Below are 576,716 nucleotides of genomic sequence, written 5' to 3'. Positions count from 1 at the left end.
ATTGAGGTCCGTAGTGCCATTTTTGACAGCTATGTTATGAGCTTTTTTGAGGAAAATTGAGCCCACATGCTGGAAGCGGCTCTCCCTCGTCGGTTGCCCTTCAAGTTCTGATGTCTCCTTCCCTGCCCCCCACGCCACCGGGCGGACGTTGCTGGAGCGAACGCAGAAGGCCCAGGCCCAGCGTTGTCTGCTCTGGGGGACCGTCTGGCCATGAGTCCCATGGGATGCCGCGAGCGGGGGGGGGGGGGTGGGGGGGGGGTGGGTGTCACTACAGGTAGCTCCACTGCTTGGCCGGGAGGGAAGTGGTGAGTTGAGTGATGTCAGTGCGGCCAGCAGCCTCCGAGCTGTTTTAGCCTCATTTCTGACTGGTCTTGGGCAGTGTCTTTCCGTAGCATCTCTATAAAGGGAGCTCAGGGGCTGGAAATAAGCTCTTGAGTGCACCATGGGAATGCCAGCTTACAGAAATCTTTCTTTTAAATAATTCCCCCCCCCTTTTTTTTTCCTGCTGCTTTCTAGTTCCCTCATGGAAGCTCGAGTTTCCCTAGAGATAGGGATGTAAGTGCAAAGGGTTTATTAGGGAAGAGAGGTCAGGAAGCAGTTAGGAGTGCCGGGAAGAGATACAGGGAAAGGAAGGAAGTCAGCGAGAGGTCACAGGCCAGCAGGCTCAGCCCCGCCTGGGAGCCCCCGGGGAGGCAGGCAGACTGCGCGACACGGCGGGGAGCTGGGGTCTAGGTGTCGGCTGCCTCCGCCGCGTGGGTTGACAGCTGTTCCAGGAGCGAAGGTGGCTGTCCGTTCCCCGGCCTTTCTACGTGGCAGGGGCTAGCAGCACCCAACGCAGCTCTCAGGCTGTGGAAACGGAGGTGCTGGCGGCTGAAAGCCCAGGCAGTGTGCGCCGCGATGGCGAGGCTGAGGGGCTGTGGGCGGGACACCAGCACCGGGTGCGCACTTGGCTCCTCGGAACACGTGCGAGGAAGCAGAGGCGTCGCTGCTCTGGCGAGTCCCCAGAACCCTGTGTGGGCTGTATCTTCTGTATGCATTTCCTGCAGACCTTCTTAGGAAAGCGTGTTCCCTCGAAATAGCTTCTTTAGGTGGGAATACTGGGAAGTGGCGACAACATACAGATTAATATCCAGACTTTCCAAAAGGCTGCCATCCATCACTTTCAGTGGGTGCAGACACTGGAGCAAACATGCACAACCTCTATTCTCAAGAATAAAGGCACTCCACCGTCAGGGGATCTCCGTGTTCAGCAGGGATGCTTTCTCAAGTATCTGCACGCCCCTGGCTACGTCCAAGCAGACCCTCTGAAAACAGCCCAGGCAGACTGGGGCCACCCAGAGGAATGCGACTGGGTTTTACCCCTGGATACCAGCTGCAGACACTGACAGCTGAAAGGTGTGATTCAACCCAGGCCTGCTATCTCCCAGGTCCTCTCTCAGATCCTGGATCTTCTCCCCAGCCCTGCTGCTCTCTTTACCCACAATGGCCCTCTGGCAGCGGAACCAATCATAGCCGGTTAGTCTCCCATTGTTTTGAGAGTTGATAAGCCTCTCCAAATTCCTAACATAGCAGCCGAGAGGGATCTTGGTGATGGGGAAAATTAAGCTCATGGAGTCTGTATTGCACACAGATGCTGGGGGGAAAAAAAAGAAAGAAAGAAAAGAATGGAGATGAAGTTCCCCGGAGGTGCATGTTGGAGAACCAGCTCTGGGGCAAGTGGAATGCGGTGTGGCCTCCGGGGCAACCGGCATCTGCCCTGGACCACTGACCATTTCTACTGCGACCCTTAATTGTTGTCCTTGAGAAGCAATCTGTGAGTTTTCAGAGCTAGGGACACCCCCACCAACCTATGTCACTGATAAGGATGTCACCTTCCAGGCTTCTTAGGTAATTTGTTGGTGCGGAGCTGGGCCCAGGGCAGAGGGTCAGTCCGTCCCTACTCCACCGCGGCACCGTGTCTCTCTAGATTCAATGGAAGTGTCTGCTTCCACAAGGTCTTTTGAAGCCCCTGTTTAAGACAGCGCAAGGCACTACGAGGATTTTGAAGGGTAAGACGCAGTGCCCTCATGTCTCCTAGCGATTCAGAGATGGCGAAATAATTGCCCGGCTGGCAGAGAACTTGTAAAAGGCGGTCAAGTCTGATAAACAGACACATTCACCCTGGGCCTCACCTTCTTGGGAGCCCACAACAAGGAATCCAGGCTCCCAAGTCTGTGCGGGCGCTCCCAGGGAGTGGCTAGAGAGACAGCAGCCGACATCTGTTACAGTTAGGAGAAGGGAATAAACTCCCCACCCCACAGCCCCCTGCTGCCTTGGCCAAGATGATGCCCAGCCCCAGGGCTGGGTGCCTGGTGAGGAGATGCCCCCCACCCCTGCCCTGCTTTCTCGCACCTGTAGCCACTCCCTGGCCGCACAGCCTACAGCGGGTACTTAACCCTCTAAGATTCAATTTCTTTGTCTCTGAAATCTATAAATAACAGCATCCACAGTGCTGGCTGGCAACGAAGACTAAATCAGGTGATGTGAAATTCTCAGCATTCAATAAATCCTTATTATTATTGTCATTGTGATTTTCCCAGCTGCTACCTTCTGCCCCGGCCCTAAAATAGCTCCCATGTCTCCACCTCTTCTGTAGAGCATTCCTGTAATTACTTTTCCCTCAAACTCTCACCATCTTCTCCCTTTGTTCCCCCACACGGTCTGCTCCGGCTCATCCCCCCTTTCTTCCTCCTCCTATTCCACTGCCCCCGGCCCCACCCCCACCTATATTTCTTCTTTCGTTTCTCTGTTCCCCACCCTCTCTCCTATTTTCTCTCTCTTCTTACAATTCATGCCCTGTATTCTGACCCTCCACTTCCCTCCCCCATCCCCTCCCCACACCTCTTCTCCCTTCCCCTAGCTGCCCCTTCCCGGCCAGCCCACGCACCCTCGCCTCTCTCATCTTCCAAGCCCAGTTAGGAGCTCCACCCTCACGCCCGGCCCCTCCCACACCCGCTTGGCCCTGGAGGTGCGCTTGGTTGCTGTGGTGGGCAGGCAGCCTCCCAGTTGGCGTCCCTGGTCCACCTCCTGATACTGACGCCTCCATGAAATCCTCTCCCCTTCTGTGAGGGCTGGACCTAGCAACCTGATTCTAACTCATAAAATAGCACAACAATGATGGATGTCACTTTTGAGCTCCAAGTGGCTACTGTCTTGGGCACTCTTTGCCTCTAGGGGAAGCCAGCTGAAGCAGCCGGCCACCAGCCAGAGAGGACCTGAGACCCATCACTGGACACATGAGCCAGCCTGGAGGCTGGGCCTCCCCCATGGTGGCCTGGGAAGCTGCAGCCATTCCTGTGTCTCCACTGTGGCCTGTGAGAAGCCATTCAGTCGGGGCCTCCAGCTAACACATTCCTGGGTTCCTGGCCTGTGGAAGCTGTTGGCTACAAATGTTCGCTGTGTAAATGCTGGCCAGGACATGGGGGGAAAGATACCCTAGTCCACTGTTGGTGGGAATATAAGCTAGGACAACCATTACAGAAGGCAGCATGGGGATTCCTCAGAAATCTGGAAACAGACCTGCCACATGACCCAGCCAGCCTCTCAGGATTTCCTAAAAGGATGTGAGATCAGCATGCGAAAGAGTTCTCTGTACTCCCATGTCTGTAGCAGCTCAACTTACAATAGCTAAGACATGGAATCACTTAGTTGTCCATCGACTGACGACTCGATCAAGAAACTGTGGAATATATACACGATGGAACACTACTCAGCTGTAAAAAAGGACAAAATCCTTTCACAACAGAATGGATGCAGCTGGAGCCCATTACGCTGCGTGAACTAAGCCAGTCCACAAGAGACAAATACCGTGTTTTCCCTGGTTGGTGGTAACTAATACACAGAGTACAAAAAAAGTAATGTAGATGAACAAATTTGACGTTTTTAGATCTGATTTTTATTAAAGATTTATTTATTTATTTATTTAAGATGTAGAGTTACAGACAGTGAGAGGGAGAGACAGAGAGAAAGGTCTTTCTTCCACTGGTTCACTCCTCAAATGGTTGCAATGGCTGGAGCTATGCTGATCCGAAGCCAGGAGTTTCTTCCAGGTCCCCCACGCAGGTGCAGGAGCCCAAACACTGGGACCATCTTCTACTGCTTTCCCAGGCTGTAGAAGAGAGCTGGATTGGAAGTGGAGCAGCCGGGACTAGAACCGGCGCCCATATGGGATGCCGGCACCACAGACAGAGGATTAACCGCCTGCACCACAGCATCAGTCCCAAGATGTGATTTTGTTTATAGCCCATGTCTATACTTCCGAGGAACAGTGGTCTCTCTACTTACTTGTTGAATCCTTTGTCTAGTGGAGGGTTAAGCTTCTGATTATAAAGTAAACTGAAAGTATGTTATTAAAAAGAAAAATAATAAAGGAAGGAGGAGCAAGGATGGGAGTGAGGGTAGGATGGGAAGCATCATTATGTTCTTCAAACTGTATATATGGAATACATGAAATTTGTTCCCTTTATATAAATCAAACATTTTCAATGTTTTTTGTTTAAAGCAGCTAAATCTTGGGATCATTTGTTATACGACAATATTCAAATGCAGCGAAAGGTTTGTCTTCTAAGGTCTCTGGCAAATCCCTGTGGCTCCTTGGGTCCGTGAGATAGTCCATGACGTGTCACCGGGGCCCATCTGTCCTCCCGGTTCCCAGAGGACGCCGGAGCATGCTGCACCTCCTTGCGTCTGACGCTCACATCGTTGCATCGGCCTCCCGTGTCTCACTCCTCTTATCTGAAGTCTGTTTCTCATTTCTGACAATTGCAGTGGCCTAGCATTGCCTTGCTCTGCATGACATGCCAATTTCATTTTGGAGTCACGGCTATTGTCTTTTTCTCTGCTAATCTCCCTTGTGTTGCTAAATTCCAACAGAACATCCAGAGTTGCCCTGGTGCCTGATCTTGGCCCTGGGTGGCCTCCAAACACGGGTGGATCTCAGCCAGGGAGCCCGTCAACTGCCCGCGGCATCGTTTCTTGCTTAAAATTTGCTTCCCAGGTTGCAGACTCCAATCCAACTCCAGCCAAGACTGGAACATATTAGAGAAAAGTGGGGCTGAAATCGGATGGAATGTCTCAGACACTCAGATGTAGACCTCTCTTGCGGGGAGAGCTCGTGGGCAAGGGGCTGGGATGTTCCCATCAGGATAACACGGGGGAAGAAGGCTTCCATGTCTTTCTCCTACCATTCAAACCTTAAGCAGAAGCAACATATTTTTTCTTAAGCAGGGTCTATAACCCACGATCCATCACTTATGTATGGTGTCCATGGCAACCAGGCAATGGTATGGGATCCCTTCTCACTGGGGAATTCCTTTTATGGCTCATTTCCGGAACCAGCATGGCCAGTACAGGAGTCTGCAGTTTCCCAGTTGCTTAGCAACCAGCTCCCATGCTCTAATCACTGGGAAAAGCAGACAGTTTTTTTTTTTTTAAAGAAGTGTTTGTCGTCAGAATCATATGCTACATTCTCTCTACTTTGTCTCTTTAGAATAAAATAATTAGTGTGTGATAAGGATGCAGCAAAGGGCAATTGTTCCCCGCTGCTGCTGCTGCTGCTGCTGCTGCTGGTGGATTCTTGCAGGCAGGCAGAGGGAGGGAGACGCTCGCGTGCCTTGGGCTGGTAATTAAGCGGCGCAAGCCATCTGCACATTGAAAGCTCTACATTTTTAACGTCTCGTGGGGGCATCCAGTAAGCACCGGGCCAGCAATCTGCATGCCGTGTTCCCTCCCCCACGCCAGAAAAGCCAGACTCCACCCACAGGTGTCACTTGACCACTTCTCCTGGGCTTGCATTCCTGGGGAGGGGGCCGAGTGGGTTTGTTGGGGGTTAGGGAGAAAGGCAAGGAGACGTAATAGCACCACCCCCCACCTTGAGTCACAGCAGTGTTTGCACCATGGGTGTCTGTAGCCATCCTTTGCTTCCCCTGACATTTGGGTGGCCATGTTTGCTTGTCACGCTGATGGAGGAGGGGGCTGTTACTGCTGCCTACTAGGTAGACGCCAGGGGCGTTGCTAAATGTCCTATGATTTGAAGGACAGCCCTCAGAACCGGGAATCATCCTGCCCACCATGTCAAGGAATGCGAATCCCATCTGTGCTGAAAACCAGCGTTCTAGCTGACTACAGAAAAGGTCGGCAAGGTGAAGAGGGACAGCTCAAAATCCGTCCAACAGCCATCACTGTAGCCCCAATTTCTGTGTCACGAGGACCCAGCAGCTGCTGCAGCAGAAGTGTGGAGCAGAGACCCCCTCTGCAGTCCGTGGCCACGCAGGGACCCGAGCGGGCAGGGAGAAGGACGGAGAGCAGGGTTGGGCGGTCTTCCCTGCTCCCCGGAGGCAGCTTTGGCCTCAGACAGACCTGGCTTCACATTCTGCATCTACTGCCATGCACGTGGTTCTTGGGCGCTCCACATCGTCTCTCTGAGACTCAGTCTTTTCAACTGTAAAATGGGAATGAAAATGGATGCTGTGAGAATCACGTGACAGATCCTGTGAGACACCCGGTCCTTGCTGGGCCTTCGATATTGGTTCCTTTTTGTTCCCCTTGTTCTCTCAGCCACAGGTCACCACGTCTGCCTTCTTTCCTATGGACTGCTTTGTACTTTTGAGGAGTCTGAGCAGAGGCACTGTTCACAATGACCAAGGTCATTTGATTTAGCAATGAACAAAGGATGACAGCACTATTCTGGAAATGTTCGCCGGTGATCTTGGGGCAGGTTTAGACACCAGGTTCTGACAAACCTGGGAACTGGGTGAATGAGAGTCTGCATCACCCGGATCAAGCGTGCACATGGGGCGGACACTTGACAGAGTGGTTAAGATGCCACTCGGGGCACAAAGACATCCAAGTAGAGCAAAGGGCATCTCATATCAGTGCCGGTTTGAGTCCCGTCTCCCCTGCTTCCACTCTAGCTTCGTGCTAATGCACCTGGGAAGGCAGTGGTTGATGGTCCAAGTATTTGGGCCCCTGCCACCCAGGTGGGAGACCAGGAAGGAGTTCCAGGCTCCTGGCTTTGCCGGAGTCTTGCCCACTCATACTGACAATGGGGCTCAGGGCTCTGTGTAGGAAGACGTGGGGGACCTCCCTGTAGCCTCATCTCAACAGTTGTCTGCCCTCGGTGTGATGCCACAGTGCCAGCTGTCAGAGCATCGGGGAAGCAATGCTTGAACCTAGTTCTCTTTTTAGCTTATGCTACCTCTCGAAGGGAAATAACTTCCATACATTTAGTGAGCACTTTTCCCTTGTTTGCCGTCTCAGGGAAGTCTCAGGCTAGGTTCCCCTGAGTTGGGTTCTGGTTCTCTGTTCACATGATCTGGAATGCGCATGACTTCCTGGACCACAGGAAAGCCCAGCCAGCCTCGTGCAGAAGCCCCTCCAGCCCAGGGATCACCAGGGATGCCCTGTGAACTCCATTCTCTCGTTCTCAAAATGTGTGGACCAAGGTTTTCTTTGTTTTGATCTCCACCCGCTTTATTCTTCTTGACACTTTCCAAAAAGCTGCGGGCAGAATCTTTGCTTCACAGTCCAAATTCCCAAACCACCCAACAGGTGGTTCGCAGTGGCAGCATCTCATCTTGTGTCGTCTGTGCTTCTCCCCCGCCACTCTCACTCCCAAAGTTTGCCCACGATTTGCCCATCCACCCAGCCTCGTCTCATCTCCCCACAGTTGGCTTCTGGTTGAGCCACCTCACAGACCCCCGAAAGCGTAGAGATTTCACTCCTGGATGAGCATGTGGTCCACCCCCTGCTCCCAACTTTGCCCAACTGACCGAAGCTACCGGAAGTGCCGCCCTAAGCATGTCATTGTTGGGATTTTTCCCCTCCACGGGAGACAATTAGATGATGGTAAATATAGAAGCCGCTTGCTCACCCCTCAGCAGATTTATGGACTCTCACCTGGAAGCCTCCACACTGGGAAGAAGGTAGAGGATGTTTATCAGGGTCCAGCGTTCTCGGAAGCTGGTACACACGTGCCTTTGTGCCTGAACAAGGGGCAGGAGCTGGCACCACCGGCCCAGGAAGACCAGAGGCACTCAAAGTGTAGGGAGGTCAAAGCAGTGGGGAAGCAGCAGCCCGGAGCCACGGAGCAGAGATTCAAACGAGGGCACCAGGAGGGCGCCGATGGGAAGGCAAAGCTTTATCACGGCATGGACTGAGCTGGGGGCATGAGAGCAGCAGGGTGGGGCCCGGGTGCATCACGGAGGGAGTGTTCGATGCTTCCTTGGGGGCAAATACTTTTCTCTCTAATCCTGCCACAGCAGTGGAGGTTGACAGGTGGGCGAGTTGGCCAATCAGCAGGTCTGGTGGGAGGTGTACCCCGTGGGACTCACACGGCTAATGGCCATACCCTCACAAAGCTGCTCGCCAGAGGGGCTCCAAGAAAAACCTTTCTGGGATCACTGAGTTTGGGATTTTTTTGCAAACTACAAATCCCCCCTTAGAGACTCAGAATTACATTCGCATTTTAAAAGCTCTGAAAACTTGTGTGGAATAGAAATCTACTTACAGTTTCTAATTCAATGTCTCTGAAATGCACCCTGACAACAGACTCCTTTTGTTACCTAACAACTGTGAACGTCACGTGGACACATCTCGAGAAACATTATTCCAGAACACTCCTACTCTGGGGTTCCCAGGCCCTTCACAACCTGGACCTGTCCCTGTTTCCCAACTTTTCCTTCCTCTTTTCCTGCATTCCAGCCACATGAAACTCTTCCTCTGCACACGCTCCCGTTTCCTTTTCCTTCTCTCTTGCAGCAGGTGAGTCATCCTGTGCCCCTGAATGTTAAAGCGAAGCTTTCCCGCCTCACTCACCCTCCTCCTTTTCTGTCTGTCCTCTGAGGTCCACCTCAAAAGAGCCTCTTGATTCACTCTCTGCCCCATCCGTGCCCCTGCCTTCCCGGCACTATAAATAACGCTCTCTCCCCCCTGAGCCTCTGCTCCACTGTCTCAGGGCAACTCACACTTTGCGATTTGTTACGTGGTCATTTATACCTCTCCTATTAGGACAGAACCCACATCTGGTTCATTTCCATACCCCCGGCCCACAGAGCCCAACACGTTTGCAGGATAGCTCCAGGGAGCAGCGACCGATGCTACCGCCTCCAAGCTGATAGAAGTCCTCTTCTCAAGGCTCAGGCCAGAGATGGCAAAGATCCCACCGCCTGCTGCCAACCCATGCGGACTCAGCAAACATGGCCCCCCCGAATGCGGCTCCTCACCACGCTCCGGATGGTGGCAGAGAGAGGAAAGTCACTTGTAACCCCCATGTGGACTTTTCCACGGAGTGAAAGTTAAGAGAATTTGGCAAACGGAACAGGGGAGCTGTGAACACTACAAACAAGTGCCTGCCCATGACAGAAAAGAGCAATTATCAAAACCATTCATTATACTTCCACGCTGATGTCTCGTCTCAAGGCTAATTATTTCTACAATTAACATGTTACCAAATGCAAATAATTGATGAGCCTGATTCCTTGGAATGAAACTTGAGGCTTGTGAAATGTAAATAGCTGTGAATTACTTACAGCTTTCCCCTCCCTGGGTTTTCCAACAGGCAAGAGCCCGTGCATTAAAGAAACAATGTAAATATAATCCCATTTATGTTAAAAAAAAAAAAAAGCAAAACAATAGGACGCAACTGTTTAAAAGCCTAGAACAGTTCTGAATTGCGTCTCCACCACCCTCTAGCTGTGTGCCCTCAGGCCTGTTACTTAATCTCAATGTACTCCTGTTACTACCAGGTCTCAGGTTCTGCATTCATGAAATGGGTGTAACGGCAGCCTCCAGATCAGAGGGTGTTGTGAGCGCTAAATAGGTCACCGCAGGGAAAGCGTACACACCGAAGGAGAGCCGCTATTTCACTGTTGTCCACGTTCTGATACTCTAATGAATTCCTGGAGGCTGGGTCCTTTATAAAGAAAACAGCTTCAATTAACTCACAGTTGTGGAAGCTGGGAGCCCAAACAGCGTGGCAGCCAGTGCTTTTGAGAGCCTTTCTAACGGCCACGTGGTGCGTGACATCATGGCAGGAGTGCATGGCACAGGGAGGAGTCACATGGCAAACAGGAAGTCAGTGAGAGCCCAGGAGGTCACCAGGCTCTCTCCCTCCCACCCCCAGAAACCTTTTATTTAAGGTATACAAACTTAATGCATTTCATAAATACAACTTTAGGAACATAGAGATGGTGGTTCTTCCCAGGCTCACTCAACTCGCTTTTGGGGAATCGATGGGGCCCCACGAGAACATCTCAATCTCCTCTGAGGGCGATGTCCCCAAGGACCAACCCCCTTGCATTAGGCCCTGCCTCTTAATTTCGCCACACTGGGGATCAAACTTCCAACGCATGACTCCTGGGAGGTGGAGTGGGGGACAAACCACATTAAAGCCATAGCAACAATTATACCTTCTTTTTAATTGTTTGGGATTTCACAGTCAGCACAGAGGAACATTCGAGGGAACAGACACACCCGGAGATGCAAATGGAGCAGACACAAGTGGGAAAGACAGACATCCCTGGCTTGGGCAATGAGTGGGAGCAGGGCTGTGCCCCACACGTCACTAACGTGTACTCACATGTGACCTCACAGCAACCTTGCTATGCATGGTATTCTTAGACGAGCTCGGGTGCATGCAGGGGGGTATGGCTGCAGACTACGAGCTTGGCTGTGTGCAGAGGGGTATGGCCGTAGACTATGCAATGTATTGTTCCCACCACTGTGTGGACAAGGAAACTGAAGCACAGAGGCGTGGTAAGGTGCAGCCAGGATTCAAACGATTACTAGTTTTCAAAGCTACTAAGCGAATTTGATATACCCATTCTTGTCCCCTCTCCTGTAGTGAATTTCACTGCACACACACACACACATGAATAAATATAGACACGTGCAAACACATGTCACATGTCACATCCTTCCCACAAAGGCACATGTACAAACACAGGTGCAGGCACACCACACGTGAATATAAAACACATCTGGGCACACATGAACACCAAATGCTACTGGCAACACACACAGGTGCCATTTATTAAGCAAGTCTCTCAGCACAGCCATAGAACAAGAGCACCAGGGCAGCCATTGGCCTAGTGGTTAAGATGCTAGTTAGGAGGAGTGGCTCCTGCGTTGGAGAACCTGCGACTGACACTTGGCTACAGCTTTCTGCCGACGCAGACCCTGGGAGGCAGTGGTGATGGCTCAAGTAATTGGGCTCTGCCACCCACCAGGGAGCCCTGGCCCAGCCCTGACACTTGGGGGCATGTGAGGAGTAAACCAATGGATGGGAGCTCTCTATTTCTGCCAGTCTCTCTGTCTTTCACATAAACTAAGTAATTAATAGCCATTCCATTAAAATAATAACAAGAGGGGCAGGCACTGTGGTGCAGCAAGTTAAGCTACTGCCTGCAACCATGGCATTCCATATGGAATTGATATGTGTGTGTATATATATATATGTGTATATATATGTGTGTGTGTATATATATATATATATACATATATATATGGAAATTTGGTATTCATCTAGTGACTGATTAAGGTTTATCAACATAGTGCTTTCTGGACCTGAAAAACTGTTCTTATTTGTACTTGTCCCCCAAACTGATTAATTTTAAATACCATTTTGGCTATGAAGCCCTAATGAGGAGTGTAGTAAAAAAAAAAAAAAATTACACATTGAGAATGGAAAGTCCAGAAATAAACCACTTTTGCATGGTCAATTAATTTTTGACAAATAATGCCAAAGAAATTCAGGACCAAAGGAAGGGTTTCAACATGGTGCTAGTACCTACCTAGAAAAACCCAAGTCCTGACCTCCATGTCATACACAGAAACTAACGTGGGATGACTCCTAGACCCAAAAGCAACAGCCAGAAGTACAAAGTTTCCAGAATAAAGCAGGAGAATGGCTTCAAGGCCTGAAAATTGGCAAAAATGTCTTTGCAGCACACAGAAGGAAATACAGAAGGGCACAGAAAAGTGGAATTAAAAGCTAAGTTGATTTTGTTGCAAAAAATTTTGAAATTCATGCATATGAGCAGTCTTCACGGGAAATGCATATTATGAAAAACTAAGCATGGATTTCAAATGTTTGTGTGCCAAAATAATCTTATCTTTTAATTCCATGTTTCTCTGAACTTTTTGAAGGACCCTAGGTTACACATATTAAGAAAGAGATAAGCTGCACCTCAAAATTAAAAGCTTTTCTCATCAGAAGGCACCATTAGAAAAATGACTAAGTCAGACTGCGAGAAATATTTATAAAACACATATCTAACAAAGGATTTTTTCCAGAATAAATAAACAATTCATATGATTCATTAATCAAAAAGCAGGCAACCCTCTCTCTGTATCTCTCCTTCTCTCTGTAACTCTTTCAAATAAATAAATAAATCTTAAAAACAACAAAAAGGCAGTCAACTCAATAAAAAGCGAAGAAGCTAAAAACTAGAAGAGACATTCATTAGGAAAATGTAAATCGAAACCACAGTTAGATAATCCTCCATACACACTGGAATGGTGAAAGATGTAATAAAAAGGAGACATGGTAACAAGGGTTGGTAATGATATGGAGAATTAGAACCCTCCTGCACTGCTGGTGGGAATGTCAAATGTTGACTCTCCGTAGTTCTTCAAACAATTAAATATAGAGTTATCATATGACCCAGCTATGCCACTCCTAATATATACCTGAGAAACAAAGACATAGATCTACACAAAAACTTGTTCACAGATGTCCACAGCGGCATCAGTTGTAAAACAGAAAAGAGAAATTCCCATTAGCTAGTGAATGAATAGATTAAAATTGGCATATCCATACAATAGAATATTATTTGGCAATAAGAAGGAATTCAATTCTGGTTCATACTACAATGTGGACGGACCCTGGAACTATTATGCTGAGTAAAAGAAGCCAGTCACAAAGAACCACACATTGCATGAGTGCATGTTTTGAAATGTCCAGAATAGGCAAGTCTATAGAGACAGAAAATAGACTAGTGACTTTATTGATCTGTAAGAGTGATCTATTTATTTGTGTGTTTTTTTTTTTTTTTTTTTTTTTTTTTACTTGAAAGACAGAAACAGAGATCTTCCATCTGCCAGTTCACTCCTTAAAATGCCTGCAACAGCTAGGACTGGGCCAGGCTGTAGTCAGGAGCCTGGAACTGTCTAGGTCTCCCACACGGGTGTCAGGTACTCAACTATTTGAACCATCACTGCGGCCTCCCGGGGTGCACATTTGCAGGAAGCTGGGATCGGAAGCAGAGCTAGGATTCGAGCTCAAGCATTCTAATCAGGGTACAGATATCCCGAGTGGCAAATCGCCCACTGTCTCAAATGCTTGCCCCAGAACACTTTTACAATTTTTTTAGGTTATTAACCATTTCTTCTTCATAATTGTTACATTTTCTCGTATAGTGAAGCCTGGAGCCAGGAGCTTCATCCAGGTCTTCCATATGGGTGCAGAGACCCACGCACTTTGGCCATGTTCTGCTGCTTTCCTGGGCACACCAGCAGGGAGCTGGATCAAAAGCAGGATCAGCCGGGGCTTGAATTGGTGCCCTATGGGATGCCAGCACTGCAGATGGTGGCTTAACCCACTACACCACAGCATTGGCCACTATTACTACTTTTAAAATGTTGTTTGACATTTCTTAAAATACAGAAGTTGAAATTTTTTAAAAAGACTATTTTTTTAATATTTCAAGGCTGCACAACAGAGAGAGAAAGAGACATACAGAGATCTTCCATCTGCTGGTTCACTCCCCAAATGCCAACAACAGCCAGGGCTGGATCAGGCCAAAGCCAGAGCCTGAAACTGCACCCGGGTCTCCTGCATGCGTGGGAGGGGCCCAAGCACTTGGGCCATCATCTGCTGCCTTCATAGATGTATCCACAGGGAGTTGGATCAGAAGTGGAGCAGCCGGGACTCAAACCAGAGCTCCAATATAGGATGCTGACATCGGGAGTGGCAACTTAGCCCGCTGTGCCACACCGCGGGTCCCAGAAATTGAAATTTTTACATAGCCAAATCTATTTATCTTCTCTCTCATGTGTTTTATACTACTTCAAACCTTTCTGGACTATATGTGGTACAAATTCTGACAGGAAGCTCTAACTTCAGTAATTCCCAAAATAGTGAACCCTTTCGCTCGGTATGAATTATTGAATATTTCATCCTTTCACTCATTGTGCACTTTTAATTGCATAGTAAATTCTTATAGATTCTGGGGACATGGCTTCACTATTTTTCCTCTCTCTACAAAATGCAAACTCACAATGTACAGTGATTTACAGCTGCATTTGGACAACTGGGTTTGATCCCAAAGAGAAGCGTACCAGAATCTCCAGAGGCCTTGGGATGCAATGTTTGAAAAGCCCTTTCTTGTGAAACTCATTGCATCAGGACCCGTGTAATCTATGTCATTAATCTAGTTGTAAATTCTTGTGTTGCTTTTATTTTTTGAAATCTTCTTTTATTTTTGTGAAATTTAGTTATTTGAGGGGCTGAGAGACAGAGAGAAAGAGACAGAGTCCCTATCCCCTGGTTTACCCCTCAAATGCCTGCAGTGGCTGTGGCCAGGGTGGGGCCAGGAGCCAGGAACTCAGTCTGGGTCTCCTATGGGGGTGGAAGGGGCCCAAGCTCTTCAGCCCCACCTGCTGCCTCCCGGAGTCTGCCTTAGCAGGAAGCTGGAAGTGGGAACAGAGCTGGGTCTCGAAGCCAAGTCCTCCAGTACTGGATCTGGCGTGCTAACAGCCAGGCCAAGCACCCACCCCCTACGGTAGCTTTACAGTGTGCTTCCATTTCCGGCAGAGTTAGCCTCCCCTCGTTTGTCTTCTTCTTGTTAAAATCTATTACTTTTGCTTATTTATTCTTTCATGTGAACTTGAAAATTTCTTCATCAAGCTCCTTCTCACTAGGTCAGTAGTCAAAATTTTCGTTAAGTGGGCATTGGCACCTTCTCCATAATTAGACATCTTTTTATATCTCTCAGGAAAATCGCGTGCTTTTCTTCATATAGGTTATTACGTCACACTTAACCCCACTGGGTCTCAGTCTGTTTTTGTCCAGATCCCAATTCACCCACTTTGCCCTTCGCTGGCCGCCTCTCCAGCCCTCTAGCCGGCTTCAGTTACTTCCAACACGGGCAGGCTCAGCAGTTCGCACACTGCAGCGAGCACCTGAACCACTCAAAGAGCTTGGTAAGACACAGGTTTTCTGGACCAGTAGTTCCGGGTTTGGGCCCGAGAATTTGCATTTCTAACAAGTGCCCAGGTGATACTGCTGCCGCTGCTCCAGGGATTCCCCTTTGAGAACCAGGGCTACAGACCGGTGCCGCTCAAACCTTACTGTGCATCGATTACGCAAGCATTTTCTTAAACGCGGATTTAGATCCCTGCGGTCTTCACGGGGGCCCAGGACTTTGCTGTTCTGAGCTTCCTGTCAGCTCCGCTGCCACACTTGCAGCACCCAGTGAAGAACTCAGAAGAGTGTGGCCTCAGACGTCTGACGGAGTTTAACTCCTGACCTCGGCTTCCTAAGCGAGTGGCACTGAGCAAACATGTTATTTCACTAATCCAAGCCTCAGTTTCTTTTTAATAAAATAGTTTACATTCAGTTAAGAATAAAAAGACCTACTTTATGAAATAATTCTGCCTGGCAAATAGCAAATCCAATTCTACCTGCTTCTCAGAATAATGACTCCGTTCCAGAGTCCAGTCAAGGCTGCACAGCTGTGGTTCCCAGTGCAATCGCAGACGCCTTCACGTGAATCCCCAAGGTAGCCTCTTTCAAACTGTGTTCTACAGAGATGATCTTCCGCGTTCTGTAGTCAAATTCATTGTGATTATATTTTCCTTACATCCTTGAGTGTAATTCTAATACTTATAACTTTTTTTTTTTTTTAAGATTTCTTTTATTTGTTTGAAAGAGCGAGGTAGAGACAGAGAGGGAGGTCTTCCATCCGCTGGTTCACTCCCCAGATGGCTGCAATGGCCAGAGCTGCGCCAACCCAAAGCAGGAGCCAGGAGCTTCTTCTGGGTCTCCCACGTGGGTGCAGAAACCCAAGGACTTGGGCCATTTTCCACTGCTTTCCCAGGCCATAGCAGAGAGCTGGATCAGAAGTAGAACAGCCGGGACTAGAACCGGTGCCTATATGGGATGCCGGTGCTTCAGGCCAGGGCTTTAACCCACTGTGCCACAGTGCTGGCCCCCCTATAACTTCTTTATTTTTAAATTTTTTTATGTATTTATTTCAGAGAGAAAGAGAACTTACATCCACTGCTTCATTCACAAAATGCCCACAGCAGTTGGGGCTGGGCTGAACCAAAGCCAGGAGGCAGGAACTCAGTCCAGGTCTCCCATGTGGGTGGCAGGAACCCAGTTACTTGAAACATCACCTGCTGCCTTCCAGGGTCTGCGCTAGCAGGAAGCTGGAGGCAGGAGCTGGGGACAGGTATTGAGTCCAGGCACTCTGGTATGAGACACAGATGTCCTAACTGCCAGCCCAATGCCTGCCCTTTCTATGAATTTAAAAATTCCTGGCTGCTCATTCTAGTGTCTGGGCCATCCAGGGGTTGATCTCTGCTGATTGACTTCTCTCTTGAGCAAGTGCCCCGTTTTCCTCTTTCTTTGTATGTCAAGTAATTTTGGATTGCGTCCTGGGCATTGTGCATGACACAGTGTGGAGATTCTGGAGTGCATGATGTTTCTTTAGATGATTGTTAGTTTTTGAAAGCTAACTTGGCTGAACTTATTACAAATTCTAATCTTTTCTGAGACGGCCATCAACTAAAATTTCAGTTTGTTTCTGTTTAGTCTTAGTGAGGTGGCTTAGGATCTGCCTTGGCCTGTACGGCTCAGAAGTCGGCCAGACATTTACGTGTGGAGTTTGGGCCTCCCCTTTTCTGATTCTCTGCTTTTTGAGGTGCCCCTCACTTTCCAGATGCTGCAGTCATCCAGAATTGTGCTTTCTGGTTCTCCAAGTCAGTAATGCTGGATTCCTATTTGAGTTTTCACCGTTCTGCTTGGAACACATCTCTCAGCTCAAAAGCTGTAAAAATGGGACCAGTGTCATTGCCTTCTTCATAATATTGGCTCTCCTTCAATATCTGCCTGTTTCATTGGTAACTTCAAGTGGTAGTAGTTCATATTTTTAGATAAGTATATTTTTGTAGAAGTTTAGCTTTTGTCCACAGAGTTTAGCTTTTCTGACTAACAGGAGCTACTTGATAGTTACCAGAAGTGGAACCTGTGTGATTTTCTCCAGCGTTTCCTAAAGCAGTTCTGCAGTTGGCAGAACCTTATTAGCACACCACAAACCTCAGTATTTCATAGAAACCATTTTGGGAAGTGTTTTTCTAAGGTTTTTATCTGAGACACTTAGAAAATAGTGGTAAATTAACAGAGATTAGATGGCTAAAAAGCAAAATAGTGGAAAGGGCATTTGACCTAGTGGTTAATTCCCTGTACCCCATAGCAGAGTGTCTGGGTTTGATTTTGGCTTTAATTTAACGATGAAATTAGATAGCAATTGACAATATAAACAGGCTCAAGAAGGGTTTAAATATATTTATAGGTCTCTGCTGTCTGATATAAGAAGAAGAATCAGGGACTGGCGCTGTGGTGCAGTGGGTTAAAGCCTTGGCCTGAAGCGCTGGCATCCCATATGGGCACCGGTTCTAGTCCCGGCTGCTCCTCTTCTAATCCAGCTCTCTGTAACGGCCTGGATAGAAGTAGAAGATGGCCCAAGTGCTTGGGCCTCTGCGTCCATGTGGAAGACCCAGAAGAAGCTCCTGGCTCCTGTCTTTGGATTGGCACAGCTCTGGCCATTGTGGCCATCTGGGGAGTGACCCAGCAGATGGAAGACCTCTCTCTCTCTCTGTCTCTAACTCTCTCTGTAACTCTGTCTTTCAAATAAATAAAAATAAATCTTTAAATAAAAGAAGAAACAGGAATTTGAGGGTATATTCTAATTTTTGAGAGCAATGCCATGGAAAACCACCTGCTTTCCATATGTTTCTTGGAGCGTATTAAGAACAAGATTACATTTTAACACATTTCTCAAGTCCATTTCCATCATATTTCCTGCAAAACTCATTTTTATTTGAAAAATTTTTATTTATTTGAAAGGCAGAGAAAGCAGACTGAAAAACAGGCAGAGAGCGAGCGAGCGAGCGAGCAGGGAACTGAGAGCTCAGTCCAGGGCCCCCGTATGAGTGGCAGGAACCCAGTTACTGGAGCCATCACTGCTGCCTCCCAGGGTCAGCATTAGCAGGAAGCTGGAGCTGGAGCTGGAGCTGGAGCTGGAGCTGATACTGAGCCACGTACTCTGATACAGGATGTGGGTGTCTTAACTGCCAGGCCAAATGCCCGCCCCTAAGTGCTGCTTTGATCACAGTAGATTGAACAATTTTTATTATGCTTTTGCTGTCAAGTCAATTTTATTATATTTAATTTCTCTTAAAATTGGCAACCTGCATGCCCTCATAGCTTAGCAGAGGGAGGGGTCCAACCTTGGCACTAGACACCTTGGAGTTTAATCATTCTTCAGTGTTGTGAAAATCAAATTAGATAACATTTATGAAATATCTAGTTATCTCAAATGCCAGCCATAATGTCTGAGACTCAGTACATGTTAGTTCCTTTCTTCTGTCTGGTTTTGTGGACCACAAAAAGGAAATTGACAGCAAACATGGACAGGAACATTTTGTCTGTTTTTTTTTAACTTGGACAGGCAGAGGCATGAAGGAGATGTGCCCTTCTGTTGACTAATTAACAGCCCAGACCCCAAACTGAAGCAGGATTTCTGAAAGGAGAACCTGATTTGGCAACCCCTTTAATCCAATTTTCTGTGTAACTCATGAGACGTGTTCTTACCTTGCGTATACCTTTATTGTCAAAGTGTCAAAATAACAGCTTCCTACTTAAGTTACATTTATACAAGCATATGAAGTGCTTCTCATTAAATATACTTTTGGCTGAATGAAATGGAATCTCCCCGAGGGGCTAAATCCTTTGTGTGACAGTGAGGAAGCTGACGTAGGGGCACCTTCCTGAGACTGACGGTCATGGGTGCAGGATCAGCATTGGAGATCTCAAAGACTGTCCAGGACCCGGATGCCACATGACAGGCAGCTTCTCACCTGCACACTGCCTCGGGCTCCTCGCCTGGGCCCTGGGCCCTGACTCACCTCAGGGACGGCAGATTCTGCCTTCCTTCATTGTCTCTGCCAGGGCCAGTGCATTTGAGACAAAACCAAGAAGAAGGGAGGAGACTGGAGCCGTCTCCAGTCGAAGCATCCCACACGGTCAACCCTTTAAAGACAGAAATGGAAATGAAGCTGTCAGCTCTGGGCCCTGGGCAGAGAGGTCAACAGCACTCACCTCCCAAATGGGGGAGAAGTGGAAGATGGGAGGAATGGACCCAGATGGGGAAGGGGAGGGGCCATGCAGAATTGCCTAGGCAGAAGGTGAGGCCCCGGCCTTCGCAGTCCACCAATCTTGGCTGTGATTAGATTTGGTACCACAGGCTGGCGCCATGGCTTAACAGGCTAATCCTCCGCCTTACGGCGCTGGCACACCGGGTTCTAGTCCCAGTTGGGGCGCCGGATTCTATCCCGGTTTCCCCTCTTCCAGGCCAGCTCTCTGCTATGGCCCGGGAAGGCAGTGGAGGATGGCCCAAGTGTTTGGGCCCTGCACCCGCAAGGGAGACCAGGAGAAGCACCTGGCTCCTGGCTTCGGATCAGCGCGATGCGTCGTCCACAGCAGCAATTGGAGGGTGAACCAAAGGCAAAAAGGAAGACCTTTCTCTCTGTCTCTCTCTCTCACTATCCACTCTGCCTGTCAAAAAAAAAAAAAAAAAAAAAAAAGATTTGGTACCACAAACTTTCCAGAGATTGCTGCTGGCTGCCTTCTGCAGCTTGAAGTTGCCATTAACAGAGCAGGCCCGGGCTTTATCCAAGACCTCATTTTTTTTTTTTTATAACAATTACTCACACGTGCCAGCACCAGAGGAAATTGATGGCAGCCAATTGTCTATGTGCTTTTGTTCGCACCTCCTTTCTGCTGTGCCAGCCACACGATCACAGGAGCCCTTGAGAATGCTCGTTGTCAATAGGAGTAATTTCACATCGCCCCGATTGAGTGAAAAGACGTGGAAATTGATCTTGGGGCTGCGGTAAGACTGGAACCAGGGTGCAGGCTCTGCCTGCCTTGGAAAGGAACAAGTGCCCAGCGCTGTTTCTGCTGGGTGCCGGTGGAGCCCTGCCCCGGGGACACACACCGCAGTCCAGCTGTCTTCTGGGGGAAGTTCAGATGCGCCCCCAAGCTGGTGCAGGAGGCAGGCAGTTCCATTTGTTGTCAGATGTTCGTGGTGGTTGTCAAGTAAGGGGCTGGCAGCCCTGAAGAGCACAATTCTCTGTTTTATCCACAGACAGCGGACAGCGAAATTCGGCACTGACTGCCAAGGAGCTCAGCGTATTGTCTGGGCTCTTTTTTTTTTCATGGTTTCAAAAGTCTCTTGAAAAGAGCAGCGAAATTAGCCTTAAATAGTTATTTCTTGGATTGCTTTTCACAATGGCGATAAGGCTAAAGTGTCTCAGAGGTTTCATTACAAGTTGTTTTTATCTTACCAGAATAAGCGAGGGACTTGAAACCATGTTTTCATTATGGCTAAAGGCCATGTTTTAGCCTTGGAAACGCCAGCAAGAAAAGGCTAACCTGCAAGCTCCTTCTTAGTCTCCCTTTAGCTTCTTATCCTCAGGCCCAACATAGGGCTTCGTTTGTTGCTGGTTTGTATTTATTTATTTTATTTTTAAAGAGGACTTCTGTTTCAACAAGCACAAGGCACATATCAACAAGAATCGTGTTTCCCCACGTTCTGTCTCTCGCGCCAAGGAAGCTGACTTTTAAAATGACCTTCATTTACCAAGAACTGGAAGCAAGATGAAAATCTTTATCCCCCAAAATTAACCTTGGAAACACAGAAGGCTAAATCAAAGCAGGAGACAAATTGTCTTTTCCAAGTCCTCTTCCTTGGCAGGTGACATTAGCCTGACTTTGATCTACAGACATGACATCATCCTACAGGGTGCACCCAGTGCCAAACATACTGCATTCTTTTGACGAAAACAGTGGTTTTGTGGAGACTCACGGCTGCAGCTCAAGAGCTCTGAGCTGGCCGAGGCTTTGCAGACAAACAGGTCAGAGCATATTGGAGTTACACAACTCCTGCAACCGGCCCAGCCTCTCCCCCCAGGGCCAGTTGGAGCGTTTACGTTTGTCAATTGTTTCCTTCAGGGCCTGGCTCGGGGCTCATTTCCTCCTGGTCCCTCTCGCTCACTTCCCTCACTCAGCCCTTCTCCCACACGTTCACTCCTCAGCGCCTCCTCTTTGTTCTGCTCGGCCCTGGGCTCAGCTCCTGCCTCCTGCTCATCTTCTCCATGTTCACTGTTCTTCAGCTCAGGCAAAAATGCCTGCAAAGTAGAACCTGTCTGCCACTTCTTTTGTGTCCTCCTGGGGCACTTCAGTGTCGCTTTCATAAAAGGGGACCATTTTGTGGTTGTTTGGGATCCCGCCTTTGTCCCTGCCTGCCCGTCGAGAGACCTTCCTTAGCTGCTCTGCTGGTGGCTGGGCCAGCCTGGCAGAGGCCTCTCTGCTCTGACCCCAGAAATCGGTCCCAAGTTGCTCTCATCGGGGGCTAACATCTCATGGACTTTGGTTTTCCTTGGTAAGGTGGCCTACAGTCAGGAGGGCCGAGGAGATGGGTCTAGTGGCTAGCGGGGGTCCAGGAAGCTGTGGGAGCAAGCCTTTAAGTGCTGGGGAGGGTGGGGAGACTCGGGCTAGGGAGGGGCCCAGGAGGTTTAGAGCCCAAGTGTTCAGAATCAATCCCTATTTGAAGAACAGTCAAAGGTGTCAGGAAGGCTCTCTGAAATAGAAACAAAAGGCCACATGCTAAACCCGGCCTCACACGTTCCCAGGGAATAAGGAACAGCTCGGGCAGTATGAAGCTGTGAGATAAACACGGCCGTTTTTCTAAACAATTTATAAATCTTTCTGTCGCAAATGATCTAATTTAGGCAGCATCCCCGCCACCTCCGCCCCATTTTTTGAGAGGGCCGCTGTGGGCACGCCCACGGTGCTGCAGGCGCGGGGGGGTCTGGGTGCTCCGGTGACGTCCGCTGCGGCTGACCTGCTCTGCCCGGCCTCCTGCGGCATGCACACTTTCCCCAGGTCACGGTGAAGCTCCCTGCTGGCAGCTCCAGATCGTTTTTCTACCTGCTTGGCCACCCACAGAAGCAAAAGTACTTCTCCCTCCTCATCCCCAGACACCAGTTTTTAAAAGAGACTTCAGCTGGGATTGCTTGAGACACGGGCCAATAGGGTACCATGGTTGTCCTCGCCTGTGCCAGCAGTGCTGCCCGGTGAGCAGGGGTCAAAAGCCACGCAACTCCCAGCCGCCCAGCAACAGGGCAGGTGGGGGACTGTGCAGGGTGCCAGTGGACGAAAGCTTGTGTCCACGACACACAAATGCTAAGTAACTTAAAACATGTTTATATTCAAACAAACCCACACTGGGTTTCTATTCAAACAAACCCACACTACCAGTAGGGTTGGGGGAACGTGGTTGGCTACCTTCTGCTGATAAAGGAACTTCGATGGAAAAGTCTGAGGAGCATTGACCAATGTATGCAGCTTTTTAGACCCATAGCTACTGAGTGGAGGGAGGTGCACCTGTCCTTACTGCACTGGATGGCCAGGGAAGCCTGGCCCCGTGTGTGTGTGTGTGTGTGTGTGTGTTGTAAAGTTGCAGGGCCCATGTCTCCAGTGTCATGAACCGCATTATTTGCTTCACAGACCAAGTAGACCTGGACTGACAGGTTGGAGGCAGCTGTTGCGAGAGTCGGTCATGGATGTTATCACTCATCATCACTCCAGGGGGGTGCACGCCCTACAGAGTGACATGTGTATGAGAAAGGGTGGAAGAAGCTACAGGGCACTGTGCAGAGGTCCGAGAAGAGACCGGCATGCAGGAGCCCGTTGCTCTGGTCGGCCCAGCCAGGGTCTTTCCTCTTCGACCTGCAGATGTGTGACCTGCCTAGAATCCAGCTGCCAGGGCTGCAGGTCCCAGGCAGAGGCAGCACCAGGACGAGGGAACTGCAGGTGCTGTCGGTGCTCTGTTTGGGTCCTTTTGCCTTTACCACTTCCGGTTCACAACCAGCAGACTTCCGGCCACCAACATTTCCATGGCCCCCACCTGGGGACCCTCTCTAGCTACTGGTAACTTCTCCACTGGCAGTGCTGGGTATTTCCCCCGCTTCTACCCCTTGCAGCCGGGGGGCAGCCCTTAGTGCCGCAGGAGTGAAGAAGCACCTTCCGGTGCATCCCCCGGGGCGGGGAGGGCCTTTCAGGAGTCTCTGCCTTGGCGCTCACACTTGCCCCGTGGCCTTCACCGCAGCTGCCCCCAGTAGTAGCCAGCTTGGTCATGCAGCCCTCACTGTCAGCTGTCTCTTCTCCGCATCTCTCACCTCTACACCTACTCTGCCTAACCGACTTGCACCTGAATCCTAATCGCAGAGAACTTCCAGAGGAACTAAGTTGAGGTGGGCGCTTTCGGATGAAGTCTTGGGATCTTGCCTTAGCATAGGGCAGGCTTTCTGTGGTTTTGGATAGGAACGGTGGGCTCTGATGCAAACATCCACGAACCTCTCTGTAGATTCACTTGGTTATCAACCCTAATGATTTTAGGGCTATTCTGAGGATATAGAACCACCCAGGGAGCCAATGTGATCCCATAACACCCCTATTGGTTGGTTAGTGTCATATACAAGAGTAATCCCCCATAATAATCATAGACCCTATTATAACAGTTTTCTAGGGACGCTTGGGACTTTGGCTGGTCTCGTTTGGGCTCGCTCATGCATCTGTGGTCAGCTAGGGCTCTCTTCTAGGATGAGCCTAGCAGTGCGCTTCTGCTCCCCGCGTCTCCCTCTCCCTCTCGGGCAGCAGCCAGCTGGCCTGGGCACCTTCTTCACTTTGCTATGGCGGAGGTGGTAGTGGACGTGTCCAGCTGAGCGAGTGTTTTTAAGCCTGTGTTTGCATCACATATGTGATGCAAGTAAATCCAATGGCCAAATTCGGAGTCAAAGGGTAGGAAACCACAGTCTGGGCCTTGGGGGTGGGGCAGGGATCTGCAAAGTCACGTGGCGAGAGGCAGGGCAAGAGGGAGGGAGGAAGGATGGAGGCCAAATCTACCCAGCATCTAGACGTTTCCCCTCCTAAGTCTCTACCTCTTTGGTTCTCTTTTTCCTGCAGAATTCTGCAGGAAACACTTGGCTGTCATCCACTTTCATAACTCGATTCTTGAGTAAATTAAGTTCTGGCTTGCCTCGTTTTCTTTTTCATAGACACGACTTTTATTTATTTTTCCTTTTATGCAATAAACAACCTGTTTTTATAATTTAAAATGAATCCAATCAAGGCGGCCCTCTGAACTTGTCCTAACCTTGAACGAATGCATTTGAAGTGAAATGTATATTTCAGTAGCTGAAGCGTGAAGGGAATAATCAACCAGAGGCCAGGAATGCTGCTGCGCAACACACACATTTTCAGACGTGTTTCATTCGAGGATGCCTTAGGACTTCAACTTGACACAGACCATCCTCAAGCCTTCCTCACGTAATGGGCACACCTGTCATCAGTATTCTTGCTGGTCCTCTACTCTGTATTCTCTGTCCAGGAGCAGGGGGGAAAAAGATTTATGACTCATTGTTTTTCAAAGATGCTGCTCCCTCTGCAGTTTTGCAGGTTGTTTTGGGATAAGATTTCCTCCCTGTTTACACACTGCCCACTGACGTTCTTTTTATAGCCCAGGTTTGTACGTCTGCAGGTCCACCAGCAAACTTTGCAATACTATGTTCTGCCCTTCAGTTGTCTGATGCTTTGAAACTGACATGATACACAGAAAAGGAAGAAAGCAGACCTTGATTCAGCCAGTGCCCTTAAAAACAATCACAGTGTTTGGTCCCTCTGATGATACCCCTTTTGCAGGTGTTTGCACCCTTAGATCTGTCTTTTTGGGCCATGTCTGAAGCTGTGTGTTTCTGGGGTTCTCTAGGGAATTGTGCTGGGCTCTGTGCAGCCACAGCTCCATTATCGCTGGGAGCGCAGGAAGGAATTTTACAGTAATTCTGCTACAGTGAAACATTTGCCTTCAGGCTGGAATCGAAAATAGCAGCTGGAAGGACATTTGGAAAGGGGTGGGGGGGTTGTGGGAGTGTGAGAGAGGTGGAGAGGGAGAGCGGTTCACATTTGGATAAAAACACTAGCTACAAGGCAAAATGAGACGCGCTGGCATCCTCTACCCTTGAAACCATCCCAAGTGCAATTCTCGTCAGGCTTGGCTCGCGAAGCTGGTGATTTCTGTGCCGCCAGTCCAGCCAGGGTCAGCGCCCGGCTCTGAGTAGTGAACAGTGAGCACCAGACGCCTGGACATTGACCAGTATCCCTGGCCTTTGTCCCACCACCTCGGCTCCCCCTGCAGCAAGTCGTCATCTGAAATCCAGACCAGCTGCCTGGAGTCGCCAGGCACTGAAGGGCCAGTGTCAACCCTTGAAGACTTGGAGAGTTGCTCCACCCGAGCCAGTGTCACTGGAATAAGACACACACGGGACAAGGGCCAAAGAGAAATAACAAAGGAAGAGAGAGGTAGCACAGTCTCCAAAGATAGTTCCCAGGGAACCGTGGCTCCTAGGGTTACGCTTTATGCCCTTGTAACAGTTCTTTTTGAACCCGGGCTGCCTTGCGACTTACTTGTGACTCATTGAATATGGCTTAAATGGCTCTGTGCAGCTTCTGAGGTTAACTCATAGACCTCTGCCTGGGTCTCCTACATACAGCCTCTTCGTCTTGGGACAGTAACCCCAGAACACAGCCACTAAGCTCTGCACAACCCAAGTCACATGGAGAATCCACACTGGGTACGGTGGTCGATGGCCTGGGGGTGCCCACTGTGGACAGCCAGATCAACTGGCACTTCAGACCACGGCAGCCCCAGCTGCTGTGTGACCGAGGGAACTGTGTGAGCCAACCCAAGGAAAGCGCCCCGCTGAGACGTGATGACAAGTTGCTATCTTAAACCACTAAGTCACAGCAGGGGAAGTTCAATATATACCCACATGGTTAGATACTGTGTACTGATGGATGGGCCCATCAGCTGATGGGTCAGTTCAATGATTTTATTTATCTCCTTATTCATGTACTGGAGGAATGTCCTTTGAGCAGGCACGTGTCAGCCACTGCACCCATCTCTGGGAATATATTGATGACAAATTAAGTTAGACTATTGCCTCCATGTTGTGGGTGGGTTAGCGGGGGGGATGACAATAAACAGGCAAACACATCAGTAATTGCAAACTTAGAAACCAAGTTATTTGTGATTGAAAAAAAAATAACAAAAGAACACATGTTGCTCTATGGGAATAAGAGAGGGGGATCCCGTGTCACCTGGGTAATTGGTAAGGGTCGCTCTAAGGAGCTGGTTTCTTTTCATTTTTCATTGGAAAGGCAAGGAGAAAAAGACAAAGAAACAGATGGAGAGAGATCTTCCAGCGGCTGGTTTACTCCCCAAATGCCCACAACAGCCAGGGTCAGGCTAGCTGAAGCCAGGAGCCAGGAGCTCCATCTCGGTCTCCCGCGTGGGTGGCAGGAACCCAAGTGCTTCAATCATACCTGCTTCGTCCCAGGGTGCGCATGAGCAGGGAGCTGGCCAGGCAATGAAGCCAGGACTCAAACAGGCGCTCCACTATGGGATGCAGCTGTTCCCAGGCAGTCTTAACCCCTGCGCCAAACACCTGCCCCTCAGGAGGTAGTTTTTTAAGTGGATATGGGAGAAGGAGCCAACCATGTTAGGGACGGGCGGTGCAGAGAGCTTTCTAGAATAAGGAACAATAAAGACCCTAAGGTGGAAAAGAGCTGGGAATACTGAAGACTGGGAGAAAGCCACCATGGTTGGCTCAGAGCAATCTACGGGAGAGAGGCCAGAGAGGAAGAACCGGACCAAGCAGGTCACATAAAGGGTTTGGATTTTTTTTTTTCCTAAATGCTATGGGAAACCGGTAAAGGCTTTTAAACAGAGGAGTGACATGATCCAATTTACATTTTAAAAAGGTCACTCAGGCAGCCTGGTAGATAACGGATGGCGCAGGGCCATAGCGGGAGCCAGGGAGGCTGTCATCCAGGAGAGCTGATGGAGGCCTCTGCCGCTCCAGGTGCGGCTCTGCGGCTCCACACGGCACCTGCCTCCCACGGTGTCACCGGGGCCATTGCTCCTCAAGTGGCCCTGGCAGCGTTTGTTCCAAGGCAGGGCCTCCACGGGTGTGCTTGTGATTGATGGCAAATGTGATAGGCCCACAAATTCACATCCAGAGTATCTAAATTGTTGCTGCAATGCACATGCCACCATTGTCATGCCTGATGGATGGGCAACGCTTACGGCTCACCCGCCCCAACGCAGTTTTATGTCCAAAGGGGCTGGTGAGCCTGCTCCCCATACTCACCCCACTCCAGTACAGCCTTGCACTGCACACGATGCCACTCCAGGGGTGGCTAGGGGAGAAGGGCTGTAGAACATCACCGCCCCCCACATCCACCCCAGGCCAACAGAAAATCCTGCGTACTGGGACACGTGACGTCTGAAGTGCCAATCCATCTGGTTGACCAGATTTACTGCCTTGATGGAGCTGTCTTTCCTGACCAAGTTGGCTCTTGTTCCCGGCAGATATCACTGGGTCCTTGTGCTGTGGTTAAATTAGTTGTGAATAAAAGGGAACCAGAGTAACTAAAGCCCGCAGAGCCGTCAGGTGGAGGAAATCTGTCAATAGCAATTACTCCCTGGGATTGTCAGTACAAAGGTGTTTAGCTCTGCACGCTCAGCTTCCCTCTGATTTTCTGATTGTCCTTTCACAGATCGGCCAGCCACACTTCTGACGTGAATACACTCAGCCAGGTGTGTGTAGCGGGCACTGAACTGAGCCTGCTGGGAACGGATCTTGGCATCCATCCCCAACCCACACCTTCCATCTGTTTGCCCCAGGGGTCCCACTCCCCCAGCACCCCCCAGCCAAGGCCTGCCATGAATCTGGGAGTCACCTTGACCCTCTCGCTCCCTCTTCTCTCCCCCTCCCACTGACTATCCCTCCAGGCCATCCACTTTTCTCTCTCTGCCCTCGACAACCCTGGTTCAGGATGCTACAGCAGCATGCCCTTGGTCCCTGCATCCAGACTGTTCCTGTGCTCTCTCCAATTCAAGACTCATCCCTCCCTGCTCCCACGGCACCCTCTGGGCAGCAGCATGGACTGGTAGCCCCTGACCTATGCTTTCTCCCAACTCTGGGTCTTTCCACATACTGCAGGGCCTGCAACCTACAATCCTGGGCCCGCTGCCTCTTTGCAGAACACAGGCAATCCCGTTCATTTACTATTGCCTATGACTGCTTTGGGGCTGCAACAGAGACTGCAAATATTTACTGTTAGGCCCTTTACAAAAACAATTTCGCTAACCCCATTCCTTCTGCCTGGAATTTTCCTCCTCCTCCTCCTCTTCTTCTTCAGATTTATTTATTTGAAAGGCAGGGAGAGAGAGAGAGAGAGAGAGGAAGACGGAGAGATCTTCCATGCACTGCTTCACCCTCCAGCTGGGGCTGGGGCGGGCTAAAGCCAGGAGCCTAGAACACTATTCAGGTCTCGCACATGGGTGGCAGGGGCCCAAGCACTTGGGCCTTCATCTGCTGTTTGCCAAGGTGCTGGAGCAGAAGCAGGGGAGCCAGACTCGTCTGGGGCTCTGCGGTGGGATGCCAGCATCGCAGGGATGCCTGCCCCTTTCTTCTGTGTGTGTCCTGCACCACACCCCTTCCCTACCTACCCTTCAGCTCCTGGCCTATAAATGACTTTCTCCAGAATGCCTGCCCCGCCCACATGTCTCAGCCCCTAGCTTGTGTTCCCACGCAGTCTAATGTTGTAACACAGCAGCAATGGCTTCCTCACTTGTCTGTGTCCCCCACCACTCTGCCAGCTCCTCCGCTTCTCTATTTAGTGGGCCCTGGGACAAGAGAATACATACAGCCTCATGTACCATTTCTCATATTTCAGCATTATAAATCAAGCTAGCAAACAGTTATATAAAATACCTTTATACACTTACCCTGACAAGAATTGCCTCATAGGTGGAGAAATATGTGTAAAACTATGATTTTATGTGATTTGAAGTTGGCAAAATATTAAAGACAATTTAATTATTATTGTGAATGGGTGTTCTTCTAATAGATCAATGATGCTTAGATGAGCAATGAACATGACATATAATTTAAGAACTATTGGATATTTACTTTATAAAATTTATTTTTCTTGTCTTCATGGCCAAACCACTAATTATAATTATAACCTAGATTTTCACATGTATGTGCTATTGTTACTGATAATCTAAAGAATTAAAAATAAAATAAATTACATTGTAAGCATATAAAATCTGGATACATTTTCATCAAAAGAATAAATTAAAATGAAAATAAGAAAGCAAGGGGCCAGTGTTGTGGCCCAGCAGGTTAAGCTGCAGCCTGTGACACCAGCATCCCATACAAGCACCTGAGAAGGCAGTAGAAGACAGCCCAGGTGCTTGGGCCCCTGCACCCACTTCTGATGGAGTTCCAGGCTCCCGGCTTTGGCCTGGCCCAGCCCCAACCATCGTGGCCATTTGGGGAGTGAACCAGGGAATGGAAGAGTTCTTTCTCTCTGTCTCTCTCTCTAACTCTGCCTTTCAAATAAGTAAAATAAATCTTAAAAAATTGGAAAACAAAACATGAATATTATTTTACATATTTTTTCCTAAATAATTCAAAATTCGACAAGGGTACTTCAAAAAGTTCATGGAAGATTGAATGAAAAGATAAGGGTTTTGAAATCCATGCACATGAAATTTCTGTAAAGAGCTCATGGGAATTGCATGCTACCAAAAACCATGCATGGATTTCAAAATTCTTTGCACCAAGATACGTTTATCTTTTAATTTCATTTTCCATACACTTTTTGAAATTCCCTTGTATATTAAAATTAGACAAAGTAAAAAGCGTAATTAATGAATGTCAAAATTTTAAATCAAAATGAGCCAAAATTAAGTTTTAAATTTGACTTTGTGAAAACTTAATATTATCAACTACATACATAAGTAAAAATACTCCAATTCCAGTGTGCAGTGTCTTAGTTGATAATAGCAAGAACTGGTATCTCATTTCATGTATGCTACACCTATACCTACCTATGCATACCTCTAACAGAAATTATCTAAGATAGCTTATATCATGCTGCTTCACAAGTACCCACAGAACTATCATTTGGAAGAATACCAAGAGAAGAAAATGACCCTCAGTCCCGATGGTAAATCACGCTTCGTCTTGCAACAACCCATTGCATTCATTTGTCTTTTCTCTTATCTAAGTCCCTCCACGCAAAGATTCTCCCTGCGTGCCAAACACGTGATTCCCTCGGCCGCAGCAGTGGCACAACCCACCGACCTCGGTGGTATCCTCACACGGCCATCTGCCGTCTGCAGGGAAGCATGCCTGGGGCCCACATGGTGCAGCGGCTTAGCGCCCCAGGTTCTGCTGCACCGGTGCTGAGCATGGGGCTCACGTGACACAGCAACCCGTGTTCTTCAACAAGCTTGTGTGTATTTGTGATGCGCAGTACCCTCGCTAGGCGCTCCTGTTGTTCGGGTGGGAGGGTGGTGCCGCTGTCTCGTCCCCTGCTGCACTCCTCCTCCCTAACCAGGAGGCTGACTCAGTCAGGGCTGACCTGGGGGGGCTGTAAAGGATTTCCATGCTTTTGGACCGGTGAGGCATGCATTGAAGGGTACTTCAAGAAGTCTATAGCAGGGCAAGTGTTGAGCCTAGCAGTTAAGAGGCCTGCGTCCTACCGCACAGTGCCTAGGTTCTATTCCTGGCTCCAGCTCCCAATACCAGCTTTCTCCTAAAGCAGACAGCCGGAGGCAATAGGTAATGGCTCAAGTAATTGGGTTCCTGCCACCCCTGTGCGTGACTTGAATTGAGTTCTTGGCTCCTGGCTCCTGTCCAGCCCACCCCTGGCTGTTGCAGGCATTTGGGGGAGTGAACCAGTGTGTAGGAGCTCTGTCTGTTTCTCTGCCTCTCAAATATATAAATAAAATTTTAAAAAGTTCACAGAAACATGAAATTAAAAGATAAGTTTAATCTTGGCACAAAAAATTGAAATTTATGCAGAGTTTTCCCCTAATATACATTTTCATGCGGTTTTTGAAGACTTGTACATTAGTGAATTCTGAGAGAAGAACCATCTATTAGAGCAGAGACCAGCAAGGTTTCTGTGGGTGTCGGTCCAGAAAGTAATTGTTTAGGCCTTGTCGGCCGTAAGTTTCCGCTGTAATAACTATACTCTCCCATCGTAGCTGCAAAAGCAGTGCTATTCAATACATAAACAAATAAGCCTGGTTGTGTTCTTATAAAACTTTATTTATAAAAGCAGGCAATAGGCAGATTTGGCTCACAGCTGAAGTCTGCCAACCCCTGTGTTAGAGCTTGGGAGGACAGACAATGTGATGAAGAGGAGGAAGCAGAATTTCAAAATACTTAGCAGGTGGGGTCATCGGGAGCCGGGGCCTGCTAAGGGCATGGCCGCCCTAACGCGGTCCCCTTAATCACACAGGCACTGGGTGGAAACTGCTGAGAGGCGCCCTAGGCTGCCTGAGACTCGCTCCCCTCCTCCAGGCTGCTCCTTCCCCTTCTTGGCTTCCCTGGTTCTCACCCCTGCTGTGTTTGTCTTTTTTTAGGTCTCCAGTTTTCTCTCTGTTTCAGTGCTTCTCCAGCCTGGCTGTGCATTGGAATCACCCAGGAAACTTCCTGAAAATATCCCTGTCTGGACCCCTGGATCAGTCTGGCAGGGCTGCCATCACCAAATGTCAAAGACCGGAAGTCATTTCCTCACCATCCAGGAAGCTGCAGGTCCAGGACCAAGGTGCTGGTGGGATTCGTTTCTGGTGCAGCGGCCACCTTCTCTCTGTGTTCTCACTTGGCCTTTTCTCTGTGCACATTCAGCATGGTGTGTGTGTGTGTGTGTGTGTGAGAGAGAGAGAGAGAGAGAGAGAGCGAGCGAGCTCTGGTGTCTCTTCCTCTGTTTATAAGGCCATCTGTCCTATCAGATTAGGGTACTACTCTTAAGATGGTCATTTACTCTTTTTTTTTTTTTTTTTTTGACAGGCAGAGTGGATAGTTACTGAGAGAGAGAGACAGAGAGAAAGGTCTTCCTTTTTGCCGTTGGTTCACCCTCCAATGGCCGCTGCGGCCAGCGCATCGCGCTGATCCGAAGCTGGGAGCCAGGTGCTTCTCCTGGTCTCCCATGCGGGTGCAGGGCCCAAGGACTTGGGCCATCCTCCACTGCCTTCCCGGGCCACAGCAGAGAGCTGGCCTGGAAGAGGGGCAACTGGGATAGAATCCAGCGCCCCAACCGGGACTAGAACCTGGTGTGCTGGCGCCGCAAGGCGGAGGATTAGCCTGTTAAGCCACGGCGCCGGCCGGTCATTTACTCTTAATTACCTCCTTGTGGACTTGTCTCCAGATACAGTCCCACGAGGGGTCAGGGCTTCAAGATATGAATTTGTGGGGGACACAATTCAGTCTGTAACACTTTTTTTTATTTGTTTATTTCAGGGAGACCTGAGTGCTGACTTGTTTTCAAGCTCCCCAGAAATGTTCAACATGGTTGAGAAGCACTGGCCACCACGTAGATTTGCTTTTCTGGCTGTAGTCTCATCATCCCATCCCTGTCACCCCTCCAGGACCCAGTCAATCCTTCGCATTCCCATGCTTGGCCGAGCCCTGCAATGACCAGCCCCCCCTTCAAGGGCGAGAGAACTATCAAGTCCGTGGAAGGGAAGCAAGAGAACGAGGAAGGAGACTTTCAGTCTCTGCTTGGCTGATGGGAACCATAGGAAGAGGAGCTGATCCGCAGGGGCAGTGATGGGTTGGGCTTTGTCATGCTGCCTTTGAGGTCCTATGAGACCGCCCTGGGCTATCAGTGAGTCTGGAACTGAGATGGGAAACCTTGGCTTCAAAAAACTTAAGTCTTCATCCACAAAGACAAGGGATTGAGATGTATGGGAGTGAATGAGTGGGAAAGGTGGGGTCATAAATGGAAACCTGCATACTTCTAGCGCTTCTGAAAGGGCTGGAGAGAGAGTTTCCAATGAATGAGACTAGCAATGAGCCCCTGGGGGAGCGGAAAGCCAGAGGAAGGGGTACAAGGGAGGAAGAAGTCACTGTAAGATGTAACCTGGAAGCTAAGGTTAAACATTCTTCCTGGGTTCGACAACTCGAAGGCACTGGCAAACTGTAGGGGGCCACGGGACCCAGGCTGACGCCATCAGTTTGTGGCTGTGCCCGGCCCTGGGAGTGGCCAGCAGCTTTCCTGGCCCTCTGGATGCCAGCTGGGCGTCACTGCTGGGGACACTGTTTGGAAGCTGGAGGGAAGGTTGAGCTCTCTGCACTCCTTGATGGGGGCCAGTGGCCCTCTCTACACTGTACTCTCCCAGGCCTGGGGTAGTGACAGCTTCCCAGGTACCAGCCCCTGGGGGCCACACCACTGCTCTGACTTTCCTGCATCCTAGTGGCATCTCTGTAATTGTCGCCGTGTTAACCCCCTGCTACTGGGGTTGACTGTGCCCTTTTTCCTGTGCTTGGATCCTGGCTGAGGGCTTGGGCCAGACTGAAGTGTGTGGGGAAATGAGTAGAATAGGAAATGTAAAATGCTAATTCTTTCTTTCTTTTTGACAGGCAGAGTGGACAGTGAGAGAGAGAGACAGAGAGAAAGGTCTTCCTTTGCCGTTGGTTCACCCCTCAATGGCCGCTGCGGTCAGCGCACTGCAGCCAGTGCACTGCAGCCAGCACACTGCAGCCGGCGCACTGCGCTGATCCGAAGGCAGGAGCCAGGTGCTTCTCCTGGTCTCCCATGCGGGTGCAGGGCCCAAGCACTTGGGCCATCCTCCACTGCACTCCCGGGCCACAGCAGAGAGCTGGCCTGAAGAGGGGCAACCGGGACAGAATCTGGTGCCCTGACCGGGACTAGAACCCGGGGTGCCGGCACCACAGGCGGAGGATTAGCCTATTGAGCCATGGCGTTGGCCGTAAATTGCAATTTTTAAGAATATCTTAGAACGGATAGCAATAACAAGTATACAGGAGATGGGCGTTTGATCTAGTTGTTAAGCCCGCCGCTGGGACACCCATATCCCACATCGGAGTAGCTGGGTTCAGTTCTCTGCTCTGGCTCCTGAATCTGGCTTCTTGCTGACTCAAATCCTGGCAGGCAGCTGTGATGGCCCAAGTAGCTGGGGCTTCTGCCTCACCCCTGGGAGACCTGCGTTGTGTCCCCAGCTCCCAGCTTCGGGGGGTGGGGGTGCTCCAGGCATTTGGGGTGTGAACCAGAGTATGGGAGTATGCTCTATCTCTTGCTTCTAACTAGCTAAAACTAACTAACTAACTAAAACTGTACCTGAATGAAAAACAAGGAATATTTTTCCATTTTGATTCAGATTCTTTTAAAAGAGGTAGAATAATAAAGATAAAATATCTTTTGTTTCCATCACAACATGAATTAGGTACGACGCCTTCAAGTTCACTTTTCACATTTTACCATCAGCATGTGTTTTAGAAGTTACCTAAATGCTGGCATCCTGTATACCTCATCTAGCAGCTCCATTCCTTTTCTCAAAAAACACACTTCTCAGAAGTGTCCATATTAATATTTACAGAGCTAGGCTGTTTCTTAACTGTTGTGTAGTGTTTAATTCTTAATCCTATCTGAATTTATTTAGTTACTCCTCTAATGGTGGATTTTTTATGATTCTAGATTTTCACTATTAGAAATAATAGTGCAATGAACATTTTTGTATCCAGCTCCTGATGTATGAGCATTTCTCCAGGGAATATATGTGGACGAGAAATTGCTAATCATAAGGTTTATGCATTTTCAGCTTAGATACTACCAAATTCACACTATCTAGGGTGGTCATTTGGTACAATAGTTAAGATACCACTTACAGGGGCTGGCACTGTGGCATCGTGGTAAAGTTGCCGCCTGCAGTGCAGCATCCCATATGGCTGCCGGTTTGAGTCCCGGCTGCTCCACTTCCAATCCAGCTCTCTGCTATGGCCTGAGAAAGCAGTGGAAGATGGCCCAAGTCCTGGGGCCCCTACACCTGAGTGGGAGACCCAGAAGAAGCTCCTGGCTCCTGCCTTCGGATCAGTGCAGCTTCAGCCATTGTGGCCATCTGGGGAGTGAACCAGTGGATGGAAGACCTCTCTCTCTCTCTCTCTCTCTCTCTGCATCTCTGTAATTCTGCCTTTCAAATAAAATAAATGAATCTTTTTTATTTCTTTTAAAGATACATCTTATCATGCCCACATCCAATATTGGAGTCCTTGGGTTTGAGGTTTGGCTCCATTTCTGATTCCAACTTCCTTCCGATGCACACCCTAGAAGTCAGCAGGTGATGGCCCAAGGCTTGAATCCCTGCTACCCCGAACTGAGTTCCAGGCTTAAGGCTTCAGCTTGGCCCAGTCCAAATGTTGCAGGCATTTGGGGAGTGAACCTGTGGACAGAAGATCTCTTTCTGTGCTGTCTGTCTCTGTCTCTCTGCTTTTCAAATAATAAACACATACATACTTTTTAAAAAAGATTTATTTATTTATTCAAAAGTCAGAGTTACACAGAGAGGAGAGGCAGAGAGGGAGAGAGAGAGAGAGAGATCTTCCATCTGATGGTTCACTCCCCAATTGGCCACAACAGCCGGAGCTGTGCCGATCCGCTGCCAGGAACCAGGAACTTCCTTCGGGTCTCCCACGCGGGTGCAGGGGCCCACGCAATTAGGCGATCTTCTACTGCTTTCCCAGGCGACAGCAGAGAGCTGGATCAGAAGTGGAGCAGCCGGGACTAGAACTGGTGCCCGTATGAGATGCCGGCGCTTTAGGCCAGGGTGTTAACTTGCTGCGCCACAGTGCCGGTCCCCACATAAATACTTTTTTAAGATGCACATTTCCCCCAATTCCTGGCAAGTCAATCTGCAGACTCCCACGTGCAGTAGGCATAAGTTCTCGTTTCCTCCCTTCATGGTCAATAGCTTATATTGCCAGAGTTTGCACTTTGTGAAAATGTGAGTTATAAAATCGATATACAACTTATGGTATAAAACATAAATTTGGGTTTTAGTAGATAATGCACCTAGAAACTTCAGAGGTACAAGAGCATAGACAGTGGAAGGTGGAGAGTAAGTCTCCCCCGCGCCCAGACCCTGTCTCTTCAGCCCCGTCTTGGTCCATTTGTGCTGCAGTAACAGAATCCCGCAGCCTGTTTGTAAACAACAGGAACCTCAGGGCTCTGCAGGTTGGAAAGGCCAGCATGCAGGCTCTGTCAGGCCCAGTGTCCGCCAAGGGTCTGCTCTCCGCCAAGATGGCACCTTACCGCTGTGTCCTCACGTAGGGAGAGGGAAGAAAGGGCAGAAGGCCACGAAGCTTCTTTACAAACGCCTTCCTCCACACAAGGAGGGGCCTCAAGACCCAACTGTGTCTAAAAGGCTCCATCTCTTAATGCCTCCACAGTGAGGATTACGTTCCCACATGAGTTTTGCTCTCCCTGTGTCGCTCAACTAAATTTTAAAAAGAGAAAAGGAGTGAGTGTTTAGGCCTAGACACTGCTTAGGACACTCACATCTCATTCCAGAGGGCCTGGGTTCGGGTCCTGGCTCTGCTTCTGATTCCAGCTTCCTGCTAACGTGCACCTGTGAGGCAACAGGTGACGAGTCAAGCAGTTGGTTCTCTGCTACCCCTGTGGGAGACCTGCATGGAGTTCTGGGATCCTGGCTTCATAGTGGTCCAGTCCCAGTCATTGTGGGCATCTGGGGAGTGAACCAGCCGCTCTGACTCCGCCTATTTGGTTCTCTGCCTCTCAAGTAAAAGACTGAGTAAGTCTGCTTAGGAAATGATAAAGAATAAGAAAAGAAGCTAAATTATTTATGAGCTCTGCCACAAAAGGTAAAGTTAGCACAGATATAAATTAATTTTCATCTTTAATCAAGCTGGTCATATATAACGTCTTCCTTGCTATGTAAAAGAAGATGGAATAAAGCTACCCCCCCCCCCACACACGGACCTCCTTTGGTTCTACATCCAAGAGCACATTCAGAAGGCCACGGGGTAAGGGAGAGGCAGTAGAAGGTGGCAGACAGGCGCAGTGTGAGGCAGACTCTGCTACAAGACGGAGGGTTTAGTACAACGGAAAAGAAAGAAGGGCTGGGAGAAGATAAGCATTGAAACTCATTTAAGGTTAAGACTATTTGGTGCCATGGAAAGTTCAAAACCAATAAAACTTTCTCCTCAACCTCAACAAAGGTAGAGTAGCATTTGCCCAAAGGCTTGGAACGCTTAAGATGATATAGTGCCTTGTGTTTACAAGGAGGGTCTCATTTAATCCCACACTAACTCCAGGAGCTCAGCCCTCCTCAACCCACGTCACAGATAAGCAAAGAGCGCACAGCAGCTCCTGGACACTTGTGCCTACAGGGGTGGAACCGGCACCGTACTCACCTGCTACCTTTCTCTGGCCCGATGGTGGATGATGGAATGGATGATGACTCCTGAAACAACTCCCTCATTCCTGAGTGCCTGCCCCAGGTACCCCAGGGACACTTCCTGACTCTCCTGGTTTTACTTTTTATTTGTTTGGTTGGTTTACTGCCTGTAACAAGTGAGGTTGGTGGAGAGGGAGAATCATGGAATCAGCGGGCAGGAACTCCATCCAGGTCTCCATGAGGGTGGCAGGGACCTGATCACTTGAGCCGTCACTGCTGCCTCCCAGGGTCTGTATCAGCTGGAAGCTGGAGTCAGGAGCTGGAGCCGGGAACTGAACCCAGGTGCTCAACACGGGCTGTAGATGTCTTAACTGCCAGGCTGTTCTTCAGTCACATTTCCTCCTCCCCTGCCCTCCCTGATCTCCTTTCTTCACGTCTGTCTTTCTTTCTGTCCTGCTCTTCTTCTAAAGCTTGCAATAATGTGAATCCACATAGCTCTGCTTTTAGCTTTCCAAGTTGTCTTCTTTTTTTATACCTACGTTTGGATGAAGCAAGTAGTGCCTAAAGACCCTTCTCACACTGTAATCTGTCTCTGTATCCTGTTTAATTCCCACCAGCTTGGAAACCTACTTTAGTATGCTCCTCTTCAAAAACTTAAAAAAAAAACCAAAACCCTGTCTTGACCCTACATGCTCTTGCCTCCAGATTTCTCTCTTCCCCATTTATAGCAAATCATCCATAGGAAAAGTTCTCTGTAGTGTCTTCATTTCTCACTTCTCATTCTCTCCAACTCAGTTCATCTGGTTCCTGCCTCATTCTATGCTGAGATCTCCCAAAATTATATTTCCAGCCCCAAACTTCCTGTTTAACCAGCTGCCTGCTTCACATCTAATTTGGATGTTTAATATGCATTCCAAATTAACATGTTCTAAAGCAAACCCTTGCTTCCCCAGCCTGATCTAGTCATTTTCGTGATCTGGCAAATGACTCCAATAGGGGCCTACTTCCAGGATATTCCAAATCCGTTTGCTTCTTCCCAACTCCATCCTCATCCAAGCTACCACCACCTCTTACTTGAATTACTGTTCAAGTAACTTGATATATTCCATTCTCCACACAGTAGCCAGAGTAATATTTTAAGATGCAAATCACATAATACCACTTCTCTCCATAAAACCGTACAATGTCTTCCTGTCACATTTAATATAAAATCTGGCCTTCAAGGCTCAACATGATCAGGTTTCCTGTCTTCTCTCTGATCAGATTATCCCTTCCCCTTCCCACCAAGTCCCAGCCATACTTGGGCTTTGTCATTCTCTTCACTGAGTTTGTTAAGATGTTAAGCTTTGGAGCATCTGTTCTTATTTTAATAATTATTTATTTATTTAATTTGAAAGGCAAAGAGACAGAAGTCTTCTATCTACTGGCTCATTCCTCAAATGCCTCCAACAGCCAGGGCTGGGCCAGGCCAAAGCCAGGAGCTCAGAACCCCATGCAGGTCTCTCACGTGGGCGGCCTGGGCCCTAGCACTTGTGCCATCACTTGTGCCTCCCAGGGTGCACAGTAGCAGGAAGCTGGATTGGAAGTGGAGCAGCCATGACTCAAACCCAGGCACTCCACTCTGCCAAACACTCTACTTCTTGGAGCTTCTGTTCTAACTTTTTGCTCCCTTTCCCTGGATTCTTGAATTCCCTCGATCTTCCTCAGCTGGCTTCTTCCCCATTTTTGAGTCTCAAGTGTCATCTTCGCTATCACCCCATTCTGTGTTATTTTCATATTAGCACTTTTCATATTAGCTGATGTTACACTGAGTTGTGAGTCTACCCACAGGAGAATGCAAGCCCTGGGAGAATTAGAACCTTGTCTTGCTTATGTTTTGTCATATGCCCAGCACTTAGAAAGGTGCCTGACAAATAGGAAGCATTCAATCAACATTTACTTCATACATTAGTGAAAGCTAAACTCCTTGAAATCTGGGAGTATATGTCTCATAAACTTCTATATAACTTCTTCTTCCAACTGCCTAATTGTATTACCATATATTTTATGACCTCTCAAAATATGATTCATGATGGTGAAAGCATAGACAAGAAATTTATCTTAAAAATTCTGGAGAAGCAAATGGAAAGAGAAGACTGTAATGTATGTTTTCAAATAAATTCCCTGATGAAAACACATTGTGTTAAATCTAACAGTCACACCAACTGTGACTCCCTAATATGGGAATTTTTTCTGGGTTTGGGGTCCAGTCTTTGAAGCATTAGTTGTTGGCAAGTCTCAGAGGCAAAGGCTCTTCCAACCCCTCTGTCTATTGCCCATGCCTTCCTTTCCCCTCTACACTGTGAACTATGAGAGCAATGAGTATTTAATTGTTCTGAGGATTCTTCCTTTTCGTCAAGAAACAGAATCAGCAAGTCCAGCCCCGAAGATTTTTCCAGGGTTTCAGAGTCTATATTATGAAACGCTTTTTAGAAAGTGGGTTATAGGCACTTTTCTACCCACTCTGTGTAACTCTAATCGATTGTGTAATGCTTCACAAAGGGCCTGGATGCTCAACACCCACATTTCCAGTCTAAAACTGGGTTATGAGTAAAATGAAAACTCTGCAAAAAATAAAAATAAAAAAACTCTCCAGCTTTTCATGAAGTCGTCAGCTCAGTTCCTATCTCGCAGACATGGAAATCTAGATTGTGTAAAGAGGTCAGGAGTCTAAATAATTGCTCAGCTAGTAACAAACAATCACAGGCACTCCCTTTGAAATTGTGGAAATTCTCATTTCCACACAAAAGCCAAGAGAACGCAGCCATGAGGTGACGTCAGCAGGCAAGAAGACTGAAAGGGTACTTTCCTTAATTACATGATCGCTCCTGCCCTATTTCCACCCAAACAAAGCAAGCCTGCTGCACCTGGAGTTCGGGGACTTTTAGATGGAGGAGGGGCGGAGGGACTGGTGAGGTTTTATCTAGTCAAAGTATGCATAGTTTGGGAACCTGCCCAAGAGAGCATAATTGAACGCCACATCATTTTCCCTCAAGGCTGGCAGAGGTCTCCATGGATCGTTCAGCTTCCACGACTCTGTAAACTCTGTGAAGACATCTTGAAGTCTTGGGAACTGAACTGATTCTAACGAAGAGGTTGGCCTGGAAAGACATCGTTATCCTTAAGCCCCAACAACAAAGGCCCTGGGCACCCCCATCCTGAAATTCTTGAACCCTGTGCTCCACCCTGATTCAGTTTAGGAAACTGATAAGACAGCTGTGAAAATAGAGCATAAAACATTCTCTCATTCAAATCAGCTGGCACAGTTCGCATGTTTTACACAGGGGCCAAGAGGTTGTTCTTTTCCATTTTTTTTAAAAGGTGATGGACTAACACGCAACTGAACAACCACACTTATATTGCCAAGTGAATTATCTTCCCATTATGCGGCTCATGTGTATGTTCACGTGTGTTCAATTGAAACTTTCTATTATCAATATTTTAAAACATCCATAAAAGTAGAGACACTGGCACAGTGAACCCCACATGTACTGTACTCAACACTCAGCTCAGTGATTACCAGCATAAATCCTTCCATTTGAATGTTCTTACACTAAAATAAAATCTCACTGTAAGAGTGTGCACAAGTATAACATTTAATTTGTTATGATACATAGCAACTTCTTTGGAGTTTTGATCAAAAGATGAAAACTTCACAAATTCTGACTAATTGGTTCTAGGCCTGCCCAAACTATTGAAAAAGCTACAATATACCACTTTTTTTTAAAAGTAGTTTTATCATTTCTAAGGTAAAGAATATTAGAAAAGCAGTGCCAAGGAGAGATCTTGTCAGATTTGCTTTCATGAACACACACACACATAAATAACTATACAAGTATTAATAATCTTCGCACGCAAGTGGGTGCTTCTAAAGCAATGAAAGATGTATTAATATGCTTGCATGGTCACAACAAAATATCATAGAGTGTGTGGCTTCTACAACAGAGATTTACGTCTCACAGTTCTGGAGGCTGAAAATCTGTGATCAGCAGGCCAGCATGGTGGGGTTCTGATGAGGGTTCTTCTAGCTCCCAGAGAGCTGCCTTCTCACTGTGTCCTCACACGGCAGAGAGAAAGGACATTCTCTGACTGGTTTGTTTTGTTTTGTTTTTGACAGGCAGAGTGGACAGTGAGAGAGAGAGACAGAGAGAAAGGTCTTCCATTTGCCGTTGGTTCACCCCACAAATGGCCACCGTGGCTGGCGCACCGCTCTGATTCAAAGCCAAGAGCCAGGTGCTTCTCCTGGTCTCCCAGGCGGGTGCAGGGCCCAAGGACCTGGGCCATCCTCCACTGCACTCCTGGGCCACAGCAGAGAGCTGGCCTGGAAGAGGGGCAACCGGGACAGAATCCGGTGCCCCGACAGGGACTAGAACCCGATGTGCCAGCGCTGCAGGCGGAGGATTAACCTATTGAGCCACGGCACCGCACTCTGACTGTTGTTTGTTTTTTTTTTTTACTGGGACGCTTGTCTCATCCTGAGGGTCCCACTCTAGTGTTCTCCTCTAAATCTAATCACTCTCCTAAAAAAAAAAAAAAAAAAAAAAAAAAAAAAAAAAAAAAGCCCCCATCTCCAAGTCCCAACTTTGAGAGTTGGGACTTTCACATGAGAATTTTAGGAGGGCACAACTCAGCCCATAGCAAAAGACATGATTTTTTTCTATTCCCCTCGCAGCCCCGACAAATCACAATTACGTAGACATGAGTTGTTTGCCCAGCAAACCCTTTTTAAATTCCTGGTGCAAATACAAACTTTAGACAAGTTCAGGATAAGCATAACAGAGTCCATGAGTTACATTGTACTGAATAAGTTTTACAGCATATGAAATAACTATCTAGTCAGTATCTACCACTGTTTCTCTTCCCTTGGGGTTACATTTCCCCTTAAATAATCTGATAAAGGATAAGAAGCAATCATAGGTAAATAGGTTTTAGTCTGCCCCAGGCCTGAAGGTTGGAACAGAGTGGGTAGGGTTAGCTGTTTTCACTACAAACAGGCTAGCTTAGTGTTTACAAAATGAACTTTCAGAGCTGACCTAATAATGTTCAGTATAAATACTAAGATATTCTAAACTCAAAGAGTAATCTGAATTCAAACCTTGCTTGTGTTTTCAAAAGAGCAATACTTTTTAAATAATTTATTTAAGAGGGGGTGGGGAGGAGGAGGACCAAGAGAGAGAGTCAGAGACAGACAGAGCTCCTATCTGCTGTTTCACTTCCCAAACGTCTGTAAGGCCAGGTCTGGGCCAGTCTGAGAGCAGGAGCTGGGAATTCAATCCAGGTCTCCCTCGTGGTGGCAGAGACCCACGGACTTGAAGCATCACCTGTTGCCTTCCAGGGAGTGCATTTGCAAGAAGCTGGAACTGGGAGTGGAGCTGGGACTTGAACCCAGGCACATAGATGTGGGATTCAGGCCTCCTAAATAGCATTCAAATTGCTAGGCCAAATGCCCATCCCTATAGATCAGTACCTTTTATTGACATAAATTAAGATGCTTACCAGTGGGGCAGATGTTTCCTTTATCCCATATGAAAGCGCCTGGTTCAAGCCCCAGCTGCTCTGTTTCTGATCTGGCTTCCTGCTGATGTACCTTGGGAGGCAGGAGGTGAAGCTCTGGCATGCATGTGGGAGATTCTGATGGAGTGCCAGACTCCTGGCTTTGGTCTGGCCCAGCCCCAGCAGTTGCAGGCATTTAGGGAATGAACCAGCAGATAGAAGATCTCTCTTTGTCTCTCTGCCTTTCAAAGTAAATGAATGAATGAATAAATAAATTTTAAAAGATGCTTACCAAGAAACCTGGGGAAAAAAATCCAGGCTCTCAAAAATTCTCCTTACATTTTCTAGTGGCTAGTTCATTATTCTGCTCCTGCCCTAAGCTGCGGCTCCCGTGGGTACCCGGCTGTTGGTGACAGAGCTCCCCTGCAAAGGTGACCCCATGGAGAAGCGAAGCCAGCATTATAGAGCACTGCTGGGAACTCACCTTGGGATGAAAGAGGGCGTCGATTCTCTTTATAAGGATTCTCCGATTGCAGATAAAAGTGCTTGGGAACATGTGGGCAAACCTGGTGAACTAAGAGCAGGAAAAAAGGTGCTTTGTGAAGGGTATTTGAGTTGCCAACACCATGAGATACAACTGAAGAATGATCTGTAAACAAACATACTGAAATCTTGTCTTGACATTTTCCTGAATGTTGGAAAAATAAGAATGCTTAGGTTGGCCGGCGCCGTGGCTCAACAGGCTAATCCTCCGCCTTGTGGCGCCGGCACACCAGGTTCTAGTCCCAGTTGGGGCACCGGATTCTATCCCGGTTGCCCCTCTTCCAGGCCAGCTCTCTGCTATGGCCCGGGAAGGCAGTGGAGGATGGCCCAAGTGCTTGGGCCCTGCACCCCATGGGAGACCAGGAAAAGCTCCTGGCTCCTGGCTTAGGATCAGCGCAATGTGCCGGCCGCAGCGGCCATTGTGGGGTGAGCCAACAGCAAAGGAAGACCTTTCTCTCTGTCTCTCTCTCTCACTATCCACTCTGCCTGTCCAAAAAATAAAAAATAAATAAATAAATAAATAAAATGTTTAGGTTGAGGAGCAGCAATACATTAACTGGAAGATAGTTTATTATTATTATTATTGTAACCTTAGTATATTTAATATACTGTATTATTGCTTCTGAGGGTAAGGGTATGGGCTTGGGAGTTCAGGAAGTTCTGAGTTCAAATCCTAACTCCAACACTTAGTGCCATGTATTTCCTAAGCCTTGCTTTTCTTTCTTTAATCTGTTACATAGAGATAATAGTACCTCTCTCATTAAGTGGTTGTCAGGAAAAAAATAATAGGGCCAGTGTTATGGCACAGTGGGTTAAGTGGCTACCTGAGATGCTGGCACACCATGTGAGTGCCAGTTCAAGTTCCAGCTGCTCCAGTTCCCATCCAGCTCCTTGTTAATGTGCCTGGGAAAGCAACGGAAGATGGCCCAAGAACTTGGGCCCCTTCCATCCACATGGGAGACCCAGATGGAATTCCAGGCTCCCGGATTTGGCCTGGCCCAGCGCTGGCCACTGTGGCCATTTGGGGAGTAAATCAGCAGATGGAAAATCCCCTCTCTCTCTCTGTCTCTCCCTCTCTCCCTGTAACTCTTTCAGGTAAATAAAATAAATCTTTAAAAAAGGAATAAATAATGTATATAAACAGCTTGTCACGATTTCTGTTATAGAGGAAGAGCCAGGTAAATGGTGATTATTCTGATTAGCTTGTATAATTGAACTTCAACAATTATAATGAACTACACTTGCAAAATTTAAGTAGAAGATTGCTTTACTTACTTATCTGCAAATCCAGAAACACCTTCTCAAGGGAAAGGAGGCAGAGTTTTAGAACTCTTCTCGGTGTAAGTTTGCATATCTTTGGAGTATTTTAGAAGGTGCTAAGCAGTACTTTTTGTTTTTTAAGCACTTTATAGTATCTTTCTGGCTCCTAAGGTTTGGGTAGCTTATTTGCCAATCACATAAGAAGCTGTGCCTTCTCCAAGTCAACCTTTGTGGGGAACAGTGGGACTATGCAGCATTTATCAGAGTCTAGTGAAGCAGTAAGAAATTCAGCCTGGGTTCCAGGGATACGTGTAGAGTGTAACCACACAGATAGGGGGTTTCAGTGTGAGGCACAAAGCTGCCCAGTGATCCAGAAGTCCCCTGAAGGGGCCTCCTGACCCAGTGCACCCACAATGGTAAGCCCAGCTCGAGCTGCCTGCGGCTCTGGGTTGTACCCAGTGAGACTGCCCTCCGTAGCTTGGTCTCATGTATGGCAAGGAAAGCAGTGTTAACCTCAGTGAGCGTGGGATTCATCTGCAACGTTCAAGCGGAGAGCTGGAGGCTGAAGAATAAGCGACAAGGTTCGAAATCTCCCAGTAAAGCGTTGTCTCGTGGTAATATGGGAATGGCGCTCTCGCGTCCTGTGCTTCACAAGACTGGATCTGATCAAGACAGGAAAACCGTGCCAGAATACGAAAGGGGTAAGTCTTGCGTTGTGGTCTCTTTGCTCACTGCAAAAATGTTCTGAGTATTAAGAGCTATGGGGGGGGGGGGGGAGGTTGGGGGTGGAAAATTCTGTATTTATGAATAGTGTAAATCAAATGTTACTAATTGAATTAAAAAACAAGGGGGTGATTAGAAAGTTATGGAGTAAAATGCCTCGTCAGTGTGAAGCCTTGCCAGCTGCTGCAGTTGGTGCCACGACACATCCCTGGGTAGAATTATGATGAGGCGGTGCCAGGAGTGTCCCTGTGAGGCAGACTTGATAGGATGCTGACAGCCACGCAAGCTTGATGGGCCTGTGACTGACTGTGTCGCAGGTGATACGTTCACGTGCATGCATTCCCAAAGCTATCACAGTGCTTCTCAGAATGTAGTACTAGAACAATCCCTTCTAATCCTTATGTTTACTCAAATTGTTCATAGTATAATGTTATCTTAAAATGCCCCCAAATAAAACCAAGGACAAAACCCTAATATTTATAAGTCTTATAAACTAAAGGCCTTTTTTAGATTAAATTTAAACAAAACTATGGAGTCAATGTATTTAAATTGACAATACTAATTTAATGAGATGGATGGTGTTATTTTGCTGAAATAACTGATTACAACATAAACATGGTTCTGATTGCCACAGGGCAGGTTCTTTTGATTTTGCTGCATTTACAATATTACCTCTCTCAACTTTTCTTTATTTGAACTATTAAATTACCTTGATTAAGCACCGGCGCCGCGGCTCACTAGGCTAATCCTCCGCCTTGCGGTGCCTGCACACTGGGTTCTAGTCCTGGTCAGGGCACCGGATTCTGTCCCGGTTGCTCCTCTTCCAGGCCAGCTCTCTGCTGTGGCCCGGGAAGGCAGTGGAGGATGGCCCAAGTGCCTGGGCCCTGCACCCCATGGGAGACCAGGAGAAACACCTGGCTCCTGCCTTCGGATCAGTGCGGTGCGCCGGCCGCATCGGCCATTGGAGGGTGAACCAACGGCAAAAAGGAAGACCTTTCTCTCTGTCTCTCTCTCTCACTGTCCACTCTGCCTGTCAAAAAATTTTTAAAAAAATTACCTTGATTAATGCAGTGGTAATGCATCATTCATACACTATGTCCTATTCTACTCTTTTCTCATTGGCCATTGGGAAATACTATGCCAAGCCAATACGATCACAAACACGAGCAAACCATGAGGCAGCACTCGGTTCCAAGGCGGTCACCCTGTTCTTAACAAAACCGTTCTGTGGTAGCCCTTAGCCACGTGTGGCTACTGAGTACTCAGTGGCACAGTACAATCCAGGAACAGCATTCTTGGTTAATATCCACTGAAGTGGCCACACTGTGGCTAGTGATGTTGGTGTTGGATAGTGTAGAATCCTAATTCATATGTTTATTATGTTTTTTAAAGATTCCATCGGGAAGAGACCATGTACTTACCCTGGCTGTGGAAGTAGGGCACTGCATGAGTAACTAACCTCTTAGCCTCCCTGCCTTAGCTGCCCATTGGCATCAAAGAGCTGTGACACACTGACTCCCACTCGGCGTGGTGCCTGCGCGGGAGCAACACTCGACCCCTCGTGCTGCGAGCTGGTGATGGGCTGGGAGCAAGGGTCGTCCCCTTTCATTGATCCCGTTCCTGTTGCCTCAAGCCCCCCGGGGAGTACTTATTCTTTGAAAAATACAACTGCCATTTTCTCCATCTTATGTGAAGTGTCAACGAAGACATCTTTAGGCAAAGGTACTATTTTGAAGATCTATAACAGGTAAAGTAAATGTGTTTACCATGACAACGTAGCTTCCATTTGTCACCTGCCACCCCGCCTTTTGCCTTCCAATTAGATAATGCATCAAACAGCCAAGGTGTTTGGGACCTCATTTAAATTTTTCCAGGTTACAGTGGGACGTTATGCAATAGGTTATGTCCTGCTCTCACCTCTGCTGCTGCTCTTCCATTCGCCGCACCGATTCCAGCCCCACAGGGTGCGTGGCAAAGACTCTGCATCATTTCCGGAATCTGCTCCAGCCTCCCCTCACTTTCCTGACCTTCCCAGGTGAACTCTATCTGCTCTGTCCCTGCCTTCGCCCGTCCCTTACCCAGGTTCCATCACGGCAACCACCATCTCACTTATTCTTTTGTGATTGAATTTGTCCCTCCTAAAAGATAGGTTGAATTCCTGACTCCTCTACCTCAGCATGTGACCGTATTTGGAATTGGGATCTGTGCAGATGTAATTAGTTAAGATGAGGTCATCCTGAATTGGGGCAGGCCCTTAATCCAGCATGACTAGTATCCTTATAAGAAGGGAAGACACACAGCGCACAAGGGAAAAGGTCATGTGACAGTGGGCAAACACAGAGAAGCGGCAGCTACAGCCAAGGAATACCAAGGATCAGAGGCAGGTCAGCAGGGGCTAGCAAGAGGCAGGGAAGGAGTCTCAGCTGCAGGTTTCTCTGGGAGCACAGCCCTGCCAATACCTTGATTTCACGTTCTGGCCTCCAGAACTTCAATGCAATAAATGCCTGATTAAAAAAAAAAAGTTTATGTATTTATTTAAGAGGCAGAGACAGAGAAAACTCCCACCCATGGGTTCACTTCCTAAATGCCTGCAACAGCCAGGCAGCCGAAGCCAGAAGCCAGGAACTCAGCCCCAGTCTCCCACATGGGTGGGAGGGACCCAAGTACTTGAGCCATCACCTGCTGCTTCCTAGGGTGCGTTAGCAGGAAGCTGGAATCTGAAATGGAGCTGGGACTAAGACCCAGGTAAGACACAGGCATCCTCACTGGCATCTTCAGCGTGCCCAGATGCCCACCCCGCATTTCTGTGTTTTAAAGCCACTCAGCCTGTGGAACTCTGGTGCGTGCAGTCACCCTCGTAAACTAACCTTTCTAAACCATCAGCACCCTGAGGACAGAGACCTTGCTTGGTTTATTTTTGTATTCTTGGCAGTTGCTGCGGTGTCTACACCAAAAAGAGGGGTCAGCAAACCTTGTTGTGTTAATAAATACATGAACACCGTACCCATTCCTTGGCCTTAATCGGGTCTCAAACTGGAACTGCCGAAAAATCACTTTACAAATATTCAGTGCTGCTGCATATGGCCACACATGCTCTGCGTGATTCCAGAGCTGTGTGATGTGGTGACCTTCAGTTATTTGTCACCATGTAACTTAATCTGCATAAAGAAAGTCAATAGAAAAGTGGCTCCCCATGGCATGTGTTAGAAAAACCGCTGCCATTGAGCTTGCTCTTACCCTGCCAAATCACAGGAGCTGTAAACAATCACCCCCTGGATCAGAGACTGGTAAGCCACGGCCCCCTGGCCAAGTCCAGCCTGCTGCCGACTTTTGTAAATAAAGTTTTACTGGAATACAGCCATGTTGATTCACTTACATATTGTCCATGGTTGCTTTAGTGCTACAATGAGAGGGTTGAGTGTGGTGATCAATAGACAAAGTTTGCCAAACCCTGCTCTAGATAATAGAAATTGGTAGACATTGCCAGAATGTTTTATATTAAGTGGAAAAAATTTCCATCTTGAAACTGGAACCACTCATTTTATCACATTTCTGGAGATTCTGCACTACTACTGCAATTACAGGCATAGCAGAAAGAAAATTATGTGTAGAAAATAATTTAACTCTTCCTCGAAATGGTAGCCAGAAGTTAAAAAAGAAAATGTGTGAGCTTCTGTATACATCTGAATAAAGGAGTAAATTACAGGCAAATACAGTCCATGCCTTCCAATTAGTGCTCTGGACAGGGAAGTTTTGAACTATGTCCAGCTACCCAAATTGGAGAGAAGTGAAAACTGAAGAACTGGACAGACTTCTATTATGAAGTCCGGGAGGAGCAATGCTATTCAAATGTCCACAAGAAAAGTGCTGCCCGCAGTTTTATTCCTTCTGGAATGTAATGGGGAACGCCTTAGAACTTCTGAGAGGCTCCGTATGCATTGAGTACACACCTGCCATGTGATCCCATCACCCAGGCCTCAACTGTCTCAGCCAAGACTAGACACCTCATCCAAAGGTCAAAGGCCTATGGACTGGCCTGGTACAAGGGCTCTGTCCAGTAGTGGGGGATTCTGGACACATTAAGTACAGGTTCTCTCTTGGGGAGTTAAATTCAAGGCATGGAGGTGGTCAGGATGTTCGTGTATCAAGATTAGCAAACGCAGACAGAGAGAGTCGTTGTCACCAAAATGACAAGGCAATTGTTAGCCAAGACATAAGTGATGTTCCCATTTCCAGAGATAGATTTGACTGTACTTCTGGAGCTATGTCATTAACCATGACCAAGTTCCTTCTGTTTTTGTGCTACTCAGCTTGCAGTCAGCCCAGTTGTCTTTTTTTTTGACAGGCAGAGTGGATAGTGAGAGAGAGACAGAGAGAAAGGTCTTCCTTTATGCCGTTGGTTCACCCTCCAATGGCCGCTGCAGCCAGCGCATCGCACTGATCCGAAGCCAGGAGCCAGGTGCTTCTCCTGGTCTCCCTTGCGGGTTCAGGGCCCGAGCACTTGGGCCATCCTCCACTGCCTTCCCGGGCCACAGCAGAGAGCTGGCCTGGAAGAGGGGCAACCGGGATAGAATCCGGCACTCCAACTGGGACTAGAACCCGGTGTGCTGGCGCCGCAAGGCGGAGGATTAGCCTGTTGAGCCACGGCGCCGGCCCAGCCCAGTTGTCTTATTTCATTGCTTTAACCAAGCTCTTCCCATCCTCTGTTTCCCTTCACCTGTTTAAACAGTCCTTTATCTACAGTTGCTTTGCAAATTCTAATCCTCAACCAATCCAGCCACCTACTTCTCTGCTCCAACATGTGGGCAGTTTAGAGTTGCAGGAAAATATATTACCCAGCCATTATGTCAGTGACATTATAAAAACATAGTTTCTGACATCAGCTGGCCCTGCTTGCCTACTGTAAGTTCTTCATGACTCACCCTCCTGTTCCCCACAGCTGATGTTGTAAAGCTTTGGGACCCTCCAGGCTTCCATCTCCATGGCCCACCTTGCATCCTACATCAGAGGAAATCGAGGTATCAGGTCCCAACTCCCAGACTCCCTCCAACAATGTACATAAACCTATACGTTTCTTTCCTGCTTACCTCTTCCTAAAGAAGAGGTAAAGCAATTCCTTCCATTCAAAGCAAATCCCTCTACCTGCACTCCAAATTCCAAGATCTATTCTTGATTCCCACCTAATCTCTCTGCAATTATGCCCTCTTTTTCCCATAGCTGCCATTCCTCCCTTGTCTACAAGTTCTTTTTCTGAGCACTGGGTATGTTCATGTCTCCTGTCTTTCTTGACCCTTCTTAACCTATTGGCTTACATCTTGTTGAACTCATTAGATGGCTACTCACTTTCAAAAGATTGGAAAATTCTGGTCAAAATGGAGAACTGAAGGGATATGAAGGGATCCTGTTCCCATTCCCAATATAAGGACATTGAAATGCTGCATAAAATATATCATTGGTTTTTTTTTTTTTTTGTCTTAAATAAATAAATGAGCTCAAACTGAGTAGGAGGTGTCTCCGGGTTGTGGAAATGAAGGAAGCTATGAAAGTCAGAATGATGAGAGGGAACAAAAGGGGAATCTGGACGAGGTTGTGATGGGAGGGAGCTAGGGCTCCAGCAGAACATGAGGCGCAGAGGGCAGATTGCATGACCTGTGCCGGGGAGAATTCTGCATCCAGCCCCAAATCACAGTGGTCTGCACCAGTTTTGAAATGAGAGCTACAAAAATTCCTCCTACAGCTGTTGGAAGTATTAGCAATGTGGCACTGTGTGAAAACAGGACACCCTACCCATGAGTGGAGCACTGGGCCTGAACTCGGACATCCCATGGGGTTCTTGAACCTGAGGGATCAACTTGAGAATTTGTGCGTATCCAGTGATTCCTGCAGGGCTTTCTCAGGGGCAAATGCAAAATGGTCCAATAGGGACATTTCTATAACTGGGCGCGGGCAGTATCTTCAATGAGAGAGCTCATAATGAAAATTTGTAAATCAGTCAAGAAAACATCAAATCACCTCAAGAGTCATCAGATGCAGTTCAGTAGGAGGATTTGTCTTCCTAGAACCAGAAATAGTAGTACAACCTGAACTAGCTCAAAATGGAAAGGAAGGGGCCAGCGCTGTAGCCTAGCGGGTAAGGCCTCAGCCTGCAGTGGCCTTGCATATGGGTGCTGGTGCGAGTCCCGGCTGCTCCTCTTCCGATCCAGCTCTCTGCTATGGCCTGGGAAAGCAGTAGAAGATGGCCCAAGGCCTTGGCCTCCTTCACTTATGTGACAGAACTGGAAGAAGCTCCTGGCTCCTGGCTTCGGATCGGCGCAGCTCTAGCCGTTGTGGCCATCTGGGGAGTGAACCAGTGGATGGAAGACCTCTCTCTCTCTCTCTGTTTCTCTCTCAGCCTCTGCCTTTCAAATAGATAAATAAATATTTTTTTAAATGTAGGGGAAGAAATATGAACAGTCCTCAAAAGTTCATGAAAAACTTGTATTATGAAAAAACCATGTATGGATTACAAAAAATGCACCCAAATTAAATTTTAATCCCATTCCCATGAACTTTTTTGTGTTTTTTAAAAGATTTGCTTGTTTATTCAAAAGGCAATTTCAGAGAGGGGGTGGGGTTGATTTTTCAGGCCACTGGTTCACTCCACAGATGGCTACAATAACCAGGGCTGGGGCAAGCTGAAGTCAGGAGCCAGGAGCTCCATCCTGGTCTCCCGCATTGGTGACATGAGCCCAAGTACTCGGGCCATCTACGGCTGCATTCCCAGGTGCATTCGCAGGGAGCTGACTGGGAAGCAGAGCAGCCAGCACTCAAACGGGCACTCTGATACAAGAGGCCAGCGTCACAGGCAGCGGCTTAGCCTACTGTGCCACTATCCAGCCCCCATGAACTTTTTGAAGTACTCTCCTAGAGCCCATTAAGCAATAACAGTACAGTATAAAGAAGAGCAGGTGGATTTTATTTAAAAAAAAAAAAAAGCTCTAGAAATGGAAAACGTAGTTTTTGAAAATTAAAACTCAAGTGGTTGGGTTAAACAGTAGTCTAGACATAGTGAAAGCAAATTCATGAATTATCTAAGAAATACAGCTCAGAAAGAGATAAAGGGATAATGTGAAAGAGGTGTTGAGAGGCCTGGAGGGTAGAATGCGAGTGTACGGTGCATTTTACAGAGTTTCAGAAGGAAAGTAGGCAGCCATCATGTTTGGCTTCCAAATCTTGTCTGCTCTTCTCCTGGCTCATGGGATAATTGTACTTCCCTATGACTTGCATGTTAGGTGTGGTCGCATTACTTAGCTTAGCTAATGCAGTGCGAGTGGAAGTGACACACACCTGTTTAGAGAAGGTGATGTAAGATGCACAATTCATCACACTGTTGTCACTTCTCCCAAGGCAGCCAGCGCTTGTTCTACCCACTGGGTCCCAGAGCAAGAGCAACAATGAGCAGAGATCAGCAGTCAGCCCTCCACGGACATGCAGCAATGCAAGGAATAAACCTTGCTCTTTTAAGCTACAGGGAGAATGGGATTGTTTGCTAGTACAATGTAGGCAAATTGACTAATTTAGAGAAAATGGAGATCAGAGATGAGATAGCATTCAAACAGCTAATGAATAAGAATTCTCCAGGAGTCAGTGTTGTGGCAGTACAGGTAAAGCCTGCAGTGCTAGCATCCCATATGGGCGCTGGTTCAAGTCCCAGCTGCTCCACTTCCAATCCAGCTCTCTGCGAATGTGCCTGGGAAAGCAGCAGAGGATGGCCCAAGTGCTTAGGCCCCTGTACCCATCCAGAAGAAGCTCCCGGCTCCTGGCTTTGGATCAGCCCAACTCTGGCCATTGCAGGCATTGGGGAGTAAAGAAGTGGATGGAAGATCTCTCTCTCTCTCTCTCTCTCTCTCTCTGCCCCCTCTGTAGCTCTGCCTTTCAAGTGAATAAACAAGTATTTTAAAAAAGAAAATTTTCCGGAATCAAAAAGATGAGTCTTTGAATTAAATGAGAATATTGAGTCCCAAGTAAGACAAATAAAAACAATTACACAATCACATGCATAACAATGAAACTGCTGAACACAAAAAGCATACTTCATTTGCTCCTGATAGCAATTCTAATATATAATATTAACATTTCCACTTTATAGGTGAAGAAGCCAAATCTCAGTCTATTCTGTAGGGCAAGTGGAGTGCAAGAGTAGAATCCAAACCCAAATGTATGTTCCAAAGCCCATCCTCTACCAAAACTTGTTAGAAATAGCATTTTCTCTGTACAACATCCCTGCAAAGTAACTATTTCCCCATTGTATGGGGGAGAAAGCGGAGGCTCATGAATGTCAGATGACTTGTCCAAGTGCATAGAACTTAAAAGTGGCAGGGCTTAGGACGGACCTCGAGCCTAGCGACAGTCTCCTGTATCCTATTAGTGACTCCCATAGTGTCTCCAGAATTTGGCTTCCTTGTTTCTGTTAAGTTTCCCCACATTTGCTTTCCAACCACAGTGGCCTCCTCCTGAACACACCAAGCAAGCTGCAGTCTCAGGGGCTTGGCATTCCCATTGCTTCTGTTGAGCGGCATCTTTCCGCAGACGGTACAATGGTCTTTAATTCATCCCAGTGCAGCTCGAGTTCTGTCCTGTCAGATCTTCCCTCCCCAGCCACCGTCCTCCATGGGCTATCCCTTCCCTGGTCCTATTTGCTTTGTAGTATTTATAGTTATCTTGCATTAAAAATCATCATGTCCATGTGTTCACCATCTCTCCCTCTCCAGGGAAGTCTCCTTAAGAGTGGATTCTTTTTTTTTTAATTATTTATTTTTTATTTTTTTGACAGGTAGAGTTATAGACAGAGGGAGAGAAAGGTCTTCCTTCCGTTGGTTCACTCCCCAAATGGCCGCTATGGCTGGCGCTGCGCCAATCGGAAGCCAGGAACAGGTGCTTCTTCCTGGTCTCTCATGTGGGTGCAGGAGCCCAAACACTTGGGCCATCCTCTGTTGTGGTGGATTCGTTTCTGAGAGGAGGAGTGTGGTGGGGGCAAGAGGCACAGAGTCACCACACAGACCCTGGGAGTCTGGTGAAAGCAGGCCTGGGGTAAGCAGCCCGCAGACTCGTTTATTTCAGTTGCTACAGCTGCTTATATAGCCAAGGCAGCCAATCTGGGCAAGCGGCGGTCTATGCCCTAACCAATCACAGCCTGTTGCCAGGCAGTTTCCAAAGCCATCCAATCACAGCCTGTTGTCAGTCAGGCTCTGTCATGTGGTTTCTGAAGCCATCCAATCACTGCCTGTTGCCAGGCAGTTTCTGTTGTCAGCGGCTATCTTGGCATGACCTTCTCACCTTCTCATTCCACCACAATCCTCTACTGCCCTCCTGGGCCACCGCAGAGAGCTGGACTGGAAGAGGAGCAAACGGGACTAGACCTGGTGCCCATATGGGATGCCAGTGCTGCAGGTGGAGGATTAACCAAGTGAGCCATGGCGCTGGCCCCAAGGGTGGATTCTTTGTTTTGTTCTATTCCCTCCATTGCTCCTAAGTATTTGTTAAGAGTGAATGAATGAAGCAACGAATGCAGGAACAGATGAAGCACAGGTGCCTGCACTTTACTGTACTGACCCTCACAAGCACAACATGAAGCAAGTGCCCCAAATACACACAGGGGATAGGGGGAGGGGCAGCAGAGACCACTTCCTCTCGATGCAGGGCTGGTTGTGTGAGAGCCAAACGCAAGGCTTTAGCTACAACCCTGCCTTTTAATTCAAAGAACATCAAAGGGGGGTTCTTTTTTATTTTTAAACTTTAAATGGAACCACACAGCGTCCTTGGCAAGATCTGCCCACCTACCTTTGACCTCATGGATTCATCCCTTATTTAAGGATTCACACCCTGGACCAGAAGTACTTCTTCCTGTGCTCTGATCTACAACTCTCCGCCATGTGTGTTCCTGTCTTTCCTCCTTTTCTTCTCTTCCCTGTGAGGTAGGTATTAATATCCACCTCCTAGCACACTTCCTCATTTCACAGATGGGAAAACTTCAGCTCAGAGAGACTGACGCGCACCCAAGGGCACACAGCTGTTAAGTGCCTGGGCTTAGATTTCAACTCAGCCAGGGCAAGAGGGTATATTGGGTTGAATTATGCCTCCCCCAAAAGTCCTAACCCTCCTGTACCTCAGAATGGGACCCTATTTGGAAATAAGGTTGCAGATGTAATTACCTAAGCTGAGGTCATACTGGAGTAGAGTGGGTTTGGGTCCCTAATCCAACGTGACTAGTGCCCTTGTTACCTAGGGCAAAGCCTGAACGGCCTAGCTAAATTTCCACTCCCACCCTAACATTGCTTGTCTTTGAGAACAGGATGCATCACAGACAACAGCTCTGCCTCAGGCTCAACAGGCAGGGCCAGCTAGAGGCACAGGAGCAACCTTCAGAAGACCTCAAACTTCATTACAGTCTAATTTCCATGCTAAATAACTCTCCCACCAATGCCTTGACAGCTGACAATCGCCATGACAACCACTGGAAGAGACCATAAGGAACAAAAAGAAGGTGGCTCTGCATCCATAACTCTTCCTCCCGCGTAGCAGCATATTCCTCGCCCTCGTTCCTGCTGCCCCTAATCTGCGACTCCTGAGAGCCCAGCACGTTGAGAAGGTATTGGTGGGCCAGGTTCCTGCTTCTCCCTTCTTTGACCACTAAATGAAGCTCATGCTGCTGATGCTCAGTTTCGGTTTTGCTATTGGCTTTGGGACACTAAACAAAGGACCAGATGGGGGGGGGGCCCTCGCCATGTAACGGGAATCCCCAGGAGGCTGTAGCACTGTGGTAGAAAGAACACCACGTGAAGGGCAGCGACCCAAGAAGAGCACTGTGATCATGGAGAACTGGAGTGACGCATCGAGAAGCCTCGCGCCACCACAGGTGGCGAGCAAACCACCAGGAGCTAGGAAAAGGCAAGGAGGGTGATGCTCTTGGACATCCAGCCTCCAGAATTGTGGGAGAACAAATCACTATTGTTCTAAGCCATGAAGCTTGTGGTGCTTTGTTAAGTCAAGTACATACTATATAACAACATAATATATAACATCATTTTCCATATTACAGAAAACTTAAAGGCAGATGGTAAAGCCATCTTTCGTCTATGCCACACTACCTTAGGTATTTACAACACGGTTGGCAGATCTGGTGTGAGAAGAGAAAGACTGTGTATGTAAAGGGTCTGAAGAAGTCTCTCCATCTGAAACCCCCAAAACAGGACCAGAAAGTCCTCAAACCATTGAATTCACATCATGACACCCGTGGATGTGGAGCAGCGAGTCCGCCAATCGGCTGAGTGCGAGTTACTTTGCCAGGAAGAACAAACCAGGGAAAGTCAGGCGTTTCCCCCCTCCCGGGGTGGGGTGGGGGGCTTCCCAACATGTGTTTGCTATTGGCTGTCTTCCAACCCCCAAAGTCAGGGTGAAACCTCGGGACCTCCCTAATTTCATCCAGGATGCTCCCTTCTGCTCTCCCCACTCCCATCCCCGCCATCACTATTTTTCTCTTCTTCAGCTTCCCCCCGTTCTGCTTTAAATCCGGCAGAGGCATCCAAAAGCATTTCTTTAACCCCATTGGAAGAGATCCGAGTACCAAAATATCTAATTCCTGCTCTACCACTTCAGTCCTCACGTATTGCCTTTGAATAATGTGATAACGCTCCCCAGTACTGCTGTCAAGGCAGGGAGTCGGGGCGGGGGAGGCAGAGAGAGGATTTGTGTAGCAAGGAGAGAAATCGAGAGGGTACCGAGGAGAGGAGAGCAGACACAGAGGTGGGCATTGGCGGGTCACCTGCCTGTCCTCCTGGGGTGGGTGTTCTGCAGCCTTTTGACCCTTGGGAGAGAAGCGTTTTCTAATGTTTCCTTGCCTTCTGCTCTAAATCTCTGCTATTCTGATTTTTAGAAGTGAAAAATATTTTGATATAAGCCATATGGCCTCTCTCTCTCTCTCTCTCTCCCTACACTGGAGCTGCAGAAAACTCACAGGGGCAGGTGTGGAAAGCAGTGGCAGCGGTGGGGGGGGGGGGAGGGTGCATGGGGCTTGTGTGTCTATAGCTTGTGAGGTTCCGTAGCTATGGCAACTGTGTGCAATGCCACTTGTGTAGCATCATAACATGGCCCTGGAGTTGCCCCTGGCTCCTCAACTATTCCCTCTTCAATGCACTATCTGAGCTGCTGTTTCCTAGCTACCAGGGCTCTGTTTATTTTTTTTTTAAAGTCGTGCTGAAGTATTGTTTCTGTCTGCTATGCTTGTTGTCGATACACCTTGTCAGCTGATAGAAAAATTAGATAGTAAAGCCAAAGCCAAAAACCTGTTCCTTCCAGATACTGTTAATTGCTTGCCGTTGTCAATACGTAAACATATTGGGGTAGACAAATTCTGGAGAGTGTGGTCTGAACCAGATGACCACTTGAGACCTTTTCCAGGTCTGAAGGTCTGTTCTGGGCTCTACTGTAGCTAATGATGCTATCAATTGACTTCCTGCCTACTGAAAATCTTTTATTTATTTTTGCCTACTGTAACAATTTCCTGACTATGCCAGCAGTAAAATTTACAACAATATATGCAGATACATCAGATCCTGTGACACTTGTACATCATAATTTATGCATATGTACCCCATAAAAGAAAGCTGCACTATGTTAATTCTGAGACTTACAAACACAAATGCCTCCTTTTATTTATTGTTAAGCATAATCTCTAAATCTTCAGAAATATTTCTCTTATAATTAAGTTTAATTTTTTTTTTAATTCATGTGAGTTGGTCATTTACTATGTTCATATTTTAGTTTCCTTATTTTGGTCATCAATTACAACATCTTAAATAGCTAAGATTTGAAGCCCTTAACCTTTCCAGGCCCAAATAGAAGCAAGATGTCCACACCCATAAGTTATGAGCAGTCTCCCAAGGGGACTGTAATGCAAAAATACACTTATAATTAAGTTAACTCGGAAGAGGATTCTGGGAAGATGACAGCATCAGCAGCATAGTTTTCCTATTTTTTCTGAATTCTTACACAAAGAGAACAACTGCATAGCAAAACAAACAAACAAATTCATGAACAACATTTACAACAAAACTAGGTGTCTTTGTTTTCTGTTGCTATAACTGAGTATCACAGACCGGGTAGTTTATAAAGAGTAGATTTATTTAGCCCATGGTTCTGGTGGGGGCGAAGTCCATGCGTATGGCATCATATGCAAGTGTGCTAGGTCAGGTCTCTGTTTTTCTACAATACCACTAATGCCATCGTGCGCCCCCACCCCATGATGTCATTTAATCCTAATTGCTCCCCAAATATCATTTATGTGTGACTTTGCAGATTAAGCTCCAACACATGAATTCCTGGGGACACTCCCAATCCATAGCACTGGGTGACAAGGTACACACAAAAACTCCAAAGTACAACAGCCACAGGGCCTGTCTGATATCTTTGTCTTTCTGGGAAAAGGATAAGGAAGCTACATCTGATGGCCCTGAGAACAGGAAGATCCCAAAATAGCTGATGGATATTCACTGGAAAGAGGAAAGGTCAGTCTGAGAGCAGCAATGGAAACCAGAAGGCATTATGGCCAATACTTGTAGAAAGCCTGTGGGAGAAGGTTCTGAATAGGCCGGAGCAAGCCAGCTCCCATGAACCCCCAAAACTCACTTGCCACGACCCCTTTGTAGGACAGAGCCTCACATGAAAGAAAAACTGCCTAGAGTGGAATGCAAATTGAACAGGGTACAGACAAAAGATGAGGAAAAGAAAAACTCCAGTGACCAAAGTGGTGGGGTGGCATTGTGGGGTGGCGTTGTGGCGCACCAGGTTAAGCCATGGCTAGGCTGCATCCCAAACCAAGTGCCTGGTCCTAGTCCTGTCTACTCCGCTTCCTTCCAATCCAGCATCCTGCTAATGCACATCCCAGGAGAGAGTTCCAGTCTGGACCAGCCCTGACTATTGTGAACATTTGAGGAATAAACCAGTAGAGGGACTTTCTGTCTCTCTCCCCATTCTGATCCAGCTCCCTGGATCCCTGCTATTGTGCCCTGGGAGGCAGCAGATGATGGCTCAAGTACTTGGACCCCTGCCAACCCGTGTAGGAAACCCAGATGGAGTTCTAGGTTCCTGGCTTCAGCCTGGCCTGGCCCTGGATGCTATGGGCATTTGGGGAATGAAACAGTGGATGGAAGATTCTCTCTCTCTGTTTCTCTTTCTCTCTCTGCATTTCAAGTAATTGAAAGTAACTATATTTTTAAAATAAAGAATATAATAATTTTGAACTAAAAATGAAAATAAATAGGGTATTCCATTTTTGCAACCCTGATGAATCAAAAGATATAAATATTAAACATCAACAGCTGCTAATATCACGGAAAGATAAATAACCAGACATTATGTGCTTTCTGCTGTCTTGCCAGGCATCAGTCCCTTGGCAGAATCCCCAAAAGAAAAATACCAAACACTATGTAACTCCTATAGCTTTGCCAGACACTTTGGAAAGGGATGGAACTTGAATCTGTTCCAGTCTTCGGATCCAGCAGCCAAGTTTCAGGAAGTACAGAGAACAGAGGAGCATGCTAAACCTCACCATGGGTGTGCAATCAGCAAAATTTAGACCTTGGGAAACTTTTCCGTTTAAAGAGTCCAGTAAATTATGAGGAAAAGAAAAATAAAAGAAAAGCTATAGTTATAGAGTTTAAAAACATACAACAATTTTTTTAGAGAAGTAAAGTTTTTTTTAAAGATTTATTTATTTATTTGAAAGAGAGAGAGAGAGAGAGAGAGATCTTCCATCCACTGATTCACTCCCCAGATGGCCTCAATGGCTGGGGTTGGGCCAGGCGGAAGCCAGGAGCCAGGAGCTTCATCCTGGTTTTCCACTTGGGTGACGGTGGCCTAAGTACTTTACTGATGCTTTTCCCAGGCCATGAGCAGGGAACTGGGTCAGAACCGGAGCAGTCAGGACTCGAATCAGCTTTACAAACTATGCCACAGTGCAGGCCCCCATACAACAATTTTTAAATGGACCATACTATAGTGTCTAGGTATGCACTTTTGAGTGATAACAATCATGAAAACTGCAAGAGGGATTATTATAAAATCAGGGTAATGGTTGCTTACAGGAAGAGGGAGGGACTTCCATGTGTCAAAGTGGACACATGAAAGCACATTCTAGAGTGGAAGTCAACGTTCCATTTCCTCCCTCCCTCCCTCCCTCCCTCCCTCTCTCTCTCTCTTTCTTTCTTTCTTTCTTTTTTTTGACAGGCAGAGTGGAGAGACAGAGAGAAAGGTCTTCCTTTTTCCGTTGGTTCACCCCCCCAGGGGCCGCTGCGGCCGGCACGCTGCGGCCAGCGCACCACGCTGATCCGAAGCCAGGAGCCAGGTGCCTCTCCTGGTCTCCCATGTAGGTGCAGGGCCCAAGCACTTGGGCCATCCTCCACTGCACTCCCGGGCCACAGCAGAGAGCTGGACTGGAAGAGGGGCAACCGGGACAGAATCTGGCGCCCCGACCGGGACTAGAACCTGGTGTGCCAGTGCTGCAGGCGGAGGATTAGCCTATTGAGCCACCCCCATTTTCTTTCTTTTTAAAAAAAATTGCTTATATTTAGTTTCATTTTGAAAGACAGAGAGATGGAGAGAGGTCCTCCAGCCTCTGGTTCCGTCCCCAAATGCCCACGGTAGCCAGGGTTGGACCAGTTAGGAACCTGAAGTTAGGAACCTAGAACTGAATTCAAGTCTTCCACATGGGTGCAGAGTCCTAAGTGCTTTAGCCACTATCTGCTGCCTCTCAGGGTGCACATTAGCAGGAAGTTGGATCAGCAGTGGAGCAGCTGGGACTCAACTCAGGCCCTGTAGCATGGGATACTGTGTCCCATGTGGTGACTCAGCCACCGTGCCACATGGCGGTCCCCCGAAGTTGTTTCTTGATCTTAGTGAGATACTTGCCTTAAAAGAATTTATTTAATTACAAGTTTTATGTTATTTACTGTATCTTTGTTTACTTTTTACTTAATTTGAAAAGATAGGAATCAACTTTTTATTCTTTTTATTTACATTTCCAAAATTCATAAACAAACAACTCTTTCGGCATATATTTCCAAGGTTGTACAAACGCTCATGGTTGTGCCATCACCACCAAAATCAAGACACAGAACCAGAGCCACCCCTCAGCCATCACCCGGTGCTCCTCTGTGGTCAGCTCTTCCTCTCATTCCAACCCTAGCAACCACGAAGCAGGCCAGTGTCTGCTCCTCCACTTGTGCTTTGCTAGAACACCACAGAGTGGTAGCCTTTTAGTTTCTCTCACGTAGCATGAGCTTTAAAATTCATGCACAGGTTCCTTCCCACGACTGTGTCGTACTCCGTGTGCGGGCATCTCAGCCTGTCTGTCCATTTACCAGAAGGGTGCTTGGGCTGTTTACAGTTCGTGGCAATTTTGAATAAAAGCACCATCCATATTTGTGTCCAGGTTTTAGTATAAAAGTAAGATATCCTTTCTCTTGGATAAATACCTAGAAGCAAAATTGCTGGCTTACAGGTTAAGTCTATGTTTAACTTTATTTTTAAAATGTCAAATTATATCTCAATTTTTCTTTTCTTTTTTTTTTAAATTTATTTGACAGGTAGAGTTATAGACAGTGGGAGAGAGACAGAGAGAAAGGTCTTCCTTTGCCGTTGGTTCACCCCCCAAATGGCCGCCATGGCCAGCGCTGCGCCAAGCCGAAGCCAGGAGCCAGGTGCTTCTCTTGGTCTCCCATGCGGGTGCAGGGCCCAAGCACTTGGGCCATCCTCCACTGCCCTCCCGGGCCACAGCAGAGAGCTGGACTGGAAGAGGAGCAGCCGGGACTAGAACCGGCACCCATATGGGATGTCGGCGCCGCAGGTGGAGGATTAACCAAGTGAGCCACAGCGCCGGCCCCCAAAAATGTCAAATTCTATTTCAAAGTGGCTGTACCACTTTGCTTTCTTACAGGCAGTGTATAAAGGTTCAGGCTGCTGGGATGGACATCTGGCGCAGCAGTTAAGACACCTCCTGTATTCCATGTTGAAGTGCCTGGGTTCGAGGCCTGGCTTCACTCTTCATTCCCGCTTCCTGCTAATGTTCGGCCTGAGAGGCAGCAGCTGATGACTCAAGTACTTGGGTCCCTGTCGTCTCCCCATGGGAGATGCGGATTGATTGAGTGGCCCCCATCTTTGTTGTGGGTATTTGGGGAATGAATCAACAGGTGGGAGACCTCTCTCTCTGTTTCTCTCTCTGCCTTTCAAATAAATGCAATACATACATAAATAATATTCTTAAAAAACAAGGTTCCAGTTCTGTGTTTTTTTGTTTGTTTGTTTGTTTTCAGATTTATCTATTTATTTGAAAGGAAGAGGCCAGCGCCGTGGCTCACTAGACTAATCCTCTGCATGTGGCGCTGGCACACTGGGTCCTAGTCCCGGTCGGGGTGCCAGATTCTCTCCCGGTTGCCCCTCTTCCAGTCCAGCTCTCTGCTGTGGCCCGGGAGGGCAGTGGAGGATGGCCCAAGTGCTTGGGCCCTGCACCTGCATGGGAGACCAGGAGAAGCACCTGCCTCCTGGCTTTGGATCAGCATGGTGCGCCGGCCACAGCGGCCATTGGAGGGTGAACCAACGGAAAAAGGAAGACCTTTCTCTCTGTCTCTCTCTCTCACTGTCCACTCTGCCTGTCAAAAAGAAAAAAAAAAAAAGAAAGAAAGGAAGGAAGAATTGCAGAGAGAAAGGGAGAGACAGAGAGAGATCTTCCAGCTTCTGGTTCACTCTCCAAATGACAACAACAGCTGAGTCTGGGCCAGGCTGAAGCCAGGAGCCTGGAACTCCATCCAGGTCTCCCATGTGGGTGGCTGGGGTCCAGTAACTCAAACCATCTTCTGGTGCCTTCTTAGACACATTAGCAGGGAGCTGGATCTAAAGTGGAGTAGCCAGGACCCGAACTGATGATCATATGGGATGCTGCAGCTTAACCCACTCTGTACCTTCACCAGTACGTAGTATTGTTATTTTTTCTGAGCAATTCTAACAGATGCACAATGATATGTTACTATAGTTTTTTTTTTAAGATTTATTTATTCATTTGAAAGAGTTACACAGAGAGAGGAGAGGCAGAGAGAGAGAGAGAAAGTGAGAGAGGGAAAGAAAGAGAGAGAGGTCTTCCATCCACTGGTTCACTCTCCAGATGGCTGCAACAGCTGGAGCTATGCCCATCCAAAGCTAAGAACTTCTTCCAGGTCTCGGGTCTCTCACGCGGATCAGGGGCCCAAGGACTTGGGCCATCCCCTGCTGCTTTCCCAGGCCATAGCAGAGAGCTAGATGGGAAGTAGAACAGCTGGGACTAGCAGGCGGAAGATTAACCTACTGCACCACAGCACCTGCCCCAACAGCTATAAAATCTTAACAGCAGTTAAGATACCACTTGGGATGCCTGCATGTCATACCAGAGTGCCTTGTTCAAGTCCAGGCTACTCTGTTTCCAATTCTAGCTTCCTACTAATGTGCATCCTGGGAGGTAGCACATGATGGCTCAAATACTTGGGTTGCTGCCACCCATATGGGAGACACGGACTGAATTTTGGGCTCTTGGCTCTGGCTGGCCCTTGCTCTTGCAGGCCTTTGGGGAGTGAACCAGCAGGTGAAAGATCTCTCTCTCTCCCTGTGTCTCTGATTCTCTCTCTGCCTTTCAAATGAAATGAAAATAAATGTTAAAAAATTAAATCTGGTTAAAACACAAAAACACCATTTTTCCAAGACAGCAGAGAGCTATCAAGGTAGCCAAGACTTCAGAATCATAAAATCCTCAGGGAAGGGGACTAGCAGAGGGGTGAGCCTGACTTGCTGACGGCTCATGCCCTGGGCATCTAGTGACTCCCAAGCTGCACCTGTGTATAGAGACGCTAAGAAAATAAAAAAAGCAGGTGCTGAAAGACTAACAAGTTGAGCCAGGAAGTCAGCAGTTTCACGATCTAAGGGAAATGGAAGTTGAAGTTCAGGACCCACCAAGGAGAAAGGACTCCGGTAGCCAAATAAGGCTTAAGTGGCCATCCCTGAAAGGGGCGTGGCCTACAAGTAAGGGTGAGCCAGTCTTACCTGGATAAAGATGGTTTTCCCAAAGTCTGCCTCACTGCTAGAAACACACACACACACACACAGCCACAAAAAACCGTCTCTTCTGCGCAGGGTACCACCATCCAGAGTCTCATAATTTTTCACAGATGAGGTCTGACATTCAATTATGAAAGATTAGTAACGCCAGGAAACAGGACCACATGACTGAAATCAAGGGACAAAACAGACCATGGAAGCCATCCTCCGTGTGACAAACAATCTTGAGTTTTTAGCCACAGATTTTTAAAGTGTGGGTAGTATGTTTAAGGAATTATATGAAAATGTGGAAAATTCCATGACAGAATTAGGATCAATAAAAGAGAATTTATTGGGGTGGGCATTTGGCATAGTGGTTAAGACACTGTGACGCTGTGGGTGTTCCAGCCCATGTCTGAGAGCCTGGGTTCAAGGGCCAGCTCTCCTCCCAGTCCAGTTCCCAGTTAATGTGCGCCCTGGGCAGCACGTGATGGACCGAGTGATTGGGAACCTGCCGCCCACAGGGGAGACCCTGACTGAGTTCCTGGTTCCTGCTTCAAACTGGCCCAGTCCCAACTGTTGTGGGCCTCTGGTTTGTGGAACAAACCATCAGATGGGAACTCTGTTTGTCTGTCTATGTGTCTCTCCCTGCTTTTCGAAATAAGTAAAAAATTAAAAAAAAAGTAATGAATAACAAAACAATTTGTTGTAAACTCTAGAATGGAAAAATAACTTAAAGAATCTAAAAGATTAGTTTAACAATATTAGATTCACCAGAAGGGACTAGTGAACCGGAAGATAGATCAACAGAAAATATTCAGATTGAAGCACACAGAAAGGAGAAAAGAGGAAAGAAGAAGTAGAGTAGAAGAAACACACAGAACGTGATAAAAGATCCTAGGAGATTGTCAATAGGGCCCCAGAAGGAGTAGAGGCAAGGAATGTGGCAGGAGCCGTAACTGAAGGAACACTAACCAAGAATTTCCCCAAACTAGCAGAAAACACTATGCTACACATTCAGGAAGCTCTAGGAATCCAATGCAGAATAAACACAAAGAAAACCACACCTAGTCAAAACACTGAAAACTAAATGCAGATGCAAAAATGTTAAAATCAGCTGAAGTAGGGATAGGCATTTGGCCCAGTGACGTAAGATGCCGATGTCCCGGAACAGCACCCAGGTTCGATACCCAACTCCACTCCTGACTCAGGTTCCTGCCGGTGGCCCTGGCAGGTGGCTGTGCTGGTTCAAGTAACTGGGTCCTTGCCCCCCATGTAAGAGACAGGGTTGATTTCCTGGCTCTGAGGTGCTGCCTCCACCAGAATTGTGGGCATTTGGGAAATGGGCCAGTGGGTGGGTACTCTTTCTCTCTCTCTTTCTATCTCTTACAAAAACCAATTGTGTACACACACACACACACAATATAATTATATTGGCCAAAAAAAAAGGAACATTATCTTCAAATGAGCTACAGTGGGACCGAGAGCTGGCTTTCCCAACAGAAATGATGGAAACCGGAAGGCAACAGAGTAGCATCTTCAGAGTAGAAAAATTACTGCAAACTTAGAATTCTATGGCTAGAAAAGTTAACATGAAATAGAGGGAATTCTCACACTCAAAAACTAAACACCAAGAGTATTCATTGTCAGCAAATATGTACTAAGAGAAATAATAATGGAAATTCTTCAGATAGAATTAAAAAAAAATCCAAGCTGGAAGCCCAGAAATGTGGGGGGGGGGGGGGGGGGGAGGAGCCAGAAAAGTGATATTTAAGTCAAATGGGCTGGTTAAAACTACAGCAATAAATGCCTTGTGGTATTTAAAAAGCTCCTTATTGGCGGCAGGGTAAAGTGGGGTGGTTAAGACACCCACATCCACATCCCATGGTGCCATCATGGATTCCTGGCTCAATTCCTGACTCCAGCTTCCTACCTGTCTACACCCTGAGAGGTAGCAGCGATGATTAGAGTGGTTGCATTCTGGCTATCCCCGTGAGAGATCTGGAATGGGTTCCTGGTCCCCAGCTTCAACCCAACCCAGTCCCAACTGTTGCCTACATTTGGGGAGTGAACCAGAGAATGGGGACTCATTCTAGGTATGTCTGTCTCTCTGCCTCTTAAATTAATTGATTTTAAAAAGCCCTTTCTGTGCTTTCCCATAAGAAAGGATTTATAAAAATTCATGAAAAAACAGAATTAAAAGAAAACACAAGGAGCCAGCACTGTGATACAGCAGGTAAAGTCACTGCTTGTGGCGTTGGCATACCATATGGTTGCAGGTTTGAGTCCTGGCTGCTCCGCTTCCAATCCAGTTCCATGCTGATGTGCCTGGGAAAGCAGTGGAGGATGGCCCAAGTGCTTGGGTCCCTGTACCCACATGGGAGACCTAGAAGAAGCTCCTGGCTTCAGACTGGACCAGTTCTGGCCATTGCTGCCATTTGGGGAATAAACCAGTGGATGGAAGCTCTCTCTCTCTTTCTTTCTCTCTCTCTCTGTCTCTTTCTCTCTCTGTGTGTAACTCTGCCTTTCCAATAAAATGAATAAATCTAAAAAAAAAAAAACCCACAAAATGTTCATGAAATTTTACACATTTATTTGAAGGGAAGAGAGAAATAGGTCAGTCTGGGTTCTTCTCATAGGTAACAGGGACACAGTGACTTGAGCCATCACTAGCTGCCTCCCAGGACATACCTGAACAAGAAGCTGGCATTAGGAGTGAAGCTGGCACTCCAATGTGCGATGCAGGTGCCCCAAGCGGCATCTTAACTGCCAGGCTAAATGCCCGCACCCACTCTATGAACTTTTTAAAGTCCATCCAACAGCTGGATCAAACACCCACTGTCACTTAAACACGGTTTGAGTTCTTGCCTCTGTGCCTTGGAGCTCTCCCGTGCCCCTCACCCGAGCCCAGGTTTATATCATAATACCTTCAGGAAAAAGTCACTGGCCACTCCTTCATGTGTGTCTCTTCTCCCACCCTTCTAACTCGGCACCGTGTTGTCTGGGTCACTTTATGTGTGGCTAAAGTGGAGCAATTATGTTCTCTTTTATTTTCATTTTATTTTGTGGCTCTTGGTTTCTCAAATAAAATGTAAATGTAATATCCTCTCCAGGCCTACTATGGGTTATCTATGTAGCTTATGTTCAATAAGTTTGTTGGAGAATTACATTTGTTGAAGAACAAATAGGTAAGGAATGATCGCCCTTGTTTTCTAGTGTGAAATCTTCCACTCATTAATGAATTGCTATCCTAAGTTTTGATAAAGACAACCACTATGTATAAAAACAAGAAAAGCTTTATGTTTATGTATAAAAACAAAGAAAGAACCACGAGAAACACATTGGATGCTCACATTTCTTCTTTAACCTTTTGAAATTGATTTGAGGGGCTGGTGCTGTAGTGCAGCAGGTTAAAGCCCTGGCCTGAAGCACCATATGGGCACTGGTTCTAGTCCTTGGGCCCCTGCACCCACCTGGGAGACCTGGAAGAAGCTCCTGGCTCCTGACTTCGGATTGGCTCAGCTCCAGCCGTTGCGGCCATTTGCAGAGTGAACTAGGGGATGGAAGACCTCTCTCTCTCCCTCTGCCTCTCTCTCTAACTCTGTCTTTCAAATAAGTAAAAATAAATCTTTAAAAACAAAAAAAGAAATTGATTTGATGCTTGTTTAATAAAATCGTTCTTGGTATCACTGTCAAATATTTAAGGTTGGTCAGAGTGTATCACAGGTATGGCATTTATTTCATTACCTAATGTGAGTCATTGTACTATTTCTGGACGCTAAAAAATAAAAGGCACAGCCCTTGAGCTCTCTAGAGAATGTAAAATTTAATTGGAGGCTAAAAGATACACACACAAAACAACTTGAGATGAAATCCAAAGAAACATTTTAGAACTGCAAGAAAATATGGGAAATATGCCAGTCCCCAAAAGACAAATATCCTATGCTTTCCCTGATTAGTGGTAACCAATATACAGAGTACAAAAAATGTAATGTATGTGAGCAAAATTGACGTTTGTGATTTGATTGTTGTTTAAAGCCCTTGACTATACTCTTGAGGAAGAGTGGTTTTTCCACTTACTACTCATTGAAATCTCTATTTAGTGGAGAGTTAAGCTTGTGATTATAAAGTAAATTGAAAGTAAGTCATTGTAAAATTTAAAAGAAAAATAAGAAAGAAAGGAGCCTGGAAGGTAGGAGTGAGGGATAGAAGGAAGGGTAGGAAGTATCACTGTGCTTTTTTTTTTTTTTTTTTTTTTTTTTTGACAGGCAGAGTGGACAGTGCGAGAGAGAGACAGAGAGAAAGGTCTTTCTTTGCCATTGGTTCACCCTCCAATGGCCGCCACGGCTAGAGCGCTGTGGCCAGAGCATCATGCTGAACCAAAGGCAGGAGCCAGGTGCTTCTCCTGGTCTCCCATGCAGGTGCAGGGCCCAAGCACCTGGGCCATCCTCCACTGCCTTCCCGGGCCATAGCAGAGAACTGGCCTGGAAGAGGGGCAACTGGGACAGAATCCAGCGCCCTACCAGGACTAGAACCCAGTGTGCCGGCGCCGCAGGCGGAGGATTAGCCTAGTGAGCCGCAGCGCCGGTGTATCACTGTGCTCTTAAAACTGTACATATGAAATGTATTCCCTTTATATAAATGAAAAAAGGTAAAAAAAGAAAATATGGGACAGTATAGATGGACGCTTCAATAGATAAGGAAACTTTAAAAAAAGGTCATACTAGGCAGACAAGGAATCTAAAAATTTTGGTTTTGAGGATTAGAAGGAAATATTTAGAAGAGAAGGGGCATAGGTATTTCTAAGCACAAAGAAGCCCATAGTGGAGGCATAAGGGTAAGTCTGCTCAGACGGCTCTCGGCATACAGGCTTGGGAATTGAGGGCAAGTCTGAGGCTGGAGAAAGGCAGAGGGACAGCTGATAGAAGACATAAACTACAGTTATTTTTCAGATGGTGTGGGAGCCTCTTCCTCTTTTCAGGAGCAATAACCTTGACTGTCAGCAGCCCCGTCAGATCCTTTAGTTGATGCAGTGACGACCCCAGCATCCTAGGCTATTATTTGCAATAATTTCTGCCATATGAGTGTAATGGGAAAAACACATTGCAAAGTGAATTACTTTTGAAATGTATTGGATGCTGACATTTGGGGAACTAGATCCTGAACACAATGCATCCTGATTATTTGGGGTGCCTGCCCACTATGAAAAGATAAATTCAAACAATACAATTTTTAAAAAAAAAAATCAGCATGTTAAATTTAATTTAAAATTCTGTCCTTTGGCAAGCTTCTTCTCAAAACTTTTGCTTGCTACTCAGGCAAATAACCAGAGGCAGGGTCTATGCCCAGCCTAAGTAGTCTACATGGGCATGGAATCCAGACATGTCAGCCCCAGCCTATGAAGATCCTGTTGGGTCTTCTCTTAAGTTCCCAGCTGCGTCAGGGCTAGTGATGTTCCTGGCTTAGCTGGCTTCCATTCCATTCTCTGGGGAAAAAAAAACAAAACAAAATAAGGGGGCCGGCGCCGTGGCTCACTTGGTTAATCCTCTGCCTGCAGCGCGTGCTGGTATCCTATATGGGTGCCGGGTTCTAGTCTTGGTTGTTCTTCTTCCAATCTAGCTCTCTGCTGTGGCCCTGGGAAGGCAGTGGAGGATGGCCCAAGTGCTTGGGCTCCTGCACCTGCATGGGAAACCAGGAAGAAGCACCTGGCTCTTGGCTTCAGATCAGCACAGCGCCAGCCGTGGTGGCCATTTTTGGGGTGAACCGATGGAAGGAAGACCTTTCTCTCTGTCTCTCTCTCTCACTGTCTATAACTCTACCTGTCAAATAAAAAAACAAAAACAAAAACAAAAAAAGAAAACAAAAGCAAAACCCAGCCACGTTCTCTTACGAAGAACAAAGGGCTCTTCACTTCTCCATTCCCACTTAGCAAATTCCTCGGGTGCCAGTGGCCCATCTCATCCATTTGCTGTGGCGTAAGTTTGTATGATGATAGGCTGCTGGGCTGAGCAACAGTGAGTTCAGCAGTCCATATTCCAGAAGCGCAGGCCAGAAATGAGTTTGAGGACAGGCCTTTTGCAAGACGCTGTAAATGTTCTTATTCCAGGTCAAGGACTTCCTTGTTTACTGAACATGTCCAATTTGTGTGCTGAATAGAACAGTGTGATGAGAGGAAGGGAAGATGGACAGGGAGATAATGGGACCTCACATGAATATTAGAGACTGAATCTGGAAATTAACTTGGAATGCTAAAGAGGCATGAGGATAGGAAAGCAGTAATGGAGGGAGAATAATTTCCCCCAGAACAGATTGTTATTTTGATCATTAAATTGATCAAAGCATGCATATAACCATGACTTTATGCCTAACAAGAGTACATGGCTTTATAAATGAATATAACAATAGCTCTTAGTCATGAACCTGTATTTCCAAGTTAAAGAGACCCTGTTTTGAGTCCTGGCTTTACTGCTTACCATGGTAACAATATTGGTTATATTACTTAGTCTATGTGTCCATTTTTTAAAAAAGATTTATTTATTTGAAGGCAAAGTGACGGAGAAAGAGGGATAGGCAGATAAAGAGAGAGATGAGAGAGAGAAAGAGGAAGAGAGATATTTTTAATCCACTGGTTCATTCCCCAAATGGCCACAACAGCCAGGTCTGGGCCAGGCTAAAGCCAGAATCCAATAACTCCATCCTGGCCTCCCATATGAGTGTTAGGGATCCAAGCACTTGGGCTACCTTCTGTAGCTTTCCCAGATGCATTAGCTGGATTGGAAGTGGAGCAGCTGGGACTTGAATTAGCATGCCAATATGGGATGCCAGCATCGAAAACATCTTAACCTGCTGCTCCGCCATGCCGGCCTCTATACTTCCTTTTCTTCATTTGTAAAATGAGAATGGGAATAATATATATATATATATATATATATATATATATATATATATATATATATATACTGGGTTATTATAAAGATAAAAAGATAATACTTGTCAAGAGCTTGGTGTTGTGATCAGCATGTTGCAAACAAAAGTAAAAGTTAATGCTTATTGCTTTTGAAATGAATGGAAATCTAATTTCTTGAACACAAATTGGTTTATATTCACTAGAAGAAATGTTTAAAAAAATCTTATATTGAGTCTTTTGGGGCATCAAATTATTACCCTTTATTTTATCTTTCTGATACATCTATAATTTCATTGAATGAAGTCAAGTTGCACCTATAAATATAAATATACCTCTGATACTGCTGTGCAGTTTTCCCATAGATAACTAGGCATATATTTAATAAATCATTAAGACAGTCTGTAATTTCTCCAAAACAGATTAGGTGAATACCTTCAGTAGTTGAAATCTGGGCAAAATTTATGTACATACAAATGCATGTTCAAATAAAAATATAGCTAGTGTTCTTAGTCTTCATTACAATGTTGCCCTTTTGGAAACTGGGAAAAGGGATTAAGTAGTTTGATCAAAGTGACTTGACTGGCTGGACACATCCTCTCCATCATTTACCCAAAACTTAGGTACTGTCCCAAGCGGAACTCACTATTTCAACCTGCAAACTCCTTCTTAAACTCCTCTTCTCAGTTAAGGACACCACCATCCACCCAGGGACCCAAGCCCGAAATCTATGAGTCATCCCAGACTTCTCTCTCTCTCCCACTCTTCATCACACCAAATCCTACAGTGTTTTAGCTATTAAATATTTGCTGAATCAGAACTCTCCTCTCGTCCACTTTTTCTCTCACTGCTTTTCATTCATTTTTCATTCACACTACTGCAATCGTCTCCCACCTGATCTCTGATACCAGCCATGCGACCTTCACAGTGGTCTTCGACAGGAAGACACACCTGAAACACAGATTGTCCATCTCCAGTTTAAAAACCTCCAGTGGTTTCCCACTGCCTCTAGAATGAAGTCTGGATTTCCTAGTACAGCCCTTGTGATCTGGAAACACACTTCTATCCTAGTCCTCACAAAGTCCAATTAAAATGAAGTGTTCCTGTGATTGCCTCCCCTTTTAGCTGCTAGGCTCTTGAAAAGTAGAGGCAAAGTCTTTTCATCTTTTTATCTCAGCATCTGGTGGTGCCAATAAAAATGGTTGGACTCAAATGAGATGGTGACATCAGGTTTAAATTCAAGTGGATCAGCTTATAGTTTCACAGTTAAAGTTGAGATATAACCCACATACTAATAAGATCTATCATTTTAGTCTATTCATCTATATTTTAGTAGTTTTTAGTACATCCACAGTTGTACAGCTGTCATCACTATCAAATTCCACCATGCTCTGCCACCCCAAAAAGAAAGTCCTTACCCATTGACAGTCACTTGGCATTCTCCCCACTTCCTATGCCGATATTATCTAGTAGAGCCCAGTGTAATCACATGAATCTTTAAAGGTAGAGAACATTTCCGGAAGGGAAGGCGATGTGCGGCAGATCTGATGCCTTGTTGCTGGTTTTGAAACAGAAGAGGCCAGCTGCCAGGACAAAAGAGGGCTACAGGCGAGAAGGGAGACTCCAGCTAGAAGTCTGCGAGGGAATGGAGACCTCAGATCTGTAAGCACGCGGCTGTAAACCTCCAACCTCTGCATGAGCTAGGCGGCATCTGGAAAGGAAGACAGCCTTTCACCCAGTGAAATTCTGACCCACGGAATTAGAGTAAATTGGTGTTGTTGCAAGCCGCTAAGTCAATGCCTATTTTTTATAGTAGCAATAGAAAACTAATGCAACACGGAGGTCTATAATTTGCTTTTTCACAAAATACTGCATCACAGAGATCATTTCATATTAATGTGTTTCCTTATTTTTTGATAACTGCATTGTACTATATTTAGATGAGAAGTAATTAAAAATATCATTTTTGTAGCAGCAATTATTACAAAATTAACCTTTGTCTTAGTGTAGGGTAGCTTGATGCTATATTCCCAGACTATCATTAGTTCCCTTTCTTCTGCCAGTATGGAACTCTTGTATCTGTGGTTACCCCATGCTTTAAAATGGTAGAATCCTTTTTTGGAAACTTTCCTCCTTGGTCTGAATGTTTGTGTCTCCCCCAGATTCACACACTGAAATCCTAATCCCAAGGGGAACTTTTGGGTTGATTAAGTCATGAGGGCAGAACCCCCATGAAAGTATTAGTGCCTTTATGAAAGATCCCAGAGACTTTCACCTCTTCCTCCATGGGAGCACAGAGGAAGACGGTGCCATCTTGGAACCAAAAAGTGGGTCCTCACCGCACAGAGAATCTTCCAGCATTCTTGATGGTGTATTTCCCAGCTTCCAGAACTGCGAAAAACAAAATGTATATGTTTATAAGCTACCCAGTTTGTGGTCTCTTGGTATAGCAGCTGAATGGACTCAGACAGTATTTGTTAACAATAATGATAAAGTTTATATTGGTACAGTGATGCCAACACTAGGCTACACAAACCCAGGCTTTATTGGTAAACTTGCAGTGAATAACAGGTGCGTAAAAGCAGCTTCATGCACATGTGGCAGCTTCTGTCGCTGGTCTAACGCCAGTGTGGGGAGTGGTGGCTGGGGCTTCGGTTACAGGGATTTCCCACCCAAGAGACCCCTGCGAAGGTCAGAAAGGGGCAGGCCAGTGTCAGGGAACTCAAGAGGAATGTGGCAAGTCCTTACTCCTGAAGATAATGGAAAGTCAGTACATAGGAGGGAAGAAAGGCCGAGTAGGACAGGGGAAGCTGAGGGCCAGTGCCAGCCGAGCAACCTCTCACATTCATCACGATGACCGGCTTCAAAAACACACAGACAAAAAGCTACTGTGGAGCTAGTAAATGAGTTAGCAAGGTTGAAAGATACAAGACCAATATACAAAACTAATTACATATCTGTACTCCAGCAATGAACACTCTAAAAAACATCTATTTGCAATAGCATCAAAAATAGAATATACAAACAACAAATAAACACATGAAAATGTGTTCAAAATCATTAGTCATAAGAAAAATGCAAGTCAAAACCACAATAAGAAGCAGGCGTTGGCAGGGTGATTAAGATACCGTTTGGGGGGCTTGTATTCCATATTGGAGTATCTGGGTCCGGGTCCAGCCTGCTCCCAATTCCAACTTCCTGTTAATACTTACCCTGGGAGGCAGCAGGTGATGGCTCAAGTAGTTAGGTCCGTGTTACCCATATGGGAGACATGGATTGAATTCCTGAATCCTGGCTTCAGTCTGGCCCAGTCCTAGCTGTTGTGGTCATTTTGGAAAATCTTTGTCTGTCTTTCAAATAAAATGAATAAATAAAAATTTTAAAACACAATGAAATGTCACTTGATACACATTTGGATAGCTTAAAAACAGATAAGATAAAGTGTTAGCAAGGATGTGGAGAAAATTGGAACTGGCCTATGTTGCTGATTAGAATGTAAAATAGTGCCAGCGCGGTGGCTCAATAGGCTAATCCTCCACCTTGCAGCGCCGGCACACCGGGTTCTAGTCCCGGTCGGGGCGCTGGATTCTGTCCCGGTTGCCCCTCTTCCAAGCCAGCTCTCTGCTGTGGCCCGGGAGTGCAGTGGAGGATGGCCCAGGTGCTTGGGCCCTGCACCCCATGGGAGACCAGGAGAAGCACCTGGCTCCTGCCTTCGGATCAGCGTGGTACGCTGGCCACAGCTGCCATTGGAGAGTGAACCAACGGTAAAAGGAAGACCTTTCTCTCTGTCTCTCTCTCTCTCACTGTCCACTCTGCCTGTTAAAAAAAAAATATAGTGCAGGAGCTTTGGAAAGCTACTTGGCGGTTCCTCCAACATTAAACATGGAGTTATTATATGATCCAGCAATTCTAGGGCATGTTCCTAAGAGAGTGAAAAATGTATGTCCACAAAAAAACCTTGTACACAAATATAGCAGCATTATTCATAATAGACCCAAGGAGGAAACATGCTAAATGTGCATCAGTGATGAGTGGATGAGTCAAATGGGATATAGTCACACAGCGGGATAGTATTCAACCGTAAAGAGGAACGGTAGGACAGGCATTTGGTACGGGGGTTGAGACACTGCTTGGGACACAGCTGCGCAAACTTTTTCACATTCCTCAGCATGACCAGCCTCAAAAACAAAGAGAAAACCAACCATGAGGGGGAATAATGAGTTCAGCAAGGGTGAAAGATACAAGATCAATATACAAAAACAATTATATTTCTATACTCTCGGGATGAACAATCTGAAAACAAAGACTTATTTACATCCCGTTTCAGAGTTCCTGGCTTTGATTCCTGGCTCTGCTCTCAGTTCCAGCTTCCTGCTAATGTACACCCTGGAAGGCAGCAGGTGACAGCTCAAATACTTGAGGCCCTGCCACCCATGTGGGGAGATGTGGATTATGTTCCAGGCTTTGGCCTGGCCCAGCATTTGCTGTTGCAAGCATTTGGGGAGTGAATCAGCAGACGGAGGCTCTCTCTCTTTCTCTCTATCCCACCCCCTCTTTCCCTCTCTCTCTCTTTCTCCCTTTCAAATAAATAAAAAAAATTTTTTTAACAAAGAGGAATGGGACATTGATACATAGTACATATGGATGACCCTCAAAAGATTATACTTAGTGTAAAAGCCACACTCAAAAGACCACATTGTGAATTATTTCACTTATAGTAAATGTCTGGAGTAGACAAATTCAAAGAGATGGAAAGCAGATGGAGCTGGCACTGTGGCATAGTGGGTAAGGCCGCCGCCTGCAGTGCCTGCATCCCATGTGGGTGCTGGTTCGGGTGCTGGCTGCTCTACTTCCGATCCAGCTTTCTGCTATGGCCTGGGAAAGCAGTAGAAGATGGCCCATTCCTTGGGCCCCTGCACCTGCATGGGAGACCCAGAGGAGGCTCCTGGCTCCTGGCTTCAGATTGGCGCGGCTCCAGCCGTTGCGGCCATCTGGGGAGTGAACTAGCGCATGGAGGCCCTCACTCACAGAGAGAAGACCTCTCCTTCTCTCTGTGTAACTCTGACTTTCAAATAAATAAATAAATCTTAAAAAAAAAACAAAACCGGATGAGAGGTAGCCTAATGCTGAGAGGATTGAGGCGAAATGGGGAGTGATGGCTAACAGGAAAGGGTTTCTTTCTGGGGTGATGAAATTGTTTTAGACTCTATTATGGTTGTACAACTCTGTGAATATATTAAAAACCACTTAATTATATACTTTAAATCATGAACTTTATGGAATAAGAATTACAATTCAATAAAATACTGTATAAAATAAGATCAAGTAAAAAAGGCAAGTTAAGTACAACAGTGGTCAGTTATACCCAAAAAGCAGACGAGTTCCAGAGTGCATGGGACAGGGAGAAAAATATGGCCACCCTCTCCCATTTTTGAAAGCACTAAACTGAGGGTGTATCAGGTTGGCAGGAATCATCACCCTGATAAACTGCTTTGAGCAAGAGCAAGGAAGGATCATATAAATTTCCCTCGAATGAGAGACAATAGGGAACAAGCAGGTAGATGAAGAATTTTACATTTTCAGGTTCACCCCAAAATCCTGACTTTGACGAGGTTTTTCCATGTGGGCTGCTAAGCTGCTCTTGGAAATGGCTCTCTAGTTCTGCCTATTCGGATCAAGGTCTTGAAAGCATAACTGAAAAGTGCTGGCACCGTTTATCCCAGTCCAGGGCCTGACTGCGATGCCAAATTTAGCCTTTGGCAACTTCTGTGGAGAGTCCCTGAGGACTTGTTTGACCTCCTTTTGGAAAGCTGCAAGGGAATTCACTTCTGGACCGTGGCCCAGCCGTAGGGAGTGGCTCCGCAGGCTGCCTAATCCTCTATTAAGTTCATAATAAAGCATACCTGGGCACAGTCCATCACAAGGCCAAGTACCCCTATCTGTGGGGTTTGGGCTAAGAGCTTTCCAGATAAACAAAGATAATTCCCAACATTAAATACAATCAACTTGAAAGGAAGCCTTTCAAAAATGTATTGTACATATTCCTGTCTTTTTGTATGAGGCTTTTTTCAACTGGTAATAAAAGTATTACATGGCCATGATGGAAAACTTGGAAAGTCTAGTACCATTGTTCTTCTTTAGAGCTAACCATTACTAATAGTTTAGTGCGTGTTCTTTCAGGTCATTTTCTGTGTACTTATAAGCACAGGTACACACACACACACACACTCACCCAAAACAGTATTTTAAAATCTTTATATAACATAAACAGGGCACACTATCTATTGGCCCACTTGCTTTTCCATTTAACAACATATCTTGAAGGTCTTTCTATGTCAGTACATATAAATCTACCTTATTCTTTTAAGAAATGTTTATGTATTTTTATCTGCTTGAAAGGCAGAGTGACAGAGACAGAAAGAGACATAGAAACAGAGAGAGAGCTTCCATCCAGTGGTTCAAATGCCTGCAACAGCCAGGGCTGGGTCAAGAGCCTGGGACTCCATCTGGGTGGCAGGGCCTTATGCACTTGAGCTGTCAACTGTTGCCTCTCAGGATGCGTTAGCATGAAGCTGTATCAGAAGCAGAGGAGTTGGGACTGGAATTGGGCATCCCAAATGGCATCGCTCTTGTTGTGCCAATCGCCTGCAAATAGCTATTCTTGAGCATGTACTCTTCCACATGAATCTAGGTTTAGCATGTCAGTTTCATTAAAAATCCAACTGTATGGGTAACCATTTGGCACAGCAGTCAAGACACAGCTTGGGACATTCATAATGCCTGGCTTTGAGTCGGGGCTCTGCTTTTGATTCCAGTTTCCTATTGATACACACCCTGGGAGGCAGCAGGTGATGGCTTAAGTACTTAGGTCCCCTGCCATACACGTGGGAGACCAAGATTGAGTTCTGGGCTCCTGATTTTGTTTGGCTTATCCCAGTCCTAGTTGATACGGGTTTTTAGGGAGTGAACCAGCAGATGGAAGATATCTCTGTCTTTTTACCCTTCAAATAAAAAGTTAAAAGAAATAAAAATTATTTAAAACGCCATCAAATCCTATTGTAGTTTTGATTGGGATTATGTTGAGTTACTCAAATACTTGGGGCATATTTACAATGTTGAGTCTTCATCAGGGAACATAATATATCTTTTCATGTATTCAAGTTCTAAAAATGTCCCTCAGTAAATATTTACAGTTTTCTTGGTGTGGGTGTTCTGCACATAGTTGGCTTCTAGGGTTAAAATAATTTTTTGTGGCCATTATTAATGGGATCTTTTTATCCCATCTTCTTTCTATGATTTTGTACTAATTGAGACTCTGGCGTATATACAATTCTGAATCTTGTCTTTTAACATTTAATTTAGTATTATGCCAGATATATATTTCCTGATTAATACAAATATAGTTTTTTGGTTGCATAATTGTCTGCCAATGTTTATGTATCATAATTTGGAAAACCACTCTTTAATGTTGGTTAACTAGAATGCTTATGATATTTTAAATTTTAATTAATTTATTTGCGAGGTAGCAGGGAGAGAGAGAGACACATGGAGAACTCTGCTGATTCTCTCTGCAAATGCCTGCAATGAGAGATGGGACTGGGGACCAGGCTGAAGTCAGGAGCTGGGAACTCAATTCAGGAGTCCCACACGGGTGGCACGGACCCAGCCACTTAAGCTATCGCCTGCTGCCTCCCAGGATACACACTAGAAGGAAGCTGCAATTGGCAGCAGAGCCACAACTTGAACTCAGTCACTCCGATATGGGCTACAGGTGTCACTCTGTCATCTTAACCACTGTGCCAAATGCCCTCCCCACATTGCGTATAATTTTTAAAATGCTAAATACGACTGTTATGACCATCTTTGTATATAAATCTTTATTCTGAGTTATTCCTTAAAACATATGTGCTATTTCTCTATCTTCTGCAGAACACAGACATTCCATGAAAGGTCTTGGATAACACACATTTACGCTGAATTAAAAATAAATTCATGCTTATTAAATTTTTGAATGTTTTGTTTTTATTGAATTTATTACTCTTACAGACAAGTCCTGCCTTCTTCCCATTACTTAGCCATTTTCAGACACAATTAGAAAGTAATAAAATGGGGGATAAACAAATGGCAGTGTCATAACCCAAGCTGGTGGAGTGAGAATGTGCGTGGGAACAGAAACCAGGCGGCACTGACCTGTAGCTGTTATCGCCTTGCATCTATACCTTTTAGCCTCATGAACTTACTTTGTGGTCTGCATTTGTCCATTTGACTCTGTGTTTCTCCATCTGATGTGCAGTCTCCCACATCTTCACAATTTTATTAAGTGCCTCACGGAACTATTTACATAAAGTTGCATGTTGCGCAATTCAAGGACTGTTTTATGCTGACTGTAACTTAATCTTCTTGATTACTCACACTTTACATAGACATCAGCTTCTAGAATTTCCCCAAGGCCTCCCGAGGTAGGTAGTGTTGTTGTCTCCCACACTAAAGGAAATGACTTGCTGTGCTTCTTGATCTTTAAGTCATTGCTCATGCCTTCGTCCATCCCCACCCTCCCACACGTCCAGCTTTCTCTGCTATCCATCTGGCTGCGGGGATGGTTTCTCCTCCTTCTTTTAGTTTATTGCTTTTACTTTTCCATGGGTTTGGAACTAGACTGACAGGTCTTTTAAAATCAAATCCAAGTAAAAATTAATAGCCTCTGAGAAATGGATTCGGTGAGTGTCACGGAGTGATAGGCTGATCTTTAGTGGATGGGCCTGATGATGGTCTCCTTCCATCTCCTTCCATACTTTTTATTTCCTTGGTTCTTTGTTGTGCACCAGAGAGATGAGGTCATCAGACGGCCGAGTTCCACGTAATGAAGTTCCATTACAATCACTAGGTGAGTAACATAATATTACATTCTCCCTTACCTTTTCCTTAGCTGAATTCTGACTCTATTCCCTTTCCTTCTTTCACAGTGTATGTCAGACTGGGTTAATTGCTCATTGGACTTCAGATAAGTAGGATAAGATCTAATCTAACAGGCATTGTGGCATAGTGGGTAAAGCCACTGCATCCTATATGGGAAACGGTTCAAGATCTGATTGCTCCACTTCTGATTCAGCTCTCTGCTACGGCCTGGGAAAGCGGTGGAAAGTGGCCAAAGTCCTTGGGCCCCTGCACCCATGTGGGAGATCCTGAAGAAGCTACTGGCTCCTGGCTTTGGGTGCAGCTCCAGCCATTGGGGCTGTTTGGGGAGTGAACCAGCAGATGGAAGACCTCTCTCTCTCTCTCTGCCTCTCCGTAACTCTGCCTTTCAAGTAATAAATCAATACATTTTTTTTTTTTAAAAAGGTCTAATCTGGCCGGCGCTGCGGCTCAATAGGCTAATCCTCCGCCTGCTGTGCCAGCACCCCGGGTTCTAGTCCCTGTCGGGGTGCCGGTTTCTGTCCTGGTTGCTCCTCTTCCAGGCCAGCTCTCTGCTGTGGCCCGGGAGTGCAGTGGAGGATGGCCCAAGTCCTTGGGTCCTGCACCCGCATGGGAGACCAGGAGAAGCACCTGGCTCCTGGCTTCGGATCAGCTGGTGCGCCCGCCACAGCGCGCTGGCTGCAGCAGCCATTGGGGGATGAACCAACAGAAAAAGGAAGACCTTTCTCTCTGTCTCTCTCTCTCTCAATGTACACTCTGCCTGTCCAAAAAAAAAAAAAAAAAATCTAATCTAGGGACCAGAACTGTCGCATAGTAGGCTAGGCCTCTGCCTGCAGCACTGGTACATCCCATATGGGCACCAGTTTGTGTCCTGGCTGCTCCTCTTCAGATCTAGCTCTCTGCTTATGACCTGGGACAGCAGTGGAGGGTGACCCAAGTGCTTGGGCCCCTGCACCCATGTGGGAGACACGGAAGAAGCTCCTGGCTCCTGGCCTCAGATGAGGTGGGTCATTGCAGTCATTTGAGGAGTGAACCAGCAGATGGAAGACCTTTCTCTCTGTCTCTTTCTCTCTCTGTCTATAAAGCAAATAAATAAATAAAATCTTTTAAAAAATCTAATTTACATCTTCATTTCCTCTACTTTTTCTTCCTCCCAGTTCATCTACATATTATTTTTAAATATTAAAATCTCTCTACCTTTCACATTAAACAACTACAATTTCCTTGTTTTTAAAAAATTCACTTGCCCCATTTGACTAAAAAGAAATTAAGTGTATTCCATTATATGAAAGGAAGCACGTTTGTTTACTGTGGTCTTCTTTTACTCACAGCTAATTGCAAGGGCTGTACTACTAAGCAATACTGTGTAGTTATTTTCTGTAATGATCAATCATTCTCCCTTTGCTGCTGATTGCCTCCCCTCCCCCCATATTTATTAATTACCTTGTAACTACTTTTGAGTGATGGGATACCAGTATCTTTAAAACCTGTCCAACAATTTGAGAATCAAAGTTCAAATCTTACATACTGGTGGGCCTTTGTATTACAATACATATATTATAATATATAAGTACCCTTGATGACAGTGCTGTAATTTCTCTAGCATGTTACCCTTGAAAAAAATGTGTCAGCTATGAATGCAAAATGGGTAATCACCAACATTTTTGGTTTCAACTTTAGATCAGGTAAAACTTTCTTATGTTTTACAATGTCATTCTTCATTTTTTATACATTGCATTGTGACATTTATACATTTTTTTTTTATAGAGTTAGACAGTGAGAGAGACAGAGAGAAATGTCTTCCTTCCATTGGTTCACCCACCAAATGATTGCTACGGCCGGCACGCTGCGCTGATCCGAAGCCAGGAGCTTCCTCCTGGTCTCCCATGTGGGTGCAGGGGCCCAAAGACTTGGGCCATCCTCCACTGCTTTCCCGGGCCACAGCAGAGAGCTGGACTGGAAGAGGAGCACCAGGACTAGAACCTGGAGCCCATATGGGATGCCGGCACCGCAGGCAGAGGATTATCCAAGTGAGCCGTGGTGCCAGCCCTACATTTATACATCTGCTAGTGAAAGAACATTATAAGATCTCACACAGTGGCAAAGTCTACCAGTCAAGTTTATTATTTTTGGTAGCATCATCCTTTTTGGTACTTGTTTATAGAATTATTTTAATACTTTATTGCATTCTCCCACTCCCCCACTGTTTATAAATATGATTAGAAAATGGAAAAAATGGAAATGCTGATGCTGAGTAATAAGAGGCATAGGTTTCCTAAACTCAATATACTTGAGCAAAGATGGAGTCATAAGCTATTTACAAAGCAATGATTCTTTAGCCTCACTCTGGCAGATATTAAATAGGACAAAATTAGAACCTATAAAGCATGTTAGAAATACCTGATTGGGGGCTGACATTGTGGTGTAGCAGGTAAAGCCGCTGCCTGCAGAGCCATATTTATGTATAGTCCATAAAAATGCAACTTCTCAGAGTGGACATGTGGCACAGCTGTTAAGATACCACATGGGAGGGGCTGGCACTGTGGTGCAGCATCCCATACAGACACCGGTTCCAGTTCCAGCTGCTCTACTTCCTATCCACTTCTCTGCTAATATGCCTGGGAAAACAGTAGAAGATGGCCAAGCGTTTGGGCCCCTGCACCTATATAAGAGACCCAGAGGAAGATCCTGGCTCCTGGCTTCAGCCTGGCCCAGCTCTGGCCATTGTGGACATTTGGGGAATGAATCAGCTGATGGAAGACCCCCCCCCCCCCGCCCCTGCCTCTCCTTCTCTGTAGCTCTGCCTTTCAAATAAATAAATAAATATTTTTTTTTTCTTGACAGGCAGAGTAGACAGTGAGAGAGAGAGACAGAGAGAAAGGTCTTCCTTTTTCCATTGGTTCACCCCCTAATGGCTGCTGTGGCCGGCGCACCGCGCTGATCTGAAAGCAGGAGCCAGGTGCTTCTCCTGGTCTCCCATGCGGGTGCAGGGCCCAAGCACTTCCACTGCCTTCCCGGGCCACAGCAGAGAGCTGGACTGGAAGAGGGGTAACTGGGACAGAATCCGGCGCCCTGACCAGGACTAGAACCCAGGGTGCTGGCGCCGCAGGTGGAGGATTAGCCTATTGAGCCGCGGCACTGGCCAAAATAAATAAATCTTTAAAAAATATGATTAAAGGTCATATGTTAAAGGTGAGTTGCAAGGAGGGATTGAGCACTATTTTTTCAGCCATCTAGAAAGAAACTGCTCTTAAGTGATGCATTTCATTTTTGCAAAATCAACTCTGTGAAAATAAGCTGGAGTTCTGCTGTTAGGGAATTTGAAATGGAGTTTTATTCACCTTGATTATCTGGTCCAAATGTCCTTTATAGAATTATATTATCCATAGTAAGTACCTTCAGGCTGCAGAGAAGCAAGGAGCAGATAAAGCAGTATAAGACACATAGTTAGGATTTCACCTGATGCCTCTCTGTTTCTTTTGTTGATTTCCCTTTCTCCAAAATAAAGGTGTTTTTCAGGCGTCCGCCCACAAACTAGGAGTTCTGATATTTATTGGTAAATGGATTTATTTTCACAATTTTAAGCTGTTATGAATGGAAAGGGCATGGTAAAAAGGAAAAAGTTCTTTGAGGGAGGTTGGTTGAAAGGTTAACTTGGGGACCAGTGTTGTGGCATGATGGGTTGACCCACCACCTGCATCTCATGGATGCTGGTTTCGAATTCTGGCTGCACCACTTCCGATCCAGCTCCCCGCTAGTGTACTTGGGAAAAGCCTGGGTGTTTGGGACCCTGCACCTGCATCCGGGTCCTGGATGAGGCTCCTGGACTCAGCCTGGCCTAACCCCAGCCCTTGTGGCCATTTGAGAAGTGAACCAGGAGATGGAGAATCTCTCTCTCTCTCTCTCTCTCTCTCTCTCTCTTTCTCTCTTTCTCTCTTTATCTAGCTCTGCCTTTCAAATAAATAAATAAATAAATCTTAAAAAAAAAAAAAAGACTTAGTCCAAGTCTTGTCCTGTCTTACAGGTCCAGAAATTCTAGTCTGTCCTTGACTGGGACTTGTTTGGACCCAGGGAGTATGGTTCAGGGTAACTAGAACCTTGAGAAATCATTTTATTTTCCAGAAGTCTAATTTATTAATTTCAGAAGGGAAAATATAATGGCTACATGATTAGATTGTAGGAACAATCTCTCTGTCACCCATTCTTTTTAGATTTGATTGTTTCAAGTAGGTAAATAAAAATTTCAAACTCACAAATATTTATTCAGAATTCATATCTCACATATTGTGTTGACTGGGAGAGGTCTGTGAACCAGGCAGCCATTTTCCTGGTCTTCATGGATTTCATGGTCCTATGGGTCTAAATTTAGTGAGCGTAAAATCCGAGTAGTTCTATGATTTAAATGTTTAATGACATTGTCATGATTTGAACATGGTTTGTCCCCTCTGAACTCATGTTGGAATTTAATCCCCATTATGAGATATTAAGCGGTAGGACCTCTAAGAGATGATTAGGGCTTTGTTCTCATGAACAGATTAATCCATGTGTGCGGTTAACGGTTTGATGTGTCACTTTGAGAGTAGGTCTGCTGCAAACAGCACTTTGGCTAAGTCCCATGCACCTCCCTGTCTCATCATGTGATGGCCTGGACTACTTAGGGATTCTGCCAGCAAGGAGGATGTTACCAGATGTGGTCCTTCAACCTGGAGCCAGACCATGGACAAAAATGTCTCTTTTCTTTCTACTAAAGCCATCTGTGTTATTGCAGCACTAGAAAAAGAAAAAATGGACTAAGACAGACAATTTAGCTATGTTAGCCAGATGTACCCAGCTCTGTAAGAAGGACATGGTCACAAAAGGACTGGGAAGATTGAGTCCAAAGGCCAGGGCATTCTTCCCCTTCCGGGCATTAATTAATTCACTCTGCTAATGTTTTACTCTCTGCCTTTCATTTTCTACATTTTAGGTTCACTACCTAATCGCCTTATTTTGATACATCAATTCTTTTATTTTAAAGTGTTTATTCATTTATTTTATTAATAATAAAAATTAATTAATTAAATTGTATAAAATATGCAAAATACTTAGACATGGGTGTGGTACATTGAATGAGAATGCTCTGAGCCTTACCTGCGGGCCCCAGGCTCTTCCACACATACAAACTTAATCTTCACATTCAACCCAATGAGGGAATACAGGATTTTTTCTTTTGACTTTTTTTCTGTTGTGGTAAAATATACACAGCATAAAATATAGTAGGCATAGTTTTTAATTTCTAATGCACAGAGAAATGTACTAGAAATGGAGAAATTTACTTAAGGACACGCGTGTGGTTGAACTGGGATTTTAAGGCACTGAGTATGTGTCTAGGGTCTTTGCTTACAGCTCTGCTGCTGTATTCCTCCTCCTGGGGTACTCATGTTCTTTTCCTTCTCTAGCAAACTCCATTTGTCTCGTGGCTATTTCTCTTAGATGACTTTCCATTATCTTAAATCTGGAATTCTTACCTGGATCCCACAGGTGAGTTTCAATGAATATCTTTAACCTTCGTATTAATAAGGACTCTTTTCTATATAAGTGGCAGAACTGTGACTCAAACAAACTTAACCCTGGAGGAATAGCAGTACAGCCTAAGGTATTTCCTGGAACCCGGGGGCATGGATTGCAGGAAATAATGTGATGAATCTGGACTCACTGCCCTTAGGACACACTCTCCTTCTTGTGTCTTCTTGTCTGTCTGACTCTCCATTTCTTTCTGTTTCTCTTTTCAGATGCAGCATTTGAACACTCTCTGTTTTGCAGGCTCATGTGTTAGGAAATACATCAATTAACAGCATTCACAGATTAAGCTGCTAGCGAGAGACCGATGTGGTCTTTTGGACATACAAAACTTCCAGTGTCAAACTTCTAGAAAAGGCTCTGATCAGCCCAGCTTGGGTTAGGCACACTCTGGTAGCCAATGCCAGGGTGTACATTACAAATTTTAAAGTGTACATAAGAATGAATGCATTTTTTTCTTTAAAAGAAGAGCTGTTGGTTCCATCAGATTTGTGAAGGTGGAATAAAATAATAAAGAACACGCTAAACCCAAAAGATGCACAAACCAGTCCTCCTGGTACCTCTGCTCCTGCCACTGGTACCCTAGTCTCTGAGACTGCCAGGCTTGTTCCTTTGTTGTATTTTGATTCCTCACTGTTCTTTACCCCACATTCAGTATTCAGAAGGATTTATTAAATTTTTCCCATGCAGTGGTTACTCAAAGGATTACCTTTTATTTCCTCTGCCACAATCCTTGACTTCAGCCATATCTTCTTTAGCTTATTAAATAGTAATATATTCCTAGGCAAATCTTTATCACTCATCTCACCTTGCTTAACTCCACCCTTGTAAATGAGCATTTTAAAAACAGCTGTGCTATCATTCATTATTATTATTTATTTATTTATTTGAAAGGCAGAGTTATAGAGAGGCAGAAGCAGGGGGCGGCGGGGGGGGGGGGGGGGGGAGAGGTCTTCCATCCGCTTTTTTACTCCCCAGATGACCGCAACAGTTGGAGCTGCGCCAATCCAAAGCCAGGAGCCAGGAGCTTCTTCTGGGTCTCCCACATGGGTGCAGGGGCCCAAGCACTTGGGCCACCCTCCACTACTTTTCCAAGTCACACTATCATTCTTCTGTTCAGAGACACTGTGGTGTCTCCTTTCCTGAACAGTAAGAAAGATTCTTCCACACACTGGGCCAACTCCCTATCCTCTTACCTTGGAAGTTTTCCTCTTTTTATTGGTAAACTCTGGTTCAGCTATACTTTTTGTTCAGGGGTCTGTTCTTTAGACTTGCATTGCGTTTATTTGAATTTCACACCAGTGCTTGCTTTTATTAATAAGGTGACCCATTCCCAAAAAGGGTCCATTCTTTGACCTAAGAAGCAGTTATACTCCAAACCTCTTTTTTTTTAAAAGATTTATTTATTTATTTGAAAGGCAGAGTTACAGAGAGGCAGAAGCAGAGAGAGCGCACGAGAGAGACAGATAGAGACAGAGACAGGAAGAGATATCTTCGATCCACTGGTTCACTCCCCAAATGACTGCAATGGCCAGAGCTGAGCAGATCCGAAGCCAGGAGCCAGGAACAGGGGCCCAAGGACTTGGGCCATCTTCTACTGCTTTCCCAGGCCAGAGCAGAGAGCTGGATTGGAAGTGGAGCAGCTGGGTCTTGAACCGGCGCCCTTATGGGAGGCTGGCACTGCAGGCAGTGGCTTTACCCACTACGCCACAGTGCCGCCCCTCCCAAACCTCTTCTTTTTTTTTTGACAGGCAGAGTGGACAGTGAGAGAGAGAGAGAGAGAAAGGTTTTCCTTTTCCATTGGTTCACCCCCCAATGGCCGCTGCGGCTGGCACGCCGCGCTGATCTGAAGCCAGGAGCCAGGTGCTTCTGGTCTCCCTTGCGGGTGAAGGGCCTAAACACTTGGGCCATCCTCCACTGCACTCCCGGGCCACAGCAGAGAGCTGGACTGGAAGAGGAGCAACCGGGACAGAATTTGGCGCCCCGACTGGGACTAGAAGCCCGAGTGCCGGCGCTGCAGGTGGAGGATTAGCCTACTGAGCTGCGGCGCCAGCCTCAAACCTCTTCTTAATCATTATTCAGTCTCCAGGGCTTCTTTGGAGACTCAATGCCACTGAAGAGCTGGGAGGTGTTCAGTTTCCTTCCTTCTCTCCATCTCTAACTTTCTCTTATTCTACTTTCCTCTAAAAGTAGTCCCATCCTATCCCAGTCAGACTTCTTTCCCTCCTTCTTGTGACATCTTACAGAACTCTGTTTTATTCATGTTGACACTCAATTCTATTACATGCTGTATTAATATTTACATGTCTGAAGCATTTTGTCTCCAAAATTTGTTTCTCAAATCAATTATATATGCCCAATGGCATTTATCACAGAGGTACACATACAGTTGGCACAACATTTATAAATGTCAATGGAAAATAGATGAAAGTTTACTTACTCACTTTATATATGAATTTTTTACTTTTTAATAGAGGACACTGGAAACATCTAGCAGTAGTAGCTCCTCTAAGTAGAGATGTTTTTAAGCTAGTCTGGAAATTATTAAATATTGACCAAAGGTTGAGGTGGTATTTGGTAGGGAAAATGTTGAAACTATTGGGTTTGAAGTCATCAATTGCAGATCAATAAGAAATTAGATTACAAAAAAATGAGAAAAACTCATCTACATCAATTTTTCAGAAATATTTCCATTGTGTAACATGGCTCACATTTTAAAAATGATGTATTCTGGCCGGCGCCGTGGCTCACTAGGCTAATCCTCCGCCTTGCGGCGCCGGCACACCGGGTTCTAGTCCCGGTCGGGGTGTCGGTTCTGTCCCGGCTGCCCCTCTTCTAGGCCAGCTCTCTGCTGTGGCCCAGGAGTGCAGTGGAGGATGGCTCAAGTGCTTGGGCCCTGCACCCCATGGGAGACCAGGATAGGCACCTGGCTCCTGCCATCGGATCAGCGCGGTGTGCCGGCCGCAGCACGCCAGCCGCGGCGGCCATTGGAGGGTGAACCAACGGCAAAGGAAGACCTTTCTCTCTGTCTCTCTCTCTCTCTCATTGTCCACTCTGCCTGTCAAAAATAAATAAATAAAATGATGTATTCTGTGTTGTTACTTATGTTTTTAAAATAAAGACTTATTTCTTTATTTGAAAGGCAGACTTACAGAGAGATAGAGGGGGGGGAGGGAGAGAGAGAGAGAGAGAAAGAGAGAGAGAGATAGAGGAAGAGATAGGTCTTCCATCCTTTAGTTTACTGCCAAATGCCCACAGCTGTTGGGGTTGGGCCAAGCTGAAGCCAGGATCCAGGAATCAGGAGCTTCATCTGGGTTTCCCACATGGGTGTCAGGGATCCAAGTACTTGGGCAATTTTCCTCTGCTTTCCCGCATGCATTAGCAGAGAATTTGATTGGAAGTACAGCAGCCAGGACTCAAACTGGGCTGCCCGCACTGTAGGAAGGGTTAACCAGCCATGCCACAATGCTGACCCTTACCTACATTTTATATAGTAGGAATAGTGTAGCTAATAGAGGATAAAGTTTGTGTTTGGATTCAGGTTGTGGCCCTACCTGTCATTCAGCGTGATTTTGAGCTGTTTAACATCTCAGAACCCCTATTAATCTAAAAAATTGAGATACTAGTTACCTGATAGGCGGTTGTGGGTGTTAAATGAGGTAGTACTTATAAGGCAGTCTGTACTGGCAGCCAGTACGTGACCCACCAATGGAGGACGCTGGTACTCTTTATTCAGTAGGGAGAAAGTAGAGAGAAAAGGGTAGATGATGGTTCACTTACGAGACTTAGGAGTGCCAAGACATGAACAGAGATGCGTGATGGTACAGAGATGTCAGATCAAGGATAGGCATTTTGAATGGTGTAGATGGCACTGATAGGTGGGGAGATCTAGAGTAAGGGTGGGCTACTTTATGGACAATTATTTGCAGGTTCCTCTTCATGAGACAATTATGTTTGCAAGTCTAAATTATAATACTCTAGACTAGCATGAATTTGTAAAAAAAATTAGCATTTTCAGGATTGCGGATATTAGTGACAGGCAGGGAAATCAAGGATAGGAGGTGAGGACAGGGGTGGCTTCTGTCTCCAGTGTTGCCTCTGTACCCCACCCTCACTTCTGTCAGGGATATAGGGTTTCCTCCACAGTGGTGGATTGTGGCAGCAAATTGCAGAGCTTGTCAGCAGAACCACTGGAAGAGAACTGGCTGAATAAAAGCTTGTTGGGTGGTCAAAACAGCTGGCAGCTGTTCCATTCTAGCGGGTACTGGCCCTGCCCAGTATGAAAATGGGATTTGGGAAAGGTCAGCCCAAAGAAATGGGGACCTTTGGAAATATGATGAGGCGAGTGAGTCAGAGTCCCTCACGTCATCAGACCTGGAGACCTTGGAGGTCATAGCTATCAGACCTCACTGTGGGAAAAATCTGACAAAGAGCTGTGTTCCTGAAGTGGAATGATCACAGTGCGTTTCTCCTGTCCAGGAAGACAGGTCTAAAGGTTTTCCTTTCCTGAATTATTATTGCACTTTTCGCACTTTCTTGTGAAAAAGTTTCAAACAAATTTTAAAAGAACAAAGGCATATCATTTCTTACAATTCATCTTTTTCGAATGTAGTGATCTGCATAAGCGGAGTCCAGCCAGATTCAGTGCTGGTAGAACTGTGTCAAGTCCACAGGACAGAATTAAATCTGTCAATATTTCATGATTTCTGGTTGCTGCCACCTGAACTATTTTTTAAAAACAACATATTATACCATGGCTGCCTTTTGTTATGTATGCTGGGAAGAAATGTTATCGGCTTCAGTGAAACTCAGGGGAAAGGGTTAGATACAAAGTAATCTTTAAAAAGACCAAAGGAGAATTAAGTAGGGTAAATTCAAGTGTAAGAAGAATAATATAATAGCAACCATTGTTTCCTGAGCACTTTTGTGTACCACTCTCTGTGCTAAGTATTTTCCAAAGTTTCATTTAATCTTTACAAGCATCCTGTGAGGTATCATGACCTACATTAGAGGAAGAAAAGAAGGTTCTCAAGATCAGCTCAAGGTCACAAAGCTGGTAAGTGGTGGAAGACTGATTAAACACAGGTTTTCTGACTCCAGTGATGGTGACCTTGTAATGTTTCTTTGTGTGTAAACTGTATGTTAAAATACAATGCTTCTTTGTGTGTTAAGATTGAGATTAAAGAGCAGGTGTTTAGCCAGAGGCTAAGACACCAGCACGGTCTACCAGGGTGCCTGGGGTTCAATACCTGGCTCCAGCTCCTGACTCCAGCTTCCTGATCACGCAGACACTGGCAGGCAGCACTAACGGCTCAAGAAGTTGGGTTTCTGTCACCCACGTGGGAGACCTGGATTGAGTTTCTGGATCTTTGTTTCAGCCTTGCTCAGCCTTAGCTGTTCTATTGCAGGCATTTGGGGAGCAAGCCAGGTGGTGGGAGCTCTGTCTGTCCCTCTCTCAAGCAAATGTTAAAAAATTTAAATGAGAAACCAACTGATCTTTCTGTGTATGCTTGTACACAAACAACTCACACACAAGAGTATTTTAAAAAGTTTGTGGAGGGGCTGGCGCCATGGCACAGTAGGTTAATCTTCCACCTGTGGCACCAGCATCCCATATGGGCACCAGTTCTAGTCCCGGCTGCTCCTCTTCCAATCCAGCTCTCTGCTGTGGCTTGGGAAAGCAGTAGAAGATGGCCCAAGTGCTTGGGTCCCTGCACCCGTGTGGGAGACTGCGAGGAAGCACCTGCCTCCTGACTTCGGATCGGCGCAGCTCCAGCTGTTGTGGCTATTTGGAGAGTGAAGCAATGGAAGGAAGACCTTTCTCTCTGTCTCTCCCTCTCACTGTCTGTAACTCTACCTCTCAAATAAATGAATACATAAATTATTTTTTTTAAAAGTTTGTGGAAAATAGAATTAATTTTCTTTTGGTGCAAAATTTTTGAAGTGCACACACACTCCTACACCTTTGTAACCACTAATAGATCAGGATACGTTTCCAGCAACCTTGAAGGCTCTGTGCTGTCCCTCCTCTGTCAATTGCCTTCTTACATAATCACTACCCTACCTGCCTCTATCACCATAGGTAGACGGTTTCAGTAGATATATATTTTTTGGGAATTATCACCAAAAGATTCCATAATGGCAGTCCATCACTTTGTTATTTTAGCTGTTAATTTTCAGAGCTATTCTAGCTCTGACTTTTCAAGCATTTCCTACAGTGACCAGATGTTGGACATGGCTTCATATCCAGTCTCTTGTATTGCTCTGAAAATAATACTATTTAAAAAAAAAATCAAAGAAAATGCCAGGTGAAGTGTCAGGGGACGGGGTGGCTTCAGTTGGGCTGTTATCAGACAAACAGACCTCTCTACCTCAGGAGCTGAGGACACAGCTTCCTTGATTGATGTAATTTCGCGAATCTATTTCCAATCATGGCATCTCATTAGGAAGTGGATGACGACAAAAGGTCATTTCAGTTTATGGAAGGGAAGACCAGCCGGGCAGGGGATGTAATCCCGACTGCTCTGCATCGTCTTGCAGCACCCGAAAACACTTTCATTCCAAGTAGCCTCCACAGCTGACCTGCCGTTTCCCAGGAGGGAAAACAGAGGGGAAGAAGGTCCAGGTGGAGGTGCAGGGGAACCTCGCATCCTCAACGAGGCTTCCCCGCGGTGGCGGTCGCAGGCTCGCGCCCAGCTCCTGAAGCCACATGGCTGGGTCTCCACCCTGGAGGCGGAGCGGCCTCACACCTGCGCCTCAGGCTCCCAGGCTGCGGCGCGTGCACTTCTCGGCATTCCGTCCTCCTCCTCCCTCTCCATTACCACCCCTCCCCGCGCGGTCGGTCGGTCGGTGGTTTTTTTTTTTTTTTGTTTTTCCGCCTCATTCGGATGCCCACCACAGCCAACTGTGGCACCGTGAAGCAATCTAAAAATCACCATCGAAAGCCCAGGAAGCAAGAACTGACACGTGCAGGCTTCGAGGACTCCAGCAGGGACACGTGCCTAAGGTGACCGAAGTCGGGGCAATCTAGAGGAACGGTTTTCTGGCCATCAGAGCGAGAGGACAAGCCCGGAGGTGGGCGCACGTGACAGCGGCCGCCACCTCGAGAGTGACATCACCCTGGGGGCGGGGCCGGGCTCTGCAGGGCCTCGGCAGCTCCCGAGCGTCTTCCCCCTTCCCCACCGAAAGCAGTCCACCCCGCCAAAGCCCCCGCCCGCCGCCCCCCACCCGCGGGAGCGAGAAATGCCCAGACACCACAGAGCACCGGGGCGCCCTCGCCCCCCAGCCGCTCCCGGGCCCCGAACTGCGGAGGGGGAGGGGCGGGGGCGCGCGCTCCACCACGCACGCGCCCCCACGCACGCGCTCTCCCTCCGCGCTCGCGCTCCTCCCCACCCCGGCCCGGAGGGGGCGGGGCTGCGGGCGGCCTCCAAGGGTGCGACGCCCCCGGCGCGGCGGCGGCGCTAGCGAGCGGCCGGCCGGGCGCGGGTTGCAGGGAGCGCGCTGCTCCGGCGGGGCCCGCTGGCACAGCCGCAGCCCGCCCGCCGTCCGCCCAGCGGGAGAAGCCGCGAGCGCTCGGAGCGCCGGGCCCGGGGCTGCCGGCGCTGCCCTCCCGCCGCCACCCTCCGCGCCTCCTGCGGGCGGCCCCGCCCCCGTTCCCATCCCCCTCGCGCTCACCTCCCGGCTGTGCCGCGCGCGAGGCGGAGCGAGGCGCCCGCCGCCGCCGCCGCCGAGCTGAGGGGCGAGAGGCTGCCCCCGCGCCGCCGCTGACAGGAGGACCGCCGCGGGCTGTGCTCGCCGGCCGCGCCCGGGCAGAGACCGCCACGGGGCGTCGGGGGGCGGCGAGGCGCTCCGAGAGACGCGGGCGGAGACCCCGGGGGCTGGGGCTCGAGCCCGACGTGCAGCGATCCCCTCAGAGCGGCAGGTAAGAGCCCGCGCGAACCGGGAGAGGAGAGGTCGCCTGGGTGCCAGGGGCGTTCGCCCGCGGCGCCTCGGCTCTGGGGAGCGGGGCGGGGGCGATCGGGCAGCGGCGTGCCGCCCTCCGGGGCCCGAGGCTGGCTCCGAACGTGGCGCCAGGGTGGCCTCCGAGGGCTACGGGATCGGCCGCTTGGCTGTCACCGAAGGTGTCATGGAATGTGCTCCCTAGAGAGTGTCTGCACGCGGGGACCCGGGGTGAGATGCGAGGCACCCTGCTAAACGTGGCGGGGGATGTGGTGCAAAAGGTGCCCCCAGAATGCAGCACAAAAGTAGTTGTGAAACGTGCCGGGTAGGGCACAGGTTGGGCTGGCCTGTGTGTCGTTGGAATGCTCGGTGGAGGTGTTATTAGTGAAATTAGTGATTCCTCTGGGAAGGGAGGTGTGGTATAATAAAAGATTAATAAGGCTCATGGCTAAGATATTTTACTACGGGAAATCGAGAGGAGCTATGATTAGCTGCTCACCACCCCCCGAGATAAAGTATCCACGTGAAAGAAAAAAAAAAAAAAAGCAAATTGTGGCTGGCTGTGAGATGGGAAAGAAAAAATAGGGCTGAAATTCCAAGCTTGGCAGTCAGCGTGTAGAGCACTGATACAATTGTATCCTGTCTTCTGTTCCAGGTGTGGAATGTTTAGAATGGTTTTCACGAGACATAAACAATGATAATTAACATTAGGAAGAAGATTTGGTGTTGTGGGTGTCCTTCTCTGCTCCTCTCCAGGAATATTAAAGGAAAAAACCCCACAACCATACCAAACATCTTGATCATAATTGTGAGTTCAAGATCATTAGGCAAATGGAAATATTTTTCATATGTGCTCCTTTCTTGATTTTTGCATTAGGTGAAAATATCTGGAATGAGGAAAACAAAACAATATGGTGAACAAAAGGGATAAATTTTCAGGCATTTTGAGAGGTTGGAGCCAAAAGCTAGTGCAGTGGTTAATTACAGAATGGCAGTGTGAAATATTCTTGTGTGTGGTTGGTGTTGGGACCGTGAGATAAGAAAAAAAGAAAAAGGAATACAGAAAATTGGCATAAAGAGCAACAACATGGAATCTGTCAGTGGAGCGCTTCTTGCAGCATTTCCCAGGTAGAACATCCTAGGAAATGTGAGCACAAAAACAAAATGTTACATACTCCCTTCCTCTCCTTCCTTCCTCTCTCCCTCCTTCCCTCTCTATTTATCCATATATGTATATGTGTGTATATATATGACATTATCCACATGCTACCAACATTGTGACTTCAATTTAAGAGCAACATCTGTGTTTAAAGAGGATTGTCAGAACATAGCTGGAATTTAAGAAGTAACAAAAGACAGCTCGATGAGCTATTTATAATATCACTTATATGTATATATACAGTGAGTGTATATGTTGTGAAACAAAAGCAGAGATTATCTGGTTGGGTTCATTAGTATATATTTAATTGATGATGATTAACATCAACACTACTGGTTTTCATGTTTTGTATTGTTGTTCTTGTAGATAATTTGAGTTTATTTTCTGATTATTCTTATTATAGTAATTTGCCAGATAATCTGAAAATCCATACTGATTGGCTTCCCTTTGGATCCAAATTCAGACATTGAGGTTCATTTGCTTCAAAGACAAAACTGGGTTTTCCCTCGTGATTAATTTGGGTTTTTATTTTTCTCTATACATGCCTCCCTCACCTTGAGGCTCTGCTGGGGCTAAAGAAGAGAGGAAGGGCCAGAGAGAATAAAGAGCAGTTCTCTTGGGTCTTTCTGTTTTGTTCTGACTGTAAGCCATATGTACTGCCACCCCCTACTGTCTGTAGGAAGAGGTGTTGCAGAACCCCATTCTTTTCTTGTTATCACTGCCCCCTTGTGTAAGGGAAGAAATTGATAGTTGCACTTTTGGAAACCAATCCTCTCAGACTATTATGGGTAGAATGGTTATGTCTGTTTATTAATCACCTGTTTTCCTTAGAGTTGCAGAGTTTTAAACTTACCGTTAATCAGGCTTCATATTTTATAGTCAGTAATTCAAATTGCTGAGAATATTTTCCATATGTTCAGAAAGGTGGTACAAGACTAATAGTAGTAGTAGTTCTAAGAGCTCATATACATACATAGCACCTACTTTGCTCCAGTACTGTTATACATGTTTTAATCAGGTCCAGTACCCTAGGGGGTATGTAGCTTTTATTTCTCTTCTACAGATGAGAAACTGAAGTGTGCAAAGGTTAATTAATTTCCCCAAGTATATATAGCTAAGGAATGGAAGACCTAAGTTTCAGTTTAGGAACATGGGCTCCAGATTCTTCACCAGTGTACTATCAAGGGTGCTTCAAACAGGTACATAAAAAGATGAAATTAAAAAATAAGCTTATTTGGGTGCAAAAAAATGAAGTCCATGCATGATTTTTTTCTTAATACACATTTTCTGTGAACTTTCTGAAGACCCTTCATTTTAGTATAGACAAAGCCTAATTAAAAGGCATATGCCCATCATAAAGCAAATATAGTTGATATGGGTAAACCTGGTACAACTGATGTAAATGTTAAACCTGTATATACACAAAAGTATATTTATAAAGTGAACATTTCTCTTTATTTTTTAAAGGTTTATTTTTTTTAAAAAGGCAAAATTTGAATTAGAATTAGAGAGAGAGGACAGAAAGAGATATTACATCTGCTGGTTCATTTCCCAAATGGCTGCAAAGGCTAAGGCCAAGCCATGACAAAACCAGGAGCCAGAAACTTCTTCCAGGTCTCCCATGTGGATGGCAGGGGCCCAAGTACTTGGGCCACATTCTGCTGTTTTCTCAGGTGCATTAGTAGGGAACTGGATCAGAAGTAGAGCAGCCTGGACTTGAACTGGCACTCACTTGGGATGCCAGTGTCTCAGGCGACTGCTTAACCTGCTGTGCCACAATGCTACCCCTCCCCCCCATCTAATCAGCAAATTGGTTTTTAATTTATTTCTGGAGCTACATGTAGAGAATAGAATCAGTACTTTTTATGTGATCAAGGAAATATGATGCTTAGTTTTGGGCAAACTAGTGGTAAGTCACGTTCAATTGTTTTGATATAGTATTTGTGTGTGCATAGTATACACACACATACATTCTGTCTTTAAAAGTACCAGTAAACCTTTACTATTAGTTTTCCCTAGGAAAATTAAGGAGATTTTATCAGATATTTTTCTTCAAACTCACATTTCTGTAGTCTATATTTTATTTATGTTAAAATATTATTATCAAAAATGGGTTGGATGCACATATACATTTGGTTTCTTCCACAAACAAATGTTTGCTCAGATTTTTTTCACACCTAAGCGTTGTTTTATGGCTATTGACTACATAGGAAATAATATTTGTAAGCATGTATAATGTATAAAGAATAACAATGTAGCCAATATCCATATACCATTCACTCAGTTTAATAACACAAGTTACTATTTATTTTCTTCTCTTAGACAAATTCTTTTTGTCATTCCTTTAAACAGAAAAGTTTCTTGATTATCAAACATCTTACATAACTAAAAACTCCTTTGTTTTTATATATAAATTTGTTGATATGGGAATTCCATATAATGTGATTATGGTTAAAACTTATTCAGGATACATGTTTACCTATAATTTAGAATTTTTAATAAATTGTCATAGACTCGGACTATGCTCTGTGTTTGTATTTGTAGTTCATTTTAGCATACTTCTCTTGTAAAACCCAATTTGGTTTACATCTTTATGAGAAATATTTACTAACATTGTTAAAACTTAATAATTATTTCCTTTTTCAATAATTGATTCTTGACTGTCTCCTTTTCCCCCATTTCTCCTTAAGTGGCTTTGCTTTTTTAGTGTTTTCTAAATGAGTTTGTGAAATTTGAGTATAGAGGGAAGAAGATCCTTTCTAGAAAGAAATATCCTGACCCTATGGTTCCAAAGGAGGACTATAGATATGGTTTCTGCTTATTGGATATGTGACAGGACAATTATGCAAACAATACATTAAAATTCTCTTATTGTTATATTTCTTCTTCTTTCAGTAGAATTAAAATTGAATCTGAGACACACTGATTGGGCATCTAGTTGAATTACACTGGACTGAATTTACCCAGAATCATTGATGTTAGCTAGAATATTTTTGTTGACAGTACTCAGATTTTATTTCAAGAGGTTAGACCGGGCTATTGCAGATGGCTGCTTACTTTTCTAGCACTAGTCTAATCAAGGAAACAAATATTAAATAATTTGGAAACCTCTTAAGTTATTTGAATGTTTCTCCTTTTTTTCTGAATGAAAACTTAGCATTGTAATATTTGCTTAATGTACCCATAATCATCAAATAGTTTTTGACTATTAAAAAAGCTTATTTAACCAAAAGATTGATATTAAATGTACATGACCCAACTTTTATGTCATAGTATTATTTCTTTGCTGAACAGCCATTATTATGCTTATTCCAGGGCTTCTAATATGATACTATTTTCTTGTGTTAGTACCATTCCAGTATTGTTCTGTTGTCCACTACTTGCCATCTCCACACATTCATCTGTTCAATAGGTGTGGAAAACATTCAACCCATGGGCCATATAAGGTCGGCAGATTCATTTGGTCTGGCCCTGTTAAGGCAACTGCAGGAGAAACTCGGATAGATCTATAGCAAACTAATTTTTAAATAGATAATTTTGTATGGCCCGCAAATGATATAAATATCCAGATGACCCTAGGCAGAGAAAAGTTTCCTCATCCTTGAGTCAAGATTCATAAAGGGATCAAATCTCCCACAATACTCCTTTGACATGTCTACTACAATTTAATTATTTTTAAAGATTTGTTTATTTGAAAGACAGACTGACAGAGAAAGAGAGAAGATCTTCCATCTGCTGGGTCATTCTCCAGATGTTTGCGATGGCTAGGGCTGGGTCAGGCCAAAGTCAGGAGACAGGAGATCCAGCCACGTCTCCCAGGTGGCTGCAGGGGCTAGAGCGTTTTGGCCCTCTTCTGCTGCTTTCCCAAGTGCAATTATCTTCAACTTGGGGTGGGTGCTGAGCTTTACTCACGATGTCTGCTTGATGGGCTCAGAGATTCCTTGAACCAAACACTGTTATTATTTATAGAAAAGGCACAATATAAGTATGCTATACAAATAAAGTCTGTTATAATACCATGAAAACTATTAGTTTATTTGAATAGTATCTTTTGTAGTAACATATTAGATGAAGATTATTTTAGATTGTTTAAAAATGCAGAAATAAATGTATGTGTGATGGAGAGTACATATATATCCCTGATGAGTCACTTGCAAAAGCCATGTAGAGAAACAGGTTAAAAGAAGAGCTTAAGTACTTATGGCTGTATTTTCCCATGCAGTGGTCCTATTTCTTCTAGAAGATTTTTGAGATTCAATGTAGAAAACAAGAAATTTGGGTCTGAATTTTAGAAGGCTAAAGCAGATTGAGGATGCAATAGGTGAGAAAAGTTTCTGAGAGGCATCTTTCTTATTTCAGAAAGTTCTAATTAAGTAATTATTGTACCATAATTATTTCTGGGAACAACTTTTTCTAATAGGTCAGTTTACTAAAAAAACTTTATAAATGTGAAAACTGGAAAGTGTCAGATAAGTTGATTTGTAAAGTTGTTTGAAGGGAGGGAGAGAGAGAAATAATTAATAATTAATAACCCACCCACTGGTTCGTTCCCCCGATGTTAACACCAGGTTGCACTGCAGACTCAGTCCAGGTCTCCACATGGATGGCATAGACCCAGCTACTTGGGATTACCTACTGCTTCTCAGGGTGTGAATAAAAGGAAGTTGGAATCTGTATTGGAGCCAGGACTTTAACTCAGGCTCTCTAATATGGAATGCAGCCATCACAAATGCATTTTTTTTAAGGTTTATTATTTATTTGAAAGGCAGACTAACAGAGAGGGGAAAGGAGGGAGGGAGGGAGGGAGAGAGAGAGAGAGAGAGAGAGAGACACCTTCCATTCACTGGTTCAATCTTCAGATGGCCCCAGTGGCTGGAGCTGGGCCAGGCCAGGAGCTTGGAACTCCATCTGTATCTCCCATGTGTGTTTCGGGGCTCAAGTACTTGGATCATCTTCCACTGCTTTACTAGGTGCATTAGAAGGGAGCTGGTTCAGAAGCCAAGCAGCTGGGGCTCAAACTGGTGCACCAACATGGGATGGAGCATTGGGATGCTGGTGTCACAAGTAGTGGCTTAATCTACTGTAGCACAACATCATCCCCCAATGTGGTATTTTTTTTTTAAGATTATTTATTTGAAAGAGGGTTACAGAGAGAAGTAGAGACACACACACACACACACAGAGAGAGAGAGAGAGAGAGAGAGGTCTTCCATCTGCTGGGTTGCTCCCCAAATAGCTGCAATGGCCAGTCGGAGCTAGGCCAATCAGAAGCCAGGAGCCAGGAGCTTCTTCCAGGTCTCTCATGTGGATGTAGGGGCCCAAGCACTTGGGTCATCTTCCACTGCCTTTCCCAGACCATAGCAGAGAGCTGGATTGAAAGTAGAGCAGCCGAGACTCAAACTGGCGCCCATGTGGGATGCTGGCACTGCAGGCAGGGGCAGGGGCTCAGCCTACTGCACCACAGCGCCAGCCCCTCTCATCTATTATTATTTTTTAAATATTTTATTTATTTATTTGTGAGGTAGGGTTTCAGACAGTGAGAGGGAGAGACAGAGAGAAAGGTCTTCCTTCCATTGGTTCACTCCCCAGATGGCCACAACCGCCGGAGCTGAGCCGATCCGAAGCCAGGAGCCAGGTGCTTCTTTCTGGTCTCCCATGTGGGTTCAGGGGCCCAAGCACTTGGGCCATCTTCTACTGCTTTCCCAGGCCATAGCAGAGAGCTGGATTGGAAGAGGTACCGCAGGCAGAGGCTCAGCCTACTGCACCACGGCGCCGACCCCTCATCTATTATTTTTGATATTAGCATAGTTAATACTTAACAGGTGCTTATTGTCTACTTATTGTTGACAGTTGTCTCAGTTTGCCTTTGAAACCCACTTCTTGGAAAATTAGAAGAAATGCTAGGCATCAGGAGATAAGTTTAGAGAAATACATGTATATACATAGGTACATACACCATCTAAAATACTATACAGAGTTAACTGCTGGTCTGTCATTAAAAGTAATATGTTCCCAGGGTGACAAAAGGAAGGTTAGAAGTTTCTGTGTGTGAGTTTTAGCCAAATTAGTTTCTTTGTATATTACTGGGATTGGAAAATATACCTTGGGCCGGCGCCGTGGCTCACTTGGCTAATCCTCCGCCTGTGGCGCCGGCACCCTGGGTTCTAGTCCTGGTTGCTCCTCTTCCAGTCCAGCTCTCTGCTGTGGCCCGAGAGGGCAGTGGAGGATGGCCCAAGTGCTTGGGTCCCTGCACCTGCATGGAGACCGGGAGGAAGTACCCGGCTCCTAGCTTCGGATCGGCGTAGTGGCCATTAGGGGAGTGAACCAACGGAAGGAAGACCTTTCTCTCTGTCTCTTTCTCACTGTCTATAACTCTCTCTCTGTCTCTCTCACTGTCTAACTCTGCCTGGCCAAAAAAAAAAAAAAAAAAAGGAAAACTATACCCTGGCCAAATCTATCCCATTTCTTTTCTTTTTTTTTTTTTTTAAAGATTTATTTATTGTTATTTGAAAGGCAGAGCATCAGAGTTGGAGGATCAAGGGAAGAGATCTTCTATCTGTTGTCTTTGCTACCCAAATGGCTTCAACAGCCTGGACTGGGCCAAGCTAAAGCCAAGAGCCAGGAACTCCATTTGTGTCTCCCACATGGGCAGAGGGGCTGAAATACTTGGGCTATCTTCTGCTGCCTTCCCAGGTGCATGAGCAGGGAGCTGTATCAGAAGTGGAGCAGACAGGACTCAAACCAGTGCTCCTGGAGTTGCAAGTGATAGCTTAACCCATTGCACCACAATGTCAGCCCCCATTGTCTGTTTTTGAATGATCTGCAAGTCAAGAATGTTTTTACATTTTTCAAAGGTTGAAAAAATATCAAAAGAATAACACTTCACAACATGTGAAAAATTAAAGAAAATTTAAATTTCAGGGCCTATAAAGTTTTATTGGAATAGATCATTTATTTCCATGTTGGCTATGGGTATTTTTGGGTATAGTAGCAGAATTGAGTAGTTTCTGAGACCATATGACCCACAAGGCCTAAATACCTGCTGTCTGGCTCTTTACAGAAAAGGCTTGTCAGTCCTTAATTTATTGTATAGTTTGTGTCCATTAAATGTCATGGGTTGGGGATGTACCAGCCACAACTGTTGAAGGCCCTTCAATTGCCTCTATTTACTGAGAAACGATTGGCCACTTTTCCTCAGTTCTGATTTATATGACAGGTCTCTGTTGTATCTCCTTATGATATCCTTATTATGTCTGACTGAAAAAGTTTCTGACAGTGTGTTATTAGATTCTACTTAAAGTTTTTAAAAATTTATTTAAAATTTCATGCACACACACTCACACACTGCACAGGCAGACATGCACACACACAAAGAGCTGCTATCCACTGGTTCACTCCCCACATGCCTACAACAGCATGGGGAGTAGGGGAAGGGGAAAGGGGCTGAAGCTAGGCACTCAGTCCAGGTCTTCCACAGGGGTAACTGCAACCCTAAATACTTGAGCCATCAGCTTTGCCTCTCAGGGTCTGCACTTGCAGGAAGCTGGAATCAGAAGCTGGATCCAGGGCACAAGCTTGAATCTGGTGATTCTCATAGGAGATGTAGGCATTCCGATTGGCATCTTAATCGCTAGGCCAAGTGCCTGCCCCATATTCTACATTTTAAAAGAATTCCACGTGGACAGGGGTTTGGAGCACAGTATGTAAGAGATAATTCTTTGCTTGGATCTCAGTCTCTGACATGCATATTTTATATAAAAAGTTGTATTTTTAAAAACCTTGATTTTATAAAGTAACTTGTCATGCAGATACCTTGTGTGTAAGATATAAAAGTTGACTTAAGTAGTTATGTTGGAAAAATCGGGGAATTTTTATGAATTGTATTAACTCATTTAAATATTTGCTGACTACCTACTATGTACTTTGGCTTCAAAAATTTGTGGAAAATGCAGCTAAAAGTTGCAAATTTTCTTGATTTTTTGAAGGCCCCTTGTAAAAATAGTTTACTACTGTGTCTTTCAGCTGAAGATAGAAATTAAATATTTTTTATTAAGTCAAAGCTAAAATTTTAAGTCAGAAATTTGTTCCTAAATATTTCTTCTATCTCTGGGGAAATCTAGTTTTTTAAAAAATATGTTGCATAGTGTTAATGTTTCCTACTTCCCTAAAATTTTACTAGTCACTGTTGATTAAATTTTTGCTGTTTTCTTTATGTGGTGAAGACATGAAAAGGAAGACGGGGGCTGTAAAGAAGCCACCTGTTGTGCTGGCGCTCCATATGAGCGCCTGTTCAAGCCCTGGATACTCTGCTTCCCATCCAGCTCCTTGCTAATGTGCCTGGGAAAGCAGCAGAGGATAGCTCACGTCTTTGAGTCCTTGCACCAATGTGGGAGACCTGGAAGAAGCTCCTTGCTCCTGGCTTTTGAATCTGCCCAGCTCCTGCCGTTGTGGCCATTTGGGAGAGTGAACCAGAGATGGAAGATCACTTTCTCTGTTTCTGCCTCTCTCTCTCTGAAACCCTCCTTTTCAAATAAAATAAATAAATCTTAAAAAAAAGGGAAGGCAATGATTTATTTATTTCTTTTTATAAATATCAGCAAGTATTACAGGCATAACATTTAGGAAGTATGTGAGCAGTAATAATGGAAAAATTTTATTATTCCAAATGAATTTTTGGACCAGGTAGCCATGCATGTTTCCTTTCTGTAGTGCCATGGTAGCATTATCATATGATGACATCTCTGATTGTAAAGACTGACAACATGCAAAATATGGCAGCAGTTTTTAATTGCTTGAGAACTCCCTATCCCCACCATGGATCCAGTTGTATAAATGGATTAGTTATTGAACTTGAAATAAGAATAAGTATGTAGAGGTGATTTAGTAGTTGTAGGCTTGGAGAATATGCTTCAAACCTCTGGAAATATCCTGTGCTTAAATGAAGGCAGATGCTTCTTAGCTCTTTGTTCTTGATCTTGTGTGGGGGTGTCCCATCATTTCTAGCTCTACTTGTTAAAATTTGGTAAGACAAAGCTAGTCAGGGTATGGAAGCTTGGTAGATATTTGTTGTAATCTAGGATTCTATTTCTGTCACATTCCATAGAATCTTGTAGGGCTCCCTGGGATTGTGAATTTGAGTGTATGAAGGTAATAGCTTTAGTAGATGTGGATTGAAGACTTATTAGAGCACATAAACAACCAACTAGCCAATTGCATATACCAAATCCTGCTTCAGCATGGAAGACTTGTAGCTCTTCCTTTTTAGGGATTTAAAGAGGAATGAGAGACTTCCTTTGGAAGTTGTTATTCAGACATTCCCATATTATGGGATGAAAATACTGTTACTCAGTTGTGGGAAGCTTTGAGATTCTGCAATGACAAGACCAACCATATAATAAAACATAAATTTGTGAGTGCTGAATCATGAAAAATGGATTTGAATTCCTGCTCTGTCACTTACTGGTTATGTGCATAAAGAGCTAAAACCCATCTTGCTGGAGTTTAATGATGCCAAAATGAAATAATATGAATGCAAATCCTTAGAACAAAGTCTAGTCTTTAATAAACGATCATTTTTATTAGACTTTGGAAGTGTCCTTATGTCTCTAGCTTCTTCCGTTGATTTTCCTGGCATTGTCAGTCTTGCTTTTCTTTATTATCTTGTGTTACCTCTTTTCAGACTTTTAAAGTCTTAAAAAAAAAAAACCCATGGTAGTTTGGCTATGAAATTATTTTATTTGTATCCTAATTTTTTAAATAATGGAATTGATCAGAGCTAAAAGTTTTTGAATAGCTATAAACTTAAAATCCGAGATACTGCTGGGCACTCTCCATAATACACTTCTTATTGGAGTATTTCCCTTTAAAATCACAAACTTGACACACATGAAAGTAATTTTTAATTTCTTCTATAAGCATTCCTTGTGACAATGAGCCCTTTATAATTTTTTTTTCAGTTTGAACTTGTTAATGTTTTCAACTTTAACAAACGTCTCTCATTTTTGTAAATAACAGCTGGAACTTGCCTTCTTTCCATGCTCCATGTTGACAGCTTTTTTGTGATATTTCAAGAATTTCTATGTGACAAACTGGCTTGCTTGGATGATTGGTTTGTTTTTGTGATCTCTGCCTGCTTAAGGCTTACCTATTTTCAGTGGAATACCTGGCCCTCTATCTAGAGCATAGATAACACGTTAACTCCTCAGGTGCTCATCTTTCCTAAGCCTCAGTCATTTCTGTAACACTGTATCAGTTTCTTCTAATCTGTGTATCAATGGTATAATTGTTTATTGAATATTTTTCTTTGAATAGACAACTCATTTTCTCTTCATTTTATCCTTAGTTGTCATAATCTCCATGAAGTGGTTAGTTTGTGCTAGTTATAAAATAAAAATAAATTCACCCTTGAGATACTTTGCTTAATATATATACTTGGAAAAGTCACTTATATGTAACTTTGGTTCCAGATGGGGTTATTTTGTATTTTTAAATGAATTTCCTAGTAATTCTATTTTTGTCTTTGGATGTGTTAAAGGTAGGCATTTATTACTTGTTAATTATCATTACTTAAAATGGGTAACTGTTATTTCTCTCCCCTCTTTCATTCTCTCTCTCGCTCTCTTTTTTTTTTTTTTTTTTTTTTGGACAGGTAGTGTTAGGCAGTGAGAGAGAGAGAGAAAGGTCTTCCTTTTTCCATTGGTTCACCCCCCAAGTGGCTGCTACAGCTGGCGCGCTGCGCTGATCCAAAGCCAGGAGCCAGGTGCTTCCTCCTGGTCTCCCATGCTGGTGAAGGGCCCAAGGACCTGGGCCATCCTCCACTGCCTTCCCGGGCTACAGCAGAGAGCTGGACTGGTAGAGGAGCAACGAGGACAGACCTCGGCGCCCCAACCAGGACTAGAACCCGGGGTGCCAGCGCCGCTGGCGGAGGATTAGCCTAGTGAGCCATGGCGTCGGCTCTCTGTGCCTTCTGAGAGCACTCTCAGTTGTCCGCAAAATTCCAATTATTTTTAACTTCTATGCTTTACCTTACTCTTACTGAAACCTAGCTTTCCTCCTGGGGACACTCCCCCCCCCCCCCCAAGAGAGTTCTTTAGTGATGGCTTTTCCTTTGGAGAACAAAGATGTTCTCTTTGCTTCTCATTGGTGTGTCTGAACTTCTTCTGGGTTCATTGTCACTATCCTAATGACTCTAGTTGTAATTATTATGATTTAAATATTTAAACAAATGATCCTTCTGTTACTTTGGCCTCTTGACTTCCTCTTCTCTGGTGATCATGTCTTTGGCCTTAGTCACTCATGTGACATATCTTATGCAGATCTTTTTAAACCTTCAGTGTATCTGCATCAACTGGGGAGCTTTGAAAAATTGTAGATGCTTCTGCACTTTGAGGTTTCTGCTTAATTTATTGGGGGATATTTTGATATTCTGTATATCTTCTGTTCCTCTTTAAAGTTTTACAAGTTTTAACATTCATTAATAATTTTTATTGAAATTAATTACTACTTGGATGTTTGCAAAGCAATGCTTCTCGTACACAGCTGTTTTGACTATTTGTAAGAGTAAGCCTGGGACTTACTCCCAAAGAAGCTGATTTGGTTAGTTTGAGATTTGGCATAGAATTTGATTTTTAATAATTTTCTAAGATGACTTTAACATGTAGCCAGGATTGGGAGAATTAATTATTTTTGTAATTATTTTGTAATTATTTTTGTTATATTTTGCTATATATAATTATTTTTATAATTATTGTTATATTTTGTTATATATAATTATTTTTGTTATTATTTTGTAATTATTATTTCTATTGCCTTAGAATTAATTATTGCTAACAACTACAATTTTTGTAATGTCACTTTCTGACATTTTACTCTGAGTTGCCACCTACTGCTTTTCTGGCTCATTTTTAGTAACAAGCAGTCTTAATTCTGATCTGTTTGCATGTACCACCTTTTTTGTTCCACAGTATCCTCTTATCCTCACTTCTTTTTCCAATTAGTTGAATTCTAATAGTCCACAATTACAGTTATTCCCCTGAATCTATTCTCAATCCCCTTGAGCTCTCTTCCTTGGTTATTTTTGCCTGGCAAAACCCAACATTGGTGAAAACTAAATCTCCCTATTTTATGCCTGTAAACTTGTTAGGTGAGCATGACTGGAGCAAAATAACTATGTTGACTTTAAATACTTGGCCAGAATCCAGTGACTTTAAATTCATTGTTTACATTTTAAATTCATTATTGCCCAGTGGTTCTACTGTATTATTCTATTCTAGTTTTTTCATACTTTCATTCTTTTAGATCAGAGGTGGCAATGTTTGGCCCGTGGGCTGTATAAGGCTCACAAAATCATTTGGTCTGGTCCTGCCAAGGCAACTGCAGATGAGATTCAAAATTCAATAAATCTGTAATGGCTTAATTTTTAAAAAAGATTTATTTATTTATTTGAAAGTCAGAGTTACACACAGAGAGAAGGAGAGGCAGAGAGAGAGATGTCTTCCATCTGCTGGTTCACTCCCCAACTGGCTGCAACGTCTGGAGCTGCGTTGATCCAAAGCCAGGAACCAGGAGCTTCTTCTGGGTCTCCCACACAGGTGCAGGGGCGCAAGCTCTTGGGCCATCTTCCATTGCTTTCCCAGGCCATAGCAGAGAGCCAGATAGGAAGTGGGGCAGCCAGGACTCAAATCGGCATCCATATGAGATGCCAGCACTGCAGGCGGTGGCCTTACCCACTGTACCACAGCGCCAGCCCCAGCTTATTTTTTGAGTTGATAATTTTGTGTGGCCAATTGAATAATGTGATAAATATCCAAAAGGCTCTTGGCAGAAAAATGTTTCCCCACCCCTGTTTTAGATGCTTGTATCTTTCCTTTGCACTCAGATTTTCAACATTTTCTTTTCCATCCTCTTTTTCTCAGTGACCTTTCTGTTTTACTAAAAATATAGAAATGATCTTCTCACCACCTCTGTTACTTGAATTCATGTCTTTTCCTTTATTAAAGGCCATCCCTTCCAGTTGTCCATTTGAGCTCACCACCTTTTGCTTTTCAATGACATTGTTCTTATAATTTTTCTTTTCTCGTTTTCTGGATCACTGTCAATAGCATAAAAACACATTTCAATTTCATTCATCTACAAGAAATTTCTCTCTTTTTTTTTAAGATTATTTATTTGAAGGGCAGAGTTACAGAGAAACAGAGGCAGAGAGAGAGCTTGCATCTGCTGGTTCACTTCCCCAAATGGCCTCAATGGCTGGGGCTGGGCTGGTCAGAAGCCAGGAGCCAAGAACTTCTTCTGCGTCTCCCACTTGTGTGCAGGGGCCCAAGGACTTGGACCATCTTCCAAGAAACTTCTCTTAGTTTTACTTATTCTTCAGATACCACCTCATTTTTTTTTCTCTCATTTATACTAAACTCTGCAATAGCAGTTATTTTTGTTCACCTACCCAATTCTGTCTCCCTTTGTCTTACAGTTTTATTGAAGGGTAATTTATATATACAACCATTGTAAATCTAAAATAGGTAGAGTTGTATGGCTATCACCATGATCCAATTTTAGTATATTTCCATCCACCCTCTAAACTTACAGCCCAAGGCAACTGCTGAGCTGCTTTTTGCTTTTATAAATTGACCTTTGTATAAATGGAATCATACAATATGTAGTCTTTTGCTTCTGGCTTTTTTTCCATAGTGTGATTTTTTTTAGGTTAATCTGCATTGACCATGTATCAGTATTTCAGTCCATTTTATTTCTGAATATTATTCCACTGTATGGATATGCCATATTTTGTTTATTTATTCACCAGATGGATGTTTAGGTTGCTTCTAATATTTGGCTTTTATGAATGATGCTGTTGTAATTATTAAAGTACAAGCTTTGTGGATAGCTGTTTTATTTTCTCTTTGGTACATTTATAATAGTGGAACTGCTGGGTTTGTAATCCATTTTGGGTTAATTTTTGTGTATAATGTGAGGTAAAGGTCTTACCTTGCGTTTTCCTGCATATACAGATAGCCAAATGCTCTAACACAATGTGTTGAAAAATTATCCTTTCTTCCATTGAATTTTCTTGGCACCATTGTTTTAAATCAGTATCTGTAATATATAGAAAGCTTGCTTCCTGTGTTTGTCTCACCACCTGGGACTTCCTGTTAGATCACTCAGATAATCTATTAGCTGATTACTTGCTCCAGACAAGACTACATCCTCGGGCTAGTGGAGATGCTGGCCTTCCACGTTCGCTAATTCCTTCCTATCAGGGTTCAAACAACATCAGTTCACTCACATTGAAATGTTCTCTTGACCTTACTTCTCCCTCCAACTACTGCCTGATTTCTGTGTTCCATTTTGTAGCAGACTCAAGCATTGTTTGTAATCCTCACTACTCCAGTGTGTTTCTTAAATCTTTCCCCTCCAGTGCCTTTCTTAAACCTTTTATTTTGAAATGAAAACATACAAGAATGTTGCAAAAATGAAATTTTGTGATATGAATTATTATTCTGCCTATGTACATTTTTTTCTGAATCATTTGAGAATCAGTTATAGTCAGCATGTGTTTATACCTGAAAACTACACTATTTGTTTCCTAAGATCAGGAGCATTATCATATAATTCAAAAGCAGGAAATTTAACATTGATCTAATTCATAATTGATAGTTCATCTTCCATTTTTGTCTTTCCTACCTGTATGGTTTTTTTTTTTAAGATTTGTTTATTTACTTGAGAGGCAGTTACAGACAGAGAAGAGACACAGAGAGAGGTCATCCTTCCGTTGGTTCACTCCCCAAATGGTTGCAACAGCCAGAGTTGGGCCAATCCAAAGCCAGGAGTCAGGAGCTTCATGTAGGTCTCCCACGTGGGTGCAGGGGCCCAAGTGCTTGGGCCATCATCAGCTGCATTCCTAGGCCATCAGCAGGGAGCTGGAGTGGGAGTGGAGCATCTAGGACTCAAACCAGCATCCATATCTGGCACCGTAGGCAGATGCTTAACCTACTACACCACAGCATACTCTGCCAGTATGTTCTTAAAGCATTACCCCCCTCCCCCCCGGTCCAGGATTCATTCCAATATCATACATTGCATTTTGTAGGGGATTTCGTCGTCTTTAATCTGGAGCAGTTCTCAGCCCCTCTAGTGCTTCTTGGCATTAACACTTTTTTGAAGACTATAACAGTTATTTTGTAGTCTTTACTCTTGACTTGATTTGTCTGTTTCTTCAGGTTATGTGTTTGGAGGCAGGATTACTATATAAGTGATACATGTCTTTCTTAGCACATGCTATCAGACACATAATTCCTATTTGATTCATTATTGGTAATGTTAACTTTGATCACTTGGTTAGGATGGTGTCCACCAAGTTTTTGCACTGTGAAGTTTCTGTTTAATTTATTGGGAGTTATTTTATATTCTGTATATCTTCTGTTTCTCTTTAAAGTTTCACAGGTTTTAACATTCATTAATAATTCTTACTGGAATTAATTACTACTTGGATGTTTGCAAAGTGATGCTTCTCTTACACAACTGTTTTGTCTATTTGTTGATATTCTTCTGTTAGGAAGAGCCAGGCAAGCATCTCTGTTTCTTTCCCTTAATCAACAGTATGAACTCAATAAATTAATTTCATTCAGTAAGTTATGATCTATTTTTGTAATTTATTTTCATGCTGTAGTTTTCCCCACATTTTCCAGGGGGAGCTGCTTCAGGCTGGCTTCTGATTGTATGTCTTGATGATTGTTTTGAGCACATCCTTCCTTTTAAGAATACTAGGTTTAACTTTTTCATTCCTCCCTCATATCAGACATTTTTCTTTATAGCTGTGGATTCCTTTTTCTTTCTTTTTAAAAAAATATATTCATTTTCATCTACTTGAAAGGCAGAGAGAGAGAGAGAGAGAAGGAGTGAATCTTCTGTTGGCTCACTTCACTTCCCAAATGCTCACATTAGTCAGGGCTGGGCCAGGCTGAAGCCAGGAGCCTGGAATTCCATCTGGCTCTCTTACCTCTCAGGATGTGTTAGCAGGAAGCTGGACCAGCAGCAGAGTAGCAGGGATTTGAACTGGCACTCTGATAGGGAATGCAGGTGTCCCAAGTAGGTTTTTGACCCACTGTGCCAGAAGCCCATTCACTATTTATTAATTATTGTTACTTACTCGAAAGGCAGAATGATGGAGGATAGAAAAGAGATGTATTCCATCTGCTGGTTCACTCCCTAATTGCTTACTATAGTCAAGGTTGGGCCAGGAAGAAGCCAGGAGTCTGGAACTCCATCCTGGTCTCTCATGTGGGTGGCAGTGACTCAAGTACTTGAGCCATCAACTGCTGCTTCCCAGGATGTACATTATCAGGAAGTTGGATAGGAGACTGAGTGGTTGGGACTTGAATCAGTTACTCTTCCTAAGTGATGTGGGTGTCCCAAGTGGCAGCTTAACCTATGCCGCAGTGCCCATTCCTTCTTTTTCTTTTGATTCAGGTATGATTTATCTGGAATAAAATGCAAAGATATTTATGTCTAGTTTAATGAGTTTGGCAGTTGTATGCATCTGTGTAACTATTACATCACACAAGATAGAAAACATATCTGCCATCTAAGAAAGTTTCCTCATGTCTCTTTTCTGTCCAGCTGTGCTGTCCTTCCCTCCCCCCGATAGCCAAGAGGCAACCCCTTTTTTACTTCTATAGTTTAGTATTGCTTATTATTCTACTTCACATAGCTGAGTCATACATTAAATATTGTTTAGTTTGACTTCTTTATCAGTCTCAGTCCAGTCTTGAGAAACTCACAGTAATTTTAACATTTAATAAAAAGAATTACTAGATATAGGCATTTGGCCCAATGATTATCAGTTAAGAGGCCTGGTCCCATATTAGAATGTAGATCCTGGGAGACAGCAGGTGATGGGTCAAGGAGTTGGGTTCCTGCCACGTGTGTGGGAGACCTGGACTGAGTTTATGGTTTCTGGTTTGAGCCCGGCCCTGCCCTGTCCACTTCTGGCATGTGTGGAATAAACCATTGGATCGGAGCTCTGTCTCTCTTTCTGTTTCGATTTCTCTCTGTGGTGCTGAGGTGGCAGAACTTTCTGGAAGTTTTCCTCCAGAATTTGGAGGTCTACCCTGCCAAGAAAAGCTATGCAAGTGGAGATGTCTCACCAAAGGGCATTGGGCACCCCTGGCTACCATACCAGACAGGAGCAGGAGAAGCTGCACTTGTTTCCTTCAGCACCCTCCCTCTGTGACCTGAAACTAATAATCAATGTATTCTGCCTCAGCTCTAAATTCACCCTTTTTTTCTATTCTGTGAAAATAGATGTGAGACCTTTGAGTGTTTTTTTCTTGTATTAGTTGGCACAATTTTAAGCTCTGTGAGTAGGAGGCACCGAAAAGACTTCGAAAGAGGAAAGGTTTGTTTCTCTAGCACGAAGATGCCTGTGTTGCAGGAACCAAGTGCTGGAGAAGCCACACGCCCTGCAGGAGTCTGCTGAGTAAATACACTGGAATCCAGAAACAAACCCTTTTTCCTTCAAAGTTTCTTCAGTGCCTTCAACTCACAGAGCTTAGTATTGTGTCAACTCGCACGAGAGAGAATATTTAAAGGGCTCAGATCCATTTTCACAGAGCAGGCAAAAAGGGATGAATTTGGAGCTGAAGCAACAAGTTGATTATTAATTCAGTTCACATTTTCTTCTTTTGAGCCTCTGTAAGTCTTTTTTTAAAAAAAGATTTATTTGAAAGGCAGAGTTACAGAGAAGCAGAGGCAGAGAGAGAGAAAGAGAGAGAGAGAGAGAGAGAGAGAGAGAGAGAGAGATTGGCCGCACCAGCTGGAGCTGAGCTGATCCAGAGCCAGGAGCCAGGAGCTTCTTCAGGGTCTCCCACGCGGGTGCAGGGACCCAAGGACTTGGACCATCTTCCGCTGCTTTCCATGCCATAGCAGAGAGCTGGATTGGAAGTGGAGCAGCTGAAACTCAAACCGGTGCCCATATGGGATGCTGGCACTGCAGGTGGCAGCTCTACCTGCTGTGCCACAGGGCCAGCCCCTCCATAAGTTTTGATTGTATGATAGCCATTTTGTATAAAAGAATAGTTGAGATCAAAAGATAAATACTGTTTATCTCCAAAAATGGCCTGCTGCTGCTTCTGGCCAGTAACTAGAGTTGGGGGCTTAGTCAATCTGATTTGTGTTTGGACTTTGTTGTAGCTTTAGCTTATTTCAGTACACCATTGGCTTCAAATGTTTTGAGGGTTTTGTCAGGGCCTTTTATCAAAAAGTCCTAGTATCTGTGCTGGCAAGGTTTTAGAGACTGCTGTGTGCTTTATAGATGAGCTCCCAGTGTTCATGAGGACATTCTCTCTCTCTTTGCTTTAAGCCTGACTGCCAGATGCTTTTGGTTTAGTCTTCCCGTGTTTATTCTTCTAACAAATTAGCTTATAAATGTATATTTTCTTAAGTCATCTTAATTCATACAGAAAAAAATAGCATAGTCTTTCACATTTGCTTTTTTGCTTAACAACAGATAATGGAAATCACTAATATTACTATATAGAGGTGTTCTTTATTATTTATTTATAGCTACATTATAATCCATAGTATATAAATGCCATGGTTTATTAGTCTCCTATGTTTGGGTGTGAAAATGTGCCCAAACATAGGTTCAGCATCTTGCAATAGCAAATAATACTATAATGAATACTTTTGTATGTACTTTTTTCATATTTTTGGAATCTATTCTCTCTTCAACTCCTTCCACTAAGAATTTTGTCCTTACTATTCCAGTGAAACTGCTTTTATAAAGGACTTTAGTGACCTCTATGTTGCTAAATATGATAGTTCTAAATCTTCATCTCATGTGAACTCAGTTTGCACTCCCTTAATAACCTCATTAAGTCTTATGTCTTTATTTGCTGTCTGCATGCTGATGACTCCCAGATGTATATATCCAACCCAGATTCTTCCTGAAATTTCAGATTCATAGATCTATCTGTATACTTGAAATTTCACAGTGGATGTTTAATAGACATCTTCAGCATATTTGCCCAGAATTGAACTTCTCACTATCCCCATTTCCTCTCCATCACATATTTTACTTGCAATTTTTCCCATCTTGTGGATAGCAGTGCCATCCTTCCACCTGTTCAGAATAGTGGACTCATTCTTTATTTCTCTCACATCCCACATCTAATCTGTCAGATCTCTTAACGGTGCCTTCAACAACACACCTAGAACCTGACTGTTTCTGACTGTTGCCACCTTGATCTCAGTTACTAATGTCACTTACCTGAGATTAGTGCTAACAGCCTTCTAACTATTTTGGTTGTACTGTTTCTTTTCAACATAGCTGCCTGAGTGATCTTTTAAAAATATGTCAGATTTTGTCTTCGTTCTTCTTAATATCTGCCTGGTGACGTCCCATCTTACTATAAACTCTAAAGTTTTAAAAAGAGCTCATCAGGCCTTAAATATTGTGACTCCAGTCATTTCTTTGATCTCATCTGCTTCTGCTCTAACCCTTCTTTCCTGCACCTCGGTCCACTGTGCTCCAGGTATATAGGCCTGATTGCTGTTCTTGAATAAGCTGGGTATACTTGTGGTTTAGGACCTTTGCATTTATGGTTTCTCATGCCTGGAATTCTCCTTTCCCAGCTATACACATAGCTTACTTTATCACCTTCAGGTTTTTGCTTATCCTGTTTAAAATTATAACCCTCCAAATGTGTGATGGGATAAGATGAGGGAGACTTATATTTTTGTGTATTCTTTTGTGATTTTTAAATTGTGTACCAATTGTAAAATATTAAGCCTTGTTGGTGTGAATGTAATGTAAGTTTAAAATATATGATCTCAAAAGCAAAAAAAAAGAAAGGTAGAAGTAAGAAGGGAAGGAGGGAATATCATTATGCTCTTAGACTTGTATGTATAAATAATATTGAATCTTAAAAATTAAGTCACAGATATAATTAAAATAATTTTTAAAATAAAAATAAATAAATAAAATTATAACCCTCCAATTTCTGTTTCTTTCAACCTGCAATAGTCCTTTCCCTCTTCTCTGCTTTATTTAGTTTTTTTTTTTCTGTAAGGGTGTTTGTTTGTATGGGTAGTGAGCTTGTTGAAGGTGGCGATTGCTGACTGGTTCCCTGCTGTTTTTTTTTTTTTTTCCCAATTATCCTGTTAATGTGAGATTAATACAAAAAGAACAGATTTAGTGTAGTTCATAGATAAAATTCCGGGAATATAATGATACTTCCTTTCCTCCATTTCTCCCTCCCTTCCCCTTTCTTCCTTCCTGCATCCACCCTCCTTCCTTGCTTCCTTTTTAATTTTTGAGATAATATTTTTACTTCACATTACAGTCAAGGGCTGAATCCTCCACTAAATAAAGAGTTCAGCAAGTAAAAAGTAGTTCATCAAGGGTATTGGCAGGGACCATACACAATAATCAAATGAAAAGATGTCCATTTCACTCATATACAGTAAATTTTTAAAATAATAACATCATTAAAACCATATTAGTATATCTATATATATTAACTACCACAAATAAGAGAAAATATGATAGTTTTCTTTTTGGGTCTGGCTTATTTCACTTAGCATAATGATTTCCAGTTACATCCATTTTGTTGCACATGTCAGGATTTCATTTTTTACGGCTGAGTAATATTTCATTGTAGTATATATTCCACGTTTTCTTTATCCAGTCATCAGTTGATGGGCATCTAGGTTGGTTCCATATCTTAGCTGTTGTGAATTGAGCTGCTATAAACATAGGAGTACAGATAACTCTCATATGCTGCTTTCATTTCCTTTGGATATATTCCCATGAGTGGGATAGCTGCATCATATTGTAGATTTTTTTGTTTTCTGAGGAATCTCTGTACTGTCTTCCATAATCGTTGTACCCATTTACATTCACACCAACAGTGTATTAGGGTATCCTTTTCTCTACATCATCGCCAGCATTTGTTATTTTTGGATTTTTATTGTGTTGGTTTGTTTGAAAGGCAGAGTCACAGAGAGAGGGAGAGACAGAGTGAGAGAATTTTCATCTGCTGGTTCACTCCTTAAATGGCTGCAATGGCCATGGCTGGGCCTGGCTGAAGCCAGGAGCCTGGAGCTTATTCCAGATCTTCTGCATGGATCCAAAGACCCAAGCATTTGGGCTATCCTCCACTGCTTTCCCAGGCACACTAGTAGGGAGATAGATTGGAAGTGGAGCAGCCAGGTCTCCAACTGGCATCCATATGGGATGCCGGTGTCATAAGTGTTGGCTTTACCTACTACACCACAATGCCAGCCCCTATTTTTTGATTTTTGGATGAAAGCAATTCTAACTGGGGTGAGATGGTACCTCATTATGATTTTTATTTGTATTTCCCTGATGGCTAGTGATCCTGAGCATCTTTTCATGTGTCTGTTGGCCATCTGTATTTCATCCTTTGAAAGATGCCTGTTCATATCCTTTGCCCATTGCTTAACTGGGTTGTTAGTTTTATAGTTGTTGAAGTTTTTGAACTTTTTATGCATTCTGGATATTAACCATTTACTGGCTTCATAGTTTGCATTTTTCCCCATTCTGATTCTGTTGGTTGCCTCTTCACTTTGTTGATTGTTTCCTTTACTGTACAGAAGCTTCTTAACTAGATATTCTCCCATTTGTCCATTTTTGTTTTTATTTCCTGTACTTCTGGGGTCCTATCCAAGAAGTCTTTGCCTAAGCCAGTATCTTTGAGCATTTTACCTATGTTTTGCTCTAGTAATTTGATGGTTTCAAGTTTTAGGTTTAGATCTTTGATCCATTGTGTATTGATTTTTATATAAGATGTAAGATAGGGATCTTGTTTCAAGCATCTGCATGTGGAAATCCAATTTTCCCAACACTATTTGTTGAAGAGACTGTCCTTTCTCCCGGGAGTGGTTTTTGCTTCTTTGCTGATGATTAGTTGGTTGTAGATGCATGGATTAATTTCCGGAGTTTTTGTTCTGTTCCATTGGTCTATATGTCTATTTTTTGTTGACAGTACCATGCTGCTTTGATTCTAACAGCTCTGTAGTATGTCTTGGAATCTAGTATTATGATGCTTCCTGCTTTGTTTTTATTGCTTAAGATTGCTTTGGTAATTCAGGGTGTTTTGTGTTTCCACATGAATTTTAGGATTTCTTTTTCTAGATCTGAGCAGAATGTCATTGGTATTTTGATTGGGATTGCATTGAATCTGTAAATTGTTTTGGGTAATATGGATATTTTGAACATACTAATTCTTTCAGTCCATGAATGTGGAAGATTTTCAATTTTTTATGTCTTTCATTTCATTAATGATTTATACTTTTTATTGTACAGATCTTTCACCTCCTTGGTTAAATTTATTCCAAGGTATAGAATTTTTTTTTATAGCCATTGTGAAATGGGACTGGTCTTACAAGTTCTTTCTTAGCCAGAGCATTGTTGGTATATAAGAATGCCTGTTGATTTTTTTTGTTGTTGTTGATTTTGTATGCTGAAACTTTGCTGAATTCTCCTATGAGTTCTAATAGTCTGTTAGTGGAGTCTTTTGGTTCCTCTCTATAAAGGATAATGTCATTTGCAAGCAGGGATAATTTGACTTTTTCCCGTTGATTTCCTTAATGGCTCTGGCTAAAATTTCAAGAATCATATTGAATAATAACAGTGAGAGTGGCCATTTTTTCTGGTTGCAAATCCTGATGGAAATGCTACCACATCTTTTTCCGCATTCAGTACAATGTTCGTTGTGGGTTTGTCATATATTGCCTTGTTTGTGTTGAGGTGTGTTCATTCTATATCCATTTTTTAAAAAGGTTTTTATCATGAAAGGATGTTGTATTTTATCAAATGCTTTCTGTGCTCTATTGAAGTAATTACATGGTTTTTATCCTTCATTTTGTTGATGTGATATATCCTGTTTATTGACTTACGTATGTAGAACCATTCCTGCATTCCTGGGACAAGTCCCACTTAGTCCTGGTAGATGATCTTTTTGATGTGTTGTTGGATTCAATTTGGTAGTATTTTGTTGTGAGGTTTCCTTCCTTTACCTTCTTTCATATTGGTGACCATGTTTCTGTGTTTCTGTGTGTAACACATCTTTAAGCATCTTTTGCAGGGCAGGATGAGTGGCAACAAATTCTTTCAGTTTCTGTTTGCTATGAAAAGTCTTTTGCATCTATGTTCACCAGGGATATTGGTATAGTTCTCTTTTTTATTTATTGTTGTATATCTCTCTGGTTTTGGAATTAAGGTAATGTTGGTCTCATAGAGTAAGTTTGGAAGGATTTCCTCTCTTTCAGTTGCTTTGAATAATTTAAGAAGCATTGGGATTAGATCTTCCTTGAAAGTTTGGTAGAATTCAGCCCTGAAGCCATCTGGTCCTTGGTTTTCTTTATTGGGATGCTCTTTATTACTGATACAACCTCAGTTTTGATTACTGGTCTATGTCTTCCTGTCTCAAGTTTGGTGAATTATATATGTCCATAAATCTATCCATTTCTTCTAGATTTTTTGATTTGTTGGCATAAAGCTATTTGTAATTATTCCTAATTATTCTTTGTATTTCTGTTGTATCAGTTTTAACATCTCCTTTTCCATCTCTAATTTTGTTAATTTGGGTCCCCCCCCCCCCCGCCTTTTGGTTAATTGGGCCAGTGGTTTTTCAGTTTTGTCTATTTTTTCCAAAAAACCAAGTCTTCATTTCAATGATCTTTTGTATTTTTTGATTTCTATTTTGGTTATTTCTTATTTAACTTATATTTTTCTTTCCTTTTACTAATTTTGGGTTTGTTCTTGTTTTTCTCAGTCCTTGAGGTTCATTGTTAGATCATTTCTTTGATACTTTTTCAATTATGTAATGTAATCACTTATTGCTATAAACTTTTCTTTTAACACTGCTTTTGCTATATCCCATAAGCTTTTATATGTTGTATTTTCATTTTAATTCATTTCAAGGATTTGTTTTTAATTTCCCTTTTGATTTCTTGTATGACCCACTTTTCATTCAAGAGCATGTTCGGTTTCCATGTGTGTTTTCTAGAATTTCTTTTATTTACTGTCTTTTTTCAATATTAAGATGTTTTATTCTGGTCCTCTTTCGGATCTGATTGAAATTAACAGTTTTCAAAGCAATACAATGCAAAGGGAAACTGCAACAACAGTAACAGAATGTGCCCAAGCTTCATTCCATTGTGGTCAGCAAAGATACATGATACGATTTCAGTTTTTTTGAATTTGTTGAGATTTGTTTTATGGCACAATATATTGTGTTTATAAAGAACATTCCATATATTGATGAAAAAAATATCTATTCTGCAGCTGTGGGATGAAACGTTTTGCAGATAGCTATTAGGTTCATTTGGCCTATAATGCAGATTAGTTCTTTTGTTTCTTTATTGATTTTTTTGTCTGATTGATCTGTACATTGATGAATGTGGGTGTTAAAGTCCCCCATTATTGTTGTATTGGAGTTTATGTCTACCTTTAGATACATTATCATTTGTTTTATAAAACTGGATGCCCTGGCATTGAGTGTATATACATTTACTATAGCCATATCTTCTTATTGAATTGATCCCTTAATCATTACATAATGACCTTCTTTTCTCTTTTAACAGTTTTTTGTCTTAAAGTTTATTTTGTTTGATATGAGAATAACTACTCCTGTTCGTTTTTGATTTTCATTTGCATGGACTGTCTTTTCCCAACCTTTCACTTTGTGTGTATTTTTATTAGTGAAGTTTGTTTCTTGTAGCAGTATACAGATGAGTCTTTTTTTGTATTATTCATTCAGCCAGTCCATATCTTTTAATTGTAGAACTTAGTCCATTTACATTCATGGTTATTATTGATAAATCATGACTCGATCTTGACATTTTTCCATGAATATTCCTATTGTTTATTTTAATGTCCTTTGTTCTGTTACTAGGAGATTTTTTGCCTTCATATTCTTTCATGATGGCAAATGTCTTTCTCTATTTCTGTGTGTAGTACATCTTTAAGTGTCATTTGTAAGACTGGCTGTTTAGTGACCTAGTCTTTCAATTTTTTAATTTTTGCTTGTCTTGGAAGGTCTTTTATTTCACCTTCATTTATGAGTGGGAGTTTCACTAGGTAAAGTATTCTGCGTTGGCTTTTTTTTTTTTTTTTTTGCGCTTGAACTATGTCTTTCCATTCTCTTCTGAATTATAGGATTTTTGTTGAGAAATATGCTGTTAATCTGATGGGAGATCTTTTAAAGGTGACCTGGCATTTCTCTCTTGCATATTTTATGATATTCTCTCTATGTTTTAGTTTCTTTTTTTTTTTTTTTTAATTTGACAGGTAGAGTTATAGACAGTGAGAGAGAGAGAGACAGAAAGGTCTTCCTTCCGTTGGTTCACTCCCCAATTGGCTGCTACAGCCAGCGCTGTGCCAATCTGAAGCCAGGAGCCAGGTGCTTCTTCCTGGTCTCCATGCGGATGCAGGGGCCAAAGCACTTGGGTCATCCTCCACTGCCCTCCCGGGCCACAGCAGAGAGCTGGACTGGAAGAGGAGCAGCTGGGACTAGAACCGGCGCCCATTTGGGATGCCAGCACCACAGGCGGAGGATTAACCAAGTGAGCCACGGCGCCGGCCCCTCTATGTTTTACTTTCAAAAGTTTGGCCATAATACATTGCTGTGGGATTTTTTCTGGTCACGCCAGTTTTATATTCTATATGCTTCCTATATTTGCTGTCCTTATCTTTCTCCAAATTGAGGAGATTTTCTGCTGTTATTTCACTGGATAAGTTTCAAAGCCAGCATTTTTTCCCATACCTTCAGGAACTCCTGAGACTCATGTATTTGGTCATTTGCTGTTATCCCATGGATCCTGAACACTGTTTCCATCTTTCTGTTTTTTTTTTTTTCTTGTTTTGTGTGTGATTGATGTATTTAAAAGATGTGTCTTCTAGATCAATTTTTTTTTCTTCTGCTTCACCAAGTCTGTTATTAAGGGTTTCTACTGTATTTTTTTGTTTGACTTACTGAATATTTCATTTTTAGTATTTCTGTCTGATTTTTCTCCAATATCTCTATCTCTGCAGAATTTCTCATCCATGTCATATACAAATTTTCTTATTTCATGTAACTTCTCTGTTATTGAATAATTTTAGAATTACTCTTTTGAATTCCTTTTCAGACATTTTATCAATTCCTTTTTTTTTTTTTTTTGACAGGCAGAGTAGACACAGAGAGAGAGAGACAGAGAAAGGTCTTCCTTTTTGCCGTTGGTTCACCCTCCAATGGCCGCCGCGGCCGGCGCTCCGGCCGGCGCACCACACTGATCCGAAGGCAGGAACCAGGTGCTTATCCTGGTCTCCCATGGGGTGCAGGGCCCAAGGACTTGGGCCATCCTCCACTGCACTCCCGGGCCACAGCAGAGAGCTGGCCTGGAAGAGGGGCAACCGCAACAGAATCCGGTGCCCCGACTGGGACTAGAACCCCGGGGTGCTGGCGCTGCTAGGCGGAGGATTAGCCTGTTGAGCCACGGCACCAGCCTCAATTCCTTCTTTTTCATAGTTCATTATTAATATATAATTGTGTTCCTTTGGGGGTCATATTAAATTCTTTGTTCATGTTTCTTGTGGTTCTACATTGGTTTGTATGCATCTGGGGGATCACTTGTTATCTCCTCTGGGTATTGTGTTTTTTTTTTTTTTTTTTTTTTTTTTTATTCTTAGAAATATTTCTTAGAAATATGCCTCTTGGTTGGTGAATACCTGAGACTTGTGCTGTAGTTCGAGGAGTATGTGCTGAGTGGGCCCAGGGAGCTCTGGGTACCGTTTGCCATTTGCTGGTGGAGTGAATCCAGAGTGACACTCTAGTAGGGCATGGTGTAGCACCTCTGGCTACAGTCATTAGAGGGAGGGGATATTGGAGCTGGCTAGTGTTTTTATATTCCCTGCTCTTCTCTGTGCCAATGTGAACCAGTTGATTGGTGGCATAGAGTGAGCTTATAGTGCCTATGCATCCCATGTACCCAGGCACGTGTACCATTCAGACCACCACCCAACTTCGGGGTATATCTCCCGAGTCCTCCCTGAGGTCTGTCCCTAGCACACAGAGGACTCTGAGTTTCTCAGTCAGAGCCACATGCAGTGACCCAGCCACAGCTTGTGTCCCTCTCAGCTCTGTGGCCTGTGCCCAGAACCTACAGTCACAGGGTGCAGAGGGTTTTCTCTCTGCCCGTGACCCTGTGAGCTGCCTGTCCCTGGTGCCAGCTGTCCACCATTCCCCAAGTCAGGACAGAGATGGCTGTAGCTCCACTTTAGCAAAATGAAAATAGTGCTTTGATATGGGGAGGGAAGAAAAGCAGTGTCTCCCTTCATGGAGTAAAGCAGTTGCTCAGCTCCCTGCCATTTCCCCAGGCCACATTCAAAGGCAGTGAGGACGGGAATTCTCCCTCAGTCAGAGCCACCAGTGGCACTTCTAGCCAGGCGCTGGTGCTGCTCAGCCATTGGCTGTGTGTCTGTTCTCCACAGAATCTTTGTTCTGTTCAGTTCATTTTCCACTAAAAATTTCTCTCATTTAGTCTCCTGGTAATATGGTCCTCCTTTTGTTTTTCTGGGATCTGTCTGTGGCTGAAATCAGTGCCACTTCTCCCTATTTAACAATCTTGGATCTCTGTTCTTGCTGTGTTCTTACTACCAAGAATAGTGCTTGGCACACAGTAGATAATTAATAATTACTTGTTGATTGATTTAATTAGTCCTTTCTAGAACTCTGAGCTCTTAGGGCTTAGATTTTTGTTTTCAATTTAGAACGCTTGTTCTCAAACTTTAGCATTTTCATAAGCACCAGAGGGTGTGCCAAAGCACAGATCGTGGCCCCATAACAGTATGATTTGATTGATCTAGGTGGGGCTGGAGAATTTGAACTTTTGAGAAATTCTTAGGTTCTTTTGTTGCTGCTGCCCTAGAGACCACACCACTCTGTCTTTGAGTTCCCCTTCTATTTGTTTTTCATACCTTTTGGAAACTCTCATGTTGGATTTTCTGAATCTGTTCTCTGGGTTTCCTGTGTGTACTCCCATATTTTAAATTTTAAGAATATTTTCTGTGGGGCTGGCATCATGGCTCAGCAGATTAAACTGCTGCCTGCAATACCAGCATCCCATATGAGTACCAGTTTGAGTCCTGGCTGCTTCACTTCCAATCCTGCTCAGTGCTAATGCACTTGGGAAAGCAGTGGAAGATGGCCCAAGTCCTTGCCACCCACATGGAAGACCTGAAAGAAGTACCTGCTTCTGGATTTGGCCTGGCCCAGCCCCAGCCATTGTGGCCATGGCCATTTGGGCAGTTAACCAATGGATGGAAGATCTCTCTGTCTCTGTCTCTCCTCTCTCTTTCTCTCTCTAACTTTGCCTTTCAAATAAATAAACAAATCTTTAAAAAAAGAATATTGTCTGCGCTTGGTTTTCTGAAATATGAATATACTTTTTAATAGTGACCATTTCTCTTGTAATTTTTTTAAAATTGAAAATCAGTTTTTTTTTAGTTCCAGAAACACTTCTGTGTGCTTTAACTGGACCTCCTTAGTAATCTTCATGTTTTTGCTGGAATTTTCATCTATTTTTTTTCCATTGAGTTTTATTTTCTTCTTAGCCACCTAAATTGGATTTGTTCCAACTATGATTTAGAATTTGTTCTCCCTTCAGGGTATTGTGTTCTCTTAAATGGGTTTTGGTCTTTCATTGCTTGTTCTTTTGGTCTCTTTAGGGTAGACTTTAGTCTTTCTGGAAGTTGTAGACTAATAGTAGATACAAAATTATATGGGAGTTTTTGTCTTCCTTCAACAACAATGAATTATTTTAAAGAGTAACTATGTGGCCGGTGCGATGGCTCAACAGGTTAATCCTCTGCTTAGCAGCGCCGGCACACCGGGTTCTAGTCCCAGTCGGGGCGCCGGATTCTGTCCCGGTTGCCCCTCTTCCAGGCCAGCTGTCTGCTATGGCCTGGGAGTGCAGTGGAGGATGGCCTAAGTCCTTGGGCCCTGCACCCCATGGGAGACCAGGATAAGCACCTGGCTCCTGGCTTGGGATCAGCGCGGTGTGCCGGCCGCAGCGCGCCGGCCACGGCAGCCATTGGAGGGTGAACCAACGGCAAAGGAAGACCTTTCTCTCTGTCTCTCTCTCTCACTGTCTAACTCTGCCTGTCAAAAAAAAAAAAGTAACTATGTGAGGATAATGATACTATAGGATTCTGTCACATTTCAAGTTTGGGAATAGAAATTGTACCTAAAGGTAAATACTGTCCAATTTAATCAATACATTATTAAAATATGATACACAGAACAGGATACTATTTAGCCTCCATAAAGAGAGAGAGCAGTTATATCATTTTTGACAACAGAGATGAACCCGGAAGACTTTATGCTAAGCAAAATAAACCTGGTCCAAAAAGACAAATACTAGTGTTCTCCCTTATATGTGGAATCTAAAGAAAATCAAATAGAAAGAAGTAGAGAACAGAATGGTAGATACTAGCGTCTGGGGAGTGGGGAATGTTGATCAGAGGATATAAGGTTTTGGTTAGACAGGAGGAATAATAAATATTTGAGGTGATACGTTAATTTCCTTGATTGTGATTCCATATTGTATACATATGTCATAGAATTACTTTGTACTTCATACATATATATAATTTTAGTTCATCAATATCTAATAAAAGGAAAAAGGGAAATTATTTTAAATTCAAAGGAAATATGTTAGTTGGAATTTATAAATTAGAAGTTCAGTGTGTGCCTTACTTTAGGGTTAAATGTTTTTTCTTTAAAATTTAAAGATTTTTTAAAAGATTTATTTATTTGTTTGAAAGTCAGAATTACGGAGAGAGAGAGAGAGAGAGAGCTAGCAAGAACTCTTCTATCTACTAGTTGAATCTCCAAATGGCTGCAATAGCCAGGGCTAGGCCAGGCCGAAGCCGGGAGCTTCATCCGGGTGTCCCAGGTGGGTGCAGGAGCCTAAGCATTTGGGCCATCCTCTGCTGCTTTCCCAGTTGCATTAGCAGGGAGATGGATCAGAAGTGGAGCAACTGAGACTCCAACCAGAGCTCATATTGGATGCTGGCGCTTCACATGGTGGCTTAACCTGAAATAGCCACAGCACTAGCCCCTAAAATTCAAAATCTTTATTTATAACTCCCCTGCTTTTGAGATCCTGCTTTCTTTTCTAGAGATAATAGCCATAGTTAATCTTTTGGTGTTGCCCTTTCGGGTCTTTTTCCATGCTGTTATATAAATGTACCTATAAATACATGTTTTGTCTTTTTGACACATGTGTCCTATATTTTGATTTCTTCATTTTATGTTTTAATCTTTTCTGAGTTTTATATATATAGTACTGCTTTCATTGCATACAATATTTGTAGTGAACATTTTTTCTGTGTTTTGTGTATATGTTTATGTGTGTGTGTGTGTGCATGCGTGTGCGTTTTCATTTAGGATAGTATCTAGATAGTGAAACTGCTGGGACAAAGAGTAGCTACTTAAGATTTTGATAGGATTACTCAATTGTACCTGTTCCCTAGGCTTATGTACATGGCTACCAGTTGTATAAGAGATCCTGTTTTTATCTTATTCTTGTCTGCAGTAGATACTATGTGTTTTTATTTTATCAACCCTTAAATCAAAAATATATTATTTCATTAGACTTTTTCTGATTTTTGGAAACCCGAGTACCCACCTATATGTGTGGAATCATTTGTATTTTCTTTGAATTGTTTGTATACTTTGCCTCTGTTTTTATTAGGTTGTTGGATTTTATTGCTTTGTAGGAGATCTTTATAAAAATAGAATATTATTTTAGCTACAGGTATTTTCTATTGATCATTTATTTGTTATTTAGTTTGGGATATGGTGTTTTTTTCCTTACAGAGTTTTTCCTTATTTACCTTATTTGAGGCACAGAGAGGAAGAGAGTGAGCAAGCGAGTTATCTGCTAATTCATTCTTCAAATGCCCACAAAGGCCAGGACTGGGCCAAGGCCAGAGCCAGGAGCTGGGAACACAGTGAAGGTCTCTCGTGTGGGTTGTAAGAGCTGTCACTTGAGCCATTACCACTGCCTTCCGGAGTCTACGTTTGCAGGAAGCTAGAGTTAAGGCTTAAAGCTTGGGAATCAAACCCAGCCCAGTGCGATGTGGGCATCTTAACCACTAGGTTCAATCAGTGCTGACTCTCGAGCTTTTCAGTATTCTGTGTTTATGTTTGTGATGTTCTCCTTCTGTTTTTGCGTGTTACTTTACAAAGCCTTTCCAACTTAGATTTTAAAATAGTCTGTATTTTTTTCCAATGCCTGTATTATATTGTTCCTTCATCTAAAGGATAGTTTCCTAAATTGTCACCTACAGCAGTTTTTAGTGAGTCCTCATTTTAATCCCCTTGGCTAATTTCTGTAAACTGAAAATTTTCAGAACATCTAGAGTAATTATTTTTAATGTTGTGAAATGCATGTTAAGATTACTAGAAAAATTGGTAAAGAAAATAGAATTTTAATAGATGTTGTAGGACTAGCAAGAAGATGAAAAGGAGGAATATCAAAAAGGAGGACTGGAATAATTCATGAAGCAAAAGATTTAAAAGGGTAAATGTTTCCTTAGGTGGTAGAAGGGGAGCTGGCGAAGTGTAGGTGAGTGAGGTTTGAAGTTTTAAATGGGTTAACTTAAACTTTGCCCTTAGAGAGAGAAAGAGAAAGATAGAAAGAGAGAAAGAGAATCCTCTGTTCTCTGTTTACTTCCCCAGATGGCTGCAGCTTCCAGGGCTGAGCAGGGCCAAAGCCAGGAGGCAGGAACCAGGAGCTTCATCTTAGTCTTACATGTGGGTGGCAGGGGCCCAAATGGTTGGGCCATCTTCTGCTTTTCCCAGTCCATTAGCAGGAAGCTGGATTGAAAGTAGAGTAGCCAGGACATGAACTGGACCCATATGGGATGTTGGTGTCACAGCTGGTGGCTTTACCCACCATGCCGAAATGCAGGCATGCCCTTAAAGCTTTAACATGCTATCTTTTCAGTACATGATTTTATTTCATGACTCTGTCTTGATCTGTTCTCATCCTTTCTCGTCCCTGTTCCTAATTTTTTTATTACTTATTTTAAAAATATTTATTTATTTGAAAGAGAGAACAACAGAGAGAGAAGGGGAGACAAAGAGAATTTTTTCATCTGCTGATTCACTCCCTAAATGGCTGCTTCAGCCAGGACTGAGCCAGGCTGAAGCCATGAGCTAGGAACTTCATCTTGTTCTCCCATGAGGGTAGCAGAGCCCAGCCACTTGGGCCATCATTCACTACCTTCCCCTGGCACATTAGTAAGAAGTTGGAACTAGCATTCTGATACGGCATGCATGGTGTTGTAAGAAGTGTCTTCACTGGGTATCTCCACAGCACTGGGCCTTGTTACCTATCTGTTTTTAATTACTTTGTTTCATGTCACACTTTATCTTCCTCTATATTCTGATCCAGAAAATTATCTTGGTAGTATTTCCCTTTGGCTATCTTTTTTTTTTAAAAAGATTTATTTTATTTATTTGAAAGAAAGAGCAACAGAGAGAATTAGAGACAGAGAGAGAGGTCATCCATCCGCTGGTTCACTCCCCAGATGACCGCAACGGCTGGAGCTGTGCCCATCCGAAGCCAAGAGCCAGGAGTCTCCTCTAGGTCTGCCATGTGGGTACAGGGGCCCAAGGACCCGGGCCATCCTCTGCTGCTATTCCAGGCCACAGCAGAGAGCCAAATTGGAAGAGGAGCAGCTAGGACCAGAACCGGCGCCCATACAGGATGCCGGTGCTTCAGGCCAGGGCCTCAATCCGCTGCGCCACTGCTCTGGCCCTTGGCTATCATGTTTTAATTTATTATTTTATGGTCAGAGTTCTTTTATTTAAAAATATCTGTTTCATAGTCTTGATCAGATTGTCATTAGCTCTCTATTTAAGAAATCTTACTTTATCTAAAATATAAGTAGAATCCTTAGTTCTACTTGTGTTCACTCCCTGTTCTCCTGTCCTCCTCCTTTGAATCTTTATCTTCCACTTCATTTCAGAAAGCTATCTCAAATTCATATAGTTCATTCCATGGCATTTAGGGTAGTGCCTGCATTTTGTAGTGTGGTATGTTATAAATATTAGTGAATGAACATGCAAGTTGTGATAATAGAACATTCACCTAATTGCATTTTTTATTTCTTTCTACCTCATCAAGGATACTTTTCTTGATTAAAGCTATTCATTCTTTGATCCTTTACTGATGGAATATTTATCTTAATGAATATATAATATTCAGTTTTTAATAACTTTATGTGTGTTTGTGTATGTTGATATCCCAACGTTTCATTGCTTTACTAATGAATAATTTAACACTATTGATGAATAATTTGACACATTCTTGTGGGATAATTGCCTTTTCTAATATGGATGTTGGATTCCTAAGTCCTTTTACATACCAAGGATTGCATTCAACTGCATGTAACAGAAATCTAATAACAGTGGAAAATAGGGTTTCTATTTGTTTTTAGATAGTTAGAAATGTGGTTATAGGCTATGCAGGGTTTGTGGCAGTTTCACAGTGCTGTCATAGACAGGATCCTTCTGTGTTCTCTTCTATTCTGCCTTTGAACCTGTGATTAAAAGATGGCTATTTCCTCTTCAGGTATCTTAGTTTTTTTCATCATCCGTGAAATGGTAGTTTCCTTGGAGCTTTATCTGTAAGCCTTACACTTTTGTCTCATTGGTTGTAACGGATCAGATGGTGACCAGAGAATGCACAGGAGTCTGAGAAGTGGAATAGTAGGTCCATTACTGCTTAATCCAAAATTACTATTCTTTAAATAAGAAAGAGTGAGACTTTTAGATAGGTGGCTAGCAGTAGTTCATGGTAAGCACTCATACATCTCTGTCCTTAAAATAACCCTAGCAAGTTAGATGGTGCCATGTTCATTGCAGCAGAGAAACTGAAGAACAGAGAACTGAGTAACTTCCAGAGTCATACAGCTGGTATTGATGGAGCCAAGATAATTATGTAGGTTAATCTGTGTTGAAAGCCCATACTCCATGGCCGGTGCTGTGGCTCAAAAGGCTAATCCTCCACCTGCGGTGCTGGCACACTGGGTTCTAGTCCCGGTCGGGGCGCCAGCTTCTGTCCCAGTTGCCCCTCTTCCAGGTCAGCTCTCTGCTATGGCCCAGGAGTGCAGTGGAGGATGGCCCAAGTGCTTGGACCCTGCACCCCATGGGAGACCAGGAGAAGCACCTGGCTCCTGCCTTCGGATCAGCGCGGTGTGCCGGCTGCAGCAGCCATTGGAGGGTGAACCAGTGGCAAAAGGAAGACCTTTCTCTCTGTCTCTCTCTCTGACTGTTCACTCTGCCTGTCAAAAAAAAAAAATTGAAAGCCCATACTCTTAATTACATTATGAGTATATGATCTCTTTGTTTTATCTACTTAGGAGTCTGATTTAAGAAAATATTTGTTTAAATAATATCTAAAATATTCTAATAAAATGTGATTAAAAATTAGGTTAGTTATATCTAAAAAAGTAGAATAGGTAGCACAGAGTTCCTGATGCTTGTTCTTTTGAATATGTAAAAATGATGGGCCGGCATTGTGGCGTGGTAGGTAAGCCTCTGCCTCTTGCATTGGCATTCCATACAGGTTCCGGTTCATGTCCTGGTTGTTCCACTTCCTATCCAGCTCTCTGCTATGGCCTGAGAAAGCAGTGGAAGCAAGCGCGTGGGCCCCTGCACTTTCATGGGAGACCCAAAATAAGTGATATGATTAATTTAAATACAGTTGATGTACAGTTGAGACCATGTATTAAGCCATAAGTAACATTTGCTTTAGGTTATAGCCGAAAGTATGCAATTAGGAATTTGGAGGAAAATAAATAAGGAAGGGAATTTTTTTAATGGTATGCAGTTCTGTAGAATTAGGTAAAAAGTCATGGTTTTTTTCTCATTGGGTATGAATTAGATAGCCTCATTTACAAAGTCAGCACTCAGTTACAGCTTTGAAACATCTTTCTGAAGACAGAGCCAGCACAGGCTCCAGTTCTTCAGTATGTCCAGAAACTGAACAGTAGAGACAGAGGAAGGAAGATTAGTGTTCACTTTACTTCAGAGTGGAGAAAAGGAACAAAGGCTTTTGTGTAAACTTCCCTTTGAACTTCATTAAGGGGTTCTGTGAACTTATTTTAAATTTTATGGAAAAGCTTATAGTATGCCCTTAACAAATGATTGTTTACTTAAACATTTAAGTCATCTCTCCCTTTGTAAACTCTCATTACCTTTGTATTTCTCTTGTGGTACCTAGCACTTTTCATCATGAATTGTATGTCCGTTTACTTCTTAAACTCTCATTACCAGACTAGATGTTCCTTTTAGGTGGAAACTGCTTATTAAACTTTTAAAAATTCTTTGCATGACCTGCTCAAGGCCTCATACTTAGTTCATTTTTTTTTTGAAGACTTATTTATTTATTTGGAAGGAAGAGTTACAGAGAGGCCATCTTCTACTGCTTTCCCAGGCCATAGCAGAGAGCTGGACCAGAAGTGGAGCAGCCAGGACTTGAACCAATGCCCATATGGGGATGCTGGCACTGCAGGCGGTGGCTTTACCTGCTATGCCACAGTGCTGGCCCCTTAGTTCATTCTTTTTTTTTTTTTTTTTTTTTTTTGACAGGCAGAGTTAGACAGTGAGAGAGAGAGAGACAGACAGAACGGTCTTCTGTTTTCTGTTGGTTCACCCCCAAATGGCCGCTATGGCCAGCACACTGCGGCTGGTGTGCTGCGCCTATCCAAAGCCAGGAGCCAGGTGCTGCCTCCTGGTCTCCCATACGGGTGCAGGGCCCAAAGACCTGGGCCATCCTCCACTGCCTTCCTGGGCCACAGCAGAGAGCTGGCCTGGAAGAGGAGCAACCGGGACCCCAACCGGGTCTAGAACCCAGGGTGCCATCACCACAGGCAGAGGATTAGTCTAGTGAGCCGTGGCACCAGCCAAGTTCATTCTTAATAAACGTTAAATAACTAGATCAGAAGACTTTTTATTTTAAAAACATGTTTATAGATTAAAATAGGAAAAAGATTTGAGGAAGTGTTGCCATTTATATTTTGTGTACTTTAGAGATAGAAAAGCGGTCCTAAGCCTAAGAATATAATTTGTGAAGAATTTTAGCTAATATTTATCACTGAAATAAAGTTTTGGTGTGTTTGTATTTGTTTTGGTTTTTTCTTAATGTTATTTATAAGAATGCTAAGTGCTGGGACTTACTCCTCTAGAATAACAGTTTAAATTTAACTTCAGGGGCCATACTGGACCTGTTCATTATATGCCTTAGAGAAACCAAGGGAAAGCAAATGATACCGAAAGCAGTACTGGTAATTCTGTAAATACTCCTATTTTCATTTGACCTTTTTTTTTTTTTTTTTGTTAAAGATTTATTTGTTTATTTGAAGTCAGAGTTATGCAAAGAGATGAGAGGCAGAGAGAGAGAGAGAGGTCTTCCATCTGATGGTTCACTCCCCAGATGGCCACAACAGCCGGAGCTGTGCTGATTTGAAGCCAGGAGCTTCTCCAGGTCTCCCACGTGGGTGCAGGGGCCCAAGTACTTGGGCCATCTTCATTGCTTTCCCAGGCCATAGCAGAGAGCTGGACAGGAAGTGGAGCAGCCAAGTCTTGAACCGCCGCCCATATGGCATGCCTGCGCTTCAGGAAAGGGCGTTAACCCACTGTGCCACAGCACCGACCTCTCGACCTTTTATGAACTGATGACAAAAGAGTCCTGTAATATAACTTGAAAAGCTTTATTAGACAAGGGCTACATTAGAAAAAAATCTAACTTTAAAAGATGATTTTGGGTGTTTTTATTATGTTGCCACTGGGTATGCACTGACACCTTGTAGTTGATAGTATAACTCTTGGAGGAGGTTGTTATCTTTTTTTTTTTTTGTTTTTGACGGGCAGAGTTAGAGAGAGACAGAGAGAAAGGTCTTCCTTTTCCGTTGGTTCAACCCCCAAATGGCCGCCTTGGCTAGTGCGCTGCGGCCAGCGCACTGTGCCGATCTGAAGCCAGGAGCCAGGTGCTTCTTCTGGTCTCCCATGCGGGTGCAGGGCCCAAGCACTTGGGCCATCCTCCACTGCCTTCCTGGGCCACAGCAGAGAGCTAGACTGGAAGAGGAACAACTGGGACTAGAACCTGGGGTGTCAGTGCTGTAGGCAGAGGATTAGCCAAGTGAGCCATGGCGCTGGCCTGAGGAGGTTGTTATCTTTAAAAACAGGATTTTGGAGAGAATTCTCCAAGTCTTATTATCCCCTGCATTCTTATCTGCTTGGTAGGGGCTTACTTTTTCAATTTATAGAAAATTTATAGGCTGGTGCTCTGGCATAGTAGGCTAAGCCTTCGCCTGCAGTGCTGGCATGCCATATGGACGCTGTTCATGTCCTGGGTGCTTCTCTTCTGATCCAGCTCTCTGCTATGGCCTAGGAAAGCAGTAGAAGATGGCCCAAGGCCTTGGGCCTCTGTACCTGCATGGGAGATCCGGAAGAAGCTCCTGGCTCCTGGTTTCCAATCTGCTTAGCTGCAGCTGTTGTGGCCATCTGGAGAGTGAACCAGTGGATCGAAGACATTTCTCTCTGTCTCTTTCTCTCTCAAATAAATAAATAATATATTTATAAAATTTATATTGACTTAATGAATAATTCAATATATATACTCATTCCAATAATGCATTAATGCTTTGGAAGTGATGAAAATATTTTGGAAATAGAGATGGTAAATGCAGTATAATATCACTCTGATTTTTATTTTTAAATTTAAACAAAATTTTTATTCAAATATAAGTAAATAAATTTAAAATATTTTAACCACAAAAGTAAAGTATATGTATTTAGTAAAAACTCCTTATTTCCCTTTTAAAAATTATTTATTTGAGAGGCAGAAAATAGAACATACAGAGCTCCATCCTTTGGTCCACTCCTCAAATGACCACAACAGTTGGGACTGGATCAGCCTGAAGCCAGGATCCCAGAACCTAATTCATGTGGTTGTCAGGGAACCTACTACTTGAGCTATTACCTAGTGCTTCCCAGAGTGTACATTAGCAGGAGGCTAGGATTTGGAGTAGAGCCAGGACTCCAGCCGAGGCACTTTGATATGGGAGGTGTGCGTCCCAAGCAGGGGCTTAACTGCTAGGCCAAGCTGACTTCTTCATCCAACTTTTCAACCCTGCATCCATTAGAGGAGCCACTATAAAGTTTTTTGAGTATTCTCTAACAAATTTTACTCTACAGTTTTAAATACATATCTAATACAGGTCTGTGACTACATAGTTTTAAATTATTATAATAAAACTATATATTCTGGTGACTTGCTGTTTTTCAGTTTAGGATAAAATTTTGGGAAATTTTCTGAGCAAATAGATGCACTACATATTATTTAAAGTATACACTATGCTTTAAATCCATAGTTCATAGTATCTCCAGTGCCAGAATTTAATTATTCTATTAATGGACTCTCTTTCCCTCTTTATTTTTCTCTTTCCCTTCTCCTTCTTTCTCTTTCTCCTTCACTTTGTTTCCCTCCTTTTCCTTCTCTTCCTTCTTTCCTTACTTTCCCTCCACAACAATTAATACATTTTTCTTTTTTTCTTTTTTTTTTATATTTTTTTGACAAGCAGAGCGGACAGTGAGAGAGAGACAGAGAGAAAGGTCTTCCTTTTGCCGTTGGTTCACCCTCCAGTGGCTGCCGCGGTAGGCGTGCTGCGGCCGGCGCACCGCGCTGATCCAGGTGCTTCTCCTGGTCTCCCATGGGGTGCAGGGCCCAAGGACTTGGGCCATCCTCCACTGCACTCCCTGGCCACAGCAGAGAGCTGGCGTGGAAGAGGGGCAACCGGGACAGGATCGGTGCCCCGACCGGGACTAGAACCTGGTGTGCCAGCGCTGCAAGGCAGAGGATTAGCCTAGTGAGCCGCGGCACCAGCCAACAATTAATACATTTTTCAACCATTTTAGATTCACAGCAAAATTGAGAAGAAAGTACAAAAATTTCCCATATATCTTCTTCCCCTTCACAGCTTCTCAGAGAAAGAGATATCTTTTCCATATGCTTGTTCACTTCCCAAATTCCTCCCTGCAACAGCCAGGTCTGCGCCAGGTCAAAGCCAGGAACCAGAAATTCCATCTGGGTCTCACAGGGGTGACAGGGGCCCAAGCACTTGAGCCTTCATCTACTTTCCAGATGCATTAGCAGGGAGCTAGATTGGAAGTAGAATGACTGAGACTCAAACTGGTAGTCTGATATGGGATACTAGCATTGCAAGTGGCAGCTTGATCCTCTGTGCCGTGATGGAACTCTGCTTCCCCCCTGGTGGGCTTTAACTATAGAAGTGTATTTCTCACCATTCTGGAGGATGAGAAGTCCAAGATCAAGGTGCTGGAAATTCGGTGTCTAGGAGAGGGCGCAATAATATCACATTGTCCAGATGTTCCATGATTAATTTATCCACTCGCTTACTGAAGGACCTCTTGCTTCCAAGTTTTTGGCAGTTAAGAGTAAAACGTATATAAACATCTATGCCTTACTTCCTTTTTCAGACACTGCTAGAATGAACATCCTTGTGTGGGCATTACAGTGAGATTACTGAGAGAGCAAGACTGTCTGGAACTTATTGGAACCCCACAGCATGAATTTAATTATACCCCAACATTCATCCAGACTGTGGCCTACTGAAAAGAATGTTTTGAATATTTAACAACTTAATGTATGTAATAAGCTTAATGGTATCTGGCATGTGGTAAACACACACATGCAACACATAAATATGTTTAGCCATATTAGTCAAGATTCTGAAAAATAAAATTGCTGGATCAATTTGATAGGTATCATCAGATTTCCCACAAGAAAGACTTAATTTATGTTCTTATCAATAATATTATGAGTGCACATTTCCCCATAACTATGCTACCCCTGGATATTATTAAAATTTTTTCTACCTTGTGGGTGAACAAGAGTGCTATTCTTTTTAATGTTCATCTGCCTGGTTTGTATGCTTTGAAGCATTTCTTAACCATTTATATTTCTCACATGTAGTGTCTCTTCATATAATTTGGTTTAAAACAGCATTTCATCTTCCTGGAGTTGTAACAAGGAAGTGCTGTTTACTCGAGGTAGTGAGAAAAAGTAGAAGTAGGGCATGAACCTGAGAGCCCTACCTCTCACCACCTCCCCAGCCACCTCCTTCACTAGCTCTAAGCATCTTCTTCAGCAACCCCAGGCAGTACCTGGAACCAAGCACCTCAGGATGAACACAGGTAGGGTTGAGCAGGTGCACCCCACACCTCAGTATGAGCACAGGGAGTCTCAGGTTCATGTAGGGGACAGACAAAGAGAAAGTAATTGAAAAGATACAGGAGAGGTTAATACAGGGACAACAGATTGAAGACTTCCATATGTATGAGAAAGGATCTTAGCAGAGAAAAGAGAACAGACACACAGAATTCATAGAACACAGGGAAATAAACTGCCATGAAGTACGAGTAGTCAGAAACAAAAAACCTAGACCTGTAAAACCTTTAGATACAGGTGTTAATGGAAACAGTATATAATATACATATTTTACATATATTTATTATATATTCATTTATATTCATATATAAAATATTAAAATGTTTAAAGTAAGTAGTTAGACTCAAAAGAGAAAAGAGGACAAAACTATCAAAACTGATCACTTGTACTTAAAAATACCAAATAGAACTCCTGGAAATGAAATGAATATTAGGATTTGAAATGCAGAAAATGGCTAACATCATTCAGAAGAATAATATACTTGAAAATAGCACATTGAAGGAATATGGAGTAATGTTGCATATTATTAAAATATAGTACGGCCGGCGCCACGGCTCACTAGGCTAATCATCTGCCTGCAGTGCTGGCACCCCAAGTTCTAGTCCTGGTTGGGGCGCCAGTTCTGTCCCGGTCGCTCCTCTTCCAGTCCAGCTCTCTGCTGTGGCCCGGGAAGGCAGTGGAGGATGGCCCAAGTGCTTGGGCCCTGCACCCGCATGGGAGACCAGGAGAAGTACCTGGCTCCTGGCTTCGGATTGGTGCCACGCACCGGACGCAAGGCACCGGCCGTAGCAGCCACTTGGGGGGTGAACCAATGGAAAAAGGAAGACCTTTCTCTCTGTCTCTCTTTCTCTCACTGACTAACTCTGCCTGTCAAAAAAAATATATATATATATATAGTGGTTTGTCATCTATCACCTTTGGGACAATATTTTCTTGATACAGCATAAGCATTAAGAGCCAAAGGGAGGGGAAAAAAAAAACCTCAGTGGAAGGGTTGATAAAGTAGAAAGAGCTAAAGAGAGTTAGTTCTTTTGGAGATTGTTTTGAAAAAATTTCCCAGAATGCAGAGCAGGTAGATGAGAAGACGGAAAACATGAAAGAGTGATTAAGACCTAAGGCCCTTTCCATTCTGTAGTGACCTGCCCATATTACAGAAAACCCATTCTGATGCTTACACAAAATAGATGACTTAAAAATATATTTTACAGTAACAAAACAAATGACCATGAAAGGACTTGAAGCAGTAGTGATGGATGGAGGGTTTGTGGGTGAGAAGACAGCTGTTTTTCTCTTCCCTTAGTTAAATCTTAGGACTCCTTGTAAAAGGGGGTATTTTTCTTTGTTCCTTTAGTCAGTAAAGTGTACTGATATGTCTCAATGACACTATGTGTCTTTGTCATGCTACATAGAGTAACTTTTGGGAGCACCCCCAGTTTGTCATAGTAGAATTTTAGTTGAATTTCCTGGTCTAGGGTAAGTGTTACCATTCATATTCCCTTTCTTTCTAACAATTTAACTGGAAACCTTTATGGTTGAATGAGTTAGCAGCAAGATTTGAGTCTTAAGATTTACATTTATGTACCACATGCCAAGCCATGCCACTCCTCTGTGATGTAGTTTCTATTTTGTATATTGTTAGGCTGTGCTCTGGTGTCCTATGAACACTTTAGATATGGTGTACATTTAAAAAAATTTTTAAAGGTTTATTTATATGAAAATTGGAGTTACAGAGGGAGAGACAGAGAGCTCCAATTGTTCACTCCCCAGTTGGCCACAATGGCCAGGGCTGTGCCGGGAGCTAGGAGCTTCTTCCAGGTCTCCCATGTGGATAGTAGGGGTTCAAGCACATGGGCCATCTTCTGCAGCTTTTCCCAGAGCATTAGCAGGAAGCTGAATTGAGCAGCCAAGACTTGAACCATTGCCCATATGGGATGTCAGCATTGCAGACAGCAGCTTTACCCACTATGCCACAACACGGGTCCTTGTGTACGTTTTTTAAATCAGTTCAGTGTTTTCTGTTTGACTGTTGAGCTAAGTATAGCTTGCTATAAGAAGTATAGACTCACTTTAAACTGGTGCATAGAAAATAATCAAGTGTTTTCGCTTGGAACTGAGAATTTTGCTATTGTATATAAAAGGGTATAGTGTAGTAAATAGTTCTTAAATAGCTGTCAGTATTTGGACAGCCACATTAAGGCAATTTTGCAAACTTGTATTGGCATTTGAGACATTGTTATATGGTAGTAGTAACTATTCTATCCATATTGGCTGATATTATAATTGTATTTGTTTTCTATTACTGCTGTATTAAATTATCACAAATGTAGTAGCTTTACAGTATGAAATATTATTTTACAGTTCCTATAGTTCTGGAAGTCAGTTTGAAATGGGTCTTAATAGGTGCTAAAAGAAAGATTTTGGTGTAGTTTGGTTCTTTCTGGAGGCTCCAGGGGAGAACCTGTTCTTGCCTTTTCTAGCTCCTGGTAGCCAAACATATTCCTTGGCTTGTGGCCACACCACTCTGAAGTCTGATTTTCATAACAAAATTTCTTCCTCTCTTATGCTTCCTTTTTCTTTTTCTTTTTTAAAAAAAGATTTGTTTATTTGAAAGGCAGATTGACCAAGAGAAAGAGAGGTAGTCTTCCATTGCTAACTCACTCCCCAAATGCCCAGACAGACAAGGCTAAGCCAGGCTGAAGCCAGGGGCCAGGAATACCATCTGCATCTCCCTTGTGGGTCATAGAAAACCATGTACCTGGGCCATCCTGAACTCTCTACATAGTGAATATAAAATTAACTGGAAAGTAATCTCTGTAAAAAAAATAAGAATGGAAAAGGAAAAGGGAGGAGAAAGAAAGATAGGCATATGAGTGGGAAGGAGGGCTGGGGAGAAGAAGAGACATCATGTTCCCAAATTTGTATATGTTAAATATATGAACAAAATTTTTTAAAAAATTAGCAGGAATCTGGACCGAAAGCAGCAAGTAGCTATGAATCAAATCAGGCTCTCTGATATGGGATTCAGGTGTCCCAAGCTGTGCCATCCTCTACCCCACCCCCCTTTTTTTATTCTTTTAAGGACCTTTTTGATTACATTGGGCCTACTTGGATAAAATCTGTGAGAGTATATTTTAAGAATGTTAATCACATATGTAGTGTAAGATAACATTCATAAATTCTGGAGATTAGGATATGGATACCTTGGGGGACATTATTTCATTTTGTTCTTGTTTTTTGAGATTATTTTGGCTGTTCTGGGTCCTCTGCATTTCCATATGAGTTTTAAGATCAGCTTATTAACCAAAGAAAGTAGCTGAGATTTTGATAGGTGTTACATTGAATGTGTGGATCAATTTGAGAAGTATTGCCATCTTAATTTTAAATCTTTGAATCCATGAATATAGGTGTTTTCAACTTAATTAAATCTTTATTGTAATGTTTTGTAGTTTTCTGTGTACATGTCTTATACTTCTTGTACATACCTAAGTTTTTAAAATACTTTTTGATGCTATTGTAAATCGAATTGTTTTCTTAATTTCATTTTTGGATATACCATTGCTAATATACAGAGATACAATGGATTTTTTCTGTCCTACAACTTTGCTGAATTTTCATATTAAATTCAGTAGTTTTTTGGTGGACTCTTAAGCTTTTCTGTATATAAGATCATGTCATATATGAATAGAGATAGATTTACTTCTCCCAATTTGGATGCCTTTTTTTCTTGACTCACTGACCTGAATTGAACTTAACAAATCAATGTGAGTAGAACCTTGCATTGTTCCTTGTATTGTCTTAGGAAGAAAATATTCAATATTTTAGTATGAAGTGTGATGTCAGCTGTAGATTTTTCATAGGTACCCTTTATCAGGTTGAGGACATTTCCTTCTATTTCTAATGTATTCAGTGTTTTTTTATTATGAAAGGATATTCTACCCCCCTCTTTTTCAAAAAATCAATAAATCTTTTTTTAAAAAAAATCAGAGTTAATACACAGAGAGAAGGAGAGGCAGAGAGAGAGGTCTTACATCTGCTGGATTACTCCCCAGTTGGCTGCAACAGCTAGAGTTGTGCCGATCTGGAGCCAGGAGCTTCCTCTGGGTCTCCCACGTGGGTGCAAGGGCCCAAGGACTTGGGCCATCTTGTACTGCTTTCCCAGGGCATACCAGAGAGCTGGGTTGGAAGTGGAGCAGCAGGAAATTGAACCAGTGCCCATATGGGATGCTGGCACTGCAGGCGGCAGCTTTATCTGCTATGTCGTGGCGCCGGCCCAGGATATTGTCTTTTTTTAAATGCTTTTTCCTATGTCTGTTGAGATGATTATAAAGTATTTTATAAAATCTCACATTGCTTTTTATATATTCAGCCAACCTTGTATTTCAGGATTCACTCATCAGTTCTTTAGTTTCATCTAGGATATAATCATCTGAAGAGTTAGTAGTCTAAGATTTCCCTTATATGATAAATTTCACCTTCATCATTTGTTTGTTTTTTTTTTTTTTGTTGTTGTTGTTTGTTTGTTTTGACAGGCAGAGTGGACAGTGAGAGAGAGAGACAGAGAGAAAGGTCTTCCTTTGCCATTGGTTCACCCTCCAATGGCCGCCGCGGCCGGCGCGCCGTGGCCGGTGTGCCGTGGCCGGTGCACTGCGCTGATCCGAAGCCAGGAGCCAGATGCTTCTCCTGGTCTCCCATGCGGGTGCAGGGCCCAATCACCTGTGCCATCCTCCACTGCTCTCCCAGGCCAGGGCAGAGAGCTGGCCTGGAAGAGGGGCAACTGGGACAGAATGCGGCGCCCCGACCTGGACTAGAACCCGGTGTGCCGGCGCCACAGGCAGAGGATTAGCCTATTGAGCCAAGGCGCCGGCCCCTTCATCATTTGTTTGGAGTGTTGCTGTATGTTATTTTGTGTCCATCTTATAATAATTGTGATTCTTCTTGAAATATTCTTCTTAGGGGGCTGGCACTGTGGCGCATCGGGTTAAAGCCCCATTCTGTAGCACCGGCATCCTATATGGACACCGGTTTGAGTCCTGGCTGCTTCTCTTCCAATCCAGCTCCCTACTATGGCCTGGGAAAGGAGCAGAATGGCCCAAGTCCTTGGGCCCCTGCACCCACATGGGAAACCCGGAAGAAGCTCCTGGCTCCTCGCTTTGGATCAGTTCAGTTCTGGCCATTGCGATCATTTGGAGTGTGAACCAGTGGAATAGAAGACCTCTCTCTTTCTGAGCCTACCTCTCTCTGTAATTCTACCTTTCAAATAAGTAAAATAATCTTAAAAAAAATATATTTTTCTTGACATTTTAGGTGGAAAATGAAAATTCCTGTATTCTCATCTGTGCTCCATGAGAGCTTAAAAAATGAAACAAAGAAAAAACGGCTACAAAATTTGTGTAGCCAAACCTCTTATTACATCTTCTTGATAGATGTAATATTTTGGGCAAAGCAATAAGAAAACTGAAGACAGATGTAATAGTGATCATTTATTCAATTATTGTATTATTTTAGATAAATTTGGTACATTTCCATTTTCTTGTGCTTTTTTCCTATATTTTATGCATTTATTGTAGAATAATAAAACAGTTTTTTCAAGAACTTTTATAAATCCTATCATTTTGTCTGGCTAGCTCATGTTGTTTCATAGGAAGAGCAGCAGCCTGTAGGGTTTATGATGATGTTGGCAGCTGTAGTTGGTCTGGAGTGGGCAGACTAGGGACATCCTGATCTTCAGCCCATTGCTTTATAAGGATCCAGATGGCTGCAATGTCTGGAGCTGTGCTGATCTGAAGCCAGGAGCCAGGAGCTTCTTCTGGATCTCCCACATGGGTGCAGGGGCCCGAGGACTTTAGCCATCTTATACTGCTTTCCCAGGCCATAGCAGAGAGCTGGATCGGATGTGGAGCATCCAAGACTCGAACCGGCGCTCATATGGGATGCCTGCACTGCAGATGGCAGCTTTACATGCTGTGCCACAGCGCCAGCCCCCAATTTTCATTATTTCTTATTTTCTTACAATTTAAAATATTTCCTATTTATTATGTATAGTTTTAATATTAAGAAACATGTTTCTTAAATTGGAAACCAGGAAAAGATAGGAAAAAGCCAATCTATCATATGTCAGAAATGAGAATAAAAAATAATATTAAAGCATTAAAGCAGAAAAAAGGATACTGAAAAAAGAGACTTTAAAATACACTTTTAGAATGAAAAAAGGAATATGATTATCAAAATAGTGCAGAAGAACTTAATTTGATTACATTACTATGTAAACATTTTTATGAGGAGCATAGTGTGATTTTTAAAAATAATAGCATGTGAAAGAGGCTTTAAAATATATGGGAGGAATGAACATTGAAAGTGAAAATATTGTCCATTAATAAAGTACCAGAAAAGGGCATTGAAAGGAGATACTGAGTCTCCAGCCTTGGTGGACCATTAAGAAGTCAATACATCTCTAGTGTGGTTAGAACAGGTATCATAAACATAAAAGCTTAGGAATCTTGTAGATACCATGATATTTAAATAGTCAAATATAAGACAATTAGCAATGATTGGGGCCTGTGAATGGCTTATTTTCCTCCTGTCCAGAGATTCACCTGCCAGGAATTTATCTAATGATTTCTCCTGAGAGAGTTAATATTTTATTTATTTATTTATTTTAATTTTTTTTTGACAGGCAGAGTGGACAGTAGAGGGAGACAGAGAGAAAGGTCTTCCTTTTCCCGTTGGTTCACCCTCCAATGGCCGCCACGGTAGGCGCGCTGCGGCCGGCGCACCACACTGATCCAATGGCAGGAACCAGGTGCTTATCCTGGTCTCCCATGGGGTGCAGGGCCCAAGAACTTGGGCCATCCTCCACTGCACTCCCTGGCCACAGCAGAGAGCTGGCCTGGAAGAGGGGCAACCGGGACAGGATCGGTGCCCTGACCGGGACTAGAACCTGGTGTGCCGGCGCCGCAAGGCGGAGGATTAGCCTACTGAGCCGCGGCACCGGCCGAGAGAGTTAATATTTTAAAATTTGGATATAAATTATAAGGTGAAATCTAGGCTTGTGTTATTGTTAGTTGAATCAAACCTTATCCCATTTAGCTTCAATTTGTGAAGTTTATATATTATTTTATTATAATAAATTTTCTGATGGTATGTTAACTTCAATAAGAAAGTCATTTTATCAAGATGTAATATGACATGGATAATTAGCTTTAAATAAGTATTTTATGTTTTATTTCATTCTTTATACATTTCAGTTATTTTATAAGATATTTTAGGAGTAGCAAGGAAAAAATTATATTTCAAGAGTGATTAATTAAAGAATTTTTTTAACTGAAGTTCAGGATGTTATCTTGGCTTATTTTTTATATGTGAGATTTTTCTTTTTAAAAAATATTGTTTATTTGCTTGAAAAGCAGTGAAAGAGAGAGATCTTCACTTGTTCACTCCCCAAATGGCAGCCAACCTCTGTGGCTGGGTCAGACTGAAGCCAAGAGCCAGAAACTCCATCCTGTTCTCCCACATTGGTGGCAGGAACCCAAGTACTTGGGCCACCATCTGTTGCCTCACAGGTGCATTAGCAGGAAGCTGGATCAGAAGCAGAAGAGATGGAACTTGAAAAAGTACTGTGATAGGAGACCCAATCCCTGTCTCCCATATGGGTAGCAGGGACCCAAGTTTCTATGTGATTTATCTCTGCTTTGATATTTATTTTTTTAAAGGTTTATTTATTTATTTGAAAATCAGAGTTACAGAGAGAGAGAGAGAGAGAGAGGTCTTCCATCCGTTGGTTCACTCCCTAAATGGCCACAATAGCCAGAGCTGCGCCAATCTCAAGTCAGGAGCTTCCTCCGGGTCTCCCACATAGGTGCAGAGGCCCAAGGACTTGGGCCATCTTTTACTGCTTTCTCAGGCCATAGCAGAGAGCTGGATCAGAAGTGGAGCAGCCAGGACTAGAACTGGCGCCCATATGGGATGCTGGTGCTTCAAGCCAGGGCGTTAACCCACTGCGCCACAGTGGTGGCCCCAATCTGCTTTGATATTTATTATTTCTTTTCTACTAACTTTGACGTTGGTTTGTTTTCCTAAGTCCTTAAAATGCCTTGTTAGGTTGTTTATTTGTTATCTTTCTGTTTTTGTTCGTTTGTTTTTGATATAGACACTTATTTCCATAAACTCCCTAGTATTACTTTTTATGTATCCTGTAAGTTTTGGTATGTTGTGTTTCTTTTTCATTAGTTTCAAGGATTAAATTTCTTGTTTGATTTCTTCAGTTACCTATTGTTCATTCAGGAATATATTGTTTAATCTCCATGTATTTGTATAATTTCTAGAGTTTTCTTTTGTTGTTGATTTCAGATTTTCTTCTATTGTGTTCAAACATACCTATGATTTCAGCTTTAAAAAATTTTGTTGAGACTTTTTGTGATCTACTGTGTAGTCTGTCTTAGTGAGTGAATGTTCTATGTGCTGAAGAAAAGAATGTCTGGTTTTCAGTCATTCGGTTTTATGGTCTGTGATCCATTTGGTCTATATCGTTTAATTTTGTTATTGTTTATTTCTTTGTTTGGATAATCTATCCTTTGATGAAAGTGGGGTGTTGAAGCCCCCCACTATTATTGTGTTAGAGCTTATCTCTCGCTTTAGATCTACCAATGTTTGTTTTATAATGGTATACTAACACTAGGTGCATATACATTTACCAGTGTCACTTGTTGAGTTGATGCCTTGCTCATTATATAATGACTCTGTCTCTTTTTACAGTTTTTGTCTTAGGGTTGGTTTTGTCTAATGTAAGTGAAGCTACTTCTGCTTGCTTTTGGTTTATGTTTGTATAGAATATGTTTTTCCATCCTTTTACTTTCAGTCTGTGTTGTCTTCTATAGGTTTCTTGTGGATAGTTCATTGTTGGTTCTTGTTTTTAAACCAGTCATCTAGTCTATCAACTGGGGCATTTAGTCCATTTATGTTCAGGGTTATTATTGATTGTAACTACTTGTCATTAAGATATTTTTTAATTTAATTTGAATATCCTTTGTTCTGTTTCTCATGTGTTTTATACTTTCACATGTTTTTTGATGGTTGTTAATCCTTTTGCTTCTCTGTTTAGATGTCTTAAAACATCTTTTGGAAGGCTAATCTGGTGGTGATGAATTCCCTCAGGTTTTGCTTGTCTGCGAAAGTCTTCATTTCTCCTTCATTCATAAAAGATAACATTGTTGGGTAAAGTATTCTTGATCAGTTATTTAAAAAATAATTTTATTTGAAAGGCAGAGAGAGAAAGATGTTGAAATCTAACTGCTGGTTCATTCCCCACATGCCCACTGTAGCTAAGCCAGGGCCAAGGGCAATGCTGGGTGCTGGGAATTCCATCTGGATTGTTCATGTGGGCGATAGGGACCAAAGTGTTTGAGCCAGCACTTGCTGCTTTCCAGCTGGAATCGGAAGTGGAGGCAGGACTTGAACCCAGGCAATCTGATATGGGATGTGGGCATCTCAACTGGTGACTTCCCTACTGAACCAAATTCTGTCCCCTTTTCTTTCAAAACTCAGGATATATCATTCCATTTTATCTTGGCCTGTAAGGTTCTGTTAAAAAATATGCTGTTGGCCGGCGCTGTGGCTTAACAGGCTAATCCTCCGCCTTGCGGCGCCGGCACACCGGGTTCTAGTCCCGGTTGGGGCGCTGGATTCTATCCCAGTTGCCCCTCTTCCAGGCCAGCTCTCTGCTATGGCCCGGGAAGGCAGTGGAGGATGGCCCAAGTCCTTGGGCCCTGCACCCGCATGGGAGACCAGGAGAAGCACCTGGCTCCTGGCTTTGGATCAGCGAGATGCACTGGCTGCAGCGGCCATTGGAGGGTGAACCAACGGCAAAAAGGAAGACCTTTCTCTCTGTCTCTCTCTCTCTCACTATCCACTCTGCCTGTCAAAAAAAAAAAATGCTGTTAATCTAATGGGAATTGCCTTAAGAGTCACCTGTTGAGTTATTCTTGCAAATTTTAGAATTCACTCTTTGTTGTACTTCTGAGAATTTGATAATAATGTGTTGCTGTATCTATTCTGGTTATGTCTATTTGGGGTTCTGTGGCTTCCTGTAGTATGTCCATATCATTCTCCAGATTGAAGAATTTTTTAGTGATTATTTCATTGAATAGACTTTCTTTCTTTTTCTTTTTTCTTTTTTTTTTTAAAAAAAAAAAAAAAAAAAGAGAGGGAGAGGCAAAGAGATCTTCCATCTGCTGACTCACTGCCCAGATGGCTGCAATACTGGGGCTGGGCCAAGCCAGAGCCAGGAGCTTCTCTGAGTCCCCCCATGTGGATGTCAGGGGCCCAAGCACTCAGACCATCCTCTGCTGCTTTCCCAGGCCATTAGCAGGGAGCTAGATTGGAAGTAGAGCAGCTGGAACATGACCTGGTACCCAAATGGGATGTCAGCATTGCAGGCAGCAGCTTGACCTGCTAGGCCACAGCACTGGTCCCCGTTGAATAGATTTTCTAAGCCTCTATGTCTTTCTCTCTTTGCTGTGAGGAGTTTCCACAATTCAGATATTTGTTTAGTGGTATCCAGAAGTTCTTGGAGGCCATTATCATTCTTTTTTTTTTCCTTTCTCTTTTTCAGTTTGGAATATTTCAAAAGACCTGTCTTCAAAATCAGATATTCTTTCTTTGCTTGATGTAATGTGCTGTTGAGGCTTTCAACATGGTTTTGATTTGAATTTTATCCAAATGTGCTCTGCTTGTGTTTCCTTTTTTAGTTAAATATTTTAAATTATTCTTTTTATCGCATTCAGCTTTTAACAGCTATTCTAGATATTGCTACATGAGTTTTGAAATAGTGAAGTCTAATATAAATTGTTACATCTGCTATTCCTGGACAATAGATATGTTAAAAACTTTAATTCTGTTTATCTTACACCTGCCTTTTATTTTTATATATATTTAAAAATTAACACACCTTCAACGTTATTTTTATTGTCATTATTCATTTGTACTTACCTTCATATTTACCTTTTCTGTGCTCTTCAGTTTGAATTTCAATGCTATTTCCTAGTATCATTTTCTTTCTGTTATGAGAGTTTTCTTTCAGTAATGAGTTCTTTTTGCCTTTCTGAAATCATCTTTTTAAATTTTCAACTTTTCAAGGATATTTTTATTTAAAAATAGATTTCTGGTTTGGCACATAGAATTTTTTAAAAGTCACTCCATTGTTTCCTGCTGTTCATCATTTCTTTTGACAGTCATCTGTCAGTCTGTTGATGATTGATGCTTTAAATGCGTTTTTGTTTTGTTTTGTTTTGTTTTTGTTTTAAAAGTTTTCTTTTTTTTATGTTTAGCAGTTTGGCTATGACTTGCTTAGTGTTTTTCTTTGTGTTTTTATTCTGCCTGTGTTTACCAGGTTTCTTAAAGGTGTGACTTCATGTCTCATTAATGTTCAAAAATGTTTCATCATTGTCACTTCAAATTGATTCTTCCTAATCTTCTCACTCCATCTGGAATTTTTATTATGTGTATTTTAGACCTTTTCAGTGGGTTTCATATGTCACTAATGCCTTTACCATTTTGTGCTTTGGTTTAGCTTTTGCTTCTTGACCTGTGTTCCATTTCATGTTTGCTCTATTCAGTCTCCTGGGCACATCAAGTACTGACAACATGTTTGGGGAAATTTGGCTATGAAGAAGAGCAAGAATATACAAGCAGTAATTGGACCATAAGGGACTATAGAGGAGGGCTTTGTGATTGGACAGGATACACTGAGATGTGTTTATGTTATGATTAGAGTGTTTCAGTAGAGAGAAAAAATTAAAACTGTATGGAAAGAGGAAAGGAAGGTTATTTTAAAATAAATATCTTTGAGAGATTGGCATTGTGGTGCAGTGGGTTAAGCCATTGCCTGCAGTATCGGCATCCCATATGGGCTCCTGTTTGAGTCCCAGTTGCTCCACTTCTGGTCCAGCTCCCTGCAAATGCACTTGGGAAAACAGTAGAAGATGGCCTAAGTCTTTGGTCATCTACTCCCACATGGGAGACCCAGATGGAGATCCAGGCTCCTGGCTTTAGCCTTGCTCAGCCTAAGTCACTGGCCAACTGGGGAGTGAATCAGAGCATGGAAGATCTCCCTCTCTGTCTCTCGCTCACTCTCTCTCTACCTTTCAAATAAGTAAATAAATATTTAAAAAATGTCTTTGAGAAGGTGATAGAATGTAATCCAAAGCATAATTGAAGGTGTTCTCCTTTAGTGGGAATGGGACATAGGGAGTATAGACATTGATGCATGTCTTATCAGTAGTCTTGTGAATGGAATTGTTAACTTGCCAAGGACAATCTGCAGATGTTACATTCTAGAATCTCCCCCTCCCCCTCCTCCCTCCCTCTGTGTATGTATGAGAGAGAGACAGACAGACAGACAAACACACACACACACACACACAATGTGAAAGGGAGCTATATGGAGAAAATGAGAACGAAAAGTGAAGTGGATGGTAGACTGCATTTGTATTGACATGTCTTCAGTGATAATTACCTTTATTTCCTAGGTTACTGATGTATTATATTGCAATTTTAAAGAACTATTTAAATGTTTAGTGTGTTTTTTTTTAACAATCTAGTGATCATTTTGTACTATATATTTAATCAGCTAACTAATTATTTTGCATTTTAAATTCTTAGTATTTTTAATTGACTATCAAATTTTGTTAAACATATCTTCTCATTTTTGTTTTACAGTTTTGTACTGGTTTACCACAATCATGTTTCGGAATAGTCTCAAGATGCTTCTTACTGGTGGGAAATCAAGTCGTAAAAACAGGTCAAGTGGTAAGTGACTGTGCTACATTTATTCTGTGATATTTTAGAATTAAAAGTTCTTTTAGGGATCTAAATTAATGTTGTAATACTTTTTAAATTATTAAATGTTTTATTTAATTTAGAAAAAAATTTATATTCCTATAGGTTATCAGGGGAAGGAACACTTCTCAGGAACAGTCAAGTGAAGGAAGACTTTGTGAAAGAAAAATATGTTTTCCTAAAGTATGAGAGAGTAATATTTTTGAACATTGCTTTAAAAACCCTCCAGAACTAAATTTATTTTTTAAATTAACATGAAATTATTGCAATCATAGGTACTTTTTGGGGAGGGGAGGCTATAAAATAGGAACTATTTTCAAAGGTCTAAAACATGAGTATTTTTACAGCCATTAGAGTAAAGTTTATGCATTTTAGATTTTTGTTTTTGTTTTTCGAGAACACAAAAATAAATCTCAGATTTTTTAATATAAGTAAAATAATCAAAACTATTTGTATATATGAAGGCACTTCACAAAGTTCATGGAAAAGGTGTATTGCAAGAAAAGTGTGCATGCATTTAAAAAAATTTTGAGGCCAAAATAAGCTTACTTTTTAATTCTGTTTATGAGCATTTGAACTATTTTTATGTAATAGAGTATTTTGTTAATATATGGTAGACATTTATTCTTTATAATCTTTTCAACTTCTTAATTTTTTGCAGTTTGTAAATATTGCTAGTATATTCGTTATCTAATTCCTATTGTAATTTCTTCTTGACCTATAAATATTTAATAGTGTACTTATTAATTTTCAAGCAGTTGATGAGTTCTTGATTATCTTAATATGAGGAAAATCTCCTCTACACCAACTAAAGGAAGCTATTTTTCCATCTACTAATCACACTAACAGTTCTGGCCACCAAATATATGTCCTCCCCCTCACCCCACCTCTGTGTCAATTCAGTTTAATTCTCTGGTGGTTACTGACTGGATGTTTTGTAATTAAATTCAGTTCTGATGTTTTCTAAACCTGGAGTTGTGTGCAGACCCCACACAAGTTACAGTCACAGTTCCACAAGACTACCTACTCCCCCACTTCAGATGCCAGTCTCAAGTGGCAGGTCTTCAGGTACCCACCCAATCTGTCCAATTTTGTTATAAATTGGAGGTTTCCATGACCCCCTTCTCTTGTTCAGTCACATACTAGAAAGGCTCATAGAACTCAGGAAAATAGTTTACTTGTGATATTACAGGAACAATCAGATGAAGAGATGGATAGGGCAGTATATGGGGTAAGAGGTACTGAGCTTCTGTGCCCTGTTTGGGTGTTCCTCTTTCCCAAAACCTTCACATGTTCCTCAGTACAGAAGCCTCCCAAATCCCATCCTTTTGGGTTTTTATGGAGGCTTCACTGTAAAACTACAATTGATTAAATTACTGCCCGTTAGTGATGAGCTCATTTAGCTCTTCTTCCCTCCTCAGAGGTCAGAGGGTAAGGCTGAAGCTTCCAACCCTTCAGTCACATGGTTGACTCCCCTGGCAGCCAGCTCCCTTCCTGCAGTCATCTAGTTAGTGTACAGATGCGCTGCTCAGCGCTTTGGAGATTCCAAAAGTTTTAGAGCAATGTGCCAGGAAACATGACCAAAACCAACCACATATATGCTTTTTATTATGTCACGCTTTTATTATTTAATTCTAGTTAAGTTGTACCATTATCAGTGATTCTAGTCTGTATTATTTTATTCTTTTGGCATTTATTGAGATTTTATAGTTCATCATGTGGTCAGTTTAGGTGATTATTTTCAGTATTCCTGAAAATAACGAGAATCATGTAGCTATTAGATGCAATTTAGGTCAATTTTGTTAGGGATGGCTCTTAAAATATTTAATAATCCTATTCAAAAAATTATCAAGAAACATGTGAAAAAATACCACACTATGATTATGGAATATATTTTTCTTCTAGTTTCTTACAGTTTTTCTTTATGTATATGTAAAGATTTATTTATTTATTTGAAAGGTAGAGTTACTTGCTGACGCCATGGCTCACAAGGCTAATCCTCTACCTGCAGCGCCGACACCCCGGGTTTTAGTCCCGGTTGGGGCACTGGTTCTGTCCCGGTTGCTCCTCTTCCAGTTCAGCTCTCTGCTGTGACCCGGGAGTGCAGTGGAGGATGGCCCAAGTGCTTGGGCCCTGCACCTGCATGGGAGACCAGGAGAAGCACCTGGCTCCTGGCTTTGGATCAGCGCAGCGTGCCAGCCATAGCAACTATTTGGAGGGTGAACCAACAGAAGGACGAGTTTTCTCTCTGTCTCTCTTTCTCTCACTGACTAACTCTGCCTGTCAAAAAAAAAAAAAAAAAAAAGTAGAGTTACAGAGAGAGAGAAAGAGACGGAGAATGGTTTTCCATTCTCTGGTTCACTCCACAAATGGTTGCAATAGCTGGAGCTGGGCCAGTCCAATGCCAGGAGCTTCTTCTGCACCCACGTGGGTGCAGAGGCCCAAGCACTTGGGCTGTCTTCCACTGCTTTCCCAGGCCATAGCAGAGAGCTGGATCGTAAGAGGAACAGCTGGGACTAGAACCTGTGCCTATGTGGGATGCCAGCACTGCAGGCGGAGGCTTAGCCCACTATGCCACAGCACTGGCCACTTCTTTATATATTTAGGAAGCTGTCTTATTAGGTACATTCACATTGAGGGTTGTTACATTCTTCTTGTAAGGTAATTAGCATTATGGTGTATCCCTCTTTATTTCTTTCACTTGAAAGCTGACTTGTCTGATATTAATATAGTTACCTCAACTTTCTTTTGAATAGCATTTGCAAGATATGAAGTGCTTCATTCTTTTACTTTCTATAGTTCTATATGCTTAAACTATTAATTGTATAGAATTGGGTTTTCTTTTTATTAATTCAGACATGTTTTTTCTCTTAAGGAAGCCTTAAGAGATTAATTCGGTGAGTGATATATTTGGATTTTGGTGTAATGCACTTTGTGTGCTCTTTGTATTTTTCCTACATGATCCATGCTTATTTCTCTTTTGTTTGGTCTTAGTTGGTATTTTGTTGCCTTCTTGGATAATGCGAGAAGTTTAGATTCTTTTCATCTATTTGTATTTTAAGCTCCAACAAGATACTGTTTTTGTTTTATGAAGATGCTGTTACTTACATTTACCCGTTTATTTGGCCTTTTCATTAATTTTCATTCTTTTCTGCCATCCCTTTCTTTTTGTTTGAAGAATAACCTTTAAAATTCCCATTAGTGTGGAATCATACAGCAAACTTACTTTGCTTTTATCAAAATGTTTTTATTTGGGAAAGGGTATTTAGCCCATCTGTTAAGTACTGCCCACATTCCACATTGGAATACCTGGGTTCTATTCCTGGCTCTGATTCTGGCAGGAACCTAATCAGTTGAACTGCCTTCCAGAGTGTGCATCAGTAAGAAAGAAGCTGGAGTCAAGAATGGAGCTGAATTTTGAACCTAGACACTCCCATATGGGAGGCAGGCCTCTTAGCTGCTGGGCCAGATACCCTCTCTCCCTCCCTCTACCTTTCCCCCATAGCTATTTTTTTTTTAAGACTTATTTATTTATTTGAAAGAGAGAGAAATAGAGGGAGAGGGAGGGGAAGAGGGAGGGGGAGGGGCGGGGCAGGGGCAGGGGCAGATCTTCCATCCACTAGTTCACTCCCTAGATGGCTGCAACTGCCAGAGCTGTCCAAGCCAAAGCTAGGAGCCAGGAGCTTCATCTGGGTCTCCCATGTGAGTGGCAGGGGCCCAAATACTTGGCCATATTCCACTACTTACCCAGGCCAATAGAGGGAGCTGGATTGAAAGTGGAGCATCCAGGACATGAGCCGTCACCCATATGTGATGCCAGTATCACAGGTGGCAGCTTTACCCACTCTGCCACAATACCACCCTACCCCCACCCATAATGCTTATTCAGAAACTTTCTACTTTGTCCATCTTTTAATATCTTATATTTTCTGTATCCCTTTGATCATGACATTGACCCTCTCAAGAATAAACTTGGCATTTATACTTGAAACATTTTTTAAAAATCCTACTTAATCATGAAAGTCCAACTTACATTTTATTATGGTTCCTAGTGGTCATTCTTTTGCTTCACCTGCTTGTTGCATGTATTCTTATTGTAAAACTTAATAATGTAATGGTTTCTAATGTTTATAAACTTTCTAGAAATATAGAAATATATTTATATTTTAGTTTATCCTATATATATATATATATATATAGTTATATATATAGTTTATCCTAGCCTAAGGGTAAGGAATGTGTATTTCCTTTTCTTCCAGCAGCTGAACAAAGTTTGTGGGAAAATGTAATTAAAAGAGAAGTCTATTTTAGTATAGGCATTGACATTGTATATATTCATATCATTATTTCATTGAAAGAGAATCTGAGAGATCCTCAGCAGAGAGTAAATAGACTAACAACCACCTGTATCGGTGTGTACTCTCTGTCTCATACAGGAAAAGGACTTTTGCACATATGCCCTCATTTAGTCTGTATACCAGATGAGAGATAAAAAGTCTCTTTCAAGATTATTCAACTAATAGGAAAAGAAACTGTTGAATTCACACTTTATACATACAGTTATCACTGAATAAATGAGACAGTTGAGTAGAATTAAGTCTAAACTGAGATCTGAAAACTGATTGTCTTTTCTTTGAAGTAGTAACTCAGATGTTAAGATTTTAACTTGTTAGGGATTATACCAGAGCAGTAAATAGCCAAGAATTTGGTGGCTTCTTGTGCCAGAGTATAGACAGACTTTATTTTTAAAAATTGTGTCCTTTTTTTTCTTTGTTCTAGTTTTTTTCATAGAAACATGAAATAAAGGTTCCAGTTATTTGTTATGGGTTAATGTATCAGTTTTTTTATGTTTTATTTGAAAAACTAATGATTATTAAATTGTAAACTAATTAATATTGGAATTTCCTATGACTTTACTAGTTATTAACTGTATGCTAATATATGATAAAGTTAAAAATTTAACTCTTTTTCATTGTATTTGAAAGGCAGAAAGAGAGACAGAGACAGAGACAGCCAGCAATATCTTCTATCCAGTGGTTCGATTCATTCCTCAAATGCCTGCAACAGCTGTGTCTGCGCCAGGCTGGAGCCAGGAACCTGCAACTTAATATGGGTCTCCCACACGGGGGCAAGGACCCACGTACTTGAGCTATCATTTACTGCCTCCCAGATGTTCATTAGCAGGAAACTTAAACCTGAAGTAGAGCTGAGACTTGAACCCAGGTATTCTGATTTGGTATGCAGGTATCTCAAGTGATGTCTTAACTACTACACCAAACACCTGCTAATTAATTAGCTAATACTAATTAATACTAATTAATTAATACTAATTAAAAATCTTCCTGAAGGAGAACACTGGTCTGTCCTTTTTTTTTTTTTTTTAATTATTTGAAAGGCAAAAAGAGGGAGTAGGGGGAGGGGGAGAGAAAGAACATGAGCTCACGCACTGCCTCCCCTTAGCTGATTTAATCCCAGATGCCCACAAGGACTGGTCTCCTACATGGGTGGCAGAAGTGCAGTGACTTAAGTCATCACTGCAGTCTGCCAAAGTCTGAGTCCGGAGTTGGAGCTGGGAACTGAACCTCAGTACTCTGATAGAAGACATGGGCATCTGCTCTGCTGAACTAATCACCTACTCCTTGGTCTTTTTTTCTGCCCATGTATACCTGTAATACTCATTGAAAGTGTTACAGATGAGTGAGAATATAGGAAAGCAAGAATTAGAAGATTGAAATTTGATAATACCTGCCTTCTAATTGTGGATGCCTTCCCTATTTTCATTGGTTTGGGGTACAGAATTAGGAGGTGGTTGAGTGAGGAATGGTAGAATGGAAATACAAATAATGAAGGCTATAGTGAGGAATTTCAACTATGAGATGCTAACATACTCTTTAAATAAGAAACTGACATAAGTTGACTAAAAGCCCGGGTGTCTATTCCTGATTACCTTAGACTTGATTTCCTATAACTCTGTACCTCTTGTTTTTGTTTGTGTGTGTGTGTTTTTTTTTTTTTTTTTTTTTTTTTTTTTTTTTTTTGCTTCTCAGCCATGTTAGTCTTCTGCTTTAAGGCTTTTTTGTTTTAAAGATTTATTTTATTTGAAAGAGTTACAGAGAGGCAGAGGCAGAGAGGGAGAGAGAGAAGTCTTCCATTCACTGATTTGCTCTTTAACTCCCCAAATGGCCACAAATGGCCAGAGCAGGGCTGATCTGAAGCCAGGAGCCAGGAGCTTTTTCCGAGTCTCCCATGCAGGTGCAGGGACCCAAAGATTTGGGCCATCCTCTATTGCCTTCTCAGGGCACAGCAAAGAGCTGGATCAGAAGTGGAGCAGCCCGGTCTTGAACCAACTCTCTTATGGGATGCTGGCACTTCAGGCGGTGGCTTTACCCACTATGCCGTAGCACCTTTTATGCTTGCTGTTCTCTATCCTATAATGGTATTTAGCTCCCTTTATTTAGGTCATTATTCAGAAGTCACCTTCTCAGTGGGGACTTCTTTCCTAGCCACCAGATCTAAGACTAACCACTTCTTTATATCCCATTTTTATTTTGTCCTCTTTTCTTTTTAATTTTGTCTTTATACTGGTGATCTTTTAAAACATCTTGTATTTTATTTTTCTCTTATCTATTATTATCTGTATTTCCTAATAGAATACTTAACTTTTGTGACAAATCCATCCTCTTTCCACTGCTGTATCCTTAGCACCTGACACATAACAGATGTTCAGTAATATTTGCTTGATGAATGATTAATATTTTAAGGATTATAACTCTGGCATCAGTGTATAGATTGAACTGCCATGATGAGATGCTAGTTAAGAGATGATGAAAATGGTTAAGAAAGGATTCTAGGAATAAAAAGAGGATACATAAGGAAGACTTTTTTTGAGGTAAAATAGATAGGATTTGGCTACTGGAATGATTTTGGTAAGTAGAAAGAATGGAAGGAAATAATCACTGTTTAGAGAGATTGGCTAACTGGTGCATTCATTATTCCAGGCATCTATTAAATATACAGTGATCATATTGAATGAATAACTATCCAGAGATAAATTGTAACCTTTTAGGCTGAATTTTACTGTCAAATATAGTTTATTTAGCTCCATGTTTTTGTTTGTTTGTTTGTTTGTTTGTTTGTTTTAACCATTCTCTGGGCTCCTTTATAATTTACCCTTATTCCAGCTCTAGGATAAAGCTTCCCTAGGATTATCAGACAGTTTAATATTACAAGCCCTTTTAGCACTACACTACAATATTTAAACCTAAAGATTTTGTCCCCCTGAATGTCTACTTTTATAGTTTGTTGTTTTCAAAATTTGCTGCTTCTGGCTGTACTAGTGAAGAAGGAAAACAGAGAAAGCTATGTAGGTCTTTTGCTGTCAGCACAAGCCCTTTTGTGGCTAATCCTCTCTAACTCAGAGAAGATAAATTTTCGTTTTTTCATTTAGTTTCTCCCTCTCCTCAACTTATGCAAGGTGCTTGAGATTTAAAATAGTGATTTTTTTAGTACTAACTGAAGTTCCCTTAATGAAACTACTTTCATAAATTAATTCAATCTTATATATTTTAAACAACAAAATTGTTTAAAAAGATTAAACAAAACATGTGAACTGGTAATTTACTTTGGATACTTGCTGCAGATTGATTATTTTAAAAGTCAGATTATCAGGTTATGCCACTTTTAATCTTAAATTCCTAAATTTGAGAGTGTGCAATGAAGAAAATATATTTGAGAAATAGATTCTCATTTCTAAAAATACGAATTTAAGCAATGTATTAAGTATGTCACTTTGTTCTTAATGATATGTTTTTCACAGAGCAAGTTTTGATACTAGTAATGCTCGCACCAAGTCAAAATAATACATTATTTTAATACTGTCAAGTTTTTCATTAGGGTATATCTGGTCTTTTTTTCCTTAGAAAACTTTAAATATTTCAAATAAAAAAACTCTTGATTATACATGTCACAGATGTACTTTTGCAAATTTGTGGTATTCTGTGCTATTCTCTGGTCTCTTCATATATAATATAATTATGCTCCCTTTTCCTTTTCTTTGATGTATGAGAATTTAATAAAGATTCATATATATATTCACATTAATGAAAAGTTCATGATAAAGCCAAGAAATGGGTGAGATGTTAAAAGGAGAACAAACTTTTTAAAAAGATTTATTTATTTTATTTAAAAGGTAGAATTACACAGAGAGAGAGAGAGAGAGAGATCTTACATCACTGATACACTCCACTGATACACTCCACAAATGGCCACAATGTCTGGAGCTGGGCCAGACTGAAGCCAGGAACCAGGAGCTTCCACCAGGTCTCCCATGTGGGTGTAGGGCCCTAAGCACTTGTGGTATTTTCCCCTGATTTTCCAGGTGCACAAAGAGGGAGCCAGATTGGAAGTAGAGCAGCCTGGACTCAAACTGGCACCCATATAGGATGCTGGCGCTTCAGACAGTGGCCTAACCTGCTACGCCATAGCACCATCTGCCCAAACTATTTTTAAAAAACTAGTTTTGTACAACAGCTATAGAACTCTGGTCCACTAGGATCTCCAGAATATATTTCTGTAAATAGGAAGCATTTTCAGTAAAAGTTTTTATTCCATACTTTAAAAAACTCCAAAACTAAAAATTTGACTTTAAACAAAACAGAAAGCCCTTCATACCCATGCCACACCCCATTTTCATAGATTTCTTCTGTTCTGATTTTATGTGATTACCTGGAGAAAATAGGCTTTTCCCAAATTTAGAGTGTTCTGACCTGGAGTCATGCTTTTCTTTCATGTTACTAAGTGTCTCATCACCAAAAATCCTAGTTCTTTAGAGGAGCTCCTAAGGGATGTTTAATGCATTACTGAGACAGAATATAGACTGTTCATGTTTCTAAGCCAGGGATGAACAAGATGGATTTTATTTTTTCCTTTAATCTTAATTTTTAAATACTTTACACATAGTAAATTGAAGGAGCGAGTATCATTGAAAATATATTTACTATCAGAATGAGACTGAAAGTTTGGCAAGAGTGGAAGAGACAAAACTTTACTACCTTCTTCTTAGGGCCTTCATCTTGGCTCCAGGTATAAATGGATTTATGAAAGATTAACAAGAGAAAAGATTTTTACATGTACATGGAAGCTCCCATAGGAAAATAAAGACTCAAAGCTGAGCTCTTGTTATTCGAAGCTGGACAAAGACTAGTAAATTGTGGTGAAAAGATTAAAGGGGCTTGGGCTAGGCCAGTTGACCCTAGTGAAGAGACTATGAAAATAAAGGTTAGTTTAACAAGATTTGTGTGTACAGATTCCCTGTGGCTTCAACTCCTGATCTCTGATGACAAGAATGTTTCTTTTCTCCTGGCACACAGAAAGCACCTCTCATATTGGAATTTCATCTCCTTCTTTCAGGAAGAAAAAGGAAGGTCAGAGTGTCCTTCTTGCATCTGTTGTTTTTCAAGTGCCTTTAACTCAAAATAATCTGCCACCCCTCACATGGTAACTCCATGATTCAACAACTTTCTAATTAAATGTGTTTTGTAAAATGGTTAATGTAGTCAATAGGATATATCAATAAAGTAGTATAAAAGATAAGATGATAAAGACATAACACCAATTCTGTTTCTGTAAAAAATAATTTTATTATCCATAGAAGTCTATAGTATTGACATATCCTTTACTTACATATATGAAGATTTCAGCTTGAAAAAATACTTGTTAATCTCTACATACAATTAATTCAGATGTAGCATATATTTATTAAATGTTTATTGTGTACTATGTTAAGTGACATTATCAGAATTATACACCTATTATACCCAGTCTGCCTTAGCTTGAAATTTGTGTGAAATTTGATTATTTGAGGTGATTTCCTTTTTGTTTACTAAATATTTTATTTTGGGGAGCCTATAGTTTTTTTAAGGAAACACTTGATAAGCAGTATTTATAGTTATTGTAAAACTGCTCAGGCCGGCGCCACAGCTCAATAGGCTAATCCTCTGCCTGTGGCGCCGGCACCCCCAGTTCTAGTCCCGGTCAGGGTGCCGGATTCTGTTCCGGTTGCCCCTCTTCCAGGCCAGCTCTCTGCTGTGGCCCGGGAGTGCAGTGGAGGATGGCCCGAGTGCTTGGGCCCTGCACCCGCATGGGAGACCAGGAGAAGCACCTGGCTCCTGGTTTCGGAGCAGCGCGGTGCGCCGGCCATTGGCCATTGGAGGATGAACCAATGTAAAAGGAAGACCTTTCTCTCTGTTTCTCTCTCTCACTGTCCACTCTGCCTGTCAAAAAAAAAAAAAAAAAAAAAATCTTGCCAGACCAAGGGTGTTACTGGGAACAGATGTAGCTCTTATCCATTTGTATCTTTGTTGCATAGCATAATATTTCAATATAAATATTTATTAATTGGCATGAATTTTCTAAAAAAAGTTACACTATTCCAATCTTATACCTTTTCATTTTGAGAAATTAAATATTAGTAGTTTTGAATAATTTTTATATAACTTAGCACCCCTTTAGAATAGTTCTGTCAGAACATTCTGTAAATCTAAATCGTCCAGTGCTATAATGAAAGAACTTAGCACTGCCTCCAAATCTGGTTCATTAGTTCACTCTGCCAAGATGTTTTAGTGCCTGGTGTATGTCAGGAGTCGTGATGCATGCTGAGGATGCTTCCTACTCTCAGAAAGCTCTGACTTGTAACAAAGGAGAGAGATTTCTAACCCGACAGTGGCAATGCAAGTAGAGAATAGACACAGAGGGGAGGAGCATAGCAAGTTGAATTTTGAAGGATGAGTAGGAGTTAGGGGTACAAACAGAGATAAGAGACTACATGGTCCTTCCTGGTGACTGTAAGAATTATCATAATTTCTGGGACCTGGCGTGAGTTAAGATGTTGCTAAAAATAAAATGAATCTGTTAATGACGCGTTTTATATGCCATGCTAAGAGTTTGGATTATATTCTTAATGCTGTAAGAGAGTCACTGCAGGATTTTAAACTGGTAAATAAGAAAGATATATTTTTTAAGATTTATTTTTATTTATTTGAAAGAGTTACAAAGGTAGGTAAAGACAGAGAGAGAGAGAGGTCTTCCATCCGCTGGTTCACTCCCCAGATGGCCACAATGGCTAGAGTTGCAGCAATTTGCAGTCAGGAGCCAGGAGCTTCTTTGGGGTCTCCTACATGGGTGCAGGGGCCCAAGGACTTGGGCCATCTTCTACTGCTTTCCCAGGCCATAGCAGAGAGCTGGATTGGAAGAGGAACAACCGGGACTTGAATCAGCGCCCATATGGGATGCTGGCGCTTCAGGCCAGGGCTTTAACCCACTGTACAACAGCGCTGGCCCCAGTAAGGAAGATTTTAACATTTAAACTCAATCTTCCTGATTTATTAAATAGGAAACTTTTAGAGGAAATGACTCATGTGATTACTTAAATTTGATTAGATCCTTTATAGTCTCTTCCCTGGTCAGTTTTATTTGCTATTGTAGTAGTTAGAATGATTAGAATTATGAAAGATCTAACTTAAAATGACTGACTGAGATGATAAAGAGGATTTGTAAGTTCACATTACTAAGAATTACAGAAGTAGGAAGGATACAGATTAGTTAATTCTGAAGCTCAACAGCATCATCAAATACTCAATTTCCTTCCCTCTTTCTATGCTATTTTCTGCATATTGGTTATTCTCAGATTTGTCCTTACATAGCTGCAAGAAAACTGCAGTACCTTAACTTCCATGTCCGTACACAGCAGTGTTCAAAGATTGATAGAACAACTGATCCCTTCGTGAATCCTTTTTCTTTATTTTTAAGATTTATTTATTTGGAAGTCACAGTTACAGAGAGTGAGATCTTCCATCCACTGGTTTACTCCCTAGATGGCCACAACAACCAGAGGTAGGCCAGGCCAAAGCCAGGAACCAAGAGCTTCAACCAGGTCTCCCAGGTGGGTGCAGGGGCCCACACACTTGGGCCAACTTTGGGTGCTTTTCCCAGGCCACTAGCAAGGACCTGGATCAGAAATGGAGAAGCTGGGACATAAACTGGTGTTCATATGGGATGCTGGCATCACAGGTGGCAGCTTTACCCACTATAACACAATGCTGGCCTCCATGGGTACTTTTTTAATGTTTAGGAAAACTACTGAAAGTCACCCTCCCCTATTCACCTCACATCTCATTGGCCCAATTATATTCTGAAACCTGAAACCAATGAATGAATGGATGTACAGATGTTGTTACTAATATTCATTTATTAATCAGAGTTCACCTCCTGAAGCTACAGAGAGAACCAGTCTCCCTTGAAGCAAATACCTAAGATAAAGTCAAGTTCTATTAGCATGAAAGAAGGAAGGGGTTCAATAGGTAATTTATGGAGTTGGCCACTTTGTTTTTCTAACCTAGTTATGGGTTTTATTTATTTATTTTTTAGAATATTATTTTCTTTCTAAAGTTTCTTTATTCTTTTTTTTTTTTAAGATTCATTTATTTTATCTGAAAGAGTTACAGAGAGAGGAGAGACAGAGACTGAGAGATCTTCCATCCACTGATTCACTCCCCAAATGGCCACAACAGCCAGAGTTGGGCTGATCTGAAGCCAAGAGCTTCTTCCGGGTCTCCCACATGGATGCTAGGGCCCAAACACTTGGGCCATCCTCCACTGCTTTCCCAGGCCATTAGCAGGGAACTGGATGAGAAGTGGAGCAGCCGGTACTGGAACTGGCATCCATGTGGGATGCTGGTGCTGTAGGTGGAGGCTTAACCTACTATACCACAGTGCCAGCCTCATTTTGTTAGTTTTTAAAGACCTGTTTATTTATTTGAAAGGTAGAATGACAGAGAGTAAGAGAGGGGGAGTGAGAGAAAGAGATCTTCCATCCATTGGTTCACTCCCCAAGTGGCACAACAGCTGGGACTGAGCCAGGCTGAAGCCATGAGCCAGGAAATCCATCCTGGCTGTCCATGTAGGTAGCAGAGGTCCATGCATGTGGGCCTCCTTCTACTTCTTTCCCAGGTGCATTAGCAGGGAGCTGGATGGGAAGTGGAGCAACTAGGAATGGAACTAGCACTCCTATATGGCATGCCCACATTGCATGCCGGGGCTATCACTCTGCCCCACAATGCCTGCCTGTGTTTGTTTACTTTAAAAATTGTTATTCCAATACCAAGATAATAGACAAGCCAAGATTTGCACAAATGTAGGGAAGATAAGACCTCCATATGTTAAGAATACTGTAAAGAATACTGACTCTTTTAATTAAAAATTTTTTGAGGGTGTAGGCATTGTGGCACAGTGAGTTAAAATGCCATTTGGAATACCTGCCTCCCTTTTCAGAGTGCTGGTTTGAGTCTTGACTGCTTCAGTCCAGCATCCTGTTAATGTATCCTGGAGGCAACAAATGATGGCTCAGGTGTTTGGGCTCCTGCCACCCACATGGGAGACCTAGATGTGTTTCTGGGCTCCTGGCTTTGGCATGGCCCAGTCTTGGCTGCGTGGGCATTTTGGGAGTAGACCAGTGGATGAGCTGTCTGTGCGCACTCTCTTACCATTGCTCTGCCTTTCAAGTAGATGAAAATAAATATTTAAAATGTTAAAAAAATTTTTATTAGAGAAAGAAAAAATGGGAGAAAGACAGACAGAAGGGCACCTGTTTGTTCATTCCAAAAATGCCTGCAATAACTGGAGCCAGGAGCTGGGAATTCAATCCAAGTATCCCATATGGGTGACAGGGACTTGTCAACTTTAGCTTAATGCTTCTCAGGTTTTGCATTGGCATGAAATTGGAATTGAGATGGAAGTTTGTAAGAATATAGAATTGACATAATATAAATCAATCTCCCTGAATCTAACTACTTTGAAGATCTTAAAAGACCTGGTTTCTGACCTGCAAAGATGAGCAGTCAGTCCCAAATCATAGAATTTCAGTATGAGAGAAACTGCCTAGGAAGTCAATTAATTGATCATCCTAGAAGATAGATTTATTTAACTGTTCTTGATCAGGGTAATTCTTTTCTACTCTGGAGTGGAAATGGATGGTTGATTTGCTCTTACTTTTCTACTAAAGATTTCTGTTAATGACATGAATCTTTTTTTGTGTCTCTAAGAGGCCAATTTTTTTTCAAACTCAAGTATTAGGAACAGATTTGCCTGCTTTTTCCTTTTTTTTTTTTTTTTTTTTTGGAGGGGTGGGGTGCAGGGGGAACTGTCATCTTTACATCCTAACCACAAAATAATTGGCTGAGGATGGTTAGTGGGGGAAAGATAATATTGAAGAAAGTAAGATTTTTTCCAAATAATACCTTGTTATATCTTTTTGCTCCAGAAATTTATCCCATACTTTATTCTGTTACTTCTGGTTATTATTCATGTATTAGTCAGTGCAGCAATTTTTAAATGTAGAAGATTGTGTCCCTTTGCCATTCTATTTTGTTTCCAACTTCAAGACTTATGGAAGACCACTAGTAAATCTTTGTTAATCTTCCAGTGGCTTTATTATAAGGTACTATTAGATACTACTTAGATACTCCTTTCCTTCCTCCCTCTCTGTTGTCTTTACACCACCACCTACACTTTACACCTATGTAATGTAGGTACACTACATAGTGAGTACCTACTGTGGGCCAGAGGAAATATTATAGGCTATAATTTATTTAAAAATAAAAGACATAGTCTCTAACATATTGTACCATATGGAATAAGTAAACTGATACTATTGAAGTATGATGTGAAAAGTATTATGATAAAATTATACACAAGGACACCACTGGAATTCAGAGGAAGGATTCCATCTCAGACTGAAGGGAGATGCAACGATTCTCGCAGGATTTGACTCACAGGCTGGTTTTAGTACAGTCACCAAGGTGGGGTTGCTGAATCTGTTTTTGTTTCCAAATCCATTTTCCTGTGGGTAGGTTAACTCTAGCCTAACTTAGGTCTAGCAAATGCCCTGCACAAAGCAATTACACTTTGGTATAGGGTTTGGGTAAGTCTCAGCATGAGTTAGGTAGCCATTCCGGCAAAGGTCAACTGTGACAGAGGAGGGTAATAAATTAGTAGATGGAAGTGAGAGTTGATAAAAAGCAGTTCCAAAACAAGGTAGACAGAATAACCCATGTCATCTTTAGTTGTTATTGCAGCAGCAGATATGAGCTAAAAGTTAGTGAGGGTTTGTGTGCACTAAATAGAGTGGTAGTGGGGATGGCGAGATATCAAGAAAGGATTGACTGAGCTTGATGCTTGATTGGGTGTAAGTCAGGTGAAGAAGGCACTGTAGTCATTTTTTTATTCATTCAACAAAAAATATTTACTGATTGTTTGCTGTGTGCTAAATAGAATTAGAGCTAGTGGGCATATCAGCAGCGCTATAGTTCATGTTACTGAAAAGAAAAGCTTTTTCTATACTTCCAGACTTCTGACACCAAATGTTTGTGTTTCCCCCTCACATTAAGCAATTCTCCGATTCTTTCAGAAATGAACTGGGTGTCCTACACTTAAGTTCTGACATTACCCAAACCCTGCAGGTTAAATACTGAGTCCTACCAGACTGCTTCCCACTTAAGATGCCAATGGCAAGTACAGGCTCCAGTTCTTTTGCTTTTTAGCTATACACTGAGAATTTCCCAACTCCTTTCATGGGCTCAGAATTTGTTAGAACAACTCAGAGGACTCATGAATAATGTGTTTACTAGTTTTTTTTTTTTTGTTGTTGTTGTTGTTTTTTCCCCATAAAGGATATTTCAGAGATACTAATGAACAGCCAGATGAAAAAGTACTGAGGATGAAGCCTGAAAGGGTCCTGAGCATAGGACCCATTGTGTTGGGAAAAAGCAGCCTCCCAGCATGTGAATGTATTTATCAACCCTGAAAGCTCTCTGTACCTCATTGGTTAGGCTTGTTATGGAGGTTCTATTACTGCCATGACTGGTTAAATCATTGACCATTAGTGATTGAGCACTGTCTGTAGTCATTTTCTCCTCCCTAGATGTTGGGGAGTGGAGTTTAGTTCCCTTTGATCACATGGTTGGTCCTCTGGCAATCTGCCCCCACCCTGAAGCTGTGCAGGGCTTTCAGCCACCAGTCATCTCTATCATATAAAAAGATACTCTTATCACTCCCTGTCATAATATCTCAAGGGTTTTAGAAGCCCTGGTGTTTATAACCAGGGGATTAAGACCAAAAGTTGTTGTTAGAAGGTGCTCTTCTCACCCTTTCCTTGTCAGGAAATGACAAGGGTTGAAGGTGCAGAGAACAAATATGTATCTCTTATTATGTTACACTGTCCTAACCAACTAGCTCAAAGAACTTACATTCAAAGGTGATACTGTTTGTGACATGGGTGACTGGGTGAATGGTGCATTCACTTTTCAAGAGAAGTTTGAGGTGATGATGGGATAACCAGGGGAGCAGGTAAAGGAAGAGATGTGGAATTCGAAGCCCTAGCCACCCAACAATCCTTGAAGTTTTTAAAAATTATAAAGTAAATTTTACTCTGTGTGGGTGTGTGTGCACTTCTGTGACATGTCTATATGTGTAGCTACCACCACAATTAGTATACATAATGGTACATGTTACATCATGATTTCCTTTTCTATTCCCATCCCTCTCCTATCCCTAACCCTAGGAACCAATGAGCTATTATCCATCCCATAATTTTCTTACTGTGAGAATGTCGTATAAGTAGAATAATGTTTGCGTGACCTTTTAATACTGACTTATTTCACTTGACATAATGCCTTTGAGAGTCAACCAAGTTGTTGCATAAAGCAATAGTTGTTCCTTTTTACTGTTGAGTGGTGTGCTACTATAAGGATATATTGGAGTTTGTTCATATACCCTCTGAAGAATATTGGGGTTCTTTCCAATTCTTGGTGATTATGAGTGGAACCCCTATAACATTCATGTATGAGCTTTTGTGTGAACATAAGTTTTTATATTTCTACAGTAAATCCCTAGGAATGGATTTTTGTGTATGTTAGGTATATTTTTAACTTTGTACGACTATTTTTTTCTCACCAGCAATGTATGAGAGTTCCCCTTGGTCCATATCCATGATTGTACTTTGTATTGTCAGTTTATTAAAAAAAATAGCCATTCTATTAAATCTGTAGTAGTGACACATTGTGGTTTTCAATTGCATTTCTCTCCTGGATATTGAGCATCTTTTGATGTGCTTATTTGTATTTCATCTATCCTCTAGTATGAAGTGGCTTTTCAGATCTTTTCCCCAATTTTTTCATTAGATTGTTTTCTTACTATTGATTTTTGAAAAAAAAAAATTCATTGTATATTCTAGATACAAGTCCATTTTTGGATATGTATTTATTTTTTCTTAGTGTTTGAGGAAGTTAGATTTATCATTTTTTTCTTTAAAAATTTTTTCATTAATATAAGCTGAACACATTTCATGTATTTCATATATACAGATTTAAGAGCATAATATGGGTTCTGAAAACATTACTATTATCATCTCCATGACCACTATCACCATCACTATTACCGTGTATCCCATCAAATAGTGATAGTGAGCATGGCAGCATTGAGTTCTTGGATTTTCAAGAGATTAATTCTAAAGAGAGATGTAAGGATAGGGGTTTTGATGTAACAAGTTAAGTCATCACTTGAAATGCCCACACTCCCTATCAAAGTGCCTGGGTATTGAATCCCAGCCATCCATGTGGGAGACCCAGATGAAGTTTCTGGCTACTGGCTTCAGCCTGGCCTAGCCCTAGCTGTTTTATGCATTTAGGAAATGAACCGAGATCACTCTATCTCTCCTTCTCTATCACTCTCCTTCCAAATAAGTAAATATTATTTAAAAATAAGTGAAAAAGATGTAAATTTCAAATACAATTCCAAAAATAGGAGGAAAGATCTGGCAGTATAATGAAGTTGGGGCTAGTCACCAGGTGTCCAGTCTAAATATATTAGGAGTTGAGTGAGGGAAATATAGCTGAACTATATATTCTTATATATTGACTTTGAACCACTACATTTTTCACAGCTATTTTCTTTTTTTAAAAAAAAAATTTTCTCGGCCTGCGCCGCGGCTCACTAGGCTAATCCTCCGCCTTGCGGCGCCGGCACACCGGGTTCTAGTCCCGGTCGGGGCACCGATCCTGTCCCGGTTGCCCCTCTTCCAGGCCAGCTCTCTGCTGTGGCCCGGGAGTGCAGTGGAGGATGGCCCAAGTCCTTGGGCCCTGCACCCCATGGGAGACCAGGAGAAGCTCCTGGCTCCTGCCATCGGATCAGCGTGGTGCGCCGGCCGCAGCGCGCCTACCGCGGCGGCCATTGGAGGGTGAACCAACAGGAAAAGGAAGACCTTTCTCTCTGTCTCTCTCTCTCACTGTCCACTCTGCCTGTCAAATAAAAAAAAATTTTTTTTCTCCCAGAATCCTTTTATTTAAAGTATACAAACTTCATGTATTTCTTTTTTTAAAAAAGATTTATTATTTATTTGAAACTCAGAGTTACACAGAGAGAGAAGCAGAGTCATAGAGAGTGAGAGAGAGGTCTTCCATCCACTCGTTCACTCCCCAATTGGCCTCAACTGCTGGAGCTACACCGATAAGGAAGCTAGGAGCCAGGAGCTTCCTCTGGGTCTGCCGATACAGGTGCAGGGGCCCAAGGACTTGGGCCACCTTTCTGCTGCTTTCCCAGGCCATAGCAGAGAGCTGTATGGAAAATGGAACATCTGGGTCTCGAAACGGCGCCCATATGGGATGCTGGCACTGTAGGCTGCAGCTTTACCCGCTAAGCCACAGTGCCGGTCCTATCATGTATTTCATAAATACAACTTTAGAAACATAGTGATAGTGATTCTTCCCACCATACCCACCACCCTACCCCAACTCCCACCTTTCTTCCTCCTCCCTCCCGTATTCCCATTCTTATTTTTTACTAAGATCTGTTTTCAGTTAACTTTTTAAAAAAGATTTATTTATTTATCTGAAAGAGTTACACAGAGGGAGGAGAGGCAGAGAGAGAGAGAGAAGAGAAGGAGAGAGAGAGGTCTTCCATCTGCTGGTTCATCCCCAATTGCCCACAACGGCCGGAGCTACACCAATTTGCAGCCGGGAGCCAGGAGCTTTTTTTTTTTGGGTCTCCAACATGGGTGCAGGGGCCCAAGGACCTGGACCATCCTCCACCGCTTTCCCAGGCCATAGCAGAGAGCCAGATTGGAAGTGGAGCAACTGGGTCTCGAATTGGCGCCCATATCGGATGCTTGCACTTTATGTCAGGACTTTAACCTGCTACGCCTCAGTGCTGGCCCCTTCAATTAACTTTATACACAGAAGATTAAATCTATACTAAGTAAATATTTGAATAAATAGTATTAAAAAAACTGTTATTCAAAATTTTTTGATTTCTCTTTTGATTTCTTCTGTGACCCACTGTTCATTCAGGAGCATACTGTTCAGTCTCTGTGTGTTTGCATATGTTCTAGAGGCTCTAAAGTTGTTGATCTCCAGCTTCATTCCATTGTGTTCAGAGAAGATGCATGGTATGAATTCGATTCCTGTGAATTTGCTGGGACTTGCTTTATGACCTGTCCTGTGGTCTATACTAAAGAAAGTTCCACACACTGGTGAGAAGAATGTGTATTCTAAATGAAAGATCTCAGCGAGTGAGATCCCAGTGGAAAGAACGGGGCCATCAAGGTAGGAGGTACCTTTCTCTGAAGGGAGGAGAGAACTTCTTCCACTTTGACTATGACCCTGTCAGAATAAGATCGAAGTCAGCGAACCCTAAAGGCTTCCATAGCCTCGACAACTCATGACTAGAGCCTAGGGAGATTACTGACGCCATAAACAAGAGTGTCAAATTGTTAAATCAACAACTGGAGTCACTGTGTACTTTCGTCCCATGTGGGATCTGTCCTTAATGTGTTGTCCAATGTGAAGTAATGCTATAACTAGTACTGAAACAGTATTTTTACACTTTGTGTTTCTGTGTGGGTGCAAACTGATGAAATCTTTACTTAGTATATACTGAATTGATCTTCAGAATATAAAGATAATTGAAAATGAAAAAAAAAACAACCTTGGTGTTAAATTGGAAATTACATAGAAAATTAATCAGTTTTTTTTTTTAAATGTAGGATCTCTGTCATTAATGTGCTGTACACTGTGATTTAATGCTATAACTAGTACTCCAACAGTATTTTTCACTTTGTGTTGCTATGTGAGGGCAAACTGTTGAAATCTTTACTTTATATATACTAAACTGATTTTCTGTATATAAAGAGAATTGAAAATGAATCTTGATGTGAATGGAAGGGGAGAGGGAGCGGGAAAGGGGAGGGTTGCGGGTAGGAGGGAAGTTAAGGGAGGAGGGAAGCCATTGTAATCCATAAGCTGTACTTTGGAAATTTATATTCATTAAATAAAAGCTTTTTTTAAAAAAAAAAAAGAAGAAGAATGTATATTCTACAAGGGTAGGATGAAAAGTTCTGTAGATTTCCATTAGGTCCATAGTGTCAATTAACTGTTGTTTCCTTGCAGATTTTCTGTCTGATTGATCTATCCATTGCTGAAAGTAGGGTATGGAAGTCCGTATTACTATTGTTTGGGAGTCTATGTCTCCCTTTAGATCCATCAGCATTTTTTAAAAATAGCTATGTGTCCTGTGATTAGGTGCATATACTATAAAATTTACAGATTTGTCTTCTAACTCTGATATTCTTTTTCTGCTTCACTGAGTCTATTGTTAAGGCTTTCTACCACATTTTTAATTTATTCTATTGAATTCTTCATTTCCAGTATTTCTAGTATCACTTTGATTGTCTTTTAAATCTCAATTTCATCAGAAAAAATTTGTTTCATGTCATATATGAATTTTTTTAGTTTGTGGATTTGCTTCTGATTACTTCTAAGTAATCCTGTGATCAATTTTTTGAATTCTATTTCTGACATTTCTTCAATCTCTTCATTTTTACATTCTAGTTTTGAAGTGTTGTGTTCCTTTGAGCATGTCATGTTGTCTTCCTTATTCTTGTTTCTTGAATTGCTGTTTTTATTTTTAGGAATTTGTGGAGATACTTATTGGTTTATTTTTTTCCCCTGTGATGGCTTTTATCTTTGGATTATACCTCTGTCTGTGGCTTGGTGGAGTGTCTACTTTTTCACTGAATACCCTGAGGCTTGTGTTGGGTGTCACCAAGGAGCTCTGTTCAGTGCTCCAGAGTGAGTAAAGTATCCAAGGTGACTCCCAAATTGGGCCTGGTAAATCTCCTCTTTTTTTTTTTTTTTTTTTTAAGCAGAGGGGAGGTTTGTTCAGCTCTGTTAACATGGTCTCAATCTCCCTTCCTCTTCTCCAAGGAGACCAATGCCTGGGCACTAGCCCCAGTGGGTACAGTTGTCATCTGCACTGCCACAAGAACCACACAAAGGATCCATGCAATCCTCAGCATGAGCCCAGATCCCACAGCAGTGACCCTCACCAGGGAATCAGGGAGTCCTGAGTGTGTGGAGCTGCCCACAGTGACTGCCTGAAGACCCAGCCATACCCTGCACCCTCACACACAGCCACAGTGTTTTCACAGTCCCAGCACACAAGGCTCCCACGGTCACGAGTCCCTAGCCCTCTGTCAGAGCTCCCAGCTAGACTTAGGTGTCTCCTCTCAGCTGGTTGCTGGCCACGCCGACACAAACTGGTGCAGTTGTTACCTATGTCCAAAATGGCGCCTGCCTGCTTTCAGCTAGTTACAGGATACCAGCGCTGGGTGGTCAGGGAGCGAGAAACATGTACTCTTTTTCCCTCTAGGTTAGCAGGTGTACGGTCCCCCACAGGGCTCCAAGCTGGGCTCACACCAGGCTCTTCCCGTAGCTTTATTGCTAATAGCTTGGGCTGTTGCAGTCTGGTCTCACCTCACTCCAGAGTTGGTGCTGAGGCTTTTGACTGCGGGGTCCTGAGTTGTGCTCGTCTACACCCTCCACATAGGTTTACAGTGTCCCTCTAATTTGAATGGAGTTTCCTCTGCCATTTTCTCCATAACTCTTCCCTGAGATTGCATTCTCCATGTTTTTTTAAAAAACTGTCTTCCCCTGGACTCTCAATTTATCATTTTTAAAATGGATTATCTTTTTGGTATCATATCTAAGAACATTTTGCCTAATCTCAGGATGTAAGAATTCTCCAACTTGTTTCTCTAAATGTTTTAAAGTTTTAATTTATATCAGGTCTATTTTAAATTGTTTAAATTGTATGGTATTCTGTGTTAATGTATTTTTGTGTGTGAAATGCAGTTGTTGTGACACCTTCAGTGAAGGTATTGTTCTTTCTCCTTTGAATTAGTTTTGGACCACGTAAGAAATCGATTGGCCTTATTTGAGTCTGTTCTTGCATTGTCTATTCTTTTCACTGATCTGTGTTCTTGTTCGTTTGTCCTCATTGTCTTTATTACTGTAGCTTTGTAGTAAGTCTTAAAATAGAGTAAGTATGATACATCTAATTTTGTCCTTTTTCAAAATTGTTTTAGGTCCTTTGCCTTTTTATACAAATTTTAGAATCAGTTTTTTTAATATAAAAATCATTCTGAGCTCTTGGTTGGAATTATAGTAAGTATATGGATCAATTAGGATAGAAATAATAATTTTGCCATGTGGTATCTCCCAGTCCAGGATTATGATGTGTTTTCTATTGTATTTAGGTCTTCTTTGGTATCTTTGATAAGCATTTTATATTTTGTAGCATACAGGTCATGTACATATTTTGTTAGACTTATACCTAAGGATTTCTTCTTTAAAAAAAACCTTTTAGCTATTTTTGTAGTATTATTTTTAAAATTATGGTTTCTTATTGTATATTGCTAACATATAAAACAAATATTAAAATATAGAAACGTGTCCTAAATTTTATTTATATGTATTTTATATACATTTGTGTATATTTATAAATTTTTTTTTCACTTTGTGTCCTTTAACCTTGCAACACTCATTTACTCTAAGAGGTGTTTATTTTTTAGATTTTTGTGGATTCCTTTGAATTTTTAAAGTAGATAGTAATGTTCTGGGAATAGTGGTGCTTTATTTCTTCCTTACCTGTTAGTATATCCTTTATTCTTTTCCTCATCTTATGTTACTGGCAGATATTTCCAGTCCTATGCTGGCTTCTTCTTGCCTTGTTCCTGATGTTAGTGAGAGAAAATTCAATCTTTCACCATGAAGTGTGATATCAACTGTTGGTTTTTGTAGATGTTCTGTATCAAGTTGTATTGACCTAGCCTCGCATTTCCAGCATAAACCCCACTTATTTTAGAGGGTTAATACTTTTTCACATCACTGGATTTGATTTGCTAATATTTTGTTAAGAATTTTTGTTTCTAAGTTCATGAGAAATACTGGGTCATAGAGGTTTTTCTTTTGGGGTTTGGGTAATGAGTTATCTGGTTCCTTATAAAATTAATTGGGAATGTTTCCTCTTCTGTTCTGGAAGAAATTGTGTGGAATTGTATTATTTTTAAGATGTATGTTAGAACTCACCTGTGAAGCCATTTGGGCCTGAAGATTTACTTTACTTAAAGATTTTTTTTAACCATAAACTTTATTTACTCAATAGTATTGGGGCTATTCAGTTTACTGCTTATTCTTGGGTGAGTTTTAATGGTTATTAGTTATTTTTTAAAAATTATAATTAGAAGACCAAATTCTGCTGCTGAGAAGCTATGTGACAGTGGGAAAAGTACTTTACCTGTAAATATCTCTAGCCCTCGATGTGTTCATCTGAAAAATCTGAGTTCAGGGGCCAGCACTGTGGTGTAGTAGGTTAAGTTGCTGCCTTCAGCGCCAGCATCCCATACGGGTGCCGGTTCAAGTCCTGGCTGCTCCACTTTGATCCACCTCCTTGCTGCCTGAAAAAGCAGTGGAGGATGGCAGAAGTGCTCAGGCTGCTGCACTGACTTGGGAGACCTGGCTCCTGACTTTAGCCTGGCCCAGCCCCCTGGCCATTGCAGCCATTTGAAAATGTACCAGTGGATGGAAGACCTCTCCCCGCGTTCTCTCTCTCTCTCTCTCTCTCTCTCTCTCTCTCTCTCTCTCTCTCTCTCTCTCCAACTGCCTTTCAAATAAATAAATATTTTTAAAAAATCAGAATTCATTTTGTCTTTTTAAAGGTTTCTTCTAGCTTAAAATGTTATTACTCTGATGGGATTAGAGCATATGTGACTAAAATTTTTGTGAAGGGATTGTTAACCTCTGTTTCTTGATTCATCTGTCATTTATTGAGCATTGGTTTACTTAGACTCACTTTGCCTTTTAAAAGACAATTTCCATATTTTCTTCTAAATTTGATTATTTAGAAAGTATGGGTAGAAACAAACCTTTTTGTGCATTTACATATGATATATATTCATCATATATGAGAAATTACCTTCATAAGCTATTTATGTAAGAACATTTGTTATTTTCAAGAAAATATAACATTAAAACTATTATCAGCTTTGAATTTAAAAAATATTAGAAATGCATTTCCCTTTTTTGTGATTTTCCTTCTGACTCTTAGTGATTAGAAAAGTCTTTCATTTTTGACTACTTAATAGAGGTAATGTCTGTGTGGGTATTTTATATAAAAATCCTTTTTAAAAGGTGGCATAGTGTTGTGCATTCTCTCCGTCTGTTGAGTTGAAGCAAGTGAAAGTAGCATACAGATTTACTGCTGAAAGAAACATTAAGTTGCAGGCTGCAGCTGGAGGATTTTACGTAGGCACCTGTGGGTTTGAATGCGTTCAATATACAGACTGCAGTAGGAGGCTGGCACTGACTCTGCTGACTCCGGTACACTCCTTCACTGCTGTTCTGCCGATTTTCCTACTGTCCAGAAGACAAACAAAATGGTGCAGCACGTACAGGGCTTGGGAAAAAAATAACCGTCAGTATGATCCAGAGGTGGGTTTGCTGCACAAAACAGGAAAGAAAATTGTTTAACAGGATTAAAGGCTTAGGTATAGGTCAGTATGTCAGATGTCCTTAGCTGTTTTAATATTTGATTATGGCCATTTAAGAATGAAACTGTTACAGTTCTGAAATCTGCATGCCCTCTCTTTCTAGAGGTTCAGATAAATTGCATGTGTAACATTGATAAATGAATGCATGATAGTTTCTTAACCATTTTATATTTGTACTAAAGTGTGTAATGTTTGTATACATAGATATAGATAAGTGTTCATGAAAGCTTTTTCTGTTAGTACTAGATTTTTTAAAAAAGTAAACACTTAAAAGGTTTTGTATTTTCTCTGCACATTTGTCACAGCTCCTACCAATGTCTGTTTCATTATATTGTGCATTTTATAACAGCAGAAAGCATTAGTAGAGCATTTTCTGGTGGGTAACAAAATCAGTAGAATGAACACTGGTGTTGGCACTTCATATTTTATTGATGACTGTAATGCAGTGTGAGTTCGCATTGCACACAGTCATGATTTAAATGATTACCTCTTGTATGAAAGCAAAATGTTTATGAAAACAGACATGTTGTAGACAGTGAGTATAAGATAAAGGAGAAAGTAGTAGAAGTAGAATGTTTCTGTCCTTGGTTTCTTGAGCAGTGCCCAGCATTGACTCAAGGTACTGTCATTTTAGAAGTATAGTGCAAAAACAATTGAACATCAAGCATAGAAAAAAGATGGAGGTTTTATTACCCCCTTCCTCCTATAAATACTTTGCTTATTTACTCGTGTATTTTGGATTTGAGTGACTGCATGTTACCCAGGAGCTGTCCAGTTGAGACAAGATATGTTTATTTAAGCCACACCCAACAGACTCAGCTTTTTTATATGGTGGGGCACTGTTTTAATCCTGTGTTGATTGGTAACCATCATGTGAGATTCCTTTGAGTTGTAAAAAGAAAGAAAATACTAGATCCACAGATTCCAGATTAATATGTTTTTGGATGTCTCAGTAGCTGTATTAATAGTGCAGAAGAGCAGTATTTTAAGTTATACAGTATTAGAGAGAGAGAGGGAGAAAATGAATATATTTGTATGGTTCCATATAAGTATACTGCAGGTGTCTGGATCACATAGGTGACTATATAGCTTATCATATAAGTAACAATACTACTGGTATATTATTTTGATTACTATTATAGGTAGTAAATTATGACATTCAGAGTTCAGATTTTTTACTTGAGAAAATATTTGTTCAGACATTTAAAATACTTAATTTTTCTGTGATTTAAACAATTTTGTAAAGGATTTGACTTGAACATAAAAAATCTGTTTATAATTTTTGTTCCCTAGTAAAGATATTTTATATGTGATAAGAATTAACAATTGTATGGCTGTCTCCCATTTTGTGGATTGCCTCATTCGCTTTACTGTTGACACAAATAGGGAATCAGCATTAATCTTAGTCTACAGAGTGCTTATATTGTATGTTTTCAAAAGCTCTCTTTTAGACTTTTAGAATGCAGATTCACCCATCTTCTCTCTAAAAAGAAAATGACAACACCTCTCATTTGTACTGTATTTATTTGATCTTATTGAATAATACAGAAGAATAATATGGGATTTTTATATGCCCAATTTGGTGACAACAAATGGCTAACTATACTATATAATTAGAATGTTTCACGTATCTAAAATGTTATATAACCCTGATAGAATGTTGCAGATGAAACAAAGAAATCTGATTGGTTCTCCAAAAGAATCAGCAGCCTTAAAATCTGTTCTAAACCAGAGGCTTCTACAGCAGCCGGGGGGTTAGTTAGCATCACAGTGAACACAGAGCCACTTTGGAGAGGTCTGGTTGAGAAAATGAACTTGCTTAAGGCTTCCCTAATCCTTACCTTTGAGCATTTTATTTCCTTGTAGGCTTTTTCCTCCTCAGCCTCTTTCTTTTTCCTTTGTTTATTGTTACTTTAAAGAGTGTTCTAGTCTATCAAGTTAACAAACTTTCTAAGTAGTGTTACTTATTTAATGAACTAGAAGAGTCTCTAAAAAGTTTTGTTATAGTAGAATGGATTAATTAATAAATAACGTAATTTTAGAACATTTATTACATATTGACAAATCGGACTTGTTGAAGGAAGTGGGGACGATGTGATGGAAAAAGAGTTCTGAAGAACAGGACACTAATAGCAACTCTGGCCACACCCTTCCCTATCATATGAAAAATCATTAGATAATTTGTCATCTAAGACTTCATTGAGGCTTGTGTACATCATTATTGACATTCAAGCAACAGGATGTTGCTAGCCAAGACAGGTGGAGAATTGTTTGCTGTCCTTTGGCTGTTAGAAATACCCTTGAGATTTGGGAATGATATATGTTAGCTTTGGTGTATTTATTATTCTTTGCTTGATGGCCAACTGGAGTATAATTGTAAATTACAGTGCTATGTATGCAACCTTTTTGCTTTTACAGAAAATATTTAAAATATGCCTGTAGTTTATTCTGTTAAAATCTGAAAATTCTTAAACAGTAATCGATCAACTTCACTTATAGGGTCTGGGGGAAAGAAAATTACTGTGAGTAAGAATGAATATTTAAGAGAATGAATAATATTGAAAGGAAATAAAAAAGCATTATTTAACTAAAACATTTAATGACAAATATCTAATAAATAGATGTATTCTGATAAATAGCAACCAAATCTTGTAAGCTCTGTTTCTGTGCTTAGTTTCTAAATTATCTGGTATGCTAATAGTGTCAGGCTGAAGGCAGCTGGCTGCAAATGCTACATGCTGAAAACAAAATGGCTGGCAGGGATTAGTACTGTAGATTTGCGCTGGAGAACTGGATGCAATTAAGATATCTTGTTGAAGGGAAGTGTTATAAAGTAAAATTTTGAGTGAATGACTATGGTATGACATATTTTTGATAATAAATGTTTTACTAAAGAAAGTGTACAAATACTGTATTACAGCATAAAAACAAAAGGTTTTATGCTATAAATAGAACAATTCATTTTCTACTAAACAATAAAAAATTCTTATTCATATTCATTTAGCCATCATTGTTTTTGTAATTCTGAGACTTAGGTAGTTTCTGACAGTGTTATTTATAAACCTTCCAGGATAACATTATGGTAAAGAATGAAGAAATAAGCGAAGAATTTGCTACATACTTGGAGTGGTAGAAATTGAGAGATAAATTTCTGGGAGTTTTTTTTTTTTTTTTTTTATGAAGTTTTAAATTTGGGAGTATTTTTTTTTTTAATTTATGAAGTTTTAAATTAGCCTACATCAAAGATGAAAGAAATCTGGAAAATTCAGAGAGAAAAGAGAAAATATAGTTTACAAATAGACAATATCCATAGACTTGTATTTTATTTTCTAAAGTTTTACTTATTTACTTGAAAGGCAGACCAATAGAGAGACAGACAGAATGACAGACATAGAAGTGTTCTTCCATCTGTTGGTATACTCCCCAAGTGCTCACACAGCCAGGGCTGGGCCAGGATGAAGTTAGGAGCCAGGAGCTCCATCCTGGTCTCCGTGTGTGTGGCAAGAACCTAAGTAATTGATCCATCACCTGCTGCCTCCCAGGGTGCAGATTAGCAGACAGCTGGAATTAGAAGTGGAGCCAGGACTTGAACCCAGGCACTCCAGATGGGGAGCATAATTGCTCCATAAATGCCTTTCCCAGGATTTGTATTTTAGAAAAGACTTTTTTCTATATAACCATAAACCCCTTATATTGTTTTTAAGCAATTGTTAAAAGATTAAATGACATTAAAATTGTTGATAAACTTGAATAGATTGATAAATAATTTCAGAAATTAATTGAATAGGTTGAAGACATCATAATGGTCAAATGTCTGTCTCTCACTGTAATGGCTAATGTGCTTAAAAATGGCATAAATGTACTTACTTCTTATATCTCTATTTACATAGCACATAGTACAATGCCCCAGCACTTAGGGGGTTCTCAGTAATGGATGGATGGATGGATGAATAATAATAACACCAGTGTACATGGCTATGTATACACATACATAAATACATAGTAATTATACAAATTTAATTTTTCACATCCTTATAGAAGAATAAATTCTATTAGTTTACTCATTCAACAGATGAAGAAACTGAGGTAGAGAGAAAGAGGTTATGTGATTTTATTTATTTAAAGATTTTTTTGTGTGTTTGAAAATCAAAGTTATACAAAGAGAGGGAGAGATACACATACATAGACACAGAGAGAGAGGAGAGAGAGAGATCTTCCATTAGCTGGTTCACTCCCCAGATGACTACAATGGCCCAAGGCCTGGGCCAGGCCGAAGCCAGGAGCCAGGAGCTTCTTCCACGTCTCTCACATGGGTAGCAGGGGCTCAAGCACTTGGGCCATCTCCCATTGTTTTTCCTCAGGCCTTTAGTAGGGAGCTGGATCAGAACTGGAGCAACTGCAACTCGAACTGGTGCCCATACCAGATGCTGGTGTTGTAGGCGGCAGCTTTACCCATTACACCATAGCCACAATGCTGGCCACGAGGTTACCTGATTTTTTTAGTCATACATTGAATGATGGAGCCAGAACTCTTTCATTCTCTCTTCTTTCAGTAACTGAGGATTAAGATGTTTTAGTATTCAACAGTGTCCTTAGCTATCATAAGCATACATTGGTGTATATTTTTGCAGAAAATTATAAAACTGAGGGAACCTGCTGTATCTTCTAAAATTGCTTTAAATGATATTTTCTTTTCTAAAATCCTTTTTTCAGTCATTAAGCTATGGTTGATGGCCATTATCATCATGAGCTAATGTGGATGGATGTATAATTCTAAATGCTGTTTAAAAGCTCATAGCAAGTGTATGTGGGAAGCTGTTGGTAAATGCTTGCAGCTTTCAATATTTCCCAAAATGGCTGCCACCATCTAATAAGATATCGAATTCAGTTGATTAAAACTTTTAAATCAGAACTTTGTATTCTCTTTACCTCTTCATACTCCTTTACTTTAGGATCTTATCTTAAATTGCTATGATACCAGTCTCCTTCCCTCCCTGCCTCCAGATCCTATCACAAATGTGATCCTATCACAGATGTCCACAGACATATACCATCACACAGATCTCAGATTTGATTTTCTTAAATAATGTTTGGATTTCCTTTATTAGAGCTAAAAACTTGAATATAAATGTAACCATGAATAATTTTTAGTTTAGTATTGCTTTAAAATTTACTAAGTGGTATATTCTGTAGCTTGTTTTTTGGCTGTTGTTAGTATATATAGATCTAGCTTTTTTCCTTTATGTGTTTTATAATGTTCAGTTTTATGAACACAGTTCTTTCATCCCTTTGCCTCTTAATAGGAACTGGAGTTTGTTTCAATTTTTGTTTTGTATGTGTGATTACACAAAATGCTGCAGTGAATATCTTTTTCATGTATTGAACTTTTCAAGGGACTAAAGACACAGGTTGAAGTGCTAGGATGCGGCGTATTTGCATGTTCAGTTTTACTAGGTAATTTCTCTACTGTAGTCTCTGACTTATGTTCTTCTTAAAAGTGTTAGAGTATCTTGTTTTGCCAAATCCTTGCCAACATTTTTATGATCAGACTTTGTTTTTCCTAAATGTGGTAAGTGAAAAGTAATATCCCACTGAAGTAATTTCTGTTTCCTTAATTTCTAGTGAGGCTGAACATAGTTTCATGTGTTTATTGGGCTTTCAGATTTCCTTTTCTGTTAATAGCGACCTCATATCTTTTATGCATTTTTTGTTAGATTACTTGTCTTTTTCATATTGATTTATAGGAATTCGGTATTCTAGACAGGGTTCAAAAAATTACAAGCCATGCCTGGGTCAGGTTCAGTCTGCTGCTTTTTTTAAAGAGTGGCCTGTGAGCAGAGGATGGCTTTTACACTTATAATAAAGGATTTAAGGGAAAAAATTAAAAGGAGATATAAATTTATGATCTTTTCATTTTAAATTGTCAGTTATATGGAATTCAAATTTCATTATCCATGTATAGTTTTATTGCAATATGGGTGCACTCATTTACATATTTTCGGTGCCTGCTTTTGCTCCAGTGGCAGAGAACATGTGGTCTGTGAAGCCTAAAATATTTATTCTGTTTGCAGACCTCTGTTCTAGATTGATCCTTAGTCAGTAACATTTATTGCAGATATCTTCTCTCAGTCTGTATCCTGTCTTAAAAATTTGGGCCGGCGCCGCAGCTCAATAGGCTAATCCTCTGCCTGCGGTGCCAGCACCCCGGGTTCTAGTCCCGGTCGGGGCGCCGCATTCTGTCCCGGTTGCCCCTCTTCCAGGCCAGCTCTCTGCTGTGGCCCTGGAGTGCAGTGGAGGATGGCCCAAGTGCTCGGGCCCTGCACCCCATGGGAGACCAGGAGAAGCACCTGGCTCCTGCCTTCGGATCAGCACGATGCACTGGCCGCAGTGGCCATTGGAGGGTGAACCAACGGTACAGGAAGACCTCTCTCTCTCTCTCTCTCTCTCTCTCTCACTCTCACTGTCCACTCTGCCTGTCAAAAAAAAATTTGCTTTTGGTTTCAGGACCAAAACCCAAACTCCTACTGAATACAAAAATTTTAATTTATTCAAATTGCCATTGTTTTTTGTTCTGCATGTTTTTTCAGGAATCTTTCCTTATTCAAAGACCAGTTTTAAAGTTTTGTTTTTCACTTTCAGATTTTAATGCATTTTTATTTATTTCTTTTTAATTTTTGTTAAGAGTATTATATAAGAAGGGAATCTTAATTTTTTTCTCTTATGAAAACAGCTATTTTCCCCTGTTTGTTGTTGAATAACCTTTACTTTTTCCAGTGATTTATAATGCCAATTTTCTCATGTAACAATCTGTTTTCTTTATATATATCTATGTTTTCTCAGTGTCTTAGTTCATTTTTAATGCTTCGATTAAATATTTCTATGTTTTGTGTATAGTTTTTTTAAAAATATTTTATTTATTTGAGAGGTAGAGTAATAGTGAGAGGGAGAGACAGAGAAAGAGGTCTTCCTTGCATTGGTTCACTCCTCAAATGGCAGCAATGGCTGGAGCTGGCTGGAGCTGCACCAAATCAGAAGCCAGGAGCCAGGTGCTTCTTAACCCGGTCTCCCACGTGGGTGCAGGGGCCCAAGGGCTTGGGCCATCTTCTTCTGCTTTTCCAGCCACAGCAGAGAGCTGGATTGGAAGAGGAGCAGCCGGGACTACAACCGGCGCCCATATGGGATGCCAGCGCCGCAGGTGGAGGATTAACCAACTGTGCCACAGCACCGGCTTTAATCTATGTATAGTGGTTTTTTTTTGTTTTTGTTTTTTTTGTTTTTGTTTGTTTGTTTGTTTGTTTTGTTTTTTTGACAGGCAGAGTGAACAGTGAGAGAGAGAGACAGAGAGAAAGGTCTTCCTTTGCAGTTGGTTCACCCTCCAATGGCCGCTGCGGCCGGCGCACCACGCTAATCCGAAGGCAGGAGCCAGGTGCTTCTCCTGGTCTCCCATGGGGTGCAGGGCCCAAGCACTTGGGCCATCCTCCACTGCCTTCCTGGGCCACAGCAGAGAGCTGGCCTGGAAGAGGAGCAACCAGGACAGAATGCGGCGCCCGGACCGGGACTAGAACCCGGGGTGCCGGCGCCGAAAGGTGGAGGATTAGCCTATCGAGCCACGCTGCCGGCCAGCGTGTATAGTTTTAAAAGTTGAACAAAATAGATTCATTTTTGAATTCAATTTTTCCATAAAAATATTTGAAGTACCCTTGTACTTGGGACTGATTCCTGTTTTCTAACCACTTAATCATTGTTGTATTCACTTTTTTTAGTTCTTTGGAAAAAAATTCAAAATGTAATACCCTATTAAGATCCTCATTAATGATGAGTTTACTGACAGGAGTATTGTTTGTTAATTTTGCACATTCCATATGCCAGATCATACTGTTAGCTTTAATATAATTTTTTCTTCAAAAATTTTTTTAAGAGTTATCTACTGTTTTGAAAGGCAGAACTACAGACAGGTAGAGGCAGAAAGAGAGAGAGAGAGATTTCATCCATTAATTCATTTCCCAGATAGCTGTAAAAACCAGGACTGGGCCAGGCCAAAGCCAGGAATCAGGAACTGCATCCTAGTCTCCCACCATCTTCTGTTACCTTCTCAGGCACTTTAGCAGGAATTAGCAAGAAGCTGGATTGGAAGCAAATCAGCCATAACTTTAACCGGCGCTCCAGTACGGGATGCCAGCATTGCAAGAGACAGTTTAACCCATAGCACCACAATGTCAGTCCCTAAAACTTTAATTAAAAGTTAATTTTTTCTATTTATTTATTTGAAGAGGGAAAGTGCAATCTGATTCTGTGATTCATTCTCTCAAATTCCACAGCTGGACATAAATTGGGAGCCAAGAATGCAATCTAGGTCTTTCAATGGGTGGCAGGAAACCAATTACTTGACCATCACAGTTGTCTCCCAAGGTCATGCCTATCAAATGGGGGTAAAAGTATCAAATGGGGGTAACTGATTTGCATTGCTAAATGATTATTCAACCCCTTTGTGGATGTATATTTAGAAGAAAATAGATGTAAGAATATATGCAGGGTGGGCCGGAGTCGCAGCTCACTTGGCTAATCCTTCGCCTGTGGCGCCGGCACCCCGGGTTCTAGTCCTGGTTGGGGTGCCGGATTCTGTCCTGGTTGCTCCTCGTCCAGTCCAGCTCTCTACTGTGGCCCAGGAGGGCAGTGGAGGATGGCGCAAGTGCTTGGGTGCTGCACTCACATGGGAGACCAGGAGGAAGCACCTGGCTCCTGGCTTTGGATCGGTGCAGTGTGCCAGCCATGGTGGCCATTTGGGGGATGAGCCAACGGAAGGAAGACCTTTCTCTCTGTCTTGCTCTCTCTCACTGTCTAACTCTGCCTGTTTAAAAAAAAAAAAAAAAGAATATATGCAGACTGGAGATGGAGATGGGTAAATGGGTTCAAGAGACATTTAGAAGAGAAAGCCAGCAGTGTTTGGTGATAAATTGACATAGGGCACTCTGATGGAAAGGATCAATCAGATTTACAGATGTGAGAGGAAGTTTAGAATATATTGTTTGGGGATAGGCTTAATGGTTAAGATGCTCACATTCCAGGAGTGCCTGGATTTGATTTGTGGCTCCAGATCCCCAGTTCCTCTTCCCATTGGTGCAGACCTTGGAAGGCAGGGGTGATAGTTCGAGTCACTGGGTCCCTGCCTCACAAATGGGAGACCTGCATTTTAAGTTCTCGGCTCTTGACTCCAACTCCAGGCCAGCCCCAGTTGTTGTGGGCATTTGGGGAATGGACCAGCATATGAGGGATCTTTCTCTCTCTCTGGCTCTTAAAGAAAAAAAGAAAACTATGTTTGTGCATTTCGAGTGAGAGGTATATTTGACACATCAAGCAGAAATGGCAGTTGTTATACAGACAGACATTTCCAATTTATAAACTGGTGAACAGCAGCTCTCTGGTAGAATGATGAGTTTTAAAATCTGTCCTCACTCATTGCTAGGTTCATGACTGAGGTCCTATAACATAAATGGCTTAATAAGAGAAAAACAGACAATTTTAAAACAAGTTTTACATGACACTGACGCTTTCATTAGCAAATGAAGACCTGAGAAAAGATGGTAGACCTTTTATTATGCTGGAATTGAGGGAGAAATGGATAGTCATAGAGAGGTATTATGAAGTAAAAAGTATGATCTAATCTGAATACATTGAGGGGAACTTAGGAAAGCCTGTTTTTTTTTTGTTTGTTTGTTTGTTTTGTGTTTTTGTGTTTTTTTTTTTTTTTAGATTCTTTTCTGTGTCCCTGTCTCTTCAGAGATAAGGATGTTCCTTTCCCCCAGGTGCTGGGAGAGCTCCTCTGGAGTGAGGCCCTGTGACCTACTTTGGGGAAGATTAGAAAATACTTCCTAGATTTTATGACTTGCTTCCAGAGGAAAGGGGCAAGGGCAAGGGAAAGTGACCTTCCTGTTTCTGTTTTATCAGATACCAAGGTTCCATATTTGGGAGAAGCATATCCTGAATCCCATCAAGTAGAACAGAAATATTTGTGTTGAGAATTGAGAAACATTGTGGAACTTCAGTTTGAGAATGAATTAGTTGGTTTTCAGAAAGCAAAAACAAAAACAATGAGTTAGATAGTTTCACTTCTGTCTTTTCATGTTTTTCTCCATCTGCTTCTAGACCTAGAATTAATGAAGTGCTAAGTAGGAGTTAAGAGTAAATCAGATTTTAGATTGAACCTTTGGTAAAGTGACATTTTTCCTTCCAAACACCTGCCCTCATTTCTTGTCTATCTTGGCTAATAACATTATAATCAATCCAATGAACTTCTCAAGTTAAGAATTCTAGTGTAACTAGAATTCCCTTTTTCCCTTATTTCACACATAAAATTAATTCAACAACTATTTTTAATACTTTGTTATGTGTCAATCCTGTTCTAGGCGTGAGTGATAGAGCAGTGAATGCAAAATTAATTGCCCTCATGGATCTTATGAAGATAAGTAAAGTACAGAATGTTTTAGAGTGGTAAATACTAAGGAGAAAAACGAAGGAAGGAGGGAATAAAAAGTGTGTGTTTGTATAACTGTGGTGGAGATGGAGTACCATTTTAGTTAAAGGGAGGCATCCTGAGGGAACATTTAGGTACCTACCTGGAGGAGATGCAGGGATAGGACCTGCTGAAATCTGGGAGGAGAGTAATCCAGCAGAGACCATGATTATATTATATTATATTATATTATATTATATTATATTATATACACACATACATTTAGAGTGTTTAAAGCACAACAGCTTGCTTAAGAAAAGTCAGAGAGCAAGAGTAATAGGATATAACGTTGAGAGGTAGTATAGAGCTTTGATCTAAAGAATTTGACTTTTTCTCTTATCAAGATGAGAAACCTTTGGAGAGTTTTGTGAAGAATTTCATGATCTGATTTATGTTTAATAGTACCATTCTCTTTGCTGTGTTGAGATGTTGAGAACAGATTGAAGCCAGGTTGGGCAGAAGGCAGAGAATCAGGTTATAGATGAAGTTGGGTGGCCTGAATGTAGGGTGGTAGTAGGAGATGGTGAGAAGTAGTTTGGATGTATTATGAAGATAAAGCTGACAGAATTTACTGTTGTATGTGTGATATGAGAGAAAAAGAGGTGTTAAGGATCCCAGCAAAGTTTTTTAGCTTAATCATCTAAATGAATGGAGCTGCTACTTACAGATATGAGGATTGTAAAAGGAACAGGTTCAAGGAGAATTATTAGGATGTGTTAAATTTAAGATGGCTGTTTTATGTTCAAATGGATATGTAGCTTAAGACCTCCATAAGTACAAAGTTCATGGACAAAGTTCAGGCTAGAGTTGGAAATTTGGAAGCCATCAGCATGTAGATGAAACAAAAAGTAAGTCTGAGATAACCAAAGAAATATAGATATAACAAACAATACATATTAGGAGAGTAAGCCCTGGTATTCTAACATTTACCAATTAGAGATGAGAAAGAACAAGCCAGGGAGACTGAGAAATAGGGGCCAGAGAGATAGGAGCAAAACTAGGAAAGTCCAGTATCTTGGAAGTCAAGTGAAGAGAAGTCTTCAAGGAAGAAAGATTAATTGCATCAAATGTTGACTAGGTCAACAATAGGAAAACTGGAAGTGACCATTGATTTAACATTGGACTTGATGGCAGTGATTAGAAATGACTCTTTGAAATGAGTACAGTCTTTGAAATTCTTAGTCTCAAATATCAAATATATCTTCTTTATTTATTCTCAGTGTTAGCACATTATTTAGGCCTTTATTTTTTTCTGGGATTATTGCAGTGATCTCTTTACCTTTAGCCCAAACTCCACACTTCTGTCTTATATACACTTGTCAAATTTATTTTTTGAAAACACCAGTCAGGTCATGCCATTCCCTTGCTTAATGCCTTTCATTTTCTTCCCCACACTGACAGGATAAAGTTCAAAATGATGATCGTGAGTAATGGTTATGCCCTTTGTGATGATGCTTTGCATGATTATGACTCTGCTTTTCTGATTTTTTTTTTTTTTTGCCCTCTTCCTCCCTCATGCTTTCTGTGTTTTAGCCATAGTAAACTCTTTGGATTTCCCTAAGTACACCTTATTCTTTCATTCTTGTCTGTCTGTGCACATGCAATCTGGTATTGCCCTTCAATACTGCTTATACTTTAGAACTCTACTTGCTGAGTTCTGGTTAGTGAGAAGAAGGCAAAGGCCATTCTAACTTTTACAATATTAAGAAACTTTACATCTTAATGACATCAGCATCGTAGCAGTGTACTGTCTCAAACCTAGCTCAAAAAAGTAAATGTAGACCAGTTGACTGTAGGTTAAATCCTTCTCCATGCGGTACAGTTATTATCCCAGTTTAGTATACAGAACTTCCAAATAGCCAAATAAAACACAACCAGTAATAACAGAAAGAAAGAGATCATAGAGGAACCTACAAATGTACTGTTTGCTCTCCATCTGGAGACCTTATCCCTCTATATAATTTGGATAGCAGTTAAGATGCCTTTTGGAATACCAGCATCTCATCTCCAACTGCCCAGATTGAGTCTGGGCTTTGCTTCTGATATAGGGAAATTTAGTAGAATGTAGACTTTAGTTCATTTGCTATGCCAAATGATTTATAGTAACGTATGATGGGAAACTGGGTTTGGACTACATGAGATTTCCCTGTATTACCCTTACCAAATTTTCTGTGAATATAAAACTATTCATAGGCCAGAGCTGTAGCTCAGCAGGTTAAAGCTGCAACCTACAGCGCCGGCATTCCATATGGGCGCTGATTGAGTACTGGCTGCTCTACTAATATTCAGCTCCCTGCTAATGTACCTGGGAAAGCAGCAGAAAATGACCCAAGTGCCTGGGCCCCTGCACCCATGTTGGAGACTTGGAAGAGACTCCAGGCTCCTGACTCTGGCCAGACCCAGCCCTGGCCATTGCAACCATTTGTGAAGTAAACCACCAGATGGAAGATTTCTTTCTCTGTCTCTCCTTTCTCTCTGTAACTCTGCCTCTCAAATAAATAATCTTAAAGAAAGAAAACATTCTAAAATAAAAAATTTATTTAAAAAGATATGTGTGTGTGTGTGTGTGTGTAAAAATAACGATACTTTTGTTTAACAGAATTTATTCTGTTAATTTAACTTGGAATTAGACTTGACATTTTATATATTCATTGCACCTTGGAAGCACAGTCATCAACTTTTAACATACTGATGGTATTACTAGTGATTGCTTCATTTACAATTAGCAGGTCTTCTTTGTTTTTGTTATTATTAGTCATCATCATTGATGCCTAGCTACATCATGAGAATCAAAACATTCTGTGTTTAGCAGAACTCTTCTTGAACTACAGATCAGACTGTGTAACATTTTGGATGCCTTGGGCAAGTACAGATTAATAACTCATGGACAAGTCATTCTGTGTTAGATTTAGAGCATTTAATCTAGGTCTATGAATACCTGTGAACTTTCCATCTTTATATTCTTGCTAGTCTTGAATGTATTGAAAAGTTTATTAGCTGAGACACTGATAATATGTTATTCAGTGTATTTTATTTGGTATTTGTTATCTCTTGATAGCAAGTTACACAGACATGTATAATATGCTATAGAAGTTCAAAAGAGGAATAATTAATTTTTCCTGTTAGGCGTTCAGAAAGTCTATAGGGAAGAGGAAATAACATGTGTGTGATCTTTTGGTAAAAGGAAGTTGTTGATCATGATGGTGATAGAAAGATTCCAGGTATTTTTATATGTACTTTGTGCCAGATGTCATCTATATTTTATGTATATTTCTACAGTTGTTTCTTACAACAACCATGTAGGGTGTCACCATATCACATATCAATCCCATAGATAAGAAAACTGAGGTCGGAGAATTTAATTTCCCTGAAGTCCCATAAACAGGAATATTTCAGAGATTGAGTCCACCTCAACTCTACTAGACACCAAGCACTATTAACACACGTGAACCACAATTTCATTATCTAGGCAAATGAAAGGAGAGCATTTTAGGCAGAGGAAACAGCATGAATAAATTGAATGTCATCAAACAGTTTGCTGCTACCAGAGTATTATTTAGGATTTGTATGTTCAAGTATTAGAAAACTTAGAATTGCTTGAAATAAGGGATTAGTAAACTTTTTCTGTAAAGTGCCAGGTAGTAAATATTTATGCATTGTAGGCCTCACAGTGGCCAGAGATAGGGTAGTTTTCTTCAGTAATCCCGTGTTGACAGAATCTTCTTGCTTTCCATCTCTCCACACTTTCGTAGTATTAACTTATATCCTGTGGTTTATTCTGTCTGTGTTTACAAGCTGGCAGCCAACATATCCAGGGACTCCAACGGGTCTTTTTCCATATCCAGGGAGAGACAAGACCTTTTCCAAATGTTCCTTCTAATAGAATCTCTTGTACTTAAAACTGTCAGGTTTTACCCTACCCCACAGAAAGAGATAAGGACAAATAATTTATATTGGCAAATCTCTATGTCAGTTCTCAATCTTAATATTACTTGTCCTATCAGTATTTGATCTTTTCCCTTCCATGGAAGTGTTTCTTTGCTTGACTTCTGTAGCTTTCTGGTTTTCTTCCTATTCTCTGGCATGTATATCAGCCCCAAATGTCAGAGGATGTTTTTTCTCTGACTCTACGAATCTCTCCCTTATCTGTATGGCCTGTCTTTGGGATCTGATACATTTTCATAGTTTGTGTGATGACATATGTATATCATGTATCTATTTATGTATCTAATAGGCACCGCATACTTAGTAAAGTTTGAGTATCCCTTATCTGAAATGATTGGGACCAGAAGATTTTCAGATTTTTTTTTTATTTTGGAATATTCCCATATAAATAATGAGATATCTTGGGGAACGGACCCAAAACTAAGCACGAAATTTATTTATGATTCATGTACACATTATATATGTAGTCTGAAGGAAATGTTTTACAGTATTTTAAATAATTTTGTACATTAGTTTCATGGTGGGGAATTTTCCTCTTGTGGTGTCAGTGTTGGCACTCAAAAAGTTTCAGATAATGGAGTTTTGGGTTTTGGATTTTCAGGTTAGGAACAGTCAACCTGTGTCCAATACTAGGCTGCAAGTACTCTCCTTATACCCAAATCAGTTCTCTCACAGTCTTTCCTATCTTGGTAAATCGCCAATCCATTCTTTGGGTGAAAAATATTGGAATGTGTCTTGTGTTTTTCCTAGATTTTACTCTTCTCACGGCAAATCCTCTTTACTGCAGCTTAAGAATTTATCCACAATGCAACTCCTCTGACCATCTCCGCTACCCACACAGTCCGAGTGTTCATTGTGGAGTTTTGCAATAGCCTCTTAATTGGTCTTTGTCTACTCTGTCTGCTTCTACTCCCTTCCCCTTCAGTAGTGAAGAGTCTTGAAAAGAACACATGATTTTTGAAGCCAGTTTTGCTTTTAGGATCATTGCTTACTAGCAGTGTGGAAACCACTTTACTTCTCTGAACTACATTCTTAGGTTTAGAATGGAGTAATACTTGATTCAGAGAATTACTATTAAATGAGATAATGTTGTCACTGTCTCACTGGTACCATAGCCAGGAGCAAACAGACACTAAAATCTGGTTCCTTTTCTGTTTCCTACCCCAAATAGAAGAGATGCACTTTGGGGCCAGCGCTGAGGCTCACTTAGTTAATCTTCCACCTGAGGCGCCAGCATCCTATATGGGTGCTGGCATCCCATATGGGCGCCGGCATTCCATATGGGTGCTGGTTCTAGTCTCGGTCACTCCTCTTTCAGTCCAGCTCTCTGCTGCGGCCTGGGAAGGCATTGGAGGATGGCCCAAGTGCTTGGACCCCTGCACCCTCATGGGAGACTAGGAAGAAGCACCTGGCTCCTGGCTTTGGATCACCGTAGCGGCCATTTGGGGGGTGAACCAACGGAAAGAAGACCTTTCTCTCTGTCTCTCTATCTCACTGTCTAACTCTACCTGTCAAATAAATTTAAAAAAAAAATAAAAATAAAAAAGAAAGAAGAGATGCACTTCATTTCTTCTGGTTATCACAGTGTATATGTAGACATGGAAACTGTTATTCCGGTGCTTCTTTATAAGTAGCCCTTGGCTGATAAATAGATGACCTCTGGCTTATTATGTTTGTGGTCTTTGTTTTTACATTTTCTTTAAGTTCCACTCATGCCCTCCAACTCTTATGTGTCCTGTTGTTATTAAGTTATTTGTGCAGATTTATATCTACATAGTAAAAGGAACTAGAATCCATGCATGAATAGTGAAACTTCAATCTTCCATCCCTAGTAAGAGGGCTAGATATTTCAGTTTCTAAAGGAGGATAGAAGACAACTTCCTCCAGAATTTTAATTCATAGAATTTAATATTCTAGCACTTTTTATTTGACTATCAAAGTCTAGGTTAAATTGTTTATTTTCTAGCTATAATATCTTGATCTTGGATCAAGTATAACCTAGTTGCAGGAAATAAAACATTTTTCTTGGAATGTTTTAGTCATTTTCTTATTAGTCTCTCTAACTTAAATTCCTTTATAGGAAATCACTAATTACTGAATATTCCTATATTGTTGGCATTTCCTTGTCAGGGGTTTTTTTTACTGCCTAAAGGCTGTCTACTTTATGAGGTAAATTCTCCTATGACATTTGCCCCTTCAAATAATATTATTTTATATCATTTGTAGATTATTACCAGATTTAACTCAGTATTCTGATTTAAAAAAGTAATGTTCTCTGATGATTATCTCAAGTCCAGGAAAACCTGATTTTAAAGCAACCATTTCAGTTGGCCAGGTCTTTTTTATTTTTTGTATGTTTGATCAATGTATTTTCCTTTATAAAGTTTAAAGTAAACCTGTAACTTAAGTTTGGTCATAAATTCTAACTTCATGAACACAACCCTGATCTACATTCTATACTCTGGGTGAGGTCATCAGTATTATGCAAATAACTTGACTTGTTTGACAACTGAAGGCCTCTGTTTTGTCCATAAATGTAGATGTAAGTATTTTATGTGGGAGGTCTTATCTGTACTGAAGAAATTATGTGTTAAGCAAAGCAAAACATTTAAAGTACTGTATATCATTGTAGTCGTGATAGTTTGGATAATGAATTCGTGAGTTCCATAGCATACCACAACCTGTGTGCTATCTTGCGGAAGGGGTGAGTCTATTAATTTTAAAAAATCTTTTAACTGTTTACTTTTACCTGAGAGCTAATTTTAACTCTTATGATTAGTCTCCATTGGGATGAGGCATGGTTATACTTTCAGTCTCAGAGGAGAGAAGACCAAATTTACTGCAAGGTATTTCTGATAAAATTTTTAAACTTCAGGCAGTTAAAATATTTTACATTATATTGGTGTAAAAATTGTTAACTTGTTTGTCTTAATATTATTGGCTTCTGGACTTGAATTATTTCTTAAACTGTTTCTTATTTGTACATCTCTTGTGAATTCTTTTATTGATACCCTGACATTCTGTAAATTGTATAAATGTATTATTTGAAACTTTGTTTTTTATTTTTTTAAAAGCCATTTGTTTTTTAGGAAGACAGCCCTCTTTTTTTTTTTTTTTTTTTTGATAGGCAGAGTTACTGAGAGAGAGAGAGAATGAGAGAAAACTCTTCCTTCCATTGGTTCACCCCCCCAAATGGCTGCCGCAGTGGCACACTGCGCTGATCCGAAGCCAGGTGCCAGGTGCTTCCTCCTGGTCTCCCATGCGGGTGCAGGGCCCAAGCACTTGGGCCATCCTCCACTGCCCTCCTGGGCCACAGCAGAGAGCTGGACTGGAAGAGGAGCAACCGGGACAGAACCGGCACCCCAACCGGGACTAGAACCCGGAGGGCCGGCACCGCAGGCAGAACATTTGCCTAGTGAGCCAGTGAGCCGCAGCGCCAGCCAGGAAGACAGTCCTGATAAGGGGAAATGTTTACATTTTTTTTCGTATTTTCAGTTACTTGCAGGGCATGTTTTTGTTACTGGTGAATGGCAGGGTTCTTGTCTTCACGCAAGAAAGAATTCAGGCGTGAGACAGAGAGTAGTGGAAAGTTAAATAGCAAAGTTTATCAGGGAAGGGACATCCATAAGAACGGAGGCACCTCTCCAGACAGAACCTGAGAGAGAGTGCCCAGTCACTCGGACTGGGGAAGAGCTAGGTTACATGGTTGAGTGGAATATACCTGGCCAGGCCAGGCGGGTGGCTCAGCATGGAGGCAGAGGACTGAGCATGCAGTCCGGTTAAGGCTGGGAGGTTTTTAAGGGGGTGGGTCTTTGTGTTCTCACATCTCCTCCTGAAACAAAAGACTTTGTGGATGTAAATACTAAAAACTCCTATCTGAGTTTTCCCCCTGAAGTTATCAGACAGGAGGAAGCCTGGCTGGCATTTCCCCGCCTTAGAGGAACCTTAGAGCAAGGATGGTTATTGAGTAGAAGGGGCTGGGCGCGTTTGAAGTGCAGATCCTGGGCTGCACCTGGAAGATTATCAGGCAGAAGGGGCGGGACCCCCACCTGGCACGTTATCCGCTAGAAGGGGGCAGGGCAGATGCAAATACTGGGCTGCCCCAAAACGTTATCGGGATGACTTTTAGAGGCATATGCTGGACCTAAATGTCAACTCTTTTTAGGCCTTTATGTCACACACACAAAAGCTCATATCTGACTTCCTACCTAACATTTTTATGCTAAAACAGTTTAATGAATATATGTCATTTACCCACATAGGAAAATCAAAATAATAAAAATTTACAGCATTCTTGCATGTTAGTATTGTTGATTGTTTTGACTACCAAGCAGAGGAGAAGGATATTTGCACACATACACAAACCCAAAAACATTAAATGATCACTGAGAAGGAAAACTGATGATAACTGTGTTGACACATTTACCTGATGTAAGATGACTTAGATTTCTGTTTTGATAAAGTGAATCTTTATTCCATTATTGTGGAGTTTTAGGGTTTGTAATATTTTAAAATCTTTTTTTCTTTATATGTTGAGTGATTACGTCTTTGACCTGTATAGTTTCCCACATCTGAATTTTGTTGCTTGTATACTCAAGAATAATTCAACATTATCTTCTGTTCTTCGCTTTTCTTCAAAATGACGGCTGGATTTTGCTGAAAATGTACTCAGAAATAGTTAAATGTTTTCTTCTGCCCCTCCCCTCCCCTTTTTGAAAATTGACAGCTGGATTCAGAGGTTTGATCAGATTCAGGTTCAGTAGCTTTGGCAAAACTGTAGTAGTGTTTCTATCGTTACTTGTTGGCATTTTTTTTTACATTATGAGTTACTGATCCTCAATGCTAGTACAGCTGTTAATTCCTTGTGAGTTGCAAAATGTTGGTATTCTAATCTATCTTGTGTTTCTCATTGAAATAATTTTGTAAGGAGATCCCTCTTATATATCCTTTGTCTACTAGTATACCTTACTTAAGAAATACAAAATGAATATTTGATTCTGTTCAGTCAGAGGATTGACCAGTTAGTGTTTTATGTGTTTGTGTGTGTGTTTTATGATCTTATGGCCAGTGAAAGTCTCTCTCTCTCTTTTTTTTTTTTTTTTGTCTTTTTGACTTAATGGAAATTGTGAATAATTTCTTGATAGTTTTCTTATTTTTGAGTATTTCAAAATGTTCCAGTTACATCTAGTGCATTTTTTCCCTTAGAGCTGTTCTTTAAAAAGTCCTGATTTATTTTAATTGTGAATGGCGTTTCAAGATCACAGTCTGGGCACTAGGGATGGTCATTGCTAATGGATTGATCACTGTTTCTAGGCATTTTCAGTGGACAGACTTAGGATATACCTGTTAATAAGATTTTATTGATGTTGGCAATATAGATGTGATGATACAGAATTTTTGTTAAACTACTGTACCACCTTGTAGTTCTTTTCTTCCATTCTGAAAATGAGTTCTGGTTCTTATGGATATGACAGAACTAATGTGTCCCATAATTATTCATTTGCTTTATCTCTTTTAATGAAATGGCCCCAGAATATCACCACCACTAATTACTGAAATAAGTTAATTTTTTGTTGTTTACTAATTACTGAAATAAGTTAAATTTTTTGTTATTAATGTTGTCTCTGTTTTTCTCTCAGTCCTTATTAGTTGTGCTGTTCTACACTGTCCAACCCTGTACTAATTACGTATTACAATCTCTCTTTAAAAGTCCTCATTTACTCTTTTAAGTTTTATTTATTCATTTTAAAGGCAGAGTTACAGAGAGCCAGAGAGAAAAAGAGAGAGAGTTTTTCATCCACTGTCTGCTCCCCAAATGGCTGCAAAGGCCGGGGCTGGGCTAATCTGAAGCCAGGAGCAAGAGCTTCTTCTGGGTCTCCCACATGGGTACAGAGGCCCAAGCACTTAGGCATCTTCTACTGCTTTCCCAGGCCATAGTGGAGAGCCATATCACAACTGTAGCAGCCAGGACTCGAACGGGTGCCCATGTGGGATGCCCGCACTGCAGGCAATGGCTTTACCTGCTATGCTACGGCACTGGCCTCTCATTTACTCTTAATTCTATAAGTAGTTGCAGATTTATTGCTTACCACTAGTCCTTATTTTGATCTCTCTGTAGTCACTTTGGTGGCCTAAAGTTAATTTTCTTTCTGTCTCTCTTTTTTTTAAGATTTATGTATTTATTTATTTACTTACTTACTTCTGTCGCTCCATCTATCTGTAACTCTGCCTTTCAATAAATAAGTTCATTAAAATAAAAAGAATATATCCTGGTATATTGATCCAAGTTGATAATCTCAAATACGCAGGGTATTCTTGAAATTTGTCATTTCAAATATATATACATATGTGTGTATATACATATGTATATGTATATACTCATGTATGTTTTATATATAGACACACATACACATATACTTTTTTTTTTTTTCTTGAAAGCCTTCCTGAATTAGTTTCTCTGTTCTCTCACTTTTATTTCCTTCTTTAGGGAACCCTGTTTGTCCTCATGCTGTATCATCATTGCCTAGCTTTAGTATTTGTTACTTTCTTTCACATCTTTTTAAATCCCTTTCTTATTTGTTGAAGTTTCCTTCTTTTTAGCTTCTATATATCTCAAGCTCATTTTATTATGTTTATATACTCTAACATTTCTTCTAGTTTAGTCTTCATTATTGAACTAATTTCTGTTTTATTTATAAATCTTTTTTTGGTATCTGTCTCCTCATTTCTGAGGTTTTCTGACAGACTTATATTGCTTTTTGATTTATTATATAATTTCTTATAAAAAATGTTCATTGAGGCTGGCGCCGTGGCTTAACAGGCTAATCCTCCGCCTTGCGGTGCCGGCACACCGGGTTCTAGTCCCGGTTGGGGCGCCGGATTCTATCCCGGTTGCCCCTCTTCCAGGCCAGCTCTCTGCTATGGCCCGGGAAGGCAGTGGAGGATGGCCCAAGTCCTTGGGCCCTGCACCCGCATGGGAGACCAGGAGAGGTACCTGGCTCCTGGCTTCGGATCAGCACGATGTGCTGGCCTCAGCAGCCATTGGAGGGTGAACCAACGGCAAAGGAAGACCTTTCTTTCTGTCTCTCTCTCTCACTATCCACTCCACCTGTCCAAAAAAAAAAAAAAAAAAAAAATTGTTCATTGATTTATTTGAATGGTAGAGTAATGGGTGGGTCAGGGGAGAGATCTTCCATCCTCTGGTTTATTCCACCAAAGCCAGCAATAACTGGGGCTGGGCCAGGCCAAAGCCAGGAGCTCCATACAGGTCTCCCATGTGGGCAGCAGGGATCCAAGTACTTGGGCCTTCATCTTTTGCCTCCCAAGGTTTACATTAAGGATCAGAAGTGCAGGAGGGACTCCATCCCAGGCACTTGGATATGGGATGTATGTATCCCAAGCAATGACTTAACCTGCTGTGCCACAATGCCATCTCTTAATGTTTTTCAGCACTTTTTGAAATTGTGCTTTATAGTTTTGAATTATACTTTCTATTTTTTATTTGTTTGAACGTCCTTTCTGGCCTGCCTTCAATAAATGTAGGAGTATTCTGGTGCTTTTTACTTTTTCTTTACTCCCCGTGTTTGGAATTTGACAATGATACTTCCATTGTCATTTTTATTTGAAATTAGTTTTCCTAAGTATATAAGTCTTCATAGCTCTTTTAACTCCACATAGCTTCCTCTTTTTGTGTGTGTGTGAAGTGTTAAAAAAATTCACCTCTTGCTTTCCAGGATTTCCTGGCCCTGTTCCCCAATTCTCCTTTGATTTAGAATTTCTCATGTTTTTATCTCTATTGTCCTTGTTGTGCTGATTTTGTTTTCCATTTCTAGCACTTTCTTTTTAACGTAGAGCCCTGACTTGAAAAGTCAGTTTCAAGGGCATATATTGGCTAGACTATTGTAGACTTCCTGAACTTCCTGTGTAGGCTCCGTGTGCTCATTCATTATTAGACTGAGCAGATTCCTTACACTGACAGTTGCTGTTAGAAAGTTAACTCCATACTTTCCAAGGATTTGTGTTCTGGTAATTGCCAGTTTTGTGGTCTGTCACACACCATTTTCTTTGATACAGATGCTCACGACTCTTATGTCCATGGCTGTTTTCTTTTAGCTCTACCTATTTATGTTTAGGGCTTATGATAAAACCTTGTATACAGAGGGAAAGCCAGCTACTTTCTCCTGCTGTACTCTCCACAGAAAATACTTCTGTGACCAGATGTGTAGGGTGTTTGTCCCAACTGTGTAATTCTCCAGTTCTCTAAACATACTAATGAGCTGTCCCATGATTAAATTTAGTTTCAACATTATGTGGAATTAGAATCAGATCAGGGGCCGGCGCCGTGGCTCACTTGGTTGATCTTCTGCCTGTGGCACCGGCACCCTACATGGGCACCAGATTCTAGTCCTAGTTGTTCCTCTTCCAGTCCAGCTCTCTGCTGTGGCCCAGGAAGGAGTGGAGGATGGCCCAAGTGCTTGGGCCCCAGAACCCTCATGGGAGACCAGGAAGAAGCACTTGGCTCCTGGCTTCAGATTGGCACAGCGCAGGCTGTAGCGGCCATTTGAGGAGTAAACCAGCAGAAGGAAGACCTTTCTCTCTGTCTCTCTCTCTCTCACTGTCTATAACACTACCCGTCCAAAAAAAAAAAAAAAGAAGAAGAAGAATCAGATCACTTGGGTTAAGGACTTAGTTGCAGAAGACTGTGCTGTTTCAGATACCAATACTTTTGTAAGCTGCAGGTTCCCCTAACTCCCTCCTTATGTTCAATCATTTGCTAGAAAGGTTCATTGAACTCACACTCTACTTACACTTACCTGTTTATTATAATAGGATATGACTCAAGAATAGCCAGATGGAAGGCGATGCATAAGGCAAGGTTATAAGGGTGTGAATGTAGAGCTTCCTCTTGAGGTGCACAGCTCTCCACATGTTTACTAACCCAGAAGCTCTCCTGAACCCTGTTCAACAATTTTTTTGGTGACTTCATCAGGTAGGCATGTTGGATTTTTAACTCAATCTGCAGCCCCTCTTCCCTTCCTGGAGGATGAGGGGCTATGAGGCTAAAAGTTCCAAACGTCTAATCATGGCTTTTTCTCTCTGGTGATCTGCCTTAATCTAGGAGCTCCCAACAGTGGACTCATTAGAACACAAGCCACTCCTCTCACACAGGACATTCCAAGGAATTAGTAGTTTTGTGTTAGGAACCACGTCAAAGACCAAGTATTAGAATAAAAGATTGTTCCAGAACCTTTTTTGCTCAGGAAATTACAAAGAGTTGTAGGAGCTCTGTACCAGGAACCGGGAACAAAGACCAAAATATATTTCTTATTATAAATCAGACTGCCACACTTTATTACCAGTTTTGCTGTAATTCTTGTCCTAGTTGCTTTGATGCTACTTATGTGGGAATTTTGGAAAGTTCGAAAGCTACTCAACTGCCATTACATTCTCGCAGTTCTCTTCATACTTTTTTATGGCCCTAAGATCTAACCCAAAATCTTTCATCATACCATCTGACTTGTTCAAAGACTTTGTCCTAATATCTACATTCAAAGCTTTCAAAACTGTTGGATAACTATTGAGTATGTAATCTTCAGTATAAATGTGTAGGTCCTACATTAATGATCATTAAAGCCATCACTGTAAAATGACATGAACCAATCATTAATTCAAAGAAAGTCTAATAGAATGGAAAGTCAGTTTGGTTCCACTTTATTTAGGAGGCTAAGAATTATAATCTTTATAATAAGTAACCCTTGGCCAGCACCTTGGCTCAATAGGCTAATCCTCTGCCTTGCGGTGCCAGCACACTGGGTTCTAGTCCCAGTCGGGGTGCCGGATTCTGTCCCGGTGCCCCTCTTCCAGGCCAGCTCTCTGCTGTGGCCCGGGAAGGCAGTGGAGGATGGTCCAGGTGCTTGGGCCCTGCACCCAAATGGGAGACCAGGAGAAGTATCTGGCTCCTGCCTTCGGATCAGCGCGATGCACTGGCCGCAGCGGCCATTGGAGGGTGAACCAACGGCAAAAAGGAAGACCTTTCACTCTGTCTGTCTCTCTCTCTCTCACTGTCCACTCTGCCTGTCAAAAAATAAAAAATAAAAATAAGAAAATAATAAGTAACCCTACCATACAACCCAGCCATACCACTCCTTGGAATTTACTCAAAGGAAATTAAACGGCAAACAAAAAAGCTGTCTGCACATTAATGTTTATTGCAGCTCAATTCACAATAGCTAAGACCTGGAACCAACCCAAATGCCCATCAACAGTAGACTGGATAAAGAAATTAAGGGACATGTACTCTATAGAATACTATACAGCAGTCAAAAATAATGAAACCCAGTCATTTGCAACAAGATGGAGGAATCTGGAAAACATTATGCTGAGTGAAATAAGCCAGTCCCAAAGGACAACTAACTGAGCACCAAAGGGGAAATCTGTTGAAGTGAATTGGACACTATGAGAAACAGTGACTTGATCAGCTCTTGTCCTGACTGTTAATGTACAATGCAATACCTTATCCATTATAGTATTTTTTTTGTTCTAATACTATTGTTTGAACTCTGTAATTAACACACAATTATTCTTAGGTGTTTAAATTTAACTGAAAAGTGATCGCTGTTAAATATAAAAGTGGGAATAAGAGAGGGAGGAGATGTACAATTTGGGACATGCTCAATCGGACTTGCCCCAAATGGTGGAGTTAGAAATGTGCCAGGGGATTCCAATACAATCCCATCAAGGTGGCATGTACCAATGCCATCTCACTAGTCCAGGTGATCAATTTCAGTTCACAGTTGATCACACTGATAGGTCTAAGAGTCAAAGGGATCACACAAACAAGACTAGTGTCTGCTAATACTAACTGAGAGAATCAAAAAGGGAGAGAATGATCCAACATGGGAAGCGGGATACACAGCAGACTCAAAGAAGGGCAGATGTCCTGAATAGCACTCTGGCCTCAGAATCAGCCCTTAAGGTATTTGGATCTGGCTGAAGAGGCCATGAGAGTATTTTGGCATGGAAAGCCAAGACACTCTGGGGAAAAAAAAAAAAAAAAGAGGACCTAAATGAAAGATCTCTGCAAGTGAGATCCCAGTAGAAAAAACGGGCCATCAAAGAAGGAGGTACCTTTCTCTGAAGGGAGGAGAGAACTTCCACTTTGACTATGACCCTGTCAGAATAAGATCGAAGTCGGCGAACCTTAAAGGCTTCCATAGCCTTGGAAACTCATGACTAGAACCTAGGGAGATTACTGACGCCATAAACAAGAGTGTCAAATTGTTAAATCAACAACAGGAGTCACTGTGTACTTACATCTCATGTGGGATCTGTCCTTAATGGGTTGTCCAGTGTGAAGTAATGCTATAACTAGTACTGAAACAGTATTTTTACACTTTGTGTTTCTGTGTGGGTGCAAACTGATGAAATCTTTACTTAGTATATACTGAAGCGATCTTCTGTATATAAAGATAATTGAAAATGAAAAAAAAAAAACTTGGTTTTAAATTGGACATTGCATAGAAAATTAATCAATTTTTTAAAAATATCATGTAGGATCTCTGTCCTTAATGTGCTGTACACTGTGATTTAATGCTATAACTAGTACTCCAGTATTTTTCACTTTATGTTGCTATGTGGGTGCAAACTGTTGAAATCTTTACTTAATATATACTAAACTGATCTTCTGTATATAAAGAGAATTGAAAATGAATCTTGATGTGAATGGAAGCAGAGAGGGAGCGGGAAAGGGGAGGGTTGCGGGTAGGAGGGAAGTTAAGGGAGGGGGGAAGCCATTGTAATCCATAAACTGTACTTTGGAAATTTATATTCATTAAATAAAATTTTTTAAAAAATAAGTAATATGGAAGAATTATAAAGTAATTTTACCATGGACATTCTAAATTTACTTTGGAAGTATTTCTTAGGGGCAGGCATGTAGCACAGTTGTTAAGTTGCCACGTGGGACACCTGTATCCCCTATTGGAGTATCCCATATTGGAGTGTCTGGATTCTAGTCCCAGCCACACTGCTGCTACTCTAGATTCCTGCTAATGTGCAGCCTGGGAGGAAGCAGGTGTTGTCTCAAGTACTTGGATCACTGTCACCCACTCACATGGATACTTGGATTAAGTTCTGGACTCCTGGCTTTGGCCGGGCCTATCCTAGGCTATTGTGGGTATTTGGGGAGAGAACCAGTGGATCAGAGAGATCTCTCTTTTTGTGTCTGCCTCTGCCTTTCAAAACATAAAATTTAAAAATGAAAAAATAGATAAAAATTAAAGTATCCTCATATACATTTTAAAAAGTATTTCTTAGCTTCTTTACTTAAAACATTTTTTTTGAAAGGCTAGAAAGATTGTCATAGAGAAAGCTTCCCTCTCCACAAATGCCTGTGAAAGCCAGGACTGGGCTAACCTGAAGCCAGAAATTGGGAACTAAATGCAGGTCTTCCACATGAGTGACAGGGACCCAGCTGCCTAATCCATTACCTGCTGCTTCTCAGGGTGTGTGCTTCTTAGCAGAAAACTGGAATCAGGAAAACAGCCAGGACTTAAACCCAAGAACTTTAATACAAAACTTGGTGTTGTAACTGCTAAGCCAAATGCCCACTGCTATTTCTTAGTCTTTTAATTCTAGCCTAATATAGTAGTCCTCTCTTATATGTGGTTTGCTTTCCATAGTCTGAAGTCAACTGTAGTCCAAAAATTCTGGAAATAAACAATTCATAAATTTTAAATTATGCAATAGTCTGAGTAGTGTTAAGAAATCTTATACCTTTCTTTTCCTTCCTGCCTGGGTTAATAATCATCTCTTTATTTCTCAAAAGACATTTTGAGAAAGGACAGATACCATATTCATAAAAATTTTATTACAGTTGTATTTTGTTATTAGTTGTTTTTAATATACTGTGCTTAGCATAGAATGTACTTAAAGGAAACACATATTTATAGGGTTAGGTACTGTGTGTGGTTTCAGATACCTGCTGGTGATCTTGGAACATATTTCCCAAAGATAAGTGGGGGCTACTATATTCAATTCAATTTTTTTGGCATATTTGTTTGTAGATTTTGTTTTTTCCTGTTCAATTTTAAACTCCTTTTACACAGAACTTTGTTTTTATTGCCCTTTGGTAGATTTGTTCTACCTTTGTATATGTACCTTTTCAAATGTTTAGAATATAAAATTATTGATATATTTTTTATTCTGTTAACAATTAATAAATCTCCCTATACATGCTGATTACTTTTGCTTGAGGTTTGTGTAGGTATAACTGACAAATAAAAATGTATATTTATGATATGGCATGATGTTTTGATATATGTATAAATTGTGAAATGACTGAATCAAGCTTATTAACATATCTGTCCCATCATAGCTATCTTTTTTGTTGTTACTGAGAACATCTAAGATTTACTTTCCTAGCAGTTGTGAAGTATACAGCGCCGTGGCTTACTTGGTTAAGCCTCCGCCTGTGTCGCCGGCATCCCATATGGGCCCGGTTGCTCCTCTTCCAGTCCAGCTCTCTGCTGTGGCCTGGGAAGGCAGTGGAGGATGGCCCAGGTGCTTGGGCCCTGCACCCACATGGGAGACCAGGAGGAAGCACCTGGCTTCTGGCTTTGGATCGGTGCAGCGCCGACCGTAGTGGCCATTTGGGGGGTGAACCAACGGCAAAGGAAGACCTTTCTCTCTGTCTCTCTCACTGTCTATAACTCTGCCTGTCAAATAAATTAAAAAAAAAAAAAAAAAGAAAAGAAACCCAAGAGTTAAGTTGCCTTTTTCCAGGTGAGGACATAATGAATAAATGGCCATCTATGAACCAACGTGTAAGCCCTTACCAGCCAACAAGTCTGCTAGTGTATTGATTTTGAATTTTGTGGCCTCTTGAACTGTGAGAAATAAATTTGTATTTTTTATAAGACACGATTATATGGAATTTTGTTTTAGCAGCTGGATTACTAAAGATATGGACATTGAGGAGATGTAATAGGACATGATAGGATTTATGCACATATAGGTTAAAAAAAAAATTCAGGGGCAGGCAGTTAGCCTAATGATTAAGGTGCCCATTTCCATATCAGAGTGCTTGGGTTTGAAACCTGAGTCTGGCTCCTGAGTCCAGTGCCCTGCCAGTTCAGACCCTGGAGGCAGCAGGTGACGGCTTAAGTAATTGGGTTTCTGGCCACTGATATGGGAGACCTAGAATGCATTCTTGGCTCCTAGTTTTGGCCTTGGCCCAGACCTGGCCACTGTGGTCATTTGGAGAGTGAACCCATGCATGAGAGTTCTATCTGTTTGTCTTGCTATCTCTGTTTCTCTGTCTCTCACATAAAAATATTTTTAATTAGGAAAATAAACAAAGGAGATGTTGAAAATAAGTTAATGAAGAAGTTCTGGGGAGCTGGGACAGAATGCCAGGTACCTTTCTAGAGAAGGACTCTGCATTCTGTGATATCAGAGGCAGATTGTAAGCACGGGTGGATATCTGGCCAGAAGAGTTTATGGTAGATTGAACTTAAATGACTGTATTTTGCACTTGCATATGAAGTTTGTATATTACTTTGTAGTTTGTTATTGCTCCAAAAATATTAAGGAGCCTTATATCATTTTTAAAGTGAAAAATATTTAAATAATTACAGAGAAACAAGAGAGAAAAGCTTATTTAGGAATTGTGTTATGAGTTCTGTTGATGAGATGGCATTTTTTCAGGCCATTATGTGTGTATATATGTATTTATATATATATATATATATATATATATATATATATATATAGTTTTATACATATGTATACAACCATACACAGAATTGTATATCTAAGAATCACATAACTTCACTTTCAGAGCAAATATCATTATTCCTAGAATGGTCCAGTATCAGAAAAATATATTAATTCGTGATATTAAAAGATTAAAAGGAAATTCATCATCTGAGTAGGAACAGAAAGAGGCAGATGAGTGGCAAAGACCCAAGCACTTGAGCCATCACCTACTGTCTCTCAAGCATTTTACTATCCAGAGAGCTGGATGTGAAGTTGGAGACCTGGATGGACTTCCTGGCTCCTGGCTTTCACCTGTCCCAGCTCTAGCTGTTGTGGCCATTTGGAGGGTGAAAAAGCCTATGGAACTTCTTTCTCTGTCCTTGTCTCTCTCACTGTCACTCTCCCTTTCAGATGAATAAGTAAATTTTTAAGAAAAGGAGAAGTGGCCGGCGCCGTGGCTTAACAGGCTAATCCTCCGCCTTGCGGCGCCGGCACACCGGGTCCTAGTCCCAGTCAGGGTGCCGGATTCTATCCCGGTTGCCCCTCTTCCAGGCCAGCTCTCTGCTATGGCCCGGGAGTGCAGTGGAGGATGGCCCAAGTGCTTGGGCCCTGCACCCGCATGGGAGACCAGGAGAAACACCTGGCTCCTGGCTTTGGATCAGCACGTGCACCGGCCGCAGCAGCCATTGGAGGGTGAACCAACGGCAAAAGGGAAGACCTTTCTCTCTTTCTCTCTCATTATCCACTCTGCCTGTCAAAAAAAAAAAAAAAAAGAAAAGAAAAGGAGAAGTGATTTAAATTCATCAGTTAAAATATTGATTTAGGGACCAGTGTTGCAGTATATTTTGTAACATGCAGTTGTTTTCATTCTGCATTTGGAGATAAAGAATGATCAGTAAAATTTTTGGTGGCCTCCTAATATTTCTTTATTTACCCTATGGAATGTCTGTGAAAAATAATTGTCTACAGAAGTTTTTATAAATGGGTTTTAATATTCAAATTTAATTTTGGTTTCAAACCTGAGTACTAGATTCACACTGCAGAAATGGTATGTGAATTAGTTTTTCATGAAAATAGGAAGCAGTATTATAATGTAATTTGTACATTCTGGCTTTCAACAATGTTTTATTTTGGGTAGGAACTAGAGTAATGACTAAATTATATCCTTTGTTGTATTTACTATAGAAATATGTGTATTATTTAATACTATATTGTGTGTGGAGTTAACAAGTCTAAAATTGTAGCTTTGATCTCCCTAACTATAATACTTTACTTAGAAGGGACGTCTTTCACAATGTGTTTACTTTTAGTGTTCTCACAAATGCTTTTCTTGATCACAGAGAAGACTGAGAGCTAACATAGATTTAAGCAGTGGGGCCTTCCATTTCTTCAGGGTAGATTTTGGGAATTCCTATATTTTGTTTCCCAAAAGGTCACCTACAGAGAGCCAAAAAAAAATCCTTCAGTTTTTGCTCCATTGAACTTTTAGTAGTCCCTACAGTAGATTCAGCTTCATTTATAGAATCTTGCTTTCTTCTTCACTGCCCTTATATTCAGGTCATATAAGTCATTCCTTTTCATAGAGATTGCTTTAATTAGCTTTTATTTTTTAAAAAGATTTATTTACTTGTTTGTTTATTTGAAAGTCAGAGTTAGGGAGGGAGGGAGGGAGAGAGAGAGAGAGATGGAGAGAGAGAGAGAGGTATCTTCCACCCACTGGTTCACTGCCCAAATGGCTGCAATGGCAGGAACTCAGCCAGGCTGAAGCCAGGAGTCAGGAGCTTCTTCTGGGTCTCCCATGTGGGTGCAAGTGCCCAACAATTTGGGCCATTTTCCACTGTTTTCCAAGTTGCATTAGCAGGGAGCTGGATCAGAACTGGAGTAGCCAGGACTTGAACAGGCACCCACATGGGATGCTGGCATTGCAGGTTAAGCCTTCACCTGTGACCCCGGCATTTCATATGGACACTGGTTCACCTCCGCTGCTCCATTTCCTATCCAGCTCCCTGCTGATATATTAGCCTGGAGAAGCAGCGGAAGATGGCCCAGCTGCTTAGGCTGCTGCACCCACCTGGGAGACCTGGAAGAAGCTTCTGATCCTAGCTTCAGCTGACCCAGCCCTAGTCATTGTGGCCATTTGGGGACTGAATCAGTAGATGGAAGATCGATCTCTCTTTCTCTCTCTCTCTCTCTGTAACTCTGCCTTTCACATAAATAAAATAAATCTTTAAAAAAAGGGACAGTCTTTGTTAAACCTCAATGCAGCTTCTAGTTCTGTCCCTATCAAATTAAAAACAAGACAAATGGTTGTATAAAAGAAAGAATAGATGAAATTGTTGGGGCTGGCACCGTGGCTCACTTTGTTAATCCTCTGCCTGCAGCACCAGCATCCCATGTGGGCGCCGGGTTCTAGTCCCAGTTGCTCCTCTTCCAGTCCAGCTCTCTGCTGTGGCCTGGGGAAGGAGAGAAGGATGGCCCAAGTTCTTGGGCCCCTGCACCTGCATGGGAGACCAGGAAGAAGCACCTGGATCCTGGCTTTGGGTTGGCATAGCTCCGGCTGTGGCGGCCATTTTGGGGGTGAACCAATGGAAGGAAGACCTTTCTGTCTCTCTCTCTCACTGTCTAACTCTGTCAAATAAAAGAAAAAAGAAAAAAAAAGAAATTGTTGATGCTCTAATGGATTTCAAATCTAAAGTGATAAATTAATAGGCATATAGACCACTATATTAAAGCTTTATCTTGGTTTAAACACATTGATTACCTTAGGTGCACTTTTGTATTCTTAATCTATTAATTTCTGTTTTATTTTGCCTATTTTTGATTTATTTGTGATAAGTAACTTTTCTCTTTCCATGTAATTATATTGAGGAAATTATCTATGTAAATTTAAATTGTTGTCCCTTTTCTTAAATTGCATGAGGGAGTATATTCTTGCTTATATTTTAAAAAATGAAGATATATATTCAAATAATGAAATAGATTACTTATAACTAATATTTTAAAATAAAATTTGGAATTTATTTGATGTTCATCTCATAGGTTTGTTTATTTTTATCTCACATAAATATATAAATCTAATCTTTGTTAATAATAAAACATACATTCCTACGGATTACTTAATGTAGCCTAGACAAAGAAGCAGTAATAATTCAGTTAGACATTGGCTCCAAACAGGAAGTCTGTGAATGAACTTTGGAGTTGATAACATTCCTCATCAAATGCAAAGTAAAGTATATATGTATGGTGGTGTGAAAAACACCTTCACTTTCTACAGGTTATAGAGGGGAATGTACACCATTTCCCAAGAACCACTGATTGATGTAGAAAAACTCTTGAAATATTTTAATGATCTAGATTATAAGAAAATGAAAACAAATGATAAAAACAATAATTTTAAGATGTAGGTGACACCAGAGAACTTATTATATCATCTCATTATCAATTTCTTTATGCTCTTTTTAATTTTATGCAGACGGAGGGAACGAGGAACCACCGGATCGAAGACAGTCAAGTGTAGATTCTCGTCAAAGTCGCTCTGGGCAAGGTAAATTTTTGGGTTTTGGGTTTTTGCTGAGTCTAGTTTAAATATTGTGGTTTGTCATTTAGGGCTTACATGATTATTCCAAAAGTTTGATATGTTATTTATTTAAGGTATAAGAAAATTAAAAGTGATATGTCATTTAAGAAATAACATTAAGGTTTAAGTCATTTTGAAGTATTATATGTAAATTTATTTTGGAATATAACCAAAGTAAATTTCCAACAATATCATTTGTTGAAGTATCATTTTGTACTGGCTTTTTTATTTTATCAGTATTGTCTTAGCTCTACTGGTAGAAATGTTTTTTTTTAATAATCACTGTATTTTCAGATTTTTCTGTTTATTTTCTATTTAAGATTTTTATAGGATTTTCATTGATTTCTTTGATTAATTTCTTGAGGTGATAACTTCAAAACTTGAAAAAAAATTTGTAGTCAATGAAACTTTCAAAAAGGCCTTCCATAACTAACTTATTCAGAATCACACAATCTCCACCCCTACTTCCCTTTTATTCATAATGTTTATCATCTTATTTATTGTATTTATTTTTCTGTTCAAAACTACTATAAGTGTCCCATAGTAGCATAGCCTTTTGTCTGTTTTGCTTGTTGCTGTATTCTCATTGCCAAAAATAACTACCTGGAGTATGATAATCACTACATAAATATTGAATGAATCAGTTGATCACTAAGAAAATGAGAGTTAAAAACCCATACTGGGGCCAGCTCTGTGGTGTAGCGGGTAAAGCTGCCACCTGCAGTACTGGCATCCCATATGGGCACCGGTTCAGGTCCCAGGGGCTCTACTTCCAATCCAGCTCTCTGCTATGGCCTGGGAAAGCAGCGGCAGATGGCCCAAATCCTTGGGCCCCTGCACCCCTGTGGGAGACCTGGAGGAAGCTCCTGACTCCTGGCTTCGGATTGGCTCAGCTCTGGCAGTTGCAGCCATGTAGGGAGTGAAACAGTGGATGGAAGACCGCTTTCTCCTGCCTCTTCCTACCTGTAACTCTGCCTTTCAATTAAATAAATAAATCTTTAAAAAAAAAAAAAAGAATCCATACAGATGAGTATACTATAAAATTCTTTGCTAATATGTTTTTTTCCTCCAACCTTGTTCTTTTCAAGTTTTAGAGTTATACTATTTTTTATAAAATGGGTTAATGCAGATTAAAGGAAATAATATAATAGGCTGATTTGAAATTTTAAAGAAACCCTTGGCTCTGCCAGGACTAGCCCTGGCCATTGCAACCATCTTGGGAGTAAAGCAGCAAATGGAAGCTCTCTCTGTCTTTCTCTCCCTTTCTGTAATTTTGACTTTCAAATCAAGAAATAAATATTAAAAACTATAGTAAGGCCGGCGCCGCGGTTCAATAGGCTAATCCTCCGCCTTGTGGCGCCGGCACACCGGGTTCTAGTCCCGGTCAGGGCTCCGGATTCTGTCCCGGTTGCCCCTCTTCCAGGCCTGCTCTCTGCTGTGGCCCGGGAGTGCGGTGGAGGATGGCCCAAGTGCTTGGGCCCTGCACCCCATGGGAGACCAGGAGAAGCACCTGGCTCCTGCCATCGGATCAGCATGGTGCGCCGGCCGCAGCGCGCCGGCCGCGGTGGCCATTGGAGAGTGAACCAATGGCAAAAAGGAAGACCTTTCTCTCTGTCTCTTTCTCACTGTCTAACTGCCTGTCCAAAAAAAAAAAGTGAACAAGCACAGACTAGAAAACCCGTAAGAACAGCTCCTGGCTGAAAGTACTTTGGGCTGCCATGCAGATGGTCTCTCACCTCCCATGGCAGCAACTTAAAAAAAAATAAAAGATAAAAATAAAAAAAAAAAACTATAGTAAAAGGAAAACAATTTCACCCTTAGAATTCCGCATGCATTGAAGCTATTAATCAATTATAATAGTACAACAATGATATTTTAGGATATACAAATTCTTTTTAAAAAAATATTTGTTACAGAGCGAGAAGGAGAAACGTAGAGAGAATCAGCTGATTCACTCCCCAAATAGCTGCAATGGTTGGCACTGGGCCAGGCACAAGCCAGGACCAGGAACTCCCTCTGGGTCTCCTACATGGGTCTCAGGGACCCAAGCATTTGAAGTGCTGTTGCCTTCCCAGGCACATTAGCAGCAAGTTGGATTGGGAGTAGCCAGGACACAAAGCACTGCTCGTGTGGGATGCCAGTGTCTCATGTGGTGGCTTAACTCCCTGAGCCACAACACTGGCCCCAGGATACACAAATTCTCAAAAACAATCTGCTTGCCTTGTTGCTTTTTTTTTTTTTTAAGACTGTTTTGGAGGATATGATCTACAAAATAAGAAAGTTAGCCAAATAAAAGAAAGTAATGTGTTACAGGTAATAGGAGAATCAATAAAGGAAAAAGATCGTTCAGGATGACAAAGAAAAGGTGGGACTGGAGGTCTACTAGTCCAGGTTGTGTTGCTTCCAGACGAGTTCCAGGGAACTAATAAAAGGCTCAGGGTTGAATTGATCACACACACACACACACACACACCTATATATAAAATAATAAGTAAAAGAAAGTTCTGAACTCCAGGGAAAACAAATTATGAGCAGGACAGGAGATGTTAGAAGAAGTCATTAACACTTTGCAGAGCCTAGAGTAGCTAACATCCTCCTGTAGAAAGCCCCATCAGTTACTTACGTGAATGGTACAAATATCTTCATTATTTAATTTAGACCAATATGGTAGGGAAGCAGTGCTCCAAAGCAGAGCAAACAAATCTGGACTGTGGCCTAATTTATATGATTGATGGATTTGATTTGCTGAGAATGTGAATTATTTTTACATCTGTGTATCACATGGGATATTGATCATTCGTTTTCTTGTGTTGTAATGTCTTTTTCTGGTTTGAGACTCCGACTGATGCTGGTCTCAAAGTAAGATGAAAGTTAAGAGACATTTCCTCCTCTTCAGTTTTTGAGAATATTTTGTATATAATTGATACTGTTTCATCCTTAACTGTTGAATACAATTTCTTAGGAAGCCATATGGGCCTGGAATTATTTTTTGCTAGAAAGTTTGAAAAATACAATTCAGGAACTGGCATGATACTGGCATCTCATATGGGTGCCCGTTTGAGTCCTGGCTGCTCTACTTCCAATCTAGATCCCTGCTGATGCACCTGGGAAAGCAGTGATAGCTAACCCAAGCCTTTGGACCCTTACACCCATATGGGCGACCCAGATGGAATTCCAGGCTCCTGGCTTTGGCCTCGCCCAGTGCTGACCTACATGGCCATTTGGGAAGTGAGCCAGCAGACAGAAGATATCTCTCTGTGTGTCTGCCTCTCTCTCTAACTCTGTCTTTCAAATAGATAAATATTTTTTTAAAAATGATTTAAATAGGACTATTTAAATAATAATACATTATAGGGCTATATAAATAATAATAATAAGACTATTACTTAGGTCTTCTTGAGTACTGTTTTAATATCTGCAGAATTTATAGTAACATCACCTCTTTCATTCCTGATATTGGTAATTTGTGCTTTCTTTTTCTTTGTGCTAATCACTGTGTCTAGAGATTTATTAGTTTTATAGATCCCAAGGAATCAGTCTAAGTTTTTATTCATTTTCTTTACATAGTAGTTTCCTGTGTTCTAGGTCATTGATTTCTTCTTTAACCTTTAGTATATCCTTTCTTCTGCCTGCTTTGGTTTTCATTTTCTCTTCTTTTTGAGTTCCTTAAGATAGAAGTCAAGGTCATTGCTAGCATTCTTTTTAATATGGAAGTATAATGATATAAAGACCCTTCTACTTCTTTAGCTATCTATGTTTCTTAGATTTTGATAAGTAGTATTTTCATTGATTTGAAAGGCAGAGTTACATAGAGAGAGAAAGAGACCTTCCATCCCCTGGTTCACTCCCCAGATGGCTGCAACAGCTGGAGCTGGGCCAAGGTGAATTTAGGAGCCAGGAGCTTCATCTAGGCCTCCTGCTTGGATGGCAGGGGACCTGACACTTGAGCCATCTTCTACTACTTTCCCAGGTGCATTAGCAGGGAGAGCTTAGCTTAGAAGTAAAGCAGCCAGGACTCAAACTGGCGTGCATATAGGATGCCAGCTTTGCAGGCAGTGGCTTAACCTGCTATGTCACAATGCTGGACTCTGGCATTTTCATTTAATGTAAAATGTCATTTCGTTGGTGTAGTTTCTGAACATTTGGATGCTTTCCAGATATCTTTCTTATTGATGCCTAATTTAATTCCATCATAGTTGAAGAAAACACATTTTTTGGAGTTAAGTCATTTTATTTTATTGACATTTATTTTATGGCCCAGGAAATGGTCTGTCTTAATAAATGTGTATTATGTTCTTTTAGGATAGAGAGCTATATAAATGTCAGCCCAGTCACTTGAAAAGTTCTCTTCAAGTCTTTGATATCCTTGCTAATTTTCTGTCCTCTTGTTCTGTCAATTATTAGGAGAAGAATATTGAAATTTAAGAATGTAAGCTTGGATTTTACTATTTCTCCTCATACTACCGGTCAGAAAGAAGTGTTGTCCTCCATCACATTTATTTACCAGTTGTGTGATGGTCTTGCCTGGGGGCTGGGCTCCTTGAAAAAGGAGAAAGCCAGGGAATTTCTTCTATTTCTTTCAGTCTCATAGGGAGGCTTGCCATTTCCACTTTCTGTTTGTTTATGGTGTGAAGCTGTAAGATTTGGGGTCAGATTGGATGTTTGGGTGATGTAAAAGACAACAAGAGGTTGGGGGGCATTTGGCCTAGCAGTTAAGATGCCGGTTGGGACTCCCATATCCTAAATCATATTGCCTGAGCTTAAGTTCGTTCATTCAGGAGCATGTTGTTCAGTCTCCATATGTTTGTATATTTTCTGGAGTTTCTTACGTTGTTTATTTCCAGGTTCATTCCATTGTGGTCAGAAAAGATACATGGTATGGTTTCAGTTTTTTTGGGAATTGTTGAGACTTGCTTTATAGTCCAGCATGTAGTCTATCCTAGAGAAAGCTCCATGCACTGATGAAAAGAAAGTATATTCTGCATCTCTGGGATGAAATGTTCTGTAGATATCAACTAAATCCATTTGGCCCATAATGCAGATTAGCTCTCTTGTTTCTTTGTTGCTTTTTTTCTGACTAGTTGATTTGTCCATTGATGAAACTGGTGTGTTGAAGTAGCCTACTATTATTGTATTGGAGCCCATGTCTCCCTTTAGATGTTAACATTGCTTTTAAACAGCCTGGAGCCCACACATTGTGTGCATGTACATTTACTATAGTCACATCTTGCTGTTGAATTGATCCTTTAATCATTGCATAATGCCCTTCTTTGCTTTTGTAAGTTTTTGTGTTAAAGTCTATTTTGTGATACTAGGATGTATACTCCTACTGTTTATTGCTTTCCATTAGCATAGAATATCTTTTTCTGTCCTTTCACTTTCAGTCTGTATGTTTGTTGGGTGAAATGCCTTTCTTGGAGGCAGCTAGTAGACAGCGTCTGTACCTTTTAATTAAAGAATTTATGCCATTTACATTCAAGGTTCTATTGATAACTAATGACTTGCCCTGCCATTTTTCTATAAATATTCCTTTTGTTCACTTTTACTAGATCTTTAGCCTTCAGAGTCTTTCATGATGATGACTATCTTTCTGTATTTTTGTGTGTAGCACAACCTTAAGCATCATTTCTAAGGCAGGACAGGTGGTAACAAACTCTTTCAATTTCTGTTTGTTTTTTCATCTTCATTCATAAATGAGAGCTTTGCAGGTTGACAGGTTTTTTTCCAACTTTTATTTAATAAATATAAATTTTCAAAGTACAACTTTTGGATTATAGCAGCTTTTCCCCCCATAACCTCCCTCTCACCCACAACCATCCCATCTCCCACTCTCTCTCCCATCCCATTCTTAATCAAGATTCATTTTCAATTATCTTTATATACAGAAGATCAACTTAGTATATACTAAGTAAAGATTTCAACAGACTGCACCCCTACAGACACACAAAGTATGTAGTACTGTTTGAGTTGTACTTTTACCGTTAATTTGCATAGTACAACACATTAAGGACAGAGATCCTACATGGGGAGTAGGTGCACAGTGACTCCCATTGTTGATTTAACAATTGACACTCTTATTTATGACTTCAGTAATCACCCGAGGCTCTTGTCATGAGCTGCCAAGGCTATGGAAGCCTCTTGAGTTCACAAACTCCGACCTTATTTAGACAAGGCCATAGTCAAAGTGGAAGTTCTCTCCTCCCTTCAGAGAAAGGTACTTCCTTCTCTGATGATCCGTTCTTTCCACTGGGATCTCACTCAAAGAGATCTTTCATTTAGGTTTTTTTTTTTTTTTTTTTTTTTTTGGCCACAGTGTCTTGGCTTTCCATGCCTGAAATACTCTCATGGGCTTTTCAGCCAGATCCGAATGCCTTAAGAGCTTATTCTGAGGCCAGAGTGCTGTTTAGCGCATTTGCCCTTCTTTGAGTCTGCTGTGTATCCTGCTTCCCATGTAGGATCATTCTCTCCTTTTTAATTCTATCAACTATTATTTGCAGACATTGGTTTTATGTATGTAATCCCTTTGACACTTAATCCTATCTTTTTGATCAATTATGAACTTAAACTGATCACTTTAACAAGTAAGAAAGCATTGATACATGCCACCTTGATGGGATTGAATTGGAATCCCCTGGCACGTTTCTAGCTCTACCATTAGGGGTAAGTCCGAGTGAGCATGTGCTGTACTGTACGTCTCCTCCCTCTCTTACTCTCACTCTTATATTTAACAGGGATCACTTTTCAGTTAATTTTAAACACCTGAGAATAATTGTGTTTTAATTAAAGAGTTCAACCAATGGTATTAAGTAGAACATAACAATACTAAAAGGAATAAAATAGTAAGTTGTTCCTCGACAGTCAGGAGAAGGGCTGATCAAGACATTGTTTCTCATAGTGTCCATTTTACTTCCACAGGTTTCCTTTTAGGTGCTCAGTTAGTTGTCACCAATCAGGGAGAACATATGATATTTGTCCCTTTGGGACTGGCTTATTTCACTCAACATGATGTGTTTCACATTCCTCCATTTTGTTGCAAATGACTGGATTTCATTTTTTTTTTTTTTACTGCTGTGTAGTATTTTATAGAGTACATATCCCATAATTTCTTTATCCAGTCTAACCGAGATATTTCCAAAGATTTGTCTTCTAACTCAGATAGTCTTTCTTCTGTCTCACTAAGTCTGTTGTTAAAGCTTTTCACTGCATTTTTTATTTGACAAAATTCTTCATTTCTAATATTTGTTTGATTTCTCTTCAGTTTTTCTATCTCCTAGCAAAATTTTTCATCCATATCATCAATAGATTTCTTTAGCTCATGTATTTGCTCGCTGTGTTTTTTAGTATTCTTATGATCATTCTTTCCAAGTATTTCATCAATCTCTTCATCTTCGCATTCTAATATTGACGTGTTGTACTCCAGGGGAGTCATATTGTCTTCCTTGTTCATGTTCCTCGTATTTCTGTGTTTGTCAGTATTTGTGGAGCCACTTGTTGGTTTTCTCATCTGATGGTTTTTGTCATTGAAATATGCTTCTGTGGCATAGTGAAGTGTCTGCTCCTTCAGTGGATATTCAGACGTGTGTGCTGTGTGGGGCCAGGGATATCTTGTCAGTACCCCAGGACTGGTACAAGAGTCCAGGGTGATAGCCACTTTGGGCGTGGTAGATCTCCTCTGTTGTCAGCAGAGGGGAGGTTATGATCAGGTTGGCTAATGGGATCTAATGGGATCACTGCTTCACCTTCTCTCTGCCAACTTGATCCTGGCATAGCCCCAGGCTAGCCCACAGGGACTACAAAACTCACTCATACATTCCCAAGAACTATACAAAGAATCTGTTCAGTCACCAGTGTGAGTACTGAACCCTCTCCAGTGACCTACCACCAAGTACTTAGGGAACTCTCAGCCTCTGAAGCCAGACACAGTGATTGCTCAGTGACTCAGCTATACTCTGTGTCCTATCATGCAGTCACAGAATTCCCACACTCAAAGCACTCAGGGCTCCCACAGTCACAGGGAGCAGGGGATCCATTCTCAGCTCTGTGAGGCTGCTCTGTTCACAGAGAGCGCCAAGGCATTCCCAGATCTAGCTACCTGTCAGTGTTGCACGTTGGCAGCCTGAGTGCAGGCACCAGCGATATAGAGGGGATGGGAGGCATCTCACAGGCTTAAGCGGGCGCCCCACCCCTGCCAACCCTCTAGGCCAGACTCAAAGTCAGTGGGGAACACAAATTTGTCTTTCCCATAAAATCCCTTAGTCACAGTTGTGCAAGCTGCAGCAGCCTATAATCACCTTTTTTTTTTTTTTTAAGATTTATTTATTTTATTTGAAAGTCAGAGTTATACACAGAAAAAAGGGCAGGGAGACCCTCCATCCGCTGGTTCACTCCCCAGTTGGCCACAATGGCTGGAGGTGCGCTGATCTGAAGCCAGGAGCCAGGAGCTTTTTCCAGGTCTCCCACGTGGTACAGGGACCCATCTTGTATTTCTTTCCCAGGCCACAGCAGAGAGCTGGATTGGAAGTGGAGTAGCTGGATCTTGAACCGGCACCCATATGGATGGCAGCACTTCAAGCAGTGGCTTAACCCACTACACCACAGCACTGGCCCCTGTGCTCACCTTTTAAGATAGCACTTCCTCCACTAGGAGTCCTTGTGGGAGGGATGGGAAACAGGCAGTGAGCTCTCTCTCCACAGGTTTATGTGGGCAGCCTGCCCCCTGACTAGTGTACCAGGTCAGACTCAAAGTCTGTGTGGTCTGCACTGTTCTCCCTCAGGCAGAATCACCAATGACATGGTCTGCCACAGTCTCCTCTCATTTCTGTTTAAGAAAATGGCACCTCCTCCTGATGTTGATTCTGATACTGGTAGAAGTGGAACAGAGGAGCACTTCCCAACATTTTGCAGCCAAGTATGGTGCCCTGCAGGAGTGGAGGAAGGAAAGGAAATAGAGTGGCTTCGCTGCTCCAAGCCTGGTAGTTGCTCGGACCCCAATCAACTCTTTAGGCTGAAATAATAGTCAGTGGGTGACTGTGGAATTCCTTCTAAGCTAAAACTGCAAGCAGTGGGGCACACAGCTATTTCTTCTTTCTTGTTGTGAAATGAAGGCAGCTCACAGCTGGCAGCTGGCTGTGATATGCCACTGGCTGCAGCAGTATCTCTGTCTTCTTTCCTCTTGTCCCACTTTCTTGACCAGAAATTTTAATCAGACTGGAAATGTGCTAGTTCCTCTGTTCTTTTCATATCCCAGAGAAACCCTTTTGTTTGTTTTAAAAAATTTTATTTATATAGGGGAACAAATTTCTTGTAGTTAATATGTACATACTTAACAGCATAATGATACTTCTCACCCTACCTTCCCTCCTTCTCTCCTCCTTCCTTTCTTATTTTTCTCTTAATTTTTACAGTGACATACTTTCAGTTTCCCTTATAATCACAAGCTTAACCTTGCCCTAATTAAAGAATTTGACAAGTAGTAAGTAGAAAAACCACCCTCCTCAAGAGGGTAGACAAGGGCTATAAACAACAAATGAATCTCAGAATGTCAGTTTCACTCTTTTTTTTGTTTGGTTTTTTTTTTTGTTTTTTTTTTTTGTTTTTTTTTTTTACTGTGTATATTAGGTACTAGAAATCAGGGAAAATGTTTGATATTTGTCTTTTTGGGACCGACTTAGTTCACTAAGCATAGTGGACTCCAGTTGCATGCATTTTGTTGTGAAAGACAGAATTTCATTCTTTTTTATGGCTGAGTATTATTTTATCCTGTATAAATACCACAGTTTCTTTATTCAGCCATCATTTGATAGATATCTGGGTTGATTCCATATCTTAACTATTTTGAGTTGAGCTGCTGTAAACATGGGGATACAAATAACTCTTTCAAATGCTGATTTCATTTCCTTTGGGTAAATTTGGGAGTGGAAAGGCTGGGTCTTTTGATAGTTCTATTTTCAGATTTCTGAAATGGTTGTACTAGTTTACATTCACACTGGTAGTATATTAGGGTACCTTTTACCCACATCCTCACCAGCATTTGCTATTTTTGATTTTTACATGATAGTCATTCTGAGGTGAAACCTCACTGTGGTTTTGATTTGCATTTCCTTGATGGCTAGTGATCCTGAGCATCTTTTCGTGTATCTGTTGGCCATTTGTATTTCATCCTTTGAAAAACACCTGATTATATTCTTATCCAGTTTTTTAACTGGATTATTTGTTTTATTATTGTTGAGTTTCTTGACCTCTTTATTTTTAACTTTTATTTAGTAAATATAAATTTCCAAAATACAGTTTATGAATTACAATGGCTTTTCCCCTCCATAACTTCCCTCCCAGCTGCACCCCTCCCATCTCCTGCTCCCTCTCCCATTCTATTCACATCAAGATTCATTTTCAATTATCTTTACATACAGAAGATCAATTTAGTATATATTAAGTAGAGATTTCATCAGTTTGCACCCACACAGAACATAAAATGTAAAATACTGTTTCAGTACTAGTTATAGCATTAATTTACATTGGACAACACATTAAGGACAGAGATCCCACATGAGGAGTAAGTACACAGTGACTCCTGTTGGTGTCTTAACAATTTAACACTCTTGTTTATGGCATCAGTAATCTCCCTAGGCTCTAGTCATGTGTTGCCAAGGCTATGGAAGCCTTTTGAGTTCACCGACTTTGATCTTATTTAGAAAAGGTCATAGTCAAAGTCGAAGTTCTGAAGTTCTGTCCTCCCTTCAGAGAAAGGTACCTCCTTTTTTTTTTTTTTTTTTTTTTTTTTTTTTTTTTTTTTTTTGACAGGCAGAGTACACAGTGAGAGAGAGAGAGACAGAGAGAAAGGTCTTCCATTTGCCGTTGGTTCACCCTCCAATGGCTGCCGCGGCTGGCGTGCTGCGGCCGGCGCCGATCCGATGGCAGGAGCCAGGTGCTTCTCCTGGTCTCCCATGGGGTGCAGGGCCCAAGCACTTGGGCCATCCTCCACTGCACTCCCTGGCCACAGCAGAGAGCTGGCCTGGAAGAGGGGCAACCGGGACAGAATCCAGTGCCCCGACCGGGGCTAGAACCCGGTGTGCCGGAGCCGCAAGGAGGAGGATTAGCCTAATGAGCCGCGGCACCTGCCAGGTACCTCCTTCTTTGATGGCCCGTTCTTTCTACTGGGATCTCACTTGCAGAGATCTTTCATTTAGGTCTTCTTCTTCTCCTCCTTCTCCTCCTTCTTCTCCTTCTCCTCCTTCTCCTCCTTCTCCTCCTTCTCCTCCTTCTCCTCCTTCTCCTCCTTCTCCTTCTCCTCCTTCCTTCCTTCCTTCCTTCCTTCCTTCCTCCTCCTTCTTCTTCTCCTCCTTCCTTCTTCCTTCTTCTTCTTCTTTTTTTTTTTTTTTCCCCAGAGTGTCTTGGCTTTCCATGCCTAAAATACTCTCATGGCCTCTTCAGCCAGATCCAAATACCTTAAGGGCTGATTCTGAGGCCAGAGTGCTATTCAGGACATCTGCCCTTCTTTGAGTCTGCTGTGTATCCCGCTTCCCATGTTGGATCATTCTCTCCCTTTTTGATTCTCTCAGTTAGTATTAGCAGACACTAGTCTTGTTTGTGTGATCCCTTTGACTCTTAGACCTATCAGTGTGATCAATTGTGAACTGAAATTGATCACCTGGACTAGTGAGATAGCATTGGTACATGCCACCTTGATGGGATTGTATTGGAATCCCCTGGCACATGTCTAACTCCACCATTTGGGGCAAGTCCGATTGAGCATGTCCCAAATTGTACATCTCCTCCCTCTCTTATTCCCACTTTTATATTTAACAGCGATCAGTTTTCAGTTAAATTTAAATACCTAAGAATAATTGAGTGTTAATTACAGAGTTCAACCAATAGTATTAACTAGAACAAAAAAAAAATACTAAAAGGGATAAAGTATTAAATTGTACATCAACAGTCAGGAAAAGGGCTGATCAAGTCACTGTTTCTCATAGTGTCCCTTTCACTTGAACAGGTTTCCTTTTTTGTGCTTGGTAATCAGGGAGTTAAACGATCAGGGAGGTAATCAGGGAGATAACGATCAGGGAGAACATGATATTTGTCCCTTTGGGACTGGTTTAATTCACCAGCATGATGTTTTCCAGATTCCTCCATTTTGTTGCAAATGACCAGATTTCATTGTTTTTGACTGCTGTATAGTATTCTATAGAGTACATGTCCCATAGTTTCTTTATCCAGTCTACTGTTGATGGGCATTTGGGTTGGTTCCAGGTCTTAGCTATTGTGAATTGAGCTGCAATAAACATTAATGTGCAGATGGCTTTTTTGTTTGCCAACTTAATTTCCTTTGGGTAAATTCCAAGGAGTGGGATGGCTGGGTTGTATGGCAGTGTTATATTCAGGTTACTGAGGAATCTCCAGACTGACTTCCGTAGTGGCTTTACCAGTTTGCATTTCCACCAACAGTGGGTTAGTGTCCCTTTTTCCCCACATCCTCGCCAGCATCTGTTGTTGGTACATTTCTGAATGTGAGCCATTCTAACCGGGTGAGGTGAGACCTCATTGTGGTTTTGATTTGCATTTCTCTGATTGCTAGTGATCTTGAACATTTTTTCATGTGTCTGTTGGCCATTTGGATTTCCTCTTTTGAAAAATGTCTATTGAGGGTCCTTGGCCCATCTCTTAAGTGGGTTGTTTGTTTTGTTGTTGTGGAGTTTCTTGATTTCTTTGTAGATTCTGGTTATTAATCCTTTATCTGTTGCATAGTTTGCAAATATTTTTTCCCATTCTGTCGGTTGCCTCTTCACTTTCCTGACTGTTTCTTTTGCAATACAGAAACTTCTCAATTTGATGCAATCCCGATTGTTAATTTTGGCTTTGACTGCCTGTGCCTCTGGGTTCTTTTCCTAGAAGTCTTGCCGGTACCTGTATCTTACAGGGTTTCTCCAATGTTCTCTAATAATTTGATGGTGTCTGGTTGTAGATTTAGGTCTTTATTCCATGTTGAGTGGATTTTTGTGTAAAGTGTAAGGTAGGGGTCTTGCTTCATGCTTTTGCACATGGAAATCCAGTTTTTCCAGCACCACTTATTGAATAGACTGTCCTTACTCCAGGGATTGGTTTTGGATCCTTGATCAAATATAAGTTGACTGTAGATGTTTGGATTGATTTCTGGTGTTTCTGTTCTGTTCCATTGGTCTATCCATCTGTTTCTGTACCAGTACCATGCTGTTTTGATTACAACTGCTCTGTAGTATGTCCCGAAATCTGGTATTGTGATGCCTCCTGCTCTGTTTCTGTATTACAAGATTATTTTAGCTATTTGAGGTCTCCTGTGTCTCCATATGAATTTCAGCATTATTTTTTCCAGATCTGAGAAGAATGCCTTTGGTATTTTGATTGGTATTGCATTGAATCTGTAAGTTGCTTTTGGGAGAATGGACATTTTGATGATATTGATTCTTCCAATCCATGAGCCTGGAAGATTTCTCCATTTTTTGGTATCCTCTTCTATTTCTTTCTTTAAGATTTTGTAATTCTCATCGTAGAGATCTTTAACATCCTTGGTTAAGTTTATTCCAAGGTATTTGATTGTTTTTGTAGCTATTATGAATAGGATTGAACTTAGAAGTTCTTCCTCAGCCATGGCATTGCCTGTGCATACAAAGGCTGTTGATATTTGTGCGTTGATTTTATATCCTGCTGTTTTGCCAAACTCTTCTATGAGTTCCAGTAGTCTCTTAGTAGAGTTCTTTGGATCCCCTAAATAAAGAATCATATCGTCTGCAAAGAGGGATAGTTTGAGTTCTTCCTTCCCAATTTGTATCCCTTTAATTTCTTTTTCTTGCCTAATAGACCTGGCTAAAACTTCCAGAACTATATTGAACAGCAGTGGTGAGAGTGGGCATCCCTGTCTGGTACCAGATCTCAGTGGAAATGCTTCCAACTTTTCCCCATTCAATAGGATGCTGGCCGTGGGTTTTTCATAAATTGCTTTGATTGTATAGAGGAATGTTCCTTCCATACCCAGTTTGCTTAGAGTTTTCATCATGAAAGGGTGTTGTATTTTATCAAATGCTTTCTCTGTGTCTATTGAGATAATCATATGGCTTTTCTTCTGTGGTCTGTTAATGTAGTGTATCATGTTGATTGTTTTGCGAACATTGAACCATCCCTGCATACCAGGGATAAATCCCACTTGGTCTGGATGGATGATCTTTCTGATGTGTTGTTTCATTCTAATGGCCAGAATTTTATTGAGGATTTTGGTACTAATATATTAATTTTTATTTTTTTAAAGATTTTATTTATTTATTTGAGAGGTAGAATTACAGATAGAGATACAGACAGAAAAAAAGGTCTTCCATCTGCTTGTTCACTTCCCAAATAGCCACAACAGCTGGAGCTGGGCCCATCCAAAGCCAGGCGCCAGGAGCTTCTTCTGGGTCTCTCATGTGAGTGCAGGGGACCAAGCACTTGGGCCATCTTCTACTGCTTTTCCAGGCCATATGCAGAGAGTTAGATTGGGAAGGGAGCTTCCAGGACATGAACCAGCACAAATATGGGATCCTGGCACTGCAGACAGAAGCTTAGCCCACTACACCACAACACCAGCCCCTTGAGCTCTTTATAGATTATGTATATTAATCCATGTTCAGTTGCACAGCTTGCAAATATTTTCTCCCATTCCCTCAGTTGCCTCTGCTTTGTTGTCTCCTTTGCGGTACTGAAGTTTCTTAGCATGATGTAATCCCATTTGTATGTTTTCCCATTTATTTCCTGGGCTTTGGGGATGTTTTCTAAGAAGGTTTTGCCTATGCCAATGTGTTGCAGTGTTTCTCCAATGTTTTCCTCTAGTCATTTAATGGTATCAGGTTGTAGATTTGGATCCTTGACCCTTTTTGAATCGATTTTTGTATAAAGTGTAAGGTAGGGGTCTTGTTTCATACTTCTGCATGCATAGATCCAATTTTCCTAACACCATTTGTTGAAGAGACTGTTCTTTCTCCAGGAATTTATCTTACCAAGTTTATTCACTATATTTAATCTTATTTGTCTGATTTATCTCTGTTTTTCCTAATAATCTAGTTCATTAAGAGTTGAATCTTTACATCTAGCACATGGTGTTGAATATAGGTCATTAAATATGAAGGGAGCCCCTAAATTCTAGAAATTGTGGTTTCAGAAGTCTTGAATTACTTTGTCAGAGTTGTATTCTGTTGTACTGTCTGTATTTTCTGCATTAGATGATTTTTTCCCATTAGAGGTCATATATATACAAAAGTACTTGAAAAAACTTATTGGAAAATGAATATTATGAAAACCCTATGTTGTACTAAAATAATATTTTACTTTTATCCTTGAACCTGTGTGTAAACTACACATTTGGTTCTAGGTAATAAATTGGTTCCTGAGCCAATGTGATATGGCTGAAACCCAATTCTAATTTACTTTTATAAAGATAGCATTATGGATCCTTGCTGAAGCCATCAGGAGAACTCACAATGGAGAATCTGTTTCCTATCTGTTCAGCCATGTTCTTTTATAATAGTGTAACTTCTGAGGCTTTTTCAAAATAAAAAACCCCACCCCTTGTTTTGCCCTTGGTATTTGAACACACCATCAGCAGAAGACTCAGCTTACTCCCAGCTTAGTTGTCTACATCCCATATCGGGTATATTAGAGCTTGTCCTAAAATGGGGGAAGACAGATTGAGATGACCTGCCAGGACTTCCCACCTGCCTCCTCTCACTCTGGCTCCCCTGATGAGTTTGTTGTGAGCTTTTGCAGCCTTAAGTACAGCTCAGCTGCTGCAAGTGTTCAGACTTTTGAGGGTGTTATGCAGGGACCTTTGGAGGTGATGGCAGGTGCTCAGACTACTTTGCATGTGAATGTTTCAGGCTTGCTTTATGTCCAGAACAGTTAGCAACAAAACCAACCCCTGTACAGGCTCTTCAAGGTCTATAAGAGCCCTGGGCAGCCCTAAACCCAGTCTGGGAGCTGAGCAGCCTGTAAGGACGGAGCGGGCAGCTCAACTCGAGCAGCTGTTAGGTAGGATCCGAAGCAGGGCGGGATAGCCCAGTTCTGCAAATGCTTCTTGGGAGGAAGCAGCCTGACCCATCACCATCTTGCTTGACTTTGTAGCTTCGGTTCTCTGTATCTATTCCTTATAGTTTTGGCTTTACCGTCAGCCATCTTTTCCTTTCTCCTGGCCAAATATACTCTTGGGCCCAAGTGATCATTTTATCATGTCTTCTGGAAAGAAAACTTAACTTCCTGCTTTGTAACTGCTCACATTCAGATTAGATGATTTTACCATAGTTTGATCTTCCTTGGCCTGCTACCTACCACTGTGGTCATAGGTTTTAGGTGATATTGTAGTGCCTTTTGATTAATTTAAGTATTTCATTGTCATCTTCCTTGGATCTATTTGGCCTCTCAAGTGACCCAAGATATCTGTTTAAAAGAAAAAAAAAAAAAAAAAAAAAGCATTATGGAGGCATAAGTCCCGAGCAGATTTTGTGGTGATGAGTAATGCTCCTGAAGCAAGCTCATGCTGGGTAAATGCATATTGTTTTGTTTTGTTGCTTTCCATGTTTCAAATTACTTACAGCCAGCTTTATGTGATTAATACATGCTGGTGTGTCTATAGTAATATTGAACTAACTTGTCAAATATATTATGTTCTCAGTTTTCTCCTTTCCTTGAAAATGTATAAAATATTTGGTAGATACAATAAGTCATGTTCATGAAGCATACAATAAATTAAAATTAATTGATATTTACTTATTTATTTGAAAAGCATAGCTGATTGGCTCCCCCAATGCCTGCAACAGCCAGGATTGGGACAGGCTGAAGCCAAGAGCCAGTAACTCCATCCAGGTCTCTCAGTTGGTGACCATGATCTGCTGCCTGCTGGGGGTGCATGTTAGCAGGAAATTGGATTGGAAGTAGAGGTAGAACTCAACCCCAGCACACTGATACTGAATGTGGGCATCTAAGTAGTAGTTTAACCCATTACACCACAACTCCCACCCGCATAAATTATTATTTAGTCTGGAAAGTTAAGATTTATTATTAATCAACAGTGGTTAATTATATAGAATGGTAAAGAAAATTGTTTTTTATAAAGATTTATTTATTTATTTGAAAGAGTTAACACAAAGAGAGGAGGAGAGGCAGAGAGAGAGAGAGAGAGATATCTTCCATCTGCTGGTTCACTTCGCAGATGGCTGCAATGACTGTAGCTGGGCTGATCTGAAGCCAGGAGCCAGGAGCTTCTTTGGGGTCTCCCACATGGGTGCAGGGGCCCAAGGACTTGGGCCATCTTTTACTGCTTTCCAAGGCCATAGCAGAGAGCTGGATCAGAAGTTGAGCAGCCAGGACTTGAACCAGTGCCCATAGGGAATGCTGGCACTGCAGGTGGTGGCTTTATCCACTATGCCAGCCCCAAGAAAATTGTTTTAATACTCAGTGCAAGAGTATGTATAGATTATTAGCAACATTAATGTACAGTTATTTTGTTTTAATACTATATTATTATGAACCAGAATAATTTAGATTTCTAAATAGATTATTTTAAAAATAAAATAGAAACTTAATAATGCATATATGTGCCAGTACATAAACTAGTTACTTTTACAAGTTCCTCATTTAATTCCAGAATAATGCTACGAAGTCAGCATTCTTCCCATAGGAGAATAGAGCTTTCTGTTAATTTCCATCAAAAGTTTCAATTAGCATTAATAGCTTAGGCTTTGTATCTGTTGTAGGTGGGATAATAGATAGAAGATCTGATACATAGGAGGAAGCATTTGGAATAGTGGTTAAAATTGTGTTTAAGACATCCAGTTTCACAACACAATGCTGGGTCCAAGTCTTGGCTGCTCTCCCAATTCAAACGTTTGCTAATGCACACTGTAGGAGGCAAAAAGTAATGGTTCAAGTAATTAAGTACCTGCTACCTATATGGGAGTCTTGGATAGCATTCTGGGCTCCTGACTTTGCTTGGCCTAACCCTAACTGTTGCAAACATTTGGTGAGTGAATCGGTGGAGGGGAGGTCGGTCTCTCTCTCTCTATTTTTTTTTTAAACATTTACTTATTTATTTGAGAGGCAGAGAGAGAGGTCTTCCATCTGCTGGTTCACTCCCCAGATGGACACAACAGGTGGAGCTGCGCTATCCGAAGCCGGGAGCCAGGAGCTTCTTCTGGGTCTCCCACATGGGTGCAGGGGCCCAAGAAGTTGGGCCATCTTCTGCTTTCCCAGGCAATAGCACAGAGCTGGATCAGAAGTGGAACAGCCAAGACTCAAACCAGCACCCATATGGGATGCCAGCACTGCAAGCAGTAGCTTTACCTGCTACACCACAGCACTGACCTCTCTCTAGTTTTTTTTTTTTTTTTTTTTTTTACTTTTTACCACAGAAACCTTTTATTTAAGGAACGTAAATGTCATACATTTCATAAATACAACTTTAAGAATACATTGATTCTTACCACTGTACCCACCCTCCCAACCACACTCCCACCCCTCTTCCTCCTCCTCCTCCTATTCTCATTCTTATTTTTTACCAAGATCTATTTTTCAATTAACTTTATACACATACAATTAACCCTATACCTAGTATAAGTTCAACAAATTGTTTTTTAAAAAAAAAAAAAACTGTTGCTGTACAATCAAGACAAGGGCCATTCAAAATCATTGCATCTCAAAGTGTCAATTTCACTTCTATAGATTACCTTTTAGGTGCTCTACTAGTTATCACAGATCAAGGAGAGCATATGGAATTTGTTCTTTTGGGACTGGCTTATTTCACTAAGTATGATGTTTTCCAGTTTCATCCATTTTGCTGCAAACAACAGGATTTCTTTTCTTTTTTTTTTAACCACTGTGTAGTATTTCCATGGGATATATATCCCATAATTTCTTTCTCTAGTCTTCAGTTAATAGTCATTTAGATTGATTCCATATTTTAGCTATTTTGAATTGAACTGCAATAAATCTGGGGGTACAGATAACACTTTCATATGCTTATTTCATTTCCCTTAGGTAAATTCCCAGGAGTGGGATGGCTGGGTCATATGGTAGACCTGTATTCAGATTTCTGAGGTATCTCCATACTGTCTTCCACAGTGGTTGTACCATTTTACATTCCCACCAACAGTGTATTAAGGTACCTTTTCCCCCACATGCTCACCAGCATTTGTCATTTTTTGATTTTTGGATGATAGCCATTATAACTGTGGTGAGGTTAAAGCTCATTGTGGTTTTGTTTTTCATTTCTCTGATAGCTAGCGATCCTGAGCATTTTTCATGTCTGTTGGCCATTTGGATTTCCTCTTTTTTAAAAATTCCTAGTCAAGTCTGTTGCCAATTTCTGGAATTGGTTGGTTGTTTTATCATTGTTGAATTTCTTGTATATATTTTGGTAATTAATCCTTTATCAGTTGCTTAGTTTGCAAATAATTTCTCCCATTCTGTCAGTTGCATCTTCACTTTGCTGAGTGTTTCTTTTGCAGTGCAGAAGCTTCGCAATTTGATGTAATCCCATTTGTCAATTTTGGCTTTGATTACCTGTGCCTTTGGGGTCTTTTCCAAGAACTCTTTGCCTATGCCAATGTTTTGCAGGGTTTCTTCAATGTTCTCTAATAAGTTGATGGTATCGGGTCACAGATTTAGGTCTTTATGTTGAGTGGATTTTTGTGTACAATGTAAGGTAGGGGTCTTGCTTCATACTTCTGCATGGGGAGATCCAGTTTTCCCAGAACCATTTGCTGAAGAGACTGTCCTTGCTCCAGGGATTGATTTTAGCTCCTTTTTCAAAGATAAGCTGGTTCTAGATATGTGGATTGATTTTTGTTGTTTCTAATCTGTTCTGTTGGTCTATCCATCTATTTTTATACTAGTACTAGGCTGTTTTGATTATAATTGCCTTGTAGTACATCTCGAAATCTGGTATTGTGATGCCTCTGGCTTTGTTTTTGCTGTGTAAGATTGCTTTAGCTATTTGGGGTCTCCTTTTGTTTCTATATGAAATTCAACATTTTTTTCTGTATCTTAGAAGTGAGTTCTTGGTATTAAGATTGGTATCACATTGAATCTGTAAATTACTTTCAGTTGTATAGACATATTGATGATATTGATTATTCCAAAGCATGAACATGGGTGATTTTTCCATTTTGTGTGTGTGTCTTCTTCTATTTCTTTCTTTAATATTTTATAATTCTTATCATAGAGATGTTTACATCCTTGGTTAAATTCTAATATGTGTGATTTTTTTTCTGTATCTATTGTGAATTGGATTGATCTTAGAAGTTCTTTCTCAGCTGTGGCATAGTCTGCATTTACAAAGGCTATTGATTTTTGTGTGTTGATTTTTTTTATCCTGTCACTTTACTAAACTCTTGTATGAGTTCCAGTAGTCTCTTAGTGGAGTCTTTTGGATCCCTTATATATAGAATCATATCATCTGCAAATAGGGATAGTTGGACTACCTCCTTCCCAATTTGTATCCCTTTAATTTCTTTTTCTTACCTAATGCTCTGGCTAAAACTTCCAGGACTATATTCAGTAGCATTCAGTGGTGAGAGTAGGCATCCTTGTCTGGTTCCAGATCTCAGTGGGAATGTTTTCAACTTTTCCTCATTCAATGGGATGCTGCCCTTGGGTTTGTCATAAATTGCCTTGATTGTGTTGAAGAATATTCCTTCTGTACCAATTTTCTTAAAGTTTTCATCATGAAAGGGTGTTGTATTTTATCAAATGCTTTCTCTGCATCTATTTGGATAATTATATGTTCTTTGTTCTTCAGTTTGTTTATGTGATGTATCACATTTTGTTAATGTGAAGTATCACATTGATTTGTGAATGTTGAACCATCCCTGCATACCAGGGATAAATCCAACTTGATCCAGGAAAATTATATGTTTGATGTATTGCTGGGTTTGATTGGCTAGCATTTTGTTGATGATTTGTGTCTGTGTTCATCAGGGAAATTGGTCTATAGTTCTCTTATATGTTTTTCAAGTTTAAAAATTAAGGTGATCCTGCCTTCATAGAGTTTGGGAGGATTCCCTCACTTTAAATTGTTTTCAATAGCTTGAGAAGAAGTGGAGTTAGTTCTTCTTTAAATGTCTGGTAGAATTCAGCAGTGCAGCCATCTGGTCCTAGGCTTTTCTTTGTTGGGAGCGTCTTTATTACTGATTCAGTTTCTTTCTTGGTTATTGGTCTATTTAGGTTTTCTGTGTCTTCATGGCTCAGTTTAGGTAGGTTGTATGTGTCCAGGAATCTATTTCTTCTAGGTTTCCCGATTTATTGACTTATAGCTCTATGTTGTAATTTCTGATGATTCTTTTTATTTCTGTGGTGTCTGTTGTTACATTTCCTTTTTTCATCTCTAATGCTGTTGATTTGGGTCTTCTCCTTTTTTTGTTTGTTGGGCGAATGGTATTTCAATTTTGTTTATTATTTTAAAACCAGCGCTTCATTTTGATGATCTTTTGTATGTTTTTATTTGTTTCCATTTTGTTTATTTCTTCTTATAATTAATTCTTTTCTCCTACTAGTTTTGCGGTTTTTTGTTTGTTTGTTTGTTTGTTTTTGACAGGCAGAGTGGACAGTGAGAGAGAGAGAGAGACAGGGAGAAAGGTCTTCCTTTACCGTTGGTTCACCCCTCAATGGCCGCTGTGGCCGGTGCACCACAATGATCTGAAGGCAGGAGCCAGGTGCTTCTCCTGGTCACCCATGCAGGTGCAGGGCCCAAGCACTTGGGCCATTCTCCACTGCACTCCTGGGCCACAGCAGAGAGCTGGCCTGGAAGAGGGGCAACCAGGACAGAATCCGGTGCCCCGACTGGGACTAGAACCTGGGATGCTGGCACCACAGGTGGAGAATTAGCCTAGTGAGCCGCGGCACCGGCCCTTGCTATTGTTTTTGTATGTCCTTGAGATGCATTGATAGCTCATTTATTTGGTACCTTTCCAATTTCTTGACGTAGGCATCTATTGATATAACTTTCCTCTTAACACTGCTTTTGCTGTATCCCATAAGTTTTGATGTTGTACTGTCATCTTCATTCCTATCTAGAAATTCTTTGATTTCTTCAGTGACCCACAGTTCATTCAGGAGCATGTTACTCATTCTCTATATGGTTACATATGTTTTAGAGATTCTTGAATTGCTGATTTCCAGCTTCATTCCTTTGTGGTCAGAGAAGAAGCATGGTATGATTTCATTTTTTAAAAAAATTTACTGAGACTTGGTTTATGACCTAGTATGGGGTATATCCTTGAGAAAGTTGCATGCACTGGTGAGAAAAATGTGTATCTGCATCTGCAGGATGAAAAATTCTGTAGATATCTGTTAGGTGCATTTGATCTATAGTGTCAGTTAAGTCTGTTCTTTCTTTGTTGATTTTTCTGTCTGGTTCATCTGTCCATTGCTGAAACTAGGGTATTGAAGTCCCCCATTACAATTGTATTGAAGTCTATGTCTCCCTTTAGATTCATTAACATTTCTTTTAAATAGCCAGGTACCCTGTAATTAGGTTCATATACCTTTACAATAGTCATAGCTTCCTTTGAATTGATCCCTTAATCGTTACAGTTTTTGTGTTAAAGTTTATTTTGTCTGATATTAGGATGGCTGTACCATCTCTATTTTGGTTTCTGTTAGCATGGAATATCTTTTTTCATCCCTTCACTTTCAGTCTGCATGTATCTTTGTTAGTGAGAATCTCTCTTAGAAGTTCTATGTGTTTCCTATGTTTAGATGTCCCTTTCTTTCTCCAAATTAGGGAATTTTTCTGTAATTATTTCACTAAAAAATGCCTTCTAATCCACTGTCTCTTTCCACACCTTCAGGAACTCCTGCATCCTGTACATTGGGTCATTTTATAGTACCCCATAAATCTCCAACTTTTTTTTAGTTTTCTTATTTCTTCATCTTTTTTTTTTTTTTTTTTTTTTTTGGTCTGTTAAGTTTTCGGGGATTTGTCTTCTAACTCAGGTATTCTTTCTTTTCCCTCACCAAATCTGTTCTTACAGTTTCCTACCATATTTTCTATTTGTTCTATTGAATTCTTCATTTCCAATAATTCATTTTGATTTCTCTTTAAAATCTCAATTTTATGGGAAAAATTTCATTCATGTGATATATGTATTTCTTTAGTTCATGAATTTGCTTCTGATTACTTCTAAGTAATCCTACATTAATTTTTTTGAATTCTGTTTCTGGCATTTCATTGATCTCTTCATCTTCATATTATAGTATTGAAGTATTGTGTTCTTTTGGGGGCACAATGTTGTCTTCCTTTTTCTTGTTTCTTGAATTGCTGTGTTTATTATTAGGCATTTGTGATAATACTTTTTTCCCCAGTGATGACTTTTATCTTTGGACTATGCCTCTGTGTCTTGGTGGAGTGTCCACTCTTTTAGTGAATACCCAGAGGCATGTGCTAGATGTGGTCAGTGCTCCAGGGTGAGAGGAGTGCCAAAACGTAACCCAGGTTAGGTGTGGTAAATCTCATTTTTTTTTTTTTTTTATCAGAGGAGAGGTTTGTTCGGCTCTGTTTTTGTATTCTCATGTTCACCCCTCTCCTCAAAGGAGACCAATGCCTTTTTGCTAGCCCCAGTGGGTACAGTTTTCTTCTGCACTGCCACAAGACCCACTCAAAGGATCTGTACAGTACTCAGTGTGAGCATGGATCCTGCGGCAATGACCTTCACCAGAGAATCAGGGAGCCCTGAGTGTGTGGAGCCGCACACAGTGTCTTCCCAAAACCCCGGCCACACCTTGCACCCTCCCACGTAGCCACAGTATTTTCACAGTCCCAGCATATAAGCCTACCACATTCATGAGCTCCCAACCCCCTGTCAGTTCTCCCATCCAGACTTGGGCATCTCCTCTAAGCTGTTATTTATGTCCAAAATGGCGCCCACCTTCTCTTGGCTAATTACAGGACATTGGTGCTGGGTGTTCAGGGGAAGAGAAACATGCTCTTTTTTTCCCTCTAACTTGGCAGGTATGTTGTCTCTCACAGGGTTCTAAGCTAGGCTCATGGCAGGCTCTTCCTGCAGCTTTATTGCTTGGGATTCTGCAGTCTGGTCTTTTCTCACTCCAAAGTTGATGCTAAGGCTATCTGCTGCTGGGGTCCTGAGTTGTGCTTGTCCACACCCTCCACATCGGTCCACAGTGTCCCTCTAATTTGCATGGAGTCTCCTCTGCTGTTTTCTTGGTAACTCTTCCCTGAAATTGTACTCTCTCCACGTTTTTTAAAAGCTATCTCACCTTAGGCCGGCGCCGCAGCTCAATAGGCTAATCCTCCACCTTGCGGCGCTGGCACACCGGGTTCTAGTCCCGGTCGGGGCACCGGATTCTGTCCCGGTTGCCCCTCTTCCAGGCCAGCTCTCTGCTGTGACCCGGGAGTGCAGTGGAGGATGGCCCAAGTCCTTGGGCCCTGCACCCCATGGGAGACCAGGAGAAGCACCTGGCTCCTGGCTTTGATTCAGCGCGGTGCGCCGGCTGCAGTGGCCATTGGAGGGTAAACCAACGGCAAAGGAAAACCTTTCTCTCTGTCTCTCACTATCCACTCTGCCTGTCAAAAAAAAAAACAAACAAAAAACAAAACTATCTCATCTTAGATTAGAGCAGTAAGCTCCCTCCCTATTCATGGGAGATATCTCTTTGTTTCTCTTTCAAATAAATAAAAATAAAATAATTTTTTTTTAAAAAAAAGAAGACCCAAAGTTAAATGATAAATCTCTCCCAAATGTGTTTATTTTTAGTCCTATATTTTTTCTAATATTAGCTTCTTAATGGTTATTCATTGATTATAATACCATTTTCATAAAGTTAAACTTGAAATTGACCCTGCAGCTAACAATCTTCCTTATTTTTGGGTGTTAGAGATATATCAGAATATGCCTGTATAATGTAGCCCTTATATTTTTACTGTGAGTTGTAATAATTTAATTAATTAAGCATTAATTTTTACCATGCAACTTAAACATTTGAAAAGAATGTGTTGGCATATGAAAGAAGATATTTTGGCACAGCGGGTAAAGCTGCTGCCTGTGATGCCAGCATTCCATATGGGCACTGATGAGTCCCAGTTGCTCCAGCTACCCTCTACTGTACCTCGAAAGGCAGCAGAAGATGGCCCAAGTGTTTGGGCCCTTGCAGCCATGTGTGAGACTCAGAAGAAGCTCCTGGCTCTTGACTTTGGCCTGGCCTGGCCCTGGCTGTTGTGGCCATTTGGGGAGTGAACCAGTAGATGGAAGATCTCTCATCTCTCTCTCTCTCCCTCCCTCCCCCTTTCCCCCCATTTGTGTGTGTGTGTGTGTGCACGTGCCTATCTGTCTTTCTATAACTCTGCCTTTCAAATAATTAAAACCTTAAAAAAAGAGAATATGTTAAGATTCTTCCTCTTCCATTCCCCTAGAGTAATAAATATATTTACATTTAGTCTGTATCCTTCCATGTTTTTCTCTGAGCTTACACAGGTATATGCAAAGATATAATTGCATATATATTAGATGGAAGATTTTTTTAAAACTAAAATGCAGTTTTAGTCCTCTTGCTCTATCTCAATTAACAGTATCACGTGACTATCCCTCTAGTAACCCACTTTAAACTCTAGTTTTTTAAAGTCTGTCTGATGGTCTATAATGTAAGTAACCTATAAATCATTATACCATTTCCTCATCTAGGAGTTATCAGATTTCCAAAGCAACTCATAGTAGTTTATTGAGAATCATCTTAAGCTCTTGGAGTAGGCAGCCTCAAGCACATTTTGTGTCAGAACATATTAAATATCCTACTTAACATTATGATAATCGGCCTAATTAACACTAGAAGCAATGTAGAAGTCACTTCTTGCTTATCCATATTTAGGAAAGGAATAAAGCTGACAAGTAAGAAATGCTGGAAAAGAAAAGCTGAACATCTAGAAAGATTTTGATTTAAATATTATCTTAATTTTTCTAGTAAAACTCATAAAATGTCTGAAAAACTTTATGAATGTTAATAAAGAATAATAAAACAGGATAATAAAGGATGAGGAAGGAACTTCTTAATGAAGCCTAAAGCAAACTATTTTTACATTGTTTTGTTTAGTTTGAGGAGCAGGTTGGATTTAATGTTTTATTTCTACTGAAATATTGAAGAGCTAATTCCCACAAGAGGGCAGAATAAGAGAACCTGAAACACTTTACGTTTAGATGTGCTTATCATAGACATGTAATACAGAAAATTATTTCTTTATGATCATTTATTTTTTAAAAAATAGTTATTCATTTTTTATCTATTTGAAATGCAGAATGTTAGAGACAGAAAGGCACAGAGAGATCTTCCATCCACTGGTTCACTCCTCAAATGTTTGCAATAGCCTGAGCTGAGCCAGGCCAAAGCCAGGAACTAAGAACTCCATCTGGGTTTCCTTTGTGAGTGGCAGAGACTGAAGCACTTGAGCCATCACCTTCTGCCTCCCAGGGTGTGCATTAGCAGGAAGCTGGATTGGAAGCAGAGACAGGAGTCAATCCCAGGCAGTCTGATATGGGCAGCAGCTTACCCCACTGCACCACAGGGCCTGCCCCCAAGACTTTAAGTTCAGTTGATTAGGAAGGAAGGGGAAATCACCAGAGACCTGACAGGAGCAGAGAGGTCATGGTTATCATCCATGACCATACCATATATTGGGGATTAGCTCAGTACCTGTTCCCCAGTGCATGTGCGTACTGTTGTCAGATTAGTGTGGATAAGTGTGAGTCCCTATTACTAAGCTTGTGTATAAACTCCATCATTTGTTAACGATCCCATTGGGTAAGTACAGAGCGACTGGATCACAGATACTGGCTGAGTCCCTAAAACAGATCATCTTGTCTGCCAGATGAAGCAGTCCCTTCTATGCGGTTTGCTCTTTGGCAGGTACAAGGGACATATTTGCCTGATACATTGTGCTTTTACAAAGAGGTCTATCCACATTTCTTAACTCTAGATCTCTTTATCATTAGTTTAAAAATTGTTCCTTCCAGGTCTCTGAATATCCTGTCAAATCATACCACACTGTTCATGAATCATTATAGAGCATTATCTTTGTCATCCCTCCTTTAGTTCAAATGAACCACATTTTGCCTTGTTCAAACTTCTACCACTGAGAGGCTCTCCTTATACCACTGTCCTTCAGTACCACCCCAGGGTGAGACTATAGTTGGTTTTCATTTATATATCTTGCAAAACAATTCTAAATACAGCCTGATTTTTTTCTTTCAGTCAGATTGTCACAAAGATTTCTCCAAGAGATCATACAGATTGTGTTAGAAAAGCAATATGAGTAGGGACCAAAAGCATCTGCCTCTGCATTTTATTGATGATTCAGAACCTGCTCAAACATGATTTCATTTGTACTATTTCCATACAATGATGAAGTGCTGAGTTCTTATACAACTGTATTGCTGTATCGATGCAACAATACTTAGGTCATGATCCACTGACCAGATTTGGGGTTATATGACAAATGGTCAAGTAGTCATTGTGAGGCCCTGTGGTAAGCAAGCTAGAAGCTGTTTTTGTTTTTTTCCAAAAAAAAGATAATTATTATTTGCCAACAATGGCATATCTTTTTCCAAAATACTAAAGGTCTTCCTTGAGACTCACCTAAAGTTCTACAATAAACATATTACCAAATGTCTAGTTTAGTGCTGCTGATCTGTGTGATACTATCAGTATAGACGATCAGCAAAGTGCCATGTGGTATGGAAAGGAATTTAAAGCCCCTGTGGATTAGATTTATGATGTTCAGCCAGTGAGTTGATAGGCGGTAGGATAATGAAAGGATCCATATGATTGACTGACAGCTGAACACATAACTGCTTCTGATGATCTCATTCACAGATCAATAGCTGCCAACCAGGTACCGGGGACATGTTGAGTTGCTTCCACAACAAAACCACATCTTAACCAGTAGCATTAACTGGGAGTTGCAACCCGAATATGTTATAGAAATTCAGTATCATTCTCTAAGATTTGTCTGTCTTTTCCACAGGCCATATAGGCAAGTTAAATAGCAATGTGTGATAAGAGTCATCATCCTTGGATGTATCCAGTCATAAGTGGTTGGATCATATTGATAGGTTGTACCTTTTCAAAGAGGTGTAGCCACATTTCTCATCCCTAGATCCCTTTATCATTAATTTTCAAATTCTTTCTTTCAAGTCCCTGAATATTCAGTCAAATCATACATCATTGCTCAGGAATCAACACAGAGTGTTATTTCTGTCATCCCTCCTTGTAGGTCAAATGAACTACATTTTGCCTTGTTTTACCCACTGGTGATTTGACTATTTGCTTGATCCATGCACACACAGTCCAGAAATTGATTTTGTAGGATTTTTTTTCTTGTCCTCCTACATTGCCACAACCTTACCAACACTTTCCAGTTCCCCAAGACCTTTCTTCTCAGGAGAAAACTTCAGACAACTTTGTCTTCATGTAGGCCAAGGGATGAGAGGTCAGACAGAAAAAAGCAACAGCACTGAGGATGTACCTCCCAACTCCTGGGGTCAGAGAAAGGATTCCCTTCTCTCAGAGTTGTGGGTGCTTGCTTAGCAACCACTGTCATCTCTGTGCTGCTGCAGCCATAGAATTCCCTGGGAACTGGGACAGAAGAGAAGGATGGAAAAAAGATTTCACCTAATCTCTGGGCCTACAAGAGCCACTTTTCCTGTTCTTCAGATGACGAAGGGAGGATTCTATTTCCCAACCTTACCTAAAGGAAACTTCTGAGTTTTGAGATATGTATAGTTCAATCCAAGTGATACCAAGGGGAAAAAATAGTATACTCACCACCACTTCAGTGGAACTTTGGGTTCTATGCTCATTTTTCAGTCTGCTTGCTACTATTTATTTTTGTAGTTCTCAGGTGTTTCTGGATTTTATCAGATGCTTTTTTCTGCTTCTGATCATGTGGATATAGTTGTGTAATTTTTCTTACTTGGCTTATTGATATGATGGATCATAATAATTTCTTTTCAAATGTTGAGCCAGCCTTAAATACCTGGAGAAGGTCCCACTTAGTTGTGTTATATAACTCTTTTTATAAATTGGTGGATTTGATTAGCTAATATTTGGTTGAAGTTTTTATACCTAAGTTCATGAGAGATATTTCTATGCTTTTCTTGTAGTGTTTGTCTATTTTTTGTATCAGTAATGTTGGCCTCATAGAATGAATTACAAAGTAATCCTTCTGCTTCTACCTGCTGAAAAATATTGTAGAGAATTGGTATAATTTCTTCCATAAATGTTTAGTAGAATTCACCTGTGAATCCATCAAGGCCTGGTGCTTTCTGTTTTGGAACATTATTAATTACTGATTCGATTTCTTTAATAGTGATAGGCCTATTCAGATAACATGTTTTTTCTTGTGGGAGTTTTGACAGAATGTCATTCAATCATTCAATAAATTAGTCGATTTTTTTGAGTTACCAAATCTGTAGGCTCAGCCAGCAACACAGCTTACTAGGCTAATCCTCTGCCTGCAGCGCCGGCACACCGGGTTCTAGTCCCGGTCGGGGCACCGGATTCTGTCCTGGCAGTCCCTCTTCCAGTCCAGTTCTCTGCTGTGGCCTGGGAGTGCAGTGGAGGATGGCCCAAGTCCTTGGGCCCTGAACCCACGTGGGAGACCAGGAGAAGCACCTGGCTCCTGGCTTCGGATCAGCGCAGTGCGCCGGCCACGGTGCGCCGGCCACAGTGCGCCGGCCGCAGCAGCCATTTGGGGAATGAACCAACGGAAGGAAGACCTTTTTCTCTGTGTCTCTCTCTTACTGTCCACTCTGCCTGTCAAAAAAATCTATAGGTGTAGAGTTGTTCATAATGTTCCTTTATTACCCTTTTATTGTCCATGAGATTGGGGCTCTGGCGCAGTTGGTTAACACCCTGGCCTGAAGCTCCAGCATCCCATATGGGTGCCCGTTTGAGACCCAGCTGTTCCGCTTCTAATCCAGCTCTACTGTGGCCTGGGAAAGCAGTAAAAGATGGCCCAAGCCCTTGGGCCCCTGCACCCGTGTGGGAGACCTGGAAGAAGCTCCTAGCTCCTGGCTTCAGATCAGCGCAGCTCTGGCCATTGTGGCCAGTTGGGGAGTGAACCATTGGATGGAGACCATCTCTTTCACTCTGCCTCCCCTCTCTCTATGTAACTCGGACTTTCAAATCAATAAGTAAATCTTTTAAAAAAATTCCATGAGATCTACAGTGATTTATCTTCTTTAATTTCTGATATGAGTGAATCGTATCATCTCTTTTTTTCTTAGCATGGCTAGGGGTTTATCAATTGTATTAACCTTTTCAATTTTTTGTTTGTTTTTCAAAGAACCAGGCTTTGATTTTGTTGATTTTCTCTGTTGATTTTATATTTTCAATCGCATTGATTTTCACTTTAATTTTTGCTGTTTCTTTGCTTCCTTTGGATTCACTCTCTTATTAAGGTAGATGATTAAATTATTGATTTTCGGTTTTTTTCTTTTTTATGGAATTTACAGGGTCAGTGCTATAAATTTCCACCTAAGCATTATTTTTTACCATATGCCACACAATTTTAGAAGTTTGTTTTCATTATCATTTGTTCAAAAATCTTTTTACATTTCTTGTGTAATTTGCTCTTTTTTTGGACAGGCAGAGTGGATAGTGAGAGAGAGACAGAGAGAAAGGTCTTCCTTTGCCGTTGGTTCACCCTCCAATGGCCGCTGCGGCCGGTGCACCACGCTAATCCGAAGGCAGGAGCCAGGTGCTTCTCCTGGTCTCCCATGGGGTGCAGGGCCCAAGCACTTGGGCCATCCTCCACTGCCTTCCCGGGCCATAGCAGAGAGCTGGCCTGGAAGAGGGGCAACCGGGATAGAATCCGGCGCCGCAAGGCGGGGGATTAGCCTGTTAAGCCACGGCGCCGGCCGTAATTTGCTCTTTGACTTGTGTGCTATTTAAATGTGAGCTTTATGGTCCAGAAAACAATCTGTCATGGTGAATGTTATGTGTGAATTTGAAAAAATTGTGTATTCTGCTGTTACATAAAGTTGTCTATAGATGTTGAGCATATACAGGACTCTGTCCTTAGAGATTTTCTGTTGCTGGATCTGCCCATTCCTGTAGAAGGATAATAAAGTCTCCACGTGTGACAGTAGACTCCTCTTTCTTTGCACTTGTGTCAGTTTTTGCCTTCTGTATTTTGAGACTCTGATGTTAGTTACATACACATCAAGGACTGTACATCTGCTTGGAGAATTGACTCTCTAATCAATATTTAATGCCCTTTATCCTTTCCTTGCTCTACATCACTATAAGTGTTCCTGGTACTCCTGCTTTCCTTTGATTGTTGTTAGTAGGCCACATAGTCTCTCATCCTTATTTTTAATCTATGTCTTTATATTTAAAGTAGGTTTCTTTCTTTTTTTAAAAAAAAAAGATTTATTTATTTATATGAAAGGTAGAGTTAGAGAGAGAGAGAAAGATTGATCTTCCATTCACTGGTTCATCCCCTATTGGCTGCAATGGCTGGATCTGGGCCTAGCCAAGTCAGGAGCCTTGAGCTTCTTCTGGGTCTCTCACATGGGTGCAGGGGCCCAAGCAGTTGGGCCATCTTCCACTGCATTTCTAGGCACATTACCAGGGATCTAGATCAGAAGTGAACCAGCCAGGACTCGAATCAGTGCCCATATGGGATGCCAGCACTGAAGGTGGAAGCCTTACCCACTACACCATAGTGTCAGCCCCTAAAGTAGGTTTCTTATAAGCAACATATACTCCTTGTTTTTTGATCCACTGTGAGTCTTTTTTAACTGGCATATAAAGTGATTATTGGATTTGCATTTTGGCGCAGGAATTAAGTTGCTGCTTATGATACCAGCATCCCATGTTGGAGTACTGGTTCAGGTCCCAGCTGCTCCACTTCCAATCCAGCTTCCTGCTGATGCTCCTGGGAAGGCAGTGGGAAATGACCAAGTATTTAGGCCTCTGCCACCCTTGTGGAAGACTCAGATTGAATTCCTGGCTCCTGACTTCAGCCTGGCCCAGCTCTGTGGAGTGAACCAGCAGATGGAAGGATGCTTTCATTCTTATTCTCATTGTCTCTCTGTCTCTGTGTGTGTGTATGTGTGTGTGTGTGTGTCTGCCTTTCCAAATGAAAATGAAAATAGTAACTAAAAAGTTTATAAACATTCATAGAAATGGAATTTAAAAATAAGTTTATTTTTAAAAATGCACATGTGAGAATTATGACTCAGTAGGTCAGGCCCCTGCTTAGGATGCTCACATCCTATATCAGAGTGCTTGGTTTGAGTCCCAGCACCTCTCTTCTGATCGATTCCTAAGGCACCAAGGGTCTCTGTTACCCACATAGGAGACTTGGATGGAGTTCTTGGCTCCTTGCTTTGGCCTGGCCCAATCCCAGTTGTCACAGGCAATTGTTGATTGAACCAGCTGATGGAAGATGGATCTCTCACTGTTGCTGTCACTCTGTTGCTCTGCCTTTCAAGTAGAAAATAAATAAGCAAACATTAAAAAATTAAACTATGTCATAGGTATGTGTACATAAGACAACACATAATGATTTTAGAATGTGGTGTTATTTGTGTGTACAAACATCCATTAGGAAGGCTTGAAACATACCCAGCAGATAAATGTGAACTACTGTATACCACTTCAAGAGCAGTATGAGCATATTAATAGGAACAAAATATTCCCAATTCTTTCCTGGCATCCCTTGTTTCAGGTTATACATCTTATACACACACTTACATAAAGTGTGTGTGTGTATGCATCTATGTACACACATATAAATATATACACACATGCACAAACATAAGCATACACATTTGAATTTTTTTTTTTGGACAGGCAGAGTGGATAGTGAGAGAGAGACAGAGAGAAAGGTCTTCCTTTTTGCCGTTGGTTCACCCTCCAATAGCTGCTGCAGCTGGCGCATCACGCTGATCCGAAGCCAGGAGCCAGGTGCTTCTCCTGGTCTCCCATGCGGGTGCAGGGCCCAAGGACTTGGGCCATCCTCCACTGCCTTCCCGGGCCATAGCAGAGAGCTGGCCTGGAAGAGGGGCAACTGGGACAGAATCCGGCACCCCGACCGGGACTGGAACCCGGTGTGCTGGCGCCACAAGGCGGAGGATTAGCCTGTTAAGCCACGGAGCCGGCCACATTTGAATTATTATTTCTATTATTTTCAACAAACTGTTATTTGTTAGAACAGTTATAAAGAGAAAAAGAAAATTTTTTGATTTGCATATTAATTCTTGAAAGTGTTTTATTTATTTATGTATCAGGCTTTATGCCTGTAACATTTTTTCCTCTCTCAAGCTGCTTTTAACATTGTTCATCAAGGCGTGTCTAGTGGCAATAAATTTCCTCAGATTTTATTTCTCTAGGAAAGTCTTTATTTTTCCTTCTCATTTGAAGGACAGTACAGGGTATAGAATTCAAAGTTAATGTCTGTTTCTCCCAACACTTTAAATATTTCAGTCTACTTTCTTCAAGCTTGTTTGGTTTTTGAAGAAAAGTCCTATGTCATTCTCTTTCAATACAGTCTATTTTCTCTGACTTCTTTAATTTTTTTCTTTATCTTTTATTTTATGAAATTTATGATATGCTGAGGCATAGGGTTTTTTTTTTCCTTTTATTTAATAAATATAAATTTCCAAAGTACAGCTTTTGGATTACAGTGGCTTCCCCCCCCCCATAACCTCCCTCCCACTCGCAACTCTCCCATCTCCTGCTCCTTTTCCCATCCCATTCACATCAAGATTCATTTTCAATTATCTTTATATACAGAAGATCAACTTAGTATATACTAAGTAAAGATTTCAACAGTTTGCACCCATACAGAAACACAAAGTGTAAATTACTGTTTGAGTACTAGTTATACTGTTAATTCACAAAGTACATCACATTAAGGACAGAGATCCTACATGGGGAGTAAGTGCACAGTGACTCCTGTTGTTGATTTAACAATTTACACTCTTGTTTATGGCATCAGTAATCACCCGAGGCTCTTGTCGTGAGTTGCCAAGGATATGGAAGCCTTTTGAGTTCACCAACTCCGATCTTATTTAGACAAGGTCATGGGAGGTTCTTTCCGCTGGGATCTCACTCACAGAGATCTTTCATTTAGGTGTTTTTTTTTTCTTTTCTTTTCTTTTCTTTTTTTTTTTTTTTTGCCACAGTGTCTTTTGGCTTTCCACGCCTGAAACACTCTCATGGGCTTTTTAGCTGGATCTGAATGCCTTAAGGACTGATTCTGAGGCCAGAGTGCTGTTTAGGACATCTGCCATTCTGAGTCTGCTGGAGGCACAGGTTTTTTGATATCTATTCTGGGTATAGGCTTAGCTAACTGGCTTATGGTTTGGTGTCTAACAGTAATCAGGGGAAATTCTTGGTTGTTATTGCTTCAATATTCTGTTCTCTTTATTTCTTTTCCTTTTGTTACTCCTTTTTACAGCTTTTGTAGTAGTCCCACAGGTTTTGGGCAGTGTGGTGTGTGTTTGTTTTTGCAGCCATTTTTCTGCTTATATATCAGCTTTGAATGTTTTTTTTACTGACATATCCTAATGTCCATCTACTAATAAGCCCATACAAGACATTTTTCATTTTTGTTATACTGCTCTTATTAATTATATTTAAAAAATTCTTTGTTACTATTTTCACCTCTCTATTTAAATTATTTATTCTTGCATGTTTCCTGCTTTTTTCCTTTAAATACTTTTGCATATTAATCATAGTTACTTTGTATTCATGATCCAATGCTTTTAAAATCGTTTTTGAACATTCTGGATATATCTTAGATGTGTTTCTGATGCTTAACAGTATCTCTTTGAGCTGTGTCTGTTGCCTTTTATTGTGTCACATGACTTTTGCTGAAATGTGGATGTGGCGTTTTGAGTGAAAGAACACAGTGTGGAAGTTTGGGGGAATGGAAGCATTCTGTTGTCTGCTGATTTGTTCTCAATCTCCTGATAAGCCTGTGTCCCTTCACCACTGTTTTCCTGTTTTGTTGTTTTGTTTTGTTTTGTTTTGTTTTTCTTCTCTTTTCCTTTTCTTTTCTTGCTTGGGTGGAACAAGATGGCTAGAGGGGACTGGAGTTGGATATTTTTCTTCTTCCGTGTCGAAGACAGGAGCAGGTCGGAGTTGATTATTTCTCTTCTGCCAGATTGGTTAGGCTATGGTAAAATAATTTTTCCTGAGGGCAGGCCTTGTTTAAGAATAGCATGCCCTTTCTTATAGATGAATTTATACCTGAATAGTATTCCGTGTGTGTTTCACATTTTTTAAATTCTTCTGATGATGGACACCTTTGCTGGCTCCATATTTTGGCTGTTATGAATAGGGCTGCTGTAAACATGGTGGTGCAGTTCAAATTGTTTTCTTCCCCATGTGCTAGAAGTACGAGGCACTTGTTTTTCAAGAATCATTGTGAGAACCTTGTGAAGTTCCTACTGGTAACACTCATAAAAGTCCCAGGGTAGAGGGTGGTGGTGGTGGTGTCTGAAACTAGGTCCCCTTGTAATTTTTATCTCTCAGGCTGATCTTCACTGAGATTGTCTTAAGGGTTTCTTTCCATTTGATTTCTCTCATGTATTTGACAGTGAGGTGGTTACTGAAGGGTTGTACACAATTCTTACATTCATGATTTGTCTCTCCTCTGTGATTTCTGTCCTGCAAAATACTGTTATTTAGCAAGACTTTTCTACACAGATTACATTCATAGATTTTATTTCACTGACTATCTTCCCTAGTTGTATCTCATTGATGACAGTAGTGAAAAGCTTAGTTTCCCGCTTCCTTATGCCTGCTATGGCTGTTTCTGTTTAGCTGTGTACTGGAGATCTTAGCCAGTGTGACAAAGCCTCCTCAAGGAAAGGTGTCCTTTGTGTGCTTTGGTGAGGATTTTGAGAAGAAAACACCCACAGGAGACTCTCAGGCAGAACAACTCAGGCAGATGGAAAGGGCAGAGCTGAGTGCCTACAGAATATTGGAGGTCAAGAAAGTAAAATAGGATTATGTGATAGAGAATGAGAAGTGAGGAAAAGAGTAAACAATAACTTTGGATGAATACTGAAGGCCTCTCTGAGGAAGTTACGTGTGAGCTAAAACGTTTTAATGATGAGAGAGAGAGGCTGGCGCTGTGGCATAGTGCGTAAAGCCACCGCATGCAGTGTCAGCGTCCCATATAGGCGCCGGTTCGCTTCCCAGCTGCTCCACTTCTAATCCAGCTCCCTGCTATGGCCAGGCAAAGCAGTAGAAGATGGCCCAAGCCCTTGGGTCCCTGAACCCATGTGGGAGACCCAGAGGTCTCCTGGCTTCTGGCTTCGGATCGGCACAGCTACGGCCATTGTGGCCAACTGGGGAGTGAACTGGCGGATGGAAGACCTCCCTCCCTCTCTTCCTCCCTCTCCCTCTCTTCCTCCCTCTCTCTCTCTCTCTCTTTCTTTTTCTCTCTCTCTGCCTCTCCTTCTCTCTCTGTTTAACTCTTTCAAGTAAAATAAATAAATCTTAGTCAGTGCTGTGGCTCAATAGGCTAATCCTCCACCTGCGGTGCGGTCCGGCACCCCGGGTTCTAGTCCCTGTCAGGGCGCCGGATTCTATCCCGGTTGCCCCTTTTCCAGGCCAGCTCTCTGCTGTGGTCCTGGAGTGCAGTGGAGGATGGCCCAAGTTGTTGGAGCCTGCACCCACATGGGAGACCAGGAAGCACCTGGCTCCTGCCTTCAGATCAGCGCGGTGCGCTGGCCTCAGCGCGCCGGCCACAGCGGCCATTGAGGGGTGAACCAATGGAAAAAGGAAGACCTTTCTCTCTGTCTCTCTCTCCCTGCCCACTCTGCCTGTCAAAAAAAAAAAAAAAATCTTTAAAAAAAAAAAGATGAGAGAGAGCCAGCTTTGCAAAAAGATATGGGGACTAAGCATTTAGAGAGAAGAAAGAGACAAAAACCATCAGATGAGTATAAATTCAGTCAGATCAAGGAACAGAAAAGCCATTGTGACTGTAGTATCTTGAATTGAGGGCGACAGAAGGGAGTGGTGAAGATAGAGATGTCAGAAAAAAAACAGAGCTTAGAGAATTAAGTAGGTGGGGGTCAGATCATGTAGGGCCTTGTAGATCATAGTAAGAATTTGGGATTCTAATAGTTTGCTGCTGCTAATTGACTATGTGATCTTGTGTTAGCTATAAATATAAATCTTTCTATGAGAAGACATTAGAAATAATTTTGCCAGACCTCATTGTTTCAGAAGTGTGACAAATTATGCATCATTATTATTTACCTTATATTTAACATGCCTGCATTTGTCTTGGATGCCAGTTTATCACCTTTGTTTCTATATACTTAAAAATATACTTTCATTGAAATACAGTGTGGAATCAAAATGGTTCACAAATCATAAGTATGTAGTCAGTATATTACCAGAAAATACTGGAAAGTTTTTAAAAGCCAAGTTTATTGAAATTTAATTTACATACAGTAAAATCCATGCATTTTTAAGTATGCCATGAATTTTTACATGTAGTTATATAACTACCACTAAATATAGTATAGCTTTTTAAAAAAGATTTATTTATTTATTTGAAAGGCAGAGTTACTGAGAGAGAGAAGGAGAGACAGGGAAAGAGGGAGAGAGATCTTCCATCTGCAGGTTCACTCCACAAATGGCTGCAAAATCTGTACCTGGGCTCTTCTGGAGCCAAGAGCTTCTCTGGGTCTCCCATGTGCATTCAGAGGCCCAAGGACTTGGGCCATTCTCTGCTGATTTCCAAGGCACATTAGCAGGGAGCTGGAATGGAAGTGGAACAGCCAGGACTCAAACCGGTGCCCGTATAGGATGCTGGTGTCACAGTTGGCAACTTTACCCACTATGCGACTGCACTGGCCCCAGTGTATTTTATCATCATAAAAAGTTCCATCATATTCTTCCCCACCCCAAATAGGAATAAACTTTATTTTTGCACTGTGAACATAAATTTTATTAATGGGCCGGCACCACGGCTCACTAGGCTAATCCTCCGCCTTGCGGCGCCGGCACACCAGGTTCTAGTCCCGGTCGGGGCACCGATCCTGTCCCGGTTGCCCCTCTTCCAGGCCAGCTCTCTGCTATGGCCCGGGAGTGCAGTGGAGGATGGCCCAAGTTCTTGGGCCCTGCACCCCATGGGAGACCAGGAGAAGCACCTGGCTCCTGCCATCGGAACAGCGCGGTGCGCTGGCCGCAGCGCGCGTACCGCAGCGGCCATTGGAGGGTGAACCAACGGCAAAAGGAAGACCTTTCTCTCTGTCTCTCTCTCACTGTCCACTCTGCCTGTCAAAAAAATAAATAAATAAATAAATTTTATTAACAATTCTGTTGAAGTGACTTTTTTAGGACTCTGTTTCCTAAGAATTAGTTCACCTGCTGAATATATATGTGATATTTCAAAACATTACAGGAGAGAAACACACGCCAAAAGCTAACACATTTGTTTAATTTCAGTAATTGCAAGCGAACTACTGGGAAGTCATGATTTTAAGTGTTTATAATATGTCTGTTAGTACATGCAAGTCTCAGTACTAATCAGGAATGGTTATGACTGCAGAGAAATTCCAGGAGAATCATGTGGGGACCACATCTGGTGGCCCATTTAATCTACTCATAAAACAACCATCCCAGACTTAAAACAACAAAAGGATTTTTATTTCATGGTATGGTTCATGAGCTCTGAGAAGTAAATGCCACCTTTGCTTGGGGATTCCACTCACAGGAAATAAAGGCACTATTGTGACTTTTACCTTGGAGAACCCCTCTAGAGATGAAGTTCCTCTTTCACATCAGGAAGTGCTATTGGGAAGTAGAGGTTTTACGTCCAGTGATGAACATTGTTGGGAAGAGTTGGCAGTTTCAGAAAAGAAGAAATCTTTCTTGACAGTTTCAGTATGGCTAGAAATGGCTAGGTAAAGAAACGATTCCCTGATGACCAGTTTTGAAGAGAGTCTGCATTGTGACACAGTAACTCCAAATAACCAAAATTTGCAACATCAACTTTTATTATGTAAATATCAATCTATTTTGGCCTGATAACTGTAGCTGTGTATATCACTAATTAGATGATTTAAATACAAACCAACATAGTCACTAAATAGAATTTTTGCTTCAAACATTATGACCAAAAATGAAATAAAAAAATTTCCTGAGTGGTATGTCTAGGCCCCAAAGAGAAGGAGTCAGCAGTTCTACAAGCCAGGAAAAGCAAATTCTAATTAGTATTCTTCTTCCCCTTTATCATGGGAACATGTTTTGAGGGAAAAGGATATACATAAAATTTTAAATTTTTTTTTTATTTAATGAATATAAATTTCCAAAGTACAGCTTATGGATTACAAAGGTTTCCCCCCCCATAACCCCCCCACCCCCCACCCACAACCCTCCCCTTTCCCACTCGCTCTCCCCTTCCATTCACATCAAGATTCATTTTCAATTCTCTTTATATACAGAAAATCAGTTTAGTATATATAAAGATTTCAACAGTTTGCCCTCACATAGCAACACAAAGTGAAAAAATACTGTTGGAGTACTAGTTATAGCATTAAATAACAGTGTACAGCACATTAATGACAGAGATCCTGCATGATATTTTTTTAAAAAGATTGATTACTTTTCTATGTAATTTCCAATTTAACACCAAGGGTTTGTTTTTTTTTTTTCATTTTCAATTATCTTTATATACAGAAGATCGCTTCAGTATATACTAAGTAAAGATTTCATCAGTTTGCACCCACACATAACCACAAAGTGTAAAAATACTGTTTCAGTACTAGCTATATCATTACTTCACCTTGGACAACCCATTAAGGACAGATCCCACATGGGACGTTAAGTACACAGTTACTCTTGAGGTTGAGTTAACAATTTAACACTCTTGTTTATGGCGTCAGTAATCTCCCTAGGCTCTAGTCATGAGTTGCCGAGGCTATGGAAGCCTTTAGGGTTCGCCGACTTCGATCTTATTCCAACAGGGTCATAGTCAAAGTGGAAGTTCTCTCCTCCCTTCAGAGAAAGGTACCTCCTACCTTGATGGCCCCGTTTTTTCCACTGGGATCACACTCACTGAGATCCTTCATTTAGGTCTTCTTCTTCTTTTTTTTTCCCCCAGAATGTCTTGGCTTTCCATCCCTAAAATACTCTCATGGGCTCTTCAGCCAGATCCAAATGCCTTAAGGGCTGATTCTGAGGCCAGAGTGCTATTTAGGACATCTGTCATTCTATGAGTCTGCTGTGTCTCCCCCTTCCCATGTTGGATCATTCTCTCCCTTTTTGGTTTTATCAGTTAGTATTAGCAGACATTAGTCTTGTTTGTGTGATCCCTTTGACTCTTAGATCTATCAGTGTGATCAATTGTGAACTGAAATTGATCACTGGACTAGTGAGATGGCATTGGTACATGCCATCTTGATGGGATTGCATTGGAATCCCCTGGCACATTTCTAACTCCATCATTTGGGGCAAGTCCAATTGAGCATGTCCCCAATTGTACATCTCCTCCCTCTCTTTTTCTCATTCTTATATTTAACCGGGATCACTTTTCAGTTCAGATTTAGACACCTAAGAATAATTGTGTGTTAATTACAGAGTTCACAAAAAAAAATACTAAAATGGATAAAGTATTACATTGTACATCAACAGTCAGCACAAGAGCTGATCAAGTCACTGTTTCTCATAGTGTCCATTTCACTTCCACAGGTTTCCCTTTGGTGCTCAGTTAGTTGTCACCGATCAGGGAAAACAAATGATATTTGTCTCTTTGGGACTGGCTTAATTCACTCAGCATGATGTTTTCCAGATTCCTCCATCTTGTTGCAATGACCAGATTTCATTGTTTTTGGCTGCTGTATAGTATTCTATAGAGTACATATCCCATAGTTTCTTTATCCAGTCTACTGTTGATGGGCATTTGGGTTGGTTCCAGGTCTTAGCTATTGTGAATTGAGCTGCAATAAACATTAATGTGCAGATGGCTTTTTTGTTTGCCAACTTAATTTCCTTTGGGTAAATTCCAAGGAGTGGGATGGCTGGGTTGAATGGTAGGGTTATATTCAGGTTTCTGAGGAATCTCCAGACTGACTTCCGTAGTGGCTTTACCAGTTTGCATTTCCACCAACAGTGGGTTAGTGTCCCTTTTTCCCCACATCCTCTCCAGCATCTATTGTTGGTTGATTTCTGAATGTGAGCCATTCTAACCGGGTGAGGTGAAACCTCATTGTGGTTTGATTTGCATTTCCCTGATTGCTAGTGATCTTGAACATTTTTTCATGTGTCTGTTGGCCATTTGGATTTCCTCTTTTGAAAAATGTCTATTGAGGTCCTTGGCCCATCTTTTAAGTGGGTTGTTTGTTTTGTTGTTGTGGAGTTTCTTGATTTCTTTGTAGATTCTGGTTATTAATCCTTTATCTGTAGCATAGTTTGCAAATATTTTCTCCCATTCTGTCGGTTGCCTCTTCACTTTCCTGACTGTTTCTTTTGCAATACAGAAACTTCTCAATTTGATGCAATCCCAAATGTTAATTTTGGCTTTGACTGCCTGTGCTCCTGGGGTATTTTCCAAGAAGTTTTTACCTTTGCCTGTATCTTGCAGGGTTTCTCCAGTGCTCTCTAATAATTTCATGGTGTCTGGTCGTAGATTTAAGTTTTTAATCCATGTTGAGTGAATTTTTGTGTAAGGTGAAAGGTAGGGATCTTGCTTCATGATTATGCACGTGGAAATCCAGTTTTCCCAGCACCATTTATTGAATAGACTGTCCTTACTCCAGGGATTGGTTTTGGATCCTTGATCAAATATGAGTTGGCTATAGATTTTTGGGTTGATTTCTGGTGTTTCTGTTCTGTTCCATTGGTCTATCCACCTATTTCTGTACCAGTACCATGCTGTTTTGATAACTACTGCCCTGTACTATGTCCTGAAATCTGGTATTGTGATGCCTCCGGCTTTGTTTTTGTTGTACAAAATTGCTTTAGCTATTCGAGGTCTCCTGTGTCTCCATATGAATTTCAGCATCATTTTTTCCAGATCTGAGAAGAATGCCTTTGGTATTTTGATTGGTATTGCATTGAATCTGTAAGTTGCTTTTGGGAGAATGGACATTTTGCTGATGTTGATTCTTCCAATCCATGAGCCTGGAAGATTTCTCCATTTTTTGGTATCCTCTTCTATTTCTTTCTTTAAGATTTTGTAATTTCCATCGTAGAGATCTTTAATGTCCGTGGTTAAGTTTATTCCAAGGTATTTGATTGTTTTTGTAGCTATTGAGAATGGGATTGAACTTAGATTTTCTTCCTCAGCCGCGGCATTGTCTGTGCATACAAAGGCTGTTGATATTTGTACATTGAATTTATATCCTGCTACTTTGCCAAACTCTTCTATGAGTTCCAGTAGTCTCTTAGTAGAGTTCTTTGGATCCCGTAAATAAAGAATCATATCGTCTGCAAAGAGGGATAGTTTGAGTTCTTCCTTCCCAATTTGTATCCCTTTAATTTCTTTTTCTTGCCTAATAGACCTGGCTAAAACTTCCAGAACTATATTGAACAACAGTGGTGAGAGTGGGCATCCCTGTCTGGTACCAGATCTCAGTGGAAATGCTTCCAACTTTTTCCCATTCAATAGGATACTGGCCACAGGTTTTTTATAAATTGCTTTGATTGTATTGAGGAATGTTCCTTTTATACCCAGTTTGCTTAGGGTTTTCATCTTGGAAGGGTGTTGTATTTTATCAAATGCTTTCTCTGTGTCTATTGAGAGAATCATATGGTTTTTCTTCTGTGGTCTGTTAATGTGGTGTATCACGTTGATTGTTTTGCGAACATTGAACCATCCTTGCATACCAGGGATAAATCCCACTTTGGGTGGATGTTCTTTCCAATGTGATGTTGCATTCTATTGGCCAGAATTTTATTGAGGATTTTTTCATCTATGTTCGTCAGGGATATTGGTCTGTAATTCTCTTTCAATGCTGCATCTTTTTCTGGCTTAGGAATTAAGGTGATGCTGGCTTCATAGAAAGAATTTGGGAGGATTCCCTCTTTTTCGATTGCTCTGAATAGTTTGAGGAGAATTGGAGTTAATTCTTCTTTAAATGTCTGGTAGAATTCAGCAGTGAATCCATCTGGTCCTGGGCTTTTCTTTGTTGGGAGGGCCTTTATTACTGTTTCAATTTCTGTTTCTGTTATGGGTCGTTTAGGTTTTCTATGTCTTCCTTGTTCAATGTAGGTAGGTTGTATGTGTCCAGGAATCTATCCATTTCTGATAGATTTCCCTGTTTGCTGGCATACAAGTCCTTGTAGTAATTTCTGATGATTCTTTTTATTTCTGTGGTGTCTGTTGTTACGTTTCCTTTTTCATCTCTGATTATATTGATTTGAGTCTTTTCTTTTTTTAGTTAGCTGGGTCAATGGGGTGTCAATTTTTCTTTATTTTTTCAAAAAACCAGCTCCTCGTTTGGCTGATTTTTTGTAATGTTTTTTTTGGATTCAATCCTGTTGATTTCTTCTCTGATTTTAATTATTTCTCTTCTCCTACTAGCTTTGGGTCTGGTTTGCTGCTGATTTTCTAGATCCTTGAGATGCATTGATAGCTCATTTATTTGGTGCCTTTCCAATTTCTTGATGTAGGCACCTATTGATATAAACTTTCCTCTTAACACTGCTTTTGCTATATCCCATAGGTTTTGGTTTGATGTGCTGTTATCCTCATTTACTTCCAGAAAATTTTTGATTTCTCTTTTAATTTCTTCTATGACCCATTGTTCATTCAGGAGCATGTTATTCAGTCTCCATGTGTTTGCACATGCTCTAGGGATTCCCGAGTTGCTAATTTCCAACTTAATTCCTTTATGGTCTGAGAAGCTGCATGGTATGATTCTAATTCTTTTGAATTTGCTGAGACTTGCTTTATGGCCTAGTATGTGTTCAATCCTAGAGAAGGTTCCATGTACTGCTGAGAAGAATGTAAATTCTTTCTGTGTAGGATAAAAAGTTCCGTAGATATCTGTTAGGTCCATTTGAGCTATAGTGTCGTTTAAATCTGTCTCATTGTTGGTCTTCTGTCCTGTTGATCTGTCTATCTCTGAGAGTGGAGTATTGAAGTCCCCCAGTACTATTGTATTGGGGTCTAAGTCTCCCTTTAATTCCCTTAACAAGTCTTTTAAATAAACCGGTGCCCTGTAATTAGGTACATATACATTGATAATCGTTGTATCTTCCTGTTGAATGGATCCTTTAATCATTATATAGTGCCCCTCTTTGTCTATCCTAATAGTTTTTGTGGTAAAATTTATGTTATCTGTTATTAAGATGGCTATACCCACTCTTTTTTCATTTCTGTTGGCATGGTATATCTTTTTCCAGCCTTTCACTTTCAGTCTGTTTGCATCTTTGTTAGAAAGATGTGTTTCTTGTAAGCAGCAAATAGATGGGTTTTGTTCCTTAATCCAATCAGCCAATCGGTGTCTTTTAACTGGATTGTTCAGGCCTTTAACGTTTAATGTGACTATCGATAAGTAGTAACTTTGCCCTATCATTTTTGGGTTTCCTGTGATCTTTTGCTGTGAGGTTTCCTTCCTTTACCTTCTTTCATATTGGTGACTGTGTTTCTGTGTTTCTGCGTGTATCACATCTTTAAGCATCTTTTGCAGGGCTGGACGAGTGGCGATGAATTCTTTCAATTTCTGTTTGCTGTGAAAGGTCTTTCTTTCCCCTTCATTCACAAATGAGAGCTTTGCAGGATATAATATTCTGGGCTGGCAGTTTTTCTCTCTTATTACCTGGGCTATATCTCGCCATTCCCTCCTCGCTTGTAGGGTTTCTGATGAGAAGTCAGCTGTGAGTCTAATTGGGGATCCTCTGAGAGTGGTCTGATGTTTCTCTCTTGCACATTTTAAGATCTTTTCTTTATGTTTCACTGTGGTGAGTTTAATTACAATGTGTCATGATGAGGATCTCTTTTGGTCATGTTTATTAGGGGTTCTATGAGCTTCCTGTACTAAGATGTCTCTGTCCTTCTCAAAACCTGGGAAATTTTCTGCTACTATCTCACTAAAAAGGCCTTAGTCTAATCCTTTCTCCCTCTCCATGCCTTCAGGAACTCCTAGGACCCGAATGTTAGTTTTTTTAATAGTATCCTGTAGATTCCCGACAATATTTTTTTGATTTCTAATTTCCTCTTCTTTTCTTTGGTTTGCCTGTTTCCTTTCCTGTTCTCTGTCTTCTAAGTCCGATATTCTCTCTTCTGCTTCACCCATTCTGTTTTTTTTTTTTTTTTTTTGACAGGCAGAGTGGACAGTAGAGGGAGACAGAAAGAAAGGTCTTCCTTTTTGCCGTTGGTTCACCCTCCAATGGCCGCCGTGGTAGGTGCGCTGCGGCCAGCGCACCGCGCTGTTCCGATGGCAGGAGCCAGGTGCTTCTCCTGGTCTCCCATGGGGTGCAGGGCCCAAGAACTTGGGCCATCCTCCACTGCACTCCCTGGCCACAGCAGAGAGCTGGCCTGGAAGAGGGGCAACCGGGACAGGATCGGTGCCCCGACCAGGACTAGAACCCAGTGTGCCGGTGCCGCAAGGCAGAGGATTAGCCTGTTAAGCCACGGCGCTGGCCCACCCATTCTGTTTTTAAGGTTCTCTAATGTGTTTGTCATTTGATCTATTGAATTCTTCATTTCATTATGGTTTCTCGTCACTATCGCTGTTTCTTGTTCTACTAGTTGTTTAATTTCATTTTGATTCCTCCTTAATAATTTCATTTTCGCGAGAGAGATTTTCTATCTTGTCCATTAAGGATTTCTGTAGTTCAAATATTTGTTTTTGAGAGCTTCTTAATGATCTTACCAATTTTTTTGAGATCCGCTTCTTGCATTTCTTCTATCTCATCATCTTCATAATCTTGAATTGGGGTGTCTTTTTCATTTGGGGGTATCATAGTGTCTTCCTTGCTCTTGTTACCTTGGTTTCTATGTTTGTTTGGCATCTTGGAGGTGTGGCCAAAGAGCTCTGTTTGGTTCTTCAGGGTTAAGGCCCAGGGTAACTCACCCAGATTGTTCTCTGGCTTGCTCTCTTGCTCTCTCTCTCTCTCTCTGTTTTTTTTTGTTTGTTTGTTTGTTTGTTTTTTGTATTTTAAGACTCAGTTGGGAAGAAATTCCACACAGCTCACCAGGTTGCCTAGGCTAAGGAGTTTGTTTTACATAGGTAAAATGGTGCCTGCACTTTGTCTTGCTTGGCTTTGTAAGGTAAGTGCAGAGAGAGGCTAGTGTCCCTGCCGGTTCCCCTTATTTATTCGCTTTTTTTTTCTCTCCTCCAGTCAGCCTGGTGCATTTTCCCCCCGTGTGAGTTCAGACCACGCTCTAACCTTCCTGGCCAATGTCTCGGGTTACCTTTCCTTCCAGCGCTGGGGCTCAAATTCTGCGGCTGGGCTTCTGTGGCTGGGCTCACCGTTTTCCCCACTCTCGTGGCTGCTGTGGCTCCCACAGCTCCCGCGGCGCGGCTCGGTGCGGCAGTGTGCCACCTTGCTCTCCCCGTTGGTCTTCTGTGTCACATCCACTAGATCCGGAAGAGTTTCCTCTGCAGTTTTTTTCTGAGTCTCTTCCTGAGGGTACAGTAACTCCACTTTTGTTAAACTATCTTTTCCCGAACTGTTGGTGCGTGCCCTCACTCTTCCGCCATCTTGGCTCCACCCCATATACATAGGTTTTTAAAACTGGAAGAGTTCATTGAGCCCGTTTACTTCAACAAACTTCTGAGACACATTGACTCACAGTTAACTGTTGTCCAGCCTGCTATACTAATCAACTGGTGATTGAGGATGCTCTGTCCATAATTCCCAGTTGTTGCTACTTAGAAATGCTTTTTAGAATTCTTATCTTTTATGCTGTGAGGCTATCCAGTAAGAGTAATTCTAAGTATGCTAGGTCACATAAGTTGAAAATTTACCAGGAAACTATGTCACATCAGATTGATCCTTGGGAAAAGATGAATAATAGTTTCAGAGTCAAAAAAAGAAAAAAATACCCACAACTCAAGGCTAGACATTTCCCTTCCATAATATCTAACAATAACTGTCCCATGCATGGCATCTAGTTGTGTTTGACTTTTTAAGTTTTAAGGAATTCAAACTTTCTGGTTGTAGTAGGAAACATGAAATTGAGCCAACTTGGGACTGATTTTTTTCTTGTGGTCATCAACTAAATTAATAGCATTTTTCATTGCTGAATCTTTAGAACAAATGCTGTATGACAGAAGAAGGTCAATGTTGACATCCCTCATACTCTTTTGTAGTCATATGACTTCTCATTCCAATCCCTGGCAACCACTTACCTGTTTTCTGTTACTGTGGTGTTTTCCAGAAGGTTTTATAAATAAACCATATGGTATATATAACCTTTGGATTCTGACTTCTTACAGTTTCGTGCTTTTGAAACTCACCTTTTTAAAAATTTTTTACGCATAGCAGTAGCTAATCCCTTTTTATTGCTGAGTAATATTCCACTGCACTTATGTGCTGAAATTTATTTATCCATTTACCAGCTGATAGAAATTTGGATATTTTCCAGTTTGAGGTAATTCAGTGTGTTTGTGTTGGAGAGGGGAAAGGGACACACATCTTCATTTCTTTTGGGTAAATTCCTAGAAGTTGAATTGTTGGATCATTGTTAATAAATTTATATTTAGACTACTAAACTGTTTCCCTAAGTTGTATACCATTTTGTAGTCTCACCATCAGCTTATGAGAGTTTTAGTTCATCCTTTGGTTTTCCTCAACATTTTTAAAAAGTGTGTAGCCGTTTTGCTGGATGTGCAGTAGTAGCTCCTAATTTGCATTTCCCTGTGATTAATGTTAAACATGTTTTCATGGGCTTATCTTGCATCCGTATCTCTTACCTAGTGAAATAATCTGTTGCCCATTTTTTGCATTCTTATTAGTAGGAGCTCTTATAGTCTAAATACCAGTCTTTTATTAAGGTAAGTATTTTGCAAATATTTTATCTCAAGTGGTATTGTGAAAGTTTTTCAGTTATTGATGGAGTTGCCTGTGTCAACCCTAACAAAAAGAAATAAATAAAACATGGCTTTTGTAAGGGAAAGGTTCAGACACATGATTGCCTGATCGTGATTATCACAGAAGACTGTTAGAACCCCAAGCTTCTACAAAAGCCACTGCAACCTTATACAAAAATATTTTAGCATGAATGTCTGCCCAGTAACCGTATAATCTTCTGCTGCCATGTTTGTTATTATTCATTGTGACCAAAGATTCTTGCTTCAAAGTACCTTGTATAATTCTTTTCATTTCTACCTTTAAAGACTTTCTCTTTCCTCAACCTCTTTGAATTTGTCCAAAGTTTACCATGGCACATGTGTCCCCATTGCAGTACTCTGCTATTCCCATTGTGCTGCTGTACCAAATAAAATTTGATTTTATTTTATTGTAACCTCTTTGTATTTCTCTTGGTTAACATTACTGGTCTTTTAATTTTGTAACAGTGTGTCTTTTGAAGAGTAGAATTTTTTAAAAAAAAGTTTATATATAAGAAAGGAGGTTTACTTGATCACAGTTCAGGTGTCTGGAAGGTTCAAACAGCACAGCATCTGGTGAGGGCCCCCCTGGTTACATCAAAGCATAGCAAACATCACATGATGATAGTACATGTGAGTGAAAGCAGAGAGATTGAGAAAGATAGTGTGGAAGGAGAGGAAGGAAAAGGAAGGGAGGGTCAGCCTCCCATGGCCAGTGAATAAGCAAGACAAACCTTCTCTCCAGGAACTAATCCACTCCCACAAGACCAGCATTAGTCCCTTGGGGCAGTCAAACACGATCACTTCTCACTGGCCTTTTCTCTTAAAGGTCCTACTACTTTTAATGCTGTTAGACTGAGTATCAAGCTTCCAGCACATGGAACTTTTGGCAACAAATCATATCCCAAACATGACATATGGGTCTTTGGCTGGTTTCTCTAGTCCATTCCATTGATTTTTATGTCTGCTCTTTTTCTAGTACCACATACTCTTTGGATTACTGTAAATTTATAGTAATTCATTAAATTAGGTACCATGGAAATCTCAACTTTGTTTTTCTTCATTTTAAATTGTTTCAACTGTCTTAGTTCCGTTGTTTTTCCACATAAGATTTAAAATCAGTTTGTTGATTTCTACCAGAAAAACTACCTGCTGGGTTTTCATGAGTTTGCATCGTACTTGAAGGAACAATTGGAGAACTGATGTACTGATATGAGGTCTACATATCCATGAACGTGTTTTATATATATATATATATATATATATATATATATATATATATATCTTCACTTAGGTCTTTGATTTCTCTCATTATTGATTTTTAAAGTATTTTTAAAATATTTATTTATTTATTTATTTGAAAGGCAGAGTTACAGAGAGGCAGAGGCAGATAGAGATCTTCCAGTCTCTGGTTCACTCCCCAAATGGCCACAATGGCCAGTGCTGGGCTGATCTGAAGCCAGAAGCCAGGAGCTTTTTCCAGGTCTCCCATGCGGTGCTCAAGGACTTGGGCCATCTTCTACTGCTTTTCCAGGCCATAGCAGAGAGCTGGATCAGAAGAGGAGCAGCCAGGGCTTGAAATGGTGCCCATATGGGATGCCAGCACTCAAGCAGCAGCATTACCCACTATGTCATCGCACTTGACCTCGCATCATTGCTTTTATGCATGCAGACATTTCAAATATTTTATCAGATTTTTTCCTAAATATTTTTTGTTCTTAATGTTGCTGATTTTTTAAAAAGATTTATTTTTATTTATTTGAAAGACAGTACAGTGTTACAGAGAGATATGAGACAGAGAGAGGGAGAGGTCTTCCATTTTCTGGTTCACTCCCCAGATGGACGCAGTGGCTGGAGCTGAGCTGATCCGAAGTCAGGAGCCATGAGCTTCTTTCAGGTCTCACACATTGGTGCAGGGGCCCAAGGATTTGGGCCATCTTCCACTGCTATCCCAAGCCATAGCAGAGAGCTGGATCAGAAGAGGAGCAGCCAGGGCTCCAACCGGCGCCCATATGGGATGCAGGCACCTCAGGTCAGGGCTTTAACCTGCTGTACCACAGCGCTGGCCCCAATGGTGCTGATTTTTTAAATTCTCATTTTCTGAGTGTTCATTGTTGATATATGGAAAGTCACTTGATTCTTATACATTAACTTTGTAACCTATACATTTGCCTTATTCATTTATTGATTCTAATAGCTTTTTTGTAGATAACTTAGAATTCCCTGTATAAGCAATCATATTATCTGATTTCATGATTCTGCACTAGTTATACTTCTCTGGGCTTGTTTGCTACCTGATGTATACACTTGTGAGAATGTTATGAAATTACAGAGTAATATAAGCCCTGAGGTGAAAGGATATTTGGAATAATTTAGGTAAAACCCCTTTATTTCTGAAATATGTAAAGATTCTTTGTCTTTCAAGACCAGGTTATCACTATGCTATATTTTTTCATATATATATATATATATATATATATATATATACATACACACAGGCAACAGGCAGAGTGGATAGTGAGAGAGAGAGAGACAGAGAGAAAGGTCTTCCTTTTTGCTGTTGGTTCAACCTCCAATGCCTGCTGCGGCCAGCGCATCGCACTGATCCGAAGCCAGGAGCCAGGTGCTTCTCCTGGTCTCCCATGCGGGTGCAGGGCCCAAGGACTTGGGCCATCCTCCACTGCCTTCCCGGGCCATAGCAGAGAGCTGGCCTGGAAGAGAGGCAACCGGGATAGAATCCAGCGCCCCAACCGGACTAGAACGCCGCAAGGCGGAGGATTAGCCTGTTAAGCCACGGCGCCGGCCTATGTATATTTTTAAAATAAGCATGCATTGAAGCATAGCATGTAAGCCAAAAAATTTACAAATCATACAGTTTACCAAATGTATCATGGTGGAAATTTTTGGTTTGTAAGTTTTATTTGTGGTTGTGTGACTTGAAAAATTAGACAACAGTTCTTTGGAATACTATTGCCTTAGGCTACGGAAATTCTTTATTAAGTTGAACTTTAATCAGATAATCATCTGTGTTAAATATAAGACTTTACATATCAATAACTGGATTTTTAATTGAGTCACAGTTACTCCCAATATTTCTCTTTAAAAATGTTTATTTTCATTTATTTTAAAGAGAAGAAGGGAGTGAGGAAGAGGGAAAAGAAGAGGGAGAGAGAAAGAGAATGTTGTCTTCTATCTGCTGCCTCACTCCCCAAATGACTACAACAGCAGGGGCTGGGCCAGGTCAAAGCCAGGAGCCTGGAACTCCATCTGGGCCTTCCGTGTGGGGGGAGGGGCCCCATCATCTGAGCCATCATCTGCTACTTACAGAATGTATTAGTTGGAAGCTGGTTTGGAAACAGAGTAGCAAGCAAGGAATCAAACTAGCACTCCAGTGTGGGATGTGGACATCCCACATGGTGTCTTAACTCACTGTGCCATAATGTTTGCCCCTCCTAGAATTTCTTAAGTATCTATACATTTGATATCCTTTTCTTTCATAGCCCAACTTGTGAATATCCAATTACCAAATATCCAGCATAACTGAGTTTTTTCTTCTTTTAAGTCAGTAGTGTATCTTATTCGCTGCATCAATTATACAGAAAAATGTTAAGAAAAAGAAAGGTAGAAAATAAGGATTGGTAAATGTAGAATATCAGTAAATGTTATCTTACAGACTTCATAAATTAGATTCTCAATTTTTTACTTCATGTTATAAAATTATATATCCATTCCTTTTGGTAATGCAACTTTGTTTTAGCTCCCACTAGTGGGTGCTCCATTAATGAGATTTTGGTCATGTGACTTGCCTGGGGCCATGGAATGTTAGTAAGCAGAAACCTTAAATATATTCCTTTGGCTTTACGTGACCTCCTGCATTTCTCTGCTCTATCATAACAAGAATATACCTGAAGTATTCACTTGCCCCTTCAGTGACTGGCCCAATATTGAAGATCCTCTGGAGCAGTTCTAAACCTGACCATAATACTGGTGTTTAGCCCTTTCCATCCTAACTATATCAGCTGACCCACAGTCAGTTGCCAGTTGCATGAGCATTTTGGGCTGCTAGTTACCCAAGAAGAACTAATTTGCTACCAAGTTCTCTGAATGCTTACCAGAATTTTTGTTAGTTGAACCAAGATTATTTTAATTGTTTGAAAGAATTACAGAGAGAGGCAGTGACAGAGAGAGAGGGGTCTTCCATCTGCTGGTTCACTCCCCAGATGGCCGCAATGGCCGGAGTTGCACTGATCCAAGGCCAGGAGCCAGGAGCTTTTTCCGGATCTCCCATGTGGGTGCAGGGGCCCAAGGACTTAGGCCATCTTCTACTGCTATCCCAGGCCACAACAGAGAGCTGGATCGAAAGAGGAGCAGCCAGGACTAGAACATGCACCCATATGGGATGCTGGCACTTCAGGGCAGAGCTTTAACCCACTGTGCCACAACGCTGGCCCCAAAACATATAATTTTAGTTTTCCCTGCATTGCTGCAATGAGTTCAAGCACAATTAATAGGACAGAGAAGACAGAAGAAAATGTTGTTAAGCAGAAAAGTAGACTAGGGCAGCCAAACTGGACTAATTGCAGTATTATTCCTTAAGGAATGTTATTAGATTCTAAAATTATCAGCTAATTTTTAACATTGGAACATTTTTAAGTTTAAAGAGGTGCTTCACTAAATCAAATGCTTTATTTTAGATATATTTCTTTTAAAAATCCTAATGCTGATTTTTCTCAATAAAAGGATTCCTCAGCTTTAGGATTATACTGCTTATCTGCCTCTTTCTTTTTAAACCTATAAAGCACTACACTTCATATAAGTCAACCTTGTCTGTTCCTGAAAGCCCAAAGATTAGAAATCTGTTATTAGAGAGACAGACTTAAAAGATAGGTCTGAGAAATGCAATACCCAGAGTTCCAGAGAAAGAGAAAACACTAGTTGGAGGAGAATTAGTTAGCAGTAATGAAAGAATTAGTCAATAGTGAATGAAAGGACCCAGAAACTAATTAGAAGGAAAGCTTAGGACATATCCTTGTAAAATTTCTGAAATCAGAGGATAAGAAATAAATCACAGATTTCTTCTAATGGAAGTTTGGGAGAAAGGTAATAGTTGACTAGACTAGGATAGTAGACATGGAAGAATGTGGCATATTTTAAATGTATTTTGGATTGATTATCTAAAGAACTGCTAATATATTTGTTGTAGAGGATTAAGAATGGGAGAAATTAGTGACAGTTTGTAGTGCTCAGGGTTGAAAAGTACATAGTTGTGAATATCTAAAAGATTTATTTATTTATTTGAGTTACAGGGGCGGGGGGGTCTTCCGCTAGTTTACTCCCCAAATGGCCGCAATGGCACTGCAGGTGGCAGCTTTACTCGCTATGCCACAACACCGGCCCCATCTACAAGATTTTTTAAAATTGAAGTGAAATTCACGTACCATAGACTACACCACTTAAAAATATACGATTCAGTAACAACTTTGCACATTTACAGTGTTGTGAAACCATTACCGCTGTCTAGTGCATCACTCCAGAAGTCCCCTATCGTGCAGGTACTCCTCCTTCCTCTTCCTCTTGGTCTGTGGAAACCACTAATCTACTTTCTGTCTTTCTGGATTTGCATGTTCCAAACACTTCCTACAAATGTAAACGTGCAACCTGTGGCCTTTGGATTTTTTTTTTCTATTTTTCAGGTTTTTCAATTCTTTTATGGCTAAAGGGTACTCCAATATATAGATGTACACATGTTCTTTATCCATTCACCTTTAATGATATTTATATTTATACTTTGGGGACATTATGAATAATGCTGCTGTGATCATTCATGTTTTGAGTTTTTGCTTGGGAAAAAAATCTGTTTTTATTGCATTTGGTTATACTCAGAAGTAGAAGGGCTGGGTCATGTGGTAACTCTGTTTAACTTTTTGAAGAACTGCCAAACTGTTTTTCACATAGCAGCTCCACCATCTGACATTCTAGCAGCAATGTGTGAGGGTTCTAATTTATCCACATCCTTACCAACATTTTTTGTGTTTTTTTGTGATATCATTGGTCCCAGTCTAGTGTACGTAAATGATTATCTCACAGTGGCTTTGATTTGCTTTTCTAGAGTGGTTGTTGAGCATCTTTCCAAGTATTTGTTGGCCATTTGTATATCTTCGTTGGAAAACTGTCTGTTTCAGTACTTTGCCCATCTTGAAATTGGGTTGTCTTTTTGTTACTGAGTCATAAGAGTTGTTTATATAGACTCTTATCAAGTATATGATTTGCCAATATTTTCTCCCATTTTGATAGTTGTCTCTTTAATAATATACTTTGATGCACAGTTTTCTTAAACTTCAGTGATTACATGGTTGTTCATGCTCTTGGTGTCATAAGAATCCATTTCCATTCACCATTCTAATTTTTTTCTGATATCTTCCAGTTTACTAATTTCTTCCATATCCACCAAATCTGCTTAAAACCATCTATTAAGAGAACCCAGGCCAGCACCGTAGCTCACTTGGCTAATCTTCCGCCTGTGGTGCCGGCACTCCGGTTCTAGTCCCGGTCAGGGCACCGGATTCTGTCCCAGTTGCTCCTCTTCCAGTCCAGCTCTCTGCTGTGGCCCGGGAAGGCAGTGGAGGATGGCCCAAGTGCTTGGGCCCCTGCACCTGCATGGGAGACCAGGAGGAAGCACCTGGCTCCTGGGTTTGGATCGGCGCAGCGCACCGGCCATAGTGGGTATTTGAGGGGTAAACCAACGGAAGGAAGACCTTTCTCTCTGTCTCTCTCTCTCTCACTGTCTAACTCTGCCTATCAAAAAATAAAAAAAGGAGAGAACCCAGTTCTTTGCTAAGCTTCTTTATATTTTAAACATTTTAAGCATTTTTAATTTTTGTGCTTAATTGTTCCATACTCTGCCTCCCTATCCAAGTATTTGTAGCTTATATGATTTTTCTCATTTATTTTGTTCATGTTATTTCTGTTATTGTTTATTAAGGACATGATATTATATGTAACAGATTTTCTAAAAGCTCTTGAAAATGCTTATTATGAAAAAACTATGCATGAATTTCCAAACTTTCTTGCATCAAAACAAATTCATTTTTTAATTCTGTTTTCCATGAACTTTTTTTTTTTTTTTTTTTTTTTTTTTTTGAGCTGGACTGGAAGAGGAGCAACCAGGACAGAATCCGGTGCCTCAACCGGGACTAGAACCCAGAGTGCTTGCACCACAGGCGGAAGATTAGCCTAGTGAGCCGCGGCACCAGCCTCCATGAACTTTTGAAGCAACCTCATAAGATAATAATTTGAGATCTATGGTAGTGGTATCTTCTGCCAAGATTTGTATTTGTTTTTGGCAGGCACTAGCGCTTCAGGACTGCCTTTGTGGGAGATAGTTGGAGCCAAATTTTAGGCCTTCTCAAGGCCACTCTGGTTTTGTTTCGTAGTTACTTCTAGGTTGTAGCACTTTGGGTGCTCATGGAAAGGATTAGAGTTTTACCAGCTCCTCTTTACCTCTTGCTGAGCCCTAGACTCTAATATGCATCCTCTCAGCTCTAGAAAATTGTTAATAACTTTTAGCCTCACAGTTGCCACTAAGTTAAAAAATATCACTATAATGTCAGACTTTTTTTTTTTTTTGGACAGGCAGAGTGGACAGTGAGAGAGAGACAGAGAGAGAAAGGTCTTCCTTTTACGTTGGTTCACCCTCCAATGGCTGCCGCGGCCGGCGCACTGCGGCCGGTGCACCGCGCTGATCCAAAGCCAGGAGCCAGGTGCTTCTCCTAGTCTCCCATGCAGGCGCAGGGCCCAAGGACTTGGGCCATCCTCCACTGCACTCCCGGGCCATTGCAGAGAGCTGGACTGGAAGAGGGGCAACTGGGACAGAATCCAGCGCCCCGACCGGGACTAGAACCGGGGGTGCCGGCGCCTCAGGCGGGGGATTAGCCTATTGATCCGCGGCGCCTGCATAATGTCAGACTTTCATCTTTTCCTTCTAATTCATCTTGCTGTTAAGTCTCCAGTGACTTTGGAAAGATTTATGTCTATAAATAAAAATATTTTTATTTTTTCTTAGAGAAAAGGTGGTCTGAAGTACATAATTTGCCATTACCAAAAGTATAAGTAAACAACATATAAATGGAAATAAATAGTATATAATAACTCTTCCTAAAAATTAGAGTAGATTCAGCACTGGTGTTGTGGCACAGTTGGTTAAGCTGCTGCCCGCAATGCTGCTGGTTCAAATCCCAACTGCTCTACTTCCAATTCAGCTCCCTGCTATATACACCTGGAGAGGGAGCACATGTGTGGAAGACCAAGGTAGCTCTCTCTCTGTCTAACCCTTCTCTCTGTCTTACTCTTTCACATAAATAAATAAATCTTTAATAAGAAAAGTGAAGTTTTTAGATTCTCTGAAAATAAGTTTCTGTTGAGATAAGAATGATAGTCTGAAGACCAGTGTTGTAACCCAGTATGTTAAGCTACCATCTGTAACACTGGCATACTGTATGAGCACTGGTTCAGGTCCTGGCTGCTCTTCTGATCCAGCTCCCTACTAATGCACTGGGAAAGCAGCAGCAGATCACCCAAGTTCTTGGGCCCTACTACCCACATGGGAGACCAGTTGAGACTCTTGGTTTTGGCCAGGCCCACCACAGCCATTCGAGCCATCTGGGGAGTGAACCTGCAGATAGAAGGTGTCTATCTATATATCCCTATTTATGTCTTTCTGTAACTCTACCTTCCAAACAAATAAATAAATCTTAAAAAGAGTAGATTTAGGGGCCGGCGCCGTTGCTCACTTGGCTAATGCTTCGCCTGTGGCACCGGCATCCCATATGGGCATCAGGTTCTAGTCCCGGTTGCTCCTCTTCCAGTCCAGCTCTCTGCTGTGGGCCCAGGAAGGCATTGGAGGATGGCCCAAGTGCTTGGGCCCCTGCACCCGCATGGGAGACCAGGAGGAAGCACCTGGCTCCTGGCTTCAGATCAGCGTAGCTCCAGCCGTAGCGGCCGTTTGGGGAGTGAACCAACGGAAGGAAGACCTTTCACTCTGTCTCTGTCTCTCCCTGTCTATAACTCTACCTGTCAAATAAATTTAAAAACAAATTCAAAAAAAAAAAAAAAAGAGTAGATTTAAAAATCGTTATATAATAATGTCAGTCTACTTCCTTGTATTTGTATGTACTTTTTGGGATACAGGAAAGAGTTACAATGACCCTAGTAGCAATTGTACATAATAGATTGTCAAGCAGGTTAATTTTTTATTTCATGTTTGTCCTGTGAAGAAAAGAATTTATGATCATTGCTCTAATTAACACTTCTTGCAGTTACTGTAACTACTTATTTATATGGCTGCATCTCTCATGAGACAGTGAGCCTCTCACAAGAAAGAACCCTGTTTTTTCCAGCATTATATTCTTTTAATTATATTCTTAAAAATGAACATATTTGGCCGGCACCGTGGCTTAACAGGCTAATCCTCTGCCTTGCGGCGCCGGCACACCGGGTTCTAGTCCCGGTTGGGGTGCTGGATTCTATCCTGGTTGCCCCTCTTCCAGGCCAGCTCTCTATGGCCCAGGAAGGCAGTGGAGGATGGCCCAAGTGCTTGGGCCCTGCACCCGGATGGGAGACCAGGATAAGCACCTGGCTCCTGGCTTTGGATCAGCACGATGCGCCGTCCACAGCGGCCATTGGAGGGTGAACCAACGGCAAAAAGGAAGACTTTTCTCTCTCTCTCTCAATGTACACTCTGCCTGTCAAAAAAAAAAAAAAAAAAGAAAAAAAAAGAACGTATTTATGGGGTAGCATGTAATGTTTTGATACATGTGTACATTGTATAATATTCACATCAAGGTAAGGAACCCTATTTTACTCATCTTTGACTTCCTACTGCTAGTTCTGAAGTTGAATACATATTATGAAAATTAATGTATCATGTACTTCAAAAATTTGCAGAAAATTTGTATCATGAAAAAACGATGCTTTGATTTAAAAATAATTGCTTCCCAAATATGGTTATTCGATTTTTCTACATACTTTTTTTGAAATACTCTCAAATGTGTTGAAAATGGCCTTATATGGCCTTTCACAGTGAAAATCAATGCCAGTGTGTGCTGTTCTGAATCATCCTAAAAGCTATATTTTAATAGTGAAGGAAGAATCTTTTCTCACCAGCTCTTTTCTTTCATCACATTCTGTCTGACAGGTGGCATCTCCACAGAAAGCGACTGTGCTTTTGAGCCAGACTATGCTGTTCCCCCACTTCCAGCGAGTGAAGGTATGCAGCACATTCGGATTATGGAGGGCATGTCTCGCTCTCTTCCATCCTCCCCCTTACTCACACATCAGTCTATCAGTGTTCGGCTCCAACCTGTGAAGAAGTTAACTGGTAAGGACTTTACCTAAATTTAGTATGTATAACAGGAAACCTAACAGTGTGACACTTTGGGTCATATCAGATATGTTTATGTGCATCTGTAGATTTTTCCTCATTGGCCTTCCTAATTGTCGTAGACTCTTGGGAAGTGGAGCTCCTACTGATTTTAATTTAGATAATTAGAATAGTACTCAGTTTGACAGATTGATGTATTTATTTTCTAAATGACCCATCTGGTGTGGACATATTTTTCTAGGTTTTCAGGAAGTTTCTAGTTTTGCCAAAATACACTGTTGTTCTGATTTCGTTTATCAGCTTGTTCGTGTCAGATTAACAGATGGAGCCATTGTAATTTTAGGATAATAAGAGCTTGATAGTTCAGCAAAGGTACATCAGTTATATTTTTGCTTGAAATCATAATTTGTGTATTTCATCTCTATTTTTATAAGCTGATTTAGATATTCTCCTAACCATTGACATTACTACAATTTCTTAGGATGTTCACTATTACGCATTAAGTTGTGAATTGAACTGACTTTCATGTCATATCACAATATGGATTGCCCATTCAGATCAAGTTGTTAGATGTGAAATTGTGTCTTTATTAAATAAGTTTTTGTCCTTTTAAGTTTTTGCAAGGAAAAATGTTTAATATATAGTTGAAGAATACTTAGCTATACAAATATGTAATTTGAGTCACTGTTTGATTTCTTCTCACATTATCAATATATTCCTGGTGTCAGTTAAATTGAGTGGCATCGATGAGTTACAAGTGCATGGAGGCAGGAAATTAGTTATAAAGAGTATTTACTTTTTCCTATGTACCTGAAATTGAGCTAGATAGTTGGGAGGTATGATTGTTATAACAATTCAAAAGAAAATAAAAAGAGGGAAAATGGAATTTTTACACTCTTGTAAGTAGAGAAAAACTTTTTATAATTTTCATCAAAATAATTTTATTTATTCTGTAGTTCCATAGAGCACACATTAAACCTCTTTGCACTGTCTGTTGTATTTTAGGCATTTTCAAATAACTGAGTCAAAGTCTACTTAGTCAATAAAATAGCTTAATATTTTAATAGCCCAAATTATCAGTTCTGTTCTAATGTCTAAAATTATGATACAGGCAGGATTTGGCCAAGTGTTTAAGATACTTCCAACCATATCAGAGTACTAAGTTTTGATGACAGCTCTTACTCCTGATTCCAGCTTCCTGTTAATGCAGACCTTGGGAGGCAGCAGGTAGTGGCTCAAATAATTGGGTTCCTGCCACCCATATAAGGAAACCTGGATTGTGTTCTTGGCTCCATGCTTTGGCTCCAGCTCAGCAAGCCATTGTAGGCATTTGGGACATGAACTAGAAGCTTGCTCTCTCTCCCCCTTTTACTACTCCGACTTCCCTTGTGTTTTTCTGTCTCTCAAATTAATTAATTTTTAAAATGTAACTTACATGATTGAGCTTGAATACAATTTAAAGAAATCTTTAGAAATCTTCCCCTTGTTGGGGGTTAAAAATGTGTTGTTGATTACTGAAAATACAAACAAATCTGATAGCTGTCATGTGTTGTGCCTCATTTTATAACCTACGCTGGAAGAAATAGCAAGAAAAGTTTAGCTGCCACTAGGAAGTGAGCTAGGTTGCCTGAGGTGGAGGAGATTATCACTGTCTTATCCCACTTGTCTATTGCAAATTGAACTTCAACTTATACAGGCGTTCTTTGTTAAAATATATAGGGGTATATTTGATTAGTGACACGTATGAACTATTGAGTTTTAATTTTATGGTGTTTGAAATGTGTGGAATCTCTTAAATAGTTTTATTTTATTTGTGGATGACTGTCAGAATCTTAAGAATTTAAAGATTGAGATTATATTTTGAAATGTCTGAATGAAAGAAATCTGTTTCCTTTTTTTTTTTTTTTTAAATGTTTCCTGAAGGAAGATTTGAAAATGTTTCTGTGGCCAATTTTCTGCCAAGTAAAGCAGATGACAGAATTTTCTTGTTTAACCTGGGATGAAATTACTTTCAGATTTAAAATAAAAACCTTAGTCTGATTATTCAGTTATCCTTGCTTTCCTAATCATGTTCCTATTCTATATCCTTTCTGTCTTTCTAATATTTAGTTCTATGTCTCTGGTACAATCAATGTAGTTTACTCATTATTTAGTGCTTTTCACCTGATCATTTCACATGTATTTGTCTAGGGCCCACTGTATGCCAGACACTGCTGTAGATATGATAGAATGGTGAAAGACAATTAAGGTCCCTGTTTTCAAGGTGTTCATATTCCAGTTAGGAGGAAAACTGACAATAAATTCAGAACCAATACACAGAAATGTTGGGTTGTGATAAGTACTATGAAAGCAGTATTATAGGGAATGAGATAGAGACCAGGAGACAGGTAGAATTTCTTTCTGTGGAATGCTCAAGGAGAGTCAGAGGAGATGTTTGAGTTGAGGTCTGACTGAAAAAAGGAGCCAGCTATGCAAAATCTGGGATCTGAGCCTTCAAGGCAAAGGGAACAGTTAGGACAAAATAGAGTTTGGCAGTTCAAGGAATGGAAGCAAGACAAGTGTGGTTTAAGCAGAATAAGTCAGTGGGGAGGAGGGTAGAAAATGAGTTGAAGAGAAAGGTAGAGGCCAGAGTTTTTAGAGCTATAGTAAGGAGCCCACTATGACTGTAGAATTTTAAGCAGAGAAGGAATGGGAAGGAATATGATTAGATTTATCTTTTAACTGGATATTATTGGCAAGTAAGTAATGGACTATAAGGAACTAGGGTATCCTGTGTCCATTAACCTTGCATGTTTTTCTGATATTTAGTCATTGTCTCCACCTCTTACAAGGTGGGTACTTACATTTTTGTCTTATAAGGAGTCGTCTTTTCCCATCGTTGTTAGTATATAACCCTTGTACTCTAATTTGTATATTTAACTTTGTCCTTAACCCATTTGCAGAAATAGATCCATTTTCAAGTATTTTGACTTATCTTTAGTTTTGAAGGAGTGAGAATAATGAAAAATCTGTTCAAGAATAGGAACACATAATTTGGAGCTTAAAGATTAATTTTAAACATTTATACACTTTATTTAGTATAAAAATAATACAGTAAAGGCCGGCGCCGTGGCTTAACAGGCTAATACTCTGCCTTGCAGCGCCAGCACACCGGGTTCTAGTCCCAGTTGGGGCGCTGGATTCTATCTCGGTTGCCCCTCTTCCAGGCCAGCTCTCTGCTATGGCCCGGGAAGGCAGTGGAGGATGGCCCAAGTGCTTGGGCCCTGCACCTGCATGGGAGACCAGGATAAGCACCTGGCTCCTGGCTTCGGATCAGCAGCATGGTGCACCAGTCGCAGCAGCCATTGGAGGGTGAACCAACGGCAAAGGAAGACCTTTCTCTCTGTCTCTCTCTCTCTCTCTCACTATCCACTCTGCCTGTCAAAATAATAATAATAATAATAATGTAAAAGTAATTACTAAGAAAGTCACAGGCCCAGTGGTCAAACTGTTTGTGTCCCAGTTCCTAGCGAGTCACTTCATCATGGTGGGCTTCTATTTCTCATCTGTAAGATGAATACTAATAGGTTGTATTATTCTTATGATGATTAACACAGTTTGAAACATACTTAAAACATTAGATACCATTTAGAATGTTAAAATATTCAATGTTTTTAAAATCATGCTTTTAAAAAATTACTATTTGTATTTATAAAGCAGAGGGACAGAGAGGGAGACAGAGAGAGATATAGAGATTTCCCCATCTGTTGGTTTGCTCCCCAAATGCCCAAGCAGCTAAGACTAGGCCAGGCCAAACCAGGAGCCAGGAGCTTCATCCAGATCTCTCACATGTGTGACAAGAACCCAAGTTCTTGGGCTATCATTGCTGTCTTTTGAGTGCATAAATTGGAAGCTGGTTTGGGAGCACAGAGTAGCCAAGACTCCAGCTGGCGCTCTGAAATGGGATGCCAGCATCCCAAGTGACGACTAAATCTGCTGCATCACAGGGCCTGTCCAGAGTCGTGTCTTTTAATGACTAATAGTAATAATAATGATAATTTTCATTTGAATGGCTACTTTATGCCATATACTTTATTTGCTCATGTGTTTTTCACATACATCTCCATTTTACAAATGAATAAATTAAGCTGAGAGAGAGAAATGAATTGAAAGTAAAATGACTTACAAAGGTAATACAGCTAAGAAGCAGGCAGAGTCAATATTAATATTCAGTCTCTTAAATTCCAAATTTGTCTCATTTTATTAGTGAGAAAAATTTGAGTTTAAAGAAGTTAAACACCTCGCCCAGGGCTGGCATTGTGGCTCAAGTGAGCTAAGCTGCTGCCTGCAATGCTGGCATCCCATATCATAGTGCTGGTTCAAGTTCCAGCTGCTCTGCTTCTGATCCAGCTCCCTTCTAATGTAACTGGGAAAGCAGCAAAGGATTGTCCAAATATTTGGGCCCCTGCCAACCATGTGGGATGGAGTTCTAGGCTCTTAGCTTCAGTGTAAGGCAGTGAGCCCCTGCCTTTGCAGCCATTGGAAAGTGAACAAACATGTGAAAGGTCTCTTCACACCCTCCTCTCTCTGTCATTATCCCCTTCAAATAAATAAATAAATGTTAAAAACAACCTCACCTATGGCATCTGGATATATCAATTTATATTTTTTGTTGTTGTTCCAAGTAGTAGAAGATACAGCCAAATGGTATAAGAACTAAAGGGAAACTATAAGATCTAGAGGTTAGACAGGATTCAAGGCTGCTTACTGGAGGAGATGTGGAAGAACATACCGAGACACATTGTTGACCCCAGTTATCTTCCATATACTGTTTTTGTACCCTTCCCATGATTTTTTTTCACAGTATCATAAAGACCCTCAGCATATTTCCTTTATTAAAAAAAATTATCTAATCTTTATTTGGAAGAGAGAGGGGATGGAGGAGGGAAGAGAGAGAGAGAAAGAGAAAGAGATCTCTCATCTGCTGATTTGCTACCCAGAGGCCCACAACAGCCAGGGCCAGGCCAGCCTGAAGCTTGGAGTCAAGAACTCAATCCAGGTCTCCATTGTGGTGGCAGGAATCCAACTACTTGAGCCATTACTTTCTGCCTCCCAAGGTGCACATAAATAGGAAACTGGAATTGGGAGTGGAGCTGAGAGTGCATCCCAGGCACTCCAGTATGGAATATGGCATTCCAAGTGGCATCTTTACTGCATCAAGTGTCTGCCCCTCAGCATACTTGTTAAATATTGATAATTAAGAAATGTCAAGAATTCATTCATTCAACACGTAACTGAATTTACACTATTTACCTGTTGTATATGTTGTTTAATAAAAGTTAAATTTTTAGTATTTACATGTTTATTAAGGGTGCAAATTGATGCAACCATTTTTAATACAGTTTGACAAATTATATTAAAATCATAACTGTACACAGCTTAGCACAATAATTTTACTTTGTCTTACTAATAAATTTGAACAAGTTTGAAAGTGTGTATGTGGTATGTGTATGTAAATGTATTGTCTATACAGCAATAATGAAAACATATATATTAATGGTAAGAATCCATGTTTTCCTAAATAATACATGCATAGACACACACATATGCATTCATTTGTTGGACATTAGGAATGTAATAGATCTTTTTCAGAAGTAGAAGAGGGGTGCCATATGTTTTGTATTCTTCAATAATGTTTGTAATTTTACCTTTTATAAAATCTAAAATTTCATGAGATGATATGACAAAATGGATACTAACTGCCAGTTTCTAACTCTCTGACATTGTTTAAATATGCATAAAGTCTCTGTACTTCAGTTTCCTATTTCTCAAACAGTGATAGTAGTATTTACTTCATAGGACTAGGAAAATAATTTGATGGGTTAGTACATGTGAAGCACATAACATAAAGTATTAGCCACAGTTATTATTGTAGTTTTTAAAGAGATCTAGACAATTGAGTTTCTATTAGCTATGCCAAATAAGTGTTCTGAACTTTTGGAAAGTGACCTTCAAGTAAAAGTAACTTAGTTACAATAAGTTCTTCAACTTTCCTGAGGAGTAATCTTGAATTACTGACATCAAATGGGTTATTATCTAATCTATGGGGAAAAAAACTTGTTGGCTTGATTTTAAAAGTACTTGCTGCCAATAGATTGAAATGACCTTGTGGCAAACCAAGTTGGATAGTAGATAAGTCATAACAACTGATCTGATCATGCTGAGCCTAACTATCTTAGATGCTAGATGCCAAAATTCTGTTTTTGTCATGGATGAAATAGAAATGTTTACTTGTTCCAGGGACATCCTGGAAAAATCATTGTAAAGTTCTTTTGATATTAAAAAGTGCCATTGCATAGTAGTATTCTACATAGTTGATATATTTTAGTGTACTCATTGTATATTCTTTGTATAAGAATGATTATCCTACAATTTTTTGAAATGTACTGGAATTGAAGACGTCGCTATCACAATTTTATTAGGAAAAAAATGCAGGATTGATGTAAAAAGTAATATTATACATATGACCTAGCATATAATAAAGATTGACTAAATGTTACTTCTCAATTTTATGTTGAATCATGTGGACACAGAAAATTATTGAAAAGCTAATTTGAAGATATAAATGGACTATAGCAAATTTTAGTCTATAGTCTGATTTACTTCACTGTGCTTATAATACTGTAAGCATATGAGTAAATATCTTTTAATTTTAGGAAAACTTTGGAATTCAAAATGTATTATGGTTTATTATATCAGATTAAAAAATAGTAGACATATGTGATAGTCTAAGGTCCATCATTGCTAACTGTTAAGATGCTGCCTATTTTTGTAAAATTAATTGAGGAAATACATATGAAGATATTTAAGCTCTTTGGAATAATAGTTCTAATTAAACTATTAGGTCTGGACCTCATTTAGTTACTATTTCTAATTTAGTTTCTACCTAGTTTTAATTCAGGTTCTCTGGCTTATGGGTTACAAATTCGACTGTTGTAAACTCCAAAGATAATTCAGTGGTAGGAGTGGAGAAAGGGGATCTCTTTCTTTTGTTTTTGGCCCTGAAAAGATTATTTCTTCATCTTCCAAACCAAAAAATAGAAAATGTTAGGAGGTTATTTCTTAATTCAGAACAAATAATTTCAGACATCATGAGTTAGCATTGTTAAAGAAAACTAGAACAGGATAGTAGTTAAAGTGCTTTAAAAACTAGATTTTAGGCCGGCGCCATGGCTTAACAGGCTAATCCTCCGCCTTGCGGCACCAGCACACCGGGTTCTAGTCCCAGTTGGGGTGCCGGATTCTATCCCGGTTGCCCCTCTTCCAGGCCAGCTCTCTGCTATGGCCCGGGAAGGCAGTGGAGGATGGCCCAAGTGCTTGGGCCCTGCACCCGCAAGGGAGATCAGGATAAGCACCTGGCTCCTGGCTTTGGATCAGCGAGATGCGCCGGCCACAGCGGCCATTGGAGGGTGAACCAACGGCAAAAAGGAAGACCTTCCTCTCTGTCTCTCTCTCTCTCACTATCCACTCTGCCTGTCAAAAAAACAAAAAAAACAAAACAAAAAAAAACTAGATTTTATTCAGGAATTGTTGCAAAAGGGAGAAAGAGACCTCAGTATAGAATAGGGTTCATTTCCAATTCAGTAAAGAATGTTAAGGAGTATATATAGCCAGGGAGCAATGGGGGAAGGGGGAATCAGTGAATGGAAAATTATTAAGAGGAAGTATCACATGTAGGAGATTGCCAGGATCAGAAATCAAAGATGGAGGAATTGTCAATAAACTGAAGTAGCAAGATTCTTGTTTCAACTAGACTAGGTAGGCTTGAGGACAAGGCCCAAGGATGAGGTGTAGTTGAAAAGGGGACTTAGAGGAGCTGACTAAAGTTTGTCAAGAAAAGAGTTTACCTCTCCATCCATATTTGAGCACTTAAATGGCAACATGAATTATCAAATAAAAATTATTTTCTGATGATTATGCACATTGGATTGACAACATAATTAAATCTGTTCTTTTGAAATTGTATGGAAAGCTATCCTAAGTGTTTATATATGAGAAATAATTTTATTTTCTATTTATTTTCATGTTTGAATGAATGTCACACATAGCAGAAAGTGTTATTACGGTACAATAGTGTTTACTTACACCAGGATGGTATATAGCAGCTCTAATATTTCTGCATGTATTCCATTGAAATATAGTGACCCTGTCTTCCTAACTCTGTTCGACCACTCATAGAGAAAGTTTGCAGAAATACCAAAATGACTCCAATGGGAAAAAAGCCAAAATAAGTTGTTTATGTTTTTCTAATGATACAGTTTTATTTCTTTTGGGTTAACTGAAACTAAGATTATGATAAAAAATTGCTTTGAGAGAATAGTATTTGTTCATGAAACAATAAGAAACAAAAAAAATCATATAAAATACCCGGTTGCCCCTCTTCCAGGCCAGCTCTCTGCTGTGGCCAGGGAGTGCAGTGGAGGATGGCCCAAGTGCTTGGGCCCTGCACCCGCATGGGAGACCAGGAGAAGCACCTGGCTCCTGCCATCGGATCAGCGCGGTGCGCTGGCCGCAGCGCGCCTACCGCGGCGGCCATTGGAGGGTGAACCAACGGCAAAAGGAAGACCTTTCTCTCTGTCTCTCTCTCACTGTCCACTCTGCCTGTCAAAAAAAAAAAATCATATAAAATGTTAAAATAAGACAGCTTTCACATGAAATATGAATGATGTCAATTTTCCTAATAAGGAAGTAAAGTATCTGAATGTATAGAAAGTATTTTCATTGATATATTATTTATAACAGGTACTCCTAAAATAACAAGACAAAACTTGTGAATAAAATAAAGTGCTAACAAAAATCACTATTTGCAATAATGTCAAAAATAAGTGAAGAAAATATCAGTTGGAGCAAAAAGTATTATTTGGTGTTTTATACATATATAATTCATGAAATAAGTATTGGTCTTTTATGCATGAAACAACATGGCATCAAAATCGATGAAGCAATGCAATAGAACTGAAAACATGTGCACTCATACCAACTTGTGTTCACATTTTTCATAGCAGCCTTATTCATAATAATGAAAAATGAAAACAATCCAAATGTTCATGAGCTGATAAATGGGTAAATAAAATGTATATCCATCTTAGTTGAAAATTAAATGATTCACCTGTTCATAATACAACGTGGATGAACCTTGAAAACATGGTTGGGGGTATTGTGGTACAGCAGGCTAAGCTGCTGCTTGGGACACCCACAGCCCATACAGGAGTGCTGGTTTGTGATCTGGCTCCTCTGCTTCCAATCCAGCTTCTTGCTATGGGGAGGCAGCAGATGATGGCTCAAGTGCTTGGGTCTCTGTCATGTACGTGGAGGAACCAAATGGAGTTCCAGGCTGCTGTCTTTGGCCTGGTCCTAGCCTGGATGTTTTAGGCATTTGGTGATGAGCCAACAGATGGAAAATCTCTGTCTCTCAGTTTCTCTTTCAAATAAAATAAAGTAAATAAAATTTAAAAAAAAAAAAAAGGAAACACTGTTCTCTCATGGCAGAAACTAGAAGGACAAGAGAGCTGAACACTAAATGAAGCCTCTTTGATAAGGGCTTTAATCCCTTAATCCTGGAGGGGAGAGGCTTTCATGTTGGAATCATTTCTGAGAACCATCACTTTGGGCCATTAAGTTTCATAACAAGGATCAAGTAATTTCTGCTTCTCCCTTGAAGCAGGCTGTTGCAAAACATGGCAGATTTTGGAGTCAGATGTTATTCCAACAAAATGCCTTCAGTTCTCTTTACTATCTTAAAAGCATAACTTTTCTCAGATGGGACTTTATTCTTCTGGACAATATAATTAGGGGATTTTCTACTTTTCATCATTGTATCCTCTCTTTTTATATGTATTTATTTGGACAACATCTGCCTTCATCAAATATTCTTGGTTTGACTGTATTTCTTTCTGTAGGTGCTTCCATATGTTCATGATTGTATAAATTACTTTTTATTTTTAACCTATACCTTAAAACCATTTTTTTTTTTTTGACAGAGTGGATAGTGAGAGAGAGAGACAGAGAGAAAGGTCTTCCTTTGCCGTTGGTTCACCCTCCAATGTCCGCTGCGGCCGGCACATCTCGCTGGTCCGAAGCCAGGAGCCAGGTGCTTATCCTGGTCTCCCATGCAGGTGCAGGGCCCAAGCACTTGGGCCATCCTCCACTGCCTTCCCGGGCCATAGCAGAGAGCTGGCCTGGAAGAGGGGCAACCGGGATAGAATCCAGCACCCCAACTGGGACTAGAACCCGGTGTGCTGGTGCCGCAAGGCGGAGGATTAGCCTGTTAAGCCACGGCGCCGGCCAAAACCATATTTGTTTTTAAAATTACTCAACCATGGCCAGCGCCGTGGCTCAATAGGCTTATCCTCCGCCTGCAGTGCTGGCACACCGGGTTCTAGTCCCAGTCGGGGCGTCAGATTCTGTCCCGGCTGCCGCTCTTCCAGCCCAGTTCTCTGTTGTGGCCCAGAAGTGCAGTGGAGGATGGCCCAAGTGCTTGGGCCCTGCACCCCGTGGGAGACCAGGAGAAGCACCTGGCTCTGGCTTCAGATCAGCACAGTGCACTGGCCTCAGCGCGCTGGCCGCAGCGGCCATTGGAGGGTGAACCAACGGTAAAGAAAGACCTTTCTCCCTGTCTCTCTCTCTCACTGTCCACTCTGCCTGTCAAAAAAATAATAATAATAAAATAAAATAAAATTACTCAACCACTGGCTCATAGCTCCTTTTCTATGCATTTTTTTTTAAAGATTTATGTATTTGTTTGAAAGAGTTACACCTAGAGGAGAGGCGGGGGTGGGGGGAGGGTCTTCCATCCAATGGTTCACTCCCCAGTTGGCCACAATGGCTGGAGCTGCAGTGATCAGGAGCCAGGAGCCTCTTCCAGGTCTCCCACGTGGGTGCAGGGCCACCTTGATGACTTGGGCCATCTTCTACTTCTCTCCCAGGCCAGAGAAGAGAGCTGATGGGAAGTGGAGCAGCCAGATTGCGAACTGGTCCCCACATGGGATGCCGGCGCTTCAAGCCAGGGCGTTAACCTCTGCACCACAGCGCCGGCCCCCCTTTTCTATGCATTTTTAAAGAGATGTGCCTGCTGAAAACCTTGCCTAGAATTGACTTTGTCTAGCATTCCTGTAAGTGCCATGGATGATGAAGGGTCAAAACAGGAGCACCTAGGACCTGAGGTGAAGGCAAGTTAGCAAAATGCAATCCTGAAATTTAAGGTGTATTAACAGTAGGTAATTGTTGAGTGTCACTGGAAGTGTTTGGAACCTGTAAATCTGTGGGAACCTAGGGGTGGGCAACAGGCAAAGTTCATGGACTAGGGTAAGTAGTCAGCACCAAGAAATATGTCTACGAAGGAGGACATATAAAAAGCAATGTTAGCTTTCAATGAATTTCTTGAATAATGTGATAGAACTAAGGCTCAGAACTCCAAGATCAAAAGAATCAGTAGGGCTGTACTGGTTAAGAGTACAGTTGGATAAAGAACCAGGTTAAAATTCGGTACTCATTCCTTTGTAAGCATTCTATCTGGGTTTCTGAGCTTCTCTTTCCTTACATATAAGTGAAGGTAATACCATGTTGGCTGAGAGGGGTAAAGTCGTGTGCAGAGAGTTTCTGTTCTTAGCAGTTACTGTGACAAACATTTAAGTCTGATTTGACAATGACTTATTTTTTGAATAACATTATCCTTATCACTGTTAAACTTCATAATATTTAGTGCTTTACCTGGATGTAATTTTCACTATTTAAAAAGGCCTATAAGATAGTAATCATTTGCTTGTAATATAGGTAAACTACCTTATTTTGCTTTGTTTGAAATTTTATTACTCTACTGTGATCAACTCATTTTCATTTGAAACTAATTACTAGTTATATATCATTGTTTTAATCCATTAATACAGTGATAGATAGTACTTTAAAAATATATCTATAAAATATCTAGTTGCTGTGTGATGGTTCCAGGAGTTGGATATCACTTTAGAACATGGAAAATACTATGTGGGTTATAAAGAAAATTCTTCAGGCCGGCGCCGTGGCTCAACAGGCTAATCCTCCGCCTTGTGACGCCGGCACACCGGGTTCTAGTCCCGGTCGGGGCGCTGGATTCTATCCCGGTTGCCCCTCTTCCAGGCCAGCTCTCTGCTGTGGCCCGGGAGTGCAGTGGAGGATGGCCCAAGTGCTTGGGCCCTGCACTCCATGGGAGACCAGGAGAAGCACCTGGCTCCTGCCATTGGATCAGCACGGTGTGCTGGCCGCAGCGGCCATTGGAGGATGAACCAACGGCAAAGGAAGACCTCTCTATCTCTCTCTCTCACTGTCCACTCTGCCTGTCAAAAAAATTTTTAAAAACGGGGGGGGGGGGGGGGGCAACATAAAACAAAAAAAACACATTATATTAAAAAAAAAAAAAAGAAAATTCTTCATTGTCATACTTCCTCTAATCTTCCCCAGAAAACTCAGCATGATTTTATGTCGTAGTTCTTAGGAAGTCTATTGTTATGCTTAATTTACACTGACCTCCTCTATTGGCTTATCTGCCCTCCTCCTGAGGAGTGTGAGCAGTTTAAAAATGTAAGGCCTAAATACTGTTGGCCATAGGAATACTTTTAGTCCCAAAGCATCACAAAAGGCAAATAAATATCCACAATTTATAAGTAGTCCTAAGTGCCTCTCCAAAGAGGAAGAAAATTATAAATTATAATAGTAAAGCTTAGCATAAAATGTAAATTCACATTCTAATAACAGAAGTTTTCTACTAAACCATACATTTTTCTTATTATACAAAATTATGCACTCAAATTGATGTATTCGGTGCCTACTAGTAATAAACACGTGGCATGACAAAGTACTTGCTTTCTAGTAAGGATTTCAAACACCAGAGGGCAGAGTGTTCCAAAGGTCATTTTCATTTCAGTTGACTTTTCTTTACTATAAAAACACGATCCCTACCATGTCAGTCATTCTTTGATGTTATTGGTTGGATTTCAGAAAAAAAGTTGACCATTTTGGAAGTGTCTATGTGATATTCATGATCTGTTTTGATAATTTTGCTTAGACAGCATAATGATCAGTGTTTGAAGTTATACCAGATTTGGTTGAACATCCATGTTTTCCCCATTTCTGGTTAAAGTCTATGTTTCTGATTTCTGAAAGTGATTACTTTAAAAAAAAGTGCTATATACATCTGTATCTTGTAGTGAATGCTATAAATCCATAGTAATGATGTAAAGGGAGAAAAATGAGATTCGATATGTGTATATCTTACAGCACATATGCCCTTTTGTGCTCTATTTATGATAAAAGCATTCTGGAAGAGCCACCTGCCAGCTGATGATCTTTTTCAAATGTTGTAATTATAATTTATAGGTAGCATCACAGTTTTGGAAAAATTTTATGTAGAGTTTAGGTAGTGGGTCAACATATAAAGTAAAACTGAATATAATAAAAATTATACTCAAAAATCTCTTAAATTCATGGCATTCATTAAACAGAAATACTGTTTCTCAGTATGTCCAGTCCTGCCAGTTCATCCTTCACAGTTGTAACTCTCCTACTCTTTTACTGATCATCAAATGATGAAGTAGTTGACTAACGTATATGTAATTTTAAAGAATATATTACTTTCTCTTCCCTGTCATTTTCTGTTGCAGATTGAAACCCTGTTCTGGAGCGGTAGCCATTCATAGGAAAGGCACAACCTCACATAGAAATCTGGTCAAAACTTGAATTGTTATTACAAGTTTCTTCTATGAGAATAGAGAATTCATAGATTTATCTCTCAATAAGTACTGTCCTGCCACTGTAGGGTTTAGCACTGATGATCCCTCTTTAGAGAAGGCTTATAAAGGGGGAAGACTAGGAAAAGAGTAAAAATTTAAAAAAAAAAAAAAGCCTTGAGTAAATTTTAGAATTATTTGCTTAAATTAATTGTAAGACAGGGGGCTGGCGCTGTGGCGTAGCTGGTGAGACCACCGCCCGCAGTGCTGGCATCCCATATGGGTGCCGGTTTGGGTCCCTGCTGCTCCACTTCCTATCAAGCTCTCTGCTGTGGCCTGGGAAAGCTGTGGAAGACAGCCCTTAGTCCCTAGGCCCCTGTGCCCATGTGGGAAACCCGGGGGAGGCTCCTGGCTCCTGGCTTTGGATCAGCGCAGCTGCAGCCATTGCAGCCATCTGGGAAGGATCTCTCTCTCTCTCTCTCTCTCTCTCTCTCTCTCTGCCTCTCCTTCTCTTTCTGTGTAGCTCTGACTTTCAGATGAATAAATGGATCTTTAAAAAAAAATTGTAACAGTTAAAAATTAGTAGCCAGAGGAATAACTTAGCTCATTAAGCCTCTCTTCTCTGTCTTTGCTTACCTTTAAATCCATTTTTTCAAACAAAACAAAATCTGTGTATTTTGTGTTTTAAATTATCTTAACCATGTCCTCATGCTAGTTTCTATAGAGCATGCGCAACATTAAAATGAAAGGCAGTAGAAAAATGATTTGTTATCCGTTTATATTTTTAGATTATTTATTTGAAAGTCAGAGTTACACAGAGAGAAGGAGAGGCAGAGAAAGAGAGAGAGAAAGAGAGAGGACTTCCATCCACTGATTCACTCCCCAGTTGGTCGCAATGGCCGGAGCCATGCCAATCTGAAGCCAGGACCCAAGAGCTTCCTCAAGGTCTCCCACATGGGTGCAGGGGCCCAAGGACTATGGGCCATCCTCCACTACTTTCCCAGGCCATGGCAGAGAGCCGGATTGGACGAGGAGCAGCCAGGACCCGAACCGGTGCCCATGTGGTGGGATGCCAGCCCTGTAGGCGGCAACGTTACCCACTATGCCACAGTGCCAGCCTCTCAAGTTTAAAACTTTTACAGAATAATTCTAGAAACCATCTAGTATATGAATCAACTCAACTTAATTAAATGGGTGAAAGAATGGGAGGGAAACTTGCTTTCTTTTTCCTGAGGCATTGAATTATTAGTATTCTAAAAAGTCAGAACTAAAGAGGATTTCTTCAAAAATAACTACTAGGGAGTCCATTGTTGTGGTACAGTGGGTTAAACTACTGCTTGCTATATCAGCACCCCATATCTGAATGCTAGTTCAAGTTCTAGTTACTCTGCTTCTGATCCAGCTTCTTGCTAATGCACCTGAAAAGGCAGCAGAAGTTGGTCCAAGCGTGGGAATTCAGGATGGAGTTCCTGACTCTTGGCTTAGACCTGGCCCAGACCTGGCTGCTGAAGCCCTTTGGAGAGTGAATCAGAGTATGGAAGATGCTGTATCTCCTCCTCTCTCTCTGTCACTAAGCCTTTCAAATAAATAAAAAACAAAGTCTGTTTTAAAATTACCATAAGAAGGGCCAGTGTTGTGGCTTTATAGGTTAGGCTGCTCTCTGCCATTCCAGTATCCCCTATGAGTGCTGGTTTGAGTCCTGGCTTCTCCACTTCTGATCTAGCTCCCTACTGGGGAAGCAATAGAGAATGGCCCAAGTGCTTGAACTCCTGCCAGCCATGTGGGAGACTCTGATGGAGTTCCATCCTCCTGGCTTCAGCCTGGCCCAGCCCTGGCCATAGTGGCCATTTGGGGAGTGAACCAATGAACAGAAGATATGTCTGTCTGTCTGTCTGTCTCTCTTTCTCTCTCTGCCTCTGTAACTCTACCTTTCAAATAAATAAATAAATCTTTTCTAAAAAATTTACCATTGGGGCAAGATAATACATAATTTTAAAAGCTTACTAGATGGAAGAGATTAGACTGTCAAGGAGATAGAGAACTGAGGTATGCTGTCCATGAAATTTTCAAATCAAACATAATTGCTTAAATTTTAAGTTTACCCTACAGTTTCTAGTTAGGTGAAAGAAAAAATAATTAAAGAGCAACAAGTTTATAATTTTACATGTTCTTTACTACGTACCCTTCTACGTAAGTCATGTTGGGGCAATAAAATTACATTTACATAATTATCTTAAATAATCCTTTAACACTAGTCCGTGTACCTTTGTTTACTATCATTATCAAAGAAATAATTTCTTGTGACACGTATGTACAATATGATGAGACCAAATATTTCATCAGATGTAAAAATAGCCTGGAAACATATTTCAGGCCATTTTGTGTATCTGTTGAATTCAGCTGAGATCCATTTCTCCTTATTGACTTTGCTATTCTGCTTTAATTAGGTTTTTCAAGATAATAAAGCATGGTTGTTTAGAATTTCAAGCTTTTGCTTTATATTATTTAATTCTAGTCCCATAATAGCTTTAGAGAGAAAAGAAATGTGCTGTTACCCATAGTTTACTGATGAATCTGAGGGTTAGGGTGATTTAAGTGACTTACCCTGATGGATGGCTAAGCTACTGTTATAATTCCAGTGAGAAGGCTACTCAGATTACCTGTATTTTCTACTACAATTCTGTCCTTTTTAGTCCCATTTTATAGAAGTCATAATTGTTTCTAGAGATTAATGCATCATAAATCTATGATCCACAAATACATAATGATATCACAATTTTTATAATGAAAATTTTAATAAATAAGTTTATCTAGTTCCTTTATGTTATATCTGAATATTTCATTATGTAAGTGTTGGTATAATAGAAACACAGATTGATATAAAATAATTTTCTACGGAATTGCCTTGTTTAAATAGATGAAATAGTATGAATATAGTGCCAGGGGGCCATGTCTCCGGATTCTAATGAAAATTTTTTTTCTGTACAAGTCAAGTCAGGGCCATGTGCAGAATATGTCAGAGGAGCAACATTGTGACAATCTGTACATTGACATTTTGCCTACCTACTCTTACCGTGATTCCTTTTGAAAGCTATCCTGCTACCCACCGGAAGAGAAGGAACCTTTCTGGATTCCTGGGAGCAGTATTGGGGGTGTGCAAAAAACTGTGACAAGAGAAAGGTTCTGCAGGCCCAGAAGAAGGAGGGGCCTCCAGAAGCGTGGGATAGAATAGTGACCCTAATTCACTAATAATTGATGTGGAAATTTCCTTGATTATAAATAAAGGCTCTGTGCACTTTCAGTAAAGTTAGTGTGGTGTGAATCTTTCCAAATCTAGAAGGACCACAGGAAACAGTGTCCCTCTCTTTGAAGTTGTTACCATTACCACTTTGTTATTCAGTTAGCTGATGGTCCTGCAGTTTTGGTGTATCTGATATATACCATCTCAATAAAAAATGTTTACTTAGCTTTCTAATATTTCTAAGTTTTTAAAAAAGAATTTTCTCTAAAGTTCTAGACAGTTCCTTATGCTGCAACAAAATATCATTGTCTAATTTTAACATTTAATTCGGTAAATTATAAAGGTATTATAGACATTATTGGCTTGCTGAAGTATTTTAATTACCTCAGTATGCAGTTTTTTGGTTTCTGTCTACTTACTGTATTTTCAATGTATATTTGCATAGTTCTGAATTAGGAATTCAGAAGAGTAAAACCTGAGGAGGAATCAGTAAGAGAGGAATTTATAGCTTTAAGGCATGAGGAGCTTACAGCTTTTTAATATAAATTGGTCCCAGAATCCATGTCACAGCTCCTTATATGGTGCTGCTTTTTTTCCCTCCTGTTGGTTGCTATGACAACAGCAGCACTGCACCATTCATCAGCTCTGGACCTGGGCTGCACTGCTAGCCTTCCGTGTTACTCCTGAATGTTAGGAAGAACATCCGTGAATCATTCACTCTGTTAATGCTGCGCCATTAGAAACCTAAGAACCAGTTCTTCTAGCAATTTGCTGTAACAGAAAGGTAAACTAAACTGCGCCAGAGAGAAAAATTTATAAAAAAGACTTTTTTTTTCCCCTAAGGGAATCATGCAATCTATATTTGCTGCAGTGTTATGAAAGAATAGTCTTATGTTAAGCAATCTAATGAAAAGAATTCATGTGTAGAGTCGTTCTTGAAAGCATTAGTTGTTCAAAACAAATACCACATTGCTTGTCTGCCTACAAAAAGAAGCAGGTGAAACTGTTGTTAGGAGTTCCGTGCCCCTGTGGGAGCAGCGCTTGTGCTTTGGGACCACAATCGACATCTGCTGTAAGAAGTATCACCTGTAATGCACAGTAAGTTCTGAGCAGTGTGAGGAGCTGGTTGAAGATGATTAAAGGGTGGGTCATAACTGATGTGTCAAGTCTGATAGCAACGTGACCAGTGAATAAGAAGCCTTTCAGGTTTTCAGGGAAAAGACCGTAGCATTGACCTACGTGGAAGAAACACTAAAGCCTATGAGTATCGTAAGTAGGATATTTGTGTGTTACGTAGATCTCAGAGCTAGAAGGTCTACTTAGAGCTTTATTAAAAAATACAAACGCAGCCTGACACAGAATTTGACACTTAGCTTTCAGGGAAGCCATTAAGAAACTGTCATTAAGGCATATTTATTTCATTTTTAAACTTGTGTTCTTTTACTTTACACATTTATTTGCATATATGAATCTTTTAAAATAGTTTTATACTTTTGAAAAATATTCATGGCAAAGAGAGCTGTTTAAAATTCAGTTGTTAAATATAAATGTAAAGGCCAGATTGCATTTCTTCTTTGATTGTGAATTCAGACTAGATCTCTACTTCCTAGTGCGAAATCTAAGTAAAATATCTTTTAAAAAAATAACAGTATGGAAACCTAGAATTTTGTAAGTATGCTTCCTTAAAAATCAAATATTTCTTATTTCATTAATCAGGGTATTTACAAATGTATGTTCTTACATAGTTTAACAATTTTTTAAAAACCTGATATGATTTGCTAGTTATGTAGAATTTTTCTATTTTATCAGTTGAATTGAAGTTAAATTAGAAATTGAACCATTTTTACATGCATTTTTAGACCTTTTGGTAATTATCAACTTTAGGTAAATTGAATTTAGACTGAATTTTCTCAAAAGACTCTGCCTGTTTTGTGACTTTTATTTCTCTTTTTAGTTCAACTAACCATGGTAACTTAGAAATGCCCTAGAAGTAGTTACATGGTTTTTTCAGAATTAAAATGTTTGGGTGAATCTTTAGTCACCTAAAAAAGAAAAAGGCATTTTAATCTGGGTTTATGTTTTCCGTTATTTATCTTCCTGAATTACTCAGGAAGATTCAGAGAATATGTACTTTGGAGATATGACTAGGTTCGTTAAAAATGATTTTTGTTGTTTTGTCCTTATGCCTTTGATTTCTATTCTTTCCATTTATGGGAATTTTCCCACTATACATACAACTTTTCACAATATTTAGGAAATGTTTAAATGAAGAGAATTAATGTATTTAAGAATAATGAGAATATTAATCATTTATATGTCATTAATAGATTTTGGTTCTATTGTGTGTAATTAGCAGATTAAATAAAATGAATATCTGCAATTTTAAGTATTACTATGCAAATTAAGAAAATATGCACTTTAAAGTTTATTTTATTAACTATGTACATTATAAGTTGATGCTGCTTTATCACTGTTCTGTCTTCTCAAATTCATGTATACAAAACAAAAGATTTTGTGTTCCATTATTTCAGAACCATAATTCTCAAGAATAGTGACAAAGGCTCACAGACACTTCTTTTTCTTTTTAAAAACATTTTTAATTTTTTTTTTTTTGACAGGCAGAGTGGACAGTGAGAGAGAGACAGAGAGACAGAGAGAAAGGTCTTCCTTTTGCTGTTGGTTCACCCTCCAATGGCCACCACAGCCAGTGTGCTGCAGCCGGCGCACCGCGCTGATCCGAAGGCAGGAGCCAGGTGCTTATCCTGGTCTCCCATGCGGGTGCAGGGCCCAAGGACTTGGGCCATCCTCCACTGCACTCCCGGGCCATAGCAGAGAGCTGACCTGGAAGAGGGGCAACCGGGACAGAATCCAGTGCCCCGACCAGGACTAGACCCCAGAGTGCCGGCGCTGCAAGGTAGAGGATTAGCCTATTGAGCCACGGTGCCGGCCTGTAATTAGTTTTTTTAACAGATTCAATGTGATTTGTAGATACAATTCTAAGAATATAATGATATTCCCTTCATCCCTCCCCCTCCTTCCTACCATATTTCCTTCTGCCTTACTTTTTTTTTTTTTTGCGATAACATTTTAAAAAATTACATTATAGTAAAAATAGGCTTAATACTTCACCAAATAAGAAATTTGACAAGTAAAAAGCAAAAAGACTCTGGTTTAGTAGGAATATAGACAATGACTATAAATAATAATTGAATGGAAAAAATGAGTGTTTCACCTATACATAGTAAATTTTATACTAATTACATATCATTAGAACTGTAATAATAGTTCTTAACCATTGGTTAGACAATGTTATAAAAGTTTTATTAAACTGATAACACACAATACTGACACACACATTTCCTTCTTTTCTCTCATTTTTGTTTTTTAAATTTTAGCTCCCACATAAAAAGGGAGAACCTGCAGTATTTGTCTTTCTGACAGACACTTTTTAATAAAGTCAGTATTTTTAATTTATTCATTTCAAGTAATCTTCCTTGGCACATCTTTTTTTTTAATATTTAGGGATTTCTCTAATGAATACATTTCTGAAAGGATGTATATAAACCTACTTGTTTCTAAATTGTGTAATTTAATATCCACTAGTAAAGCTCCTTATTTTAAGAGATTCTGCAGTATGTTTAAACAATCCCTATTAAGCTCATATGGTAACTCTGTATATTATACATTATTTTTTCTTAAAATAAGAGCCTTCTAGTTTATTTTAGTATATAAAGTCTCAAGTTGCAGATTTGCCCAAACATGCTCTGTGAAAAAAAAAAATAATTAATTAAGCCTCAATCTTAGATTTGTTAGTACATTCTCTCCACTTCAAAATAGTTTTTACATCATTAGGTTTACTTTCTGAATTTCTTGAAAATTATTTTTAATATGATTCATGTAACACATGAGTTTACCTGGGTAAACTCTTAGTTGATAATAGGCTTTGCTTTTAGATGATAGTAAGGAGAAAATGTGCTAGTGAATAAGTAATAAACAAGAATTATAAATATTAAAAGCCTAAATATTCCCCATAATTTTCATTAACTGAAGCTTAATTGTCACCCCAAAAACACTCTGAGTGTCTGGAGTTTGTTAGTACTATTAAAATAATCTTTTAATTTCCATCAGTATCTACATTAAGACTGAAAGAGTCATGTTGCTGAAAAATTATTCTAAAAGAATAGTTGCTAGTTATCCTGTTTTTTTTTTCTCATGGGAATCAGTCATAATATTTAAATAATGTGTTCTCTATCAGTCTAACATTATATAATAAGCATTTTGATTACTGTAAGTTTTGAAGCTTAGGACTAGTTAACTTTTCTGTGGTTTCCTTTTGATAAAAATAATGAAATACTTTTTTGTAGTATCATTATAAGTGTTAAAAAAGATCCATAAAGCAGCTAAATATAACACGTGGCACGGAGGAAACAGGCTCATAGAGATAACTTCTTTACCTTTGTTCTCCATTGCCTTGTATTAGCACATTCTGTACTTTTCATTTGGTTCCTATTAGATACAGGAATCTTAATGTTTAGTGACCGGCTCTGGGTTGTGGTCTGAAGGAAAGTCAAAAGCAAACTAGAAATCCCCTGAAAGTATCCTATTTTTCTGTTAAAATAGTCTATATTCTACATTTTTGTTTTACTTTATCATGAATTATACAAATAAACACTTGAAGTAAAACTCATTCTTCAGGAAAATGTACCACACTTTTTCCTATAAATTTGCATGCCCCAACATACTACTACCTGCCTACCTGTATGTATTCCCAGTTTATTACTTAGTTCACCTGGTCCGGCTATCATTTTAAAAGTAGAATCCTGAAAAAAAAAAATTTTTTTTTTGACAGGCAGAGTTAGAAAGAGAGAGAAAGGTCTTCCTTCAGTTGGTTCACCCCCCAAATGCCCGCTACGGCCACGCACGCTGTGCCGATATGAAGCCAGGAGCCAAATGCTTCCTCCTGGTCTCCCATGCAGGTGCAGGGCCCAAGCACTTGGGCCATCCTCCACTGCCTTCCCGGGCCACAGCAGAGAGCTGGACTGGAAGAGGAGCAACTGGGACAGAACTGGCGCCCCAACCGGGACTAGAACCCGGGGTGCCAGCGCCACAGGCAGAGGATTAGCCTAGTGAGCCGTGGCGCTGGCCGAGTCCTGAAATTTAAAAAGGGTATTTCTCTGGAGAAAGAGATTGAGAATTAAAGGGCAAGGGTGAAAAAATGAATCCGGTTGAAACTGGAAGACCTATTCAGTAAGAAAGTGAGTGATGACTGGAGTTGGGACACTGCAGGGAGATGAGAAAGGAGTCCCTTCATGTCAGAATAGGAAAAATGATGACAGAGAAACTAGCAGTATAGCATTTTTACAGTTCTTTCAAGTCCTGTAGTAAAGGAAGACATCTAATTATTTAGCCTAGCATCTCTAAAACATTTTTACAGCCATTTCCTTTCTTGCATACCCCTACAAAATCATGTGGAGCAAGAAAACACACACAGGATGCATTTAAATAGTAAATACAGGCCGGCACCGCAGCTCACTAGGCTAATCCTCTGCCTTCAGCGCCGGCACACCAGGTTCTAGTCCCGGTCCGAGCGCCAGATTCTGTCCCAGTTGCCCCTCTTCCAGGCCAGCTCTCTGCTGTGGCCTGGAAGTGCAGTGGAGGATGGCCCAAGTGCTTGGGCCCTGCACCTGCATGGGAGACCAGGAGAAGCACCTAGCTCCTGGCTTCGGATCAGTGCGGTGCACCAGCCACAGCGTGCCAGCCGTGGCGGCCATTGGAGGGTGAACCAACTGTAAAAGGAAGACCTTTCTCTCTGTCTCTCTCTCTCACTGTCCACTCTGCCTGTTAAAAAAAAAAATAGTAAATGCACTGATTTCTCTGGGACAGAGCTTTCATAAAAGGATGCCTTGAAAGAGAAAATGGGGACCAGATCGAGGACATGATAACTGATAAACTAAGAAAGTAGCAGTGGAGAGGTTATAAGGAGAAAAACATTCTGGAGGGTCAGTAAGTTAATGAAGCCAGTTATAGAATCCAGGAATATGGAAGCACCATTAAAGATGAGTATAAGATTTTAAAAATGAGAATTGATGGCCTCGTTCATAGGAGTGGAGAGATTAGAAGGACAGCTGGTTTTAAGATACCCTGACTTCAAGGTGACAGCAGGATGTCATGGTGGAAATGTGGTTTTAGCATTCTAAAATCAAAGTTTTAATTTGTAAGTTATACCCATAGAGCACAATTAAAACTGTAGGAGTAGGTAAAAATCTCTTAAGAATAAATATTGGGCCAGTGCTGTGGCTCAATAGGCTAATCCTTCACCTTGCGGCGCTGGCACACCAGGTTCTAGTCCCGGTCGGGGCGCCGGATTCTATCCTGGTTGCCCCTCTTCCAGGCCAGCTCTCTGCTATGGCCCGGGAAGGCAGTGGAGGATGGCCCAAGTCCTTGGGCCCTGCACCCGCATGGGAGACCAGGAGAAGCACCTGGCTCCTGGCTTCGGATCAGCGAGATGCGCCGGCCACAGCGGCCATTGGAGGGTGAACCAATGGCAAAAAGGAAGACCTTTCTCTCTGTCTCTCTCACTATCCACTCTGCCTGTCCAAAAAAAAAAAAAAAAAATTTAAGAATAAAAGATTAAAATTCCAGGGACCGGCTCTGTGGCTCACTTGGTTAATCCTTCACCTGTGGCACCAGCATCCCATATGGGCGCTGGTTCTAGTCCTGGTTGCTCCTCTTCCAGTCCAGCTCTCTGCTGTGGCCTGGGAAGACAGTGGAGGATGGCCCAAGAGCTTGGGCCCCTGTATGCACATGGGAGACCAGGAGGAAGCACCTGGCTCTTGGCTTTGGATCAGTGCAGCGCCGGCCATTGCGGCCATTTGGGGAGTGAACCAGCGGATGGAAGACCTCTCTCTCTCTGTCACTCTCTCTTACTGTCTATAACTCTACCTGTCAATTAAAAAATAAAAAAAAAAAAACAGATTAAAATTCCAATTTAGGTCTCTAACTTCACTACCTGCTCTAAGATGATTAAGAAATCAGCCTTAGGGACTAGCACTGAGGCGTAGCTTGTAAGGCCAAAACCTGCAGTGCTGACATCCCACATGGGTGCTTGTTTGAGTCCCGGATGCTCCACTTTCTATCCCACTCCTTGCTAATGCACCTGAGAAAGCAGCAGAAAATGGCCCAAGTGCTTGCGCTCCGGCACTAGCTTCCTGCTAATGCATTTGGGAAGATAATGGATATGATCCAAGTACTTGAATTGCTTCCATGCACATGGGAAACCTGGATGGAGTTCCTGGCTCCAGGCTTTGACTCTGCCCAGCCATCTTTGCGGCCATTTGGGGAGTGAACCAGCAAATGTGAGATCTCTCTCTCTCTCCACTCCCTCTCCCCAGTAGAAGTGAAAATAGAAATGAACCTTATAAAATATCCATTTAAGGGACCAAAAGAATAAAACCTATGTTAAAAGACAAATGAGATGAGTAAGGAGCACTATGAAAGATATTGGGGGAAAAATATTATATAGTTTCTATGGAAACTGAAGGTTTTTTTTTTTTTAATTATTATTTGAAAGCATGACAGAGAGAGAAAGAGATCTCTTCCTTTCATCCTCTGGTTCATGCCCACAAATGCCTGCAACAGTTGAGATAGGGGCAAGTAGAAACCAAGAGCTGTAATGCCGTGTGGGTCACCCATGTGGATGGCAGAGACCCAGTACTTGAGCATCATCTGCTGCCTCCCAGAATACCCATTAGCAGGAAGCTGGAGCAGAAGTGGAGGTGGGGCTCCATCCCAGGCACTCTGATATGGGATATGAACATCCCCAAGCGGTGGCCTAAACTCCTGTGCCACAGTGCCTGCCTGGGAAGCTGAAATTTTGGGGGGGATTTTGAGAGGATATTTAAGCACTTTTGAAATTTGCTTAGAGGTCAAAAATATAAATTCCTAAAGGATTATGAATCTGTTGTTATTAAGTGATTCTACATTTTGTTTTCTTGAACTGTAATCCAAATCCTAAACTGTAGTGATCTACATTAGACAAATATTTGAATTTTTTTGTTTGTTTGTTTAAAAAGGAAAAAGAAAGAAGCTACATAAAACTGATAGGAGCTGAGCAGAGAGAAGGATACCTCTAATGAAAAATTCATAGCCAAATGCACTTTTTTAGAATTCTAGTTGTTTTTTGGTGTCTGTGATATAAAATCATATATAGTACTCTTTAAAACTTGTGAAGATAAAATAAACTCCTCTTTCTCCATTTGACATCTTCACACCAATAAATTTCCCATTTTCATATTAAAATTATTGAAGCTATCCCTAAAACAGATGGCTGTTTTCATTAACTCCTATAATGTGGTACAGCAGTCAAGGTTTTGCTACTTACTAGCTGTGTGACATTGTCACATTACATTACCCCTCTGTGCTTCAGTTTCCTCATTTTTGAAAGGGTGTAACAACTACCTCAGGATTTATAAGGATTAAATGAGTGTTTAGCAAGTAAGAGGCTGCCAGCTGCCTCTAGAACAGAGCTCCCGATAGCAACAGTAGTGAATGACGATGCCACGATGCGGGAATTCCGAGGTCCCTTTCTCCCTTTGGAGCTTTCTCTACTTTTCCTGTCCTCAGTATTTTCCACTTTTTTCTTTGTTCAAAAGGAAGCTATGTTTTCACTTTTCCTGGCTAGGTTAAGTTTTTGAAAGTTATTGTTGAGTAATTAAAACTCTGATCAGAATGTTTCAACTTTTATGACAATAAAAAAAGCATGCCTAGGTTTAGAAGACATCTTGCTGTCCAGCGAGTACTGATGCTGTCCCCTCTCTCTTTAACAGTAATACAGTAACCATTAGTGTTCAAAGTACTGCAGTGGGAATCTGTGTTACTTCCAGTGAGAACTGGTTTCATATTCAAAATAAAACAATAGACAACTGTAATTTTTTCTTTGTTCAATTTAAAAGTACCCCCTACTAAAAAGTATGAATAAACAAATATGTTGGCACATTCTGATACAATGAAAAGCTTAGAATTTTGTTAAAGTTATGCATTCAGTGCACAATGAATTGTTCTTTCAATTATTATAATTTTTAAGTTATTTAGCAGTATAGTATAGCATAAAGTTATATAACATAGTTGGGGATTCTGGATCCTGACTACCTGGTATTGAATCCTGAATGACAATTAGTCCTTTGTGCTTAGGCAAGTAACTTATCTCTGCCTCAGTTTCTTCTTCTGTAAAAAGTAGGTAATACTAGGACCTACCTAGTAGGGTTTCTTTGAGAATTTAGTGAGTAACTTACTTTTGGCAGTTTGGGGTTCTAGTAAGTGCTCAGTCATTGTTCATTTTTATTATTATTTAATATGTGTGTAATTTATATCTTGTTTTCCTATAAGGCAGAAACAATATTTTGTTTTTATTATTATGTCCTTTAGCACAGTATCTGCCATATAGTAGATATTCATGGTGGATGTTTCATAAACTTTAATGGAATAAATCAATAAACACTCTGAGCTTACCTAGAGACTCGATACTATTGTTAATTGAATGCCTTTGGCTGAGCTGCAAACCAGATAACCCCTTAGGATGTTAAGAGCCATTACTCACTGAGGTTTTATTCAAGTGAGATTGTGAAAAGTCATGACTCACCATTTTATTTGTTGGTCAGGCTTGTGATGGAAACTTGTAAACTGAGGCTACAAGTAGGTATGACAAATCAGTCATGTTCCTCCTCTCCTACCTCATTTTTAAGATTTGCTAATAACATTATAGTGCCTAGAAAAGGGAGAATTCACTTCCTTTATGCCAATTTTGGCCTATTTTTAACACTGACTACTGAAAAGTTGCCCTGATGTGTAGGGTACACCTTACCTAAGCCTGAGGCTAGAGACACAAAAGTTATGACTGTTTCTCCTGTGTAAGCACCAGATAAGGACAGATTGAGTTTCCCAACACTGACATCAAAGTTTGCTTTATTTTTTTTTTCTCACCGCTAGATGTTTTCTGTTGTATTGTGAAATTCTCTTCATTGTACCAAGTATTTGGCATTTTTACTCTCTCCTTTTCTGGGGATAAATCTCTCCTTAATGAACAATTTTTGTAGATATGTTATTACCTAGTCTACTTAGCATAAATTTATTCACATTTTAAACTATTTTATTTTTCTGTACAATGTAACATTGACTTATGAACTACCTTTTCTGCTTCTACCTTAATTTTAATTTAATTCTAATTATATAATTTTTATTGAATTACGCCTTGGATTTTGCAGACATTGATTGTCCAGGTTTATCTGTTATTTATTTCTGTTATTTCTTTTGGTACTTCTTAAATTGTTATTGAGAGAATTAACAATAGGATGTCATAAAAAGTAGTTTTAGAGACTGAAATATGACAAAGTGTAAGTGAACCCTTTATGTGGAAATCTATTCCTGTTTTAATTCCCTGTTCTGCAATTGTTTAGGTCATCCCTGTCCTTTAAAACATGGGCACTGGCTCTCTTCAGTCACCATAGGAGATGGGTGGGATTTCATACTCTGCTTTATTTCCAAACTAAAAACCTTAACAAGTGATGTTTTATAAGGATAATGACATTTGAGGGACCGGTGCCGAGCTCACTTGGTTAATCCTAAACCTGTGGCTCTGGCATCCCATATGGGCTCTGGGTTCTGGTCCTGGTTGCTCCTCTTCCAGTCCAGCTCTCTGCTGTGGCCCAGGAAGGCAGTGGAGGATGGCCCAAGTGCTTGGGCCCTGCACCCGCATGGGAGATCAGGAGGAGGCACCTGGCTCTTGGCTTCGGATCGGCGCAGCGCTGGCCATTGCGGCCATTTGGGGAGTGGGCCAACGGAAGGAAGACGTTTCTCCCTGTCTCTCTCTCTCACTGTCTATAACTGTACCTGTCAAATAAATTGAATAAAAATCTTTTAAAACAAAGGATAATAACATTTGAAGAAGTTTCCTTTGGCTTCTGAAACCTATCTTTCATCCTCATCAGCATTTTGCATCTAACCAAGCACTGTACACTGTGGGTTAGCTCTGCCAGTTACAGGAGAACTGTAACTTGCTTGCTTGTTTTTTTTTAAGATTTTTAAATTTTATTTGAAAACCAGAGTTACAGAGAGGCAGAGGCAGAGAGAGAGAGAGAAAGAGAGTAGAGCTGCTGCCTGTGTCGCAGGCATCCCATATGGGCATCAGTTCGAGTCCCAGCTGCTCCATTTCCAATGCAGCTCCCTGCTAAATGTTCCTGGGAAAGCAGCAGCAGATGGCCCAAGAACCCGTGTGGAAGACTCAAAGAAGCTTCTGGCTGCTGGTTTCAGATTGGCCCAGCTCTGGCTATTGTAGCCATTTGAGAAGTGAGCCCACAGATCGAAGATCTCTCTCTTTCTCTCCCTCTCTCTGGCACTCTACCTTTCAAATAAATAAATAAATCTTAAAATAAAAAAGTAGTCAGACATATAAGGCTCAGGTTCCAGCATCACCACTTACTAGATAAGTGACTTTTTACAGGTTCTTCATTCTCTACACGTTTCAATTCCTTCTGTAATAAAATATGCATAATAGTATTGAGTAGCTGCTATTTAAGAATCTTATGAGGATAGACAGTGCACGTCAAGTGTTCAGTAAAGTACAGCTCATAGTGAGCGCTGAATGTTACCTATGTCTGTACCACTAATAGATGTAATAATTAGCCATACAAACTCTCAGTGTTCTTTTTTTGCCAATAGTATAAATAATTTTGAAAATTAATATTATAAGAAATATGTGATAGAGGTTATAAATCTAAGGTACACCCATGCATAGGAAAAACTAAGATCAAGAGAGTTAGCATATCAGCAATATTCTGCCTGCTGTTAAAATTGGAAAAATAAATTACAGGCACCACTTTTCTATTTCCTTTATAAATCCTCTGTTATATATCCACATGATTACAAAATAAGAAATAAAATTGAGTAAGCTATTTATACTTCCCCTTTAGAGTCTAAGTAAATTGTTTATCTCATCTTAACCTTTTTTTTTTTCATTTAGATAGCATAATAAAAATTTTGCTATCTTCCATTAACTGTTTTGTGAAGTTCTTAAAAGGAATTAGTGTTGACAATAACTTTGTAAATCTGTTAATTGACTGAATATTTACATTTCAAGGGACATGGTCTGACCTAACCTATGTTATAACTGGATCTGTATAATAATGAAATGTTTTATTATGGTTACTGCTACCAAACAGTACTATATATATAATATTACTCTTTTTTTTTTTTTTTTTTTTTGCCAGGCAGAGTTAGACAGTGAGAGAGAGAGAGACAGAGAGACAGGTCTTCCTTCCACTGGTTCACCTCCCAAGTGGCCAGCACGCTGCGCAAACCCGAAGCCAGGAGCCAGGTGCTTCTCCTGGTCTCCCATGCGGGTGCAGGGCCCAGGGACTTGGGCCATCCTCCACTGCCTTCCTGGGCCACAGCAGAGAGCTGGACTGGAAGAGGAGCAACCGGGACAGAACCAGCGCCCCAACTGGGACTAGAACCCGGGGTGCCGGTGCCGCAGGCAGAGGATTAGCCTAGTGAGCCGTGGTGCCGGCCTTAATATTACTCTTATAATTACAAATTTAAGCCTCTGATTCAGTACAGTTGGAGTTATATGTAAAACACCAAATTCAGAACTACTTGTGATATACCTACTTCACTGTATCTTACCTTTATATGCCAAAATGCCACTAAAATCTCTAGATAATTAGTAAACGTTATGTTTTTCAGGAATTTAAAAACAAAACACACAAATCTTTAATTCTTTTAGGGTTGTGTAAAAATGAACTTGGTGGAATTTCTGAACATCAGCATCAGTGAAGAGTGAGATTCAGGGAATTGAAACTGAGAAGAAACATGAGGCAGATCAGAAGACCCGAAACACTAATCAGGATAAAAACTCACGGGGCAGCGCCGTGGCTCACTGGTTAATCCTCCACCTGTGGCGCTGGCATCCCATGTGGGGGCCGGGTTCTAGTCCTGGCTGCTCCTCTTCCAATCCCACTCTCTGCTGTGGCCCCGGGAGGGCAGTGGAGGATGGCCCAAGTGCTTGGGCCCTGCACCCGCATGGGAGACCAGGAGGAGGCACCTGGCTCCTGGCTTCAGATCGGCGCAGCGGTGGCTGTGGCAGCCGTTTGGGGGGTGAACCAATGGAAGGAAGACCTTTCTCTCTGTCTCTGTCTCTCTCTCTCTACTGTCTATAACTCTACCTGTCCAAAAAAAAAAAAAAAAAAAAAACCTCACGGAGGGAGTTTTTGAAGACCTGTGTCTAAATAGTTTACCTGAAATAAAATAGTGCTAAGGAAATTACTGTGGAATATGTTGTGTGGTAGAGGGAATGTATGACTGATTCTCCACCATATTTTTTAAGTTCACAGCACAGATGAAACAGAATATTTAAGAGCAAAAAGAATGTAATCACTGTTACATCAGTGTGCAAACTAAAATAAACCAAATCATAATTGAAATCTATTTTTAAAAATTCCATGCAGAAAAATCTCTGGTAAAATGCTGCAGACTTAAAATTAAAACTATTCTCAGAAAATGAAGAGGTAAAATCATTTGCTGCTTCATTGTGTGTTTAGGTTTTTTCTTTCTGAACAGTCCCTTTTCCGCTCCTCAAAAAAGGGAAGAGGATGATTAAACGTGTTATCTCTTACCAAATGTCACATCGTTATTGCTATTTGAAACAATTACTTTTTTTCTACTTTGACCAGTTGTGTGGCCTTGGTATAAATTCAGTTTCATCACTGGGCTAATACACAGATATTCAGTATTAGTAGTTGTTCAAGTCAGATCTGAATAACTTAGTTTTAGACTTCAGAAAATAATATTGTCTCATAGATTTTCAAATTCTGAAGGAACTTTGGAGATCATTTGGATTGGTGCATCTTAACATGTATTCTGTGGCCAGCGTCAACTAGAAACTTGTTGAAAGTGTAAATTCTCAGGCCCTACACCAAAGACGAATGAACAGATGTCCATATTTCCTTGGGAGAGGTAATGAGTGAGATGGCATTTCCACCACAGTTTATTAGACTCTGATAAACCTCCTAAAGCTGAAAACTTGGAAGTTATTGGTGAATGCTTCAGGATATCTGCTTATCAACTTAGCTGATTTTATTCTTTCTTATATGAAAGAAGAGAAGTAAGCAAGCACAAGATGCCAAAAAGAAAAAAAAAAAAAGAAGAAGAAGAAGAGAAAGACCATCGGTTAAAAGGGAAATCTGTGGATTTTTGGTCAGTTTTCATTTTCTCTATAGCCTATGTGTTTTCTTCCAAAATTAATATATTTTCTAAATAAATGTAAGTTCATTCCATTTTAGTAAACCTAGTTACACAGATTGCATGACAATATTACTATTTCTTGCTACATAAAGGTTTCTGCTACTTGAATGAAGCAAAATAAGATAAAAAGAAAAAGTAAAATTTACTTTCTGACAGTGTTTATTGATAGTTCTAATCAGGCTAAATTGACCATTTGCAATAAGCAAAATTTTTCCTAAAGGAACAGATAGTAAATAATTTTTACTTGGTTTGCTAACAGGCAAAATCAAGGATATTATGTATGTATTTATATAACAGTTTAATATGCAACTGCTTAAAAATATAAAGGCCATTATCAGCTCTCAGGTTATAAAAAATATAAACAGATGGCTAGATTTGTCCTGTAAGTCATAATTTACCAATTCCTATTTATGACAGAGAGGATTCATCTGTCATTTTAGACATCCTCCAAATTTTGTGATGAGTCAAGGATTATATTAATTATGTATCTCCTCATAATATTATGGACATAATAAATTCTTTTTGTTCAGAATAATTTGAATGTATAAACATTAGTCCCTCTTCAAATAAATTAGAAAACATTCCAAATGATAGAACTTAATTTTGTGATATTTTACATTGAGAAATCAGGAAGATGGATTCTTTGAGGCTTTTCCAGATAACTTTTGGAATCTGAAAGCAGCATTACACAGGAAGAGATGAATAAAATAGGGGATAAAATATGCATGGATAGGAATCTGGTGCTAAATCTAACCATACTTGGTAAATGGAAGTCTAGTTACTTGAGAAGAAAATCAAGGTCTCTCAGTTGCCTATTCTTCTAATATATTCCCATGACATATCATCTGTGTTCTGTTGAGAACTCCTAAGTTCCTTATGAGCTTTCACCTATTCATAGTAAGGCCAATTGTCTTTTATTATTATTATTATTACTACTACTATTGCTATTTGAAAGGCAGCATTAGAGAGAGAAGGGGACAGACAGAGAAGATCTTCCATCTGCTGATTCACTCCCCAAATGGCTGCAACTGCTGGAACTGGGCCTATTCCAAAGCCAGGAGCCCGGAACCTCTTCTGGGTCTCCCACATGGGTACAGGGGCCCAAGTACTTGGGCGGTCTTCCACTGTTTTCCCAGGCACATTATCAGGGAGCTAGATGGGAAGTGGAGCAGCCGAGACACTGATGAAGAAAAAAATGTAGTTTGGATGCCTATCATAATGTCAAGTATGTTAAAGTTGCTTAATAAATATTTATTGGTTTCAGAATTTTTAAATGTGAGAAATATTAGTTCCATAATATTTGCATTTGCATGTTTGTTTTAATGAAAGTATATTGGCTGTGAAATCAAATTGTACAGAATGCCTGAAATAAAAATCCACAGTACCCACTCTCACCATTTCTCATTCCCAATTCTGTTCCTCTAGAGGACCATCATTTTATGTTGTTTTGTGTATTTTTTGGTGATTATATCAATATATCAAAAGTATATGCTTCGACTAAAATTTCTTACCTGATCATTTTTAAACATAGCTATCTAGTAAAAAGAAACATGCTTATTTGTACTACTTCTGCATTTACTTCCCTGATATTTAGTTATTGGGAAGGCAGAGTGCCAGAAAGGGAGAGACAGAGAAGTCTTCCATCCAATAATTCACTCCCCAGTGCCCAGAACAGCCCTGGTTAGCTCAGGACATAGCCAGGTGCCAGGAACACAAGTACTTGGGCTATCACCTGCCTCTCAGGTGTGTTAATAGGAAGCTGGATCAGAAGTACAAAATAGCTGGGACTTGAACCAGCAATCTGAATGGGACATAGGCATCGCAAACTTAAACTGCTGTGCCATAATGTTTGTCCCCTACCCCTTAATCTTAAAAGAAGCAGAGTTTATTCTTGATAATTCAAGTGAATTTCCTTTTATATCAATTAAATTTGGAAAAACAATAAAATAAAGTGTATTCACTATTTGCAATACTCAAGCAGTTTCTGAAGATAGGATATCTGAGAATTCAATTAATGAGTCTTTGTGCATTTGAAAATGTCTTTATACAGCTACCACATTTGATATAAAATATAGAACCTCACAGTACTTGATCCATTTGTAACCTCTCACATCTCTTACATAATGGCTATTGTGTATATCACATCTACATTTAAAAATCCTGGGAGAGTGCTTAAAATAGTTATATATATAGGAAAGAAATTAAGGGTAAAAAGCAGCCCCCTTTTTTTTTTTTTTTTTTTTTTGGACAGGCAGAGTTAGAAAGTGAGAGAGAGAGACGGAGAGAAGTCTTCCTTCTGTTGGTTCACCCACCAAACGGCCGCTACCACCGGCACTGCGCCGATCTGAAGCCAGGAGCCAGGCACCTCCTCCTGGTCTCCCATGTGGGTGCAGGGTCCAAGCACTTGGGCCATCCTCCACTGCCTTCCCGGGCCACAGCAGAGAGCTGGACTGGAAGAGGAGCAACCGGGACAGAACCAGCGCCCCAACTGGGACTAGAACCCAGGGTGCCGGCACTGCAGGTGAAGGATTAGCCTAGTGAGCCACGGTGCCGGCCAAAGTAGCCTTTTAAATATACTCAAATTGTTATCAAGTCTTAGAGTCTTCATTATTTTCTGAAGCCTTATGTTTCCCTGTGACAGCCATTTCTGTTGCCTTAAAGAATCGCCATTACCATTTCATGGTTCATGATTCTAGGTAGTTCACACTTTCTTAAATTTTCTGTTATGTGAAAATATGTTATTTTCCTTCCATTGTTACTGAATATTTTAACAGGATTTAGATTTTCACATTGATGTTTTTTCTTTTAGCCTTTGTGGCTATTATTTCATTGTTCCTTGATTTCTATATTTCTGATGAGAAGTTAGGTATTCTTCAGATTGTTGACCCTTATAAATTAGATGTTTTTCTTCTGGCTGCGTTTAAGACTTTCCTCTTTTTCTTTCAGCAGTTTATGATAGGCCTAAGGCGGTTCTGTTCATATTTATCATGCAGACCATTTCTGGGTTTCTGGATTTATGTGAATTTTTATCTTTTATCAGTTTCCATAGATATTTAGCTGTTATTCTTTCAATTTTTTTTTCTCTCATTTTCTCTTCTGAGACTTTAATTACATTCCCGTTAGACCTTTAGATATCATCTCACTGGTCCTCTGTATGTGTGTGTCTTTCTGTCCCTTTTTGTCTCTTTCATCTATATTCTTTAAACTGGGAAGCTTCTATTCATTTATCTTCAAATTCATTGGCTCTACTGTCATTTTATTTTTTAAAGATTTTTAAAATTTGAGAGGCAGAGATACAGACAGAGCGGGAGAGACAGAAAAGTCTTCCATTCGCTGGTTCTCTCACCAAATGACCATAATGGCTGGAGGTGGGCTGATCTAAAGCCACAAGCCAGGAGTATCTTCTAGTCTTCCCCTTGGATGCAGGGGCCCAAGGACTTGGGCCATCTTCTAGTGCTTTTGCAGGCCATAAGCAGAGAGCTGGATTAGAAGTGGAGCAGCTGAGATTAGAGCTGGCACCCATATGTGATGCTAGCTCCGCTGGCAAAGACTTAGCCTACTACACCCAGTACTGGCTCCTCTACTGTCATTTTAAACTATTGTGTATTCACTGTATATTATACTTATATAATCTGTGTATGTAGATATATTTACATATGTACATATACATACACTATATAACTTATACTTTCATTTAAATTTATATTCATGGATCACATTAGATTATGGAGGAATTCTTTAAAAATTTTAAGATTGGAATCATATCAAGTAACTTTGAACAGTGTTAAGTATAGGATCTGGGCTCCTCCTGAAGCATTGTCATTTTGTTCTGTAAACTCTCTATCCCTCACTTTCCAGTCACTGTTGTTGCCAAAAGCTCTGTCTTTTGATTCTTCAGATAAGAAAAAGTCTAACTTTCTATTAGAGTTTTAATGACCCTGTATGGTGTTGTCTGTGGTCTGTGTTTAGGCTAAAAACAGAAAAGAAATGAGAAACTTGTCCAAGCCTCGTCTTTTCTTCAAATTGATAGCCTTCCTGCAGAATCTGCTTGTGTTTAATCTCCAGATCATTTAGATAGATGTTGTTCAGATTTTGTTGAGAGTTTATAGTTGTTTGTGAGAAGTACATATTGTAGAAGATTACTTAGATGTATAGAAGCAGAACTTCCCCAACAGGATTTTGAGATTTTTATCTTTCATAACTACTGACACTTTCTCAAGTTTCTTATTTCTAGTCATAGAAAGATTTATGTATTGGAAGCTAATATTTACCTTTTGTGTCAGATTTTATTTTTAAAAAACTCTGGTTTGATTGTTTTCTTTTTTTTTTTTTTTTTTTTTTTTTTTTTTTTTTTTTTTGACAGGCAGAGTGGACAGTGAGAGAGAGAGACAGAGAGAAAGGTCTTCCCTTTTGCCGTTGGTTCACCCGCCAATGGCCGCCGCGGCCAGTGCACTGCGGCCGGCATACCAGCTGATCCAAAGGCAGGAGCCAGGTGCTTCTCCTGGTCTCCCATGGGGTGCAGGGCCCAAGCACTTGGGCCATGCTCCACTGCACTCCCGGGCCACAGCAGAGAGCTGGCCTGGAAGAAGGGTAACCGGGACTAGAACCCAGTGTGCCGGCGCCGCAAGGCGGAGGATTAGCCTGTTGAGCCGCAGCGCCGGCCTGATTGTTTTCTTCTTTACCAAGTTTATTGTTTGATACTTATTTGTAATTCTGTGTTTTCCTTCCATGCATCTGGTGAGGTACATTAGTACAATAACAGAATTCATAAGAAAACCATATTATTTTTAAATCTGAGATTTGCTTTTTTAACTTCTATTTTTATTTACTGTGCAACAATACTTCACCCTCCATCCTTTGGTAAGGATTTTTTTTTTTTAATTTTACAGAAAGTAATATGGTAAATAGAGTAGTATGTCTTATTTAGTGTAAAAACCATGGGTGGCAGGATAGTGATGAAAATTCTAGAAAAGAAAGGCCTCTAGACCAAGTCAGTGTCTGATTTTTGCATATATATAGACCATTCCTTTTATTGCCATAAAATCAAGAAGAGTAAGGTAAACGATATTTCCTGCCTTTGTGTATTTAAGGAAAACCAGAAGAAAAATCCCCACTTCTGCCTCTAAACTGAAACTTTCTCTGGCAAAATGAAACTTCTGTTTCTCTAGCTAGCCTTCTTGTGTGTGTGTGTGTGGTTTTCTTTCTACTAGGGAAGGCAACTCAGTTCTGCATATCCTGTTCTCAGGAATTAATCATCTTCTCATCTCCTTCCCTATTCTTCCTCTGTTACGCCACATGACACCCGGGTTTTTAGGGAGATTGAAAAGCAACTTGTCCTCTTACAAAGACTAGGAATTTCTGACAAATATTGTAAGGTCAGAGAAATATAATTCTTTATCTAGGGTTAAAATTACTGAGTGTTCTCTGTTGAGAGTTCCCTATTATAAGATTAGTAGCAACTGCACATTCCAAAAACAAGCCAAAAAGTTATTGGCTTTCACATTTAATCTTTGAAAATGTCTCGACAGACTTTTTTGTGCCTGGGAAAGAATTCATTTTTATCTATTCTTTTAATTTAATTGGCATATAATGGTCATGCATGGTTATGGAGTATAGTATCATATTTCAATACATGTATATAATGTGTAGTCAGATCAAGATAATTGAAACATCCATCACTTCAAATACTATGTCTTTTCTACTAGCTATTTTGGAATATACAACTAGTTGTTGTCGGTCGTAATTATCTTTTTAATATATTTCTATAGAATTTTAGTATAGTACTGGCACAGTGTTCATGTGAGCATTTTCTACCTCTCACCTTGATTAGTTGGGATTTTCTTTAGTTTACTGAAGTTTTGAAGAAGAAAAAGTGTTAAATAATCTTATGTAATTATTTTCTTATTGCTCTCTTTGTTAGCCCTAGACCTATTAGGTCTGGCTTTGGAGAAATCATTTAAAATGACAGGTAACCATTATATAGTACATGCTTACTATCTGAATCCATTTCTGTCTCAGTTCTTAAGTCTAAATAAAGAAAAATTTTCAAGGAATCTTAGTAATTTTCCTAGACAGAAAGTTTGGTGAGTGACCATAATGAAGCCCTTCACATATTTTGAAGTATGATAGCATACTTAGAAGCTATGAGTGTGAGAACCCACCAGTCCCTCTAAATCTTTCAAGAATAGCCTCACAGGGCTGCCACTGTGGCGTAGCGGGTAGAGCCGTCTCCTGCAGTGCTGGCATCCCATATGGGCGCCGTTTTGAGACCCGGTTGCTCCACTTCTGATCCAGCTCTCTGCTATAGCCTTGAAAATAGTGGAGGATGGCCCAAGTCCTTGGGACCCTGCACCCACATGGGAGACCCAGAGGAAGCTCCTGGCTCCTGGCTTTGGATCGGAACAGCTCCAACCATTGCAGCCAATTGGGGAGTGAACCAGGGTAAGGAAGGCCTCTCTCTACCCCTACCCCTACCCCTACTCCTACCCCTACCTCTCCTTCTCTCTGTGTGTAACTCTGAATTTCAAATAAATGAATTAATCTTAAACAGAATAGCCTGATTTACTGTCAGTTTCATCAGGTAACTGTAGTGTTTCTCCATTGACACACTATTACACTTGTTGAAGTTAGGATGCTACATTGTAACCCTGGGTGTGAGCTCTTCAGAGATTCTGTACTCTATGCAGAGCACACATTCAGTGTTTCTTTTTCCTCACCTTTGACTTTTGACTGCGCCATCAGTGGAACTGAAGGCTCTTGCAAGTGTGCAGAACTGTATTGAGCTTCCTATAAAGACGACAAAAATTTTTTATTTTATATTTGAAAGTCAGAGTTACATAGAAGGAGAGGCAGAGAGAGAGAGAGAGAGAGAGAGGTCTTCCATCCACTGGTTCACTCCCCAATTGGCCGCAACAGACAGAGCTGCGCGCCGATCCAAAGCCAGGAGCCAGGAGCTTCTTTCAGGTCTCCCACGTGAGTGCAGGGGCCTAAGCACTTGGGCCATCTTTTACTACTTTTCCAGGACATACCAGAGAGCTGGATTGGAAGTGGAGCTGCTGGGTCTCGAACCGTTGCCCATATGGGATGCTGGCACTGCAGGTGGCAGCTTTACCCACTACACTACAGCGCCAGCACCACTGACAAAAATTTTACAGTGAGAATCCTGTGTTTATCTTATCAAATGACTAGCTTACTCAAATGATTATGTCTATTTGTATAAGAAGTCTTTAAAAAAAAACTGTTTTTTTATGTTATATACAATTGATTTTATTTATTTTTATTTTTATTTATCTTTTATTTATTGAATATAAATTTCCAAAGTACAGCTTATGGATTACAAAGGCTTCCCCCCCACCCCATAACTTCCCTCCCACCTGCAACCCTCCCCTTTCCCACTCGCTCTCCCCATCCATTCACATCAAGATTCATTTTCAATTCTCTTTATATACAAAAAATCAGTTTAGTATATATAAAGATTTCAACAGTTTGCCCTCACATAGCAACACAAAGTGAAAAAATACTGTTGGAGTACTAGTTATAGCATTAAATAACAGTGTACAGCACATTAATGACAGAGATCCTACATGATATTTTTTTTAAAAAATTGATTAATTTTCTATGTAATTTCCAATTTAACACCAAGGTTTTTTTTTTCATTTTCAATTATCTTTATATACAGAAGATTGATTCAGTATATACTAAGTAAAGATTTCATCAGTTTGCACCCACACATAACCACAAAGTGTAAAAATACTGTTTCAGTACTAGCTATATCATTACTTCACATTGGACAACCCATTAAGGACAGATCCGACATGGGATGTAAGTACACAGTGACTCTTGAGGTTGAGTTAACAATTTAACACTCTTGTTTATGGCGTCAGTAATCTCCCTAGGCTCTAGTCATGAGTTGCCGAGGCTATGGAAGCCTTTAGGGTTCGCCGACTTCGATCTTATTCCAACAGGGTCATAGTCAAGTGGAAGTTCTCTCCTCCTTTCAGAGAAAGGTACCTCCTACCTTGATGGCCCCGTTTTTCCCACTGGGATCACACTCACTGAGATCCTTCATTTAGGTCTTCTTCTTCTTCTTCTTCTTTTTTTTTTTTTTTTTCCCAGAGTGTCTTGGCTTTCCATGCCTAAAATACTCTCATAGGCTCTTCAGCCAGATCCAAATGCCTTAAGGGCTGATTCTGAGGCCAGAGTGCTATTTAGGACATCTGTCATTCTATGAGTCTGCTGTGTCTCCCCTTCCCATATTGGATCCTTCTCTCCCTTTTTGGTTTTATCAGTTAGTATTAGCAGACATTAGTCTTGTTTGTGTGATCCCTTTGACTCTTAGATCTATCAGTGTGATCAATTGTGAACTGAAATTGATCACTGGACTAGTGAGATGGCATTGGTACATGCCATCTTGATGGGATTGCATTGGAATCCCCTGGCACGTTTCTGACTCCATCATTTGGGGCAAGTCCGATTGAGCATGTCCCCAATTGTACATCTCCTCCCTCTCTTTTTCTCATTCTTATATTTAACCGGGATCACTTTTCAGTTCAGATTTAGACACCTAAGAATAATTGTGTGTTAATTACAGAGTTCACAAAAAAAAAATACTAAAATGGATAAAGTATTACATTGTACATCAACAGTCAGCACAAGAGCTGATCAAGTCACTGTTTCTCATAGTGTCCATTTCACTTCCACAGGTTTCCCTTTGGTGCTCAGTTAGTTGTCACCGATCAGGGAAAACAAATGATATTTGTCTCTTTGGGACTGGCTTAATTCACTCAGCATGATGTTTTCCAGATTCCTCCATCTTGTTGCAAATGACCGTGTTTCGTTGGTTTTGACTGCTGTATAGTATTCTATAGAGTACATGTCCCATAATTTCTTTATCTAGTCTACTGTTGATGGGCATTTGGGTTGGTTCCAGGTCTTAGCTATTGTGAATTGAGCTGCAATAAACATTAATGTGCAGATGGCTTTTTTGTTTGCCAATTTAATTTCCTTTGGGTAAATTCCAAGGAGTGGGATGGTAGGGTTATATTCAGGTTTCTGAGGAATCTCCAGACTGACTTCCGTAGTGGCTTTACCAGTTTGCATTCCCACCAACAGTGGGTTAGTGTCCCTTTTTCCCCACATCCTCTCCAGCATCTATTGTTGGTTGATTTCTGAATGTGAGCCATTCTAACCGGGTGAGGTGAAACCTCATTGTGGTTTTGATTTGCATTTCTCTGATTGCTAGTGATCTTGAACATTTTTTCATGTGTCTGTTGGCCATTTGGATTTCCTCTTTGGAAAGATGTCTGTTGAGGTCTTTGGCCCATCTCTTAAGTGGGTTGTTTGTTTTGATGTTGTGGAGTTTCTTGATTTCTTTGTAGATTCTGGTTATCAACCCTTTATCTGTTGAGTAGTTTGCAAATATTTTTTCCCATTCTGTCGGAAAAACTCCATTATTTAATTTTTCTTTACTTACTCCTTATGTTGCTTGATTCTTTCGTTATCTAACTAATGCTCCAGTCATAACTTCAATAGATTGTCCTTGTTATCTAAACTAATTTTTATCCATCATATCACTCGTAGTGGATACCAACTTAAATGCAGTGCCTTTTTACAAAATGGGCAGAAAGTAGAGAATTGAATCATGAGTAGCCCTATTGAAATACGTTTTGGTAAGATATATTGTTTTTCAGTTTCATTAATTTGACATACAATATTCATGGTTTTTTGCCAGACCAGCCTATAACTATACTTTTTCTAAGAGAAAAATGAGCAGGTGTAGCCATCCTAATGTTAGATAAAATACACTTTAACACAAAAACTGTTAAAAAGAGGCAAAGAATGGCATTATGTAATGATTAATGGATCAATTCAACAGGAAGATGTGACTTTAGTAAATGTATATGCATCCAATGCCTTGGCACCAAGCTATTTAAGAACAGTGTCAATGGCCCCAAAGGGATACATAGACTCCAATACAATAATAGTGGGGGACTTAAACACCCAGGTTTCATCAATGACAGATCAAGTAGCAGAAAATCAACAACAGAACTTATCTACCCTATGGACCAAATGACCTAATTAGTTTCTACAGAACATTTCATCCCACCATTGTAGAATACACATTCTTTTCATCAGTGCATGGAACTTTCTCTAGGATTGACCATATGCTAGGCCAAAAAGCAAGTCTCAGCAAATTCAAAATAAATTAAATCATACCATGCTTCTTTTCTGACCACAATGGAATGAAACTGGACATTTAACAACTAAAGAAACTCCAGAAAATATGCGACACATGGAGACTGAACAACATGCTCCTGAATGAACAGTGGGTCATAAAAGAAATGAAAAAGGAGGCCAGCGCCACAGCTCACTTGGCTAATCCTCCGCCTATGGCGCCAGCACCCCAGGTTCTAGTCCAGGTTGGGGTGCCGGATTCTGTCCCGGTTGCTCCTCTTCCAGTCCAGCTCTCTGCTGTGGCCCAGGAAGGCAGTGGAGGATGACCCAAGTGCTTGGGCCCTGCACCCACATGGGAGACCAGGAGGAAGCAGCTGGCTCCTGGCTTCGGATGGGCACAGTGCGCTGCCCGTGAACCAACAGAAAAGGAAGACCTTTCTCTCTGTCTCTCTCTCTCACTGTCTAACTCTGCCTGTCAAAAAAAAAAAAAATCAAAAAGGAAATTTAAAAAAATTCCTGGAAATGAATGAAGATGACAGCACAACATATTAAAACTTATGGGATGCAGTAAAAGCAGTGTTAAAAGAAGTTTTATAGTGATTAGTACCTACACCAAGAAATTGGTAAGGCATCAAATAAGTGAGCTATCAGTGCATCTCAAGGACTTAGAAAAACAACAACAAGAACACAGTTCAAGTCTCCCACATGGTACCAGGGAGCCAAGTACTCCAGTCATCATTTGCTGCCTCCCAGGTTGTGTGTTAGCAGGAAGCTGGGATTAAAAAAAATAAGGCAGGTCTCAGACTCAAGCACTCTGATATTGGTCTCACGTGGCATTTTAGCAGTTGTTCTAAATACTTGCCCCTCTATTTCTTCTTGAGTGAATTTTGGTACTTTGTTTCATTAATGAATTTTTTATTTCATGTGAATTGTTCATTGTTTGGTGATAAAGTTATGTATGTAGTAGTGTCTCTGCTGTTATTTATTTTCCTTCTTTTTTTAAAGATTAGCCTGGCCAAGCCCTGGCTGTTGTCAACATTTGGGGAATAAAGCAGAAGGAAGATTTTGGTTTTTCTTTGTCCCTGTGTGTGTGTGTGTGTGTGTGAGATTTCCTTTCAAATAAAATGAAAATACATAATGTTTTAAAATCATAGAAAAACAAAAAGATGAGCTTTATAAAAATAATTAGAATAGCACTATTTTTTGAGAAAGAGTTAAGATTGTGTGTAAAGAGGAGTCACTGTATACTAATTTTGGATGCAGGACCTCTGTTCTCAAGAGTGGCATTATGAGAGTTAATAGTAATACTTGCTCTCAAAAATTTACTTCATTTTAGTGTATTTAGCAGAGGACATTCTTATGTCCCATAAGTTTTAGATAAGCCTAAATGCCCAACTCCATAGCCTGTCTCCTTAGATGCTTTTTCCACTAGTGATAAAACTTATTCTTGAAGAAAAAAAAAAGTATGTTATCGCAAAAATTAAAAGAAAAATAAGAAAGGAAGCAGGAGAAAGTGTGGGAGTGAGGGAGGGAGGAAGAATGTGGTGGAAAGTGTCATTATGTACTTAAAACTGTATGTATGCGGCCGGTACTGTGGCATAGCAGGTAAAGCCTCCACCTGCACTGCCAGCATCCTATACGGGTGCCGGTTCAAGTCCCAGCTGCTCTACTTCCAATCCAACTCTCTGCTATGGCCTGCAAAAGCATTAGGAGATGCTTTCCCAGGTGCACTGGAAGTGGAGCAGTCAAGACTCAAACCAGTGCCCATATGGGATACAGGTGCTACAGGCTGCGCCACAGTGCCAGCCCCACAAGGTGACTTCTAAGAAGCACTTAGAAAATTATTAGTATTGCTAATTTACCTTCTTTTAGTGTTTCAAGGAAAGATTTATGATTACAACAATTGAAAAGTACCTGGGGGAAAATAAGTCTAACATCCCTTTGCAGTGCTGGGAAAGAGCAAACTAAACTTCAAATCAGGGGCAGGTGTTTGGCTTAGGTTAACATGCCAGTTGGGATGCCATCATAGTGGAGAGCCTGGGTGCAAGTGCTGGCTCTGCTCCCAATTCCAGCTTCCTGCTAATGTGCACCTTGGGAGACCTCAGATGATGGCTCAGATGGATGGGGCCTTGCCACCCCCACGGGTTACCTGGGTTGAATTCTTAGCTCTTGCCTTCAGTCTGGCCCAGGCTTGGTTGTTGCAGACATTTGAGGAATGAACAATGTGTTCTATCTGTCTCTGTCTCTCAAGTATAAATAAAATAAAGTGCTTTCGATTAGACTGCTGTCATATAAGATTCTTAAATTATGAGATAATTAAAAGTTAAGGAATTACATTTTTAAAAATATTTATTTATTTATTTGAAAGGCAGAGTTACAGAAAAAGAGGGTGAGACAGATCTTCCATCCATTGCTTCTTTCTTCAAATATCCTCAATGGCTGGGACCTGGCCAAGCTGAAGCCAGGAGCCAGGAGCTTCTTCTTGCTCTCCCACATGAGTACACAGGCCCAATCACTTGGGTCATCCTCCGCTGCTTTTCCAGGTACATTAGCAGGGAGCTTAATTGGAAGTGGAGGAACCAGGATATGAACCAGCACCCATATGGGATGCTGGCATCACAGGCAGCAGCCTAACCCACTAAGCCGCGACGCCAGCCCTAGAAATTAGATTCTTAATTACATTAGAGTTTTCAGCAATATGTGTGTAAATATAAAATTTTAAATTTATACGTTATAACTAACTTCTGAACAAGAAATTACTAAATGTTAAAAGACATTGGTTCTGATATTGCAGCCTCTTTATTTTGTTTAGCAGACAACTTTATGAATATGCTTATGTTGGCCTATTTTGAAATTGTTACTTGCAAATAAATAAGCCAATGTACCTTCTCAAATTTCATTATTTTCACTGATTTTTATAGTACTTTACTGTATCACTGTTAGTATTGTTATTGTATCCCTTATTAAATTATTTATGGAGTTTAAATGAACAGTATTTTGATTGTATTAATTTAAGGTTTTTTCTTTTGTTCTCATTGCTGGGAACTTCGTATGAAAGTCTTTAGGTAGTAGATACTATGTTGATATTCAACTTACTAAAGTGAGAATATTTTCTTTACACTTGTTTGCCTTCAAGTGAGCCCTCAGTTTCTATGGTACTATGTGTCATAAGTCAGTGCTGACTACCTAGCTCTCAATATTCATACTTTTAAATGTATGTATGAGTAATTTCTATTATGGTTGATACAAGTATGAAATGCTGCGTTTTGACTCAGACAAAATGAATTGTTTTCTTCTTTCTAAAACTGCTCATTATGCCCAATGGAGATTTAAGAAAGAAAGGTTCATATGAAAGCCCATCTTGAGTAACTAGTAGCCACACAGAAACTGACATTTGTATTAATAAACAGTCATGTTTACTTTGCCATACTATATACATTTTGTATTTTGTTTGTATAAATGAGAAAACAAATCTCTGATCTGTTTTTAAGTATGTATATATATATATATATGTGTGTGTGTGTGTATATATATATATATGCAGATTGTTTCTCTAGTTGCAATAGTATATCTTTATTGAGGTTTAAAATTAATATGTTCCAGTTAGTTGATACTTCACAACATAAATTCTGTGTAAAACAGCATAGAGCAGTTTGGTAGACTACACAGGTAGCATATGGTATTTGGGTAAAATAGTGGGAGAATAAAAGTTTATAAAACACATACGAAGGGCCTCAAAATTCTGTGGAACTTTTGTATGGAAAATATGTATTATAAAACAACTATGTATAGATTTGTAAATGTTTTGCATCAAAGTAAACTTCCATTGTTTTTAAAAATTATCTGTTTGAGAGGCAGAAAAAGATCTCCCATCCACGAGTTCATTCCCTAAGTTCCCTCAACCACTGGGGTTAGACCAGGGATAAACCAGGACCTAGGAGAACAATCAGGTCTCCCAGGCGGGTAGCAGAAAGCCAGCCACTGGAGCCCAGCGGTCTACATGGATAGGAAGATGGAACCAGCAGCCAGAGCCAAGGTCAGTCCAGGCACTCCAGAATGGAATGTAGGTATCTTAACTGCTAGGCTAGAAGCCTACTCCCTAAACATACCATTTAATTTCATTTTTACATGAACTTTGAAGTATCCCTATACTTCATTTCTTAGAGAAAAAAAAAAAGAACGAAAAAGGTATTTTGCAGTTATATACTAATTTTATAACTGATTTCAGAAAAGTATATTTCTGTTTGTATTATCATTGGTCAAATGTTTTTCTACAGATTGTCTTTAATTGATAAATTTTATTTGATAATTAAATTTTGATTCCCTTTTTCTGTATCATATCATTTTGTTGTTGTTGTTATTTGTTAGTTTTTTTCTTCAGATGGTTATTTTTTCCCTGCAACAAACAGGGAATATGAATTATCATTCTTTCTCTTAGTAAAGAGAATTTAATTGATTTAATTAATTATTTGGTATCTAGCTCATGCAAAATTGGCAAATTCTATTGGTTTTCTTTTTTTAAAATTTGTTTATTTGAAAGGCAAAGTTACAAGAGGCAGAGAGAGAGAAAGAGGTCTTCCCTCCACTGGTTCACTCCCCCAGATGTCTGCAACAGCCAGAGCTATGTCGATCTGAAGCCAGGAGCTGCTTCTGTGTCTTCCCATGCAGATCAAGGGACCCAAGGACTTGGACCATATTCCACTGCTTTCCCAGGCTATAGCAGAGAGCTGAATCAGAAGTGAAGCAGCTGGGACTCGTGCCCATATGGGATGCCAGCACTGCAGGCAGTGACTTTACCCACTATGCCACAGTGCCTGCCCCCTCACTTTCTTTTTTAACTTTAGTGGTTTGGATCCTTGGAAGTACATAACTAAAATGAAGGAAAAGCTCCTTAGTATTATCATTTCTTCAAGATGCTACTTATGTCACCATTTAAGCACAATCGTGAAATAATTAAAACACATTGAATGGAAGGATGCTATTTCCACCTCTTTCCAGATTTTAAATCTGACAGGGTTTGGGGGTAAGACTGACAGAAATAGTATCTTTCCTTCTACTTGTCTTGAACCCATCTTTCCCACCCCACTCTAGGAAATTCATGGTACCCAAAGGTTTATAGGAGCTGACATTGTGGCATAGCAGGTAAAACTGCTGCCTAAATGCCAGCATCCCATGTGCCAGTTTGGGTTCGTGTCCCAGCTGCTCCACATCCTATCCAGCTCCTAGTGGCCTGGGAAAGCAGTGTAAGGTGGCCCAAGTTGTTGGGCCCCTGCCACCCACATGGGAGACCTGGAAGAAGTTCCTAGCATCTGTCTTCAGACTGGCTCAGCCCTGGCCGCCGCTTGGGGAGTGAACCATTGAATGGAAGATCTGTCTCTCCTTCTCTCTCTCTAACTCTTTCAAATAAATAAATCTTAAAAAAAAAAAAAAATCAGCCTGTGAAATCTCTGTTAAACCTATAGTTTTCTTTTTAAAGTAAAATTTCTAGTTTCTGCCCCCTTGACAATTCTAGAGATCAAATATTTTCTCCTCATGTTGCTTCTAATAGTTTTATAATTTTAGTTCTTAGATTGAAGCCTTTGATCAATTTTGAGTTAATTTTATATGGTACAAGATAAAGGTCTAACAGTTCTTTTTAATGAAGACACCCAATTTCTCAAAACCATTTGTTGAAAAGATTGTCCTTTCCTCCTTTCAGTGGTATTGGCACCCTTGTGGTTAATCATCTGACCATGAGATTTATTTCTGGGCTCCTTGTTCCCTTTCCTGGATGTCTGTCTGTATGCCAGTATTAATATTGTTTTGATCGTTTATGGTAAGCTTTGAAATTAGAGAGTGTGAGAACTTCAACTTACTCTCTTTTCAAGATTGTTTTGATTGTTCAGGGTCCATTAAGATTCCATATGAATTTTAGGATGGGTGTTTCTATTTCTGCAAAAACAGTGTCATTGAGATTTTGGTAAAGATTGCACTGAATTTATAGATAGTTTTGGGAAACATTACCATCTTAATATGAAGTTTTCTAATCTATGAACAAGGGATGTCTTTCCATTAATTTTTGCCTCTTTAATTTATTCCTAAGTATTTTATTATTTTTGTTGCTGTTTTAAGTTCAATTTATCCTTAGTTTCCTTTTAAGGTTGTTTTTTGTTAGTGTGTAGAAACACATTGATTCTTCTGAATTAAGTTTGTATCATACAACTTTACTAAATTTGTTTTATTAGTTCTAGCAGGCTTTTTGTGTAATCTGTATATATGCACATTTAAGATTGTATTATCTACAACAGAGACAGATGTACTTCTCTCCCTTTCTAATTTAAGTTACCATGAATTTCTTTTTCTTATCTACGCTAAAATCTTTTTATCCTTCTATCACATTTCCCAGTTTATCTTTAGATCAGCCTTACTAAATTACACTATTAATCTCAAACCCAGCTCTGTGAAAATACTTTCTTAGTACTTTATGTCCTGTTCATCTTGATATTCATTCTTCATTTCTCATTTTCCTGATCTTTGCTTTGATTTTGTCAGACTTTATACCACTCTTTCATGATTATCCAGTCTTGTGCCAGATTCCTCCTAGAAATTCCCTTCTGTTAGAAACTTTTATCAACAATACCTCAAAAATTATTTAAAGTTCTGTCTTCAAAATAGACCCCAGATGATGGCTGTTTTGTAACTTGACTCTTTTTTAAAAAATAAAATGAGTTATAATTCTAGGAGAATGACTAAAAAGAAATCTTAACTTTTACACTATTCATGAATACTGTCAGACAGGAGGTCTTGGTTTCAATTTTATTACAGCTTTTTTTTTTTTTTTTTTTTTTTTTTTTTTTTTTTTTGACATGCAGAGTTAGTGAGAGAGAGAGAAATAGAAAGTTATAGACAGTGAGACAGAGAGGTCTTCCTTCTGTAGGTTCACTCCCCTAATGGCTGCTACGGCCAGTGCTGCGCCGATCCGAAGCCAGGATCTGGGTACTTCCTCCCAGTCTCCCATGCGGTTGCAGGGACCCAAGCACTTGGGCCATCCTCCACTGTCCTCCCGGGCCACAGCAGAGAGCTGGACTGGAAGAAGAGCAACCGGGACAGAATCTGGCACCCCAACCGGGACTAGAACCTGGGGTGCTGGCGCCACAGGTGGAGGATTATCCAAGTGAGCCATGGCACTGGCCTACAGCTTTGTTCTTAAGAAAGTCCTCTTCAGGATCAGCTGTGCACATGGTATTTGTAGATTCTTGCATCTAGTGTCCATAACCTCACAGTACATCAGGACTGCTTGCAGGGTTTGCTGAGTACAGACTACTGGGCCACCAACCCCTAGAGTTTCTGATTCAGCTGCTCTGTCATAAGACCTAGTTATTTGCATTTGTAGCAGATTCACAGGTGATGCTAGGCTACTGGTTCAGGCACTGCATTTTGAGAACCAATGGCCTAAACTACACTCTTTTTTATGTACCCTCATATTTGTTATTATCTAACCTAGAACATTTTGATTTGGATATCCTGCTTTTTACAGCATGACATATTTTCTTTTTTTAAAGATTTACTTATTTATTTGAAAGTCAGAGTTAAACAGAGAAAGGAGAGGCAGAGAGAGATCTTCCATCCGCTGGTTCACTCCCAAAGAGGCTGCAATGGCCAGGGCTGCACCAATCCAAAGCCAGGAGCTTCTTCCAGGTCTCCCACACGGGTGCAAGGGCCCAAGGACTTGGGCCATCCTCTACTGCTTTCCCAGGCCATAGCAGAGAGCTGGATTGGAGGTGGAGCAGCCAGGACTAGAACCAGTGCCCATGAGGGATGCGGCACTGAAGGTGGTGGCCTTACCCGCTAGGCCACAACACTAGCCCCCATATTTTCTTCAATATTGTGACCTTTGTATTTTTTAAAAAGTAATTAGTGACATCACTGGTCACCTCATTCCTCAATGGCATCTTAGCTGTCTTCATTTTTACTCCTTCCTTCTCCCAACACAAATACATGATTCATACATTCCAAATAATGATACTGATGACAGCAGCTAACATTTATCAAACATTCATTCTGTGCTAGAAACTGTTCTGAGGACTTTATTTGTATTAATATAATTCTTACAACTCATCTGTGATGTAAGTACTTTAAGAACCCAGAATAACTGATGAGAAAACCTAAACTCAGAAATGTTCCTACAGATATGGAAAAGTGGAAGACATGGGAATCTAACCTAGGCTTTTTGGGTTCAAGGCCTAGACTCTTACTTGCTACATTGCCCAACTCTTTACCTCTGTGTTACCCTCTGATAGGGTGTCTTGAAGTCACTTGCTCATACTGCTTTACGTAGGCATAATCCTCACTGCTCCAGTGAGGCTTACTAACTAAATGACTTGTCAAGTTTTTGTTTTTTTTTTTTTAACTAGACAGTGTATGTTTTTAAACTTTTTTAAGTTTAAGTTTGAAATGCAGAGTTGACACAGAAAAAGAAGAGGAGGGAGGGAGGATGAGAGGGAAGAAGAAAGGGGGGGGGGGGAGGGAAGGGGAGGGAGAGAATATCTTCCATCTGCTGATTCACTTCCCAAAAGCCTACACAGCTGGGGCTGGGCCTGCGCCAGGCCGAAGTCAGGAGCCAGGAACTCAATCTGGGTCTCCCAGATTGAGGGACATAAGTACTTGAGCCATTATCTGCTGCCTCACAGGGGTGCACACGAACAGAAGCAGAGGTAGACCGTATCCCAGACACTCTGATTTGGGATGCAGGCTTTCCGAGCAGCAGCTTAGCCCACTGTGCCACAGTGCCCACCCTGACAGTTTCTTGCTAACTAATAAAGTTAGAACTAAGACCTAGGTCTTCCAAATCATTATGTCCACCCCCTCAACCAGTATATTTTCTTTCAACCTCCGTAGATTCCCAAAGCCAAGTCTTACAGCATCAAGAATCATGTTTCCAGTGTTGATTCAGATCACTTCTCAGAACAAAAGTTTTTTGTTATGTCTTAGAATAAAATACCTCATTTTTGGTGTTAGGTTCTTACTCATCTCATCTCAGCCACCTTTTTTTTTTCCTATCTGGTAAACCCTTTTAATGTAGATTTCTCTCACCCATCTAAAACATCTAGTATACTTTTTTTTTTTTAACAGTGAATTGCATTAAAATTCTAGGTTTACAAGAAAAATATCGTGCCCGTCTTCCACCATGCCCTTTGGTATACACAAAACAGTATTATGACCATTGGACAACCTGTCATGTCTACGATGGTATATCCTGTTTTTTAATGGACTAATTGTAAGGGTGGGGAACGTCCAGCCTACAGGCTATATAAGGCCCATGAAATCATTTAATCTGGCCCTGTCAAGACAATGACAGGCAGATCTTGAAATTTGGTAATTCTCTAGCATGCTATTTTTTAAGTTGATAATTTGGGATGGCCCACAAATGATGTTACAAATATCCAAATGGCCCTTTTCAGAAAAAAAAGGTGTCATGCCCCTGGAAAAGTATCAGTTTTCTCTAATTTGGATGAAAACACCATCATCAACCTTATAAAGTAATTGAACTTCATTACTTGATACACATAGTACCCCCATGCATGAGGGTAAAGGGAGGTAAAATTAAATGCCTACTGTGAACTCTAAAGATAATCTCATCTGGAATTTTCTGAGAAGTGACTATAAAGAAGTTAGTATGACCCTGAGCTTCAAAGACTCCAAATAACTGTTTGCTGGAAAATTCTATATTCTAGTAAGATGTCTCATTTTTTTCTTTTCCCTGAATCTATTAAAGTCCTTGTGAACACTAGTTTTCAGCTATTTTTTTTTTTTCCTTTTTGATCTCTGGGACCTTAATCTTTCTCATTGACTGACTGTATCTCATAATTCTTGTCCATTCCTCTTACCTCCCTTAAGTTCTACTACCATCCTTCAATTTTCTTACATTTCCCCCCTAGAGTGCTGGTTTATGGCTGTCTAATAGCCCCAGATTTTATTATAGACATTTATTTATTAAGGTTTTTAAATAGATAGAGTCTCTTGAGTAGTAATCAGTGCTGTCTTTGTCAGAACTCAGCAGGTAAAATAGTTATTCTGATGCATGACAGTGCTTTAGTAAAATTCTAGTAAAAGACTTAGAGCATTAAGAATTAAATTATAATCATTTCTCCTTTACTGAGCAATATTGGATAAATAAAATGTTTCATTATTTTTGAATCAGTTGGTAAGATTATGATGAAAGATTATATTATTAGCTGTTAGTAGCCTGCATGTATGCATATAAATCACTTGAAATCATCATTCCTAATAGTGATTATTTAAAGCAACCTCAAGTGTGACACTTGGAAGAGGTGAGAGTTCTGCTGTATTCCCAAGCTTATTTTGGCATTAACTGTGCTTTTAGAGCTTTAGGCCTTTGTTGCCATGGAAACAGTAACAGCCCCCCTTTTAAAAATATACTCTTAAAGTTTGAAATATTGTGTATGTGTAGATGTGTAGATTTTGAATGCACATTTCAAAAATATTTCCTGTATTCTTCCAATGCTTTCTCATTTTTATCCACCAAAGAAAATAAAGGAGTCTTCTGGCTATTGTAATGATATTTTATATTACTTTTTACAGGGTCTTTTAAGAATAATTTAGAATCTTCTGTTTGTCAATAATAGATGAGTATTTTGAAAAATGTACTGCTCTGAAACAATCAGGTGTCTTAGACACCTGTAGTTATGATATTAATAGATAATGCAGACAATTCAGTTTTTAAATTCATGTGATACTGTTGTGTCAATGCTATACTAAGTATCCTATTATAGTTCATTTGATGCAGTTTGAAATTACCTAAGCAATCTTCATAAAATATTTTAAAATTTCATAAAATATTTTAAAATATTTAACTATTTATTTGACTGTATATTAATATTGTTCCTTCATTTTTCCTTTTAAAATTCAGTAAATTAAATTTATATGTACTTTCAGGAAGTTAATTTTGATCCATGAATGATTCTTTGTTCTTTATAAGTATAAATGATTTCCATTTCATGGAATATTCCAGAGACTTCATGACTAAATTTGTAGTTATGTCACGTTTTTTAGCATCCAGTGTCAAACTGGTATGACTTAATATTTTTGGTCACTAAAAGTTTGACTCCTTACATTAAGTAAGAGAATTGTTTTCCCTGTTAAGCTACACAGATTAGGCCTCATGGCTTATGTTTAATACTATTTACAGTATTTAACACAACTGAGTATTAGCAAAGAAAACCTTCTGATTATAACTATTATAACAAAACCTTAAAACATAATCCTGTCCTGTCCTTAGTTAATACATGAATATAATGACAAATGATTTTTTTTTTAAAAGAGATGTTTGCTCTATAAAGAGAAAAAATAGCTTAATGGGCTATAATAGGCAATCACAATTTATGCCTATTTTAAATATTAGATTTTAGTTTTTTCAGCTTTCAGAGAGTTTTTAACAAGACCCATCTCCTCTGTGAAGAATGCAGTTAATTTTTTTTTTTTCTGGCACAAAAACTAGGGTAACCTGATCTGAGTCTGACAGAGTGTGTTGTTCGTTTAAGTGCTTCCATCTGTTGCCTGCTGTTCCCCTTACTCATGACCCCTCTGTGTTTCTCTTTTTCCTTTTCTCCTTCTCTTTCCCTCCGTCTCTCTTTCCCTTCTTTTCTATTTCCCCCTCTCCCTCTCCCTCTTTTTCCACTTTTTCCTTCCCTCCATCCCTCCCTACTTTCCTCTTCCTCCTCCTGCTTGGCCTCCTCCTCCTCCTTTCTCTCTCTCTTCTTTTTGTCCTTAGCCCCTCTGAGGAAGGCAAAGTTTGTTGAGAGCCCACGAATTCCAGAATCCGAGCTTGGCTCACCAACCCTCACTTCAGCTCAGAAACTGGACGTGGATGCATACTGCCCTGGTAAGCATGCATGCAAAGTGTCTGCTTTGAAACAGGAGGATTAGATCAGGTCCATCCAGCAGAGCAGTATTTTGCATGTATACTACTTACAAAAACATATTATTACCTCTTTTGCAACTGATTACATATTCTCTTTAAAGAGTATATTTATTACTGAACATCCTGTTTTAACTATTGATATTAAAATGCAGTATTGCAAATAATTTAAAAAATCATCTTCAAAAGGTTTAAATCATTTTTTGTGGATAAATATTTTGTGATTTGAGATATTTGAAGAAATTGTGCTATGGCCACATACAAACAGCACAGTTGAAGATATAAATAAAAATTCAGCACTGGACTTTTTACATATAACCTATTGTACTTCATTCCTATTGGATTTCTAGATAGCTACAGAAAAAAATTGTGATACAGGGAACCTTAGACCTGAATTAGAAAAGAAATATAGATTCCTGAGTCCATCTATTTTGGCCATTCACTTTTTAGAAATACCTCTACTCATGAATGGCCTGTTAACACATGTGAGAGTTCACTAAAACCCTTCTTGTGCGGGAGCCAAACTGAGGCAGGCCCATTATCAATGCTTAGATTCTTTGAAGCTTAGATGAGTTGCCTGGCAACATCCTTTACACTTTCTCTACAGTGAGTCCATAGAGCTGTGTCTGAAATGTTCACAGCTCTAGTTGAGTATACAGATGAGACCATTAGTAAAAGACCTTAGAAAACTTGATTTTAGTTCTTTTGTTTATTCCTGCTCATTAAAATTGATGTTAAGTCACAGTGAATGCAGCTACTACATATTTAGAGCATTAGAGGTCAGCAAAGTAAATTGATTCCTAGTCGTAAGGAAACTATCAGAAACGCTGATCCACCATGTCAGGATAAAATATCTCTGAAGCCAGATAAGACCTGCTAAAATGAACAAGCAAACAGAAAACCCAGTGGGGGACAACTTGGGCCAAACAACAAAACTAAGACATGTTTGATTTTATGAATTAATTTTGAATGTAGAAAGACCTTGGGATTTCCCTTTCAGAGTAGTGCAGACTTCCTGCACTATTGTGGATGACGGGCTTTTCTAAATCAATTGTGGTTATATCTTAGGGTGGGACTTCTGCCTCCATGAGAAACAAAATTGCTCTGTAGATAACATCACAGCATGTGGTTAGAAGAATCTTTTTTGTGTTCTAAGGTATTACCAGACTTCTTGGGCAATGAAATACTGTACTTTACACTTCATGCAAATCTTAGCGAGTTAAATAAAGTAACTGCTAATTCCCTGTTCCTTATTTGAATTTTGGAAAAGAAACCCCATCAGAGACCTTTTGTTTTCCAGATTCACACATCAGAATGACTGTCAGGGTGATCTAATCTCACTTCTTGATTGCCCATCTGACATCCTTAATCTAATGTAGCTATTGATATTGTCATAAAGCAAAGTAACTGCTGTTTGTTGGAATACCAGTGGTGAATCACTTTGAACAATTTTATCAATGTGATTATTTAAAAATATGTTCCACAAGCATGAATTCTTTGCTCAGTTAGAATTGAACCAAACTAAACCTCAGTAAAGATTTTTAGAAAGGCAGGAAGAAGCCGAAAATGATGTTAGAATGCTAATGGCCATCCTATACAGACTTTTTCCTTATGCTTATTAGAGCATAGAAACTTCACCGGGACTTGCTCTGTGACAGTAAAGTTTTTAGGGCCTAAAGTTTTTAGGTATTGTGCTGCTGGCTGAGCCGCCCCTTACCGTGCCAGCCTCCTGTGTTGCAGTGCTGGTTCAAGTCCATGAGTTGGAGTTCTGGCTCCTAGAGTTCCTGTCTCCTGGCTTCTGCCAGGCCCTGTCTGCTAAGGGCATATGGGGAAGTGGCCAGCAGATGCAGGATCTCTCTCTATGTGTCTTCTCTCTGTGTCACTCTTTCATATAAATAGATGAGTCTTTAATAAGAAAAATAAAGTTATTACATTCTCTGAAAATAAGTTTGTACTGAGATAGAATGGTAATCTGTGCCTTGTAGCACAGAGGTTACACTGCCACTTGTGATGCTGGCATCCCATAGGAGCGTGCCGGTTCGCAGCTGCCTGTTATCCACCTGAGGAATAGCAGAAGACGGCCCAAGTCCTTGGGCCCCTGCCACCCACATGGGGGACCTGGATGGAGTTCCAGGCTCCTGCGTTCAGCCTAGCCCAGCTGTGGCTGTTGCAACCATTTGGGGAGTGAACCAACAGATGGAAGATGTCTGTCTCTGCCTGTCTCTCCCTCTCTCTGTAACTCTGCCTTTCAAATAAATAAATAAATCGTAAATAAAAGGTAATATGAGGTTTAAGCTATTATCTCTGCATATTAACAAAAAATAGCAAAAGACAAATGAGTAAAGAGTACCTTCATGAAGCAAACTGTTGGGGCTCTGAAAAAACACCTCAGAGTCTGGTTATTTGGCAGGCTGATTGCTTTGAGCTAAAGATCAGAAGGCCTCAGAACCAAGGTTTCTCTGTCTCTTATCCCTTTACCTCTTTGCAGAGAGGAAGTTTTCTCTGATGTTCCCTTATCTGCCTAAAGATAGATCCTCCAGAAAGGAACTCAATTATCAGGAGCCTCCCTTCCGGCAATCTCATCAACCAGGAAAGATTAAGTGTTATCATGGGAAGCAGAAGGTTGACACCATACCCAGACAGTCACAGGCTGTCACCCATTCTGAGGACTCAACCATCCTCCCCAAATCATTGACGTTCCCCTAAATTACCTGTGTCCTCCTGACTTTGCTCTATGAATCATGTAAGCTTCTGTATCTCACTAGATATTCGAGTACTCACTTTCCTGACCTGTGATGCCTCCCTGCACATAATTAGTTTGTATGCCCTTTATCCTAGTAATCTGTCTGCCGTCACTTCATTTCATAGAACTAAATACTGGAATCTTTTAAAGGTAAAGAGAAACTTTTTTGCTCCCCCTAGAGGGCTAATATCAGTCTATGCTTTTGGGGAAGAAATTTAACATAGAATATACTATCAGAACAATGATTATTTTATTATATTTATATATAATAATGCAATGAAGGCTAATGTTGTGATATCCTCTTATCTACCTGCTTTACTCATTATTACCCATAAATTTAAGAAACTATTTCATCTTGCAGAGACAACTTTGAGTTTATCATAAAAGAGCAGCGGTTCTCAAATTTTAGCATACTTCATACTTAAGAGAGCATGTCCAAATGCAGACTGCTGGCTCCACCCTGAGAATTTCTGGTTCGGTAGGTCTGAAGTGAGTCAAGAACTTGCGCTTGTAGCAAATTCCCAGATGATGTAGAAGCTGCTAGTTAAAGTTCCATGCTTTGAGATCTGATTGGATTAAAGGGCTACTCTAGACTGCTTACAAATAATGCAGTGAACAAATGCTAGAAGGCTGTGGAATTCATGCTACTACTATTGACTTCTAGAAAGTAGTTAGTAATGTTTCTTTATCATCTAAACTAAAAGCTTTTGGTAGCTATATTTTAGATTTTGTGTTTGAGAAATGAACTTTTATTTTTGTTGGATTGTCTGTTTGTACCTAGCATCTTTGTACCAAAGCCTGACTTTTCTGTGTTATTGTATATGTACAGGAAATTGTAGATCAAACAACCAAGTCATTAATACGTTGTCTACAAAGAATATTGAATCTGTATAGCATTACATTCTAGAATGTTTAATTCCAGTTTTATTTTTCCTGAAATCAAATTTGTTGTAGGCAGAAAATGTAGGGGGAAAAAATAAATAAACTGTATATTTTGGTTCAGTAACTGCAGCTTATGGAAGTGATTGATTGTGTTAACTAAACCATCAGAGTAGGAGATGTTCAAGGAATTGTATTGTATAATTACCTCACAGTAGGGAAAGAAGACCTGGAAAATGTAAGTGATTTGTCAGGATCAGAAGCAGAATTTATTATTGAACTCTTAAAGTGAACACAGTGTAGTTCAGAAAGACATTTCCTTCTACTCCCATTACTATGCAAATTCTATAAACACTCATTACTTAGATTTAAAAAAACAAAACATAATTCAATTTTTATGTTTGAGATGGGACTGTATTCTACTATCATGAAAAAAGCTAACAAAGTGATATCAATGACTAAAGAATAATTTCCAAAATAACAGAACAGACTCATACTCTGTAACTTTTCGGCATGCAGTGTTACTTATTGGCTGTGTGGCTTTGGGCAAGTCACTAAACTTTTCTAAGCCTCAGTTTCCTCATCTCTAAAAATGGGGATCATATTCTTAAATCAGATTACTATGTGTATAAAGCATTCCACAGAATGCTTGGCCCCTAGTAAATATCTATGAATGTTAGCTAATTTTATTGTTATTACAGTAATAATTGTGAGGTGTAGCACACGATCTTAAATTGTTTTCTAAGTCAGAAAAAAATGTCTAAAAATGTTGGGTCATTTTAATTAATTGTGTCTTACTCCGATTCAGTTCTGATTTTTACCTTCCAGTCTTGTGATCTGGAATATGGCATGTAATTTCTTTGTGCTTCAGTTCCCCGTCACAGCAATTCATATATAGTATGTCATTATTTTATAATTTTAAAAATTGTGTATCTACATAGATAGATAATATATTCCTAGAAAGAATATCTAGAAGACTATACCACTGAAACTTTGATTGTTTAAATAGGAAGAGAATTAGGAAACTAGGAAAGCCAGAGATAATATTAATGTTAGCAGAGATTGTATATGGTAGGTGGGATTACATACAAGTGGTTTTAATTTTCTTGGTCAGCATATGTGAGTGAAAGTTCAGGTTCTGGAGTTAGATCTGCATTTAATTTATGGTTCTTCTACATACTAGCTCTGTGCTTTGTCTAACTTTCATCGCCTTAAATTCTGTGTAAAATTGTGGTAAAAACAGACCTATCTTAAGAAAAAAAAGACTTATCACATAGAATTATTACCCAGATTAAGTGAAATTACGCATATGCCACATGCTTAGCTCGAGTAGAATAGCAGTGAGAGATGTTAACACCCTTCCTGTTATTCTTGTTTCTCATCATCATCACTACATTTTTCTACATTTTCTGAAATTTCTACAGTGAACTTGTATTGGAAATTTAAAGTAATCAGGTGCCATTAAAGGATGGTCTTACTCTTTGTTTATATTTTAGTTTTTAAGTGTTTGTTACACATTATAATTATACAAAATTTCAAGTATAGAAGTGAACTTTGGCACAGATGCAGGCCACATTGACAATTTAATAAGACTTTTTGTCTACATGGGCAAGGTTAAGGACCAGAGTCCAAACCAGCCTTCTGAAAACAGCCAGGCTTCTATCCATCAAATATTTTCAGAGGAATTTGAAATTAATCTTTTTATATAAGTCCTTTGAAATCTCTTTTAAAATGACAATGGTTTTCAAAGCATTGTGTTATTTAAGGTAACAACAAAATTGAGATGTGTTTTAAAATTCAAGAAGAAAAGAGTTATGATAGTTATTTGGTACATATTCATAAGTTATTTGGTACATATTCATTTTTGCATCTGTAAAGTACTTTTCATTAGGTCTTCTTATTTCAGCATTGTACATTTATAATGCAAGTATAAGCCACTATAAGTAAATAAAATATTTCATAGAAAATGAGTAGTTCATTTAATTATCTCTTCCCAACTCCTCTACAGTCATGATCATTTCAATTAAAAGAAAAGATTGCTTTGTATTTCCTTCATTTTAAAAATTTCTAAAAACATTGTCAAATGTTATCTTTATACTAAATAATTAGGTATGTTTCTTTTTTTTTACTACAAATTTTGTACTTAGAAATAAAATCCTGTATATGATTTTGCATTGGCCTTTGTATGCCAGCAGTCTTTTTCTCTTAATAGACATCTTCTGTTACATTGTAGTTACATTTTACTGTAAACATGGTAAGTGTAAAGCAATTTTTTAAAGATTTATTTATTTAAAGAGTTGACGGAGAGGGAAGGGGGGGGAGGGAGAGAGAGAGAGAGAGAGAGAGAGAGAGAGAGAGAGAGAGAGAGAAAGATTATCCATCAACTGGTTCACTCCACAAATGGCTGCAACAGCCAGGACTGGGCAAGGCTGGAGCCCGGAACCAGGAGCTTCTTCCAGGTCTCCCATGTAGGTAGCAGCAGCCCAAATGTCCCAAACACTTGGGCCATCTTCCACTGATTTTCCCAGGCCATTAGCAAGGAGCTGGTTCAGAAGTGGATCAGCCAGAATAGGAGCTGGTGCTTATATGGGATGCTGCCGCTGTAGGCAATGGCTTAACCTGCTACACCACAATGTCAGCCCTGTAAGTTAAGTTAACTTGCCAGGATTTAGGGTGGCTCTGAGCTCTTTAAAATTATAGGCAAAAACTTTCTACTTGTACATGTGTACTTTGCTATAACAGGTTCTCAAAGCAGTCTGACATCTCTCTGTCACCACAAAAAGAAATACTGTTATAAAGGTTGAAATGAAACAGACCATTAATATTTAGAATACCACCACAAACCCAGAGAAATTGGATGCTGGGTAAATTTGAATGTAAAGAAGGAAGTAATTGAATTCCAGTGCTTACCTACTCAGGGTGTGACAGTTAATGTAATAAGTAATAGATGTGAAGACCAAGAGATAAACAGAAATAATCTCAGTTTTTTTAAAAGCATAAGAGATACTCTGTGGGACCAACACTGTGGTGCAGCAGATTAAGCTGCTGTCTGTAGTCCAGCATCCCATGTGAGCACTGGTTCAAGTCCTGGCTTTATTTCCAATCCAGCTCCCTGCTGATGTGCCTGGGAAGGTAGCAGAGGATGGACCAAGTGCTTGGGCTCCTGCCCACATGTTGGGGACCCAATTGAAGCTTCTGATTTCAGCCTGGCTCAGCTGTGGCTGTTGCGACCATTTGGGGAGTAAATCGGCAGGTGGAAGACTCTCTGTCTCCCTCTCTCTGTAATTCTGCCTTTCAAATAAATAAATAAATCTTTAAAGAAAAAAAAAAGAGGTACCATATGATTACTGTTTATGAAAATAAGCATTCCAAAGAATATGAATATAAATAGCTTTTCTTTCCCACATTGCCCTACCCATGCAAGTTCTTAACATGTGAGAAAGATGCTTTGATGACTGAAATGTTTCACTTTGAACATTTTCAGTTATTTTCCTAACATAGCTTATCATTGCTTAAGGGGTTAATCCCATCACACTGACTTTTAGATTTTTTTTTTTTTTTTTACTTTTATTTGACAGGTAAAGTTATAGACAGTGAGAGAGAGACAGAGAGAAAGGTCTTCTTTTCATTGGTTCACTCCCCAAATGGCTGCTACAGCCTAAACTACGCCAATCCAAAGCCAAGAGCCAGGTGCTTCCTCCTGGTCTCCCATGCAGGTGCAGGGACCCAAGCACTTGGGCCATCCTCCGCTGCCCTCCCGGGCCACAGCAGAGAGCTGGACTGGAAGATGAGCAACCGGGACTAGTACCCGGCTCCCCAACCAGGACTAGAACCCGGGGTGCTGGCACTACAGGCGGAGGATTAGCCAAGTGAGCCATGGCGCCGGCCTAGATTAATTTTTATTGAGGTGTTTTTTGTGTTATAAATTTTGAAGACTCAGCCTATGAATGTGGTATTTAGATCCATAATTTAGTTGGATATCCAGATGAACAGTTTTCCCATTAACTGTGAAAGCCATTTCAACTTTCTGTGTTTTCTTTGTTTCTCTTCTCTTCTCCTCCTCTTATCTCCACTCCTCTCAGCCTTTCAAGTAAAAAAAAAAAAATCTTTTTTTAAAAAATCATTTTCTGGAGCAGGCATTTGGCCTAGTGATTTAAGATGCTGGTTAGAATGCCTGCGTCTCATATTGGAGTGCCTGGGTTCAGTACTCAGTACCCAACTGACGTAGCGGTGATGGCTCAAGTGATTGAGTTCCTGAAATCCATGTGGGAGACAGGATTGAGTTCCCTGCTCCTAGTTTAAGCCCCGCCATTGGAGGCATTTGAGGAGTGAACTGGCATATGGGAGTGCTTCCATTTTTCCTCCTCTCTCTACCTCTCAAATAAGTAAATATAAATAAGTAAACATATATAAATAAGCTTCTACTTGAGGCTGTTCACTACCACCCTTTTTAAAATTGCAGCCTGGAGAGAACTGATAGTCTTGTCAAGCCATTTGGTAGAATCATGATGGTAAAATTTGATTGCAGAGGTTTAGTGAATGAGAGAGAAGAATTAACAATTAGTGAATATAAGCTGCTATTCCAGGGAATTATGCTATGAGAGGGAAAAGTGTAGCAGGAAACTAGCTGTAGGAGACTGTGAGACAAACATGGATCTTCTAAATGAGAATAATCTCCAGTCTGGTTTTATGCTATACCCTGGTAAGGGAGGAAAAAATGATGATACAGAAGAGAGGAAAGAAATGCTAAAAAAAAAATTTACTAGAAGAAATGACAAATGATAATAAAAAACAGAAGTGAAGGGATTAGACATAGAAAGGAATAAAGTTTTTTTTTAAACTATTTTATAGGCTGGGATGTAGATAATTAGGTAGATAATGGTGATGTGAGCCTGCAGAAAGTTTCTTCTGATTGCTTATTTTCTAAATTAGATGGAGAAAACATAACCAGCTTAAAGTAAGGATGGGGAAAGATATTGAAGTTTGAAGATAAAGAAGAATGTATAAATTGTATTTAAAGAGAGTAAATGGCTTAGGGAAATGTAGTAGGGTTCCTAGATACTACTGATGTCTCACTTAACATTGGTCATTAATTTAAAGAGGGATTTGTTAGTAGTATAGTAAAAGCCACATTTAATTAATAGAATAGATGGAGAATAGAACCTTAATCAGAGTTGGGATACTGCCAGATTTGAATAATAAGATTAGATCAAGGAAGTTGAGGATATTTGAAAGGAATGTGATTATAGTGTTGGACTATGAAATCTGAACTGAGCAGGAGAGGATATGAGAACATGAAAAGTGAGAGACAAGGATAAATTCAATGGGTTCTAGATACCAATGAGATCAGGAGGAAAAAAAACAAGCTAGATATATCAGAAGTAGTGATCAGTGACATTTGAGATTGAGAGATAATAAATACCATGTAGCCATTAGTAATGACAAGGTTCCCTAGTGTGGAAGTAGGAACTGAAAAGGAGTGAGGAACAAGATCACTGAGGCTGAGGAGGTCTATGAAGTGAGAAGCTGGGCTGCGAGACCAAGATCTCTGTCTGAATACTGACAAAACTATATTTGGAATAGTGTTTGAAGCTGTGAGCAGAATCATTTGGTAGAATGACAAGCGAACTCAAAGTTTAGAGAAACAACAACGAGGAAAAGGAGTGGTTAGTCCAGCTTGATGATCTGATATTTACAGCTGGAGTGTTAGCGGAAAAAAGCAGAGGAACGGTCCTGAGCTGACTCTTCTAGAGACACCCCTTGGAGTGTGTTTCCTACTCTTGATTAATGTGTTCTGTCCTGTTATACTTATCCAGTATTTACTTCTGTATTTTATCCTGATATCTTCCTTCTTTGAAAAATGTTTCAATTTTTAGTAGCTACTAATATTTCATGGTTCATAACAATTATCCATTTAGTATTTGTTGAGTACTATATAGCAGATGTGAGTCTGAGCACTTGGGAATGTGTTAATGAAAATGCTGCATAAAGTCTTATGTTCATGGATCTTATAGTTTAGCATAGCTCATGTAGCATAAACTAACTTCTCAGTTCCCCGGATCACAGTTTAGGAAATTCTGTTCTAAGAATATCTGCTCTGGAGCCATCACTGTGGCTCAGTGGGTTAAAGCCCTGGCCTGCGGCACCAGCATCCCATATGGGCATCAGTTCAATTCCCAGATGCTGCACTTCCAATCCAGCTCCCTGCTAATGTGCCTGGGGAAGCAGCAGAGGTGTACTTGGGCCCCTGCACCCACGTGGGAGACCCAGAAGAAGCTCCTGGCTCCTGGATTTGGCCTGGCCCAGCCCCAGCCATTGCTGCCATTTGAGGAGTGAACCCCCAGATGGAAAATTTCTGTCTCTCCTCGTTCTTTGTAACTCTGCCTTTCAAATAAATAAATAAATCTTTTTAAAAATACACAAAAAGAATATCTGTTCTAGTACAGTCTATACTGGGTATAGTAATTTTCTATAATGCATATGACTTTTATGTTTTTAACATGAGTATACTAGACAGTTGAAAGACTGACTGCATATTGGCCAGAGGAGCAATGGTAGACTTTGGCCAAAGGGAAGGCAGGGAGGGTAGATAGCAATAGTAAAGTGGTAAGTTACTTTTCCTCTCCATTATTCCTTTCTGTGTTGATCAGGAAAAAGTAATCAGTACTGGGAGATAAATCAGCAAACCTTGCCTGCAGCATCAGAATCTTAATATGGCACCATGCCCCTTGATTTACAGTAGAGTCATGTCCCAATATACTCTTCATAAATTGAAAATACCATACATCAAGAATGTTCTTCATATACCTGACATACTGAACATCAGAACTTAACAGTGCAGTACACTGTGGAGCATTGGTTATTTACACTTTGATGTTGTGGTTGACTGGTAGCTGCAGGTGGCTGCTGCTGCCCAGTTATCACAAAAGAGATCACTAACCCAGGAAAAGATCAACATTAAAAATCTGAAGTAAGGTTTTTACTGAATGCATATGGTTTTGCACCATCATGAGGTTGAAAAATTTAAAGTTAAATCATAAAATGGAGACTTTTTGTACTTTATATGTCTTAGACATTTTAATGAATATATTTTTATATATAATTCAAATAGTTCCAGTAAATTTAAAGGAACCTGAAACTGACATTTTAAATAAAGTAATGACTGTATTAGAGTTTGAGAGAGAGAGAGAGGGAGGGAGGGAGGGAGAGAGGGAGAGAAAGAAAGAAAAGAGAGAAAGAGAGAAAAGAAAGAAAGAAAGAGGAAGGGAAGGAAAGAAGAAAATAAATATAATACGAGGAGTTGATGTGGAGTCTGAGAATTCTCATGACCTACCATATGCAGCCTGGAGACCCAGGAGAACTGGTGGTGGAGTTTCAGTATAATCTTGGAAGCCTGAGAACCATGGTATAAGTACTGGTCTGAGTCCAGAGGCCTGAGAACAGACTACCATTTCCAAGGGCAGGAAAAAATGATATCCTAGCTCAGGCAAAGGAAGCATATGTACCCTTCCTCCACTTTTTGTTCTATTCATACCGATAAGGGATTGGATGATGTCCTTGCCCACTCACATAGGTGAAGGTGATCTTTGTTCCATTCTCCAGTTTAAATGCTAATCTGTTCCAGGAACACCCTCACAGATACATCCAACAATATATGAGCACTTTTACCCATTCAAGAAATATTATTAACCATGACAGTACATTTTCCTCAGAATTCCAGTTAACAGTACATTTTCCTCAAAACTCCATTCTGTTTCCATCTTGTAATTTGCACACTATAAATCTGTTTTAGTGTGTCTTCTCTGTATTTCTGCATATTTGATAAGTGTCATTTTGTGACCTTGTAGCATTAATCCTTCATTATTCTCTTCTAAAATCTCACCTTTTTTTATTTTTTATATTCAAAACACCCACACTGCCTTTCTTATAAATTCCTAGAGATCTTTCCCAATCCCCAATCTATACTACTATAGTACAATAAAAGTGCTTTCTAGAATGATACTTTTCTCTTTTATTCTGGGTTGTTACATCATGTTATTTTAATGTTCAGCTTCTAGAAGAAATCCCAGATTTGGAGACCATCAGAATAAATTTGCTATTTAAACAAATATGACTTCTGAGGATGTAATAATACTTTTCTCACAGTGACTAATCTGTAAATGACTTCCTTTCCACATTGGAATAAATTTGGCCTTGGATGAGGAAATGCAGGCCAATCAGGGAATAATAGAAATATGACATTGTAGAAGTAGTACATCTTTACCATATTTTATATCACAAATGTATGTCTATTCAAGGCAGACATTAGAAATCCCAATTTAGGGGCCAGCGCTGTGGCTCAGTGGGTTAACTCCCTGGCCTGAAGCGCCGGCTGCTCCGCATTCTGATCCAGCTCTCTGCTATGGCCTGGGAAAGCAGTGGAGAATGGCCCCAGTTCTTGGGCCCCAGCACCTACATGGGAGACCTGGAGGAAGCTCCTGACTTCTGGCTTCAGATCTGCGCAGCTCCAGCCATTGCGGCCAATTGGGGAGTGAACCATTGGATGAAGGACTGCTACCTCTCTTTCTTTCTCTCTGCTTCTCCCCTCTCTATGTAACTCTGACTTTCAAATAAATAAATAAATCTTTAAAAAAAGGACATTCCATGCAAATGGAACCCAAAAAAGAAAGAAGAAGTAAAATTACTAATATAAAAAAAAAAGAAAGAAAAGAAAAGAAATCCCAGTTTAAAACCAAAAAGGATAGTTTAGTGAACAATATCAATCTTAGTCATTTTAGTGAAACTTTTAAGGTTCTTGAGCTGATCAAATGTTGCTTTCCATTTCAGCCAAATAGTCATCATCACACATTATGTGCACGTAATATCTGTTGTACTTTGATGGCAATTTTGTAGGCTGGAAAACACTAGTTTAAGTGTTACCAAACAAGAAATACTTTGTATCTCTGTATATACCTTCTCTACAGTGGTTCCAATTTCCAAAGAGAGACTCAGAAAGGTGGGAAATTGTGATGGAAGATTACAAAGCGTTTAAAAGCCAACTAATGAATTTTGTTAATGCAAAATGAAAAGGCCCTAATCTTATAAAAATTACATGTTTGACTAGCAAGAGGGAGTATGTGTGTGGATCTTTCTTTGCCATTTACTTATGTATGTCGATATTACTAGCAGAAACATTAGTCATATTTAGTACCTATACTAAGTATCTACTAGTAAATATGTTTACTTATTGTTGGGGGGGGGGGTGGTAAATATCTTAAGGGGCCAAACTAAATACTTAGAAAATCACTTGATCATAAAAACTTAGATTGCTGCAAATTTTGTGTTATTAGACAGTTTTGTGTTACTGAGGTCAGAGAGGGGTAAATATTTTGTGCAGAAGTTAAGTCTCTGCTTGGGACATCCATGTTTATGTTTCATGCACACCTGATACACATAGCTGAAAACAGTTTTGTATGTCATTTTTAGTGCACCTGTGTTTTGACTGACCTCTCACATGAGGCCATGTGTAGAATTTTCCAATTGTGGTGCCAAGTCTACCTTAACAGATTTTGAAGCACTCATTTCAGATTTTCAAGTAAGAACATTCAACTTGTATCAAGAAATTGAAATGGTATTATTGACTAGTTGGTTACTTGAAATATATACAAGCTCATTTTTCAAGAGGGCTTTTAGGTTAGTTTGCTGTCCATCTGTTTGAGCAAGTTGTCTCTTATCTGGACTTGGAACTAAGTCTCATTGGAATTAGTATTTTGCATCAAAGTTTTGACAGGTTTTACCTGTTGTGATTAGGGTGCTACTATGAGCCTAAAGTGTTGAAAATGCCTTTCTGCCTATAACCTCCATCTGATGTTGCTCTTTTGCCATTGGACTGGGGGTAGGAGATTAGTGGTTGTCTACTTCATACAGCTTCAAGTCCCAAATGTATTTGAAAGCTCAGTGAGGTAAGTTCAGTGTTGTTTTCTGCTTTTTTTCTTATCTTTTACAGAAGTCATAACAGTTAAAGTATAGTTATGAATAGATGAGCCTGATATTGTAATTGCTTCCAGAAAATGATTTTTAAGTGGAAAGTGGAGTTAACCCAGCAAAACAGTGCAGACTTTTCGTAAGGATTTAAAGAGGATCATGAACTGCAAACTTTATTCATTCTAGCTTACTATTGCTTGACTCTGTTGCCAAGCAATTTTAGAATGAGTGTTCTTTTCTAATGTTCAATGTCTTATTAAAACATTAAGTATAGGGGCCGGTGCTGTGGCTCACTTGGTTAATCCTCCACCTGCGGCGCCAGCATCCCATATGGGTGCTGGGTTCTAGTCCCGGTTGCTCCTCTTCCAGTCCACTCTCTGCTGTGGCCCAGGGAAGGAGTGGAGGATGGCCCAAGTGCATGGGCCCTTGCACCTGCATGGGAGACCAGGAGGAAGCACCTGGCTCCTGGCTTTGGATAGGGGTAGCTCCGGCTGTAGCAGCCATTTGGGGGGTGAACCAACAGAAGGAAGACCTTTCTCTCTGTCTCTCTCTCTCACTGTCTAACTCTATCTGTCAAATTAAAAGAAAAAATTGCCGGCGCCGTGGCTTAACAGGCTAATCCTTCGCCTTGTGGCACCAGCACACCGGGTTCTAGTCCCGGTTGGGGCGCCGCATTCTATCCCGGTTGCCCCTCTTCCAGGCCAGCTCTCTGCTATGGCCCGGGAAGGCAGTGGAGGATGGCCCAAGTCCTTGGGCCCTGCACCCGCATGGGAGACCGGGAGAAAAACCTGGCTCCTGGCTTTGGATCAGTGAGATGCACTGGCCGCAGCGGCCATTGGAGGGTGAACCAACGGCAAAAAGGAAGACCGTTCTCTCTGTCTCTCTCACTATCCACTCTGCCTGTCAAAAAAAAAAAAAAAAAAAAGAAAGAAAGAAAGAAAGAAAGAAAAAATTGAGTATAAATAGCTACGCAAGGGATGTGTGTTTAGCCAAGTAGTTAAGAAACTACTTAAGATGCCTGCATCCCATGGGGTACCTGAGTTTGAGTACCAGCTCCAGCTCCAGCTTCTTGCTAATTCAAACCCTAGGAAGCTGTGTTGAAGGCTCAGGTAATTGGTTTCTTGCCACATGTGGGAGACCTGTTTCTGGTCTGGCTCTTCCCTGAACATTGTTGGTATTTGAGTAGTAAACCAACATATGGGATCTTTCTTTGTGTCTCTCTGTCTCTGCCTCTCAAGGTAATTAGTTAATGTGAACAGCTACATTATAAATCTTTGCATTATACCACAAGATGCCTACTCTACTCATGTTAAAGACAACTTTTCTGTTATTATGTTAATCAGTGTAGATCATCTTTGGTACTGTGTGACAAATCTATTTTAAAATCTAAAGGTATTATTTGTCTTATTTAAGTAATTATTCAATATACAAGTCAAAGTAAAAAAAAAACAGAAGCTGGTACAGTGGCACAGCAGGTTAAGCCACCATTGGCTAAGCTGGCATCCCATCTACTCTACTTCCAATCTAACTTCCTGATAATGTGCTTTGTAAGTTAGTGCTTATATACACATATATTATAACAATTTTTATATTATTTTATTTAGTTAATTGGTTATTTCAAAGGCAGAGTGACAGATAGAGAGACAGAGAGAGGTCTTCCATCCACTGGTTCACTCCCCAAATGCATCCAGTGGCTGCAGTTGGGCCAAGCCAAAGCAAGAGGCCAGAACTCCATTTGGGTCTCCCACATAAGTGGCTTGGTCCAAGCACTTGGGCCATCTTCTGCTGTCTTCCAACATGCATTAGCAAGGAGCTGGATTGTAGGCAAAGCAGTCAGGACTTGAACTCTGATAGGAGGTGCTGGCATTACAAGTGCAGCTTAACCAGTGATGTCACAATGCTGGACCCAAAGTGAGACATTGTTTGCATCACCAGAGTGGTCATGGGCGAGACGAAAATTTAAACCAAATAATTATAAATATTAAGGGATATTTTTGAGAGTTTTGAGCAAACACTCTTGGGAAAGGGAAGGCAAAGAGCAATAGCAACTTTAAGGGTTAAGAGCGAATACTAGAACCAGATTGCCTGCTTCAGTCACATATTAGCCATATGAATTTGAGTACTTATTCTTTCTCTAGTTTTCTTATTCACAAAAGTAAGGATAAAAGGTTGTATATCCCATAAGACAGTTTGATGATTAAATGAGTTGATATATATATTGACACAATAGACTTTTAGACACAATACCTAGTATAGAGTTAATCCCTGTATGTACTAGCTAGTGTTATAATTAATAAAAGAGATCATATATGAAAATTCTTGGATACTCATATTCTAAATTCTGTTTCAGTTGTTCTGTGTTTTAACATACCCCACCCTTCTTGACACAGACACTGTAACAGGAAGGATTATAGCAGAATCTAGTAAAGCAAAAAACCAGACCCAATCCTTGGTATGGAAATGGTCCAAAGACTAAAAAGTCATTGTAAGCCAAAAATTGAAGTAACTCTTAAGAATCCTCACAATTAACAGCTTGGATAGTGGTTCCCTACTGCTGTGTATTAAGGGTTCATCCAGAATGCTAAATTTTGAAGGATAAGATGATTATAGCAGTTTGAGCGTTTCTCAGTGCCAGTTGATTTGGGGAACTTGATAATCCTTTGTTTGTGGAGAGCTGTTCTATCTACTTGTAGAATGTTTAGCAGCATCCTGACTTCTCCTTTCTAGATGCCAGTAGTAACAACCCTTGTCCCCAAGGGTTTCTGATTGTGCCAATCAGAAATTTCTCCAGTCATTGCCAGATGTTCCTTAGGGAGTACAGTTAAAAAATCACTGAGTTATTTAAAAGAAACATCATTTCACAAAATTCTGTAACATTCACAGAAATAGTGAGTAGAGTGTGTAGAATAATGTACTGTGTACCCTTTTACTAGCCTCACTAATTTTTTTATTTAATAAATATAAATTTCAGAAATACAACTTTTGGATTATAGTGGTTCTTCCCCCCATAACTACCCTCCCACCCGAAACCCATCCCATCTCCTACGCCCTCTCCCATCCCACTCTTCGTTAAGATTCTTTTTTTTTTTTTTTGACAGGCAGAGTGGATAGTGAGAGAGAGAGACAGAGAGAAAGGTCTTCCTTTTTGCCGTTGGTTCACCCTCCAATGGCCGCTGCGGCCAGCGCATCTTGCTGATCCAAAGCCAGGAGCCAGGAGGTGCTTCTCCTGGTCTCCCATGCGGGTGCAGGGCCCAAGGACTTGGGCCATCCTCCACTGCCTTCCCGGGCCATAGCAGAGAGCTGGCCTGGAAGAGGGGCAACTGGGATAGAATCCGGCGCCCCAACTGGGACTAGAACCCGGTGTGCCGGCGCCGCAAGGCGGAGGATTAGCCTGTTAAACCACGGCACCGGCAAGATTCATTTTTAATTATCTTTATATACAGAAGATCAACTCTGTACTGAGTAATGATTTCAACAGTTTGCATCCACACAGGCATACAAAGTATAAAGTACTGCTTGAAGACTATTTTTACCATTAATTCTCATAATACATCACATTAAGGACAGAGATCCTGCATGGGGAGTAAGTGCACAGTGACTCCTGAGGTTGATTTAACAATTGACACTCTTATTTACGACATCAGTAATCACCCAAAGCTTTTTTCATGAGCTTCCAAGGCTATGGAAGCCTCTTGAGTTCACAAACTCTGACCTTATTTAGACAAGGTCATAATCAAAATGAAAATTGTTGGGGCCAGCACTGTGGTACAGCAGATTAACGCCCTGGCCTGAAGCGCTGGCATCCCATATGGGCACCAGTTCTAGTCCGGCTGCTCCACTTCCAATCCAGCTCTCTGCTATGACCTGGGATAGCAGTGGAAGATGGCCCAAGTCCTTGGGCCCCTGCCACCCATGTGGGAGACCCAGAAGAAGCTCCTGGCTCCTGGCTTTGGATTGGCACAGCTCTGGCCATTGTGGCCAACTGGGGAGTGAACCATCAGATGGAAGACACAATCTCTCTCTCTCCCTCCCTCCCTCCCTCCCTCTCCTCTCTCTCTGTAACTCTGACTTTCATAAATAAATCTTTTTTTAAAAAAAAACTGAAATTTCTTTCCTCCTTTCAGAGAAAAGTACCTCCTTCTTTGATGGCCCCTTCTTTCCAACAAGATCTCACTCACAGAGATCTTTCATTTAGGTTATTTTTTGCCACAGTGTTTTGGCTTTCCATGCCTGAGAGACACTCATGGGCTTTTTAGCTGGATCCGAATGCCTTAAGGACTGATTCTGAGGCCAGAGTGCTGTTCAGGGCACCTGTCATTCTATGAGTCTGCTGAGTATCCTGCTTCCCATGTTGGAGAGTTCTCTCCTTTATAATTCTGTCACTTATTATTAGCAGACACTGGTCTTATTTATGTGATCCCTTTGACACTTAATCTTATCTTTATGATCAGTTATGAACTTAAACTGATCATTTTAATGAGTAAGATGGTATTGGTACCTGCCAACTTAGTGGGATTTGGAGTCCCATGGCAAGTTTTTAGCTTTACCCTTAGGGGTAAGTACGAGTGAGCGTGTACCAAACTGTACACCTCCTCCCTCTCTTATTCCCACTCTTATTTTTAACAGGGATCAATTTTCAGTTGGGTTTAAACACCTAAGAAAAATTCTGAGCTTCACTAATTTTAACAATTTGTTTTCTCTATCCTTCCTCATTTTTTTCTGTCGTAATTTAGGCAAAACCCAGTCATTGTGACATTTCTCCTATAAATATTTTAATGTATATCCATAAAGTTTATTAATTAATTGGCTTTTAAAAAGTATTTATCTTATAAATATATAATACATATAGACCATAAGCAGTTAAGAAAATAGAGTGATGCAACTGAGATAAGAGTGACATTAATATTTATAAGAGCTGGCCAGTGCCGCGGCTCAATAGGCTAATCCTCTGTCTGCTGCGCCGGCAACCAGGTTCTAGTCCCGGTCGGGGCGCTGGATTCTGTCCCGGTTGCTCCTCTTCCAGTCCAGCTCTCTGCTGTGGCCCAGGAGTGCAGTGGAGGATGGCCCAGGTGCTTGGACCCTGCACCCGAGTGGGAGACCAGGAGAAGCACCTGGCTCCTGGCTTCGGATCAGCGCAGTGCGCCGGCCACAGTGTGCCAGCCGCAGTGGCCACTGGGGGGTGAACCAACGGCAAGGAAGACCTTTTTCTCTGTCTTTCTCTCAATGTACACTCTGGCTGTCAAAAAAAAAAATATATATATATATATACACACACACACACACACACACATATATATAATATAAGAGCTTAGAAGAGGAAGGAATCATTTTGCTTTCTTCAAGTCTCTACTTAAATGGGTAACATTTGGATTTTTGTGAATAATTCATGAATAATACAACACAAGAAAGGCTTTTTTAAGATTGATTTATTTATTTCAAAGAGTTACACAGAGGAGAGACAGAGAGAGAGAGAGAGAGATAGAAAGAAGTCTTCATCTGCTGGTTCACTCCCCAGTTGGCCACAATGGCCAGAGCTGCGCTGATCCAAAGCCAGAAGCCAGGATCTTCTTCCGGGTCTCCACAAGCACTCCCCAAGCACTTTTGGGCTGGATCAGAAGTAGAGCAGCAAATCTCAAACCGCCGCCTGTATGGAATACCATTGCTTCAGGACAGGGTGTTACCTGCTGCACCACAGCGCCAGCTCCGAAAGGTTTTTTTCATCTCTCTTTTTTTCCACTTCCATTCTTTTTGTTTTTCCATGACTTATCACTCTTTCATTTTCCCATCCCTTTTATAGCTTGTTGCTTATCATCAAAGAGGTCAGAGAATTATAAAATTTATTATAGAAATCTTCAACATAGCATTTAGCATTTCAATCAAAAGCTCTCCAGATTATATATACTATGAAGTGCTCTGTGATAATAATAAATTTTAATATTAAACAGGTAACTCAGTAGTTTTAGAAATAGTATCAAAAGGGCAAAAGAAGAAATTCATACCCTGTAGTAACAAAATGAAATTTTTTTTCATACAAGGGTGTATGTGTGGCAATCTACTTGAGTACAAACTAGAGGACTTGTTTTGAAGATGTATTCGCATAGATAACACTTTTTCCTGAAATTTTGTGTTAGAATGCCAAAGTTAGGCATAAGTAGAGAAATAAAGAACTGATGGATATTAGAAGTTATACAACCTGTGTAGCTTTCCTGTGGGGCATATTCTATTCTATGTTGAAATATAAAATTTCATAAAACTTTGTGTATTGTTGAGACAACACATAAAGCTTTTTGGTGTATAGAGGGCTAATTTATTTATTCAGTCAGTTAAGGTTTATTGAACATCTTTTATGTGCCAGGCAATAAGTGCACTGTAATCTGTGGATAAAGTTGTCGAAAGGATAAGCAAGGTCCATTTGCTCACTGAACTTATGTTTTAGTTGGACAGTCAATAAAACAAGTCAACTAATAAATGAGTATAAATTGTGCTAAGTGGTGTGAAAAAGTAAACAGTGATGTGAAGATTAAACAAGGATCTAAATAATGAGAAGGAAGATCAAGAGAAAATTAGTTGGAGTGCTACAAATTTAGTCATAACATGTAATAAATCTGAAGAAATTAATAGTAATACAAAAATATACAGCAGCCATTGAGGTAAAAATGTCCCCAGTGTCTAACATCCAGTCAGTAATCACCAGACATGCAAAGAAATAAAACGCCTCTGTAATTAAGATTAAAAATCAGTTAATTAAGGTTAACCTAAACATACAGTTTGATAGAATTAGTAGACAAGGAATAAAACACTTAGTTTTTTTGAAGATTTATTTATTTGAAAGAGTTACAGAGAGAGAGGAGAGACAGAGAGAGAGGTGTTCCATCCAATGGTTCACTCCCCAGATGGCCGCTACTTCCGGAGCTGTGCCGATCCAAAACCAGGAGCCAGGAGCTTCTTCGGGGTTTCCCACGCAGGTGCAAGGGCCCAAGGACTTGAGTCATCTTCTGCTGCTATCCCAGGCCATAGCAGAGAGCTGGATTGGAAGAGGAGCAGCCAGGACTAAAACTGGTGCCCATATGGGATGCTGGTGCTTCAGGTCAAGCCGTTAACCCGCTGCACTACGGCGCCAGTCCCAAAACACAAGAATATTAGTTCTTGTATGTTTTAGAAAATAGAAGAATGACTTGATATGTTGAAACATAAATATGAACTTTCAGAGATAAAAATCTGATGTCAGAGATTTAAATAAAAAAAGAAAATGGATAGAATTAACATCAGGGTATATATAGAAGAAAATATTATAGATGTTATATATAACTTATTTTACATGTAATTTTTTGTTATTTTGTTTATATACTTTTATATATAACATGAATGTAGGAATGTATAAACTTGTATATGAATATATGTATATGTAATCAGATTCATACATATACATACATATATACATTTTTAAAGAAATAAGGACTAAGGGCAAAATTTTTCTGAATTTGGTGAGATCTGTGAACTCATACATAAGTCTAAGAAGCTCAATGAATTCTGAGCACAAAGAAAATAAAGAAGATTGCCTTAAAACACATCAAACCTGTGATTATAAGGTAAATTAAAATTATGCTACTGCAAAAATTAAAGGAAAAAAGAAAGGAAAGATGGGTAATGGAGGGAAGTATTACATTATCCATTTTTATAGCCACATACTATTTCATTGTGAGTATATACCACATTTTATTTATCTGTTTATCATTTTATAGACATTTGAGTTGTTTCCGTATTTTGACTATTATAACACTGCTATGAGCATACAAGTCTTTAGATAGATGTGTGTGTTCAATTTGGGAGGGCAAGCATATACCTATATTTACTGATTCATATAGTAACTCTGTTTAACATCCAAGTAACTGTCAAACTGTTTTCAAAGTGGCTGCACAATCTAATATTCCCACCACTACTATACGATCTTCTCTACATCTTCTCTACATTATACCAACATTGTTATTGCTTGCCTTTTTTATTTTAACCATTCTAGTGATATGGGCTAGAGTTATATTAATTTATACTTCAGGATCTTGTCATGCACGAAGATAAGCATTCTTAGTGCTGACATATAGAAGGTATACAAAGAGATAAAAAAATAAGTATTTAAAAGGTGACAAAGCATACACACACACATGAGCATGGGTTACCCCACTCAGCGGAATACCTGTCTTGAGTGAGCAGTAGACCAGAAAATTACCCGAAAGGTGGTGGGGTTGGGGAAGGATGACAGAGGGCACCTGGCAGCACATCCAGCCGTGGTCTACAGTGCAAGACAGAGAGCTGTTTCCCCATGTTGGTCTCTTTCATGAGGTTGAGGGCGGTGCCTCCAGGTGTGAAGCCACCTGGGAATTAAATGACACCTCCAGAAGTTTCACGTGGAGCTTAATACCTATATTTTCGTGGCATTCTCCTTAGGATGAAGCCGATGCATCCTGGGAAAGGGGTATTTAATTGACAAGTAAAATAGAATTACACATGGGGAGTGGGGGGAGTGTGACTTGCAGGTACTTCCCATGCCTACCTATCTTATTACTGGTGGGCATGATTTATTCTCTCATTTGGGGTTTGATTTGCATTTCCCTTCTGACTAATGATGTCAAACATCTTTTCATATGCTACTTACTAACCATTTGTTTATCTTCTTTGGAGATATGTCTGTTAAAATCTTTTGCCTGTGTTTTAATTGATCTATTTTACCTTTTTATTGTTGAGTTTTGTGTGTGTGTGTGTTCTTTATATATTCTAGGTTCAAGTCACTTATCACCACATAATTCACAAATATTTTCTCTCATTCTGTAGGTTGTCTTTTTAGTCTCTTGGTACTAGCCTTTGAAGCACAAAGCTTTTTAATATTGATGAACTCTACCTATTTTTCTTTCATCTTTTGTTCTTTAGTGTCATATTTGAGAAACTATTGCCTAATCAAACATCACAAATATTTACTACTATGTTTCTGCTAAGACTTACATTTTTAACTCATATATTTAGATTGCTGATAGCATTTTTGGTTAATTGTGCTGTATGATATGTGGTTATGCAGTTGTCCCAGCACCAATTGTTCAATAGTCTATTCTACGTTGAATTGTTAAAAATCAATTTACTTTAAATGTAAAAGTGTCTGAATTATATTCCTTTGGGGTATATGTCTAGCCTGACACAAGTATCACACTGCCTTTATTATTGCAACTTTGTAATACATTTTGACAATAGGAAATGTGACTCTTCTAACACTATTCTTTTTCAAAATTGTCTTAGCTATATAAGGGGAGTGGGAAGGAAGGAAGGAAAAAATGAGGAGAAAGTAGGAGGGTGGAAGGGAGGGAGGGAAAAGCAGCTACAATTTTGATAAGAACTGTATGAAATATGCAGATCAGTTTAGGGAGTGTTACTGTTTTAACATTATTAAGTCTTTTGTCCATGAACATGGAAAAACATAGCCTACTATATCATCACCAAAAAACAAAAATTGATATACAACAATATAGATGAAACTCATCTTAATTATAATATAAATCATCTTCCCTACTCAGAGACCAAACAACCTTTAAAATATGTCAAAGAATTTTTTTAAAAAATTTAAAATTTAAATTTATTGTAAAGAAGGATCACTCTTTCTATTCTTAACCAAGTAATGTTGGTATTTTGCACAGATTTCTCTTTCTTAACTACAATTATTTCCATACAATTCTGCCTATTAATGTTCTTCAGATGGCATTATTGTTCATTATAAAGAGGAGAGGACAGCTGTCCATCCTGCAGCTAGATCTTTCTTTAGCAGGCAGACAGGTTTTGTGAGAGCAGCTACTTGTCAGTGGGAAGGAGGAATAAAATTAAAGAGAAGAAAATAACCGGTATTTAAGGGAGAATGCAGAGTGAAATGTAGGGAAAATGAAAATGGAGGATGATCTGGAGATATTTTAAGTATATTTTTTAAATGGAATGGTTTGGAAGGAGGAATTGCTTTATTTACTTGATCAATGTGTTTTTCAGTGTAATTGACTATACCAGATTCTAAAGATAAGTGTCCTTCAGGTCCTACAGAGTAAGTTCAAGACATATTTCACATATTCCCACCTTTTTATTAGAAGGAACTATTTTTAATTTATTTTAAAATGGGTTAGAGAAGAGAGTGTCAACAGTGAAGTCTATAATCTAGAAACTAGAAATGAGATATCTCTACTGTTTTTACTTCTTCCTCCCCAGAAATCTTGGCATACTTTAAGGATGAGGAGAAGGCAGAAGCTACCATTGATCTGAGAATTTAGATTTACACTATCTATTATTTGGAAACCCCCTAATGGTCCTTCTGCTAGGCCTTCTCATAGATATCCCCTTCATTTTCCGAATGTGATTCACTGGAGCTCATCTTACCTATTCAGGGTCAACAAATAAGAAAAGTTAGAAACAACTGTAATAGCCAAAGGTAGTTTTTTCACTTCAGAACCTGGTATCAGATTTCTTCGATTATTGAATACACACCAGATAATAGCATATTGATTCATTGTTCAGTGATATATTGAGATGAAGCAAGTAAATAGGTAGGTAAGATTTAGATTTAGAAAGGTGCAAAAAATACCAATCAAAACAAATGAAAAGGACTTTGTATAGTAGCATTATCTAATCTGGCCACCCACAGATGAATTCAGCTTCTTTCTGCATTAGTGTTTGAAAGTATAAAAGTAGTAACGTAGACAGGATTGAAGTTACCTTACGAAGGATTGAAAGGGTTGAAGTTTCTCTTGAGAAACCTCCATTGAATTATTCAGTGTTTACAATGTGCTTTGTTACGACATTAAAATACTATACGCTATGTACCTGTTAATAAGTTGTCTCTTATGTATACATTCTCACAATTTTCTGTATTTCTTTGCAATATGAAAGACACTCTGTCATGATAATGGGAGCATCTATTCTAATCCTGGCTGCACCATTTACTAATTGTGTGATTTTGTTTAGAAGTTCTGGGCTTATTCATTCATTCATTCATAAGGCAGAGAGACAGGGAGAGGGATAGACAGAGATCTCTTGTCTACCAGTTTACTCCCAGATGCCCACAAGTCTAGGGCTGGACCAGTCTGAAGTTAGGAGCCCATAACTCCATCCAGGTCTCCCAGATGGGTAGTAGAAACCAAACTACCTGAGCATCACTTCTGCTTTTCAGCAGGAGGCCAGAATGGAGAGCCAACCCAAGACTCTAACCCAGACACTCCAGTATGAGATGTGGGGAATCTAAGCAGCAGCTTAACCACTGCACCACACACCCACTCTTGGTTGTATAACTTTGAAGAGATAATTTCTCTGCATCTTGACTTTCTTATTTGTAAAATGAAGATATTAATGATGTAATAAATTACATTTATACAGTTCTATGTAGATTTTCCACATATAGAACACTAATTGAGTTCAGTACTTGTGCACAAATAATCATATACCCTTCTGACGCCCAGCTTATAACTTCAGTAGAGAAATGTTAAACTGAGTAATAACAATGTAATCTTACTCTCTTGATATAGAGTCGAATGTAACACTGAATCCTTTAAATAGTAAGAAGTTGTTGTGTTTTCACTTCTCATCATATGACACTACAGCTGATGCTTGTTTTGCTTAAAGGACATACATATCTGACTTCATAAAAAGGTTTTTTAATGTCCTGTAAGATTTGTGCTACTGTAGATTATTACAAGGTGATATTAAATATGCCTGAACTTAAAACCTTGAAAAAATGTTGACACATTTATGTGAACAGTCCCTAAATTTTTCTATATTACATTTATAATAGACCATTTTCAGTTCTCTGGCTCATTTTATGTGATTTCTATAAATTCTTTATTTAGAAAGCAGTTTATCTTTAGAGAGTGAGTAGTCTAAAAATAAACCCCATACTGACTCTGTTCTGCATCTCTCAGTGAAAAAGTTTAAAAAAGAATTCCTATAGTTGTAACCATTGAAAAACAGTCTGTGGGAGAACCTAGAAATCTAATTGTCTAGAAAGATAACAATCTTCAAACAGAGGGTTAAAATGAATACTATAAATCAGGAGTTTTAGAGGTCTTAATTACAGGACAAAAATTAACCTTAGTAAGGTTTCTATTTGCAGGAATATAATTAGATTGTGATGATGTTTATATAACCTTATAAATATATTAGTCTTCCTTTGTCCACTTTCCACAGTTTCAGTTAGCTACAACTATCTACTGTCCAGAAATATTTAAATGGGAAATTGCAGAAAAAAAAATCATAAGCTTTAAATTGTGCGCTGTTCTGAGTAGCATGATGAAATCTTATGCTAGCCCTCCTGGAATATGAATCGCCCCTTTGTCCAGTGTAACTGGTCTGTGTGTATTGCTTGCTCATTAGTCATCTGTGGCCATCTCAGTTGCCAGATGGACGGACATAGTATTGCAGGGCTTGTATTCAAGTAACTTATTTTACTAATGGCATCAAAGTGCAAGAGTTGTGATGCTGATAAATCTGATATGACAAGAGGAAGCTATAAAGTGCTTCTTTTAAGTGAAAAGTTGAACGTTTTCCACTTCTTAAGGAAAGAAAAAACGTTTATGTTGAGGCAAGATCTATGATAACAACAGATCTTCTATATATGAAATTGTGAAGAAGGAAAAAGAAATTCATGTCAGTTTTGCTGTCACACCTCAACCTGCATGCACCACAGTTCTTGGTACACGCTTATTTCAGACAGAATAAGCATTAAATGATAGAGTTCAGTACTGTCTGTGGTTTCAGGCACACACTGGGGGTGTGGGACATACATCTTGAGGGTGGGGATGTGGGAACTACTGTATACTAATAGCCACTGAATTGTATGGTTTGAGGAGGTGGCTTCTATAGTATGTAAATTACATCTCAATTTTACAAAGAATGAACCTGACTGCAGGGCAAGTGGTAGCTAGGACCTATCTAGCATGGAGTAAGAGGCAGAAGTTGGAGGGTGAACGTCTGTATGCAGGACAGCAGTGAAATGTGTTGCATGGAGGGAGAGCAGATTAAATAAGTAAGAACACTGGGAGCCTGGTTTCTCACTGTTGAAAAATAGTTGCAACTTTGGAGTAGAGGAAGCTAGAGTTAGCCCTGTGATTTAGATTAGAGGTATCATTGTGAATAGTGTGTGTGTGTGCGTGTGTAGATTTACAAATAAAATGAGTATAAGCATGTGTGTATATGTATATTATCTATACATATGTGTATGTGCAAATACTATGCAACTGTCTAATGGTGGGCCTAGAGGACAGTGATATCCCTCCCAAAAGCAATGTATAGCTGGTGCTTAGCTCTCAATATTCTAAATACCTTTCTTCCCTAAGAAAACCAGGGCTACTTGTGGAAAATGAATGATAGCAAGGTTGAGACAGAGCATGAGCCTAGAATACCTTCTACCAGAAAGTAAAGAAGTGCACAGAAAATGACAAAATATGTCAAAAGTTCACAGAGCAGAGGCCAGCGTTGTGGCAGAGCAGGTAAAGCTGCTGTCAACATCCCCATATGGGTGCCAGTTCGTGTTCCAGTTGCTCCACTTCTGATCTATCGCCCTGCTAATTGCCTAGGCAAAAGCAGTTGAGAGGATGGTCCAAGTGCTTGAGCCCCTGCCACCCACATGGGAGAACTAGATGGCACATGGCTCCTGGCTTCAGCCTGGCTCAGTGCTGGCTATTGGCCACCTGGAGAGTGAACCAGTGGATGGAAGATCTCTCTCTTTGCTTTGCTCTCTCTCTGTAACTCTGACTTTCAAATAAATAAATAAACATTTTTTAAAAAAAATGAGGCCAGCACTGTGACATAACAGGTAAAGCTGCCGCCTGCAGGCATCCCATATGGGCGCTGTTTCGAGTCCCTGCTGCTCCAATTCCGATACAGCTCTGCTATGGCTTGGGAAAGCAGTTGATGATGGCCCAAGTCCTGGCACCCTACATCCACATGGAAGACCTGGAAGAAGCTCCTGGCTCCTGGCTTGGAATTGGCACAGCTCCAGCCCTGGTGGCCATCTGGAGAGTGAACCAGCAGATGGAAGACCTCTCTTGCCTCTCCTCTCTCTCTGTAATTCTGGCTTTCAAATAAATAAATAAAACTTAAAAAAAAAAAAAAACTTACATAACCCAAATGAAAAGGGCTTATCCTAGCAAATGTAGAATAATTTGAGAAATAAATGAACACAGTAATAGATTAGATCCTTCTGTAGAGAAATAGATGAATAAGTTTTAAAAAAAATAAATTTAGAAAAATAGCTTTTTGAGAAGCATGTTGGTAATTAACCAAGAGACATTAACAGATGCTAAAAATAGTCAACAAAAGTTTTTTGAGGAGAGATTCAAGCAGATGTATCAGTGACCATAATATTATTATTCCTAATACCTAAAAGATGGAAACAACCAAAGTATCCAAAATCAGATGAATGAGTGAACAGATATGGTATAAATATACAATGGAATATTATTCAGCCATAGGAAGGAATGAAATTCTAATATATGTTATAAACCTTGAAAACTTTGTGGTGATATAAACTAGACAGAAAAACATTGCATAATTTTATTTACATAAGATTTCTAGAATAGGAAAATTGATGCAGGCAAAAGTAGAATAGAAGTTACTAAGGGCTGGAGAGAGGAGGTTATGGAAAGTTACTGTTCAGGAGATACAGTTTCTTCCAGGGGATAATGAAAAAGTTCTGGAAATGGATGATAGCAATGATTATATAACATTGTGAATATACATAATGAACATTATATGCTTAAAATAGTTAAAGATGAGGGGCCAGCACTGTGGCGCAGCAGATTAATGCCCTGACCGGAAGCACCAGCATCCCATATGGGCGCCAGTTCTAGTCCTGGCTGCTCCTCTTCCGATCCAGCTCTCTGCTGTGGCCTGGGAAAGCAGTAGAAGATGGCCCAAGTCCTTGGGCCCCTGCACCTGCGTGGGAGACCCAGAAGCTCCTGGCTCCTGGCTTCGGATCGGCACACAGGCCCGGCTGTTGCGACCATCTGGGGAGTGAACCAGCGGATGGAAGACTCTCTCTCTCTCTCCCTCTCCCTCCCTCCCTCCTTCTCTCTCTATCTCTTTCTCTCTCTGTGTGTGTCTCTGTCTCTGTCTTTCCTCTCTCTGTGTAACTGTGACTTTCAAGTAAAATAAATAAATATCTAAAAAAATAAAAAAAGTTAAAGATGACAAAATCTTATGTATATTTTACCACAAAATATTTTAAAAGCTTGTTGAAAATTAGGATATTTACATAATCCCAAGGTTTCTCTCACAAAATACTTAATAATTGTAAAGGGGAAAAGTGTAAGGTGGAAAAATCTGGCAGAAACCACTCTAAGTGATCAAAGTTAACACAATTACATTTGTGATATGCCTCCAAAAGCAATGTATAGCTGGTGCTTAGCTCTCAATATTCTAAATCCCTTTCTTCCCTAAGAAAATACATGACCTGAATCAATTTGGGTGGTAACATCATATAAATTCAAATTGAAGGACATTGTACAAAACAGCTATCCTATAATTCTCCAGAGTATCAAAGTCATGAAAATTAAAACTTAAGAGCTGTTCCAGATTAAAAGAGATGACAAAAATAGGACTGATAACTAAGTATATTACATGATCCTGAACTCCATCATTTTACCATAAAGGACACTGACTGAGCCAAGTGTTAAAACTTAAGTAGGGTCTGTGGCCATGGTCATAATTAATTCAAATGTTAGTTTCCTGATTGCTCTGCTGATACTCTGATTATATAAAAGAATGTCCTTGTTTATGTGAAATACATACTGTCTGAATAGTGGAATGTCACAGCTTGCAAATGATTAAGGAAAAAATGTTCTTTATTCTATTTCATGAAGCTTTTGTACTTGAAAATTATTTCAAAATAAAAGGATACTTATCCAAAATTTAAAAGACGAAGATAAAAAAACTGAATGAATTAGTGGTTGTGGCTGAGAACTAGATTCTAAGACTAGGACTGTATTGAAAAGCCAACTGATGAAGAAATGGAAAATTTCCTCTGTTCAGCAAGTTATAAAAATACTCAAGTGTTTCAAGTAGATAAAATTGAGGATAATCTTGGCCTGTAAAACAGTTGTAATCTTTACAAATAGAAAAATCAACTAGTATACATGGGCCTTATAATTTTGAATTTAGAATGTGAAAACTAAAGGTAACACTGATCTGAATTCAAGATTAAACTTTACTATGAATATAAGAATAGTTATAGAACTAGACCATTTTATTTTGAATGATTCATATTTTTCAATGCTTTCTTGTTATAGGTGATGCTGAACAGGACCTTGGACCCCCTCCATCTGTAGATGAGGCAGCAAACACACTCATGACTCGTCTGGGTTTCCTCCTTGGAGAGAAAGTCACAGAAGTTCAGCCAGGTGACCAATACAGTATGGAAGTACAGGATGAAAATCAGGTAAGCTGCTTGCTGGCAGCTTTGTGAAATGGGATGAATCGTTTTATTATACAAGGAAAAAAATGGTTGCTCTGTGTGTGTGTTCATCCTGAGAGGAATAATCCAATTGTTGAATACTTTTTGAGGCCTGGAATGTATATAACTTAATTTTCCACAGTCACTATATTCCTTCAATATGTGACATCTTTTAGTTTCATTCCTAGATTAAAAACCCAAAAGGCCACTTTCAGGTTTTGGTTCATTTACTTTGAGAAAATAAACAAGGAAACAAGCAAACAAACAAGGCAGCCGAGAAACAAATTGAAATAGATGAGCACTGTACCCAAACATAGTAGAATACACATTCTTTTAAAGTGCACATGGGCCAGCGCCACAGCTCACTAGGCTAATCCTCCGCCTTGCGGCGCCGGCACACCAGGTTCTAGTCCCAGTCGGGGCGCCGGATTCTATCCCAGTTGCCCCTCTTCCAGGCCAGCTCTCTGCTGTGGCCAGGGAGTGCAGTGGAGGATGGCCCAAGTCCTTGGGTCCTGCACCCCATGGGAGACCAGGATAGGCACCTGGCTCCTGCCATCGGATCAGTGCGGTGCGCTGGCCGCAGCACGCCGGCCACGGCAGCCATTGAAGGGTGAACCAATGGCAAAGGAAGACCTTTCTCTGTCTCTCTCTCTCTCTCTCTCACTGTCCACTCTGCCTGTCAAAAAATAATAAAAGTGCACATGAATTATTTACCAAGAAGATGATGATCTGAGTCATAGAGCAGATATCAACTAATTTCTAAAGATTTCAGTTACTGTTAACTGTAGTGGAATTAATCAGTTACAGTATGAAAACTTAGAAAATGACAGCTAAAAGATAACTTAGATAATTTCCAAATGTTTAGATGTTAAATCATAACTTTGGAGTTGAAGAAGAAATTGGAAGATTATTCAACAGCTTTTGAGTTCAAGAATTAGAAAATATTATGAGCTATAATCATGGACATTAAGTATAACAAAACTTACAGTACATAGCTAAATATATGTTCAAAAACAGTCATTTGGGGCCAGCTCTGTGACATAATTGGTTAAGCCTCCACCTGTGGCACCAGCATCCCATATGGACACTGGTTCAAGTCTTGGCTGCTGCATTTCCAATCCAGCTCCCTGCTGATGGCCTGGGAAAGCAGTGGAAGATGGCCAAGTGCATGGGCATCCATGGGGAGACCTGGAAGAAGCTCCTGACTCCTGGATTTGGATCAAAGCCAAACTCCAGCAGTTGTGGCCATTTGGGGAGTGAACCAGTGTATGGATAACTTTTCTCTCTCTCTCTCTATACTCTGTCTGTAACTCTCCCTCTCAAATAAATAAATAAATTGTTAAAAAATTTGTTTTGAGTGAATATATTATGAAAGTAGAAAATCTGAAAAATTTATTATCTAAGTGTGCTATCAGTTTAAAAGTATCAGCAATATTTTATGGTTTTTTTTGCAATTATTTCATGGGGATTTTTTTAGATATTTGCATTCTTTTTCTTTTTTTATTGTCCTTTTTTTATTTATTGATTCCTTCTTTTTAAGTTTTAGCTCCCAAATATATTAGAGAATATATGGTATTTTTCTTTCTGTGTCTAGCATATTTCACTCCAACAAAATGTACTAGATTCTTTTTCATTTAAATATAGCAAAGGAAGTCCTAGAGTCAGATTTATTTATGTGGTCTTAATCTTTACTATGAATGTCTTGTAGTGAAGCATTCTGTTCATAAAAAATTTAGTTTTAAATTGCATATATCCTTTATTAGTACTGGTGAATACTTTGTCAAATACTCATTTTGTCATAATAAAATGTACAGCGAGTATTTGAATATATTTATATATCTTTTGTATGACATTTTGGTGCTTGGGACTCTTTCCTATATTTACCATCACTGTATAGGTCATTGGTTTGGCTAACTGTACATTATAATAACCTAGAGAGTTCTTATAAAATTCAGATGCACGGTGACTCTAATCTTTCTGATTCTCCTCCATTCTCATTTCTTTAAACACTACCTTAAATCTGAATTAACTCTAGCCCTACCTTTTCCCCTTAACTTTGAATTTATGTATTCAGCTATCTACATAGTATTTTCTACCTATTTATTTAAAATATATCTCAAACTTGACATATCAATAAATGAACCCTTGCATTTTCCCCTGGAAACTGCACCTTATTCAGTATTTCACAACTTAGTAAATGATATCACATGCTTGCTTAGGATGAAAGCATTGGAATAATTCTTGACTTTCTGTCTGTCACATCCCAGATTCACCCTTTCTTCAAATCATAGGTTCTGTCTTCAAAATATATATAGTAAATCTGATCCCTCTCACTACTTCCTCTGCTACACCCAAGGTCAAGCCACTGTTACCTTTTCCTGGGCAACTTCATTATCTACTAGAAAATAAGGCAAAAAAAAAAAAAAAAAAAAAGCCTAGAAGTTTTGCCTTTTCTACTTCCTGCTATCTTCTCTGTATCTAGAACGTTGTCTTCCATTAGTAGGTACTAAGTAAATATTTACTATTTGAATAAAAGGCCTCCTGATAGGTCTCTGCTTCCACTCTTGCCCCTCTGTAGTCTGTTCATTGATACTAACCAGAATGATCCTTGTAAAATGTGAATCTGATTCTGTCACTTTTGTGCTTTCAGTTTTCCTCTGTGTTCCCATCACACTTAGAATAAAATCTGAAGTCTTTTCCATGACTGTGATCTAGCCCATATCTCTCCTGCATAATGTTCTACCTCTCTCCCATTCACCCACTGCTCCCAAGCCACTGGCATCCTTGTCATTCTGCAAAAGCATAACACATACTCATTTGTGCTAGAATGTTCTTCCCACATAAATCACTTCCTCACTTCATTCAGTGCTCTGCTTAGATGTTACTTCCTCAGAGAGATCTTCCTTAATTGTTTATCTAATAGCTCCCAAGTTCCTGCCCATCACTATATCCTCTTCTGCTACTAATTTATTTTCCTCATAGGTCTTATTGTAAGTAGTATTACATTACATATTCAGTTGTGGGATTTTTGTGTTTCATACAAGAAAGTAAGCTTCAGGATAGCAGGCTGATTATTGGTTGTTTTTCTTTTTTTTTCTTTTTTCTTTTTTTCTTTTTTTTTTTTTTTATCAACTTACATTGTAACTATGTCTGCATTTATGCTCTGTGAATAAAAATTGAGAATGGTAGGGGCCAGTGTTGTGGCAGATTGAGTAAAGCTGCAAGCTGCAGTCCAGCATCCCATATGGGTGCCAGTTTTTGTCCCAGCTGCTCCACTTACAATCCAGCTCTCTACTAATAGGCTGGGAAAAGCAACAGAAGATGCCACCCATATGGGAGACCCAGAAGAAGCAACTGGCTCCCTCCTTTGGCCTGGCCCAGCACGGCCATTGTGACAATCTGAGGAGTGAACCAGTGGCTGAAAAATCTTTCTCTGTCTCTCCCTCTCCCTCTGTAACTCTGACTTTCAAATAAATGAATAATATTTTTAAATTAGAATTATAAACTTTGATTTTTTAAAAAATTTGTATAAATATCTATTTTGCGTTTCATTTCTTGATTTCATTTCATTAAAATGTGACTATTCTGATAATGTCCAAGTATGTGATTATTCCGTGATTATATGATTATTCCCTGATCATTCTTTTTTTTTTTAATAAAGATGAATTTTATATTTATTTGAAAGAGTTACAGAGAGAGGTAGAGACAGAGAGAGACTTCTTCCATACTCTGGTTCACTCCCCAGATAGCCGCAACGCACAGAGCTGAGCCCATCCGAAGCCAGGAGCCAGGAGTTTCTTCTGGGTCTCTTATAAAAGTGCAGGGGTCCAAGGACCTGGGCATCTTCCGCGGCTTTCCCAGGCCATAACAGGGAGCTGGATAGGAAGTGGAGCAGCCGGGACTAGAACCAGCGCCCATATGGGATTCCCACGCTTCAGGACAGGGCTTTAACCCACTTTGGCACAGCGCTGGCCCCTCTCTGATCATTCTGATGAGGACATCAGGTAACATTGATGTGTAAGTCTTTGATCTCAACCTGGGTATTTCCCAGTGACCCGATTATTTCTACAAAGCTACATTTGTTCAGGTGATAAAATTTATGCTTGTTGCATTTCAGTCTTTACATCATAGTGATTTCTCAACAAAATCATAAGTCTACAGAGTACACCTTAACCTGTACACTTACTAAATAAACTAATCTTAAAATAATTGAGTAAACCTTGATTTAATAATTAAAATAATATTGTATGATAGAGAAGCCATTGAATCAGAAGGTAGAAAATTTGTGTTCAGGGGCCAGCACTGCGGCTCACTTGGCTGATCCTCCACCTGTGGCGCTGGCACCCCGGGGTTCTAGTCCCAGTTGGGATGCCAGATTCTGTCCTGGGTGCTCCTCTTCCAGTCCAGCTCTCTGCTGTGGCCTGGGAAGGCAGTGGAGGATGGCCCAAGTGCTTGGGCCCTGCACCCGCATGGAGACTGGGAGGAAGCACCCGGCTCCTGGCTTCGGATCGGCCATTTGGGGGGTGAACCAACAGAAGGAAGACCTTTCTCTCTCTCTCTAATTCTGCCTGTAAAAAAAAAAAAAAATTGTGTTCCAATGTCAATTCCAACCACCTACCGTTTTGGACATATATTGGACCTTTCTGAGCTTTAGATGTCTTACAGGTAGTAATAACTTATATTTAAGAAACGCTTGCAATATACCATTCATAATACTAATTGCTTACTTGGGCTATTTTGTTTAAGTTTCCTTACATTACAGTCTAATACTGTCCATTCATGTTACAACTTTCAGATAAGAAAATGGAAATGGTTCCAGAAAGTGATGGGACAGTATTCATATCCAGACTTCTAAAAAACAGACTTCCTTTTACTGCCTATATTCTTAATTATACCATAATATTCCTGGGTAATAGGAAATAGTAGCAACTGGCTGAATTGTCGTAGGGATCAAGTTAAGTCTTGAATGTGAAAAAGACTGTATAAGCTATAAAATGCAATATAAGTAAAAAGTATAAAATAATATGCAATATAATTATTATGTAAATATATGTGAAACCGGATGGTTTGGGGAAATTCATTATCTTTCATACTTTCAGTTTCATTTTCATGTCTTTTTTTAAAAAAGTAGGGAATCATAATATTCATTATGCTTCTTTTACAAGGTTGATAAGGAATAAATGCAATAATATATAAGATATTTTTTTAAAAGAGCTTTATGGAGTTAAAATGTACATACTGTAAAATTCACCCATTTTAAGTACATAAATCAATAATTTTTAGTAAATTTAGAGTTATCTAATTATCATAAAAATCCAATTTGAGAACATTGCCATCGTCCCCCAAAAGACCCTTTGTACCTGTTGGCAGAAAATCCCCATCCTTACTCCTGGTCCTGGGCAACTGCTAACCTACGTTCTATCTCTATAGGTCTGTCTTTTCTGGACAAATGCAATCTTTTTTTTTTTTTTAATTTGTTTTACTTTCTTTTTTTTTTTTATTAAACTTTTATTTAATGAATATAAATTTCCAAAGTACAGTTCATGGGTTACAATGGCTTCCCCCTCCAAAACTTCCCTCCCACCCAACCCTCCCCTTTCCCACTCCCTCTCCCCTTCCAATCACATCATGATTCATTTTCAATTCTCTTTATATACAAAAGATCAGTTTAGTATAAATTAGGTAACAATTTCAACAGTTTGCCCCCATATAGCAACACAAAGTGAAAAAAAAATACTGTTGGAGTACTAGTTATAGCATTAAATAAGAGTGTACAGCACATTAAAGGCAGAGATCCTACATAATCTTTTTTTAAAAATTAATTAATTTTCTATGCCATTTCCAATTTAACACCAGGTTTGTTTTTTTTTTTTCATTTCCAATTATCTTTATATACAGGAGATCGATTCAGTATATAATTAGTAAAGATCTCATCAGTTTGTACCCACGCAGAAACACAAAGTGTAAAAATACTGTTTCAGTACTAGTTATAGCATCACTGCACATTAGACAACACATTAAGGACAGATCCCACATGGGATGTAAGTACACAGTGACTCCTGTTGCTGACTTAACAATTTGACACTCCTGTTCATGGCGTCAGTAATCTCCCTAGGCTCTAGTCATGAGCTGCCAGGGCTATGGAAGCCTTTAGGGTTCGCTGACTTTGATCTTATTCCGATAGGGTCACAGTCAAAGTGGAAGTTCTCTCCTCCCTTCAGAGAAAGGTACCTCCTTCTTTGATGGCCCCATTCTTTCCACTGGGATCTCACTAACAGAGATCTTTCATTTAGGTCTTCTTCTTTTTTTCTTTTCCATGGTATCTTGGCTTTCCATGCCTACAATGCTCTCATGGGCTCTTCAGCCAGATCCGAATGCCTTAAGGACTGATTCTGAGGCCAGAGTGTTGTTTAGGACATCTGCCATTCTATGAGTCTGCTGTGTATCCCACTTCCCATGCTGGATCTTTCTCTCCCTTTTTGATTCTATCAGTTAGTATTAGCAGACACTTGTTTTGTTTGTGTGATCCCTTTGTTTCTTAGACCTATCCAAGCCATCGAATGTGAACTGAAATTGATCACTTTAAACTGTGAAGCATTACATAAATGTAAATGTTAATAATGAAGCTAAATGATAGCTTCTTGAAATGCAATATATTCTGAAACTGTCTTGAGACCACACAATAAGTGGCTTACTTTATAGTTGGAATTAAAGGGGCTGGCGCTGTGGCACAGTAGGTTAATTCTCTGCCTCCATATGGGTGCCAGTTCTAGTCCCAGCTGTTCCACTTTGGATCCAGCTCTGTGCTATGGCCTGGGAAAGCAATGGAAGATGGCCCAAGTCCAAGACCGGAAAGAAACCCCTGGCTTCTGATCCATGCAGCTCTGGCCATTGCAGCCATTTGGGGAGTGAACTAGCAGATGGAAGACCTCACTCTCTATCTCTACCTCTGTCTGTAACTCTTTCAATTAAATCAACTAAATCTTTTTTTGTTTGTTTCCAGGCTGAGTTAGAGAGAGAGATAATGAGAGAGAGACAGAGAGAAAGGTCTTCCTTATGTTGGTTCACTCCCCTAATGGCCACTGCGGCCAGCGCCTTGCCGATCCGAAGCCAGGAGCCAGGTGCTTCCTCCTGGTCTCCCATGTAGGTGCAGGGACCCAAGCACTTGGGCCATCTTCCACTACCGTCCCAGGCCACAGCAGAGAGCTGGCCTGGAAGAGGAGCAACTGGGACCAGAACCCGGGGTGCCGACGCCACAGGCGGAGGATTAGCCAAGTGAGTCACAGTCCTGGCTGAAATCAACTAAATCTTTTAAAAAATAGTAAATTTTAAAATTTTTAAAAAGAGATCCAGATTTGGGACTCTCTTATTGATCCTTCTGGAGAACATTAGGGACAATGGAGAAAACAACGAAAAGGCTTAAGAAGTGGAGTGGCTTAGTTAGATGTCCATTTCAGCTTACTGCATGGAGAACAATGTTATCTTTCTGTATCGCTAGCCTCGTGAAATAAATATAAGTTCTGGCTTTTCAGTCATAGGCCATAAGCAATTTTCTGTTCTCTAAACAACTTCATCTTTGCTTTTCAGTTGAAGCTTTTGAGGTGGACATTCTCTGATAAATGCTCTATTCAGAAAATCACTTGGAGTAAAAATAATAAGTATTGCTTGGCCTTAGTCTCCACATTGGCTATATAAAACATATAATACAGTTTGCTTTCACAAAGAAGAAAATGAGAATATTGTTTAAAGCAGGATGGATTGTTATTAAAATATTAGATTCATACTAGAATAAAACTCTGTTAAATTATAATAGTTTGATATATTTTATTAGACAAACTTTTAGCATAAGGTGATTTCCTTACATTTGTTTGTTATCTCTTGGCAGCTGCTTATATATCAAAGAGAATGCATTAAGAATTTTATTTCTCCTCAGTTGCAGAAGTATTATTTCTTTTTCTGTACAGAGAAAATTATTAACAAAATAAAGTTCCAATCCTTCTGAAGAATTGTATTGATTGGAAGTAGCAAGGAAAATATGTGCTAAATTTTTTAAAAAATCATTCTGTTTGGCCAGCACCGTGGCTTAACAGGCTAATCCTCCGCCTTGCGGCGCCGGCACACCGGGTTCTAGTCCCAGTTGGGGTGCCAGATTCTATCCCGGTGGCCCCTCTTCCAGGCCAGCTCTCTGCTATGGCCCAGGAAGGCAGTGGAGGATGGCCCAAGTCCTTGGGCCTTGCACCCACATGGGAGACCAGGAGAAGCACCTGGCTCCTGGCTTCAGATCAGCACGGTGTGCCGGCCGCAGCGGCCATTGGAGGGTGAACCAATGGCAAAAAGGAAGACCTTTCTCTCTGTCTCTCTCACTATCCATTCTGCCTGTCAAAAAAAATAAAATCATTCTGTTGTTTTAATGAATAGTCAGTTCTTTTTTTAATATTTATTTATTTATTGAATGTCAGAGTTACCAAGAGAGAGGGAGAGACAGACAAGACCTTCCATCCACTGGTTCACTCCCTAGATGGCTGCAAAGGCTGGAGCTGAGCCAGGCTGGAGCCAGGAGCTTATTCTGGGTCTCCCACATGGGTGGGAGGGACCCAAACATTTGCCCCATCCTTCACTGCTTTCCCCAGACCATCAGCAGGGAGCTGGATCCTGAGTGGAGAATTCAAGATGAACAGACATGCATACAGGCAGTGGCTTTATCCCCTATTACACAATGCCAGCCCAGGATATTCAGTTCTTTTAATTAGTACTTTTTAAAGTACTTGTCACTGGACATTTCCTTGGGGGTGGGACCTTGCTACAAGTCTCTGCTAGTGTTAAATTCATCTAGTTTTCACCTTAACTGTACCTCTCAGAATCTTTTGTACTGAAGAGCAAAATCAAGTAGAACCTAATAGATATAAGTGGTTTGCATGTAGATTATTTCTTCGTTTTTCATCAAAGCGTTTATTTTACCGTAAGATATACTTTACACAACTTAGGAGTTTATTTCCTCTTGATTCCATTTTTTTCAGACTTCAGCAATCACCCAGCGAATAAGTCCCTGTTCCACCCTAACTAGCAGCACTGCCTCTCCACCAGCCAGTAGCCCCTGCTCCACCCTCCCACCTGTTAGTACAAATGCAACTGCCAAGGATTGCAGCTATGGGGCTGTTACTAGTCCAACTTCCACCCTTGAAAGCAGAGATAGTGGCATCATTGGTAAGTTGTTTTTTATATTAATAATTTTGTGGGTTTTTTTAAATAATTATACAAGCTTAAGGTTTTTGGAAATTATGCTTTTGAGTTGTTGAGCTATATATAAATATGAAATTTGTCCTGGTCTTTGATGATACTGCAGAGAGAAATAAAGGTAAACAAAATGAAATGTGCCCCTCCCTGCTTAAACACTCATTATCAGGCTGTTACCTGATAAGAAAGGGTGGGCAGAAAAAAATCCACTTTTCCCATGAACTCATATATATCATCTGTCTGTCAATTGAAGTGGTTCATAAAAAATTAATTCTTCACTAATATGCATAGAGAGTTTTATGAAAACAGAAAGAGGAGGTTAAAAGTTATTTGTGACTGAACTTCTCTGTGGACTCCAAAAGGTAAAATTATTTTACCACCCCTACTAAGTATTCAGTTAGGAGTAGGGAACAATTGGAGGAGGACTGTGTGGAAAAATCTACTTTTCCAAATTATTACTTAGATGATTTCAAACAGTTCTTCCAAAATAGCCTATTGTTTATTTGTGGTCTGTATTTAATTATGCCCCATTAGCAAAAAGCACAAGTTATTAAATATGTTTAATTTTAATTATTAATTTGAAACTCTTTTATGTATCTGTCAGTTCTGTGTGACTTGGTTTGAGCCAGTATTTTTTTTAAAGGTTTATTTATTTATTTCAAAGTCAGAGTTACACAGAGAAGGAGGGGCAGAGAGAGAGAGAGAGAGGTCTTCCATGCAGTGGTTCACTCCTCAATTGACCTTAACAGTCAGAGCTGTGCTGGTCTGAAACCAAGAGCCAGGAACTTCTTCCGGGTCTCCCACACGGGTGCAGGGACCTAAAGACTTGGACCATCTTCTACTGCCTTCCCAGGCCACAACAGAAAGCTGGAACAGAAGTAGAGCAGCTGGGACTCAAACTGATGCCCATATGGGATACTGGGACTGCAGGTGGCAGCTTTACCCACTATGCCACAGTGCTGGCCCTGAACCAGTATGTTTTATAATTATAGGTGTCAGAATTTTAACCGTTCATGCATATGCCTAAGTATGTCACTCTTGCAGCATGCCAAAATCTATAGAATCCTATTTATAGGTTCCAAGAAGGCAGAGTAGGGAGGGATCTTACTGCTCTATAAAAAAAAGTAGAGAGTGCAGTCTCAGGGAAAAGTTAGAGAGAAAACAGCAGAGGAAACTCCATGCAAATTAGAAGGTCACGGTGCAACTACTCAGAGGGTGTGGAGACCCACAGCTCAGGACTCCAGCAGCTGAAAGCCTGCGCAACAGCGTTGGAAAGTGAGGTGAGAGCAGACAACAGCAGCCCAAGACACTCATGCTAAAGCTGCAAGAATAGGCCGGCAACGTGGCTTAACAGGCTAATCCTCTGCCTTGTGGCGCTGGCACACCGGGTTCTAGTCCCTGTCAGGGCACCGGATTCTATCCCGGTTGCCCCTCTTCCAGGCCAGCTCTCTGCTATGGCCCGGGAAGGCAGTGGAGGATGGCCCAAGTGCTTGGGCCCTGCACCCGCATGGGAGACCAGGAGAAGCACCTGGCTCCTGCCTTTGGATCAGCGCGATGCGCTGGCCACAACAGCCATTGGAGGGTGAACCAACGGCAAAAAGGAAGACCTTTCTCTCTGTCTCTCTCTCTCTCTCACTATCCAGTCTGCCTGTCCAAAAAAAAAAAAAAAAAAAAAAAAATTAAAGCTGCAAGAATAGTCTAAAGAGAGCCAGGCTTGAAGCCCTGTACTTGCCAAACTAGAGGAGAAAAAAAAAGAAAAAGGAGGGACACAATTCTCTCTCACTGATCACTTTACAAAGGTGTCCCACAACAAGCTGATAGAGTACACATTTTGGCAATACATAACAGTTGCACGAGCTCGTGTCTGTGTTCACCAACCAACCAAGTTGAGACTCCTGACTCTGGTTCGGAGAGCTAACGGGACTGGGAGCTCATAACTGGGGAAACTTCTGTGCTGGGACTGTGGAAAAAAAAAATGAGGCATTGTGGAAGAACTGACCGAGTAGCTGAGAGTTTGGGCAGTCACTGTGGGAGGCTCCAGACAGTCAGGGCTTCCTGGTTACCTGGTGAAGAACATTGCTGAGGAATCTGAACCTATAGTGAGGACTGCACAGATCCTTTGTGTGTTCCTTGGGGAAGAACAGATGAATATTATACCCACTGGGGCTAGTGATCAGGCACTGATCTCCTTTGAGGAGAGGAGCTCAAGTGAGCAGAATAAACTTTTCCGATTTTTTTTTTTTAAAAAAAGAGAGATTTACCATTCCAGACCTGGGTGTGTCACCTTAGATACACCCCTCACCCTGGAAAACTGAACAGAGCTCCCTTGCACACCCACTACAAGCCTCTAGATATTCACTGAAAGCAGACTCTCCCTAGATCTACTAAGTCAGTACAAAGATAAAAAGTGCCACAGCAAAAAAAAAATAAATAAATAAACCAATGAGTATCTCCACAAATGCCAAACAACACATGCACCAATTCAAGAAACAAGCATAAGGAAAACAACATGATGCCCCCAAAAGAACATAACACTTCAATACTAGATTGTGAAGATGAGGAGATTGAAGGAATACAAGAAATGGAATTCAAAAAATTGATCCTAAGATTACAGAGAAGAAATCGGAAGCACATACATGAATTAATGAAATCCCATACAGGAAATGAAGCAGAATTCCTCCCATGAAATTGAGATCTTAAGGAGAAATCGAAAGAATTCAACAGAACAAATAAAAAATACAGTGGAAAGCCTTAACAACAGAATCTTTGAAGCAGAAGAAAGAATATCAAACTTAGAAGACAAAGACAAGAAATTACAGAGTCAAACCAAAAACAAAAAGAAGAAATTAGAAAATTAAAAAATACTGTTTGGCAACACTCTGGCCTCAGAATCAGCCCTTAAGGCATTCGGATCTGGCTGAAGCCCATGAGAGTATTGTAGGCATGGAAAGCCAAGATACCATGGAAAAGAAAAAAAGAAGAAGACCTAAATGAAAGATCTCTGTTAGTGAGATCCCAGTGGAAAGAATGGGGCCATCAAAGAAGGAGGTACCTTTCTCTGAAGGGAGGAGAGAACTTCCACTTTGACTGTGACCCTATCGGAATAAGATCAAAGTCAGCGAACCCTAAAGGCTTCCATAGCCCTGGCAGCTCATGACTAGAGCCTAGGGAGATTACTGACGCCATGAACAGGAGTGTCAAATTGTTAAGTCAGCAACAGGAGTCACTGTGTACTTACATCCCATGTGGGATCTGTCCTTAATGTGTTGTCTAATGTGCAGTGATGCTATAACTAGTACTGAAACAGTATTTTTACACTTTGTGTTTCTGCGTGGGTACAAACTGATGAGATCTTTACTAATTATATACTGAATCAATCTTCTGTATATAAAGATAATTGGAAATGAAAAAAAAAAAAAACCTGGTGTTAAATTGGAAATGGCATAGAAAAATTTTTTGAAAAAAATATTATGTAGGATCTCTGTCTCTAATGTGCTGTACACTCTTATCTAATGCTATAACTAGTACTCCAACAGTATTTTTTTTCACTTTGTGTTGCTATATGGGGGCAAACTGTTGAAATTGTTACCTAATATATACTAAACTGATCTTCTGTATATAAAGAGAATTGAAAATGAATCGTGATGTGATTGGAAAGGGAGAGGGAGTGGGAAAGGGGAGGGTTGTGGGTGGGAGGGAAGTTTTGGGAGGGAGAAGCCATTGTAACCCATAAGCTGTACTTTGGAAATTTATATTCATTAAATAAAAGTTTAATAAAAAAAAAAAACAGTGATATTCCAACCTGAAAAAAAAAATACTGTTTGGAATCTACAGGATACTATCAAAAAACCCAGCATACAGATTATAGGAGTTCCTGAAGGCATGAAAAGAGAAAAGGGATTAGAAGGCCTTTTTAGTGAAATAGTAACGGAAAACTTTCTTAATTAGGAGAAAGAAAGGGACATCCAAATACAGGAAGCACATAGAACTCCTAAAAGAAATTACCAGAAAAGATCTTTACCACAATACATTGTAATCAAACTCACCACAGTGAACATAAAGAAAAGATTTTCAAATATGCTTAGAGAAATTCCAGATTACTTTCAGAGGATCTCCAGTTAGACTCATAGCAGACTTCTCATAAGAAACCCTACAGGCTAGGGGAGAATGGAAAGATGTATTTCAGGTTGTAAGAGAAAAAAAAAACCTGTCAAGCCAGAATACTATACCCTGCAAAGCTCTCATTTATGAATGAAGGTAAAGACCTTCCATAACAAACAGAAATTGAAAGAATTTGTCACCACCCATCCAGCCCTACAAAACATGCTTAAGGATGTGCTACATATAGAAACATGGTCATCACTATGAAAGAAGGTGAAGGCAGAAAGTCTCCCAATGAAAGTACAAAAGGAAATTCAAAGTTAAAAATATAAATATTTAGGTAAAAATGGCAGGGCAAAGTCATTACTTATAAATGGGCACCTTGAATGCAAATGGCCTCAACTCTGGGGTTTAAAGAAACAGACTGGCAGAATGGATTAAAAAATAAAACCCATCTATTTGCTGCCTACAAGAAACACATCACACCAAAAAAGATGCATGTAGACTGAAAGTGAAAGGATGGATAAAGATATTCCATGCCAACAGAAACCAAAAAAGAGCTGGTGTAGCCATCCTAATATCAGACAAAATAGACTTTAACACAAAAAGTATAAAAGAGACAAAGGGTACTAGGTAATGATTAAGGGATCACTTCAACAGGAAGATGTAACTATTATAAACGTGTATGATCCTAGTTATAGGGTACCTGGCTATTCAAAAGAAATGTTAAGGGATCTAAAGGGAGACATAGACTTCACTACAATAGTAATGGGGGACTTCAATACCCCATTTTCAGCAATGGACAGATCAACCCTACTTATTTCCAGGGATTCATACACTGCATTTTTTATTTGTTTTATTTAATTTTTCATTTCCAGTATTTCATTTTTATTTCTCTTTAAGATCTCCATTTCATGGGAGAAGTTTTCTTTCATGTCATGTACAGATTTCAATAATTTATGCACTTGCTTCTGATTACTTCCAAGTAATCCTATGATCAATTTTTTGAATTCCATTTCTGGCATTTCTTCAAACTCTTCATTTTCACATTCTAGTATTGAAGTTTTGTATCCTCTTGGGGGTATCAAGTTGTCTTCCTTAGTCTTGTTTCTTGAATTGCTTCATTTATTGGGCATTTTTGGAGGTACTCATTGGTTCAATTTTTATTTTGTCTTGTTTTTCCATGTGATGGCTTTTATCTTTGGGCTATACCTCTGTGGCTTAGTGGAGTGTCTATTTTTAAGTGAATACCTAGAGGCATGTGGTGGGTGTGGCCAGTGAGCTGTGTTAGTTGCTCCAGGGTGAAGGGAGTATTCAAGGGAACACCCAGGTTGGGCTTGATAAATCTCCTCTTTTTTTACTAGAGGGAAGGTTTTTTCTGCTCTGTTGGTGTCATCTCATGCTCACCTCCTCTCCTCAAAGGAGACTAGGACCTTGGCACTAGCCCAAGTGGGTATAATATTCATCCATGCTGCCATAAGAACCACACAAAGTATCTGTGCAGTCTTCAGTGTAAGCACTGATTCTGCTGAAATGACTCTCACCAGGAAAACAAGGAACCCAGAGCATGTAGAGCCTCCCACAGTGACTGCCCTAAATCCCAGCCACACCCAGAGCCCTCCTAAGTAGCCATGGTGTTTTCACAGTCCTGGCACACAAGCCTCCCACAGTCAAGAACACGCAGCCCCCTGATATTTCTCCCAGCCAGACTCAGAGGCCTCCACTTGGCTAGTTGCCCGGTGTGTGGACACAAGCTGGCTCAGCTGTTACTTATGTCCAAAATGACACCTGCCCTCCCTCTCTGATAGAGAGAACCATGCCCCCCCTTTTTCTCTTCTAGTTCATCAGGTACTTTGTCCCCCACAGATCTCCATTCTGGATTCCTGCCAGGCTCTTCCCACAGCTTTATTGCCAGTGTCTTGGGCTGCTGCAGACTGGTCTCACCTCACTCTAAATCTGGTGCTGAGGTTCTCAGCTGCTGGGGTCCTGAGTTATGTGTGCCCACACCTTCCACATAGTTCCACAGTGTCCCTCTAGTTTGTGTGGAGTTTCCTCTCCTATTTTCTCCCTAACTCTCCCGCTTTTTAAAAATTAGCTTCTCCTAGACTGTAGCAGTAAACTCCCTCTATATTCTGCCATCTTGGATCCGATCTCCTATTTAGTCTTTATAATAATCTTATTCAAAGATATTTGTAAAGATTTCACTTCATCAGATCTTTGAAAGGATGCATAACACTCCACAGAAAATGTATATAAAAAGCTTTCAGTAAGTATACAGCAGCACAGAAAATAGAACAGAGGTCAGCACAGAGGACCTGCAGCCCTCCAGGTTCAGCTCCCCAGGGCCCCTTCCTAACCACTTAGTGGTATGCTCTCTGTCCCTTAGAGTATAAGCTACCAAATTTGATGCAAAGAGTCTTTGTTTCAAGAGAGCTTTCAAAAGATTTCCTATGAGGATTCTGGTACCACTACAGTCACGTACCCAAGCAAGGCTACCCATGTAATTCCACCAAGTGTGAATTTTGATCAAATTAGTCCTGGATGCTATCCAGGGATTTTCAGACTTTAAACAGCAAATATCTTGGACAAGAATCGGCACAAGATTTGTATGAATCCCTGGAAATAAGTAGGGTTGGCCTAACTAGCTGTAAAATAACTCTTATCTTACATAATAGAATAATAATCTTTCTTAGACTTAGAAAACTAAGACTCAAAAATAGGAAACAGGCTTCTACCCTAGGAGTTAAGATGCCTGCATTCCACACTGGAGGATCTGGGTTCAATTATATCAGCTCTAGCTCCTAACTCCAGCTTCCCACCAGTGCACGTGGAAGCCACAGTGATAGCTCAAGTAGCTATATCCCTGACACCCATGTGAAAGATCTGTATTGAGTTCCAGACTCCTGAATCCAGCCCCAGTTTGCCCCCAGGTTGCAGGCATTTGGAGAGTGAACCAGTAAATGGGAATTATGTCTGTCTGTGTGTGAACTAGCAAATGGGAGGGGTGTGGCTACATGTGTCTGTGTGTCCCACTTCACCCCCATGCTTTTTTTTTTTTTTTTTTTTTAATAAAAGAGGAGGTCCTGGGTCACATGAAGAGACAAAACTAAGACTCAGATTTCAAAACCAGTGGTCCTAACTATTACAGTGTTTCATAATCCCAATAATTCTGTCTCAGGACATATGACATAAAACTATTATCCAGCATTAAAAATTTAGTCATCAACAAAAGTATATTAGTGTGTCAAGATATTTATTACTATCAGTTTTTTAAAATATAAACAAATATAAACCAATTTTCAAATGTGAAAAATACTTGAATAGCATGTTGTTTTTGTGATTCTTCAGTTTTTCTATATATGGCCTCTTTTGCCACAGAATTGCCCTTCTGGGTTCAAGGATTTAGCACTTGTCTTTTTTTTTTTTTTTTTTTTTTTTTTTTTTTTTTTTTGACAGGCAGAGTTAGACAGTGAGAGAGAGAGACAGAGAGAAAGGTCTTCCTTTTTCTGTTGGTTCACCCCGCAAATGGCCACTATGGCCGGCGCACTGCGCCGATCCAAAGCCAGGAGCCAGGTGCTTCCTCCTGGTCTCCCATGTGGGTGCAGGGCCCAAGCACTTGGGCCATCCTCCACTGCCTTCCCGGGCCACAGCAGAGAGCTAGACTGGAAGAGGAGCACCTGGGACAGAATCCAGCACCCCTACTGGGACTAGAACCCGGGTTGCCAGCGCCACAGGTGGAGGATTAGCCTAGTGAGCCACGGCACCGGCCCTAGCACTTGTCTTAATCACTGTATCCTGACATATACTAGTTTCGCAATAAAAATTTCCTGGATGGTTAGGTGACTGGAATTAAGTCACTCAAATCTGTGAAAAGCATCAGTGAAGCATAAAATTCCTAAATGCGAATGGTTATTCAGAGAATTTTCCTTCTGCTATCTTGGATGAGTTATTTGTTTTCAACTTTCTATACCTCAGTGATCCTGGACCATCGAGCATTCAATAAAGCTGATACATTAATACTTTCAAAAAGTATTTAATAACATGGCTAAAAAACCTTTCTTACTATAAAATTTAGTACTTAAGTAATAAAATAGGATCCAAAGGCCACTAAATAACTTTGTCTTTTTGCTTCAAATTAACTGATTCCCAAAATTTTCCACCACCAATCTAAGACTACTTTAATAATCTTTATTAATAGATCTCATGTCTTAAAAACTTTGTCATCACCACTCTATTCATGAGAGTTTCTCATTTTAGATTTATAAAATATAAATTACCAGTGTGCTGGTCTACCAGGCACTTGGTCTTGAGAGATGTGTGGGCCATTCTGTTATCAGATGCCAAATGATGAACCATTTTTCCTCTAAATCAAGATATATCTGTTGTGATACTTCCATTTTTAGCTCTAATTTTACTGATTTGGGTCAATGAGCTGGGAGTAGAAAAGGCTGGCCCTCTGTCCCAGGATGAGTCAAATTTTAGCCTCAGAACCCACTTGGAGGAAAGCAGTAAAAAAAAAAAAAGTCCTTGGGCCCTGAACCCATGTGGAAGACCTGGAAGAAACTCCTGGCTCCTGGCTTCATATAGGCACAGATCTAGCTATTACTATTTGGGAAGTGAACCAGCGGATGGAAGACTCTGACTCTCTCTCTCTCTCTGCCTCTTTCTGTAAATCTGCCTTTCAAATAAATAAATCTTTTTAAAAAGAAAAAAATATATATAAATTACCTCTGCCAAAGTTTCTGTTCAAAATGAGGCATCTAGTGTTGTTACCCTTAATATGATTCTAGCTTACAGTTAATTTAGTTGGTCTCTGGTAAACATTTAATTATTTTTAAGTTTAGAAATATTAGAAATAGAAAAAACCATTACTGCCTTCACAGACGTTTAAAAATAGGAATGTTCCAGAGTTTGGAACCTACTGAATTTGCTCATGGGTTATCTGTAGAAGGAGAAGTGTTTCTTATAGCAGGTTTTAAGACCTCACAGAGAGAGTCAAGTAAATCTTATTTAACTCCAACTTGAAACCTAATGATAAATTTCTGTTTAGCCTGCACTGCGGCTCAATAGGCTAGTCCTCTGCCTAGCGGCGCCAGCACACCAGGTTCTAGTCCCGGTCGGGGTGCCGGATTCTGTCCCGGTTGCCCCCCCTTCCAGGCCAGCTCTCTGCTGTGGCCCGGGAAGGCAGTGGAGGATGGCCCAAGTGCTTGGGCCCTGCACCCGCATGGAAGACCAGGATAAGCACCTGGCTCCTGCCTTCGGATCAATGCGGTGCGCCCGCAGCAGCGGCCATTGGAGGGTGAACCAACGGTAAAGGAAGACCTTTCTCTCTGTCTCTCTCACTGTCCACTCTGCCTGTCAAATAAATAAGTAAATAAATAAATAATTTCCATTCATACACAACAACAGCATGAAAAATACACAAATGTTGGGGCTGGCAGTGCCACCTGCAGTGCCAGCATCCCATATGGACGCAGGTTCAAGTCCTGGCTGTGCCACTTCAGATCCAACGCTCTGCTATGGCCTGGGAAAGCAGTGGAAGATGGCCCAAGTCCTTGGGCCCCTGAACCCAATTGGGAGATCCAGAAGAAGCTCCTGGCCCCTGGGTTCGTATCGGTGCAGCTCCGGCCATTGTGGCCAGTTAGGGAGTGAATCAGCAGATCGAAGACATCCCTCCCTCCCTCCCTCCCTCTCCCTCTCCCTCTCCCTCTCCCTCTCCCTCTCCCTCTCCCTCTCCCTCTCCCTCTCCCTCTCCCTCTCCCTCTCCCTCTGCCTCTCCTTCTCTCTGTGTGTAACTCTGACTTTTGAATAAATAAATAAATCTTTTTTAAAAATACACAAATACAAGATTAAATAACAGACATTTTACATGTAGAAAAGTCTTCTGGGAAACATTAGTTTCCATTCTCTAGCTTTCACAGTAGTGACCCTAGCAGCTGTGTGAACTCCAACCTTCTAGATAAAAATTACAAAGCCAGATGAAGTACCACATCTTTATACCAAATGAAATTATATTTTATTTAGATTTTACTGAAAGAAAAAATGCTTATGTTTTAATGAGACAGTTTCCAGAAACTAGGATAAGTGTACATCTGTTTAAAAAGAAAACACACAAGAGACATAAACATGCATACATAATATACACCTGTAACCAAACATTGAACACAGTTTAAAATTATGATTATAGGCCAGCGCCTTGGCTCACTAGGCTAATCCTCCGCCTGCGGTGCCCCATTTGGGGTGCCGGTTCTGTCCCGGTTGCTCTTCTTCCAGGCCGGCTCTCTGCTGTGGCCCAGGAAGGCAGTGGAGGATGGCCCAAGTGCTTGGGCCCTGCACCTGCATGGGAGACCAGGAGGAAGCATCTGGCTCCTGGTTTTGGATCGGCGCAGCGCACCAGCCGTAGCTGCCATTTGGGAGATGAACCAATGGAAGGAAGACCTTTCTCTCTGTCTCTCTCTCTCTCTCACTGTCTAACTCTGCCTGTCCAAAAAAAAAAATTATGATTATAAAACGTGCCAGTGTTGTGGTGTAGTGGGTTAAGCTGCTGCCTATAGCGCCAGCATCCCATATAGGCTCCAGTTTGAGTCCTGGCTATTCCACTTCGGATCCATCCCCCTACTAACGCACCTGGGAAAACATCGGAATACAGCCCAAGTGCTTGGGTCACTGCACCCATGTGGCAGACCCGAAAGAAGTTCCTGGCTCCTGGCTCCTGATTTCAACCTGGTCCAACCTCAGCTGTTGCAGCCATTAGGGGAGTGAGGCAGCAGATGGAAGACCTCTCTCTCTCTCTCTCTCTCTCTCTCTCTCTCTCTGTGTGTGTGTGTATGTGTGTGTCTGACCCTCTCTCTGTCTGTAACTCTGCCTTTCAAATAAGTAAAATGAAATCTTTAAAAATAAATTTTAACAAATAAAACATGCTATGAAATGCATAAAAATTTCATTGGGGAAGGTGCAACATTATGGTTAGTTGCAAAAAGTTTATGAACTATTTGGCCATTCATGATTAAAAAAACTGAATATATGAAATGAATTTTTTAGGTAAAATGGGTAATTTGGGCACAATTTTAAATAATACACTAACTTTACGTTACTTGAAATTTTGAATTAGCTTTAGAAATAGTTTAGCCAAGGTTCCCAACATTTTCACCAACAAGATTGCCTTAGCACATGCTCCTTAGCACACAGAATCTAAGAGGAAAGCTTTTGTGCTAACACTTTATTAAGGGAGTACAAACCAAGGAAGCAAGTGCAAACCAAGGAAGAAAGAGTAAAACAGAAAAGGATAAAGAGCAAAGAAAGGTGGAAGAGGTAATTATTGGACCTTCTGTCGTCTTCAGTAGACCAGTATCTCTGAACATTAAATGGGAGAATCCACAGAAGATTTATCCACCCGTTCTCGTCTCCTGTTGGTCAAAGTTAGCCCCAATGGATAGTATCTACCCCCATTCTTCTGTTGCACAACTCTAGTAGCCCTACTGCATTTCATGCCTCTGTGGCAACAGTGAAACTGAAGGACAGAGGATAGAAAGGATACAACATTGACATTAGATAAGGCATTGGTGGACTTGTGTCTGTGATCAACACAAAGGATTAGAAGTGTCTAGCACAGCCAAACCCTCATTCTGGAGCTGGGGCATTAATAGCACAAACCTACCTGTAACTCAAGGAATAGTTCAAACTATGGTTAAGGTCACTGGCAAGTAAGAACAGGCAGTTGGCTTATTTAGGGTGCTGCCTTAGTCTGTTCAGGATGTTACAACAAAAATACCTTGGAGTGAGTAAGTTATAAACAACATAAATTTATTACACACAGTTCTGGAGACTGAGATTGTCAGGATCAAGGTGCCAGCAGATCTGGTGTCTGGTATAGGCCTATTCTTCACAAATGCCACTTTCCAAGTGTCCTCATGTGGTAGAAAATGCCAACAAGCTTCCATGGGCCTCTTTTATGAGGGCACTAATCTCATTCATGAAGGCTGCATCCTTATTACGTAATCACTTTTCAGAGGCCTTCAGTATTGTCACATTAGGCATCCAACTTCAACACATGAATTGAGGGAAACAGATTCAGACCCTAGCAAATCCCAAACCAAATAAATTCCAACCTTTATACCACATAGATCCAGTAGTGCCCATTTTGACATTTTGGAATATGATGCTCTCAATTCTTTCCAGAGAGGGGAGGTCCAAATGCAGTCTTTCAAAGAAGTGTTTAATGAAAATCTCCACCAGAAACTCAGAAGGACAGACATTTGTTCAGTAGTCAAGATGTCCTTGGGACCCATGCCTACCTTTCCAGGATGCTTTGGTTGCAGTGCCTAAAATGCTATCTTTTCCAGCTTCCTGCTAACACGCTCCTATATGGCAGCATATGATGGCTCAAGAAGCTGGGTCCCTACCACTCACATGGGTTCCAACTGAGTTCCTAGCTCCTGGCTTCTGCCTAACCAGCCCTAGCTGTTGTGGGCATTTGTAAAGTAAACCAGAAGGTGGAGGAGATTCTCCCCTCCCCCCTCTCCCCTCTCCCCTCTCCCCTCTCCCCTCTCCTCCTGCTTTCACCATTCCTATTCAATATGGTCCCGGATGTTTTAGCCAGAGCCATTAGGCAAGAAAAGAAATCAAAGGGATATAAATTGGAAAGGAGGAAATCAAATTATCTCTATTTGCAAATGACATGATTCTATATATAGGAGAACCAAAAGACTCCACTAAGAGACTATTGGAACTCATAAGAGTTTTGTAAAATGGCAAGTTATAAAATAAATAAATCTTTTCAAAAAGAGAGAGAAAACTTTTAGGGGCTTCATTTATAAGGATACTAATGTCATTCATAGCCATATCACTTCCTAAATGTCCCACCTCCTAACACTATCACATTGAGGGTTGGGATTTCAATATATGAATCGTAGGAGAACAAATATTCAGACCATAGCGGCTGAAAACTTGAAACAACCCAAATGTATACCAGCTAGAAAATGAATAGATTGTGAAACATCCATTTAAAAAAAATGGACTACTGATAATACAACTTCATGGATAAATGTTGAAAGCATTTGACTAACTGAAAGAACCTGGAAACAGAAGACTGTATACCTTATCATTCAATTTGTATGAAATTCTAGGAAAGACAAAACAGTAGTGATAGAAAGCAAATCATTGGTTGCCAAGATGTGATCAGGGGGAAAGAGGAGGATATATTGTAGATAGTTGGAGGGATCTTTTGGTATGAGGCAAAGTTGAAAGTTACATACTGGAAATATTTGTCAAAATTTCATTTTGTATATAAGGTTGGCAAATTTTGTTGTATATAGATTATTCATTAGTAAAGCTGACTAAAAATTTACATGCATTCCACATGATATAGTAATTCCACAATGGCATTGCTAAAATAAAGTGAAAATTTGTATTCAGATAAATACTTACACTTGAGTGTCCATAGCAGCAGTATTCACAAATAGCCAAAAGGTGAAACAACCCAAATGCCCATCCGTAGGTGGATGGGAATAGATAAACAAATTGTAGCATGACATAAAACTGGAAAAGCAAACAAAGGTAGAAATGATGTTGTGATACCTGCTACAACATTGATGAACCTCTAAAACATTATGTTTAAAAAAAAAGTTGGGTGAAAAACAGTCAGTGACCGAAGGTTGCATGTTATGCATTGCACTTACAAGACATAGAGTAAGTAAAGCCCTAGAGATAAATACAGATTAGCCACTGGTTGGAGTTGTGGGGGAGGGACAGTGACCGCTTAATGGATGTGGAGTTTTGTTTTGGAACTTGATAGATGTGACAGCTACACAGCACTGTGAATGTACTAGCTGCTGTTGAATTTGTTCACTTTAAAGTGGGTAATTTTGTGCTACGTGAATTTAACCTAAGTTACACATACACATACACACACAGGGTTAACCTCACAGGGTTAACCTCCAATTTTCTTTGGATAAGAATTTGGAATGTTTTACTGTAGTAGCATTGTAGAGTCCTTCCTCAACATGCTTCAGCTTCCTTTCCAGTCAGTGAGCTCTGGTCTATCAACTAATTTAGATCTGGAAATAGGAACTGGTTTTTCGTTTTGTTTTGTTTTACTGTGGCTAACATTAGCCTTTTTTTCTTAAAAAAAAAAAAAAAAAAAAGCCAGCGCCGTGGCTCACTAGGCTAATCCTCCGCTTTGCGGCGCCGGCACACCGGGTTCTAGTCCCGGTCGGGGCGCCAGATTCTGTCCCGGTTGCCCCTCTTCCAGGCCAGCTCTCTGCTATGGCCCGGGAGTGCAGTGGAGGATGGCCCAAGTCCTTGGGCCCTGCACCCCATGGGAGACCAGGAGAAGCACCTGGCTCCTGCCTTCGGATCAGCGCGATGCGCCGGCCGCAGTGGCCATTGGAGGGTGAACCAACGGCAAAGGGAGACCTTTCTCTCTGTCTCTCTCTCACTATCCACTCTGCCTGTCAAAAAAAAAAAAAAAAAAAGTCAACATCCTAGTTTATTGTCTACCTTGTCACTAGAAACACTGTCGCTAATAGCTTTTCATCAGAGCACCCTGGTTACCTTTTCAGCCTTGTTGTTCTTTATGAAAATGAATCCTCTTTGCATCTGAGAATTACATGCTTCCAGCTGGTCTGTACATCCTCACTGAGGTTAGAGTCCATATCCATGGTGACATCTCCTAAACAACCTAGTCACCATCACACATCTCAAAGATACCAGTATTCCCATCACTACCAGTACACTTCTTATCGCCTTAGTGAAAGTGTCCTGTGAGCCTCCCAGGGGACCTGGAAAGCCGCTGCAGCCATTGGTCTTGCATTCCCTTCTGATCCCCATCTCCCTGAGCCTCCTGACTCATTTCTCAGTACCTTGCCAAGAATTTAGAACTGATCATTTCCCACCTAATGCACTACAGGCTATTATCAAGCTTTAGGGAATCATTCCAATGAATACCTCCTTTCTCTTCTCTATCTCTTTATCTCTGCTTTATTGCACTTATTTGGCACTAAAACATGGTCAGGTCTTTTTCCACCTCCCTAGCATCTCCCTCTTTCCCTTTACAAATTTACTGAAAAAATTACCCATACCTTTCCTCAGCTTCATTGACCCCTCTCTTTGCAACCACTGGCATTCCAATTTTTGCCTCCACTACTATATCCAAAATATTCTTTACCAGATCACCTCCATATAAAGAGTCAATAACAATTTTTAGTTTTTATTATATTTGGACTTTCTTGAAATATAGCACATTGTTTCCTTTTTGAAGAAACTCCCAGATTTTTTTACACTCGCCTGGTTTTCCTTCTCTCTCTGCATATTCCTTCTCAGGCTCTTTTGCAGGCTGTTCTTGCTGTGCCTAGTTATGTTTGAACAGATTTCATTTGTAGGCCTTCCTCTCGTCTCATTCTACACACTTCTTCTTTTTTTTTTTTTTTTTTTTTTTGACAGGCAGAGTGGACAGTGAGAGAGAGAGAGACAGAGAGAAAGGTCTTCCTTTGCCGTTGGTTCACCCTCCAATGGCCGCCGCGGCCAGAGGTGCTTTGTGACATATCTGATTTCCTTTTTCATGTGAGGTCCAAATCATGTGCCCTCTTCTATTTTAATTCTTAGAGTTGAATTTATAAAATTTATAATATTTTTACTTCTCCACCTTTTTCTAGGTCACTTAGGTTTCTTTCTCCATAGCCTTTACCTTGTATGACAAAAAAAAAAAAAAAAATAGCTTTTCTTTCTTAAGGAAAAACCCAGATTTTTCTTTGTAATTTATCTTCTTATTACTATAAAATCATCAACTCCATCTAAATCTGTGGTGACAGAATCTCATTAAAAATAGTTGTGGAAATTATCTAATGAGCTTAAGTCTTTTGAAAAGAATAGGCACATTTGATACCTAAGAAGAGGGACTGGGGGCCGGTGCTGTGGCGTAGCAGGTAAAGCCGCTGCCTGCAGTGCCGGCATCCCATATGGGCGACGGTTCAAGACCAGGTTGCTCCAGTTCTGATCCAGCTCTCTGCTATGGCCTGGGAAAGCAGTGGAGGATGGCTCAAGTCCTTGGGCCCCTGCACCCACATGGGGGACCTGCAAGAGGCTCCTGGCTGCTGGCTTCAGATTGGTGCAGCTCCTACTGTTGCAGCCAATAGGGGGGTGAACAAACAGATAGAAGATCTCTCTCTCTCTCTCTGCCTCTCCTTCGCTCTCTATGTAACTCTGACTTTCAAGTAAATAAATAAATCTTTAAAAAAAAAAAAAAAAGGACTGAGCTAACACTTAAACATTATCCTTCCAAGATGACATCTTTCTTATTCTTCATTTATAATTGTTGCTAAGAATGTTTATAATCCAAATTTTAATATTTTTAATGATGTCATTTCTGAGGTTGTTGAAAATTTTCCTGGTAGGCTTAAATAAAATTCCAGAAGAACTTTTGTTTTTTTATTTAATTAGTGGACTTTCATATGCAAGGGGTCTTCAAAAATCATGGAAATTTCACATATCTTCTAATTTCATTTTTCCACGAATTTTTTGAATTGTCCTCAGATAGGGTTAGAGCTATATAGAGGAGCTGTGCAACAAGGTCCTGTATTGCTTCCTTATTTAGGCAGGTTCTTTCTCCTAGACTAATTTCTACTTTATAACCATATATTTTATTATGATTCTTTGTTCATATGAACAGCCAGGAAATACATTTAAATGGGTGAAAGAATAACATAAAAAGAATATAGAGATCTTTTGGGGACCTCTGGAGTTCTTCAGAAATCCATAAAGATTATGCAAATTCTCTTTTAATGAAATTCTTAAAATTTTGGCATTGATCGGGCCTAGCTCTAGAACGTATATCCCTGATACGTGACTCTGTTTAATTCATTTAAATAGAATTGCTGGCCAGCGCCGTGGCTCACGTGGCTAATCCTCCGCCTGCAGCACCAGCAACCTGGGTTCTAGTCCTGGTTGGGGTGCAGGATTCTGTCCTGGGTGCTCCTCTTCCAGTCCAGCTCTCTGCTGTGGCCCTGGAGGGCGGTGGAGGATGGCCCAAGTGCTTGGGCCCTGCACCTGCATGGGAGACCAGGGGGAGGCACCTGGCTCCTGGCTTCAGATCAGCGCAGTGCCGGTCGTAGCGGCCATTTGGGGGGTGAACCAACGGAAGGAAGACCTTTCTGTCTCTCTCACTCACTGTCTAACTCTGCCTGTCAAAAACAAACAAACAAAATAAATAGAATTGCTAAAGTGAATATATGTAAGAGTGCTAAAGTAAATATATGTAAGAGATAGTTATATTTTTGTTATTTTAATTTCAAAATAGATGTGACCTGGTTATCAGTAATTTTTAAAAATAATGTTACCAATTTGCTGATTGTCTAGTTGAATTTCAATAACTGAAACATTACTTTTGAATTTTTAAGAATTTCTTTCACTCTTTTTTTTCCAGCTACATTGACAAGCTATTCTGAAAATGTGGAACGCACGAAGTATGTTGGGGAAAGCAGTAAAGAATTAGGATCTGGAGGAAACCTAAAACCATGGCAGTCTCAAAAATCTAGCATGGACTCCTGTTTGTATCGAGTAGATGAAAATATGACTGCTTCTACCTATAGCCTGAATAAGATCCCAGAGAGGAATTTGGAAACAGTTTTATCTCAGTCAGTACAGTCTATACCTTTGTATCTTATGCCACGGCCAAATTCAGTAGCCGGTAAGTTTGTTTCTTTTTATTGGGGTATATATTGAAATGAAACTAAATCCTGTTCTAACACTATTTAAGTTTTTCTTTCATCATCTTTGACTCAGCTATCTTATGTTTGGGAAATATATCTGTGTATATGTTTTTCAACCTGCCGGAAGGTTCACGTTCCTTAAGTAATTGTTTAGTGCTTCCAAAATATACAGAAACACACATCATATATTAAATCAGAAACAGAGCCTATGAAATAGCCCAAATTAATGAAAATCTTTTTATTCACATCATAAATGTTTGGAATTATTTCAGTTTGAGGTTTTACGTTTTTAGAAAACTTTAGTTTGGGGGCCAGCACTGTGGCATAGTGGGTTAAGCTGCCGCCTTACACGCTGGTATCCCACATGGGCGCCAGTTCAAGTTCCGGCTGCTCCACTTTTGATCCAGCTCCCTGCTAATGCACCTGGTAAAGCAGCAGAAGATGGCCCGAGTGCTGGGCCCCTGTAACCACGTGGGAGACCCTGATGAGGTTCCTGGATCCTGACTTCAGCCTGGCCCATCCTTGGTCTTTGTGGCCATTTGGGTAGTGAACCAGTGGATAGAAGATACTTCTCTTTGTAACTTTGCCTTTCAAATAAATAAATAAATGTTTTTAAAAAGAAATAATAATTTTTAAAAACATTATTAAATGGAAACATATTTCACTACAATTTTTATTATCGAAGTCATCATCCGCAATTTGAAGAGTGGTAGTCAGGCAAGAATTCAGCTCCCTTATTCCATGAGTTCAGTATCTTCACAGTTTCTTGGCCATCCTACAAAATAATCACCAAGTGCCTACATTTCTAAAGAATAAGGTAGGAGTCTGCATTTGCCTTAGCAGTTAAGACACCAGCATCCTATATCCAAATGTCTGGATTCCAGTTCCCACTTCATTCCCAATCCTCCCTCCAGCAAATGTGCACCCTGGGATTCAGTGAGTGATAGTTCAGGTAAGTGGGTCCCTGCCACCCTCACGTGAGATCTGAATTGAGTTCCAGGCTGCTAGCTTTGGCCTGTCCCAGTCTTGGATGTTACAGGCATGTGGGAAGTGAACTAGCAAAAGGAAGATTCTCTCTCTCTCTCCCTCTCTCTCCCTCTCCCTCTCCCTCTCCCTCTCTCTCGTGTCAATAAAAATTAATAAAAAGAGTAATTCAAACATCCACTAGTAAACTCACTTATAAAGTAATGATACTGAAGGCTAAGTGGCTGAAATATGGCATTGTTATTCTTTAGCACTTTAGTACTTCTAAGTAATGATGTCAAGGTATGTTTTTAATACAACTAAATTACTATTTAACCATTTAAACCAGGATTGTTTTTTTGCAGAAATGGACATTCTGACAATTTTAAAATACGTCATCATCTGGACTTTGTCCACACTACAAAATAAAAGTTATATTTCTCTTTCTTACTTTCCTGATGAATCCCTTTAGATTGACGTCACTGATGCAGGAGAGTAAAACACTGAAGTCTAGCGCTCTTATTTCCCAGGCGTAATTATTGGTTATACAGATGATAATGTGATGCTTCTTGCCATTCCCATTTCCCTTTCCTACCTACTTTAAAATGTTAATTTTTGGTCTGACCTATGGAAACCATCAGCATCTGCCATAAGCTATGGTTATGAAGGGACTGGTTCATTTGCAAGATAGATCAGTAACTTCAGAAGATTTGCTTGTAGATTTTTTTTTAAAGATTCTTTGCTTCTGTATAGTTAAAGCAAAATTTTTCTCCCAAGTCCTTCTGAATATGTTGTTTCCCAACTACCATGTCATGTCAAAATTGTATATTGCTATAACTTATGAAAAGCACCAGGCAACTGAATATTTCTGAAGAAAAGTATATAACTCCTATATAAATGGGGAAATATAGCCACCAACTTTAATAATACATCCCTGGTTACTTCCTTTGTTTAGAAAAAAAAAAAAGGGGATTTATTTATTTATTTGAAAGAGTTACACAGATATAGAGAGGTGGAAAGAGAGAGAGAGAGGTCTTCAATCCACTGGTTCACTCCCCAGTTGTCTGCAACGGCTGGAGCTGCGCCAATCTGAAGCCAGGAGCCAGGAGCTTCTTCTGGGTCTCCCACACAGGTGCAGGGGCCCAAGGACTTGGGCCATCTTCTACTGCATTCCCAGGCCACAGCAGAGAGCTGGATTGGAAGTGGAATAGCCGGGACTAGAACTGGCGCCCATATGGGATGCTGCCACTGCAAGCAGTTGCTTTACCCACTATGCCACAGCGCCAGGCCCCCCTAGTTTACTTCCTAATCAAAGATTTCTAAGAAAATTATCGCTTTTTGATTTGATAGAGGCACTGGGCACTTAGTGGGAGACAGAAATAAAGTTTTGTTTTAATGAGTGTAACTGTAGACATTCTCCTTAAGCTGTTAATTCAAGGCTATGAGTCTCAAACACTTTCACATTGGCATTCTGTTAACAATCCGCACTACCCTCTTATTCCTTATTGCTTCCATTATATTTTATATGTATCCCTTAGAAGTTTTTTCTGTATGTTAATCAAAAATTTTCTCATTTGGTTAAAACCTACTTATCCCATTCTTAGGCTTCCCTTGTCCCCACACATAGCCAAAAACTGTTCTACCTTTGTATTAGCCAAGCACTCTCTCCTTTGTCGTACTTTTACCTTCAGTGTAATACCAGACCATGGGAAGGGAGAATGGAACAGTCAAGCCTTGGTTAATGCAGTATTTTGTTATTAGGCTCAAAAACCAACAGGACTACATGTAACTGACCACCAGACAGTAATAAGCCATGAGGCAACTATCAAACCACCCATCTAATGCTTAGCCATCTTTCCAGGCTGAACTCCAGTACCCGCTTCTTCAAGAAGCCTTCCCCGATCATCATCCCCTTGCTGTCCCAGCCACAAGTGTTTCTTTATACTCTCTCCTAGTACATTGTATGTGCTCTTTCTTTGTTGGCATCAATTTACTTTGTATAGTGAATGCCTTTTTTATGTATACATGTTGGTCCAACTAATAAAATATGAACTTCTTGAGATTAGGAACAGTGAATACTTGAATAGATGCTCTGTTAAGTGAACTAATTAATAAATGTATACATTAACCAACCAGTCTGTGAAATCAGCTTTAAGCAAAAGTAATGTTGTTTAAGCAAAAGCTGTGTAGTTAAGAAATCTAATGGTAATTATTTTTCATTCTGTCATATATATATTCTCATATAACAGATTACAAAAAAAAAAAACAGAAAACCAAAGGCCTTCATTTAGAGAAAGCAGTATCTACAGGAGTTGGTAATATAAGCCAACCACACAAGACAATATAGGGCTTTATTGTTACTATCTCAGTATGTTATTTCTTCCAAAATCATAATCTGTGGTTCTTTTTATTTTTGTAATATGTGTTGTCACATTTCATTTTTCTTTTTTTATATATTTTTAATTAATTTATTTATTTGAAAGAGTTACACAGAGAGAGGAGAGGCAGAGAGAAAGAGAGATCCTCCCTCCGCTAGTTCATTCCCCAACTGGCTACAATGGCCAGAGCTGCACCCATCTGAAGCCAGGAGCCTTTTCCGGGTCTCCCACACATGTGTAGGGGCCCAAGGACTTGGACCATCCTCCACTGCTCTCCCAGGCCACAGCAGAGCTGGATGGGAAGTGGAGCAGCCAGACCTGAACTGGCCCCCATATGGGATGGCGGCACCACAGGCAATGTCCTTACCTGCTGTGCTGCACCACCGGCCCCACATTGCCTTTTTCTGCTCTGATTTTATTTATTTGGGTCTTCTCCCTCTTTTGTTTGGTTAGTTGGGCCAGTGGTGATTCAATTTTGTTTATTTTTTCAAAAAACCAGATCTTAATTTCACTGATCTTTTGTATTGTTTTCTTGGTTTCAGTTTTGTTTATTTCTTCTGTAATTTTAATTATTTCTTTCCTCCTACTAATTTTGAGTTTGGTTTTTTTGTTGTTTTCTAGGTCCTTGAGATGCATTGATAGGTCATTTATTTGGTACCTTTCCACTTTTTTCATGTAGGCACCAATTGCCATAAAATTCCCTCTTAACACTGCTTTTGCTGTATCCAGAAGTTTTGATATGTTGTGTTGTCATCTTCATTTGTTCCCAGAAATTTTTTGATTTTTCTCTTGATTTCTTCTGTGACCACTCTTCATTCAGGAACATGTTGTTCAGTCTCCATGTATTTGCATATGATCTAGAGATTCTTGAATTATTGATTTCCAGCTTCATTCCATTGTGGTCAGAGAAGATGCATGGTATGATTTCAGTTTTTTTAACTTGCTGAGACTTGCTTTATGGCCTAGCAGATGGTCTATCCTAGAGAAAGTTGCATATACTGAGGAGAAGAATGTGTATTCTGCAATTGCAGGGTGAAAAGTCCTGTACTATGTTACAGGTAACAACAATACATAACAATCCTTATGTCATTGTCCCTAAAAGTCATACCTGATTATTTGCTATGCTCCAATCACTGTTCCGATGAATAAGCATTATGAAATACAATTATATACTCAATGTTGTTGATGCTTATAAGTAGTAAAGTTGCTAATGACAGTTAACAAAAAAACACATAATGAGATATAGTAGGTTAGAAACCTGAAAAGGGCACAAACTGGTTATCAGTTTCCTAAGAATTGACCAAAATTTAAAACATTTTACATAAGTAGCCAGAATGTCAGTTCTTGTAAGATGAAATTCTAAATTCTAAACTAAAATCTTAGAACCCATAAAATGGAAGAATGTATTCTTTGCCTAACAATATGTTGCCTGTTTTGTAAATTTAAAAACAAACCATATTTCAAATGATAGATTTTTCTTTAATTTTTAAAAAAAGATTTATTTATGTATTTATTTGTAACTCTTTACAAAGAGAGTTATCTTCCATCTACTGATTTGCTCTCCAAATGGCCACAAGATCTTCCATCTCCTGGTTCACTACCCAGATGGCTGCAACAACCAGGGCTGGGCTAGGCCAAAGCCAGGAGCCAGGAGCTTCTGGGTCTCTCATGTGGGTGTAGGGGCACAGGCAGTGTGGCATGTTCCACTGCTTTTCCAGGTGCAAGCAAGGACTGAATCAGAAGTGGAGCAACCAGGACTTAAACGAGCACCTATATGGGATGCCAGCATCACAGGCAGCAGCCTTACCCACTACACAATGTGGGCCCTTTATTTTTATTTGAAAGAGCAACAGAGAAAGAGAAGGAGAGATCTTCCATCTGATGGTTCACTCCTCAAATGCTTCCAATAGCCAGGGCTGGGGCAGGCCAAAACCAGGAGCCTGCAGCTCCATCCAGGTCTTTTATGTGGGTGGCAAGGGCCTAAGCACTTGAGCCATCATCTGCTCCCTCTCATGATGCATTAATAGGAAACTGGATCAGAAGCAGAGGATCCAGGACTTGAACCAGCACTCCAGTATGGGATATGGGTGACCTAAATGGCGGGTTCACCCTCTGTACCACAACACCCACCCCCAGATTTCTACTTTAGAAAAGTGACTGTATAGAATTGATTGAAGGAGGAAAGCTTAAGAGTTTTGATTGTGTTGAACACGGTACTTTATTAGAGAATTTATTTCTTGTCAGTGTTAAATCTAACACAAGCAAGCCGGCGCCGTGGCTCACTAGGCTAATCCTCTACCTGCAGCGCTGGCACTCCAGATTCTAGTCCCAGTTGCTCCTCTTCCAGTCCAGCTCTCTGCTATGGCCCAGGAAGGCAGTGGAGGATGGCCCAAGTGCTTGGGCCCTGCACCCGCATGGGAGATCAGGAGAAGCACCTGGTTCCTGGCTTCAGATCGGCGCAGCACACCAGTCATAGCGGCCATTTGTGGGGTGAACCAGAGGAAGGAAGACCTTTCTCTCTATCTCTCTCTCACTGTCTAACTCTGCCTGTCAAAAAAAAAAAAAAAAATATATATATATATATATATATATATATATATATATATATATATATAAAGCACAAACAAACCTACCATTGCCTACAAGGCAAGTCACAAGTCACAGAATAGTTTATATTAGGTTGTTTTCTGTTCCTGGAAACCACAGTTCCAGGATGTTCACTGAGAGGAAAGTAAAGTATCAACCAAATGACTCAATCATTTTCAAAATTTAATAGATTATATGTTGAAAGTATTTCTAGAATGTAGAGAAATAAAATTGTTTCCACAGGGATTTCTCTTTGTATTATATGTAAATATTTGATAAAACAACAACCTCTGGTAAATGATTTTATAGATCTAAATCATTTTTTAAGTTAAATTTTCTGAGCTCAGGGGAATCCTGTGTTTTCTCATTTTAGCTCTACATATAAATATTTTCCTCTCCTTTCTAATGTGTGTATACAAATGGTCCCCAAACTGGGAAAGATCAAATACTTAAATATCTTTGATGATCAGGAAGAATTGTGGATTTCCAATATGAAATCAGTTCAAACTAGGGAGGAAAGTCTTGCATATTTATACTTACTTAGTTGCTCTAAGCATATGAACACTTGAGCAAGTAGTGGGGATTGATGCATCTTGGTAATAAAAAGCCTTCTTCAAATCTAACTTTTAAATTTCCCTTCTTTTTGAAACTTAATCTCAATATGAATAGTATGATTTCTTAGAGACCAAATAATGATGTGAAAAGTATCATTTTCATCAATTTTTAAAATATTTATTCATTTATTTGAAAGGCAAAGTTACAAAGAGAGGGAGAGACAGAGAGTGGAGAGACTGCTTTCATCCACTGACCTACTCCCCAAATGGCTGCAACAGCCAGAGCTGGGCCAGTGTGAAGCCAGGAGTCAGGAGCCTCCTTCAGAGCTCCCAGGTGGGTTGCAGAGGCCCAGGCACTTGAGCCATCCTCCGCTGCCTCTCCAGGCTCGTCCACAAAGAGCTGGATGGTAAGTGGAGCAGCTCAGACCTGAATCAACACCCACATGGGATGCTGGTATCACAAGCAGCAGCTCTACCCACTATGCCACAACACCAGCTCCCCTTTGTATCACTTCTTAAAACCTGGGAACTAACTGTTTAAATGGTGTTTGCCATCTGACAGACATCTCCACTTCAGGAAGGGAAACTTTTTTTCCCCCTGAGCTCCTTGGCATCGCATAGGATCACATCTTCTGACATGACCAGGAAATTGTCAAGGATTACTTAAAATCCTTTAGGCTGCCATAGATTGAACTCTTAAGGAGCAAACCTGTTTATATTATTTCATACAACTAAGATCAGTGGTTTAAAAAAAATGGGAAAGACATAAAGCTTTTAGGGGGGTTTAAAAAGAGATTAAAAGCTTTGTTTTGGTAATATGTGAGAATGTGTGTTATGAAAAAAACTATACATGTATTTCAAAAATATTTGCACAAAAATAAACTCGTTCTTTCAATTCCATTTTTCATGAACTTTTTGAAGTACCTTCCTACATAACTCTAACTTGCATGGAGAATGTATAGGTTAATTATTAAATTTTTTCTGACAGTTTAACTCATGTATAACAAATGGAAGAAATATATATAATGAAATATTCAAGTCATATTTTATTAAGTGTACTAAAATAGAGGTTTGATTATTATGAATATATTGGTCAAATAGATTAATCTGTGTATTTTTAGTAACATAAAGATTTTAAAGTGTATAGTTAGACATACCAATTAAAAGCTCTATGTTACACTGTTTGCTCAAAGTGTAAAAATTTTTAATTCAAATAATTAAGAATTTGGGCATTTTGCAGCATTAAGTTTGGGTTTTTCGTGGAGTAGCTCATTTGTCAGAACATTCATTTGAGATGTTCATATACCTTTAAATTAAAATTTTAAAACATGAAAAATTTGAACTAAATATGTTATTGTCTTCAAAATATAAATTATTGTTGTATATTTGTTTTTAAGCCTGTATGTTTAGAGCAAGTAGAAGACCCTCATGGATTTGCAGTTGCATGGCAGAAAAGATCAGAATAGTGTGTCTATAATCATCCTTGATGTCTTAGCATGAGATTGGCCATGAATTGGAGGGATGTGGGAAGCAGGAAATGTTTGCTTGTAACAGCTGTCGTCAGTGCTTTGTGTAAGAATGAGAGTCTTGGCCGGCGCCGCAGCTCACTAGGCTAATCCTCCACCTTGCGGTGCCAGCACACGGGGTTCTAGTCCCGGTCGGGGCACCGATCCTGTCCCGGTTGCCCCTCTTCCAGGCCAGCTCTCTGCTGTGGCCAGGGAGTGCAGTGGAGGATGGCCCAAGTCCTTGGGCCCTGCACCCCATGGGAGACCAGGATAAGTACCTGGCTCCTGCCATCGGATCAGCGCGCTGCGCCGGCCGCAGCACGCCTACCGCGGCGGCCATTGGAGGGTGAACCAACGGCAAAAGGAAGACCTTTCTCTCTGTCTCTCTCTCACTGTCCACTCTGCCTGTCAAAAAAAAAAAAAAAAAAAGAATGAGAGTCTATCAGGGAAACACACAAACAACAGAAGTCAGTTAAAATACAGACTCTTAGCATCAACTCCTTAATGCTTGGAACTGCGCATTTTCCTAAGAAAAGGATCTTTAAAATCAGGTAAATCCAGACTGGGAATCTAGAGGGATTTTTAAATCAATCCAATTAAAAACCATCTTGCAAATTTTAGAAAAATGGACTTTTTAGCAATCAGAATGTTGGTTTTATGAATCAAGGATGCAAAGACAGTAGAGTGGCTTCTTGCCTAGGCAGTAGCAAGCAGTGTCATTGCAGGCTCCCTGCTCAGATCAGCCAGAATGACAGTCTTGCTGCTATCATGTGTTTGTGTTAGTTGCAATATAAGAAGAAGCAATTCAGACAACTTCCAAACTCAATATAAAATTGTCTCTAAAATATGTTACTCCAAATTTTTCTGCAGTTTTTTAATTCCCACTTGTGGTATATTTGAATTATTTTAACTTCCAAAAAGCATGTTGCTTAAATACTCTATAAGAGTAATCCTCAGATGTTCTAATCTGATAAAATCCCCCCCCCCAAAAAAAAATGCTTCTTTTTTCTTTTCTCTTTTAAAAACAAGACATTTTAAAGGTAGATTTTTTGGGGGGTTGCTTTTGAAAGCTTTTTGTTTTTATATAAACATTTTTATTGAAGATTTATTTTTCTGTTTCTTCAGTTCACCTGAACTTACCTAATAATCTGTTACACTTGTAGCTGGAAAGTGTCTGTTAAGTGTTACATTACAAATTTAACTTGGCTGAATATTTCAGAAACTTTGGCAATCCAACTTTGTTGTAAGTAATAGTACATGCCTTTATAGAGCTGTCATTGGTGTTTTGATGGGATGGTGGCATTTAAGGCATTGTTGCTGTAGATACCTCCTTCAAAATAACGCAATAAGATAAAAGTTAGTTATTTGTTGATTTTTTAAAATGTACCTGAAATATGGAATGTGCATTTAATGCAGTTATTTGTTCATTAGCTGATTATTTATTGATCATGTGCTAATGTGGCAGGTATTGCTCATGGTGCTGTAAGTATCAACGATTAATAAAATAAAGATTACCAGCCTCGTGGAGCTTACATTCTGACTGGGGGAAGTAAAATAAACATAATAAATAAGTAATTTATATAAAGTACTAAAGGTTATGTATACTGAGGACAAAGTAAATGATAGCAGTGTTGAAAGAAGATGGTGTTGCATCATTGAAGCTAAGCATATTATTGTAGTGATGTCTGTTAAACATAAGAAGGCAAAGCGATGAGAATGATGAGGATAGAGCCAGGCAGATCACTAAATGTCACTAGGGCTAATCTGTATTCCACTTCCACACTGAGCATTCTGTCCAGTGCACTCTGATTTCCTCTGAAGAGATAGACTAATTGATTGTGAATCAGACATTGCCTCTTGCCATCAAGAACCTACTCTAGTGGGGGAAGACAAGCATAAATAACTAGAGAATAACACAAATCCTAAATAGAAATATACTTTTATGTATGTGGTAGCTAAAAGGGAGAAGCAGTTAATTCTGATGAGGAGATCAAAGAGGGAAGTAGAGGAAGTGGAGCCTGAGCCATCTTTTAAGAAAAGGGAGATGGGGCTGGCGCCGTGGCACAATAGGTTAATCCTCTGCCTGCAGTGCCGGCATCCCATATGGGCGCTGGTTCGAGCCCCAGCTGCTCTTCTTCTAATCCAGCTCTCTGCTGTGGCCTGAGAAAGCAGTAGAAGATGGCCCAAGTCCTTGGACCTCTGCACCCACATGGGAGACCAGGAAGAAGCACCTGGCTCCTTGCTTCGGATCGGCACAGCTCCAGACGTTGCGGCCTTTTGGGGAGTGAACCAGCAGATGAAAGACCTTTCCTCTCTGTCTCTCCTTCTCACTGTCTGTAACTCTGCCTTTCAAATAAGCAAATAAAATCTTAAAAAAAAGAAAGAAAAGGGAGAGCAAGTTGGACACAGTATGACATAGACTTTTTCGTAGAAAATAACTAGCAAATGGAAGATACTCAAGTGACCATGAGGAAGAGCACAACTAGGTACAACTAATGGAACAAAGAGCAACAGCTAACAGAATTCTATGTCTCCTGGCTGATCTTTCCAGTATTTGTATCATATGCCTTTAAGTAATGTATTTGAGGGAACAAGAATTTTGAAAATGATGAAGCAGAGAGAATCTATAAATAGAACTAAAGAGAAAAATGATTTAATAATAAAAAAATGGTGCAAATAATTTTGGATTATTTGGTAAACATTCAGAGAAAAAAAAGAAAAGAGTAATTGCTAAAATAAGAAAAAAATGAGTGTTTATTCCAACCATAATTGCATTGCAGCCCCAGATTAAAGTTTAAGTCTCCCACTTAATGAGTGCAGCTCTAAGTCCTGTATCTGCTCCAGAGCTACCGACCAAGATGCTGCGTATCACTGCTTTCCCATTCAGTTTACCTGTAAGTGTTTGGATTTGTGAATGGGTAAAATGGTCATTCAGCTCAGTGATGGCAATATTTGCCTTGTTCTAATGTCATCTGGCTAAAATTGAGCAATGTGCTTATTCGAAAACACATTTAGTACATTTCATGGTTTTGTGAAGTAAATAAAAAATAATAGTTCATGTTCATTTTCTTAGGGATTTTTGTGATGAAGATTAGTAATAATTTGTGAAGTCCACACTAAACATTTATATCTTTTAACAAAAGTTATCATGAGCTTTTATTTAAATTCAGGGGCAGGTGTTGTGCGTAGTGGATTAAGCCACCACGAGAGAGACCCCATGCCATTTCCATGAGCCTGGTTCTAGTCCCATCTACTCTATGCTTCTGATCCATAATATACCTGGGAAGTAGTGAATGATGGCCTAATTACCTGGATTCCTGCTATCTGCATGGAAACTGGATAGAACTGGCTCCTGGCTTCAACCTTGTCTAGCCTGGCTGTTGTGATCATTTGGGGAGTGAACCAACAAGTGGAAGATATTTTCTCTCTCTCTCTCTCTTCCTTCAAATAAAATTTTTTAAAAAATTTTAATGTAAGTTGAACATGTGGAACTAAATCTACAGCTAAAAGTACTTGCCAGAAATTTTTTTAATTAAAAAAAATTGAAATGGAGGCCAGAGTCTGCAATACTGGCTTCCAATATGAACACTGATTCGAGTCCTAGCTACTCAATTTCCAGTCCAGCTCCTGGCTAATGTACCTGGGAAAGCAGAAGAGGATGACCCAAGTGTTTGGGCCCCTTCCACCCACATGGGATACCAGATGGAATTCCAGGTTCCTGACTTCAGCCTGGCCCAACCACTGGGGGAGTGAGCCAGCAGATGGAAGCTCGCTCTGTGTCTTCCCCTTTCCCTCTCAGCAGCTGTTCCTTTTGAATGAATAAAATACATATTTAAAAAAATTCTTTAACTACTAAGAAAATCTGTACTCATAAGTATAGATCTCCTGTGGTTTAATATTTAGGATATTAGTTTGTGATTTTAAAGATACCTGAGTTCAGGCTTTTTTCTATAATTTTTGTTCTACTTCATTTTGTATGTTTCTCTATCATTTCTACACAATGAAAAATATATTTTCATTTCATTAAAACCCATCAAGCCATCTTAGTGTGTCACCATATGAACCATTTTAGTAAAAGAATTATGGTAAAATGTTGCGTTAAAATTAAGTACTGTTGGTGGGCACCTTGGCTCAATAGGCTAATCCTCCGCCTTGTGGCGCCAGCACACCGGGTTCTAGTCCCGGTAGGGGCGCCGGATTCTGTCCCGGTTGCCCCTCTTCCAGACCAGCTCTCTGCTATGGCCCAGGAGTGCAGAGGAGGATGGCCCAAGTGCTTGGGCCCTGCACCCGCATGGGAGACCAGGAGAAGCATCTGGCTCCTGCCTTCGGATCAGCGCAGTGTGCCGGCCACTGTGCGCCGGCTGCGGCGGCCATTGGAGGTTGAACCAATGGCAAAGGAAGACCTTTCTCACTGTCTCTCTCTCTCACTGTCCATTCTGCCTGTCAAAAAAATAAATAAATAAAATTAAGTACTGTGACATTAATATTGCCATAAGGGTAACCAAAAATTTCTGTTACTCACCCTGCTGTTAAGATTTAATTTAAATTTTTTTTTCAATGTGAATAGAAGATTTTCATTGTGGTTATATTTCTTTTCAAATTACCCATTAGTTCATTCATTTGAAAAGTACCTTATGCAGGCATTGTGCCACATGGGTTAAGCTGCCACTTTGGTTCACCTGCATCACATTTCGAAGTGTCAGTCTGAGGCCTAGCTGCTCTGCTTCCTGCCCAGCTTCCAGCTGATGCATTCTGGAGGCGGGCAGATGATGGCTTAAATAACTGGACCCCTGCCACCTCTGTTGGACGTCCAAATAGAATTCCTGGCTTCCGGATTCAGCTGGCCCTTTCCTGCTGTTGAGCTTATTTGGTGGAATAAACCAGTGACTGGAGGATCTCTGTCTCTCTCTGTGTGTGTCTCTGTCTCTCTCCCCCCTCTTCCCCAACTCCTCCCTCACCCTTGCCCTCACCCTCTCTCTCCCACCCCACACCCTCTGTGTGTGTGTGTGTCTGCTTTTCAAATAAAGACAACAATTCATTGTTAATAAATTATATCAAAAAATTAAATTGTTTAACTGCAGAAGGGGGAGGAAGAGTTCCCTCACTGGCCTGCAACTCAAGATGCCTAGCTGAGTTATTCACTTTAGACAGGTCAGTCACTGTTTTCTAATCTTAAAATGAGGGGATTTGATCACATCAAGTTTAGTAAAACTTTTAATTAAAAGATCAGCTAGTAAATATTGTAGGCTTTGCAGGCCAAAGTACCTGAATTGCAGCTGCTTAATTCTGTTGTAGTTGAATACTTAAGTAGGCCGGCACCTCAGCTCACTTGGCTAATCCTCCGCCTGCAGCGCCAGCACCCCGGGTTCTAGTCCCAGTTGGGGCGCAGGATTCTGTCCCGGTTGCTTCTCTTCCAGTCCAGCTCTCTGCTGTGGCCTGGGAAGGCAGTGGAGGATGGCCCAGGTCCTTGGGCCCTGCACCTGCATGGGAGACCAGGGGGAGGTGCCTGGCTCTTGGCTTCGGATCGCCACGCCGGCTGTAGCGGCCATTTTGGGGGTGAGCCAGCAGAGGGAAGACCTTTCTCTCTGTCTCTCTCTCTCCCACTGTCTAACTCTGACTATCCAAAAAAAAAAAGCTCAGTAAGCATGGCTCTGTTCAAGTAAAACTATTAACAAAAACAGGCAACAAGCCAGATTTTGTATACAAATTTTAGTTCCGACCTCTGGGCTAGATAATCTTTAGAATTCCTTTCACGTTTGTATTCTGTGATACTGCTTTGTTACCAACATCACATATATGAAAGGAATTGCTATTCAGTTATTTCTGTGCTATGTCAGTTAGGAGCCAGTCAGGGGACAGAAATCACATCATTATTTTAACAGAAAATTTGATAATAAAATAACTGTTAACTAGGTTTTCCTGAAAAAGTAAAACAAGAATGTTGAATGACCAGGGATCTAGCAGCTGCAGGAAATTACTACCTCTGGGCCAGAGGGAATAGGAAATTAGGATAATTAAATCATGCAAGTTTGGAGTAAAGACCCCACAAAGCTAAAACTCCAAAGAGACCCTGCTGAGCTGATTAGAATATCTCTGAACTCCTAGGACAGCTCTATGGAGACCAGACTCAGACTTCTGAGGAAGCAGTGCTGGCCCCTGGTCCTGGTCCTCTTAGGTGCAAGGTGAGGCTGGTCCAACCTCTCTGGTAAATACTGCACACTGGATTCAACTGCTGCTGCCGGAACGAACCACCAGTGCTGGGCTGAACATAAGACTAAAGTAACATTGACGGGAACACGAAGCAAGAAGGAGGGAGCAAATCCTTCCTCCAGGAGCCTTCCCCTAGTGGCCTTTGTTGGCAGAGCCTAACAAGGAGCTAGTAAAGAAAGTAGAGATAGGAGTTGCAGAGGCCCAGGCCCAGACCCAGCATCGCAAAAACAGTGTATAGATTAGATTAGAAGAAAAGGTTTGAACCTGGAGCTAGTAGCTTAATAATTTAAAAAGCCAGTCTTCCCAAACAGACATTTGAACCTCCAAACATTTTAAATAAATATTTTAATAAGATGTAAGTATTTTTCATGTAAATGAAGACACCTTTAGCGCCCTAAAATACGATTAGTTCCAACAGCCACTTTGTGTTTAAATACTGTAACAACTCCCATCTCATCTGACTGGTTTGTATCTAAAATTTATACACACACACGCACACAACCATGGAAGAAATTTTGTATAACTGCTATTTTTCTCATTTTGGCACCGATGAAGCTGAATTTTGTATTTTTAACTGTGTACTATGAATTTCACATTTCCTTTTCTGTCAGCAAAGACCACATATAGTCAGTGTTCTTTACCTGGTAGGATGTCTGCAATCTTCATCTCTCCCACCCCTTTTTTAAAGGTTTATTTATTTATTTGAAAGGCAGAGATACAGAGAGGGAAGGTGGGAGGAGTAAAAGGGAAGGGGGGAGAGAGAGAGAGAGAGAGAATCTTCCATCCACTGGTTCACTCACCAAATGGCCCCAACAGCTGGGGCTGGGCCAGGCCAAAGCCAGGAGTAGGCACAGGGGACCAAGTGCTTGGGACATCTACCACTGCTTTTGCAGGCACATTATCAGGGAGCTGAATCAAAAGTGGAACAGCCAGGACTTCAACAGATGCCCATATGGGATCAGCACTGTAGGCAGAGGCTTAACCTTCTATGCCTCAGCACTGGCCTCCATTCCCTTTTTATATATATTAAAGAAAGACAGCAACAGAAAGACAGGTGAGAGAGAGAGAGCTTCCATCCACTGGATCATTCCCCCAAATGCCTGCAACAATGGGGAACAGGCCAGACGAAACCTGGATCCAGGAACTTCATCCACACCTCCCATGTGGGTAGTGGGAACCCAAGTACTTGGGCCATCACTGCTGCCTCCAGGCACATCAGCAGGAAGCTGCAGCAGAAGCAGAAGCAGGACTCGATTCTCATCACTCTGATAATAGGATGTGAGCATCCCAAGAAGCTGCACCACAGCACCTGTCCCTGATATCTTCATTCTTGAAGGGTCTGAATCTCAAATGGTCCTTCCCTTTTTTGATAGCTTATAGGTACTTCAGTAAAATTCAAACAAAAGAAAATATACTGTGGTTAAAGCAAGAGGCATCAGATTAAACATAGGAAAGATCCAAATCACAAAGTCAAAATAGAATATCATTTGGAATAGTTTTAGAGTAATAGTTTAAATAAGAGATTAAATAATTATCTCTTCTGGATTGTTTTAATTTCAGAATGCAGAGCTCAATCAAGATTACTTTTTTGTTCCTCTGGTGCTGTCTTCCTCTGTCTTACATACAGCATGGCATTTGACTTCTCTTTCATGATTTAAATTCCCTAGACTAGTTTTCAAAGACTTATATCCTTATAGAAATTGTGTCTACAATTTGAATAAATTCAAGTTCTCACAGTTGAGCATAGAGAACATAGATCTTGGGTGGACATGAAACATCCTGACATTCCTTACAATAATTTTCAAAAGTGTCATTAGAACCATTGGACATTTCAAAATTGTATTATAAAAGCTAGTTCAGACATTTCTAAAATGTCTTTTGCAGCTTTTGAATTAAAGTACCATAAAACATGCCAGTCATTTTATTTTACACAATGAGACTTCAGTTTCTCAATAATCAAATCTGAGTTATAATCATGCATCACATAATGACATTTCGGTCAACAATTGACCACATAGACAACTGTGGTCACCTAAGATTACATCACATGGTGATATCATAGGTGTCTTTGTTTAAGTATACTCTGTGATATTCACAGAGTAACAAAATTGCCTATCAATGTATTTCTCAGAACATATCCCCATCATTAAGTAACATAACTGTATATCTCTTTCATTGTAGTCATTCTTGACATTAGCTAATTCTCCCTTTTTGGCCAAATAAAGCTAGTGCCATTTGCCAGGTTATAGAGTAAGAAAAAATTTTCCTCTGTGTTTTTGGATGAAATAAAGGAGAGTCAGCTAGCCTATTCTTGAAATCATACTTAGAGCTGCCGTTGGTCCCCTTTCAACAAGTTAAGCATTTTTTTATGCCAACATCAGGTAATTATCGAGAACAAAATATAAATAAGACATGGTCCCTGCCCATGTGAAGCTCAAACTACTACAGCCTATACCCATGCTCAGGTACATAAATATCAACAAGTGTATCATACTGCTAAAATAATGCTGTTTGACAAACTAGCCTGAAAATATAACAGCTTAAAATGATCATTTTTGTGCATCTCAGGTTGCTTAGGAGTTTGTTGATCTAGACTGAATTTGGCTCTAGATCGGCCTGATGTCTCCTGGGACAATGGACTAACTACACATACTCTCTTACAGTGAAGAAAGAAACAGAAAGGACAAATTCAATTATACAAGCATATTTTGTTTTTTATCTTCTTTTTTATTTGAAAGGCAGAGAGAGACAGCAAGACAGAGATTTTTCCACTGGCTGGTTCGCTCTCCAGCCCCCTGTGGCTGGGGCTGGGCCAGACCAAAGCCAGAGCCAATCTGTCTCCTATGTGGGTGCTCAAGTACTTGAGTCATCACCTGCTGCATCCCAGGGTGTGCATTAGCAGGAAAGCAGAGCCAGGACTCGGACTCAGGCACTCTGCTATGGAATGTGGGCATCCAAGTAGCATCTTATTTGCTGAACTAAACACCTGATCCACATGAACACATTTTAAACCCTTCCTGTGTCATATCTAATAATACACCATGTCAGACGAGTCAAATGATCAAACCCAAAGGCAAGGCAGGGAAGTATACTCTACTTCTAATGGGAATAACTGCAAAGTGAGATGCAGGGCTAGTGGGGAGAACTATAAGATAGATACATAGCATGGATGCAAGAGCCATAACTATCAGGTCTCTCACATGGTTGGCAGGAACCTAAGGACTTGAGCCATCATCTACTGTCTCCCAGAACTAGGTTTTCCAATGCGATATGGAAGGTGAACATACCAAGTGCCAGATTAGCCCACTGCACCACAATACCCACCCTTTGTCTTTTACTTTGAATCTCAAATCATCTTTACTGTTATCTACCATTTTATGAACCGAGCTTTTATGCTTATTTGTTTAGTTTGCTTGTTCTTCTATTTGAATAGGAAATGTATTCCTCTGTTTAAGGTTTAACAAGTGCGGATTTATGATATCATATCTTTATATAGCAAGTGAAATTAAGATTTTGACTTTTTAAAAAATCACTTAGTTTCTTTAAGGCCTGAAATGTATTATATTTAGCATATATTATACATATTTTGTGCTTGAGTAAGTCCTGATTCTAAAGTTTTCCAAAGCTGAGAAAACGTTTTCTGAGCTTACATGTTCTAACAACACTTTCCTGTCTTGTCAGCCACCAGCTCTGCCCACTTGGAGGACCTTGCTTACCTGGATGAGCAGAGACATACACCCCTGAGAACCTCTCTTCGAATGCCAAGGCAGAGTATGGGCGGTGTGCGCACACAGCAGGATTTAAGAGGTTAGAACCACAGGAGGGCTGTGCCCAGGAACAAGAAGAAATGGAAATGGGCAAGAGACAAAAAGTTCCTTTGTTTCCTATTTGTAAATGTATTCAAGCTCTGTTTTAGCTTGCAGCCAGTTAATTCCACTATAGAAAGGCATTGTAATTACCAACAGTTGGAGGTATTGATTCCTGCAAATTGTGAAAGAAAGTAAATGGAAATTGAGGAAATAACCTTTTGAAGATCCAGTATTTCTGAAATGATGGTCAGCCGCCTTTAGCCCAGCTATGTTCCTGGTGAATTTCATGTTAAGAATCACACATTTTCTAGGGAATTTCTTTCCTTTTCATGCCATTTCTAGCCTTTCATTTTCTTGGAGTCTCAGACGGTACCTCTAATCCTATCCTGGCAACACCTGAACAGTTGATCCTTTTCCCATTTGGCACTGTTTCTTTACTTTCTTTATAGCTGCATGCTCCCACAGGGAGGAAGTCGATCTTCTCGAGGACTTTAATTTTGTTGTGATGACAGTCGAGATGAGGGACTTATCATTGGCGTCTCCGTGCCTCCTGTTTTCTCAAAATTAACCAAACTGTCTCTGGTAATTCCAACAATAGTCTGCTTTCTCCGGTACCTACTACCTACCTGTTAGTACCTATTTTCCTTAGAATCACAGCCCTGCTTCATCGGGTTCATTTTGATATTATCTTACAAATTCTCTTCATCTTTCCTTTGTTCTTCCCCCTTCCACAGGCAGTATAGTGCCACATGCACTAACTCCCATGAGAAGGAATTCATACGTGCCTCGTTACCGTTCTGGATGTCTTTGTGCTGCCAATTTTTCAATGATGGCTAAGCAAGTAGAAGCATAAAATAATTGGCTGTATTGCTACAATTACCATAGTCTCCTCAGCAATAGTTAGTTGGCAGCTTTAATCATACTTTTAGTTCTGATCCTTTGTCCATTCTGCTTGCCATTTCTTCAGTTTGCCATGTGCCAGTTACTTGATATATGCAACTGTGTATGTCTAGAAAATGGAATTATATCCTTTAAACTGACTGATATCAGAATTTGACCCGTTAAAATTACATCGAAATGTGGCCTTTTGAAGTTCCCCAGAGGTAGAGTCTGGGGGCCACATATGTTATCGAAATTTGGGGTGCCTTATGATATCACCATATGCTTATTAATAAATCCCCAATATTAATAAGCCCGAGTGGGCTCTTGCCTAATATTTAGAGGAGAATTCTAAATATCGGCATAAATAAATGAGGCAGCATGGTACATTTTAGGCTTTTATTTAGTGTGAAAGTTGCATAGGAGAATGAGAGCTTTATCTAAAAAAGAGAGGTAAATCTGGATTCATACCAAGTACCAGGAACCAGCCACGTGGAAGAGCCAGGTAGCCTAAGGTGGGTGGCCCAAAGGCCAAGTGCCCTGGAGGTGTAGGGATACAGCCAGCCCCCTACTGGAGGGAAGAAAAGGGCCAGACACACCTGTCTCAGGCTTTTAATGCACTCTCAAAGGGGAGTGGCTAATTAACCTGATTGGCTGGTGGGCACTCAAGTATGGCCAGGTAGGTCATGTAGGGGCATGGTGAAGGCGTGGCGAAGGCATGGTCTTCCAGCTCACAAACCTAATCAAATTTAACCTGTATGCCTGCCTACTTCATGATCACATCCAAACCATGAATAAATGTAATCAAAAGTCCAAATAACTGATTTGTACCAAAACTGTAATCCACAGCTATAATAGAGAAAATAGGACAGAAACACTGATTAATGCAGACATTCAGACTTGATGGAAAACCTGCCACATTGACATCACCTTCCATCTTCTTACTGAAAAACATATTGTCATTGTTGGTTTTATTTTGGTTTGCCAATTATTGAATTGTGGACTTTGTATTACATAGAAATCAAAAATTAATTCATAAATCTCTATTTTTTTGAGGATTCTTCTTAGTACTGTAAGGAAAAGAGGGGAAATTGGTGCCTCCTCATATGGAGCACCAAATGGAAGGAAAAGAACACAAAAAATAGCAAGGAGACAGAATACAAACTCACAGCCAGAACGAATTTATTCAGAGAAAATAAACTTGCAGAGGTCGACCAACTGCCAGAGTGTACACAGACCAAAAGAACGTGTGGCAGAGGACCCAGACCCCAGCACACTGGGCCTTTTTATATCTTAGGTGGGCTGGGAGTGAGGGTAGGGGGCAGTAGGTGGAGGTTAGCTTCTCCATACTGGTTCTTCAAATTTCGCCCATTGGCTTCCAAACTTGGGGAAGACGTAGGGTGTGGGGTGGGGAACAATACAGGGTGAGACTGAACTGAGGCTGAGGCTTCTGTCCTTGTGCATCAGTTGTGACTGAGTATAGATAAAGGGGTTGGGGAGCCAGTTTCTTTCTGGCTGCCTCCTGCTGATTCAGGGCATCAACACAGGATGGGATGTCTGTACTCTGATTGAGGAAGAGCAGTCTGATGTCATTCCTGAGTGATGGCGTGGGGTGTAGCAGCCATCCCTTCCTGCAAGAACCTTTGGAATAAGTTAATATACATGGTAGAGATAGGAGCACTGTGATTATGAGGACAAAAGGAGCTATTAGAGACACTGCCCATTGCAGAAAAGATGACCAAAACGAGGCAGAGTTTGAATTATTTGGAGAGATCTGTGGAATTCAGGAATTGTCAGGGACATGAAATAGTTCTTGTATGTGTCAACTTGTATGTGTCAAGCTGTGTCAACTTGAGAGTGGTGGGTCCTGTGGGAGTAGACTTATATGAGGGAGATGTTACTAGTTTTAATGAAATAAAATATATCCAGGGGCGGTGCCCTTTGAGATTGGCAGTGGTGGGGGTAGTCAATATCACCTGGTCATTCCCACTCCATTTTGGCTTTAGAGCAGCCTCATTATGTTTTAGATAAACCCAGTCACCAGGTTGAAAGGTAGGAGAAAAGTCAGAAGGTATAGGGTACGGTTTGGGTAGATGTGTGTCTGCATAGGTCCATAAGTGAGAGCGCATTTTGGTAAGAAGAGGGAAAGTGAGAGGAGGAGGAATAGCTTCAGAATTTTGTAAGGGGAGGGAAGTTAGGTGAAAGAAGATGCCTTCCATAGAGAATTTCAAACAGGCTAAGCATTAACGGCACCGGGGAAGAGATCTAATTCTTAACAGAGCTAAAGGAAGGAGTTTTACCCAGTCTAAATGGACCTGTGCAGAGAGTTTAGTTAGAGTTTGTTTTAAAATTCCATTCATCGGGGGCCCGGCACTGTGGCGCAGCGGGTTAATGCCCTGGCCTGAAGCACCGGCATCCCATATGGGCACCGGTTCAAGTCCCAGCCGCTCCACTTCCGATCCAGCTCTCTGCTATGGCCTGGGAAAGCAGTGGAAGATGGCCCAAGTCCTTGGGCCCTTGCACCCGCGTGGGAGATCCGGAGGAAGCTCCTGGCTCCTGGCTTCGGATCAGCACAGCTCTGGCCGTAGCGGCCAATTGGGGAGTGAACCAGTGGATGGAAGACCTCTCTCACTCTCTCTCTCTCTCCCTTTCTTTCTCTCTGCCTCTCCTCTCTCTGTGTAACAAATACAGGAGCCGGCGCCATGGCTCACTTGGTTAATCCTCTGCCTGCGGCACCAGCATCCCATATGGGCGCCTGGTTCTAGTCCTGGTTGCTCCTCTTCCAGTCTAGCTCTCTGCTGTGGACCAGGAGTGCAGTGGAGGATGGCCCAAGTGCTTGGGCCCTGCACCCTATGGGAGACCAGGAGAAGCACCTGGCTTCTAGCTTTGGATCAGCGCTGTGCACCGGCCGCAGCGGCCACTGGGGGGTGAACCAACAGAAAAGGAAGACCTTTGTCTCTCTCTCTCTCACTGTCCACTCTGCCTGTCAAAAAAAAAAGAAAAAGAAAAAGAGTTTGTGTTTGAGTGATAGAGAAAATGGAGATTTTTTTAGAGAGGTAACTTGGAGAGAAGAAGGGAGCATAAGTTTTTGATTAAAAACCACCATGAGTCCTTCCTGTATGCCCCTTGTTGTTGAAACTGAAAGATTTCTAAGTCTGAATATACGGAGCTAGGTTAAAGAGAAAAGATGGGATCATTTCTCCACATGCTGCTGCTTTAGCTGTCAGATTAGCCTGCTTGGTAGTTTTGGATAGGTATTATTTATCTTTCTGGTGGCCTTTGCAGTGAATAATAGTGGCTTTTGTTGCCAGCTGAGCAGCATCAAGAAGAGCTTTAATCAGCTTGCCATTTATTATAGGGGTCTCTTGAGCTGTCAGAAGGCCCCTTTCTTGCCATATCTTGGCATTGGAATAGATAATATTATGGACATATCGGGAATCTGTGTATATGTTGACTGTCCTTTGGCTAAGGGGAAGATTTTAATCAAGGCTAATAGTTTGGCCTGTTGGGAGGTAGTGCCTTGAGGTACAGGCATAGCCTCTATGACCCAATGGGGGAAAGAAGAGGAGGTATCATCATGGTACCCCTCAATTATTGCATATCCATTGGAAAAGGGGGGAGTTTTAGAAGCATTACCATCAATGAACCCATCTGGGGCTTTTGGAATAGGAATGTCTGTGAAGTGTAAAATGTAGTCAGGGAAAAATCAAGGAAGTTAGGACAGGAGTGGGATTTGAGGGGATCAGAGAAGGTGGTGGGGAAGAGAGTAGCTGGGTTGAGAGAAGAGCAGCAATGAAAAGTAATGGTGTGCTGGAGAAGGGTAGATTGAAAAGCCTGGAGGCTGAGGAGGCCTTGCAACCCCTGGGAGGACCAGATTTGTAAGGTTGATAAAGGGTCAGTTTTGAGGCCTCGGGTATAAGAAGGGCCACCATGGCCTTAGACATTGGGGCCAGCCTTGATAAATCACATCTAATTGTTTGGAGAAATAGGCCACAGGTGTAATAGAGTCTCCAGCCTTTTGGGCCAGGAGACCAACTGCTTGCCCCTTGGAGCTATGGATGTACAGCAGGAATGGTGGAAGTGAGTTAGGAAGGTCTAGGGCAGGTGCTTGTAGAAGAGCTTTCTTTGGGGTTTGGAATGAGGTCTCCAGGGAATGGTCTCTTGCAAGGGCTCATCGAGATTGCCCTTGGTAGCTTCTTAGAGAGGTTTAGCAATAAGATAAAAGTTTAAAATTTCAGATGCAAAAATATCCCACAAGTCCCAAGAAAGAGGAGGTCATGCTTAGTACATGGGAAAGGAACAGTCCATCTTCCAGTTTTCAGGCCGGAGGGATTGCACGAGTGTCTGACGTCACAAGAAGTCCCAAGAAGGTGACAGAAGTGGAAATTAGCTGAGCCTTATTTTGAGATACCCTATAAACTTTTTCAGTTAGAAAGTTGAAAGACTAGTGGTATGTTGGAGTCTCTTGAGAGGGGCTACAGAGTAGAAGATCGTCAACATATTGAAGAAGAGTACTAGGGGAAAGGTTAATAGAAGCTAGATCTCTCTGGAGGGCCTGTCCAAAGAAGTAGGCACTATCCTGGAAACCTTGGGGTAACACTGTCCATTTGAGCTGTCGAGTAAGATGAGTATCGGGGTCAGGCCGGGTAAAGGCAAAGAGTGATTGGGAAGATGTGTTGAGAGGAATTGTGAAGAAGGCATCCTTTAGGTCCAGGATGGAAAAGAAAGAAGTTGTAGGATGTATTTGGGAGAAGAGAGTGTAGGGGTTTGGCACAACTGGATATGTGAGATGGACAGTGGCATTAACACATCAGAGGTCCCATACTAAGCGATAAGAGCCATCTGATTTTTTGACCAGAAGTATATGTGTGTTATGGGAAGAGTGTATGGGAATGAGTATGTTAGCTCAGAGGAGGCAATCTATAATAGGTTTTAGACCTCTGTTGCCTTCTGGGCTTAAAGGATATTGGGGAACAGCAGTAGTGTTTGTAGGGTCTTTTAGAGAGATGTGAATGGGTGTATGGTGGGTGGTAATTACTGGGTGGGACATATTCCACACTACATGATTAACCAAGGGAGGGGAGGGAGTCTGGGATGGAGAGGGGGGAAGAGAAAGGTCCATAATGTGAAGTATAAAGATTTATGCTTTATCCCCAGTGGGAATGGCAATAGATGCCCCCAAGCAGTGGAGAAAGTCACTGCCTAAAAGGGGGATGGGACAGTTAGGAAGAATGAGAAAGGAATGCAGGAGAGTGCTATCTCCGAAGGAGCAATATAAGAGAGGAGTCTTATTAGGTGTTTCGATAAGGCCTTTCATGCCAACAGTAGTGACTGGGGAAGGAAGGAGTGAACCACAATATTCATTTAAAACAGATAAACTAGCCCCAGTGTCCACCAAGAAAGAAACTCGCTTGCCTGGCACTATTACCCTTGGGTCCCTGGACTCATCTGCGATGGTGGCTGTGAAACCCGGGCCTCCTCATTATGTTAACAGAGATGATATGTACTGTGCCAGAGGGGTTTAAACACAGAGCTTTTCTAGAAAGGGGGGTTTCCTTCCCTGGGGGCAGTCCATCTTCCAGTGACCCCATTGTCCACACTTGGGACACAAGGTAGGGGGGAGGCCTCGGGTTAAGGCAGCTCCTGGCCGAAATGTCCAGTATTGCCACATTTAATACAGGCTCCAGGAGGGCTAGATCCTTGAGCTGGACTTCGAGTTGGAGCAGGCCTTGGCCCAGTGCCCAGCATTGCTGCATTGATAACAGGACCCCTGAGAGGTGGCACTTGGCTTGCGACTGGGGTCTTGATGGATTACAGAGACAAACATCTGAAACTTTAGTTTTCTGTTTCCTTCTGAGTCCTTAATTCCTCATCTCTATTGTTAAAAACACGAAAAACTGCATCTATGGACCCCTCTCAGGGGTTTATGGACCATCTTGTAATTTTTGGAGTTTGCAACAGGTATCTGGAGCTGACTTGAACATAAAATGGGAATTTAAAAACAGCCACCACTGTGGGGAATTGGGATCAGTGTTAATACACTTTGTCAATGCCTCTATAAGGTGGGACATAAATACATCAGGGTTTTCATGGAGTTCTGGGTGATCTCTCAGATCTTCTCATAGTTAACATGTTTATAGCTGTTCTTATCCATAGCTGCCAGCAGGCAGGAGATCACGTGGTCTCAGGCCGATAGCCCCAGGTCCCCAGGTTGGTAAGTCCAGTCTGGGTGGGTTGGCTCTGGGGCTGGCTCGAGCGGCCTCTGGGTGTCTGTCTGGGGCCTGGTGGTACAACATGCCAGATTCATTCAAATTCATCTGGAGTTAAGGTAGAGGATAAAACTAAATAGAGATCATTCCAAGTTAAGCTATAGTACTAAGTCATGCAGAGAAATCCCTTAAGATATTTGGAGGGATTCTCTGAAGATGAGCGTAGACATTCCTCAATCTAAGGTCTGATAGAGAGAAAGGCACATAGCCCCTAACTAGACCTTCCACTACAACCACCTCCCTCAAGGGAAAGAGGGGTTTGAGTTGTGCATTCGGGAGTGTGTGTGAGCAGGAGATAACGTAGCAGGAGGAGGCAGGGTGGGATCCAGCGAGGAATCCATCAGTCTGAGAGGCTGAGGCTGGGGAGGGAGTAGGGGCATCTGCAAGCTCTGAGTCACAGAAGGGATGTCAAGAGGGAGAGAACGGCAGGGCAGAGGGCTTACAATGAGTTTTCTTCCTTGGGGAGAACTGGGTAAAGAGACTTCTGGGGAGAAGAGTGTAGAGGGGCAGCAACTGCCCCTGCTGCCACCGGTGGGGTAGAAGAGGAGAAGGGGCTAGAGAAAGGGAGGGATGGAGCGAGCAAAGGGCAGTGTTCCTGAGTCTAGGGCTTCTCAGGTGGAGAGAGGAGAGGTAGAAAACTTAAGGGGAGCCTCCAGGCCTTCTTCCTCCATGAGAGCTTAGAGTGAGGAAAACTGACCCCGAAGGAGGAGAAAAGCCGGGATGTGAGACCTCTGGCCATTGGCCATTTCTCTGTGTGAAACTATTAAGGTTGCAGAGAGTTTGGAGATAAAGGGTGCCAAATTCTGGCCATTCTGAGCCAAATTTTAGTACAGAGCTTAATTAATCTCTCCCTTTAGGCCCAGCTAGTGCTAGCTTTTTAAGAGGCAGGACAGGCACCATGGCTCACTAGGCTAATCCTCCGCCTGTGGCGCTGGCACCCCGGGGGCTCTAGTCCCAGTTGGGGCTCTAGTCCCGGTTGGGGCTCTGGATTCTGTCCCAGTTGCTCCTCTTCTAGTCCAGCTCTCTGCTGTGGCCCGGGAAGGCAGTGGAGGATGGCCCAAGTGCTTGGGCCCTGCACCCACATGGGAGACCAGGAGGAAGCACCTGGCTCCTGGCTTCGGATCGGCGCAGCGCGCCAGCCGTAGCAGCCATTTTGGGGGTGAACCAACGGAAAAAGAAAGACCTTTCTCTCTCTCTTTCTCTCTCTCTCACTGTCTAACTCTGCCTGTCAAAAAAAAAGCAGGACAAAGGGGAGTCAGGTGAAATGTGAGAAATTTCCATGGATTAGGCAAAACACAGCCTGAGGAAAGAGAGTCTTTTCACAGGCTGCCCCCAGGAAAGAATAACCCCAACTGAGAACCTAAGTTGTGGATCTTCTAAGAGGAGAGAGTGAGAATCCCCAGGCTTAGACCAGCATTGCAGTCCTAAGCCATGGCGGATGGACATTTCCCCTGAGCGAGGGAAATTGACCAAACACCCAAGGCCTTAAAAAAGGGGATGAACCAGTCACAAGACTCACCCCAGTGCACTTGAGGTGCAGAACTGAGAGGAGGCAGGGTACAAATTTGCAGCCAGACCGACTATATTCAGAGAAAATAAATCTGCCGCCATTGTGCACATTGACTGAACATGTGGCAGAGGTCCAGAAGGTCTGCCAGTGTGCAGACAGAACAGGTGTCAGACCCGACCCCAGGAGCTGGGCTTTTTTATGTCTTAGGTGGGCTGCCAGTGTGCAGACAGAACAGGTGTCAGACAGACCCGACCCCAGGAGCTCGGCTTTTTTATGTCTTAGGTGGGCTGCCAGTGTGCAGACAGAACAGGTGTCAGACCCGACCCCAGGAGCTGGGCTTTTTTATGTCTTAGGTGGGCTGGGGTAGGGGTGGAGGTAGGGGTATAGGGAGCAGCAGGCAGAGGTGAATTCCTCCATACAGGTCTTTCAGGTTTGGCCCTCTGGCTTCCAAACCTGGAGAAGAATGCCAGGGGTGGAGTGAAGAAAGGAGGGCATGAGACTGAATTGAGATTGAGAATCAAGGGATAAATTCCAAAATTATCTCTCTTTTGTGCAATGGGCTTGAATGGCTGAGGCTTATGTCTTTGTTTGTTCCCATCACTACTGATAATTGATAGCACTATCTGCTTCTACTATCAGAAAGCTTAATAATCTCTTTGACTAATAACCTAGTGAGCTTGACATGTAAAAACAGATACCAGTGTACCTGTAGTAGAACAAGGATCTTTTCCATTGCAGCTTTTGCCTAAATATTCAGTAAAACAATAAAAGTACATACAAAGGTTTTTTAAAAACTTACCTAACAAATAGTCATTTTAATTTCTAATATCATATATATCAACTTAACCCATATAAATAAAAGCCTTTTAGGATCCTCAATATTTTTTTTTAATTTTATTGATTTTTTGAGAGGTAGAGTTACAGTGAGAGGGAGAGACAGAGAGAAAGGTTTTTCTTCCATTGGTTCACTCCCTAGATGGCCACAATGGCTGGAGCTGGGCCGATCAGAAGCCAGGAGCCAGGAGCTTCTTCTGGGTCTCCCACACAGGTTCAGGGACCCAAGTACTTGGGCCATCTTCTACTGCTTTCCCAGGACACAGCAGAGAGCTGGATTGGAAGAGGAGCAGCCGGGACTAGAACCGGTGCCCATATGGGATGCCAGCCCTGCAGGGGGAGGATTAACCTATGGCACTGGCTCCCTCAATAAATGAAGTTGTTTGTGATCATGGTTTAAGAGTACAGGCATAGTTAATTTAATAATTGTCCTAATAGTAATCACAATTATTTTATTGTAATGCTAGCAGTTTTCTGATTGCTGAAGCAGAAATTGTTGGGGTAACATGAGCTAGAATTTGGATCTTCAAGTGGAGTACTAACATTTCCTCATTCGTAAAAAGTCCTTTTTTTTTTTTTTTTTTTTTTTTTTTACTTTTAAGACAGCTGTTCTGAACAGCTGTTCTACCAAAATTGATGCTCCCAAAAATCCAGCCTGACAGTGGGGAGGTCAGCTAAGTGCATTGCCCAGGATCCCATTGCAGCAAGTTAGTGGATGTCTAGCTTAGCCATGCACACACTTGAGCTGCTAAGGTAATTACAGAAGGTTGTATACTAATTCAGAGTAAAGAAAGTTCACAGAAAATACATATTATGTAAAACATTATTAATGGATTTCAAAAACTGTTTACACCAAAATAGCCTTAATCTTTTTATTCCATTTTTCCATTTACTTTTTGAAATACTCATATAGCTGGCTAACCTACCATATGTGCTTTTTCTGATCACAAAGCCGAATGTCTTTGTTGGATATTAATTTGAATTAATTTAACCTTATTGAAGTTTTTTTTTTTTAAGATTTATTTATTTATTTGAAAGGCAGAATTACAGAGAAGCAAAGAGAGAGAGAGAGATGCCTTCCATCTGCTGGTTCACTCCCCAAATGTCCCCAACAACCAGAGCTGAGCTGATCTGAAGCCAAGAGCCTGGAGCTTCTTCTGGGTCTCCCACAGGGGTAGCAGGGGCCCAAGTGCTTCGGCCATCTTCCACTGCTTTCCCAGGCACATTAGCAAGGAGCAGGATAGGAAGTAGAGCTGCCAGGACTTGAACCAGCGCCCATATGGAAAGCCAGCATTGTAGGCAGCAGTTTTACCTGCTGCACCACAGCACCGGCCTCAGCATTTTTAAAGTTTTTATCTTGGGGCTGGCGCTGTGGCGTAGCAGGTAAAGCTGCTGCCTGCAGTGCCAGCAATACATATGGTGCCAGTTCAAGTCCCAGCTGCTCTACTTCCGGTCCAGCTTTCTGCTATGGTCTGGGGAAGCAGTGGAAGATGGCCCAAGTCCTTGGGCCCCTGCACCTACGTGGGAGACCCAGGAGAAGCTCCTGGCTCCTGGCTTCGGATCAGCCCAGCTCCAGCCATTGTGGCCAATTGGGGAGTGAACCAGTAGATGGAAGACCTCTCTTTCTCTCTCTTTTTGCCTCTCCTTCTCTCTGTGTATAACTCTAATTTTCAAATAAATAAATCTTTTAAAAAAATAGTGTTTATCTCAAGGCTTTAAAACTATCTGGGAGGTTCCAATTTTAATTTAATTACCATAATGATAAAGTGGGGTTATGCTCAAAATCATCCATCTGAAACCTGTCACTCTTTCTGACCATCTTAATTAAACCTATAATTCCACAGAGAAAAACAAAGACTAGGTTTGCTACATATTGAAAGGAAAAGAAAGCTAATGGTTTTTATGGATAAACATTATGACAATATATAAAAGAAACTAGTGGAATTTAAAATACACAAGTAGGGGCTAGTGTTGGAGCACAACATGTTAAGCCACAGCCTGCACTGCCAGCATCCCTTGTGAGAGTGCCAATTCATGTCTTGGCTGCTCCTCTTCCAATCCAGCTCCCTGCCAATTGCCTGGGAATATCGCAGAAGATGGCCCAAGTTGTTGGCCCCCTGCCACCTATGTGGGAAACCAGATGGAGTTCCAAGTTTCTGGCTTTGACCTGACCCAGCCCTTGCCATTGCAGCCACATAGGGAGTGAACCAGCAGATAAATCTTTCTCTTTCCTTTTATCTCTCTGTAACTCTGCCTTTAAAATAAAAATGATCAAATCTTTGAAAAAATAAAATACACAAAGCAAACTCTAGCATATTGACTTTAAATAGTAACTGTTTAGCATAAATTAACAACTATTGGAGCCAGGGCTGTGTCACAGTGGGTAAAGCCTCTGCCTGCAGTGCTGGCATCGCATATGGCTGCCGGTTCAAGTCCTGGCTGCTCCATGTCCGATCCAGCTCTCTGCTATGGCCTGGGAAAGCAGTAGAAGATGGCCCAAGTCCTTGAGCCTCTGCACCCACATGGGAGACCTGGAAGAAGCTCTAGGCTCTTGGCTTCAAATCGGCCGGCTCCAGGCATTGTGGCTATTTGGGAATGAACCAGCAGATGAAAGACCTCTCTCTCTGCCTTTCAAATAAGTAAATAAATAAATCTTAAAAAAATAAATTATTAATGTCAAGACCCTATCCTGCCTGGTGTTGAATTATAATCATACTGTTCTGCTTGAAGAAACCACAAGTTACTGATTACTTTGTTTCTCAATTTATGTTGGTTTTGTTAGGAGTTTTACTGAATACCGTTACATAAAAGGGCAGTTGGAGGCTTCATATTTTTTAATAGCTGTTTTAATAGACAGTAGATTGAAGCAGATATATGCAAATGATAATCTGATTCATTGGCAGAATTTATATGAAATTGACACTATCTCAATTACCTTGGCTTTGTCAAAGCAGTGGATTTAATTTTCACCAAATAAAATCAATGCTTCACGCCATTTATAAGTTCTTTACTTTCTGAAACAATGAATCTTTTATGGAGATGACTAAGATGCATGTCATGAAACTCAATTCTGTTGTAACACAACTGAGTCACTCATCCCTGAGGTTACTTAGTCATCATGGTCATTGCTTGGCTGGCTCTCACATTTACAAGGAAATATTTCCATCAGTCTTTTCCATATCATTGTTCATTATATTATTTTTGTAAGTAAGATTAAATTGCCTTCTTCTTGGAAGGAAAATCCAAAGATAAGGTTGAATACATGAAACTACTTCTTTATGAATATTAAATGGGTAGATTACAAACTTGTATGAGGTTGGTTTGCTCCCCCTTGACTAGACCTTTTGCAAAGTACCTGAAAATCTGAAAATTAATTACTCAAACTGGATGTTTTTAAATGTTTGCTAGAAAGCAGTCAATGCTTTTTAGAGAAGTCTGGCCATAATTTTTTAAAGTAGATCACTACTTGTAGTGCAGCTCTGGATAAACAATCTTGTTTGGTAAACTGTGTCTTTAAATTTGAAAACTCAAAATAGTGCATTACATAACAAATTTTCTTCCACAAGACCTGCATGAAAGAAATACCCTATAAAAAGAGAAGTTTATAAAATGTATAATATTCTAATGGGCACTTCTTGCATTAAATAGTGTGATTAAAGAATAATAAATAGGCTGGCGCCGCGGCTCAATAGGCTAATCCTCCGCCTGCGCTGCCAGCACACCGTCCCGGATTCTGTCCTGGTTGTCCCTCTTCCAGGCCAGCTCTCTGCTGTGGCCCGGGAGGGCAGTGGAGGATGGCCCAGGTGCTTGGGCCCTGCACCCGCGTGGAAGACCAGGAGAAGCACCTGGCTCTTGCCTTCGGATCAGCGTGATGCGCCGGCCGTGGTGGCCATTGGAGGGTGAACCAACGGTAAAAGGAAGACCTTTCTCTCTGTCTCTCTCTCTCTCTCACTGTCCACTCTGCCTGTCAAATAAATAAATAAATAAATAAAGGCTATGGAGTAACATGAAAGAAATTCTGATTATGACCTCTAACTATGCAAGTACGTCACTGAAAATATATTTAAATGCCTTAAGTGCAATAAAGAAAAATAAAGTATGTGTGTGTATGTATATATATATGTATATATATATGTATGTGGCATAGTGGGTAAAGCCACACACACACACACAGATCCTCCCCAATTTAACAGTGGTTTAAAAATAAATCCCATGTAGCCCTTTGTTACAATATGCATAAACCTTGAAGGCATCATGCCCCATGAAATCAGTCAGCCACTAAAGGACAAATACTGCTTGATTCCATTTATATGAGGCATCTAACATGATCTTGAAGTAGAAAGTGGGATGATGATTTTCAGGAGTTGGGGGAATGGGAAAGTAGGTAGTTGCTAGTCAATGGATATAAAGTTATCTGTCATGCAAGATGAAAAAATTCTAGCAATCTGCTATACAACATTGTGCATATAATTAACAATATTGTATTTACAACAATACTGTGCTGTTCACTTAAAAACTTAAGATAGATCTCATGTAGCACATTTTTCATCACAACATTTTAAAAAGAGTAAGAGATGGGAAATCGCTAATCAAGGTTGACAGGTGGTGTTTTAATTAATTGATTAGCCTATGGAAGCCACAGAGGGCATTGAAATATGAAGGTGATGGCAAATGCATGATGCTGCCGTGATCTCTGAAAGTGACTAAAATGTGTGTAAAGTGGAAAGACGAACAGGGTGAGCCATCAGAAATGAGAGACAAGGAGGGCAGGACCAAAACAACCTGTATTTCTGATCAGATCATGATAATTACTGACATTTAATGAGCACTTACTGTTATCAGGTTTCAAGCAAATACCTTCACATGATCTCAGTACTCAAGCCTGAGATTACCATCTAGTGTATGGATATCCTTTACAGAGGAGGAAATTGAGATGGAGTGGAATCAAGTAATTTGCACAAGGTCACACAAGTGTATTTCCCTGACAACATAACCTACTATAGTGTAACTTGTAGTTAAGTGACCTGACTAGCCATAAATTAGAAACAGAGAATTGTGACCTAAAGAAGAATTAGTGAGGTTAATGTATAATGTTTATGTATGGCCAGTAAAATATAAGGAAAAATCTGGTAGCTTTGTTAGAAAATAGTAAACTCAAGAAAATCTGTGCTTTCATGTGGCATATGTCATGTCACCTAATATTGTCAGAGTACTAAAAGTATTAGACTACACACAACAATCCACATTTAGCAACCCTTGACAGGGAACTTGGTATTTTAAAAAGGCTGCTTGGAGGCCGGCGCCGCGGCTCACTAGGCTAATCCTCCGCCTTGCGGCGCCGGCACACTGGGTTCCAGTCCCGGTCGGGGCACCGGATTCTGTCCTGGTTGCCTCTTTTCCAGGCCAGCTCTCTGCTGTGGCCAGGGAGTGCAGTGGAGGATGGCCCAAGTCCTTGGGTCCTGCACCCCATGGGAGACCAGGAGAAGCCCCTGGCTCCTGCCATCGGATCAGCGCGGTGCGCCAGCCGCAGCGCGCCAACCGCGGCGGCCATTGGAGGGTGAACCAACGGCAAAGGAAGACCTTTCTCTCTGTCTCTCTCTCTCTCTCTCTCTGTCCACTCTGCCTGTCAAAAAAAAAAAAAAAAGGCTGCTTGGAACACCTACATCCCGTATCCAAGTGACTGCTTCAAGTCCTTGCTATTCTGCTTCCAATCCATCTCCCTGTTAATAGGTACCCTGGGAGGCAACAGATGATGCCTTAAGTTCTTGGGTTCCTACTCTAATGGAAGACCCAACTTGGATTGAGTTCCTGACTTTGGCCTGGCCCAGACGTGGCTGTTGCAGGCATTTGGGAATGAACCAATGAATGGAAGATCTCCGTGTATGTGTGTGTGTCTATCTGTCTGTGTCTCTCCCTTTCCAATGAAAATTTTAAAAATTCTTTTTATAAAAAAGAAATTGAAATATTCTTTCCAAGAAAAATTCCCCTCTCCCTATTTTTACTGTTTATTTGGAAGAGGAGAGGTATTATGGGAAATATAAAAATTTTAGATTGAGAATCTTCAGTTTTAGAAGTTTCTATTCAGAGATATATCTGACTCTTTTTTTTGTAAAATGATTCCGGAGAAGTAGGGGGAAATGAGGTGGCTAAAGGATTCTGTGAGGGAGTAGGGAGGTAATATAATTGAGTCATCATTCAGTTTAGTCAGTAGAGATCAGTTCTTATTTGTTCAAAATCTGATTCACATGAACCTTTTTCCAATTTTTTTTAGCACTAAGAATCTACACTTGATCTTAGCCAAAAGGCCGAGAAGCGATAACCCTAAGAATCTTAAAGACCTTCACATCCAGTTCCTTAGTGTTCATTTGATGAAACTGCCTCCAAAAGGAATTAATGTCCTTGCCCAGAGCAAATAATAGATCCAGAACTATAATCCAGATCTTCTTAGTTCATTTCTCTTTCTTTTACCCATCTTCACAATTTTCTGTTAGACTTACAAATGCCAAAGACTTACCAGATCTCCTTAGTGTGAAATACACTTTACAGTATATTTAGTAAAATTAAAAACTAAGTTCCGGATAAGTTTTTCAGTTGTTGGGTAAAAAAGTGAAGCCTTGGGGCCGGCGCGTTGCCACTTTACTGCAGCGGGTTAAGCTGCAGCCTTCAGCGCCAGTATCACATATGGGAGCCAGTTCGAGTTCCAGTTGCTTCACTTCCCATCAAACTCTCTGCTAATGTGCCTGAAAAGCAGCAGAAGATGGCCCAAGTGCTTGGGCCCCTGTACCCACGTGGGAGACTCAGGAGAAGCTCCTGGCTTTGGGTTTCAGCCTGGCCCAGCCCTCGAAGTTGTGGCCATTTGGGAAATGAACCAGCAGGTGGAAGACATCTCTTTCTCTCCTCTCCCTGTCTCTCTATGCCTTTCAAATAAAATCTTTAAAAATAAATAAAAAAGAAATGAAAAAATAAAACCTTTTTTGTTTTGGAATTCTATTTATATACAGATGTACATAGACTTCCAAATGAATATCTTGATCTACTATGAAGGTGGACACTTTCATTCTTCTTTCCTAATGAATTGTTTCTTTCATGAGTCCTTCTCACCATCCTTTGTGGTAATGAATTACTCCCAAAGAGATAAATGAAACCTATTTGTCTTTTCCTTTTTTTATTATTCCTGTTTTTTCCTGATTTTCCTTTTACTAAAAAAAATACATGTTTGAATATGTCTGTTAATACTTTGTTTCTCCCTATCAGAAAATGTGATAGGGTTGGAACAGTTGCTGGAAGGATTTCATGTAATGCAGATCTGCCGGGACACGCGGAGCTTGCTGCATGCTCCCGGCACTTCCGTCAGTCTCTGAAGCTCAGCTAACACATGTACACAGGTCGCACTGCCAGTTAAGAACTAGTTGCTGAAAATAAAAAAAAAAAAAAAACCCTTATGAGGTGAAGTATCATCCAGCACCTCCTGCATGACAAATAAACAAACACTTAACAAAAATACTTTAAAGCCATAATAAAAACAACACATCTGATTTCTGGCTTTGTTAATGGTTGAGTTGTTTGGTTAGATTAAACCTCCTATAGATAATTATAAAATATGAGCAAAATCTAAAAAGTAACTGGCTTGGGAATTTGGCACAGTAATTAGATGTTGCTAGAACTGCTACATCCTATATCAGAGGACCAGCATTTGAGTGCCAGCTCTGCTTTTTTTTTTTTTTTTTTTAGATTTATCTATTTATTTATGTATGTATTTGAAAGGCAAAGCTACAGAGAGAGAGATCTTCCATCTGCTGGTTCACTCACCACATGACTGCAATAGCCAGGTCTAGACCAGGCTCCATACCCAATTCCAGCTTCTAATATGCACCTTCAGAGGCAGCTAGTGATGGCCCAAGTACTTGGGTACCACCACCCACATAGGAGACCTGGATTGAATTCCCAGCCCCTGGCTTCATCTCCAGCTATTGCAGGCATTTGGATAGCAGATGGAAGCTCTGTCTGTCCCTCTTGTAAATTAAAAAATTGCTTACTTTGAAGTCACAAATTTCTTGAAAAACAATGTTCTCAAAATTAACACAACATGAAACAAAATATATGAGGACCTCTATTTCTTTTAAGAAATTGAACTTTCTTTCAAAAGCTAACAAAGAAAATCCCATGATCAAATCACTTTACAGTTGAATCCTATCAAATATTTGAGGCCTAGAATGGCCAGATCTGATGGGTACAGTCTTAACTTTTTAACAGATAACAAAACTCATATTCAAAGTGATGGTGGCATTTTGGATTCTCATCATCCACGTATAAGAGTTCTGGTTCCAGGCCCGGGCCTGGAATGGCGGCATAGGGGGTTAAGCCGCTGCCTGTTTCCCATATGGTCACCAGTTTGAGTCCCAGCTGCTCCACTTTCCATCCAGTTCCCTGCTAATAATCCTGGGAAAGCAGCAGCAGATGGCCCAAGTCCTTGTGAAATCAGAGATGACCCCCTAAAATTTACACAAACATGTGGTTCCTTAAAGTTCCCCAGAAGTGCTATCTGGGGTACCACATATGCTACCAGAATTTGGGGCTCCATACGATTTCACCATATGCTTACTAATAAATCTCCGATATTAATAAGCCCGAGATGATTCTTGCCCAATATTTAAAGAAGAATTCTAAATACCGGCACAGATAAACGAGGCAGCATGGTACATTTTAAGCTTTTATTTAGTGAGAAAGATGCATAGGAGAGTGGGAGCTTTATTAAGAGAGAGGTAAATCTGGGTTCATACCAAGCACCAGGAACCAGCCAAGTGAAAGAGCATCTAGGCCTGGAAGCCTAGGGCGGGTGGCCCAAAGACCACACGCCCTGGAGGTGCAGGGCTAGGGCAAGCCCCCTCCTGGCAAGAGGCCAGAGGAAAGAGAAGGGCGGAACACACTGGGTCTCAAGCTTTTAACCCACTTCCAAAGGGGAGTGGCTAATTAACCTGGTTGGCTGGTGGGCACCCAGGTGTGGCCAGGTAGGGGCATGAGGTCACACAGGGACATGGTGAAGGTATCAGGTGTAGGGCATGAGGTCACATGGGGGCATGGTTAAGGCGTGGGTTCCAGCTCACAGACCTATTCGATTTTAACCTTTATGCCTGCCTACTTCACTTGGGCCCCTGCACCCAGTGGGAGACCCAGAAGAAGCTCCTGGCTCCTGACTTCAGACTGGCCCAGCTCCAGCCGTAGCAGCCATTTGGAGAATGAACCAGAGGATGAATGGAAGATATTCTCATTCTCTCTGTGTCTGTCTCTCTCTCTGTCTCTCTTTCTCTCTCTCTCTGTGCCTGTGTGTGTGTGTCCTTCCCTCTCTCTCTTTGTAACTCTGCCTTTCAAATAAATAAATAAATCTTTAAAAAAAAAAAAGAGTTCTGGTTCCTCCACTTTGCTTGTCAACATGTAATATTATCAGTCTTTTTAATTTCAGATATCTTAATATGTATGTAGTGATACATCATCACATCATCATGGTTTTAGTTTAGATTTCACTAATGACTAATGATAATCATTTCCTTGTGTGCTTTTTTTTTTTTTTTTTTTTTTTTTTTGAGATTTAAAAGTATCTATTAGAGTCAAAGGCCTCCAGCCAGAGCAGCATGGAGGGGGACTTCCAAGAGAGGAAACCCCAACTGGACTAGTGGCAGTTGGTTTTTAAGTACAATTTCGAAAAAAAAAAAAAAAAAGAAAATCAGATTGGCATTCAGTTACCAGGTGGGGACAAAAACCATCAAAAGACCTCATTTACAATTCTCCATCCTGTCTGGCCTGCTAAGAGTGGGATGGGTAACTTGTTTTCCCTTGTGTACTTCTTTAGGGAGATTTCTGTTTGAATATTTTGTCTGCTTCTTTATTTGGTTGTTTGTTTTCCTGTTACAGAGTTTTGAAAGTTTATTATATAGTTTGGATACAAATTCTTCAATGATAAGCCTTGCAAATAACTTTTCCTAATTTATGACTTGTCTTCATTTTTTTTTTAGCTGGGCCTTTTGAAGAACAAATGTTTTTAAAAGTCTAATTTATGACTTTGTCTTTGATAGATCATTCTCGTGGTGTTAGGCATCTACGATTCCTTTGACTAATCACAGGTCACAAATACTTTCTCTTATATTTTCTAGTGTTTTTTTTTTCTCTCTCAACATTTTAAATATTTCACTCCACTCCTGTTTATGTGATTTCTGAGGAGAAGTCATATGTCATACTTCTTATCTTTGTTCCTCTATAAGTAAGGCGTCTTTTCCCTCTGGCTTCCTTCATGAGTTTCTCTTCGACTCTCTTTAGTTTGGACACGAGATACCTATGTGTAGTTTTGTGGAATTTAGTCTGCTTGTTGTTCTCTGACCTGCCTCTGCTTTGGTGTCTGACATTACTTTGGAAGAAAAAGTCTGAACCATTATTTCTGATATTTCTTCTGTTCCATGGTCTCTTCCTTTTCTTTCCATTAGACCTTATTATGCATGGGTTGTACCTTTTGTAAAATTGCCCTGTTGTTGGATATTGTTTTTCTTTTTAAGTCTTTGTTCTCCTTTTCTGATTTGGAGTTTTCTACTGAGATTTCCCCCAAATTTTTTCCTCAGCCAGATCCAGTCTGTCGATTATCCCGTCAAAGACATTCGTTTCTGTTACAGTGTTTTCAGTCACTAGCATTTCTTTTTTATGCTCGGGATTCCAGCCTCTGCTACGTTGCCTGTCCATTCTTAACATGCTCTCTACTTCATCTGCTAGACCCTTTAACTTACTGATCATGATGGTTTGAAATGCCCACTCTGTTTATTACAACATCCCTATCATATTTGATTATGATGGCTTGCTCAGTTCTTCAGATTTTTGGTATGTCTTGTAATTTTTCCTTGATAACTGGACATTATATACTGAGTAAAAGAAACTTCCGTAAATAAGCCTTTCATAGTAATGAGGAGCTGGAGGAAAGGAAAACATTTTGTAGTCCAGTTGAGTAAGTTTCCGTTTTTTTGTGAGCTGATACTTTTGAACTGTAAACTTAAGGGTTTCTCAGACTTTTTTCTTCCCCCTTTTGATGGCAGACAGTGGCTAGAGTGGGCTGGGGTTGGGTGTTTCCCTTTGCCTGGGTTGGGTTTTGATAATGCCCTGGTAAGTTAGGTTCTGGTTAGGTAGCTGCTCCTCAGGACAGACCTTGGAAAGAACAACTTGCACTGACCTTTGTTTGTCCTCCCACTGACGGATGCTCGGGGGTTTTCACTGGTATTTAATGTGAGAACCTGCCTAGGCTCCTGGGAAAAATCCCACCACTCCCAACCCCATTCACTGAGGCCTTCTGGAAGTTTTAGCTTTCACACTTACCCAAAGAGCCTCCCGCAGCTTGTCAACTGCAGTTCAGATTTTGGTACCCAGGCTGTGGTTCCCATTGCATTTCCCCTCAGGAGCCACGACTCCTTGTGTTTGTCTGTCTTTCCAGTCTTGGGGCAGTGGTCAGCCCTCATCCTCACCTCTTACAGAAGAGCTGTTGATTTTTCAGTCTGTTCAGCTTTTTACTTGTTGTTAGGATGAAGTGGTACATGTGGAACCAGAAACTGGAAATCTCCTTCTTTGCATTATGGCCTGGAAATTCTCTCAAAGCAGTAAGCAGGCAATCAAAGGGTTTGCCCCATTTTTTCCCCCACTTCTATCTAGTGTCTTGAAAGATATTGTGTAATATCTCTTACCTATGCAAGGATTGGTTTGTTTGGTTTTTTGACTGCCTTAATCTAGTCCCAGTTATTTTGTCCTGGCACAAGTGGAAACTCATGTCAGATTTTTGAAAAGAAAATTTTAGATAAAGTGGAACAAAGCATAAATGCATTGCTTGTAAGAAATTAACTGTCTTGGTAGTTAGAATTAAGCTCTTCTTAAGCTAAAATACATAACTTACCTATAGTAGTGAAGAATTAAATAGAATCATTATTGTACAACACTAAACCTCATATGTAGCATTAGCAAGACAGTAGTTACTAAACGGATGGATATGAATCCAGCCTTCTCAGTAACTTTTCTAAAAGAAAGAAAAAAAAAAGACAGAATTCCTTACTGTCCTTTCTGGATACTAATTCTAAGATATATTTTCCCCTCCCCCCTAGTTTCCTATAGGAAATAAAATTCATTGATTCTTACTGCCCTGGCCAGCATCCAGGCCTTGCCTGTTAATATGCACAGAGCTTAGAAAATAACAGTTTTCTCCCCTGTCTTATTATTTAGTGGCTTCTTGTTTATGATACCAGCTTTTAAATAAAGTGTAGCCCTGAAAGGTGACAAACAAACGATTCACTTCCTTTCATTATCATAGTACAGAGCAGTGGTTTTCAAAGGCATGGGTTTGCATTCTCTGTCTTCCTCTAGCCTTCCTGTCTACCAAAACCAAGTCTAAACACATTTCTCTGCAGTTTAAAATGGAAAATCCCTATTAACTGTTTTCATTTATTAATTCATTTATTAAGCATTATTTAATTACTTACACTATGACCAGAAAAATCATGAGAGATTACTAGGTTGGGCAGTTATGGTGGGGTGAGTTAATGATATTTGAGGGTAGGAATGCGGGGGTTGACATGATCCCATCAGTTACATATACTTGGTGGCTTTTTACAGAAGGGATGTGAGAAATGCAAAAGTATTCATTAACAGCCTGTATGAGTACATATTAAAAGAGATGTTGAGAATCTACAGTATCTGGCTGTCATTCATTGAACATTGATTTACTAGGTTCTGAGCTAAAAGACTTAACATATATTTTACCACTTAATCCTATGAGGTAGATGCTCTTATTTTCCTAATTTTACAGATGACATGACTAAAGGTTAAAGTGATTCAGTCTCTTCTCCAAAGTTATGGCACTATGAATTACAGTATAAGGGGGGAGGGATTATACCTGAGAGATATTCTTCAAGAATAATTGATATGGAGTGAGCATTTGTCCTAGCAGTTAAGATGCATGTGTCCCTGAATTCTGAGTACATGAATTCAAGTGCTGGCTCCACTCCCTATTCCAGCTTTCAGCTAATGTCCTAAGAGGCAACAGATGATGGCCTAAAGAGTTGGGTACCTGCCATACACATGGGAAACCTGGAATGAATTCCTAGTTCCTGGCTTCTTCGTGACCCAACCTTAATCATTATGGTCATTTGAACCAGTGAATGAAATCTTTGTCTCTGATTCTGTCTCTTTCTCAAGTTAAAAAAAAAAAAAAAGAATAGTTGATAAGACCTGTGACAAATTAGTTGTAATGATTAATGACCAGTCAGATGGTGATATTTCATTAACTATGATAGCAAGTGGAATGGAAAAAATAATTACAATAGGTGAGATAACATCAGTTTTAAATATTTTAAGATTGAAATTTCTAGTGGCTATCCAAGTAGATGACTATGGTGAGTTGTTGGAAATGCTGTACAGGAGTTTAGGAATGAGGTCTTGACTAGAAATATAAGTTTGGGAACCATCATCACTTAGATAGCTGTGAAAGACATTGATCTGTTTCTCAGATTGAGAAGAAAACAATAAATATAGAACCTAGCACTGGTGGTATTTTAGAGATGAAAAGAAAGCATGAATCATTAAACATTTATCAGGAGGAGGGGGTAAGAAAAGAATTAGAAGAAAGTGTTGTCAGGTTAAGAAGGAAAGGTATTTCAAGAAGTAGAGTTTAGGGTACAGGTATTGTGGCACAGCAGGTTGGGCTGCTGCTTGGGATGCACTCCCATATCGAAGTGCCTGGCTCCTTGACTTCTGATCCAATTTCCAGCTTAAGTGCCTGGGAAGGCAACAGATGATTTCCCAAGTACTTTAGTCCCTACCAACCACATGGGAGACCTGAATGGAGTTCCAGGCTCTTGGCTTTGGCCTGTCCTAGCCTTGGCTATTGTGAGCATTTGGGAGTAAACCAGCAGATAGGAAATCGATTCTCTCTCTTCCCCTCCCCCCTCCTTCCCTTACTTCCTGTCTTCCTCTCTTTCTCTGTCACTCTACCTTTCAAATAAAGAAATATTTTTTATGGGAATTATTAACAGTGTGGAATATCTAAGAGTGATTAAGAAGCATAAAATTTGAGAATAAATCACTGATTTAACAGAAAATCTTTAGTGACTTTAATCAAAAAAGTTTTGGCAGAGATATATGCATGGAAGCCAGGCTAGGAGTTATTGTTATGCAAGTGAATATTGCAAGTATGACTGTTTCAAAAAGTGGATGGTAAAAAGAAAGGAGATTAGAAACCTCAAAGGGAAGTAGACTCAAAAAGAGTCAATATGTTCTCAGTATCCTTATTGTTAGGATTCTTAGGTTTTGTTTTAAACAAGTGTGTGGTTGGGTTGTGAGGGTTGATTGTAGTTACACTGGATATCTACTTTGGCTTGGCTTGATGCAGAGAGTGATAGCAGCTAACACAGCAACAGCCAGATACTGACCTAAACACATTATGTGTATTAACTCATTTAATTCTCACAGTATCGTTGTTAACCGTATCTTAAAGATAAAGACACAGAAATATCAGTAGCATAGTAAATAACCCAATGTTGCATAGCTAGTAAGTGACAAAGGATACAAACTGGGGCAGCCTGGCTGTGAGTCCCTAATTTTATCCACTTTGCTATGTTTCCCTCATCTAAGATATAATTTTTTTACAGTATTTATTTGGAATGAATATTTAGACTGTTTTCTAGGACCTGAATAAAATTATTTTACATTCTTCAAACACTTGGGGTAGGAACAGCTGTCTCCATTATTCCTGTTCCTGAGCACCAAGAATAAACAACAGACTTGACTTTTATAAGGGGAAAAATGAGCTCTTCTAGAAACTCAGTAGACAAATGAACCCTTGCCTTGATTTTTCTTAAGAAAAAATAAGCATTTGTTTGCCTTCTATTTGGTGCTAATGTAATAATGAGACTTGTCTGAAGCACATGTGTTTCCTCTTTGTTTTGTGAATAGCATACATGGCATGAACCCCAAGAATGAGCCTGAAATTATCTTTTGCTGTGAGCAACAGAGGTGCTTCCAGGGTAGACTTTCTAGTCATTACGGAAGAATGTGAGCAAATACAAGTCTGCCTTTATTTGCACAGGACCTTGGCGGTGTTACATCCTTTCTTCTGCCAGTTCTCTGACTGATTTCTTTCTAAGTGATTCATGGTTGTTTTCCACAAATAAATATGCTTTAGTCAAAATCCAGTTAGAACTCTTTTGCTCCCACTTCTCTGTCTCCTCTTCTCCCTGCAGCTGTTTGTATTTGCATCTGGGCGAGTTAAGTCTGTTAGCTTTAATGCATGTTTATTTGTTATTTTCTCACTTAAGTTTTTAACTCTTTAACTTAAACTCTTCTCTATAAACTTAAGTATGTAATTATAATTACTGGTGATCTCATATAGAGAATGTTTCCTAGAGTTTGTCTGCCACAAGCATAATTTACATCAAAATCATGCAGGCAGTAGAGTCTGGATTGGTTCTTTTTTTTTTTTTTTTCTGGAGTCAGGAGTAATCTAGAGCCAGGAATTGAGCCCAGGCACTCTGATGTGAGATATGGACTTTCTTTTTTTTTTTTTTTTTTGACAGAGTGGACAGTGAGAGAGACAGAGAGAAAGGTCTTCCTTTCCCATTGGTTCACCTCCCAATGGCCGCGCCCGGCACACCGCGCTGATCCGAAGGCAGGAGCCAGGTGCTTCTCCTCGTCTCCCATGGGGTGCAGGGCCCAAGCACGTGGGCCATCCTCCACTGCACTCCCAGGCCACAGCAGAGAGCTGGCCTGGAAGAGGGGCAACTGGGACAGAATCCAGTGCCCCGACCGGGACTAGAACCTGGTGTGCCGGTGCCGCAGGCGGAGGATTAGCCTAGTGAGCTGTAGCACTGGCCTGGATTTTCTTTTTTAAGATTTCTTTGAAATAGTGACAGAGGGAGATCTTCCATCTGCTGGTTCACTCTGCAAATGGCTACAACAGCCAGAGCTGTGCTGATCCAAAGCTAGGAGCAAGGAGCTTCCTCCAGGTCTCCCACATGGGTGCAGGGACCCAAGTACCTGTCCCATCTTCTGCTGATTTCCCATGCATGTCAGCAGGGAGCTCGATCAGAAGTAGAGCAATGCCCATAAGGGATGCTGGCCCACTATGTCACAGCACTGGCCCCTCGATTTGTTCTTAAACCCCTCAAAGAAACTGCTTTCCCAAGCTTGTCTTATTTCCATGTCCTATTGGAATATTTTTCATTTTTGTGTTTTTCCCCACAGTATTTTTTTGGAAAATTTTCAGTTATACAAAAAAGCTGAAAGAGTTTTCCATTAAAAGTCTTTTTAATTTTGTCATTAACATTTACATATCTGTTCATCTCATTTCTTTGTCTACTCATCATTTTTATGTCCTTTAAAATAACTTGCAGATATCAGCATACTTTATGGAATGTTTTGAGAAGGGGAGAATGATCTTCCTGCTCCACTGCTGCCATGGGACTGCTATGTTCTGGTGCCAGGGATAAGAAAGCCACGTTGTGTTACTCCATTGCATGGATTAGGTCATCTTCTTCTCTTAGCTCAACTGTAGTTGCAATACTAATTTCTCACTGGATTATTGCAGTAGTTTCTGCTCCTGGAAAATCTCGTGGAAGCCATCTGATATCTGAAACAAAGGAACATTTAGGAACGTGAAGCCCAATGAGAATATTCATTACCTCCAGTGCCCCACAGTGCGGGCCTTGTTCCTGTGCCCTGAATTCACAGTTGGCAGTTAGAAAGCATGGCTTTCTTTTATCATTGTGATCTGACAAAAACCCTGGATTTTGAGGCACAGAAACTGTTTCTGGGCTGTTCTTGGTGTCTACAGTTGTTTTCCCGTATGGTACTGAGCTAATTTTGTCTGTGTTCTTCTTCTCTTGAGGCTTTTGTGAATTGACTACATTTTTAGAAAAAAATCTAAATAACTTTTAAATGTCAAAGCTCTCTCAGTATGATAAAATATGAGGCGTTATATCAATATGAGAACAGTTATCTGAGTAGTGGTTTTCTCAAAAACTGAAGCCTTTAAATGGAAACTATATTTACTCTACTTTCTAATTGACATTAATCATATTCATGAAAGCTTCTCTTTGAAATAAAATGTAAAGCAATCTTGAACCTGAAGAGATAAGTCTATTTAAAAAGCAACTAAGTCTCTCTGGAAATGTCATCTCTGGCCACACATACAATTTTTCATGGGAAGCACAAGGAGAGATGAGGGGGAGAGAAGCTGACTTAACCAGGCAGGTAGCCTGTGCAATTCTGGTCATCAGTGGGACAACTCTTTTCACAGTCACATTTTATAGTCATATCCCATAGAGAAGGTACAATGTAATATAATAGAAAAAGCCTAGATTTTTCAGTCAGATCTCGGCTGTGTCTTTAGTTCTGAAACTAGCTATGTGACCTTAGGTTTCTCTTGGCCTAAACAAACTAATCAATAATAATGCTGCAAGAATTCTGTGAGGGTCATGGTTCATCCTCTGGTCAGGAGAGCCTACAGTTGAGGCAGGCCTGAGTGAGACTTACCTTCCCTATCGTTTCACCTCCCCAAGGCATAGGGGTGTGGCTCATGCCAGCTGATTTTCCTGTTACCTGTTTCCCTCCTGGGAGTCCTTAGACAGCTCAAGCAGAGCTGAGTACATCTGGGTGTCTGCTCCTCTATCGAGGATTCTCAAATACCCACGAAATTCCCGGAGTCATTAGGCAGCCCCTACAGTCAAGGCAGGTCATCGAAACTGACAGAGTAAGGAGCTCCAAGAATCAATCCTTCTACTAAACAACCATTAAGTTGGCAAAAATTGACAGAATCAGCCTTTTCAGAGCTCTGGGATGCCAATCAAAACTTAAAGTAATCCAAGGGAACACTTAATGAAGAAAAAGATTACTAGGGCTGATTCTGTGGCATAGTGGATAAAGCTGCTGACTACAGTGCCAGCATCCCATATGGGTACCGGTTTGAATCCCGGCTACTCCACTTCTGATCCATCTCCCTACTAATGCGCCTGGGAAAGAAGCAGATGACTCAAGTCCTTGGGCCCCTGCATCTACTTGGGAGACCCAGATGACAACCATGGTCCCTGGCTCAGCCTGGCCTAACCCAGCCATTGTGGCCATTTGGGGAGTAAACCAGCAGATGAAAGTTTTCTCTCTCTCTCTCCCTCTCCCTCTCCTGCTGGCTCACCTTCTCTGTAACTCTGACTTTCAAATACATAAATAAAAGTCTTTTAAAAAGAAAAGGACTACTAAATTTCGGTGTTTAATGAAATCTATCTTATTACCAGACCACCAAAACAATATAACAGAGACTTCGGTGACCACACACAACAAGGAATAGCATCTTTGCAAAAATAGTTTGGAAAAGTCAGTAAATACAGGAACAACTTCAGCAAACAGCAGCAAATATTGTTAAGGGAGCAAAATCTGATAATTAGAGTTACCATGTATTCAAACTACAATTTTCAACAAAAAAGACGTGCAAAAAAATGGGAAAGTATGACCTATTTTCAAATCGTGCATTTCATTTTCATGTTTTTTTTTTATTTATAAAAAGTGAACAAATTTCATATATTTCACATATACAGTTTTAGGAGCATAATGATAGCTCCCATCCTCCTTCCCTCTGTCCCTCTGTTGTGCCTAACCTTCCTCCTTATTTTTCTTTTAATGTTTACAATAACATACTTAAAATTTTCTTTCTAATCATAAGCTTAAACATCCAGTAAGTCAATGATTCAACAGGTAATAAGCAGAAAAACTGCTGTTTCTCAAAAATATATAAAAGGGGTGACTAGAAAAGAAAGAAACCATCCCTGAAGAAGCTTAGACATTGGACTTAAAAGACAAAGACTTGGAAAAGAGCTAAAGGAAACCATGAACAATGTGTGAGCAAATAGAGTATATCTATAAAGAAAGAAATTATAAGAAACAAATAGAAATTCTGGAACTGTGAGACCTGCATTGTGGCATAGCAGGTAAAGCCACCACTTGCAACACCAGCATCCCATATGGGTGCCAGTTCAAGACCCAGCTGCTCCACTTCCAATTAGCCCCCTGCTAATGCGCCTGGGAAACCAGCAGAAGATGACTCAAGTACTTGGACCCCTGCACCCATATGGGAGACCTAGAAGCTCCTGGCTCCTGGCTTCAGATCAGCCCAGCTCTGGCTGTTGCAGCCATTTGGGGAGTAAACCAGCTGATGGAAAATTCTCTCTCTCTCTCTCTCTCTCTGTCTCTCTGTCTCTCTGTCTCTGTGAGTGTGTGTATTTGTGTCTTCCTTTCTCTGTGTTACTCTTTCAAATAAATAGATAAATCTTAAAACAGTTCTGGAGCTGTAATGTACAATAGCTAAAATACAGAATTGTCTAGAGCACTGCAACAGCTCTGAGCAAGCAGCAGAAACGTTTAATGAACTTGAAGGGAGTTAATCATTCAGTCTGAAGATAAAAAGAAAAGAATTTTGAAAAATGAACAGAAGTTAAAATATGCCCTTAAATTTCCCAACACATTCATGAAACAAATCCCAGAAGAAGAAAGAGTCAAAGGGAATCTACAGAAAGCCACTAATAGCTAATAAAACAAATTCAGAAAAGTTACAGGGTATGATATCAGCCAGCAAAAATCTGTATTTCTATACACCATCTGTATTAAAGATTAATGCTAAGATGTCAGTACTACCCAAAGCAATCTACACATTTAACACAGCCCCTATTAGAAGAAGTTCTGATAGCCTCAGCAGTCTTCAAAAAGAACAAGATTGAAAGACTCATACTTTCCAACTTCAACACTTACCATAGAGCTACTGTCTATGTGTCGGCAGAACATGGAACACCCCCCACACCCTAAGCTGAGAAGGAATCCTGAGGCGAAGAATGAGTAGAAGAGTTTGTTAAGGCACTTAGCAAGATTCCAGGGAATCTGGCAGCTGCAACAAGGCTGTTCTCCATGTAGAACAGCAGAAGAAGCAAGATTTACACATTTACAAATCAGAAGCTAGGGGTAGGAATTTGTGTTCCAACATTCCTTTACTATGCTTTGGGGTTGACCCCTCCTCACCACCACCTCAACCCCCGGGGAGTCCTGCCAATCTTTTTAACTTGATCAGATAAGCTTGTGATAACACTTAAACCTTATGCCAGGTATGCCAAATGATTAGTTGTTTTCTTTTATAATACTTAAATAAAATATTTGGGGAAAACCTTGACTGTCAAAAGAAACAAAAATCAGCCCGGGCTCACTAGGCTAATCCTCCGCCTGCGCCGGCACACCAGGTTCTAGTCCCACTGGGGCACCGGGTTCTGTCCCAGTTGCTCCTCTTCCAGTCCAGCTCTCTGCTGTGGCCCGGGAAGGCAGTGGAGGATGGCCCAAGTGCTTGGGCCCTGCACCCGCATGGGAGACCAGGAGAAGCACCTGGCTCCTGGCTTCGGATCGGCACAGCGCGCTGGCCGTAGCAGCCATTTGGGGGGGTGAACCAACGGAAAAAGGAAGACCTTTCTCTCTGTCTCTCTCTCTCACTGTCTAACTCTGCATGTCAAAAAAAAAAAAAACAAAAACAAAAACCTTGTACCTGAAGTGTGGAGTCAGGCTGGCCAGTGATCGGCATCTTGGGTGGGGGGCAGAGTGTAGGGGTGAGATTCAAGGTGGCATTACTGTTCAAATGGAAAGTATCTCCTTTACCCTTTCTGTTGCTCTGCCTGTCAAACATAAATAAATAATTCTCTAAGAATATTTGTTTATTTGGAAGGCAGACTGACAGAAAGAGAAAGATCCTACATCCACTGGTCCACTCTGTAAATGACCATAACAACCAGGGGATCCAGGCCAAACCCAGGAACCTGGAGCTCCTGGGTCTGCCACATGTGTGACAGGAGACCAAGTGCTGGAGCCATCTTCTCCCGACTTCTCAGGTTCCTTAGCAGGGAGTTATATTGGAAGTAGAGCAGCTAAGCCTCAACCAGTGCTCAGACTGGGGCTGTTGGTGCTGTAGGCAGTGGTGTAACCCACCGCACCACAACAGCCCCAATTCCTATTTTTAAAAGGATTGATTTTATGGTATGTGAATTGTATCTCAATAAAATTGTGTTTAAGAAAAGTAAAATAGAATTTATTAACTATAAGACACGAATTAAAAAAAATAGTATTGGCTGGCGCCGTGGCTCAACAGGCTAATCCTCCACCTAGTGGCGCCAGCACACCGGGTTCTTGTCCCGGTCGGGACACCGGAGTCTGTCCCGGTTGCCCCTCTTCCAGGCCAGCTCTCTGCTGTGGCCCGGGAGTGCAGTGGAGGATGGCCCAAGTGCTTGGGCCCTGCACCCCATGGGAGACCAGGAGAAGCACCTGGCTCCTGCCTTCGGATCAGCGCAGTGCACCGGCTGCAGCACGCCGGCCGCGGCTGCCATTGGAGGGTGAACCAACGGCCAAAGGAAGACCTTTCTCTCTGTCTCTCTCTCTCTCACTGTCCACTCTGCCTGTCCAAAAAAAAAAAAAAAAATAGTATTTAACAAAATGAAATCTAATCTTCCACTAAATTCCATAATCATGGACTTTGAAAGATTAGTTTTTGTGAAAAACATGTGAATCAAGGTAAGTGATCATGGAACCATATCTCCACAGCACTCCCCATCTCCTTTAGTGAAATAATTGAGCATTTTAAAATGATGTCAGAAACTGTTTGCTTCTGTTCTCAGAGTTCAGCTTTTTTTTTTTTTTTTTTAATTATTTGCACTAACTGGGGATTTTTATCCTTTTTAAATGCTCAGTTATCATTCTAATGGCTTTCAGGCAGCTTTAGAGAAGTTTGTCCATCTATGCTTGCATATGTTTGTATGTGCTTTCTCAATGTGTAAGCTGCCCTCTCTGGATCCCATGTCACCGTCTGTAAGTGGATGTCCTGGAATAATGTAAGCAACATAAATAGATCACAATTTCCCCTTTACAGTTTCTCGCTCATCCCTATCGTCTTCCTCTTCCTGGCCTTTCTTGTACTCCAAAATATAAAATGGGATTAAAGTTTAATACTTTTCTTTTTAATTAATCCCTTCCATAAGCAGTTGTTGAGCACCTACTGTATGTCAAGGCATTATGCTAAAGTTAATGATACTGAAACAAAATCCCTGGTTCCAGACAAATTAAATAGTATCACTTAGAGCTACTCTAGAAACAGTTAAGGGGATACTTAACCCAGGCAAGAACATGCAGGCAGGTCTTCCTTTCGCCAACAATCTAATGAGAAGATTGATCTTCCTTGAAGCCAGATCACATCTATTATGCATTTTTAGAAAATTTAAAAAGTGTAGTTCATGCTTGGCCTTGGCCCTTAACACATTCCATAATTATATGAAGCTAAAGAAAAAAAATACTTTTATTTATTTATTTGAAAGACAGCTGCCATCCAGTGGTTCACTCCTCCAAATGCCTGAACACATGCCAGGCAGAAGTCAGGAGCAGGGAGCTCAGTGCCTGTCTCCCACGTGAGTGGCAGGGATCCAGGTACTTGAGCCATCGCCTGCTTCCCTGGGAGCACATTACAGGAAGCCAAGACTCATACCCAGGGACTCCAGTGTGAAATGCAGGCATCCCAAGTAGCGCTTAACCACTAGACCAAACACCAGCCCAGAAAAAAATCATGACAAAAGCAGTGGGACTCTATACATAAACATGTATAAGCCAAAAATACTTTTTAAAGTTAATATGAACACAAGCAGTACAGGTGCAAGGACATTGGCTGAGAGTTTGGTTTCTGCTTCTTTGATTGCTTAACATGTTTAAGAAAATTTAAACCATCAGAGTTTTTAAGGGCTTTTCTTCCCTTAATAATGTGCTTATTAGATTTTTAAAAATCAGAAACTTAAATTACTGTTCTCATTGGTATCTTTGCATTGCTTTCATTAGGATCAATTTTCTTTTTTTTTTTTTTTTTTGACAGGCAGAGTGGACAGTGAGAGAGAGAGAGACAGAGAGAAAGGTCTTCCTTTGCCGTTGGTTCACCCTCTAATGGCCGCCGCGGTAGCGCGCTGCGGCCGGCGCACCACGCTGTTCCGATGGCAGGAGCCAGGTGCTTCTCCTGGTCTCCCATGGGGTGCAGAGCCCAAACACTTGGGCCATCCTCCACTGCACTCCCTGGCCACAGCAGAGAGCTGGCCTGGAAGAGGGGCAACCGGGACAGGATCGGTGCCCCGACCGGGACTAGAACCTGGTGTGCCGGCGCCGCAAGGCGGAGGATTAGCCTGTTGAGCCATGGCGCCGGCAGGATCAATTTTCAATTGATCTGTACTGGTATAGCCATATTAGTTGTCAAATATCAAAACTAGTCCTTTCTGGTTGATAATGAGCTGCTCTGCCATCATAAGCTCTCTGGATGCCACTCCTCAGCCTGACCTCTCTCCCAGGAACTCCACCTCTGCATCTCCCCACAGTCCAACAATTAAAAGGTTATCACCAGGCATAGCAAAAAGCCCTTAGGACCCTTCTCTTGGCACGCACGCGGACTTCTTGTGCTGGGCTCTCCCCCAGTGTTTAATAATTTGGAGTATTTCCCTGATTTCTTTGACTGTTGAGAATAAATTACTGTTTTCTAGTATTTGTGTTCTGCCATCTAGAGCATCAAATGACTCTAGTTCACCTGTGTAGCTTATCTGTGTGGAAACATCATTCCAAGTTACATCATTTTCCGAACAAGCCCAGAGTAGCATCACAGTATAATTCTGACAGTCTCCTAAGCCATATTGCTTGTTTTTTTCTCTATTTCTCTCAATGTTAGCAATTTGATGTAAGTTCTGTGTTCTCTTGTTATTCCTTTCAGTTCGCTTTGCACCTTATAGGCCTCCAGACATCTCCCTGAAGCCTCTGCTCTTTGAAGTGCCCAGCATCACCACTGAGTCCGTGTTTGTTGGCCGGGACTGGGTTTTCCATGAAATAGATGCTCAGCTTCAAAGTTCAAATGCCAGCGTGAACCAAGGAGTAGTGATCGTGGGAAACATTGGGTTTGGGAAAACTGCCATCATCTCCAGACTAGTGGCACTCAGCTGCCACGGGACCCGGATGAGACAGATCGCCTCAGACAGCCCACACGCCTCCCCCAAACGTATGTATTCCTTTTTAAAGAACTCCTTACTTCACTGGCTCTGAAACATTTTCTGATATTTGTATTAGGTCATGTATTCTTTTATTTTCTGATATTCAAAATTTGACTTGTATGGAAGGACCATAGATTCAGAGTTGAGAGAAAGAATGTAATACTGTTTATATCTAAGCCACGGATCCAACAGTCACCTAAGTGTGACTGAAAAAACCTTCCTTGGGGAGTAAATTGATGATTCTTTCCTGCTGGCCGTATGGCTGGTCTGTCCTCTGGGTAATGACTACAGCATTGCCTCTAGAACCATCTGCGCCCACCACTGTGAGAGTTGGCTCAGCCTGTGCCCAGGTCTCCTTGTTACCTGCCAGCACAGGCTGTGTGCTGCCTTCATTTCTCTGCTGTTGACATCAGCATTGCACTTCCTAGACTGGAGCTTGACTGTGTCCTGAAGGGTCTCTCCTGCTTCCTTGTGAAAAGACGCTGACCTCCCGTGTGTATTCAGGCCTCTTTCATCATAAACTGGGCGGCGCCTAATGATCACTACAGGATCTTGTTTGTTTATTCTGAAAACATTCATGCGGTCCTTACTATGTGCTAGACAGTGCTGACAAATAGTAACTATTCAACCCTTTTACAACTCAGTGAGGTGGTTAGTTCCTGTATCTTCATTTCACAGGTAAGTAATCTGAGACTCAGAGAGCTTGGGTAAACCTTGCAGGTTTTAAACCAAGCAGTCTGGCTCAGAGGCCATCCTCTTATCCATTTTGCTATGCTGCCTCTCCTTGGTGAAGCAAGCTTCCTTCAGGTACAGAAAATAAGTGGACATGTGTAAATGTTCTGACTGTACACACTTTGTGCATGGAACCAGTATACATGGTTTCTGTTAGAAGAAAACAGAAAAGGAAACTATTGCTCTGCTAGCCAAATCAGTAACCGAGGCCACCACAGGCTTTCAGGCAGTGATCTGCAGACATGGTTTGTTTGAGATCATAGTAGTGGCCAGGCCTAACACAGTGATAGAAGCCTAACAGAAACTCAGTGGTTATCACCCAGACATCTTGGCTTCCTATTGAAATTAATTACCAGGCCTACATCATGAAGTGGGCAAATTACCTCTGGTAAACTTAACAGATGTCTGACACGTGGAAGGAAACCTGATGTCTAAGAAGAAAACCATTTGAGTCAAAATACCCTCCTTTACCCCAGGGTATGGTAATTATTGATAAGGAAGAATTTTTATTTTAAGAGGAATATCAGAGCCAGCGCTGTGGCACAGCGGGTTAATGCCCTAGCCTGAAGCACTGGTATCCCATATGGGTGCCAGTTCTAGTCCCGGCTGCTCCTCATCTGATCCAGCTCTCTGCTAATGGCCTGGGAAAGCAGTAGAAGATGACCCAAGTCCTTGGGCCCCTGCACCCACGTGGGAGACCCAGAAGAAGCTCCTGACTCCTGGCTTCGGATTGGAGCTGCTCCGGCCATTGCAGCCATCTGGAGAATGAACCAGGGGATGGAAGACCTCTCTCTCTGTCTCTACCTCTCTCTGTAACTCTGTCTTTCAAATAAATAAAGTAAATCTTTAAAAAAAAAAAAAGAGAGGACTATCTTGCTTAGTTTCTAAATCAAGGTCTTCTGAGTCAGATTGACATAATATTGTGGGAGTTAATAGCCCAGAATTTTTGCCCCGTCACTCAGATTATCTCTGCAGTACTTAGTACTTGGTGACTTTTGAGAGTTTAGTTTAATCCTTTCGATCTCAATTTTCTCATCTGTGAAATGAAGAAGTATTAATTAATCTTTAAGAATTGCTTCTGTGCCAATGTTTTGGTTCTTAGAATATGTCTTCATGGTTGAAAAGAAATTTCTACACTTATTCCAGTGTTTTCCTTTGAGTGCTTGAAAACTGTCATGCAAAATACTTACTTAAGTACTCCAAGAGGTAACTGAGTGTGTGTAAAGAAAACCAGATAGCTAATAGTCTCTCTGGCTCCTCCATTTATCACTGTTGCAGATAAGAGTGATAAAATCATTCATGACAGAAGATAAATTGCAAGGGTAAGATGAGCTGCTGTCTCAGAAAGCAAGGAGATTAGGGTCCCACAAAGGCCTGGAGAAGCAAGAGTTAATAGAAAACAGCCCAAACACTCCCTAAAGCAGAGACCTTTTTTTCAAGCAGTTCATTAAATTATTCTCTTACATGTACTGCCTTTTATCTCCTAAGAATCTCCAGAGGCACTAGAACACTCCCCATTGGTGAGGTGAGCATCCATTGCTGAAACGCGAGATTTGACCTGGTAACTTTCAAAAATTGAAAATGAGTCAAGGGAGATAAAGTATGAAATGGTTTTAAAAGTTTTTGGAAACTTTGCCTTTTTTTTTTTTTTTTTTTTTTTTTGGAAAGGGAGAGAAGCAGCAAAAGAGATCTCCCATCTGCTGGTTTACTCCCAAAATGCCTGCAGTGGCCCGCACCTAAGGCCAAAGCCAAAATCTGGGTACTTGATTTAGTTCTCCCACATGGGTGGCAGGGACCCTACTGCTTGAGCCATCACCTGCTGCCTCCCAGTGGAAGCTGGAATCGGGAGCAGGCATGGGACTCAAACCCAGGCACCCTGACAGGCAATGGGCATCCCCAGAAGTGTGCGTTATCTTCTAATTTTATTTTCCATGAACTTTTTGGAGCCCCCTGTATTTGTTTACTTACCTTTCAGAATTACACAAAACTAGTATTGTCTTATATAATTTTAATTACATTCTACCTCCACCATCTTAACAGAACCAGTCAGTAGTTCTTAAAGAAAAGTAAAGAATAAATGGCTGATAGACTGAAAACTATTTTGTGGTATAAATCTAAATTGTTTCAATATGAGCTGGCACTGAAAATGTTACTGGCAACAGCAGAATTTTTTTCATTAATGAATAAATATACCTGTATATAGAAGGATGAGTTAATTTTTTACAAAATTTAACTTATATTAAGCTTGGATAGTTGTTTTTGTTTTTGTTTTAATTGTGCCGGCTTTTCCAATCCTTCTGGGCCAGAGATACCAATGATGAGTTGCTGTAATCAGGAAAATTGCTGGCGCTCCTGTCTTCCCTCTGCATCATCTGCCGTGCATCCTTCTACCCCTGCCTCCCCCGCAGTGAGCGCTGCTGCTGCAGAAGACGGGAGCAGTCTGGCCTGCTCTCCTTCCCCCAGACATGCACCTCCTGCCTGCCCCTCCTTGTCATTTCCCTGGGAATGTGCAGAAAAGCTGTCAGACAGTCACTAGCCTGTCATCCTGCTTTCCACCTACTCCTCCAAACCTGACTCCCCATCCTTCACCACCACCACCAGCATACATCCAAAGAACAAACACGTTTTGTGAAGATGGGCCAGTTGCGTAATTCAGACAATATTACATTAACTACAGGTATACTCAGTACAGTAGTTGGAGAAGCTCTGTCAAATACAAGACCATATATTCTTACCTCGAAAAGTCTCAGTGTAGTTATTTAGATTTGACATTTGCAAACAGCTGCCAAGCCCCCAAGCAAACCCCACTCTCCCTGTACTACTCCTTTCAGAAGTCTGTTTTGCCATTTTTCTGTGCACAATATTTACTGCCTACCTATTAACTTTTATTTCTGTTGTTCTATAAATTCCAATAGAAAGCAAGACACACAGACAAATAGGAAAGAGATTGCTAAAATGATAGAGAGCATTTGGACAATAATTACCCACAAAATCAAATACCAAATAAAAGGGAACGGAATTGAGGAGATAGTGTGAACAAGAGAAATAATACAGCAACAGACAGTCACAGAACTTTACTTCAACTCAAAGTATAAACATTTCTTCAGGCTTTTTCTCTACCCTCTACTCTACGCACTCCTCTGCAATCCTGCAGAATCCTATTGGGTGACCCAGGGATCTGTTCCACCACTGGATAGAAGAAGTCCAAATTAACTCATGTTGATAAGAAGTTAAATGAGGACTACCTTCTACATTCCTTCTTTTTATCAATAGCTATTGACTATTAAATAACAACTTCAGATATTTATTGTGATACCCATTTTAAGGTATTATCTTATTCATAAATGAAGTCTGTAGCTTCTAATGATAAGTAATAATAAATATTAAAATATTAGAAACAATTTTTAAAAATTTAACAGCTTATTAAGCTATAATTAATATACTATGTAATTTACCCACCTTACAGTGTTCAATTCAGCATTTTCAGTATACTCACAGGGTTGTACAGTATTCATCATACTTTGATTTTAGAAGGTCTCATCCTCCTTTTTTTTTTTTTTTTTTTTTTAGAAAAAAGATTTCTTTATTTGAGAGGTAGAATTACAGAGAGAGGGAGAGTCAGAAAGAGTTCTTCCATCCTCTGGGTCACTCCCCAGATGGCCAGAATGGCTAGTGCTGGGCCAATCTGAAGCCAGGAGCCAGGAGCTTCTTCCAGTTCTCCCACATGGGTGCAGGGGCCCAAGCACTTGGGCCATCTTCCACTGCTTTTCCAGGCCATTAGCAAGGAGCTGGATCAGAACTGGAGCATCTGGGACTCAAAATGCTACCCTTATGGGATGCTGGCATCACAGATGGAGGCTTAACCTACCACACGGCAGTGCCAGTCCTCTGATCTCATCCTCCTTAAAAAAAAAGCCTATTAGTAGTAAATCATCATTCTCCCCCTCTTACCTAGAGAATCACTAATTTACTTTGTCTCTATGTATTCGCCTATCCTGGGCATCACGTGAACAGCATCGTACAACATATAATTTTTTAAATTAGTATAATATTTTCAAGAGTCATCTATAGTGACATTTATCTATATAATTTCTTTTTATTGTCAAGTGAGTAGTAGTCCACTATATGGATATACTACATTTTATCCACCTTTCAATGGATGTACATTTGAGTTATTTCCACTTTGAGGCTATTATGAATCATGCTTCTATAAATATTTGTGTACAAGTTTTTCTATGGACCTGTGTTTTTATTTCCCTTGGATATACACCTAGGAGTGGAATTACTAGATCATAACAATTGGAATTAAATCTTCCTTTAGTTCAGAGTTTTATGATTATCTGATGCAAACATCTCATCTTTTTGTTCAGATGTGGATGCCAACAGAGAGCTACCACTCACACAGCCACCTTCAGCCCACTCATCTATCACCAGTGGAAGCTGCCCAGGGACTCCAGAAATGCGCAGGCGACAGGAGGAGGCTATGCGAAGACTAGCCTCGCAGGTACAATAGGAGTCCCTAGCTGGGGACACACTAGTTCCGTTTTCAGATCAAGAAGGCAAAGGTAGGGAGACCCTTGACGAAGTGAACAAAAATATACAAAAGTAAAAGATGTAAAGGTATATATCATGAAAACATGGAGAAAAGAATGTGGTATTTTATTTTGTTTGCTATTCCTATAATATTTTATGATTGAATGAGAACCTTAGAGTTGTAAAGGACCTTAGAAATAAAATCCTCAAGCGAATAGATAAGGAAGTTGAGAGTCAGGTTATATGGTTGGTACTTAAAAATCACAGTATAAGAAATCAATTGTTTTTCATTTTAATTCTTTGGTTAAAAATCTTTCTGTTAAATTATATTGCCCACAATATTTTTATGCATTTGGATTCAGATTTTCTGAGTTTTTTTCCAAAGTATAAGGTATGCATATGAAAAATCAAATAATGCTCAAAACCAACAGTTCACTTCCTCTTATTCTCTTCTCAAAGAAACAACTTTCAGCTCTTCGGACAGTTTCTCAATGTTTACCTCTAATTTTGACCTCTGTATATATAAATAATATTCATATATTACTGTAACCTTTTTCATCCATTTATACAATATCTTGTTTCTTATTATGAATTATGAGAATTACAGCACTACAGCTCTTTCACCTCATTACTATCCCAAAACAGTTACATTATGATTTTTTTGTTAAATCTGTGTTACATTATTTTTAATATTAATACTATGGAAATAGATTCCAATCTGGGGACAAGAATAATATTTTTTTTCGGGATGGACATAATGTCACAGGGAGTTAAGCCGCCACTTGGGAAGCCCGAGGCCCACATCCCATATTGCAGCGCCAATTCGAGTCTCAGCACTTCTGCTTCTGATCCCACGCGTGGGAGACCCAGGAGCTCCAGGTTTCTGGCCTCTCAAATGAATAAAAGTAATTTAAAAAATTTTAAGACCATAAGCTTCTTGAGACTTAACACTTCTAAAAGCATCTTTATTCTGTGCACATTCTTTTTTTTTATTTTTTTATTTATTTTTTTAACAGGCAGAGTTAGACAGCGAGAGAGAGACAGAGAGAAAGGTCTTCCTTTTTCCGTGGGTTCACGCCCCAAGTAGCCACTACAGCCGGCGTGCTGCGCCAATCCAAAGCCAGGAGCCAGGTGCTTCCTCCTGGTCTCCCATGCGGGTGCAGGGCCCAAACATTTGGGCCATCCTCCACTGCCTTCCCGGGCCACAGCAGAGAGCTGGCCTGGAAGAGGAGCAACTGGGACAGAACCGGCGCCCCAACCGGGACTAGAACCCTGTGTGCCGGCGCCACAGGTGGAGGATTAGCCTAGTGAGCTGCGGCATCGGCCTCTATGCACATTCTTTACTGTTTGGCTGGTATAGTATATCATTCTAGGTTAAAAATTATTTACCCTTCAAATTTTCGAGGCATTGCTCTGTTTTCTTGAGCTTCCAATATTGCTATCAAATAATCTGTTAGCATTTATATTTTTAATCCTTTATATGTCCCTTTTATTCTCTTTTTATTTTTTATTTTATTTTTTTAAAGATTTATTTATTTATTCAAAAGTCAGAGTTACACAGAGAGAGGAGAGTCAGAGAGAGAGAGAGAGTGAGAGGTCTTCCATCCACTGGTTCACTCCCTAATTGGCCGCAACTGCCAGAGCTGCGCCAATCCGAAGCCAGGAGCCAGGAGCTTCTTCCAGGTCTCCCATGCAGGTGCAGGGGCCCAAGGACTTGGGCCATTTTCTACTGCTGTCCCAGGCCATAGCAGAGAGCTGGATCAGAAGAGGAGCAGCCAGATCTCAAACTGGTGCCCATATGGGATGCCAGCGCTTCAGGCCAGGGCATTAACCCGCTGAGCCACAGTGCCGGCCCTCTCTTTTTATTTTTTAAAAAATTATTTTATTTATTTGAAAGGCAGAGTTACAGAGAGAGGGAGAGATAGATAGATATAGGTCTTCCATCTGCTGGTTCACTCCCAAATGGCCAAAGTGCCTGAGACTGGGAAGCCAGGAGCCAGGAGCTTCTTCCAGGTCTGCCACATGAGTATAGAGGCCCAAGTATGTGGTCCATCTTCCGTTGCTTTCCCAGGCACATTAGTAGGGAGCTGGATTGGAAGCAGCCAGGACACAAACCAGTACCCATATGGGATGCCAGCATTGCAGGCAGCAGCTCAACCCCTTATATCACACCACTAGCCCTTCTTTTTTTCCCCTCTGCAGACGCTTTCAGGTTCTTCTTTTTATCAAATTGTTCTAGGATATTTTTTCATTTATTCTGTTGGCTCTCAGCTAGCTCTGAAGATACTGTTTTAATTCTGGAAAATTTTTTATATTATTTGTTGTTAATTTCCTCACCATCATAACCTCTGTTCTCTCCATCTATAACTCCTGTTAATCAAAAGTTCTATTTCCTATACTGCTAGTCCAGTTTGTTTTTCTCTCCTATTTTCTATACTTTTGATTTTTTGTGTTTTTTAGATCCACCTTTGAAAGACTTCCTCAACATTATCTTCTAATCCTGTCATAAAAATTTTTATTTTTATTATCACAGTTTTGAGTTACAGTAGCTCTTTCTGTTTCTCCAGTTATTCCTTTCTTTTTGTAATTTCCTGTCATCATTTTATAGGTGCAATGTGTTTTCCTTTCCTTAATGATTAGGCAGTGAAAAACTGAGCAGAAGCTTATGTGTGTGGAGAGTTTGACAACAGAGCATAAGATTATCCAACCTTTATTGAAAATACCCACAAGTCTGTATCCCTAAGTTTTTTCCTGTTCTATTTATATTGTCTAACAAAGAAGCCTCCAGTGTCTTGTCTAGGAATGTATTTTGGCTGTCTGCATCTAGAACTGGGCAAGAGAGGAGGGCTAGGGTTTCGTGATTCAGTCTGCAGACTTCGGAGCCCAGTATTTGGTGCAGTAATTAAGGCACTGTCTGATGCCCACTTCCCCCAGCAGAGGACCCAATCTCAACTTGCAGCTCTGCTTTTGATTCCAGCTTCCTGTTGATGCATATCCTGGGAAGCAGCAGGGATGACTGAAGTACTTGGGTCCCTGCCACCCACAAGAGATCTGATTGAATTCCAAGCTCCTGGCCCACTCCCAGCTAGCTGTTATAGGCATTTGGAGAGTGAAGATCTCTGTTTTTCTCTGTGTCTCTCTGATTTTCAAACTTTAAAATAAATTTAAAAAAAAAGCAGTATGCAGACTTTACTTAAGTTCCTTGTTTCAGCCCTGCACCTGATCCTGATCCCCACCTTACTCTCTATGTGATGTTCCTATATCTATATTCTCTCTTGCTAGTTTCTCTAGTAAATATAATTCTCCTTCCTGTGAGCATTGGAGAAGGTGGTTACCTGCTTGGGCAGAGTGGTGATGGCAATCTGGAAATCTAACTTCTCCTTATACAAATTTCACATAAACTATGTTTCTACCTCCCTTCCTCACCCTCATCTTCCACAGTACCTAATGCTTCGAATTCTTAAGCTTTTCTGAAGTTTTACAGGTGGCTTATATATCATAAAGTTCTAATTTCTTCATAGAAATACAATCTAGCCCAAAGCCAGAAGCAGTTTATTTCCTCCAGCTACATTACTAATTAAGCCCACTCATTTGTACACACTCATCTATAAATAGATTTTTGAAGACAGTCTGAGATCTCCTTCCTATCCATTACTAACTCACTAGCTTCTAGCATCATAGATATATAGTTACTAACTTAGAACATATGGTTAGCCGGCGCCGTGGCTCAACAGGCTAATCCTCCGCCTTGCGGCGCCGGCACACCGGGTTCTAGTCCCGGTCGGGGCACCGATCCTGTCCCGGTTGCCCCTCTTCCAGGCCAGCTCTCTGCTGTGGCCAGGGAGTGCAGTGGAGGATAGCCCAAGTGTTTGGGCTCTGCACCCCATGGGAGACCAGGATAAGCACCTGGCTCCTGCCATCGGAACAGTGCGGTGCGCCGGCCGCAGCGCGCTACCGCGGCGGCCATTGGAGGGTGAACCAACGGCAAAAGGAAGACCTTTCTCTCTGTCTCTCTCTCTCACTGTCCACTCCGCCTGTCAAAAATAAAAAAAAAAAAAAAAAAAAAAAAAAAGAACATATGGTTAAGCCACTCATAATCCAGAACTGAAGGTACATCAGTGAACAAAACAGACAGGCCCCTGCTGTTATGTAGCCCATAGTGGTGCTATGCTCTTGTGGTGCTAGGACAATAAACAAACAAATGTGTAGTATGTCAACTGGTGCCAAGATCACAAAGAATTAAGTCTCCCCCACATTGTAATATCTTAGTCTCCCTCTCATCAAGAGATGTCCCAAGATATTTATGGTCAATATTTGAAAAATGTTAAAGAATGTAAGAAGGAAATAATGACTGTTTACACTTACTTGAGGAGTAATCACAACCTTTTATTTTTTAAAGATTTACTTATTTATTTGAAAGGCAGATTTAGAGAGAGAAATAAATCTTTCATCCATTTATTCATTCCTTTGATCCAACTAAAGCCTGGAGCTAGGAACTCCATCTGGATCTCCCATGTACTTGGGCCATCTTCCTCTGCTTTCTCCACATATAAGGGCCATCTTCTACTGCTTTCCCAGGTATCTTAGCAGGGAGCTGTATGGGATGTGGAGCAGCTGGGACTTGAACTGGCATTGCAAGCAGCAGCTTAACCTGCTGTGCCATAATGCCAGCCCCTGATCACATCTTGAGTTTCATAATTGTGTCTTCCTTAAGCAAAATATAAATCTTGGCATGGTGTGTTTTAAAGTTTGTAATAAATATTGTATAAGAAGTAGCCCTTTACATTAAAATTACATATATTCCCAGTAATTGTGCCACATGTTACAGTTCAGCTACGTGCTGGGGAAGCGTAAAACAGAGCCCAGCAACCTTCTTTCTCATCTAAAAAAATAAAGCAGTAAGCAGAAATTATCTTTTTTTTTTTCAAGTTTTTTTTTTTTTTTTTTTTTTTTTTTTTTTTTTTTTTTTTTGATACGCAGAGTGGACAGTGAGAGAGAGAGACAAAGAGAAAGGTCTTCCTTTTTGCTGTTGGTTCACCCTCCAATGGCCGCTGCGGCCGGCGCATCTCGCTGATCCAAAGCTTGGAGCCAGATGCTTCTCCTGGTCTCCCATGTGGGTGCAGGGCCCAAGGACTTGGGCCATCCTCTACTGCCTTCCCGGGCCATAGCAGAGAGCTGGCCTGGAAGAGGGGCAACCGGGATAGAATCCGGCGCCCCAACCGGGACTAGAACCCAATGTGCCGGCGCCGCAAGGCGAAGGATTAGCCTGTTGAGCCACGGTGCCGGCCAGAAATTATCTTTTTAAGTGAGATTTTTAAATCAGTTACTATTTAGGTGAGATATGCTAATAAATAATAATTTTAAATATCCTTGAAAAATCTTCACTCTGACAAAGTTCTGAGTGTCAACTCTTGTATATTAGTAATTACTATTGGTATTTCATAGATTCTTGCTACTTCCTGAGACACTGAAGAATTTTTGCCACAGCTTTAGAACACTTTTATTTATTTATCAAAGAAACATTTTCCACTTGAAGTAGCAAGTTTTTGCTAGATGAGCAACTCTCAGGAGTATCTCCAGTTAACAGTTCATATTTCTTCTGAACTGTAGTCAAGGCAGAGAAACCCCAGAGGTCTCGTTCTGGGCCTTTCCTAGATATGTAAATATAACTATAATAACAACTTTTCCAGGTTTCAGATTTGTTGCTACTAGGTGGTTATAAATGCAGAATTCACAGGACAAAAAGTTGGCTTCCAGTTACTGAGAGCCTAATGTGTCTTGAGGCCCAGTGCTATTTACATTATAAAAGGGTACTTCAGAAATTCATGAAAAATGAATTAAAAGATAAGTTTATTTTGGTGCAAAGAAAATTTGAAATCCATACATCTGAGAGGTCTCATGAAAGTTCATGAAAGATGCGTATCATGTACAAATTATGCATGGATTTCCAAAATTTTAATTTCCATCTGTCCATGAATTTTTATTTAAAGTACTCTCATATTTGCGTCCTCATTTCCTCATTCTTATTTTTTTTAAGTTTTTATTTATTTATTTATTTGAGAGGCAGAGTTACAGACAGAGAGAGGGAGAGACAGAGAGTCTTCCATCTGCTGGTTCACTCCTCAAATGGCTACAACAACCAGAGCTGGGCCAGTCTGATTCCTCGGGGTCTGCTGTGCAAGTGCAGGGGCCCAAGTGCTTGGGTCATCTTCTCCTGAGAGCTGGATCAGAAGAGAAACAGCCAGGACATGAACCAGTGCCCATATGGGATGCCAGCTCTGCAGCCAGGACATGAACCGGTGCCCATATGGGATGCCAGCTCTGCAGCCAGGACATGAACCGGTGCCCATATGGGATGCCAGCACTGCAGGCAGAAGCTTAGCTTCTATGCCACAGTGTCAGCCCCCTCATTCTTACTTCAGTCCTCTGAGATGGCAGTTCTTATCCCCATTTGACAGGTAAAAAAACTGCAACTTTATTTTTCCAAGGTCATTCTGTTAATAAATGCTAGGATTTAGCTAGGAGTGAGCTAGGATTCAGAACTAGTTATTAATACCATGAACGTAAATGTTATTATTGTCTCCATTCTCAAGTAAGAAAACGGGCTCTGAGATGAGCGCGAACTAGAATGTGACTGCGTCCAGAGTTGGTGAGACAGGCAGCTGCAGAGCTGTGCTCTTAACCCCCACTCTGTGCTGCTGTCTGGTGTGACAGGAAGGATTTTTGTTTAGTGTTCTTTTGGAAAAATCTATCAATCACTGCATATGGCTTCAAAAAAGGACCTAAAATTCTTGAAAAAAAGGTTTTATGCCTCTTGACTCTCATGTCACATTAGGCAAGTTGTCACTGGCTTAGTCCTTTGATTAGGAAACTAACCCACCTGAAATAAGCTAATTGAAGAAACCAGCTAATTTTAAGAAGTGTCAGAGACACAAAAAACAAAAAAAATTTTTCCTATGGAAATCTGCATAAGAAAAAAAATCAAATGTCATCCTTGCCAAGAGATTAGTTCTGTACTATATCCATGGGATGTCAACTAATCATGTCTCCTGAAATTGCTGCTGCTGCTACAATTGAAGCTATCAATCAAAGGAAGTACTCGTTTCAGCAATTCTGTGATAGTGAGCATGTTGCACATAAATTGGAGCTGTAAACCAGATACACACACACGCATAGAGGGTAAAAATAACAATGAAATATAATATTTCATTTGTATTACAGTGGCTGTTTTTAGAAAGATTTATATTTAGGAGAAATACTATCCAAATCAAACAACAAATGCCCTATTGTTACTTTATAAAATCCATCTATGGATTTACTCCTCTAAAAATTAATACTGAGTTTTATAGTCAGACCCAAATTTCATCTATATTCAGGGTAGTGATAGGGAAAACAACCTTGTCAGTTTCAGTGTTTATCTGCCTCTATCATTAGAACAGATCAGTGTTGAAATGTTCACCCTTCAGCTCCCAGAAAAAAAGCCTGGCACATAAAATATTTGTTAAATAAATTGGGAATCCTAGTCTTTTCTCCATACTGAAGCCTGAGTAATCTTTATAAAACATAAATTTGTTTTTGCTACTTAAAACCAGCAAATGGGCTCCTTGTTGTCCCTGAAGGATATTCATATTCACTTTTTTTTTTTTTTTTTTGACAGGCAGAGTGGACAGTGAGAGAGAGAGAGAGAAAGATCTTCCTTTGCTGTTGGTTCACCCTCCAATGGCCGCCGCGGTAGGCGTGCTGCGGCTGGCGCACCGCGCTGATCCGATGGCAGGAGCCAGGTGCTTCTCCTGGTCTCCCATGGGGTGCAGGGCCCAAGCACTTGGGCCATCCTCCGCTGCACTCCTGGGTCACAGCAGAGAGCTGGCCTGGAAGAGGGGCAACCGGGACTAGAACCCCGTGTGCCGGTGCCGCAAGGCGGAGGATTAGCCTAGTGAGCTGCGGTGCCGGCCCATATTCACTTCTTAAACATCACATGAATTCTAATGAAAGAACCTTTACTTTGCTGGATATTGGGGGCCAGACACTTCTTTGTGCACAGAGTTGGGCAGAGGGGCAATGTGTGTTGGCCTGTCTGTTATAGGATGTTTGCTATTGTTGCCCTCTACCCACTGCCAGTGGCATTCCCTCAGCCTCCAGTTAGGACCATCAAAAATGTCTCGAGACATTTCCAAATGTTGCCTGGGGAGCAAAACCATCCCTAGTTGAAACCTCACCACTCCCCACTCACTTACACTTAAAATTGATTTCACTTCCTTGAAAGTGCAAAGCTGTGTCTTGCCTTAGAGTTTTGGTACATGTGTTTTTCCTCTGGCTATAACACTACCACACTCCCATATGCTCCTCCTTCATATCTCAGCTAGATATAGCTTCTTATAAGAAGTCTTATCTGGCTCTTCTAAGTTAGCTTAAGATGCCTCAATTGTGTGTTGTCCCAATATCCTGTATTTCCTCTTTCTTAGTATTTATCACACTACTATTATTAACTTATTTAATTGCCCATCTTTCCTGCTAAACTCTGAAGAACAAACAGGGGTATATCTATATTGCTCATTATTGTCTGTCCAGGACCTAGCATGATGCCTGGCATTTTGGTGGAAATTTAATTCATGTTTGTGAATAAATTCTTTTTTTTGACAGGCAGAGTTAGACAATGAGAGAGAGAGAGAGGTCTTCTTTCTGTTGGCTCACCCCCCAAATGGCCACTACTGCCGGTGCACTGCGCAGATCCGAAGTCAGGAGCCAGATGCTTCCTCCTGGTCTCCCATGCAGGTGCAGGGCTCAAGCACTTGGGCCATCCTCCACTGCCCTCCCGGGCCACAGCAGAGAGCTGGCCTGGAAGAGGAGCAACTGGGACAGAATCCTATGCCCCAACCAGGACTAGAACCTGGGGTGCCAGTGCCACAGGCAGAGGATTAGCATAGTGAGCTGCGGCACCGGCCTGTGAATAAATTCTGATGTCAATATTTTTCATAAAGAAATCTTGGGACATTCACCTGGGTGCTTATTGATAATAATGTTTCCCAACTAACTTACTAGGTCAAACCAGAGTCAGATTTGTGCACTCCAGAATGAATCTTGGTAGAGTGTGTGGAATTCTACCAGCCCTGTGAGACAGTGCTTCATAAACTGTGGATTAAATGCACTTAGACTATTTATGTTGTATCAGATGTACTTCTTTGGGAATCTAGGTGAGCTAAGTAAATTAGTAACTTTTCTTTAAAATTTTTGTTTGGTTTTGGCCCTAATCTCTGTTGGCTCAAATAATCAGTAGTCATCTGTAATTGAATAATAACAATACATGAGATATAGCTATTTAGATCTAGAAATACAACAAAGCTAAACATTATCCTTAGTTCTGTAGTAGCTAATTAAACAATAGGACTCTGACTACCAGATATTAAAGCATATTATACAGGATTTATAATCAAAACAATGTGGTACTGGTACTTTTTTTTAGAAAACTTTTATTTAATAAATATAAATTTCGAAAGTACAACTTTTGGATTATAGCAGTTTTCCCCCATAACCACCCTCCCACCTGCAAACCATCCCATTTCCTACTCCCTCTCCCATCCCATTCTTCATTAAGATTCATTTTTAATTATCTTTATATACAAAAGATCAATTTAGTATATACTAAGTAAAGATTTCAACAGATTGCAGACATACAAAGTACAAAGTACTGTTTGAATACTAGTTTTTACTGTTAATTCTTTTTTTTTTTTTTTTTTTTTTTTTTTTTACAGAGTGGAGAGTGAGAGAGAAAAGTCTTCCTTTGCCATTGGTTCACCCTCCAATGACTGCCACGGCCGGTGCGCTGCAGCCAGCGCTCTGCGCTAATGCGAAGGCAGGAGCCAGGTGCTTCTCCTGGTCTCCAACGCAGGTGCAGGGCCCAAGGACTTGGGCCATCCTCCACTGCACTCCCAGGCCACAGCAGAGAGCTGGCCTGGAAGAGGGGCAACCGGGACAGAATCCGGCACCCCGACCTGGACTAGAACCTGGTGTGCCGGCACTGCTAGGCGGAGGATTAGCCTGTTGAGCCGTGGCACCGGCCTACTGTTAATTCTTATAGTACAACACATTAAGGACAGAGATCCTACATGGGGAGTAAGTGCACAGTGACTCCTGTTGTTGATTTAACAATTGACAATCTATTTATGACGTCAGTGATCACCTGAGGCTCTCATCATGAGCTGTGAAGGCTATGGAAGCCTCTTGAGTACACAAACTCCGACCTTATTTAGACAAGGCAATAGTCAAAGTGGAAATTCTCTCCTCCCTTCAGAGAAAGGTACCTCCTTCTTTTATGGCCTGTTCTTTCCACTGGGATCTCACAGAGGTCTTTCATTTAGGTCATTCTTTTTTGCCACAGTGTCTTGGCTTTTCATGCCTGAGAGGCTCTCATGGGCTTTTTAGCCATACACAAATGCATTAAGGGCTGATTCTGAGGCCAGAGTGCTGTTTAGGGAGTTTGTCATTCTATGAGTCTGCTATGTATCCCGTTTCCCATGTTGGATCATTTTCTCCTTTTTAAATCTATTTAAATCTATCAATTATTATTAGCAGACACTGACCTTATTTATGTTATTCCTTTGACACTTAATCCTGTCTTCATGATCAATTATGAACTTAACTGATCACTTTAACTAGTAAGATGGCATTGGTACCTGCCAACTTAATGAAAGTTGGAGTCCCACAGCACGTTTCTAGCTTTACCATTAGGAGTAAGTCCCAGTGAGCGTATGCCAAACTGTACATCTCCTCCCTCTCTCATTTTTTAACAGGGATCAATTTTCAGTTGAATTTAAATTTAAATTTAAAGAGTTCAACTAATGGTATTAAGTAGAAAAAGGAAATATTGAAAAGAATAAAATAGTAAGCTGTTCCTGGACAGTCAGGACAAGAGCTGATCAAGTCAATGTTTCTCATATTGTCAGTTTCACTTCTACAGGTTTCCTTTTAGGTGCTCAGTTAGTTGTCACCGATCAGGGAGAACATATGATATTTGTCCCTTTGGGACTGGCTTATTTCACTCAGCATGATGTTTTCCAGATTCCTCCATTTTGTTGCAAATGACCGGACTTCATTTTTTTTTACTACTGTGTAGTATTCTGTAGAGTACATGTCCCATAACTTCTTTATCCAGTCTACTGTTGATGGGCATTTGGGTTGGTTCCAGGTCTTAGCTATTGTGAATTGAGCTGCATTAAACATTGAGGTGCAGATAGCTCTTTTATTTGCCAATTTAATTTCTCTTTGGTAAATTCTGAGGAGTAGGATGGCTGGGTCGTGTGGTAGGGCTATATTCATGTTTCTGAGGTATCTCCAAACTGTTTTCCATAGTGGTTTTACCAGTTTGCATTCCCACCAACAATGGATTAGTGTGTCTTTTTCCCCACATCCTCACCAGCTTATGTTGTTAGTTGATTTCTGTATGTAAGCCATTCTAACCAGGGTGAGGTGAAACCTCATTGTGGTTTTGATTTGCATTTCCCTGAATGCTAGTGATCCTGAACATTTTTTCATGTGTCTGTTGGCCATTTGGATTTCTTCTTTTGAAAAAAGTCTATTGAGGTCCTTGGCCCATCTCTTAAGTGGGTTGTTTGTTTTGTTGTTGTGGAGTTTCTTGATCTCTTTGTAGATTCTGGTTATTAATCCTTTATCAGTTGCATTGTTTGCAGATATTTTCTCCCATTCTGTCGGTTACCTCTTCACTTTTCTGACTGTTTCTTTTGCAGTACAGAAGCTTGTCATTTTGATGTAATCCCAATTGTTAATTTTGGCTTTGACTGCCTGTGCCTCTGGGGTCTTTTCCAAGAAGTCTTTGCCTGTGCCTGTATCTTGCAGAGTTTCTCCTATGTTCTCTAATAATTTGATGGTATCAGGTCATAGATTTAGATATTTAATCCATGTTGAGTAGATTTTTGTGGGGTCTTGCTTCATACTTCTGCATGTGGAAATCCAGTTTTCCCAGCACCATTTGTTGAAGAGACTGTCCTTGCTCCAGGAATTGCTTTTAGCTCCTTGATGAAATATAAGTTGTTTGTAGATGTTTGGATTCATTTCTGGTGTTTCTGTTCTGTTCCATTGGTCTATCCATTTGATTCTGTACCAGTACCATGCTGTTTTGATTATAACTGCCCTATAGTATGTCTTGAAATCTGGTGTTGTGATGCCTCTGGCTCTGTTTTTGTTGTACAAGATTGCTTTAGCTATTCAAGGTCTCCTGTGCCTCCATATGAATTTCAGCATCATTTTTTCCAGATCTGAAGAGAAGAGAATGTATTTGGTATTTTGATTGATATCACGTTGAATCTATCAGTTGCTTTTGGGAGAATGGACATTTTGATGCTATTGATTCTTCTAATCCATGAACACTGAAGATTTTTCCATTTTTTGGTATCTTCTTCTATTTCTTTTTTTTTTTTTTTTTTTTGACAGGCAGAGTGGATAGTGAGAGAGAGACAGAGAGAAAGGTCTTCCTTTTTGCCGTTGGTTCACCCTCCAATGGCCGCTGCTGCCGGCACATCATGCTGATCCGAAGCCAGGAGCCAGGTGCTTCTCCTGGTCTCCAACGCAGGTGCAGGGCCCAAGAACTTGGGCCATCCTCCACTGCCTTCCCGGGCCATAGCAGAGAGCTGGCCTGGAAGAGGGGCAACCGGGATAGAATCCGGCGCCCCAACCAGGACTGGAACCCGGTGTGCCGGCGCTGCTATGCGGAGGATTAGCCTGTTAAGCCATGGCGCTGGCCAATAAATAGATTTTTAAGGAAAAATATTTGCAACATATGCCACAGATAAATACATTCAAACTCACTTAAAAGACACAAACTGAAACAACACTGAGTTACCATTGACACCTATAACACTGGCAAAAAAATTTAAAACTATGACAGTACATATTGTTGGCAAGGCCATGAGAAAACAGACACTCATACTGGTGGGAATGGAGGGAAATATGTTAATACCAGACAAAACTGTAATATACACTTTCCTTTCAATCCAGTTTCTTGCTTCTAGAAATCTACCTTGAAGGTACACTTCAAATAATACAAAAATGTATTTGCACAAGTTAGTCACTAAAGCATTATTTAATAAATGAAAAATATTGGAAATAACCTAAATATCCATGCATAGAGAGATCAAATAACTATGATACATCCACTCAATGAAATAGTTTGCAGTTGTAAAAAAGAGAATGCAGAAGGTCTTTGTGGTTTTCAGATGTATTGTTAGGTGGGGGGAAAAAGTACAAGACTATCTGGAGGATACTAACCTTCTTGTAAAAAAGAAGGGGATATAAGAAAAGACATAGGTACAGTCATCCCTTGAGATCCCAGAGAGATTGGTTCCAGGAGCCCTCGGGGAATAATGTTTATGAAAAAATGTCTGTACGTGTTCAGTACAGGTACAATTTCTTTATCCAAACATTTGATTGAATCCATGGCTGGGGAACCTGCAGATATGGATGACCAACTCTATTTGCTCACTTTTGCAAAAGAAATATAGGAAGGCTAAACAAGAAACCAAATTGGTCACCTATAATATATAGGTAGGAAATTGATGGAAAGAAGGGGGTAGTAGATATGGGATAGTGGGGTGAATATGTCTTTTTGTATGGCTGTAAGTCTTAGAAACCTGGTAGTGTTCATATACCCAAAATAACTCCAGAAAACAATATTTGACTGGATATTGTCATACTGAAGACAAAAAGTATTATTATAGATTATTTATAACTATTAGTACTTATGTACTATAATCTAGTTAATAAATGTACTTCTCACAGGTGTATATATTAGGAATTTTTTTTTTAAGATTTTATTTATTTGAAAGGTAGAGCAACAGAGAGAGTGTGAGAAGCAGAGAAAGAAAAGATCTTTCATCTACTGATTCACTCCCCAAACTGCCACAAGATACACTGGTCTGGACCAGACCAAGCCAGGAATCAGGAACTCCACCTAGGTCTGTAGAGGTGACAGGGTCCTAAGTACTTGGGCCATCTTCTGCTGCCTTCCCTGGCACATTAGCAAGAAGCTGTATCAGAAGCAAAATAGTCTGGACTTGAACTGGCAGTCTGATATGAGATGCTAGTGTTACAAGAGGTGGCTTAACCTGCTACACCAGAATGCCAGTACCAACAATTATTTTTCTAATTTTTATTTGAAATGCAGAGAGACAAACAGTTGGAGTCCCAGCTGCTCCATTTCCAATCCTGCTCCTTGCTAATGTGCCTGGGAATGCAGAAGAAGATGGTCTAGGTCCTTGGGCCCCTGTAACCCATGTTGGGGCTGCTGGCTTCAGACTGGCCCAGCCCTGGCCATTGTGGCCTTTTGGGGAGTGAACCAGCAAATGGAAGAGCTCTCTCTGCCTGTCTGTTTCTCTGTAACTCTGCCTTTCAGATAAATAGAAAAAATTTTTAAATGTGGAAAGAAGGAAATAGAACATCATTGTGAGACAAACACTTCAGCAGTAATTGTTGCAAATAGGATACACCAATGAATACTAAAGTTAATGGGCAAAACTTTGACAAAAAACAAGGTTTTCATAGTCCCAAAAGGATCTCTCCCAAGATATGAACCACAAGGGAAATAGGATAACTTTACAATGGAGAAAGCTGGTAGAAGCTTAATGTGAATAAAGTCAACATCACAGGTAACAAGAAATGCCAACATTATGAACCCCAATGATATGAACTACTAAGAAGGACACAGCATTCATTGTATTTGTGGTATTTTTGCCAAAAAGTATCAGGTGATGAAAAAGCATTAGACAAACCCAAATTAAGAGACATTCAGCAGAGTAACAGACCAGTACACTTCAAAGTGTCAAAATCATGGAAAGCAACGACGGAAGATCTCTTAAAGATTAGAGACCAAGGAGAAATAGAAAAATGCAATATGGGGTACTGGATAGACTCCTGGAACAGAAAAGGGCATAGTGGAAAACTCTATAAATTTTAATGTCTTTCGGTAATACTTTTGTGCCAGTGTTGATTTCCTGGTTTTGATAATTGTGCTATAGGTATGCGAGATGTTAATAATAATGGAAGGTGAGTAAGGGATATATGGAAACTGTGTGCCATTTCTGTAACATTTCTGTAAGTCTAAAATTAGTTCAAAGTAAAAAGTTAAAAAAGAAATAAAAGTCCGACACCCGCACACAACCCACCAATGGATGCCAAGCTAGAAAATTCCCGAGTTAGAACCCAAGGTCTGGTAGCTATTATTAGCTTCCAGTCCCAGAATAAGGATTAGTATCCAATTTCAGAGACAGGAGAAAGTAGCAACTACTTTCTCCAGGTCCCTAGAAATTTTTTGAACCAAACTTTATCTTGTAAGTTTAAAGAACTGTGATGATTAGGAAATCAGTCAGGTTGTGGTAAGGGAGAAGCAGTTCGCAAAAGGAGACTTGGAATAAGAGTGTGAGAGTAGACAGGATGGGAAAGGCAATTGCAGTTAGAATTTAAATGATACAAATGCCAGTCATTACGTAACTTAGTTTTTTTTATACAAATGAATTCTTGATATTCAAAGTGCCTTGCCTGTGACATGATATCACTGGCATCCTATATAGGCGCTGCTTCAAGTCCCAGCTGTTCCATTTCCCATCCAGCTCCCTGCTAATGAGCCTGGGAAAAGCACTCAAAGATGGCCCAAGTTCTTGGGCCTCTGCACCCATGTGGGAGACCCAGAGGAAGCTCCTGGCTCAGACCTGGCTGTTGCAGCCATTGGGGAGAGAACCAGCACATGGAAGGTCTTGTCTGTTTGTCTCTGTCTCTCTGTCTGTCTCTCTCTTTCTTTCTTATCCCCTTTCTCCCTCTCGCCCCCTCGTCTCTGTAGCTCTGACTTTCAAATAAGTAAATCTTTAAAAAATATTAAAACTGCCTTTATGTGCGATTTGCTTAATTCTGTCAGATTATTTGTGGTGGAAAATGGTCTATGGAGCTTGAAGGCCTTGGACTTTTAACACAAGTCTGAAGACTTGCTGCCGCTCAATACCTATGATGAGGGTGATGATTACTTTTATTGTTCCCTGGATACAGCATTAAATCAAAACAGTGCTTACTGACCTCCAGTTTTTTCTTTGTTTATATAACCTACATCCTGCCCCTTTTTTTCTTTCTTCACAGGAGTAACCTACAATTTATTTATTTTCTACCAAAGGATTAATGCAACTCTAGTCATACCAGATACATTTTGTATAGATTTGTTATGATAAAATGTTTAGAGATTCAACATCAAGAAAACATGAGATGGGAAAAAATTAATAATATAAAAAGATATAACTAAAAATGAAATCCAGACAAACCATTTTAGAGACAAGAATTCACCAAGGAGAAAGGTTTTACTTGCTGATCTGTTGGAAGTACACTAGTTCTGAACCGTTTCCAAATAGTTGGAACAACAGTGATTATGTGTAGGCAAACATGATGACTTCCTCAAACCTATAGGGAATAATCTAATATCCAATACTGAGCTCTGGTAAAAGAAAAAATATATGTATTTCCAGAATTGTTTTCTGTTTTTAAACATAGGAAAAGTTATTTAGTATCAATAGATAATTTTGGAGAAGTATAAGATGCTTTTGACAGATAGAATGTACACATGTGTGTAGCTTCACCAATGTGGAAACAACTGAAGTGAGATCTGATCAAAACTTACAGGTTCAGAGGTTTGCTCTTTGCTCTCTATCAAGAAGAGATTTGTATCCTTGCAGACATAACCACCGACATTTAGTGTTCATTGAGAAGGCAGATCAATTGCTGACAGATTTCCTCTTTACATTCTTTACATGTGTTTAAGATAGGTAATAAAACAGTGACTAACCAATCTAAAAGAAAAGAGTGGAGATTTTTCCAATACAACCTCTGGTTTGCACTTTTCATATTGTGCTTGGGCTTCACTGCCTCACTCACAAGCAGTTCCTCTGTTCAGATTTCTATATGCAGTAACATTTCTGTGGTGTCCAGTTTTTCTAAATTTTTGATGAAAAGGATTTTGAGTGCTTTTTTTTAAGTAATAGACATTTCCAGTCTGTGTAAAAGAGCTAGAATGAACATACTCAAAGATTGGGAGTCTTTTCAAAGTAGAACCCCTTAGTGGATGACTGTTTTCTGAATGATGACTAAACAGCTACAATCCCAGTAGTATATCTACAAATGCCACTATGACAGATTTCAGATGCCCACAGGTACAAAGCTAATAACTGAAAAAGATAAAGTGCAGAGGAGGCAGAGGAAGATGGAGATGATCCTGATGATAATGACAACATAGGCTGCTATTACCCAGATATACCATGTGCTGAGTACCATGTCAGATGCTTCCCATACGTTCAAGCTGAGTCTCCTTTGCCAGTTTTTGGTTTTTGTTTTTTAGTTTTTCTTTATGTGAGAGATACGCCAGGAGCCAGGAACCCAATCACTTGAGCCATCACTGTTGCCTCCTGGGATCTGCAATGGCAGGAAACTGGAGCCAGGAATTGAAGCCAAGTACCCAAGTGTGGAACTGTGGTGTCTTAACCATTGGGCTGAATGTCTGTTCTGCAGTAGCCCTTGGCAGAACATGGGTTCCCCATCCCTGCCCTGAGTGATACCTAAGGCTCAAAAATTTCTAAATTCTTTTCATTTAAGACATGTATTTAAAAAAAAAAAAAAACCCTCATCCCATTCCTTCTTCCTTTAATCTAATTCTGATACTCATGTCTCTGCCTGAGTACTCAGAAAAAAGTGATAATTTTTAAATCAAGAATGTATTTTGTACAAGGCTTAGTTTATAACACAACAAGTCTGATGTGTAGTATAGGCATATGTGGGTGTTCAGACTACCAGGATTTCTCTTCAATTATTTTATTCCTAATGCTTTATTATAGTATTAGCTTTTACTGTACTACTCCATGCTGTATAAATGTTAGTGATATTAATGTAACTCTTAATTCTCAGGCTTGCTTTGCATTTCTCATAATCCAGAAGTAAAACTCAATTCTTGTTTTTAAATTTAATTCCACATTATAACATTGTATGTATATAATAGAAATAGCATATCAAAGTTCTTTTCATCATATTACCTGTCATAAATCACAGTTTCTGAGTTAGCCACTGGTATTTTCACCTGAAAAAGTTGAAGAATGGGGAGCTGGCATTGTGACATAGCAGGTAAAACTGCCCCTGCCTGCAGTGCCGGCATCCAATATGAGCACCACTTTTAGGTCCTAGCTGCTTCACTTACAGTGCAGCTTCTTGCTAATATGCCTGGGAAAACAATGAAAAACAGCCCAGAAGCAGGCCACACAGCAGACTCATAGAATGACAAACTCCCTAAACAGCACTCTGGCTTCAGAATCAGCCCTTAAGGCATTTGGATCTAGCTAAAAAGCCCATGAGTGTATTTCAGGCAGGGAAAGCCAAGACACTGTGGCAAAAACTGACCTACATGAGAGATCTCTGAGTGAGATCCCAGCGGAAAGAACAGGCCATCAAATAAGGAGGTGCCTTTCTCTGAAGGGAGGGAAGAACTTCTACGTTGATTATGGCCCTGTCTAAATAAGGTCAAAGTTTGTGGACTCAGAAGTTCTGTTTCTTTATCATCGGCAGCTCAAGACAAAAGCCTCAAGTGATCACTGACGTCATAAATAAGAGTATCAGTTGTTAAATCAACAGCAGGAGTCACTGTGCACTTGTTCCCCATGTAGGACCTCTATCCTTAATGAGTTGTACTATGAGAATTAACAGTAAGACTAGTCTTCAAACAGTACTTTATACGTTGTGTGTCTGTGTGGGTGCAAACTAATGAAATCTTTACTTAATATAGAGTTGATCTTCTGTATTAATTAAAAATGAATCTTAATGAAGAATGGGATGGGAGAAGGAGTAGGAGGTAGAAAGGGAGGGGAGTGGGAGGGCAGATATGGGGGAGATTCAGAACCACTATAATCCAAAAGCTGTACCTATGAAATTTGTATTTATTAAATAAAAGCTTTCTAAATTTTTTTTAAAAAGTAATAATACAAAAAACAAAACAAAACAAAAAAGCCAGGTCCTTGGGCCCCTGCACCCACATGGGACATCTGGGTGGAGTTCCAGGCCCCTGGCTTTAGTCTGGCCCAGCTTTGTTTGTTGTAGCTATCTGGGGAGTGGACCAGCAGATAGAATATCTCTCTCGGCCAGCGCCGTGGCTCAATAGGCTAATCCTCCACCTAGCGGAGCCGGCACACCAGGTTCTAGTCCCGGTTGGGGCACCGGATTCTGTCCCTGTTGCCCCTCTTCCAGGCCAGCTCTCTGCTATGCCCCGGATGTGCAGTGGAGGATGGCCCAAGTACTTGGGCTCTGCACCCCATGGGAGACCAGGATGAGTACCTGGCTCCTGGCTTCGGATCAGTGCGGTGCGCCGGCCGCAGCATGCCGGCCGCAGCGGCCATTGGAGGGTGAACCAACAGCAAAGGAAGACCTTTCTCTCTGTCTCTCTCTCTCACTGTCCACTCTGCCTGTCAAAAAATAAAAAAAAAAAGAAGATCTCTCTCTGACTCTCCCTCTCTGTATGTAACTCTTCCTTTCAAATAAATAAATAAATCTTTAAAAAAAGAAGGGCCAGCACTGTGGTGTAGTAAGTAAAGCCGCTGCCTGCAGTGCCGGCATCCCATATGGACACGAGTTCAAGTCCCAACTGTTCCACTTCTAATCCAGCTCTCTGCTATGGCCTGGGAAAGCAGTAGAAGATGGCTCAAGTCCTGGGGCCCCTGCACCCGCGTGGGAGACCTGGAACAAGCTCCTGGCTCCTGCCTCCTTGCTTCAGATTGGCACAGCTCCAGCCATTGTGGCCAACTGGGGAGTGAACCAGCAGATGGAAAACTTCTCTCTTTCTCTCTCTCTCTCTCTCTCTCTCTCTCTCTCTCTGTCTCTCTGTCTTTCTCTCTCTGCCTCTCCTTCTCTCTGTAACTCTGCCTTTTAAATAAATAAATAAATCTTTTTAAAAAATTTGATGAATAGAAAAGCAAAAGACAGCGTTAGAGTGACCAAATAATCACCATAGTTATTACTCCTGCTACTCATAAGCATGTTTGTCTTCCTGTCTTCCTTTTGTAGGTGGTCGCCTATCACTATTGCCAAGCAGATAACGCCTATACCTGCCTGGTACCAGAATTTGTCCACAACGTTGCTGCCCTGCTCTGCCGCTCCCCCCAGCTGACAGCCTATCGGGAACAGCTTCTTCGAGAGCCTCACCTACAGAGCATGCTGAGCCTTCGGTCCTGTGTTCAGGACCCCATGGCCTCCTTCCGGAGGGGAGTCTTGGAGCCTTTGGAAAACCTCCACAAAGGTATAGATGAGGTCCAAATGAGGTAAAAGGTGGAGGTTTTGGAGCCCGAGGTCACCTGTGTTATGCTATAGAAATGATTATTTTTATCACGTTGCCAAAACTAAATATTCCAGGATACAGTTAAGAGGGGAAGAACGATTTTACTTGAGGGAACAAAATTTCTGCAGCAACTGCTACTTTAATCCTTTCTTTGTAAAAATTCTCATTCTCATTTGCAAATACAATGCATTTTTCTCATACTAAAGATAGTAGAGCTTCCAGTCCTTTCCGTGCATTCAAATAAATCAGTAAATTTGTGGCTCCAACTCAGTGTTGTGGAGTTTCTATATTTAGAACCTCCCTATCTTTATGCAATATTTTTTTTCATTCCATCAGTTTAGGAAAAGCACCCATGGCAGCACAATCCTATGTATATTAGGAATTACTTAATCGTATACTTTAGAAGGTATTTTAAAGATATGTAAGGCTATTTCATAGTATATTTGTCTTAAGAAATCTGTTATTTTTAAAAGCAAAAAATAAATGTGATGTCTCCCACTCATGTCCATACCTTTACTCCTTTGTTTTTCTGTATTTCTAGTGTCAGCTGTGGCTGAAGGAGATGTGCAACCATTTCTTTTAAGGTGGCACTTGCCTTCCTTCATCTCTCTGCCCTATTCCCTTGCCTGTGAAGCAAAGAAGTTGAGTAAACCTGAGATTTCTGAGCAATCCTGTTTATTCCTGAGACTTAGATATATTTTCAAGGGTTTCAGAGGTACTCATAAGAAAGAGTGCTTGTAATTCCTGTTCTGTTCGTCAGCTTTAGTTATTTCAGCTTCCATGCTAGTTACTCGGATCTCGGAATTTCTCTTTCTTCTCAATTGTTGACCTCGCTCTCTACCTCTGCTACCTGTTAGCTTGACCACACCCTAGAACTTTCTAAACCTTGAACTTTTTTCCACAGGTATTTTTAAGCCTATCTTCTATACATTCAGTCAGTCTCGGAATCCTGCTAATTCCAGCTTCATGATATTTTCACATTCATTTCTCCCAAACTCATTCCAACCATTATCACCCTAAAGGCTCTTTAGTTCCCCATCACATTATATCTTTATTGCTACCTCTTCGTGGTCTTCTCCGGTTCTCCGGTTTAGTGCTTCTTTCATAGCATAACACACTTAGATAATCATGAAAATTTTCCTTAGCACACTGGGATAAAAATTCAGGACTCTTCATGCATATCCATGGCTGACTATGGGGCTACAGCTGCATTGGGCCCCATATACCCTGGAAGCTGAAGAGGCTCATTTAAAAGCACACATGTAACCCTTCCCTGGCATACGTGCTGGAGAAGCTCTGCCCCAGTCTCCTTAGTCCTCCAGACATTCTGTGCCGCTTTCAGGTAAAGCATTGTAAAGCATTTCTCTGATCACTTAATTTCCCAATGATTCTCTCTTGCCTACTGAATTAACTTCAGCTCCTTAGTCTGTCTAGCACTCAAGGTGCCTGATGGCCTGGATCCAAGCTGGGTTACAGCCTTATTGTTCACTTTTATTCTTTTGAACCATATGTTTACACATAAACTAAAATATCACTAGTTCTCAAATACTCCTCTATGCTTTTCTGCTCCATACACTAATTGTTGTTTTCTTTTTTGATTTGCCTTCTTGGCACATCTCTTCTTGTCATCATTCTACCTGTCTCACAAGGACCAGGTTAAATGCAACTCATTCATGAAATACTTGTTATTTCATCTTCCCCTTCCCATTCACACACAGTGTGAATTGACATTAGATTTTTTTTTTACCTCAATTCTGGTATTCAACACATCATTGTATGTATAGCAATTTAAAATTTTATCACATTTATTGAATATTTACTATATCCCAAATATACTTTGTACTTTACAAGAATTAGTTATTTCTATTCTTATCCTACCCCCGTGTTGTTGACGTTAAGAAACTTTTCTTATTCAACTTTTATCTTTCATAGTGGCTATCTCACTTTGAATGTAGTAGACATTCAGGAAATACATTTTGAATGAGTAAGTGAACATAGAAACTGCTTGCTGTTGAAGGAAGAACAGTGTTAAAGGATCTCCATACACCTCAAGGCTAATTCATGGAGAATACCTAAAAGCTTGCAGAATGAGTTGCAAATTCTCAATGATATTTTATGTTTTATAATTTGCCCCAAGATAGATTAACTGTTTATTTAGAGCAGACTAACTAGGTTTATTTATCTCTAATCTTTAAAGTGAATTTAATAGCTTCATCTTATTTTCATGTTTTTACTTGCCCTTAAAAATCACCTTCGTAAACAATAGCTGGAAAAAAAATTTATTAAATGCTAAAAATTATTTGATTAACCCAAAAGAGTTCAGGAAAGAAAGAAAAGTTTTTTAAAAAAGATGAAACAAGCAAGATGATAGACTTTAAGTCAGTCATACCAATAATTACATTAAATGTAAATAGATTAAGCACTTTTATATTGAAAGACTATAGGACTGAATAAAAAGTAAATTCTATCCACATGATGTTATTTAAATACAAAGACAGATTGAAAGTAAAAAGTAAATAATAGACTGACCTCAGAATCGTCCCATACGGCTTCCTGGTCAGGCTGAAAGGCTTGCAGGAGCATTTCAGGCATGGAAATACAAGACTCTGGGGAAAAAAATCCTACACGGAGGATCTCTGTGAGACCTCAGAAGAAAGGGTCATCAAAGAAGGAGACACTCTTCTCTGAAGGGAGAAGAGAGCATCCACTTTGCTTATGGCCGTGTCCAAATACTGTATCCACTTTGCTTATGGCCGTGTCCAAATACTGATGGAGTCTGCGGTCACAAAAGGCTTCCATAGCTTTGGCAGCCCATGACAAGAGCCTTGGTTGATCATTGACATCACAAATAAAGAGTGTTAATTGTTAAAGGAACAACAGTAGTCACTGTGCACTTGCTCCCCAGGTAGGACCTCTGTCCCTATCAAATTGTAATATGAGAATCGGCTGCAAATTCTCTCCTCAAACTGTACTCTATATGTTGTATGTGGGTGTGGGGGCAAATTGTTGAAATCTGTGATTAGCGTAGAGTTGGTCCTCTGTATGTAAAATCATGCTGAAAATGATCCATAATGAATAAGGAGATGGGAGAGGGAATGGGAGGTGGAATGGGAGTGGGGTGAGGGGTGTGGGGGAAAGAACTACTATATTCCTAAAGTTGTATCTATGTAAAAATGCTTTCATTCATACAATAAAAAAATATGAAATGAAAAATAAAATAAATAATAGAAAAATGTGTATAGTGTAAACATGGGAAGTTGAAGTAGATTTATTAAAATCAGATCTTCCATTTACTGGTTCATTCTCCAGATGACCACAATTTCCCAGACTGGCCAGGCTGAAGCCAGGAGCTTCTTCCAGGTTTCCCCTATGGGTTCAGAGGCCCAAGGACTTAGGCCGTCCTCTGCTGCTTTCCCAGATGCATTAGCAGAGAGTGGGATCAGAAGTGGAGTAACCAGGACTCGAACCGGTGCCCATATAGAATGCCAGCATTTCAGGCGGTAACTTAACCCATTACACCACAGCACTAGCCTCCATGTTTATCTTTTAAAATGTATTGTCTTTGTGTACCATGATATAAAACAGAATGGGCAGCCCTGTTCTGGGAGAATGTTCTGTTACTGAGGTGTAGGTAGTTATGTGATGGCTTTCCAGGGTATATATAAGTGTGGCTCCTCAGAGTTAGCATGTAATGTTTTTCTAGACGTTACCTGCCTAAAATCAGAATACACTTCAAGGCAGGAGGATCACTAGAGGCACTTAACAGACATAGACCAGCCAACTTATCAAGAAGGTACAATAGTCTTAAATGTGAATTCACCTAATAAAAGAGATTCAAAGTGCACTCAAAAACTGACAAAACTAAAGATATAGACAAATTGATTTTTAGAGATTTTAACACCTTTCTTCAGTAACTGTTAAAATAAGTAGGCAAGGGGCCGGTGCCGTGGCACACTAGGTTAATCCTCCGCCTACGGCACCGGCCTCCCATATGGGTGCCAGGTTCTAGTCCCAGTTGCTCCTCTTCCAGTCCAGCTCTCTGCTGTGGCCTGGGAGGGCAGTGGAGGATGGCCCAAGTGCTTGGGCCCTACACCCACTTGGGAGACCAGGAAGAAGCCCCTGGCTTCTGATCCGGTGCAGCGCCGGCCATAGCGGCCATTTAGGCAGTGAACCAACAGGAGGAAGACCTTTCTCTCTGTCTTTCTGTCTCACTGTCTGTAACTCTACCTGTCAAATAAATAAAAATTTTTAAAAATATATTTAAAAGAAAATAGAGGAAAGTGGAAACTTCCCTCAATTTATTTTATTAGGCAAGTATGATACTGACACCAAAATATGATAAGGACCTTATGAGAAAAGATAATTACAGAACAGTATTCCTCATGACCTTCAAAGCAACATCCAGAAGGAAAACTAGCAAACTGATGAGTCTGTCTTGGTCGGAATGTGATGTTATTTAGCATTTGAAAGTTAATCAGTGTAATTCATCATATTAACAGAATAAAGGAAACCATCCATGTAATCATCTCAATAAATTCAGAAAAGCATTTGACAAAATACCACACGAGTTAATAATTTTTTTTCTAAAACCTGCAAATTAGGAATAAAAGGAATCTTATGGGCGGGCATTGTGGTGCAGCAGGTTAACCTGCTGCTTGGGATACCTGCATCCCATGTTGGAGTGCTGGTTTTAAGTCCCAGCAAATCTGCTTCCAATTTAGCTTCTTGCTATTACATCCTAGGAGGCAGATAGAATTTCTCACTCCTGGCTTTGGCCTGGCCCAGCCCTGGCACTTGGGGAGTAAACCAGCAGATAGAAGATTTCTCTCTCTCTCTCTCTCTCTCTCTCTCTCTCTCTCTCTCTCTCTCTCTCTCTCACACACACACACACACACACACACAGAGTTGCTCTGCCTTTCAAGTAGATGAAAATAATAATTTTTTTAAATAGAAGTTTAGTTTGATAAAGGACAATTGCAAAACAACCAGTGGCTAAATGTTGACTAATTAATCCCCAAGGTCAAGAACAAGACAGCAGTGTTACATCTGGGGCTGGCCTTGTGGCACAGCATGTTAAGTGCCAGTTGTGATGCTGGTATCCTACATGAGCCCTGGTTTGAGTCCCCACTGCTCTGCTCCCAGTCCAGATCCAGAAGGTGTTCCAGGCTTCTGGCTTCGGCCGGCCCAGCCCTGAGCACTGCAGTCTTTGCATCTTTCTCTGTCTCTCCCTCTCTATATATAATTTTATCTTTCAAATAAATAAAATAAGCTTAAAAATAAAAATGAAAAAAGAATGTTACCTCACTCTTGCTATATACATTCAACATTGCACTGCTGGTCCAAATTACTACAATAAGAAAATAAACAGGCAACCAGATAGCACAAAGCTTGGGAAGGAAGACATAAAACAATCCTTATTTACAGACAATATGATTGTTTACCTAGAAAACTTTTTTGTAAAAAAAAAATATTTTATTTATTTGAAAGGCTGAGTTAGAGAGAGAGAGAGAGAACTTCCATCCACTGGTCCACTCCCCAAATGGCCACAATAGCTGGGATTGGGCCAGTCCGAAGCCAGGAGCCAGAAGCTTTATCCAGGTCTCCCACATGTGGCCCAAGTCCATCTTCCACTGCTTTCCCAGACACATTAGAAGGAAGATGGAGTGGAAGTGGAGCAGCCAGGACTAGAACCAATGCCCATATGGGATGCCAGCATTGCAGGTGGAGGCTTAACCCATTACTCCATAACACTAGCCCCCTAGGAAACTCTTAAGGAATCTGGGAGAAAAAAAGGCCTACTCAGACTAATAAGTACAAAGTTTTCAACAATGTACAGATATCTATTTCTGTACTAGCAACAAACAATTGAAAAGAGAATTTTTAAAAGTCTAAAGGCAGTTTTAAAACATGGCTGGAGTCTTTATCATTCCTTTCATCAGGAGTTAGAGTCTGTGTCTTCTCCACTCATGCCTGGTCAGGCTTAGAACTGCTTCAGCCAATAGAATCCTAACAAGTAATGTCTGAGGATACATCATAAATGTCCACACAGCTTCTATCTTGTTCACTTTTAGAGTCATGGTTGCCATGTAAAAGTCTGACTACAGTGAGTTCACCAAGCTAATGGTTAAGAAGTAGAGATTGGGGCAGGCATTGTGGTGTAGCAGGTTAGACCGCTATTCGGGATGCCCACTTCTGTATCAGAGTGTCAGGGCTAGCCTCAGCTTCCTGCTAATGCATCCTAGAAAGCAGTGGAGGATCGGCCCCTACCACCTACGTGGGAGACGCAAATGGAGTTCTAAGCTCCTGGCTTCAGCCTGGCCGAGCCCTGGCTGTTGCAGGTATTTGGGAAGTGAACCAGCAGATGGAAGAGAGAGTGCTCTTCTTCTCTCTTGCTCCCACTCTCATGCTGCCTTTTAAGTAGCTGAAAATACATAAACAAACAAAAAATGGAGTAGAAAGTACATAGAGGAGTCAATTGACTGTTGCAGTCTTCAAGTCATTCCAGTTCTTACACCACACGAGTGAAGAAGCTTCCCAGTGATTCCAGCCTTAGCCATTGGAGTCATTTCTAGCTGTTTAATGTAGTGACGGGTAACTGGAACAAATACTGCTTTCAGTAGCATCAAAAAACATGTAATACTTCAGAGCAGTTTTAACCAAAAATGTATAAGACCTCCACAGTTAACGCACAGCGATAACATTACAGAGTGAAATTGAAGAATTTAGTAAATAAGAGACAAGTGTTTTGCCTGGCGATTGAGATGCCCAAATCCCACTTCAGATGCCTGGGTTTCGCTCCCAGCTCTGGCTCTTGATTTCAACTTCCTGCCAGTGCAGACCCTGGGAGGCAGCAAGTGATGGCTCAAGGAATTAGGTCCCTGCCACCCGTGCAGGAGACCTGGATCAAGTTCTCGACTCCAGCCATTGCAAGCATTGAACTGGTGGATAGGGGTTCTCTCTGTCTCTTTTCTCTCCCTCTTCCTCTCTCTGCCCCTCAAGTTTTTTTTTTAAACCTTTATTTAATAAATTTAAATTTCGAAAGTAAAACATCTGGATTATAGCAGTTTTTCCTCCCATAACAACCCTCCCACCCACAAACCATCCCATCTCTTACTCTCTCTCCCATCACATTCTTCATTAAGATTCATTTTTAGGGCTGGCACCGTGGCTCACTTGGTTAATCCTCTACCTGCAGCACCAGCATCCCATATGGGCGCCAGTTCTAGTCCTGGTTGCTCCTCTTCCAGTCCAACTCTCTGCTGTGGCCCGGGAGGGCAGTGGAGGATGGCCCAAGTGTTTGGGCGCCTGCACCCACATGGGAGACCAGGACGAAGCACTGGGCTCCTGGCTTCAGATTGGTGCAGTGCCGTCCGTAGCAGCCATTTGGTGGGTGAACCAACGGAAGGAAGACCTTTCTCTCTGTTTCTCTCTCTCTCACTGCCTATACCTCTACCTGTCAAATAAATTTTTTAAAAAATTCATTTTTAATTATCTTTATATACAGAAGATCAACTTAGTATACACTAAGTAAAGATTTTAGCAGTTTGCACCCACAGACACACAAAGTGCAAAGTACTGTTTGAATACTAGTTTTACCGTTAATTCTCATAGTATAACACATTAAGGACAGAGATCCTACATGGGGAGTAAATGCACAGTGACTCCTGTTGTTGATTTAACTGACACTCTTATTTATGACGTCAGTAATCACCCGAGGCTCTTGTCATGAGCTGCCAAGGCTATGGAAGCCTCTTGAGTTCACAAACTCCAACCTTATTTAGACAAGGCCATAATCAAAGTAGAAGTTCTTCCCTCCCTTCAGAGAAAAGTACCTCCTTCTTTGATGACCTGTTCTTTCCGCTGGGATCTCACTCACAAAGATCTTTCATTTAGGTCATTGTTTTTTGCCACAGTGTCTTGGCTTTCCATGCCTGAGAACCTCTCATGTCTGTCCCTCAAGTTTAAACAATTTATTTTTTTAAAGAGTTATTTATTTATTAGAAAGTCATAGTTACACAGAGAGAGGAGAGGCAGAGAGAGAGAGAGAGAGAGAGAGAGAGAGAGAGAGAGAGAGAGAGAGGTCTTCCATTCTCTGGTTCATTCCCCAATTGGCCGCAGCGGCTGGAGCTGCACAGATCCAAAGCCAGGAGCTTCTTCCGGGTCTCCCACGTGGGTGCTGGGGCCCAGGGACTTGGGCCATCTTGTACTGCTTTCCCAGGCCACAGCAGAGAGCTGGATCAGAAGTACAGAACATCCGGTATGCGACCCGGTGCCTACATGGGATGCCAACACTTCAGGCCAGGGCATTAACCCACTGCACCATAGTGCTGGCCCAAGTTTAAACAATTTGATAATTTGGTAAATGGAAGAGACATGTCACATATCTGGATTCAAAGACAATACTTTTTCCCTCAGACTATGTTTTCTGCAAAATGCCTGCAGAATTTTTTATGTACAAATTGCCAATTTTTAGAATTCAAAGGATTAAGAATAGCCAGAGCAACCTTGAGAAAGAAGTTGAAAGACTTAACAGTATCAAGACTTACAATAGTATGAACTACTACAATAATCATGAAAGACAGTGATGTACTAGTAAATATTTAACAGCAATCTTAGGGCTGGAGAACTGATTTGATGCTTAAAAATTCAGCAGTCAGCTCTCAAACAGTGTGAGTCAGCTCCAACACTCCACTAACAGGGTTACATCATACAAAGAGAAAATACATGAAGGCTGGCACCGTGGCTCAACAGGTTAATCCTCTGCCTAGCAGTGACGGCAACCAGGTTCTAGTCCCGGTCGGGGCGCCGGATTCTGTCCCAGTTGCCCCTCTTCCAGGCCAGCTCTCTGCTGAGGCCCGGGAGTGCAGTGGAGGATGGCCCAAGTGCTTGGGCCCTGCACCCCATGGGAGACCAGGATAAACACCTGGCTCCTGCCTTCGGATCAGTGCGGTGCGCCGGCCGCAGCGCACCGGCCACGGTGGCCATTGGAGGGTGAACCAACGGCAAAGGAAGACCTTTCTCTCTGTCTGTCTCTCTCTCACTGTCCACTCTGCCTCTCAAAAAAAAAAAAAAAAAAAAGTCATGAGGGGTCAGCACCTTGGCTCACTTGGTTAATCCTCCCCCTGCAGCACCGGCATCCCATGTGGGCGCCGGTTCTAGTCCTGGTTGCTCCTCTTCCAGTCTAGCTCTCTGCTGTGGCCCGGGAGGGCAGTGGAGGATGGCCCAAGTGCTTGGGCCCTGCACCCTCATGGGGGACCAGGAGAAGCACCTGACTCCTGGCTTCGGATCAGCCTGGCGTGCTGACCACAGCGCGCCAGCCGCAGTGGCCATTGTGGGGTGAACCAACGGAAAAGGAAGACCTTTCTCTCTGTCTCTCTCTCTCTCACTGTCCACTCTGCCTGTCAAAAAAATTAAATAAATAAATACATAAATGATTTGGTCATAGAGATGGTTCAGAAATACAGCCAGATTCCAGGATCGTTAGGTTAGCTTTCCAGGATGGTCCAGCCCTGTGAATGTGGAAGAGTTCCAGGTGGTGAACATCCTTGGGCATATAAGAACCGCTGATCTATTACTCTGTCTAAATGTGCTTTTATTTTCAGGATGTGGACTTGGATTTAGTTGTCAGATCTAGTTGGGTGGTAATCTCTTCCAGTTGTATATTTTTGTACTGCCAGACTGTTGCCTTCTGGTTTTCCATTTTTTGAGAACATGAAAGACTTTTATAATTAAAGTTGCTGAATAAAAAAAAAATGATTTGGTAGATTCTTATGCATTAACTTTATGACCAAGCAATTCTACTCATATATATTTACCTAAGAGATGAAAATAGGTCTACAAAAAATATTCATATGAGATGTTTCTGGAAGTTTTATTCAAAAACAGGAAACAACACAAATGACTATTAACAAAATAAATAGATTTTAGTATATTCGTTCTTAGTAATAAAAAGGAACAAGCCAGTAATTCACTCAACAGTGTAGATGAGTCTCAGAAATAATATGTCAAGCAAAAGAAGCAACTGAAGTCTGTGATGGCTGAATCAGAACACTGGTTGTTCTGGGATGACTGATTGGAAGGAAACCTGAGGGTATTTTCTGGAGTGATAGAAATGTTCTGGGTTTGTTTGTTTGTTTGTTTGTTTGTTTTTGGACAGGCAGAGTGGATAGTGAGAGAGAGACAGAGAGAAAGGTCTTCCTTTTTGCCGTTGGTTTACCCTCCAATGGCCGCTGCGGCCGGCGCGTCACGCTGATCCGAAACCAGGAGCCAGGTGCTTCTCCTGGTCTCCCATGTGGGTGCAGGGACCAAGGACTTGGGCCATCCTCCACTGCCTTCCCGGGCCATAGCACAGAGCTGACCTGGAAGAGGGGCAACCGGGATAGAATCCAGCACCCCAACCGGGACTAGAACCCGGTGTGCCAGCGCCGCTAGGTGGAGGATTAGCCTGTTAAGCCACGGCGCTGGCCAAAATGTTCTGTTTTGACTAGAGTATTAGTTACATGAGTACATATATTTGTCAGAACTCATCAAAGTATATAGTTAATTTCTTCGCAATTTGATGTATTTAAATTGCAGTAATTTTAAAAGTAGGTAATTTTTAAAAGGAGCTAGAGTTTTCTAGCTTCAGCCACCAATGTGAAGTGAAGAGAGACATTTTATTTGTTACTACAAGTAAAAGAAATAAATCAGCTATCATGTGAAGGTTTTCTTGTTAAAAATTAGCTGATATACGTCTTTTCACCCTTACTCGTTTCTTCGGATGCACTAGCAATAAGGCCTCAAGTACTAAACTGTTCTGACCTTAGTACCAGCTTCCATGTGTTCACTTGCAGACAATATAATTTTTGCTTCTCTTGGACATCTAGGTAGAGTGTTAAATGAGACTACTAAGGAAGACAGTTCAAGTATTTGTTAAGTGTACATATAAAGAGACAATGTGGAATATCATGGGGGCCAGCACTGTGGCATAGTAGGTTAAGCCTTTACCTGCGGTGCCAGCATCCCACGTGGGCTCTGGTTCATGTCCCAGCTGCTCCGCTTCTGATCCAGTTCTCTGCTTATGATCTGGGAAAGAAGTAGAGGATGGCCCAAGTGCTTGGGCCCCTGTTTTCATGCAGGAGACCAGAAGAAGTTTCTGGCTTCAGATTGACTCAGCTCATAACATTTCTTTCTGTCTCTCTCTCTGTAACTCTACCTCTCAAATAAATAAAATCTTTAAAATAATGTGCATCTACAAGGAACTAGATGACTAGAGCAGTTACTCCCAGATGCAAGTCCATTTAAAGTTTTCCGTCAATCTTTAAGAAAATAAGAACTGTGTAGAATTTGTATAGATGTGGATATAATGTGGATTTTTACATATGTGAGTATATAAAGATTAAATAATGTCCTCCTACTTTTTAATGTTAAAATATGTCTTATTCTGTGAATGGTGATTCCCTTCTTGCCCTCTTCCTCCTGCCTTCCTCCCTTCTGGACAGGCAAGGTCCTACGAACTAGTAACTCTTGCTTGTTACTCACCATTCATTTATATTAAAATGTTCATTCAGTCTGGGTGTTTTTTAAGTCTCTAATTGTTTAATATGGTTCAAGAATCAGTAAGAATTTAGTGAAAGAAGCAGCTTAAAATCTCACCAAGCCTGCTTCTTTGGCCTAGCCCTGAAAATAAACTGATTTTATCAAATTAGATCTGTGTAAAGTGATGAAGGGAACCAGACACAAACAGCAGATCCTGTCCTTCCCTGGGATTCCTGCTTCACTTGGTAGAGCTCACGAGGGATTGGTCTCACTGAGGCTACTTCTGGTACAGGATAGGAAGCCATGAGGATCTGGGCATCTAGCTGCCCAGCTCAGGTCTGTTGACTGGGACACCTGTTCTGTGTTCTCTCGACTCTTCCTTCCAGCACACATCACATAGAGCCCTATGTATTGCTTTTGACTTTAAATTAGACCTTTTTCAGGAAATTTTCAAAAGAACATGTGATCCTGTTCTCTTTAATATTATCAATTAGGAGAAAACAGAATACTGTCTATTATGCATTTTCATGTGTGATAGAAAAATGAATTTCCATGTGGAAATTCTCATAATTCCAAGGCTTAAGCTATTTATAACTGACAATATGAGAATTTCTGAAAATGATGATCTATTTATTTATATCATACATTTGTGACAAAAGCTTTCACACCTGGTTAAAAAAACAACAGTATGAATTCACTAAATGTCTTCTGTGTCTTTATAATAAATTATTTACCTTAAGCATTCAGTAAACACAAGAGGCCTTTTCTAATATTTTTTTTTTCAAACAGATACATGGTCAAAAACCCAGTAAGAACTAACTTATCCACTTGGTAATTAGTAAGTAATTTGTTTCTTTCTATCTCAGAGAGAAAAATCCCAGATGAAGATTTCATCATTTTAATTGATGGATTAAATGAAGCAGAATTTCACAAACCGGATTATGGGGATACAATTGTATCATTTCTGAGTAAAATGATCGGAAAATTTCCTTCTTGGCTCAAACTAATTGTAACAGTTAGGACCAGTTTACAGGTATGTGTTTGTTTGCTTTTGAACCATAAATTGTTTCCCTTGGAAAGAGCTTAAACTGAAAAAGTTAGGTCCTAGTTCCTTTAGTGATAACTCAAAACCTCAACCATATCCTAGAGCATTTGAATTATTCTTACAAATGATTCTTTAGGAATTATCCTTATATTTTAAAGTAAGAGACAGAATCTGGAGTAAGCATTCTCTGTGTATAACAGATTCCTAAAATGCTAAAATGCCCCTTAAAATAAAAAAGAAATTCCATTTTTCTAGACTTTGTCCTGATGACAGCAGTGCAAAGAAAGCCCCAATACTTTTACTTTTGTTTCATGTTTTTTTATCATTTAATGCTGTGCAAAATCCAGTTCAATCTAGTGTCTAGAGTCAGATTTTCTAGTTCTTCCCTATGCTTCTACTGGAGCAACTGTTCTGTGGCATGAAAGTGGACTTTCTTCTGTAAATGCCCTCCTCTAACAAACAGCAATGACAGGGCTTTGTATTAAATTTACTGTAACTGGGAGATACTGTGTTTTAAATTGCCTTCCCTGCTCACTAACTGATCACTCAGTGGCTCAGAAGATGTACCCAAAATGTGGAACTGAGCCTGTAAAAGCAAATGGGCTAATGATAAGTGATTCCACATTCCCCACCATTCTCCCTGCCATTGTTGGTATTTTTTATTCTTTACTTAGTCACAGTTCATTTGTAACAGTGTTTCTTGCCCTTTTTCAAGCCACTCCCTCTTTTGATGAATATTAAAATATCATACATTATATCCATCCCACTACTTTGATACATCCTTATAGTAATGCATAGAAAATAGTTTTGTGTAAAGTCCCTCCTTTTCCTCTTTCCCAGGCATTTAGGAATTATACATTGACCAATTAGAAACTATATTTTTAACGGTAAAAACTATATTTCTAGTCCTGGCCACCACCTTGCAGATATTTATTAGTCATCTCAAGGTAATTTAAGTTCAAGAATGTGACTGAATCAGCATAAATGCATCTTTACAACTAAAAATTACCTAGCCTATCATTATTGGCCAGTAACTTGATTATTAATGAATAAAATGGCCAGAAGAAATGTCCAGGAACACAGTCTCTGACTACTTTTACCAAGTGTGTGCTTAGGCGATGTTATCTTCATACAGATTTTCACATAATGCCACGTGCAGTCTCAGAAGAAATTTTGAGCTTGGGTAGAAGAGCTAACTTTTGATTTTTCACCAATACCAAAGAACAGAAAAAATACAATATATATTCATCTACAAAGTTCCTATTTTAGTACTTTCATGGACAGAGATTTATAGTAACTTTCCAAATACTTCACTTATTTCAACTAAAAATTTTAAAAATTACTTTCTTTTAGCTCTGACATTAAAATAATTCATAGATTTTTAAAGCATGTACCCTCATGTTTAATCAGTCATATAATTTCCATGAATGTTTCTGAAGTGCTTGATCATGTCAGGCACTTTTCTATGGGCTACAGATTCAATAATGCACGAGGTACCCTGCCCTCATAAAGCCTGTATTCTAATAAGGGAAACAAATAAGTAAAAAATTAAACGTATACTAAAATTACAAGTATATTAAGTGCTGTGAGGAAAATTAAAATAGGATAAAGGGATAAATGGAGAAGGAGGTTGTTTTAGTTAGGGTAGATAGGAAAGTCCTCTCCAAAGAGTCTCATAAAGTGTGTGCATGGCTATTATGTAAGTAGTAAGATATAGGGACTCAAGAATGGATGCAGAAGTACAGGTGAAAGTGATAGTGGCTTAAACTGGAATCCATAGGAAGTTGTCATATTTGGAATATATTTTGAAGGAAAGTCATAAGGACTTGAAGCCTGAGTTTTTTGGTGAGAAAACAAGTGAATGCTAGTTCAAGGAAAAGAAAAAGGTTGTAGATACCTCTGAGGAGTTGGTGGTAGGGCCAGTGGTAATGCCATTTAGTGAGACAATAAAGGTTTGGGTAGGGGACAGAATTTAGTAGTTCTGATTTGGTCACATTAAGTTTGTCTATGAAATAGCGGTATGTCAAAGTTGAATAGACAGAGATAGAAGATGGGAACTCAGAGGAGACGACTAAGCTGAAAACAGTTAGACGCCATCCACCTATACATGATATTTAGAACCACCTGCACGAAAACTGTTCAAGGGAATGAGAATGGCTAGACAAGAGAAGAGAAGAGAGGTCCAAGCCCCAAGCAGACTGGGAAATGAAAGAGAAGCCAACAGAAAAGGATAGGTAAAGGTGACCAATTTGCTAAGAAAAAAAATTGAAGGAGCATACTGTGGAAGCAAGATGTAGAAAGTGATGCCCCCAAAACAGCTGCAGAAAGATGTGATCAACTGTCAGGCACTACTGCGAGGCTGAGAAAGATGAGAATTTAAACTTGGTTTTCGGATTTGGCAAGATGAAGATTACTGATAACCTTGAAAAGAACCATTTCAGTGCAGTGGTTGGTTGAAGCTTGATTGGAGCAAATGGAGACTAGGATTGGAAGAGAGGAATTAGAGATAGTGAGTAGAGAAAACTTTCCTCTGAAGTTTTACTGAAAATAAGACAGATACAGGGTGGTAGCTGGAAGGAAGAGTGTAAGGATGTATATGTATGTGTAGTCCAACTGAGAAGAAAAATTGATGCAGAAGAGAGTATTTAAATGAGCAAAGTCTATAAGTAGATAAGAAAGGATGGAATCCAGTGTGTAAGAGTTGTCACAAAGCCTATCACCTTTCCCCAATATAGTTTCCAAGCAGATAACCAAGATACCAAGCTGCCTACTATTTAGAAGTGTTCCTCTTGGCATCTCCAGAAGGCTTGTGTTAAAATGTAGTAATCTTATTAGAAGGGTTAGAGAGCCACATTTTTATATGGCATTATTTGAACCCTTCAATATTTCTCACACTGAATTGTAATTTGGTGTTATGCCATGGTTTTTATACCGAGGAGAATTACAACAAAGGATATATATAGCACTCCATTTCCTATATGAGTATTTAGAATATTGACTGAGAAGTTACTCCTAAAATACCCGTTACAAAGACCCATTTAAATAATAATCTAAAGTGTCAGTATTGGGAAAAATTGTATCTTTACTGTGCAACTAAATCATTTTAATCTGTGGCTACTAATACCTGATCATGTTTCCCTCTTTCCTTTGGCCCCTCAGAAGTTGAGGATAAATTTGTGGACCTTATGGTCTATCACAAGAGTTAGGGGAAACTGAAGGTCTTTCTGTCTCTCTCTCTTTCTCCATCTGTTTTAGGAAATTACCAAGCTGCTGCCTTTCCATAGGATTTTTTTGGATCGACTAGAAGAGAATGAAGCCATAGACCAGGACCTGCAGGCTTACATCCTGCACCGGATCCACAGCAGTTCAGAGATCCAGAATAACATTTCACTTAATGGCAAAATGGACAATACTACATTTGGCAAACTGAGTTCTCATCTCAAGACCCTAAGTCAAGGGTCCTATCTATACCTGAAACTCACATTTGACCTCATAGAGAAAGGCTATCTAGTGCTAAAGAGCTCTAGCTACAAAGTAGTTCCTGTTTCACTCTCCGAGGTGTATTTACTCCAGTGCAATATGAAGTTCCCAACCCAGTCTTCCTTTGACCGGGTGATGCCTCTTCTGAATGTGGCAGTGGCCTCCCTGCACCCACTGACTGATGAGCATATCTTCCAGGCCATTAATGCTGGCAGCATTGAAGGCACGTTAGAATGGGAGGATTTTCAGCAGAGAATGGAGAACCTCTCCATGTTCCTAATCAAGCGCAGAGACATGACCCGTATGTTTGTACATCCTTCTTTTCGAGAATGGCTTATCTGGAGAGAAGAAGGAGAGAAAACCAAATTTCTCTGTGATCCCAGGTAAGACATAGATCTGTGATAAGCAATTCTGAGCCTGTTTGTATGTATTGCATAGGGCATGGGTATTTAAAAAGTGAGATGTGTTCCTCATTGAAAATTTTACACAGAGGAGACACCATGTCTGTGCCTTCTCAAGGCAAGGCTATGATGAAGCTAACTAATTTGTTTTCACACAATGTTTTTTCCTAAAACTCTGTGTCTGTGTAGAATCTAGAACGCTGCCCTGCATGCCTGGGTTCTCCTAAATAATGTTCACTGATCCCACTAGGGAGCACAGGCTGTCATTTAGCCATTGAGCAGACCTGAGTGTTTCTCAGATAGGAAGTAAGAATTAATCCATTGTTCATCTCTCAACTTAGAGCAGAATCATTTAAACATTATTTTTGCTTTTTGTGAAGTTTTACCGTCATTTAACTCACCAGTGATAGGCTGGGCATTTGACCCAGTGGTTAAGAGACCGAAGCCAGCGCCCCACGTTGGAGTGCCTGGGTTAGATACTGGGCTCCTGACTCCAGCTTCCTACTAATGAGAGCCCTGGGAGGCAGTGGTGATGGCTCAAGGAGTTGGGTTCCTGCCACTCAGGTGGGAGAGCTGGATTGTATTCCTAGCTTCCAGCTTCATCCCAGCCCTGTGTCATCCACTATGGGTATTCAGGGTGTAAATCAGTAAACGGGAGCTTGCTGTCTCTCTAAATTTCAAATTCAAACACATACATTATTGTCATCATCATCAATGACTTACTCCATTAAAGTCCAGTCAGTACTGAGATTTATACTGGAAATTATAATCTCAAACCTGATAGCTAAAAAATATTTGCAAAAGGGCAGGCAGTACAGTTGGTTCAGTTGGTTAAACCTCTTGGGACACTCACATCCCATATCCGAGTGTTGCTTTGAGTCCCAACTACTCCACTTCCATTCCAGCTTCCTGCTAGTGTGCCTAGAAAGGCAGTGGATAACAGCCTAAATACTTGGGTCCTTGCCACCAGCATGGGAGAACCGAATGGAGTCTCTGGCTCCTGTTTTGACCTTGCTAAACCTGGCTGTTAAGGATAGAAGATATTTCTCTCTGTCACTCTGTCTTTCAAATAAAAATAACTAAATAAATGGTTTTAAAAGAGAGAGAGAGAGAGATTTGAAGAGATCAGCTGGTCTAGCCACTCTGCCTTTAGATAAATAAGGTGTCATACTCTTTTATCCCCAAGTGCTCAATCACTTGCCCAAAGTTAGAGAGTTAATAGGTGGGAGAAGAGGGGAAAACTAGAACAGGGATTGCAGATATATGGTATATATCATCACTCCCCCATTCTTCACTCATGGCAGACTTCACTAATAGCCCAGTGCTCTGTTGCAATGAGCTTGAACCTGACTTGGGAATCTTCCTCAGCTCAGTAAACCAGACTGGATGTCAAACTGCTTCCCATTCTGTTGGGTGGGCATCCTAGTGGAGGTGTGCTTTCTGTTGTTCCACACTACCCTTTCAAAAGAATGATTCCTTTAATGAAGCTGGCATTCTCAAGAGCAGGTACACTACTGATTACACCAGCAACACTGCTGGCAAACGCAGAGCTTATTCCGGCTTAACAATAGGCAAGATTTGCTGTGACTCTTCAGGAAGACAAACTCTCTGGCCTTGCTGGGGTTTTATGACCTTTGTAACCATGTTCTTCACCAAGCCCTAATGAGACAACTGTGCTTGTGGGGAAGCTGCTCAGCCTACTTCATGCTGATTCATTAGAAAAATTACTTCCAGCTCCTGGCGGAGATACCATTCAATAGATTTTGTGATATTTACCTGTGAAAGAAACTTTCAAAAGAAACAATATGGGGCTGGTAATGTGGCATAGCCAGTAAAGCCACCACCTGCAGTGCTAGCATCCCATGTCGCACAAGCCAGTTCAAGTCCTGGCTGTTCCACTTCTGTTCCAGCTCTCTACTATGGCCTGGAAAAGCAATGGAAGATGGCCCAAGTCCTTGGGCCCATGTATCCATGTGGGAGACCGAGAAGAAGCTGCTGGGTCCTGGCTTTGGATTGACCCAGCTCCAGCCATTGTGGCCATTTGGGGAGTGAACCAGCGGGTGGAAGATTTCTCTCTCTCTCTTTGACTCTACCTCTCTGTAATTCTGCCTTCCAGATAAACAAATAAATTTTTTAAAAAAAGGAAGAAACATGCTTTTCATTAAAAAAAAAAAAAAAAAAGCTGTATGGAAAGAACGTGAACTTCTGTGTTAGATTATCTACATATAAATCCTATGTCTTCTAGAAACTATGACTTTTGGGAAAAGTTGCATAATGATCCTGAGACAGGTTTGTTTTTTTTTTTAATCTACATAAAATTTAATCTACATAAAAGCAGTAGAGTTGGTGAGAATAAAGTGGGATCATGTAGTATAATGCCAGGAATAGAACAAAGTACAAAGAAAGTGTTCCAATTATGTTCATTAGCTCCTTCCTTCCCTTTGCAGAAATAGACTCTTCAGATATGCCTTAACTAAATCCTGTGGCTGCCGCAGGCTCTGCTGTTAGTGTTATTGGACACAGGATTTAACAAACAAATGAAAAAAGTAGGTCTCATATAAATTGTATGGCATTCCCCAAAGTGTTTTACTAAACAGTAGTCCCCTTTTGTCTATCAAGGATACATTCCAAGACCCCTAGAGAATGCCTGAAACCAAGGATAGTATCAAACTCTTTATATAGTGCTTCCTCCCTCCCCCTCCCTTCCTCCTCTCCCCTCCCCCTTTCCAGCTCTCTGTGTGTGTGTCTCCTTCTCTCTCTCTCACTTTTCAAAAAAACAAATTCGGCTGGCACCGTGGCTTAACAGGCTAATCCTCCGCCTTGCGGCGCCGGCACACCGGGTTCTAGTCCTGGTCGGGGTGCCGGATTCTATCCCGGTTGCCCCTCTTCTAGGCCAGCTCTCTGCTATGGCCAGGGAGTGCAGTGGAGGATGGCCCAAGTCCTTGGGCCCTGCACCCGCATGGGAGACCAGGAGAAGCACCTGGCTCCTGGCTTCGGATCATCAAGATGCGCCGGCCGCGGCGGCCATTGGAGGGTGAACCAACGGCAAAAAGGAAGACCTTTCTTTCTGTCTCTCTCTCTCACTGTCCACTCTGCCTGTCCAAAAAAAAAAAAAAAACAAATTCATGCATATGTGAGATCTTCAACAAGTTCATGGAAAATATATATTTCGAAAAAAACAACAGATCTAATTTTTTTTAAGATATATTTATTTATTTAAAAGGCAGAGTTACATAGAGAAAGACCACTTTTTCTTTTTTTTTTTTTTGTTTTTTTTTATTAAACTTTTATTTAATGAATATAAATTTCCAAAGTATAGCTTATGGGTTACAATGGTTTCCCCCCTCCCATAACTTCCCTCCCGCCCGCAACCCTCCCCCCTCCCGCTCCCTCTCCCCTTCCATTCATGTAAAGATTCATTTTCAATTCTCTTTGTATACAGAAGATCAGTTTAGTATATACTAGGTAAAGATTTCAACATTTTGCCCATATAGCAACATCAAGTGAAAAAACTACCATTGGATTACTAATTATAGCATTAAATAGCAATGTACAGCACATTAAAGACAGAGGTCCTACATAATTTTTTTTTTCAAAATAATTAATTTTCTATGCCATTTCCATTTTAACACCAGGTTGTTTTTTTTTTTTTTTCATTTCCAATTCTCTTTATATACAGAAGATCACTTCAGTATATAATTAGCAAAGACCTCATCAGTCTGCGCCCACACAGAAACGCAAAGTATAAAAATACTGTTTCAGTACCAGTCCTAGCATCACTTGGCTTTAGACGACACATTAGGGACAGATCCCGCATGGGGTGTAAGTACACAGTGACTCCTGTTGCTGACTTAACAATTTGACACTCCTGTTCATGGCGTCAGTAATCTCCCTGGGCTCTAGTCATGAGTTGCCAGGGCTATGGAAGCCTTTAGAGTTCACTGACTTTGATATTGTTCCGATAGGGTCATAGTCAAAGTGGAGGTTCTCTCCTCCCTTCGGAGAAGGGTACCTCCTTCTTTGAAGGCCCCGTTCTTTCCACTGGGATCTCACTCACAGAGATCATTCATTTAGGTCTTTTTTTTTTTTTTCCATGATATCTTGGCTTTCCATGCCTGCTATACTCTCATGGGCTCTTCAGCCAGATCTGAATGCCTTGAGGGCTGATTCTGAGGCCGGAGTGCTGTCTAGGACATCTGCCATCCTATGAGTCTGCTGTGTATCCCACTTCCCATGTTGGATCTTTCTCTCCCTTTTTGATTCTATCAGTTAGTATTAGGAGATACTTGTCTTGTTTGTGTGATCTCTTTGACTCTTAGACCTATCGGAGCTATCAATTGTGAGCTGAAATTGATTACTTGGACTAGTGCGATGGCATTGGTACATGCCATCTTGATGGAATTGTGTTGGAATCCCCTGCACATTTCTGACTCCACCATTTACGGCCAGTCCGATTGAGCATGTTCCTAATTGTTCATTTCCTCCCTCTCTTTTTCCACTCTTAGATTTAACAGGGATCATTTTTCAGTTAAAATTTAAACACCTGAGAATAATTGTGTGTTAATTACTGAGTTCAACCAATAGTACTAGAACAACAACAACAACAACAAATACTAAAAAGGATAGAGTATTACATTGTACATCTAAAGTCAGGACAGGAGCTGATCAGTTCATTGTTGCTTATAGTGTCCATTTCACTTAACAGGTTTTCTCTTTGGCGCTCAGTTGTCACCGATCAGGGAAAACAAATGATATTTGTCTCTTTGGGACTGGCTCAATTCACTCAGCATGATGTTTTCCAGATTGCTCCATCTTGTTGCAAATGACTGGGTTTCATTGTTTCTTACTGCTGTATAGTATTCTATGGAGTACATGTCCCACAATTTCTTTATCCAGTCTACTGTTGATGGGCATTTGGGTTGGTTCCAGGTCTTAGCTATTGTGAATTGAGCTGCAATAAACATTAAGGTGCAGATGGCTTTTTTATTTGCCAAATTAAATTCCTTTGGGTAAATTCCAAGGAGTGGGATGGCTGGGTTGTATGGTAGGGTTATGTTCAGGTTTCTGAGGAATCTCCAGACAGACTTCCATAGTGGCTTAACCAGTTTGCATTCCCACCAACAGTGGGTTAGTGTCCCTTTTTCCCCACATCCTCTCCAGCATCTGTTGTTGGTAGATTTCTGAATGTGAGCTATTCTCACCGGGGTGAGATGGAACCTCATTGTGGTTTTGATTTGCATTTCTCTGATTGCTAGTGATCTTGAACATTTTTTCATGTGTCTGTTGGCCATTTGGATTTCCTCTTTCGAAAAATGTCTATTGAGGTCCTTGGCCCATCTCTTAAGTGGGTTGTTTGTTTTGTTGTTGTGGATTTTCTTGATTTCTTTGTAGATTCTGGTTATCAATCCTTTATCTGTAGTGTAGTTTGCAAATATTGTTTCCCATTCTGTTGGTTGCCTCTTCACTTTCCTGACTGTTTCTTTCGAAGTACACAAACTTCTCAATTTGATGCAATCCCAAATGTTAATTTTGGTTTTGACTGCCTGTGCTGTTGGAGTATTTTCCAGGAAGTCTTTGCCTGTGCCTATATCTTGCAGGGTTTCTCCAATGCTCTCTAATAATTTGATGGTTTCGGGTCGTAGATTTAAGTCTTTAATCCATGTTGAGTGAATTTTTGTGTAAGGTGATAGGTATGGGTCTTGCTTCAAGCTTCTGCATGTGGAAATCCAATTTTCCCAGCACCATTTATTGAATAGACTGTCCTTATTCCAGGGATTAGATTTGGATCTTTGGTCAAATATAAGTTGGCTGTAGATGTTTGGATTGATTTCTGGTGTTTCTATTCTGTTCCATTGAGAAAGACCACTTTTTCACTCCCCAAATGGCCCAAACAGCCAGAGGTGGGACAGGCAAAGAGCCAAGAGTTTCATCCAGGTCTCCCAGATGCATGCAAGGGCCCAAGGACTTGGTCCATCCTCTGCTGCTTTCCCAGGTGCATCTACAGGAAGCTGGCCAAGAAGTGGAGCAGCCAACACTCAAACCTGCACCCACATGGGATGCTGGCGCTCAAGGCAGCAGCGTAACTACTGTGCCACAGAGCCAGCCTCACAGAGCTCAAATTTTTTTGTACCAAAATAAATTTACTGTTTAATTTCATGTTTTAAAAAATTTATTTTATTTATTTGAAAGGCAGAGTTACAGAAAGATTGAGAGAAATAGAGAGAGATGCCTTCCATCTACTGGTTCACTCCTTAAATGGCTGTAATGGGCTGAAACTAGGCCAAACTGAAACCAGGAGCTTCTTCTGGGTCTCTCAAGTAGGTTCAAGGAACCAATCACTTGGGTTATTTTCTACTGCTTTCCCAGGCACATTAACAGAGATCTGGGTCAGAAGTGGAGCAGCCAGGACTCAAACTTGTGAACTGGTCCCCATATGGGATGCCAGCATCACAGGCAGCAATTTTACCTGCTACACCACAACACTGGCTCCTAATTCCATTTTTCCACTAACTCTTTGAACTTCTCTCATACAAACCTATAATAAAGTTTAATATGTAAATCAGGCAAAATAAACGACTAGCAACAGTAACTAATAATAGAACAGTTATAACCATATACTAAATAAAAGTTATGTGACTATTCATATAGTGTCTGTCTCAAAATATCTTACTGTATTTTCACCTTTTCACTTAAAAGAAGCAGTTCATTGCTTTTTTCTTTTTTTGGCAAATTTAAATTGCCAGCGTCACTATTCTTGCACTTTGGGGCCATTATTAAGTAAAATACTAGTTACTGGGACACTAACACTGCACTACCTCAACAGTTGAACTGATAACCAGTAGAGCTACTAAGTGACTTACGGGTGGGTAGTATATACAGTGTGGAACACTGGACAAAGGGATGATTCATGTCCCAGGTGGGACAGCGTGGGATGACCTGAGATTTCATCACACTTCTCATACTCAGGAAAGTGTGCAATTTAAAACTTATGTAGTGTTTATTTCTGGAATTTTCCATTTGATATTTCCAGACCACAGTTGCCCATGGGTAACTGAAACCATAGAAAGTGAAACCAAGGGTACAGGGTTCTACTATAAATCCTATTAGTTCTGAGGTTGCTCCTCACTACACAGGGTAGGCAGCCACCTGTTTAGAAAGAGGCAGTTTTGGAATTGCCCAATAAACGCTGTGATACCACTGCCAGCTGATCTGCTGTCCCGTCTTGGGACATCTTACGGGACTGAAAGCTGAGGTCCAGTGCAGCCAGACCACCACTGAATTATGTCGGGGGCACTTTCAGAAGCAACTTTTAGTTCATTTTCCTGGGCTTTCAACACTCAGTTGTTTACTGTAAACTTATGACCTTATAGGGAATTAGATACAGACATGTGTATTCTGCTGGTGCTAGAAAGTAGTTGATCTTTGTCAGAAACAGTTTGCCCAAGAAGGTAGCTTTTATCCGTACTGAAGAGTCAGAAATCTGAGGATGACACTGGAGAGGAGATAGCAAAGCCAGAGGCCAGTGCTATAGCTGTAGTGCTATAGTTTTGTTTACTTTAATATCAGACTGCATTTTGTCTTAGAATGTGGACATGGAACTGAGATGCTAGAAAGAATGACTTAATGTTGCATAGACATATAATTGTCACAGAAAGAAATGAGTTATAGTCTTTTACGCTGGTAGGGATAGAGCAGATTCATTTGAGGCAACTTGTACATTTTACATAAAGCATTCGAGAGAAATCAAGCTCCACCTGATTGGTGACTTTGATAGTGGAAATTTAGGGCTGATGGAGAAGGCCGTGGAGGGCCTACCTATAACTATGAGAATAGTTGAGTACCTACTTGATTATTTAAGACCAGAATCAATTGTGTATGATAAATGTTTTCTTGAGATTTTTCCTAATTTATGTGGCCATATGTTAGTGAATTACATATCAGAGACCAAATATTCCAAAATCTCTGTCACAGACTAGGATGTCAAAAAAGAGACAGTTTGGCCGGCACCGCGGCTCACTAGGCTAATCTTCTGCCTGTGGCACCAGCACCCTGGGTTCTAGTCCCGGTAGGGGCGCCGGATTCTGTCCCTGTCGCTCCTCTTCCTGTCCAGCTCTCTGCTGTGGCCCCGGGGGGGGTGCAGTGGAGGATGGCCCAAGTCCTTGGGCCCTGCACCCTCATTTGAGACCAGGAGGGCCACCTGGCTCCTGCCTTCGGATCAGCGCAGTGTGCCAGCCGCAGCACACTGGCCGCAGCGGCCATTGTGGGGTGAACCAATGGGAAAGGAAGACCTTTCTCTCTGTCTCTCTCTCACACTGTCCACTCTGCCTGTCAAAGAAAGAAGGAAGGAAGGAAGGAAGGAAGGAAGGAAGGTAGGAAGGAAGGAAGGAAGGAAGTTAGTTTGTCTAAGGGAAAAGGAGGACCTCCTTCCCTAAATGGAAATTAACTATTCCAGTGGCCTGTATAACCTTGCTTTTTGTAGAATGGATCTGAAATGATCACAAAATGATGAATTACACACTGTGGTGATTTTACTTGGTTTGTTTTATTTTATTTATTCATTCATTTATTTATTTATTTTAGCCAAGCATTAGCCTCCAGCAGTATGACATTTAACCCTACCCTCACTGAAAAAGAAACTCAGGTCACTGCTCCTGATAGCTATTGTAGCTTCCCGTAATACACTTTTTTTTTTTTTTTTGACAGGCAGAGTGGATAGAGAGAGAGACAGAGAGAAAGGTCTTCCTTTTTGCCGTTGGTTCACCCTCAAATGGCCACTGCAGCCTGCGCATCGTGCTGATCCGAAGGCAGGAGCCAGGTGCTTCTCCTGGTCTCCCATGCGGGTGCAGGGCCCAAGGACTTGGGCCATCCTCCACTGCACTCCCTGGCCATAGCAGAGAGCTGGCCTAGAAGAGGGGCAATCGGGATAGAATCCGGTGCCCCAACCAGGACTAGAACCCGGTGTGCCGGCGCCGCAAGGCGGAGGATTAGCCTGTTAAGCCACGGCGCCGGCCCATAATACACTCTTAACTTGGGGGATTGGTTCTGCATTCTAAAAGCATTAGGAGAAAATTCAGGGAAATGATGAGGCATGGGAAGAAAAAAAGGATGGCTCTTGGAACTTAATCAGCCCTTAGGAAGAATGGTAGCATTAAAGCAAAAGAAAGGTATACCAGTATCTTTTACTGAAACAACTATTAAGTAGTTGACGTTAACTCACTGGAAACCTAGCTTTTTAATCACTTTTCAGGGACTGTATTTCTTTCACTTGTAATACTTTTCTGTCTACAACTAAGTGGAAATCAGTCTTCTGATGTCAAGGTTTAGATGTATGATTTCCAGGAAGAGATTTCATTTATCTGAAATATTGGATATTTAATTTTCCAATGAATATTTGTTCCATATTTTTTAATCTGGCTTCTAACCTTCTGTTGACATCAAGAAGGTTAAGACTCACAACCAAACTTTCTGGCTAGTGACCCAAAGTCATGGTTTTGTGATATTATACAAGGGAGAAATTACATGAAATCTGAAGTGTATTTTGGAATATGTCCAGTTTGCCAATGCATGAATGTTTTTCAACATTACAAATTTGTTTTCTCCCAGCAGAAATCATGGAATCTACACCTATTAGTGAAATGGGCAAACTATCCCCATCTTTAAAACAGCCAAATAAGCAGAAGATGTGCTGAAACAACACTTTCCTTTTTCCTTTCCTAATCCAAACTGAAATTTGGAGGAAGCTATAAAGCAGAATTCTTCCCAGGGCCAGCGTGTGATGCAGCAGCTTAAGCTGCTGTTTGTTACTCTGCATAACACTCTGGCATCTCCTATCAGAGTGCTGATTCAAGACCCAGCTTCTCTGCTTCCTATCCAGCTTCCTGCTAAGGTGCCTGGAAAGGCAGCAGATGATGGCCCAAGTGTGTGGGCCCCTGCACCCATGTAGAGAACAGCGTGGAGTTACTGGCTGCAGGCTTCGATCTGGCCCAGACCTGATTGTTGTAGCTGTTTGAGGAGTGAACCAGTAAATGGGAGATATCTCTCTCTCTTTCTCTCTCTCTTTTTCTCACTATGTGCATGTGTGTGTGTGTCCCTCTCTGTATGTTGCTCTCTCTTTCAAATAAATAAATAATCTTTGGAGAAAAAAAATTCTTCTCCAAGCCTAGCTTAAACTAAAAACTACTTGTTACTGTCATAAAAACTCATGAGAAATTTGCTGTCAGTACATATACAGAGAAATAGTTCTGCTTATAAGATGGAGAGAGTGTCACTTTATGACTTGGCAAGCATAATGCTTAGCATTTTTCCATTCATGAAACATTTAAGCAGGAGAGCCAATTAGTAAAGAAACAAAAGAGACTTGTATTCTTCTGTGGTGTTTGATTTTGCCACTAAAGGCAATACTTTATATGCCTAAATATACATAAATAGCCTTTTTTAAAGTAGGCATATTAAGTATAACAAATATAGTTCAAGTAAGTTCATCTAAAATGCTCAAAATGGAGAAGTAAGGCAGATGGTTAGAGAAGGTTTGGGTATGGAGAGGACTATAGGAAGCTGCGCCTAATTTGTTCTCCAGTTGGTGAGTTTCTGAAGCAACACTGACTGAATCAAAAGATAAGACTTCCACAGGTATCACCAGGTTGTCAAGCCAGACTGAAGGCAGAGCAGTCAGAAGGAGGTATTGTCAGCTTATTGGGACCTGTCAGCACATCTTTTTGTGAATGGAGTTCACTCAGCCGTCTCTAGAGACTTTTAAAAACAGAGCTCCCGTGTAGTTAAAATCAACACACCTTTCTATCCTCTTAACCATAAGAACCCATGGCTGTGAGATGTAGATTTACCACAGCCATAAGCAAATCCACTTGGTTCTCCACCCAAATTTTACTTATAAGTATCTATCTTTTATTTCCATCTCTGCTGACCACATGTTGGGCTGTCACATGAGTTACTTTAGCCCCCGGTGGGTCTCTCCTCTTGCTCTCCTCCAATCCATTCTCCACCAGCAGCCAGAATGATATTTTAAAGACAAACTCCGCCTTGTAACCTCCTCCTGTAAATCCTTAGATGTCTTTTTTTCTTGTGAATAGAATAAAACCAAAACCAGGTTCTTCAGAACATATATTTACAGAGATAGTTTTACATACTTCTCTAAATTGAGGTCATTTGTTCTCCCTTTTATTCATAATTTTTTGCCAGTTCCTAGAATTTGGTCTTTCCCACCTCTGGGCCTTAGTGTTTAACAATGCCTGCCATCTGGAGCTCAGTGCCTCACTCACCATGTAGCAAGAGCACTGTTTGTTTCTTAAGATCACAGTTTAAACACTACCTCCCTAGGAAGACTTTTCCTTGTCACCTTGTCTAAATAAGTACCTCCTCCTTTTTACTTTGATCATAGCAACCTATTTACTTTCTTTCTAACAGTTGTCACAATTTATTATTTATTTGTTTATTGTCCACTTTCCCTCCAGAGTTCAATGAGGACAAGAACCTTTCTTACCTTCTTCACCTTTGTCTTCCTAGTGATTCCTAGTAGATCATAGTCAATTTTTAAGGATGAATGAACAAAAGAGTGATAAGTGGTACTGCTTTTAAGCTTACAACTTAAAATATTTGAGAAAATCTTCTTATAATTCAACATGTAGTATCTATTATTCATTCTCTTTTCTCCTACCATGCCTAGCAGTAAGTACAGAAGTACATGGCATCAAGCATTTGATGAACTTTATTAAGTAATATATTCGAGGCTCTGTGTTAAGCACTACAGGGGAGACAAATGTAAGATGGATCTGTCTACCAGAGTTTGCAGGTTAGTGGTTTTAACAGAGGTATTTTTATATAGCCATAATTCAATCCAGAGTACTGTGCTAGAGGTATGAACAAAGAGCTGAGACACATGGAAGAGGAGAAGAGAAGTGATAAATCTCATGCCTACTGTTGGTGTTTCAGACTACAACAGTTCAGTGGAGTCTTAGCTCTTCTGCCTCATGAAACCAGGCCTACTGCCTAAAGACTTCATTGTCAGGACAGAGGAGAGATGTCTATTTTCCTAGGGTTAATGATGCATTGTAGAACAGAAAAGCTGTAAGAATTACATGAAACAAAATAGGAAAAGTGGCAGAGTTCCATCCCCATTCTGTGTTTATGAAGAAATAAGACTACTCCACCCATTTCTACAAAGGTAGGAATCCTGGGCATACTTAGAGTATTCTACTACTTTTAATTTACTTTCATTAGGCTTTTATTTCCACTTTGAACATGAAACAGTAGCCAAAGGTGACTAGAAACATATTTTGAACTTAGTTTCCAAGAGAAAATTGTGAAAGGAAAATGCCAAAATAGTTACTGACTGATAGGCTAAAGATGGAAGAAAGAATTTTTGCAAAGATGTGCAGGTATCATTTACTAAGAATGGATTGCAATAAACACACTGTAAGCCACAGACTTCACTTTAGACAGAATTTTTAAGATGGAGATGAAAAGACTGGGATTGCCAATCTGTTCTTGGTATTTGAATCACAGTCATAGATTGGCAACAGAAATACCTGCAAATTCAAGGCTAGCTTGGGGAGCAAATTGAAAAATGAATCTGGAAGTCTCCATGCTCTCTTCTTTGTGCCCATCTGTTTAGCTTTATTCACTAGTGAAACATTTATTGAACTGTTCTTCTATGCGAAGGACTGTGCTAACCAACCACTTGAGGAAATTAGGTTAATGAGATACCCCCAACACTAAAACCATTACCCTCTAAAGGAAAGTCAGATTCATAGCAGCCAACAATAGTGCTCTAATGCAAAGTACCACAGGAAACCAGACAAAAAAGAAATACCTTACAGAAGAAATGATATTGGGATCAGCCTTGAAGGGTGCAGAAAAAGTATGTCAGAAAGAGAATAATGGGAGGTGTTACTAAGGGGAAAGGCTCTGATGTCATGTTTAAGACTTTACAGTTTATTCTGTAGATAACAGGGAGCCTCTATAATTTTTTGAGAAGTGTAAACAGTGTTCAGGTAATTCTGATGGTGTGAAAGATAGCTCTGAAAAGTAGTGGATAGAAGACTTGAAGAAAAAAGACTGTAGTTGGAATACTATCTATGAAGTTTATAGCAGTAGTATGGGTGGAAAATGCTAAAACCCATAACATGAGAATAGAGAAGAGGATATATCAGGGAGTAACATTTTGGAGATACTCAAAAGTAGTTGATCTTATTTTATGTATGGAAATTAAGGATGGAGGTATCAGAGATGTTTTCCTAGTTTATCTTGAATGATGGAAAATAGTGATGTTACTATCCAGCACAGAACTTTATGAATGGTGGAGGGGTTCTAGTCTGAGAAAAAGCAGGAGGAATAATCATTTTATGAGGAGAAAATGAGTCCTATTTTGGACATTTTCATAATGAATTGCCTGCAAGAAAATATACATAGAATATATTTAAGAATTTGAGAGAAATATCAGAGTATGAGGCTATAGATTTGTGAGTCATTAGCAAATAAAGCCATAGCATTAAACAAGATCACCCAAGAATATAAGCAGAACTTTTAGAAGCATAGAAAAAATAATTATATTCAAGTGCCAGAGTAGGATGACATGCCAATTAATTTTAAATTACAATTATGGTTAGAATGAGAAACAAGAGAAAGTGAGGCCATGGAAATCAAAGGAGAAGGTAGTTTCAAAGAAAAAAAGCTCACCAATATCTTGTTCTGTGAAAACAAAACATTAAGAGGATGACTATGGCTTTTGCCAGAATCCTTTGAGTAGAATGGTAGGCGACAGAAGCCAGAATTTGTGTAAGTCAAAAACTAAATGTGAAATGAAAAAGTGAAGACCACTGATAGACTATAATCACATATACTTCCCATAATTTTATCACTGAAGTAAGGGAAAGACTTGACCATGTTTGTAGACATTAGGGAATGGGCAAATAACATGAGTAGGAGATTGAAGATAGAAGATAAAGGTAACAGATGAAGAGGTCTAGAAACCCAGCTGTCAGAAGGACAACATAAAGCCACTTCCTACAGTCCTGGGAATATACCCAAAGGAAATGAAGCCAGCTTATGAAAGCATTATTTAACCCCATGTTTTTAGCTGCTCAATTCACAACAGCTAAGATACAGAATCAACCCAGATGTCCATCAGCAGACAATAAGATAAAGAAAATGTGGTATATATACATGATAGAACACTGCTCAGCCAGAAAAGGAATGAAATCCTGTCTTTTTTAAAAAGAGATTTTTTTTTTAATTTATTGGAGAGGCAGAGTTAACAAAGGAAGACAGAGAAAGAGAGAGAGAGAGAGAGAGAGAGAGGTCTTCCATCCTCTGGTCCACTCCCCAAATGGCCGCAGGGTGGGCCGATCTGAAGCCAGGAGCTTCCTCCAGGTCTCCCACGTGGGTGCAGGGGCCAAAGCACTTGTGTCATCTTCTTTCCCAGGCCATTAGCAGAGAGCTGGATCAGAAGAGGAGCAGCCAGGACACAAACCAGTGCCCATATGGGATGCCAGTGCCGCAGACAGAGGCTTAACTTACTAAACCACGGCGTAGGCCCCTGTCTTTTGCAACAAAATGGATGCAGTTGGAGACTATTACGCTTGGTGAAATAAACCAGACCCCAAAAGACAAATATCACATTTTCTCTGATTTGTGGTAGCTAATGTGTAGAATATAAAAAATTTTTAAAACTTAACATGTATGAAGGAAATTGACATCTTGGGACTTGATTGTTGTCTGTAGCTGTTGTCTATATGCCTGTTGAACAGTAGTGGTCTTTCTACTTTTAATTTGTTAATCTCTATTCAGTGGTTCACTAAGCCTATGATTATAAATTAAAAATATGTTAACACAAAAGTTTAAAAAAGGGAGGAGGGAGGAAAAGAAGAAAGTATCACTATAGTCTTGGACTTGTATCTATTAACTATTTGTAATATGTTCTCTTTATATTAGTGAAAACAATTTTAAAGAAAAAGGGGAGGGGGTGGCACTGTGGCGTAGTAGGTTAAGCTTCCACCTGTGACACCAGCATCCCATATAGGTGCCAATTTGTGTCCAGGCTGCTCCTCTTCTGATCCAGCTCCCTGCTAATGGACTGGGAAAGCAGTGGAAGATGGTCCAGGTGCTTCGGTCCCTGCTCCCATGTGGGAGACCTGGATGGGGTTCCTGGCTGCTGGCTTCAGATCAGCCCAGCTCCAGCTGTTGCAGCCATTTGGGGAGTGAACCAGCAGATGGAAGATCTTTCTCTGTGTAACTCTTCCCCTCAGATAAATGAATAAAACTTTAAAAGAGAGAAAGAGAAAGAGAGAGAGAGAGAAAGAATGAAAGGAAGGAAGGAAGAGAAAGAAGGAAAGGAAGAAAGAAAGAAGGAAGAGAGGGAGGGAGAGAAGGAAGGAAGGAAGGAAGGAGAAAAATGAGGAGACTGTGTTGACTGTGTTGTGGTGCAACACATTAAGACACCGTCTGCAATACCAGCATCCCATAAGGGTGCCAGTTTGTGTCCTGGCCACTTCACTTCCAATCCAGCTCCCTATTAATGGGCCTGGGAAAGCAGCAGAAGTTGACCCAAGTCCTTGGCCCCCTGCACCCACATGGGAGACCCAAATGAAGCACCTGGCTCCTGGCTTTGGCCTGGCCCTGTGCTGGCCATTGCACCCATCTGGTAAGTGAACCAGCAGATGGAGGATCTCTCTTTCTGTCTCTTCCTCTCTCTCTCTGTAACTCTTTCAAGATAAGTAAGTAAATCATTAAATCAGTCCAGCAATAAAATTGTTGCCCCCAGATCAGCTGCAGACAAGAGTAGAGCTTTCAGTGGAAATTTTCAATAAGTAGGATGTACATACTGAAGAGTTTCTTTGAAGAATTTTAACAGGAAATGAAATATGGCGTTCCCAGTATCATCCTGAAGACAAAGCACAATCAAAGAAATGGCAAACAAGAAGAAGTGATTCAGTCAAACCCCGGCAGACCAGTTTAGAGCAAAGGTCATGGCAACAGTTTTTTGGGATGCTCAGGGCTCCACTTCCAATTCCAGCTTCCCGCTAACTGACTTGATTCCTGTTTGTTTGTTTGTGCCTTGTTTGATGACTTTCTGCAGTGTCAAAGAACAGTAACACCTGCTTTTTAGAAGAGTGTTTTGAGAGAGTTGGTAAAAGCTTTAGAAGAAGAGCACCTGGGAGAGCTTCTCCAGAGAGTCCATCTCCACCACCACGGTGCCCTGGCTCATTCTTCTCATCAAGGGCATTTTGGCAAGAGTTGCAGTGGGAAATCATTAGGCCTCTACCTTATAGTCCTGATTTGACTCCTCCTCTTTTCTTTTTGTTTTCTAATCTTAAAAACTCTTTTAAGGGCACCCATTTTTTTTTTTCAGTTAATGTACAGAAGACTGTATTGACATGGTTAAGTTATCAAGAGAGTTCTTTAGGGATGAACTAAATGGCTGGTATCATTGCTTACAAAAATATTTTTTTTTAACTTTTATTTAATGAATATAAATTTCCAGTGTACAGCTTATGGATTACAATGGCTTCCCCCCCCCAATAACTTCCCTCCCACCCCCAACCCTCCCCCCTCCCGCTCCCTCTCCCCTTCCATTTGCATCAAGATTCATTTTCAATTCTCTTTATATACAGAAGATCAATTTAGTATAAAGATTTCAACAGTTTGCACCCACATAGAAACACAAAGTGAAACATACTGTTTGAGTACTAGTTATAGCATTAAATCACAATGTACAGCACATTAAGGACAGAGATCCCACATGAGGAGCAAGTGCACAGTGGCTCCTGTTGTTGACCCAACAAATTGACACTCTAGTTTATGGCGCCAGTAACCATCCTAGGCTGTCGTCATGAGTTGCCAAGGCTATGGAAGCCTTCCAAGTTCACTGACTCTGATCATATTTAGACAAGGTCATAAAAGACAGAGTGAGGATAGTAACCAATGATCCTAAGAGTGGCATTTACCAGGTTTGAACAATTATACAGCATTAAGTGGGGAAGAGGACCATCAGTACACACAGGTTGGGAGTAGAGCCATTGGTGGTAGAGTAGAGGTTATGATTACAAAGGAATGAGGCCCAAGTGCACTAGACAGGGCCTAGAACAAAGGACAGAGCCTAGACACAAAGGACAGGGCCTAGAACAAAGGACAGATTAGAGGAGCTAAGAAAGGTGCTGTCTAAGCTACAATTAAGTTTTCTGATTGAGAGGCAAATAGAACCTGATAGAAGGGGCTTGATAATAATCTGGTGGGCTTTAGGCCTTGTAAATTCAGAGGCCCAGACCTATCTATCTCTTCACATGGGGTATATCCTAAGGGAGGTGTGAACCTCCTAGGGGAAGGCACTCTGTTGACTTTCATTACTTGGCTGGCCTGGGAGGAGTGCTGGCCAGGTAAAGGCAGGTGGCATCTCTAACAAGAAATTTACAGTTCTGCCTGCAATGTTGCTGACCCTACTTGACCATACCCTCAGCTGCAGTGGTCACTTTGGAAGTTGGGCTGAGTGAAGGGCTTTTCAGCTTAGAGCCAATAAGATCTGTGGCTCTGACCTGGGCATCCTTCGACTCCAGGGCAGGTCCATTTCCAGTGATCCAACTCTTGGCAGTGCTGCCAGGGCTCTTCACAAGCTGACTTCTGCTGAAGCCCAGGCTTACCACATTGAAAGCCACTGCAGTGGACTGGCCTGTTGGGTCTCCTTGAGGGCAGATCACTGTACAGATCAGCCATTAATAGGCCTGCCACCCATTGCTTCTGATGCCGAGCTTTCTTTTCCTCCTGGTTTGTGTTAAAGCAGACCAGAGGATGCAAGTCAAGGGAGTGCCCGTGTCCCATCTCTAATCTTCGGTGGCCTGAACTACAAGTCTATAGTCACAGGCATGTTCTGTAGTAGTTTTTCTAAGGTAGACAATGCCCATGAGGAAAATTATATTCTCACTTTAAAACTTTCTTTCCCTTTGGTCTGAAAGGGAGGTTTTTTCTACTTACTGTATACTTCGCTGATGGCGAAGTGAATCTAGCTATGAGATTATTATTTGAGTTCTTATTTTGGCTATGCTATTGCAGAAAAATGTTAGCCATCTCTTTTATAAGGTCTAAAGATTAAATTGTGCATCCTACAGATTCCTTCATAATAGAATTAGTTTCCTACCTTGAAGAGAATAGAGAAATGAAAGAACAAGTTGGGCTTAGAATAGAGAAATGAGGGAGCAAGTCCTAGATCGCTTGCTGACAATAGCAATATCACATGAATACTTAGCAAACCGTTTCAACCATTAGATAACAACTTAAGAAAACATTTACCAGAAGGTCCAATGCCTTCTATAAATTTTAAGAATCATGTATTTGAAAACACCTCTTAAATATCTAACATGGTGTAGTTTGTTTAGCCAGTAAACTTAAGCACAACTATCTAAAATGTTTTTAGTTTCTTTCTACCAACAAGTCTAAAACATATGATACACAGATTCAGGTCCCACAAATTAAAATGTATCTTTGATTGATTTTAGCAGCTTAAATTTATGGACAATCTTATCTATAAGCCATTTAAAATAAAACTCTTAATAAAATTTCCCCATGTGGACATACAATATGTACACACATATAATATAGCATAATAGACCAATATATCAATTTTAATAATAGCTTTTAAAATCTTTAACTCTTTTTGTAGATTGCCAATTGATTTGAATTGCTTTTTCTTTTTAGTAACCTCAGTTAACCATACTTTCTCTCAGTTGGTACTGTTAATACATTATTGGCTTCATCTGTTTACAGAGCCATCCCAAAGTACTGAATACAATAAAAGTGGCTGGAAAAAGTCCATAGGAACCTATAGGAGGACAGCTAAACACAGAACCAACAACGCTTTAGTTTTATGAGCAGCAGATATTCAAATTTTTGAAAAAAGCAGATATTTAAATAACCCAGAGCTCTTAATAAAAATTCAGCTGTTTTTGAACAATTAGAATTTAACAGACATCAAGAGAACATAATAGATTACTTTAACACATTGCTTTAACAGAGCATCAGAGTTTAATTCTATGTCAAAGAGAAATTGAGCTTCCTGTGATCTTTTGCTGTGAGGTTTCCTTCCTTTACCTTCTTTCATATTGGTGACCATGTTTCTGTGTTTCTGTGTGTAACACATCTTTAAGCATCTTTTGCAGGGCAGGATGAGTGGCAACAAATTCTTTCAGTTTCTGTTTGCTGTGAAAAGTCTTAATTTCACCTTCATTCACAAATGAGAGCTTTGCAGGATATAGTATTCTGGGCTGGCAGTTTTTCTCTCTTAGTACCTGGGCTATGTCTCGCCATTCCCTTCTAGCTTGTAGGGTTTCTGATGAGAAGTCTGCTGTGAGTCTAATTGGAGATCCTCTAAGAGTGATCCGACGTTTCTCTCTTGCACCTTTTAGGATCTTTTCTTTATGTTTCACTGTGGTGAGTTTGATTACAACATGTCGTGGTGAGGATCTCTTTTGGTCATGTTTATTAGGGGTTCTATAAGCTTCCTGTACTAAGATGCCTCTGTCCTTCTCCAAACCTGGGAAATTTTCTGCTAGTATCTCACTGAAAATGCCTTCTAATCCTTTCTCCCTCTCCATGCCTTCAGGAACTCCTAGAACCCGAATGTTGGGTTTTTTAATAGTATCCTGTAAATTCCTGACAATATTTTTTAGATTTCTAATTTCTTCTTCTTTTCTTTGGTTTGCCTGTTTCCTTTCCTGTTCTCTGTCTTCTAAGTCTGATATTCTCTCTTCTGCTTCGCCCATTCTGTTTTTAAGGCTCTCTAATGTGTTTGTCATTTGATCTATTGAACTCTTCATTTCATTATGATTTCTAGTCACTATCAGAGTTTCTTGTTCCACTAGTTGTTTCATTTCATTTTGATTCCTCCTTAATATTTCACTTTCACGAGAGAGATTTTCTATCTTGTCCATGAAGGATTTCTGTAGTTCAAGAATTTGTTTTTGAGAACTTCTTAATGTTCTTATCAATTTTTTGAGATCCGCTTCTTGCATTTCTTCGATCTCATCATCTTCATAATCTTGAATTGGGGTGTCTTTTTCATTTGGGGGCGTCATAGTTTCTTCCTTGTTCTTGTTAGCTTGGTTTTTGCGTTTGTTGTTTGGCATGTTGGAGATATTTGGTTTCTTCACTGTGGTGTTTTTTCTTGTTACACTATGGCTCTATATTAAGTGGACTGTCTGCTTTCAGTGGAGCCTTAGAGGCTTGAGATGAGTGTGGACTGAGAGCTGTGTTTGGTTCCTCAGGGTTGAGGGTGTGTCAAGGATGACACTCCCAGGTTAGGTGTGGTAAATCTCTCTTTCTTTTTTTGATTTAAAAGGGAAGTAATTCCGCACAGCTGAACGTAATTGGAGGTAGTTAGCAGGCAAATGATATACCCACAGGAGCCAGAGATCGGAAGCTCTTTCCCAAGGACCACACAGGGAATCTCTGCTGCCCTCAGTGTGGGCTCCAATTCTCCTGCAGTCTCCCACTGGGTTGCCAAGTTAGATGCTAATCTCCTGTTATTTCACCCCTCCCCACAGAGTCAGGTTTTTCTGCTAGGCTCAGGGCTGGTGCAGACCTGAGGTCGCCCTGCTTATGATGTATGTCCAAAATGGCGCCTGCTCTGTCTTGCTCGCCTGTGAGAGGTGAGCGGAGAGAGAGAAACTTGTGTCCGTATCAGTCACTTTTTTTATTTTTTATTTTCTCTCTCTTCTAGTTAGCCTGGTGAACTTTTCCCCACGGAGTTTCAAGCCTCGTTCCCTCTAGCCTCCTCTTTCCGCTTGCCCGCTGGTATCTCGGGCTATGGAGGTTCGGCTCACCTCGCGTTCCAGCGCTGGTGCGTTGAGTCTGCCGCTGGTGTCCCGAACTTGGGCTCCCACGCTCTCCACGCAGGTCCACTGTGAATCACTAGTTCCGGAAGAGTTTCCTCTGCTGTTTCATCCCCTACTCTTCCTTGAGCCTGCAGTATCTCCACTTATATTAAACTTTCTCTCCCCCCGGACTAAGTGTGCTTCCTGCCTATTCCGCCATCTTGCCGCCTCTTACAAAAATATTTTGACCTTGGTGTCCTTTATATTGAAAATAAAATTTATTTATTTATATTTGAAAAGCAAATAGAGATCTTTTGTCAACTGGTTAACTCTCCAAATGCCCACCACAGCCAGCACTGAGTCAGGCTGAACCAGAAGACAGAAACTCAATCCACGTCTCCCACGTAGAGGGCAAGGGCCCAAGTGCTAGAGCCATCATTTCCTACTTCCCAAGGTTTACATTAGCAGGAAGTTTCAGTTGGAAGCTGAGGTGGCACACCAACCCAAGCATCCCAAATAGAGGGTGCAGGGATCCCAAGCAGTATCTTAATCGCTGTGCTAAACACTACCTCAGAATTTCTAATTTTTAATTTTTATTTGCATCTTTTAATCCCATTTTCCATGAGTTTTTTAAATTCCTTCATACTTTCCTCCTGAAAATTTTGATTTATGTTTTCTGTTTGAGCACAGTCTTCCTCCTTATATTTAGTCATTTATGGCTAGTGGTCATTCCTTTAGCATAGTACTATGGTAGTTACTACAGAGAATAGAAAAACAATCCATAATTCATTTAATATGTCTCCTTTAATTTTTTTAAGATTTATTTTATTTATTTGAAAGACAGAGTTACAGAGAGAGGTAGAGACAGAGAGAGGTCTTCCATCAGCTGGTTCACTTCCCAACTGGCAGCTACTGCCAGAGCTGTGCCGATCCGAAGCCAGGAGCTTCTTCTGGGTCTCCCACATGGGTGCAGGGGCCCAAAGCTTTGGGCCATCTTCTACTGCTTTCCCAGGCCATAGCAGAGAGCTGGATCAGAAGAGGAGCAGCCGAACTAGAACCGGCGCCTATATGGGATACTGGCACTTCAGGCCAGGGCGTTAACCCACTGCGCCACAGTGCCGGCCCCTGTCTCCCTTAATTTTTACCACAGTCCTGAGAGAGAGTTCTTACAATCCCTGTCCTATAGGGTAAATAGCTTGCCTAGACTATAAAGCTTGTAAGTGGTAGAACTTGGATTTGAACATAGGTCTGTTTGACGTTAAGAGATGAAGAGGTGGTTCTGTACATTCAGGGAAATGTGCAGGGTAACTGAATCACAAAGTGATCTCATGTGAACTTTGGAAATAATTCTGTCCTCACCACTGAGCCTGCCATGGTCTTTATGACCACATTTGAACATCTGAATGGATACTATAGTTGATTTTATTACCATCGTGTTTAATTAAAGAAGGAAAACATAGTTGTGTTTAGTCATGCCTAAGACCATGTCACATTCACTAGGGCTCATTCTACTTTATTTCTTAGCTGCTCTCTCTCAAAGTGCCACTCAAAAAATGTCAAAATTCATGGTTGCTGGTTTCAGTTATGCTAAAAATTCTGGAATTCCTACCATACAAGTACATATATTATTCTTTACATTGGTGGATCTTCTACACACATGTGCTCAGAAACAAAAACCAAGTTGCTAATTTGTAAGTGTGGTAATAGAATAGGTTTCCATAGAACAAAGTTAGAGAAGAACTTGGGTTCTCATCCGAGCTCTGTTTCTTCCTAGCCATGTGAGCAGCAATCTTTCCCTCAGTCTTGCTGAATTTCAGTTAATCCTCCACCTACTATTAGGCATAATGTTTACTACTCTACCTACAGGAGTGTGTTTTGTGAAAGTCTAAAAATTATTTTGAAGTATTTTGAAAACCATGAGGGTATAGGATTGTGAGATATTATTCATTCATTCTGTAAATATTTACTCCTGTTACAGAGGAGTACATATATGAAAAAGCATGACTTCTACCCTCAGCAGAGTCCACTGGGAAGACAGAAATGTAAACAGTGTGTTCTTGCAGTGGGTGCTATAATAGAGCTTTGTGCCAGTTACAACAGGAACGAAAGAAGGAACTCTTTTAAGTGTATGGACTTCATAGAGGACGTGGTGTGCACTGAGACTTGAAGAGTGAGACCTACTCATAGTTTTCCTGCTGAACTAAACAGGAAAGAGAATTCCAGGTAGAGGGAGAGCATGTTTGAAATCCTAGAAATAGTTTACTGTCTCTGGAATTGAAATTGCAAGATGAGGTGGTAAAGACAGACAAGATAAATTATGGAGGGTCTTTGAATAACATGCTAAGGAGCTTAAATTATGTACCAGAGAAAATATAAACCCAAGGACTTTGCTCAGAATTTTGAGCAGGTTTCTGCAACATGGATTGTTAGGATAGGCCAGTGCACAGGTAATAGAAAATAGAATGAAAAGAAAGATTTTTTTTAAATTCTCCAGGCAAGAAAGCATAAAGAGAGGAGATAAACAACTATCAGGTTTTATGTCTGAGTGACTAAAAATATTTATAAAAATAAAGAAGTCCTAGGGACGGGTGCAGTGGCATAGCAGGTAAAGCCACCACCTGCAGTGCCAACATCCCATATGGGTGCTGGTTGGAGTCTTGGCTGTTCTGCTTCCAATCCAGCTCCCTGCTAATGCGCCTGGGAAAGCAGCAGAAGATGGCCCATGTCCTTGGGTCCCAGCACCCATGTGGGAGACCCAGAAGAAGCTCCAGACTCCTAGCTTCAGATCGGTCCAGCCCTTGCTGTTGCAGCCATTTGGGGAGTAAACCAGCTGATGGAAGACACACCTCTCTCTCTCTCTCTCTCTCTCTCTCTCTGCTCTGCGCCTCTCTGCCTCTCTGTAACTCTGCCTTTCCAATAAAAAGAAAAAAAGAAATCATAGGGAGATTTATTTGAAGGGGAGCTCCAACTTCACAAGTTTCATTTGACATTCACGGAGGTGGAAACATCCAGCAAGCAGTTAGAGAAGTGAAACTGAATTTCAGTGCCTGAGATGTCACTGTGGGAGTCATTCAAGTTGAGGTGAAAGTTAAAGCCAGGAGACTCGATGAGAGCTGCCTGAGAAAAAAAGTAAATGAGCAATAAGGCATAGAAGTTACATCACTGAAGGAAACAGGAAAAGTACCAGGTAGTGTCACAGATGTCAGAGAGTTGCAAGAAGGGAGATAGTCAATAGGGTCTGATGCTGGAGGGGAAAATAAGAGAAACAAACAAAAAGGTCAAAAGCTAAGAGCTCACCATTTTATTTGCCATTGAAGAGGCTATTGGTAAACTTAGAGAATCATCACAGTAGAAGTCGGAAAGAATAAGAGTCAGGACTGAACAAATGATAAAAGATTCCCAATATAAACAAGTATAGCAAAACACATTCAGTCTCTAGGTTAACCAGTGGCACCGTGTTGTATCAGAAGAGTAAGGTAGGTAAACTGCTATTACCCTTTGTATCCTAAGCAGCACAAGCTTTGATCCAATGAACTTCTTTCATGATAATGTAACATGGTGGGTTCACAAAGAACAAGCATCAATACCTTTATCTTATCTTCACCCGATGGCTTACTGGTTCTCCTTGGTGCCTGATCAGCAGCAACCACAGAAGCAGGCACTGTCTGCAGCTGGATGAAATGCAGGTTACCAAGATTTCTCAGTTATGGCATTAAAATGAAGATCCCAGGGCAAAGGCAACTCTGTGTCAAGCTGAAAATGCACTTCCTTGTACAGCAGGCACAAGCTTTTTCCTTGATCCTACTCATGGGTTTTTGTTAATTGCCCAACACAGAGGAAGGGAACATCCAGCCTACTGGCCAGAAGAGCCCTGCAAAATCATTTGGGCTGGCCCTACCAAGGCCACTGCCTGTGGGACTCAAAATTCAGTAAGTCTACAGCAGGCTAACTGTTCAGTTGATCATTTTGTATGGCCTGCTGATGAAGTTATAAATATCCAAATGGCCCTTGGCATAAAAGAAGTTTCCCACCTCTGGTAAAAGGAAGGTAGTATGTCAGAGGCATATACTCAGGAGTTCTAGTCACTGCTACAAGCCTTGGATGAAGCATGTAAAGTCATAATTCCTACACCAAGGAGACTACGGTAGTTTCACTGTTATCAATGATGCAGTTTTAAGACTTGAGAACTGAACCTTTTATAAATGTTTCCCATACTCTGCCAAAACAGCCTACCAACTGAATTGAGTTTTCATTGGATAAATAAAAGTTCAGTAGTAATTTCCAGGTTTTTGTGAGTCCAAAATAAGTTGGTGATTCTGTGCAGACTATACTTGTCTAAGACAGTCTCCCAATTAAATAACTTCCTTTTCATTAGATTAATCTTATCCAAATAAACAAAGTAATTTAGAAATTCTGTGAGGCCAAAGATTACAACTTCTTTTTAGAACCTTACAAAAATGAAATCTTTCTGAGATTATTCCTATGTAAGATGGGAGCTACCCCATTCCCAAGCTTAAAAAAAAAGAAAAAAGAAAAAAAGATTGTGTCTCAGATATCTGTGTAAAGTAACTGTAAATTAAACCTAAGCAGCCTATGTTCGATATGAAAGAAAGTTATCTATCTTGGGCTTCCTTCCAGGGAATCATCACCAGCAAAAATTCACTTTCTACCTTTTCGGTGGTTTGATTAATTCATCAAATTTGAAACTGAGTTGATAGTTTAATTTTCCTATTCTGTTGCACTCTAAGTAAAAGGAATGGAAAATTGAGTTACCAGTGGCTTAAAACCTCTGCTGACCACCACCCTGGCAGGCTATTAGACAGACAGGTCTAGGTATCCAGTCTTAAAGGCTATGACAAATGTGATCCAAAGGTAATCCAGTGTCCTTTCTTTAATGTCCAAGTTTTTTTGCTAAAAATTTTTATTGAGCATTTTATGTGCAGTAGGTTTTGTTAGGATCTATGGAAAATGTAAAGTAATTCAGCTCAAATGGACTAAATAAAAAAAAATACGTTATTTCATGTAGGGAGATGTCCAAAATTAGGGCAAATGCACTACAGTGAGGACGCGGGTTCTATATTTCTGCAGTTCTTTACACCTCGGCCTCCTGTTGGCTTAGTCCTCAGACCAGCTGACCACATAATATAAGCAGAGACAGTTCTGGACATTATAGGCAGATAAGACAATACCTGCAGGCAGAATAAAAGAGTTTTCTCTTTCATAAACAGATAGGAGACTTGTTAGCAAGGAGAGATAAGGGAATGAATGCCCTCAGGAAACTCAATCTAGCATGATAAATACTGGACTAGAGGTGTATGTGACTTCTACTGATGGCATCAGAAAGGAACTATGCCACTCTTCTCAGCTGGAGGGAAAGGATAGAGTCTTGGCAGTCGTAATCAGAGAAGATTTAACTTTAAGAAGAGATTATTAATCTAATTTAGAACACGCTGAGTTTGAGGTACTATGAAGTCTCAAAGAAATCCAGTAGACATTTGGAAGTAGATCTTGGGCTGAGAAGTCTGGTTAGAGAAAAGCGTGTGACATATAGATGGTGTTGACTCTGAGGATGGCTGAGCTTAAACCAGAGAAAAGCAGAATGGGTCCAAGAAAGAGATCCCTGAAGAACACTGACATTTAAGCATAGTGAAATGAGAGTTGCTTTCAGAAACAGAAAATAAAATGAAAATCTGTGTGGGGGATGGGTGTAAGCCAACTAGACAGGACATTTTTGCATACTCCTATATATGGTTTGGGTAAAGGACTGATAAAATATGGGAATTTTTCAGTACTCACTATTTGCCCAGAAGCAGGTACCCTTCCCCAACAAATTGGACGAGTGAGACAATTTTGCTGGAAATATGACTGGACCTGAGCAGTCCCCCACCCAAAGCAGAATTAAGGTTTTAAAATTTCTAAAATGAGTCTCTTCTCTCTCTTGCAGGAGTGGTCACACATTGCTTGCCTTTTGGTTTTCCCGTCAAGAAGGAAAACTAAACCGGCAACAGACCATTGAACTGGGACATCACATCCTGAAAGCACATATTTTCAAGGTAAGTAAAGAAGTTAGAATCTTTTTTCCTTCCACCTCCTTTCTGTATATGAAAATCTTAACTGTATATGAAAATCCTAATATTTCAGTATAGTCTGCCTTTTGAAAGTATTTCGCTGCGAAGTTGATCTGTCTTCTAAAATGCATGGCCTGTTCTTCCCAAAGAAGTATGTTGGCCATCTCACAATTTAACAAATTGGTAGGCTCCCAGGAAATGTATGTGTAATATCATTTAAGTAAGAAGCATAAACACATAATGTATATGTGCTCCACATATGACCTGTTAGCTCCTGAAGGCCGCCATATTGTAATAATCAACTGCAGGTTTTTACAGTTTCTTAAAAAAAAAAAAATCACTGAAAGCATTTACTCTTTTCATTTTCTTATAATTGTTTTAGTGAAGATTTTAATATTCCTGGTGCCATGATTTTCAAAACTGTTTATCTGGAACTAACACTAGCCTTCCTTGAAGCTGCTTCTCCAGACCTCTTCAAATTGTAATCCCAATGGTTTTAAAATTTTTAACTTCCCTTTCTCAACCTTCAAAAGACTGAAATGGAGGACCCAGAGGAGGCCATGTAATTAATCTGTGCATTTATTATTCATTTATTCAGTGCTCTCTGAGACATCATATTAGATAGTAGGGATACAAACAAAAATCATACAATCCCTAATCTTAATGAATTTAGTCCAGATAGTAGGTTTGGATTAACACACAAAAACAGAGTAAGTAAGTATTTTTCTGACTTTTCTAGCCCATAGTTTACAATTGTGTCTTATAGTTTCAGTCCCTATAATCTCTTCAAGAGTTTTTTTCTTGCTTAAGAATTGGGACATAGAAATATCTTAAATAGTTCTCTGGGTCAGACTTCCCCATGGGATGCTGTTAAAGCAATTCGGGCTGGGGGTGTGGAGCAGCAGGTTAAGCCACTGTCTGTGATACTGGCATCCCATATCAGAGCACTCTTTTAAGTCCCAGCTGCTTTACCTCTGATCCAGCTCCTCACTAATATGCCTGGGAAAGCAGCAGAAGGTGTTGGGCCCCTGCCACTCACATGGCACGGCCCTGGCCAACGTAATCGTCTGGGGATTGAACCACTGGATGGAAGATCTCTCTGACTTTCCCTCTCTCTCTGTCACTCTATCTTTCAAATAATTAAAATAAAACTTGTTAAAAATAAAAAATAATAAAGCAGTTATCTTCAAAGAGAATGATGGCATCAGGAGCACCTCCAAGAGCCTAGCAAAGTCTTCCCAAAATAGCCAGAGAAGCCTGTTGATCACATAGACAGAAGTGAAATCCACAGTGACAAGTCCCTTATTTAAATCATGGCTGTCTTGTATGACAGATCATTTTACCAAAAATGACCTTACCCAATGACCTGTTGGAACAGCGTGGAAACAAACTAATAAGCAACATATCTCATTCTGATTTCAAGCAGATTGAGAAGTATCTGCCACTTCCATGAAGTCTAAGATCCTTATTTCCAGTTAGATTTTAAAAAGATAGCTTAAGTATTAATCTTTTAATATCACCATCTGCATAGGATCAGATGCAAAGATGAAGGTGGTACCTGCCTTTGCTGTCCCATTAAATAAACATCACATGAAATAAATGCCACATAAACATCATTTGACCAGCTGCCTTTATCCAATTTGTGGAGACCTGCATTTAGACTGTACACTCCTGTCATTTAGCACAGTTTTATCTTATGTTGATGCAGACAGCACCATTGCCTGAGACGAGACTGGCTCCGTGTGTGATTAAGGCCAGAAGTACTCTGGCACACAACGTAGGCTGGTGACCTGACTGCAGGCTGAAGAATGAAGACTTGGACTAGGGTTTTCCTGTTGCTGGAGTTTACTGAGTCCTTTAAATGCAGCCTGTGGATGGCATTAACTGCTTCCAGACTGCTGAGTTCTCAGTCCTCGCCAGCTAAGGGTCGTGAAGAGACAGACGTCAGGGTTGTGAGCAGTTCCACTTAGAACTTCTAATTGTAGTGACATATAGTCCAGTTTATACTTATTTCCAATTAATTTAAAAATTCATTTATTTATCTTTATTCATGGAAAATTGAATCATTTTTAACATATGAACATATGAGAAGTTGAGAGTCTACAATTCTGGATATTTGGAGAGTTTTCACTTTTGTTTTCTACAAATTTATTGACATATTTCTTATACACTATAAAATTCACTCATTTTAAGCATATACATGTCAATGATCTTGAGTATATTTATGATTTTTTTAAAGATTTATTTATTTATTTGAAAGTCAGAGTTACACAGAGAGGAGAGGCAGAGAGAGAAAGAGAGAGAGAGAGATCTTCCATCCGCTGGTTCACTCCCCAGTTGGCCACAACGGCTGGAGTTACGCCAATCTAAAGCCAGGAGCCAGGAGTTTCTTCGAGGTCTCCCACGCGGGTGCAGGGGCCCAAGGACTTGGGCCATGTTCTACTGCTTTCCCAGGCCATAGCACAGAGCTGGATCAGAAGTGGAGCAGCTAGGACTCGAGCCGGCACCCATATGGGATGCCAGCACTGCAGGCAGCAGCTTTACCTACTACACCACAGCACCGGCCCCAAGTATATTTATGATTGTGCAACTGTCATCACTGCTGAAACATATCTGTCAGCCTAGAAATTAAACCCCAGGCCCATTTTAAGTCACTTCTCAGTCTCTTTTCTTTTAAGGTTTATTTACTTATTTGAGAGGTAGGGCAACAGAGAAAAGTACATTATAAAATGCAAAATACTAGATACATATGTAATACAAGGTTCTTTGATCATAATTAGGAGTGATGACCTTTTTCCTGAAAATAAGATTTAATAACAAGCATGAATTCCATGTGGTAACGTCACCCTGTCACTTCAGACTTTCGTAGTATCCTCCGTAGCAGTGGTTGACAAACTTTATGTAAGGGGTCATAAAATCTTGCAGCCATATAACTGTGTTGTTGTAATGTACACGCAGCTGGAAACAATACAGAAATGCATGGGTGTCACTGTATTCCAATAAAATTTGATTTACAAAAACAGGTGGAAGGCCAGATATGGCCTCAGGCCATAGTTTGTCAACCCTTTTCTATGGTGAAGGCACTATTTATCAGTATCCTTGTGCTGTGACCAAACAGGGCCCTGTGGACTGGTCAGATAAGAACAGTGGTAATTGATTTGCAAGTGAGTCACTGATATATCTGTAAATAACTTACTTTAGTGAAATTCAATGGAGAAGCCCAAAAGTTAGTTTTTGCCATAATCTTCTTGATAATAATGACTTTAAGCGAGTTATTTTATCTTACTGTGCCTGCTAACCTTTAAAATGGAGGAAATAGCATTTGTCTCATGATGGTTGTGAGGATTTATTCTTTATTTTTTAAAATAATTCTTTAAAAAAAAAAGATTTATTTATGTATTTATTTGAAAGTGTTAGAGAGGGAGAGACACAGAGAGAAAGGTCTTCCATCTGCTGGTTGACTCCCTAAATGGCCACAATGGCTGGAACTGAGCCAAATCAGAGCCAGGAGCCTCCTCTGGGTTTCCCACGCAGGTACAGGAGCCCAAGGAGCTGGGCCATCCTCTGCTGCTTTCCCAGGCCATTAACAGAGAGCTGGATCAGAAGTGGAGCAGCCAGAATCCAAAAGGGCTCCCACAGGGATGCCACTAAGGCACAGCTCTGGCCCCAATTTAATTTATTATTCTGTATAAAATGCTTAGAAGAGGGGCTGAGATGCCTCAGAGCTACATATATGTTAACTACATATAGGACAGAGATTATCTCTGGGGAGAGCAGAGGTTGGGATAAGGAACAGACATGAAGCGAGCTTCTACTCTAATTGTTAGATTTTATTTATTTAAAGAAAAAGAGAGCTGCTTTTTAAAATAAGAGATGCTGTTTAAAATAAAAGAGAAGCTGCTTTTTTATTAAAATTGAAATAATCTAAATATTCAACAGTAGAATAAGAATTAAGGATATATGAGTCAGCCATATGGTGGAATGCTATACTGTTAAATGTGTCCATTGAGTCCTCTAAGCATTACTCCCAAAAATTATGGTTATTATATTTTTTTAATTTCATTGTCACTTTTTCATGGTTTCCAGTTTTTTCTATCAAAATTCTCAATCTTGTCTTGGTTTCTTGAACACAGTAAACATAGTTATTTCAAAGTCTATGTCTCAAGATATGGAGCCTTGAGAGTTGATTTCTGCTATTTTTTGTTTGTTTTTAAGAATTGCTTGTTTGAAAGAGTGACAGGGAAGGAAGGAAGGAGAGAGAGAGAGAGATCTTCCACCTGCTGGTTTGGTTCCCCAAATGCTCTCAACAGTCAGAGCTGGGCCAAGCCAAAGCCAGGAGCCAGGCCGGCGCTGTGGCTCAACAGGCTAATCCTCCGCCTTGCGGCGCCGGCACACCAGGTTCTAGTCCCGGTCGGGGCACCGATCCTGTCCCGGTTGCCCCTCTTCCAGGCCAGCTCTCTGCTGTGGCCAGGGAGTGCAGTGGAGGATGGCCCAAGTGCTTGGGCCCTGCACCCCATGGGAGACCAGGAGAAGCACCTGGCTCCTGCCATCGGAACAGCGCGGTGCGCCGGCCGCAGCGCGACGGCCACGGTGGCCATTGGAGGGTGAACCAACGGCAAAGGAAGACCTTTCTCTCTGTCTCTCTCTCTCTCACTGTCCACTCTGCCTGTCAAAAATAAAAATAAAATAAAATAAAATAAAAAAGCCAGGAGCCAGGAACTCCATCCAGGACTCCCACATGAGCATCGGAAACCCAAGTATTTGGGGCACCATGCTCTGCCTTCCAAGCACATTAACTTGAAACGGAATAGGAAGTGCAAAGTAGCCAATATGGGATACAGACGGCCTAAGCAGCTACTTAACCCACTTTGCAACAACTCCCACCCCTCTTCTATTATTTGTCCCAGTTTTCATTGATATTTCATTACTTGTGTGCCAAAATATATTTTATTTTGTTCTGGTCTTTGCATTTGTGAGTAATTTAAAGCTAGGATTATATTATCTTACCTTGGATAGAATTTGTTTACTTAGTAGTTGATGATCACCTTATTCCATTTTCCTTTTTTTTTATTAAAGCTCTTATTTAATGAATATAAATTTCCAAAGTACAGCTTATGTATTACAATGGCTTCCCCCCCAATAACTTCCCTCCCACCCACAACCCTCCCCTTTCCCACTCCCTCTCCCCTTCCATTCACATCAAGATTCATTTTCAATTCTCTTTATATACAGAAAATCAGTTTAGTTTATATTAAGTAAAGATTTCAACAGTTTGCCCTCCCATAGCAACACAAAGTGAAAAATACTGTTGGAGTACTAGTTATAGCATTAAATCACAGTGTACAGCACATTAATGGCAGAGATCCTACATGATTTTTTTAAAAATTGATTAATTTTCAATGCAAGGACTGAGATCATTTAAATTCTGTTGCAGTACATGTGAGAGCCTGCCTATTTCTACTTCACCTTTGTTCCTGGGATCAAGTCCTTTGTAGGAGATAGGGTCCCATACCACAGTGAGGAAGTTCACCAGGGAACACCTCCTCCCTTGATTAGCTGGGTCCTATGCTCTAATTCCTGTCTCCCTGGATGTCAGAGGTACTTGTAGGTAACTCTGCTTTGACAAACACACACAGGGAAAAGCAGCTCCAGGTGGATCTCCTGGGCTCCAGTCTATCCAGACCTCCCTCAGTAATTCTTCTCTAGCTTCTTATCCTCCCATATTTTTAAGGGGGTGTTTTTAAAATTTTGTATGGCTATTCTTCATTGTCCTTAGCAAGAATGTTGTTCAAATTGCCTAGATCGGGGCTGGCACTGTGGTGTAGAGAGTAAAACCACCGCCTGCAGTGCCACCATCCCATATGGAAGCCAGTTCAAGTCCTGGCGGCTCTACTTCCCATCCAGCTCTCTGCTATGGCCTGGGGAAGCAGTAGAAGATGGCCCAAGTCTTTGGGCCTCCGCACCTGTGTGGGAGACCCAGAAGAAGCTCCTGGCTCCTGGCTTCCAATCGGCCCAGCTCCAGCTGTTGCGACCACTTGGGGAGTGAACCAGTGGATGGAAGATCGTCTCCCTCTCTCTCTCTCTCTCTCTCTCTCTCTCTCGGCCACTTGGGGAGTGAACCAGTGGATGGAAGATCATCTCTCTTTCTCTCTCTCTCTCTCTCTCTCTCTCTCTTTTCCTCTCTCTTTCCCTGTCCCCCTGTCCCTCCCTCCCTCTCTGTAACTCTGCCTTTCAAATAAATAAATAAATCTTTTTAAAAAATTGCCTAGATCTACCATTAACAAAAGGGGAAGTCCACTCAAGTCCTCTTAAGCAAAAATTACAACTCAGCATTCTGGGAACATCCAAATTTTCTCTAAAAGTCGTAGGATATAGAAAAACAAATTACATCAGGTCCACACAAAAGAGAGATGTTAAGCAGTTGTTGCTGGGAATTCTGAGACAGAAACCCCCTAAGTTAGGTTGTTCCTACAAGACTAGTCTCTGTTCCTTCAGTGGATGAGCATCTCTGGGCATGGACACTATGGAAGTTAGATTCTACTTTCATTCCTTAGTACAGAAGCCTAGAGGCCACTAACGCCTGATGGTGCTTTTTAGCTGGGCTAGTGATTTCATCGTCTCTATTTCTTTTTCAGGGTTTGAGTAAAAAAGTTGGTGTATCATCCTCCATCCTCCAAGGTCTCTGGATCTCCTACAGCACAGAAGGTCTTTCCATGGCATTGGCGTCTTTACGAAATCTCTACACTCCAAATATCAAAGTAAACCAAAAAATTACAAATAAGTTAAAGAATTGACTGTGGAACAAATAGAAATAGAAGTCGCTATTTAGTTGATCTTTGACTTGCTCTATGCTGCCTCTCACTGACTAGCCTTTTACTGATAATTTAATATATTTTGAATTGTTACATCTTATTCTGTGAATCAAAGACTAACTGTGTTGTCCTTCTACCTTCTATGAGCCGACTCTGACAAAGAGGGTCCTGCTGGTTCTAAAGAGTAAATTGATCTAAGAGAGCTTTTACTGGTAGGGGCTTTTCAGACAAGAGTTCACCTACTAGAAACTGTTCGACACTACAGTACGAGTGACATTTGCTCTTGCTCCTGAGCAGTTTATAGAAAGGAAATATTTTACATTGCCTTTCCAAAGGCAAGGAATTATAGGAACAAGTGAAAAATACAAAATAAAGTACTTACTGAATGCTACTAGGCACTATTGTAGGGTCTCAGATGATTTAATAAAAGATAACTAGAAGGAAGTAACTGCTGCTTGTCTGATTATTAATTCTGTTTTGTTTACATATTTCTAGGTTAGCCGACTACTGATTCTGGGAGGTGCCAATATTAACTACCGGACAGAGGTTTTAAATAATGCTCCAATTCTGTGTGTCCAGTCTCATCTTGGTTACACAGAAATGGTAGCCCTGCTGCTGGAGTTTGGGGCCAATGTGGACGCCTCTTCTGAAAGTGGACTGACTCCTCTGGGCTATGCTGCGGCAGCCGGGTTCCTGAGCATCGTGGTGCTGCTGTGCAAGAAACGGGCCAAGGTAACGGTTGCCCACCGCCGCTTCCTTCCCAATGTGCAGTCTTTCTCATTTTGTCACCTCGTGCATCCAGGTGGAGTACATCGGGCAGCAGATCAGAGGGGAGGCTGTCGTGGCACACATCCAGTGTTTGCCAGCTTGCTGCTGCCTGTCAGCAGTGCCTCTGGACAGCTCTCAGGCCCCTGAGAGGCAGTTAGGAAACTGCATTCATCAGCAAAAAGCTCCCTACCTAACGACCGAGAAATTCTTTCCTGAGCTCAGAAGAAACTCTTTTCTAGAGGAGGAGGAAGAAGTGGGAACACCATGGCCTCGTGGTATTTTGGTTCAGTCCTCAAAAAGGAAAGGAAGCTGGACCCATGAGATTGCTTTGGGAGTTGAGCCCAGGGACTCTCAGTGAAATCCCAGAGTCTTCGATGTTGAATGTGACACAGTGATGGCTCATCTACATCACATTCCATTCATTGGCATTAATTCCTCTAGAAACAGAAAGATAGCTGGGACCTAGTGAATTCAGATCTCGGCGAGGTTTTTCCTGAAGCCCAGCCCTTATGCTGCCAAGCCATTATTTTATTCATCTTCCATTGCTTTCCCCAAACAGATATGTTTGTCACTGTGTGTTTCTCAAAATCCTATCACACCTCTTTCACCCTCCTACAATACTGAGATTGAGTTCATCTCAGTATGTCTCTCTTAGAATTGCCAGTCCTTACCTAACTCCCCTTCTTCCCTTCTGCCTCAAAGGAGTATATCCCTTCCTTTCCAAAACACTTGCCTACACCTGTACTCTTGATCGCAGTATGTTCCTCTTTCTATCACATGTTAATACATGTTTTTCTAAATCCACAATACATTTTTTCTTGGTTTCTACAAATCTATTATGAATGGGCGGGGGAGAATCACTGTGTCATAGCGGGTAAAGCTACTGCCTATGGTGCAAGCCTCCCATATGGGTGCCATTTCAAGTCCCAGCTGCTCCACTTCTGATTCAGCTCTCTGCTATGGCCTGGGAAAGCAGTAGAAGATGGCCCAAGTCCTGGGGCCCCTGCACCCGCATGAGAGATTCAGAAGAAGCTCCTGGCTCCTGGCTTCAGATTGGCGTAGCTCCAGCCATTTGGGGAGTGAACCAGAGGATAGAAGACCTCTCTCTCTCTCTGCTTTTACCTCTGCCTCTCTGTAACTCTTTCAAATAAAATTAATAAATCTTTAAAAAAAAAAAAAACAAAACTATGAATGTCTCCCAACCTAAAAATGAAACTTTCTTCTCTCCTGTTAACAAGAGGCTGTGTACCCTCTCTTCCATTTCACATCCCCCTGTTCTGAGTCATCCCTAGTAGCTGTCTGCTTCCTTCCCACTCCTTAGACGTGTGCAGGCTGACTGCCAAGAGTGAGAAAGGAGCCAGTCAGTAAAGTCATAAGCTTTGCAGTCAAACAGTGGGGTCACATCCACAACTGGGTCCACACTTGCCTTATCTGAGGTCTTGTACATGACAGCCTCTCCATCTCACATTCTTCCTCTACAAAAAAGAATTCATAGAGTCAGTGTACAGATGAGAAGAGAAAAGCCATTTTAGAAAACATCTCTTTTTTTTTTTTTTTTTTTTTTTTTTACAGGTAGAGTGGATAGTGAGAGAAAGAGAGAAAGACAGAGAGAAAGGTCTTCCTTTTTGCCGTTGGTTCACCCTCCAATGGCCGCTGTGGCCGGCGCATCGTGCTGATCCGAAGGCAGGAGCCGGGTGCTTCTCCTGGTCTCTCATGCGGGTGCAGGGCCAAAGGACTTGGGCCATCCTCCACTGCCTTCCCGGGCCATAGCAGAGCGCTGGCCTGGAAGAGGGGCAACCGGGATAGAATCCGGCGCCCCAGCCGGGACTAGAACCCGGTGTGCCGGCACCGCAAGGCAGAGGATTAGCCTGTTAAGCCACGGCGCCGGCCAGAAAACATATCTTTTAATGTCATACAATGCCTAATATATAGCACCCTTAAATAAGAAGAAAATACCCCAGCCTTTCAGCATTCAGATGAGCTACCCAGAAGTCATTAGTAACTTGCAGTCACCAGATAAAGGCAGCTTTTTCTCTTTCCCACCCCTCTTACCCTATAGTGTTGGTCAGGTTGAACTTTTAAGATTTTCTCCCCCTCTTTTCCTTCTCCTGCTGTGTCTGTTCACTAAGATTTCATCCTCTGGTCTTCTCTATTCCCGTTGACATCATCAGCTTTGCAGTGAAATACAGCTGGGTTCCAGTTCTGTCAGGTCAGTTGGGTGATCGTGAGCTCCAGGCTGCTGATTCCTGAAGGCCCGGGTTTCACATTCCTAACTGCCTCTCACAGTTATGCTCGGGTGCCTCTGGTCCCTCCTCGTCCTCTGTAACTGCCTCCTCTTCCTGGCTTTTTCAGATCTGCTAATGTAACCCCCATTTTTCTTAAAACTAAGAAATCTGTGATACCTTCCTCTCCTTTGCTCTTCCAAGCTCATTATTTATGTAACCAAATCGTTTCAATTTCATCCTCAAAATAATTTGATTAGCTAGTCCTTTGTCTCCATCACAGCTGCCACCATTCTCCTGAATCATTCGTGGTATCTTCTTATGTAACAAACCGTTTTCTCAGATTCTGTTCTTATCTGTCATACACCAGTCCCTTAAATTTTTAAACCTCTTATTTTGAAACAATTTTAGACTTTCAAAACATTACAAAAATAGTACAGATAGTTTTCATACTTGTTTACCCCCCATCCAGGTTCCCCTAGTATTACCAGCATAAGTAACCATGGCCCAATAATAAAAACCAGAAAATAAGTGCTAATATAATATCTTTTCTTTTTAATTTGAGAGACAGAGAGCCTCATCCACTAGTTCACTCCCCAAATGCCTGCAACCACCAAGGCTGGCCCAGGCCAAAGCCAGTAGTCAGGAATTCAACCCAGATCTCCCACATGTGTGGCAGGGACCCAACTCCTGAAGTCATCAACTACTGTTCCCAGAGCAGCAAGAAACTAGAGTCAGAAGCCAGAGCTAAGACTTGAACCCAGGTACTGTGATACAGTATGCAGGCATCCTAATGCAAACCAAACAGTCACCATGATTATAATACTGTGAACTGATCTACAGAGCTTACTGCAGTTGTCCTACTAATGTACTTTTTCCATTTTCATTACATAAACCAACTCAGAATACCACATTACACATACTTACTGTGTCTTCTTAGGCTCCTCTAATCTATGAGAGTTTTTCAGCCTGCCTTTGTTTTTATGATCTTAACAAGTTTGAAGAACACTAACCAGTATTTAATATGGCTGATTGATTCTCATGACTAGATTGAGTTGATGAATTTTTATCAGGAATATCATGTAAGTGATGTTGCATACTAGACTCTGGGCGAGCATTTAGTCTATACTTCCCATATCAAAGTGCCTGGGTTTGATGCTCAGCCAACTCTGGCTCCTGACTTAAGCCTCCTGCAAATGCAGACACTGGGATGCAGCCATAATAGCTCAAGTAACTGGACTCCTGCCACACATCTAGGAGACCAAATTGCGTTCCAAGTTTCTGGCTCCAGCCCCAGCCCAGCCCCAAGCCACTGTGGGCATTTGGAAATGAATCAACAGATGGGAGCTATGTGTGTGTATCTCTGCCTCTCAAATAAACTTTTTAAAAATGTAATAAAACAAGAGATGGACATTTGGTACAGCAGTTAAAAAAAACACCTGGGACAACCACATCCCATTTCAGAGTACCTGGGTTTGAGTCCCAGCTCTGTTTCTAATTCCAGCTTCCTGCTAACGCACACCTGGGAGGCAGCAATGATGACTCAAGTGCCTGGGTCCCCAGGACCCTTTCCCAAATCCTAGTTTCAGCCTTGCCCAGCCCCAAGTATTGCAGACATTTGGGGAGTGAGCTAGCAGATGGAAGATCTTTTTGTCTATCTCTGAATCTCTATTTCTGTCCCTCTGCCAATCAACTAAATAAAAATATTTTTAAAAAGAAATAAAATATAGGCCGGCACCATGGCTCAATAGGCTAATCCTCCGCCTGTGGCGCCAGCACCCCAGGTTCTAGGTCGGGGCGCTGGATTCTGTCCCGGTTGCCCCTCTTCCAGTCCAGCTCTCTGCTGTGGTCCGGGAAGGCAGTGGAGGATGGCCCAAATCCTTGGGCCCTGCACCTGCATGGGAAACCAGGGGAAGCACCTGGCTCCTGGCTTCGGATCAGCACAGTGCGCTGGCCGCAGTGGCCATTGGGGGATGAACCAACAGAAAAGGAAGACCTTTCTCTCTGTCTCTCTCTCACTGTCCACTTTGCCTGTCAAAAAAATAAACAAATAAATAAATAAATAAAATATAGCACTTGCGGTACATGATACAATATGTCATTTACAAAAATTTATTTATTTGTTTTGAAAGCTGGAGTGACAGAGAGGGAGAGACGCAGAGAACGGGAGAGATCTTCTATCTGCTGATTAGCTCCCCAAATGCCCACAGCAGCCAGGACTAGGCCAGGCCAAAGCCAGGAGCCACAGATTCTAACCAGGTCTCCCATGTGAGTGGCAGAAACCCAAGTACTTGGACTGTCATCTGCTGCCTCCCAGGTATGTTAGGAGGCGGCCAGATCAGAAGCGCAGAGTGGGGCTGGCACTGTGGTACAGCAGTTTAAAGCCCTGCCCTGAAGTGCCAGTATCCCATATAGGTGCCGGTTCTAGTCCGACTGCTCCTCTTCTGATCCAGCTCTCTGCTATGGCCTGGGGGAGCAGTAGAAGATGGCCCAAGGCCTTGGGCCCCTGCACCCATGTGGGAGACCTGGAAGAAGGTCCTGGCTCCTGGCTTCGGGTCGGCACGGCTCTGGCCATTGCGGCCATCTGGGGAATGAACCAGCAGATGGAAGACCTCTCTCTGTCTCTACCTCTCTCTGTAACTCTGTCTTTCAAATAAATAAAATAAATCTTTAAAAAAAAAAAAAAGGCGCAGAGTAAGCAGGATTCAAGCCAGGCATTCCAATATGAGATGCAGGCGTCCTAAGTGGCAGCTTAACACACTATGCACCAACACCCACCCTGATATGTCCTAACTAAAGGTGATGCTAACATTGATCATTCCAAGTTTCTCAACTCTGAAGTTACTGGTTTTCCCTTAGTAATTAAGAAATCACTTCTAGGAGGGTGATTCGTGATTAGGCAGATGGATATCTTGTTTCTCATCACATTTGTGTGTACTAATTTTTGGAGCTATCATTGACTCTTGCTGTAGCAATTATGATTGTGATTTTTGCCTAATATTTTCTATGTCATCATTCATTTGACACTTATTAACTGGAATTCTATAAGGAATAAGTGTATTTACTTATTCAGTTACCTATTATATCACTGCACAGTCATGAATAGCTGTTTTATTCTGTGGCCTGTACTCTGTTACCATTATTCATTTTGTTGCTCAAATTGTCCCTGATTTGGCTATTGGGAGCTCCTTCAGGTTGGTTCCTGTGTATTTTCAACTTGTCCACATTATTTTCTAAGTACTTCCTTGATTTCTGCTACCAAAAGATATTCTAAACTGGCCTTTTACTGTTGCTGCCGCAGCCCCCAGGCCTGAAATCATTTCTCCAAGAGCCATGGTTTCATTTATTCATCCGCTTGGTTTTTGAAAATTTAGTTCTGAGCATCCAGACTCTCAATGACTCTTCACTACATACTGATCAAAATTCAGACGCCTTAGCCTGGCATTCAAAAATATCCATGCTCTGATCCCAAAAGACCTTCTCAAATTTGTGACTTAAACTTCCCTGCTACCATTACAAAAGCTAGATTAGGTTAACGATTTCCTATCTCATCCAGTTGAGATAAGCCCTCCCTCTGAATCCTTCCTAATTCTAACCAGGAATTAATTTTCCTTCCTCTAAAATTCTATTGTAGTTTTACTTTCCCTAGGACATTTACTGAATATTCCTTTGTAAGACAGACGTTTGTCCCATCACTCACATCTACCTTTTCCCTACCTTATTCAAGAGTCCTTGAGAGGGGCCAGTGCTATGGCTTAGTAGGCTAAGCTTCTGCCTGCCGTGCCAGCATCCCATATGGGCACTGGTTCATGTCCCAGCTGTTCCTCTTCCCATCCAGCTCTCTGCTATGGCCTGGGAAAGCAGTGGAAGATGGTCCAAGTGCTTGGGCCCCTGCACCCATGCAGGAGACCTAGAAGAAGCTTCTGGCTTCAGATCGACCCAGCTCCAGCTGTTGCAGCCATTTGGGGAGTGGATGGAAGACCTTTCTCTCTGTCTCTCCCCTCTCTTTGTAACTCTGCCTCTCAAATAAATAAATAAAATCTCTATAAAAAAAAAAAAAGAACCCTTGTGAGCACAATCTGATCACTCTCTTATTTACCTTTTTACTCTGTGTGTACCTACGAGGCCTTCAGTAAACATGAGTTCTGCAGATGACTGGGTGGAACCAGAGTTACTAGGAGAGCTGGAAAGAGCTCACTGTTGCAAGTGCTGTCAGGGTCAGCTAACTACATACGTAGTAGAAAAAGCTGCTTCATCTACTGATATTTGTAACCAAGGACTTTCTAGTAGATTGATCAACATAAATTTGTAGCCAACACGTAAGTTATAAAAACTGCTATTAGAGCTTAGTCAAACTTTAAGCTCCAAGTGCCTATAGTCATTTTGCCCGGGTCTTTGAGATTCTATGCTCCCATTGGAAGAGGAAGTGGCTTTGCCAAAGCTTGGTGGTCAAATGAGTTATTCATGATATGCTTTGCTTCTTTGGAAGATTAAACAATTGGAACTTCAAAATTTTTTCTCCCTTTTCATGATTTCAAAGACAGTTTTTTGTGCCAATGTAGCTATGAGTCAATTCTTGCTCTTTATAAAAAGAACTATTTGAGGACAAAGGAGAATGTACCTCAGGACAACAAAGCTCAGGCAAAGAATTTTGTTTTTTATTTTTCTGTTAATGTGAAACAAAGGCCTGACGTTCTTTTCCAGAGAAAAGCAATTCTCTCTAGAGGGACATCTAGCAGAGCTGTATCTCAGGAGCGATCGAGCCTGAGATGTTAACTTGCCTGGAGTTAGGTCCTGGGGGTGAGAAAGGATGAGCTTAGTAGGCCAGGCATTTGAAGTGGGCTGGTGTGACTAGGTTGGGAGTACTGCCTGAAGTCTCAGCTCACATCGCTCTCTGTCCTCTCGCCCTAGGTGGATCACTTGGATAAGAACGGACAGTGTGCTTTGGTCCATGCTGCACTCCGAGGTCACCTGGAGGTGGTCAAGTTTCTAATTCAATGTGACTGGACAATGGCTGGACAACAGCAAGGAGTGTTTAAGAAAAGCCAGGCCATCCAGCAAGCCCTCATTGCTGCAGCCAGCATGGGTTACACTGAGGTAAGAAGAAAACAGGAGGATTTTTTCCTATGCTATGGATTGAAGGGCCTAGGGAACCAAGATAAACTGGTTGAATTGTTTAAAAAAATTCGCCAGCTTCCTGCGGATGCACTTGGGAGACAGCAGGTGATGGCTAAAGTCCCTGCTACCCACGTGGGACACCCAGATGGAATTCTCGGATCTTGATTTTGGCCTGGCCCAGTCACAGCTGTTGCAGGCATTTGGGGAGTGAATCACTAGGTGGAGGATCTTTCTCATCACTTTGTCTTCCAAATAAATAAATAAACCTTTAAGGAAAAAAAATGATGTCTGCATCCCATATTAGAGTGCCAGGGTTGGGTACCTGCCTCCTGCCCCTGCTTCCTGCCAATGCAGACCCCATGAAGTCATGATGGCTCAAGTGACTGGATTCCTGCCAGCCACATGGGAGACTTGGATTGAGTTCCCAGCTCTCAGCTTCAGCCCTGGATAGCCCAATCCTAGCCACTGTGGGCATCTGGGGAGTGAATCAATGCTGGGAGCTTTCTCTTTCTCTCCCACCCCTCCTCCCTCTCTGTCCCCCCTTCCCCCACCTCTCTAACCAATTAGTAATTTAAAAACAAAAAAGCTCAGAAGAAACAGGTTTGATTCCCAGCTTTGCTGCACATTACCTCAGAACCTCAGACAGTGTGCCTCATCTCTTAGAACCTTATTTTCCCATCAGTAAAATAAAACTGGCCGGCGCTACGGCTCACTAGGCTAATCCTCCACCTTGCGGTGCCGGCACACCGGGTTCTAGTCCCAGCTGGGGTGCCGGATTCTGTCCCAGCTGCTCCTCTTCCAGGCCAGCTCTCTACTGTGGCCAGGGAGTGCAGTGGAGGATGGCCCAAGTGCTTGGGCCCTGTACCCCATGGGAGACCAGGAGAAGCACCTGGCTTCTGCCATCGGATCAGTGCAGTGCACTGGCCGCAGTGCACTAGCTGCGGCGGCCATTGGAGGGTGAACCAACGGCAAAGGAAGACCTTTCTCTCTGTCTCTCTCTCTCACTGTCCACTCTGCCTGTCAAAAAATTAAAAAAAAAATTAAATAAATAAATAAAACTAATAAATTCTTTTTTATAAGACTGGTATGAAGGGTGCTTTGTAGACTATTAAACACTGTGCAAGTGGTATCTTTTCTAATTTGTTTATTAACAAACAGTAATAGTAGTGGCAAATGTATGGAATTGGTACTTCACTAGGAAATAGTTAACCAATCCTGACGGTGAGGGGAGTGGGGCAGGTGTGTGTGTGTGCATGGGTATGTGTGCATACATACTTAAATTTTATAAACTTTACTGATAAAAGAATGAGTTACAAATGACCATGAAATACACAGTATTCTTTATGAAATACTTTTGTTGGTTTTTGTCAAATTTGTATCTGTAACTAACCTATGGTTGTAGTTTAACCAGGATTTAATGAATGAAATTGCATCCCAATTTGCTCTTTTTCCAGTAATTTTACTGACATTAAATCTGATATGACATCTACTGTTCAACTACTTCTCGTCATACTGTTCAGTAAACTGAACCTTCAGGGCCAGGCTTTTGGCTTAGTGGGTAAGATCCTGGGATTCAAGAGCAAGCTCTGCTCCTGACTCCACCTTCCTGCTTATGCAGAGCCTGGGAGGCATTGGTGATGGCTCAAGTGATTGGTTCCTGCCACCCATGTGGAAGACCTAGATTAAGTTCCCAGCTCCTGGCTTTGGCTCTAGGCAGGGGATGTTGCCAGCCTTTGGGGAGTGAAGCAGTGGATAGGAGCATGCTGTCTCTCACTCTCTCTCTCTCTCTCTCTCTCTCTCTCTTTTACTTCTCTCTCTCTCTTCTTTCTCTTCTCTCTCTTCCCTCTGTCTCTCTCTCACTTCTCTCTCTCTCTCTCTCTCTCTTCCTGCCTCTTACATTTTTGAAAAAAGGAAAATAATTGCTTTACTCTGAAGACATACAGGTCCTCAATTTTCTCTATATTTATTTTCTGGTATCTTTAAGTTGGAAGGATAAGGGATTCTCTATTTAGCTTAAATATGGGGAATATATAATAAATTAAATATTTATTTATTTGAAATGCAGAGCAACAGAAAGGGAAGGAGGGGGAGAGAGAGAGATACTAATTTTTCCATCAACTGGTTTACTCCTCATATAGCTAAAACAAACAGGTCTGGGCAAGGCTGAAGCCAGGAAATAGGAACTCCATCCAGGTCTCCCATATGGGTGGAAATGGCCCAAGTACTTGGGCCATCTTTTGCTGCTTTCTCAGGCACATTAGAAGGAAGCTGGATCAGAAGCAGAGCAGCCAGGACTCAAACCTGCACTCCAACAGGGAATGCTGGCATAGTAAGTGGAAGCTTAACTCACTGTACCACAGTACCAGCCTCAGAATATGTAATTTTTGGTAGTCATATACTATGTAAATGAATTGTTTCCTTGTGATAGGAGAGGTGTTCATCATGGCTGCATTGAGTTGCTTTGCTAGGTCAGTTCTCATTCCTTGTGTGTGCAAGAGACTTAGTGATACTTAGATCTGTGAGATGTCTTCCATATCTCACAGGCTAGTGTCAGTAGCATAGTTTTCCACTTGAAGTCTGAGCTGACACACCTTCTTGTTTCAGATTGTCTCCTACCTACTTGATCTTCCAGAGAAAGATGAAGAGGAAGTGGAACGAGCCCAGATTAACAGCTTTGACAGTCTCTGGGGAGAGACAGGTACCGCTCATGCACAGTTGCTCTCTTCCCATGAACGTATTGTGTTTCTGTGGACCCTCTGTATCTCATATCCTTTTATTTTCTCTGGCTTACATTTGGCATGCTTCTTAGGACTTTTGTATTGGCGATTGATTCAACCCAAGTAAAAAGTCAGGTTCCCCTCTCAGTCCTCTTTCCCTCTGGAGTCTCCATACCATCAGCAGTCGTCTTCCAAACAAAACTTTTCTCCTACTCGTTTCCAAATACTTTTAAAAGACTGAAAGTTTTCCTTGCAGTGTTCCAAACCAGAGCGAAAATAATTGTGGCCTTTCTCTGTTTTTATAGCATCTTTGTAGTAGTTAGGGAATAAGTATTTCTCTCATCAGAATAACTCTGTTCACCTGCAGCTGTAAAACAGTAGGTTACCTTTTTATCCACACCTCTGGGTTAACCAAGTGTTATTACAGTAGTGTGGTTTCTGACACGGTAGGCTGAAAGCATTATGAGCCAAGCTGCTATCTGGATGCAAAATGGAGATATCGACCTGTAAGACCCAGTCCCAGGCAACTCCTCTTGGTCTGTAGCAAAATGAATTATGTATATGTGCTGCCTAAGCGAGCACAGCAAAGAGAATTATGTATGTTTGCTTCTCACACACCCCACCAACAGAAGCTCTCTCCTTGTGGCCTTTGCAGAAGATGATTGTTGCCTTTCCTCCAAGTCTAAACTGGATCATCTGGAGAAACCTTAGTAACCTTTGGTGTATTTTTATGAAACCAAGGCAGTGAAAATGGTAGAAAAACCACAGATATGTGTCATATTTGCCAGTAGAAGTATACTAATATTGAGGTGGCCAATTTAGGGAGAATATGTTACCAAACAAGAAAGTTACACATTTTGGTTAGGGTAAGAGTATTGTTAAAAATAAGAGAATCCTCTTAAACTCATTTAAAATTAATAATGACCTGTGGAATTATGCTTCTTCCCCTGACAAAATGTTATATAGGTTTCATGACTGTTTTAAAATCATGTGAAATGATCCACAGCTTGGGAATTTGCTTTGCAAACAATCCCTCCGTGTGTAAGAGCCAAAGAAAGCAGATGCCAGGCAGCTGCTGCTTAAGAGCCCACGACAGATTAAAGGAGAATGTGCAGCTGGAATCAGCTGCTGTCTGTGGACACCGCTCCCCTGAGGAAGCTGGGGGACAGGCCGAAGGGGAGCGGCATTTCTGGAACACGTATGTGCATCTTAGGGCTGTGCAAGGCACGTGTTGGGTAACTTCTGTCAGCTCAGCCTTCCCCAACGCGGTACTGCCATACCTCCCAAAGACTCCTTGTTGCCAAGGCCATGGGTGTGTAACTACCAAGGGCAGCACAAAAAAGTCATGGCCCAGTGGTAAGACTGAAGTTACAAGACTAACAGTCCTAGTGTTGAATCATTCTAGTGCTGAACTTGAAAGAAATCCTGTAAATGTTCAAGAAGAGTGTGAACGAAATAGAAGACTTGTTTTTATCTATACGAATCTCTTACAAGAATAAAACTTTATGGTCTCAGGATATTAAAAGTATTTCATGCTTTAAAATGTACAACAAATTTTTATATTAATTTATATACATATGTATCATATCTCAACATTTTAAAAATCAGAACTTCGTGTCTATAATCAGAATTATATTTAACTTGGTTATTTAACTACAATAATTTAGTATTATAAATGTAAAATGGTACTTAAACATGAGTTATGAAATATTTGTAATATAATTTCTAGATCTATGAAAAAATTATTTGAATTCAGAAAAATTTCTGGAATATAACATTGTCTTTGCGGTGTGAAAATGATCTTATGACCCACGGCTAGTATAGGGTGGGTTTTGAATTGCTTTTCTGCCTGCAGAGAAGAGCTCACTGGGCACATGTATGTTCCTTTCCAATTTGCAGCACATAATCATTCAAAGTTTATAATGACCCATTGATTTATGATGTTTCCTCCGTGACAAAACCTGGCATGTGTTTTTGCGTGTACTCATAGAACTGCTCAGTGACTTTCAGCTACCTCTGATAGTGGTCACAGTGTTTCCAACAACTTGTTTCATTTACTACATCAGATCTAAGATACCAGTAACTGTAAGAAACTGTGTAACCGTGACTTTATGTGCCGCTGCCAACACAAAAACAAAAACCTTTCACTAGTGCTGCCATCGTGGCACAGCAGGTTAAACTGTGGCTTGGGATGCCTGCATCCCACATCAGAGCGCCAATTTGAGTTGTGCTTCTCTGCTTCTGATCCAGCTTCCTGCTAATGCCTCCTGAGAGGCAACAGATGATGGCTCAAGGGCCTGGATCCCTACCTCCCATGTACGAGACCCAGATGGAGTTCCAGGCTCCTGACTTTACCTGGCCTGGCCCTGGCTATTGCAGGCATTTGGGGAATGAAGCAGCAAATGGAAGATCTTTTACCTCCCCTCTCATTCCCTCCATTTCCTTCCCCTCTCCTCCCCTCTCCTCCCCTCCCTTCTTTTCTCTCCTCTCCTCTGCTCGCTCGCTCATTCTCTCTCTCTCTCTCTCTCTCTCTCTCTCTCTCTCAGACTGCATTTCAAGTAGATGAAAATAAAAAAACAGGTTTGCTAATGTTAAAAACTCCATTAAAAACAATTTCTGCCAATTAAGCTGATATATTTATCACATCAATTATAAGATGCCTCCTGATTTCAGAGATGTTAAAATGTAAGGGGAAAACTTACTGTTAGAATCAATGAAATACTTCTTAATGTATAATGAAATACTGAGATTTCATTTTAGACTGGATTTTCTAAAACCAGGTCACTCGGTGTTCTGGTTGCTTTTGCCCTCCCTTTGCAACCTCTTTATTCTTCAGCATCTTCCTACATCCAGCTTTCACCATCTGGCTGACCTCTCCCACTCAATAGGGTTTTTCATAGACTTCTCACAGAACAACATGGAAGAAACACAAATAAGGTTTGCTACTCCCTCCTCTCCTTTGTGCTGTGAGTGCAGACCAGAACCAGTATTAAAAGCTTCTAGCAACTCTGGAGTCCAGCCGTGGAAGTGGCCCAGAAGAAGTCCCAGCTCACAAAATAGGCTATGTTCCCTTAATTCCTGCCTTCATTGTTTGCCTGGATTATGGCAACCACCTCCTATGTAATCTTTCTTTAGCCTCTTCTTTTGTGGTTCATCTCCCAGACTTCAGTCAGAGGGACCTTTTTAAGTCATAATATGTTCAAATCACTTTCCTGGTTACTGATCTCCATTCACTACTTAGAGAATTAAGTTCCTTAACGTAGCATAAAAGGACCAGCCATACCTACAAGCATATGTATTAGCAGTAATTCCAGTAACAGTGAACGTGCTGGTTCGCACCTCGGTGCCTTTTTGTGTACTGTCTCTGCTGAGTATGCCCCCGCAGTCCTGCCATGCCTGAGTCTCCTGTCTAATCTCTCAGTGTCTAGCTCAAAGTATCATTGCTTCCCGGAGCCCTTCTCAGATACCTCTCTCCATGCTACCTCCAGACCATGGACTTCTCTCTTGTGCTTTCCACACTGTATAATAATTTGTATAATAATTTATCTGTCTGTTTTTCTTACTTGACCATGAGTTCCTAGAGACAGTGTCTTAACAAATAGCTCCATAAATGTTTAATGTGCTTTGGGTAGCAGTGATCAGTTTATGTCTCCCCAGCTACTTCCCCCAATAATTTATATGACCTGTCCGTGCTGCATTCTTTCAAGGTGGAAGACAGAGTCATTCGCTTCTCTGCATTCTGCTTGCTGTCAGCATCCCTTCCTAGCAGATTCTGGCTCTTTCCCCAGTGCTGAGCTGTATCCTGTCTGCCTCTTCAGACTCCTTAGATGTTTCCCTTTGGAGAAAGATCACTTACATCTCATCAGATGCTGACAAGCCAGGGAGCAAATTCTGTTACTGGTTTCTCAGGAAGAGATTTGGCTCCTAACTGCTATGCTTGGTTTGTGAATCAGTTTGTTGTTTTACAGAACTAGCTTTACCTTAATCTCTTTTCTTTCAAAAAGTTCTAAGAGTTTTTGATAAGATTCATATAAAATCCAGTCAAAGCCATTCCTTGTGCTTGGATTTTTAAAACCCCAGATTCCATTTTACATAAATGTGTTGTTCTGAGATGAAATTGGCCAACCATGTTAATGACTGAGCCCAGCTATCAGCCGAAAGTTGCTGCCAAATGACATCATAATCTAAGCAACAAAGATGAGACAACAGAGAAAAGGGCCGGATGGAACACTCCTTTCCATGTGACTGCTTTCGAGTGGGAGAAAGGAGCCGACTGGAGCAATATCATTGTTGAGTGGACAGGGTAGCTCTCCACATGGGTGCTGTTGTGAATATTCAAATGTATTATGTGAATTGGTATCATCAGTGAAAGGCTTAATTCTGGAATATTGTCTATACTTTTTGGGAAATAGAATGCATTTGGCCTCCACACATAGGGAGGTTTGCTGTATCGCCCATAAGGTGCTTTATATGAGATCAGAACATAGGAGTTAGAAATTGTCCATATGGTTTGTTTTATGCACCAAAAAGCTGATGCTTCCAGTTCCTAGCAAATGACTATCCCAGTCAAATTCTTAAACTACTCTTGGGTCTTGAACCATAGAGAACACTAACAAGTTGCCTTTAGCTACTACAATATGAATCTGGGAAATGGAGAAACAAAGTGGACTTGAAGAGCAGGAGAGGTTCAGAGTAATCATAGCGCTGACCCCTCTGCTCACAGGCAGGGCTCAGAAATGGCTGCGCTTCAGTAGGACCAGACCTCGGCCCTGGGAGGAGCTGAACACAAATGCCAATAGCAACAGTTTCAAAATAAAATTGAAAATAAGTACATCTCTCTCTCTCTCTCTCTCTCTCTCTCTCTCTCTCTGTAACTCTGACTTTCAAATAAATAAATAAATCTTAAAAAAAAAATAAAGACGTACATTCAAGACAAACCATAGATAGGGATGAACTAAGAGTGCAAACATCTACTAAAATTACATTTTCCTTCACAAGACCTTCTTATGCCTGGGGAAGTAAAAGATTCCTGGAAGATTTATCTTTGTGGAAATTTCTGATGGTTTTAATTTTGCATATGATTCAGTTGTAGATATATTTGGCAAACCCCAAAGACAAAAGTACTGTAATTTGTACTTGAATTAAAAAAAAAAAATCAGTGAACATTTTATTTGAATTTCAGTTGCTCCTCTGATTAGATTCCAACATTTACAAAATGAAATATCTGAACCTACCAAATACCATTTCTGCCGGCACTGTATCATAGCAGATTAAGCCATTGCCCATGATGCCAGCATCCCATATCAGAGTGCTAGTTTGCATCCTGGTTGCTCTGCCTCTAATCCAGCTCCCTGCTAATGTGCCTGGCAAAGTACCAGATAGAGTTCCAAGCTTCAGCCTGGCCCAGCTCCCGCCATTGCAGCCATTTGGGGGATGAACCAGTAGATGAAAGATGGAAGGTCAGTCTCTCTCTCTCTCCCTCTCTCTCTCTCTCTCACCCCCTCTCCCCCCCTCCCTCTCCCCCGCTCCCTCTCCCCCTCTCCCTCTCCATCTCCCCTCTTCCCTCTTTCCCTCCCCTGTCCCTGTCCCTGTCCCTCTCTCTCTCTCTTTCCCCTCTTTATCTCCCCTGTCCCTGTCCCTCTCTCCCTCTCCCTCTCACCTTCCCTCTCCTACCCTGCATTTCAAATAAATAAATCTTTAAAAATATATATTACCATTTTCTGATTTGTCATTGAAATAAGTAATAAAACTAAAGGAAGGACCCATTACTTATCACATCAACTTTCCAAGTCAGTTGGAAAATAAATTCTCTATCCTCTTTCTTTAAAATGAAGCATAAAAGAAGGTATTTAGCCTAATCATTAAGACACCCACATCCCAAATCAGAATGCCTGAGTTCAGTTCCCATCTCTGACTTCCGACTCCAGTACCCTGCAAATGGAAATGCTGGGGGGCAGCCATAATGGCTTAAGTAATTGGGTCCCTACTGCCCATATAGGAGACCTGGATTGTATTCCTACCTCCTGGCACAGGTCCCAGCCCAGTCCTGGACACTGCAGGCATTTAGGGAGTGAACCAGTAAATCCGGGAGTTCTTTTTCTCTCCCTCCCACTCCTCCCTCTATGTGTGTGTCTCTGAAATAAACATATCAGAGTACCTGGGTTCAAGTCCCAGTTGTGCTTCTGATTCAAGCTTCCAGCTAATGCACACTCTAAATGACAGTAGGTGATAACTTAACTACTTGGGTCCCTGCCACCCATATGGGAGACCTGGATGGAGTTCCTGGCTCTAGGCTTCAGCCTGGCTCAGCCCTAACTGTTGTGGGCATTTGGGGAGTAAACCAGCTAATGGAAGATCTCTCTCTCTCTCTCTCCCTCTCCCTCTCCCTCTCCCTCTCCCTCTCCCTCTCCTTCTCCTCTTTCTCTCTCCCCCTGCACCTTTGAAATAAAATGAATATATACATTTTAAAAATTTTTAAATGAAAACTAGCCCAAGGCCCTTAGACTATAACTCCTGACTTTAATTCTCTAGGTTTGAGAACCCAAGAATAGAAGTTGATCCCTAGCTAATTCTTTTTTTTTTTTTTTTTTTTTGGACAGGCAGAGTTAGACAGTGAGAGAGAGAGACAGAGAGAAAGGTCTTCCTTTTCTGTTGGTTCACCCTTCAAATGGCTGCCACAGCCGGCACGCTGCACCGATCCAAAGGCAGGAGCCAGGTGCTTCCTCCTGGTCTCCCATGCGGGTGCAGGGCCCAAGCACTTGGGCCATCCTCCACTGACTTCCCGGGCCATAGCAGAGAGCTGGACTGGAAGAGGAGCAACTGGGACAGAATCTGGCGCCCCAACCGGGACTAGAACCGGGGGTGCCAGTGCCTCAGGCGGAGGATTAGCCTAGTGAGCTGGCGCTGGCCAATCCCAGCTAATTCTAAGGAGGGCTTTATCTCTGCAAAAGCCTCTTTTTCTGGATCCCCCCCCCTCATGCACAGACTAACAGATTTGTAGCTAGAAGAGGTACGAAAGAGAGGAAGGGCAAAGCAGGGAAGTCAGTCTGGAGAGGAAAAATGAAACCAAGTGAGTTCAGTCAAAAATGGTTTTTCAAAAGATGTACACAAGTATATCATTTACATGTTTTACTCATTGTTTTTCTTTTAAAAATGCTTTTACATCTTTTAAAACTCTTTTAAAATGTCTTTTATAGATTTTAAGGCAGCTTTAAATCTTTATTCTTGAGGACCGGTGTTGTGGAATAGTGGGTAAAGCTGCCACCTGCAATGCTGGCATCCCATATGGGCACCAGTTTGAGTCCTAGCTGCTCTGCTTCTGATGCAGCTCCCTGCTAATGTGCTTAGGAAAGCAGTGGAAGATGGCCCAAGTGCTTGGTCCCTGCACCATGTGGGAAATCCAGAAGAACCTCCTGGCTCCTGGCTTTGGTCTGGCTTTGGGGAGTGAACCAGTGGATGGAGGATCTCTCTCTCTCTCTCTCTCTCTCTCTCTAACTGTGCCTTTCAAATAAATAAAATAAATCTTTTTTAAAGAAAGCTTACTTCTTGGAGGTAAAGTAGCAGTTACATCCATCAAACACAGATATCCTGCCATGCTTACCACGGAGGCCTGGTGACAAGAACCACTCATCCTCAGTCTTTGTTCTCTGCCCTCAGCCCTGACAGCAGCAGCCGGAAGGGGCAAACTGGAGGTGTGCCGTCTGCTCTTGGAACAAGGGGCAGCCGTGGCCCAGCCAAACCGCCGAGGGGCTGTGCCCCTATTCAGCACTGTTCGCCAGGGCCACTGGCAGGTAACCAAGTAGCTACTTCTGGTCCCTCAGAGAGGAATGAGTTCTGGGATGGGAACTTCTGATGCAAAAAGCAAAAAGACTACAAGCAAAGTCTGGGTTACCCAAAGTCATTGAGTTTGAGGATGATGGGCCTTTGTAATTAATATTATTGTTAATTGAAAATAGGATAAAAAGTTAGCATTCAAAGCCATCATCATAATCTACACTGACTGACGGCTTTTGTCCTGCTCTTGGAGTGCCCTCCCCTTCCTGTTCCACAGGCCCAGGCACTTATTGGCTGTATGGTTTCTCAACAGGCCTTGCTGACCCCACTATCAGGTATCTCAGACCTGCTGAAAGAAAGGGGAAAATATGCTAATCCTAGTTCTATGATCTTTCCAGATGTTTAGATGCTGGATAAGTGTTAATTTATATACTTGGGGTGGAAAATAAGGCATGCTGATGATAACTTTCGGAGGTATCTGAGTACAAAAAAGGCTGTAGGAGCCAAACAGTACTAAAGAGTTATTGGAGGCAGTTTATTGTCTTCAGTTCAGTTATAAATATTCACTGCTGCAGGTAGGCTGGCAATCCCTAGAGAACAATAGAATGGCGCGGACGTAGGTAATGACTCATGATGGAGCTCCCACTATGGGATTGTTTAGTCTAAATCGTGGTTTGTTATCCTAAATTTTTCTAATTTAGTGGTTCAGTTAGATATTCCTAGTTGAATTCTTCTCATGAGGTTATCTGTAAGAGAGTTAGATTAAATCACTTGGTGCTAGGACTATACAGGTGCCTGGGGCTTTGGGGTATAGGTGTAGTAGAAAGCTACTTAGACAGGTTGCTCACCTGCACAGAAGTTAAGAGCTCACACAGTACGAGGCACAGCATTGCATGTGTCTTCTCAGCAGCTCTTCTTGACCTGTTTGGTCCCTGTGTCTCTGCACCTGCAGATTGTTGATCTCTTACTCACCCATGGCGCCGATGTCAACATGGCGGACAAGCAGGGCCGCACCCCCCTGATGATGGCTGCCTCCGAAGGCCATCTGGGCACTGTGGACTTCCTGCTTGCACAAGGTCAGTCTCGGGGTGGCCACTGTCACAATAATCCGCTGGATTCATTGGTCCCAGCAGGAGGTTCCAGGAGATGTTAGGAATGGACATTATGGACCCTGTTGGCTAGAACATGGAAGGCCATCTCATGTCCTTTTAAATACAAGTAGAACCCCTCTAACATTTTCTATTTGCTTATGGCTGGGGGTATTTTAATCAAATTAGCATATCCCACACTCTGTCATTCAAATTAGTAATCTGCAAATTTTGATTTCTTTTAATATATACTCAATAAATGTTTGTCATTTAGGCATTATATTTTAACTTTGTCAATTCTTTGGTAAGCCTTAACAGGTGATATTGTTCTTGAAGCCAGAGGAAGAAAATGGAGATTAAGACACCTGCTGATGGTGAAACCCTATTTGGGGAATCAGGATATTATTATCCTGCTATTGTAAGAATACCTTTTGATACTTAACTACATCCACAAATTTCTGGTGGATGGGGAATAAACCAAAGGAGCTCATCCTTTAGAGCTTATTGAGCTTCACCGCTGTGCAGGTCTGCCATCGTAAAGCATTGCAGGCTTCTGCAGATTTCTATGACCCGTGCAGAACAGTGGTTGGTGATGGTAGGACCTCCATAGTAGGAAAAATTCTTGAGATTTCAGACTGCAGCCCAGTCAGAGATTTCCTGGATCTTCGAGGAAAAATTATTTCTGCAACCCTAGACCCAAGACTGAGCCAGAGTTGGAGTCATTCTTGTGGAGTGCAGAGTGGCCCTTGTCTCCCCAGTGCAAGCTTCCAGACAAGTCTGGCTTCACTTTCTGCAGGGGGTGCAGGGGATTTGTAGAAGGGAATGTGCCTAGATTCTCAGGATGAGATGTGGCAGGAGTCCATGTTCCGGACAAAGTGAAGCCACTGGAAAAGGCAGGATGTCTTCAGCACTGATGACTTCCGGACACCTGCACGGGTCTGCCACATGCCTTCAGAAGCTTAGGAGACAGATTGCTGACATGGGTTCTTCTTTGCCACCGAAGACATTCTGGCCTTAAGATGGGTTCATTTTTTTCAACTTAAATAAGAGGCTTTCACTAAATAATCAAATCCTACAAGCACCTATTTAGAGTCAAGTGCAAGGAATATTTTGTATATAAAGACTGGTTGCATGTAGGAAATAATAAGGATAGAAGAGTTGATGGTAGCTCCAAAGTGGTAAGATGAACACTACCACTTCTGAATGACTAGAATTTCCCAGGCAGTTAGTGACACAAGACAGGAGAGAAGAGGAAGGTTACAGATTGTGTTTACAAATACTGAATGGATTGTTGATTTGTTTTATGTATATTTCCTTTCAAATTCCAGCTGTTCTTATCTTTGCTTACCTGTAACATACATCCAGAACCTGCTTAGCCTTCTGCCTTCCCACCACTGGAGTCTGGGGAATTTATAGATGTTGCATCTGAGGAAACTCCTTAAATTCTCTCCCATATTCACATTCATTCCCTCTTAGATCAATGTTTTAATTGCAAACTATACCATTTTGAAAAGATAACCCAGTTCCTAAATGACTCTCATAGCATCAGAGTACGTACCTTTAGCATTCATGGTGCTGTGGAGGCCACAGTTTGCTGGCCCGTGTGTCAGGCACAAAGGTGACAGCCCTGGTAACTGCTGAGCAGACCCTGTGGCAGGTCCCAAGCTTGAGCTGGCGTCTGTGCACGTGAGGAGGCAGCCTGAGAAGTGTCCCATGCATAGTAGGGCTCTAGAATTTAGTTCATAAGCATGACATGCCAGCTGTGTTGAGAGTTGTTTAGGCACTCTTTAAAACTAACAAGGAACTGACGGGCTCCTTGACGTCAAAAAGCTTACAATCTTGGCCTAAGAACCAAATGTCTATTCAATTGTAGACTGATTCCCACAGCTTATCAAGTATATTTCATCCTTACAAGTTCAAGTTGAAGGAAAGCAGATGCCCAATATGAAAGGGGCTACAAGGGTGAGGGTGGGCTTATTGCAGAAGGCTAATTTAAGTTCTGAGTTTCTTTTTGTTTTTAATTGGCAGGTTAAAATTATATATATTTATGGTGTACAACATGCTACTTTGATATATGCATACATTGTAGAATGGCTAAATCAAGATATTTAACATGTATTACTTCATATACACACAGTTTTGTGGTTAAAAACATTTAAAATTACTGTCTTAGCAGTTTTTAGGCATACAGTATGCTGATGTTAACGGTAGCCACCATCATGGACAGTAGCTCTCCTAACTTGTTCCTCCTGAGAGTCTGCCTTCACCAGCATCTCCCCAAGCCTCACCCCCAGTGCCCACCGACTCTGGTACCCAGCATTCTACTGTCTGACTCTGGGATTTCAGTTTTTTTAAATTAAACCCAGAAGTTCATCTGTGGCCTGTTCTCAATGTCCTCCCAAGTCCATCTCCCTCCCTAAGGGAGAAAGTGATCCGGTGCTATCATCCATGATAAAGGTATCAGGTGCCTATTTTATGAGGATCTCTCGGGAGCTTGTGCTGTTATCAATGGGAAACTTCCACTCAGGTCAGAAAATATTTATCAAGAATGTATTATACACAAGTAGGATTGGCCGGCGCTGCGGCTCAATAGGCTAATCCTCCACCTGCAGCGCCGGCACCCTGGGTTCTAGTCCCGGTTGGGGTGCCGGATTCTGTCCCGGTTGCTCCTCTTCCAGACCAGCTCTCTACTGTGGCCCAGGAAGGCAGTGGAGGATGGCCTAAGTCCTTGGGCTCTGCACCCGCATGGGAGACCAGGGGAAGCATCTGGCTCCTGGCTTCAGATCAGCGCAGTGCGCTGGCCGCAGCAGCCATTGGGCGGTGAACCAAAGGAAAAGAAAGACCTTTCTCTTTATCTCTCTCTCACTGTCCACTCTGCCTGTCAAAAAAAAATTTTTTTTAATTTAAAACAAATAAATAAATAGATAGATACACAAGTAGGAGGCATACAAGCAGATAGATAACAGAACAAGGTGACATGTTAAGCAGGTTCATGATGTATCAGTGAGCTGGGAGAAGTTTCTTGCAGGCAGGGAAGGAGACAGTTCCCAGGAATGGGTAGAAGTAAAGCAAGTCAAGGGGAAGAGGAGGTGTCGCACACAGGGGAGCAGTGCAGCCAGAAGTGAGGATGAGCTGGACTTATGGGAAGTTCCAGAGGCAGCAGACAGCTTTTTGGCCAAGTAAAGGATCCTCACAGGAGACCAGTGAAACTTAACGATAGAGAGTAAACTTAGAGATGGATTGTGGAAGACCCTGAATACCCAATAAAGCAACTACACCCTAATTTCTTGGGAGCTTACAGGATCAGAGTTGTGTTTGTTTACCGGTTTGAGATACAGCTGACGCACCGTAACAGCCCAGAAACAAAAGGTGTTCTTCGGCAGAGTGTGCACCCTGAGGACCATGACCATCTCTGTTTCCTCAGGCCTGTGTTACCACTTGCTCTTGTAGGTGCCTCCATAGCTCTGATGGACAAAGAAGGCTTGACAGCCCTCAGCTGGGCTTGTCTGAAGGGCCATCTCTCAGTGGTTCGTTCTCTGGTGGACAATGGAGCAGCCACGGACCACGCAGACAAGAATGGCCGCACCCCGCTGGACCTGGCCGCTTTCTATGGTGATGCAGAGGTGGTGAGTGTCTTTAAATGGGCCTCCGGAAGCAGAGAAGGAATGTTCTCCATCCACCTGTCCGGGCCTGAAGCTGGAGTAATGCTAGGATGGTTCCTGGTACAGAGTTCTCAGATCTGTACTTGCTAGAGGGCAGGAATATTCAAAACACGGGTAAAACCCAAGGATACGGCTGTGGCTACACAGCCTGCTTCAGACCAGCAGTGAGTGAAGGGCAGGCAGCGGGGGGGCTGTGCGCAGCCATTCCACCTGTGTTAACTGCTCTGCTTGGTCCCTGTCCTAGGTCCAGTTCCTGGTGGATCATGGGGCCATGATCGAGCATGTGGACTACAGCGGAATGCGCCCTTTGGATAGAGCAGTGGGGTGCCGGAACACTTCTGTCGTCGTCACTCTCCTGAAGAAAGGAGCCAAGATAGGTAGGAGACAGAGAGATGCTGTTGGCCATCTGTGCCCAGGGGCCAGACTGGCCTGGTGGTCTGGCTGCCCTGGGTGTTTGGTATGAGTGTATCTAGTTCCCCCTCCGCCCTGGCCCAATTCCTATCCACATGAACAGAAAGGCTCCTGCTCCAGAGAAAGACCCGTCTGAGCCGTGCTCTGCGTCCCTGTGTCGGGAGTCACGTGGTTCTCTGCCATGCCCCCGTGGCCTTGGCAAGGAGGCTGTCAGTGCGGCCTCTGGGCCAGCCTCCCCTGCCCCTGCCCCGTAAGCACCCTGGAGCCCTGCAGTGCCGCCAGCCTTTGCTTTCCCTTGCTCTGAATGTGCTGCTGCTGCCCCAGCTGCTCCCCGCCCACAGACCTGTAGACCAGGGTTGGCTGATTGCTGGCTTTTTTGCTGCCTGCCTCTCACTGCTGCTTTTTCCTTCTTTTTTTTTTTTTTTCACCTTCATCCATTTTTTTTTTCCTGTCCTACAACTTTTTGTTTTCTCCTTTCTTTGAAGGTTGTCAGACGTTACCGAGTCGCCCACGAGGTATATTTCACCGCTGTCAGCATCAGGCGTGGTCTGATGGCTTGGTCAGCTTTGCCTTCTCCTCTTTGATTTAGCCTGCATGAGTCCCCTACACCTCTAATCTTTTAATTTACTTCACCTTAAAAGAAGATTTTTTTTAATGACTGTTGTAGAGAATAACTTGAACTTTTGATAACTAACCTTGAAAAGCTTAGTTGGTAAATAACTCAGGCATCCGAAAACTAATCAATTTAACCTTCTCTCTCTTTGTGGTTAAAGTAGTCTTCATCCGTGTTGGTTTGTTTCACATCTGTTTGACATCCAAACTGTGCTCCTGGTTCAAAGTGGATCCCAGAGTCCTATGTGGCACTCAGGAGCGCGGGGGCCTTTACAGTTGCTAATGGCTTCCCTTCTGCAAAGTACGTTTATAAAAAATAGATGAGTATTTTGAGTCCCACATCTAAAGTTCATCACCTTTTTGGATCTTTCAAATCCTGTGGTGACATTTTCTGTAAACCCCTTCTCCCACTTTCCCTTATTTAAAGCCGTTGCAAAATAAGCCAGGGCCTGCCCACACGCGGCCGTGCAGGCTTTGCTGCCCTCCTGTGGTGCACGCTCCGACAGTTCTGATACTCTTATTTTAAGGTGAATACAAATCCAGTGCAGCTTCTTGGCAGTGGGAGTCACCAAAGCGCTCCCAGGTCTAAAAGATGAGGTCATAGTTGTGGAGCAAGTTGTTCTCTCAGCAGAAATTCCCCCAGGATGTTTTTTTCACCTAGCTTCCTACCACCCTTACATTGTATGAGTTTTTTACCCATCATGCATCCTGTACACTACAGGTCCAGCCACGTGGGCGATGGCCACCTCCAAACCAGACATCATGATCATCCTGTTGAGCAAGCTGATGGAAGAGGGGGACATGTTTTATAAGGTGAGGGGAGGGAGGAACAAAGTTTTCTCAAAACAGCCACTGATTTCTGCACACAGAATCTTCTAGAGTCTTGGCATTTCTCATCCTTTGTTCTAGAGTCAAAGGGAGAATGTCACTTCTCAGTGATGGGCTCAAAAGTTGAGCAACCTGAGTCTTCAACTGCCCAACAAGAGAGTGACAGTAACCTACACACATGCCTGCAGCTGATCAACCTAAAGCCCTAGCCTGACTGGTCACTAACCAGCGATTACACAGGTTTTACATGGCATCTACTAAGTGAGATCTGGAAACTCGTGGAATAGCAGTTATATGTAATGTAGCTGCGTCAGGCTGTTGATCCTAGCTTTCATACTTACATAGCTTTAAACGTCTAAGGCTCTACTAGCTTGTCAGTATCCTTGAATAAGAAAGGGAAACCAAGACAAACAGCCACTAGAAGATTTACTTAAAGTCACCTCTTGAATAACAGTAAAAAGATTTTGGAGTTTTTTGTACTCAGAATTCAAGCTGAAGGCTACATACCCTAACACAGACAAACTGCCATGGCTTATGGGAAGTTCCTTAAGAACATTTCGTGTCCAAGTCATCTCAGTGACTTAAGAATAGCTGGATCATCCACTCCTGAAGGTGACTGTACGTCCAACCCACTGTTTGAAAACAGGGGTCACCGAGACGTTCTATATCTAAAAGATGAGGAAATGATTGTGACACATGTTGTTCCCCTTGTAGCAGGAGTGTACAGTCCTTGAGAACCCAGTTATGTTTTCTCAGTACACTTTGAGTGAGAGTCAGGACAATCTAGAATTCTCAGGCTTTCAGGAAACTTGAGCCCTCACTCAACGTTAATTTCATGTGAAGATCCTTGGGGTGGACATTATGGCGCAGCAGGTTAAGCTCCTGCTTGGGATGCCTACATCCCATGTCACAGTGCCGGTTCAAATTTCAGTGCCTCTGCTTCCGATCCAGCTTCCTGCTCATCATCCAGGGAGGCAGTAGAAAATTATTCAATGCTGGGGCCCTGCCACCTTCATGGGCCCAGCCCTGACTGTTGTGGGTATTTGGGGAGTGAACCAACAAATGGAAGGCCTCTCTCCCTCCCTCTCTCCCTCTCTCTCTCCCTCTCTCCCTCTCTTTCCCTCTCTCTTTCCCTCTCTCTCTCCCTCTCTCCCTCTCTCTTTCCCTCTCTCTCTCTCCCTCTCTCTCTTCCTCTCTCTTTCCCTCTCCCCCTTTCCCTCTCTCTCCCTCTCTCTCTCCCTCTCCCTCTCTCTCCCTCTCCTGCATGGGCCCAGCCCTGACTGTTGTGGGTATTTAGGGAGTGAACCAGCAAATGGAAGGCCTCTCTCCCTCTCTCTCTCCCTCTCTCTCCCTCTCCTGCATGGGCCCAGCCCTGACTGTTGTGGGTATTTGGGGAGTGAACCAGAAAATGGAAGGCCTCTATCTACACCTTTTTCTCTCTCTCTCTGTCTCACACACACAGATGCACACACAGAGACACACACACAATCTTTCAAGTAGATGCAACTTTTTTAAAAAAAGGTCACTATATACATATTTTCTAGTATTCTAAGACAAGGAATCCTATCTCCTAATGAAAATAGGCAAAAATTTTATTGTTCCCACCAAGAATTTTTCCTTAGGAGACTAAATCTCCCCCAGGTGAAGGTGCTAAAGGGAAGATAAAAGCCCGGTATCCCTTTGGAATCGCAGCTGTACAGAAGGAATAGAGTGGATGAAGATCAGAGTTGCTTCCTGTGATTTCTGGGCTCAACTTACAGGTTGTCAGAGGCAGAATGTAGGGCAAGTTCAAGGCCCCTGGGACTAGACCCCTAGATTGGTCATAGATTTGCTGCATCTTGGAAAATGCCTCTTACAAAGTCAGATTAGATACAAAGTCCAAGATTCACTTCTCCAAGATCACCCACCCATGCCTTTTCCCAAAACATGGGGAAAACTGATTGATACTTATTTTCCCATGAGATTAGGGAAACAACAGCTTGACTGTGGCAGCTCCCACATCCTTTGAGGAAGAGAATAACCTCTTGAGAGAACAAGCAAGGTGGATGTCATGTACGAGAAGAGCACTCCACACAACTCAGGAAGAAGTCGAGACTCTGGAGTGCTTGGGCCCAGGCAATTGTGTGTCCCAGGGAGGTCAGTTCAGGAAGATGAACGTGGAGAGGTCAGTTGTGGTGCAGGGGGTGAGGCCCCCACCAGCGATGCCGGCATCCTATATGGAACACTGGTTTGAGTCCCACCTACTCCACCTCCAGTCCAGCTCCCTGCCAATGTTCCTGGGAGGCCCAAGTACTAGGGCTTCTGCCACCCACACGAGAGACCACGATGAAGGGTCTGGCTTTGGCCTGGACTAGCCCTAGCCATTGTGACCATTTGAGGAGTGAACCAGGACTCACTGTGTCTCCCTTTCCCTCCTCTCTTTGTCTCTGTCTCTGTCTCTGTCTCTGTCTCTCTCTCTCTCTGTGTGTGTGTGTGTGTAAGTCTGCCTTTCAATTAAATAAACCTTTAAAAAAGAATGAAAGAAAAATGAACCTTGAATGAGGAAGGTAAATCCTTTTCCCAAAGGGCTCTCCCAGTTGGGAAGCTGAGGTCAGGGCCTTTTATTCACCAAGGCTGTGTTCCTCTGGCTTGGATGTCCCCTCCAACTTCGCCTTTCCTGCCAAGTAAGTTTCCTATAGACACAGGCTCTTCGGCTCTCCCTGTCCGGGCCAGACCATCGCCCTAGGTCGGGGCTTGGGAGGGTTCACCGTCAGAGCAGCTGCTCGCAGGAGGAAGGGAGTGGGGAGCAGCCTTCCGACTGCTCTGCAGACCAACAGTTTACTCTGCCGTCTTGTACTTCCATCAGAAAGGCAAAGTCAAGGAGGCTGCCCAGCGCTACCAGTACGCACTGAAGAAATTCCCTAGAGAAGGGTTTGGTGAGGACTTGAAAACCTTCCGGGAGCTAAAGGTGTCTCTCCTCCTCAACCTCTCTCGATGTCGCAGGAAAATGAACGTAAGTGCCTCTCGTCCCAACTCACCCGTGCAGTCCTGGACGCTGCTAGTCTGTGCCACTCACTGGCTTCCACCAGACCCGTGCAGTCCTGGACGCTATAGTCTGTGCCGCTCACTGGCTTCCACCAGACCCGTGCTGTCCTGGACGCTATAGTCTGTGCCACTCACTGGCTCCCACCAGACCCGTGCAGACCTGGACGCTATAGTCCGTGCCACTCACTGGCTCCCACCAGACCCGTGCAGACCTGGACGCTATAGTCCGTGCCGCTCACTGGCTCCCACCAGACCCGTGCAGACCTGGACGCTATAGTCCGTGCCGCTCACTGGCTCCCACCAGACCCGTGCAGTCCTGGACGCTATAGTCCGTGCCGCTCACTGGCTCCCACCAGACCCGTGCTGTCCTGGACGCTATAGTCCGTGCCGCTCACTGGCTCCCACCAGACCCGTGCTGTCCTGGACGCTATAGTCCGTGCCGCTCACTGGCTCCCACCAGACCCGTGCAGTCCTGGACGCTATAGTCTGTGCCGCTCACTGGCTCCCACCAGACCCGTGCAGTCCTGGACGCTATAGTCTGTGCCGCTCACTGGCTTCCACCAGACCCGTGCTGTCCTGGACGCTATAGTCTGTGCCGCTCACTGGCTTCCACCAGACCCGTGCAGTCCTGGACGCTATAGTCCGTGCCGCTCACTGGCTTCCACCAGACCCGTGCAGTCCTGGACGCTGTAGTCTGTGCCGCTCACTGGCTCCCACCAGACCCGTGCAGTCCTGGACGCTATAGTCTGTGCCGCTCACTGGCTCCCACCAGACCCGTGCTGTCCTGGACGCTATAGTCTGTGCCGCTCACTGGCTTCCACCAGATCCTGAATTCCTCTCCGTCCCATTTGGAGATTGGTTGTCCTTCACAAAGCACTGACATTGATAATTTCAAAGAAATCAAGTCTGAGTACAATCTGTGTCTCCAACTGTAAAAAAAAAATACTGTGAGTACTTTGTTCTGAGTTTTCATAATTTCCACCAACCAGGACTGGAATTTCATCATCCCCACCCCCATCCCCCTAAGTAAATTTTCTAATCTTTGGCAAAATGGGAGGGCAGTGGTCACTGGAACCGCAGCCGTAATTAGTGTTATTTGTAGTCTCTCCCTTCATTTCTAGAACATTCCCTAGGCATTTAAGGATGGGCTAGGAAGAGGACTCAGGACCATGGACTTCAAGGTTTCATTTCTAAGTCTATTCCTGAGCTTTTCACTTCTTTCCTCGTCTGCCTTACTCCAGCATACCATATCCCTTCTTGTCCTAGAGGGAATCTTAGAAAACTTCCTGGCTCCCTATAGTCTCCCTGGTAGTTCTTGGTCCTCCTTGCCTGCCATTGCACACCCTCAGCCACTGCTCCTTTGACAAGCAGACGTTCCTGAGCTGTACCTCTCTCAGATACCAGGAACTGCTGAGACCGTGTCCGGAATCTGACTTCGGCCAGCACATCTCACAGGTGCAGTCTGAGCCAAGCAGGAATGCTGGTCCATAGAGAACTTCCTGTGTGGACACAAGATTCCAGCCTTAGCGGCCAGGGAGCAGCTGGCATTCCAGGAAGGTGAATTGTAAATGTGAGCTTTTAGCCACCCCTCCAGGACTGAAACCTGACAGTGAGGAAAGAAAGCCCTGAGGTAGACTTAGAGGTCTCAGGTGTAGCCTGAGAGACAGAGCTGCCCCAGGGCGCCAAGGGGAGTGGGGACCTAGAGGAGTGTCCCAGGAAGAGAGCTGGAGAGAGTAGCTATCTCCGGAAAGCAGTGAGGTTCTTCTGCTATGGTTTCTCTCACAAAACCAAAGCCTTGGCTCCGAGGGTCTCCCATGGCACCAGCTCAGTAAGGCAGTGCCAGCTTGCTGACCTCTCTTTTTCCCTAGCAAATAATCTACTTAAAAATGTGCTGATATCCCCATAAAAGATGATTATCCCGAAAGAAAAACTGGAAGGGTAAGTTGGGAACAGTGGAGATAAGATAGATGAGATAATCACCTCCCTTGGACTAACACTCCACTAAACACTATAAGTCTGTCTTCTTCAGTAGAAAATTTCCTTTTTTTTTTTTTTTTTTTTTTTTGCCTATGCCCTATGGCCTTTGTACTGCCTAAAGCCTTGTTTTCTGTCTTAGGGATCATGAGTGTAATCAGAGGCTATCATGCTATATTATGGCTTTGCCATTAAAGAAGAGAAAAGCATTTCCCTTTTACTTTGGAATTAAGGGGATCTTAAAAATCCTGGTCCAGTCCTGGTTTGTGGCACAGTTGGTTAAACCACTTCCTGCAATGCCAGCATTCCATATAGGCACCAGCTCAAGTCCCAGCTGCTCTACTTGTGATCCAGCAACCCAGCTAATGTGCCTTGGAAAGCAGTGGAAAATGGCCTTATTATTTGGGCCCCTTCCACCCATTTATTTGAGACTCTGATGGAGTTCCAGGCTCCTGGCTTCAGGATGGCCTGGCCCTGGCTGTAATGGCCACTTGGGGAGTAAACCAACAGATAGAAGGTATCTCCCCCCACCCAACCCTGCCGCTGCCAAAACTCTGTCTTTCAAATAAATAAATAAATCTTTAAAAAAAAAAAAGAAGAAGAAGAAAGGAAAAGAAAAGAAAGAAACCTGGTCCCTGGTCCTGGGGTTCTCAGAATGAAGAGCCATAGCTCTGAGACCATGTTCCTCCAGGAGGGATTGCCCCGCCACAGCCAGAGTCCTCTCATTTTTTTTTAAAGTGTTTCCTAGGTAAGGGAACGGTTAGGAGGAAGAACAGACCAGAGAAGGAAATTATACTTAATTGAGCACCTACTATGTGTTAAGAATTTGTACATCATTTAAATGCTTTGTCAAATCTAAGTACCCGGCACGCTCCAAGGAGTGGGGAAGCAGAGAACTGGCCCCAGGCCTCACATTCCCACTCCATCTGGTCTGCATCATCCATGTGATTCTCCTGAGCTTGGACCCCATCCTCCTTATTTCACAGGACATCTTCTCAGTCATCCCTTAGAAAGTCAGGTCCTACTGTGTGCAGCAGGAGCATGTGGGGCTCAGATGAGGATCCCCGGGAGGTATCCATGGGTGCCCCCTGTGTGCCTGGACAGCCAGAATTGAGGTTTCCAACTTCCCTGTCAAAGGTTGGCATTTGGCTTCTAACTAAAAAGCACTTGTTAGAAAGGCAGAGAGAAGGCAGAGTAAAAGTGACTTAGTACTTGGGGCAGGTGCCGTCCAGTGAGTGGCTTGAAGGCCTCCTAGGTAAAGGAAGAAGGAACTTTACTTCTCGGGGCCACATGGCTAGAGCCATGGCAGGCGTGTCCAGAATCCCAGGGGCGCCCTCCATAAATGTCAAAGAAATGTACATATAATTTTGTGTTTATTCCCAAGTTGTCTATTTCCTATCTCTTCAATGACTCATTTGCACACCTATTGTAATGACAGGATTTTGGAATGGCGGAGGAATTTGCTACTAAGGCCCTGGAGCTGAAACCGAAATCTTATGAAGCTTACTATGCAAGAGCAAGGGCCAAACGCAGCAGCAGGTGAGGAGAGAGAGAGAGGGTGAAAAGCAAGAGGTCTCTTTCCTGAAAATCTGGCCAGGGCAATGTAGGCCCCAGATGTCTCTGTCCTTGAGGACTCTCGGGGCCAGGCTTTGGGGATGGCTTCAGGAGCATAGAACTCAGCTGAAGATTGGCAAACCTTGGGCACTGGAGATGGAGAGCTTTTTCCTTCCAGAAAAAAATTGCCTGTTTGATGTTGGAGAATGGCACCTTCTTCCAAGAAGCTTCTGCCACATCTCAATCACTTTTCAACCCCCAAAACAGATAGCCTAAGAGACACTGGTTAAGCTTAAGAGACTTAAAGAGGCTATTTAAGCCAAATACCCTACAGAGCTTTCAAGGGGAAACGTAGAATGGGTCACTTACCATCACAGGCTCCTGTTTCTGGTAGGCTTGGGGACTCCCTGGCTTGTTTAATCTTCCTTCTGGAGCTCCCCTCAATCTGGTGGCATCAAACCTCCACCAACACCACCAACACACACACACACACAGACTGGAGGTCCTTGCTTGCAGCATTGCAGAGGCCCACGGGAAGCACCTTTCCCCCTGCCCACCTGCTGTCGTTTGGCCACTGGGCAGGAGAGCCTCCAGAGGGACCTGGAGCCTGCTCTCCCTGAGCTTTGGGTGACGTGCCATTGTTCTCCATGCCACCTGCCCAGCATCCCACCTTGTCCTCAACTCTGCATGGGAAAGAATTGGGATTCACTGGGGGAGAACTGGTCATGAAAATCAAGCCCAGGTTAAAGCTAGTGGCGATGGTGACAGTGCTAACAGCCTTAACCAGCTGGGGTAAGGGAGTTTCTCTGATAGCTCCACTCAAATTCTCTTTCCCTCTGGATTGTTCCTCTCGGACAAGGCCAATTGCCTCTTTTCAGGCGGTGTTAGAGGATTGGAATCTAACAGTTGATCTCTTCATTTGTTAATGAGAATCTCCCTGGGATCAGCTCCACTGCAGGCCCCAGTTCCTGTCAGCAACTTTCACCTGCCCAGTAGAGAACTGGAGCCGGCAGTGCTGGGGGGAGGGCAGGAAGGGAGAGGACAGGGTTCTGGCCTAGGATGGAATAGGCCTGAAATTTAGAACCAAACTGTTAAGAATATAAAGAGATCCTCCTGCTGGACGAGCAAGATTTTACAAAATACTGTAGTTAACTGTGTTCCTAAGCTACTTGACAGTGACCCTGTAAATGACAACCCCAGCCAACCCTCGTACTGCCTGGTATGCACTGGGGCACTGAGAGAACCTTCCTGAAGGGCCTGGCTGGGCTAACGCACTGCGGACTTGGTCCACTAACCGCAGAGAGGCCAGAAGGAAGAAGGCTGAGAGGGAGCCCTGCGGGGCGCTCGCAGAGCATCAGCCTGCTTGTTTCCTTCCTTAATTAAAGCGAAACACACACTCCCACAGATGCCAGCCCGGCTTTCTGAAGTAGTGACCTTGTTCTCAGCTCTTGTGGTTCCAGTTAATTCAGAATAACTCCAGCTCCTGTGTTTGCATTTTATCAAGCAGACAGTTTGCAGCAGCCTTAGAGGACCTGAATGAGGCCATCAAGCTGTGTCCAAACAACCGTGAGATCCAGAGGCTGCTGCTCAGAGTGGAGGAGGAGTGTAGACAGATGCAGCAGCCCCCGCCGCCGCCCCCGCCGCCGCAGCAGCCCCCACAGCAGCTGCCAGAAGAACCGGAAGCTGAACCACCGCATGAGGATGTTTACTCTGTACAAGACATCCTGGAGGAGGAGTACCTGGAGCAGGACGTGGAAAATGTCTCCATCGGCCTCCAGACAGAGGCTCGGCCCAGCCAGGGGCTCCCAGTCATCCAGAGCCCGCCCTCCTCCCCAGCCCACCGAGACGCCGCTTACATCTCTGGCTCACCCCTCGGCTCTCATCAGGTTTTTGACTTCCGGTCCAATAGTTCTGTAGGCTCTCCGACTAGACAAGGCTATCAGCCCACCTCACCTGCTCTTTCTCCAACTCACCAGAACTCTCACTACAGGCCTAGTCCACCACATACTTCCCCGGCTCATCAGGCAGGATCTTACCGATTTAGCCCTCCTCCGGTGGGGGGACAGGGCAAAGAATACCCAAGTCCTCCCCCTTCCCCACTTCGGAGAGGCCCTCAGTATCGGGCCAGCCCCCCAGCTGAAAGTATGAGTGTCTACAGATCCCAGTCTGGTTCGCCTGTGCGCTATCAGCAAGAAACGAACGTCACTCAGCTTCCTGGCAGACCAAAGTCTCCATTATCCAAAATGGCCCAGCGACCCTACCAGATGCCTCAGCTTCCCGCGGCAGTTCCCCAGCAAGGGCTCAGGCTCCAGCCTGCCAAGGCCCAGATTGTGAGAAGCAACCAGCCCAGCTCAGCGGTTCACTCAAGCACTGTCATCCCAACGGCTGCCTATGGGCAAGTAGCCCACTCCATGGCTAGTAAGTACCAGTCTTCACAAGGAGACATAGGAGTGAGTCAGAGCCGGCTGGTTTATCAAGGGTCAATCGGAGGAATTGTGGGGGACGGGAGACCAGTGCAGCATGTCCAGGCCAGCCTGAGCGCAGGCGCCATCTGTCAGCATGGGGGGTTGACCAAAGAAGATCTTCCACAGCGACCTTCCTCCGCATATCGAGGTGGCATGCGATACAGCCAGACACCACAGATCGGGCGTAGCCAGTCAGCGTCCTATTATCCAGTCTGTCACTCAAAACTAGATCTGGAGCGTTCCTCCAGCCAGCTAGGTTCCCCTGATGTGTCGCATTTAATAAGAAGACCTATTAGTGTCAACCCCAGTGAAATCAAACCCCACCCACCGACTCCCAGGCCACTGCTGCACTCCCAAAGTGTAGGCCTCCGCTTCTCTCCTTCCAGCAATAGCATCTCATCCACCTCCAACCTGACTCCTACCTTCCGACCATCTTCCTCGATTCAGCAAATGGAGATCCCACTGAAACCGGCATACGATAGGTCATGTGATGAGCTGTCACCAGTGTCTCCCACTCAGGGAGGCTACCCCAGTGAGCCCACCCGATCCAGGACCACACCATTCATGGGGATCATAGATAAAACAGCCCGGACTCAACAGTACCCCCACCTTCACCAGCAGAATCGGACCTGGGCAGTGTCATCTGTAGACACCGTACTCAGCCCCACGTCTCCAGGCAACCTGCCTCAGCCTGAGTCCTTCAGCCCCCCATCATCCATCAGCAACATTGCCTTTTATAACAAAACCAACAATGCACAGAATGGCCATTTGCTGGAGGACGACTATTACAACCCCCATGGGATGCTGGCTAACGGGTCCCGTGGAGACCTCTTGGAGAGAGTCAGCCAGGCCGCCTCCTATCCCGACGTGAAGGTGGCTCGGACCCTACCTGTGGCTCAGGCATACCAGGACAACCTGTACAGGCAGTTGTCCCGGGACCCTCGGCAAGGGCAGACGTCCCCTCTCAAACCAAAGAGACCATTTGTGGAGTCTAATGTTTAAAAGACGTTGGTTGGAGTGAGACCCGTATGTGTTCACTGCACATTTTCAGGCTTGGTTTCCACATTTACAGTAGTTCTCTGGCTTAATTTCTCATGGAGTTCCTGTGTGGTGTTCAGAGGTGGCAGCCCACGTGCGGAAATCCTTTGCATGCAGCCGACCGGGAAGCTGGCCTCAGTGAGCCAGGACTTTGGTTTTTCTTGTCTGTGCCCCAGCCACATGCTCTCTCCCTCTCTTCAGATGCCGACGAGGAGATTTCTGTGCTGTGTGCTTTAACCCAGGGAGATCAGACACACTGGTCAGCTTTCTCCAGGAGACAATCGCTTCCACTGATGTTCTTGTTGTGTAAATGTCTTTTTCCTTTTTTTTTTTTTTTCCCAGTAAGATGTCCTTGTTTGTTTTCTTCTAGGAACCTAAGTAAGAGTGTGATGCCCCCTGCCTTTGCATTCCTGTCCAGTGTTACCCAGATAGCCAGCCCCGTGCACCCTTCTGCCACGGTTCCTTCCCCAGACTGCCAGCTCCTGCAGTCCCCAGGGCTAGAACATCCATTTGAATTATTACTGGTCTCCTTATGGGAGTAAAAAGAATCAAGTGGAGGGAAAGAAAGAAGAAATATGTCTGTTAATTTGGAAGAAAAACCCAATGCAATTACTAGGAATATCACTACATTGATTTTTCCAAGAAGCATTTTAGGAACACTTAGAAACAATCAGCCCTTTAAAAGTTTCAGTGAGCCAAGGAAACTAGATGAGAATTGTGGATATTTCTTGAAAATTCACTCAGACATATTCCTTAGAAATTTAGCCAACAGTCATCCACTAAAAGCTACTGATTATCCAGGAATAGTAAAGGGAATAAATAGATAAATAGAAATTACCAAAAAGATTATTCCAGACTCTAAATGAAAGGCTGTAGAAACTCTGTCTTGGAGAAACCAACTTTTTAGATCCGGATCCATCACAGAGCGCCCTAGTCCATAAAGCGCAAACTCCCCAAAGGTTGGCTGGTGTAACAGTGTTCTTAGTGGGTCTTCGCCTGGAGCTGAGTCTTCTCCTGGCCCTTTTCTTAAACCGACATGGAGTAGTGAAGAACAGAAGCCAAGTCGGCTTCTCTGGGGACTGTTCAATTCTCAGGGCCTCCACCAAGGCCCTTGCACTCCCTGCCAGTTGTTGTCTTTTCCATTTCAAGATCTATGACTTCTAGAAGTGTCCCAGGGGGAGTGCGGTTTGAATATAAAACATTGCACAAAGTGTTTCTGCGTGAACAAAGACCTGTTTCAGTTTGCTTTCCAGCCCTGGGAGGGAGCCAGCACTTCTGAGCACCTTGTAGATCCTGTGGTCCCTTACTAAGCTGACCTTTGAGGACTGAGGCACTGTGAAGCAGGTGGCGAGAACACTGAACCAAAGCCTTAGCACAGCCTGGCGCTGGCTGCACGTCCGACAGCTCAACCCAGCAAACTAAACGGAAGAGCATTAGTTGTCTGTTCTAGGAATCATTCTGCTCCCGTGAGTACAGGGCTCCAAGGGAGGGCGGTTTCCTGATAACCCAGCTGTGACCACACCCACAGTGTGCAGGGAGCTCTTTACTAATTTAGATTCCGCCCAGCAGGTGGGCGTGTCCACTCCCAGGCCTCCCCCAGGCCCAGACTCAGCTGTGCTGAATGCAAACAGCTGGGCCCGCCAGCACCCAGGCTCTTTTCCTCTATCACTGATGCTTAGGGACTGCGTGCTACTCGCCAGAGAGGCAGGCGTCCGTTCTCTCTCCCCTCCTTCTGTCCCTTAGCTCTCTGCCCCCCCCCCCCCGAAGATGAACTGCTCACTGTAGCCTCCGCCTAGAGCTGGAGTTCAGCAGCCTTGGCCTCCTTCTCCGGCCAAGTTTCAGCTCTCTTAGTGTCTTTGCATCTTCCCCATCTGTAGCCTCTGCTCACTGAGGAGCTGCTACATTTTGAAGAATTTTCTCTGTGTCTGTTAGAAAAGGGCCCCTTCTTCTTTGGAAGGCCACATACACCATCTGCACTCACCTGTTCAGGTGGGCGCACAGGTCCTGTGGTTTCGCAAACGGACCCCTGATCCCACTTCTCCCAGGGTCTTTCCATTTTCCTGGACCAGAGACGCAGGGGCTCCACCCTATTGGACAAAATGCCTAAACCATCAACAGTCAGGATCAGTTCTTCTGTGGCCATTGTAAGAGGGAAGTACTAACCTGGGCGCCCATGGTGGTGACTGGAAGAATGCCGTGCGGGGCTTGCTGGGGCAGGAGATGGGCCCTGTAAGCAGATGCCTGTGCCCTGTCTTGCTACTTCACTGCCATGGAATGATCTTAGTACTGTATCTTCGCGTGCCCCTTGCCCAGCAACAAGCGCCTGCAGAGTCACTGTCTGGCTTCAGCTAGGGGGGAATTTTCGAATGAAACTGGCAAGTCTGACTTAACCCAATTTGCATCACCCTGAAACAGAGACAAAGGTGACAGCCTGTCAGCCGGCAGGTTTGTCCCCACCCTGTATGTCCCCTTTGCCCGGAATTCCTCCAGTGCTGGGTCTGCATCACATCATGTCTATAAATGGGTGCACTTTACTGTTTGAGTTTGTAACTCTGATAAATACTGGATATTTAAGTGTGAGTAGTGTCTTCATTAGAAAATAGCAGAATCGCTCTTGTCTTTTAGTGTATTTTTCAAGAAAAAAAAACACAAGGAAAAGGAAGAAATCAAGCAGTGGATCACAACATTTATAGCACAAGAAATAACTGTTGTATATAAGCATCAAAAAGATTAAGAATTTTTAAATACAAAAAATATTTGCAGTGATTTTAAAGTGCTTTTCCAGCAATTTTCTTAGGGACTCCTGAGACATGGTCACTTTATTTACTGGATCAGTAAGGCACACAACTAACAATTAAAAGGTAATGTTTATTTACAAAGTAAAGGGGAAATCTTGTCACATGAGAATTCGGCATGGACAGACGGAGACCATTTTGTGTCTGCTGTTGTGCCGGGTGGCAGGCGTGCACTATTAAGGTCCCGAGTTAATAGAGCACAAGCCCTTCTCGTCTCTGTCCAACATGACCCTTTGTAGATGTGTTTAACGTAAATGCGATGGCTCAGGAAAATTCCATGAGTTAGAATCTTGTACAGTATCCCAGGTCGTTGTCCAGATGTACAAGTTTGCCAATTTAGTTAAACCCGGATTATTCAGCAGTTTTCCTAAATTATTGTAAACAGAACAGCTTAAAGTATTCTCAATCCTTATATTGTATAGTAGTTTGTGAACCCCCCTCTAAATATTGGTATTTTTATATTCCAGAGATGTACCCAATAGAGAAATTAAAAGTTAATCAGTATCTACTTTAATATCCATAAGTATTTTTCCTTAGATTTTAGTTATATGCAGTGGGGTATGTGGACGTCACTTGTGCTTCACCGTACTTTACCACTAGGTGTCACTGTGGCTGTGCACCACCCTTGTCTGGGAGCAAGGATGGCAGCATCTCCCTGGTGGAGCTGCTCGCAGAGCAGCCGGCAGGCCCATAGGCTTAGCGGTTCAGGAACAAAGGCCTGGAAGGGGTCTTGGTGCACCGGTGCCAGCTGGGGCAGGCGAGCCCTTTAAACGCTCCTTAGAGGCTGGGAGAAGGCTGACTACAGAGCCCTCCCCGCACACCCTTGCTCTGGTGGCTGGATGGGTACGTAGAGGACCCTGACTTCCCCGGGAGCGCCTCTCTTCTCAGTTCCTCTCCACCTCAGACTCACAACTCTACAGGTGTCACAGTCGGGTATCTGATTCAAAAATAGTTATTTTTCTACTGCAGAAATGCCTTGGACAGAACCAGATCACTGAAGCTGCTGCAGAATGGGGCAGGCTCCCCCCGGGGGTGGGACGCACCCACCCCCGTGCCCAGGCTCCTGTCGAGGCTTCCAGAGCTCAGCAGGGCCGCCCACCCTGCCCCCTGCTTCTCAAGAAGTCGACCTGCAGGGGTGGCAGCTGCTGCCAGCGCGCCCAGGGCTGAGCTGCCCTGCTGGTGCTCAGTGGGAGACGTGGCTTTTTCTCCTTTTCCTCTAGGAATTCCAGACCCACCATCTACCATGACTAACAACAGTGAACAAAGGGCTTAGGGGTAAGCGCTACCTACAAAGACGTGTCATGGAAACCTTCACCATGCAATGCCTTGAACTCAGCTCTGGCTGCTCCCAAGAAAAGGTGGCTGGCTGGGGGCCTGGACACAAGCACAAGGGGGCTGTGGAGCCACTGTGCAGAGCTACTTGAATCATCACTGCTTTCACAACACAGACCACTCAAGGGCTGACGTGTCGCTGACCTTCCTCCCGGTGTCCGATGCCTTGCGGCCACGTAATGGCCACAGTCAGAGCTCTGAAAGTCAGTACCAAATGAATGCGTAATTGGACACCAAAAACCAAGTGTTACTTCCATGTCTCCTCACCCCATCATCTTAATTCTTCCTGCTGACTCTGTGAGTCTGGCACTAGGCTGAGCTGCCAGACCATAGCTGGGTGCAGGCTGGCAGCGCTGTCCTGTTCTCCCCCCACCCCCAGTAGACCTACTCTGTGGAAAGGAAGTGGCCTAGCTGCTTTGTTTTTATAGCACTTGCTGGCTGGATTTTTCTTTTGCTAATCACTAACCAGAAAATCTGGCTTGGGAGACTCATCCCTTTGGTCCCCAGGACCAGAGTTAATTCTGGAAAATTCAGTACTTGAATGTACCTGCCTTACTGTGTATCAATTTATGGGAGAAAAATAGACGAGAAAGATGCTGGCTCCAGATCTCCACTTCACTCAAGGTCATTTTGGAAATCCTGCAAGTTAAACTTCCCGTTGCGTTCCTCCACAGCCCCCATCTCCACCCCGCCCTTGGCTGACGCCTGCTGAGTGGGACCAGTTCCTTGCCAGTCTCAGGGCAGGTCCACATGCAGGCACAGCCGCCGCCCCCCCCCCCCCCCATCTAGCACAGCGTCTTTGTCTCTGTTGTCTCCTCCAAATCCAAGCTGATTTTAATTAGTACAGATGTGTACAGCCTACAATTAAAGAGTGATTTGTACTAATAGGATTTTGATTCTTCCTCTTTGCTGTCCTTTCAAGACACTTGCTGGAAAAAGCTTTAATGCACTTCGTTTTCCTTTAGGTTTTCTATAACTCGGATGGAAAGGACTTCCTCTGTACAGTATATTATCCAATGCATGTTTGTTCTCTCTCCTGATATATCGACCGCCACACAGTTGTGAACTCGTGCAGTGGGGACGCCCCCAGCAGAGGCGCCTGGGCCCCTGCCTGCCAGGAAAGACCCTTTCCTTTGCTGTACTTGCTTGAGCAGTTTTATTGTCTGTACATGTGAGCTGTGTGAGATAGATGTGAAAAGTTCCAATGAATGCATTTCCCTGCCATGTATGCAGGCCGTCACCTGTACAGTGACCTGTATGTATGAAAGCAAATGTACTTATTTATAAAGGGTTACCACTTGGAACACGGCCTCCTGTGCTTTCCTCCTTCCGGCGCCCTAAGCGCGTGCGTGAGCCGCAGCGCCTAGAGTGCCCGTCCGAGAACTCAGCAGGTTCAAGGCCAAGGCCAAAGCCCCAGTGAAGTGGGTGTTTAGGGGGCGGCAGAGTCGCCCCCCACACACACACACACCCACCCCGTGTCTTAGTCATGTTACTGAGCAGCTCCTCAGGGCTGGGCGCCTGGGAGAGGACGAGGCGGGGCGGCAGCTGGGGCGCTGCGGTCACTGGGGAAGGGGGTGGGGGTGCCGGTGGGCGTCTCCCCAGCAGAGGTTTTCTCCAGCTGGGCCTGGGAGCACTCAGCTCCCTGTTTCACTCCGACAGCTGAAGCCGCACCCCAGTCCAGTCACCGAGGACACCGCGGCCGCCAGCTCCAGGTGGGCTTGGCGCCCTCACTGGCGCAGCAGGCACTGAGCCGGCCCAGGCTGAGGCGCTGGGAGCCCAGCGGCTTCATCTTCCCTTTGGAAATCCGGCTGGACGCGCAGGCCCCGCCGAGCAGACCCGCGCACAGCTCGCGGGCTCCCTGAAGCGGGCAGCCGGAGCACCCGTGCTTCCCGCCCAACGGCCGCCTCTGTCTACCTCAGGGAAAGCGAGGAAGGCAGCCACTTCCTCCGGGCGTTCCTGCTGTGGCTGCCCGAGCCTGGGCAGCCTGGACCCGAGAGGCCTTCGAGGCCGGGGGCCTCTGGGAGAGTCCCTGCGGGGGCGGAGCACCACGCATCGGCACCACTGCAGCTTCACTAGAAAGTAAAAATGGACAAGTGGCCGGCAACACCTCAGCTCTTCACGATTCCTGCGTGGGGCCTTAAGGTCGCGGTTCACAGCGAAAGCAATCCTTAGACTCTGCCCTGAGCCTAAAAGGCCTCTGGGAGCGCACACGGAGCGAGCTGACGCGGCCTGGTCGGGTCTCGGCCTCCTCTCCCCTACAGCTGCCTTCCCGAAGGCCGCGGGCGCACACCCAGCCAGGCCTGCGCGCCGCCGCCGCCGCCGCCGGGGACCCAGCGCCTCCTCTCCAAGCTGTGAAAGCAGAAGCGGACGGAGCTTGGGGAGCCCCGGCCACTGTCGCTCTGCTCCCCGGAGTAAGATGGGCGTGGGTTGCCAGCGTGTCGCGCCTGCCAGGCCTTCTAAAGGGACAGTGCTCAGCCTCGTGGGGCAGACGCGGGGGCAGGCATTCGGCGTGTGCTCTCGCATTCCTCGCGCAGACCTGCGGGGACGCTGCGGTCTCCAAGGGAACCGCCGCCCCAGATCCTGGGTGACCCTGCTCGCGGTCCAGAGGCAGAGCGTCCCACCCAGCACGCAACACGCAGCCTTTCTCACAGCGGGGTCTGGGAAGCCCGCGACCCGGACAGCCACGAGAGGAGCTTGCGCATCGGGCCCGGGGGCTGGGGCGGCGCTGCTCCAAGGAGAGGGCCGCTGGGCAGGGGTGAGTAACTCACGGAGGAGCTGAAGCCTGGACGGGAGGCCCTCACCCTCCAGCGTCCAGGGCCACGTGGCTCTTCACCAAGACACCCTGAGAGCCAGAGGCGCAAAGGCCAGCAAGGGCACGGCTCATTGCCAAGGTCAGTCTCCCTGACGACAAATCAGCCTGGGACACGCGTGGAGCCCGGGGGTTCGCATGCTCCACCGCACGCGAGGCTGCACACAGAAGCCTTGCCTGCGGGGAACGACTGGCCAGGCCTAGGGGAGGGCCTCTCGGCTCCACCCCGACGCTACGGCAGATGCCAGCACGCCCGGCGCTCCGCGGTCCCCGAAGGCGGGAGCAGCCCGGTGATTCAGTGCCAGGGCACACGTGCAGAAGGTGCCGAGGTCCGAAGCGGAATCGGAGGCGTTCCCCGAGTCACAGGACACGGCGCGGGCCCGCCCAGCCCCCACGGCTCTGCCGGGGCCTTCCCTGGCTCCCGCCGCCGGACACGCTTCTGGGTCTGTGTGCAGCACCCTGGGGCGGGAGACGGCACCTGCGGGTGAAGGCGGCGTCCGCCACACGTGCACTGTCCACTAGGCCAGCGCACGTCCGGTTACAGAACGGACAGCCCCGACCCTGCGCAGTGTGCGCCCCACACCGCCGCCCCGCTGGGCGAGGGGACGGGGAGCCGGGCAGCCACCGGCTGGGAGAGGCGACACGGCGGGACGCAGGGCCCGGTGACAGGCGCAGTGAGCACTCAGGCGGCCAGCCCCGGGCTGAGGCAGGGGCACCCACTGAGACAACAGAGTCGGTCTGGAAGCTGTATTAAGTTCTTCAGGAAACCGCGCCTGCCTCGCACGAGCGCGGGGGACAGGAGAGCAGGGGCCAAGCCCAGCAAGGCCAGCGCAGCGCCTCTGCGCGACGCCGCCACACGGACTGGGCACACTGGGCTCAGAGAGCCGCCTCCAAGGTCACACGGAGGTGGGCGGAGGGGCGCGGGGGGCCTGACGGGCAGAGCGGAGCAGAAGCGAGAGGAGCCCAGCAGCGGCAGGAGGCGGCGGCCCTGCCCACGGCCTGCGGGGCCTGCGCCGGCCTGTGCTGGACTCCCGGGCGGAGCTGTGCGGGAGCCCGCCCGGCAGGGGGAGCTGTGTGCCACCGGCCCCGGGGCAGCCGCCCTCCTCTGCCTACAGCCACACCGGCCGGGGCAGCCGCCCTCCTCTGCAGGCTGGGAGCTGGTCTAGAGCCAGCACTTCCGGCCCTCTCCCTGCGACACCATCCAGGGGCTTGTGGGTTAAAGAGAAGGAGGGCCCGAGCCTGCCGCCCGGGCCGGAGCCTCCCCTCGCCTGGGGACCCTTCTCTAAACACGAGCATATTTTACACATAATGTCACTGGCTGCGCTGCCAAACGCTGGGCCCATCGTCCCACGTGCTCCTCGGGCCGGAGGGAAGGCTGCTCGGGATTCAAGGGCACAGAGCAGCTGCTTGGCCCCGGGGCCCCGGGGTGGAGTCACTGTCCCCTGCCCCGGCTCTGTGCTTCTGCGGCCACAGCCTCCCCAGAGCGTCTGCGCAGAGCGACCCGGGCCCAGGGCCGCACGTGACTAACCGCCCTGTCTACAGCAGCAGGGAAGGCAAAGCAGAGGAAGCCGAACCCGAGAAATCAGCGCGAAAGCAGGCACAGCCCCCCAACCCCCGCCCTCCCCGCACCCGCACCCGCACCCGCACCCCACAGCCGGGCGGGCATCACTGGGAGCCGGGGCTGTCTCCCTCCGTCAGCGTCTTGAAGTCCATGGACAGGGCTTGCTCCTCGGCCTGCGCAGGCCGCTTCCAGTCGGCGCGCGTCAGGATGTAGAGCACCAGCACCCCGAAGCAGGCCAGCAGCAGGCCCAGCGCGTTGGCCAGCACGCCCTCCGGCTGGAAGGCACTGTACTGGGCCCTGCGGGCAGGACAGAGGCAGCGCCAGGGGGGGCTCCCGGTTAGGCCAGGCCTGGCCTTAACCCAGCCCCCACCCCTCCCGCCGCCCGGCACTCACCCGAGTTTAAACAGCAGCGCCTCCTTCAGGCCCAGCAGGGCTGTGCCCACGGACAGGAGGAAGATGGTGGCACCGAAGAAGACGTGCTGAGGGCGGTAGCGGCTCCGCAGGGAAAACGAAGCTCCAGGGAACAGGAAGAAGCTGAAGCCCACGAGCCACTGGCAGGACAGAGGCCACGCTGGAGGCAGGAGGCCGCGGCCCCGCGCGCTACCTCTCACTTCAGCTCCCAGCGGGCCCCCGGCGCGGGAGCCACGGCTCGGTCCCTCGCACTGGCACACTCGGGCAGGTGGGCACGTGGCCGAACACTGGAGCTGGGTCAGCCAGGAGGGCGCCTGGGATCTGGGGCACCCGTTCCCACCTCTGAATGAACGCGTGCGCCCCCGTGCAGCGGCGGCCTGGCCCTTCTGCCCACCCTTGGCAGGGCCCGAGGGACTCACCTGCAGCAGGTAAAGGACAAAGACCAGCAGGCCACACCAGCTGTGCAGGCTGTACAGGTCCGCGTAGCCCTTCTTCTTGTGGTAGTCAAACACGGCCACCAAGCCTGGACCAGAGACGGGGCCACGTGGGCACAGGGCTGGCCGTGGAGAGGGGCCGGCTGGGGTGACCCCCGGGAAACCTGCTAGGCTGAGCTCCAGCTCCGCGGTGCCAGCACCCAGTGTCCCTGGCTGGGACGTGTGAGGGGCAGCTGAGGGCAGGGGCGGGGGTGCAGCGTGTCCCGCAGGTGGGGGAGGGCAGGCTGGGCCAGGAACTCACCCACGAGCGCGATGACGAAGGCAAAGACGTGCAGCAGCCCGTGCACCACCTTGGTTGTGCGTTTGGTCTCTTTCCTGAAGACACGGTGAACCAGCAGGGCTGGGGGAGTGGGAGACGGGGTGTCAGCGAGCTACCGGCCCCAGGCCTTCCAGCCACCAGCAGCGCAGAGGAACGTGCCAGTCGGGGTGTGGGGGGGAGCTGAGTGAGGGCGCGCCGAGCCACGGGAATCGGGAATCGGGAGGGAAAAGGAGGCTCCCTGGGGCCCTGGGGGCCTCACCCGCCTCCCTCCCCCCACCCAGTGAGCTGGGAGTGGGAGTCTTAGACCCAGCCCAGTCCCGGCCGCTCTGGCCACCCTGTCCTCTCAGCAGGTGTCCTGTGGACTGGAGGCCAGGTCTGGGGTCCGCCGTGCAGTGAACACGAATTCTGATTCACCCTGGAGCTGGGTTGCTCCTCCCCATTTGGAAGCCAGATGAGAGCGTTGCTACTTTCAGGGCGCGTGCTCCGTGCCCCTCCCCCCTCCCCCCTCACAGGGTCCGGCTCCCCCCCACCCCCACCCCGCGCGCAGGGCCAGGTCACCTGGGGAAGACCCCTGATGTTCTGCTGTCACCAGGACCACCTCCCGGAGGAAGTCCCCTGGCTACAGATCCAGCTCCCCACTCCCTGGCCTGGGGGCAGGGGAGGCCAAGCACTGCCTTGCTCCCACCCCAGAGAGAGGTGGTCCAACGCACACCCTCCCCCACACACACCCATTGCATCCCCGCCCTGAAGAGGAGGCTGCAGCTCGTGGCCCGGCCCTGGCACTCTGGTCTGGACAGCAGCTGCCACCCACCAACCTCAGGGCCGATCTGGATTCTGTCTCCCAGGCTCTAGGCCAGCTTCCTTCTCTGCATTTTCTGGAATCTCAGGTTTGCCCTGCAAACCGCCCCTGCTAGCGACGCCTACCAGCCTCAGCACTCACCGTCTCCCTGCAGGAAGACCAGGCCTATGACCATGCACAAGGGGTGCACGTTAAACTGCAGGGCGCTCTCCCAGGCGATGCCACCTCGGTACACGCCCAGCCAAGCGCCCGTCATGGCCACCACGGTTAGGCCCAGCAGCTGGGAGAGGGCCACGTAGTAGGGCAGCGCGCCGGGGGCGGGTGCCACGCTGTCCATGCCGAGGCAGCTGCTGTGGGAAAGATGCGGGGCTCAGAGGTGCAGCCCAGGCCTCCAGGAGCTGCGTCCCCACTCGCCCGCCACACCCCATGCCAAAGCCACACCCCTCCCACCCCCAGCTCTGTCAAAAGGCCCCGCATGCAACCCCAGAGGAGCTCCTGGGTGAATTACAGGGACATGAGCAAAGGCCCTGGGGTGAGAAACAGGGATCCCGCACCCCGCCAGTGGAAGCCCCTTGTGCAGGCCCCGCGGGCTCCCAGATCCGCTCTCTCTGCAGGTACCAAGCCGAGGCAGAGAGCAAAAGCGGCACACATGGGGACCCTGCGGACAAGAGCAAGGCTGCCGCATCGCAGGAGCAGGAGCTGTGAGAGCCTTGCTCAGGGGACGACACCCCCCTGCCCTGACTCTTGGCCCTGCCTGCTGGTTCTCCAGACCCTGCCCTGGCCTGGCCCCGGGGGCGGCTGGGATGGGAGAAGATGGGGCTGGCTCTGGCCGCCTCTCCCTTTACTGGGGTACTGACAGTGCCCTGTGCCCACAGCAGGGCGCTGCCACCAGCAGCAGCTGTGACACCGGCACTGACTCAGGCGCGGGCACAATGTAAACAACACACCCTCCCGGCAGTAATACAGATAGGCCAAAAAAAACCACTTAGGAGTCGCCAACATCCGGTTTATATCCTTACATACCTTTTTCCCCAGTCACACACATTGTTCTACAGAAACGGGATCATAGCTTCTCTAACCTGCCCCCTTAGCATAAGGTCTATCACACTTGCTTCTCTTGGCCAACCTCATCACCAGGGCAACGCCACCCACTGCCCGCGCAGCTGCTCTGTCTCTGAACCAGTCCCAGGTTCCAGCTTCCAGCTGTTCACCAAATAAACGGCCCTCCCGCTCGGCCTGGGGGGGGGGGGGGGGGGGGCTGGCCGCTCTGGCAGGTGCAGGTACCTTCCCTCAACCTTCCAGAACAGCCCAGGCCACGCCCCCAGGGTTCGGGTTTCCAGTAGCCCTGGCAAACAGTGAACCCTTGTTTCTGGAACTCTTGCCTGTGTCCTTATTTGTCACCTCTAGGGCCAGTTCTGTCCTCCCCCAAATCCAGCTGCTGGGTGCCCACCCTCCTGATGCACCCCCAGCAAGGGTCTCACCCTGGTGTGGGGCGGGGCAAGGGGTACAAACAGCACCAGGGCGCTGGCCTCCTGCGGGGCTCAGGATGTGGTTTCCCGCCCAGGACACTACAGGGCTGCCAGGCCACTCTCCCTGGACAGGCGCCAGGCACAGCCAGGTGATCCCGCACAAAACCGGACAGGCTCCCAGGGTGACTGTCTTCCTGTGCCCGCCCGGCTCCCCACCACTTCCCTCTCCGGCATCTCCGTGCCACCCCCAAGCCAGGCCTGCAGCTCCTCCCTCCTTACCCTGCCCAGCGTGCCAGGAACAGACGCAGCTCCCCAAGGCCTGCAGAGCACAGCCCGGCTCTGCTTCCACCTGCAGCTCTGCTGGGTTCTACCCATGTCCGCTGGACACAGGCGACCTGCTGGCACTGTCCCCTCCTCCCCCAGCCGCCCCCAGGCCCCACAAGGACACACCGCCCAGCACTGTCCTCGCACCGGCACGGCTTCTCCCATCTTCCGGCTCAGTCTCAGCTCAGTCTCTGTGAGCCCCTGTGAGCTCCTCGCAGGCCAGGAGAGCCCCACAATCCCCCGGAAGCCACGTACCTAACAGCTCGCCCCACTCTCCTGCAGGGAGCCACACCGTCCTCCCTCCCAGGCCCCTGCCTCCTTTATTGGATCTGTCTGTCCCCAGAGTGCAGTCACAATCTGATTAGCTCCAAATTAGGAGGAACATCACCCGAGGCTGCACCTGTCACAACCCCTTTGTGCCACTAGGATACAAAGGGCAGGGCTGGGAGCACAGGGCAGCAAGGAATGTCCCCCCACCACCAGAAATCAGGGGGTCTGCTCACAGCGACAACCCTGCCCCAGAATGGACACCCTGACTCCTGCAGGAGGCCGGCGCCCTGGTGCTGCCATGGCAGGGTGAGACCCATGTTGGGTCATGGGTGGGGACCCCAGAGCTGGGAGCCCTGCCCTCTATGGGCACCATGCACTGTCACTGAACCCTCGGAACGGCCCTGGGAGAACCACAGGAGACCTGCCCCGAGTAGACGGGTAAGGAAAGACGACCTCCGAGAGCTGGCGACAGGCCCCGGACTGCCAGCCACCAGCAGCTGTCAAACAAGCCTGATCGCTCGCTGCGAGGCTCGGTGCCGGCTGCGGGGGGCCTGCGGCCGGGCTGCAGGGCACACGCATCTTGAAGAAGGGGTAAGAACGCAGCACCCTCCGCACCACACACAGTGAAGAGGGCACCCCCACTGCAGGTGGCACACCCCCGGGCACTCCAGGGCCCATTGCCTGCTGGAGCTGTGGCTTCGCGCTCTCTCAGACCCCGTGCTAGGAGGCCCCGCCACACTTCCCAGGCTGGAACAAAGTGAGGACCTGCGGCCACGGGCGTGGGGGGAGCCGCTCAGACCAAGGGCCCCGGGCAGGCTGGCCCTTGCGTGCTGCCCTCCTGCGTGCCCTGCCAGGAGAAAGGGACAGGTCACGGTGGGCGGCAGAGACAGAGAGGGCTCTAGGCGGTGAGAGGTGGAGGAATTTTTTTTTAATATGTATTCATTTTATTTGGAAGGCAGACAGAGACAGACCCAGATCTTCCACCTGCTGGTTCACTCCCCAGTGCCCACAACAGCCAGGGCCAGGCAGAGCAAAGGCAAGAGCCCAGAAATCTATCCAGATCTCCCACACGCGAGGCTGAGATCCAAGTACTTGAGCCACCCGCTGCCGCCCAGGGTGTGCACCAACCGGAACCAGGATTGGAAGAGGGGGGCACTCGATCCCACACAGATGCGGGCGTGGGTCCCAGGCAGCGTCTTACCTGCCAAACGCCTACGCTTGCAAGCCCTCCGGGCTCACCGGGAGGAAAAGTGAGGTCCGGCAGCAGCTTTGGTACTGCGGGGTCCCGTTCTGACTTGAAGGTGAAGACTCCTGTGCCCCGGGCAGGCCCGCGGCTTCCGCCAGCTCAGCCCCCGGGGGTTCTAAGAGTGGAAATCCAGACTGAGAAAAGAGGTGCAACAGGGAGAGGCTCCTGCTTCGCGGAGGCTGCACCGAAAGACCTGGTTGGCCAGAGGCCTCCCCCACCATTCCCCAACCGTTCCCCTTCCGGAGCTGCCAGCACCCACCCCATCACTTCAAGGAGCGTCTACACTCTCTGGACCCTGGTGCTCCCAGTGTGCACCCTCCCTCCTAAGTGGGTGGCCAGACCCCAGGCCTCTGTTCTCAGAGCAGACCTGCAGGCAACAGCTTCGAGCGCCTGGAAGCAGCCTTTCTCCACCCTGAGACCTGGGACCCTGATCTGGGACCTGGGACCTCTACTGCCTGTGGCGCCCTCCCCTCCTGAGAGCACAGGATGGGGGGGGGGGGGTGTGTGTGACAGAACTCCAGCAGCTTCTGACCCTCAGGCTGAGGCTGCCACAGCCACTGGCCCCGGCCCCACCCCCACCCCCACCTGCAGTCAGTCTCCATTTAATGTAATTAAACAGGGACACTGCTGCCCGCAGGGCCAACCTGCGCCAGGCAGCACTCCCCCCTCCCCGTGCCCATGGTCTCATTAAAAAGGCAACCGGGCCAAATCTCATTAGTGGGGACCAGACAGTGCGCTCGCCGGGCAGCCCGGGGCGCAGAGGGCGCACGGACGGCCTGGCAGGCTTTTAACTAAGTTAGAAAAGATTTCGGTGAGGGCGGGGGCTGGGTCTTGTCTTTGTGGGCGAGGGGGGAAGTGGCTCAGTTTCCCTAGAATGCCCTCGCTGGGATGACAAAGGCAAAGCGAGCGCTGAGCTGCTGGCTGAGCTGCTGGCCGGAAGAAAGCCCCAAGCCCAAGGTTTCTCCGTCACAGCGGGAGGACGCCCTGGGCTTAAATCAGGAGAAGAGAGGAACTTTGCCACGGGGCTGCGACAGTCCCACCGCCTCCAACAAATCCCCACTCGCGCTCCGCGGGCAGGGCAGGAACTGTGGGGGCTGCAGGATGCAGGGTGCCCTGCCTTGAATCTGCAGCTCCCGTCGGCGCCGGTCAGAGAGCAGAGCGCTGTGCCCGGGGACGCCAGGCTGGGGCAGCGGCTGATGTTTCCTGCTGCTCCCCCGGCAAGAGGCTGACCCACCTGCAGAGGAGGGGGTCCACCGCGGGCCGCAGGAGGCTCCCCCTACTAGGGGCTGGCGCTGCCCGGTGTCTCCCTGCCTCGATCCAGTTTCTCCCCTAAGCAAGGCACTCAGCCGAGGTGGGCAAAGCCTTGTTTTCTGTTTTTGCTTCACTTGCTATGAAAGCAAACAGGATCCGGGCGACGGAAGATGGAGCTTCATTTCCTAAGTCTTAGAAAATTCTCAAAGGCTGTCACCGTGGAAGGTTCGAGAAACAGGGGGACAATCAGAGGCAGCAAAGCCCAGGCAGGGGTCTCCGAAGGCGCGCCCGGGACCCCAGGGCCCCACGACTCCTCCGCGGCCGTGCCAGGCAGGGAGGGGAGGGGGCCCCGTGCCCTGGGCAGCAGCAGGTGCCCGCTCAGTGCAGCTCCCCGCCGGCTGTACCCGGCGTCCAGGGCCCCCGAGGCCAACCGAGGAGCCGGGCTTTCCTCGGCTGGAAAGCCCCTGCGCCGACGCCGAGAGGCTGGGGTGTGGGGCAGAACACGAAGGCGCCTCCCCTCGGGCCTGGGACATGTCCATCCACGGCCCTGCGGCGTTGGCGGCCGGGTGTCAGGTTTCCGAAGGAAGCCCAGCCGTGGCCGGGGCTTGGCTGAGCCACCTCCACCCTACCTCGTCCTACAGCAAGGCCGCGGGCCCAGGGGTTTAAACCTGGGGTCGCCAGCAGCCCGCACGCTCACGCCGCGGGGACTCGGCAGAGCCAGGAAGCGGGCGTGACGCTGGGACAGGTGCGGGGCAGGTGCGGAGAGGAAGGCCTGGTCCTGCTGAGCCGGGCCCGCCGGTCCCCGCACACCGGGGCGCCTCGCCCCCCCCCCCCCCGCCCCGTCCCGGGGCCGCCTCCCCTCGGCGCTGGGGCTCTGCGCCCACCGCGCCGCCCGCGCCGCCTACCTCGTCCCGCCGCGCCGCCGCCGCCCGGCCCGCGAGCGTCGCCGCGCCGCGCCCCGGCCGCTCTGCCGGTTCCGCGGGCCTCGGTGCCACGGCGTCGCCATGGCGACCGGCGGCGGGCGGGCCGCGGGGAGCGTGTCCGCGGCCGGAAGTGCCCGCGACGCGCTGCCCTGGGGAGGCGCTCCCCTGGCTGCCCCGCACGTGCCAGGGACCGAGGGTGCCGGTGCGCCCCCAGGTGCAGCGCCCGAACGCAGCGGCCCGGCGCGGGGCTGCGGGGCGGGGCGCTGAGCGCCGTACGTGGCCACCGGGACCCCAGCCTCTGGACCTGAGCTCGGGTGACCTGAGGGGCCCGACTGCGTAGCCGCGGGCGAAGCGAGGGGCGCACCGGGGTGGCCCGGGCCTGGGGGACGAGGCCGGGAGCGGGGAGCGGGGTGCGGGCGCCCCTCCCTGGCCTCGCCGCCGAGCTTCCTGGTTCTCCAGCTGCACGCTGTCTTCCCGCTCCGAGCTCCGCAGGCCGCCAGGTGTCAGACGCGGCCCGGCCTGGCTCAGCACCGCGGCCCGCGAGCCTGGGAAAGGCGCCCTCGTGCCCCCGCCCCGCGGCGGGAGGTGTCACTGCAGCCACAGGGCCGGACCAGCCCCTTCCCCTGGCTCCAGCCCCCACACCGCGGGCGCACACACGGCGGTGAGCGAATTTTTTGCCCGCATTTTCCCAAGTCGGGAGGCTCGGCCTGCGAAGCGCACACACAGGCAGGCCCGCCAAGGGGAAGTATCCCACCAGCCTCTCGTGGAGGCCTGGGCCTTGCCGTCCGCAGCCTCCCCGTCCCAAGTGCTAAGGGCAGCGCTAGGCTGGGAGCCAGCCCCTCACCCCCCCCCCCACGGCAGCCCGGCCCCGACCCCCGATCCAGGAAATGCTGCACAGACTTCCTACAAGCTCAGAACAAAAGGTTCTTTCCTGTCGGATGCTGGCCCAGACCAGACTCGCCAAGGGCCTTGGAGGAGGAGAGAAATGAGTCCCCTCCCCTCCGGAGAGAAACCCACGCTCCTTCCCCACCTGCCTCCAGGCCCCTGTTGCAGATGCACAGGGCTTGGGACAGCTGCTCCTCCAAGGCCCTCGGATGGGTGTCCCACAGGCCCTGGGACACAGCACCCCCTCCGAGGACAGAAGCCTACGGCGAGACACACCAGGTGGCCCTGGCCCTGGGCGCACCTTCCCGTGGGGCAACCCCAGCTGGGTCCCTGCTCTCAGAGGGACCAGGCCTGAACCCTGCAGGCCCAGGGGTTGCGCTAGGGTGTCTTGCAGCCCAGGAAGCTCGTGGAAGTTTTCAAGTAAGAATCAGCTGCCTTAGCTTGCTAACAGGCAGCAAATGCCTTGTGAACTGAAGGTGGAAAGGAGCCATTTCCCGTTGTTTGGGTTGTGGGTCTGAGCCAGGAGAAGTGTCCTGCTGAGTGGGACTGCCCCCCCCCCCCCGAGTGAGTTCCAAGCTCCTGGGTCACAGGGCAGGCCTTGCGGTCCCCGGGGACCGTGGGCACCCTCCTCCCTCCAAGATCCTGACACAGCTAAGGAGAGACACACACACCCCAGTGCAGAGTTGAAATCAAAATGGAGTAAGTGTGGCTAAGAGCTAACCAGATGGTTTCCCGCTTCTGTAAAGATCAGTCTTGCTTGCTTGCTAATGGCTATCTTGTGAAACTGTGTGGGGCAAATTCCAGGGACTGCCGTGTGGAGCCAATTCCAGGAACTGGGAGAAGGCCCAGCCCAGTGTTCTGCCCGAGATTAAAGAAATGTGCCTCACCATGTTTATCTTACGACTATATCCTAGGTCTGCTAACTGCATGACAAGAAATTTCAAAATTGTGAGCCCTCGTGGACGAATTCTGTAACAAGCTGTGTAACTCACCGTCGGGGGCCACACTGCAGTAAGGGGTGTCGGTCCCCGATCGGTCGCCTTGCCTCTCAAATAAAAGTTTAGCGTGTGACTGTCACTAGGCTCTGTAACATTGTTTCAGTGAACGAGTAGATGCAACACCCAGCAGTGTCCCCAGGGACAGGCTTACTGTGGGGAAGGCGTTGGGGGTGCTTTGAGCAAGGGAGACACCTGTGCATTAGCCTCATGGAAACTCGGCTCCTACCAGCCCATTGGAAAGAGCAGGTGAGGGGCCACCGGTTCTAGTCCCGGCTGCTCCACTTCTGATCCAGCTCCCTGCTCATGCACCTGGGAAAGCAACACAGGACGGCCCAAGTGCTTGGGCCCCTGCACCCATGTGGGAGACCCAGAAGAAGCTCCTGGCTCCTGGCTTGGGCCTGGCCCAGCTCCAGCCATTGCAGCCATTTGGGGAGTGAACCAGCGGATGGAAGGTCTCTGTGTTTCTCCCTCTCTCTCTGTAACTCTCTCTTTCAAATAAAATAAATCTTTAAAAGAAAGAAAGAAAGAAAGAAAGAGAGAAAGAGAGAAAGAAAGGAAGGAAGAAAGAAAGAAAGAAAAGAAAAGAAAGGAGCAGTGGATCCCACCAAACTGAGCTGCCCAGCACCGGGCCCCAGAGCCTTGCCCACGGTCCGGGCGGGCAGACACGCAGATGGCCCCTCCGCCTTCGCTGCTGCAGCCCCTGCCCTGGAGGCCTGAGAGCTCGCCCTGTCTGCAGCTTGGGGGGAGGGCGGGAAAGGAGAGGACCCTTACTGCCCCCTGGGGTGACCCAAAATGTGGCTCAGGGCTTCTGACCTTGAAATGTTGGATGCCGTCTTCGGCGGGGACCTCTCCCTTCCCCCACACGCAGCCACGCTGCGTTCCTGTTCCTCAGAGGCGCCAAGTTCACGTCCACCTCTCTTTGAAATAAATGTCCTTCCCAGCTCATCACCCCCGGCTCATTCCTGCAAATCTCCACTCAGGCAACCTCAGAGGCCTTCCCTGAGCTCCTCGCTGGGCCTGGGGCAGGGCTTGGAGCTGGCAGGGTTCCCTGGGACTCGGAGAGCTAGCGACGGCTCCAGAAAGCAGGCCACCGTGCACCCAGCGCTGACCACAGCCGAGGAGCGGGAAGTCCCGAGGCAGTGAGCAGAACAGACCTCGTGATCGGGGGCCCAGAGCCCCGAGCTCAGACCCACCTAGCGCCTGGCTGGACGCTTCTGCCCTGGCTAGCATGCCCAGATCCAGAAAGCAGAGTTGGGGAAACAAGGACTCCCAATTAAAATTGAATAGAATTTGTTTTCAACATGACTACATGCCAAGTATTACATATAATATATTTAAATATTTATTCCTCAAGTGTAACCAGGCATGCGGTGTTTAATCTGGCAATCCCAGCCTGGCTGCTGTGTGGGGACAGGAGAGGAGCCACCACCACAGTCTGAGTCACGTGGATGCCAGCTAACTCTGACTCCCCGCCTGAACCTCGGCTACAGAGGGTCCAGGAGGCATGGGACGTGGATCCCCAGTCCTAATGATGTAGGCAGGCACACAGGATAAAACTGATCAGGGGGCCTGCGCTGTGGCGCAGCGGGGTAACGCCCCGGACTGAAGCGCCGGCATTCCACATGGGCGCCAGTTCTAGTCCTGGCTGCTCCTCTTCCAATCCAGCTCTCTGCTGTGGCCTGGGAAAGCAGTAGAGGATGGCCCAAGGCCCTGGGCCCCTGCACCCGTGTGGGAGACCCGGAAGAAGCTCCTGGCTCCTGCCTGAGGATTGGCACAGCTCCAGCCATTGCGGCCAATTGGGGAGTGAACCATCGGATGGAAGACCTCTCTCTCTCTCTCTCTCTCTGCCTCTCCTCTGTGTAACTCTGACTTTCAAATAAATAAACAAATAAATCTTTAAAAAAAAAATTGATCAGGTTTCTGAACTGGAAGACCACGCCTTCACCACGCCCCTGTGTGACCTCAGGCCCCGACCTGATCACACCTGTGTGCCCACCTGCCAACCACTCCCCTTTGAAAGTGGATTAAAGGCCGGGACACGGTGGGCCCAGCCCTTTTTCTTTTTTTGGCCTTTTGCCAGTGTGGACCCGTGCTGCCCAGCGCCTCCAGAGCACGTGGCCTTCAGGCCCCCCGCCCCATCCTTCCTGGCCTGCATGCTCCCCCACAGGGCTGGCTCCTGGTGCTCGGTATGAACCCAGATTTCCCTCTCTCCTACAGACAGGGCCCTCACTCTCCTATGCATTTCTCTCACTGAATAAAAGCTTAAAACGCATCACGCTGCCTCACTCTTCTATGCCGGTGTTCAGAATTCTTCTCTGAATATTAGGCGAGAACCCACACAGGCTGATTAATACTGGGAATTTATTAATAAGCACACGGTGATACCGTATGGCACCCCAAGTTCTGGTTTCATATGGTGACCCAGATGGGACTTTACGGGAACTTGAAGGGGGCCATTCCAATATCATATTTTAGGGGCCAATTCCGATATCAATATGGCACCCCAGGAGTTCAGCCTCTGGTTTCACTAAGGCACACCACCCATGCTTACACAAATTCCTGCTGCTCAGGATGCCTGCATCCTATCCATATGGGAGCACACGTCTGATCCAGCTTCCCACTAATGCATCCTGGGAGACAGCAGGTGATGACTCAAGTACTCCCTGTCACCCACATGGGAGACCCAAGGGAGTTCCAGGATCCTGGCTCCAGCCTGGTCCAGTGCTGGCTATTGTAGCCTTTGAGGAGTGAACTGGCCGATGGCAGATCAATCTCTCTCCCTCTCTCTCTCTCTCCCTCCCTCCCTCCCCTCTTTCTCCCCCTTCTCTCTCTCCCTCTCTCTCTGTCTTGTTTTTATTAAAAACTATATATTCTTATCTGGCAGCTGCTCCATGCCAGGCACTGGGCAAGGCACTGGGGACACTAAAGAAGACAGGCACAGGCCGGCACCACGGCTCAATAGGCTAATCCTCCACCTGCGGCGCCGGCACACCGGGTTCTAGTCCCGGTCAGGGCACTGGATTCTGTCCCGGTTGCTCTGCTTCCAGTCCAGCTCTCTGCTGTGGCCTGGGAGTGCAGCAGAGGATGGCCCAAGTCCTTGGGCCCTGCACCCCATGGGAGACCAGGAGAAGCACCTGGCTCCTGCCTTCGGGTCAGCGCAGTACACCGGCCACAGAGGCCATTGGAGGGTGAACCAATGGCGAAGGAAGACCTTTCTCTCTGTCTCTCTCTCTCTTACTGTCCACTCTGCCTGTCAAAAAAAAAAAAAAAAAAAGGAAGACAGGCACAGAGCAGAGACGGGCACAGAGCAGAGACAGGCACAGAGCAGCTTCCTCGGGCCTTCCCAGACAGGTGGAGTCATCCAAGAGACTCAGGGGAGAGCCATCGGGCAGGGGAGGGGCCCTTCTAGAACATGGACAGCACAGGGGAGGCCCCTTAACCCAGACATGAGGCTCAGGGAAGGCCATCTGGGCCGCGTGGCCCAGAACCGCAGAACTACAGGATGGGCAGGGCTTACAGATAGGCAGGGAGGGGCCCCAGGGCTCCTGGCTAAAGGAGTGGAAGCCAGGGGAGGCCTGTAGATCCTCAAGGCTCCTGGGTCCATTTGCATGGGAAGAAACAAGGCTGGGGTGTAGACCATAGGCTGCGGGATCAACCTGCGCCAGCTTTGCAGACAGTGGGCCTGCCTGGGGATGCCAGAGAATTCCAAGGCATGTCCGCTGACCACGGGCGCAGCCTTCAGGGGGGCGGTGCTGTCCTCCAGCCTGCTCCCTGAGAAACTCAAAGGGACATGGCTGCTGCGATGAGTGGCCATAGAACGACTCACAGCTAGAGGAGGAAACCTGTCCCCCAGCTTCAGGGCCAGTGCAGGTGACCAGGAAAGCAATGGCCCCGGCTGGACCGGCCAGAGCACCCAGTGGAGCAGCCACCATTGTGGCAGGGAGGCAGGCACCTGCCGAGAAGCTTCCAGCGCTAAGGATAAGGACGGAGAGTCATCTGGGACTTCCAGGAGGCCGGGGGTGGGGCTGCCAGATGTCAAAGGCTCTGGGTTGTCACCTGGTCCCCGGTTGGAACACAGTTGCCCTACAGAGCCAAAATGGCACTGCAAGACGGAGAGGAAGGGGTGAGGAAGGCCACCTCCCCCTCTGCTGGGCCCCTAGGGAACGGGACAGAGAATGGGTGAGCAGCCGGGGCACCTCAGGCACGAGGCGGTGTGACCGTGACCACACCAGGCGGGCGCGGAGGAGGGAGGCAGGCCGCGGAGTGGGCTTTCCCAGCCTCCCCGGCCTTCCCATGGGCTCAGCCCAGCACTCTGGGGAGGAAGTCATTGTCTCCTCCTCCCAGCAAGGGTTTATTGAACACCTACTGTGTGCGTGGCATTGTTCTGAGCCCTAGAGAGACAATCAGATAAGACGACAAAGTCCCTGCTTTCATGACGTGAAAACTACAGAAACTGAGAACTGAAGAGTAAACTAACCTGTGACATAAACACACGATACATATATTCACGTGTGGGGGTGTGTGTGGGTGGGTGTGGATGTGGTGTCGGCAACTGCTGGGGTGCTAAGGAAGGCTGTCTGGGCAGAGAGAAGGAGGGGCGCAGGTCATGGAAAGATCTAGGAAAACAAGTCCAGTGCAGAGGGGCAAAGGCCCTGGGGCAGGAATGTGCGTGGCTGCTTCTACTCTGCCCTGCCCTCTTCCCTCAAGCCAGGGAAAGTCGCTGAGCAGGCAGAGATAGGAGAGCAGGCAGGTGGGCCGGGACGCGGAGAGGGCAGAGGTTGGAGGTGCGAGGGCTGCAGCCGGACGCCAGCAGCAGCTAGCACGTCCCAGAACCGTCCACAGATCCACGGCTGCAGTTGCGTCTGGCCATGCCTGTTAGCAAAGAGTGTGGATTCGTGTTCTGCCTCCTCTCGGTTCTGTGCCTCTTTTCCTGACAGCGCCCACCACCCAGTGCAGGATCTGGGTGTCAGGCCACGGTGGACAGGGCACAACCAAGGCCCCCTCGTCCAGGCCAGAAGCTTTGCCCTGTGGCCAGTGGGGCATCTGAGCAAGAGACACTGGGGCCCAGGCCCACTCCTCCAGGCAGGCTCCCAGGCTATGCCTTCGGTGTGTCCTCCGTCTTCCCCACCCCTACCCGGTCGGTCAGCCACACAAAAGGCCCACTGTGTGAACCCACATGACAGACCCACTATGTGAACACACTAGAGGCCCTGTGGAGAGCAAGCAAAACTAGGCCGCTAAGCGAGAGGAGCGAGGACTTGGGGGGGGGGGGGGGCGGTGACCATAGCCTTAGGTGGTGTCAGCACACTCCCAGGAGCAGGGAGCTGCTGATAACGGGGCCGCTCAGCTCCACACTCGGACCTTTGGGCTCCTGCACTTTGTCCATCGTCTGGGACAACTCTGAGTTCTTGTCGCGGCTCCTGGAGCCATTCCAGCTCTGGCTGCGCAGCCCTTGGTTCTTGGCCAAGCTCCTCACCCATGCGCACAGGGAGACTGTGGTGGCCGCTCTGAGCCCGGCCCAGCAAGCCCTGACAGGGCAGTGGGCGCAGGCCCAGGCGAGGTCGCCCGGCTGCAGCAGCACTGCAGCTCCCTCCGGACCCGAGCCACAGCCCAGCCACAGCCACCGCCACAGCCACGCCCGGGAGATCGAAGGGACGGATGGGGCAGCAGTGGGAAGGAGGCACAGGCTCCAGCGGCACACGGAGCCGAGACTCTCCAAGGCTGCAGCATGATGCGGCACAATTTGTCCTGAGTCAGCGGTTTCACCAGCCCGCTCTGCACTCGCGCCTACCTCCATCCTTCTCCTGACCTTGGCCCTGGCCTTTGCCTCCTGCCTGGAGTGCGCCTCTTGACTCAGCAGGTCCTTGTTGAGAGCAGATTAGCTTCAAAGGGCACCCTGACCCCAGCCCAGAGACCCCCTCACCCAAGAAGCCATGCTCTTCCATCCCTCCAGCATGGGAGGCCCTGAGATGGGGGCTGGAGCCAGGGACAGTCACTGCCCAGTTCCAGGCTGACCTTGGCCCCTCAGCCACCTGGGGGGCAGTCAGTGCCTCCTGCTCTTTCTAGACCCGAGGGGCCGGTTCCCGGAGCGGGGCAGGACCTGGGACCCCTGCTTCTCCAAGAAGGGGCAGATCAGGGCGCCTGGCTAGGTTTGGCTCTGTCCCCCAAGGGCAGGCTCACAGCCAGAGCCGAAGGCCGTCAGATACGAGGAGGCTGCAATAAGCCATGGTCCACCGCAGCTGTGTGAGCATCACGGCAGGGCTCGGGGACCAGCCGTGACCCTGGGTGCTCGCATCTCGCCCAAGTCCCCTGCTCTGGCTGCTGCTCGTCACCATGGAGTCCAAACCCAGCTACAGGGCTGCACACGACAGATGTGACCGTGCTGTGCCAGGAGCCCTGGCTCCTGAGGCCTTGAGTGGCCCAATGTTCTGTTTTCTGCCCGCATCTGTGATGCCGTCCCTGGGGGCCTGGGCAGCCAGAGCAGCGCCAGCCCTGCCCTAGCCCAGGCCTGTCCAGACTTCTCTCTGCTTTGCTTTAGGGAAGCTGACCACCAGGATGGGCTGTTACAAGAGAGGGTCTCTGCCCAGACCCTGTGCTCCTGTAGCCCAGACCCCGACCTCCTGTAGCCCACCCACCTGTCTCTCCAGAGGCCAGGCATGCCATGACCTCTGCCTAGCCCCGGAGCCACTGCCACTGTCCCCTCAGCATGGAACTTCCTGAAAGGTCCCCTCCAGAGGAGCTTCCAAAGCAGAGAAAAAGAGACTGCAGGTGAACAAAAGACAAAACGCCATTTCCCAAGGGGGTTAAGCCGCCACATGCCATGCTGACACACCATATGGATGCCAGTTTAACTCCTGGCTGCTCCACTTTCAATCCAGCTTCCTGCTAATGCCCCTGGGAAAGCAGAAGATGGTCCAAGTGCTTGGGCCCCTGCACCCACATGGGAGACCCAGACTCCAGGCTGGCTGAGTTCCGGGCTCACCCATGTGAGTTCCTGGTTCCTGGCTTCAGCTAAACCTAGCCCTGGCCGTTGCAACCCTTTGGAGAGTGAGCCAGCAGATGGATCTCTCTCTCTCTCTCTCTCTCTCTCTCTCTCTCTCTCTCTCTTAAATAAATTAATTAATTTTTTAAATGCCACTTCCCTACCAGGAGAACCTCCTGTGCCCCATCCATGCAGCCCCAGGGGATGAGGTTTGTCAAAGACCCAAGTAGGGCTGGGGAGGCCAGACAGGGAGGTTGGGGGCTGGAGACCCCTCGGGGTCCCAGACATTCAGAAGACCTTGCCAGGACCCCAGAGATGCGCTGGCTTCCTGTGCCCTGGGCCCCCTGATGGAAACCACCAGAACCTGCCAGGAGGGGCCTCTGCCCAGCCCTGGGAAGCTGCCAGAGCCCGCTCCCACGGCAGCCACCCTCGCTTCTGTCCGAGCCGTCCCTGCGGACGGGGCTTTGTTTCTCTCCGACTTGGCTGCTCTTTCTCAGTGTCCCTCTCCCAGTCTCCCTCCGTCCCCTCCATCCCTATCTTCCCATCTGACCCCTTGCTTCCGAGTGTGGGCGGTTTCCTGACCTGCTCTGGGAACAATGAGTGAGATGCACACTGGTGCTGGGTCATTGTCCCCGGGGCCTTGGGGCCACACAGGCAGCCCAGCCCCGAGCCCAAAGCTGGGCCCCGTGGGGCTGGAGAGGGCTCCCTGGAACAAGAGATCTGGTGGTGCCGAGGCCCGGGCAGGCAGCACAGCTCAGCTGAGAGCAGAGCTCAAGACCTCAAGGGGGGTCGGCGCCATGGCTCACTCGGTTAATCCTCCGCCTGCGGCACCACATCCCATTTGGGAGCCAGGTTCTAGTCCCGGTTGCTCCTCTTCCAGTCCAGCTCTCTGCAGTGGCAAGGGAGTGCAGTGGAGGATGGCCCAGGTGCTTGGGCCCTGCACCTGCATGGGAGACCAAGAGGAAGCACCTGGCTCCTGGCTTCGGACTGGCATAGCTCCGGTCGTAGCGGCCATTTGGGGAGTGAATCAACGGAAGGAAGGTCTTTCTCTCTGGCTCTCTCTCTCACTGTCTAACTCTATCTGTCAAATAAATTAAAAAAAAAAAAAAAAGACCTCAGGGGCCAGGGGAGGCCTGGGCTCGCCCACCCCTGCCCCCACGGCCCCCCAGCAGCCTCACACGCCTTCTGTGAAGGAGGCCGAGCCCACCGCGCTCTCCCCCAGACCCAGCCAACCTGCCCTGGACGTGGGCAGTCAGGCCTGGGGATCAGGAACACTGAGTGTGAGGGCGCTTGTTTAGCCCCACCTGGAGCCCCACTGTGGCCACCCTGCTCACCAAACGCTGTGCCGTGTCCTGAGAAGAAAGGGGAGGGGTGGTGGGTGAGGAGGATGGTGGGTGAGGAGCAAGCCGGGGGCGGGGGGAGGCCGCACAGCCACCACCTCCCAGCAAAGGCCGGCCCCATGGAAGCCCAGCACTCAGCATCCCCAAACCCGGATCCTGCACCTCCAACCTCCCAAACTGCTCCCAGCCTGTTCCCCTCCTGGTGTAGGGCATCATCACCCTCCCGCCTCACCCCTGCAGCCATCAGCCCTGTCCTGGTCAGTCCCACTGGGCCATTCCCCTGATCGCTCACTTCCCTCCGCCACCACCCAGGGCCAGCCCTCTGCCTCTGAGGTCCCTGAGCTCTGTGTTCACAGTGGGCAGACAGATGCACTGACCCGCTGAGACCCGCAGCCCCACAGGCGGACCGCTGGCTGCTTCGCTCGGCGGCCCCGCCCAACCCTCCCAGCTCACAGCCTGAAGCTGGTGCCAACCCTACGGCTGCTCCACGTTTCACTGTTCCCTGGGCTTGAAATATGAGTCTCCCCTAACTGGCCCGAGGCGCCCCTACCCACCAAGGTTCGGCCAGGGTCTGCAGTCCCCCCCTCCCCTCCGCCGGCACCTTGCCGCCTTTGTCCTGGCCAAGCCCGCACCTGCTCCTGGGGCTCCTGGCAGGAGAGCGTGCAGCACTGAGCGACTGAAAGAAAAGAGGGAGACATTTTTAACGAAGACCAGGCCAGATTAGGCAATAGGGGAAAGGACAGTGATGACTCAAAGATTACTCAGATGTTCCTGGCTGGGGAGACAGAGGACTGTCGCCGCGTCCACAGCCATGGCAGCACGCTGGGCTGCACGCTGGGTCCGCCATGGAGAAACGCCCCTCCCCCCGCCCAGCTTCCCGGGAGGTGGGGCTGCAAGGACACAGGGTCCCCGGCTAGCTAGCCCCCACAGGGCATTGTCCTTGTTGTGTCAATAGATCTTAAAACTTACCATTTTATTGACTGTGGTAGAATACATATAACAAACTTTTACTATCTTTTTTTTTAAGATTTATTTGTTTATTTGAAAGTCAGAGTTACACAGAGAGAAGGAGAGGCAGAGAAGAGAGAGAGAGAGAGAGAGAGAGTCTTCCATCCACTGGTTCACTCCCCAATTGGTTGTAAGGGCTAAAGCTGCACCAATCTGAAGCCAGGAGCCAGGAGCCTCCTCCGGCTCTCCCACATGGGTGCAGGGGCCCAAGGACTTGGGCCATCTTCTACTGCTTTCCCAGGCCATAGCAGAGAGCTGGATTGGAAGTGGAGCAGCCGGGTCTCAAACCAGTGCCCATATGGGATGTCTGCACTGCACACCGCGGGCTTAACCCATTACACCACAGTGCCGACCCCCAAACTTTTACTATCTTAGCCATTCCTAGGGTACCGTTCCATGGCATGAAATACTCATATTGTTGTGCAATTGTCACTGTCGCCCTCCCCAGACTTCTCCATCATGTAAAACTGAAACTCTGGGCCCATGAGGTGGCACCCCGCCCCCGAAGCCTGCCCCGACCCTACCCCGCTCCCCTGGGGTGTGACAGCCATTTGTCAAAACAATGTCTTCTTTATTGAGTATGTGCTTGACCTAAAGCTGGAGGGAATAGCTCGAATGAGGAATGGAAACTAAGAAAACTATCTCAATAGACAGTGCGATGCAGTGAGCTTGAACTTGACAATCCAATAGGAGGAAATCAGCTGCATGCCAAGCAGCTGGCAATTTTTCACAAGAAAATGACCCAAGGGCTTTGGTCAGCCTGCAGGTTCCATGTGCCACAGGGCAAGACAACCACCAGGCGTGACTGCAGCCCTCACCCCAACCCGCCTGGGGCACACAAAGGCATCGGGATCTTCTGCCTCTCTCTGTCTGAGGCCTGGGACATCTCTTATGAATGTGGACAGCTCTTGAACAAGCCCCAGTGCCCTCTGATTGGCCAGAGGCCCCCACCTTTGTCTGTGAACCCCCTGCCTCCTGCCTCGAGACCCAGAGATCCCTGTGTCCACGCCGCTTGAGACCAGGCTTCCGTCCATGGGGCTCCCCGGAAATCACACGCTGTGCAACCTGGGAGCCGTCCCTTTTCTTCCATCTCCCGGCATCCTCTGCCCTCCGGGAGCTAATCTCCATGCCAGGAGATCCGGCGTGCTCAGGCCAGCATGGGCTTCCCACATGGTGTAGGGGGGCCTGGAAAACCCAGGGGCCTTCAGGCATCACTGGAGGTTGCAGATTCCTGGGGGGAGGGGAGACAAAGAGAGAGAGAGAGAGATGGGAGATGTAGCCACTGCCACTCCCACCAAGGTTGTTCCTGGCAGAGAGGAAAAAAGGCCACTAAGCTCTCCCCAGAGAGGAAAGGGGAGCACGGCGGGCAGGAAGGAGGCGGCAGGAGACACGTTGGCACCAGAAAGTGGTTTCTAATGACTCAGGTAGCTCAGCCCACCGAGGGGGTGAGCCTCGGGCCCCTGGAGCAGGACGATGCCAAGGGCAACGCGGACAGACCGGCAAGGTAGCTGTGGTTCCCAGCTTTCTCTCCCTTCGGAGCATCCCACTGTCAAGAAAGCTCATGCTTTGCAATATTCTATAAATGAATTGTGCTTATTCCAAACACCAATGATCCCATTCTAGTAGCTAAAACCTATCTATGAGGCCAGTGTTGTGGTGCCATAAGATAAGCCACCACTTGCAATGCTAGCAACCTGTATCGGAGCGCTGGTTCGAGTCCCAGCTGCTCCGCTTCTGATCCAGCTCCCTGCTAATGGCCCGGGAAAGCAGCAGAAGATGGTCCAAGTGTTTGGGCCCCTGCACTCATGTGGGAGACCCGGATGGAATTCCAGGCCCCTGGTTTCAGCCTGGCCCAGTCCCAGCTGTTGCAGCCACTTGGAGAGTGAATCAGAGGATGGAAGATTTTCTCTGTCCATAATCCTTCCCTGCAAATAAATAAATAAATATTAAAAAGAAAAAGAAAGCCTATATACTGTCAATCACTTCATGCTTACCCAGACTTGAAGCCCACCCCACTGAGACAAGAAGACTTTTTTTTAAAAGAGATTTATTTACTTTACTTGAAAGGCAGAGTGATAAAGAGAGGGAGAGAGAGAGAGAGAGAGAGAGAGAGATCTTCCATCCACGCCAGGGTTGGGCCAGGCTGAAGGCAGGAATAGGGAACTCCATCTGGGTCTCCCACATGGGCCATTCTCTGCTGCTTTCCCAGGCACATTAGCAAGGAGATGGATCGGAAGTGGAGCAGCTGGGACTCGAACTGGCACCCATATGGGATGCCGGCACTGCAGGTGACAGCTTTACCCGCTGTGCAACAATGCCGGCTCCCTAGAAGGCTTCCTAAGAAGCAAAGGTTGTGCCAGAGCTGGGGCTCCAGGAACAGCTTGGGGTTCCATGAGCAGACAAGGAGGGTCTTTAGAGCAGAGAAAGACTTGGAGACAAAACATGAGCTCCGGGATAAGCACTGAGCTGGCTCTGGGGGTAGGAGGATGCAGGGGCCTCGTGAGCTTTAGGGGCCCTGCAAGGCATCTGACCGGGAAACAGCACTAACAGTAAGGCCTTGTGCGGCCGGGCTTGTGGTGCACGGGTTAACCCGCCACTGTGACACCAGCATCCCATGTCAATTCCCGGCTATGGCCTGGCCTAGCCCCCACTGAGCAGTCATCTGGGGAGTGAACCAGCAGATCGAAGATCTCTCCCTCTCTCTCCCTCTCTCTCTCTCTCTCTCTCTCTCTCTCTCTCTCTCTCTAGCTCTGCTTTTTCAAATAAATAAATAGATCCTTAAAAAAAAGTAAAAAGTAATACTTCCTGTTTATCAAAAAATCACCCTAAAGAAATTCCCAGGGCAAGTACACACTGGGAATACCTGGAACATATTTGAATGACAGCTAGTATCCATCATATATAAAGAATTCTCATGATCAATAAGAAAAAGATGCAGGGTGTGTGCAAAGAAAGCAAACAGGATGCCACACACAAGGAGCGGAAGCACAGGTCTGGCAAGGGGAGAAACACATGTCACCATCCCCAAATCGGCCAGTTTTTAAAACTGGACAATAGTAAGTGCTGGTGAGGATGTGGAACAACGTGCGTGCTCTCATCCGCTGCAGGTGGGGGCGGGGATCAGTCCGATCACTTGGGAAAGCCACTTGACATTTGGATACCCTTGAACTTGTGTATACCCTTGACCTTGTGTATACCCTTGACTCAGCAATCCACGCCAGTAGATTCCCTACTTCTCGGATTGCGGTGAAGGGCTGGTTTTGTTTTTAATTTTCAATCGGTTGAGAGAACAATGCTTTTGTGAAGTACAGGCAAAATGAATTACTAAAAATTGTAATAAAAAAATGATGCAAGCCCTGATATTTTACTATTAGATTCAACATTCATCAAACTACTTATGCCTACGAAGGAGACATGTACAAGATGTTCCTGACAAATTGTTTTGTAATAGTGAAAAACAAGAAGTAACTCCAGTGTCCAGTAACGGGAGATTAGAGAAATAAACTGTGGTATAATCACGTGATGGACTAATGCCGAGCTGTGAAAACACATGAATTACTGCTCCATGCAACACCAACAAAGTCCCAAACATATCTAGCAGGGGAAAAAAAAAAAAAAAACAAGCCTCAGAAGACTGCCATACCTTAAAAAGAAAAAAGAAAAAAAAAAAAACCTTATTTAAGGTTACTATGTACAAAATACACTCATTCAGTTGTACAATCCAATGACCAACACCACCATCTCATTTCAGTGGATTCCCATTGAAGTCATACTCCAGGTCCCCGTCTCACACAAAGACAAGCATTCTAAGTGCACACGTGCATCAGGTGCAAAAAGTGGAGACAAACTTGTGAACACACGAACATGTGTGAGGGCGGGCTGCCCCACCCAGAGAAAGCCCCATTCAAAGCAGCCCGGGGGCCAGAGGATGGCGGGAAGGAAGGCAGGGTGGGGGAGAGAAGTGGAGGAGATCCCTCCTGGCCTCCAGGTGCGAAGCCCCCTGGGAATTTCATGGCACCTCCACAAGTTCCCGGTGGAGTTCAGTGTCCACAAGGTCACAGCATCGTTCTGCCTTAGGTCCTGGATGAAGCGGGTGCATCCCAGGAAAGGGGGTGTTTGGATTGACAAGGATAGAATTATGTAAGGAGGCTTGGCGACATCCAGCCCAGCAGGCCTCAATGCCCGCCTATGTAGCCCACACCATTATCACCCCAAAATAAGCCTCTTGCCTACTCTCAGTCACCCCCAGTTCCCACCCGCAGCCTCTGGCAGCCACTCCTGCGTCTGTTCCCGAAGTCGGACTTTTCTGGGCATTCCCGGGAGTATGCAGCGCGCAGTCTTTGGGGTCTGGCTTCTTTCACGGGGTGGAACGTTTTGGGGGTTCATCCTCATGGAGGCTGGCCAGAATGCACCAACAGCAGACAGCCCAAACAGAACAGAGTGCAGCTGAAGTTCGCCAGAGCAATCAGAGAGCGGGCGCCCACCAGCCGGGAAGAGACACCCTTCTGCACAGGGCAGTGCTACCACACGTTTTTAGGGACAATGACAAGGCCGAGAGGGAAGCAGTCGTGTGTGTGTCTCTTTCTGGGGTCCCTCCCCATGCCTGGGCAGGGGGAGACACAGGACAGGTCTGGGACCTTGCCTCCAAGGCCTCCCTGAGAATCCGGCGCCCATCTTGGGGGCGTGCGGTTCCCAGCCCCGGTGGGTGGCGTCTGGGGAAAGCGCTGAAACACTCGAGCTGACACCGGGACGTTGGGGACACCTGTCCGGGGCTGGAGCCGCCTCTACAAGAGAATCCGGGCACAGATGGGCAGGCCGCGGCCACGCACAGGGGCCGCTTTAGGGGATGCACGTGTTCTTCTGAGCCATAACGGAAATTTCAGCCGAGCTCATGTGCCAGCCACATAAGAAAAAACCTTGTTCGATATGCAAGCCGGCCCCCAGGGCCTCACGGTTCCACCGGCAGAATGCGGGGTCCAGGTTCCAGGGCCCAGGCTCCCCTGCTGCCGGCTGCCTCCGCACAGCACAGCGCAGGTGCAGCTTCGTCCGCCCGCCCCGCAAGAAGGAGAGGCTCCTGCCCGGCTGTCTGCCGGGCCTGCGGCGCCCAGCTCCCTTCTCTCCGAGCCCCCTCGACCACCCCTAAACTGTGGGTGCAGGGAGCCGGGCTCTGGTCAGCTCAGCTCTGGGTCCCCGTGTGCAGGGCGTGTGCGTCCTGGACCTCCAAATTCATTAGCGCAGCATAGCCTCTGGTTAGGTGGACCCGACAGGTGCCTTCATAGAACAAAACTCCATGGTGCACCTGTCGGAGACCCCTGGGGTGAAGGTATGATTTCGGGGAGATATTTTAATTGAAAATAGTTATCAGAGCCTCCAGGGCTCCCTCAAAGTGCTCTGGGGCCCAGGATCCCAGCTGGAGGCAGTTGGGTTGGGTGAGGCTTACTCTGCAAAGCCAGGACGGCCCGTTCGGCTGGACAGGTGACCTCCAGGGCCCAGGGGCTTTCATGGCAGTCACCCACATCATCCCCCAGACCGCAGACAGGTCGTCTCCTGCCCACCAGAGAGGCCGCTGGGCCAGAACTGAGAGCCCAGAGAAGTCTGGCCTGGAGGCCTGGGCCAGGAGCCTGTGTCCAGCTGGAGTCTGGCAACCCTCCTCCACGGTGCCCGGCCAGCGCCCGGCCTCGGAGCCTGTGAAACGGCCAGTGCCGCGGAGGGGCGGAATTATAATTTTACTTAATTAAAACATTTTTGAATTTGTTTTTATTTATTTGAAAGGCAGAGAGACAGAGAGCGAGCGAGCAAGCTCTCATTCTCTGGTTCATTCCCCAAATGCCTGCAAGAACCAGGGAGCAGGCTCAGGGCTGAAATCAGGAGGCTGGGACTCAATTGGGTCTCCCACGTGGGAGGCAGGGACCCAGTACTTGAGCCATCACCTGCTACCTCCCAGGGTGCACGTGGGCGGGAAGCTGGATCAGAAGCCAAGTAGCCGGGACTTGAATCCGGGTTGTGCTATGGGATGCGGGTGGCCCAGGCGGCATCTCTGTGTAAAACATCCGCATTGGCCAGCGCCGCGGCTCACTAGGCTAATCCTCCGCCTTGTGGCGCCGGCACACCGGGTTCTAGTCCCGGTCGGGGCACCGATCCTGTCCCAGTTGCCCCTCTTCCAGTCCAGCTCTCTGCTATGGCCTGGGAGTGCAGTGGAGGATGGCCCAAGTACTTGGGCCCTGCACCCCATGGGAGACCAGGAGAAGCACCTGGCTCCTGGCTTCGGATCAGCGCGGTGCGCCAGCTGCAGCGTGCCGGCCGTGGCGGCCATTGGAGGGTGAACCAACGGCAAAGGAAGACCTTTCTCTCTGTCTCTCTCTCTCACTGTCCACTCTGCCTGTCAAAAAACAAAAACAAAAACAAAAACAAAACAAAACAAAACAAAAATCCGCCTCTAATTTTAGTTAACTTAAATGAATATAAATTTAAAAATGGAAGCCGTGTAAAATGTTCCCCCATTAAACACAACTTTATTGCTTGGTAGCACATTTTACGATACCGAAAATTAGCACTGGAACTGAGATGTGTGAAACACACATCAGACTGTAATACTTAGCGCACCAGAAATGCTAAATAATATCAAAATAATAATGTTGACATTGATTAAATGTTGAAATTATACTATTTTGGATATATTGGGTTAAATAAAATGTTAAAATGTTACTTGTTTCTTTTTAGTTTTTTAAAAATTTACTTGTATGTATGTATTTATTTGGAAGGCAGTTGCAGTGAGAGGGAGAGATATAGACCTTCTATCCACTGTTCATTCCCCAGATGGCCACAATGGCCTGGGAAAAAGTCAGGAGCTTCACCTGGGTCTCCTACAGGGGCCCAAGCACGTGGCCAACCTCCACTGCTTTGTCAGGCGCATCGGCAGGAAGCTGGATCCGAAGAGGAGGGGGGACTCAACCCGGCACTCATGTGGGATGCTGGCACTGCAGCCAGTGGCTTCACCCACTCTGCCATTATGCAGGCCCCTCTTTTTACTTTTTCTAGAGAGCCACTAGGAACTACAGAATTATTTATGTGGCTAGCTCTCATTCTATTTATTTTGGATAGACATTTCCACCACCCCAGAAAATCCACCGACAGCGCTAGGGCCGGTTGTTTAAACGTGCTCACCCATGTCTGCTGGCATCCGGGTCATTTCCATTTCCTGGGAGTCCTCGGAGGCTGAGCCCTCCCTGCCTTCCTCCTGTCCCCTTCAGACAGCGTGTGCCATCTTCCCCCCTTAGCACCTGCTAGGCATGCCAGCCTTAAACCCTGAGCTTTGAGAGCTAATTTTTTCACTCCAATGTTCATACTAAAAGCAATAATCTTATACTTCTCTCTCAGCCCAGTGCTTTGCATGTAGTATTATATAATACATATTATGTAATGTATATGAATAATAGCTTGGGTTTTGTGGCACTTCACTGACCAGCCAGCCAGTCTAAAGGATCTGTCTTCTACCCACCAGCCCGGAAGGGAGGACGGATGGAAATGCTGTCAGCCTTGTACACATGAGAACTGACGCTCAGGAAGGTTATTTTGCTTAGGTCATAAGGCTTCCAGGCGTGACCTCAATCTCCCTGGCACCAGGGCAGGCGTTTGGCACAGCAGTTTAGATGCCACCCATGATGCAGCATCCCACGTGAGCACTGGTTCAAGCCCCGGCTGCTCCATTTCCTGTTCCTGCTAATGTGCCTGAGAGAGCAGCAAAAGATGGCCCAAGTCCCGCACCCTTGGCTTCTGGCTTCAGTCTGGCCCATCCCTGACTGTTGCGGCAATTTAGGGATGGAAGATCTCACTCTGTCTCTCCCTCTCTCTGCCTCTCTCTCTGTAACTCTGCCTTTAAAATAAAGAAATGGGGACCAGCGCTGTGGCGCAGCGGGTAAAGCTGCCGCCCATGGTGCCAGCATCCCATATGGGCGCCAGTTCAAGTCTGGGCTGCTCCACTTCCTATCCAGCTCTCTGCTATGGCCTGGGAAGGCAGTGGAGGATGGCCCAAGTCCTTGGGTCTCTGCACCTGCATGGGAGACCCGGAAGAAGCTCCCGGCTCCTGGCTTCAAATCAGTGCAGCTCCAGCCATTGCGGCCAATTGGGGAGTGAACCAGTAGATAGAAGATCTCTCTCTGCCTCTCTGTAACTCTGCCTTTCAAATAAATAAATAAATCTTTAAAAATAAATAAATAATAAGAAATAAATCTTAAAAAAAAAAAAAAAAGATGGCACTTGAGACACTGGCACTCCATAGCCAAATGTCTGGGCTCCAGTTCCAGTTCCACATCAGATTCCAGCTTCCTGCTGACGTGTGCCCTAGGAAGCAGCAGGTGACGGCTGAAGTACTCATGTCCCTGTACGGACTTGGGAGCCATGGGAGACCTGGACTGAGTTCCTGGCTCCTGGCTTTTCCCTGGCTCAACCCTAGCTGTTGTAAGCATTTGGTGGGTGAACCACAGATGGAAGATTGATTTCTCTCTCTCCCTCTCCCCCCCCCCCCCCCGTCTTTCAAATAAATAAGTTTAAAAACAATGGCACTGCTAATCCACTGCTGTTTCCCCCACACTTGGCTTTGGTGCCCACATGAGAAGGAAGTTAAGTGCAGAAAGGAGAGGTCAGCACGGGTTGGGAAGAGTAGGGCTGTTTCCTGGCAGACGCAGGACCTGAGCCGGGCTTTGAGGACCAGGTAGGTTCTGGCAAAGCAAAGGGCCGCATGTGGGCCCTGGGTGACAGAAGCATAGCTCCTCCAAAAGCCAATCGATAAACAGATTTCTTGATGACTAGAACATGATGGAATTAAACATTTGGGCTTTTTTTTTTTTTTTAGGAACAGCTTTATTGAGATACAATTCATGGGGTCAGTGCTGTGGTGCTGCGCGTTAAGGCCCTGCCCCGCAGCGCCGGCAACCCATATGGGCACTGGTTCTAGTCCTGGCTGCTCCTCTTTCGATCCAGCTCTCTGCTATGGCCCAACTCCTTGGGCCTTTGCACCCGCATGGGAGACCCAAAAGAAGCTCCTGGCTCCTGGCTTCAGATCCACGCAACTCCAGCTGTTGCAGCCATTTGGGGAGTGAACCAGCGGGTGGAAGACCTCTGTCTCTCTCTCTCTCTCTCTCTCTTTCTCTACCTCTCTGTCACTCTGCCTTACAAATAAATAAATATTTTTTTAAAAAATCACAGAAAATGTGTATAATAAAAAAAAAAAACCTGTGCATGGGTTTCAAAAAATCTTTGCACCAAAATAAGCATCCTTGAATTCATTTTCCACCAATGTTTTGAAGTACCTTTGTATATTCACAGAGTTGTGCAACCTCCTCTACTACTTCTAGAACATTCTTATCACTCTTCAAAGAAACCCCATACCCGTTGGTAGTCAGGCCACAGTGTCCCTCCCCCAGGTCCTGCTCTACTGTCTGTCTCTAGGGATTGGTTTATTTGGGATATGTTATACAAATGGATTCATACATAATGTGACTCTTTCATGACTGACTTTGTCCACTTACTATAATGTTCCCAGGTTCATCCATGTTGCAGCATGTGTGAGCACTGCCTTCCAGGTCAAGACTGGAAAGGTGTTCATTGCATGAATACCCCACCTGCTGTTTATGCATTCATCAGTTGATGGACATCTGGGTCGTGTCCAATTTGGGGCTATTATGAGTAATATTATACTGCTACAAACATCCCTGTATGAGGTTCTGTGTGTACATGTTTTCAATTCCCTTGGGGACACACCTAAGAGTGGAATTCTAGGGTCACATGGCAACTCTGCATTTACCATTTGAGAAACTGTCTATCTGTTTTTCAAAGGGGCTGCATCACTTTACAATCTCACCAGCAATGTATGTGGATTCCAGTTTCTTCATATCTCCACCAGTATTTGTTACTGTGTGTTGTTTTTATTTTTACTATCTTTTTAAAGATTATTTTTTTAAAAAGTTATTTACTAGGCCGGCGCCGTGGCTCAACAGGCTAATCCTCCGCCTTGCGGCGCCGGCACACGGGGTTCTAGTCCCGGTCGGGGCACCGATCCTGTCCCGGTTGCCCCTCTTCCAGGCCAGCTCTCTGCTGTGGCCAGGGAGTGCAGTGGAGGATGGCCCAAGTGTTTGGGCTCTGCACCCCATGGGAGACCAGGATAAGCCCCTGGCTCCTGCCATCGGAACAGTGCGGTGCGCCGGCCGCAGCGCGCTACCGCGGCGGCCATTGGAGGGTGAACCAACGGCAAAAGGAAGACCTTTCTCTCTGTCTCTCTCTCTCTCACTGTCCACTCTGCCTGTCAAAAATAAAAAAATAAAAAAAAAAGTTATTTACTTATTTGAGAGGCAGAGTGACAGAGAGAGACTCACACATATAGAAAGATCTACCAGCCACTGGGCTGGGCCAGGCCAAAGCCAGGAGCCTGGAACTCCATTCTGGTCTCCCACATGGGTTGCAGGAACCCAAGCACTTAGGCTATCATTTGTTGCCTCCCCAGGTAGAGGTGCCAGGACTCAAACTGGCACTCTGATATGGGATGCTGGCATTGTAAGCAGTGGTATAACCCACTGTGCCACTATGCTAGCCCCTAAAGATTTATTTTTTAATTTTTTTTTTTTTTTTTACTTAAAGGCAGAGTGACAGAGTGAGATGGAGAGATAGGGAGAGAGGTCTTCCAACCTCTTCATTCCCCAAATGCCTGTGACAACCCAGTCTGAGCCAGTCCGAAGCCAGGATTCAGGGACTACTCCCACATGGGTAGCGAGGCCCAAAGCACTTGAGCCATCCCCTGCTGCCTCCCAGGATGCATTAGTAGGAGCTGGATCAGAAGCAGAGTAGCAGGAACTCCAGCTGGTGCTGATATGGGGTGCAGGCTTACTAAATTGCAGCTTAACTTACTGTGCCCCAACCCTGGCCTCAAGAGTTTTGTGGTTTTAACTCTCCTGTGAAATAAGATCCATTTTTTAGTCTAATTTTGTATATGGTGTGAGGTAAGGGTCCAACCTCATTGTTTTCTATGTGGAAATCCAATCATCCCAGCACCTTTTGTTAAAAAGATATATACCCCATTTCATGACCTTTGTCAAAAACGAATTGAACAGAAATGTAAGGGTTAATTTTTGGATGCTCCATTCTGCTCTGTTGTTGAGCATATTTGTTAGGGCTGTTTTTCCTAAGCTGTGGCAGCTGGTGATCCGTCCCTCCTTGGCAGAGAGATAAGATGAAAGACGTCCCAAGCAGGCTGCATTTCCTTGGCGGGTCAGATCCTCAAGACTCTTTGCAGGGACCTGGGAGGATTCTGTCCTCCACTGGTGTGGTGGCAGCTGACTGACCAGAGACCCTTATCTCCTACCACTGCTCAGGATTATCGTAAATATCAGACCAGACCCATTTACACGCATGAACTTTAAAAGGGCTAAAATGCTATACAGATGCAAGGTATTCTGCTCCTTTATGAGTAAGACCCTGAAAACAGACAGCAGTTATTTTTAACTTACTCATCGGGGTCAAGGTTGTGTTATTGGCCAGGCGTGGTTCCCCACAGGTTATTCCTGCGGGAGCCTGTGAGCGCCCCACTGGCAGTGCGGGTGTCCCTGCGCTTGCTCCTTGCTGCCACATCCCTCCCTCTCCGAGTGGGGTCTACTTGAGCCAGGTAGTGTGCCAAGCTCTGCGGAAATCAGGACAATGCAGACGCTGTTCTGCCCTCCTGGAATGTCCAGGCCACGGGGGAAGCTGCAGGAGTCAACCAGCCGCTGCTATAAATTGTGACCCCGGTGAAGTGCACCGTGCTGCCCCCAGCCAGCCCCACAGAGAGGTGTGCTCCATGTAAAGGCGGGGTGGGGGTGGATGCTGAACTCAGCCCCTAACCCAGGGATTTCAGACACTGTCCTGATGTCACAGTTGGACCTAAGGAGCCCGCGGAA

The 576,716-nt window shown here is 42.5% G+C and overlaps 2 protein-coding genes across 19 annotated transcripts; one reads left to right on the top strand and one right to left on the bottom strand.

Moving 5' to 3' along the window:
- Positions 1–94,053: 94,053 nt before the first annotated feature.
- TANC2 (tetratricopeptide repeat, ankyrin repeat and coiled-coil containing 2) lies at positions 94,054–543,060 on the top strand. Of its 15 annotated transcripts, none has more exons than XR_009868432.1 (29): positions 94,082–94,129; positions 94,802–94,954; positions 148,346–148,435; positions 206,081–206,152; positions 264,413–264,595; positions 317,814–317,924; positions 347,844–347,992; positions 357,025–357,211; positions 374,760–375,023; positions 392,923–393,048; positions 426,358–426,639; positions 431,734–431,867; positions 451,976–452,207; positions 464,630–464,796; positions 468,064–468,671; positions 495,447–495,555; positions 502,206–502,328; positions 502,878–503,114; positions 510,284–510,469; positions 513,095–513,188; positions 520,864–520,997; positions 521,933–522,056; positions 525,519–525,694; positions 525,975–526,107; positions 527,475–527,566; positions 530,427–530,573; positions 534,018–534,118; positions 535,638–537,942; positions 541,652–543,060. XR_009868432.1 is itself a non-coding variant. In XM_062215507.1 (29 exons), the coding sequence occupies exons 3-29, from the start codon at positions 148,369–148,371 to the stop codon at positions 541,702–541,704; spliced, it is 5,205 nt and encodes a 1,734-aa protein (XP_062071491.1). In that variant the 5' UTR covers positions 94,082–94,129; positions 94,802–94,954; positions 148,346–148,368; the 3' UTR covers positions 541,705–543,060. The 15 variants fall into 15 exon arrangements, 12 of the variants coding, with proteins under 12 accessions (XP_062071482.1, XP_062071491.1, XP_062071492.1 ...); XR_009868431.1 differs by having other exon boundaries at positions 538,878–543,060; XR_009868430.1 differs by having other exon boundaries at positions 535,638–539,102; positions 541,652–541,730.
- Positions 543,061–545,310: 2,250 nt separating this feature from the next.
- LOC133776707 (transmembrane ascorbate-dependent reductase CYB561) lies at positions 545,311–553,603 on the bottom strand. Of its 4 annotated transcripts, none has more exons than XM_062215889.1 (7): positions 553,562–553,603; positions 551,361–551,520; positions 548,238–548,446; positions 547,280–547,378; positions 546,964–547,067; positions 546,527–546,684; positions 545,311–546,430 (listed from the first exon to the last, which is right to left on the bottom strand). In XM_062215889.1, the coding sequence occupies exons 3-7, from the start codon at positions 548,431–548,433 to the stop codon at positions 546,238–546,240; spliced, it is 750 nt and encodes a 249-aa protein (XP_062071873.1). In that variant the 5' UTR covers positions 548,434–548,446; positions 551,361–551,520; positions 553,562–553,603; the 3' UTR covers positions 545,311–546,237. The 4 variants fall into 4 exon arrangements, with proteins under 4 accessions (XP_062071873.1, XP_062071872.1, XP_062071874.1 ...); XM_062215888.1 differs by lacking the exon at positions 553,562–553,603 and adding an exon at positions 552,640–552,948; XM_062215890.1 differs by lacking the exon at positions 553,562–553,603 and having other exon boundaries at positions 548,238–548,443; positions 551,361–551,910.
- Between the last annotated feature and the right edge of the window lie 23,113 nt (positions 553,604–576,716).

Source organism: Lepus europaeus, chromosome 18 (assembly GCF_033115175.1).
Source record: "Lepus europaeus isolate LE1 chromosome 18, mLepTim1.pri, whole genome shotgun sequence".
NCBI classification, from domain to species: Eukaryota; Metazoa; Chordata; class Mammalia; order Lagomorpha; family Leporidae; genus Lepus; species Lepus europaeus.
This window is presented reverse-complemented; position numbering and strand designations above follow the sequence as displayed.

Excerpts from the sequence above, each read along its gene's own strand:
- TANC2 (XM_062215509.1), top strand. The coding sequence starts at position 148,369 with ATGTTTCGGAATAGTCTCAAGATGCTTCTTACTGGTGGGAAATCAAGT. Across the intron at positions 464,797-468,063 it reads CAGTTAGGACCAGTTTACAG|GAAATTACCAAGCTGCTGCC; the intron begins GTATGTGTTTGT and ends CATCTGTTTTAG. Across the intron at positions 468,672-495,446 it reads AAATTTCTCTGTGATCCCAG|GAGTGGTCACACATTGCTTG; the intron begins GTAAGACATAGA and ends TCTCTCTTGCAG.
- LOC133776707 (XM_062215889.1), bottom strand. The coding sequence starts at position 548,433 with ATGGACAGCGTGGCACCCGCCCCCGGCGCGCTGCCCTACTACGTGGCC. Across the intron at positions 547,068-547,279 it reads CTTCGTCATCGCGCTCGTGG|GCTTGGTGGCCGTGTTTGAC; the intron begins GTGAGTTCCTGG and ends TCTCTGGTCCAG. Across the intron at positions 546,431-546,526 it reads GCGCTGCTGTTTAAACTCGG|GGCCCAGTACAGTGCCTTCC; the intron begins GTGAGTGCCGGG and ends TCCTGCCCGCAG.